The sequence below is a fragment of the Eublepharis macularius genome, chromosome 11, assembly GCF_028583425.1.
Source record: "Eublepharis macularius isolate TG4126 chromosome 11, MPM_Emac_v1.0, whole genome shotgun sequence".
Classification (NCBI taxonomy): domain Eukaryota; kingdom Metazoa; phylum Chordata; class Lepidosauria; order Squamata; family Eublepharidae; genus Eublepharis; species Eublepharis macularius.
The window spans coordinates 56,745,358-57,206,200 of record NC_072800.1 but is presented as its reverse complement, the minus strand read 5'-3'; the positions used below and the strand labels follow the sequence as shown (position 1 = coordinate 57,206,200).

The window sequence follows — 460,843 nt, the reverse complement described above, 5'->3', positions numbered from 1 at the left end:
CACACGTTAAGAAAAACCTAGGTTCAGCACGTGTTCTCTTACCTCAGGGTTTGCCGGGATCTGTAGGAGTCCTGGAAGCTTAAAGTTTAGCATTTACAGAGCAGCAAAAAGGGAAAGGGAAATACAGGTGCCTGTATTTTAAGCTTTAAGCTTCCAGGACGCCTTTAAGCTTCCAGGACGCTTACAGATCCTTTAAGCTTCCAGGACTTTAAGCTTCCAGGACCCCTACAGATCTTTAAGCTTCCAGGACGCCTACTTTAAGCTTCCAGGACTCCTACAGATCCCGGCAAACCTTGAGGTAAGAGAACACGTGCTGAACCTAGGTTTTTCTTAACGTGTGTTTTGGCTCTAAGTAACCTACCAAGCTTCCATGGCAGAGTGGGGATTCAAACCTGGGCCGTTTCCAGATGGCTTACCTTCTGCTGCTCCATGCCGCAACGTCGCGGCTTGTGCCAGGAAAAACGCAAAATATCGCGTTTTCTCGAGCGAGGTTTGCGCAACGTCGCACAAAACTCGTGCGATATTTCGTGTTCTCCCCAGGACGAGCCGTGACGTTGCGGCATGGAGCGGCAGAAGGTAAGCCATCTGGAAACGGCCCTGGGTTTCCCCAGTCCTTGTCCATCTCTCCAACTATTAATTTATCCAGGGGTTTTTTTTTTGATAAGTTGGTACAAGCTGGGGGAAGTGATCTGTGAAAAACTGTGGGAGGTGGGAAATAATTTGGAGATGTTTATCACACCACCAGAATACACCCCTCCAAGATTATATAAACTCTTAGGGATTGCAGCAAGTGAATAACTTCTCTCTGCGCTCCACTCTTTTTTCTTTAATTGACATTTAGCTAGTGTCAACATTTTCCATGCCCCTAGCATGCTTAGTCTTCATCAGATCATTTCTTCTTCTTCTGCTTCTTCTTCTGCTGCTGCTGCTGCAAGGGGCGGAGTCAGGGGCTTTATAAGGATGCTTCAGTTGCGCCTCGTGCTCAGCCCACCCACCTCACCCTATTTCAGTGCTGGTTTAGCTGGTTGCTGTTTATCGGGGCCAGGTAGAAATTTTTTCTTCTTTCCCACATTGGCATTGGGGGAAGAGTTTTTCACCTACCTTGCACTGTCAGAAGTTGGAGGTAATTGGCTACAGTGGGTCAAACAGATTCTCCCTGGGCAGATTAGAAGTTGGGGAAAATGAGTGGGATGGTGACCACCCTTGGCATATCCCTATCGGTGGGAAATTGAGGTCTGTCAGGAGTGGCTGGTTGCTTTACAGCCCAGTTGTGAGGTCAGATGCCCTGGTGGGGAACCCCTGGACAAGCCAACCCTCCCCTAGCTTTATGGCTGGGTGGGGAAGCTTTAAGCGGACGAACCATTTCACCTTGTCAGGCCAGGCTCCAGCCATACGATGGATGATTCGCACCCAGGGCAGGGCATGGGTCCATAAGTGACCCCAGGGCCTGACCTGCACCACTAGTTAGACCCCTTGCTGTTGACTGATATATTGTTGTAAATTTAATAAAGCGGCCCTTTACTTCCCAACTCTGGCATCTGCCTCTTCATTCTGATGGGGGGAGGGGGGCAAATACATATCTTTCTGAATCCCGGGGAGTTCATGTGAATATGTAGAAATGGTTTGTGGGAGGTTCTATTGAGCTGCTTGTGTTATCATGACAGAAGCAAACAGCCACTTTACTATTCTAAGTGAATTAGGAATCATAAGCACCTCACAATGCCTTAGCAGTTACGTTAATACTATTGGTAAATTATCTCAGGCCCTTGCACTCATACATTCTTTAAAAATACTGTAATTAATTCAATTTAGCATAGCAGCAAACCCCTAAAGGCTTATTGTGTAGTTATTCATGTTTGCTAACTAGGCACAAGCAAGGTGGGGGGAACACAACAATTCATGTACATTTTGCAAATAATGTAGAACGTTTCCATACTGTCAGCTAATTTATATAGAAATATTTACAAAGTGAAATTTTAACAGCTATCATAGGACAAACAAGAGAGTGATTCTGTTGTACAAAAGGCCAGCAGTTTCCATTTTCTCTCAGCAGAAACTGATTTATTCAGTATCCGTTGATTCAATTTATTTATAATTATACCACACTGAATAAATCAAACATAACCGAAAAGCAGTTCATCTCTGTGTACTAATTATGCATACAGAGGCAAAGAGATGCTAGAAGACTAAAGGAAGAATGTGTTGGCATGCATTAATGATTGTGGGTGTCTCTCTTATTACCCCATACCATATTTATATAATAGAATAATAGGGTCACTGCTATGAGAGGGGAGGGCATGCTGTACTTAAACTGTTACCAAAATGATGGAAAGAGAGCCAGAACAGTGGAATAGTTTGAAAGGCAAAGGGCCAGAATAATAAATTCACAGAATGTTATCTGACATGCCTTATTTTTCACTCTTGTTTGAGAGCCCACATTTAGGACTCCATTTAAGAAATTAACTTATCCAAGAGAGAAAGAGAGAGATTATATTTTTAAAACTTGCCTATTTCAATTTGTTTAGGCAGTTGGAGAAACAGCAGGTCTTTCTTTTGTAGTAGGATTTCACCACTTTTTCAAAAGGACTTATCTAAGTAAGGTTTCAAGGCAGTTGTTTTGACATTAGACATTTCTTTATTATGCTGAGCACTGAACAAGCATTCATTGCCATGTGATAAAATTCACTAGAGAGTCTTTGTGGTTCTATCAAGTGCTACCAAAAACATTTTGATTTCCACATTGCCATTATTTATCTCGGTAGGAAAAGTCCTTATTTTGAAATCCCCCAAGGAACTTGCTGTTGTATGTGCTAATTACTTTTACCATTTCCCTGAAGCTTATCTTAACTAAAGTCTAAAGTTTTTGGAAGAAAATGAGAATATAAAAGAAAGCACAAAAAGAAATAAATGGGAGGGGTGGGAAAACATTTGCAGAGAAAGAATTTGAAAATTAGAGACCACTCTTCTATTATTTTGTTGCACACACATTTACAAAATATGCAACAGGATTTTTTTCCCCCCCGGCTCAGAGGGCTGGGATGGGGTCAAAACAACAGTCCCTCCACCACTACAACAACAGTCAATTGCATCATCAGTTTGAGGATGAGGTCAACAACAAGCAGAGCACAAAAGCACCTCTGGTGTTCATCATCTAGGGCAGATGTCACCCGAGTGTTCAGAAACTACTCTCATAATCAGTAAGCATAGTGTATCAGTCGGTCTAGGATTTGGGCGACCCAAGCTTTGAATCCTCATTGTGCCACAGAAGCTTGCTTAGTGACCTTGAGCTGGTCCCACACTCTCAATCTAACTTACCTCACATGATTATTGGTGTCTGGGGATAAAATGGAATAGAATGATGATGGTTCCCTCTGCAGAGGAGCCAGGCCCCTGGTTTGGTGGTAGCGCAACTGCTTGCATGCAGAAGGTCTCAGTTCAAAACCTGTCTCCAGTTAAAGAATCAGGTGATATGAAAGACCTTGATTTTAACCTGAGATTCTGTAGAGCTGCTGCCAGACAAAGTAGGCCGTTTCCTCACGGTCTAAAAATAGCACAATACTCACGGAAGGCTGCTGGCTTCCTCATGTGATTTTTGATGCCAGAAACATGATTTGCGCGTTTTGTAAATGGATGGTGTCAAAAATCACGCGAGGAAGCCAGCAGCCGTGAGTATCGCACTATTTTTAGACCGTGAGGAAATGTCCATAGACAATATTGACCGTAATGGTCTGATTCAGTAGAAGCAGCTTCATGTTTTCAGAAGTGGGATATAAATATTGTTTTTAAAAACCATCTACTTCAACCCATGCTAAGCCCAGTAAGCATATTCAGTAGATTTGGGTTAGCATACGCTGCCACCATCTGCTCCTCCTCCTTAAGCTTTGTTCAGATCATATAACTATAGTAAATGAGCTTGTGTGCATAAGGTGGGGCAGGGAGGGAAGCTAAGTACATTCCACCAAATGAGGACTTCTATTTTTCCAGGGTTCCCAATTGCATAGTAAGTGGTCTGTGTGCATACAGCTTTACACATATATAGGTTCCATCAGGTAGGACCAGAGGTAGGGCCTGCCATTGCAATCCTATTCCCCCCACCCCGAAACACACTCCTGTTATGCTATCTGGATAAAGTTTCTTATGTTAAAGTTGTAAGGCCTGCACAACTGTCACTTTTAAAAGTAACAATTTTGTTCACATATGGAAGTCAACAACTGGGCAACATAAAACCTTAGAATTTATCATTTTTGGTAATGCCTCATTAGTGCTTAATTTTATTTTGCAAAAGTTTGAAACATTTTATACAGATATGGCAAAAAAATGGAATTGACTGGTTTTATAATACTGTACCACCCCAGCAAGATGCATATGGGCACAGAAATAGTCCTCCACATATGACTTGTCAGACTATCATGCAATGCTATGTCACACTGCTTCACAGATGGCCCATGCCGGCAGCTCTGACGGCATTCATTACCTGTTTGAAGCTGGGGAAACTGATTCCAGGCTCCCCTCCCTCATCAGCAGGTGATAAGCATTGACAATACAGACCATCTGTTCAGCAGGGCCAGTAGGAAGGATCATTATGCAGCAGCATGGGCTTTGAACACGTGGATCTCTGAGTGATAGCCCATGGCTATAAAAAGGGTCCTAGACAAAGCACTAGTCTTCATTGGTCCAGTCGCCTTCAGAACTTCTGACCAAACTCAGGATGATTGTGGAAAGAAAACTTGAATTAAACTTGTTAGATATTTCCATTTTGCAAAATTCTTAATGTTTCTGAATAGGAAGTAATCCTATTCAAAGCCTATGCTTGAATTCTAATTATTCTTCTACCAGTAATATCGAAATTTGTAAAGTTGTTGTACCATTGCAATTTGTAATTTACCGTTGAATTGTTTTTCACGTGAGCTGCCTTGAGCAGGTTTCCAGAGAAGTAGCCTATATCTTTTCTAAACAAATCTGTGAGGTATTTCACTATTATTCCCCAAAGTAGGAGAACTACGGCTGAAAGGTAATGACATTTCCAAGGCTGCAGTTAAGTCCAACTTTTTCTGTCTGCTGATTGGCCTGCGTAGCTTTTTCTATTTATTACTTTGAACATTTCAGAAGAAAGACTTGTTTCAGACAAGAACAACACAGAGAAAGGTTGGAGGAGTTTACTGAGATCTCTTCTGCAACTTGAAAATGGTTGATAAATACAACAGGAAAAGTACATGAATTCCCCTCAGTTCAATAAGGTCTGCCTGTCCAGATATGTAAATTGGCATTGGATGAATTGAATATTAGCTTCTGTTCCAGTTATCAGCAAGAACTGGAAAGGGGGAAGGCATCAATAAGAGGAGTATCCTATACATGGCATTCTTTTTATGCTACCATATAAACTGACTTTGGAATGCAAATTTGCTACAGACTCAAAGTCCCAGCTATGTTACTGGAAGAAGCCAACTACTCTTTATCAGACAATTCAGTACACAGATTGGTTCCTGGCAACTGCACTATAAAAAGAGACTTGGGCTCCTTGAGGAATCTGTTGAATCACTCTATATTTTAGTATATTTTTGACACAAGAATGAGAGAGATGCAAAACCTGAACAACAAGCAGGAAAGGAAACAAAACAATTCAAGGTGGTGTGGAGAGTACAACAGCTTCGAGTCTTGAGGGATCAGAGGCACATCAGTGTCAAAAACAGGTGCTCAGAAAAGAAATCAGTCACAGACCAGAAGTAGAGCTTTTCTTTGTACCTCTAAGAAGCATGAGCAAGAACGGCCTGGACAAAACCCAGCAACCCACCAGCTCCAGCTTTCTTATGAATGCATCCCCAGCTGCATGACTAGCACAGACACAACAGATGCAGTTTTTCTCATCACTGCATCTTTCTCCTGGAAACAGCATCAGCTGCTTCATTCTGTCCCCCCTAACCTCCTAGAAGGGTGTAACTGCTTAGGATTGCATTGTTAATTACTCTTTGAATGAAACAGTACTTCCTCGGTTATCCTGAATCCACTGTCTATCAACTTCATTGGATGCCTCCTCCTGAATGCTAGTATTATGGGAAAGGGAGGAAAAAATTTCTCTATCCATTTTCTTCGCCCAATGCTTAATTTTATAAACTTCTATCATTGTATGTGTCCCTTCTCCCTTATAGTTCAAGCCTAATCCAAGTTACACTATTCTGAGCCCATTGGCCTTAGACTTAGAAGGACTTAGAAGAGTGTAACTCAGTTTAGCTATCTTTTTCTAAACTGAAGAACCCTACTCTGTGTGTGTGTGTGTGTGTGTAATGTACCAGTAAGTCACTTATGGCAACCCTATGAATTAATGCCCTTCAAACTGTCCTATAATTAACAGCCTTGCTCAGATCTTGCAAACTGGAGGTTGTGGCTTCCTTTGAGTCATGTTGGATCCATCTCATGTTGAGTCTTCCTCTTTTCCTACTGCCTTCCACCTTTCTTAGCATTATTGTCTTTTCCAGCGAGCTTTGTCTTCTCATGATGTGACCGAAGTACAATAGCCTCAGTTCTATCATTTTTGCTTCTAGGGAGAATTCAGATGATGTGATCTAGGATCCACTTATTTGTCTTTTTGGCCTTCCTTGGTATCCATAAAACTCTCCTCCAGCACCACATTTCAAATGAATCAATTTTCTTCCTGTCAGGTTTCTTCATTGTCCAACTTTCACATCCATACATAGTAATGAGGAATATCATAGTTTGGATTATCTTGGTCTTGGTCCCCAATCCGTTCATGGCTGCCCTTTCCAGTCTTAGCCTCCTTCTGATTTCTTGGTTGCAGTCTCCCTTTGGGTTAGTGATTGAGCCAATCAATAGAAAAGCTTGAACAAGTTCTGTTTCTTCATTGTCAAGCTTAAAATTGTATAATTCCTTGGTAGTTATTACTTTTGTCTTCTCAATGTTCAGCTGTAATCCTGCTTTGGCACTTTCTCCTTTAACCTCATCAGTAGAAATGGGCACGAACAGCATTACAAACGGAAAAAACCCACGAACAGCCTGTTCATCTGTTCACAAACAAGCCGTTCATGAGGCTCCATTCTAAAAGAAGAAGTGGCCATTGCAAGCCTCATTCGTTGCCTTTGTCAGCTGTTTGTCAAGCCAGACAGTCTGGGGCCTTTCAATCAATTCCCCTGGCAACGGCAGGGACTGAACTCTGTCTGAGCTTCTTCTGGCTTTCCTTCTGGCTTTAACCCTTCAAAGTACTTCCAGTAGAGAGTCCCGTTTTTGCCACCATGAAGAGAAAATGACAACTAAGGGAAGGACCCATGGATCATACCTTTTCCGGGATGCAATATCTCTGAAACTTGGGGAGGTCTTCGGAGGACAGTGAGGACTATGTCCCCTGCAAATTTTGTGGCTATTGGACATTGGGAAGGTCAGTTTGTGGGGTGTTTAAAGGGCCCTGCCCCTTGCATGTGGCAGTAAAGGGCCCTTTAAACTATCAGCTGGCAGGCGGCAGGGGGCAATTCCTCCTGCCACCTGCCAACTGATAGTTTAAAGGGATCTTTGAGGGGCCATGAACAAGGAACAACAAACATGTTTGTGAACAGGGTCATGTTTGTTACTGTTTGTTGTTCATTTTTGTGGATGGCAATGAACAATGAACAGCTTGTTCAGGTTTTTTTTCGTTCATGCCCATGTCTACTCATCAGTAGTCATTTCAAGTCTTCACTAATTTCTGCTAGTAGTGTAGTATCATACGCATATCTCAAATTGTTAATATTCCTTTCACCAATTTCCATTCTAGCTTCTTCTAAATAAAGGCTTACTAGTTGCCCACTTGTAGCAGGCAGGTTCCTGAGGATTTGTTGGGTTGCCCACTGGTCATTAGTGATTGGCAGGAGGTGGCAAACCCCCTGGCAAGTGCCGACCATTGGCAGGAAACCATGGAAAGCAAACACTGGATGCATGCCCAGGGGCGTCAATGACATCACGTTCTAAAGTAACATCATCACGCTGGCCATGGGCATGCTCCCATGCTTTGTTGGGGTCAATTTTGCCCCCCCCAAGGCCATAATTAGTCCCATGCCCTCTAGTTGCCCTCTTCTGCACATTTTCTAGTGTACAGTGATCAACATTGCATAAACTGAAGATAAATCTGTGCATGTTACAGCACAGAGTTGGAGAGCCAGCACATAGGTTAAATAGAACAAAGGCTATGTAAATCATTTTATTTACACTATTTGCAGCATGCCAATATATGGTAAGGATGTTCAATGCAGCAACAGAAGGCAAAGGGGTTTTAAGGGGATGGGGAGGGAGAGGAAGTATTATAGATACGTGCAAGCTGTCTCCAGGCTGGAGCTACTATAGGAATTGGATCTATTCCAAATGAAGAGATCTATAGATTGATCCATACAAGGGCACTATCATATCAGATACTTTATTTTCAGTCCCTTTCCTAATAATCCCCAACATGGTGTTTTGCTCTTTTTGCCCGTTTGCCCTTTTTACCACAGCTGCACATTAAGTAGATGTTTTCATTGAGCTATCCACTACAACCCCAAGATCTCTTTTCCTCTCAGTCACTGCTGGTTCAGACCCCATCAGCATGCATTTAAAGGACATACTATTAGGTGAACCAATGAAAATGTATTTTAAAGGCTTCTGTATAGGATTATGATTTTTGACATACAATTCAAATGTACTTCAAGTAAATTTCAAGTAATATTTCAAGATGTAAAGTCACTCTATGGTGCCAAATACCCATTTATTTTTGTTGCCCATAAGAAACATATATATATGCATGTCACCTCCAAGAGTAACAAATACAAAGGTCCTCTCTTCTAAGTTCATTTGTTTTGCGAGCTTTATCTTTAAACTATCACAGTGAAACATTTTAAAGTAATTGTTTTTATGTTGTATAATATGACCCAAATATTGTATTTTTGTCAGCATGTCTAATAGGTTACTCAATAACCTTGTCCTCTACAGGTCATTGGATCCATTCATGTTCAACGATATATAGTATAAGTATTCATGGTTAGTTTGATACATCTTCTAATATAAGGTGAGTAGAAATAGCACAAGTTTATTTTTTGACCTTCGAGAAGTATATCCCAGCATAAATGAACTGTACTTTTTTTTTAAGCCTATGATTTAAAAGGAATCTTGGAAACAGAAGTGTTGAACTGTGCCAAATTAAAGCTTTTTAAAGTTGGGGGAGTCATTTTCTATGATTAGCATTAAAGATCTGATTAAGGAAAATGTTATGTACATTAATCATTTCAAAAGATGAAAGGTCAGAAAAAGCTAGCTTCCTTTGTGTGTGTGTGTGTGTGTGTGTGTGTGTGTGTGTGTTTGGGGGGTGAGAACTTATCCGAGCACTATGATAGCCCATGAATCTTTTCATAACCTCTTCTCTGCCCTCCATACATGGCTCTTAACTAAATTGCTCTACCCAGAACCTTTTGCAAAGGATTGTCTGTGAGGAAGAAATTAAAATATTTGATCTCTGTAGCAAGCAAAGTTTGAGCATAGTAACTTTCAAAAGCTTGAGAATGGAAAACTTTGTGTCGGTTCAAGTTGGTAGAACTTCTTTAAATTTTATAAGAAATCCTAAAATAAAATGGCTGTCATCTTTTATCTGCAAATTTCCCTTTCTCCGAAATATACCCCCCCAAAACTGCTGCTCTACTTATTATGTGTAGTTCTGAGACTCCCCTCCTCATCCTGGCTTTTTAAAAAACAGGTTGCATCCAGAGGGGCAGCAATGTAGTCAGATGCAGTGAGGAGTTAGCTATTTAACTTTCTGTTTTTTTAAAAAAAGAAAAAGATTTTCCCATGACTTTTGGTGGGGAATTGGCCCAAAGAAAAGAGTGAATTATTCCCTCTCCTCCCACTCTAGTCTTGCCCTTTAAATTGCAGCTAGAGATGCCATTCCCCCACCTGGGGAGGGGGATCAACTGCTCCCACCTTCCCACCCCCACCCTTACTTGCCTGGCCAGTGGGGGGGCACTCTCTAGGGTGACCCCTCAGGTGGCGCAGCACACCCCTTGGGCAGCATGGCATGCCCCCATTTCAAGCCACAGCAGGCCCATTTTGGACTGAATTGTACCCTGCTTGGGATGATTCAGCTGCTTGGGGAGATTAAAGCACAGGTCAAAGAGTGCCCAGGCCACCCTTTGACCCACATGATGACATCACTCCCGGATGTGACATCATCATGCCAGCCGGGAGCGTGCATGGAAGAGCTAGGTAGAAACCAGTGTCCCAGTCTCCCGCTGGGGGTGTGAAGGAACCTGGCAACCCTAATTGCAGCCTTTATGGCTGCATCCTGCTAAAAACATCTTTGGTAAAAATAACCCTTCACGTATATATAATGTGTAGTTACACCCTGCTCAAAAGTTATTAGCTGTAGTGCCAATGTGATGCATGTGTTACCGGAACTGGTCTCCTTGCAATAAAATGATTTGTGGAGGAAATAGTTGGCAAGGAGAATGGCTATGCAAAAGGCCGGTAACCGCAGGGATCTGCAAACGAGGCTGGTTCTTAAGGTACAACAATAACTTTTATTAAGAACAAATGACATGCACATACACTCGCAATTATGGGGTAAAAATAATCACACACACAGAGTCCTAGGAAGATTAGTCAGAAATTGGGAATAGAGAAAGAGGGAACAAACATATCTACCTATCCTGAAGAGGAGTCCAGTCCGTGGGAGAAGAGACTAGCTTTGAGCGCCAGGGTCCTTGACTAGGAGAGTAAGAGGCTTGGGTAAACCTCAAGGGAACAGCGCTTATGGATCAGGAAGCGTGTACAATTTGAATGATGTCAGGGTTCTACCTTTATAGGAAAATGTGCCCTGAGGTGGAAGAGCCCACCTAGCCCTTAGAACAAAGACTCCAACGGTCAGTTCCTTGGTTTGACTGAAGGTTTGAGTACCTTCATTGGTAGCTGCCGGGGTGTGTGAAAGCAAATGCAAAATATGTTCTAGCGCTGTACAAAAGGGATAGTTTCTTAGTGAATTCCACCGTAGCTGAGTTGATGGATTTTAGGTGGGGACTGTACTTTCCCAGGAATGGCTGTATATACTTATGAATAGACATGGGCACGAACTGAACAAAAATACCGAACCAGCGGATCATGGTTTGGTGCTGACGACAATCCCGAATTAGTGAACCGCAATGGCCATCTCCCTCTGCCGAACCGGATCGTGGTTTGTGGTTCGGGGACGGCACGATGCGGTGCGTTGCTATTCCCAGCGATACACACACGGTGGCTGATGCCAGCAGCTGCCAGTCCTCATGGGCACGAGGAGACAGTGAGGGGTCTGGCCGCTCACCAGCAGCACCCCCCATGTGCCCGCCCGCCAGGCCAAAGTGGAGTGCACTGGTATTCCTAGCGAGAAAGGAACAGTGTGTACTGCTGGAGGCCGCCGCGCCTGGTGGGAATGGGGAGGAGCCGGAGAGCCGCCTCCCCTCAGGGGGCAGGGGTCTGGCCGCTCGCTGGCAGTACCCCCCATGTGCCCGCCCACCAGGCCGAAAAGGAGCACGCTGGTATTCCCTGCGATGCCAGGAAGGTGGGTACTGCCGGCAGCTGCTGGGCCTGGTGGGCATGGGGAGATGGCGACAAGCTGCTTCCCCTCAGGGGGTGGGGGTCTGGCCACTCACCAGCAGCACCCCCCATGTGCCCGCCCACCAGGCCAAAGTGGAGAGCTCTCCTATTCCCAGCAAGAAAGGAACGGTGGATAGTGCTGGCAGGTGCTGGGCCTGGCGGGCATGGGGAGGTGGTAGAGAGCTGCCTTTCCTCTAAGGTGCAGGGGCTCTGGCCGCTCGCCAGCAGCACCCCCCATGTACCCGCCCACCAGGCCGAAAAGGAGCGCGCTGGTATTCCCTGCAACACCAGAAAAGTGGGTACTGCCGGCGGCCGCCACCAGGAATGTGGGTAGTGCCAGCGGCCGCTGGTCCTGGCGGGCACAGGGAGGTGGCGGAGAGCCACCTCCCCTCAGGGGGCGGGGGTCTGGCCGCTCGCTGGCAGCACCCCACATGTGCCCGCCCACCAGGCCGAAAAGGAGCGCGCTGGTATTCCCTGCGACGCCAGGAAGGTGGGTACTGCCGACAGCTGCTGGGCCTGGTGGGCATGGGGAGATGGCGACAAGCTGCTTCCCCTCAGGGGGTGGGGGGTCTGGCCACTCACCAGCGGCACCCCCCATGTGCCCGCCCACCAGGCCAAAGTGGAGAGCTCTCCTATTCCCAGCAAGAAAGGAACGGTGGGTACTGCTGGCAGGTGCTGGGCCTGGCGGGCATGGGGAGGCGGTAGAGAGCTGCCTTTCCTCTAAGGTGCAGGGGCTCTGGCCACTCACCGGCAGCACCCCCCATGTGCCCGCCCGCCAGGCCGAAAAGGAGCGCGCTGGTATTCCCTGCAACGCCAGGAAAGTGGGTACTGCCGGTGGTCGCCGGGCCTGGCGGGCACAGGGAGGCAGCAGAGAGCCTCCTCCCCTCAGGGGGCAGGGGGTCTGGCCGCTCGCAAGCAGCAGCCCCCATGTGCCCGCCCGCCAGGCCAAAAAGGAGCGGGCTGGTATTCTCTGTGACGCCGGGAAGGTGGGTGATGACAGCGGCCGCCGAGCCTGGCGGGCATGGGGAGACGGCGGAGAGCTGCCTCCCCTCAGGGGGTAGGGGGTCTGGCTGCTCGCCGGTGGCACACCCCATGTGCCCACCCACCAGGCCAACAGTACCCACCTTCCTGCCTTTCCGGAAAGGATGGGAGGGAAAGGACCTGTCATGAGGGGGGTAAGTGGGAAGACCCCCCCACCAAACTCCAGGCCAAACAGGAGCGTGCTGGTATTCCCGGAATGGGTGGGAGAGGACCTGTAATTTGGATGGGGGCCTGATCCCCCAGCCACCACGGGTCCTCACCCGAGGGTCCCACTGAGGAACAGTGTGGCAGTGGCAGCCGACAGTACCCACCTTCCTGCCTTTGCGGGAAGGACATCAGTCAAGCGACCCATTCCCACCTGCTCAGAGGGCTCTGCGTTTGCGATGGATGGGGGCACTGTGCAGCTGAACTATATGTGCAACAGTTCCTGAGCTGCTGCGCAAGTACCCAAAGGACGCTGCCATCAGCAGCATCACCCACCTTCCGGCCTTGCCGGAAAGGATGGGAGGGAGAGGACCTGTCATGTGGTGGGTATGTGGGAAGATCCCCCCACCACCGCCAGGCCTAAGAGGAGCACGCTGGTATTCCCAGCATGGGAGGGAGAGGGTGTGTCATTCGGACCGGGGGCCTGATCCCCCAGTCACCACGGGTCCTCACCTGAGGGTCCCACTGAGGAACAGTGCAGCGGCAGCCGCCTCCTGAGCCATCAGCCTCAGGGTTGTAAGCCACGCTGTCCCAGACCCCGAGGGGACAACCTCCACCAGCGCGGCCTGCCGGAGCGCTCTGCTCTCACCAGCATCACCCTCAGGGCAAAGTGATCCTCCCACTGACCCCTGCTCAGAAGAGTGGGTGGCCCCCTTTCTTCCCCCAATGGATGTTTCACTGGGTGAGGAGGGAAACAGGCTCGGGTGGTGCCTCTTCAGGTGGCGAGTCAGGGCCGTCGAAGACAGGTGCTTTGGGTTTTTGCCCCTGTGCACCAGGACATCACAGGCACGGCACCGCACCACGCGGGTCATCAGGAAGGGCCCAAAAGTGCCTCCCTACGGAGGCATTGTAATGCTGACTGCTAACTGTCCCAGGGGAAGGAGGACGAATGGTTACAGGCTGCGCTGCAGGGCTGGACACGGATGATGGGGTGAGGGGTGGACTGCAGGAGGGGACACCACCAAGAGTTTGGGATGGGGATAGGAGGGATCTTTCATAACACACATACCATTCCTCCAGGGACCCACCGCCCACCCACCCCTCCTCAAAATGTTGAGAGAGATTCTCTCCCTCCTGTGCAAAGACCTCTTGGGCCTCCACAGCCTACATAGGTGAATTGGTGGGAACAGCAGGACTCCCTGCGGCCCCCAAGCCACACCCAAAACTGCTTTCCACAACAGAACCAGGAGGACTGCCATCGCACTTTATCCCACAACCACCCTTGGCAGCCAACATAGGAAGAGTCATTGTGCCACCAAACAAGAATTAAGGAGGACAGGAAAGGAGATGACTCTGTGTGCCCTCCACCGCAGTGCCCACTAAGCTTGGCCCCAGGGCCTGGCAGCAGCCCTGGCCACAGAGGGAGGGACTAGAGCCCTAGCCCACCACTCCCACAGACCTGACCAGATCAGGCACTGATTAATAATGTGAGCCCTCAGCTGAAGTACCCACTGAGCTTGGCCCCAGGACCTGGCAGCAGCCCTGGCCCCAGAGGGAGGGAGGGACTAGAGCCCTAGCCCACCACTCCCACAGACCTGAACAGATCAGGCACTAATGTGTGCCCTCAGCCGAGGTACCCACTGAGCTTGGCCCCAGGGCCTGGCAGCAGCCCTGGCACCAGAGGGAAGGAGGGACTAGAGCCCTAGCCCACCACTCCCACAGACCTGAGCAGATCAGGAACTAATGTGAGCCCTCAGCCGAGGTACCCACTGAGCTTGGCCCTAGGGCCTGGCAGCAGCCCTGGCCCCAGAGGGAGGGAGGGACTAGAGCCCTAGCCCACCACTCCCACAGACCTGAACAGATCAGGCCCTGATCAATAATCAATGTGAGCCCTCAGCTGAGGTGGCCACTGAGCTTGGCCCCAGAGCCAGGCAGCAGCCCTGGAACTAGAGGAGATAGATCCCTATCCCCCAAAGCCAAGCTCAATTGTATTCTGTCTCTCTCCCCAAAGGCTAGCAAGTGGCAAGCAAGAGCTCTGTCCCACTCCACTGCTCGCAGAAAGTGAAACCCAGCCTGGGAGACCATGGCTATTTATAAGCATGGGTCCCATTCAGCAACACAGGAGGTCTGTGTTTGGCCGTCAGAGCTGCCTATCAGGGTTTGCAGGGATGAGATTGGAGTGCCCATGGCTACAGAACACCCCCTTCCCCCTCCCTCCCCTGGGTGTCTTCTCCCAACTTGTAACCGCTTTGCAGCTCTGTGGTTGGAAGGAAGCCCTGCTGATCAAGGAAAGCTGGGCTTCCATTTGGGTTTCCAGGGCGACAGAAGGAGGGCAGACAGAACTCAGGCATTTCCCTGGCTCCGTTGCCAGGGGAATAGATTGCTGGCACCTGAGTGTCTGGCTTCCCGAACTATGCCTGAGTGCCCCAAACCAGGCCTCTCTCGACCGCTGGTTCATTGGCCATGGCCAACCACGATCCGCTGGGTCACAATCGCGCGATCACCATTTTCATTGTTACCAGAACTGCTCTTTTATTATAATGGGGAATTAGCTGTAGCAGTCTGTAACTATTAATATTAAGCGAGGATCATAACCTATGTTTACGGAGGTCCCGATCCCAGACACTCTAGTGAAAAAGAGGCAGACAACGAATAAGTTCCAAACACGTGTATTGAGTGTAGCGTAAGCCTAGCTTGCACAATCATACAGAGAACACACAAGATCTAGGAAATACAGAGCAGGAAATACAGAGACGTTCGCATTAGCTGGTTCCCAACGATGATAGGGGGGAATACTCACTTATCCTGGAGCGAAGCAGAGACACAGCAGCGAGGGTGGCCCAATGCCAGCACTGGAACCACAGACGGACAGCAAGGAGGTCTGGATAGGGAATGGCCGAGGCACCGAGTGGTCTGAGAGACCAGCTTAAATACCCCAAAACGTACCCTGGGGCTGGTGCTGTACTTGGTGGTTCTCACAGATTAAAACAAAGGGTCTAATGGGTCACTGAATGGCTTGGATGGGCCACTTTGGTAATCAGATTGTGATAAGTGACACCTCAGGAAGAGGGGACAAAAGAGGGAGGGGGAAATCCAAGTGGGCTGAAAGGATGTTCCAGCGGACAGGGCTTGTCCTGATGTCATCAGCTTTGGAATGCGGAGGTTTCTTTGAGATGCATTCTTTAAGTGCTTGGGATGGTCGGCACTTAGTTCCTTCTCCGGGGCGGCTCCTAAGATATGCAGAGCGGGGCGAGGGGCTCTTGCTGCGGACGTGGTGTGCCCGCTTCGCCGAAATGGCTTCTCAAAGCAGTCTTCTTCCCAGGGTCTTCTGTCTGCCTGAGAACATGGATGCCGGCGGGGCATAGCTGAGGCTGGTTTGCAGGCTGCCCGGTAGCGAGGGCAAGCTCGGCGACCGGCCCGCGGGAGGCTCCAGGCGGGAACTGACCAGGGAGCGCCTAGCCAGGCTCGCTGGAGGTTTCCCCGGCAGGCGCCCGGCTGCTAGCAGCGGCTTGGGCCCATATGAGGCAGGCTTCCATGGAGGCAGCGGGAACAATACTTTAAAACACAGTCCAAAGCACACTGGGAGGTCCAGATACAGGTTAGGGCAGGGTTGCCCAGAAAGAGAGTCTTTTTGTGCAGTTACCCAAACATGGAGTCAGTAAACTACACAGTCTATTGCAGCAGCAGGGTAATTGACACGCAGGCAGGAAACTGACACGTGTACCAGAACACACACGTGCAAAGCAGTCTTTGGTGTAGCAGTAAAACAGCAACGCAGGAAACTTTAGCACAGTTCATAGCAGGCTTCAAAGCAGGGGAGGGGGCCTACTTGGCAACAATTCCCCCCCTCGGAGACCCCGGGACGTCAGGCGCGCGGGTCTCCGAACTTGACTTCAAAGGTGAGGTGGTCGGCAATGTCCGGTGGTCGAGCTTCGAGCGAAGAAGGAGTGGGAAGGGAAGGAGGGGGAGGCGTCACTCAAAAATTTAGTTTGGAGAACCACCTAACCGAATAAGTGCAATTTAGATCAGCCAATGGGCTGCAGGTCTCTGGGTTCACACCAGGGGGTGCGCTAAGTGCAATTGTCCGAATAAATAGTAATAATTCATGGCAATAGTAATTCATAGTAATAGGCAGCACTGATCAATTCATGCATATAAATAGCAATAATTCATATTTGTGTACATTGATTAATTCATGATTGAAGGTAATTCATACGGAATTCATGATGGGTTAAAAGCACTAAAAACCAGGAGCAATTAATATACATGGATCAATTCATGGATAGTTAAAATCATAAATAGATACATAGGATTAAAAGCAGGGACAATTAAAAGCAATTCATACAGGGTAAAGTGAAATGTGCAAGCATGGCATAATTCATTGAGGGTAGGCTAATTCATAAATGGTTAAAATCATAAATACATATATGTGATTAAAAGCAATAAACCAGGAAGTTAAAACCAACTCATAGATAAAAGCAGCAATGATAAAAGCAAGTGCGAGGAAATAATTCATGAGGGTAAGCGGCGGAAGGGCTCATGGGGGCAGAAAAAAATAAACTTCGCAATTAAAAACCAAATCAATATGGCTGGATTAAAATCAAATTCATAGACTAGAACTGCCTCGGCGGAGGGAGTTGGGTTAAGAAGGCAATTCAAAAGGTTAAAATCAAATTCATCGGGATAAAGTTCATGGGCGCACTTGCAGTGGATAGAGGGAGGGACTAGTTCGGGGCTAAATTCATGGGAGTAAAATTCATAAGAAGCAATGGCAAGAAATTCATAAGAAACGCAAAACAATAGAGCAGCAAAGATCACAGACGGCTCAGTCCGCAGTACAGCTGCTGGACTGGGTTGCATATTTACAAGAACAAGCAAGCTTAGTTCATGTGCTCCAAAACACACTTCCACCCCCCCTTGCTGTCTGCGTCAATCCGCAGAGCAGGGTCGGCAGGCGGCGAGAAGGGCTTCAGGCACACAGTTCTAGTCCTCATGGAGGTGGCGCCGCTGGCGGTCGTTCGTAGGCGGGCCGTGGGCTGGGAGGCAGAGTAATATGTCCCCCCCTAGTCCACAAGAGGGCCTCGGAGCGGTGTCCGGCAGCAAAGCGTCCATGGGGCTGGTTCAGGATCCATACATATAATAGAATATAGTCATAGTTCATAACAACGCAAGCAAATAAACAAGGGTTAAAGGAGGGCGCCAAGAATAACCCTTAAGGCAGAAGGAGGTCGGGATTGTAATGATCCAAACGGTAGGACAGTTGAAGTTGCTGGAGCTGTCGGCGGCTCCAACAGCCCAAATACAGCAGTGAGGCACATAACAAAACTTGAAAGGCCAAAATAATGACGATCGGGTGCAAAGCCAAATTGTAAATTCCAGTGGCGGTGGGGCTCCAGCCAAAGAGGGTTTCCCACCACGAGTGCTCCCTGGTGGTCTTGATTCGTTGGACCAGGTCCAGGATCTCCTTTCCGTTGTGGGACACAACCAAAGCAGTGGTATCCCCGTCCCTCTGGATGCTCTGGAGGGTGCGGTGGAGCTGCGGGTGGGTCAGGAGCTCGTGGATTAATTCCAGACCGATGCCAAGGGGAATGGGCTTCACATAACGATAGATGGAGGGTGCCACCAGGATCTCTTCTTGGGTCCAGACCGGTACCGTGTAGGTGAAGTCGCAGGCTGCCACCGAAGACAGGTTGCAAAAGCAGCGATTGACTCCCGGGATCACGGGCTTCAGCTGGAACGAGTTCAGGACCACAAAATCGCAGGCCGTTCGCACGCAGGCACATCCTTTCCCAATGTAGACGACAGCGGAGCTGTTCTCCCGGACGACCTCGAAAGAGCACTCGTTGAGGGCGTCGACTTGCGGGGCTACACAGGGGTGATGCGGTGCAAAGGCTTGGTCCTGGCAAATGAAGCCGGTCTGGTCTCGATGCTGGCACCCTTGGAGGCTGACGAGCTGCCATCCGGTCGGGGTGAAGCGGGCCCAATGGTCGGGGTGGCGGGCGTAGAGGACTTCGGTGTCGCTGACTTGGAGTCCCAGAGGCACGACTGGATACACATGGAATGACTCGTGCGCACTGGCCGTTAATAAAAATAATTTAAGCTCCTGGGTGGTCGGTGAGAATGAGGAATTTACGAGAGACCACCAGGATTCCAGCTCCAGTTCTACAGGTGACAATTTGGGCGTAATCAATCTTTTAATTTCCAGGGGCAAGTGCCCGTCCGTGGCTTGCCGAATTAGCCCCATGGCCACAGCCTGATTTAATTGTTGGGCTTGCATACATGCCATGGCTATTGACATGTTGCGTTCCAAAGACTGTGTTCCTTTGAGCAGCAGAGAAAAATCTCTTTCAATTTGACTCTCCCAGTTAACTAAAATGGAGCTGATCTCGTGTTGCCCATTCGAAATGGAATTTAGGGACTGCACCACCGGTTTACCTAAGTCGGAGATGCTAGTCGTGACATGGGCAAACTTATTAGCGAGAGTCTCAATATTGACCGAATCCATGATTGCTAAGCCTCCGGCTGCAGGAGCAGTCCAGTCGGCAATGCTTCGTCTGGCACGCGAGAGAGAAGGAGAGGGATCGATCCACAGTTGTAGCCATGCATTCCAACCCTTGCTACCGGCCTCCAGATAGGGAGCGCACTGCGGCAGCCTCTGGGTTACATTTAGCTCAGCTAAGTCTATGCGGATCTCTTTTAAAGACATTTGCGGGCGGACTAGAACTCTCTCTCGAATGTCAGTTTTCAAAACATGGGAGCCCACTATATGCGTGCCGCCTTGGCTTAATTGTTCATTGCTAGCAATCAAAGGGTCAATTTGGATGGCGTGGGTCTCCTGGGTCCGGATCAGCAGGGAGTAATTGCCTGGTTCGTGAGTCAAATTTACAAAGAGCAGCCCAAGCTGGTGAAATTTCTCTACTAGGGGCTTGGTTTGGCATTCGGGCGTCTGTTGAACCAGTATCCAATCGGGTGGGCCATGTTTGGCTAGGTCTTCCTCCTTCACAATCCAGGTCAGGTTCTCCCAGCGCTCTATAGCAAAGGAGAGAACTGTGCCTGAAGGGGGCGTGATAGTGACAGATGCAGACTCAGTGGCAGTAGTGCCTAGTAGGATGGTCATTCTAAAGGGATCTCCTGCCTTCCATACTGCGGCCGACACTAAAATAACTTCACAGTATGGTCCGAAAGCCTCAGTGACAAATGGCGAGGTTTCGAAGTTGGCAGGGGTGGTATATCTGTCTACCACCGGGACTGCGGTGGGGGCTGGCCTGATACGGGGAAGAAACATACAAGGAATCGGAGCGAGTGGTGAAACTGTGTCAGTAGGTGAATAGCATACTAATTCTTGGGACATGGTTTTCACTCCCACACATAAAATAACAAGCTCTGGGGGTCGGATCCACTGCTCTTCGCAACTGCGGAAGTTAGTGCGATCCGTGGGGGTGGTCATATTAATCTGCTGCACAACCTTGCAGACCATCATTTCATTTCCTGCCAGGGTATTGATACATCTCCAGTGGGGGTAGGGCATTAATTTGGACGGGCGTCCCTCTGTTAGGGTGCCTGCCAGTACGAGCAAACACAGAGTAGCCAGGTGCCTCATCTCCTGGCCTTCCTTTTCCTTTCTGTGATGAAAATATCCTGGGGAGACCTGCGGATGTAAGTACAGGTCCCCTGAGTTTGTTGCAGCAAAATAAAATAAATGAAGTGAAGTAGGGAGAAAGAAAAGGGAGGGCGTTTTTCTGCCAGCACTGTATGTTAGGTGGGGTTCGAACGAGAAGTCCCGGAGCACTAAGCGAGCCTTCCAGCTTGTTGCTCTGGGGAACTCCTGTGCGAAGGTTTCTTTCTAAAGCGTGTATATTTCAGAGGGGAAACGTCTTTGCGTCGGGCAAGGGTCGGCTGCGCGTTAGGCGGGATTATGTAAACTCGCCCCAGGGGTCCCTGGGTGCCTAGGCTATGTGGCCTTCAGGTGCACCTTGCTCGGTGGCGGGCTGCTTTTATTTTGCGGGCTGAGAGCTATCTGTCCGGCTCGGCCTGGCCTTGCCGTTCTAAAAAGGAAAAAAAAACTAGAGAGCGGTTTCCATTAACTATAAGGGTTGCTGCTAAAGGAGACCTTCGTTCTATTTTTCTAAAATAATTTTTAAGTAGATGAGGTTAGGGTTGAAGGTATGTTTTATGATGGTTTGCTTTTGCTTTGCCTTTTTCCCTCTGCTTTTTTGCAGGACCTCATGTATGTATTTCGGCGGACCATATTTTTTCCTAGGATCAATTTTTGGAGGGACTCCCTCGGGAGGTCCCAATTTCATGTTAAAAGAAAGAAACACACAAAGCAAAAGCACACGGGCGTGGGTTATTTTCAGGTTGCCCTTACTTGGAAGGCCTGGCAGGGCTTTATTATAACTTCAATATGTCTCCCCCCCTTCTTTTCCCTTGTACGGTACGGGCAAGGGAAAAGATTACGTGGGGCGGGCGGCTGCTGGCGGAAAGTGCCGAAGTGGAGCCGAGGGCGCTCGGCGGCGTTTATCGAAAAGCGGCGGAGGCGGCCGAGATCTGTCGGCGCCACTGGGTCTGGGTTATTCGGGGGTCATCTTGGCGCGGGGGATTCTGGCTATGTAAATGAGGTACGCTGCCCCTTGTGCGTGGCGAACGCACCCCAATAACACATTCCAGAGGTAACATATTTACAAAATACTGGCGGGTCTTTTACCTTTGCACTAAAGCGTACTGGCTGGTGGCGCCGTATAGCAACTCACCGTGACGAATATGAACATTAGTAAAAGAGGGATGTTGGGCTATTTGGGGGACCTTTTCCAGGGGAGGCACGGCCCTCAAAGCCAAAGCTGACCATCATGCGAAAGCGTGGGTCTGGCAGGTGAGACCCCGAATCTACGTAGATGCGGGATCTTCACCAGCACGGCGGGTGAAATGTTTTCAAATACAGAGATCACCTTTATTGGTGTGTCTCCAATATTGGAAACGCATTCACTTTTGGGCTAAAGCCTCTCCAAACACTTTCACACAGCAAATCTCTTTTGCCTGTGCAATTTTTTTTCCGAACATGCGGCTTACAATCCAATCAAGAATCACTTTCGGTGGTGGTCCTACTTGGCTTTGGTTGCCGTGTCTTCCCCAAGGGTCCCAACTGTGGGGCCCGCCTAATGAAGTTAAAGAATAGAACTGGAAAAACTTTTGACATTCACACCTATATCTACATATTCTACTGTTTCTTTTATACTAAGGCTAAAAAGGTCTGGTCTAAGGGGACACAGGGTATCTCTGGCCCAGGGTGAAGGGATATCTGGCGAATCACTGGGCAGAGGGGGGCTGGGCTGGTGGCGGCTCCCCCAGGATCATACACAAGAGGGGCAGTTTGCAGCGGCTTCCCTTTCCATTCTTTTAACTGAGAGGCGTGAAAGTATTTTAACCAAGTGCCTCCTGTCTTTCTCTGGATAGCTACCTGATAGACGGCTGGGGAGACTCTTTTCGTGATGGGGACTGGGCCCTGCCATTTGGCTGCTAGTGAATGCGCCTTTTGTGAGAACTTCCTGTACAGAACGAGCTGTCCTTCCTCCCACTGCCTGGGGTTCCTGACCCATCCTAATTTGCGGTCCATATCTTTCTGAGCGGTGCCCAACTTCTGGGCCACTTGCATGTGGACAGCGTGTATGGATGAGAGCAGATCCTGGACCCAGGCGTCATTAATCACTACGGGCTGCATATCAGAAGGGAGCTGCGTATCTAGCCAGAAGGCTTCCGGGAGCTGCATTCTTCGCCCTGTCATTACCATATGGGGGGTGAGCCCGTGAACTGCGGTAGTGCCTCTGATGGCCATTAGGATTATGGGGAGTTTTTCATCCCAGTCTCTCCCGGAGGAGCGAACCATTTTGCGGAGAGCCTCCTTGAGGGTCCGGTTGGTTCTTTCTATGGCGCCCGAGGCTTGAGGGTGGCCGGCTATGTGGAAGCGTTGCTGGATGCCTAGCGCCTTGCAGAGCTCCTGTGTGACTTCTCCGATGAAGTGTGAGCCTAAATCAGAGTCCATGACTCTCACGATGCCCCATCTTGAAAAGACATTGTTGAACAATAGTTTGGCTGTGGTGGCTGCATTGTTGCGCTTGCACGGAAACGCTTCGACCCATTTGCTAAAGGGGTCTATGACAGTGAGACAGTAGCGATTGCCGCGTGGAGTGGGGGGAAGGGGGCCGATAAAGTCAATCTGTATGCGAGCCCAGGGTCCGTTAATTCTCTGATGCTGGAGGGGAGCTCTAGGTCCGGTGGGGTCTGCATTGACCATAGCGCAGGACAGACAGTTGTCCACCCATTGCGCTACTTCGGTGCGCATGCCAGGCCACCATCCAACCTCTTTTACCCTTTCCAGAGTCAGGTCCTTGCCTCGGTGTCCCTGCTCGTGGACAAACTGAATTAAATCAGCCCTAACTTCCAATGGCACTACCCAGTGGCGTTCACCGGCTGCATCTACTGCCCAAACTATGCCTTCCTCTTCTCGGATCATTAGTCTTCCTGTCTGATCTCTTCCTGCGGTTAGGAGGTCAGCTACCTCTGGGTCAGATAGCTGTAGTTGCGCTAGGTCTAGTGTTCCCGTAGTTCCCTGAGCCTGGCTGCGGGCTTGTGCTCGAGTGGTGACAGGGTGTAAGGGGCAATCGGTAGCTGGTTCCGGTAGGGGAGCATTTTCAGTGGCGGCTGCCTTGGCTGCGAGGTCTGCCTGGTCATTCCAATAAGCGGTCTCTGAGTTTGTCTTCTGGTGTCCCTTGACATGGGTAACCTGCGTTGGGCCTGAGCGGGACTGAAGGAGTGCTGCTACTTGCTGCCATAGCTGTAGGTGGGCTACGGGTTTCCCATCGCTAGCTCTCCACCCCTGATTCTGCCATACCGGGAGCCAGACCGTGGCGGCTTTGGCCGTCCAATCCGAGTCTGTGTAAATGGCAAGCGGGCTTTCTGGGGGCTCAAACTCAAGCACTGCCAGAAGCGCTTGCACCTCAGCCGCTTGGCTGGAATGGGGGCGGGCTGGACCTTTGAGAGTATGGGCGTCACTCACTCGCACGGCGCCGTAGCCTGTCCGAGGAGAGCCTCCAACGTGAAAGGAGGAGCCATCACAGAACCAGCATGTGAAGCCGTTCTGTCGGGCTTCCTCTAGCGGGACTCCCCAGGTGACTGGCCAAACAACCTGCGGTGGCGGGTCCAGGGGGCACTCATGCTCGGTTCCAGTTACTAACAGGCCATAGGGGGCGGGTGGCTCAGTGGTCTCCTTTTTAAATTCCACTCCGCGGTTGACTAGGGCCAGGGTCCACTGCGCTATGCGGGCGTTTGAGACTTGTCCATCTTGTATTTTTCCCGATAGGATATATTTGAGAGGCGTGTGGGTGGTTTGAACTATTGTGCGTGACCCTCCTATGATAAATTCCCAATGGGTCAGACTCCAAACTAGAGCGAGGCAAGTCTTTTCGCATGGGCTAAACTTGGTCTCTACTGAAGTTAGATTGTGAGAGGCGTAGGCTACTACTCTAGCGGCTCCCGCTTGTTGCTGGGTGAGCGTGGCTCCTATGCTCTTGTCTGATACTGCTAACTGAATAAAGAATGGCTGGGTGACATCTGGATGGGCTAGGGCCGGGGCTGCGGCCAGACTGCGCTTTAGCTCGGCTAAGGCTGTCTGTTGCTCCGGTCCCCACTCCCAGGGGGTGTTCTTCTTGAGGAGGGCATAAAGGGGGCGAGCCTTGTCTGCAAAGGACTCGATGAAGTCTCGGGAAAAGTTAAAAGTTCCTAGAAGGGCTCTGAGGGAGGGGACATCGGTGGGTGCTGGCAGCTTGGAAATGACCTCCATTCGCTGGGCATCCGGGGTGCGACCCTCGGGTCCCAGGGTCAGACCCAGGTACTTGACTCTGGTCTGAACCAATTGGGCCTTTTCCCTGCTTGCCTTGAACCCAGTCTCGCGGAGGAGTTCCAGGACTTCCCTGGTGATTTGGCGGGCTAATTCTTCCGTGGGGGCGTGGACCAAAATGTCATCCACGTAGCTCAGTACGTGGGGCCTCGAGGAGGGTTGGAGGCGTTCCCACATCTGGACTACATGGGCATGACAAATACTGGGGCTGGAGTGGAATCCCTGGGGTGTCCGTTTGAATGCGTATTGCTGGCCGCGGAAAGTGAACACGAACTTGTACCAGCAAGACTCATGCAACCGGATGGAGTGGAAAGCGTTGGCCAGGTCTATGACCGAGTAGAACCGGGACCCAGCGGCAATGGCCGTTAGGATCTCATTGTACTTGGCCACAACCGGGGCAACTGGAGGGGTGGTGGCATTCAGGGCACGGAAGTCGACCGTCATTCTCCAGGTCACTCCATCTGCTTTTAGAACTGGCCACAATGGGGCGTTGCAGATGGACTGCATCGGGAGTATGACGTCCCACTCAAGGAGTCCTTCTATAGTCTTGGCTATCCCTGCCTCAGCTTCCGCTGGGTACTTGTACTGTCGTTGGGGAGGGGGGTCCTTTCCTTCAATCAGGACGCAGGCGCCCTTCACTATCCCACACTCGGCCTTGTCTGTCACCCACACTTCGGGAAAGTCCTGAACCCAGGGGTCCCCTGTGATGGGGGCGAGAGGAAGGGGGGCCTTAAGGGCTGCACATCGATGGACTGCATTGACAAAGTCTGGGCCTCCTGGGATGCGCCACAGGAGCCCATTTGCTAGGTCAATGGTCAGTCCCTCGGCACGGAAAAATGGCATGCCCAAAAGTCCATCATCTTCTCCCCGGTTTTCGCATGCCGAAATCCTGGTGGCCAGGTTCCCAACGGAAAGGGGGATATCCTGCCAGACCGGGGATTCCTGCATGCCGCCTCCAAAACCGGCGAGTTGCATGGTTGTGGGGGTCTGGGTGCCCTTTGTGACTAAGGTGGGCCGGAGTATGTTAAGTGAAGCTCCGGTATCTATGAGGAGAGTGGCAGGCTTCTTCTTTTCCCCGGGAGTCCCGATCCCTGCCTTCACTGTCGGTCTCCCCCATGTGTCCGGCTTTAGTTTGGCAACTATGCCCACGGAGGGAGACTGGGACTCGGGGAAACCCTATTCTGATCCTGCACACTGGTCGGTGGAAGCGGCGCTTCCTCTAAAGGGGTTGTTGGGGCTAGGTCGTTCCCGGACCGCAGCTATCGGGGGACTCGAGAAGGGAGGGTCCGGCGGTAAAGGGGGCGCTGACGGAGGTACTGGGGGCTGTTGCTGGTCTTCCCACTCCATGATCGCTTTCATTAGAACGGACGTGGGCTTTCCATCGAATAGCTCCATGTTCGCTCCAATGTTTTTGAGGCGCATCCATAGTTCCCAACGGAGGGAGTCCCTGGACTGGGGCGTGCTGCCGCGGTCCCGGTAGCCCTCGTGGTCGCCCTGCGATGCTCCCCAAGCGTTAGACTGATCTGGAGGCGGGTAGACCTGATGATTGTACGGGTGTGACGCTCGAGAGTGAGAAGGGGCTAGGGGTGCCTCCTGCAATCGGGGCTCGTGGGGTCCCTGCTGGGAGGAGGAACTGTAACTCGGGGTGGGCGCAAAGGAAACTCCCGGGCGGTAGTCCCTTGGTCCTCTTCCCCGGTTTAAGCTACTGCTCCTTCCCCTCAGGATCCCTCCCCTTGCCTCCGGGTACGGGCTGCGTCCCTGCGGTCGGTATTGAGAGTGGGGGCCATGATTGGCATAGGTGACTGCACTTATCGGCTCGCTCTCCTTTCTACGAGAGGCCGGGGACTTCACATGGCGGATGGCGCCGGTCTCTCGCAACAGGCCAGCAATGCTCCTGATGCGGGATTCCAGCTCTCCCCATGTAATGCTCCCGGGCTCTACTCCTGCTAGGGCCAGGCGGGTGGTGCTGTTGAGTCCATCTATGACTGCCCTCCTAAATTCTAAGTCGTCGAAATCCGGCATGTCGCTCAAGTCTAAATCCACCTCGTCTGCTAGTTCGGCTAGGAGCTGCTTCCTGGCTAAATATGCCTCTGGATCCTCTCCGGGTTTTTGAGACTCTGCAATATACAGGGCCTTTAAACTCTTGGTGGGCCACAGGAAGGCGCACAACTCTTTCATGGCACCGTACTGACTGCGAGTGGCTAGTCGCCGGTTAGAAATGTATGCGTTGAGAGAGGTGACTATTTCGGGGCTGGCACAATGGCGGGCCAGCTGAGCTACATCGGAGCCACTGGCGGAGGGCTGGGACATGGTCACGTGAGCAAACCATTGTATAGCTGAGTCTCGGTTCAGGGGTCCCATTCGATCCGCTATGGCTTGGAGCTCATCGGGCCTCCAATTGCGGGTCTCCTTAACTATTCGGTCTGTCTTCCTGCCATCATCGTCTGTGGTGACAATTTCTTTAGTAGCTATTGGATGGAGGGGCTGTGGAGCTTCCTCGGGCTGGGACGAAGGGGGTAACCAACTGTCGGTACTACCTTCGGGGAGGGCCAAGAGGGCTGCGGGATGCACGGCGGAAATTACGGCCTGCTGCATTCCCAGGTGCTGCTTTAGGGCCTCTAGCTCCCTCTTACAAGCGGAGTGGTCCGCTGCGGCTATCTTTGCGACTTTCTGCTCTGCCATGAACTGGGCAGCATGGGTTAACTTTGCAATCTTCTCCTGTCCTTCAATTACTGCGTGCTCAGCCATATCGGCACGAGCGGTGGCTACTTCAGCCTTGTGCTGGGCGTCCTGGAGGGCAGCGGCTAGTCCCTGCTTCTCCAGCATGAAGTTAACGCGTTCGGAACGCCACTCGGCTGCTTTTTCCTCATGTTCCTTCTTTTCTCTCCTTAGCTTTTCTATCTCCTGTTCCTGTTGTTCCTGAGCTATCTGTAGCTTATTAATTAGGGACACGCTGTCCTGTAGGGCGGTGAAAAGTGCCCAGGCTCCATACCTATCCTTCTTACTGGACCTAGGTTTCTCTTTTTCGCAAAAGTCTTGGAAGGCGCTTCTGACTATCTGGAGCGGGTCGGGTCCCTTGAAGGAACCGGCTTCCCAAGGGCAATCTCCCTTCTTAACTAGCCACTTCTCCAGGCGGGGCACGGTGGGGGCTGCCCGGTACATTTTACTTTCGTTTAAGGCTGATCTCGGGGGAGGTAAAAAGAGTGGATCAGCGACAACCAGGGGTGGGGCGATTAAAGCTGCTCAAGGGTTTTAACAACTTCTTCCTCTCTATGTTCCTTTTGGGAGGTTTATCCTTCCCTCAGGTCCTCAAGGGTTTTTACCAGGGGGTTTTAAGGTTCTACTTTTAGGTTCACAAGGGTATTTTTAAGGGTTCTACACTCGGCTCTTCTCCACCGAGGGAGAAGGAAAATTCCTATTCCCGTTTCAAGCTTGCCTACAAGCCACGGGACCAGGAAAAGCTTACTGGCTCAGAGGGTGCTCTCAAGCTCTCTAAGCCCAAGAACCAAAAACGCTCAGCGCTCCCAAGCCTCTGCTCAGAAGCCAAAGCTCAGGGGTCTCCCAAGCCTATGTGCTCAGAAAACCAAAAAGGGTTCCCAAGCCTCTGCTCAGGAACTGCTACTAAGGGGGTCTCCCAAGCCTCTGCTCAGGCAACCAGAAATGCTCCCAAGCCTCTGCTCAGAAGCTACAAATGCTCTCAAGCTCTCTGCCCAAGAACTAAACTCCAAAAAGTCCCCAGGCCTCACGCTCAGAGACAAACGATTAAACTGTCTCCAAGCCAAGACCAAAAGACTGAAAGCGCTCAAGGACTGCCTCTGTAAGTCCCCAAGCAAAATTGCTCAGGAGTAACACTTACTGTACCCCCAAGCAAGGTGCGCTCGAGAGTTCTAACAACTCCCAAGCAAAAGTGTGCCCAAGAGTCCCACTGACTCCCAAGCGAGGTGCGCCCACGAGTCTGACTTAAAACTCGCAAGCGGAAAGGCGCCCAAGAGTCTACTTTAAAACTCTTAAGCACGGTGCGGCTGGCTGCCGCGGGGCTTCAGGAACCTGGCTTTAGATTCCCAAAGCTAAACTGACTGAACAACCAAACGGACTAACGATCCCTTCACGTTTCCTCCGGAGCGGGGATTGAAGCCTAAGTGCTGGCAGGAACGGGGGTTTGGACGGACTTAGGAGAGACGGGGGAGGGCGGAAGAGAGTTTTATATGTGCTGCTTCAGGATGTATATATGCGTATATATCTAGAGCCTACTTCTGGGATCCCACCCACATAGACGCGTTTAGGCGGCCCGGAAGGTGGCCAGGAACTTCACCAGTTCAGAGGTCCTCACCCACAGTACACCGGTTATAACGGCTGGAGGGCCTCGCGGTGCACCACAAAAGGCAAGTAGTCCAAAGCTGGCTGAAGGAGGAAATGGGGGAAAAGCCAACCCACAAGATAGGAAATGCTCGCTAGAGCCACACACACTCACACTTTTAATTCCCTGAGCTAAATTGCGCTCTTTACACTGAGGTCTGGAAAATTTTCCTCTAAGTCAGTTTGCTGAAGACACGCGTGTCGACTCACGTGTATTCACACGAACTGGGTTATGCCCGCATTCTCCACCAGTAAACTGTTACCAGAACTGCTCTTTTATTATAATGGGGAATTAGCTGTAGCAGTCTGTAACTATTAATATTAAGCGAGGATCATAACCTATGTTTACGGAGGTCCCGATCCCAGACACTCTAGTGAAAAAGAGGCAGACAACGAATAAGTTCCAAACACGTGTATTGAGTGTAGCGTAAGCCTAGCTTGCACAATCATACAGAGAACACACAAGATCTAGGAAATACAGAGCAGGAAATACAGAGACGTTCGCATTAGCTGGTTCCCAACGATGATAGGGGGGAATACTCACTTATCCTGGAGCGAAGCAGAGACACAGCAGCGAGGGTGGCCCAATGCCAGCACTGGAACCACAGACGGACAGCAAGGAGGTCTGGATAGGGAATGGCCGAGGCACCGAGTGGTCTGAGAGACCAGCTTAAATACCCCAAAACGTACCCTGGGGCTGGTGCTGTACTTGGTGGTTCTCACAGATTAAAACAAAGGGTCTAATGGGTCACTGAATGGCTTGGATGGGCCACTTTGGTAATCAGATTGTGATAAGTGACACCTCAGGAAGAGGGGACAAAAGAGGGAGGGGGAAATCCAAGTGGGCTGAAAGGATGTTCCAGCGGACAGGGCTTGTCCTGATGTCATCAGCTTTGGAATGCGGAGGTTTCTTTGAGATGCATTCTTTAAGTGCTTGGGATGGTCGGCACTTAGTTCCTTCTCCGGGGCGGCTCCTAAGATATGCAGAGCGGGGCGAGGGGCTCTCGCTGCGGACGTGGTGTGCCCGCTTCGCCGAAATGGCTTCTCAAAGCAGTCTTCTTCCCAGGGTCTTCTGTCTGCCTGAGAACATGGATGCCGGCGGGGCATAGCTGAGGCTGGTTTGCAGGCTGCCCGGTAGCGAGGGCAAGCTCGGCGACCGGCCCGCGGGAGGCTCCAGGCGGGAACTGACCAGGGAGCGCCTAGCCAGGCTCGCTGGAGGTTTCCCCGGCAGGCGCCCGGCTGCTAGCAGCGGCTTGGGCCCATATGAGGCAGGCTTCCATGGAGGCAGCGGGAACAATACTTTAAAACACAGTCCAAAGCACACTGGGAGGTCCAGATACAGGTTAGGGCAGGGTTGCCCAGAAAGAGAGTCTTTTTGTGCAGTTACCCAAACATGGAGTCAGTAAACTACACAGTCTATTGCAGCAGCAGGGTAATTGACACGCAGGCAGGAAACTGACACGTGTACCAGAACACACACGTGCAAAGCAGTCTTTGGTGTAGCAGTAAAACAGCAACGCAGGAAACTTTAGCACAGTTCATAGCAGGCTTCAAAGCAGGGGAGGGGGCCTACTTGGCAACATCATGGGTTTTTATGGTTTGTAATGCGGTTTGTGCCCATCTCTACTTATGAATGTCATTTGATTAGCTCCTCAATCAAGGACAGGAGATCTCATCACGGAAGAAGGGAAAGGAATGTGTTAAGTGGGGATGACTCTGCGAGACCTTTGTTTCACTGGGCAACTTTGGGGCTGGAAGGATAGTGAATCCAATCACCTCTTAATCACTCCACATTCCTGTGCAGCATTCCATGCATGCCAGGTTCACTTGGGCAGGACTCAGCAACTGTTAGGGGCTCTTTAGTGGCAATACAGCAGCTATTTTAATGCCAGAGGCCTGAACATCTTTAATATCACAAGCAGCCATGTCCAGAACTGCTTATTAAAATGGCGGAGACCGGGCCGACCACTTACACCTGTGGATGCCATGACGCTCAATGAAACCTTATTTGACACCCTTTCAGAAAGGGATGGAGCCAGATGAAGCTCTTTCCCAGCATGGCTTCTTATAGACCATTGTAGATTTGATTGGCGGTGCAGCTTAAAATAACATTGCTTCACTTGCAGCTGCCACCGGTGATGGTTTTATTCTTTCTATCTCACTCACACCTTTCCCAACATATTTTTAAAATTACACCTCTGCCCTTGGACGTCCGCTGGGTATGTGTACGGTTCTGCTTCCCGCAGTAAGTGTTTTATGATTGTGCCCACCATTCTGCATCAGAATACTATCAAGGTCAGAGATGACATGGAGCTTTGGAAAATAGGGGCCCCTGGGAGGATTCTATGAAAGAAACCTGACATACCATATAAGGGCAAGAATGAATCGGTATGAATGGTACAGAAATGCACTTCTGTATTTATGATGCTGTTGGGAAAGTTGTAAAAAGTCAGCAAGGAGTATTAGTTAGAGTATCTAGCAAGGATCTGAGAGTCCCAGGTTCAGATTCCCACTCACCAGGAAACTGACCTTGAGCCAGTAGCACTTACAGTCCTTGTGAAAATACAAGAGGGATGAGGTCTGTCATAATTCATCTGGGAGATGGTTCTATAGGTCTGGGGTAGTTATTGAGAAAGCCCATGATCACACAGCAGTGGAATGCACCCTTGTGGGGGTCAGGGCAGCCAAAAAGCATTGATGTGCCAAATGACAATGCCACACAGGCTTATACTTGGGAGAGACAGTCCTTACAGTATATGGGACCAGGCTTTAAATGTAATGTCATATAGCTAGAACTATAGGAGAACACTTGCTGGATATGACCAAGAAAGTAATAGAAGAGGCCTTTGCGCACGGAAACAGGGCTAGCCAGACATGCCACAAAAGGTGTCTACAGGCCTGGAACATAAAACAATAGAGTTACACAGTTGTTTTGCCATGTGTAGATTAGAAGAGTCATTTAACTTGTATCACCCTAGACAATTACCATGCCCCCAGAGCAGAGAGTATCTGAGAATGGCAGGAATGTCTGACATCATAGAAGCTGGCAATATTATTCAAAGATAGATGTACTAGTAGAAGGCCAAAAGATATTCAGATGTATGAGAAAACTGTAATCACTAATTTTACACAGAATTTGTTAAGATAAGAAGTAGCAAGAATGAACTGACGATTATTACATATTTTGTGCACTGTCCTGGCATATGATGAGCTTTTCAATCAGGTTACGAGGGTGAGGCAGCCTTTTCATTGGGTGTGAGCTTTATTTTGAAGCAGGCGGCACCAATAGGAAATTACTGCCTCTAGAAGTGAATGCCTTAATTCTAAGACTGTTTTATCATTTTTAGATATGGGTGTATTTTGCAAGAATTTACCTGTTTCAGCCTGGCCTGGTTCTGAAAAAAAGAATGCACTGATTTTAATTATACATACCATTATTTGTGCAATAAAATTATTTTTGCAATTTCCATTTTACTGATTTGAGAGCTGTGAAATAGCATGCCTTGCTCAAAACACAGGCAAATGGAATAAAACCAGAAAATTCTGAAAATGCAAATAATGAAACGGTGAGAATGAGGAATTTTGAAACTAGTAGGAATATTATTTAATACATTCTTGGAAGTTCCAGAAGCTTCCTTAAAGATTGATTAAGAGCATGAAATTCTGCATCAAAACCTCCTCTCCAACTGGGAAACATCTGGCTGAGAGATATTAGAGATCATAGTTATGCTGTTAAAGGGATGATTCTGAGAAGAGCTAAGAGTATTTTACATTTGTCTTATGAAGGACAGACAATTCTCTCTTTAATGGCATTTCAGCTTTGATGAGTTTAAACAGACATTTTTTAAATAAAAAAGAGAGTTTAAACAGACATTAGATGCACAGAAGTTTGAAATGCAAAGAGAGATCTCTTTTCAAGTTCTTCAGTCACAAGGAACAAATTTGTGTTATCAAATCATTTGAAGAAGGGTTAGAAACTCTTTTACATCTCAATATTGATTTCTGAAGGCTCAGAAAGCATCTCGGTATCTTATACTGAAGCAATTTGGCAGCTCAGATACAACCATACAGCTGAATTCTTGATATTACAGTATTTGTGAAATGACTAGAATTTAGATTAAGCTCAAATGTAAATCCATGCTACCGTACAGTGTGAATTATTCAATCCTACATAGTACAGCAATTCGTTTGGAATCACTTGTGGCAGTTGGGCTGTAATGTTATGGGTATCTGCTGCAACAGGACTCAAAGAGAGTAATGCTGATTTAGTTCCCACACATTCTGTGCTTAGCAAATTAGGAAGATCCACCCAGCTATGATTCTTGTTGCAATCCAGTTTTAGAAGATGACGGTCCGATATCCAGAATGTAAAGCTGCCCCATTCTAGCTAACTCGACATTAGTTAATGGCGCACAGGGGAGCTGTTCTTGTTTCTAGATTTCTGTATGCTGCTACATTTATATCTGATATTTTTCTCATTATGGAACTCAGAGCAGAACCACAAGTGACAAAAGGCACAGATTGGACACTTGTCTGCTTCCCTCAAGTTTTGGTGGGAAATGTAGGCATCCTGGTCTCGCAGCTTCGCTCTCTGACTGCTGTCCAATGGACTTTTCAACTGTCACTTGTCCAACATTCCGCCGAGCAGCCTACATTTCCCATCAAAACTTGAGGGAAGCTGACAAGTGTCCAATCTGTGCCTTTTGTCACTTGTGGTTCTGCTCTCAGGGTAGCTTACATGGGGTCCCAGGAAGGCTTCCATTCAGGCACTGACTAGATCCATACCTGCTTAATTACAGCAGGTCCCACCAAACATACCCTGGGACACATGAACACATGAAATTGCTTTATACTCCATCATACCATTGTTCTACAAAGATCAGTTTCATCAACTCTGATAGGAAGCAGCTCTGCTGGGTCACACACACAGGTCTTTCACATCGCCTACTAGCTGAGCCTTTTAACTGGAGATGTTGAGAATTGAACACCAGAACTTCTGCAAGCAAAGCGGATGCCACACCACTGGGACCACACGATCCCCTCAAGGCATGCATGAGGACAGAGAATCAGCCAATATCTTCCTTGGATCCAACACTTAAGGCCTCTGCCATACATAATATTGTAGAAATGGAAATTGGAGCTTTAACCTGAAAAACATTTCTCCAGACATTTCACAGAAGTTGTGTTCATTCTGCCTCATTCATCTTTTTTTATTACTCAGGTAGATGGAAACACTTTAAGCTTGCTTTTTTAAAAAATAGTTTTTGCAAAGCTTCTGCTACAAAGGTAAAAATCTTTGGTGGTTTTCTTAGTAGTTTGCACCTTAGGGAACAACTCAGCAATTATAAATAAGGCTAAAGCATTCGTCTGATAACTTCAGATAAGAAGTCTATTCGGAAATTTATTTTTCACACAATCCCAGCTAATGTGGCAACGAGGAAATAGAATCTTTGTCTCGACTCGAGTTACACTTTCAATAGTTGATCCCATGTGTTGTAGCCCTGTGGTATAATGGCAACATCTGCAAACTGGAACTAAATGGGTAGGCCTTCCCTGGGGCCCCTGATGCTGACATGGGAAAAATCCACATCATTCATCCATTCATCCATCCATCATTCCCATATGGCTTGCAGACATTACTAGTGTAGCATACAGAGGGGTCAGATGAACAGCACCCACTTTGGTGGCCAAAAGACTACTTTTATGCATGCAGTAGTGGTGCTGCCTTAACATACAGCTATATGCAAGGTATTTCAGATCATTGTGTAGAGGAGAAGTTCCTCTTGTTTTAGTCCAACTTACTTGTGATTGTGCTTAGAAGCATGCACAGTGCATTGCTGTGTAAGCTCATATTGTTTCAGCTCAGTGAAAATTGCTTATATATGTAAAGTAACTGAAATCTGCTTATTTGGATATACGCTGTAAAGACTTGATCTACATTCATCCCTAACCAAATCCATGCATCCCAAGTTGTGACAGCTGACTTTGACACCTAAGATGCCTTACTCTGAAGACCGAAAGGGAGAGTATCTAAGGGCATATGGATATAGACAGAGAAGTCTCTCTTTTGTATTTTCAGCCAGAAAGTGGTGGCAGTTGGACAGCTATCAAGTTGTAATTTCTTTGCTTAAATCAGCGAGGTAAACCCTGTATCCAGACTAGAGTTTTTGTTAACTATGGCCATTTCCACACTACTTACCTTCATCTTGAATGCTGCAGAACATCGTAAAAAAACATGGAAGATAGTGTTTTCTCACGCGAGTTTTGCGTGATGTCACGCAAAACTCACACGAGAAGACTATCTTCCACTTTTTTGTGACGTTCCACGGCATTCCAGATGAAGGTAAGCAGTGTGGAAACAGCCAATATTGAGAGATTTTCTACTTCACATGTCTCCATTAGCAAAACGGGTGCAGGGGATTTACCAACTGTTTTTTAGGCGTTTCTTCCACAAACACACTTTCTCCAGTCTTTCCTTTTGGTGCAGCTTGAGGGAGTGCTTTTTCTTCATTCCTGGGCATGAGAATGGAAACGTAACATGTTGTAAGCAGATTCCAGAGTGAGCATCATTTTTCTGTCTATGGACTTTAATGCAATTTTATTTTATTTTATTTTTTCTTCAGGTAGAAAAATATTTAAGGTCAACGTGGAGGTGAATATCCATTTTAAGAATGGGAATAAATTTAATCATATATAGAACAACCAGCTGCACACTTATAAGCTGTATACATGCAAGGCATAATACTTGCTCAGCTCCTAAAGTAATCTTGAGTAGAGAAGATTCTACCCGTTTAATTTTTGTTGTCTGATATTTTCCAGAGCACTCCCTGATTGAATTGGAGCCCATTTTTGTTCTCCACATGACCCATCAAAGATAACGAATTTGTTTACTGTAAATTGCACACCACTCTCTTCTCTATGCCATCTGCCACACTGAACTGCTGAGTGCTTTGGTTTTCTAATAATAGCATTTTCCGACTTAACCGAAAGAAACTGAGGGGCATTTTGTACACACTAGGGAAGTCTGGTGTTTACAATCACTTTTTTAACCTTCTATATTTCTTTCATTACATACTAGACATATCTAGCTTAGTGTCAGTGTAGCATTTTAGATCACAATTCAGACTGTCAGGTGCACCTAAGATTTTGCATGTGACCAGTTGAACAGTTTACTTCACTTTTTTAAAACAGAACCCATGGACCACTAACACTCAATTTCAAACCGCTTTTGAACTTCCTTAAAATTTGTAACATACAGTGTTTGGATATGCTTGCAGGCACTTATGTGTATGCATAACTATTGGCCATTTCCACAATGTGGAAACGGCCATTGTTTCCCAATGCCCTTAATTCTCCTTCAACAGGTGCAATGCCTGCCATACGTTCATTGTCAGGTTCTAGCCTGTATTTAGAGGACCCTTATGAGGAGTAGCCATTGGTAGTGTGTAGGCTTTACATTGTGCAGGTCATAAATTCAGTCTCTGGTACATCCATTAAACCATCTAAAGTAGCAGGTATTGGGAAAGACTTTTTGCGCCTAAAACCCTAGAGAGAGTCTGTGTTCCTCTGCTCTGATCATTCTTCTAGCAATGCCTTTTCCATCCTGCAGTGTATGTAACTTAATTAAATGTTTAAAAAAACCTTCTGAAAAACTGTGTTGCTTAATTGATTGACTGATTTACTTCCCAATGGGAACACAAAGCAGCTAACATTCACCTTTCTTCCATTTTATCCCCGTAACAACTCTGTGAGGTAGGTTAGGCTGACAGAGTGTGACCCACTCAAGATCACCAAGCGAGCTTCCGTGGCAGAGTGGGGATTCAAACCTGGTGTTTCCCAGTTCCGAGTCCAACACTTTAACCATGGCACCACTATGGCTCCCAATTAATTGCTCAATTAATGAGGGACAACTTTTTAATTAATAAAAAATTAAGCACTTAAGGTAACAGACTAATCAGTTTTGTATCTGTCATAGTTAAATACTGCAATACCAAATCTGCAGGAACAATACATTTTCTTTGAAAGTTATGAAGATTCATCTTATGCCTATTACTGCCCAAAATTACCCTGACCTGGATAGCCCAGGTGAGCCTGAGCTTGTCAGATCTCAGAAGCTAAGCAGGGTCAGGCTTGGTTAGTAATTAGATGTGAGATCTCCATCAAAGACCAGGGTTGCAGTAACAGGCAATGGCAAACCACCTCTATTAGTCTGTTGCCATGAAAACCCCACCAAGGGGTTGCCATAAGTCAGCTATGACTTGAGGGCATTCTCTGCCTCCGCTGCACAAAATTATATTTGGGTGTCCTTCACTAATTGATTGCAGTGAAAATACCTGGTCAATATTAATGCTGGTCCACAGGCCATATTCCTTTTTCTTTTTAAGTTACAAATAACAAACCCAATGCATGTATATATTGCTCCCTTTGTATGATCATGGAATGCATCTAGGACAAAACATCATGTGCTATACTCCTCCCAGAATTGTACCACTTCGATATGTAACTGGGAATTGCACATTTCAGTATTCACTCGTACCAGAAAACCTTGGCACGTGCAAAGGTAATGTGTCTAGCTAGCTAGCTCATCACAGACAGGGTGCTTTTTGGATGCGAAACAGCATTCAATCACGTACTCCTTTACTTACAATCTGAAGTTGAGAAGCCCTAGGAAAGCTCTCTTGTGTAATTTTCCTGAGTATGTAGACCTGTCCATGTTTTGTGACATTTTTGGATTGACTATTTATTTTAAAAAAATATATGCTGTTTCTTCAGATAATAAAATAATAAAACAAAATAAAATGTGTCACATTTCATGTGGCTTTTTTCTTTATATTCTCATGAGTGTTTGCATTGAGCATAATCTCTTACAAGGAGGCTACTCTGTCCTCAGATTTAAGAATTATCTCTTAGTGGTATCTTTGACCTTTTCCTTTTGGCAATTCTTCAGAACACAAAGGGGAACATGCACAGTTGCTGTTGTCATTAAACTCTCTTTTTGCAACTTTTAATTTGTGTCCTTATAAAATCAAGGGCTTTTGTTTTTAATTGTAATTACAACCGAATAAATTTGAGCAAATATTCCAGGTTATCCATTACTCCTTTCTTCCACAGTACTTGTTACTGTAAAACAGGATGCTGAATCTCACAAGACTATGGCAGTGAATACATTTTTAAAAAAATAAATAACAGCATATAAAAATGGTTGTGTTGTGTATGTACTTTGGGATAAATATCAGCCATTTGTATTTTATTTCAGCAGTTTCATAGAGGGAGGGAAATTTCTCCCTTCCCAAAACTGAATGCATTGTGCAGCTACTTTTAAAGAAAGTCTGATTTTATTATGCCATTCATTTGATTTATGATTCACAAAGAAGCTTTGAGCAGAAGCTAGCCAATATGAAAGCCAACATACTGGCTTTAAAAAGATGCTTTGGCCATAATTCTCACTGCTCTGTAAAGTTCAGCATGGAACCATGGAGAGAGTTTAAACCTCGACGTCTTTAAAACTGAAATCTGATAAAGGAAGGTTCTCCAAAAGCACATTTTCTATAATGAAATGAAGGCACTTGCTGACAAGAAAAAGGTACAAAAGATGATTGGCCCTATGCCATACAACATCAATACGTCTCATGTCGTACTAGCTACATTTTTGTACTTGACTTTCTTGGTGATTTTTAAAAAGTTAAACATCTACTCATGCAGATGCCAAATTGGGTGTGTTTTCAAATGAGTCCAAAGCATATGGCTACTAGAGTTTAGTATGGGTAATGCCTATAAAATATATAATACATCATGCCTACTATAATACTATAATAAATAGAAAAGTTGGGAATTGAACAGCTTCTGTTCTCATAAGGCAGGTATACTATATGATCTTGATTTAGCAAAAAGAAATAATTGTAATACATTTTTCATTTTCCATCTGCAGTATCAAAATAAGGGGAAAAGAGCCTCTCTGATCCACAGCTCCTAAGTAGACATGGGCACAGAATGGGAAAAAAATGAACCACGTCGTTCATGGTGCATTCATTTTCACGGAACATGAACCATGAATTTGCCAAATTTGAGCCAGTTCCAAACCGGTTCAAGGTTCGAGGGAGCCCAGAACGGGCACCTTCACACTCACAGCGAAACTAAACAAGACTTTCCCAATGTCCAATACCCACCAAATTTGCAGATGACCTAGTCCTCACTGTCCTCTAAAGACCCCCCAAGTTTCAGAGAGATTGAACCCCAGGAAAGGCATGAGCCATGGGTCCCCCTTTCCTGTCATTTTCTCTTCACAGTGGCAAAAACTGGAGTGTCTGCTGGCAGCTACTTTGAGGGGCTGGCCCTTTTTCTTGGCTGTCCCTCTGTAGTTCGCAGGGACAGCTGCCAAGTGTGGAGACCTCAGATTGGGGGCAACCAAAAGACTGCCTCCATTGCCTGGGCAATGGATTGAATGGCGCAAAGTGTCTGGCTTCCCGAACCAGCAATGGAACGGAATGGAACAGTAGGAAAAGTCGTTTGTTCCATAAAAACACAGACCCACGGAACACGTTTCTTTGGAAACAAACCAGCCGTTCAGTTCAGAATTTTGTTCCGTGGTTCGTTTTGTGCCCATCTCTACTCCTAAATGCTAAAACTGACAGATGCCTCATGGAATGGAGCTGGTTCCACCACACTTTCAGGTAGATTGCCATTTTGTGATTTTGCTGTTGCACCTTCCATTGAAATGGGGAAGCCCTCACATATGGAACTACCTAATATGAGACCCCTGGTAATGTGTGGATACGATTGGATACAAATGATTCTGTTACTCTTTCTGTGGCAAAAATAGATAGGGGCAATAATTAAACGTCAAGAGACATGATATCAAGCAAGATTCTTCCCATTTTAATTTCTGCATAAGGCAATAGCTGTATGAGCAGTACTAGATGACAAACAGACAGTCAGACAGAAAAAGAACTGAGGAAAACAATTCATGCATTGGATGAAGTGGGCTTTGATACAACGTAGTCATCTTTAAGATGCCACAAGAATCTTTGTTGTTTGGGTCTCAGAATTATTTTGGAGCCAAATTATATGTGATGATAGTATGTGGATGATGATAGAATCTTCTAACATATAATTTAGCTGGAAAAAACAGCCTGGGGTTGGTGGTGGCACAGATCGGGGCCATGGCACTACTGAAGAGAGGGGGTTAACTCTTTTCCTTTTATGTCATTTCTCCAGTTTAAAAAAGCCCCCCCCAACAGATTTAAGCCCCAGTAACAAAAAACAGGTAAAAATATTTTGCCTCCTTTTTCCCCTACTCAGGTTAGAACTTGGGGTGCTTAATAAACACCAGATTGTTCAGCTCACATTCTGTTTGCTAGAACCCAGTTTTTCATTGATTGTTCGAGTGCTTGTGAGCAGTTTGAGCCTGTTCGTTGGGTTACCTTTCACATATTCATACAGTACACTACAGTGCAGTACAATGCAGTTAGCAGTATTTCACTCATGTGCTCTCTCATGCAGCTCAATGAGAGTTCTAGCTTTCCCCCCACTACAGACCTGCATGCTGTGTGACAGCAAATTATATAAACAAGCAGTGAGCAAATCAGTTAGCAATTTGTGCATGCACATTTTCTGCACAGCCTCCTCATAAAAGGCAGTGTTCCTCTCCTATATCATTTGGATACCCAGCCATCCATGACCTTGAGCAATAATCTATTTCACCTACTGAGATACAAAAGTGCTCAAAGCCAAGGAAACAAAACTCTACCACCACAGCTACTGCACAGCCACAAGGCTGACTGGTAGGTGTTGGATGGCCAAACAGACCCCAGGCTTTGTTACCTGGAACCCCCCTCACAGAATCTGGACATGGACTTTATATATGGACTGTGCATGATTTGGTACTGAGGCAAATATGATGCATGAAGAAGGGAACGTCATGGGACTGGAAGGGCAACCCCCTGATCAGCACCCACAAGCCACCCTCTCTGCAGACACTCTGGAGTGGCCACACTGCACCCAGATAAATGGGCCTGCTTGCCAAGATGCCAGCCCCTGCTGAGATCTCTACAGGAACCAGGACCAGCAGTGAGAGATAGAGAAGAGAAGCCATGTTCCAGAAAGCAGTTTTTAAAAGACAAATTCTTCCTGTGGATGCCATAGCCAGCCAGTGCTACTATCATGAACTGTTTATACATTGCACCTTTGATGTACAGATACCCTAAGTAAAGGCTGGGAAGTGAGGCACCTCAAACTCTGGGAATCCCATATCAAGCCAACTACCAAAACAACGGACTGCAATAAAATGCAGATGGCTCCCCATTTATCCTTCCTTTATATCTTTTCTTCTCTGTGGAAGTGTCACCAAGTACCATCAATAAACTCAATTACTTCCTTCCTGCTCTCCCCACCCCCCTGTTCTCTCGAGGTGTCACCAAGAAAAACATTAGATTCCAAATTATCTATCCTGTTAAAGTGACACATTAATTGCTTTTGTTAAACTTCCTGAGAACCATCAACAGGGCACGGACCATTCCAACAGTAGTACCCCAGGACAGAGAATTGGCTATTTAAGGGAGAGGTCAATGCTCCCCGAAGCACACACCATTCCCCCCCAATCCTAACTAACGTAGTGCAGGCACTATGTTAGACTTCTCCCCCCCCCTCGCTTCTAAGATCTCTGCTTCTCAACGGACAAGTGAGTATTGCCCAACAATGACATTCCTGCTAATGCAACAGTCTCTATACCTTCCCACCGTTTATTTCCTAGCATTGCATTGAATATGTATGTGTGATTTTTAGACCCTGTAAGCTTGAAGTGTTATTAAGTAAAGTCTTTGATTCATTGAAATATTAGTCTCCTCTTTATTGGGTGGCCACCATGATTTCTGACCCTGGTATACATTGGTCATCATGATCCCTTAATAATAGCCAGCTGCTTATTGATTCCCCACCTTTAGGGCAGTTTGGCTAACAGCTTGGCTTGTGTGATCATGGCTACCAAACATGGCATGTTCATCTGCTGAACCTGTTCACTTTAAAATTCACGCCATTGCTAGATGAATAGTCCACAGGGTCATTTTTAGCTGTGGAATTAGCACCCGGGTTGGAGGGGGGTGGAGATAAATAATTAATCTACCTCTTCCCCAGTGCTGTGGTCTCAGTTCATATTTTCCCTTTGCCACTAGTTACATCTTGAGGAATGCAATAATTAATTTGACCATCAAAAGAAAAGGAGGTCTTTGCAGTGTGCTCCTCAGTATTCCCAGTGGTTTTCTCCCCCCACACTGCCCACATTTAGTGTATGCATGGGACCATATATGTACTCACATGCACACAAACAGCAGTGTGTGTGTGTGTGGGGGGGAGATTTGCATTGGGAAAATGGCAATTTCATTCAACATTACAGCTCCATTTAATTTCCTCCCCAGTGGTAGCTTTCCACTAAAAGATAAAAACATGTGGGTAGACAGATCTCTTGTGTACTGAACATCCAAACAAAATGCAACAAACTGCTCACAAGGAAACACCTTATTCCTCCTAAGCCATAACTAATCAGAAATTCTCACAGACCTGGTCCTGGAGAACCAACCCCATTTCTCCTGTACCTTAATATATAGTAATAATGACAAGGCCACAAACATCATCAAATTCTCTCCCAGATCCCATCATATATATGCAGCTCCATCAGTCAGAATTTTTAAAAAAATCTATTTTATTTCTTAACAATCATAAACAGACTATATAATGGTATTAGGGGTGTTGCTCTCTGGTTTTTTAAAGAAAAAATGTATTTGCTAAGTATAGCCAAGACATTTATGACCTAATTCTTATTTGTTTTCTCTAAATGACTTTTAACTAAACTTCAGATAGAGCTTAGCTTTAATTGAGGCAATCAGTTAGGTAACACTAGAAGGTATATTTCTGAAGTATATCTGTTAATTGTAGGTGAAGGCTGGGAAATAATTAAGCCTCAATGCATGAGGCTACAGAAGAAAATTAATTCTATGAACAAACGGGCACCATTTGGGTGTTGCTATGATTATAAACTCACATTACTCCCAGAGCTTTACCTTATAATTTTTCAATAAATTCTGAATCCCATACAAACATAAGCTTCAGTTACTAATGTCTCTCTTTATAGATACATACGCCAAAGGGCAAATGTATTACTGATGTTGGCACTAAATTTTTTAAAATTTGCAATAGTGAGACATTAAACTCCAATTTTTCTTTTAGAGCTCTGAATGGTCTACTGAAAGCACAACAAAAAGTACCAAGATGGCCTATGAAGTTCTCTTTAGGCATTAAGCCAGGCCCATGTATGGCAGGTCCCACAGGACGAAGCCCGTTTTCTGTCTGTTCTTCTTTGTTAGAATATATGTTGTGGTCCACGTGGACCCATCAACAGTGGCAGATACTTGTAGTATCATATTCCACAGGTTAATTAATACTTTACACTTTTAGGAGTAACACCTGTTAAGAGTACTATTGTGTGTGATTAAGAATGGTATTTATAAATGCATAGAACACGCTGGTGAACTTACTAAAGAACTGGGATTAGCTTCTCCTGTGAGTCAAGTGCACTCCATTGAAAAACTAGGTTAGCTGCCACATATTTAGAAAGTGTATTAATGTGTGAATTGCTGGGGAAGTGAATGCCTTATGTACTGTTGCTGAGTTCAGCAAAGCAGGAGAGGTAGAAATCTAGAGGCAGGAACAGAAACTGAAGATTTTTTAAAAATCAAGGAAGAAAAAGAAGTGAGGTGAGGATTCAGAGAGATCTATGGAGTTGAGAAACCAAGGGAAAGCAGAAAGCTACTGACAAATGGGGCATGCATAAAACTCTGCATCTGGCAGTGAAGAGAGCAAGCTATGAGCAGGAAGAGAGCATCTGGCAGAAGAGAGCAATTGCTTAAGGTGGACAGCAAAAAAGAGGAAAGGTTAGCAGAGATGACAGTGCAGACAGTCACCAGAGTGACCCTGTTGAGCAGAGAACAGGGGGGAGGGTATTATTGGAGAGAGGGTAAGAAAGAAAATGATTGATTAAAAAGCTTTTCCATGGTCATAGCACAGCCCTCTTGAAAAAAGAACAATGTGAACATGGTTCTCATAGTGATTTTGGCTGCAGAGATTGCATTAAAGAGTCACTCCAATTTATAAACATATACACACATATCTTTCTTATGAGCCTAATGCTATCCACAACAGAAATGTTTACACATTCAGCAGAATCAAATAGTGGTCCATATCAATTCAGCATATGGAAGGAAGGATTTGATGTTTGAATGCTTCTTCGTGAATAAAAATCTTTGCACAGAAAAAAATAGAAATCTGGACACGCCAATTTTCTATATGCAAGGTACTTTTCCCCATGCGGGTGCCATGAGGGCATTCAAGCATGAACTCTACCAGCAATCTGCAGTGGCATCCCTGACATGGTGGTATATTCCTAAGTATTTCTTAGGTAAAGCTGATCGTTGTATTGATTTTTATCATATCAAACGTAAATGTGGGAAGCTTATATACTAATAGCCGAGTGGCCCTCGGCTGATCTGTGGGTACTTAAATCTGCAGACTGGAGCCATAATCGGACAATACAGTTCTTCCTACACACCTGAAAAGTACCTCAGGTTTGCAGAAAAATCTGATATCTAAAAAAAAAAAAATACCACAAATGATAAAAGGAGCACCTCTAGCATTAACAAGATAATCTCAGTGGCTGTTACTAGGTAATCATAACTGTTTAGCCCGTATTCCAGCCTTGGTTTATGTCAGTAAAAGGAAGCGAGAGGGCTGTTTTGGCATTTGAGGGGGGAATCTTTGGGTCTAGGCCCAGAAGGAACCACTGAGTGATCTGATACAACTGGACTTACATGACACACTCAGGCCTGGGTGCTTCCTACTTCTCAACACACACCGCAAAGTCAATGTAGTGTAGTAGTTAGAATTTCAGAGTAGGATCTGGGAAGCCCAGGTTCGAATCACCAATCTGCTTTTGAAGCTCACTTTATCCAGCTACACACTCTAGGGTTGCCAAGTCCCCCAGATCCCAAACCAGGGAATCAGGGATGGGGTGAGAATTATAACACACTTTGAGGCACAAAGGTCTCTAAATTGGGTGAGTGGGCCACAATGTGGCAAATGAAGTTTGGTATGGATAAGTTTAAGGTGATGCATATTGGAACATAAAATGCTAAATTTAAACATGTGTTGATGAGATTTGAATTGGCTGAAGCTACGATTGAAAGAGATGTTAGGGCAGTAGTGGAAAACTCAATGAAAATGTTGACACAGCATGCAGCAGTGGAGAAAAAGGCAAACTCCATGACAGGAATTATTAGGAAAGGGAAAATAAAGCAGCCAATATTATAATGCCCTTGTATAAAACTATGGTTCAGCCTCATTTGGAATACTGTGTGCAGTTCATCTCAAAAAAGACATTGCAGAGTACAAAGAAGGGCAAGCAAGATGATTAGGAGAATGGATTAGAGATGGGCACAAACAGCAATACGAACAAAAAAAAAGCCACGAACAGCCCAATCTGCTGTTCATGAACAAGCCGTTCGTGAGGCCCCATTCTAAACGAACAGGTGGTCATTGCAAGCCTCATTCGTTGCTGTTCGTCAAGCCAGACAGTCTTGCACCTGCAATCAATTCCCTTGGCGACTTAGGCAAGGATTCTCTGAACTCTGTCTGAACTCCTGTTGTTGCCCTGGAAACCCCAATCTAAGCACAATTTAGCTTGATAGGCAGGTCTTCCTTTCAAGTGTGGAGCTCCAAATTTGTTACAACAAGGGAGCAAAGATCAGGGGGGAGGAGGGCTGCCAGCTCTGACTTTGCAGACAGTGGAGAGACACAGCTGCTGTTGGCATTTTGATAGAGAGAGTGCATTGGCGCTTGAATTTTCTTTGTGTGTGGTGGGATAGGGATCTACCCCTTCAAGTTCCAGGGCTGCTGCCAGGCTCTGGGCCAGGCTATTATTTATTATTGGTACCTTTCCTGGTGCCTGCTCAGGTAAGGTTTCTGGGAGTGGTGCGGTAGGGATCTTGACTTGGATGATGGCTAGAGGAGAGCCTGCTGGCCCCCTCAAACAGTCAACCATGAACATGTTCATGAACAGGGCCATGTTTGTGGTTGTTCGTGAGTATGTGTTCGTGGATGGCAATGAACAACGAACATCATGTTCAGGTGTTTTTTTTCTGTTCGTGCCCATCTCTAGAATGGATCACCTTTCCTATCAGGAAAAGCTGGGGAGCCTGGATCATTTCATCCTAGAAAAAAGATAGCTGAGAGAAAACATGCTAGAAGCTTATAAAACTAGACACAGGGTAGACAATGTGAACAGAAAGAACTTTTTCTCCCTCTCCCAAAATACTAGAGGGTATCCAATGAAGCTGATGAGTAGTAAATTCAGAATGAACAAAAGGAAATGCTTCTTTATACAAAGAGTAATTAAACTGCAGAATTCACTTGCAGTGGAGGTACTGATGGCCACAAGCAAAGATAGCTTTAAAAGAGAGTTAGACAAATTCATGGAGAAGAGATCCATCAGTGGCTGCTAGCCATAGTTATTGATGGGAGCCTCCATCTACAGAGGAAGGAAACCTCTGAATGCCATTGCTGGGAATACTCTCAGCAGGGGAAGGCCTTGGCTGCTGTTTGTTTGGCTGTCCAGGGAAACTGGTTGGCTGCTGTGTGAAACAGTATGCTGGACTAAATGGACCAGTGGTCTGACTAAGCTGGCTCTTCTAACGTTCTTATGTTTCAAATATACAAATGTTTTAAAATTAGGGTAAAACTGTGCATTGGAAATCAATTGATAAAATGCCTTTTTGCTTCCATTGGAAGAATCTCAGAATACACCCTACACTTTAATGACTGCCCGTAAAATTAGTGTTTATATTCTATTCTTCCTTTCATTCACCTGGGTGGTATTTCCTGCCAGTCTGTGCTTTCAAAACACAGTTTCTGTGTTGCTGTTAATTCACTGTCAGTGTTTGTTTGTGTTAGTTGTTATTCAATGAAATTATAGTGAAGGCGGATAGGAAAGAGAAACAAAGACCACAATGAAAATGAGTGTTTTTACTTCATACCCTGGCTCTTCCAAAAGTAGGTCTCTGCTGCTCTCTTGTGGAAAGCAAACAGCATTTCCTGTAGGTCATCATTTGTTCAGACTTTAAATAGTACACCAAACATAAAGAACCATTACAATGCTACTTACATATGCATGCCTTTAAAATACAAAACATGATCCAGTTCTTTGTTTCTTGAACTGAGTGAGGGGTGCCTACTAATTCTAGCGTACCTGGCCCAAGGCAGCCCAACTATTCTTAACCCACTCTGGTTGAATTTTGTTACTGCTTGCAAAAACAAGCAGGAATGGACAAAACTGGCCCCCCCCAAAAAATGAGTGTAAGTAACTGATTATAACCTGCTTGAAAAATGTGCCTTGGTTTGCTATAGCCACCATGCCTCGTGACATCTTTTGGAGCCACTGATATGTGTGTGGCCAGCATTTTCCTCCTCAGCATCTGATCAATTTGAAATGTTACCTGGGAATACAGCTTCCAAGCAGTACTATAATCCACTGGGATCATTTAGGAACTCTCTGCTCATCCACTGCATAGCTGTCTAATAAGAATACCACCAAGAATTTAATTCTGTACTGAAAACATAGCAGGGAAGCTTGTGCCTTCAAAAATGTGTGGGTGCAGCAACTCTCACATACTTTGCCACACCATTCCCACCGCACCTTCTCTTTGTTTCACCCAACTAAAGCTCTTTTTGTCTGTTCCACCAATTGAAACCCCACCTACCAGCCATGAGAGCTAAGTGGTATACTTCTGAATATCAAATACTTTGAACTGAGAACAGGAGAGTGCTCTTGCCTTCTGCCAAAAACCACGATTCCCTGTGTCTTCCTGCAGTTTCAATTTCTGAAGACATATGCAAGATGCTTGATTAGAAAAGAGAAATTATTTTTTTTTTTTTGTAAAATTTTTATTGGGTTAGAACATTAATATTTTTACATTACATTGCATTCAATTATCCCCTAATTTTTCGTTTCTAACCCCCTCCCTTTCCCCCCCTTTTGTTGACTTCCAACAGCTTTCCCACCCTCTGTCCCTTTTCCCTTACTTCTATTAATTTCCTCTATCTAAAACAAATATATATTCTCCATTATATTAAGCAGTACATCTTTAACTCTTTTACTTACTAAACATCCAAACTATACTTCTTTAGATAAACAATTTATCCCATTTTCCAGTTTTGAATATTTCTGTATGTCATAAACCATAAAAATTTCCCACATTTAAATCAAACAATTTGATTTGTTCTCTCTATATTAATCATTTCTTCTTTTTATAGTATTTCTATATAACTCATCACATAGTCAGTCATTTTAACTCTTCTATACATTCAGTTTGGTGCATATAAGTCTTATCAAGTAAAAAAAAAATATTGTTAATTACTCAATCCTCATGTTTAAACCGTTAATTATTCTCTATCAATATTCTATCAATTAACCTTTACATATCTATATATATCTCAATCAATTAATTAATCTAACTGCTTATAAATTCACATTTCTCTTCCTCCCCCGGTAAAGTCACCCCTCTCTTTTATACTTTTATTGTACTTCAGTAGTTCTCAAACTGCCACAGTTTTCCTCCCACCTCCCACTTCTTCTCCAGATATTGTTTCAGCTTCTCCCAGTCTGTGTTAAACTGCCCTGAGTCCAGATCTCTCAGTTTTCTTGTCATCTTGTCCATTTCAGCCATATACAGCAATTTGTACATCCAATCTTCAATAGTTGGCACTTCTTGTACTTTCCATTTCTGCGCATACAAAAGTCTAGCTGCTGCAGTCATATAAAATATCAACGTCCTGTGGTGGGCTGGGATTCCCTCCATTCCCAAGTTTAGCAGCAGGAGTTCTGGGTTCTTATTTATTTGAAACTGTAAAATTTCACTCATTTCTCTTATTATTTCCCCCCAGAACTGCCTAGCTACCTCACACGACCACCACATATGATAGAGGGAGCCCTCATGCTTTCTACATTTCCAGCATTTATTAGAAGTGTTCAAGTTTCCTAGCGCAATCTTCTTTGGTGTCATGTACCAACGATAGATCATTTTGAAAATGTTCTCTTTAATATTAATACATGTCGTTGTCTTCATTGTAGTTTTCCACAAGTATTCCCATGCCTCCATTGTTATTTCTTTATTAAAATTTATAGCCCATTTCACCATTTGTGTTTTAACTGTCTCATCCTCGGTATACCATTTCAACAGTACTTGGTATACCTTGGATATTCTTTTCTTGTCCTCTTTAAAAAGGGTCTGCTCTAGTTCCGAATTCTCTGTTCGTATACCTCCCTTTACAGAGTCCGAGTTATACAAATCTCTGATCTGTCTATACTGGAACCAATCGTAGTTCGGTGATAGTTCCTCTTGCGTCTTTATTCTAAGTTTAGACACTTCAGTTTTAGTTATTTCTTTGTACGTTAAACATTGTTGTTCATTATCAACAGCTCTCGGATCTATCACCTCGTATGGAACCACCCACAAAGGGGTTCCTTCTTGTAGGTAAATTCTGTACTTCTTCCAGATTGTATATAAACTTCTCCTTACAAAATGATGCAGGAACATCGAGTTGACCTTTACTTTGTCATGCCATAGGTATGCGTGCCATCCAAAAAAATTTTTATATCCCTCTAGGGCTAATAGTTTCTTATTCCTTAATGTCATCCACTCTTTTAACCAAACTAGGCAGATTGCATCATGGTAAAGTCTCAGGTTGGGCAGTTGCATTCCGCCTCTTTCCTTTGCATCTTGTAGAACTTTTACTTTCACTCGAGGCTTCTTGCCTGCCCAAACAAAATCTGATATTTTCCTCTGCCATTTTTCAAATTGTTTAGAGTCTCTGATGATTGGTATTGTCTGTAGCAAAAACATTACTCTTGGTAACACATTCATCTTAACTGCTGCAATCCTGCCCAACCATGACAAATTCAGTCTATTCCATTTGATCAAGTCTCTCTCTATCTGAGTCCATAATTTTTCATAATTATTCTTGAACAAATCTATATTTTTTGCAGTCAGCTCAACTCCCAAATATTTCACCTTACTAGTTACTTCACAGTCCGTTGTTTCCATTAACAATTGTTGTTTCTGCTTAGTCATGTTTTTACATAATATCTTTGACTTCTTTTTGTTAATGAAGAAACCTGCCAAGTCACCAAACTCCTTGATCTTGTCTATCACTTTTGGCATGTTCTCCAATGGATCTTCTACAATTAACATTATGTCATCTGCAAATGCTCTAACCTTGTATGAATAGTCCTTTATTTTTATTCCTCGTATTTCCTCGTCTTGTCGTATTTGTATCATCAGAATCTCCAATACTAAAATGAACAACAATGGAGATAACGGGCAACCTTGTCTTGTTCCTTTACTAATCGTCAATTTCTTGGTCAGTTCATCATTCACTACAATTGCTGCAGTCTGGTCTCTATAAATTTCTTTAATTGCTCTGATGAATCTTTCTCTCAATTGTAGCTTTTCCATAGTGGCAAACAAAAAATCCCAGTTTAAATTGTCAAACGCTTTTTCAGCGTCTACAAAGAAGAAACCAACCTCTTTGTCACAACGCTTATCATAATATTCAATAGCATTGATCACTGTCCTTAAATTGTCTCTTATTTGTCTGTCTGGCAAAAAGCCTGCTTGTTCCTCCTCTATGACTTCCGAGAGCCACCCCTTCAGTCTCTCCGCCAATATCTTCGTAAAAATTTTATAATCATTGTTAAGTAGTGATATAGGTCTGTAATTTTTCACGTTAGTCAAATCTTGGCCCTCTTTTGGGATCAATGATATATTCGCTTCGCTCCAAGTGTCTGGAATTCTTTGATCCCTAAAAACTCCGTTCATCACCTCTTTTAGGAATGGTGCCAGTTCGTTGGCCATTGTCTTATAAAATTTAGCCGTAAGTCCATCTGGCCCTGGCGCCTTTCCTAGATTTGCAGATTGTATTGCCTTACTTATTTCCTCATCAGTTACTTCACTATTCAACTTATTTCTCCAAGCTTCCGAGATCTCTGGAAGTTTGGTTTTCTCCAAATATGATGCTATTGATTCTTTGGTTACTTCTTTTTTATTATACAGCTTAGCATAAAATTTATAAAAGGCTCTACTAATGGTAGTCTGCTCCAGGTACGTTTTATTTTCTTCACAGATTTTATTTATTATTTTCTTTTCCCTTTTCTTCTTCAATTGCCATGCCAAATATTTCCCAGGTTTATTAGCACCCTCAAAAGCTTTTTGATTCAGTCTTTTAAGGTTCCACTCCAATTCTTTATTACTCATTGCTGTTAACTGTTCTTGAAGAATTTTAATTTCCTGATGTATTTTCTTTTTCCCTGGTCTCTTTTTTAACTGTATTTCTTTGGCCTTTATTTTCTCCTCAATCTCTTGTCTTTTCTCCTCTTTCTTTTTCCTTGCTCTGCCATTTAAGTCCATTAGTATGCCCCTTACAACCGCCTTGTACGCGTCCCAAACTTTACTGGTTGGTACTTCTTTATTCACGTTATATTGTATAAAAAACTTTGTCTCTCTTCTCAATATTTCCATATTTTCACTTTCCTGTAGCAAGTCCTCATTTATTCTCCAGGCTTTCCTTTTTCTCCTTTTTCCAAATTTCCACATAATTGGATTGTGATCTGAGCCTACCATCGGCATTATTTCTACCTCCTTAGTCCATAACGCTAAGTCCTTTGAGGCCCAGATCATATCAATTCTTGATAATGTAAGATGCCTTGCAGAATAAAAAGTAAACTGTTTGGTTTTAGGATATTCTCTCCTCCATACATCTTCGAGAGTCTCTTGTTGAATCAACTCAAAAAAAAGCTTTGGCAATAGTCCTCTTTTCTTTTGTGCTGTTGTAGTCTTTTTATCTAGTTCCAAATCTGTCACTCCATTAAAATCTCCAGCAAGAATTATCTGGTCATATACAAGATCGTCTAAATGCTTCCTTAAATCCTCAAAGAAGCTTTCCTTTGCACCGTTAGGTGATAAAGTCCGACTACCAACACTCTCTTTAAATTCCAATTACATTCCACCGCTACAAATCTAGCTTCCACATCTCTCATAACAAATTTTGGCTGCAGCTCCTCTTTTATGTACAACACCACTCCTCTTTTTTTCTTGTTAGAGGCCGCTACAAATTCTTTGCCCAATTTTCCAGATTTTAAATATTTTACATCCTGTTTTCTAATATGGGTCTCCTGCAAACAAACAATATCACATTTTTGTTTTAGTAGCCAATGAAAAATATTTTTCCTCTTATTCGGTGAATTTAGTCCATTTACATTCCAAGATAATACATTACACTCCATATTCATGGTTTTGTTGGTAAGTCTTTTTCATTGTCCTTGATAAATCTCTCCATCTCCCGCTCAGATCTGATGCGTTTTTTTGCCCCTCCAAACTCAAAGGACACTCCTTCCGGTAACTCCCATCTGTATCTGATATTCATGTCCTTCAAAGTTTGAATTAGCACTCTATATTTTTTCCTGTCCAGTAACACTGATCTGGGCAGTTCCTTCATTATGATAATCGTCTTGCCATCAATCTCCAATGGATCTTGAAATTGTTTTGTCACAATCCTCTCTTTCATGTTTCTAGTTGTAAACTGCACAATCACATCCCTTGGTAGTTTCCTCTGGGTTGCAATTCTCGAGTTCACACGGTACGCCACATCTAGGATAGCCACAATTTCCTCCTCCTCCTTCCCCAGGTAATCAGCCAACACCTCAGTCATCTGTTCTTGCGCTGACTTCCCTTCCACTTCTGGCAGACCACGAAAACGAAGCTGCTTCTCCATGTGTTTAGTTTCTGCAACTGACATCCTCCCCTTCACCAGTCTCATCTCTATTTGTTGCGTTTCTATTAAATTCTCCATCGCGTCTTCTACTGTTTTAACTCTCTGCTGCGTTCCTTGTAATTCACTACTAATCGTTTCCACGCCTTTTTTCACTTCTGACAGCTCCGACTTTACTGTCTGTGTAACTTCTTTGACCTCTTTAATAAGCTCCAATTTCGTGTCCTTAAGTTCTTTCATCATGTCTATAAGCTTTTTGTCCAAATTTTCTATTGCCGATTGCCACTCTTTTTTCGACATCGTGGGGCTTGCTTTAGCTCGCTCCCACGAATCTGCTCTCTTCCTTAGCTCCGTGGCGTATGTTTAAACGTTTTCCTTTTTTTCAAATGTCCCAATCTTTGCCAAAATTAATTTTTTGTATCCAAAATGTCGGGCGTCTTTTCTCTATGGTTTCTCTATGTTATTGTAATCCAAGATGGCCTACTTCCTCTTCCGCTGAAGCCGCGACCCTTCCCTTTTCAAAAATGGCGATTCCCTACTTCCTGTCCGTCGGCAAGGGCCGCTTCCCTCCAGCCACTCTATTGTTGTTACGCACTTCCTGTCTCCCGTCTTCCCACAGCAGGTCTCGCGATGGTGTCTTTTTCCCACAGCTCCAAAACCACAGGTATTCAAAACAATAGTCCGATTTTTGCAATAACTTCTTTAAATTTAGTCTCTTTTAAAATACAACTCCTGCCGAGTCTTCACCTCCTTTTCACTAGTCTGTTGCAGTTTAAAAATCTACTTTCTTTCCTCTCTGTTTTTATCAATCTGTCCCGTTTCAAGAGATAGCGATCTTTACCTTCTCTTCAACTTTCTCGGGTTGTAATCGCTGTTTCGATCTTAAATTCTCCTCTCGACTTCCCTCCCCGATCGAAGCTTGGGTATGTAGGTCTTATGCCAGCCGAATTGGCCCCAGAACTGCCGCAGAGATTATAGCCGACCCGTCGCAAGGTGGGACCTCAAGGATTGAGGGGGAGACTCCTTGAGTAGAGCCCCCCCTCATCCGAGATCTAGCTCACCCTAGGGTCTTGAGCGTTCTTTGCCTGCTCCCCGCCTGAGAGCAGTCGGCCGCGGGTTATTTTCACCCCTCCGGCCGGTTAAAACGGCAGTCCGGTCAGCTCCGCAAATGGAGCTGCGTTAGACCTCCATGAATCCCAAACCGGAAGCCGAAAAAACCACGATTCCCTGTGTCTTCCTGCAGTTTCAATTTCTGAAGACATATGCAAGATGCTTGATTAGAAAAGAGAAATTATTACCACCCATAAGCAGCACCTTGTCAGGCCCCCCAGCCTCGGCTTTCTTTCCCAGAGAGCCATATCCATGCTTCCCCTTGGGCCAGTAGCCCAGCCTTCCCAGAGGCTTTTAAGTGATGACTGGTAGAAGTTGATGATTGCCCAAGGCCACTAATTTCACATGAAGCAAAATTAGGATCAGAGACTTAGAGCACAACATTTCAAACCAGTCATTTGATTTTTTGTTCGCTGTTATAACAGAAATTTTTACAGAGGGCCAAACTTGTGGGGCTGAGAGAGGAGAGATTTTCTTTGATTGCAATGTGCAGGAAGGATCCCCAAATAAATTACTCTTCAGTTAATGGAGTCCTCCTCCTAAAACTAATTTTTCTGCTGATCCCATGGAATCCAGTGTGGCAGAATGTTTCCCCAGTGTTGAAATTATATTGAGGTAGTGTTTGTCAAAAACTACAGCAGAGAACATTCCTTCTGTCTTTCAAAATGGATCAAAAATGTTCTCGAAGCCACAGTGACTCAAAAGCATCTCACGGTATTGTCCCTCTTGAGCACTGAAAGTGAATTTGTCAGATCTTTGAATTATAATGACATCGCTCATGACATTACCACAATGAATGCCAGGAAAAGAAATGAGTGTAGTGGATAGGGTTGTCATTCTCTGCTGATCTCCAGCCTACAGAGATCAGTTTCCCTGGAGAAAATGACTCCTTTGGAGGGTGGACTCTATGGCATTATGTCCTGCTGAGGTTTTGGCCCTCTCCAAACCCCACCCTCCTTAGGCAGCACCCCCTGCACTGCCATCTTAAGAGTCAGCTGATATTACCTCTTAAGAGGGTGGTTCAAATTGCTCTGTGCCAGAGACATTTTTTACCTAATATTGGAGCTTTTCCCTTAGCTGCAATTCTTTGGCTTGCACAGTAGTGCCTGGGTTTTTTAATACATCAATTTATTGAATTTACAACCCAGCCTTACTCCAAAATGGCAGTTTTAGCCCCACAACAATCCTGCAAGGTAGGTCATGCTGTGAGAGAATGACTTTCATGAACCTCCTAGTGATTTCCATGTCAGGGACCAGCTATTTGAATCTGCATTCAAGATCAGTGCTTCAGTCTCTCTATACTGAATATTTTTTTAGTCCTGATCGAATCTGGAATTCTGAATGTTTTTCTGTGGGGGAGGTAAGACGTGTTATGTTTTAAGAGATTACAATTGGCCCTCACCATTTGTGAATCATGGCTGGAGATTTCACTCAATCACAGGCCACACGTGACTCTTTCTCCTGCCTGTTTTTATCTATCATCATAATCAATAACCAGTTAATATTTGCAGGAAATTTGGGGAGGGGAGGTTGCTGCTGGACGATGGGATATCCCTGCCTCCCAGCATTCATGGGTTTTGCTATTCACAGATCCTCAGCAAATGGTGAGGGTCTACCACATAGGCCTGGGAAGGCCATGCTGGCACAGTCTCCTGTTGCATACAAATGCTCCTTGTGAGGGCCAAGTAGATAGGATTACAGATGCTATTGGGGGCTTAACATTCTCAAGCACTCTAGGGCTCAATTTAGCTTGAGAACGCAGTACGGGGCTGGGGGGGCTGGGGGGTTCTATGTGCACTGACTGCCCACAGTAGGGTTGCCAGCCTCCAGGTAGTAGCTGGAGATCTCCCAGGATTACAACTGATCTCCAGGCAATAGGGATCAGTTCCCCTGGAGAAAATGGCTGCTATGAATGGTGAACTCTATGGCATTATACCCCACTGAGGCCCCACCCTTCCCCCATGCCCTGCTCTCTCCAGGCTCCACCCCCCAAATCTCCAGGAATTTCCCAACCTGGACCTGGCAACCCTAGCCCACAGTGGGGCAAATAGGGGCTGGGCTGCTGTTTTAGCTCAGGAGAACATAGAACCGGGAGGCGGTGGGAGGCTGAAGCACCTCCTCCCTTATGCATCATGCTCCCAAGCCCAATCAAGCTGGAGTACCAGGTAACATTAGTTACCTAATATAATGTCTGTTTATAAGCTGGGTTAAGGAGTCCTGACCTGACTCATGGCAGTCGTCACATCTAGTTTGGCCATGAGAAGGCTTGTTTCTGGGCACGGAGTATAGCACAGACTATTTGTAAGATGTTGAGGTATATGATAAACGTGGCTTTTTTCCCTTGGAGTTACACACTGGTAAGCAGTACTGACACCTCTTTCTGCAGTATCAGCATCTCTTTCCACAGTACTGGCACCTCTTTCACCTGGTGGGCTTGTGCCCCCAAGGTAGCAAACATCATGACTACTGCCCCCCCTCTCTCTAGGAAAAAAGCAGTGATGAAAAATAGCAGGGGTTTGAATAACAGATCATTGTTGAGCTTCAAACATACTATCAAAATAATAGGGCTATAATATCTCAAACAAATTTGGCAAGTCTGCCACCTTGTGGAGAAAATATATCCCAATCTAATTATTCCACCATAAAATGTAAGTGGTATACTTGAGCTGATCCGCAGTTTGCTCGCTTTCAATATTGTTCAGCTCATCAGAGCCTTTCTAGTTGATACTGAACAGAATCTTCTCTAGTACTCAAGACAGTCTACTGGCAATAGCTCTCTGTCTTATATATATATGAATGAAGCTGCCTTATGTCAAGTCAGACCATCAGGCCATCAAGCCAAGTGTTGTCTGGTCTCAGTGACTGCAGTTTTCCAGGGTCTCAGGCAGAGAAAGGTCGATCTCAGCTTCTTTTCCCCATGTCTTTTTAGTGGATATGCCAAGGTTGGAACCTAGAACTTTTCTGCATGCAGAACATGAGCCCTAACAGCCCTTGGTGCTAGATTCTTGATTTCTTTCTAGCTGCATATATCACAACTACAGTTACTGAGGAAACAGAGCTTTTCAATGTCTACTTTGAACCAATTTTTCTGTAACTTTTGATAGAGGCAAGAAACTCTTCAGTTATCTGGCAATTCCTCTGCAGATGGTCAGATATACAGCAGTAATTCAATTGGGCTGTTCCCACCAGAGTTGGTCTTCTGTAATAGTCCTATAAAGAGCAAATGGGGTTTGAGGCAGGGAATTGGAAGAGAATTCTCATGAGGACGACCCAGCTTGAGTGTTCCGCTTGCTCTTTCATTCTTTTGTGGGCAAATGGCTGCTTTCCCTTTTGCAGAGTCAGGGGCTTATAGTTTCCTAGGGATATTTCTAAAGGCACGTAGCTTCTACTGCAGGTTTTTGCCTTCAGCTCAGCTGCTAACAGCAGCCATAATAGGCCTCAATAGTGAAATATTTAATACCTCCAGGCCTAGAAGAGCACATTCGCAGTCAGCTCCTGCTATTTACAGATGATGTAATCCCTGGTGAAACCGGAAATCTTAACATGTTGCCATGTGTACAGTTCAGCCAGCCATTGGGCCTGTACTCTTTACCTACACACAGGCCCCAGTTCAAATGTGTGCACAGCAGTAGGTTAGATACGCTGAATGGTGTGGATCAGCTGTTTGCAATGGAAAGGAAGCTGGATTTAGTCCCTTCTGCTCATTCTTTCCTAGAAAACAGCTGATTCGTGCTGTTCAAAGTATCTAACTGAGGCTACATATGTAAGCCAGTGTGATTCAGAAGGGAACTCAGTGATAGAGCATCTGCTTCGCATACAGAAGATTCCTGGTTCAATTCCTGGCATCTCCAGTAAAAAAGAGAGCAGTTGATGTAGAAGACCTTTACATAAGACCCTGGACAGCCAATTGCTGGTCATAATAGACAATGCTGACCTTGAAAAGTCAATGGTCAGATTCAGTATAAGGCAGTGAACATACAGTTTATTGGTTAGAGTGGCAGACTAGGACTGGCAGGAGCAAATTCCTGCTCTGCCATGAGGCTCACCAGGTGGCCCAGGTTATGCCACACTCTTTACTTCAGGGTGTTGTTATAAGAAGGGCAGAACCAGGTATGGCACCCTGAGGGTTTTGGGTTTTGGATTGGAAGGGATTGGATTGGGGTCAGTAGGAATAGTTATGCATTCTATGTTCTCCTTTAAAGCCTCTGATCCCTTCTCAACAGTTACTCAATTAAAAAACCAAAAACCAAAGAATTAGACATGATTAATGAGAATGGGAGGAATAAGACAGTTGCTGTAAATAAATTACCATTACTGATCAAAAGCACCACTTGAAACTAGTAAGCAGGAATTATGGGTGACATGCATACTCTTGTAGCAAAAGGAACAATTCACCAGTCTGGATTATTTTTTTAACCCATAGGGTTGTAAAGACAGCAAAACAGAGTAAGAGTTGTAAGAGCAGACAACACTTGGAAACCTATGTATTTCATGCTTCAATACTGCAGTACTGATTTGGAAATAAAACTCAGTCATCACCCTTTAATCTCTTTATAGCAGCAGCTCAAACAACAAAAGTCTCAGGTTCAATCCTTCGTCTTTCCAGTTAAAGAATCTCAGGCAGCAGATCTTGGGAAAAACATTTCTCTGCTTGGAGAGTCCTGCTGACAGTCAGCCTAGATAGCAGTGAGCTAGATGGAAATGGTTTGACTCAGTCTATAGCAACTTCATATATTCATATGTCATTACTAGCTTGATACTCATGCTTTGCTATGGTATTTAACTACTTTAAATCTAGTTATAGTTATGAGTATGTAACATTTTTTGGTTTGTGTGTGTGTGTGTTTGAGTTGAAAGACTAGGAGGTGCAGTTTACCTCAGGACACATTCAATGACTCCCAATAGCAATGGCATACTGTTTAGAATATGGGGAGTGAGGACCAATCAGGCCGCATATGCAAATGACCTTGAAAGGCTGGCCCAATCAGGGAAGAGTAGCCGAGCTGGCAGTGGGAGGGAGTGAAAGCAGGCAGCAGTCTGCCAGCCACACAGGGAAACTGTATCCCTTTGGGAAAACAAATTTTACCCCTTTTTACCCCCTTAGAGGGCGAATTTCTTAAAATCCCTTCTTAGTGGGTGTTTATATCACGAAAGGAATGTTCTCCCCAAATTTCATGTTTCTAGGTCCAGGAGTTTGAACTGGGTGTTGATGAGTCAGTCAGGATGTAACATTTATTGAAGAGATTTTTTAAAAGAAAAGATTGTAGTGCAAGAAATAAAGTGAAAAATATGTACAACCATTTTTTTCTACTGAAGGACCTATTTGTAGACCTCGGTGGTTTCCACCTCAGGTGCTAGGATCAACAGGCTGCTGGGTGAGCTCATCAGGCTGCTGGGTGAGCAGGCCACGTAGAACTGCCCATGTGTGAAGCAATCCTCCCTCAAGTCAATTCCTGCCACCTTCAGTATCTGCCCCTGGGACTTGTTGATCGTCATAGCAAAGCAGGCCCTGAGGGGGAACTGCAGTCTCTTGAATTCGAAGGGGTTCTCTGATGTGGTATGCATGGTATGAACACTGCCTCCCCCCAAGCACTGCTGGTGAGCAATGTGGCCTCGATGATGTTCCTGTGGAGGGCTTTCACTCACAGTCTGGTGCCATTGCAGAGTTCTGGTGGGTTGAGGTTCCAGAGCAGCATCAGTGGAGCCCCCACTTTGAGGAGAAGCTTGTGGTCTGGGAAGCCAGGAGGGTTGAGTGTGTTGTTGAACTTCATGGGATAGTGGACCACGTCATCCATTTGCAGCACTGAGTCCACAGATCTGTACTCCATTTCTGCCCCTTCAAGTGAGTTGTGTTTCATTAATGATGGCAGCCTTGTAGTTCTTGGGGGTCAGAATGGCATGCTTTCACAGCCAGGCCGTGGACTTCTCCATGACAGTGATGATATCAGGGTATATTGTGCCTGTTAGGTCTGATAGGGTAGTCACTACTGTGCCCAGGTCTGCAGGGATGGTCACCTTTCCCTTGGGATACTCTCTGTCCCCTATTTTTAGTAGGAGTTCAGAGAATTCCCCAGCAGACCCCTTGCCTCTCAAGTGGACCCTCATGCTCTTTTTGGTGAGAGTTTCCTGATAAGGGGCCATACATATGATGACTTGACATGCACAGTAACCTCATCAGCTTGAGTTCCCCTTGGGACTACTGGCAGAGTCTGCTGGAAGTCTCCAGCCAGCAGCATGGTGACTCCCCCCATCACTCTCTCTGGTTCCCCTGACATCTTTGAGGGTTATGCTCAGTGCCTCAAAACACCCCTTGTGCGCCATGGTGCTCTCATCCCAAACAATGAACTTAAAGTTCTGCAGCACTTGGGCCATGTTGCTTTGTTTTGAGATGCTGAACAAGGGTGTTTCTGCATGAATGAGGTTAAGAGGCACCTTGAAGGTAGCTAAGGATCATCTTCCATGACTGTGTGAGCCTTGACCTTTCATGGAAATGAGCGTCTCTCTATTCGTCTTCCAGGATTGCTTTGCTCATAGAGAGACTCTGCCACCCTGTGCACCTTGGGGTGATCTTGCTGGTGCTTGGTGCACCACAGAAGTAGGATGTGCATATTTCTTTGCCACATCTCTAAGTTGCTTCCTCCTTTTAGCATCAGTGTATCTTGCATGACGTCTACCAGAAGGCTTCTTGGCAGCAGTAAGAGGTGATGGCTGAGAGAGGTGCGAGGTGGGGTTGGACTGAGGGAAGGGTGGTGTGGTGGGCACTTTGGCAAGTTCGTGTGAGAGGTTCACATTGAAATGACCCCTGGAAAGGTCATGCACCATCTCCCCATGAACATTTAAAAACTCAGTTGCCATACTGGCTTTTATATAAAATCTCTGTTCAGGAGTCTTGTACTGTCTTTCTTTAACTGTTTGCAGTTTCCTTTACCTGGTTTTTACCTCAGAACACAGAGTTCCACAGCTGGCCTAGCAGGGAGGGGGTGGGTGTGAGCAGACAGGAGTCTGTCATCCATACAGGAAAGCCAGGCCTCACAGGGAGATTGGCAACCCTAGAGGGGAAGACTGGGAGGTGTATTTTTACCCCAGGACATATTCAATGACTCCCAACAACAACTACATACTGTTTAGAATGTTGGGGTGATGACCAATCAGGCCACATATGCAAATGACCTCAGGGAAGAGTGGCCGAGTTGGCAGCTGGTGGGGGGGAGCAGCCTGCCAGCCACACAGGGAAGTTGTATCCCTATGGAAAAATACATTATACCCCTTTTTACCCCCTTAGGGGGGTGAATTTCTTAAAATCCCTTCTTAGTGAGTCTCTACATCATGAAAGGAATGTTCTCCCCAAATTTCATATTTCTAAGTCCAGAGGTTTGAACTGGGTGTTGATGAGTCAGTCAGGACACTTGTCTTTATATATATAGATTGTGGAGGGGGGGGGGGAAAGCTTGTTCCTGTTACATTGGATTTCAGAACTGTGTTTCAAAGATGTGCTTTTGGGCAACATTTTTCAACGTTTGGAACCTCTACCAAAGACAATCCAAACTCAGACAGTTGACATCTAGTCTCAGTGTTTTCAGACAGGCACCAGTGCTCCAGGAAGGCCCACTTCAGACCTTTAATTTGCTGCTGCGCAGCTGAAAGTCATCAACAGGGATCAGCATTCATCACAAAGCACATGAAGAAATGTCCCCTCCCCCGAAGTTCTAATGCTCTAATTTCTTATGGTCATTAAAAAGACGGGGAAAAACCACTACTAGGGAATGAATGCCACTTGTTCACTTATTGTCCCTTCTTCACCCTCATACCCTTAATGTTTTGACAGTAATTGCTGCTGCCCACCAGTTTTTCAACAACAGTGGTACTAACACTAGGCCAACACACAGCTAGTTGTTTAGCCAATGGTCGAGTGGGTGGGGGGAAAGCATCACTCTCCCTGGGGTCCTGATGTAGTTTCTGATACATACAAGATGGTATACCTTAAGGGTCTTCCTCTCTGGCACCATGAAGACTATGTTTTTTAAGGTATGCTGACAAACTGGGGGAAGTTATGGTGGTCATGAGATTAATTTCATCTTTCCATTAATTGGCTTGTTGGCTGGCTGCCTGAATACCACTTTAGGAAACCTGGTGATTATGAAGGAGGGAGAGAAGGAGAAGGGAGAACAATTCCAAAAGAATAACAAAAATATTGAGCACAGACACATGTGGTAATAACTAGATATGGGCACGAACAGCATTACGAGCAGAAAAAAACCACGAACAGCCTAATCTGCTGTTCTAGAACAAGCTGTTCATGAGGCCCCATCCTAGTTTGTTGCCTTTGGCAGCTGTTCGTCAAGCCAGACAGTCTGACACCTGCAATCAATCCCCTAGGCAACCAGAGGGACTGAACTCTGTCTGAACTCCTTCTGGCTTTCCTTCTGGCTTTAACCCTTCCAAGTACTTCCAGCAGAGAGTCCCGATTTTGCCACTGTGAAAAGAAAATGACAGCCAACGGGGAGACCCATGGATCATGCCTTTCCCAGGGTGCCATCTCTCTGAAACTTGGGTGGTCTTCAGAGGACAGTGAGGACTATGTCCCCTGAAAATTTGGTGGGTATTGGACATTGGGAAGGTCAACTAGCTCCCAGCAGACACTGCTGTTTTTGCCAGGACAGGGCCCTTTAAACTATCAGCTGGCAGGTGGCAGGGGGGAATCCCCACCTGCCAGCTGATAGTTTAAAGGGATCTTTAAAGAGCCAGGTAAATGGGTTTGAGGGGAGGGGAGCTAAGTGGGGGATTTGGGGGTGGGGGGGTTCCAGCCCCCATGAACAACGAACAATGAACGTGTCCGGGAACAGTTCATCAATGTTCGTTGTTTGTGGATGGCAACGAACAACGAATAGGGTGTTCAGGGTTTTTTTTCCCGTTCGTGCCCATGTCTAGTAATAAATAAGATGGAAAATGAACAGAATTTTTGAAACAAACATTGCCCTCCCTGTAATCTACACCCCCCTTTCCTCGGGTGGTGGCAGCAGCATTGGCTAAATTAAGTATCCTGCAGAGGGCATGAAGCAGCTTGCCATGTTCATGCCTTCCTACCTGAACAATGGCCCTCACTTTCTGATGGCATTCCTTGCCACCATTGCTAGGCATCCACTCACCCGGACTCTCTTTCTTTGAAGCACGCGTGGTTGCATGATTGGCATCCCTTCTTTCCCTTTCTGTAGAAGCTGGCTCCTCTTTGGCAGACAGCAGAGGGCGGGCACAGTGGCTGCTTCTTGCCATTTGCGCACTTACTTGGCACTGGTAAGGACTGGTAAGAATAGCCAGGGCAATGATGGAATCAGGACACAGTAATTGCACTCCTCTAGGCAACCGTGAATAGATGTCCACTGGAACAACTGGTGGCTCCAAACACCTTCTGTTTGGAGTGGAGGAGGAACTCTCCACTAAGGGACCCGCTGGATAGCTTCTTCCCATAAATCCTGGCTCTGAGCATTCAGATTTCATTTTAATAAAGAATGAAAGATTACACTGGAAAAGTTGGGCAGCTCCTTTCCTCTGCTTGGTATCTCTGAAAACAATTCTTAGCTACATTTGATAGTTGTTTTAATGTTGTTCTCTCACTAAAGCTACTTCCATCTTCTGGACTACCTGTGCTTCATTAAAATTGACTAGAGATGTGTTTCTCATTTACACCTCAGCCTATTTTTTCCCTTCTTCTAGATCATTTTGTTGTTTTTAAATTGTTTTATTGATTTCCCCCCACCCTCCTACATTTTTCCCAATGGGCAGCCTTTGAATTTGAGCCAGGCTTCTAATTCATATGGTCCTAGATGTGCTAGGAAAAATACTCAAAAATTTAGAAGTGATTTGAGTTTCACTTTGTTCCATAGCAGGTCATTGGTTAACTAATTGGATGGTAGCAAAAGAAACAAACTTTGAGGGCCCTTCCCCCACTGATTTGCTCTATATTTTCAGAATTCTCTCTAGAAATGCAGGGATTGTGGCTCAGATGATTTTAAAAAGTCATCTTCTATCTTCTATTAGGAGACACAGAAAAGAAATGAAAGAGAACAGTCCTGGACATGCACCAACATTAGTGATTATTTTAAAATCTGTGAGATGGCAGCCTGATGTTTAAGATGAGAGAGTGAGAAACGAGATGGAAGAGAAGCTCTTTGGGAGAAATGCTTAGAACTGAGCTCTGGATGAGGGACTCTTATTAATTTGGTATCAAATGGAGCTACAAAATGTGTTGCCCTTATTGAGGCCACAAGTCTGGCTCACATCTGATTCATGTTTTGTTCCTCGTTAGATGACAGGATTCCTGGTGCTAGATAGTACATACTTTTTATATTCTGAAAACTCAGTGCTCAAAATATTTGTGCTATTAGTCCCATTTAGTCAGCTTAATTTGGAGATGTTTCTGCCTAACTAGGTGACTTGATAATTGAACCCAGAGGATATTTTCATGTCCTACACAATCAGCTTTTGCATTAGCCTGAGCTAAAACAACTGGTGAACATACAAAACAGCAAGTGGGTGGCTGTGCTTCTGGATAAACATTTACATCCTGGTTGCTATATTATGATAAAATAATCCACAACATGCTGGATTTTGCAGAAATCCCATTGTATAGTTACTGGAAACATCTGTCCATGAGTAGTAAAAAAAAGTATATATTTCAAGGGTATTTGTACGCTTGATGACCTTTCAGGTTGACACCTTTTTAAAAAGCTGTCATGTGAATACTACTCTGATAACATTAAGGCCAATTAAAGTTGAGTTCCCACCTCTGAAGAGAATTAAGGCTGTCGGAGCGATCAATAAATGTGCAGCAAACTACCAGCTGAGAGAAAAGGACCATCTGTTTTTATCACTCCCGCTCCATGGGAACATTTGAAGGCACGTGGTGGTGGTAGTGGGGGGGGGGATAATGTAGAGGGGAAGCTGCATACAATATGGCACCTGTCACCCTTACTTTTCTCTTCTGTCACCATCTTAAACATCCTCTCCAGAAATGTAAGCCAAACATAAATATTGCAGAGCGCATAGAAATGTGTAGAGCTAGTTTGGACCTCAAATTTTTAAGGTTATCTGCATACAGCAAAAAACTGGGCATGATAGAATGAATATGCAGGCTTTGCACTCATTATGAGAGTTATTTAACCATTCTTTCAGACTTTTTTAAAAAAATTAAGGCTTTCTTCTCTGCTTAACCTAAAAAAAAAAAAGCTGTTTAACCTCTATGTCACAAGTTCCCCTGTATCTAGTAAGCATCTGCGCATAGAAATAGCTATGAAGCACGCAGCTAAGCAACTGTTGTGAGAGAAGGGATGGCTATCTCCTCAGCACTGGGTGTACAAGGGCTTGTGCAGGGTAGCAAAACATGCTAGGCTTTTCTCTGGATAGAAGGGAAGTGGTAGTCTATGTCAGGGCATTTCTTGGTTGGGACAGGTTATTAACGTATTTACTGTGTGGTAATGATGGTCACCATTATAGGAGTAGTTTCAGTTAGAAGTTTTATTGCTACCACATACTTCACTAACTTGCCCAGGGCAGAAAGGTTTATAGCTGGCAGAGTATTTTTTGGATTGTTTCAATTATCAGCCAGCTGTAAACCTTTCCAGTTTCAGTCAATATATTTAAGTGGGTGATAGCAGTAAAACTCCAAGCACTCTGGGATGGAACCAAGTCTCTGCCCTCAGTTTCTAGGCCTGCATTTGGCCCAGAAACCACCTTGGCTGTTTTAATGGATGACGTGCATCAGCACAGAGTCAAGGGGAGTGCTGGCTTATTTATTCCCCAGGAATTGTCAGCAGTGTTCAGTAACACCAACCACAGTATCCTTCTGCACAGCCTAGTGAGTTTGAGCGCTGGGGCCACTTTGTTTCCATGGTTCCACTTCCTCCTGAAGGGGAGCACCCAGAATAGAGCCATATGACTATTCCTTCCTTCTCCCCTGTTTATCCTCCATGTGAAACGTGGCTCTGGTCACCCAGATGTGGGATGAGGTTTCATCAGTATATTAATGATGCCCAACTCTACTTTTCCTTTTTGATGTAATGGGCTAGAAGAGTGTTTAATGAAATGAAGTTCAAGCTAGACAAGACAGTGGTACTGATTTGTAGTTTATTTTTAAGGACAAAGGATGTCGAGTTTTCTTTCTGTGCACCTTAACACGTACAATAGGATGTAGAGCACTCTGCCACGATGTGTGTTTCAGTACTGAAGGAGGAGTACTTGCTGCCCCATGACGAAATAATGTCTTAATTAAAAAATAAACTCATACATCATTTTTGTGTTAATATTTATTGTCCGCATTACCTCAGGATGTACAAATACCCCATGTGAAAATGTAAAAATGGTTACGTTTTCACATGTGATCTGTATAAACTGAATAAAGCTCAGTAACAATATACACATATATGCAGTAGTTGTACGTAAACATTTTGTGCATTAAAAAAGAAATATACATAATTTAAAAAATAAAAATGCATTACACAATTTACAAATTAACAAAAAGGTAAACATTCCCCAGAGAACCACCTCCATGTTCTACCCCCTCAAAATTCAAGTAAATTAAGTTAGGCAAAATAAATTTTAACTTTGGGTGAGCACAATTTACAAAAGGTAAAAACACAGATCTGTTTCTTTCCAGGGACATCTCTGTCCCCCGCCCCCCATGATGTTTGCTATGATTATACAGATGGATCACTTTTTAGCATTAGATTTGAAAAAGATATTTCAAATTTCTGCAAGGGGGGATTTTAGGAGCTGGCAATTGTAACAAATATAATTGGGCTTGTGCAGAACCAGCAGACATTGATGAGAAATGGTTTCAGGACTCAAAGCAGACGTAGTAATCTTTAAAAACCCACCATTTCAGAAATTACAAATTGCTACAATGAGAAATAGTCTAGTCAGCTATTTTCAGAATGGATTAAAGCCAGTTGATCACTGAAAACATTTTCACAAACTAACAATCTACAGTAATGGCTGCTTTAGGCACTGGATTTGTAGAAACACTAACATTTTAAAGTAACTTGTTTTTATACAGATACCTTTTAAATTACTGTTTCAATACTACCTTTCTGATCTCTAGCTTTCACATAATCCAGACTGCAATTGCAGCCTTCTTCCTATCCCAATAATCTTTTAAAGTTAATTCTCCTTCTTTACAATGAAAGAAAATCCTTCAAGCTTTAAACTTTTGTGCATCTAATTTCTTACACCCTGTAATGTAAATCTGAGATGCATGTGGTGAAGTTCTGCTAGCAATTATATCAGCCACTCAGTTTTCAGTGCTTAACATTGGCTGTATTTTATATTTATTTACTTTAAAGGATCTTATTAACTATTGTTCCAAAGACCCTTCACTCAAGGCTGCTTAGAATAACCCCATTTTCCCTGTAATTGTACTTCTAATTGTAGATAGGGCTCACAGGCGATGGGAAAAATCCTTACTTTTAATAAAAGCAGCATGAGTTGTGTATATTAAGATAAGAGACTATAAATTGGCAGGAACTTGCAACATGGTAGTAAATATAATCTGAACTAAAGAATCAAAGCATCTATTTCCCGTATATCTGCCACAGGCAGCCACATTGGCCTGAAAGAGTTGAAAAGCTCTGAATCAATGAATATATTCCATATTGCAATTTAGTGTCCTGATTCAGAAGTTTACCAGATGGTGACATGTTTCACGGGGTGGGCAAGTGTCACAACAAGCACCTTCTTTCCTCTCCTAAGCACTTACAGAAAAGTATGGAATGGACATCCATAGGGCTTCTCATACATGCCTGCCTGCCCCATTAATGCAAAGTTGCCCCTTCTCCATGGGGAGAGGAGATGAAAAAAACCTCATGAATCAAGTGGGCCTCCACATGAAGGGCCTATGTTAAAAATTCTTTCCACTGCATTGTATAGGGACAGTTCTTACCCTAGCCTGCCAACATGTAGCCATCCAGTTGAAACTAGGATTAAGCCAATATTTTCATCATTATCAATCCCAGTTGACACTAGGATTAAGCCAATGTTTTCGTCATTATTTTGTATTGAATAAACTGCCATTGTTTTTGTTTTTAATCTTACTGATAAAATTTTGAACTTGAATTTGCCCACCTGGATGGCAACGTGTAAACAAGATTTAATCATACCTGAAATGTCCCCCAAATGTTGAAGACATTGCTTTTGCTACCTCATCTTCTACCTCTGCTAATGTGGCATATAAATTAGACCAGCAGCATCTGCAAAACACCATGTTACCTCAAGAATATGAGCATAAACGGAGTGTCATGAGATTGACAACAAAATTTTTTCCCTGAAATCAGCTTAACATAAACATTCTTGTTTTAGGAATATTTTGGCCTTCAGTGTTCTTGCTTATCAGGATACTGCTGCTCCAAATCTCAGCCTTGCGAGGAATGTAAAGTCTCAGGATGATGTGTAGAGTATTAATCTATTTTGTGGTTGATTCGATGTATTACAGTCTAGTTTTAAACAACACCTTGCAGAACTAGGATCCTATACTTTTTGCTCAGTTGTCCCACCTGTTTCTCTTTCTAGTTAATACTGCTATAGAAGCACAATAAAGTTGTTCTTCTGTTTTCAGTACAGGATGTTCTTGTAGCCAGAAAGCATTCTGTGTTTCTGGGATCCAAGAATGGAAATTAGGATGATCAGGTAACTTGACAAACACAAATAGGGGATTCCAGTTGTTGCTGTGGAAGTGGGGAACTCTCCTGGAAATCCAACAGGACCAAAGATTATAATCCACACCATTCCAAACACTCATTTCTATTGCAGTCAATTGTTCTTCATTAAGTGAAGAACCTTGCATTGGAAGCAGGAGTCCTCCCTTATTTAGTAGAAGAGACCCACTGGATCTCAAAGTCACCGATCTCACAACTATGTTATAGTTGTAGTGTTGGTTGTATTAAAAATCTGATTTCTAAATAAAGTTATTTAGGTGAACTACAAATAGTTTAGCTTATTGACAGAAACATGAGAAACCAATACAGAACTTTAAAATGCTGTTTTATAAAGAATAATACTGATTTGTTGTATTGCTTATTCATCCGTGATCAAACAGCTCCTAAATCGATCTTGATTAAACTCTGAACCATCTTGCATCATGCCCTGGAAATTTTATCTTTGAAGTAAAACACAGAAAACCCACTGGAATAAAAGAGGTGAATAGCTAAGAAATTAAGTAGCTGTAAGTAGTTGTATTGTTAAAACTATTATAAAAACTTGGACTCGGTCACACTAATCCAAAGATTTGCGTGCCCTTATCATGTGTTTTGGGAGTTCCTATTCAAAAGCTATTCTAGGAATCAGCTTCGTGCACTGAAATGAATGGAGCGGACATTTCAGGATGGAAAGTTTATAAGAACACTGGAGCTTTCATTTGTCAAGTAAGATTTCTGGATAATGATGTATAAGAGATAAGTACAAAAGGGCTATAAACTCTGCAGCAATTAAACACTTAGCATTAGTGGGAGAAAAATAAAAACGTATCTTGTATTCTTTCTGATGAAAACACTGGAACATTGCTTAAACAAGTATTTCCCCCCAAGATTAGAGGGTACCCACTTTTTTCTTTTTCTTTTTTTACAAAGTTAGCAATATAAAAATCTAGTCATAAAGAACCTTCAAAGTAATTAGAAATCAACTTGAAAATCTATTACCTGTAGAAGTAGGACAGAATCAGAAAGTAGACATTTACATTACTGCCATGGCATTGACTACAAAAAAGCTGCTGTTACAAGAAATGGCATAAACAGTACTTGTATTAGCTGGTCTGATCCAGTCACAGTCCAGAAACTGGTATCTACTCTCATCAGGACTTGAGAACTGATTGGTAAAGGTCTATTTGATGCTGTTTGCAAAAGACACATCACCTACCCCCTCATCCTTTCTTGAAAAGAGGCAGTTTCTATGGCAATACTAGTTAATAAGTGCATATCATGCTGCACTAATATAGTGCAAAAAATTGCCTTACATGTAGCAAAAAAGTTGCAGGCAACAGTTTGAGAGTTAGAGAAAGTAAAAACTTATTACATGTGGATATTAATTCCCAGACCTCCTATAAAATATTGAACCTGAAAATGTTTCTTTTCATAATCATTGTGTGTGTGAAGGCTTTCGTACCTGGAACTGATAAGAGGACAGCATCTTGGAAGTCCTCGCTCTTTGAAAAACAGCTTAAGAAAAACTGCCTTAAATCTGCCAAGATGCTAAATTTGCTCAGAGGGTTGTTAATTCTCAGTTAAAAGTTAATAGGTTGCTGTGCATTACGATGCTCTGTAGCCAATATCTCATTTGACAGATTAATACATATGGTGCCAATTGAGTATGTAAGTTGTATGTAAAGCATTCTAGACATCTTGGTACAATCTCTTCATGCTTTCTGAGTACAATAGGTTAATGCAACTGAAAGTTTTGGCATCAAGACTCTCAGAGATGATGTCACTACTAAGTCATCTACCATAGGCTAGAGAGACAAGTGGCTACCCAGTTCATAAATTTCAAAGAAGGCCACGTTAAAATTTCCAGCTGCAGAGCTTACAGTAGGAATTAGTCAACAGAATTTGCTGTACTGACTGGTCTAGAACAAAACATGTTTCTTGGAAATTCCATGGCCGTTATGAAGTCATTGTTTTTTGTCTTGTGATGTAACATCTGCTCCGTAATGTACACAAAGTACATGCTGCCTTTAAACACTACAGTTTAAGAAACTAAGGTTGATGGGAAGTCATAGTTTACATGTCTGCATCTCCATCATAAGCCAATGTTAAAGGTTTCAGACGGTTGTTCTGTCTTCTCTGAGGCTTCTTTGGCTTTTTGCTGTAACAAACAGAAAGCAAAAAATTCAAGTTATTTAACAGAATGAATTTAGTGTTTTAATTATGTTAAGTGAAAATATGGATTGTTTACTTATTACATTTATATCTGATTCATCAACTTTCACCTGAAGTTTATTAAACATCCAAGATACTTTGCAAGTATTCTTACCTCTAGAAATAACAATAATTTTGAATGGTCTTTCCTTGTTTTCAGCAAACAAGAAATAGCAACCAAGAAATAGCAACCAAAGTTATCAGCCCTACCCATAAATCTACACACTGCATAAAAATATGGAAATTAAAACCGTAATTCTGGCTGATTCCGCACACATTGGATAATGCACTTTCAATGCACTTTATCCATCGTTTGAGGTGGATTTTTTGTTCCGCACACAAAAAAATCCGTTCCAAATGATCTATAAAGAGGATTGTAAGTGCATTATCCAACATGTGTGGAATCACTCTCTATCTTCAGTCTCTCTTTGTGCGATTCTTGCATATCTTTCCAAAAGGAACAGGCCCATAACAATAACTGGATAATGATTTTAAAAGTTTCTTATATTGAAAACTGCCTACTTAATAGACACTGCCTACTTAATAGAATACCAAAGGAAGCACTATTGTTTTGATAGATTTTCAGATATGGGCCGTTCCCACATGGCTTACCTGAACCCGGAACGCTGCTCAGCATGCCGAAAAAAATGCGGAAGATCACGTTTTCTCTTGCGAGTTTTGCGCAATGTTGCGCAACATCGCACAAAACTCGTGAGAGAAAACGCAATCTTCCGCATTTTTTTCGGCATGCTGCGCAGCGTTCCGGGTTCAGGTAAGCCGTGTGGGAACGGCCATGGTTAGGACTTCTTTTAAGAAAATTTTAAGGACTCCTTAGTCCCCATACTCTAGTTCTTAGACTAATTTAGTTCCTAAGGATTTTCCCACTTTGTTCATGGAAATGCCATGATAGCTAGGAATCTAACCCAAGCAACTCCAGGAATCTTTCCAAGAATCTACCTACCAGTTTTGCAGGCATTTTGTCATGCCGTTGTTGAAAACAAGTTGTTAGGTTAAGTCACAAGCTGCTGTCATAGTCGTCTAAGCACAGAGAAAATACCCTGAAGAAGGTATTAAAAACTGGGTCCTTCACTGTTCTAACTATGCAAGGCCTAATTTAACATCTTTTTCTTTCCATGGGATCTGTTGCTTAGAAAATAATACAACTCAGGCACGCATGATACTGATTTCTTTCTGCTCAGTCAAGTGATGGAAGTCATAATGAAGGCTAATATCTAATGTAGCTGTCTCTTAGAGAGGTCTGAATAAATTTCCTTTCCCCCCACTGTCTGAGAATCATTTTCATTATACAGAGAGGAAGTACACTGATTTCTTAAGATATGGCATCAGGTGTTGGCTTCAGAGTGTTTAAAAATGCTCCTACTAGTACCTTTTACAAAATTGAGATGGAATGCGTATTAGAACAACCACAAAGTTGACTGCAATTTTACTGTAGCGTGCTAATCTATCCTGCTTCCCCACCCTCTATAAGCCGGTCAGAGCCTCTAAGTGTGCCAAGATTAGAGGGTGGAGCAGACATGAGCTCTGAACTAAGGTAGTAATCTTAGAGCTAAAATAAGAGATGAATTACCCAAGGACGCTCAAGTAAAGGGAAACACAACGTTAGCCTGGAAGCAAAGTTCTAAAAGACAGATTGGAAGGCTTTGTCAATTTCCCCTCTCTACAGAGCTGCTGCTCTTCAGAGGGTTTGTTTATTTCATCTTTGCCTCCCTGAAGGCTCTGTCAGTTTCACCTCCCCTTCTGATGAGCTCTGAAAGACAGCACTAGAGTAGTTCTGTCTCACCACTTGGATGATGCCTGATAATTATTGCACTGCAACCTCTTTTACTGATCTTCAGTATATACTAGATATCCCTAGTGTGGCTAAACATATTTAAGTTTCATTTGATGAACTTCAGCTTCCAGGTCACCAGGAGTTACAGTACAGAATCAGCTGGAAAAATTCATTTCCCACAGGAACTTTGGCTAGAAGAATCAAACAATGCTATTCATCCCCTCCCAACAATGACAAGTTAGTCTTGCTTAGCAATGCTCAAGAAGAGTGGGCTGTTGTGCAATGTGCCTATCATTAAGTGAGCCTAGATGGAGTTTATTTCTCACTGCTCTCCAGCCCATTACCTTTCATGATTGTGCACATGAACATGTAATGGCATGATGTGGTAGTCTCCTCTTCTTCCTAGATATTTGTGAGCGAAGCTTGCACACTGGTAGAGAACATGACTGCACTGTGCCTGATGCTAATAGAGCCAGTCTGGTGTGGTGGTGAAGAGCAGCAGGACTCTAATCTGGAGAACCAGGTTCGATTTCCCACTCCTCCACTTGAAGCCAGCTGGGTGACCTTTGTTCAGTCCCAGCTCTTCCAGAGCTCTCTCAGCCCCACTCACCTCATAGGGTGATTGTTGTGGGGATAATAATAACATACTTTGTAAACCGCTCTGAGTGGGTGTTAAGTTGTCCTGAAGGGCAGTATATAAATCAAATGTTGTTGTTGTTATTAGTTTCAGGTACCAAAAATTATTTTGGATAATTCACATTTTAAGACTATGTTGTTCCTGGTTGCTACAAAAGTATCTACGAATCTTAGCTCAACTGGTACACAGGAAAATTTTATGGGCTGGTTTTACATGCATATATGTAGCATTTTAGGAAAGAATATCACACTCATATGGGGTTGGTGCCTTTTTATCCTTCTCTGCTAGCATGTAGCACTATTTCCATGCTTCTGTCATCTGAAGTTATCTGCTTTACAAGAACTTTTCATATGGTCGATTATGTCCTCATTCTCAGATGTGGCCTCATTTAGCTCAGGGGTGAATTACATGCAGAAGACCTTAGGTTCAATCCCTGAGTTAATCAGTTAGACAGGACAGTTAGGAAGATCTGTGCCTGAGATCATCGGCAGCTACTGCTGATAAACATCCATTGTGTTAAGATGGAGGGACTAAATTAATTGTAGGCCAAAACATATGAATATCTGTGTATTTTTCTCACTACTTTTGTATAGGACTGGGCTACAGGACAGTGAACTATTGAACAACTCACCAGGCAAGATAGATCATTGAAACAATAAAGATGAGCAAAACAAATGCACCAGCAGCTACACCATAAACCCAGGTCTTCAGCTTCCCATCTAAAAAGAATGAATGTTAGTCATTAGTCTACAAGTTAAGTGATGAAAATCACAGTTAGTGATATTGTATAACAGTGTCTCTTGGAATATAACTGAAATTGCTCAGCTGACAAGTGAAGTAACAACTGGCTTGTGACATTAGCACGAAGTGCAAATGAGTATAAAAAAGGTCAGAGAGTGAAGAGTAAAATCTGCTCTGTTCATTCTGTGAATTCAAGCTTAGTTATTTCAAGAACAGATGTGCAATGAGCCAAATATAGTCACTGTGTATGTGCTAAGAACCCAAATAATTTATTTTATAGAACTTTTTTATATATGTTAGAATACAGAGCCCCATCCATACTCGTAATACTTTCCAGCTAGTGGGGGAAGACAGAGAGACAGAGAGAGAGACAGAGAGAACGCTTCACTAGCTATTCTCCCGCAATATTACCTACCTCACCAGTTTGTTTTAAGGATAAAATGGAAGAGAGAAGAATCATCTATACTACCCTTACAAGAATCGTACATAAAAGTGTGATATATATGTCACAGGATCCACATAGAGGAACAGCCACATGGGTTCAGGGGTTAAAGTGAAGAGGGACAAGGACGTGAAATTGCCCCCCTTCCCTCAGTGGAACTGTGCTTGAGACTTCCTTACCCCAGCCTCCCAGCCTGTGTGGGTATTTCTCCGGATAGGTCCCATAACCCAGGAGTGATCTTTCAAAATTCATGCTTAACTGAAAATATAGTATTTATTTATTTATTTCATTTTCAGTTAAGCAAAGTTTCAGAAAAGAAACTCCCTCCAGTACAAAACTACTTAAACATCCCTGGGCACAGGAAGAGGGTAAAAAGTAATAAAAAGCATGTCACCTCTATTATATCCTTTTAATACGGCAGAGTATTTAAAAAGGAGTATGTGAGCAGCTCTTCATGCACTTGATCATGCAATATCGTAATGGAGGTAGAAAACCTACCAGGTTCACTGACAGTACTTAGCAGAACTAACTGTTTCTGAAAGATTTCACCTGGTCCAAATGGCTGTAGAAACCAAGTCCTTCCTCTTCCTGATGGGGTATTGGGTGGCTGTGTGGGGTTCACTGCTCGGCTCGTTTTTACATCTCCCCTTTTGTCCTCCACTGTGGGAATGACTACCACTGGGATAAGAGTGCATTGCTCAAGTGTGCCATCAGAAGACATGACTTCAGTGTATCCTTCTTCACAAGCACACATTCTCATCTGCAGGGGAATAAGTGTTTACATACTACAGCAAAACCACACAGCCTGGAATCCTAGAAATCATGTCACAGAACAATAAAAATTCCAAATGAATGCCTCTATGGCATTCATCCATTTGTGTGAAGTTATTCCAAAGTGGAATAAGGAACAATGGAACTCTAAATCTTCTTCAAAGTAACTGATCAGCCCCTGGGCTAAATAATTTCATTAATTATTGCAATTTTGGTCACAATATTTTAAGAAATTTTCTTTTAATACTGTTCCTGTGGGATGTATGAAAATATTGCTCTATGTTGGTTGGCTAGTTCTATGACATGGGTAGCACATACCTCACTACAGTAAGAATGGGGCTGGCTGCACGGTGGCTTACATGACCTGTCAACATCTGGTTGGTGCATCACTAAACAGCCTCCTGCAGAACAAAACAAATCATATTTTGACACAACTACACCTCGCCAATCATCAAGATATCTGCAATAGCCTTGGAAAGTGACATTTCGTAACACAAGAGGATGTTCTCCTTCTCCTACACTTTTCTCAGTAAGACTACAGGAACTGACGGATTTATCCAAGTCACCCTGTGTCTCATTAACAATGTCGGTATGCCAGATACCATTTAATTTTAATGGCTTAAACAGGTAATTGGCTGAGTCTGTTTAAAACTGAAGGAAATAATTGGTTATACTTTGAGAGATAATTGTATTCTTGGCAGAATGGCCCTAATGTTGACAACTATTAACATTACTGGCCTACCGTCAAAAATGATACCTAGTAGAAAACTGTTTTTCCCTCTGTATTAAATGCATCTTTCATCTGAATCTGCAGAATGCTGAATGGATTTATGAGCCCCACAGAGACAACTGGCAGATGGCCATGAAGTGTTTTTGAGAAACACCATTCTGGGGTTCGGTAATTCAGCTGTATTGTACTAATGGCCCTTTCACCATCTTTTGTGTTTTTAATTTCCTTGCCTCTTCAAAACATACTTAGGTGGGGGGATATGTCATGTCTTACAAATGGAGACACATTTATCCTTTGGGGAGAATCTTTTATGATGCTATCACTCTAAATCCTGTTAAAATTAGTTGCAAAGGGGGGATGGGATTGCCCAAGGTCAGCAAAAACTGAAACAAAACATTAGGCAATACAGAGGTTATCTGTTCCTGCATTCTGCTCTTATTCTTGGTGTTATAACATTATCAAAGCTTCCCAGTTATTATCTTTTTAAAAATAAGTACATACAAGCTTTCATCATCATTTTCAGTCATAATCCTTTCAGCCATCATTCAAAAGAGTTTTTTTAAGTTTCCAGTGCCCTCATTTTATTTCTATAAATGAACAGCACAGACCAGAGATCCTCAACCTTGCCAAGCTTGTGGGCACTTTTGGAATTTTCAGAAAGTGTAATGAGTGACACCACAAAATGGCTTGGACATGGGACCAACCATAAAATGGCTGCCAAGGGGTAATTACAAAATGTTGGAATGTTCCAAGCCATTCATCTTCCTGTGATGGCAGCAGATATTTCTGAATGGGTGCTCCTTGAAGATCCAAAGATGATGCAGTTTTATGAAACACTTCCTGGCTCCAATGAGGTAGCGAATAGCCAGGATTGACTATCTGATTTGAGGAAGAAGCAAGTGGGTGTCAAGAAACATAGCAACAAGCACTATGTTGAGATCACTGGGATACATACTGCCTGCATACCCAGGTATCCAGAAGTATCAAAGTCAGTGTTCTGGGAGAAATGATGATGAAATTCTGGTATCAGCAGATGCAGATTAAATGCAGTTAGATAGCTGTATGTTAGCCAAATGCTTAAAAGTGATCCAAATAAGTTTTGCTACTTGACATGAGAAACAGCATAAAGTGTGTATGTCCTGGCACAAGAAACACATGCCTGTAAACACCCTCGTAACAAACTGTCAGCCATCCGGGGAGCTGCAGGAGGAAAGAGTGGTCTCATCACCAGATTTGAATTAACACATCTGCAAAAATAACACTTTGATATAGAAGGGCCACTCAGAGCAATTACGTTGTGGCAGAAGCGGAACAAATGAAAAACAGTGGGCTAAGGAAACATCAGTGTAAGCGTAGCTCACTGTCCATGATTCAAGACAGTAGCAGAACAGCACCCCAAACAGTCAAGTGAAAACACCTGTCTGCATCCAAAGATGCAGGAGATCACAAAAAAAAATAGGTGTGAGTTCAAAGGGTAATTTATACCTTTGTACTTCCCTGATGCAACTGCAATTGAAGCCATGGTTGGGATTTCCAGCTTCAGGCTGGGAATTACTTGAAGATTTGGAGGGGGGGGGAGCCTGGAGAGAGACCATAGCAGGGTACATTGCCATAGAATTCATCCTTCAAAGCAGCCATTTTCTCCAGGTAAAATGATCTCTTAGTCTGGAGATCAGTTGTAACACCAGAAGATCACCAAGCCCCACCTGGTTGGTAACCCTAGTCATGGCCCTCAGTTCATGTGGTTACCAAATAGCCTTGAATGAATCACAAAAAGCTCATTTGTATTCAGATAATTTTCTATTTCTGTTGTTTGAGGGGGAAAATCCTTGAAAATGGGACACTTGACAAAGAAAGATGCTGAACTCTGTGTTGGATTGTGGCTTCACTGCAAGAAAAGTGGCCCATAAAAGAAGTAAATAAATAAATTCAGGACTAGCTGTATGGAGTATATCTCATCAATATTTCAGAATTGCCATTGATTACTGAATGCTTTCTAGGCAGTGGTGATCTTCTAAAGCATTATGTAGCCTATATCTGGTATTCTTCAAGTAGGATCTTCTCTCATATGTACCTTTCCATGTTTCAAGAGTAGAAAATACAGTCCATGGGTTACAGTTAATGCTATTTTAAAGGCTGCCTCTCATTTTATGAGAATTATGATTATGATTGTGACTCTTTACATTTTATATAATTCATATTGTAATTACTGTTATTCATGCTGTGAACCACCTTGAAGTTATCCATTGAAAAACAGGTTCAGGAAAATCTGAATGAAACAGGATACAAAACTAGGTGGACCACTGGTTGATCCTGCACAGCTGTATGGTTATATTGTAGCCAAAAAATCACAATAGGATTCTAATTCCACTACTTTCACAGGCAGATGATTCTTCTTTTTTATTTTAGATCAATAGGACATAAAATGCTTAAATTTGTTTGACTTGGGCACTAAATCAAAATTAACAATTACATGAACACCTATCATATGGTCATGCCCAAATGATACTAGTCCATGCTGTAACCAAAATAACAGGAGATAATTTATTATGATTCACTTAAATAGTAATTAGCTTTTCTAAGAACTTGAGTCTGCAGTAACCAACGTTAATAAACTTGAAATTTTACAAATGCCTCTTTAACATTTCATAAGAGACTGTAAGAGCTCTAAAACACTACTTATTGTTATATCGAGACAGAACACACATTAAAGTTCCACTCATATAACCCTATAATAGTTCTTCAGTAACATCTTAATGCCTCTCATGGTGATAATTCACAGATTAAAATGTTGTAAGTGTATCTAGGTTCTTAATGATTGGCTCCAATACATCTAGAAGATTGTAGATTTGCACTTGCACTGAAACAGAATAAAAGGAAGTTAGATACCATATTGGGAAGTTTCCTTATTTTAATTAGGAGATGATGTCAGAAACTAAGTATTACAGGCAGTGATGTAGATGGTTCCTTAGCCAAACATTTGTCTCTGAGGTTCTAAAGTTGTGCTGAATAATTCCAACTTTTCTTTTTCTCTCTGAAATGTGACTGGCATTTTTCAGGATGAAGCCATTTCACACAAACCAAACATGTGAATCAATATAGTTATAGCAATAGATTTAAATTGTGTTTTCTTGCTTTCTGTCAGGTTGCCAATGCTAATTCAACTTGTGGTGTTCTATTTAGACAGATATTTTCCCCATATGAGGCTAAGTCCACTGTAAAAAAGGACAGAGGAAGAACAGATACCTGTAACATTTAAGCCATCTGATCTTTGGCACCATACAGTCCGAGAAGATCCCTTCCAGGGACTGGCCATCCACTTGTACTCATAACACTGGCCACCTGAATGGAAGACAATCATCAGCAGGTTACATTTGTGGTTATTCTTCTGTTTTGTTTGCACAAGTAACTGGATGCTTCAAGGAAGCAAAAGCAACCATACTGGATATATACTCTGAAATTACAATCAAAGAATGGGGGCCCAAATATTAAACCAAAACTACTTCAAGACTCTGCACACCTGGACACAAAAACTGAGGATGTAAGAGGCTTGAGAATGTTAATCAAGTCCCACTTCAATGGCAATTACAGCTCTGTTAAAAGTATCTGAAGAAGGGGGCTCTAACTCTTGAAAGCTTATACCCTGAAAACCTTGTTGCTCTCTAAGGTGCCACTGGACTCCGATCCTGCTGTTCTGCTGCAGACCAACATGGCTACCTACCTGAAAAAGTTAAAAGAAGCTGGAAGTGGGGTTTTTGTTGCTGTTCCAAAAATATCTTTACAGTTGGCTGAAGAGGGAAAACTGCATTCTTGAACCATTCTTGCCAGATTAGGTACACTTGATCATCAACACAAGACACTCCCCTCTTCTTTCAGCCCCTCTTCTCTCCAACTAATTTAGCATGTCTGTATGTTTATCAAATCAAGTCATACCCCTTTCTTATATTTCCTCTCCTGTCTAATATCATAATGGGTCCCCCACCTTTGATTTTTGTACTCACCATTACATTGTCTAGTTTCCAAAACCTGCTCTGGACAGAGATGTTGATTTTCCAAGTCTTGAATCATCACTGCTCGTGATCGCACTTGTATACCTCCAAATCCAAGATCTTCGCCATTTACACAAGTCAACTGACAAAGACTCCATTCTGACCACTCCTTTAAGTAACAATCACCTGTCCAATAATGACAAGCACTGCTGAAACGGGTAGTGCCAAAGGGTATTTATCATGGCATGTCACAGCCATAAACTGTAGTCCTAAATATTTTTGCAGTATTATCTTTCTAGAACCTTAACATAAAATTTCCATGTCTTGTGCAAGCTTAGTTTTTTAAGACATATTTCTATCTACATTAGTACACTCAGCATTGGGGTTGGGTTGCGAGAGCCAGCTAAATTAGCCATTTGACATTTTGTCTTTTCTGACCTGAAAGGTTTCAACTATTTCCAGTTAAACTGATGTACCTTCTCTGCCAAGGAAACTCTGTATTTATAAAAGTCTGCACATTTTTCTTAAGCCGTGAGATTACAAAATAACATCGACACAAATGAAGCATGTTAAGAGAATGAGGGGGCTTGCTGGGAAGTCAGTTTTGCAAATAATGCCATGTATATGGGGGCTATAAACCTAAAAAGGCATCCAGGCTTGCAAATGAGCCTAGAGCTTTAATTATTGCAGCAAAAGGGCTATTAAAAATTCATGTTGCCTTACATTATGTTGACAACAAATAAAATTGGCTCCATGTTAACTAGATGCCTTAATGAAGGGGTTTTATTTGCCAACATTAAGAAATGTGTAAAGAAATGAATTATTGAATAAACGATGTATGTATAATAGGAGGGCATGTAGTGATCTCTGGAAACATTAACTAGAGTGCATCGTTAACCCATCCCCACAGGGCAGTCAATCTTCTCTCCGGTGCATTGTGGGATCATTCAAGCAAAGGTCATTTCTTCAACAAAATTTTAACAATGAACAAGAATTCAATATTCGTAATTTAATTTTTTTAACTGAAATATATTCTTGCTTGAAGTGTTTTAGCACTTTGATTTGGAATTGGAAATCAGAGCTCAGCAAAACTGAGGGAGGGATTTTGTAAAAGGTTTCAACAGAACCGAACGTCCCACTCTCCGTGATTCTGGGGGGACTGCTCACAAAAGCCTGAGAAACGGTTAATTTCTTAGAGAAGTTGTTGACTGTGTAAAAATACAAAAACCTCTGTTCTTGCTTTAAAGAGCTTCATTTGTTTATCTGTGATGTCAACACTGAGCTAAATCTTATTGCCTATATCATTAGGTGATCCATGATTGGCTGGGGTGGTACAGAGCCAAAACTGAAGTGCGGTAGAGGGGAGAGAGCAGGAAATCAAGGGGCTCTGATCCGTTATGAATAACCACACAACAATAAGATTATTGTGGCATTTTTTCCAGGTAGACTCCCCGTCACAACCACATTACTATTTTTGAAGTGAGATTAAATCTGCAGAGCATTTGGCTCAGAACTATTCAAAACTACAGTCTGTGATTCTGAAATTTTATTTTTTAAGGGGGGAAATGCTGAATTAGAATATTAGAATAATAATATGAAATGGCCTATCCTCTTCTTTTAGGTCCGGGGCTAAGAAAAGGAAGCCCTAGGCTACTTTAGCTCCCTGTTAACACAGCTCACAGTGGAGGGCTAATACACGTGTGCTGCTCTCCTCTGCCATTGTTGCTGACAGCAATAGAACAACAGACCTGAACAACCCTGTTTGGGGGGGTGACGGAGGTTGTCTGCTAACACAAAGGCTTTTATTGCATGTATCAGGGGCATCCTCCACCTATAGAAACACACTGGTTCTTGGTGCATCTGCACACAGGATACCCACTTTACCAATTGGGGTGGGGGTGGGGGGGTATGCTATAATATGAGGATCACTGTAAAACATTCAAACTGCAATGATGAGTCACACTCTTCAACTATAGCTGAGCAAACACATGAAAGAATTTCTAGGCTTTTTAATAAAGGAATGAACTAGCCAGTGTTTGCCACAGAAACTTGTGACTTATGGCAAGAAATTGGGTACCTGGACAAGGTAGCGTGCATGTTTCCTCGAGCACCATTTTCTTATTGCCTTCAACAACAGGCTCAATTTCCCCACAAAATTCCTCATCTACCATTTTGCCTACGTCATCACTGGATCCATCATACACCACACAGGAAATGTTTCTTACTCTTATGCCCTCTCCACACTGAGCACCCTGAAAAAGGAAAAGAATCAGAAAAGTTAGAGATGGGAAAGGTGACATAAGGAGCCATGGGAGGGGCTGTGGCTCAAGGGCAGGAAATCTGCTTTGCATGCAGAAGCAAGTCCCAAGTTCAATCGCTAGTATATCGCCAATGAAAGAACCAGCTAGGAAGTGCTGTGAAAGACCTCTGCTGGAGAGGTCACTACTGGCACTACTGACCTTGATATACCAGCGCCCCGACTCAGCATGAGACAGCTTCATTTGCTCATGCATGCCACACAAATCATTTGGATAATGACAGATGTTTTTTTCTAAGTTAGCATAAAAGAAAAGTGATCTTGGTAAGGAACAGCTACCATCAAAAATTACTTGGTGGGCATGAAAGACTGAAGGAAATTTTATTTAATTAAGAGTAAACTGTTCTTGTTTTGAGATTTAGGACAAAGAGCGAGGTATGATTTGGATGTGGGTTCACAGGTTCACACTTTTTTTTCAGTCCCAAGATTCAACCTGTCAATGCTGAGCTATTAAGGGGCAGCTAAATTTTCCCTTTCACTGTGGTATCATAAGCAGTATGTAGCTTCAGTTCAATTCCACCCTTTTAAATCTGCTATCCCTGAGACAACTCAAACAGTCAGGAAAGAGGCTGTACTACAATCAAAATGCAAGTGTATGACTGTGTATGTGCATGGTTTGTCACTGGCTGAACAAGCTTGTGGAATACTTCGGCTTGCCCACTTCCTTGCCCATCACTCCTCCATTTTCTCCTTGTGCACAACTCAGTAATTAAAGAATTCTCTTTTTGCAGCAACACATACTGTTATATCTGAAATAATGGTTTCTTCCCTAATATCCCAATTCATGGTCTGATGTCCCCCACAGGTTCCTTCATGTAGTGACAAAGCATGGTCTATTGTACATCTAAACTATACTTCTATGTTTAAAAGTGACCATGTATTTTAAAAAATTCCTTGCATGTAGAAAGCTGGATATCAGGGAGATTAGTCTATAAATCTTCTCCCTGACTTGATAGCTGTCCACTGTCATAGCTGTTAACATAATGTGTTCAAATGCAATCCGCACACATCCCACACATGCATTCTAAGATGGCAGACAGTCCCATGAGGACTGTATAACATGCCCTTGGTAAATGTTTGAATTAACTTTAAGTGATGTCAAGTAAAATCGATGGGTATTTTTGTTGTGTAGCACTTTAGGAAACTCAGACTGTTTCATTCCTCTTAGAAAACCACATTAGACTCTGAGAACCTGTGGTTTAGAGTTTCTCAGTAAACTGTTCTGTACAGGATGGATGCACATTTATATCACAAATATCTAAGGACAAAAAATGGAGGGAAAGATTTCTGTATTACCTCAACCTTGCAGTCAGCCCACTGGCTATATTGCCATCGATAGCAAGGTTTCACTGGGCAGGGTTTGAATTGCTCCATTTGTGACGGACATGGTCTGCCATCACCTTGGAAGGGTTGGATAACCTTTCTCCTTCGTATCATCTTTCCTTCAATGCAAAGAGAGAGAGAGAGAGAGAGAGAGAGAAGCAATAATGTAGCGCTATCTGTTACATGCATCAAGCATCTCAATTTCAGCCTGTGACTTGCTTTATTGAGGAATCATTCTCTTAGACCAAAGTTGGCCCAAAGAGTTCTAAGGAATAGGTTGTGAACATGTGTGCATTTTCATATTGCCTGAAGTAGATGGAGTGGGAGGATCACATACTGATTCACGTTTATTCATTCACATGTAAATCAACAGTACAGACTTGCATTTTAATTTTTTTATTTGTAGAAAATTCAATGCATAGGTGAAAAGAACCAAACTTTGCTTTACTTGACTGTAGTCCAGTGTTAGATGCATTTATTTCCTAGCCCAGCTCTGATACTGGAAATGATCCAAGCTGGAAGAATGCATAACGCAAGCAATGGAGCATAGCTTGGGAAAGAACAGGGTTTAGCTTCGTCTTCTGTGCACTTCATTTTCAAGAACAACAAAAAGGAAAAATAGGCCTGTACACCCAATTTATACATGAATGAGCAGACATGTGAATAAATGTATGTGACTCTCTCTCCATCACATCACATAGATCAAAAAGAGAAGAAGTAGAAGTGTGTGCTGCAACAATTGTCTAGACAAATTAGAGGATGACAACTGTTAGCTAGTGGGTGATAAAAGTCACTGTATTGCTGGGTCCTATCAAACCAGCCAACATTTCTTAACTTTGTTTTATTTTTTATTGTTATAATAAATTCTACCAGGGCCAGTTCCAGCATTGCCGGCACCTGAAGCAGCTTAACGGCTGCCTCTATGCACGCGCACCGGGCTGCGTGATGACATCACTGTGTGTGACGTCATCACGCAGGCTGGTGTGCACACAGGGGGCCTTCCAGCCCTCCTGTTCAGTTGCTCTGCAGGCCAGGCGCAGCCAGCCACCCTGGCCGCTGGCTGTGCCTGGCCCGCAGAGCAACTGAACGGGAGGCTGCCCACTCAGCTGCTCCATGGCACGCGCCCCTGCCCCTTAGCGCCCCTTAGCACCCTGAGGCGGCTGCTGGGCTGGCCCTGAATTCTACAAAGTAAGAAATGTATTCTGTAAATTTAAAAATGTATCTATACATTTAATTAGAAGAGACCATATTGGTTCAAGATCTTTTACACTTCTGCTTTTTTATTATAAAGTTAGTTTTATTATCAAAAACAAATCTTTGATTTTCTCCACCAATAACTGTAATTTTGGGGAAAGTTTCTTGTCTCCAAAATATAGTAAAACCCAGATATATTGGATTATGTTTAAGAGAATCACCTCAAGTTTCTTTGGAACAGCTGAAAGTTAATTTAACAGTAAAATGTCTGGTCTTACGAGGTAGATCCAACCCAAGACTCAACTTTATGTTGTTTACCATTAATTTTTCAGTATTTCATTGCTCATGGGCAATTGCACCACATATGAATGTGATCTGCATTCGAGTTTTTACAGAAGCAATTTTCACTATGGTGGGAGGGGTTGAGATACCACTGGTTAAATCTCCTCTGGAATCACATATCCAAGGACATTATTCCATTTTTGTTCGATGGACAGCTTAGGGTTCGAGTAGACCTTATTCAAGATATGACACAGGCTAGATAGCATATGCCTCCTATCGTGTCAACAGTTTTTCAAAATTCAGTACAACCTCTTAAATGTTTTCCTTTTGCAATTTGGTTGGACAAGAAGCTTTTCATCTGTAGATAGTTGAATGCTGAAACCTGACCATTACTTGTTAGAAAGACTTGATGCAATGTAATAATGTTGTTACTATCAAATAAAGATCCATACATATCCAGACTTAGTTTTATACATTTAATTAAAGAAGACCCTAAATGATAGCCTTACAGTTTATTGAGATTCCTTGCTGCAGAAGTGAAAGGAATATACCCAGCAATAATTTCTTGCTAAATTTATCCCAGCATTGTATAAGATCACTCAGTACAAAATTACTGCAATTATACATCTTTCTCTTTTCTTAATCCTCAAGAATGTTTTTAAAGGCATAGTTACATGCACCTTTTCAACGTCAACTTCCGAGGGAGCAGCAAGCTCTAACATCCTCCCGATAACCCAATAATGTAATGTTACAGCATGGTATGGTTAAGTGTTTGGGTTGACAATCAGCACTCTGCTGGTTCAAATCCCACTACTGCCATTCAAATCTCACTACTGCCATGGTGGCCTTGGGTAAGACATCCTATTCAGCCTCACATCCCCAGCTGGATCATGGGCATAATAACAACACTGACTTTGTTCACTGCTCTTAGTGGGACACTAATCTGTCTAGAAGAGCAATGTATAAGCAGAATTATTATTACTGGTGTTGTTATTATTATGTTTAGACTTCTATATTCCCAATTGTTTTGGGCAATAAACCACATTATTCTAGGCTTCTTTTTAAATAAATAAATAAATCCATTTATCATAAATTACTAGGTCCTTAGGATATTTTCAGGGATTACAAAGGGGAGATTAGCTAACAGATGGGTGAGTTTAGTGACAGTATCATTTTGACAGCAGTTATGCATTAGCTTCTAATGTCAGAAATTACTGATTTGAAATTATTTTCTAATAGTTTTGTATTATCCTGTCTAATCTTTATGCCTAAATAAGTAACTATTATATTGTTTAAATTCATATTTGATAGCAAGTTCTGAGATTAAATATCAGTACTGCTCATATTAAATAAAAGAGACTTCATTTTTTCAACATTTAGTATATAACCTGCTACACATGAATAAGAGTTTATGATGTTCTTAAATTTCTGGCTTGACGTTTCTATCTCAGGAACAATACAATATCGTCAGCGTATAAATTAGTTTTATAATGGTAAGAACCAATCTTCAGAGCAATTATCCTATCAGATTCTCTAATCATGATGACCACTGGTTCTAGAGAGAGACTGAATAACAGCGAAGATAGAGGAGACCCCTATTTATACCCCTATTTATGGGTACTGAAGAGGATAAAGTGTTAGGAATGCTTAGTCTCACAGAAGAACTAAGTAAATTATTTTTGCCCAGTTAGTAAAGGTATAATCAAAACCAAAGGGCTCCAAGTCCAAACTTTTAAAGAGTAGTAAATGTTCCACTTTATAAAAAGCTTTCTACACATCCATGAATAGGATTATAGATTTAACCTTTTTATTGGCAAAATCTATCATACTGAAGAACTTCCTTATATTTGTCAAAGCTGACCATCCTAGAATAAAACCAGCTTGGTCAGCTGCAACGTATCTTGAAATAATGTTTTTTAATCTGTTTGCAAGAACTGTAGTGAGAATTTTATGACCATTGTATAGCAAATTTACTGGACGGTACAAAGTAATATTTGTTGGATTTTCCCCAGGTTTTGGTATCACAATCATTTTAGATCCATTCTGTGAGGGAGGAAGATATTTATATATATCTTTGAAAATAGAGATTATTGCTGCTAAAAGGGTGAGAAAAGGCTTAATAAAATTTGGGTGTTAGGCACCCATCCATCCCAGGTGATTAACAGTGCAATCCTAAACAGAGTTACTCCAGTCTAAGCCCATTGACTTCAATGGGCTTAGACTGGAGTAACTCTTCTTAGGATTGCACTGTTAGTCTTTTTAAAATTTTTGCTTACAGCAGCTATTTCTTACAGACTGATCAGCTGGTCCATCATAAGTTTATTGTTTTCTGTTGATCTGGGAATTTTTAGTTTAGCCAAAACATTATTGATTTCAGTTTCTTAACTTAGTTAATAAAGTTATGTTAAAATAGACATGGGGCAGAGACTTTGCTATATTTGGTTATAAAACCAATATATTCATATGCCCTGACTTGGATAGTCTAGGCAAGCCTGATTTTGTCAGACCTCCAAGAAATACCAGGGTCACATAGGCAGGCAATGAAAAACCACCTCTGTTAGTCTCTTGCCATGTAAACCCCACCAGAAATCACCAGAAGTCAGCTATGACTTGATGGCATTCTCCACCACCATATATTCAGATATTTTGCTGATGCTAAATAAATAAATTAAAATAATAATAATAATTACTAAAAGTAAAGTAATAATAGTAATAATTATAATTATAACTATTATTATTATATTATATTATATAACTATTATTATTATAATTACTAAAAGTAAAGTAAGACCCACTGATCTCAAAGAAGATACATTTAGGACTTGACTACAAGTCCCTACTAGTGATACTTCCATCTTTCATACATCCCTGGCAAAATACTCTGGAGATGGCTAAACAGGGGGTCGTCTGGATTATGAGCCGCTGTGTTTACATACATACAAATATATGTGTGTGTGTGTGTATGTGTGTGAATATGTTCACATGTATTTTAATCTATGTATTAGGATGTTTTATGATTTTAAATTGTATATATGATGAAATGTGTTTTTAAACTTGGTTGTGATCTGCCCTGAGTCTGCTGATGTGGGGAGGGCGGAATATAAATTAAATATAAATAAATAAAATAAATAAATAAAGATATATACCTAGCAGAAGATCTTAAAAGCAGAAAGCAAATGGGAGTTTTGCTGTTTTATACTTTGGTTATTATTATAAACAGAGAATTTTCAAAGAGGATATTTCACCAAGACTTAAAAGAAAATTAAAATAGAATGGGTTTAAGCTGCCATTAATCTTCTGGCTGGCTAAGGCCGATATGCTACCCCAGCTTGTTTTACGACAAGCTCTGTTTCAAGTAGTTACATAACTCTCCCACCCCCTCCCTTTTGTGGCCCTTTTAGCTGATTCTGTTTCTTTCTTCGTAAAGTATTACATTTTATTACTGAGACAGATGGTGCAGCAGTGCTGGCACAAGGACTTTTTTGTGCTTGTGAAAGTAAAGTCGCATTGAATAGCTGCCGCACCAGCAACTGCCCTGCACTCAGATTTCCAATAAACCTTGATTTTAAAGGCCCATGTGCAGTGGCTGAACCAAAATGTACTGTCAATACAAGCAGTCAAAATCCTTTCTTAAAAGGCTATAATGGCAGAGTAACAAGAAGAAAACAATTATAATCCCTACATAAAATTTTAATTCAGTTTATCATGGCACATCTCCAATCAAAGTGTTTGTATCATACTATTAGGGTCAGTTTTCCTCTGGTCTAAGGAGCCTCTCTGGCAGGTGGCTCCTCTAGCACATAAAGAGCCAGTTTCATCAGAGGAAGGCTTCAAATTTGGCTGAACAAAATCACAAGATACAAGCTAAGAACTCTTAGGTCAAATTCATTCCTAAAGAGATGATCAGCAAACTTTTTTTTTAAGATTCCACTGAGTGGCAGCAGAGGAACACGTGAGCCTGAGCTCCTTGGTCAGCGGTCATTGCAGACGTAGCTGGCAGCCGCTCTTTTGAAATCAAGTTAATAAAGTCCTTTTACATCATCCCGAGGAACAGCCAAACTGTCAAAATACATGGGGTCCTAAATAGTTTGCCTCCTACACTTGTTAGATTCTCATTTCTTTTTTTCCCCTTGTTTTGTGGTGCTGCCCGTGGTATGTTTTGTTTTCTCCATTGCCTGCCAAGATGTGTTCAGTGAGATGAATGTTCACAACCAAGAATTTAGAACTTATGTACTGTTACTATTGTGTGTTGCATCTCCCAATGGAACAGCTAAAAATAAACTACCCTTTTGAGTATATTGAACCCCACCTTTTGCTGATTGACGCCCGCTGTGGCTGGTATTATTTTTCATGGCTATAAAATTCCAACCACCTCAAACCATGGTTTAAGATCCTGGTTAACTTTAACCATGGTAAAAGATAGTGTTACCAAACAAGCAGGGGAGAATTTGCACCAGTGTGCAGGGCAGAAGCAGGGAGAGACATCCAGAGGTTGACTCCTGATTTGTTAAATGGGATTAATAGGGAGAAGCAACAGCTCTGTGTGTTTTTTCAACTTAAGCTTATTTATAGAATTTGGAAAGAGCAAGAGTACAGTAGCACCTATAAGACTAACAAAATTTGTGGTAGGGTATGAGCTTTCATGAGTCATGAAGAAGTATCTGAAGAAATGATCTATGACTCACGAAAGCTCATACCCTACCACAAATTTTGTTAGTCTTAAAGGTGCTACTTGACTCTTGCTCTTTTTTACTGTTACAGTCTAACACAACTACCCATCCTGATTTATCTTTATAGAATTTGGGTTATATTCTAGGACGCCTTCTACCAAGTCTTCCTCCAACAGAGAAAGACTTCATTCAACAAAGACTCTTCTCCATCAGTGCAAGTCTTTGTCCATCAGCAAAAGTCTTTGCCCATTACAGAAAGTCTTTCTCTTTTCAGAGCAGCCTGAACAGAAGAGAGGCATAAGCAGTGTTCCCGCTAATGTGAGCACGTGAGCAATCGGTCACAGATTCTGACTTCTCCGCTCACAGCTTCTCAGATGTAGCTCACAGATACTAACCCTCAGGCGGCCCCGCCCTCCCAGTCAGCCAGCATCTGCAGGTGGGCCCTATAGGGATGGAGCAGGGATGGAGCCTCATCCCACTTCTCTCCTCCCTTCCTGGCTAAGGCTGGTTTGGCCCCCAGGGTGGTGCCAGAGAGCGCCTCCAGCCACTGCTGGCTCTCTAGCTGGGGAACAGAGCAGAGCTGAGTGATCGGGTCTGGCCTGACTCATGCAGTCTGAAATCGCTAGGATCCCCTCAGCCCCAGAGAGCTGAGGAGAGGAGGTAGCGTCTCAGCCGCCACCATTGTGAGGCATCATTTAACTTGGCCTTGGTGCAGAAGGAGGCTGAAGAAGTAAGCACTGACTCACAAAAGCTCATCTTGAAATAAATGTGCTAGTCTTTAAGGTGCCATTGCGTGTCTGCTTTATTTTGTAGCAACAGACTAATACAACTACCCCTTTGTAATCAGCATGGACATATCCATTTTTATACAGAAGTATACTCTGATTTTTGTGGCCCTTTCACCTAATGGCTTTTATTGTTAAATTGTTTTGATTGTAATCAAAACAATTTGATTGTAATTTTTTTTTAAAGGAGGTACACTCAAAACTTTAATGAAAGTGGTTGTTTCGGCTCACAAAGTAGATTTTTAGCTCACAACACTGCAAAGCTTAGAGGGAACATTGGGCATAAGATCCAGCTTAGTGGAGGGCAGTCACAGGATCCAATCCTTGGTCTCCCTAGCTGAACTTTGCATACAAATAGAAGAGTGAAAATTTCTGTTCTACCTTATCAACTTGTTTAACATTCCTTTTCCCCTCCTCTTTTTCTAAGATTATGCGAGCAAAACCAAACAAATGTGAACATATAACAATATATTGTTGAGAACTGAATCTGCAGGAACCAACCACATTGCCTTTAGATTATTCCATCTTATTGGCCTTAATGAACCGTGAAGCTTATATCGGAAAAGTTTTTCTGTTTCTTCTTGTCTCGCCTACTATAACAGTTGGCTGTAGCTGTCGGCACATCTCATTCCTTCGATCCAAGTCATCATAAATGGCAATCCTGATCCTCTGAACACAAGCACAGCATCAGGGGAAAACTTGCTTGTGGACAAAACAGACTTCACTGGCCTTGAATCTTTTAGAACATGTTTTGTTACACTGCCGCTTTTACTAAGAAATCTGCAACAAGTTTATCTTCCCTATAATTACAAGGTACCCTGGTCATTCAGAATTAGTGTATACTAGAAGATTATTAATGGATGAAAACTCAATGGTTACAGCATGCACTGCAAAGTTTTTTGCAACAGCCTATAAAATTAGCCAGTTAAGTATAAAAATAACCGATGAAATGCTGGCATGGTATTTTTTTTGTCTTGCGTATTATAATAATTTTTACTTTTGAGCTCCTAAATTTTATAACTGCTGTTATGTTTTATGCTGGTCTAGGACTGTTTGAATAAAGATTGATTGATTGACTTCACTGATCTATGACCTTCTTCATCCAAACAATCATGCCCTTTGGCTTCTTGTTGGACTAATATGAGTTGGGGCTCATTTTTAAAGATGCATAAATACCATTCAGAAAGATGCTTCCCAACTAACCAGAAAGGCCACAAGTCTGAGAACACTTGGACCATGGAGACCAGTCAGACAGCTGACAGTTCACAGGACATTCCACCACACAGGACGTGTTCATATGCCACATCTTTTCCAAGCCAAGCTGAAAAGGAACAACACAAAAATCAGCAAGTAAAGAGAATGGCATACATTCTACTAAGTAAGATTCAAGTTCAATGTATGGATTTTGCTCTTTGACTGTAGACCAACATGATTATTCTAGTAAGTAGTGAAGAAACCACTCAACTATTCAACTAACTAGTGAGGGAACCATTGATGACCACTATTTTTTTTTCTTAATGGAAATAATTACAAATGATTAAGGACACAAATCTATATGTATTAGTTAGGAAGACTTGGGTCCTGTGGACCCATTCCAACAAGAGTGGAACTTTCCTCCAGTCAAGGAGCCTTCCCCTAATGCAAGAGGCTCTTCCACTGTTGGAAAAGCCTTGTGTTGGGGAAGGCACCTTCTGGCAGAGGAAAATGCCTCTGTTAATGGAAAGGATCCACATTATCCAACTCAGTACCTTTCCTGAGAAATACTCCAATTCATCTAAAAACAAAATGTAATTCTTAAAAGGGATCCAAAGAAATCTTTAAACATCCTTCTGTTATGGTCATGGCATACAGAACAGGGATTAAGTGACAGAATATGACGCTTGGATAAATGTATTGTTTAAAACTAAAAGAAGACTAAAATGCACAGCTGTTACAAACTTTTAGCTGTATTATATAGCTATAATACCTACAGCGCTCAACATCTATCTGCACAACATTCCAAGTTGTAAATTTGCAGCATCATTAACTGCTACAAATGAGACTGGAGACCTCACTTCTGTTTTACAGATTAAATCCCTTGCTCTTTGTTTCAGAAATCTCTGGATAACCAGGAAATTAGCAAACAGGCTTTGGAGCTTGCACTCAGGACAGCTCCACACATGTAGATTGATACAGGCAGGGCTTTTTTTCAGTGGGAACGCAGGGGAATGGAGTTCCAGAACCTCTTGAAAATGGTCACATGGCTGGTGGACCCGCCCCCTGATCTCCAGACAGAGGGGAGTTTAGATTGCCCTTCGTGCTGCTCCAGCGGCACGGAGGGCAATCTAAACGCCCCTCTGTCTGGAGATCAGGGGGCGGGACCACCAGCCATGTGACTATTTTCTCCGAGGGCAACCCACTGAGTTCCACCACCTCTTTTCCCAGAAAAAAAGCCCTGGATACAGGAAAAACCAAGTGTTACTTGACAGTTACAGCAAACTTGTGAAAAATGGATGCTACACAGAACTATACAAATATTTTAAAGACCTCTCTTTCACACACACATATGCGTGTGTGTGACATATGCATGCTATGTGTTTGCTGCTGGTAAAACAGCATAGCACCAGTGCATTGTGCAGCAGTCAAAATATGTAACGACTGTCCTCCAAGTGAATGATATCCTGAGCAGAGATTTCAAAGGCTTACTCAGAGTCTCTCTACACGAGACTTGTTACACGAAGATGCTCAAGTGTAGGGAGATGCAATGTTAGTTGGGAAGCATAGTTTAAAAAGACTCTACCAAAGGCTCTATCAATTTCACCTCTCTACACTAGGGTAGTTTTAAAAGACAGAGCCGGTGGAGATCACGCCTCAGATGTTTTGTTAATTTCATCTCCGCTTCCCTGAAGGGGAGGTGAAATTGACAGAGCTTTTGGGAAGGCAAAGATGAAGGAACTATCTCTGCTGGCTCTGTCTTTTTAAACTACCCTCCTGTAGAGAGGTGAAATTGACAGAGCCTTTGGTGCTGTCTTTTTAAACTATGCTTCCTGGTTAACATTACTTCTACCTACACTTGAGTGTCCTCGTGTAAGACATGTCATGTAGAGAGACTCTCAGTTAGAAGTTGTAAACTGCATATTAGTCCACCCAAACCCCCAAAAGAAAATCGACATTATACCTTTTATTAGGATCAAGCAAATTAATGTAAAACATGGTGTAAGCTTTCAAGTTCACTAGAATTCTTCATCAGGCTGGATTTTGTAACTTCCAGCTTGATGAAAAGTTCTGGTGAACTTGAAAACTTGCACAATGTTTTTAGTCCACTTGGCTGGTCCTAGTGAAAGGCACGACATGAATTTTACTCAGTTCCTTGAACTTGAAGAAAGCCTGCTATCATTCCTAGTGCCAGGACTGTAGTAGTTGTAAGTTCCCAAAGACCAAACAACCAAAGTACAAAGGGGACAGGCAAAATTCTTGCAGCAGGGAATAAGCCAATGGATACCTCTCAAGTTTCAACAGATGAGATGTGAGCCCATGTAGTCTGCCCTGGTATTACTAGAGGAAAGCCAGGATAAAATATAATAGATAAAACAGACAGATCCAGGATTGCACCTTCTTTGTGTCTTTAGAAGTAAACTGCAGGTGGCCCTGGTTTTACTTGAGGCCCTGTGAGAAGTTTTTTAATCCTTTCATCTGTATATTGATTTACCTACTGAAACCCCCTTTCACAGTATTTTAAGGCCTGAAACAGGGAAATGGCCATCCATCTTTTCCCCCCCTTCCAACACTAACCATGGTGCAGGAAAGGTGGTTTCAATAGACAAGGGTTAAACTATATTTCTCCACCCCACATGCTCTACCAGAATTGTAGTCACACAGGGCTGCAATGTTGTCTAAAAAAATCCCTCAGAAGATCTGATCCCTCAGAAGTTCTGATCCCTCGGAAGATCTGATCACAGATCTTCCAACCTCTCATCTAGTTAAGCTGCAAGGCTAAGGTCTCATTCTATGTTTTTCTCAAGTGCACCCGTTTCACACTGTGCTCTTTCAGATGGAGATGGCAGTTCTCACCACAGAAGGCTCCTCTGTCCCTCACCACAGAAGGCTCCTCTGTCCCAAATAATCAAACAAAAGCCACATACTGACAACTAGTTGCTAAAAAAAGATTCTAGCGATTTCTCCCTGATATGTTTATTTTTCTATGTGGATCTTTTTTTTTTTAATGCATCAACAATCCATCTTGTGATCCCCTGAAATGCTACTGCCCAGAAACAGATTTACCATCTCCTCCACTGTGTGTGAAAAGTAGGTCTCTATCTACAGAAATAATGTTGAGGTGAGCTGTTTAGAATGTTGGATTTGTTTAGAATGTTGGCTGAATCCACCATATGGCTCAGGGATATCTATGGGGGTGGGGGGGGGGAACCACCAAAAGCATCTCACAGCATGAAAAGGACCATCTGAATCTATCCTGTGTGTGCGTGCATGTCTGATATTTAACAAGAGGTTGTTGTCTAAGCGCAGCAGGAACTATATGCTACAGGCAAGCCACACTAACAAGGAAGTAAAACTTACAGTAGATAATACAAAGAGAATTATGACAAGAGAAAGCTGGGTTTCAAATTCTTCTGATTTGTAAATGAAGGTAAATGAGCAACCTTATATTTCTACATATTTGAACAGCACGGGGCCTGTCCTGAATTTAGGTGATTTGCATTTCAAGGCCTCAAGGAAGTGACAAAAAGTGTTCTGTGATGTGTTAATTTTTTCCTCACTGAGCAGAGACTTAGTGTACTCATTTTTCTGATATTTTCTTATAAACAATAACAAGCATTAAAAATATGTTCTGGAAACTGATTAAGTCTGGCAGTAATAAGGATAACAGAAATGTTCATTTAGCAGACTGACTAAAATTTTAAGTGAGATTATTGAAGCTGCATGACAACAATGAAAGATGATCCAGAGGGGTAGACATCTCAGTGTTTATATTAAATTAAACAGGAGTCTAACACAATTTTATTCCAGCATAAGATTTTGTAGACTTGATTCCACTTTATCAAACAGAGCTTTATTATGTTACTACTGCAAACACAGGCACCACATTACGATGACAAAAAAATGGAAATATTTTTATTCTTCTTTTGAGATTATGTGTAACTGAGTACTGCTACTTAATCAACACTGAAAATTAGTAGCAATGAAATATGTACCCCCTGGGAAATAAGATTTGAGCTGCAGACTATGTTGCTTCAGAAAACAACAAAGTTTCTTGATAGAAAATAACATGCTACATAGATGTAGAAAGAACATTTGGTTTACTAGGATTAGGGGTTATGTCATCATAATATATGTGCCATTTCTCTGTCTGATTTGAATATCAAATAAAAATGTAATAATGTAAAAGTACTAGTATGTGAATGCATAATTTGCATTTGTAACAGCATCAAAACATTTTCACTTAAAAGCATTACAGTTCCATAAAGAAGTGGATTATTAAAACAAATTTCCCTTTTTAATGGAGAATCCTTCATTCTTGAATAGAAATATTTTTTTAAATAATGACGATTGCATGTGTACATTTCCATTCTTTATGGAAACAGATACTTCTCACATAAGTGGAGATAGCAAATGAAGAGTAATATTTAGAAAAATTAAATAGAGACAGTTGCTAGCATACTTCTTTGGAAAATTATAGTTACACATATTAGATGTAAGGGGTAGCCACTTGCCATAGGAACCAGTGATCCTACCATTTTGTTTCACTGGTGCCTGCCATGAGTAAATTGAAAAGTAAAAATGGCCCTGGAGCAAGCCAAGCTGAATAGCCCCTGCAGCAATGGCTCATCCATTGGTTGCTCCCACAAACTGTCAGCAATACAAGAGGAGGCAACTGGTGAGTGGATGCTTACCATCACTGTTGATGAAGGGTCTGAACCAAGTAGACCTTGAGGCACTGGCAGAGTTGCGGAGCTTTGGCTCCGCTTGCTCCTTGCTGCCAGTGGCCCTCTAAGGCTGAGGCCCACCAGGAAATTGCCTGTAAGACAAATGGTCTGTCTCTCCTTGGCGGCTGCACATTCCTCAGGTGCTCAGCATCTCGTGTCAGAAGAAGGCTTCTTGTGCCAGAAGAATGCATTGCTTGTAAGCTTGCATCAGCAGCAGAATAATTTCTTGTCCATGCACATTTACACTACAGATTGCTTACACCGCAAAGTTATGCAAAGTTACTCTAGTGCCTCAACAGGTTTTGGGCCAAACTAGATGCGACTTTCCAGCTCTCTAATTTGGGTGCCCCTGACCTGATATTAGACATGGGCACGACACGGAAAAAGCCCAAAACAAGAGTTTTGTGTTTCGTCACAATCCATGAATCGCAAATCACGAAACTTCATGAAATTGACACATTTGCTGAAATGATTCGTTAGTTTTGTGATTCGTCAGAACCTGGGGCATTTCAATGGCCCCCTTCATACCTGGATATGCCAAACTCACAGGGAGACTTCAGCGGGTTCTCCTCCACCCACTCTCCCAGTTTGCAATACGTTGATCAGGAAGGGTGGGAAAGGAAGTGCTGCCAGAGTGCATGACTGAAACGGGGACCAGGAGTTGCTGGATCAAGGAGGACGAAGGACCAGCTGTGGTGGAGCTAGGCTGGGAAGACAGAGTGAGGGGTGGGGTGGGGTGGAAGAAAAAAGGCACTCTCACCCAAAGACCTTCCCACAGCAAGGCCAAGAGCTGGAAATAAGTGGCTTTTTTCAGTCTCTTTAAAGCAACAGCAGCCAACAGCACAATCCCAAATCCTTCCACACACTCTCCCACTCCGATCCCAGCAAAACGCTAACATAGATCAGAACACGAGGTCTGTGGTTGGCTGACAGACCTGCCTAACAAGGTTTGGAGGGGTGAGATTGGTGCACTCATGGCTACAGAAGGCCCACCTCCTTGGTTGCCTAAGGGCAACCCCCAGCTCCTGGAAACCCCCAGCTCCTGGCTGTATAGGGCCAGAATGGAATGCTGGAAGCTCTCCAGATTGCTAGGAGAGCTGCCAATCAAGGGAAGCTCTCCAGATGGCTAGGAGAGCTGCCAATCAAGGGTAAGTGGGCTATGATTGGGGTTTCCAATGGCAACAGAAGGTCTGGGCCCATTGTTGCCTAGGGAATCAATGGATCAGTGCCATCCCATCTGCAATTACGAATCATTCACAAAGCTAATGAAACAGGCCAAAAAGTTGTGAATTTTATGATAATTTTGTGATAACCGCAGCCCCACAAAACGCTGTTTCACAACACACAAAACAGCCAGTTTTGTGATGAAATTTGCTTCGTATTTCGATTTGTGCCCATGTCTACCTGATATGCATTCCCATCAGACAAATGTCAGTTGCTGGGAACTAATTTCCCAAGCACTGCAGGGGCCCAATTTGGATTGGGACTGCACCATGCAGGGGGATGAGGGTCTTCAACCTTTCCTCCCATGGTGTTTTCCTGACCTGAAATAGTCCCATTGCGGGGCTGCACATGAAGCCAACAATAGAGCAAATAACAGCAATGGGGCTGTTTCAGCAAATGGAGTGCAGGGTCAGCTGAAGCCCATTCTCCCCCTGCACAGCAGTACTAAACCAAATCAGGCCACTATGGTACCTGGGAAAATAGTTCCCAGCAGCTGGCACCTGACTGATGGGGACAAGAGTCATATATATTGGGGGAACTCAGACTCAGTTTTGGGGGGAAACACCATGTTGAGTTTCAGTCAATCTAGTAGAACCAGCATAGTTAACTCTGATTCCTAAAAAGCAGGAAGGTTATTACAGGTGTTTACAATGCTTGCATTGTAATGTAGAGTAAAAATAAACAAGCTTATCAAGCCGATCTACATTGACTCGTGGAGTTTACAGCACACTGTGCTCCTTCTGGTTGAGGGGAAGTTCACTTTCATTCTTCTTCAATGAGAGGACCAGCAACCGGCTTAACATGATTCTCCTGTTAATCTGGTTAAAAGGTTTTTTTATGGGCTGCTGTTATTGGATCAACTGCTGATCTTCCTGTTGCTATTGGACTGTTTTAAGGTGCCATTGGACTGTTTTATGTCCTTGTATGCTAGAAAAAGAGGTGCTTGGATGTTAAACCCTACCAGTGGGTGACTGTCTCATACATATATAAAGATCTATCTGAAAGCTTATTATTTGGCTCCTGAGTGTAAAGCTTGTATGCATATTGGTGTTATTTATAATTGTCATAGCACTCTCATTTCTTTTTCTTTTTTCATCACTTCTCTATAAGACATGCCACTAACAAATGATATTCTTATGGATAAGGAATGGAGGCTGGAATATATGAGACGTGTATGCCATTCCACACTACCACCATCCCAGTGTAGGAAAGATAAGTCTTTTGGAACAACTAAGAGCAGCAAAGTAGCAGTTCTTTTGCAGACATAATCCCATATGGCTGCCTAAGGAAAAGATCAGCATGGCATTTGCCAGTTTGGTATAGTGGTTAAGAGTGCGGGACTCTAATCTGGAGAGCTGGGTTTGATTCCCCACTCCTGCACTTGAAGCCAGCTGGGTGACCTTGGGCTAGTTACAGTTCTCTGGAGCTCTCTCAGCCCCACCCACCTCACAGGGTGTTTTGTTGTGCGGACAATAATGGCATACTTTGTAAACCACTCTGAGTGGGCATTAAGTTGTCCTGAATATAAATTGAATGTTGTTGTTATTATTATTATTATTAAAATAGTAAAAAAAACTAAACAGGACTTCAGCTATTACTCATTTTCCTCACATTGCTATAGCTAATATTTTGCTAATTCACAATATATGTGAATTATTTAAACTTGAGGAGGCCTAATATGTATCCTGCTGAGTCCTGGAGGCTCAGGGTGGTCAGAAGCACTTCCAAATAAAATAAGTGAGTCCAAGCCCTTGATTACTATGGAGGCTAGCAAGCAGGACATGTGGGACGAAGGATGACAGACTAATGACAGATACATATTCTGATGATATATGTACCACCAGATCATAGTGCAGGAGGAAAAGAAAGAATTGGAACATTCTGATTTACCAGGGAATTATACCTACCATTTCTTTAGGATAGTTATTCATGTTTCTCAGATATCCATGTCAAGAGACACAGTTCATGTCACATCTCATTAAATAATTAATATCAATAAATCTGATTCTCAATGTGGCCCCATCTGTGAATACTTAAGTCTAGTGACTGGACCATGGACTGATAAGGCAAATCTTTCTACATCCCAAGAATAGCCCCAGGTTTGCAGAAAAATCTGGAATCTTAAAAAAAATGAGGGGCATTAAAAGACCCAACATGATAAAAGGGTGCTGTAGCTTTAAGTGACAGTTGCTTGGGAGCCACAACAGTATCACCAAGCCTTAAGTTTCTGTTAGGAAAAGGCAGGGGAAGGAGAAGGGCCCTTTCCAGGGCTGTTTTGGCCTTTGAGGGAGAACTCATTGGGGCCTGGAAGCAAACATCAGGCAACTTACTACCATATGACTTGTATAACTTATCCAGGCACGACTGCCTGATACTGCAACAGCAGCCACCCCATGAAAGCCAGCATATTATAATGGTTAGAGTTTTAGATTAGGATCTAGGAGATCCAGGTTCAAATCCCCACTCTGCTGCAGAAACTCACTGGGTGACTTTGTGCCAGTCATACCCTACCTCACAAGGTTGCTGTGAGGATAAAATGGAGGAGAGGAAATGATGTCAGCTGCTTTGGGCCCTCATTTGTGGAGAAAAGCAGGGTATAAATAAAGTTAATAAATAATAAATATAGCTGATGATGGGGGAACAGATACAAAGTAGGTTGGTTTGTGAGTGGACAAAAGAAAAGGAACCAGTGAAATGTGAGGATATGTGAGCAGACAGGAAAAGAGAAAGAGGAAAAAGTGTGGGGAGGGGATACGGGGGAAGTGAGGTATCCCTGCAAGTCCTTGTATGTTCCCCACTGCACAACTGGGCCTGGCACAGAAGGTATTGTGCAACTTGGCCAGAGTTTTCCTGTGGATAGACTGCAATGTGGAGGGAAGGAGGGAAAGCTGAAAATCAGGCTGGGGAGGGAAGAAAAAAATAGGTTGGCTAGGGGTGGAGAGAAGAAGTAGTAAAAGGGGAGATGCTATAGGGGTTTGGCGGGAAGGGAAAATGAGATTTCCTCCTCCAAGTTAAAATCCTGAGAAATTATAAAAGGAGTGCCTATAGCTTTAAGAAATGAATGCCCTCAGTGTCATTGCTAGGCAACCACAACTGTATTGCCAGTCTTCAAACCCTAGTTTCAGTCAGTAAAAGGCAGGAGGAGGTATAGGGCCCTTTCCAGGCCTGTTTGGCCTTTGAAGGAGGACTCATTGGGGCCATGCCTGACAGCAACCACTGGGCTACTTGCTACCATGCTGGCTGCTTGCTGCTCTTCAGCAGCAGCCACCATCCAGTGTGGTACAGTGGTTAGAGTTTCAGACTAGGATCTGAAAGAGTGCAATTTGAATAACCATTCTGCTGTGGAAGCTCACTGGGTGACGTTGGGCCAGTTACACATTTTCAACCTAACGTGCTTCAAAGGATTGTTGTGAGGATAAAATGGAGCAGAGAAGAATGATGTAAGCTGCTTTGGGTCTCCACTGCAGAGAAATAAAGCTGAAGACTGGGAAAGACAGATAAAGGAAAGGCTGGTTGGTGAGTGGGAAGGACAGGCAGAAGCAGAAAAAAAGGATAAGATATGGGGGCTACCAGCAGGAGAGAAGGAGGAAATAATGTGTGTGAGGGGATCTGGAGGAAATGAAGTCTTTGTTGGTTCCACACTCATAAAATAATAAAAAGCTGTCCAATTGTCAACTTGCATTTGAAGACATATGCATATAGTTCCAATTGACTTCAATAGGATTACAGACAGCCAACCAAAGGAAGAATTTTTCAGCTTTTAAAATGTAAATAGACCCAGACAAATTGTCCATGTGCATGAGGGTGGGGAATGAGTCAATATTTGTTTATATCTTTGATAAATAAGGAAATATGAATCGGCTTTATTCTTTTCCAGGTTCAGTGGATTTGCATCAGCATAGGGCTAGTTGAATTGGAGATGGCTGCATTGGAATACAAATTTCATGTTTTGCAGATTCAAAACTAAAATACAAACTTCACATTTTACAAGTTCAAACTAAAATCCTGAACTAAAAGTTCAAGATGTTATTTTGGAACATGCCATAGTATGAGCTGAGCCTCAAGGCTAGCCTAGCTCCTACCACCACTTCCACCCTTTCTGCACTCCTATGTTCTCTCTAACTTCTTGGTAATTGCAAAGGATAGTTAGGTACCATGGCTTAATTTTGATTTCCACACCTTGTTCGGAGGGCAAGTTCCAACTAAGGTTTGCCATTGAGAATGGCATGACAAACTCTGGTTTGCCAGAGAGGGGAGGGAGAAAAAATGTTGAGATGGGAGAAGGAGGAAAGTGGACAAAAAAGTGCAGGAGCCTGAGACTTGCTCATATAATACCAAACCATGAATGGGTATTAAATGTGAACTGAGCCTATAGCGAGGCTGGTTATTGAATGGTGCTTATAGTTATTGGTGCTATACTTTGGAGCAGCCAAGGAAAAGTATTAGAACATTGCTGCCCTACTATCTGATCAGTAACTTGAGACATTTTTACCCACCTTATACCCCCCACCCTTCACCTTCATGCCGGGCATCATAGAAATCCTCTTCTCCCAGCACATAACTCAAATTCTTTACTTGCAAGTGCGCTGTTCCCAGCTGGGCATTTGCCTTCGTGATCTTTGGGCTGTGGTTTTTTGTTTGCCCACCCTTGGCTTTTGAGATGCACTGCGATAAGTGGATAATCTTTGATCCGCTCACAAATGTATTGAATATAAAAAATTACATCATCATCTACACCAAAGAGACACTGAGCCGCAGACATATTAAACAATTATATTGTGGTAAAGTGGTTTGTCAGCTGAGGGTGGGCTCGTGTAAGAAGCTGAACCTCTTTGTTAATGCTGCAGGTTGTCCAAAATTATTGAAGTATTTTCTTTGCTAACATGTCTGAAAAGCAGGTACTTCTAACCCCAGATGGAGAGGGAGGAAAGACACTGAATAAAATGATACTGGCAGATGTCCCAAGTATTACAAAGAAATCACTTCAAATTAGAATGATAATTATCATTCTGATTAAGATTTATTATAATTATTCACCTTGATTGCTTATTGTTCCCCAACCATTACTTTCAGGAGATAAAAAAATTAGCATACCTTTGTGGTTGCACACTTAGGCAAACAGAGGAAATTAAATGACAAAATCACTGATGATGGCACAGGCTCATTTAAGGGGTACTTAACAGTCCTTGAATAGCATTGGGAAACATCTGTCAGAGAGATAAGCTACATGAGGCACAGAGCCAGTTGACTCGGGTCTGAATGAAAGATTTTCAGGATGGGAATATTGACAAAGCCAGAGGAGAACGAGCATCCACCCACCTCTACACAGAACTTCAGGTCAACAGATTTGCCATCACTGCGAATACAATCAAGCATTCTTGTCTTCACCCCATTACCACAGACTGCTTTCTCACTTAGTTGACATGTACTCCACTCTAGGAATAAAGGAAACAAATAGGGCAGGAGGTCAGTGAGAAGTGACTTTTTCTTCTGGAACAGATAAAAATCTGAGGCAGTAAATTTCAATTCCTTTCTGTTAATATTTTATTCTGTTTCTCCTTTAATCTAATTTTGGATTATTAATGTTCTTTTTACCTTCACAAGGATGCTAGTAAGAAATGAGAGCCAAAAGAAAAGATGACACTAAATACTGTTTCTATATCTTTCTGTATCTGTCCCTGTCAAGATCATACATTAGAGGAAAATGGAAGAAAATATATTTTATGATCTACTAACATTAGAGATGGGCACAAACAGCAATACGAACAAAAAAAAGCCATGAACAGTCCAATCTGTGGTTCATGAACAAGCTGTTCGTGAGGCCCCATTCTAAACGAACAGGTGGTCATTGCAAGCCTTGTTCATTGCTGTTCGTCAAGCCAGACAGTCTGGCACCTGCAATCAATTCCCTTGGCAACTTGGAGAACTGTGGCAGTTTGAAAATTATTGAAGAAAAACAAAAGAAGAGAGAAGTGACTATACCGGGGGGAGGAGAGTTAAAGAAGAATTACTAAGCAATTATTCTATTTGATTATTCTATACAGTATTAAGTAATAGTTATTATGTGATATATAAGAATAGAAATTAATTAATTAATTATGTTGCTGGCAGATAGGGGTGTAATTGAGAATTAACAGAATTAAAATTCATGAATACAAGAAGGGGGGGAATGAGAAGTAGCATATAGAATATAGGTTAAATTGATTGACTTATGCTGAAGGTATTTTTGGTTATAGCGATATTTAGAAATGTGCAGAACATGGGTCAAATTGATTGACTTATGTCGAATGTATATTGTGTTTATAGGTATATTTAGAAATGTGTAGAATATGAGTCAAATTGATTGACTTTATGTTATAAAGATAAGAGATATAAGAGATATAAGAGGAAGTAAAGAGTAACATATAGAGTATAAGTTAAATTGGTTGACTTATAAATGTATTCATCACTTATGAGTACTCAAGTTATGTATAGGGAGGGATAAATTGTTTGTCCCATATTGATGACATTAGAATGAATAAGTTAGAGTACAGGATATTGAGAATATTACCAGTATTATTACTATTGAATAACATGCCAGGAATGTATTAGTTAGTTGATAAGTGAAGGGAAATTGACTTAGTACTGTGTTATAATAGACTAGCTTAGAAGAGTGTGAAAGTATATGTTTAATTGACAAAATAAGTTGAAATGAGTAGGGGAAGAATAGACAAAGGGTTGGAAAACTGTTGGAAGTCAACAAACGGGGGGGGGGGAGGGAGGGGGTTAGAACTGGAATATTAAAGTAATTTGATTGTTATAAATGACAAAATATTTCTAATTCCAATAAAAATTAAAAAAAATGTCATTGGCAACTTAGGCAGGGATTGTCTGAACTCTGTCTGAACTCCTGCTGTTGCCCTGGAAACCCCAATCTAAGCCCAATTTAGCTTGATAGGCAGGTCTTCCTTTTAAGTGTGGAGCTCCAAATTTGTTACAAGGGAGCAAAGAGCAGGGGAGAGGGGGGCTCCCAGCTCTGACAGTTGCTGTTGACATTTTGAGAGAGAGTGTGCATTAGAGCTTGAATTTTCTTTGTGTGTGGTGGGATAGGGATCTACCCCTTCAAGTTCCAGGGCTGCTGCCAGGCTCTGGGGCCAAGCTATTATTTATTATTGGTACCTTTCCTGGTGCCTGCTCAGGTCAGGTTTCTGGGAGTGGTGCTGTAGGGATTGTGACTTGGATGATGGCTGCAGGAGAGCCTGCTGGCCCCCACGAGCAGCCAACCACGAACATGTTCATGAACAGAGCCATGTTCGTGGTTGTTCGTGAGTCCCTGTTCGTAGCTGGCAAAGAACAACGAACATCAGGTTCATTTTTCTCTCTCTCTTCGTGCCCTTCTCTAACTAACACCAGTAGTTTAGTTTCATGCAGTAAAACCAAAACAGAGTTCTTTGGCAACTATAAGACTAACAGTTTATACAAGAAAACAGGCTACAGCCCATTTCATTCACTTCATGCATCTGATTGAAGTGAGTTCCACCCACAAAAGCTTGTGCTTCAATAAATCTGTTATTTGTGCCTCCAAACTTCTTTGTTGTTAATTGATGCCAGTACCTGTCACATTATAATGATAGTGGAAACAGTTTTTGTTGAAACTGCATGGTTCTGTCTCCACAGAGGGAGGACAGGCCTTCCCTTCTTGAGGTTGTCTCATCACTTCTGCTGACCGTTCCCTCATGATGCTTCCATTACATGGCTGAAAAAGAAAACCACAAATAATTTTCCTTTGATGTCTGCAGTATCCTTCTCCTTTAAAGTGTATTTTAAGAATTCTTTAAAATTATCATATTAATAGAAAAAATGACTTTATTCCATTATGTAACTTTTTAAAAGGGACTGACGGTGCAATCCTAAGCATAGTTACTCTAGGCTAAGCCCATAGATTGGTTTCAACGGACTCAGATTCCAGTAGTTCTGCTTAGGATTGCACTGCAAGTCTGCTTGAAGGCCAAACCCCATAACCTGAAATAAGGGTGGCAGAAGCCACCATGGGTCCCCAGGCAAAGAATCCCTCTGGGCCACCTCACATCACCTAGTCCTAAACCAAACATCTTGTGAAAACAAACTACCTGACATGCTGACCTCTTTGGACTCCCAGGTGACCTGTGTCCCTGGACTTTTGTCCCCCTTATTTATCCCTCCCTCAGCTTGGTAACCTTGCCTGGAATTCATTATACATTATTGAAAATTTTATTCTTATGCTACCATGTTTTATCCTTGTATTTTGGTTGTAATCTGCTCCAAGACAGTTTGTGGGGTGAACAGACTATAAATCCAATAAATAAAAAATAAAATATTACACAAAATCTGAGGTGCATCAAGGTTCTTTCTAGTTATTTGGAGCTGGTTCAAACATTATTATCTCCAACAGCTGATTAGAACATTACCAATATTCAAAAGGCTTCAAAAACTACAGAGAAAAAAAATTCTTAGCTTATCTCTTCCTTGAAGGCCTTTTGAAGGAACTGATATAAGGATGGCCATGTTTGGACAAGCCATCAATGATAAAAAAAGCAACTCTATTAGGGGAGGTAACTTCATAACCAGGAAATCTGCATATCCAATTGTTTAAAGTACTTGAATACAAAATTATAAAACCACTATCTGCACATTTGAAAACGTTTTTGAAAAATAAGAAAGAAAAACTTAATCTGAATCAGGTTTAGGCCCAGGCTTTACAAATCAGCACTGTGACCCTGGAGCACGCGAAGAAATAACAAAGACAAGATGCCTCTTAGCATACATTGCTTAGTAAAATGATTCTGAAGAGCAGCAGTTCCATTCTTAAGTACAGACAACAGAGACCCGATTTGGCAAGAGTCAAATTTAGACATGAGGGGGGGGGGTCTACAAGTATTTATTTAACTTGTCCACTGATTCACATTTAAGACTGCAGAGGGTCTATTTATAACATAAAATGGAACTAAACCATGCCTTTTCTCCCACTTTACTCTGCTGTGTTCTGTTCCTTGAAACATTTTTCTCCCAGCCTGGGTCTCTTTTAATATCTGATGTGGCTGGGAGAAAAATACTTCAAGCAATGGAGTGCAGCAAGCAGAAGAGGTGAGTTTAGCTCCTTGCAGCTGCATTCTCTGTTGTCTGTAAAAAAAAAAAAAAGACCCAAACTTTGTTTTATAGAGTGGACACAACAATCCATCCATGTGAATGTCCTGTCAAGTCTAGGCTGACCCTAGGCTTTCCCTACTGAGCTGATGCTTCATTGATAACAGTGTCATGATGATTCAGTTTCGTTTTCTCGGCCATGTCAGACGCTCCTCTCCGCAGGTCCGGGAGGAAGCGCCTGAGCAGCCTGACCGGGTGGCTGATCTGCGAAGATTAGCCCCCAGGACTCCCAGTGAGGGAGGCAGGGTCTGGGACGCGGCAGGAAGAGCCCCCTGAAATCAATGCGGGGGGTAAATTGCCCGTTTGTCCCTATGGAGGCCGGCAGACGTGCGCGGCACCTTGAGTGCTGCCGGGCCATGGAAAACAGCAAAGAGCAGAACTAGGCGGAAGCCTGTAAGTAAGCGAATCCCTTCTGTTATTACAAGCGCACGCGAAAGAGTGGTGGGATCTGAAGCTAAGAAAGCTCGCTCTTCCCCCTCGCTGAGTTTCAGAATTTGGTTGGTGGTCCCCCCCCCTAAAATGGCAGCGAAAAAGCAGAGTCCCGCTTTGGGCAAGTCAATTTCGGCTGCCCTGCAGGCGAAAGGAGAGTCGCTCGAAGACTTGGTGAAAAGGTCGGTTATCGAAGCCATAAAGCCCTTTGTTGACAAGCTGAATGAAACAGATCAAAGGGTGGGCTTAATTGAGAGCAAAGTGAAAACCATCAAGGAAGCAGCGGGGGGGCAGAGAAGTCTGCCCGGGAAAATGCGTCACTCGTGAGGGCAACGAATAAAGAGTTAAAGCTGGTGGAGAACCAGCTTATCGGGCTACAAGTGGAACGAACACAGACAATTTTGCGCCTCCAGAACGTGAAAGAGGAGGAAAATGAGGATTTATGGGGTCTGGCCTCGGAACTATTGGCGACACCTGCGAGGGCAACTAAAGAAGAGGTAAAAAGCGCCATTTTGGAAGTCCGTCGGGCTTCTTCAAAATATGCAACGAAGCGTCAGCTGCCTCGCGAGATCATCATCGAGTTTTCATCTAAAAGGATCCGAGACACTATCCTATACAACTCATATAATGCGGATCTGGATTTTCTGGGTAATAAAGTCAAGATACTGAAGGACGTCCCATTTTTAGTTCGGAAAAGAAGATTTAAGTATAAAAAGCTCGCAGCTCTTCTGAGGGAACGTGGAATAAAGTACAAATGGCTATTTCCGGAAGGTATTTGGTTCAGTTACAAAGATCAAGCTTACAAGATAACATCAGAAGATCAATTAAGGGATTTTGAGGACAAAAATCAAGAATTTCAGCAAGACACCAAGCAAGAAGAAAAGGCAAAGTCTGAAGGGGGGGGGGAGGGAACGAGCATTGCGGCTGCAGTTGCTCAGAGAGAATTGCGTCCGAGGCCCAGGGCGGGGAGGAAGACTTAATTTGAATTGTAATTTGTATTTTGCAAGGTCAGCCACTCCATCAATATTATACAAAGTTTTAATTTTTTAATAATGGCAGTATGAAGGGAAAGCATTATGTGTAGTGTAGTGTTGTTATATGTTGCTGTTTTTTTTTCTTTCCTTCCCCTGTTCCCCCTCTCTCCCTTTGTATTGTTAGTCAATGTAGTTAATAAAAAGAAAAAGAAAAAAAAGATAACAGTGTCATGACAGAACAATAAATAAGCTGTATTAACTATGGAGAAGATTAAAACATGGAGATTCTAATAAATGCAAATTCACAAAGTGTGCTAATGTTGTTACATCCAAAGTCAGCCATGTTCAAACATGGTAAACTGAGAACAGAAAAAAATAAACTGAGGCACCACAGAAAACCCTCTTTCATCAGAGAACTAACAATGGCTCTTTATGAAGACATATTGAAATCCTGAGATCTGGATAGAAACTCAGGAGGTATACATTAAAGTGATTTTATTTGGCATGGCAGGCATCAGCAGTCGACAGAGCTGGGCAGTTGTCAGAGCCCGAGAGTTGCCTATGGGCCTACTGCTGCCACAGAACAGGGAAGATGAAACAGGGGGAAAGCAGGAGGTTGCCTCCCACCAGCCAGTTCCATCCTCCTTAACCACAATGGGAGTGGTTAGAAGAAGGATGGAGCCAAAGAATTGGAGCAGATGTAGAGGAGTAGTTTAGAGGATGCTGGGATGGTACACCAAATGGCTAGAAGGGAGTTATTATACTCTCATCACTCTTATTATACTCTTATCACTCTGGGCCCACAATAACCAGGAGATCTTTAGAAAATGCATACTAATTAGTTATCTTTTAATGCAGAGTAAGGCACAGCTTTGCTGTAGCTGAATTGTGATTTCATATGGTAGTGGTGGAATCAGACTGCCACAATTATGAAAAGTGCAGTGATCCTACTGACAGCTAGCAAGCAGATATACCAATAGGTGGGGTTATGTCAACTATAAATTGACATATCATAGGGAAGCCTATATACATTATTATGTTGAGGATGAACAATTGGAGCTGGCTATCCCCATTGTGCTTTCCTTGGAGAAAAAATATTAAACAAGAAGGTCTGATTAACTGTGACAATTCTTATTCCCTTAAACTGAAGCTATGAAATGTTTATAGCACGTCTTACCAAGGGACACCTAGACCATGGGCCCCATTCAGACATGACGCAGTCCTCTGGGCATGGCAATGTGCATTTCCTAGCACCAAGAGGCATCTCTTCCTGGTCACAAAGGTAGTCTTCAACAGTGTCTGAAGGGCCATCCACAGTGTTTTGCATGCACCTGGAAAAACAAGGTCACATGCCTCAATATCTATACGGTATATTTTTATGGTGCTTACAGAAGAACACTGAGTATAATTATAGTAGCCTTATCATAAATGATCATGCTTCTTGTCTACAATTCATACAGTAAAGTCAATATATACAGCACTTTAAGGCACAAACAGAAAGACAGGGACCTACAAGCTAAAGTCTGAAAATGAGGAGAGAACAGAAAGGAGGAAGGGAAAGGAGAGACAAAAGGAGCATCAAATGAATGGGAACAAATTCAGTGGCGTGTATTTACACTTCTTGTGGTCAGGAATGCAAGTAAGTGATCTGCAGAATTACCCTAGAATCTGAATATTTAATACTCTAGAGGCAAAATTAATGTAGAAAGAGAATCCATTGTCTGTTTCTGTCTCGCCACATGCGTCAGGGATACTGTATTTTATCTATCTATTCACCCTTTCATTTGGTACTTTATTTTTTCATCCTCCCACCTCCAGGCCTTGTTCAAACCCTAGCTCAGAAAATGTCAGAAATCCATGGCACTTCCTTCCCATTCCTTTAAAAAGGTGACCTTCTCCTCCCCACACGTCCTCCATTTCAACTCTTTCTTTAAGGATAAGCATGCAGTAACCCTTCATGAGCTGTGTGCAGTCTGTTGCAGTGCATGATAATCTGTGGATCAGGCTGAAAGACTATTAACAATGACTTTACAAGGATTGTTTCCCTCTGTTCTCCCCCACATCTTCCTGACTCAGATCTCAAAAGCTTCTGCAGGAGAACTTGCACTGGTTGTGACATTTACCTTCTATTATATAATCTATAAAGTCTTTTATATGCAAACCAAATTCCTGAGAAAGAAAAAAATGTTGATTGTCATGTAGAACAGAGTGCTTATTTCTTTTGTCTCCCACAGCTACCCCCTTTAATTTAGTTTTGATATAATACAAAGTGGGCAGCCATAATTCTGTTCTGAAAATCGTTTTTGTCTAAATCACAGCTCAGTTTTTACAGTGTGATCCTAAACACCCTTCTTAGTGCCACGAAATCAAGGGGCTTGGAAAAGTGTAACTCTTCTTAGGACTGCAGTCTGAGGCACTACATGGACTCCCTTCTCAGGTCTCTCGGCTTGTTATACTGACTCCTCTTCTTCCCTGCTCTCTTTCTTAGGCAGTACACAGACAACACTGTCATAAGTTATAACCAGAGTTACACCCTTTTAAGCTCATTGACCTAAATCAATTGAAGTCAATGAGCTTAAAAGGCTGCCATTCTTCTTACGATGGCATTTTGACCCTTTTATGTCCCAGTATATGCACAAAAAGTTCCTCAAACTAAGTCCTTGCACTGTAAACAGATGGCTATGCCATCTTTAGAATCAGACTATTTACTCTCTTATTTATTCCTTATGGCTGTTATAAATATTAGCAATAATGATTTTAAAAAATCTTTCTAACAGTATATCAAGGATTGCTATCTCTTTTTCTAAAATTCAGTACAGACAGAAATAAAAGCATGTGAATTCTTCCAGGTCTCTCACTTGCAACTACATATCTGAACTAAGGCCAAATTTGATCCTCCATCGAGAAGGTAGGTTTATTTTTACAGCCTCAAAAGTCCTGTATTCCCACTTCAATATTTGCAAGTTCCACTGATCAACTATATTACCACTGATCGCTCACCTCAAATTTTTAAACAGCCAGACTGAAAGTGAGATTGAAATAAGATTGTCCTTTTTGTGAACATGGCCAAGGAGATATTCTTCCTGCACAAACTTACTTGGTAAAGGAATTATCTTTACAGTGACATTTATGCAGGAAGAAAAGGGCATTCATTCTATGTTTTGTTCCCAAAGGACTGCAACTCAAGCAACTGGAATAAACGATTTCCTTCTGCAATTCTGACAGTAGAGCTCAAATCCATTTTCTTCTCTGGCTTCTACGTAAAGCCTTTCTCCTTCCTGAAACAGTGTAGGGCTATCGTGTGAGAACAAATTAATAGTGGGGAAAGAAATGAGTACTTTAGCTGCTCTTGCAATAAATTGCATTTAACTTTATATTGGTGACAATTTGAAGCTATAATCTAATAAATCTTTGAAATTATTCACATGTGGCTCTGTTTTTAAACATGATTTCATGAAACTTTGGCAGCTGAACAATATACCTATGACAGGTTAAAATGAACATCTGGCACTTCAGTGTGAATGATCCTGACAACAGAGTGCTCATTAGGGCACTTGCAATCGAGCCTCCTGTCATACTGGTTATAATTGGTTCGCCTGTCATTACTGGAAACACCAAGATTCCAAAGCCACGTTGCAAGTCGGTGCCACTGTGCGTAAAACAGTAGCAAAAACACACCAAAGTTCCACACCATGCAAACTGAACCAGCTGGGACAGTATGTCTAGTATATAGGTAGGGGAAACACCTATCCCATTTTGAGCTAGTACAGTACAAAACAGGTTCCAACTAGACCACAGTCTTATGCAAGGAGCCTGCTTAATCTAATACCATTTCTCACTCTGCGTTAAAGCATTAAACATGAATAGCATATAATCAAAAAAGAAAACAGCAGTAATCCCTGGTGGAAATGTTAGTCTGCATGGACTTCAAAGGTCTACATGGGAGACCAGGGACACAAATGTATCATTGCACCTGGTGACAGCACAAGAATTACATACTTCAGTGTGAGGTATTTGCTGTTTTAGGGGTTCCTAATAAATGACATTTGGAAATGAAAGAATATCTGCTGCTCTGCAGGCTATCTTAGAAACATATCTGCCTTCCTCTGTGGTTTCTATGCATGTGGAACTCGTGTTGGGTCCAACCAGTTTTCCACTGGTGAAAAAGACCCTCCCAACCACTCAAAAGCCTGCACTGGGGATAATGGGACCTGGATAAACAAAAGCAAAATGCAGTGGGGGTTGTATTAAGGGGGGGAACTGGGAAAAATTGAGTGAAAAATCTACCCACTGAGATAAGCTGCTAACTAGAGCTAACACTAACTCTATTGGTTTGGATCCTTTTGACAGAGAAAAATCTGTGTTAATGTTGGAAGTAAAATGGGCAAGTATACTGTAAGAATACACAGCTAAGCTACTTCACTGTGAAAATTCACAATTTGAATTCACATTCAAAATTTGATACTAGGAACAGGTCTTATACTTTATTATTTAACAACATGTATCTTTGACATTGGTGTTAAGAATGTAGCTATCCTGTATACTACAAATAATGTTAGAAAGTGTCTGAAAGGAGGAGACTGGAGAAATGAAGGGTTGTTTCAATGGCTTCCAGAATTTCCATCAACATAGATATGGGAATATTTAAGGATATGCAGCTACCACCGTTGCAGCACATATCAGAAAGAAATGCATGTTGGGGTGAACTTCACCATCATACATACACAAAAATCTGGTTGGAGCAGAAAAGCTTCAACATTATTAAGACTTACAGGATGCTAAGCTCACGTGTTGGAAAACTAAGAATGGGTTCATTCCTCTCAAAAAATTTGCACAAGTAGAAATACTGTTTCAAAAACTGGTAGCTAGACTACTGGTTATATTTTTCCAAATTATTATTCCAAAGTATGCTGTCTGGTTATAAAGTTGAGGGTTCCCCGCCTCCCCAAAATGACAGTTTTTAAATTGAGCTCACCTCACTTTTCTGGTTTGCACACCCTCTCCACAATTCTCCCTTAAGTCCACATTAGTCACTTTGCACACACTCCATGGATCAGTGATTCCTATGTATTGGCTGCAGTCACTGTGGCATGGGACAGCCTCATATACCTGGAACGTACACACAGATGATGAGAGCTGGATATAGACACATGCACATAACCATCATTTGCAATTAGCAACACTACAACCTTTACTTACTGTAGAATTACTTGGAATGCATAACGTTATGAAGAAACCCTTTTGAGATGGAAGTTAGAAGACATGCATTTGTCTATCGATACTGGCAAGCAAGAGCATAAAAAAGCCATCCAGCAATGCACTTCTTTGTTCCCTCTTCCTCCAGGCTTAAAAGTTTGCCATATCTAAGAAATTACAGCTAGCCTTTTGAATTTCTTTCTGAGGAGCCATTGCAGATGACTATAGGTAGGACGTGTTTCAGGGCAATCACCCTTCCAATTTCCCTGTCATGAAAAATGCTAATTTCTCTACCATCACACCAGTCCCTCATGTCTTACAGCATCTGCAGTATCCCAGTCTCTCCTGTCACACTTCTGCATCTCACTCATCCAGCCACAAGGATATAGGCGCTGAAACCTCAAATGCCTCTGAGGGCCCATGTTCAGATGACCACATGAGCAACTGATCTGCAAGAGGCCGCTATACAGAGAGAGGTGGCTACATGGGCTGAGGCTGGGTGCTGGGAAGGGATTATGTGACAAATCCAAGCATGGATTCTCTGGCATGTCACGAGTTGGCTGCCCCACAGGAGCCCATCGCAAAATCAATTGCAATATTGTGTGCAGAAGGGCCTTGTTTTCATTTTGGCTCCCACATCTCCTTCTGGGTTACACATCTGCTCTACTTGCTGTTCCTCGGCCCTCTGTTCCATCTAGCTGCTCAACAAAACCCAACTTTCAACAATGTGAATGCAGTCCCATACACTGACATCCCGATGATTTTCCTATGGCTCTTTTTCGTTTACTGCAAGAGGGACCTTAGTCTTTGATTGAATGTGGCCATTGATGCTACTTCCTGAACTTTCTTCCAAAAAATTCTCTGCTCTAACCCTTTGGGTTCAAGAACCCAGTATGTTTAACAGAAATAACCTAGCTATTTATAGATCTGAGCAGCATTTTGGTTTTGATCCCAGTTGTGTAAGTCACTCATTCTTTCCTCCCCTTCTCCCCAAGTTGGCAAACCAGACTGTTCTGTGTGATTGTTGCACAGGTCAAAGAATTGCAAGTAGCACATGTATAATCTCAAGGAAAGTTTACATCAAAAGGCAAAAAATGCACACATTAGGGAACTTTAACTCAAAGCATGCTTGAATGCTGTGCATCTGTTTCACAGACTCTTACCTGAGCCTGGGGCAGGTGTTGGCCATGAACCCAAAGGAATGAGCAAAGGTAAATAAAAAAAATCATTAGGATGCAAAACAGACACTCCAAAGTAGGCATGCATTCTGTACAGCTTCACAGCACTAAACTAAGACTCCAAAGGAAAAAGGTCCTTGCAAACACACAAAGGCATGTTTTTGTTTCTTCTTCCTTTCCACACAGCAAGAAATGTTGTTGCTATCTAATGAAGAGGTGGGAGTACAGATATGCTGAGGTTTGTCTGTCTCACAAGATTAGTTCTCCTTCCGTATCTATTGATAGCAGCCATTTTTAAGAACTTCACGAACATCACAATTTCTACAAGGCCAGGCATAAATCCATCTGATTTTGGCTAGGATCAGTAATTTTTACATCTTAAGAAACATTTTTCTTTCTTTGCTCTTTGAAAAGGATACAACAGAAGAAAAGAAAGATAGCTCTTACCACATCACACACTTCAAAGCATATTTATTTGACTCACGGTATTTAAAAATCAATAGCTTGTTGTTTTCTTGAAAGGAAGATTCAAAATAAATATTTGCAGAGGGTAAAAAAAAACCCTTTACATATATGCAGGATGACACAGGATAAAACAAGAACTCTGGTTATGAATTTCTTTTGTGATCATTAGCATTTACATGACTTTTTAGTTTAGGAAGAAATCAGAGACATATTAGAGACAGATATTGTAAGGGGTTCAATAGCTTCCTTGGTTAGGTGCTAGGGATCAGCCTCTTCAACTACAGGTCTCCAGCAATGCCACTTTACCAAATTTCAGATCTGAATTATAACCTTGTAGATGTTTCAGATGGGTAACTGTATAAGACTTTAACAAACCTTAAAAAGTAATGTATTTATTATATGGCATTCAGTGTTCATAGACTATAGGCCACTTAGTTCTCCCCATTTTCTTTTCACAGAAGTTTAGCAAAAAAAAAACCCCAAAAACCAAAATAAACCTCTGGTGCAAAACCCAGCATGTAATGGTTAGACTAGAACCCCGGTCAAATCACCGTTCTGCCATGGAAGCTTACTGCCATTCACACACTGTCAGCCAAACCTACCTCATGGGGTTATTGTGAGGTTAAAATGGAAGAGAACAATGTATTCTGCTTTGGGTTCCCATCGGAGAGAACGGTGGGGTATAAATGAAATATGTACATACATAAATAAGGTAATTGGTATGTGTATGACATGTACATGTCATAGCTGTAACATGATCTGCGAGGGGGGAATAAAATGGAATATCCAATGAATATACAACTCAGAATCCTTATATTTATGTTTCACAGAATTTTTCTATGATTCATTACTTTTCATGTGTTGCTTTTATTGCAAACCCAGCTACATATTATGTTTCTTGACTTCCTTTAAATAGATGATCCGATTTAGAATCACACAACTTTAGCCAACTCTCTGGCCATTAGGGCTCAGGTGAGATGCCTCTAAGCCTTCTCTTCAACAACACCCTCTGCGCCCATGTAAGGGACATTTGGTATTGCACTGTTATTAATTTACTGTTGTCATTTCTATAACATCCAACTGGCAGAGGCCTTTAAAAATGATATGCTACAGAAAACTACACAATGGAGCTTCATTCAGACATAATGATCCGCTGATTCATGAACACATTGCATGAGGGATTCTTGGGCACACACACTTTCTTTCCATCATGAACAACCAGCAAATTATATTAGCAAGTTATATTTGCTAATTACATGCGTACTGGTAAACAACTGTTTATACTTGCCCTGGAAGCCAGAATTCCAAATTATGAATAAATTATGGTTTGGAACCTTGGGTTACAAGGCAAGCACAAAACTATAGCCTGATGGTTAGGAGACATCAACTCCACATAACAACAATAGGTGTTCTTATATACCACTCTTCTAGACAGATCAGTGCCCTGCCATGGGTAGCCCAGGTGAACCTGATCTCATCAGATCTCAGATGCTAAGCAGGGTCAGCCTTGGTTAGTAATTGGACAGGAAACCAGGGTTATGGAGGCAGGCAATGGCAAACTACCTCTGTTAGAGCAGAACTACAAGTGACAAAAGGCACAGGTTGGACACTTGTCAGCTTCCCTCAAGTTTTGATGGGAAATGTAGGCAGCTTGGCGGAATGTTGGACAAGTGACAGTTGAAAAGTCCATTGGACAGCAGTCGGAGAGCCAAGCTGCAAGACTAGGATGCCTACATTTCCCATCAAAACTTGAGGGAAGCTGACAAGTGTCCAACCTGTGCCTTTTGTTACTTGTAGTTCTGCTCTTAGTCTCTTGTCATGAAAACACCACCAGGAGTCACCATAAGTCAACTCTGATTTGAGTGCACTCTCCACCACCACCTGACAGATCAGTACCACACTCGGATCAGTGAACAAAGTCAGTATTATTATTTCGTCAATACAGCTGGGGCTGAGAAGAGTGGCCTACCCAAGGCCTCCTACTGAGCTCATGGCAATAGCAGGAACCTGCAGAGTGCTGATTCATAGCCCAACCACTTAATCATTATGTTACATATTCAAATATCTGGAAGGAGAAGAGCAACATGGAAGAAGCTAGCTTATAGCTGAGTCAGGCTTGCTTTCTCCGATGGCACTGTGTTCTGCTCTACTTCCTGTTTTGTGTGCTGTTTTGTTTTCCATGAAATCTTATAGCACATGAGAGAGATGTAAATATTTCTGTGACTGCTCTGGGCAGAAATATTGTGTTTCTCTTCTTTATCTCCTACCCTTCCTTATAGGAGCTATTTTCTTTAACATTTTAAAATAGTGGATTTCTGGGAACATATTGTACCCATTCACCTCAATGCTTTGGCTGCATTCAGAGATGCAAACTAACCTCATTTGAATCCTGGTTTGTCAGTAAAGAACAAAGCACAATTTGTCAATTCCTCTAATTTGGATGTCATAACAAACTTGAAAGTCCTCAAGCTACAAGACATAGTCAAAGATGGAACACAGAGTGCAAAAGTGACTTTCAAAACATATGAGGCTCTTCTATGTAGCCTCTGTTAATTCATCTTCCAACTTCCTTTTCCAGAAGCAAAGCCTCCAAACTATTTCATAATCATAATATCTGGCCTTCACAGAATCCTGGCTGTAGCCTCCCCACCCTGTTCCTTTCAGTAAACTATAACAAAGTTTTCAACAAAAGTACATATTGAAGCTACAATAATTCTCCTTATTTAGTATGAAGTTCTTAGGGCTTTTAAAAAAACATTGCTCTTTTTGAGAATTAATATTGAATTACAAATAATATTAATCCTCAAATAAATAAATACATGTATGCAGTTAAACAAATTCAGAGTGTGTTCAGAAAAAAAATACAAACAAAGCTTTCAAGTCATAGGAACAAGCATGTATGCATGTTTAGGAAACATATGAAGATTAATATTTAGAGAGTGAGAAAAAAATAGCGCTCTGGGTTATTCCCTCTGACAAAAATGTACATCCAAAACTTTAACAAACAAGTTACCACTGGAGGGCAGCATCGCCATAGACAATAAACACTGCAGACAAACTTTGGAACATAGACATGTACTCTTCCACAGTTTTGGGTATCTGAAGAATAACGGTATATTGTGAACTACTGTAAATTAGAATGCAGCAGCTTTGGTTTCAGCTTTTCCTATTAAACTTATTTTTCCACCAGATTTGAATGTCTTCTCTACCAAATTGACCCCTTCATGCTCACTTACACTGAGTGTTAAATTGGATTACAAACTTGGTTTATTAGCTTTAGTTTAACACTTACTATGTTCTAAACTAGAACTAATTGCATCCTCTTAAGTGGAAAATCAAATCAGTCGACCATTTCCTTCTTTGCCTGCAAAATGTCAACACGATGGCATTTAGAAAATGTACATCTTATTCAGTTGCGAATGGCCAGCATTCCACTACCAACAGACACAAACATGTGCACAGATACACATACAGGCACCCTTTCACATTTCATGCCCTCCCACCCTTGAGGGAATTTACAGCTGAAAACAGAGGCTTTTTCATTTTAGGAGAAAAATGCAGATTAAAAACATTCAGGAGGGATGTAAATCAATGAGAAGACACACAAAGATGGTCTTCTATTAGTTTCTAACAAGGAGTAGGGTTGATACACTATGCAAGTCAAGAACTTGTTAAACATCTGTCAGAAGTTTCATCTCTGCTTGGCAGATCCCTTGCATTTGGCTCTAGTCTTCAGTCACATTGCAAAGAGCAAACTCCCCACAACTACCACTTCTACTAACGCTTTGCCTAAAGATATATGAAGCCAAGAGGAATGTTACAAAGGAAAAAGAATGAACAGACCTTTAAGCTGCCCACTGAATACTTTAAAAGGTATTATTGCATACATACTGTTACATATCCTCTCAACCCACTAAGAAAAGTTTGAAGTCTTCTTCCAGCCTCAGGAGCCTTCCTCCAGTGGAAGAACCACTGTGGGTGGAGAAAGGTCCTTTAGACTTCAGAAACTTCCTACAGCCTAAGAGAGGATACAACCCATTATTTATACAGTCACTTGAGGATCCTCGTGGCGTTGAGTGGTAAACTGCAGTACTGCAGCCCAACCTCAGTTCAATTCTGGCGGAAGCCGGGTTCAGGTAGCCGGCTCAAGGTTGACTCAGCCTCCCATCCTTCCAAGGTCAGTAAAATGAGTACCCAGTTTCCTGGGGGTAAAGTGTAGATGACTGGGGAAGGCAACGGCAAACCACCTTGTAACAAAAAGTCTGCCAAGAAAACACTGTGATGCGACATCCCCCCATGGGCCAGTAATGACTTGGTGCTTGCACAAGGGACTACGTTTACCTTTACCTAGCCTGGACTCACTTATGAAAACTATCCCACACACACACCTTGGGAAGCTCTCTGTGTCTGGAAATTTTTGAGCAGAGTGAAATGTTTGAAATGGAGAATTCTCTTTTTCTTTAGAAACTTCGGGGAAAATTTTTTTAAAGTGCAGATAACAAGAAATTAATTACCTGACTGACGTGATCCAACTTGGGGCACGGCCTTCCACCATTGTAGGGTTTTTCTCGCAGCCACTTAGACCTAACTTTGACCCCGCTGCCACAGGATTTAGTGCAACGTGACCAGTTGGACCACTCACTGAGCTTGCAATCAGAAGGGCATGGTATGATGCAGGCTTCTTCAATGTATCCTAGGTGAAGACAAACAAAAAGACACAGCGTCATCAGTAGTTTTCTCTATATGGAGTCCTTTCTCCTCTCAATGTCATAGATTTGCTTACAGTGTCCAAAATTTGACTCGATAGCAATTTCTTCATCATTAGAAGAATATTAAAATTCAGCTGGAAAATTTATACACATATAACAAGACCATAATAAAGCAACATTCGAGCACCTACTATGGGTGGATTATTAGGATTCACATTCATCAGACATCTACAGTTCTGACCTAGTGACAGCAGGAATGTAACTGACGGCTGCCCTGTCTCTTGTTACATCACTCGCAAACTGCACGAGACACAATAAAATAAAATTCCTTGCAAATCAGACTACTATCACACCTTTCCACAGCTGCATCAAAGGACATTGGTGGCACTTATAACATATGTTCACAGGCTAGTCAGGCCAAATGTGCCTGATTCTCTTGAAACCAGTGAACTTAACACTTTGTGTGTGATTGAGACTAAAAAGGGAGAGTAATCTGCCACATCAGATTGCAGATTAACAAACATCTGTCCTTTGTACAGAGAGCAAAAACTGAAAGAAATGCAGTTGTTTTGATTTGCTAACAAATTTCAAAGTGAATGTGAAGCTACTAGGTTAAACAAAGAGTAGGTTTATTTTATATTATTTTAATTTTATTTATGGCCCACCTTTTTGCTGAGATTTAAAATGGATTACAAGACAGAAAACAGTGTAATCAAACAGCATAAGAAAATCAATGAACAATACAATGGGACAAGGATACAGAATTAGAGGACAACAAATTATCTAAGGCAAGGTATATGGGAAAAGGAGGTATAAGAAAATGCAGTAAATGGAGGTGATACCTACAATAATCTTTGCATTGGATAAAGATGCCCTCCTGGGTTGTTCCATTCGGCTACAGTTCTTAGAACAACTCTTTTTTCATAACAGATAACTATATAAAATATTTAACAGTTATATTTTTTATATATGGGGCTCACACATTTAAGGCCAGATATGCTGACATTTGCCATTCAGTCCTATGCAGTAAATATGTCATATGTTACTCAATGTCAAGCAACTGAAAGAAAGCTTGTGGATTCTCAGATGCCAACTATGGAAATAACAGTTGGCATATAGACACTGATTGACAATTACTAGCTCAGCTATGCAGACCTACTATATATAGTGTGGGCTATGGAACAGATATGCGGAGTGGCAGGCCAGTAGTACATCTCAGAGCTCAGCCAAACATCCTCAAATCTGACAACACTGCAGACTTTTACGGCCATGCTGAACACCAGGGGATATAGCTCAAATTGGTAATTAACTAATGTTAAATAAGAGGCAGTCGAAGGTCCCTTCCATAAGATATTTTAGAACTGGAATAGCTGGCTGCAGGAAATGGCTCTGCAGGTCACCCACTCTGGTTCTAGAGTATAAAATGAATAATTCTAATTTGTCAAAATGAGCATGTGAGTCTCTTCCTAAATGCAAAAAAAGGGATTTCCCAGAGTAAGTGAGCAGGAAAACCATCTGCTCAAGACAGAACTTGCTGTCTTGCTTCAGGAACAAAGTTCTCTGTATTTTCTAATTATGAGAAAACACACAAAACCAGGACAGGCTTATTTTTCCCATTATTTATTTTGTACACTTTTATTCTGCTTAGTTGTATTTTTTCCCTTTTGAATGAAAAATCCCACTGTCATCATTCCCAATATTAGCAACACTGCCTGCCTGTATGTAGACAGCCACTTGGGAGGGGGCATGAGGCAGAGACCACCTGAGGGCACAGAATGATGAATGAGGCATCCGATTCTTGCGGGAAAATATCAGTGGGGGATAATTCCTTACACTGTCCTCTACAGATCCTGACAGTGGAATATCCCTGGCAGCAGAGAACAAGAGGTAGGCCCCTAGTCCAAGCTTGTAAGTTCAAAAAGTTTCGTTTATTCCCCTTAAATCTGAGCTCAATTTCCCCCTCGATATCCGTGTAGCAGTGAGGTGGCCAAATTCACCAAGCCTAGTCCTCCCCACAAAAGATTACTTCCTCTGTGCCACTGAAAGAATTACACTTTTTATATGTGTGTGTGGTCCCTCTGCTGAACATTCTGAGTCAAATTATTCTCCTCAGGCTTTCTTTCTGGGAAAAGAGGTGGGGGAACTCTCACCTGGGGCAACTCCTGGGAGGAGGTGGTACGCCTCTCAATGGTGCACACCACCATTGAGGAACTCTCACCTGGGGGAACTCCTGGGAGGAGGTGGTGCGCCTCTCTTCCCGTTCCAGGAAGTGATGTCATCACGCAGGCATGGCAGTCCTGGGAGTGATCCTATGCTCCATGTGAGGGGATTCGATTTGGCCTGGAACAGGCCGCTCCACCACGGGGGAGCACTTTCCCGCCCGGCAGTGACCGGATCTGGGCCATTTCGGGCCCAAATTGAACCAAATGGGCTCCTGTCTTGGCCTCACTATTCACTCACCCAGATCAGCCTGGAACAGGCTTTTGCCACATGGGAGAGCACACACACACACCACAGGGCAGCAGCCCAAACCTGGCCATTTAGGGCCCAATCCAGGTCATTCTGGGCCTGAATTGGGTCCAAAACTGCCAGGACTGGGCCCAAAATGGCCAGGATAGGGCAGGTGCTAGGTGGGGGAGTGTTCCCCCAACTGGCAGAGGCCCAATCCTGGCAGTTTTGGGCCCCGTCCTGGCAGTTTTGGACCCCTTTAGGCCACTTGGGCCCAATTCAGGTCCTTGGGCCCTAAATGGGCCAAAAATGGCCCAAATGGCCTAGATTGGGGTCGAACCAGCCTGGGACGGGCTGCTTCCAGGTGGGGGAACCCTCCCCTGCCTGGCACCAGCCTGATCATCATTGTTTTGGCCCCGATCCATGCTGTTTTGGGCTCTAAATGGGCCCAAAATGGCTTGGATTGGGGCAAAAATGGCCAGGATTGGGCCAGTGCCACGTGGGGGAACCCTCCCCCACCTGGCAGCAGCCTGATTTGGGCAAAAATGGCCAAAATAGGCCATTTTAAAAATACCCACATGACACCAGTCACCTGGGTATTTTAAAGAGCTGCCGGAATATTGTTCCAGGGCATTCTGGCTCAAAAAAAAAAGCTCTGATTCTCCTCAAGAATTCTTTTGCTATTATGGGAGGCATGCTGTCAGTTTGAGATTCTGCAAACTCATGGATTATTCTGTTCCAAGTATTCCAAGTATTTCCAGCCATTATAGATATCCCCTTTTTCAAATATATCCTGTTAGAGGCACAATCTTAAATGGATGAAGCTGTGCAGGTTGAGCAACTTGGTTTCACATTATGAAGCTTCCAAAAAATCAGTGCAAGTTCATTTGTGCTATAAAGGAAACCTGAATTCGCTGTTGTTGTTGTGCATTTATACAACACATTTCAAGTTTTCAAATATTACAAGAACCAGTATTATTATTCCTGCACTGTATATCCTTGAATCTGATCCAACTTAAGGTAAAGTAGAGACAGATGTGTCAGAGGAAAGTATTAAGGTATAAACTGTTTATTTAGCTATGATGTAATTTTAAGTGTTCTAACAGTGCAATCCTATGGAGAGTTACTCCAGTCTAACTAAGCCCATTGAAATCAATGGGCTTAGACTAGAGTAACTCTGCTTAGAATTGCACTGTAAGTAGGTGAAAATGAAGATGGACCAGCAATTACTAATGTATGATCTAGTTTCCTTTCCTCTTGTACCAGGAGGTTTTAATGATGTTCAGGGATATCAATCACTTGCTTTTTCTTGCTATAGAATCTACAGAGATGTAGAAAGAAGTGCAGGAAACATTTGCGCCCACAGAGTTTATCCAATCTTACTTTCTCTTGAGACCCACAGTGGAAGTTTTGCTGACACCTCATCTCCTGCATACACTTTGCCTGGTATAACCATGCAGCAGAATGAGGGAGTAGAATTTTGAGGTTATGAAACGGGTTGTACAATTTCAGATTGCAGGTAGAGAAGAATCTTAGTTTTAAAGCTCCCCAATGTAAAAAATCTCTGCAAATTAAAAAAACAAAACAGCTTATCAGTGAGAAAGATTATAGACCAATCCTGTTCTAGTTTTTCACTTAGACTTATTGTTAATGTGAAGAAACTTTGAAAAATGTAATATCTCAAAAGGCCTTGCAGTTATACATACACATGGAAATCCCCAGTGATAATCAGTCAAAAATTACTGCCTGCTCATTTGACCTTTTCAGTTCTATATGTCTGGGTAGTCACATGTGGCAAGATTTTAGATATTACTACTGGGGCATCACCACAGGAAAATGTTTTGGCTGTGCTTGTGTTGATCTGGTAATGTTTGAACTGGCCCCAAGTAAGCATATATACCGACATAGTAAAGTCTGTGTGCTATCTCCCCTTTGCTGGATAGCTGAAGCTACTGTTGGAATAGTTTTTGTAGGATATAACATTGCCATGTTTCTAGTAGAAGCTAGAAGCTAACATGACAAAACTGAGATTATCGTACTTTGGTCACATCATGAGAAGACAAGATTCTTTGGAAAAGTCAATGATGCTAGGAAAAGTAGAAGGCAGTAAGAAAAGAGGAAGACCTAAAACGAGATGGCTTGACTCAATAAAAGAAGCCACGTTCTCCATTTTGCAAGATCTGAAGAAGACTGTTAATGATAGGATGTTTTGAAGATCGTTCATTCATAGGGTCCCCATAAGTTGGAGGTGACTTGACAGCACACAATATACACATGGAAGACAGTCATGAAGTGGCAGCTATGGTAATAAATGAATCAGTTCATGCAAAATGAAATCTGAGAAGCAGTGATGGATTAACTATAAGATATATACTCAGCCAATACTTTTTGAAGCATTTACAACAGGTAAAGATCTCACAGAGGAGCAGATGAAGATACATCACACAACCTGCAATCATATCTGTATTAAATTAGGCACACCATTCAATTTGCCAAGATTTAAAATCACAGGCTAATGCATCCATATATGATATTTAGTAGCTGCAATTCTTTATGGTGGTAGAGAGTACTGTCAAGTCATGGTGAACCCTGGTGGGATTTTCATGGCAAGAGACCAACAGAGGTGGTTTGCCACTGCCTGCCTCTGCAACTCTGATCTTCGCTGGAGGTCTCCCATCATCCAATTACTAACCAAGTCCAGCCCTGCTTAGCTTCCAAGATCTGACAAGATTGGGTTTGCCTGGGCTATCTAGGTCGGGGCCTTTATACCAACTATATAACTGCAATACATTCCTTGATATGTTAAATTATTGCTTGCTTCAGGTGGGTGACCATCTTGGTCTGTAGCAGAAGAGCAAGATTTGAGTTCAGTAGCTCCTTAAAGACCAAAATGATTGCTTGCACATACCCAACTGAACAAGCTTTGTGGGAGTATTTAGCAAGCAGATGGGCATTCTATCCACTACAGGAGGCTGAAGATGAAAGTCACACATGCTTTGAAGGTTGACAAATTAACATATGACAGCTACCTCTTAGACTTTATCTGTGCTGGCTGATTACTGCATAGTTTAGTGTTAATGTGATGCACATCTGTAAGTGGCTTTTGGACAGTGCACAATCAATAATCAGCACAGATACACAATCACGACTGCTTCAAGCTGAAGAGTTACATTTCAACTGCACTAACAAACATTGTACTTCACAAAACTTAGATTACAACCTACTTCTGTTATATATGGGAAGATGTTGCTGTTCCTTGTCCCCCCTCCCCCGCCCCAGCGTACAATTGCATTGTTTTTGTTCACTTCCTCAGTACACAAAGTAAACAGGAGTATCTCCTTTGCACATTTCCCCTCTTCTGTGCATCTGTTGAGAAATTCAAACTTTGTAACATTAGTCACCAAAATGCCACTGTTCTGCAGGAAAACCGTCTATCTAGAGAGGAGGAAGACAAGCAAACCCTGTCCACACATCCAAAGGGATAGGCCAACTGCTCGGGCATGTTTCTGCACTACAAGAAGTATCAGTCTTAGCATTTTCTCAGACAGGGGACACCTCCCTGTCTGACGGGGAGGGCGGTCTAGAAATGTGATAAAATAAATAAATAAATAAAAACAACCCTAGATGAAAACAGCGGAGACAGCAATTCGTATGCATGTTTAAGACTGCAAATACTGGATTCGGTTTCGTTTTCTCGGCCATGTCGGACGCTCCTCTCCGCAGGTCCAGGAGGAAGTGCCCGAGCAGCCTGACCAGGCGGCTGACCTGCAAAGGTTAGCCCCCAAGACTCCCAGTGAGGGTGTCAGGGTCCGGAGCGCGACGGGAAGAACCCCCCCCCCGAAATCAATTTATTGCCCATTTGCTCCCATGGAGGCCGGCAGACTTGCGCAGCACTTCATGTGCTGCCGGGCCATGGAGAACGGCAAAAAGCAGATCTAAGGTGAAAACCTGTAAGTAGCGAATCCCTTCTGTTACTACAAGCGTATGCGAAGGATTGGTGGGATTTGAAGCTAAGAAGGCTTGGATTTCTTCCCCCTCACTGAGTTTCGAAACTTGGCTGGCGGATTCCCCCCTCCCTAAGATGGCGATGAAAAAGCAGAGCCCCGCTATGGGCAAATCTATCTCGGCAGCTTTGCAGGGGAAAGGAGAGTTTCTGGAGGAGCTAGTAAAGCGGTCTGTCGTCGAAGCAATAAAGCCCTTTGTTGACAAGTTAAACGAAACTGATCAAAGGGTTGGCTTAATTGAGAGTGAAGTGAAAACCATTAAGGAAGCAGCGGGGGGGGGGCGGAAAAGTCTGCTCGGGAAAACGCAGCCCTCATGAGGGCAACAAATAAAGACTTAAAGCTGTTGGAGAACCAACTGATCGGGTTGCAAGTGGACCGTGCGCAGACAATATTGCGGCTCCAGAATGCGAAGGAGGAGGAAAATGGGAATTTAAAGGATTTGGTGTCGGAACTTTTGGCGATCCCCGCGAAGGCAACTAAAGAAGAGTTAAAAAGCGCCATTTTGGAAGTCCGTCGGGCTTCTTCAAAATATGCAACGAAGCATCAGCTGCCGCGCGAGATTATTATAGACTTTTCATCTAAGAAGATCCGGGACACCATCCTATATAATTCATACAATGCGGACTTGGACTTTCTGGGCAATAAGGTTAAGATATTGAAGGACGTTCCATTTTTAGCTCGGAAAAGAAGATTTAAATATAAAAGGTTTGCAGCTCTTCTGAGGAAACGTGAAATAAAGTACAAATGTTTATTTCCAGAAGGTATTTGGTTTAGCTACAAAGATCAACCTTACAAGATAACATCAGAAGATCAGCTAAGGGACTTTGTGTGTAAACATCAAGATTTCCAGCAAGAAGAAGAGGATTTCAAGCCTGAAGGGGGAGGGGAGGAGGGAACGAGCACGGTGACTGTAGCTCTTCAGAGAGAATTGCGACCAAGACCCAGAGGGGGGAAGAAGACCTAATCCTGATTGTAGTTTGTATTTTATAAGATCTACCAATCTAACAGCATTTTACAAAGTTCTAATGTTAAATAATTGCAGTATGAAGGGAATGCATTACTTGTAGATGTAGTGTTTGTGTTGTTATGTGTTGTTACTTCCCCTTTTCCCTGTCCCTATTTTTTTCCTTTTGTAGTACTAGTAATTAAAAAAAAAAGACTGCAAATACTGACAAGAAGAAAACACAGACCAAAGATTTAAAATCAATGCTGTGGTTTTTAATTGGTTCTAATAAAAGTATTTGGATATGTTACTGTTCCAACACACCAACATGACTTTTGGCATTATAGTCACATTTCAAGGTGCTATAATTTGAATTAAATTACATACCACATCAACCACCTCCATAGATACCCATAGCTTTGTAGGCTTTCCCCATACAAACAGAACAATTTTTGTACTCATTGAAAGCTACAGGATAATTACACAAATATTTCCCCATTCTTCATTCTTAATTTCCAAGAAGAAAAACCAGACTTCCCTTGTAACATTTCCATATATCCTTCATATATGACTTTTTTTAAAAAAAATCTATCTATCTATAAAGAAAAGTGTCCTGACTGACTCATCAATGCTCAGCCCAAACCCCTGGACCTAGAAACATGAAATTTGGGGAGAACATTGCTTTCATGATGTAAACACCCACTAAGAAGGGATTTTAAGAAATTCACCCCCTAAGGGGGTAAAAAGGGATAAAAAGTGTTTTCCCAAAGGGATACAGCTTCCCTGTGTGGCTGGCAGGCTACTGTCTGCTTGCCCCCACTCCCCCCCCCGCCCACTGCCAGCTTGGCTACTCTTCCCTGATTGGGCCTGTCTTTCAAAGTCATTTGCATATGATTGGGGTTCACAACATTCCACACTTCATTGACCCTCCCCCCAGAGACAGTTGGAACACAAAAGCCATTTGCATATGCGGCCTGATTGGTCCTCACCCCCCCACCAAGACTCCTGGACAGGGATTTTATATAAAAGTCAGTACGGCAACTGAAATTTAAATGTTCATGGGGAGATGGTGCACAACCTTTCTAGGGGCCATTTCGACGCAAACCTCTCACATGAACCTGCCAAAATGCCCACCACACTACCCCTCCCTCTGTCCAACTCCACCTCACACCTCTCGCAGCCATCACCTCTTAGTGCCCCAAAAAGCGTCCTTGCAGACATTATGTAAGATACACTGACGCTAAAAGGAGGAAGCAACTTAGAGATGTGGCAAAGAAATATGCACATTGTACTCCTGTGGAGCACCGAGCAGTGGTGGCCAAGTACCAGCAAGACTACCCCGAGGTGCAGAGTGTGGCAGGGTCTATGAGTAAAGCAAGAGACTGCAGTTCCCTCTCAAGGTCTGCTTTGCTATGATGATCAACAAGTCCCAGGGGCAGACACTGAAGGTGGCAAGAATTGACTTGTGGGAGGACTGCTTCTCACATGGGCAGTTCTACATGGCCTCCTCCAGAGTGAGCTCACCCAGCAGCCTAGTGATCCTAGCACCTGAGGGGAAAACCACCCATGTGGTCTACAAAGAAGTCCTTCAGAAGGGGAAAAATGGTTGTACCTATTTTTCACTTTATTTATTACACTAGAATATTTTCTTTTAAAAATCTCTTCAATAAATGTTACATTTCAAAATTCACTTCATCGCTTTTCGGCATCAACATGCTTCGCTTTATTCAAACACCTTTGTGAAGCTCAGGTACTATGCTATTATACTACAAAACCAACTTTAAAAAAGCCACAAACTAAAAAAATGTACATAATACATACCCATAACGTAAGTATTATAACTGTATTTGAAGAAGTTAAATACCGTTGCACAGGTATCAAGCTAGTCTTCCTATAAACCTTGACAATAAATAAACTATAAAATAACCCATTTTATCCATTAAAAATCAAATAATCATAAAGAAGATGTTCTACTTAGTGTGTTTACAGTGCCATGAATCATGAAACTGGAAGCCTGTAACAATGGTTTAATCTTCATTACAATGGATGGTCCACTTAAACTCCAACCTTTGACCCCAGTACTCTCAACCTTTGGCCAAGACATTCATCATTTTTCACATATTTATATCACATGTTCCTCTGTTCCTGTTTAAAAATACACAGCCAAACAGAAATGGATCCTGCTCCTTCCATAGAGGAAAGAAGAAACTAAGGAAGAAAAACAGTATCAAGCAAAATTAGCAAAGCCCAGACAGACATACAAGAACCCAAAGTGAAATATAGGTAGGCATATGTATGCAGTTAAGTGCACAGAGAAATTCATGGGCCAAAAGAGAGGGAGATGAATGCAGTGTGATTAGATACTCACGACCATCACAACTGTGAAATGTTGATTTGGGGCAGAGTATTTTTGTTTATTTGTTCTATTTATGCCTTTCTTCCATCAAGGAATCAAGGTGGCATACACAAGATTCCCCAGAAGTCCCCCATCGAGGCACTGAAAAAAAAACATACCTGTGTAACTTCAGCCAGGTTACTGTATCATATGTCTTCCAGCCATAGCTTTTGCTTCTGCTGTATCGGTGGCCCGCTAAGACCAGGAGGAAGATATACCACCATGTCTTATTTGTTTTTTAAGTATATTTCTTTGCCATATCCCCAGGACAAAGCTGCAAGAAGCAGCTTGCACAATGTCAAAAACAATGTAAAATCATAAAAGTACTCAACACTTAAAATAAGCAACCGAAAAGTAACAAACTACCTAAGACCAGTAGAGAGAGTAATAAAATCACAACTCAGCAGAAGAGCACACAACAAACCCCCAAAGTAAAACAACATTGTAACAGCAAGAAAGTCCTCCCTGAGCCTAAGCATAACCTGAATCAGAAAGAAATGTAAAACAATCTGTAAGGATATCCTATCAAAAAGAAGTGTTAGAATACACCATGGTTGATAAAATACTGCTGTGTATCAAACTAACTACCATCTTCACAAAGTGGAACTTTCTCACTTCCTACTCCTGCTGTAGCTCACTGAACTCCACTGAAATTTTTTTCAGGGTGGATGAGTCAGTGGACCCTCAGAGGCATCATAGGAGTCTGCAATGGGAGGGAAGATCAGCAGAAATTGCTACTCCAGTCTACAAATGGAAATGCCATTCCATTAGAAGAACTGCAAGGTTGGACACATGCCACTGAAATGTGGTAGGAATAAAACATCCAACTAAAAGCCTGACCAAATAAAATGTCTTTTACCTGGTTCCTAAAAGCCAAAAGAGTAGGTGCCAGGCCATATTCAAAGGGGAGAACATTCCATAGATTGAATACCACTACCATAAAAACTTTGTCTCTGTTTGCCATCTCTCTCTCCTCTTTGGAAGTTAAGACCTTGTTCCCAAGCTCCATTCTGTGGGCAGAGGTACTCAAAGTAGGACCTGGAAGGTCTTGGTTTACTTATCCTAGGAGTTTTACTGTCTTGAGTTCTGAGTGTCAACGTCTCTTCAAGATGCGCAAGCACAAGTGGCTGGTATCTTATAGCTTTCCATCTGGTATAACTGGAGCACAGGAATACGCTATGAAACAGGCTCAGACTTGAGATGAGAAAGCAGTCATAAAAGGAAAGAGGGAACTTCTTGGGAGGTGCTGGACATATGTCCCTGAGTCAGTTGCTTCATATATGTGTAAGGCCATGATGAGCCATGGGTTCCCTCTGGCACTGCAGCACCCTTCAGAGTTCCGTTCCGCTGGGAGAGACAGCCTCAGTGTAGACAGAGCAAGCTTGAGGGAAGAGTTTCAATCACCCCCTTATCCCTTCTTTTGGACTGTTCTCCTGGCTGGCATCTTAGCTCAGAGACTATCCAGTCACCCACCTCTTCCTTGGCAATTGGAGCTCCCTTTCAAGAGTTCTACCTTGTAATAGCACAGGCCCAGAGCCAGCCCCCAACTCATGGCAGCAAGCATCACCTGAGAAACTCCCTGGGAGGGAGAGCCCTGTCCTTGCTAATGAGGAAATTGCCACCCCTCTCCCACCTGGCCTTGTCAGAGGTGATTTCCTTCCCCTCACCAGCCAGGTGGGAACAGCCTTTTGGGGATGGAGGTGGGGCCAGGTGGATTCTGCCACAACAGGAACATCATGCACTGAGACCTGAAGCCACAGAACCTGTCAGTCAACTATAATGGGGAACTGAAGATTTGGGCTGGCTTGGACTTTTGGAATCCCCTCCACTACTATTTAGCTGAGGTGGTGGAACTCTAGTATTTCTCTTCACGTGTGCTCTTTGAAGCCAAACTCTATTCCACATCCATTGACATGTGGTATGCAGGTTGTATCTTTGCTGAGTAGGCCAATGCTTGACAGCCCCACTTCCCAGGTAATGATGTAGATGACCAATTGAAGAGAATCTTCAGGTTGCTGGGGACCCCAATGGAGGAGCAGTGGCCAGGCATGACCAAGCTCCTGGACTACAAATCATAACCCCATGTACCTCGCTACAACATCACTGGTCAATGCAGTACCTAAGCTTAATACAACTGGCCAGGGCTTGCTTCAAAGCCTGCTGAAATGCAATCCAGTACATCAGATCTCAGCAGAGGAGGTGGTGCAACATCCTCACTTCACAGACGTCTGCCTCCCCTAGGGGCCCACCTCACCAAAGACAACTCCATAGATTGGAGGCGGTGCAACATCCTCACTTCACAGACTTCTGCCTCCCCTAGGGGCACACCTCACCAGAGACAACTCCAGCAGTCATGGAGTCCCTGCTGACTCCATGCTCATCCCAGAAGTCCACTCTCCCTTGAGGAACCACTAATATGGAATTGATCCTTGTTGTCCAACTGTCTGGGGTGAGGTGCATTTGGATACATTTGAGAGAGTGGAGGTGGACTCAGGACAAGGTGTTGAACTTTAACAGCACACCCTTGAAAATAGTAATGAATGTGATACTATTTTAAAAGGTAGGTTAAAGTTTCAATGGATCGCATTGTAAATTCCTGCATGGGAAACAGCTCAAATGAGTAACTTTCTCATAACAGTTTAAGACTAACATATATGCTCACTTTTCTGTCACATAAAACAAACATTCATGACAGACAAACATCGTGTCCTGGGCCGCCTCAGGTAGTCCTGATGGTTCCCAGTGCTCCAAATGACTTGGAGGACGGAGGCAGGGGTTCTTTCCTCTCGCTGTTTCAGGCTCTTACTTTCAGCCTGCATCCCCGCTTTATCGAGGAGCCTGATCTTCAGACCTGCACTGCCAGGCCCAGCACACCCTCCCACTGTCGAAGCGCTCACTCCTCAGGCTAGCCCTGCCAAGCCTGGTGCACCTTTGCACAGTCGAGGTGTTTTTCTTCAGACCTGCAATGCCAAGTCTGGCGGGGGCCCCCTTCTCTTCCTCGGGACTGCAGCGCCAAGCCTGGCAGCGCCCTCGCCTCATCGAGTCGCTTCCACCTCTGGCTCACCTGCTCAGGCCCGGCGGCCCCTTCCTTGCCTGGTCGAGGTGCCTACACAAGTCCTCAGGCTCCGACTATTGAGCCCGTCTGTGCATTCGCCCACCTGAGGCACATGGCAATTCACCTGACTCGCACCCTTGAGTCCCACTGCGGTCTTGCCCCCTCAGGCCCCGCGCGCGCGCACACAGACAGACACACACACACACACACACACACACACACACACACACACACACGGCTCGCCCTGCCAAGCTGGTCCACGCCCCCTGTCAGGAAGTCCTCTTGGCAAGCCCGGCCGTGCTCTTCACAGCCCCTCCTGGCTGGTTCGAGAGAACCTGGCCGCAAACACACACACTGGCGCCAGCAGTTTCATACACCTAGGGCTTCTTTTTCTCTCCTTGCTCTAATCTAGTGGATTCCACCTCCTCCCCCACGTCGAACGGTGCCCCTGCTCTATTCTGAGACTAACAACTGGACTTACCCGCCCCTGCCCAGGGAAGGGCTTTTCCCCTTTACCTTTCTTTCCCACAGCGTCAGTTACACTTTTCCCCAGCTTCTGTCACAAGACTCCGTTGGCTTTCAACAGGTCCATTGTGGCTTCCCCCAGATGCCAACGCCACACAGCACTGAGATCCACAGGCTGACTAAATCCAGTCAAGGTGCACCTTCTGAGTGACGTCGATGTCTTCCCACACCAGCAGTGCCCGTTGGGGCGCAACAATAGGACAAGCCCCCAGGTTTATTCCACACAATCAGTGGTTTGAATGTTCCCTTAGCCAATTCAAAGAAGAGATGGACACGGAGTCCTGTGGAAGAACCAAGTCTGCTATGTTTATTAAACGTGAAGGAATGCTAGTTACACGGAGAATGAAAGGATCACACGTGCACTGCGTTTATCAAACTTACAATAGCTGTGCAAGAAACTTTATACTCTTTGGCTCATTACAATATTGGGGTCCCATTGGCTTGAGCATAATTATGACCCTTATTGGTTTGTCCAGGGGGGCCCTCTGATGACCTGGTGGTAGCTTATTGGAGGGATAACTCTTCCCAGCAACTTAATTACAATATTTCCCAATTAGCTTTGCTTATCATGTTAGTGCATTGTTTTATCTTCTCAAGGAACATCTCTTTCCGCTCCCACATTTTCCCATTCATAGAGTCTCCCCTTATTCCTCACCGACTTGACAGAATAACAATTTACCAAGGGTGCCTAAGTGTCGCTTCAGCAACCTTGTACCATGCAGGCAGAGATTGTTCCTTTTAGAGTATTATGGGAGAGGTGCACTTTCCCCTCCTTTGGAAATGCAGAAAGTTACTTTCAGTGCCGCGCATCTCTTGCTAGGGGCTTCTCACAGCCTTGGGAAGTTCAGTTAATCTAATTAAATAGACACAGGCTCATTCCTTTTACTGAGGGGTTTACTGCTCCCTCCTTTGTCCAGTGTCTAGGGACAGGTGTTCTGATCCCCTCATTTGCAGCTGGCTCCCTTTGTCTATTCTCAATTATTCTTGCGGCTGCATTTAGTATGCGCCCTTCTGGAAAGGGTTTCCCTTATCAATTTCTAAGCATAGCATAGCGCATAATGAATACAGGTGCATTTTCCTTAGTGGTAAGCTTGCTTGGTAAGCATGTCTAGTGCCCTGGGTTATCCTCACTGCAGGCAGCAGATTTGTCCCAGCGCTCCCAGTGTCTAGTATTCATTTAGTGCTGGTTCTTTGCATACTACAATAGTACCTGAGAATAACATAGGATTGCATAATGATAGCATAAGATTGCATAAGGATAGTAAAGGCACATAAAATGCCTTTCCATCACTATGAAGAATCATACCATTAGCTACTGAACTATCACCAGCTACTAGTAATTCTCCTTACAATTAAAATAGGTTGGATTAATTTCAGGAGGAAATATATTGACTGCCCCATCACCAGTTCCCATTCTAGACTCCTGTACAAATTAGTTAGAAGCCAAAGATAGGTGATAATTAAGTGTGAACGTCTCCAAATAATTAAGATAAGAAATTGTAAGAACAAACTTCAACATTTTCCCACTTCACAAACAAAATCCTGCTGAGATTCATTCATTCATTTATTTTATCGTATTTATCTTCCACCCTCCCCGCAAGCAGGCTACTACAAGTGTATTCCTCCCTGTTCACTTGCATAATGAATAGGGGGGGGGGAGCTGTGAATTCCCTGCATTGTGCGAAGGGTTGGATTAGATGGCTCTTGGTGTTCCTTACAGCTCTATGGGCCAAACTACAAGTGACGAATGACACTTGAACGGCAAGTGTATTCCTCCCTGTTCACTTGCCCTCCACTTGCTCTCCACTCGATCCACTTGCCGTTCAAGTGTCATTTGTCACTTGTCGCTTGGCCCTATGTCTCTGTGTTTTCTATGTTTTATAATCTGGCAACATTTATAAAATTGAAAACATCTGAAGAGGATGTAATTTCTTCACAAGAACCGGCACAATAAACAGATTTGCTTTTGTAGAAATATCAGCTCAGGGTGAAGCTACAAGTGACGAATGACACTTGAATGGCAAGTGTATTTCTCCCTGTTCACTTGCGCTCCACTCAATCCACTTGCCGTTCAAGTGTCATTCGTCACTTGTAGCTTGGCCCTCAGAATCATGAATTTCCCTTGACTTTCAAAGGTATTTACAGTCTACCTGACAGTATTTGTATTCATGACTATGTCACAAGAGCCCATAGAATGATGAATTGAACAACAGCATGTCTTTTATCTTGTTTTCAGGATTAGCCTCTAAGGCTTCAATGGCACATAGCAATTGATCTTCTGCATCAGCAGTCTGGTCTTTTTCTTTACTGAAGAAACCCTTCTCTAGTTTTTCATGCTAATGGATACCTCACAGGTCATGGCTCACTGTGAGATTAGAAATGGTGACACTAGTTAAAGTGGCACCAGTTTCTTCCCTGCACATCAAAGATGTTAAGATGATGACCAGCCACCCAGACCAGAATGAGCAAATGCAGTATTCTATCAACTAAGCTGCTCTTCTCAACATTTTCAAGTATCATGATTCCTTAAAAACCATGAAATCCCACTGTTTCAATGACAAGTATTCATAAGTATTTAGGATGACAGGATATACTTTTCCAATTTACCATTAGAAAATCTGCTTCTATATTACTTGTCCAAGATTTATCTGGGCATCATAACAAGTGTGCCTATAGGAGGATTTATAGGTCAGCAATTCTGCACATTTCCCCCTAAGCAACTCAGACTGTAATCAAACAGAGCAAAGTCTTGTGTGAAAGTCCAACAAGGACTCAGCTCCTCTGCAAACGCAGGTTTGGCAAAGCAGATATTTAATGACAGCATAGGTGCTAGGGAACCGATGATGTGCTGAACACAGCAAAAGATTAATAGTGCAGCCCTTAGCAGACTTACACTCTTCTAAAGACCATTGACTTCAGTGGACTTAGAAGGCAGTAACTCTGCTTAGGACTACACTGCACATTTCTTATGGACCTTATCAAATTGTTATAAAAAATTGGCTCATAGTAAGAGATAAGCATCATGACTACATATAAAATGCAGATGTAGCAGGGCCAGTTCAAGGTGTTTTGCCACACCAAAGAATGTATACCCATCACTTCCTGGGCTTGCACCATCTCCAGCTGGGTCCAAGTAAAGCTCCCGTTGCATTGCTTGAACATGACTAGCAGTGGCTCAGGCCAAGGATGCGATGTCAGTCATCCTCTGTTCTGCTGATGCCTGGGAACCAACAGATCCCTTTGCTGAGCATTGGCACCCTTTTCACTGTGCTGCCTGAAGCAGTCGCTCAGGTGGCTTGGCCAGAGAATTGTCCTTGACAGGCAGTATAATTCAGGACACAAAGCGTAACGCCTTTTATCCACTACTTATTTCTTAGCGATGTAGTTGAACTGAATTCATAACATGTGATCACTAAGTCATAGTGGTAGAAATGATAGAAAAGCCAAAGAAATGCTGGATTCCTTAATAGTTTATTAATAATATTACCGAGCACTGTATTTTGTTAACATGTATGAACATATGCACCCTGACCTGGATAGCCCAGGCAAGCCTGAGCTTCTCAGATCTCAGAAGCTAAGCAGGATCAGCCTTGGTAAGTAATTGGATGGGAGACCCCAGGGCCACTATGCAGAGGAAGGCAATGCCTAACCAACTCTGACAGTCTCTTGCCTTGAAAAACCCTGCAGGGGTTGCCATAAATTGGCTGCAACTCGATGGCACTTTCTACCACCACCGTGCATCTATCGATCTATCATCTGCTTTTCTAAATATTTAGAGTGGCTAGCTAACAATATACACAATATCAGTGGAAACATACTAGCTATAGAGGAAGGCAAAATGGAGCTTTAAAAGCCTTTCTTTGAATTTCTATCCCACTTTGGTTTCCTTTCACATAGCTGCAGGGTGAAGTATGTAAAAAAGACTTTAAAAATGATAAAAGTTTACCAGTAAACAATAAAGCAATGTCTGCAACCACATGGACTCTTTTATAGCATCTGAGAGTTTACTATCAGACACACAAGCAATTAAATAAGAAATGCTGCACTTCACATGGATACTCCCAACAGCTGTTGTAGAAACATTCACTGATGCACAGATATTCCTCTCTAATCCCTTGCCTAAGCCTCGCAACCACAATGAGCTTTGCGGAGTCAGCACAAATCAATGTATCTCATTTAATTAATGCTAAAGGGGAAAATAATCTCACACTAATAAGGCAGCAGACAACTCATCCCGGACCGGTTGACTGTGCCTGAGGTCTTAAAAATAAACCGAGATGAATTAAGAAGTGCATTACGACCTATATAAAAATGTTAACTTGCACTGCTGTATCATAACGCTGACCAAGAGAAGAGCTACAAGAGAAAGTGATTATAATCCTCAGTGGTGCTTTTATATGATACTAGTCTGAATTACAATAGCAAAGGGGGGGGTCTGCCATCAACAGCTGCCAGAAAACAGCAATAATAGTGATCCTTTTTGAGTTTACCTCCTGTGCCAGTGGTATCTGCTTCAGAGGTTTATGGTAGACATTCACATTGCTACAGATAGTAACAGCACTGGAAGCATGGCATGGGGATGGGGGGGGGGGACTGCTGCTGAATACAGTAAAAGCTTTGTTATCTGGCACTTCATTATCCAGAATGTTCAGTTAACTGGCATGGCTTCTCCCTCTCAGCTACCACATCCCTGCATCTTCAAGTGCCTGCACACCCCACTCCCACCTCACTAGCTGGCCAGCTTGATGTTGACAGCTGGCGCTGCCAGGCGATGTCATCATCTGGTGCCTCCTTCCCACTTAGCTGAGGCAACCCTGCTTGTAGAGCCCTCAGGCAACTAGCCTGCTTGTCTGCTTGCTGCACAGGATGGCTACATTGTTCTTGGAAAAGGGGATAGTACCTGGCAGGTATGGGGGCTGTCGCTATGGCACTCCCAAGGGGGTGCAGTTTGGTTGCTATAGATTCCTCTGCTGGGTGGGGTGGGGGTGGGGACAGCAGAGCAACAAGTTTGAGTATCATGCACATTGGATTAGCTGGAAACTTCTATATGAGGTCACTTTATGGAGTCACACTTTTATCCCCAAAACGGAAGTTATACAATCAATATTTCTTCGTACCTTGTTCAGAACTCCCTGATGTGTGGCTTCTTTGACACTTCATTTACAAGTGTGTATGAAACAATTGGCAACTCTGACTTGGTTTGCTGCCCTAAAATTTAGACTATTTTTACTGCTGTCAGAGTCTCCTACCCCCTAAATGGGATTATGATATCCTGATCCTTTGGTTAGTATATCGAGTCAGATAGTGGCTACCAAAATTGCTGAGCCTGGCCATTTAATTTAATAACAACAACATTCGATTTATATACCACCCTTCAGGACAACTTAATGCCCACTCAGAGAAGTTTACAAAATATGTTATTATTATCCCCACAACAAACATCCTGAGAGATGGGTGGAGCTGAGAGAGCTCCAGAGAGCTGTGACTAGGTCATCCCGCTGGCTTCAAGTGGAGGAGTGGGGAATCAAACCCAGCTCTCCAGATTAGAGTCAGTAACCACTTAACCACTACACCAAACTGGCTTTTCTGTTCCAGGGCTTAAGAGAACTTATACCTGTGTGAAAAGTCAGCTGGAAACACTGGACTGGCAACATCTCATATCAGATGCTAACTGTGCTTGTTCACATCTGAGTTTTCTGCCTACATTACCTTTTGAATAGGTATTAGGTATCTACATTTTCTCACAATCCCTTTGTACCACCACTCCCCCCCCCCACCCCGTGGTTTGTTCTAATGCCTTACCAATTACTGACCTTTAATATCCCACGGGATCAAAGGATATGCCTTTGTGGGCTCCAGGTGCGCAAAACGTTAACACGTTTTCTTTTTTCAAGCAGTCTGAGACTCGCTTTGATTATTCCTTTCCTTGAAACATTTCCTGTCTGTTCCTATGACTATCATCTATTTAATCTTTTGTCTGGAAACAATAGGCATACTACTTTGTTGCCAAAATTATTTCAGCAGCACTTAACGTCTGTGCAATTGTTGTTGACTTGGATTTATGGTCATTACCAGGAAGGTCCATCCTCCCCTTGATGAACAGTGATATTGGTTTGTAGTTTCTCCTCTCTGGGTAATAATCCAATTTTAAATTGTATTCTGAATTTTTAGTTACCATTGAGTTTATATGCTTGTTAAATTTTGAAATCATGTAATTTTAATCTATGATTGTTTTGCCCATATTTTATTTTCTCTGTATGCGTCTGAAAGCCAGTGTGCTAAATAGACTTCTTTGAATAAAGGAAAGAAAAACTGGTGATCCTTGTTCCCCATGACTGCTGGATAACAACGCTATTACTGTACTAAGTATATGTGCTTGTATAATTAATTGCAGGTATAGCAGCCACATATTTATTATAAATTTCCTCATTTTGTTATGTTTTCTGATCCCGAGGCCTTATTAGGCTGCCAGGGTGGTCTTTTATGTATTTGCTAGTGCTTAAAGGAGGATTTTTCCGGGGGGGGGGGGTAACCAGTACTCTTCTTCCTGCTTACAGCTCCAGGAAAGTTCAGAACTCAGGATTCGTCCTTGCCTCTTTTGGAGTCAGGAGGCAGGGAACTATAATCCACCTTGAGTCATAATAAGAAAGGCAGATGATAAATGCAGTAAAACAAATTTTCTTGATCAGTTCTCACAATAATGGGCAGGCATCTTTCTTGCAGTGGTGAGATTCTCCAGTTGATATTGCCTTTTGGCATTTTACATTCCCCTTTGCCCACTTAAAAAGAACAAGAGAGACAGAGAAAAAATGATTGCTGCCTGGGACTCCCCTTTCCAATGGACAAAAAGTGGTGGACGCAACTTACATGATGGCTTCTATTTCTTGAAGGCCTCTTTTGCATCACATAATTTGTGAATAAACTGATCCTTGCCAAACAGAGATGGCCTCTTTAACATGGTTCCATGTGGGGTGAAAACTCTCTAGGGTTCTCAGCACCCATTTCCTATCTAGTTATCATGCTATTGTTGTAGAGAAAATGGCTAATTTACTAAGAACCCATGATATTCTAATTACCAGGTACTATGTATCAGATATTTTAATTTTTCTTGTTGCTTTGCATTTTCAAATACGTTTTAGATATGGACTGGCATTCATTATCTTTATTTTACTTACTGAATACTTGTGATAAATTGAGGTTAAGTGTTGGACCCAATTTCATCTGAAAAGAAAAATCCATTCAATAGAACTAAATATTTTAAATTCCAATGCTTCCTCCAAAACTATTATTTTTTTAAAAGAACACTATGCCCACCAGTACGCATTCAAAAAACTTAAGTGAAAAATTATGAATTAAAATGATGCTTTATAAATGTGACAAAAATGATTTTTTTCTACTTACTACAAAACAAAACAGATTGGCAGAATGGGGGATATATACTATCTCTGGAATTCAGTTCCACAGAATTCTTAAGCAATAGGTTTGGATAAGCATTCACAGATGGACAAACATAAAAATTGCTGAAGACACGTTAAAGATTGATGAGAAACTGGAATGTGTATTGGGTTGGCAGGCTGCCTCTTCTGGGATACCCACAATCATTTTAAGATTTTATTTGATTTCATTTTGCAGTTTTCGTCATGCACTGGAAAATTAAAAAGATAAAAACCATATTGTTCTGAGAGCAAAACGGGGAATATTATAAATTCCATGGAGGCAACACAATAGAGAGCTGTGCACAGACTAACAAGATGAGAATTAGCAACAAAAATGCCAGCTAATTTGCCCAGAGAATGATAGGCCAATGTGAACTAATCAATTTGGCATAAATATTTAACAGAAGTTAAATGCATCATAAGCCTAAGAAGTCATCTGTCTTCTCAAAGGTGCTAGAATGGTGCATCTTCAGTGTTTTGGGGTCACTTCAGATGAAAGCTCTGACTGGTGCAAAGTTCTGATTGGAAGCTGTATCCTACTGGGAGACGGGCTGCCTATCATGTATACCCACATCAAACATATCTAAAACATGTACGCAAATTTTACTACAAGTACACATTATAGGCATAATGTACAAAGCAGCTGAGTATTACTGTGAAGTTAGTGCAGGCATTAGACAAAATGTCAGTCCAAGGATAATGTCAGTCTAGAATAACATCCATGCAAAAGCATCCATCTTTCTACATTGATACTCCTACCCCAAATCCAGCCACTGACAGTGCAATCCTAAGCAGAGTTACTCCAGTCTATGTCCATTGCACTGTGAATTATGGATCCTGAAAGTATGTAGGATTAATACCACACAGTCGAAGATTTTTCAGTTCAATAGCTTTTTATATGCTTAGGAGCAAATATTTCCTCCTTGATATTTTTCAAGTTCTTATAGTTCTAATTAACAGATTGCTTAAAACCAAACTGCATGATTGACAATATTTATTTATTATTTATTTTATCATATTTCTAGACCGCCCTCTCCCATCCAATCCAAAGCGAGGTAGCATACAGATTCTAGAAAATACATCAGTTATCGGAGAGTAGACAACCATCTCAAGGAGTGCTCTAGCTTTGGTTTGCCTGCATTGATCAGGGACTTATGATCAAACTACCCAATATGTTTGGCCCTTAGATTAGAGAGTCTATAAGGCCCACCCCAGTCCTAGGGGGTTTTAATCAATCAATCAATCAATCAATCAATCAATCAATCAATCAATCAATCAATCAATCAATCAATCAATCAATCAATCAATCAATCAATTGCTGCCATTTATAGTTCATCTTTCTCACTGAGATTCAAGGCGGATTACACAGTATGAGCTTAGTATAATCAGTATCAAGTACATTTCCATACAGTATATCAAGTACATTTCCATACAGTGTCAAGGACATTTTTATAAACAATGCCATAGGGTGAATAGATACACAGGTTTAAAAAGACATAGCATTAGCAAGAATCCAATGCAAAGTAGAAGAGTACTGGAACAGAACATAATCACTTCTAGGATTGACATTAGACAACATAAAGCACAGATAGTATATAGGAGTACATATTTGAAGCAACAGATAATATGTAAGGCAACATAGTGGTGAAGTCTATGGTCCCTACAATACAGCCCTCCCATTTTGCACAGGTAATAGTTGGCTGTAGAGTGGCAATAATGAAACGTTCAGATCTAAATTAGATGCAAATGGCGCAGACCACCCGCAGATGTTGTAGATTCTTCTGAGTTCCTGGGTCCAATTCTACAGGCATCTGAACAAGGTGCACCCAGTCACTCTCCATTGCTTTCTATGGGGGGAAATCCAAGGCTTTCTCCGTGACACACAACAGCAACCAAATGCACAACAGCAAACCTTAGCCAAACACATAACAGCAACCACTGACCAAAAGTCTCCCAATGCAAACAGAACCAACAAATCCCAAAAGAACCAACATCAAACCAAGAATCCCAGCACAACCAAACACTGTTACAAGCCCAACAGAACTAGTGTCACTCACAGATGCCAGGCAGAACCCAGGGCCAATGCAAGCCCAACAGAACCAATATCAAACCAGAGAATTCTGGCACCCAACCTGGCAATCCAGTATTATCAAGGCAGCCAGCCAGCTCTGGTAATGGTATATGGCAACGAGCAACACTGACACAGACACACACACCGCAGTTATGCCTGCCTCCCCCCTCCTCCTGTTGCCTGGGAAACCTGCAAAAGTGGGGAAACAAGCTGCTGTAACTTTTAAATTGCAATTTACAAATGCGTCTGGTTTATTCAAGAATGTAAATACTGTTTTATCCAAATATACCCAAATAAGCAGGATAATTCTGAATATACCCAACTAATATTGGAAACAATTATTTTTCTAGGTATATTTTTAAATCAGCTATACCAAACTGAACATCTCTACAGGGGTCCCATGGTCCCCTCACAGTTCCCTTTCCTTTTCCAGCCCCATATTGCAGTTAGAGATGGGCACAAACAAACAAAAAACCTGAACATGACGTTCGTTGTTCATTGCCATCCACGAACAGGGACTCACGAACAACCACAAACATGGCCCTGTTCACGAACATGTTCATGACTGGCTGTTCGTAGGGGCCAGCAGGCTCTCCTCCAGCCATCATCCAAGTCAAGATCCCTACTGCACCACTCCCAGAAACCTGACCTGAGCAGGCACCAGGAAAGGTACCAATAATAAATAATAGCTTGGCCCAGAGCCTGGCAGCAGCCCTGGAACTTGAAGGGGTAGATCCCTATCCCACCAGACACAAAGAAAATTCAAGCTCCAATGCAATCTCTCTATCAAAATGCCAACAGCAACCCTCTCCCTCTCCACTGTCTGCAAACTAAGCCAGAGCTGGGAGCCGCCTCTCCCCTGCTCTTTGCTCCCTTGTAACAAATTTGGAGCTCCACACTTGAAAGGAAGACCTGCCTATCAAGCTAAATTGGGCTTAGATTGGGGTTTTTAGGGCAACAGCAGGAGTTCAGACAGCAGACAATCCCTGCCTAAGTTGCTAAGGGAATTGATTGCAGGTACCAGACTGTCTGGCTTGATAAACAGCAACAAACGAGGGTTGCAATGACCACCTGTTTGTTTAGAATGGGGCCTCATGAACAGCTTGTTCGCAAACAGCAGATTGGGCTGTTCGTGGCTTTTTTTTGTTTGTATTGCTGTTCATGCCCATCTCTAATTGCAATTTCTCTTCCTCTCCCACATCTTTTTCAATTCCCTTGCTCTTCTCACTAACCCCATTTTGCAACTCCCTTCCCCTCCCCAATCTCCAATGCATCTCCACCCGATGAGGACATCTGCAGAAGGCAGCTTTTTCCTCCACTGACACCAGTTACCCCAATCATTAAAACATAGGCCCTAACAAGTTAAATGTCACTCAGTCTGCTAAAATACAATGAGTTTCAAAGAGATCAACACTTGATGCACTCATAAACAGCTTCAGCGCTTCTTTTGGCCATAAGAGACAGGGGAAGGTAAGGTTATTTAATGTTTGAGTGTATGAGTCCATTCACCAGCACACCTGTAAAACTATCTAGAAAGATAACATTGCGTTGGTTTTGACTGCCTTCATGAAGTAGTATCACATTTTGTAAAGCACAGATGTCAACAGTATTTTTTTTTAATTCTTCCATTACTTAATACAAAAAAATATCCAGTGGTAGATGCCAAATAATAGAAAGAAGGTGTTTTTAAATACCGTGACTGTTGCATCGAGATGTTTCAACAAGCCTGCTGTTTTGATCATAGCAAGCCATGGCTTGGTAACGGTAGCCTTGTCCACACTCTTTGATGTCTCCTTGTACTTTCATTCCCAGTAATACGTCCACTTTGCCCTCGGGTAAAATACAGTCTGACCAGTTCCCCACAGGCTGGGCATTATACTTGTCACATGGACAGAACTGAGTCTCAATCAGTGGGTACATCTGGGGATTTTTGCACTTTTCCCTCTTCTTACTTTTTCCTAGAAGAGAACACAGCATCAAAGAATGTGTCCTGTTTTCTGACACAGAGACCAGGTAATTTCAACTGAATAGTCACTTTAAAACATTTCAGGAATTTGCCAACATAAGTACCAAGTTTTTACCGATGTCTCAGGCTAGGTACTAAAAATGAATGGTGCAGCCCAAACCTCATCAATAATTTTGCTACTGCTGTAATGATACTATACTAAGAAAAAAAGAAGGTGGATGCATACATATCAGAGACAGAAAAAGAGGAGGGCCTCCCCAAATATATGTTTAATGTGTCACACTGTATTCTGAAACCAGTGCCTTTATCAGGATTATTATTTATTGTAGAGGGCTACTCAAACTTTCAATTTCCTTGTGAGAAACTTTATGAAGGCACCTTGTGACTCCCCCCCCCCTTTTTTGTCAGTAGTTAAAATGGCAGCCTGTACAAAGTAAATGAGGCAGTTCCATTTAGCCACATGTGCCACAAAACACCTCTATTATACATTTTGCTGTTATGATTGTTTGCCATCTTTAGGAAAATAAGGCCACTCTCAAGGCAGGACAAAGTCCCAGTTGTGCTTGGTTGGCAACGGGGTCTTAGGCCTAACGTTACTGTCTTGCTTGTTGCTGTTGCCCAAGTTCACCACACTGCAAGTGGGCAATGTTCTCTTATGGAGGTAATAGGATGCCTGATCCCATGTTGAGCCTTTTAAAATCAGCATTAGATACTTGGACTTTCAAGGTGTTAAAACTGGAGTTAAATTTTAACTATGACTTCCAGATAGGCTTTCTGCTCCAGTTTGCACTCCCAGTGCAGTGGATTATTTACAGCCTTCCACACAGTGGATTGTTTCCAGCCTTCCATTATTTTTCAATGACCATGTTTTCTCAAATCATATTTCATCTTTCCTGCCAGTGCGGAGCTGAACTGCTCTTGCCTTTCATGTGCAAGGTACGCTGTGCTTCAAAAGCTGCCACCCACTTTGGTGCCATTTCCCCCCACAGCAACTGTTTCTTAATCTGTACCACTAGAGGGCTTTTTAAAAAATTAGCAACAGCTAGATTGCTATAATGTTATAATGATCTATCTATTAAATCCTCTTCCCTGATTTCATTTCATTTCCCGTTCTATCTCTGCAACAGAAGGTGCTAGACACCTTAAATAATGAAAGTTGGGAATTCAGACAACCTAATAGATTGTTATAATAATGTTACAACAGTATATAAATCAAGCTATTGCCTATTTTTTTTAAAAAAAAACTGAAAAAGGCCCCAGTGGTGTGGTGTGGGGGATGGTGGCTGCAGAGGAATGGAGAAGGTTAAACGTGTAGGGAAACCCGTCCGGAAGCTTTGTTGTCATTGTCCTGAATCATCAGTCGTACCGACAAAAAGAAAATTACAGGGAACTGTTTCCATGTGGGAAACATCATCTTAAAGTGCAGTCAGGGCCGGCGAGCCCATTGAGGCCAGATAGGCGGTGGCCTCAGGGCGCGGGGTGCCGGAGGGGGCGCTGGAGGAGGTGTGGGTGGCGGGAGCGCACACCACAGAGCTGCAGCCTCCTAGCCCTCCCGCCCTGAGCTGCCGCCACCGCCAGCACATGCCCCCGGCCAGGTGCAGCATCTGCGGGCAGGCATCTGTGGCGACGCAGGGCAACCGAGCAGGAGAGCTCAGAGGCCACCCACGCGCTGTCCCAGCTGCCCGCCGCAGCGATTGGGCCGCCACGTGACATCATCACGCAGGCCGGTGCATGTGTGCATGTGCGCATGGCGGTTCCCGGCCCTCAGGCCGGCTGCAGGCGCCAAAAACCCTGGCGCCGCTGCTGAGTGCAGTCTCAAACAGAGCTGCACCCATCTAAGTCCTTTGACTATAGTGAACTGAGAAGGGTGTAACTCTGCTTAGGACTGCACTGTCAATGCCCTTTTTAGAATGTCTTATGAATTTAGGTATAACACAATCCAACATTCTTGTACAGATATTCTGCCTTGCATACTATTCCTAGAACACCGAATCTAATGATTGAGTTGTTAGCCAGATAATTCAATAGTTGTGCAGAGCTATAGCATTGCAATTCTCATTTTACTGGTTGAGGCTGAAATCCTAAATATATTTACTTGAATTAACAACCTCTTTAACAGCAATAAGTCTTAATTTGGAGTAATTTGTTTTCTCACCAATCCTTCTGAACGCACTGAAGTTTTTATTCACCAAATCAAATCACATTCAGAAGATTTTTATATTACTTTTGCTGGATTTATACTAAACTCTTTATTTTGGTTTATTTTTATCTATATGAGGTTATTTTTTGGTTCTTTGAAGAAGTTTGTTTTCTCAACTACTAAATTATTTTTATTGGGCAGTCCGCTTTTCTTTTTATATACAATTTTCTCTGTGCACAGAGACTCACATATTAGTAGCCTAATACAGAAGTGTCATGTTGCTCTTGATCTTGTTAGTAATGGTTTCATCATTTTAATAGCTTTAAGTAGTCCTGGCAAAAAGCATCATTTAATATGCATCATTATTTGAAACTTTTATTACTTAAATCTAAATCTGCAATCAGTATCTACCTCATTGGTATGTTAATAGCAGCATAAATTGATGCCACACAGTTTCCCTTTGCTTAGAAACATACAATTTTTATGACATGTTAAAAGATGTGTCTCAGAAAGACACATCAAAGACACATTAAAATGTTTACCAGCATAGAATGGAGACAGTCTACATAGTGCAAGTAGTTTGCTACTTTGATTAATCTGAGAAATCTGTTGCTTGCGAATAACTACTACACCCCAAAGAGTTAGAGATACATGAGCAAGTTTTTGAGTTATTCAGAATTCCTTGTTAGTTTTTTTTTCCTTGTTAGGCAGAAAAATATCCTATTTCTTCAGTTTTAAAAGTCAGATTATACAAAACTTCTTTAGCTGGAATGTATTCAAGCCACCAGTCAGTCCATCATTAGGATTATGCACAAGCATATAAATCTTGTAACTGTATATAAGATTGTCGTTGTGTCCATGACTTAAAATGGGCCCACTTAACAGCAAAAGAGGAAATCTGGTTAGTGGTCTTCTAAAGCCATGATTTTCAGTTGTTCAGTTCTATAGCAATTCTGCACACTAGGGACTAAAAACTCATCTTCAAGGGGATTTAAGCAGCGTAATTGAGCATAGGATTGCGGTTTATGATATTTAGCATTGTTTCTGAAATCTTTTTCCAGTTAGTGTACAAACTACTTTTAACCTATGGGACTGCTGGACAGGATTTGTGATGTTTTGCACATGTCAAAGTAAAAAAGAAAAAGAAGAATATTTTATAATCCAAATGTAATACATGTATCAACCCATCTGTAACTACAGCCTAGCAGAGTGCAAGTCTTATTTCTAACTATCATCTATGTGGACATGACAGGTGGAGCACCAAGTCTTTCTAGGGTCTGCAGGAAATAAAGCACTATCAATAATAAATGGCAATGGAAGACCTCAATTCCTCATAGTAGTTCAGATACTGGCCCAGAGAATGCATTGTCATAAAAATACCACCTCACAATCCAATTGGGCCTGAAAAATTTGATGAAAATGCTAACTGAAAGATGCCTGTTGTCCAAATTATACATTTCCCTCCATGTCAGCTTGAAGGAGGTTCTTACACAGCAACACATATTTTATATGGCATCTGCTTTTCAATCCGTTTTGGAAGCCAACCTATACTACTAGCAGAACTCTCACAATTAACAATGCACATAATAACAACTGGTGATTTTGACTAATTCAACTGTGTCAGTCAGTATTTCTTTGAACTCTTACCAACTGGAGACCGTTTTCTTGTCCGAACTGCTCCACAATCTCCATTGCAAGAGGAGAATTTTGACCAGTTTGTGAACTGACAGTCATCTTGGCAAGGGATTTGGCAGAGTTGAGTTAAAGGTGGTAAAGAGCCTGCATACTTAAGGCACTCGCTGATATCAGCCTGTCCACCATCTTGTTTGCGACATGTTATTGCTGAAAACAGAAAATATTATGAATAGCTAGTAAGTCTTTTGTTAGGTAATATACATAGCAGCAGGGTCGCCCACATTTGATCTAAGGCAATATCATTGCCTTAGCAATATGGATTTTTTTTCAAATTTTAGAAAGTTCCAAATAGTACATCTTCCTCAGGTAATTTAAATTAGAAATGGACACAAACAATGTAGCAAAAATATAATGCAAGACATTCAATGAAGGAACAAATAATGGCATCTTCTATTATACCCCATTTTGCTGAATAATTTAACCACTCAGTATTAGTAACATGTAGAAATAACAGCTTTGTTGGTTTGTGGGGGGAGGAGGGTTTAGGCTATATATTTTTAAACAATTTAAACAGTGAACAATATGTAAGAGATAACACAAAATATAAATAAGAAGAGTGGAACTACATAATATTTCTCCTCACCATCCCCATACATACCTAAAATACTTTACATTCAATGTTTTATATTTTACATTTTTTATTTAACATTATATTCCACCTTATTTTGTTTAGTATATTAGCTTAGTAATAATGGATTTATTGAGACATGATTTTAAACGCACTATAATTATGTTTACAAACATTTTAAAAAATCTAAAAAGAAAATATAAACCTTCTTCATTATGAACATTATATTTCCTCCATCTCAAAACAGGAAGGCATATATGTTTGGAAATACTGTAAAAGCTGAAAAAATTATTAAATCCTCACACAACAGAACAAAAGTTATTCTTGCCAATCCTAATGTCATAAAAGGAGTTGAATGAAAACCAAAGAACTGTTTCTTGTACTAGCCATCTTCAGGGTGAAAGTTCTATCATAAAAGCAGCAGCAAAAGGGATCCTCCTGTAGACAAGGTGAGGTTTCTACACACTTGAGGAACTCTAAGTGTAACGGGGGCCATTCCAGGTTTCTACACACGTGAGGAACTCAGATAAAAATATTTTGTTTGCAAATTTACAAAGTATTTACATCCCCCAAGACTCAGTGAAAACTGCATGCTCACTGTTCTGGGAATGCTGATAATCAGTTTACAGAAATGAAACCATGATTCCTTGTGGGCCTTCAGCATGTATATTTTAAAAGAAAAATATATACATACAAAGCTACTGCTTAAGCTTTAATTGAAATTGTCCATTTACTTTTGAGAGCTGTAGCTCATTTAATGCCCAAAGCAAACTTGTCTCTGGCCAGCCCATTTAATTAAATTATAAGATTTTAAATATAGCATTTATATAAGATGTCACATAGTACAGTACAACCCTGAACTGCATCTTACTTTTGCTTTATAGTTCTGCAGCCAAATACTATTCATATTCAGAAGTAAATTTCTGGCTTAAATAGGATATGCTCCCAATTAGGCAATGGCAAATACCACTGTTAGTCTCTTGCCATGAAAACCCCACCAGGGTGGCTATCACTTAACAGCACTCTCCACTAGACATGGGCATGAACCAAAAAAAATTAATGATGCTGCAGTGCCGCCAACAAACCTGAACAAATGAACCGTAATTAATATTTCCCATTACCGAACCGGTTTGCGGTTCGTGGTTCGTCAGCGTTGGAATGGCCCCCGTTACACTTAGAGAGCCCATATTCACATGGAGTGTTTAGCAGCCTCTCCTCCAGCCAGCAACCAAGTTTGGTCAAGATTGCAATAGGGATCTTGGAGTTATACCCTCTCCAATCTGAGGCCCCCAGGAAACTCTCACTCGATACAATTAGAGCCACCAGTTGGCGTTGGCCCAGTGTACAAGGGGTTGACCGTCATAATTGCCTATCAGGGTTTGCAGGGATGAGATTGGAGTGCCCATGGCTACAGAACACCCCCCTTCCCCCTCTCTCCCCCCGGATGTCTTCTCCCATGTAACCAATTGTAACCAATTTGCAGCTCCCTGGTTGGAAGGAAGACCTGCCGATCAAGGTAAGCTGGGCTTCAATTCAGGTTTCCAGGGTGACAGAAGGAGTGCAGACAGAGTTCAGGCATTCCCCCAGTTCTGTTTCCAAGGGAATTGATTGATGGTGCCTGACTGACTGGCTTCACGAACCGTGGGCGAACACAATGAACCGGGCTTCCAACGAATGCTGGTTCGTTGGCCATGGACCCTCACGAAGTGCCGGATCGCAAACAGGTGATCTGGCGGTTCGTGGGGTTTTTTGGTTCATAATGCGGTTCATGCCCATGTCTACTCTCCACTACCAGGTGGGCATAGGGCAGGAGAAGGAGAAAGTCCTAACTTTATATCTTCCAGAATTCTCAACAGCAGAATTAAAATGATGGTAGTAATTTTTACTTTCAGCCTGATATCAGTCAACTGAGCATCTCTCTAGAAAATATTAAGATTTTAATTCCTTGAAAATATAGAAATAATTTCTAGTCCAGGACCCCAAATCCAAGTCCCATGCTTGACTGAACCTTGCAATTGCCACAGCAGCAAATACAGTAGTATTTCTCTATCACCAAGTCCAGTTAATTGACTCAAGATTCATTTTTACTGTGTGGTGGTACAGACTTGCCTTAACATATGCAACAATAAGAACTGGGGTATTTCTAAATGGTAAAATGACAACTATGAACCTGTTGATATAGCAGCATAACCCAGAAAGCAATACAATAAACACAGGAACTACAAAAGTGCAGGGTTTTAATGTTACACAGAAGACGCTTTATGAACGAATATGAATTGTGGGGATGGGATGGGTGCAGTCTTATAAGTGAAATATACAGTTATGCCTCCAAGGTACAATCTGCAATGACACAGTATGAAGAGGACCATGAGGAGTTCCTAGGCCTGCAGCAGAATACAAAATGCAGCTTTCCAGAAATCTACTGCAAGTACAGGCAAGAGGAAGTCTTGGCAAAGACAAAGAGATATAGCAAACTATCAAAATGGCATGCAGATTGGGGGAATCAAGACATATATTTTACTGATCCTGATCACCAGCTTGACCTATACTGTACAACTAGTTCTTACGTTATTTTCTTTAACAGATGTGTTTAGGATAACCTGTAGAAAGAAAGGCCCAAAACAAAACTCTTTGCGATACTAGAACAGCCAAACATTTGTCTGACACAGGAACTGAGGGAACCATCTTTAAACAGCTCTGCTGTCTGTGTCAGGCTCACAACAGGTTCTCCTGACCATTACAAAGATGCCAGTCCTCAGCTGGTTTCTCTCACAGAGTTTTCAACTGGGAAAAGTTATAGCAGAATCAGCGTAATATTAAGAAGGGTTCACACTGCATGTTGTATTAATGCACTTTTAGATGGGCATAGCAGCTAACCAACCAAAGGCCGAATCCAACAGCATGAAGGTTCAAGCAGCCTGCCCTTTTCCATCCACTTCCTCACTACTGACCCCTCTTGAGCCAACCTCTACGCAAAAGAATAAATGGACACAAATCTGACATTAGAAATGGAAACGTCCAAAAACCAGTGGGAGAACACTTCAATCTACCAGGACATTCCACCAAAGACTTAAAGGTCGCTGTGGTTCAACAGAAACCTTTCAAAAACAAAATCCAACGGGAGGCTGCTGAATTGGAATTCATATGCAAATTTGACTCTGTCAAGCGGGGACTGAATAGAGACTATGAATGGTTATCACATTACCAGAGGTAACAGATTCTCTTTACAGAGGCGTGATCTGGGGGAGCCCAGTGACGCCTGGTGTGGGCTTTCGGGGACCACAGTTCTCTTTGTCAGATGCAACTGGCAGGGAGAGCTGTGGTTACCGAAGGCTTATACTACATAGGAATTGGACACCTTCACTGCTACAAACTGACTGCACACCAAAAGGAAATGTTTACATTTCCAAGCAAAGGAATGTTTTGATTGCCTCTATGCTAATTGCATTCTGCCTTCTTGTGATTTATGACCCTTCCCTTTTCTCTCTCTTTCCCCCTCCTCTTCTGTATCTGCCCAGTTTTGATCAGGCATCTGATGAAGAGAACTTGATTCTCGAAAGCTTATGTTATAATAAAATTGGTTAGTCTTAAAGGTGCTACTGGACTCTTTTTGATTTTAATAATTTCCTCTTAACTCCTGGCCCCTTGCTTTGGTCAGGCTGTCTGCCCTTTAAACATTATGAAAAGGTTTTATCTTTGAACTGTTTTTTGGCGCCTTGTTTCCAATTAAAAAATATTTTTCAAACTCTAGAAAGAGAAGGGAAAGGGAAGTAGAATCATAATGTCAAAACTCTCAGTCAGTCCATGCTGTGCAGAGCTACTTCTGCTAAAAACTAGAACTGATTTCTCCAGAGTTCAGTGCACACTCAAAACAAAGCAATAGATAGAGAGAGGGGGAGAGAGAGATTCCACAGCATTTTGTCTCTATTCAGCCAGGCAGCCATACAAACATGACAGTTTTCTCGCCCCTTATAGAAGGGCTGCTGCTGCTTCAAATAGCCTTTATTTCACCACAAGGTAATTTGGGGGTGCACAAAGGCAGCAACGTATGTGAAGCTCATTTTTCCATGAAAAAGGTGGGCTATTTATTTATTCATGCTATTTATAGGCCATCTTTGTCACTGGGACTCAAGGTGGATTACACTGAGTACGTCAGTACAATCAACAGAAGAGAATATCCAATAAAGAATGCAACGGGATTAGGCTTGTAGAAATCGGGAACCAACTAGGAATTTGAAAACAGAACTGAAGCAAAGCCTAAGTGTTAACTTGACCTGTTAAATGATGCAAAAATTACTTTGTAGGAGCCTACTTACAGCAACAGGCAATACAAACTGTACACATTAGTATAGACCACAATCCTAGCCCTTTTTTCGCGATGTTTCCAAACCTTTACATTACAGTGCAGCTGTAATACCTATATAAAAAAGCCCTCCTGAATAATTTTTCACAGTTTGTGGAAAGCCAGGAAAATGGGAGCCTTCCAGACCTTATAAGGCAGGTCAATCCATAATGTGGGGGCCGACACAGAGAACGGGCACGTACAGGCAATTGCTGATTTTGCCCATTTGCAGGGTGGCACCAGCAGAAGGTCCTGTTCAGATGAATAAGCTGTCATGTTGGAGTATAGGGGAGAGATATGAGGGACCAAGGCCATGTAGGGCTTAGTATGTGATAGTCAATATACCTTAAATTGAGTGCAGCACTGATGGACTGCCAGTGCAGTCACTAGAAATGAAACAAATACTGTAAATCAAGTCAATAAATACACACACAAAAATACAATTACTCATGCTTGCTGAGTTAGAGTATGTGGCAGGTAAATTATATCGTGGCAGCCTAGCAAGTGATGATCACATAACAACAGGTTTCAAGCAGGCCATTCCCGTAAGTGTACTGACGAGTCATTGCAGGAGCAGACTGGGAGGTGAAAATGGTTCTGGAGCAAGCTAAGCTGAGCAGCCCCTGTGGCACTGCAAGCCACTGCTGCAAGGCCAGTCAGCAACCCCAACAACGGGTAAAGCCTCACCCATTGCTTCCTCTTGCAAACTGGTAGCAGTGCAGGAGGAGGCAATTGATGAGCTGAGGCCAGCTACCATTGCTAAGGAAAGGTATGCTCTGAGCCAAGTGGCCTGAGTCATCAGCAGAGGTGCTGAATCTTAACTCTTGCTCCTGGCTATCAGTGGCCCTTTACGGCTATGGCCCACTGGGAAATCGCCCCCTAAGTCTACACAGACTTGATGTGAAAAAGGGTTATAAGAGACATTTTGATGGGCAACAGATACTGCACGAGTGGTAATATTTTGGTTAAATGTGAGCCAAAATTAAAATTCTTCATTTATGCACATCCTTACATGTGGTATTTTAAGTTACATTATCTACCAAGTCCTCCGTGCTTTAGTGCAAATGACATCTGGGACAAGAAACCAGGTTCTTATCACATAGTGCCAGGCTAATAATTAATCTTATTCCCTCATCAAATTGATTACAGACATTAGCAGCAATAATAAAAAAACCTGACCATTCTGGATTAAACACAAATAATTGTGAATTAGTTTCCATAATTGTAAAGATTTGGTTACCAATAAAATGAAAATGTTAGTTGCGTTTAGCTTAGTGAATGCACTGTTCCCCCCAATTTAACATTTGGGGGTCTCCAAGAAGTGTGGTACAAAATAAACTGCACTTCAAATTTTGTAGACAAAAGACCTTGATATAGTCAAAGCAGATAGCAAAACTTGAACTACACCACAAGGGCCAATAAACTGATATATTATTATCAAGGGAGTAGTTAGATACAAAGTCTGCTATATGCATGCAAATAAGTACCATTTTGGTGACTTCTCTTTCTCTCTTTAATAACATACCATCAGTGCATTCAGATCAAACACTGCTAAATTATATCCCCCCCCCAACGAATTTCAAACTGTGAATTCATGTATTCATGTTATTGCTTTAAATATTTGTTATGGAGCAAATGATAATTTCCACCAGATTTAAACAATCTCATGAATTCTTCTCTCATGGACAGGAGCAACAATTCTGCAGAAGTTAAAGTATCATTATCTTCATGCTTTTGCAAATGCTTTCACACAATCTTTTCTTTGTATAAAGTTTTAGCTGAAATATCCACTGATGATTTCTTTTAATTTGGGGGGAGGGGGAAGAATATGCTTGCAGCTGTTATAGATTTTAATATTAATTTCTCAATGTTCAGATTAATTACTCTGCCTTTAGATAGCTACACTGTTCTAATAACTTTGATTCTTGCTTTTTGTTATTAGTACATGCTTCCCACTGGGACAAGATCAGCAAACTAAGAAGTATATTAGACCCCTCAAAGACAGTTTTACTCAAGCTAAGGTGAAAAAAGTTACTAAATCTAGTGGTTTACCTGGAGAACTACATGCACACTTGAAGTATCTTGTGAAATAGGGACAAAGACATGCATGTGTAAACTGGTTACAAAATACAACTAGAACTGTATGAATCTTGAATTGATTTTAATTCTTTTTAGCTATATACTTAAATTGCAGTAGAAAAGTTGGACCAATTTGACAAATCAGTCTCTTTCATGCCTGAGAACTTGTTCGTTCCATCAGTTCTGGTTAAGTGAGAGAATATTCAGGTTTATCCAATCAGATGGAATACAATAAAATAATTAATTAATTGAAGTTCTTTGAAATGTTTTCATTAACTTTTTGTTAGCTTCAAAGTAGGTCCTGCTTGCTACTGCATCTTCAGTTTTTGCCTAGGGTTTTGGTTGCTTTATATTACTGGCATTTCTAAATCCATTTCTCCATTGGAACTTCTTTTCCTGGGTGAAACTTGGATTTAGAAGACTAACGTTGGTCAAATAAAACGCTTACTAAAAATTCTGCATTTTGATGCCTTGTAGTACAGTATCCACTCTGCATTAACTACAAGGGCATTGTTCCTCACCACCGACTTCCTCCATATTGGATGAGGGAAGACCTTCTTCACTTTGGGGCTGAAGAAGGACCCTTAATCTTTCTGACAGCAACCAGTTACCACACCCCCAATCCCCTTGCAAGCAGCTAGTTTCAACCCAGCCCACATCCAGTGTTTCCATCCCAAACACATACCTGCAATCTGGACTGATGAGAAACCAGCAGGTAAGTTGGATTTGCAGAGGGAAAACCAGGGAAATTTCCTCCTGACCAAAACTGCACCTCTGCAAACCTCATGTTCCCAACACTCAGATTGCATAACAAAAGTAATGGCTTGGCTTCAAAGACATGGACTTGAGATGGAATATGTAGGATTGCTTGTGTGGAAGTGATAACATAGGTTTCCAAAAATATATATTAAATCCCTTTATGTGAACGCTGGGTTGATTGTGTACTACTATTACAAGAGAGAAAAAGCATTTCGTTCGGGTGAAATGACTTTTGTGCTCAGATCTCCGTTGGATGGTTACATAATACAGAAACAGAAGACAAGGCCTGGCATAATTGCCAATCTCAGCTCCAGAGAGGTTCTTGACCAAAACAGCAAAGATTTTCTAAGTCAGGCATGAAATGCTGTGGAGTAGCTGTGTCAGGGGAAATGTAAACTTGCACTGTATGGCAATATACTTTATTTCAGACAGGGATCTTCAAGCCATTTCTTTCAAGATCTCCAATATTACTCCATTTTTTGCTTTCTTAGGAATGTGTGTGGCTTTATGTATGAAACACAGAATTAGAAGAAATTAGATGGGCCTTTTGAAAAGGAATTAAGAACTATACAGAGACCCTTCCACCAGTGCATTTTTTAGTTCATATTTGTGCTCTGGATTGCTTGACTGCAAACTTGAACCTCAATTTTTCAGGCTTTGTTTAAAAAACAAACAACACTTTTTTATATAATAGATGAACACTGGCCCTTTAAAGACATACATTCCTATTGTGCATATAATACTAGGAGCCTGCCAGTTACATACCAGAAGCATGCAGTACCCACAATCCTCCCAATACGCTCAGCTGCCATATCATCTCCCCTAGCGTGATCTAGGGTGTGCTTTCTGATGGAGTTTGTTGCTTTGCCTTTACTACCTTTTTTAATCCAATCTGATCTGGATAGGCAAGCACAACAGTCCAATTTAACCCATGACTGTCCTTCCCTCTTCCCGCCCTACGCCTTTGCCTTTCTTTTCTTTTTAATTCTGCTCACAGACAAACACACACACACCCCTACCAATCACCAGCTCCAAAGGAAATCTGGACAACACTCTAATGTTGGTCTGGGGACTTTTTGCCAGCTTGCTTGATAGTTTGGGCCAAGGAGAGTTGGCTTCACACCTAATCAGTTTTTGGATCGCTGCGCTGGGAGGAGAGAAGGCAAGGCAGCACCCAGCCCTACTTGTGAAGCTATCTCTTTTTATTTCCAGACCTTCCTTGGAGAACCCTGCTGAGTGGCAGGAAACCCAAATCCCTTAATGGCAGCAACTTCAAACAGTCAGGCAATAAAACTTTCTTTCATGACAAACACGTGGATGGATCAACCTCCCTTCCACCTCCCCTTCACCCAATAGCTGGGGCTGCTGCTGCTGCTGCTGCTGCTGTAATGGCTCCTTCTTGGTCAGCCTAACCTCCAGTGGGGCTGCTGCAAAGCTCCTCTGCTCTGGGAGGATCCTGGGATGCAGGAGCTATCTGGGAGGGAGATTCCCTTGGCTTCCTGAAACCATCACCAAACAGTTGATGGGGCAGACCCTGATAGCCTGGGCTTCAGTCCAGTGGGCTCTGACTGCATCAGCTGTTTGATTATGGTGATAGGGAAAGATCTAGGGCTTCTGGGGGAAGTGGTGGGCCCCTGGGCAGGCCTCAACACCTTGCCAACTGCTAACACTGGCCCTGTCTGAGAAGGGGTAATGTGAATTTTGCACATGTATACTGCCTTGGTACATGCTACACAAACCCTGATTTTTCAAGCTGAAAATCATACATTGCCCCTTTCAGATAACATGGAGACTATGCGTAACAAAAGGATCTAAACTTCGAACTTTCTTCCCAGGGAGACTCATCTGTCTTCTCTGTTGCCATATTCTGCCAGCCAATGAAGAACTTTTTGTTTCATCTTATGCTACTACAGTGACTTCCGTTGCCATATTCTGCCCTTCTTCCTACCCTATGTTTTAGTTGTTTTTCGTTTTTGTATTAGCTTTGGTTTTAATTGTTTTAATGGCATTTGGTTTTAATGGTTTTTAAAATGTGCTTTTATAATGCTGCCTCAGTAGCCCTGATGAGGGCAGAAAGGCAGGGTATAAACTTTGTAAATAAATAAAATTTATGTGTGGTTGTGCAACCTATTAATATGGGCAACCACATATATGGAAAGAGCTACTGTTGTCCCATGGTAAGATGCCTGTTTTATCTTCTGTATGAAATATTTTGTTTTATTATGCTGTATGTATGGTTCTACAAGCAATGAATGGGAAAATATATTAAAGAAAAATGCCCCCACTGACAAAGAAATGTGCTTCATTTTGCTTTAGTCTAAAGTGGTGACATGTTCATTTACACTGACATGATTTGCAATAAAAACTCCATTATACAGGACAGCTAGAATCAGAGCTGTCTGGGAGGATGAATCATGCTAATTTTCTGATTCAAACAGGCAACTTTTGCAGTCACAGAAGCTCAGTGATAAAAGTTGAAAATGCAAACACATTAATCTTTAATTAGAAAAGCAAGGCATGAATGTGTCCTAATTAGACCCATGAACTGAGTAGGGCAGCCTCCTCCACATATATTTTACTGACTTGTGTCTTTTTCCATAATCACTTAATTTTCAAAGGGTTTGTGTGACAACAAGCATCACAGAGGAGGAGATAGACAGACAGACGGTAAATATGTAGATGTGATACATGTTCATCTTATCATGTTCCCCACTGATGCTAACATAAAAGAGTACTGCCGGTGCTTCATGGTAACTGTGATGCAGCAGAGCCCTGTTCCATTAAGGTTAAAAGGACAATTAACAGCTCATTCCTACCAGCCCTGTGCACCTGGACAGAGGTGTTCTCTTCCAGCTATCTAGTCAAGGCCGTTCAACCAGGAAAGCGGCATTAATTAATTGCAGTGGTGGGAGTGGGGAGAAATGAGCACTCCTGTGAGAAGTCTGGAAGGTTACCAGAAGTTGGCCTTCTTATTGGTTAACACTGGTCAGGAAGCTATAACTGACCTAGGGTCCCAGCTTCTGAGGGCTTCAGAGCCCTTTGGTGCCTTTTTGTTGTGCTTTTGTGATTCAGTACTTGCATGTTTTAGTACCCTGCTGATACTCAACCATCTGTATGTGCTGGACCAAAGTTCCAGTTCAGCTCCAGGTACCAACTGTAAAAGCTAACAAAGTGGAGAGCCTTTCAGGCAAGAGGGAAAAGAAACCGTATGGGAGGGAAATGAGATGCTCCCCTGCAAGTCCATGAAAGTTTCCCTCTGGTTACTATATAATATTTATCATGAAGACTCTCTTAATATATGCACACTGGGTGGTATCCTGACTTAAGCTAAAGGAAGTTCCTCCAGTCTGTGAGGCCTTCCTCCAACTTAAGAAGCTCTTGCATTGGAGAAAGAGTCAGTTAAGTTAGAGGAAGCTTCCTTAGACTGGAGGAAGGCTACTGATTTTTCCTAGTAGAGTGTAATGCACAGGCAATCAACTGGTGATATCATATGTATTTCATAGCATAAAGCTCAGTTAAGGGCTGAGTTAAGACATAGCGTAAGTATCACTTAAATGCCTGAAAGCCAGCACAGTATGCTTAATATAGCACTGAGATGTTTGGCACAATAACTATTATCAGTGTGAAATCTTATCTAGGAGGCTTAAAAGGATTGTTTTCTAAGATGCAAAATTAGTTTGTGCTAATTTTGCAGTACAGCCACTTTCAAATATCTTCAGATACCACACACATAAGGTTATTTTATTTATTTACATCTTTCTCATGGCAGCTTAAAAAATTAAAAGTAACCAATAAATACAATAAAAACCATTCACAAATGATCAACACGCATTAAAGAACTACAATATCCCCTTCATAGAAAATTTGCTTTTGGTTCTGAAGGAAGACCCACTGAATTTTCATGAGCCGTTTTTGTGATGCTTTTCTCTTGCATTACAACATCCACCACTGTTGCCACAATCCAAAAACTCTTGTGATTCGGTTTCAGAATTGAACCACCACCTGAGAATCATTGCTGTAGTATAAGAATTACATTGTATGATCTTTTACATGTATAAGGAGAGCCTTTTAGGCTTCAATTCATAGCCATAAACCTGTTGCTCACAGAGTGGTCAACAGGCCAGGGGAAAATGTCCTCTCCCTTCAATATAGGCTTAATCTGTGGGAATAAGCAGCTGAAACTTTTCTTAGCATGGAGGTAAACAGCATCACCTGGCCAAATGGTCTTAATAAGAAAGAAGCCCATACTTATTTGCAGGAGGCATCATTTCATTGCTTTACTGACAGGCCACAAAGTTTGTGTTAGAAGAAATAAGAACGGGAATTGAGAGACTCATTGGGGGGGGGGGGATCCCATCCTCTCCTTCCTTGGTTAACTGGCCACTCACTGGCCAGCCAGTGCTGCTACCTCCCCCTACCTTGTTCACATTGCTGTTGTGGGGGTGGGTGGGGCTCCCTTGTCCCTACAGCTTTGTAGTGCTGCCACTCCTATTACCTGGCTCATAAGGAGGTGGGGGTGGTAGCTCTCACTCCTTCTCCCCCACACTTCCACCTGTGTGTGGCAGCAGAAGAGTGGTAGTGGCAGCAGCTCCCTCTGCTCCTTACCTGCTCTTTCTCTTTGCCCATCTGAAGTGCTGGTGGAGGTGGTTCCTGCTCCTCCTTGCCTGCCCACCTGGCTCACCCCTAGGGCAGGCTGCAGCTCCCCCCTTTTCAAAATAATGTTTGAAATCTTGTGAGTAGCATCATGAGAACTCAGTATTTTTGTAAAAACTTTTTTTAAAAAAACAGTGTATCTTTTTTAAAAAATCTTCAACTCTGGGTGAGGGTTTCCAGCATCTCTAGAGAAATCCCCTCTATCTGTCTGTACTTGATACCCTCTTTTTTTTTACCTGCATGAGGGCAAGTTCCAGAATTGGATATATGATATTATGTGAGTAGTTTCAACTCTATGAACAAAAGGCATCCTTGGGTCTCCATGTGATTAGAGTGCTTTGCATTAATACCTTTGTTTGTTGCTAATCATAAAGTACACAAACTATAACTGTATAAAATTTGTAACTGAGAAAGAAAACTTCATGATGTTACATGTCTGTGTTACAAGGATTCACTGTGTAACATTGATTCCTAGCATAAATACAAATAACAGTTACCAATCGTTCTAACCTCTAGCTTGTAGACCAGGACCACATGTCTCCTGAGCACCTGGACTATCTTGACGAACATACCAGGGTACAAGCTGACACCTGCGCCATTTGTGTGTCTTCCACCTTTAACAGAAAAATGATCACATAACATTTGTCAAAGCTTATTCTGCAGACGCCCACAAATTAAAACAATGTTAAGATCATTCATTTTGTTTTCATTCCACCAACCCCACTTTTTTCTTGTTGAATTTTTTGAGTAATCTGTTTGTTTTAGTTGCTGATAATCTGTACATTTAAAGAAATACAGCAGATGCAATCCTGAAACATTTCTAGTGTCTAGTTCTCACGCAGACAGGTAAATGCGTATCTGAGCTGTACCCTTCAGAATGTAGATAAGGACTCACAGGACTTGACAGTTCCTATATGAAAAAAATTCCTGCAGATAAAAAGGCAGATTGTTGCCTACTCCCTTGCAAATGCAAAAATAATTTAATCAGATTGGGTATTCCAATTTTTTTAACCAAATTAATTTGGTAAAATTCAGTAAAATGCAGCAAAATTCAGCCATATGGGAAAATCAATTTCAAGCCTATCCGGTGGGCTGCAGGGCGTAATTTTTCAACCAAACTTCACCAAATTGTGAGGGTGCTTACTCCTGACTGTCCTCTAAAGCACCCTCCCCCCAGTTTCATAAAGATTGGACACCAGGGGAAATTTTATGGCCCCACAAAGAAGGTGCCCCTGGTCACTCTCCATTATTCCCTAAGGGGGAAACTATCTGGGGGCTATCCAGGTTTCAGGAAGATTGTACCCGGGGCCAATTCTATGGGTCCCCAAAGAAGGTGCCCCCAGCCACTTCACTGTTTCCTATGGGGGAAAAAATCAAGGCTTATTCCTGCTGGAGAAACATACTGGGGTAAGGCAGCCATGGCCAAGGCACACTCCCAAATGCAAGCTGAGCTCATCCCAAGAAAACCCAACAGAAGCAAACTGAAGCACAGAAATGGAATCTCCCCAGAACCAAAGTGAAGCAAGGTGACCAACATCACACCAGAGAAACACACCAATTCCTCCCAAACCAAACTGAAGGAAGGAACACTGTTGCAACTTAGCCCAATAGAACCAGTGTCATTCTCAGCAGGCAGACATTGGGTTCAGCCAGTGGGGAAACACCACAGAACAGAACCAAGCAGTACCCAACCATAAGGCATTCTCTTGTTTCAGTTTATTTCAGATTTGGTGGAGTTTGCTTGAAAAATCCTCCCAGATAGCCCCTAGGTGGTTTTCCCACAGGGAATAATGGAGATTGGTTGGGGTCACCTTCTTCAGAGGCTCATAAAATTGGCCAATCATTATGAAACTGGAGGGAGGCTTTAGAGGACAGACAGGAGGAGCAGACACCATGAAATTTAGTGAAATTTGGTTGAAAAATGACTTCCCCCAGCCCAATGGAGAGCCCCCAGATTGGTTTTCCCATAGGAAACAATGGCTGATTTTTACTAAATTTCTGCTATATTAACAAACCAGACTAGATAATCAATTCAATATTCAGGGAATAGTAAATTTTTTGTGGTTTGATATTCCCAGTTCAGATTTACCAAATTTTTTTGTGCATAACCTTATTTACAAAGAGTTTTTTTAAACCTTGACCTGTATTCTGTATTAGCTAAGCCCACACTGGCCCCATCTTGGAGAAAAGGAGCCATTTGATCCAACCCAGTATATTTAAAAATAGTTTTATTGCCAAGATGTCTGCCATATAGTTCATTTTGGAATTTCATCTCCACTAGCATTATGCAAAATTTAAATTTAAAAGATGCTTTCGGTGAATGAGCCCTTCTGTTGTTTTTCTCTTGGGAAGTCATGTTAATTACTGGAAGACTCCAACACTATTATTATTCCATAGAATATGTAAAACACAGGTAGTCTGGAGGATATTTTTATGAAAGGAATAGTGTTGTAGTTTTAACATCTCTGAAAACTTTCTAATTCGTGTTTATTGTATTCTTTTAGTTTTATTGTCATGTTTAAAAATTGTACAATCTGCTTTGAATCTTGGAGAGAAAGGCGCATGATTAATGACGTATATTGACTCTGATGAGATGAAATATTATATAAATACTTTAAATCAATCAATCAGATAAATACATAGAACAAACATCTGAGTGGGACAGTTCCTGCTCTTGTGGAACTCTTGTTTAAAACCTGATTATATGGTATAGGATACTCTGTGCCAATACTCTGCTATCAATTAGTCAGACAGTGCGGCTTGCACTAGTCTTGCAATCATCTCTGTATGACATACAGACAGTGAGTGTGTGTCCCCAGCATATGAAAGGACCACAGATATGTGGGCTGCCTGAATTGGATGCAGAAGGCAAGCACATCCAATCCTCAAAGGAAGCACTTTGTAGACATTCCCTTTGTCTGCCATCTGTTGTACATCATCATCACTATTCCATTATTATTCTCTCTATAGCAAGTACACAAGGTAACAGCACTCTTGGGTGTATCTATCCTTCCTTCTACTACAGTGGAAATCACCAATAAAGCCTACAATGTATTTCTAAAATCTCACTATTCCCCCCCTTCCAACTAAAAACTGTTTCTGGAGTTTGGCCATCAGAATATTAACACTAGATTAAAATAATGTCCGACCTACTGGCATCAGTATTCTATGAATGATGTTACCAGACATAATGAGATCAATTCACCAATGTTTTGCCATGAGGTAATCATGGCATTTGAAAGCAGCCACCGAATGTTACTGTTTGAACAAGCCATTTTCACACTGCTAAATTGAGATGACTAATTGCCTGTGAAACACAGGCCATATCCCATTATGAGAAGAAGGAATTATCATCAGGGCTCACAGAGATTTTCTTTCTTTCTTTTCCCACACTCAGAATGGCTTCTCATACAACAAAACAAATTTCTCCTCTCCCCAGAAAACTGATATTTAAAACCAAACAACCTTTGCTTAAAATTCTACAGTCCATTAAACATCACCTGTAAAAACTGCAGACAGGAAGAGGTTCACAATCCCTTTCTTCATACATAGTATCTGGGCAATCACGGCCACCATTTGCAGGGAGTTGCAAGCTGACACGATGCCGAGACTGCTTTGTTACTGTAGCAGTCCCTGCAAATGAGCAAAAAAAAAAATGTTTCACTTTCCAAAATTTTTTTAGAAGTTGGACCTTTATAATTGGATCACAGTAATTATTGGTAGAAAAGACACATTGTGTAAAATGTTAAGATTTTTTTCCACTAGTACCTTAAAGACAAAGTAGATGTCCAGATACCTGAAGTGAGCTGTGGCTCATGAAAGCTCATACCCTATCACTAATTTTATTAGTCTTATAAGTGCTACTGGACTCTTGCTCTTTTCCACTGCTACAGATATACTAACATCGCTACCCATCTTGATAGATTTCCAGGGTATGAGCTTTTGAAAGTCAGAGCTCCCTTCTTTAGATAACTTTAGAAATGAACCTATTTTTTATTTTTTTATTTTTTAGGTTTTTTATCCAGCCAGAATGTGGGGTATTTAAAGTAAGGGTGTGAGGTATAAAATGGTTACATTTGTTGCTTTAAAAACAAAGGAGAGTTTTTTAACCCTTAAAGGAAAACATAAGAATATAAATTATTGATCATGGTTTTAAAAGGTGATGTTGCATGTCTCAGAGAAACTATCTGTACCAAATTCCTACATGTTACAGGTTATTAATAATCAATGGACTTCGCATTAAAATATTCTTGCAGAGATAAAGAGCGTATTGATGTTATTGAATTTTCTAATAGCTTCATAATACAAACCTTGAAACACACAGCGCTCTTGTCTCTAATCTGAGATGGTCCCCAGAGTTGTTCTTTGATTCAAACTGTGGTTTAAGCTGGAGAACTCCTCCCCCTTCCCAGCTGCCTGCTGAAATAGTACAGCCAGGGTCCACTTTCTCTTGCCTTCTCCCTCGCTCCTTGTAGCCCAACATACTATGGTAAAATCCCAGTTGCTGGGGTAGAGGGGGGAGAAAGACCAGCTGCTAGGAAGGGACTTCTCTCACTGCATTTGTTACCACCAAAGAGTGAGGTTAGAGATTGGACAGCTGAGAAAGGAGGTCAGAGGCTCATAAAAGCTGAGAAGAGGTATTCTGAACTTGTTATGCTCCCAAGAGTTCATCAAGCTCCTAACTGGACTGGAATCTGACTTTGGAAAAACCAAGCTATTTTCCAATGTCTTCAGGAAAATAGCTTGGTTAGCAGGACCCAGTTCTGAATTGTGCCCCAGGGAATCTGTTCCATCTTTAGTGTAGTATCATTGAACATATGTTCAGCGTTTTTATACAAGTGATTAAGATGTAGAATTCACTACCAGAGGATGTAGAGATGGCTACAGGCATAGACAGCTTTAAAAGGGGATTAGACAGAGCCATGGAGGATAGGTCTATCAGTGGCTACTTGTCTTGGTAACTATAGGGAACTTTTCTATTCAGAGGCAGTGAATCTCTGAATACCAGTGCCAGGAGGCAACTTCAGGAGAAGGCATCATCCTCTATACTCTGTTGTTGGCTTTCCATAGCAACTGGTTGGCAACTGTGTGAGACAAGATGCAGGACTACATGGACCACTGATCTGATCCAGCAGGGCTCTTATTATGTTCTTCTTATATTACTATTAAAAGAATTATTGCCAAGCTGTCCCTGAAGAATGAACATACAAAAGTAAGCAATATAATAGCTTTTAATGGTTTCTTGCTTTATTGGTTCATTGTTTTCGAGTTTTGTACGCTGCTTAAAGGAATGCTCTGTAAACCTTAAAAGCCTGCCCACGTGCAAGTCAGAAGAATTTGACCTAGCAAAAGATATCAGATCGTCCTTGTTTTCACTCACACTTACACAGGATGGCATGCAACTGTGTACACATCTACTACACATGATATATTGTAAAAGTCTCCTAACCACTTGAAAGAACAAAGCAGGTGATCAAGTCACTCTTGGAATATTTGGTTGCCCTTGTGGCTTCTTCATAAAGTCTCTTTATGTGCCATTTCTGTGTGGTGATATTCTTCTGAATCTCTCCCTACATTGACATCTGAGAATGAATTTGCATACAACATTTTACTCTGACCACAGGAAATTCTCACCATCCTTGGACACATTTGGATGGGCAAAATCCCCAACTGTGACTTCTGTCATAAGTGTAGAATGCAACCACCACCATTTCTGCTGCTGAGAATATATTCACTTTTTTCCTTCTCATTGCAGGAATACGGAATAGGCTGAGTCTACACTTGGTTTAGATAATTTATTCAAATCCCACAATTTACACTTTTTCCAAGTTGAATCTGAGTTCTCACAGCTGGCAGAGGTTGTAGGAGAGAACTCAAACATCCTTATTGTTAACATTAAGAGGAATCTACTACCTTGCAATACACTGTACATTTATGAAGGATGTCCTACATATTTCTTGCAACACCAAGATATCAGTGAATTTTCCCCAGATCTCAAAATAGTTAATCTATTTTAAAAAGGTCAAAGATGCACTTTTTTCTTGTAAGCTTGTAATCCAAAAGTAGCATGAACAAAAATAGTTGGCAACAAAGCGGTGTTGCTTTGATTGATAAAGATAAAGGCAGAAACCAGTGCTAGGTCTTCTGCTGAATGGGCAAGTATTAAATAATTAATATTGCTTATTGACAGATGTTATTAAGTTCATTTTGCAGAACTATCAGCCATGTCAATACATTCGGCCATTCCCACAATTTCTACATGTTCTTATGTGTGCAACTGAATCTCTGCATAAAGACATCACTATAAACATTAAAAACAAGAGATGGCATTACACGTTGTTAAGAGAGAGCAGCAGAAGCCCTTCACAGATGCCTCTAATGTTACCATACTGGATATTTCATTGTGTTTGCCATATTAAAAGCAGCATGCTCAATTTTTCCCTGCCCTCACATCAAACCTTCCAGGCTCCACATGATCTTTAGTTTCTCAAAAGGTTACAAGTTTAATCTGTCTAATCCTTTATTAGTTAGAGGATAGTCTAATCACTAACCAGAAGGGCTGTAAATGTGACTTCGTATGTGTCTCATTTTTACAAGACAATTAGTTGTGAACTATAAAGGGTATCTTTTCAGTACAGCAATTCCATCCTTTTTGACAATAGGTGGCATATATCACAGGGGGATTAAGACACCTGAACAAGGAATTATGTTACTGACTGCAGCTATGATGATGGAGCATATTAAGATGAATGCCTTCCACTAAGATTAGAAGGAAAAAGGAAAAAAAAGAAAGAAGTATCTAGTAAATATTAATTCAGTAATTTCTTTCCCTTACAACACAGAAGAAAATCAAACAGTACTATGTACAATGTGTAACTAGTACAGAAAGCAGGATCATTAAACATCTGGCAGCATGTGCTTAAATAAGATACTTAACGATACAAGTATGTGTGTTTATTCTTTAGAATTTCATTCCCTCTCTTGATTTCCTCCTTCCAAGGAAACAGACAAAAGAACAGCAACCGCCTTGACCCAAAGTACGAAAATTAAATTTTATAATGGGGCATCAGCTATCTGCACCTCTGCATGATATCCCTATGATACAGTTCTCCAAGTATTGCAGTATCACAACCACTGAAATCATTCCAAAGGGCTGTTACCATAAGCTTTGCAAATATAAATATTAGATACAAATGCACATCAAACTAAAAGGGGAAATGAGTTAAAGATAGTATTTTAAGATATTTGTTCCTCTGTATTAACATTATAAAGAATAGCATTATAAAAAGTAAAGGAATTATGGCTATCACTGGATGGCGACTATGTGACTCTTCCTCTTTCCTCTAAATCACTGCAAGGCAACAGGGATCAACAACACTTAACTAGTTAATTCATTGGCTGCATTGAGATACCATGATAAAAGAACTTATTGATACAAATCCTGCTTAGTCTATCAGATAAAATTTAACTGGCCAGTTTGTTCATAAACCCCAATTAGTTTTCTGCTTGCCTCCTTTTCTACCTCCAAAGAGAATCTCAAGGTGCTTTTCTAAGCTTCCTTGTGCTAATACAGTTTCACTATGTACACCACCTTGTCAAAATTAGTGGGTTGCAATAAATGGGCAGGAAAAGGATGGAGAAGTCTAAGACAGGTTAAACTACCTCCTCCTCACTTTTGGCTGAGGCTCAGCACTCTACCCCCCCCCCATCTAACTGCTTCACTACATTCTGTAAACCCTTTTATTACAAAACAAAATAAAGCTTTTATAGTCCCCCCCCATCCACCCTTTTGCCATTTTGCCACATTCCTTAACCTTGCTTTTTTCAGAAACTAAATACAAGACAAAGAAAAAAAAAGACAAGAAGAAAAGTGTTTGGATAAGTTGTTGCCACGTTGTTATAAGGATTATCATTAGTGTTTTTAAGTGTTGGGTCATGAATATGAAACTTATGTGCATTTTACATTGGTTTCTGTATGTTATCATTATTGAATATTGTTTCATTCTATGCCCTCAGTTTGGGTAGGCTAAAAATATCATATAAATAAATAAAATATCACGTAACAACCTTCCCACCTTAATTAACCATGCCAACTGTTGCACAGGATCTTCTTAAATGTATGGGATCACTCATTCACACACCAGAACTCCATGTTTGTAAAGGATTTTACTATATTACTTGTCTTGGGTAGATTTATAAGTGTTCATTCTGAATTAATGAGCAGGGATGTGATATACCAAACCATGTTCTATACCACTATATTGCTTTAATCTATACACAATATTTCCTTACTCTGCCTACAGTCTCAAAGGCACAAATCTACTTCTTCTGTTAAAGCCTGGTCATTTTGCTTTTCGTACTCTGCAAACTACTAATAATTTATTTCCTCATAATAGTAAAAAAGAGTGATATTTCTCTTATCAAATGACAAGGGAACAGCACCAAAGAATTTTTAAAAGAAGCCAAGATAGCAAACAGGATAAAGGTACTCTTAAATAATGACACTTCACAGTAGGGGCTTTCAATATGCCTTGGGGCCCCCATTCTGTAGTATGTTTAATAACAATTAATCCAGCCCTAATGAGTATACAATACCCAGAGAGAAATGCATTTTTAAAAAGCCACTGTGCTAACTGAGCGAGAACAACCCAAAGACCATTAAGCATTCTAAAGTCACACTGAAATCTCCAAGCAGAAACCTTGATGGCATGTGACATTGGTCACAGTGTGAAGTTGACATCAATAAACACTAAGGTAGTACCTTCTTGACATGATAACGGGCATGGTGTCCAGTCACTGTAAGGAGTCACAATGCAATCTTTTCTACAGGGAAGCAAGCAAGGTCTAACAGTTTCAGGACGAAGGCTTTCAGGACACCTAAAACAAACAACAACACAAAAGAGAGCACAAATTAAGTGGCAGGATATGCTGAATGTAGGCCTTCAAAAACTATTGTATTAACACACCTACTCTGTCTTACGTGGTGACGGAGATAATTCAAATAGGACTTCAGGATAACTAAAGTTTGAACAATCATATTGTCATGATCATTTATTCCAAACTGTCCTCCCTACAAATGTTTTGGGTTTTTGTTTAGTTGTGTACATCCCACAGAAGGACCTCTCCATTCAAGTTGGCAAAAAGGCCATTCTAGCTACTTTGCAATAATCTCTAAAGTGCACCTAGAAATGTTATTTTCCTATGTAATTATAATCTGGCATGCCTTATCTCAGTAAAATGATGCTTAATTTTATCAAAGAGGTAGGATTTTTTTTTGGTGGAAGTTGAGTTATTACACTTGGAAGGGTCAGCAGTAGGGATGGCCATGAACTGAAAGATGAACCAAAATTAAGCACAAACCAGGCCTGTTCATGGTTCGCGAATCACGGTTTGTCAGATCCCATTTCTGACGAACCGCCACAAACTTTTAGGCTGGTTCATTTGGTTCGTTTTTGGTTTGTCACTGCAGACAGCCTGGTGTCAATCAGTTTCCTAGGCAACAAGGGGTGGACTTCCTGCAGACCTTCTGCTGACCCAGAAGTGAACTTCTGCTGACCCGGAAGTGATGATTTTCTGACCCAGATGTGACGTTTTCATGAACCAAATGAACCGGTTCGCAAACCGGGGCAGGTTTGTGAAAGTTTGTAGTTCATGGTTCGTGAAATTTGTCGAACCATGAACCATATGGTTCAGGTTTTTTTCCGGCTCATGCCCATCTCTAGTCAGCAGTAGGGGTGTGCACTCGTCAACATTTCAATAAACCTGAATTTTTTGTTTACTGAATCTGAGGGGAAAAAATCTCAGATGGAGTGCTGGAGGGGTCCGTTCTCAACTCAACAGAAGCAAACTGAAGCAAGGGAATGCCTTGTGCTTGTTTACTGCTTGGTTCTGTTCTATGGTGTTTCCCCACTGGCTGAACCCAGCATCTGGCTTCTGTGAATGACACTGGTTCTGTTGGGCTAAGTTGCAACAGTGTTGCTTGCTTCAGTCTGGTTTGTGTGGAATGGATGTGATTCTCTGATGTGGTGCTGGTCCCCTTCCTTCACTTTTTGACTTTTTTCCCCACAGGAAACAATGAAGTGGCTGGAGGCACCTTGTTCAGGGGCTCATAGAATTGCCCCCCCCCCGGCTCCAATCTTCCTGAAACTTGCAGTGACTTTAGAGCACAGTCAGGAGTAGGTCCCATGAAAATTTGGTGGAGTTTGCATGAAAAATGTCATCCCCCAGCCCCTGGCTAGGCCCCAGATATTTTTCCCTGTAGGCAATAATAGAGAATGGCACCTTTTGGGGGGGTCCCAGTGGCATAAAATTGGCCACTGGGACCTAATCTTCATGAATCTTGAAAGATCTTTACAGAACAGTCAGTATTAGGTTCCCACTGAATTTGGTAAAGTTTAGTTGAAAAATTACCCCTCCAGGCCACAAGATATCTCCCAGAGTGAATTTCCCATCGAAAACAACGTCTGAATTTTACAATTTTTTTTGGAATATTCAGTAAAAATTCAGAATACCTGATTTTTGATTCAGAATACCTGGAATTTACCAAATCAGCCAAAATTCAGTATTTTAATCTGAACTCTGAACCGAACTGCACACCTCTAGTCAGCAGGATCACAGTTAAGAAACCTTATATGAAATCAGAATTGCTGTTCAGTTCAGGAACCCATACCGAATCATCTGGAAAATATATGATATCTGGACTGAACCAGGAGGTGGTAAGCTGCAATTCTGCCATGTGACACTGATGCATCAAAGAATTCAAACAAAATTGTCACTAATACAGTAAGCTACTGTAGTTCAAACTAGACTATTGATTTTTTCCCTTTGCAACCTTATTCAAGGTTAAATTAAACTGAAGTAATATAAAATGAAGTCTGTAACTTTGAAAGTAAGGCCAATAATATTGATTTTGTTATATCACACTAATCATTTTCTACTAAGGGGAGTTTAAAAACAGAGTTCTCATTTAGACTTTCATATACATCTGCTCTTTAAAAACTTACTAAGTGACATTAACATGATTCAAAGACCAACTGACATATTTTTATCCTTGTTTCATCTGCTACCTCTTTTACTATCATCATCGCTCACAACTTTATTCTTCACAGCTATTTACAGAATTCAAAAAGGCAAAACATAAATTGATCAGATAAATGTAATTTGAATTCTTGTACATTTGGAAAATTAACCCTTTTTATATCAATACAGCTGTGTTCCAAGAAAATTTCATGAAGATAACAGGGAAAATGCAAATACTTAAGAGTTTTGGACAACAATGTTTTGGGTACCAGAAATTCCATTATGTTTACTTTTTGGGTCCTACTTGTCCCACGTTGACCCTCACACAGATGACTTTTCTTGTTTGCATCCCAACTGCACAAGTGGCTTCCCCATTCCAGCTGGAAGAAGAATTAAATGCTGACACAGAGACATCCTCTATACATTGGCCCCAAGGTCCTGTCTGCCAGTGGTACACTGTGCAAGGATGTTCATTGCAGGTGCGTGTTTCCTGCAACATGCTGATGTTTGGGCATTGAAGTCCTCCTGGAAGAAACAATAATTATATAAAGACACTATAGCAGGGGAAAATACCTGTTGTAGCTATAGGTTTTGTAACTGAACAGTCAAGTTTCTTGTTTGTTCTCAGGAGGTAAGATTTCATTCAAGACAACTAGCAAACAAAAATATATAGTGCACCAAGGCTTATTTCTTACTTAGGTACTTTCTTACTAAGTACCCGTCTTACTTAGGTACTTTCTTACTAAGTGCACCCGTCAACATTTCAGTAAACCTGAATTTTTTGTTTACTGAATCTGAGGGGAAAAAATCTCAGATGGAGTGCTGGAGGGGTCCGTTCTCAACTCAACAGAAGCAAACTGAAGCAAGGGAATGCCTTATGGTTGGGTACTGCTTGGTTCTGTTCTATGGTGTTTCCCCACTGGCTGAGCCCAGTGCACCTGGCTGCTGTGAATGACACTGGTTCTGTTGGGCTAAGTTGCAACAGTGTTGCTTGCTTCAGTTTCAAATTGCAGGAGGAGACTCACATAAATTGCACACTGTTCTATTAAAAAAATAGTTCTTCCAAATAGAAAACCAGGTGTCTGGAAGCAAGGCTTAGCCTAGGTCGTCTTCTAGACATGCTAATTTTCTTTGTACAGGGATTATTTAATAGAGGTACATTTCATCATATGAGCTTCCACCTCACTGAAAACCAGGGCTAAGACATACCACAAGGAAATCAAATATCATACAACTTTCTGAGTTTAACTACACTTAACAAAAAACTGGTTGGGGCTGAATTTTAGATTTGTTGAAGTTTTGCAGTGATAAATGGGATGCATTAAATTATATCTTGGTGTTAAACCAGGGTGGTTACTAAGTGTATCATTCTTTATTGTCTATGGGTATGAGCATGTCTTGCATTGAGACTGGATAGCAAACAAATGTGGAGGTCTTTAAAATCTGTCTGATACTGAAGAGTGTACTGAATAATCAAATAATATTGAATAGTTATTTTAGATCCACATGGATATCACAGCAGGTCAAAAGTAGACATGGGCACAAACAGAAAAAAACCCGAACATGATGTTCATTGATCATTGCCATCCACGAACAGGGACTCACGAAAAACCACGAACATGGCCCTGATCATGAACATGTTCATGGTTGGCTGTTTGTGGGGGCCAGCAGGCTATCCTCCAGCCATCATCCAAGTCAAGATCCCTACTGCATCACTCTCAGAAACCTGACCTGAGCAGGCACCAGGAAAGGTACCAATAATAAATAATAGCTTGGTTCAGAGCCTGGCAGCCTGGAACTTGAAGGGGTAGATCTCTACTGCACCACTTCCAGAAACCTTACCTGAGCAGGCAGCAGGAAAGATACCAATAATAAATAATAGCTTGGCCCAACAGCAACTGTCACTCTCCCTCTCACTGTCTGCAAAGTCAGAGCTGGGAGCCCCCCTCCCCCCTGCTATTTGCTCCCTTGTTGTAACAAATTTGGAGCTCCACACTTGAAAGAAAGACCTGCCTATCAAGCTAAATTGGGCTTAGATTGGGGTTTCCAGGGCAACAGCAGGAGTTCAGACATAGTTCAGACAATCCCTGCCTGAGTTGCCATGGGAATTGATTGCAGGTGCCAGACTGTCTGGCTTGATGAACAGCAACCAACAGCAACGAACAAGTCTTGCAACAACCACCTGTTCGTTTAGAATGGGACCTCACGAACAGCTTGTTCGCAAACAGCAGATTGGGCTGTTCGTGGCTTTGTTTTGTTCATATTGCTGTTCGTGCCCATCTCTAGTCAAAAGTAAATATTAAGGTGCAGTAACAGAACCAGTAATAACAGGAGGAGATATCCATTATTCTGATTTCTAGCTGGTACTACTTTAAAGATCTTAGGAATCCTCTTTTGTGAAAACTTAATTGGGCCCCATTTGTAGACAAATCTGTGAAAACTAGGTTTGCTACTGAATTTCACAGCCTCATCAGTTTGACTCAGAAATCCTTATTTTGATTTTGTTTCTTCCATGAGGAAACTGAAGTCTTTAAATTTAATACCAAAACAGGAGTGAGAAGGGTTAACAGTACTATAAGGTCTTTCTGCAAAAGAAAGAAAGAAAGAAAGAAAGAAAGAAAGAAAGAAAGAAAGAAAGAAAGAAAGAAAGAAAGAAAGAAAGAAAGAAAGAAAGAAAGAATCATTAGCTGGATAATGTTATTAATTAATTGAGGGCCAGTTTCGTGTAGTGGTTAAGAGCAGTGAGATTCTAATCTGGAGAACCGGATTTGATTCCCTGATCCTCCGCTTGAAGCCAGTTAGGTGACCTTGGTTCAGTCACAGTTCTTCCAGAGCTCTCTCAGCCCCACCCACCTCACAGGGTGATTGTTATGGGGATAATAATAACATACTTTGTAAACCACTTTGAGTGGGTGTTAAGTTGTCCTGAAGGGCAGTATATAAATCGAATGTTGTTGTTATTAAAGTTATTATTTTTGTATTTCATGTCCATGGAGTTCAAAAAGAACTTCTTTAATTAAAAAAAAGTCTTCCTCTGATGTCTCTCCATTGGAAGAACTCTTTCTCAATCAAAGCAAGTAATCTTGACAGAAGAGAGTAATTGGATCCACATCCATATTTAGATAGTGGTTAGAGAGATAAACAAGGGAGAACAAATTTCAAATCTACACTCTGCTGTACATCTCACTGGGGACCCTGGGCTACTCACATTCTCTCAGGGTTCAACCCTACCACACTGTGTTGTTGTGAAACAAAATGGATGAGGTAACCAACCATCCATAATGCAGAGCTCCACTGAGGAAGGATGGGCATAAAAACATGAATAAATAAAACATCTGACTGCATCATCTTCTGTACCCCTTTCTAAATGTTATGTACACGAATCATCTAAATGTTTACAGATATGATTCAAGGGTTCTACCACAAATGGGAGCAGATATATGTTAAAATGCTTATGCAACATATTGATCTCTTAGGACAGCTGAGATCTAGTCTGCACCAATTTGACCATTTAATCAAGAATAATAAAAGCTGAGTTCCACTACTGATCATTGCCCCCACTTTGCCTAAAGCTGAAGTTCTAGAAACAGTGATTCATTTGGTTATTCAGTACATTTTTATCCTGCCACTCCTCCAATTTGCTTAGAGCTGGCAAACATGATTATCTCCCCTCATCCATTTTATCCTCACAATCACTTTGTAGGATAAATTAGGCTGAAAGACAGTGACTGGCCCAAAGTCACCTTAGCGAGTTTCATGGTGAGTGTGGATTTGAACCTGGGTTATAAATTTACACACACAGAATCTGGATTCTATGAACAAGTTCTGTGGGCACTAGATAGTCTGCCATTGATCACACTTCCATTTGTGCAAAGTCAATAATTTTCAAGAGGCCCCTGTGCAAATGGAAGAAAAAAGAAGTGTACTCCAAAGCAGAGACTATCTAGTGCACATAGAACTCATACAAGCTATAAATCTGCTTATCTCAAAAGGATTTACTCCAAATCAGAGTTTTTAGAACTCCAGAAGGGAACATAACAAGAACATCAAAAAGACTCTAGAGACGGAATCAAGACAAATAAATTCCTTTCATTCAACAATCCCAGAGGATAACACAATTTTCTTCCTTTCATATATGAGATCCCAGACAGTTACTTTTGTATTCAATTAATTAAAATTAAACAACTTTTAACACCCATTAGCAGCTGAGAGAGCATGCCTATACAACAGCACAGAATATTAATTGGTACTACATTGCTAATCTACTATCAAAGCATTAATTTATTCATTAGAGTGGTTAATCAGCTAAATGCTTTCAGGCCTAAAATTAGTTTGGCAATAAAGCTACAGAAAAGCTTTCTTTGGAAAGTATATAATCTAGGCAGACACAAGGAACACAATAGGAAAAAGCATGAACTGGCTATGCAGATGAAACTAGCAAACTGGAACTTGAAACACACATGTATAAATGCTATATAAAATCAGATATAAAGTACAAATGTGTCTTCTATTTCTGGTTAGCAGTACATCCAAAAAATTTGTAATAAGAACATCTGGCCTTAAAAAAATGAAAGAATCAACCTATCAAGTCTATAAGGCATAGGGCCTAACTACTAATTACACTTGTCCTCCATGGCAACTTTTAATCAGACATCTGCTACAAAGTTCCCACTGGGAACTCAGTTCTGAAATGCATTGGGACCAACCCAAAATGACTCCAATCTAAACTCCCCTCTGTCTGGAGATCAGGGAGCGGGGCCACCAGCCATGTGACCATTTTCATGGGGAGCTTTTCATCAATACATGTAAAGTCCCCAATGGGGCAAACAGTGCCCCAAGGGCTGTTTCATTTTAGTAGAAAACCCTTCTCCCTGTGTGCCACAGTCCCAATCTGAATGAGGACCTCACAGGCTTGAAAATTGACTAAAAGTCTGACTAGAAGTCCCCATGGAGAACAACCATAAAGCATAATGTGTAGTTAGGCTTTGGAGAAACAGTTCACTAACCCTGATCCCTTAAATCCAGGAGTTCACTAAGATTTTAAGGGGGAAAAATAGCAGATTACAAAAATATAGATAATAAATAGATAATAAAGCTAATTATACCATAGTATAATAAACTATTATATTAAATAATATGGCAAGGAACACTGGTAACTGTAAAAAGCAGCTGTGGGGGATTGGTAAACAAAACATGTCCTTTTTCATGCCATGGCTCTTAGAATGAGGTAGCTGGCCACTAACACAACAAAAGGAGAGAGACCAAACTGTATAGGTTTAATGGGTGACCAAATATGAGCCTATGGAAGTAGGTAAGTGTTAATGAACTGGCTTAAACATATTTTATATCTGCAGAGTTCAGAAGTTATAGCTTTAAGTTGTTTGATAACTTCTTGACTATTTTGTTGTCTGAGAGTAAGTAGCTGGGCAAGGACACTTGTGAGCAGCTGAGAAGCTTACAGAAAGCATTTTCATACATTATTTAAACTATTCCATGAATCCAGAGAAAAAAGGCAAGTAACAGTGTTATATTGACAAATAATTCTACTGTGAGAATTTCTGCCATGCTGTACATAAGGCTTTGGCCTTTGGACAGGATGATCATTTTCTCTTATTAGATTTTAAACCTATCCTGATTAGAGATGGGCACGAACAGCAATACAAATTAAAAAATGCCACAAACAGCCCAATATGCTGTTCGTGAACAAGCTGTTCATGAGGCCCCATTCTAAACAAACAGGTGGTCATTGCAAGCCTCGTTCGTTGCTGTTCGTTGTTGTTTGTCAAGCCAGACAATCTGTCACCTGAAATCAATTCCCTTGGCAACCAGAGGCAGGGACTTCCTGAACTCTGTCTGAACTCCTGCTGTTGCCCTGGAAACCCCAATCTAAGCCCAATTTAGCTTGATCGGCAGGTTTTCCTTTCAAGTGTGGAGCTCCACATTTGTTACAAGGAAGCAAAAAGCAGGGGGGAGGGGAGCTCCCAGCTCTGGTTATGCAGACAGTGAGGGAGAGACAGTTGGCATTTTGAGAGAGAGACAGGGAGAATGCATTGGAGCTTGAATTTTTTTTTAGTATGGTGGGATTCGGATCTACCTCTTCAAGTTTCAGGGCTGCTGCCAGGCTCTGGGCCAAGCTATTATTTATTACTGGTACCTTTCCTGCTGCCCGCTCAGGTAAGGTTTCTGGGAGTGGTGCGGTAAGGATCTACCCCTTCAGATTCCAGGGCTGCTGCCAGGCTCTGGGGCCAAGCTATTATTTATTATTGGTACATTTCCTGCTGTCTGCTCAGGTAGGGTTTCTGGGAGTGGTGTGGTAGGGATCTTGATGGCTGGAGGAGAGCCTGCTGGCCCCCACGAACAACAAACATGTTCGTGAACAGGTCATGTTCATCAATGTTTGTTGTTCGTGGATGGCAACAAACAACAAACATCATGTTCATTTTTTTCTGTTAGTGCCCATCTCTAACCCTGATTAACAGTATACATTATCACAATTGCTTGAACCCCAAAGTGAATTGCTTTTAGCTATCTACTTTTTTCTTTAGACAGATATAAGAGACGTGTGTTCCCACCTAAACCAGTTTCTACATCGTAGCAGTTGTACTGAATCCAAAAATCTTTTATCTCTTGAGCTGCATGAATTTAAATTTGGCTTCATCTGTCTCTCAGAGGCTATTGCTACTCTTCAGTAGTGTTGGAGTTCAGCACTATTTTGGATACCTCAAATACTCCAAAATGGGACAACAAAGGCATATAATTTATGTTCTGGCTCTTAATTGTAACATAAAGTAACTTTAATACTTAACTTTATTTCGTTATAAACCTTTGAATGTCTCTCAACCTCTAAGATCATGAAAAATTAAGCAGCACCAAACACAAAATGTTTCTGAGTTAAAATTGCGTCTCATAAATCACCAAACCCGTGGAATAGCCTCCTCCTTTCTGTAGAAAAAGCTCTTCTGAAATTTATATTCTGCCATATGCCAAGGGCTTGAGGTGAGGAGAGTAACAGAAGGTACGGATTATACAAGTGGATCTACATCCCTCAACAGGCCAGATAAATGGATTCGTGGGGAGAATAAAAGAGAGCAATAGGGAAAAAATCCGAATTTTAAATGGAGACAATAAATAAAAATACATACATAAAGAACAATTACTTCTTCTGAAAAGTGGTGGGGAAGGATGGCAGGAAGGGTAACTCCTAGCTGATCCAGCACTACCTCTCTTTCCAATAGGTTTTACTTTCAACTAAAAGCCCAGTTTTTAATCATTCATTGCTTGACTTACCAACTTAGACACACCTTCCTGGCTCCACTAACTGCTGCCTGAGCCTTCTCTAGCCCATTACTATCCTCTACTCACCTATTATGCTTGCCTAGTCCTGCCATCTACATCTTGCCAACCTCATGCAGATTATAAACTGTCTCAGCAAGAAACATCTGCCATCTCTGTTCTACTGAGTGCTGCAACATGGCTCCATCTGTGGATACTTAAATCCATGGATCAGGGCCACATTGAGAGAATGAAGATATTTCTCTCTCAGGTTTGCAGAAAAATCCCAAACCATAACAAAAGCCCCCCCCCCCCCAAACAAAAGCAGATGTCTGCATCTGAGGAGACAACTGCCTAGGAATTGACATGGTGGGAGGGTAGGGGAAGACAGCTGAGAGCCTTCTTCACCAAACCCCCTATATCCCCCACCTTTTACCAATCCTGATGGCAAGGTACTCACTCACTTCAAATCCAGTGACTGGCAGCAGCTGCCATAGCAGAAAGAGGGAGAAGCTTCAAAACACATACTCGGCATTGGGTAATCAATGCTGTGTAGTGGCAGCAACCCAAGTGGAGGGTGTAGTGAAATGAAGGATGAGAAAGGGAAAGACTGTGCCCACAAGACAGTAGAGGAGGTGGGGGTCAGAGACTGAGCCTATGCCAGCGAGAGAGAAAAAGGGCAATGGGGGAGGGCGGAGGGAGGGAGTTACACTCGCTGTGCCCACAAGACAGAAGGGGTGGGGGGAGAGGAAGCAAAGATGGGTAGGATAAGATGCCCCCTCCTCCTCCACAAGTTCTAACAGATCCCTGCTTGTTAACTCTAAACAGAACAAAGTTAACTAGGACAATATAACCCCCTCTTCCACAGATATTATATGGTGCCCATTGTCAGGGAAAGGTGGAGCAAAAAGCAATTTTTCTGTTGTACAAGAAGATGAATTTCATTAAGAATCTTTGTACTTAACCCCATTGGTTTGCAGCGCTCAGTCAAATCATTCTCCTTGAAATAAGCCTGGCTTAAATAACATACCACTGTGTAATGCTTCCTCGTCCTGGAACACACAGCTCAATGCCAACCCTTGGCATTTCCACTTAAAGAATCTCAGGTGGCATGGTTGAGAAAGAGCTTTGCCTGACACCCTGAAGCCACATGGGCAGCCATCATAGAAAATATTAAGCTAGATCAGGGCTTTTTTTTCTGGGAAAAGAGGTGGTGGAACTCAGTGGGTTGCCCTCGGAGAAAATGGTCACATGGCTGGTGGCCCCGCCCCCTGATCTCCAGACAGAGGGGAGTTTAGATTGCTCTCGGAGGGCAATCTAAACTCCCCTCTGTCTGGAGATCAGGGGGCGGGGCCACCAGCCATGTGACCATTTTCAAGAGGTTCCAGAACTCCGTTCCACTGCATTCCTGCTGAAAAAAAGCCCTGAGCTAGATGAACCGACCGTCGGCCTCAGGGCCAAGCTACACATGACGAATGACACTTGAACGGCAAGTGGATTGAGTGGAGGGCAAGTGAACAGGGAGAAATACACTTGCTGTTCAAGTGTCATTCGTCATGTGTAGCTTGGCCCACAGTGTAGAATATTTTCTGATGTTCATAGATTTCAGTTCTAAAATTAGACTTTCATTTAGATGTTAAAGAAATCAGGTGTTAAAGAGTGTTACCATTGACATAGCACTTAATTAACAATAAAATTTATCTCTTCTTTTTATCCCCAACAGGTTTTGTTGTTTTTCATCTTTGTTACAGAACAATGTGAATTGAATGGATTCAGGTATGTGCTAATGTCTTTCAAAGAGATGTCACTTTGAGGCCCTAACTGAAAGGGGCATTTTACATGTGTGTACATTTATAGGTTGCTTGTAAAGGTCATGTCTGTCTGGTTACTGCTAGACCTGTTGGTGCTGTGTAACACACCATGAGTTAGGACCTGAGAGACTAAAGTGCCACTGTCATCAGAACAGCCCTCACCGTGCGCATCCTCCTCTGCTACCACCACAGGTGTTCTCCTCTCCTCTCCTCTTCCCTTTCCCACCCCCACCCAGGTGACCAGTCCAGACCCAGAGCCCACTGGGCTCGGATGAGACAAAGAAATAAGGAGCTGGGGGGAAAGATGAGGCAGGAACTGGGGGAGAGGAGGAAAGAGGGGACATGGGCTGTTTCCCCTTTAAGGCTTGTTCGGTGATGTGGGAAGGAAAAAAATGGGATGATAGCCGTGGGAGTGGCAGAGGACATGCTCAGCAAAGGCAAGGCCAGCAGCACCCTCTGCTCTCCTAACCGATGGTGTTTTTCCTGGTGGCAACGGGTTTAAACAAACGGATATGATGACCTCTAAAAGTACACATGTAAAATGTCACCTCTGGTTAGGTCCTGAGAAAGCAATACATATGACCTGTATTTCTGTTGAGATCAAGATTTAATGTCACACAGAAATATATCAGTGTCTAAGAGGTGAGTTGTAGCAGAAGTGTGTATAACCTTTTTTATATGAATATACTTTTTATCAATTTCTTCTCTAAAAATGCCCCCCGCGAAGAACTTTTAGAGAACAATTGAAGCAAGTGTATTCAAAAGTAATTCCCATTTTATTCAATGGTGCTTGCTCCGATGAAAACATTCTCAGGCTTTACAGCTTTAGTGTTTAGATCTAGAAACCATCCCATCCCTAAACCATTAGTTTTGCCTTCTTGTTATTTGGGTGTATGGTATAGCAACCTTCTCTTAATTAACTTCATTCTTTTTTTACTTGCCATAGTGCTTCATCATCATCATCATAATTATTTAAAACTAACAATCCTGAATGGCATCCCAGTAGGCAAAAGGTAGGAAAGAGGCATGCAGGAAATCATACAAAATGTAACTGATCAACATATGCTGGGAAGACAAATTGCACTGCTCTAATATCAATCAATACAAATTTACTTAAAACGGTTTTAATAGTTGTACTGTTTTTCATCTCCGTTTAGTTCCCCAATGGCTTCTCTCCCCTTCCCTTCAACACTGTTTATTTTTACAATTCCAACATTTGGTAAAAGTTCATCCCTATTAAAAATTTTGAAAGTGCAAAGATATTGCCATTTTTTTGCTAATCAGGTTGTGCACAATAAAGAGCTGCAATCTGTTATGTGAGTTAAAACCAGGTAATGACCTCCGATAGATTACTGCCTATAGGAACAATGACATAAATATGTCCCACTGGAATGGCTAAATCATTGCTATGCATTGTTGAAGGTGAAGAGACAGCCATTATTTGTCAGATAGCACATGACAAAATTGCATAATGGATTTACTGGCAGAAGGATGACAACAGATTTGATTGAAGTGAAGCCTAAAAGTTATAATCTAAACTGATAAGGTTTGAATTTGGAATGTAATCAGAGAAGTGAAAGTGACAGGTCAGCTGCCTGGAAATTATATTACAGTTCCGGAAGATTATCTTTTATTCATAAATGCTATGCACTCTCTAAGGCACAAGTTTAGTAAAAGTATTTAAGCATATTTGAAACTTTGTTTTTACCCTATGTGTTTACTGCTGTTAGATGAGGTTCCCAGTGGTCTCCATCCATATTGCCAATGATGTCCAATACTGTTTTCTTTCAGTAAGACTTCAGCACCTAGTGTTCTCAGAAGTTCATGATACCTGAGCACATGTATAAATTTAAAGACAGCAGCAGTATTCTTCTTCAGCAGCCAGGCACTGAACTGCCTTTTCCTGCTCAAAAGCGTTGAAGTTTTATTTGCTCTCCCACCTATATATATCCCCCCTGTATGCTACAAACACCTACATTTCATATATTTTCAATCATCATCACAAGATAAGGAACATTAAATTCAGCTACAAAGAAGAAAGCAGAACTACCAAAGCATATATATGAATGCTGTTTTTAATAATTCTTCCACTGTCTTTTCTACTTTTCTCGGCTTAGATTGCTTTGCTTAGCTTATATTTTCTTGGAGCCAGATTTGTATGTATATCTAGACAATGAGGCTGCTGCCATTGAAAGGACTGTTTGCATGGGAAGAAGTCATAGCTCACTGGTACAGCATCTCTTCTACAGATTCCAGATTCGATCCTCGGCACCTCCAGTTAACCAGATCAGGTAGTAGGTGATATGAAAGACCTCTACCTGACCCTAGAAAGCCATGGGCAACCAGAATAGATGACAGTGATTTAGATATACAGATGGTCTGTTTAAGTATAAGGCAGCTTAATATATTCATGTGTATCTATATGATACCTTGCCCGTGTAAAGTAAATATATGTATCGCAGGTTCTGTTAGCAGCCTGGGACAGGGCATTCCAAAAATTAAGGAATGCCCTCAATGAAAAAAGGTTTCCATGCAGCCTCTGTTAAAATGAATGGGAACTGCGCAAGAGAACCAAGTTTCACAGGAATACAGCACACAATTTCATAAGTGTGGTTGCTTAGATAAGCAAAGATTGAAGTAGCATAACTTGTAGGTATATAAATTTGTATGTCTGAGGATACTATGGATAAACGGATGGAAGATAACCTCACCGTAGTTTATTTAGCAATATAAACATTGTTTTGCTTTGTTATATCAATTACAATCAAAGTCTACAACCTGTCATGTATCGGATCAGCTTTAAATAAATATTTGCTGACGCCAATTGCAGTACCAAGATGCCTGTTTTGAAGACTACAACTTAAAGGATGTGCATGTACCATTAATGTTCATAGTGCAATTTAATTTGAAAGCAGGATCCAAACTGAACCCAGAAATGAAAGATGAAGAAGTACCTTGCAAAATATAACCAACACACATGAATTCATATTTTTACAATACCAGGAATGGCATACTGTCAAAAGGATATGTTAAAACTATTATTTCCTTCTAACCACTCCTCCCAATACTGCTCATAATTGAAACAGAATATTAAGAATTCATCACCATATACCAAAATGGCTGAAGATGACCTTACCTTCACCTGCATAAGCCAAGATAGAACGGGCACGCATCTGTTTTCCTTCTGTGGTTTTTCCTGAGCAGGTGTGTGAGCAGGAGGACCATCCAGACCACGTGCTGAGTACGCAATCCTTTGGGCATGGAACATCGCAAACGATGGGGACTGGATAGATAGCATCTCTGCACAGCTGTCTATCAACCTCTTCTCCTGGGGAAAAAAAGGCCAGGAGCAGTCTATCATTGCTAATTTAACGCAAATTGAGCAGTCTTAGTCCAGATGGGCAGAAAAATAAATTAGATTCTGTTGTTTTGTATAAAAAACAATGTAAACTGATTAGTTATCAAAGTGATTGTGTCTAGCACAGCCTGATGCTTAAAAAAACCCACAGTATTCAAATGCCCTCATGTATTTGAAAATGATCTGAAGTACCAATGGAGCAGAGGTTCAAATTGATGCTATGGAATTTGGGGAGAGGAAGAAAAAGTTATCTCTGTCAACTCCCTATAATTTTATAAACCTCTACCATGTCCTTTTGTAGCTATCTCTTTTCTAAACTGAAAAGTCCCAGATTCATCAGTCTTTCCTCTGAGGAAAGGTACTCTAATCCCTTCATCATCTTGTGTACTTTTTCCAGCTCTGCAGTTTCCTTTTTAAGATACAGTGACCAGAACTGCACATATTGTTCCAAATGAGACCGCATTATAGATTTATATGTTGGTATATTTTATTTTTAATCTCATTCCTAATAATCTCAAGCATAGAGTTTGCTTTTTTTCACTTCTGTGGCACACAGGGTCGACATTTTCATTGAGCTATCCACTATGACCTCAAGGTCTCTTTCCCTACCATGTTCTTAAACTTGAGATTTTTTGTTCCATCGTGCATCACTTTATACTTATCTACATTAAATTTCATTTGCCACCTTGTTGCTCACTCACTCATTGTGTGAATATCTTCCTGGAGCTCTTCACAGTCAGCCTTGGTTTTCAGCACCATAAATAATGTTGTGTCATCTATAAACTATACTCCCAGTTTCAGATCATTTATGAACAAATTAAATAGCACCCTCTCCAATACTAATTTCTGTGGAACCCCACTGCTTACTTACTTCCACTGAGAGAACTGTCTTTTTCATACACTTTGCTTCCTTTTGTTTAATCAGTTTTTAATGCATAGAAGGATCTGTCCATTCATTCCATGACTGCTAAGCTTACTCAAGGGTCTTTGGTCAGGTACTTTGTCAAAATCCTTTTGACAGTCAAAGTATATAATGTCTACCGGGTCACTGCTATCTACATGTTTGTTCGCTTTCTCAAAGAACTCCCTAGGACTGGTTAGACAGGACTTCCCTTTGAATAAACCAAGCTGATTTTCCTTCTACAGGTTTTGTTTATCTGTGTCCTTAATAATTCTAATATTTTATTAGTTTCTGCTAATTTTCCCAGGACAGATGTTAGGGTAACTGGCCTGTAATTTCCTCATTCCCTCCTGGACCCCCTTTTTAAAAATTGGTGTACCATTTGCTAGACTCCAGCCCTCTGGTACAGTGGCTGATTTTAATGACAATTTATATTATTACTAGTTCAGTAATTTCACATTTGAGTTACCTACAAATCTTCAGGTTTATGCCATGAGGACCTGGAGACTTACTGGTTTTCAATTTCCCCAACAGGTCTAGCATAGTCACAATAGCATTACATGCTAAGTTTCTCATTCTGTCACTAACATCAGCCAGTGCTATGGAGTGGGTGCAGGGGATCTCTCAATGTTTTCACTGGTATCCCCAGGGCTCATGTAATACATAGTTTTGACTTACATTCCACTGAAATCAATAGGACATACATGCTAGCAAATTTGTCCATTCTTATATAAATTTATAAGAACGGGAAACTCTGTTGATGATACCTAAATAAAGCATTTTTTTCAAGGGGTTAGCCAGACCATTCCTTCAATTTCTTTATCAGTAACCAAAACTGTGTCAAAGAGTACTGAATTCCTTTGGTGGGAAAGGGGCTCTCTTATGCAGGTAAGCATTAAAGAGAAGTCAACATATTATTACTATTGAAAACAAAGAATTGTAACCAGTCTGAAAGCCCAAGATGTATCTGATTAACGATTCTAGCGCAGACCTCTAGAGAGAAAAAACAGGGAATCAAAGGAGTCACTGCTAAAATATATACAATCCTTTTAGGAGTTGACCTCTTTTAAGAATAGCAGAAGATTTTTAAAATAACATTTTATACTCATGTCAAAAATGGTTTTGATCCAGCTTCATCTTTAGGCAGCTAGTTACCATGAGTCCTTAACATATCTGAGAAAGCAGACTGTTCCCATAATGTTCAACCTCAGTTTATTGGTGAAAAAACCCTCTTTGTCTTTAAGACTTTTGTAGAATTCATATTGCCTTAATACAGGTAAAGAAAACTGATCGTTCACCATATCACATTATAATGTGATTTATCTGATCAATCATTCTGTCACACAAATCAAGTATATTCAAAATGTTCAATAAAGCATGCCTAAACACAATAAAACATTTGATATTTTTAACAATTTGGTTTTGCAGCTATCACGTACAAGACAGAAGTCAATACCGATAAATAATTGCTTCTTTGTCAATTATTTAGTCAATGAAGTTCTATTGCTGACAAACTGACAAATCAGATTAGGTTTATTTGCTTTCTACTGGACATCACTTCTGACTTTACTTTTAGTTTTTAAAACACGAACAAGTCTGCTGAATAAACATGTACTGGGGGGATGTATTCTGGTTCTTGGTCACACTGGAGTGTAGTGGAATGCTGGTAGCAGAAAGAGAGAGAAAGGTGGAATGGGAAATCATGCTGAAGCTAACAAAAGCTCCCCAAACCTTCCTCTCATAGGTGTGTGTGTTATGTGCCTTCAAGTCACTTTCAACTAATGGCGCCCCTATGCACTAATGACCTCCAAAAAGTCCTGTCATTAATCTTGCTCAGATCCTGCAAATTTAAGGCTGTAGCTTCCTTTATTGAGTCAATCCATCTCATGTTAGGTCTTCCTTGTTTCCTACTTTCTTCATTTTTTCCTAGCATGATTGCCTTTTGCAGTGAGCTTTGTCTTCTTGGTCTAGGGATGTGCAGTTTGGTTTGGAATTCCAATTAAAATACAGAATTTGGGCTGATTTAGTGAAATCTGAGAATTCCAAATCAAAAACCAGATATTCTGAATTTTTACTAAATTCAGTAAAATTTGGCCATTGTTTTCTATGGGAAAATCAACAGGGGGCTGAGGAGAGTTGACTGAGATTATCTTTCAACCAAACTTCACCAAATTTGGAGGGACACCTACTCAAGACTGTTCTCTAAAGGCCTCCAGGTTTCATGAGGACTGGACCCCAGGGGGCAATTTTATGGGCCCCTAAAGAAGGTGCTCCCACCCAATCTCCATTATTCCCTATAGGAAAAATATCTGAGAGCTATTTGGGGGGCTGGGGGTGGCATTTTTCAAGCAAACTCCACCAAATTTGGGGGGGGGGCTACTGCTGACTGTCCTCTAAAGACTCCCTCAGTTTCAGGAAGATTGGACCCCAATGTCCAATCTATGGGCACCTAAAACGGTACCCTCATCCACTTCACTGTTTCCTATGGGGGAAACGTCAAAGCTGACTCCCACTGCAGAAACAGACTGGAGCAAGGCTGCCATAGCCAAGGAACACTCCTAAAAGCAAGCTGAGCTCATCTCAGAGAAAGTCCCACAGCTGCAAACTGAAGGAAGGGAATGGAATCCCCCTGGAACCAAAGGAAAGCAAGGGGACCAACATCCCATCAGTGAATCATACTAATTAATAACATCAATAATAATGACATTCGATTTATATACTGCCCTTCAGGACAACTTAACACTCACTAAGAGCGGTTTACAAAGTATATTATTATTATGCCCACAACATCCTGTGAGGTGGATGGGGCTGAGAGAGCTTCTAGAAGCTGTGACTAACCCAAGGTTACCCAGCTGGCTTCAAGTGGAGGAGTGGGGAATCAAACCCAGTTCTCCAGATTAGAGTCCCGCACTCTTAACCACTACACCAAACTGGCTCTTATCCAAACCAACTGAAGGAAGGGACACTGTTGCAACTTAGCCCGACAGAGGCAAACAGAAGTCAGGGAATGGGGCCAGGCCTAGAAGCAACCACTGGATGACTTGATACCACATGACTTGCATGACTCACCAAAGGCCAGCTGCTTACTACTGTTCAACTGCAGTCCCCAACAAATGCCAATGTAGCATAGTGGTAGTGTTTCAGAGTAGGATCTGGGAGAACCTGGTTTGAATTGCCACTCTGCTGTGGAAGCTCATTGGGTGACTTTGATCCACTTACACACTCTCAGCCTAACCTACCTCTCAGGGTTACTATGAGGATAATATGAAGACAAGGAGACAAGGAGACAAGCAGAGAAGTAAATTAAGACATATAAATGACGATACGGGAAGATAAAAAGTTAACTTGTTTAGCGGGTTTGATGAAGAGAGGGATGTAGGAAAAGTGAGTATATGGAAGTTGTAAGGAAGAGGGAAAGAGGAGATATAGGGAAAAGTGAAGCACTCCTAGCAAGTCCTTGCAGTTTCCCCACCATGCAACTGGGCCCAGATCAGCCAGCACCATGCAACTGGGCCACAGAGGAGAGGCTGCCAGGGGAGGTGAAGACATGGGAGAAGACAAAGATGGGTGGGAAGAAGAAAAGAAAGCGGGGAAAAGGAAAGAAGCTATGGGGTGTAATAGGGAAGGAAAAGAGGACACGGAGGGAAGGGGAAAATGAGATGCTTCCTGTGAGTTTTTGAGGGTCCTCACTTGTCTTCTTAAATTCCTTCATGGCTGCCTTTCCAAAGCTTCCATCACCTTCTGGTTTCTTGGTTGCAATCTCCCTTTTCATTAATGATGGAGCCAAGGATTAGAAAATCTTTAAGAATTTCAGTTTCTTCATTGTACCTTAAGGTTGCAACAACTTCATTGTCAACCTCAATAGCCATTACTTTTGTCTTCTTGATGTTCAGCTGTAATCCTGCTTTGGCACTTTCTCTTTTATCTGTAATCATTTCAAGTCTTTATCATTTCTCATAGGGCAGGAGTTTAACTGGTTTATGGAAAATACAGTGGCATGTAATCATAGCCTCTTAAACATTAAAATTACCTAAAGTCGATGAAATACTGTCATGGACCACATATTGAAGTGACATATTAAAATCCAGACTACCAGTATGCCTGTCTTATCTGACTGAAGACAACCAAATGGAACAAGGCTATAATTTATAATGGTTATTCCATCTCTTTGGGGTTTATGCTGTTTAGAATTGTTTCTAATATTTCACTAACGATTTTATGAACAACTCGACCTCTCGCAATGCAATATGCTACCAAAAACTAATCAACCATGTGCTGCGAAAGTAATTCCAATATAAAGATCACATCATTTGGCAGAAATCCCAACACAAACAAGCCATTGATGGCAGTGTGATATTTTAATTTTATTACTATATATTTTAAATTGGATGCAATTGTAATATGCGTATATGGAAAAAAGCAGTTCTACTATTCTCACTTTCCAATGAACCTACTTCCTCTTGTGATCCACATTCTGATGTCATAAGATTGGATCCAAACCATAATGATTAATTTAATCTCTTCACTTCTCTTAATTTGTTTAATGTTGCCATCTGCTATCACTTGAAGTTGACCCCCATGAAATGGATTCACGATTCATACTTAGCCAAAGAGAAACTGCTGGAGGTGACAAAGTAATGGGAGGGAGGAGCTCACTTGTGATCAAACCATAAAATGCAGCAGCTGCTGATGCATCACGTTGTGAATAGGGCTTATGCATAGCCACAGTAACCTCACCAGTTAGACAAAGCCATGTAACTTAAGACTGTTTTTGCTATTGCAAAGAAGCACCTTGCAGTGACCGAAAAATGGTTACCATTCTTCTCCTAAAAGCCCTGCCTTTTTCCAGATGTACAAAAATCCCATGGGTAATTGAAAGTATCTGTAGAGTACATCGATTGGTGGTGCTTCTAACCCTGTCTACCTTATTTTTCTCTCAGGTAGTGCCATCATTATGTCCCTAACCTCTCTTGCAAGCCATTCTGGGCAATTTTTAAAATGCACAGAGATCTCCAAGAATGGTGAGTGCACACACACACACAAAACACAGTTTCTTTTTAATATGTTAGGTGAGCATTACAAATGAAAGCAAGTCCTTCACCAACACACATTCACCCAAGGTCAACATTATCCAACAACATCCTAATGTGTTATCCTATGTATTTGCTCTGGGCAACAATAGTCTTATCCTGGAGCTCTCATCTTTGCCTTATTTTCCAACAGCCTCTCTACTTTATCTGCACAATGCAACAATATTGATAAAATGGAAGTTCACAAAAACCTTGCTCAATATACAAATGTTTCTAGCTTGCAATGCCCTGTTGTGTTATATCAAGTTCTGCTACTTCAAAATTCTAATTTCATTCATAGTTAAAGATAATTTATGAGTATATGTGCCTATTTTTGCTCCTACCATGATCAGATGAGAGGTCCACAGCCAATAACTGTAGTTGGTGCATGCTCAGAAGCACTGGTGAAAGTGATGACAACTAGTTATGTAAATTATAATTTTGTAATTTATAAAACAAACTGGCTTCCAGTCAGGGTTGACAACAGGCCTGGAGAAATAATGTCCTGTCCCTTTAATAGAGGTATAATGTATGGAAATGGACAGGTGAAGTTTTTCATGACACAGAGGTAAATAACAACACCTGCTAAATCACATCCCATTTAAACCTCTATTAAAATGACAGGACATTTCTCTCTAGAAATGTTGGCAACCATACTGTTGATTTCAGCAATCAATTTGGCTGGTTAAAAAAAAAACACAGGGTTGTGTAATATCTCAATGTGACTTTTAAAAAGAGCAAATCACAAGTCCTTGAGGAGAAAAGAAAAGCCCTCTTTGACTTGAACAAAAAGCCCAATGCAGAAACCACTCAACTGATTTAAAAATTGCCAAACAACTTAATCAACATGCAGTTTTCCTTACTCTACCTCTGCACTACAGTCCCGGACTGGCAATTCTCAGTGCAAGAATGTATATGCACAAAATAATAACTTATTTAGAACATTCAGTAAAAAATTTTTTAAGCATTAACAGTTATTATTTTCAACTGGTGAGCCACTTGCAATTCAAATTGAACAGAGTTCACCATATATAACTACCCACTTAATCTCCTTCTTTCTTACATACTTGTGTGTTCCACTCCTTTCCCCTTTTTATATATTTTCTTCTTATTTCTTCTTTCTGTCCATTCTGTCCGGGGTCTGAGCCCCAGCCCCCAGACTTGACAAGAGGGAACAGCAGGGGACAAAAGGGTGGCAGCAACCCCACCCCCCAAGCCGGCAACCAGGGCCAGAACCTACCTACTCCAGGGGGAAGGGGTAAAGGGCCAGAACCTCAGAGGGGTGGAGGGGGCAAGGAGAGACCAGCCAGTCCCACCTTCCAGGGGGAAGAAGGGGGGCTAAGCAGGCCAGAGGGAAAGGGCCACAGCAGGGGGAATGTGGGACCAGCAGCAGCAGCAGCAGCAGCAACCCAAGCAGAGCCCTTACCTGGCAGGGAGAGGAAGCAGCCTCTACAGCCCAGAGCCACACCATGGCTAGAAGACAGCAGCCTGGCTCAGGAGTTGCTAGAAGCCAAGCCTCTCCAGGGGGGGCTGCCACAGGCATTCTGGGGTAGGAGATGGGTAGCCCCGCCCAGCATTGCTGAGCTGGCAGCGCAGAAGCTGGCTAAGGCAGCACCTCATGAGCAAGGCCAGGCAAGCCCAATAGCACGGAGGCTGGCTGGGGCAGCTCCTCGTGAGCAAGGCCAGGCAAGCTCAATAGCACAGAGGCTGGCTGGGGCAGCTCCTCATGAGCAAGGCCAAGGAGCCCTCAGCTGGGGATGGCTTGCACTCAACCCCACCCTACCAGCAAAGCAAAGGAGCCCAGGAGGGATTAGTGGTTGGGGGGAAACACCTGGAGGGACGCACAGCTGGGCCCGGTCAGGAGAAGGAACAAGCCTAGAAGGAGGGCGGGGCAGAGAGAGGAAACCCTATAAAGGGTGGCTGGGAAGAGCTCTGGGGGGTGGGTGTGAGTGAGGAGTGATGATGTGGAGTGAGAGCAGTAGAATGCAAGGGTGGAGGCTTGGAGGAGAGTTCTGGAAGGAGGAGGTGAAGGAGGACGCAGAGGGTAAGCAGGCCAGGTTGAGCAGGCCAGCGAGTGGACTGAGAGGGAGTCTGGGTGAGGTATACCGCCCCTCCTTCCACAGAGCAGGGTCCTGCAGAGTCCCTGGCCCCCCTGTGACGTCAGGAGCAGACCGCCCAGTGCCACGCCCAGCAGCAGCCGCGGCAAGCCCTGACACATTCCTACACACTCACTTTTGAGGACATTTCCCTTGTGGGCTGCTGGACTGCTTTTCAAACCTTCTTCCCTTAGCAACTACAAATTACACATTTTTTGCAAAAATTTCAGCAATGAGGGTAGAAATAAATAGGAAATGCTGCATTATGTATTGCCAAACTCTGCCAAAGCTGTGCATAGTAGCAAATTTTCCAACATACTCATTGTGGTTGATGGATCTGGAAATCGCCATAGCTTAGCTTTTTCGCATAGCTGAGATAATCAAGAGAAGAGACTATAAATGCAACACACTTGCCAATGAAAAAGCCATTGATGACTAACACAAAACAGGTACCATACGAACACTTTTATAATTCAGTTATCAGTGTGAAGTTGTAAACCACAAAACTTATTCCAGAAGTTTAGTAATGTGTTGTCTTAATGAGCATAGCCAATGTATTTTAGGTGCAACAGGAAATCCCACAAAAGGGCTTGAGATTAACCTACTATCATGTTGGCTAAATTTGAACTTTCATAGAACACAGATTGTTTCCAGATTCTTATCTGAATAAATAGTGCATAAAATAAGTGTTGATGATTACAAAGTTACCAAGAATACTGACTAAAAGAGAATAGCACTGAATGATGATAAGAAGGAACGAAAAAGTTCTTGTATGTTTAAAAAAATTCTCCCAAATTTTAATCTGATGCTAACAGAGGATGGAAGGACTACAAAAGTAAGAATGATGCAAATTTTGGAGCAAACCAGTTCAGCAGCCAAACATACCTTATCTGACACTCAGTCAGATGGTGAATGGAACACAGATTTGTTCTGCCCAGGCAGAGGTATATGAAGAGCTGCCAAACAGATTCTTCAGAAGCTGATTCCCAGCTGATAGGGGGATGAGTTGGGAGTTGGCTTGCTATCTTTCTCCTGGGAAACTTTTCTGGATCCCAGCCTTGCTAGGAGATAAACTTGGGGTGGGGAGAAGCTGACTGCCAGTTGATCCCCAATCAGCTGAGCACCAACTTCAGATCTCTTAAAAAGATAGTTGGGTGACTACTGCTCTGTTAAAATTTTTACAAAGCTAAAAAAAATAGGTTATTTGAGTTATAATGATATCCTATTGTAAAGTAGAGGAGAGGAAGATGGGTTTATGATTATATAACATGCTGATTCATTTGTATATGATGCAATAAAACCAGAGATCCAAAAAGAAAAGGGGAGAAGGGGGGGAATGGGATCTATTTTTAAAACCACAATCTGCCTTTTATCCAATTATATCAAAATGCATGCTAATTTTAAAAAAAACCTTTATATTTAATATGAATGTCATACATTTTAAGAAATAAAGTAGACCTACTATGTAAAGTATCTCAGTATTACTGACTTGTCAGTTTTGCAAAGTGCTAATTCATGATGGGACAAGAAAACAAGCTGATCTTCCTGTTCCTATGTTCTCCAGGAAAACCACAAGACAGTTTACACATACCTTCCAGCTATGTTTCTGGGCCTGTAAAGCAGCAGTAAGTGATTGATGGAGTAGAGCAAACTCTAAGTACATTAGGTCCCAGAAGGCCCCTTGTGATGAGGGTTTCAGCAGCCAAGGTTTATGCAGCGCCATGTAAAACATTACTCCAATTTCCATGAAATTACTGAAATATTTTGCATCCCATTTGCGTGTAACAGTAATAGCATGCTTTTTAATACAAAATGGACCAATTTACTGCTGGCAAAAGCTGCTAGCTTGATGGCCGTGGTAGGAGAATCTCCCTTAATTTCAGCCGACAACAATAGCCTTAATCCCTCTAGCATTCATACATCCTGATTTGTGCAAAGGTTGATCTTTGGCAGGAATAAGAGCTTTTAAAAACTCGTAAAATGTCTTCAAAATTTCTATTCCAACTCTACCTTTGGCAAGAGCCTAAGACACAAATGTCTGAGGAATACTAAAATATTTGGAAACAGACTTATAACGGCATAACCATTTTGCTGTTGAACATTTTATTACATGAATATAAAAACAACAATATAGGGAGAAACATATTATAAACCATGACAAAATATTCTTCATTTTTGCACAGGGCAGCACTTGAAATAAACACTTCACATCAAAACCTGCAGAACTGATAGTAATTAGGCTTGTCATGTTTAAAAAAATGTTTAGATGTACTTGATTATTTATTTACTTCACTGACACCCCAGCTTTCTCCCCAATGGAGACTCAAAGCGACTTACATCATTCTCCTCTCTGCCATTTTATCCTCACAACAACCAGGTGAGGTAGGTTGGACTGAGGCCGAATCCACACTTCCTTTTTGTTTCTGCGCCTTTTTCGCAACCATGGTGCTGTTCAAGTAGATACTCACACGCTTTCCCATTCCGCGTGTTCCCTGCCATCACCGCGCCACAATTGCGCCTCCTTTCCATACCACGTGATAATGATGGAAATCTGTTTTTGTCCAGCCCTTTTTTTTAAAAAAAGGGCTTTCATAGCGCATATGTACAATAAAGAAAGGTCAGTATACCGGAAAACCTACTTTGTGAGCAACAGGGTTTCCGGAGAATGTTTTAATGTGACAAATTATTTTCAAATTTGCCTGCCATAACAACCAGCCAATTGTTAGAAAGTGGTCTGTGACAAGCAAAAAATGGGCCAATCAAAGTTGAGGGGGAGGGGACCTTGCCATTTCTTAAAAGTTGGAATATTGGTATAGCGCAAAATTAACTTTTTTTTTAAAAAAAAGGGGGAAGTGATGTGTGCCTTCAATGCTGACGACGGAGGAGGGAACCGCCCACTATAATGCTTTACTCAGTGGCGTGTGGAGAACTGACTGCCCCACGAAGATGCACTGGGAGGGTGAATGTGATGATGCACAGCATGGTAGCGGAATGAACCCAACTGCCATGACTGCGCAAGATAAGCGGATGGTGAGCGTGTGTGGATTTGGCCTGAGAGCTTTTGATGGGTCCAAGGTCACCCAGCAAGATTCCATAACACAACAGGGATTCAAACCTGGGTCTCCCAGATCCTAGCCCAACACTTAAACTTCTACATCACATAAAAATGTAGTCGGTAATGTGGCCCTATAGAAAGTTTCCTCAATAAACATGTACAGTTGTAATGTTACAGCTATGGCACCTTTTGCAGATAAGCCAGCCAGCCAAGCTTACACGGCATTCTTTGTCCGCTGTGTTTAATGAGTTACTGTCACTGATTCCCTATTCACATTCTCTCAGTCGATGATTTGTTAAGTAGCATCTGCCTCTAATTAAGTGCTTTAATTAGTTGATAGTTAATATTCTTAAGTCATTTCCTTTTAAAAAGCCTAAGTAAAAATGGCATTGGTTTCAATTAAGATATTCAAATGTTTCCTACATCTGCTGGTATGTCTGCAAGTGTCTCTTTAGATGTTTAAATACAATAAATGCAACTGTGTTAAAATCAGCCACATATGTGACATTTCATTTGTGCAACTTGTGATTTCAGAAGAGAATCCAAGAACATTTTCATAACAGTGGTCCAGCAGTTTTCAGTAACGCTACTGTTTTAATAACATTAACTAATGGCAATCAAGTAAAACTTTATTTATGTTTGTAGCAAAGTATTAGGGCTGTATATTTAATAGGGGTGAACCTTAAAAAACTGCAAGATGCTTGAAATATTACAAATTCATACAAAATATCACAGCAACTCCTCCCCACTCCTCCACTTGAAGCCAGCTGGGTGACCTTAGGTCAGTCACAGCTTCTAGGAGCTCTCTCAGCCCCACCCACCTCACAGGGTGGTTATTGTTATTGTGGGGATAATAATAACATACTTTGTTAACCGCTCTGAGTGGGCGTTAAGTTGTCCTGAAGGGCAGAATACAAACTGAATGTTGTTGTTATTTATTATTGTTATTATTATTATTATTAGTTTTAAGTTTACAACTCATTTTGCAACTGCGGGCTAATAACATACATTACACAGCAGATCTGTCTTCAGCATGTATACTGGCACTATTCAATGCCTGAGAACCACCCATTTCCATCCATGGAGTACAACTTACTTGCCTTCTCTTCCTGCTGCAGTCCAAACTTCCCCCTGAAATGGATGTTGACAAGGAACGGGGGACCCCCACAACAGCATGATGGAAAAATCAGAGGTCTGTAGCAGGAAAGGGGAAATGGTGAAAATCATTCACCTTCCTCCCACAAGGGAGCGGATCCCCTGTCCTTACCCCCACTCCAATGTCCACTCACCTGGCTGGTGGGGGGGAGGCACAGGGGGGAGAAGGCATACACACTTCCATGTTACACTGGGAAATGATGTCATTTTCTGGTGTGACGGAAGATGTAAGTGCCCGCTGCCCCCACCCACCCCTTTGACCCCTAGGGGTCCTGACACCTCTATTACAGAAGCATTGTTTCCAGCTTAGGCCAGGACATTCTTGGACAGACTGATCTGACACATTAACACAAGACATGGTAATATTCAAGTTAGATTACTGGAATGTGCTCTACAAGGGGCTGATCAGGAAAATAGTCCAAAAACTGTGAAAGCTGTACTTTTCCAGAGGACTTTGGAGGTGGCTGACTATGAACTGTGCCTTGCTGAAGTCTCTAATTCTTCTGCTGTTCTCTGGTTTTATCTGTGAAGTTATCCTGCTGCTTTAGATGTAATGGATAGGTCTTGTTTGTTTTCATTTGGATTCCTTACTGCTTTTAATGTTCTTGACTTTATTTTCATTTTCTGCTTTTAACATTACTGTACACAACTTTGTAAACAATTGGGAAAAACAAATAAACAGTAGAAGTTCTCCCAGATAACCTTACCTACATACATAATAGGCATAGGGACTTGCAGGTTCTGAATTAATGGCACAGTGTACTCCCTGGAGAGGATTCTGTTTTTCTGCACACTACATCCTGAAGTTCTTGTAGTGAACTAAAGGGAATGGGAAATTCAGGGGGTGTGGGAAATTCAGGCATAGCCACAGTGATGAGGGGCTAACAGGCAGTTGAAGGCCATTCAGGTCCATCACCACCGAGTTACTGCATAGACAGAGGCAGGAGGCAACTGCACCCAAAGAGTTGCTAACAGCTGCAAGAGTGAGCCTGTAACATCAGTGCCCTGTGACCATGCTGGGCACTGTTAGCCATTCTCCAGCCATGGCTCCTGGCTGTTCTGCCTCCTCTATCTCCATGGCACATTCCAGTAATACCATGGTTTCCTCTACTCCTCCTGAGAGCTAAACTACACGAGACGAATTACACAAGGATGCTCAAGTGAAGGGAGATGCAATGTTAGCTGGGAAGCATAGTTTGAATTTCACCTCTCTACAGAGCCAGCAAAGATTCTTCCTCAGAGGGTCTGTTAATAATTGACAGAGCCTTGGAGGAGGCAAAGAGGAAATTAACAAACCCTCTGAGGAGCAATCTCCCTGGCTCTGTAGAGAGAGGTGAAATCCAAACTACACTTTCCAGCTAACATTGCGTCTCCCTTCACTTGAGTGTTCTCATGTAATTCGTCTCGTATAGTTTAGCTCTCAGTTATCATTCAGCACTGGAAGTCAAGTGCTGCTTTCATTTTCCTCCCCATCTCACATGTAGTTTTGGTTCCCCATGTTTCCTCCTCATGTGAAATGTCACAAAATGTAGATATTGATTAATTTGAATCTTCAGTAATGGTATTATAATGGTATTATGTCCAGAAGCATTAATTCTGCAAAGTGCTTGTCACCATCACCCGTGTGGGCTCAGACCAGATATAAGCCTTCACAGCTTGTATCCTCCTTGTGCTCTCCCTTTCCTACCACTGGTGACTGTTGTTGCACCTATGTGCCTCTGCAGTTCTGGCCCAAGCATTGCCCTTGGTCCCTGCCGGGTCGCTGAGCCAATATCTTGATTGCCTTTTGCTTGGTCCCCTTGGAGGGTGTGTGTGTTCCCTTCAGGTTCTTGGTCCCTCCTCCAGAGCAGGTCTGCAGCCCTTTAGACCTTCAAAAAAAAACTTGCAGGGGCTTGCTCTCTCCTCCAGTAGGCAGGGTCAGCCTGACATCTTCTGGCCAAGTGTCTTCCTCCCTACTTGCTTCTTTGGCCACTTGCCAGGCATCTGCCAGGGCTCCTTGCCCCCTAGCTTTTTCAGAGGTTCTCTTCAGCGGTCAGAGCTCCAGTCTCCCAGTTTTCACTGCTGCCCCCTCGGTCCCACTGCAGCTGCCTTTTCTTGGCATGCTCAGCCAGGACAGGCCCCACCCTCCCAGCGGCATCCCAGCATCTCTCCCTACCCAACCATACTCATTTCCAGCTGGGCTGTTTGGTGCATGGAGATATGACATGGGCCTTGCACAGCTGCCTGGACCAGTAGCATAGCTACAGCACTACTTAGTTAGAATTAAAATCTAAAAACTACTTTTCTCACAAAATTGTGTCATGTGATTATGTTTATACACACAGTGTCATTCTAACTAGTGAAAATAATAGATATGTATTTTTGGATACAATATTAATATCTTCTCTGATTCCATTGTCAGGTACCTTAATGGGAGAGCATATGCATCATCGTTTATATTACAGCCATCCATCAGGCTTATGATCATATAGCCAGAGCTTAAATTTGACAAACAGGGATACAAAACAAACAAACAGGGAATGGAATAGTATTTCCCAGTCTAAAAAAATTATTCTTAGTTGTAAAATATTGCCCCATCTGCTAGACATACAAGGAGGATATATTAAGCAAGTATATGAAACAAATGCTCTCTCCATAATCGTGTTAGCTGAAATATATTTTTTAAAATTTAATATCCACAGGCATTCAGGCTGGCATTTTCACTGTCTTGAAAACATAACCACTGTTTTCTTTAAATTTTCTACTGGAGAATTGCAGGGAAAAGAACAGTGCAGTAAGAGAAAAAGTAACTACTTCTTCTTTTGTGAAATGCTACAATACGAGTCAATCTAACTGGCCTGCATCTTTATATTGCATGAGCAAGATTTGTTTTTTTATTAACAGTGGAGGTTGAGGGTCCAAAATAGGAAATATTTCCAATTATGCATGCATGAGACAAATTGGGTGTTAGCCCTCAAAAGCTTACGCCACAATGCATTTGTTAATTTTTAAGGTGCCATAAATCCCTTTGCTATTATTAATTATGAGAATTATGTGATTTATGTGAATAAACTCAAGACTGATTTAGATGTTGGAGCATGCAGACTAGCACAGTGGATACAATAATGTAGAATTAATGCTGGACCAGGCACATTATGCCTATTACATACCTTCTAGCCTCCATGTTGTAGGAGGCACAGAAGATGCTTTTCCCCATGCCTCTTTGGTCACCTGTAGCAATGAGGGCAATATAGGAAGTGCTACTGGTGCATGATTGCTTGAATCTACCGGTTTGAAAAAGGATCTGCAAACGGGGAAGTGGTCATTTATGTCAAGACCCAAGTTATTTGCCATTCTAGACATTTGTCCTACATGCATTTTCAGGTCTTCCAAGGAGAAAGCTGGTTTCTATTCCTGAGAACTGTGATTCTCGAAAGCTTATGCTACAATAAAATTGGTTAGTCTTAAAGGTGCTACTGGACTCTTTTTGATTTTGCTACTACAGACTAACATGGCTAACTCCTCTGAATCTCGATAGTAACAGAGCTCATATGGAGAATAACTTGGAGGCAACCAAGTACTCATGTCTATCCATGCAAAAAACGGGTCTGCCATTGTCACAGTGGTTGCTGAAGCCAATCCTCAAGATTAAGAGCAATATATCAGGACTGCCATTGGTAGTTGTCTCCCTTTGTCTGGCGGTAGGTCTCTGGAGAATGAGTTTGCTGGCAGCTACTGTTCCCCAAAACAGGAATTGTACTTTCTCTTTAAGTGGAGTATCCTCAGACATTTTCTTGACCTGTACTTCTGAGACAGAATCTAATAATTGCACTTCCAGAGAATCTAATATGCACTCCAGAGGTCGTAACTCGTGACTCCACTTCTCCATCATTATGGAACATGTCCCAGATCTGGTGCCTTTGGTTTGGATGCTTTACTGTAGTGTTTATAATCAATCAGTGTTGCCTAAATATTCTTTGGTTTATATTTTTCTTCTTCTTTGTATGTTCTTGAGAACAAGAAGGCAATAATTCTTTGTTTTGATACTTTTGAGTGCTGTTTATGTTCTTCGAATTTGTCTTACCAACTGTAATTGTGAGCTGATGCCTTGCTATTGCCTTGAACCTGAGGCTTCAGCCTGAGTTAAAAGTAAGGTTTCCCAGGACTGAAACTGTTTATTCCAATTGTTTTGATGGCATCATTTTCTCAGCAAAGAAAGCTTTCTGTCCCAAACAAGTTTTAAGACAAGGATATCTACTGTGTCTTGCCTGATAAGTAACATTTAAACAGTTTTAGCAACTGTCTACTTTACATTCCTTACCAGGGTCAGTTCCAGGTTTGGGGGGGCCCTGGGCAGAAAGGGTTCAGGGCCCCCCACAGCCACTACTATGTTCCCTTCTTGCTCTCCCACCCACATATTCTCACCTGCCTGTGCATCCTTCCTTTGCCCACTCACAACCTCTCCCACCACCGGCAGTCTCAGTGGCCCACACTGCTTGGACGCCCTTTCCTCAATGGTGCTGGGTGGTGGGTGCAGCTAGGAGTGCCACTGCCATGGCTTCCAGGAACACTCATGCTTTGTGCTCCTCTTACATGTTCTTCTCCAGCAACGTTAGGCAGAATATGCAACTGGGAGCAGAGCTGACAAAGAACTCACAAGCAGGGTGTGAGTTCAGGAATTAAAAGGGATGCTTCAGAGGGGAGTCAGCTGCCGTAGGCCCATCAGAAGCCGCAGGCCTGGGCAGCTGCCCCACCTTGCTGTGAGCTGACACTGGCCAATTCCTTACCTGCACACAATAAACTTAACCCATGTCTGTCTGTTGAGGGTAACTTTCTCTACAGAGAGAACTGGATTTAAAACATTTCTTTTGCGCTATATGTACACCAGCCATTTTGTGGCTTTAATGTTAAAGAGTTTGCACTTTCACTATGAATTATTGAATAAATATTATTTGGTGTCAGGGCTTGCCGCCGCTGCCGCTGGGCGTGGCACTGGGCGGTCTGCTCCTGACGTCACAGGGGGGCCAGGGATTCTGCAGGACCCTGCTCTGTGGAAGGAGGGGCGGTATACCTCACCCAGACTCCCTCTCAGTCCACTCGCTGGCCTGCTCAACCTGGCCTGCTTACCCTCTGCGTCCTCCTTCATCTCCTCCTTCCAGAACTCTCCTCCAAACCTCCACCCTTGCATCTTACTGCTCTCACTCCACCTCATCACTCCTCACTCACACCCACCACCACAGGGCTCTTCCCAGCCAGCTTTTATAGGGCTTCCTTCTACTGCCCCACCCCTCTTCCAGCCTGGCCTTGGGCTGCACCAAGCCGTTGCAGCTGGGGTAGCTGATCTGGCCCCACTGACCAGCACCAGCTGTGCCTTGTTCTCTGGCTGCCCAGCCTCCCTGCCTTGGCTGATTGCTGAAGGCATGTCCAGCTGCAGTCCCCTGGCTAGCAGCCCAGCCTCCCTGGCAGAGCTGATGGCTGAAGGTGGGTCCAGCTGCGGCTCCTTGGCTGGTTGCCCAGGGCTTCCTGCAGAGTGCCTCCAATAGCCCCACCTGGAGTGGCTTGGCTTTTGGCAACTCCTGGGCCAGGCTACTATTTTCTAGCTGGGGCATGGCTTTGGGTTGTTGGGGCTGCTGCTGCTTCTCCTCCTCAGGTAAGGTCTTTGGGTGGGTGACTGCTGGGCTCCCAATCCCTCTGCCCTTGCCCCCTTCCGCCTTGCCTAGCCCCCTTTCCCTCCCTAGGGGAGTGGGACTCGCTGGCCTCTCTCTGTCTCCCCCTGCCTCCTGAGGCCCTGGGCTTTTGCTCCTTGCCCCTGGCACCAGCAGGTTCTGGCTCCATTTGCCTGTGGGAGGGGTTGCCCTGCTGTCCCCCAGCTGCCCCCTCTGCCTGCCAGTCAGACCGGTTGACCTGCTGTCAGCTGGCTGACCAGTTGACCTGCTGTCTGCTGGCTGCCCCCTCTGTTTGCCCATCAGCCCGGCTGACCTGCTGTTCCCTCCTACCAAGTCTGGGGGCTGGGACCCAGACCCCGGACATTTGGAAACTAGCTCATGACTGCAGTAGAGGTAGTTCTCAAAAAAGTTACTGCTGCAGCAGTCAATAAAGAACTGAGCAGGAACACAGCCTGGCTTGCTCCGATCATGCGCAGTAAGTGCTTGCCACAGGTTGTGAGGAGTGCTTGAGCTGAAAATGTTTAGCTTTCAAAGTTTCCAAATAAGGTCTTTGCATGCATGATATTCCATTGTTGCAATGCATAGAGATCACAAAGAAGAAATTCTCATTTTAGATGGTCTTAATCAGGTTTTGAAGTTGTTCTATTACCACCTCATCTTCACTGCTATACTTCAGAGCAACAGAAGTCTCGGGGGGGGGGGTTCTATAAGCAAGAAAGGCTGAAGAGAAAGAAATTGCTGAAGTGACTATTATCACTGTATTAATTCATATAAATGCCACCGAGCTGGGACCTCACTGTTTTCCAATACTCTGGCACATATTGAGAACAGCACAGCATTTTTGTATCCAATATCAGTAGCTGCCTCCTGTGCAGTTTGACAGCAAGCTGAAACATTTTCAGGGTTCATTTGTTAATGCAGGCATACTGAGAATGATAAGGACCAGCGAACACCAGTATATTGATCATAACCAAGCACAGCAGGCTGCTCCCTTTGCCTGAGTCAATCAAATGTCATCTTGGTAAAAAATGAAAGGGGAAAAAAAGTAAGTTTGAAGAAAGGCATGGGCTCTACTGGGAATAAAATCAATTTGAGTCAGGGGACCAAAACAGATCAATCTATCAGACCAATAGGCCACATTTCAATAGAACAGACTGGGGGGCACATAAAACTCTGATAATGCTAATCTAGAAGGTTATATGGCTTGTAAATATCTAGAGTTTCTAGCTGTGCTGTAGCTGAGGGGGGAGCATACTCTACTTTACTTTTCTCTATATAATCTCTAACGCTGATCTATTGTTGCAGTATCTGTTATTAGGGGGATTCACCTATTCCTGTTTACAAAACAATGATATATCTTTCATGATACTAAAAATGATGACATAACTTGCACTGAGCCCCATGGTGCAGAGTGGTAAGCTGCAGTACTGCAGCCCGAGCTCTGCTCATGACCTGAGTTTGATCTTGGCAGAAGCCAGGTTCAAATAGCCGGCTCAAGGTTGACTCAACCTTCCATACTTCCAAGGTCGGTAAAATGAGTACCCAGTTTCCTGGGGGTAAAGTGTAGATAACTGGAGAAGGCAATGGCAAACCACCCCATAAAAAAAAGTCTGCCAAGAAAACATTGTGATATGATGCCCCCCCATGGGTCAGTAATGACTTCGTGCTTGCACAGGGGACTACCTTTATCTTTAACTTGCACTGAAATCTATGATGCAGTAATCAACCAGCACCATCAATGTTTTGTAGCACATAGCATATCTTCAACTTTCCCTCCAAGATAAAGGAATGAACAGAGCAATTGTAAGCAAGTCTACTCAGAATCCCAATTCAGGCTTACTTCCAGGAAAGCATTCTTAGGGATTGCACTGAAAATGTTCTTTGCATGTTGTATTATTGGGGATCTAGACTAGCAGATCTCTCCAAAGCTAATGCAGGTTTGATGGCTGAATGTGCTCTAAATTTTACTCATGAAGGACTTAGTGGTGCTGGATAGAGCAGAATCCTGAGAATCATAACTTGATAAAAGAGGAGCAAGGGAGGGGGAACAATGCTGTCAGCAGAAAGACAAGGCTATGATTCTTCTTTTAAAGCACAAAATGACACCATTTTAAAAAAACAAACTGGACATTTGCCCAGGTTTCAAAGCCAAGAGCTGGCTACCAAAGCAGCTGTTAGCACAAACAAAGCTCCTGTATGCATTTGGGCTGGAACTACTGACTTGGTGAAACATTTCATAATTTTTTTCTTCTCCTGTAGCAAACTTCTAAATCTTTCGTATCAGTTGGATGGCCGACTTGGGATGCTGCAATGAAGTATTATTGAGTTTAAATCAGTATTACTTATCCGCAAAAATGTACAAGGCCAGAAACATGCTTGAATGAGCTCTGGATTGAAAGAATAGAGTGATTTTACAGTGGATGCTAAACTGAGCAGTTTAAGAGTTTGGAAGGAGCAGTGATAGTGGAACAAAATTGACTCTTGGACACTGTAGCAAGAGGTCAGTTTTCCTTTGGGCTAGCACTGAGATATTTGCACATGACTCTATGCCCTACTGCCTCCGTATCATGCGATGTAAGTATATGCTCTGGTTTGTGGCTAAAAGGATACAATTTTATATCCCTGCCTTTATGTCCACTGAGATTCCCCAAAAGCTGCTCCCACTTGACAAAGGACCATCTGGAACAGCATGAGGATGTAGCGGGGGGGGGGGGTCAGCAGTGAAAGAGCAGACTTGGCAAAAAAAAACCCGCACAGCCCTCAATTACAAGAAGACAACTTTTGGATTCACTCCCTAGTTGTTGCTTCACTATGAGATGTTCAATTCATATTGTATGTACAGCGATGCCAAGTCACAGACAGATTATGGCAATCCCTTATAGCTTTTAAGGCAAGAGATGGACAGAGATGGTTTGCCATTGCCTGCCTCAGCACAGCGACCTTGGACTTCCTAGGAGGTCTCCCATCCAAGTATTAAATCAGACCAACCTGCTTAGCTCCTGAAATCTGATGAGATCAGGCTAGCCAAGGACATCCTGGTTAGGATCAATTAGGGTTGCCAGCCACTACCTGTGTGCTTGATCCTTGCCCATCTTGGCTGTTAAAATCAAGTAAAGATCAGATAAGTGAACCACTGAGATGTACTGTAAATCAATCGCTATCTCAGGGCACCTTCCCCCAGCTGCTCAATCAGGCAGTTATTCGTCCTCTAATTAAAAAACCATCCCTAGACAAAACTGATGTGGCCAATTATCACCCAGTCTCTAATCTGCCCTTTCTGGGCAAAGTGATTGAGAGGGCAGTAGCTGACAAACTCCAGTCCCTCTTGGATAACTCTAGTGCTCTGGACCCTTTCCAGCCAGGTTTCAGACCAGAGCATGGGACAGAGACAGCACTAGTAGCATTACTAGTAGAGAGCCAGTTTGGTGTAGTGGTTAAGAGCGCGGGACTCTAATCTGGAGAGCCAGGTTTGATTCCCCACTCCTCTACTTGAAGCCAGCTGGGTGACCTTGGGCTAGTCACAGCTCTCTGGAGCTCTCTCAGCCCCACCCACCTCACAGGGTGTTTTGTTGTGGGGATAATAATGACATACTTTGTAAACCATTCTGAGTGGGTATTAAGTTGTCCTGAAGGGCGGTATATAAATTATCATTATCATTATTAGTGGATGATCTCCATCTGAATATAGACAAAGGCCATGCTTCCTTATTGCTCCTCTTGGATCTGTCTGCAGCCTTTGACATAGTAGACCATGCCATCCTGTTGAGGCATCTAGAAACAGAAGTGGGCATCAAAGGATGTGCCCTGGATTGATTTAAATCATTTCTCATGGAAGGGACCCAAAGGGTTGCCGTTGGAGATCAGCTATCTCCAGAATGGGAACTATCTTGCGGGATTCCACAGGGTGCAATCCTATCTACCATGTTATTCAACCTCTACGTAAAACCTTTAGGAGAACTCATTCGCAGCTATGGAATTGGGTGTCATCAATATGTGGATGACACCCAACTCTATATCTTGCTATCGAGGTCCCTGCAGGATGCAGTAGAAATCTTAGATCGCTGCCTGACAGCCGTAGTGAAATGGCTGAAAAATAACAAATTGAAATTAAACACATACAAGATCGAAGTGATGCTTGTTGGGAAGTCAGATATTCTGAAAGACATTGTACTCCTCACTTTTGATGGAGTTTGTTTGACCCTCACTGACTCGGTTAAGAGCCTAGGGGTTATACTGGATCCAGCGCTACTACTAGAAAAACAAGTTAAGGCAGCTGCAAAAAATGCTTTCTACAATCTCACTCTAGCCTGGAAGATGACTTCTTATCTTGACATGGCCGACCTGACCACCTGGATCCATGCTATGGTAACATCAAAACTTGACAATTGTAATGCACTATATATTGGTCTTCCAATCAGTCTTGAGTTAACTAGGAGGCTCCAATTAGTGCAATGGCTTTCCGCAAACAATGCAAAACTGAATTATACAAAAAGGCTTTCTTATTCAGATAGGAGGCCGGTATTGTAGGGAGGGGGTCACAGAACCACAGAGTTGGAAGGGGCCATACAGACCTTCTAGTCTAACCCCCTGCCCAATGCAGGATGAGCCTAAAGCATCCCTGACAAATATTCATCTAGCCTCTTCTTGAAAACTGCCAGTGAAGGGGAGCTCACCACCTCCCTGGGCAGCTGATTCCACCTTTGAACTACTCTGACCATGAAAAAGTTTTTCCTAATATCTAGCTGGTACCTTTCTGCATGTAATTTAAGCCCGTTGCTTCAAGTTCTATCCTCTGCTGCCAACTGGAACAGCTCCTTACCCTCCTCCAAATGACAGCCTTTCAAATATTTAAAGAGAGCAATCATGTCCCCCCTCAGTCTCCTCTTTTCCAAACTAAACATTCCCAAGGCCCTCAGCCTTTCCTCATAGGGCTCAGTCTCCAGACCGCTGATCATTCTCGTCGCTCTCTTCTGCACCCTCTCAATTTTGTCCACATCTTTTTTGTAGTGAGGCCTCCAGAACTGCACACAGTACTCCAGGTGCAGCCTGACCAAGGCAGTATAGAGAGGGACTATGACTTCCTGCGATTTCGATGCAATGGCCCTTTTGATACAACCCAAAACTGAGTTTGCCTTTTTTGCCACCACATCACACTGACTTCTCATATTTAGTTTACAGTCCACTCTTACCCCAAGATCTCTTTCACATACACTACTACCCAGAAGTGTATCCCCCATCCAGTATTTGTGTTGCACATTTTTATGGCCCAGATGTAATACTGTGCACTTATCTGTGTTGAATTGCATCCTGTTCACAACTGCCCACTTGAGAGTATTCAAGTCTTGTTGAATTTTAACTCTATCTTCTTGGGTGTTTGCCACTCCTCCCAATTTGGTATCATCGGCAAATTTAATGAGTAGCCCATTTACCCCTTCATCTAGATCACTGATAAAAATATTGAAAAGTACTAGGCCTAAAACTGAGCCCTGCGGCACCCTACTGGACACCTCCCTTCAATCTGATGAAACGCCATTCACCACCACTCTTTCGGTGTGGTCCTCTAACCAGTTTACTATCCACCAAACTGTTCTATAGTCCAGTCCGCAGTCTTCCAGTTTACCCATTAGAATGTCATGGGGAACCTTATCAAAAGCTTTAGTGAAATCCAGGTAAATCATGTCGACAAAGTTCCCACGATCCAGTTACCTCGTCACTTGATCAAAGAAGGAAACCAGGTTGGTCTGACAAGATCTGTTGGAGACAAAACCATGTTGACTTCCCTGGATCACTAAGCGGTCCTTCAGATGCTTACAGATCGATCCCTTTAAAATCTGCTCTAATATCTTCCCAGCAACAGAAGTCAGACTGACCGGCCTGTAATTTCCCGGGTTATCCTTCTTCCCTTTCTTAAAGATTGGGATAACATTCGCTCTTCTCCAATCTTGTGGCACATCCCCAGTCCTTCAGGAGGCCTTGGAGATGATGGACAGAGACTCTGCAAGTTCTCTAGAAAGTTCTTTGAGCACTCTTGGGTGCACACCATCCAGCCTGGGGGCTCTGCACAAGCATGAAGAAATAAGTCCAAGAGAAGAAGGAGGAGTCAATCTCTGAGCCTCCTCTCAGTTCTGCAGTACAAACCAGAAGATGTGGACTAAGGCGATGCTCTGGTCCACTGGAGTTCAAGAATCATTTTGAGGTACTTGAGATGGTGACGGAGATGAGAGGGGAAGGAGAACCACAAAAACCTGGAGGAGGGAGTGAAGAGGGCATGGGACCAAACGGAAGTGGAAGAAAACGGAGGACTTCCGGCTTGGGGAATATGGAGGGCTGATGCAGCTCGGGGAGCTGAGCTGTCCATGTTGCTGTTTGTGAGGGCTAGTGGGGTGCTGATCGCCCGCAGCCCCGTTCTCAGGCGGAGAACAGGCAAGTACGCTTAAGACCCCGAGGGTGAGTTGATCTCGGCTGTGGGGGGGATCTACACAAGGATAACCCACTCAGCCTTGAGGTCCTGCTCGTAGACGGGTGGCAAAGATCTCTGCAGTAGCTCTGGAGTCAAATTTTTGGCTTAAGACCTCCGTACCCAAGCTTCAGCATCAAATTGGGAAGATTGGATTATTTTAATTACTGAAACAGCGATTACAGCCCATAAAGAAGGACTAATAAGGTAAAGATTGCTATCTCTCTTTCTGAGAAGAAAATAGAACTGAATTAAAGTAGAAGATAAAAATTGCAAAAAAAGATTTAAAACTTTACTGTGAATGTTTCGGCAAAGTAATTGAGAGAAAAGAACTTTGTAGAGAAGAGCTAATGCAGAAAATAGATTATTGTTTACATACCTGCGGCTTGAAAGAGATAGCGAAGTGTGAGAAAGCTGAAAAATCACGAGAAACGTTGAGCCGAGAAGAGGAACCGGAAGTGCGTCTGTGCAAAAGAGAGACTGGCTGGAAGCGGCCTTTGAAGAACCGGAAGAGGGAGAACGCCATTTTGGAGAAGGGAAAGGGCTTGACCTCAAATTGGGCGGAAGTAGGACATTTTGGATAAGGGAAAGGGCATAAACTTCAAGTAAAAACCATAGAGAAAAGACGCCTGACATTTTGGACACTAAGATCGCTAATTTTTAAAATATTTCATTAAAACTTGACATTTATACTGAGAAAAGTAAATCAGCCACGCCACGGAGCTAAGGAAAAGAGCAGACTCGTGTGAGCGAGGCAAAGCAAGCCCCACAATGTCGAAGAAAGAATGGCAAATGGCGCTGGACAGTCTTGATAAAAAAAAGTTGCAGAGGGGAATAGGGAGATCAAAGATATGATGCAAGAGATTGTGAAGGACATTAAGAAGCTCAAAGAGACTTTTAAATCAGAGATGGTGGAGCTGGTCAAAAATATTGATGAGGTCAAGAAAGAATTACAATCGACACAGCAGAAAGTTAAAACAGTGGAAGATGAAACTGACAAATTGGCTGTATCACACAAGATAGAAACCAAGGGTTTGAAAGGAAGAATGGCCGTGGTGGAACGTAAACATATGGAAAAACAACTTAGATTTCACGGAGTCCCAGAAGCGGAAGGGAAATCAACCCAAGAGCAGATTTCAGAAATACTAGCAGAACTTTTGAACAAAGAAGTGGACGAGGTGGCAGCCTTTCTAGATGTGACATACAGAATCAACTCAAAATATGCAGCACAAAAAAATTTACCAAGAGCTATAATAGTCCAATTTACAACAAAGAGAATAAGAGAAGAGATTGTGAGTAAGCAATTTCAAAACCCTCTGGAAATTGATGGAAAAAGAGTGAGAATAATGAAGGAACTGCCTAGGGGGGTTTTGTTGGAGAGGAAGAAATACAGAGAACTAGTACAAATGTTGAAAGAATTGAACATTAGATATAGATGGGAAATACCAGAAGGATTGAGCTTTAAATTTCGTGAGATTAAAAGAACACTCAGATCTGGACATGAGATGGAAATGTTCATAAAGGATTATGAAAAAGACTTACCCAAAAGATCTAAAATTTGACTATGGAGTGTAAAATCATATCTTGGAATGTAAATGGACTAAACTCACCTTCTAAACGTAAAATCACTTTCCACTGGCTATCTAAACAACATAGTAATATAATTTGTCTGCAGGAGACACATATTAGGAAACAAGATGTGAAATACTTAAAATTTGCTAAACTGGGGAAAGAATTTGCAGCTGCGTCAAATCAGAAAAAAAGAGGAGTTGTTTTATATATTAAAGATGAGCTGCAACCGAAAATGATTTTAAATGATGCGGAAGCTAGATATATAGCAGTGGAAATAATTTGGAATACAAAGAAAATACTTTTGATTGGAATTTATGCACCTAATGGTGCAAAAGAGAATTTTTTAAAGATTTACAGAACCAACTGGATCGACTAACATATGCTCAAATAATTCTGGCAGGTGACTTTAATGGAGTAACAAATTTGGATGATGATAAAAAAACAAAGGGTGCTCACAAAAAAAGAGGACTTTTGCCAAAATCCTTTTTTGAAATTAAAGATCAGGAAAATTTGGAAGATGTATGGAGAAGAAGTAATTCTAAAACAAAACAATACACGTTCTATTCTGCGAGACACTCGACATTATCAAGAATTGATATGATCTGGGCCACCAAAGATTTGGCGGTATGAACTAAAGATGTGGAAATAATGCCTAAAGTAGGCTCAGATCATAATCCAGTAATGTGGAAATTTGGGAAAAGCACCAAAAGACGAGGATGGAGGATAAATGAAGATTTGCTGCAATTAGAAGATAATATAGTGCTACTACAAATAGAGACCAAATTCTTTATACAAAATAATCTAAATAAAGATGTTTCAATTGACAAAGTTTGGGACACCTACAAAGCAGTGATTAAAGGAACTTTAATGGATTTAAATGCAAGAGACAAGAGGAGAAAAGAAGAAAAAAAGGCAAGAAATTATGGAAAAGATAAAGGTCAAGGAGTTACAATTAAAGAAAAGACCAGGGAAGAAGAAGCTGTATCAAGAAATAAAAATTTTGCAAGAACAGCTGAGAGTAATGAATAATAAAGAATTAGAGTGGGAACTGAAAAAACTGAATCAAAAGTCATTTGAAGGTGCGAATAAACCTGGGAAATATTTAGCGTGGCAGCTGAAAAAGAAAAGGGAGAAAAAAAGTAATAATTAAGATTCAAGAAGATGGTAAGACGTTAACAGATCAATTGGCTATTAGTAGAGCTTTTTTAAAGTATTATGCAAAACTGTATCAAAGAAAAGAAGTGAATCTGGACACTACTGATCAATATTTGAACAAAATCGATTTACCAATATTATCAGGAAAACGGAAGAAAAAGCTGAATGCAGAAATAACAGAGATGGAAATAAAAGAGGCTATTCGGACAACTAAGTTAGGGAAGGCACCAGGCCCAGATGGAATTACGGCTAGGTTCTACAAATTATTGGAAAATGAACTGGCACCTTTTTTGAAAGTGGTAATGAATGAAATCTTAAAAAGACAAAAGATACCAGAGTCTTGGAATGAGGCCAACATATCATTGATACCAAAAGAAAATCAAGATTTAAGCAATGTCAAGAACTATCGTCCTATTTCATTGTTAAATAATGATTACAAAATTTTTGCAAAAATTTTGGCGGAGAGATTAAAGGACTGGTTAGTCGAGTTTATTGCAGAAGAGCAGGCAGGGTTCCTTCCAAACAGGCAAATTAGAGACAATTTGAGAACTGTAGTAAATGCTATAGAATACTACGATAAATATTATGAAAAAGAATTTGGTTTCTTCTTTGTGGATGCAGAAAAAGCTTTTGACAATTTGAACTGGAATTTTATGTTTGCCACAATGGAGAGGCTGCAAATGGGAAAAGATTTTATTCAAGCAGTAAAAGCAATATATAGAGACCAATGTGTGGCAACTGTAGTAAATGACGATTTAACAAAAAAATTGGAAATAAGAAAGGGTACAAGACAGAGGTGCCCATTATCTCCATTTTTGTTCATTTTGATTTTGGAACTGTTATTGATTCAAATACGAGAAGATGATACTATAAGAGGCATAAAGATTAAAGAATTTACCTACAAGGTTAGAGCTTTTGAGGATGATGTGACGGTTATAGTGGAAGATCCAATACAAAACATGCCAAAGTTGCTTGATAGGATAAAAGAGTTCGGAGATCTGGCTGGATTTTAATGTTAATAAGAAGAAATCAAAGATACTATGCAAAAATATGACTAAACAAAAGCAACAAGAGTTAATGGAACTTATTGATTGTGAAGTAACACATAAAGTTAAATATCTTGGAACTGAGATAACTGCGAAAAATATTGATTTATTTAAGAACAACTATGAAAAGCTATGGCAACAGATTGATAGAGACTTGATTAAATGGAATAAATTAAATGGCAGAGGAAGATCTCTGACTTTATGTGGGCAGGCAAGAAACCTCGAGTAAAAATGAAAGTTCTGTGTGACGCTAAAGAAAGAGGTGGACTGCAGTTGCCGAATCTTAAGATTATATCATGAAGCAATATGTTTGGTTTGGCTAAAAGAGTGGATGTCACTGAAAGACTGCAAACTCTTAACATTGGAAGGTTATAAGAAGTTGTTTGGATGGCATGCCTATTTGTGGCAGGATAAAATAAAAGCTGACTCTATGTTTTTGCACCATTATATTAGAAGGAGCCTCTTCACGGTCTGGAAAAAATATAAAAAATATCTGGGTGAAGGTATCCCCTCTTGGGTGGTACCGTTTGAAGTGATCGATCTGAGAGCTATCTATAATGAAGAACGTTTACCATATAAAGAGATATTGATTATGGAACAAAAAACGATAAGAATCAAAACGGAGGAAGAGTTATCCTCCTGTTATGGATGGTTCCAATATAGACAGATTAGAGACCTTTACAACTCGGATTGTTCAAAAGGAGGAATCAAATGGAAAAACTCAGAGTTAGAAGAGACTATGCTACAAGAAAGTAAAAAGAAGATATCTAAAATTTATAAAATACTTTTGAAGTGGTATACAGAGGATGAGACAGTCAAAGTACAGATGGTGAAGTGGGCAATTAACTGTCACAAAGAAATAACAACAGAGTCATGGGAATATTTATGGAAAACTACATTGAAGATTTCAACTTGTACCAGTATTAAAGAGAATGTCTATAAGATGATTTATAGATGGTATTTAACGCCTAAGAAAATTGCACTTGGAAATGTAAATATGTCAGATAAATGCTGGAAATGTAAAAAGCATGAAGGATCATTGTATCATATGTGGTAGACATGTGATGTAGCTAGACTGTACTGGGGAGATATTTTAGAAGTAATAAATGAGATTTTGCAGACCCAAATAAAGAAGAATCCAGAGCTATTGCTGCTGAATTTAAGTATGGAAGATGTTCCTATGCAATACAGAACATTACTATTCTACATGACGACGGCAGCAAGACTTTTATATGCGCAGAAATGGAAGGTGCAAGAAATACCAACTATTGAAGACTGGATATATAAATTGCTGTACATGGCAGAAATGGATAAAATGACGAGAAAGCTGAGAGATCAGAATCTGGCAAAATTCTTTACTGATTGGGGAAGACTGAAAACATATTTAGAAAAGAAGTGGGACGTGAAAGGGGAACTATGGCAATTCGAAAAGTATTAGAATGGGTTTCTTTTTATTGGAAGAGATGGAATCTTTACCATATGGAGTGAAGTATTAGCTAATTGTTAGCTTAAATTTAAGTGGATTTGGAGTTAATAGATATTGATAAAATTAATAAAGTAGACATTTTATTTGTTAGCTTAAATTTAAATATATCTGAAGTTAACAGATAGTAATAGATAACAGATTTTAAATTAATAATAATAGATCTGAAGCTAACAGATAGAGCTTAGCTTAACAAAGCAGAATGTAAACACGATATAATGAGTTATAGAAAAAGGGGATAGATTAGGAATAGATTAAGATATAGGGTTGGAAAGCTGTTGGAAGTCCTGAAAAAGGGGGGAGGGAAAGGGTGGGGGAAAATGATATTGAGATGTTATTTGCAAGTTGTATGTATTAATATTCTCACCTAATAAAAAATTTTCAAAAAAAAAAGGAAGTGGAAGAAAACGGAAGGTGATGGTCACTGGTCTCAAATGTTTCACCAATGAGTTGGGAACCATGGGCTCCACCGTTATGTTGCTTTACATATTATCTTGTGCTGTGCATTTGTACTCATATATACTACTTGTGCTTCATGTTGTCTAATGTCAGTCCTAGAATGGATTATGTTCTGTTTCAGCAATCCTTCAACCCTGTATTGAATCCTTGCTAATGCTACGTCTCTGTAAACTTGTATTCATCTACTCTATGACATTGTTTATGGAAATGTCCTTGATACTGTATGGAAATGCCTACCCTTGTCCTTGCTACTGATTGTACTGATCTCACACTGTGTGATCTGCCTTGAGACTCAGTGAGAAAGGCAGACTATAAATGACATAAATAAATACTTATAAGCTCCTAGTGGGAGGGGGGACTCATTACTCACTGAAGGAATGATCTTTGCGTGTGTGTGCTCCCAGGCCCTGACCCAATGATGTCACTTCCAGAAGTGACCTCATTACACCGCCGTGGGAGTTCTCCTGTGCTTTGCAAGGGGCCAATTCTTTTAGAATCAGCCCATTTTGCACCAAAATCAGCCCTCATGAAGCGCAGGAGTACTCCTGCAGCCAGCGGCAATAATGTCACTTCAGAAAGTGATGTCATTGCACTCCACCTGAAGCATGCCTGCCAGGGTTGCCTGCTGGTGGTGGGCAATTGCTAGGTAGCTTGCCAGCAATCAGTGGGCAACAGAGCAAACCTCCAGCAGTTTGCCCATCACCAGTGGACACCTGGGAACCCTAGGGTCAATTCATATTTTTAAAAAAATTTAAAAACTCTCACTCAAAGTTTCAGCACAGTAATGCTGTGAAAGGAAAACAAAGACTAGGGAATTTATACTTTACCCACTGCTCATCTAAAGGTTTGTACAAATTATTGAACAGCTGTATTGTAACTTCTATCTTGTTTACATTAATATATAAAATAGATAATCTGCAGCTTGTTTGCACTCTTTTATTCATTTTTGCTTGATTAATATTCTGGGCCACATCTGAGACTCCATGCATCAGAGTTCTAGGATCCTGGACTGCCAATCAACTGGAGCTATAATAAGGATATTATAATGAAATGACACATATCATGGCCTTTCAGTTTGTTGATGCTGAAGTCCTCTGACAAATTCAGATATTTTATGGCTAATAAAGACTGGGTTCACATTAATCAAAACTCAACACAAATTGCGCTCTGAATAAAAGAAAGATCAAACAATCAGCAAGTAAGATCTGAAAGAAATAACTGGTAGGGCAGCAAGGGGGGAAATAGCTAATGATTTTTAAACACCTCATAAACTTATCAGCACTAGTTGTCACTTCAAAGCTTTGTAACATTTAACAAAATAATATTAACATTAGCAAATGGCTCATCACAAAACATGGGTCACAGGTGTCATCAGATCTTGAAAGTCCAATACTGCCTTGTTCCGGCTCACTTTTGATTTCTCCTCCTCTGCTACTGTTCTCTCTATTTAAAAACAGCAGTTTTCTCTGTCTCCTTAACTTGACTTGGGTTGGATTGGTATTTATGAGCTTTCTGGGTGATCATACCAAAAAAGACTGTTTTCTTAGAATTCTCCCTTGTTTTTAATTTTGGTATATTATCATGTTGGCTTAGAAACTCAACCTTCTGCCTGACCGCACCTTAAAAGAATATACTCAATAACAAGAGAGTTTTAAAAGGGTTTTGGACAACAACCACATAAAACATGTATAATAAACATTCAAATGAGCTGCCCTAAAAAGGCTACTTCTTCAAGTTGTTATTATTATTAAGCCATATAGTTCATCACGATTAGCAAGAATTTCAGTGAGAATAAGGGGGAAACATTTTTTAAAAACCAAACTTCTTTGCATGTACCTACAAAGCAACTCACTTTGTTGATCATTTAGTATCAAATCAGTTAATGAATTAATTCATTGATAGTAAAGGGGGTAACATTTAAAAAATTCTGGATATGTGCCTGGCCTTGGGAACCTCGTCTGCTGAATACCATGTACAGATTTATATTTAAGGTTCTGATCTGGAGAAGAGCTTCAGGTGGTGGGATGGTTCTTGATTTTGTAATATAGCCAGACATCAGTCATATACCAAAGTTCTGATGCTATCATTTAGATTAAAATCACTTCACAGGGGGAGAAACAACGCTATGATTTCTTCTTTTGCCCAAGATCAGTTCTAGATAAATAATTAGTTGATTTGGTAGTTCACTTTATGCACTTCTAGTTGTAGTATTTGTGCAGCTTATTTGGGGCCACAAAATTAGCTAGAATTCTGTCTTCAAAAGCATTTGATAAATTGGATGCACAAGTCCATTACCCAGTGGCCTATCATTATAATTTATGGTAACATCCTGATGTAAACCCACTCTTGCTTTATTTATTCCTTTAATTGAAATACATGCATCACTGTTCCCGATCAACCTAAGAAGTGCCATAAAACACAATTATGTGATCTAATTTAGTCCACTGAATTAAGATACATAACATTACATGAATTTCCCTGATTGTACGCTTATACTCACCAGCTTAAATAAAATATGCTGATGAAAAGCAGGTGACTACATTGCATTGATTCTAGATTTAAGAACAAAATGTGTGAATCTTTTTTTCTTATTAAGATAACATAATCTGAAGGACAATGGATTGGATCCAAATATGCCCTCACACAAGGAGAAGACAGTTCCATTCACACTATGTAATGTTCCCAATTTTCATTGATTCTTTTTTTTTAAGGCAGTATCAGGTCATATTTAAGCCTTAACTCTGTGAACGTAAACATGTACACTATTTAAATACCATACTTTTAGGATTCATCACAATTGCAAATATACTCTGCAAAGGACTTGATAGGGTTGCCAGATTGAAGAAAAAAATAAACTGGACCCCAGAGTTCCATATGCAGGCTCCTAGGCCTGGTGCAATGATGTCACTTATTGAGTGACATCATCTGGCCACTCCCCCAGTTCTCAGGTGGATGGGCAGGAAAGCAGGTCCACCGCTTCCCAGGCGCAGAGGAGGAGGCTGGACCGGGTGCTGCTCTGGCATTCAGGCAGGCCCGCTGCATCTTGGGTGCGGTGGAGGAGGCTGGGCTGGCTGAGCCGAGCACTCCTATGGTGCTTGGGCAGGCCCACTACTTTCCAGGTGCAGAAGTGGAGGCTGGGTCTGGTGCTTCTCCAGCGTTTGGTTGGACGAGCAGGTCTGTTGCTTCCCTGATGGGCTGGAAGAAGGGGGAGGAGGTGGAGCTAGCACAGGAAGGCCTGCTGGTGCTGCTGAGAGTTTGTGGACTGTCTGGAGGAAACACGGACACTTGGCAACCTTATTGATAGTTAATGAAATTTAGGACCTCTATGGACAGAAAGATAAAGATTGCAGCTGTTGTCTACCATAGGTTTGATGGAAGTCAGTTCTTAGGTAGTTTTAGAAAATGCTTTAAGAAAGATGCTTGACAAGTGGTATTAAACAAGAAAGGTTCCCTTTCCACATGGATGGCCCAATCCTAAAAGGCCTTGCTTTAAATAGCTGGCAAGAGCCTACCATATACCACGTTATTCCCACATGTATGGGCCTTTTTTTAAGTAGAAGGCTATTCTCAGGAAAGCTGGAACACAAGACAACAGCAGCAATTACTACTTTCAATCTAGTTTTCTCTTGGTTGCATATAAAGGACATTTACTAGCCCAATGCGTTCTCATGACAAGCATTAGTTAGGAAACACTGGTGCAGTGCTGATGACTTGTTGTTCTGTATTGCAGACTTACCCACTTGTTTTGGTTGAACCCTCCCTCTCCCCCCCTAACTGCATCTTCTCTCTCCTCCTCTCCTCCCCCCTCCTCTTCTATATTTGACCTGTTTCTGTTCCATGCATCTGACGAACTTGATTCTCGAAAGCTTATGCTACAATAAAATTGGTTAGTCTTAAAGGTGCTACTGGACTCATTTTGATTTTGCTACTACAGACTAACACGGCTAACTCTTCTGGACCCACTAACTATGTGAGCCAATGTATTATCAATGTGTTGTCAAAGGCAAGTTTACCTCCTATCTGTTCACATCAACAGTGTTAGCATTTGCACCTCAATTCCAACCTGTGGGTAACAGCAGCAAATGGGAATGGTTGCACTTTCTGTACTATTTCTGAACAGAATACACAGATAGGGAGCACTTCACTTATCACTGCAGTCAAGCTGGGCCCTTTCACTGCTGAGAAATCCTTTCAAAACAAGATACCTAAAATCTTTCTGAGCATAAAAAACAGATACCTACAGGCACATTTTGCATTTGTCATACCTTTGCTGTTCACAAAGATCATTCTACAGCAAAGAAAATTCTTTGCCCATCACCTGAGACCTTTAACTAATCCATGAGATAGGGATTATGATCCAGCTTGATCCAATTTTGCAGATCTTGCTAAAGGAAATGGTTATTTGTGTATGGAGAGGGGAGAGGCTGCTCTGAATATAGAGACAGAGCAGCCAAGTTAATGATTCTGGAAAATTCCTCACCATTATAGAGGCTGAACTTCCATTTTTATCAAAATGCACAAATGTATCCACACAATGACAACTTAAGGTACCAACTGTCAGGGGCTCCCCCCCTCAAAAAACCCTGAATTGAAATTCTGATTACCACTATGCACTGTAGAAAGGCACTGACAATCAAAAGCCTCCAGCAGCATCGCTAGAGGATAAATCTATTATCTCGTATTGTCTGAGTGGCTGTAATGGCTCCTATCTTTACAACAAATTGAATAGACATGCTCATCCCTAATTATACACAACACCCCCACAGACACTGCTATTTGAGCCTAATTGTAAAATAAGAGACCTCAGGTTTAAACATAATATCGCAGCTAATTATATTCCAAACACATTAAATGAAGCAGGGAGCAGGAGAAAGGAGATACTGATCCGTTTTACAGGGCTTAGTTGACGGCAAACAATGAAGTTACCGTGCAGCAGTACCCATCTTAAGATTTTACATAGTCGCGGCTTTCAGCATCTAACAGAGAACCCTGGGGCAAAAAGGGAAGCTAAGAAGTCCATTGACACTTAAAGTGCTTATGCTTCTTTGATCATGTGTTATTTCAGTCTTTGGTTTTAAACTCTGGCTGTTTAATCTGAGTTGAGTCACATCCATTACTAGCTGTAGAAAATGAGACCTGAGCAGGAATCACTCGAGACGAAGGAGTCTTAATTAAAGATCCTTTAGATTTATGCAAACATGGTGCTTTTAACACATATCTTGTACTTATGTCCTTGTCTTCAGCTGCCTGCTGGTAGGGGGTGGGGGAGGAGTACAGCTCTACCTGAGACAATTATGCAAAATCTGTAACGAATGCCTAAGCAGATAAGTTGCAAGCAACCCAATGTCATTCTGGTTGTCATCTGAAACCAAGAGAGAGGGTTATTGCAGGTGAGAAGTTCTAAACAGTGCTGAGGACGGCAGACATAGGGGAGATTGTGTGTGTGTATACACGTGTGCGTGTGTGTGTTAAGTGCCATCAAGTAACTTCTGACATAATTCAATCTTATTGCAGTCTTACTGCTGACTTATTTCAGCTCCGTATGGGTTGAATGGGGAGGACTATTGCCCAATTTTGACCATGGTCCCTGTTGACAGCTTATATAAGCTGTGCTCCTTCCTTTGACCATTGTCCACTTTATCAGAGGAAGGGGAGGGTACCAACCATCTCTCTCTCACACACACACACACACGCACGCATGCACACACACTATTGCCCAGCTCCATTGCCCCAAATTTCCCTCACCTTTCAGAAAAGCCTACAAAGCTGTTGTGTATAGTTATTTGATAGTTTAGGCTTGCACTGTAAGCAGGGCTTTTTTTTCAGCTGGAACGTGGTGGAACAGAGTTCCAGAACCTCTTGAAAATGGTCACATGGCTGGTGACCCCGCCCCCTGATCTCCAGACAGAGGGGAGTTTAGATTGCCCTCCGCGGCGCAGAGCAGCATGGAGGGCAATCTCAACTCCCCTGTGTCTGGAGATCAGGGGGCGGGGCCACCAGCCATGTGACCATTTTCTCCGCAGGCAACCCAATGAGTCCTACCACTTCTTTTCCCAGAAAAAAAGCCCTGACTGTAAGACATCTTAAACCGAGTTACACCTGGCTAAATCCACTGAAGTAAATGGGCCTAGAGGGATCAAACTCTGGTTAAGATTGCACTAAGCTATTGTATATGGTTGTAAAGATGCACCTTGAAGTAAATTGGTTTTATGGCATTTTTATTTTAATATTATTCTAAACCATTTTCAGCTGGCAGGGGAATGTAGTATATAAATGGCTTGAATAAATAAATATGCCTTTCTTATACATTTTACCTGTAACTTTAATGATCAGAAAAGTAGGATTTTCCTAAGCAGCAAATGGCATGAAAGGAAGAGTATGAGGATATGTTGGAAAGATGTTAATTCACTTTCACATACATATACAAAATAAACCAGAAGTTTTTATATAAAACAAACAAAGTTTACTCCTACATAAGCTTTTACACTCTTCATCAGATGCATGAGCTCTGACTCACTTATGCTAAAAAAAAGCTTTGTTGGTCTTTCAGGTGTCACTAACATGGTTATCTTGCTGAAATACACACAGAGAAATGGAATGGCATTGTAATTTCTCACATCAGCTGTCACCTTTGAAAACCTCAAGGCCTAAAAATGTACTCTTTTATCATGAAAGTTAGAAGAAGCACCATGAAATGGTGCAAACAAGATGCAATATACTTGTACTGAGCTTCCAGTGGGACAGCCAGCAGTGGTTTGAAAAGGTTATTCTTCCAATATGGAATTTCTACTTATAGGTATTACCACCGTGGCATCCACTTTGTCAGAAATGTCAAATTATACCCTGTCTCAGACTCCTCTGTGCATGATGTCATTAGGACATCACCAGCTCCAACAAAATGAAAACATTGTAAAGTGCATATAAGGGATACAGAGAATGTTTTCCAAGTCTTTTTTTAAAAGACCTATCTCACAGGGCTGCTCCACATCATACTAATGTTTGTATTTTTAAAAGATGCAGGTGCAGATCTGTGAGAAAAGTAATGAAGTGATATCAGATAACCATCTAAACTGTGAGAAACACAGCACAATGGAAATTTGTAGCAATTAAAGCAGAAGTAACATCTGAAAGTTTAACACTGAAGATTTCAAAATCTTAGCCTATTCCCTGTCATGCTTCCAAAAATTTCTGCTCCTTCACCTTTGCGCCGGAAATAAAAATAAATGCCTATCTGAGCTGTGCCTACTTCTGCATACAATACAATGGACGTGCTCTGAATTCCTATATCATCTTGCACAGTAAAACTCACCTTGGGGAAGAAGGACTGTAAAGAAAAGGACAGATGATGCGCTTAGCTAGCTACATGAAAATAAAGCTTACGCTCTAATTCTTAGTTTTCCCAGTTGAGTCCCAACTCAATTATAAAACAAAATCTGGAGCCACAGTGCAAGACCTGATACAGCTCTGTATGCACAAGTAATCAGCTCCAATTCCCTCTGCTCAATTTAATTACAAAACAACATTTGGTGTAACAGCTAAACACATACCAGGTGACCCCTTGCTTCAATCTGTCGGAAGCATTTACAAGACTTCTGGCTCTGCAGCGTGACTTGCACTGTCCTTTCTATTTTGTAGGCTCTTTTCAACATGTTGCATTGTTACTGGCAGAAATGTTCCCTCCTTCCACATTTATACGGGGCTGATATATGTATGAAAATAACTAAGTAAAATTAATTAAGAATCACTTAAGTTAAACGAATTGGATGCAGGTGTTCTTTCCATTCATCCACTTATCCACTTTTTCAATTCAATTCCTTTTGAGTAACTGTTGAATATAATGCACACACACCCGTACCCACACACGCCTTCCTGGGGAATGCGATTTCTCTTATTTTAAATGTGCAATGAGCCAGACATAAGGACTAATTATTGCAATAACTGGCTTTCAAAATGAGCTGTGAGAAATCAATTCACATTGAAATTATTTTTTCTCCTAAAATATTATATAATAGCACTGTGTTTGTCATATTCTCAGAATATATCTCGATTTCTTAAAGCAACGTTACAAAAAATGCTATGACAGTCCCACAAGCAATGTGAGGCTATTGCTGTTATGGAGGGTGAGCAAGAGAACATGACTCAGGGACCCCCAGTTTCAATGGCAGCTCTGTATCGCTTGCAACATGGACTTTTACACGCTTACATTCCTGCTTAAAATTCCTTCCCCAGAAGGCAGTAGTTCAAGCATTAGCATTATTTTCTATTTGGATATATTGGGGAAAATATTTATTTCCTTTTATTTATCTATATAATTTGGCTCAAACTACTGAGCAACTCTTTTATTCTCTTTTCCTTTTAAAGTCATCCGCATTTCCTGTTCTTCTAAAGGAAATGAAATACTGAAGAGGGTGCAGAAAAGGAACTGGAATGCCAAAGGATAAAAAGTGGTTTCAGACTGACAAACACATTACAGTGGCAAATCAGAGTATACACATGTATGCAAGTTTTCTCTATATTCTTGAAGAAACAAAGCCATTCCCATAAACACACAAGCCTTGACTAAATCTACCATCCAGTTGCAATCAACACATCATTGCCATGCTTGGCACATATAAAATGTACAAAGGTCCATCACAGATTGACCATGGCTGCATGGTAGCTATGGACTATAACTTGAGTGGTTCCCAGTTCAGATCTCTCCTCTGACCTGAATGTGCTAGGGCTGTTACCTCTCATCCTTAATTTGGCCCACATTACAAGGCTGCTGTAAAGATTATTGCCATCACATACAGGAAGTGCTCTAAGCACTGAAAGCACTATATAAAAGTATTATCATCATTTATTTGGATCCTGTTGAATTCTGCAAAAGTACTGAATCCGCATTAACTACCAGACCACGCTGCAGCTTATGCTAAATGAACCTTGTTTCTTATCTCATCTTCCTCTGATGAGCTAGTTTCAACAACACAACAACCATGCTCTAGAGGTCCATATGTGCAGCTGGTTGCTTCTGTTTATGATTTTGCTTCAACCCATTCTTTCCCAACCCAACAATAACTGTATTTTTAAACACCAGATGGTTCAAAACACAGCTTGCCATTTTGGATGGAGGAACAAAAACACAAACAACCAGCAACATCCAGCCCTCTGTGTACATGCAGGAACACAAAGAATTGGATCCAGGTTTTTTTTTAAACTAAAAATGCTAGAAAACTTCCACTTCTCAGAATAAAGGAATAACAAACCATAGCAACTAGGGAGAATAGCCTACCGTCACTGTTGATACAGACTACCTGTGGAACCTGAGTACCAGGTCCACACTCCTTTTCATTGTCTGGAATGCATTCTTCCAGCCTTACTATCCTCCAGTCATAGCAAGATGGTTCTTCACATGGGATGGCTTCAAGCAGGTGGGGGCAGCTGCCAGTGCCTCCTGTGGGTTCATTTGTGATGCGGCGTTTTCTTAGTTTAAAACCTGAAGTGTGAGAAAGGAGAAACAACAGTCACGATGACTTTTCGCAGAAGAGATTAAATCTTTGTTTTTCCATTTACACTTGAAGCTGTGCAAATGTTGCCAAGTGTTTCCTATAAATAGATGTTATCATTTGTTCTTCTTGATTGTCACAAAACTTTCTAAGCCTTTTATTAACATCTCTGCAATAACCAAATGAACAAACTCTTGGAACTCAGCTCTGGCTAATGGGACTACTAAACTTTTTGAAAAGTATGTTTGAATATTAAACAAGTTCTGCATATTACAAGTGAAGTGATGTGGGTAAGTTCCTACAGTTGCCAATAAGAGCAGTCTGCTCATTATTGCTCAAGAAATAATCATTATTTACCTGTCTACAAAGGATGCTCTAGCGCTCATGTGTTTTGGCACCTGAATATCAAAGTGCTCTCTATTATAAGGCTGACACAAGAAAGAAAAAGACATATTCCATCCTTATTCCTGCCCAGGTCACAGCATTTAGGAATCAGCAGCAGAACTGCAGAGGATCAGAGGATAGAGCTATGGGGTAAACTATGCATTCTATGAGAAGCAGGAGAAGACTCAGGCACATGATGCTACCTTATATTGAGTCAAGTCATTGCGTTATCAAGGTTAGTATTGTCTACTAAGACTGGCAACAGTTTTCCTGGGTCTTTCATATCACCTGATCCTTTTAATTGGAGTTGACCGGGACAGAAAGCAGATACTCTACCACTGAGCCACAACCTACTCCCAAACATGCAATGCTCAGACTATTTAAAATGCTTTCAACCACTGAGAATTTTCCTTGAAAGCATCTTGCTGTTTAACATATAGTACAGGGAGATGAATACCACTTGGTCAAGCTATCTTGCTTTCTGGGAAGACTGCCTGAGGGGAAGAGGATGATCAAAATGCCTTTAAGAACCTGGAGACTTAAAGAGAGAATCCGAAGTTTTCCACTTAACCCAGTGAGAAAGATTACTTGTGGTTGTGTTACCAGGGCCGGCGCCACCGTTGAGGCGGGGGCTGCAGGGCCAGAGGGGGCGCCGGAGGGGGTGCCGGGGACGGAGGCATGCACTGCACCACCGCTGGCCAGCCCCGTGCTGCCGCCGCCACATGCCCCCAGGAGGGCGCAGCACCTGCGGGCCAGGGATGGCAAGCGGCCGGGGCAGCGTGCAGACCGCGGGTGGCCTCCTCGCACTGCTGCAGCCACCTGCCGGCCAATGGGCCTGGCGTCACTGCATGATGATGTCATCACGTGATGATGTCATCATGCAGTCGGGGGGAGCTGCGCGCACTGCACAAGGACGGCCACAGCTGGGGCTGTGTGTTACTGAAAGCCATTCAGATTGGAAATCTTTGTGGAATGTTGGCATTTATTTGACAGTGGATTTAGTTACAGCAGTTAATACTGTAACATCTTTTAAAAAACTTTTTGCTATATAGTCTATCAACTGAGCATGCCTCATTGCATTAATCACACACAGTTCAGGAGGCTGCTGCTAGAACAAAATCATACTCTGAGGATTGTAGCAAGTGGTTGGTCGAAATTCATCAGGGAAAAGCACAGAGAAATGAGTTGGCAAGATGAGTGCTAGGGAATAGAGTGACATCTAGAGAGTAACAATGCATGAAGAGCTAGCATGAATTTGATCAAACTAGGAAAGAGGACTGGCTGAATCTCAGGATTTATTGGTGATACTTTGATTGATGCTCCATCTAGAAAAAATCCAGGACTGGATGCTTCCAGAATCTTTCAAAGCACCATTACAGTAGTGTGAGGAACAGATTCAAAACAGGGATGTGTCAGGAAAAAAGAGAAGTTTTAATCTTTTTATCGTTGATCTTATTTGCTAAAAGGAACAATAAATGTTTGGAAGAAAAAAGTATATCATGAAAAACTAAATATTTAGTAATATTTATGTGCACAAATCACTCAGGATTAATGGAATCAGCACGGCATTTCTAAGTCCGGAAGTGTGCGTAGAATTTTCCTATGGTCTCTCGCTGACTTGCATCAATTAAGAACCAAACTAGATATGATGGCATCGATGGGTCTGACCCATGGAGGCTGGCAGCCATTTTAAGGTGATTTAAAAATTCTGCAAAGCTGCAGCCCAGCAGCCTGAGGCACTCTTGTTTCACCTTGGTGCCTTTTCAAGTGCTGAAACAGCCACAGAAGGTGCATCCATCATGTCCAGTGCTGAAACAGCTCATGGATGCCATCATGTCTAGTTTGGACCTGATTTTGAAAGCACTGCTGTTGGTGAACAGTCTGTACATGTTATTGTATTCATTTTGTTTGATAGGTTAAAGATTTTGCAACTGAAATTGCCATCCACTTGAAGTGTTAATCAAGCATCTGCATTAATAAACAACAGTTTGGCCCTTTTTTCCATTATGTGGAAATCAAAAATTTGCATACGCTTCTATCAGCAGACATAGCGCAACATACACATCCCTCAGTTTCTGAAACCACATAAGTTCATTTTTTTCACTGATGTTAAATGCAGAAGAACCCTGATTCTGCTCTCTTTGATTCATGGAGAGGGGGCAGTTGTTCAGCGGGGAGTTGTTTTCTCTGAGAGGTCTCTTTAACACAAAAAAATGCACAGAACATTTCTTAGTCCAATGTAATCAAATATCCATACACGTTTTGGGCAATATAGCCCTCCTTAAATAGAATGTTTGCAATGTGGAAAGGGAGGGGAGTTTTGCCGGCTTGGCTTGCATATCCAAGCCACAGAGATAGACCCTGAGCTGTAATATTCACCAAGAAGTTGAGTGTTATGAGCTGCCGAAGCTTGTATTCCAAGTCTAGAGAGCTTCAGTCACATCTCTGCTTAATTCTGCGTATACAGCTTGTGTGGAGAAATGCCCTTTTGGCTTGTGGAGTTAACTTTCTATGGGCTGCAGAGGGGAGGGGCCAGTTCTGGAGTAGAATTTGATTGAGAGAGAGACAGTCGGTTGGTGAGGAGGTTGACAGTGAAGAGAGAGGGATGGCTCTGAAGGAAGATATAGGTTTGAGTTAAACCCCAGGAAACAAAGTGTCATACCTGCCCTATACTACATCCAGCTAGGGCATGAGTACAGAGAAGGAGGAAGAGAGATTAGGGGTTTTGTTTTTTCCTTATGTATTGTCTTCCATTCACTGCATACTTGTCTGGGTGGAGTTATAATCTTAAATAAATTTTGTTGATTAATGAAGGAATGAAGACCCTCTGTTCCACATAGATCCCCAACCACCTGGGTCCACTAGGAGGTGATAGAGAGGTCAAGGAATACAAAGGGACGTAACCAGAGGGAGGTTAGGAGACTGTCCCGCCTAACTGGAACCCCATACAGGGACAGTGGTGGCAGCAACTACCCAGAGACAGGAAAGTGAGACAGCCCCTTCAGGTGCCTGGCTAGGCGAAAAGGGAGGGGTAGGCAGAGCGGGGTCTACCAGAGGGAGGAAAGGCCCCGATTTGCCACAGCTTATGATAAAAATCAGCCTGGAGATGAGATGTGAATCTCCCTTAGCCCAGCATGCATTAAAAGTAATAAACATGATTTGGAAAACATATGTACCTTTTTTTGCTTGTTGATCATCACAACTTTCAAATGTACATGGTCCCCAAGCAGACCAGACTAATACTTCACACTCTATAGGACATGGGATATGGCACAACTGGGTGGTGCTTGGCGTTGGGCCTGTGCACAGCTTCCAATCCACAGGCTTGGATGCTATGAAGACAAAACAAACAAACATTTTTATAGGTAAATAAAGTCCTACTTTATATGAAAAGAAAAGACATTGCAACACTGCCTGCTTTGCCCAGAATGAACGCTTTTTCCTCAGCACTCTAAAAACTGCAGTTCACTCTGACTCCTAGGATACAGCTACCATCTAATCACAGCACACATGGGCATGAAGCAAATTTCGTCACGAAATGGGCTGTTTCATGTGTCGCGAAACAGCATTTTGTGGGGCCGCAGTTATCACGAAATTATAATGAAATTCATGACTTTTTGGCCTGTTTCGTTAGCTTTGTGGACGATTCATAATTGCCAACAGGCTGGCGTCAATCCATTGATTCCCTAGGCAACAATGGGCCCAGAACTTTTGTTGCCATTGGAAACCCCAATCATAGCCCACTTACCCTTGATTGGCAGCTCTCCTAACCATTTGGAGAGCTTCCATTCTGCCCTTTACAGCTGGGGGGGGGGGTCAATCTCCTAGGCAACCAAGGAGGTGGGCCTTCTGTAGCCATAGGCACATCAATCTCACCCCTCCAAACCCTGTTAGGCAGGTCTGTCAGCCAACCACAGACCTCCTGTTCTGATCTATGTCAGCGTTTTGCTGGGGTTGGAGTGGGAGAATGTGTGGAAGGATTTGGGATTGTGCTTTTGGCTGCTGCTGCTTTAAAGAGACTGAAAGAAGCCTCTTATTTCCAGCTCTTGGCCTTGCTGTGGGAAGGTCTTTGGGTGAGGGTGCTTTTTTCCTCCACCCCACCCCTCACTCTGTCTTTCCAGCCCAACTCCACCACGGCCGGTCCCTTCATCCTCCTCTGATTCAGCAACTCCTGGTCCCCATTTCAGTCATGCACTCTGGCAGCACTTCTCTTCCCACCCTTCCTGATCAACATATTGCAAACTGGGAGGGTGGGTGGAGGAAAGCCTGCTGAAGTCTCCCGGCGAGTTTGGCATCTCCAGGTATGAAGGGGGCTGCTGAAATGCCCTGGGTTCTGACGAATCACAAAACAAATCGTTTCAGCAAACATGTCAATTTCATGAAGTTTTGTGATTCGTGATTCATGGATCACAACGAAACATGAAACTCTCGTTTCACGCTTTTTCCATTTCACGCCCATGTCTACACTCCAGTCAACCATCCAGCCCCCTCCTTCTCTCCAGAGAGGCCTGCATTTAAACCAACAGTAACCAACAGTCAGCCCCCCCCCCATTAATATATACAAACTTATTTACATGCAGAACTTTACAATTATCATTTTGATCTTTTTGTCATTATGTATTTTCTCAATCAACAGATACTAAAAGTATAACTACTATCATCATGTGTGGGGGGTGGGGTGGGGTTCTGTGAACTTTTTTGATGTTAAAAAGATGCAAAAAAGATTAGGAACCATAGTTGTAGAATAAGCAAGCAAGTCACAATGTTTTGTATGATGACCAAAGTTTACCATGAGTTGCTCATTTGAGCTTGTTTAAGCCTAAACTCATTGAAAGTAAGATTGGGTAAGGATTCGGAATTCCTAATTCATCTCTAATGGACCACTGATTTAAAAGAACAATTATTATGCTCTTTTATTATTATTTTAAATATCTTGAACTTTTTTCTTTTAGTAAAAACCCACAGTTTCACAACCAGGGAAACTATTGCATAGAACTGTGTCGGGTATACAGCCAACATAGTTCGCTCAAAAGGGAGAGTAAGTCCTTAGACACGTTTCACTGAAATGTCCATTCGAAGGCCTTAATCACATACCTGTTATTTCAAAAGTGATTGATAGAAGTGGTGCAGCACTAGCCTTCGATGTGCTCTGTGACTGACTTTCTGAAATTACAGGGACAAAGACCACCATGATTACAAGAGAATGGAGGAGGGTTCTAACAGCCAAAGGCAGAATTAGCTTACGTTATCAGTATGGGATTTCCCCATTGCTACAGCAGTAATTTTTCTTTTTCATCTTTGTATCATTCCCTAGTTTAATAAGATTTTTCTGGAGGCATACATATTTTCATTTCCAATAATAAAAATCCCACTATCATTCTCCTCTGTGATTGTCTGCTGTCTTCAGGGCTTTGCACACTGAAATTCAGCTTTCCTCTTTGCTAGTTGGAATTGGAACTCAAGGGAAATAAAATGTTCTCACATTTATGTATCCAAAGAATAGTTATATTTTAATCTGCTTGTGTGTGTGTGTGTGTCCATTGAGATGAATGCTTGGTAAGCCATATTTTTCCTATCAAAATTCAATTGGGACTATTTCATATCAGCCTATACCAAACAAGATTTTTCAAAATACTGAAATACTGATCTCTGTGCAAAATATGGAACTATTGCTGGAATTATTGTGTCTTTAAGCAAGAGTGTATTGCCACCATGATGGCAGGCACATTTCAATTTCCCCAGTCAAGCATTAGCCAAGAATACTAGGGCTTCAACTGGTTTTTGTTACATAGTGTCATTCTCTCCAAAAACAGTTGAAATGTAAATATCACATACTGAAGAACATGTAGTAGAAGCAGGGCTTTTTTTCAGCGGGAACGCAGTAGAACGGAGTTCTGGAACCTCTTGAAAATGGTCACATGGCTGGTGGCCCCGCCCCCTGATCTCCAGACAGAGGGGAGTTTAGATTGCTGTCGGAGGGCAATCTAAACTCCCCTCTGTCTGGAGATCAGGGGGCGGGCCACCAGCCATGTGACCATTTTCTCCAAGGGCAACCCACTGAGTTCCACCACCTCCTTTCCCAGAAAAAAAAGCCCTGAGTAGAAGTATGTTGTTTCAATATTAATACCAGGATCTGAACTGGCACTTGGCTGTCTGATCTCAACAAGTTTATGCCTTCAAGTATGAAGACCGAAATGAAAATGGGATATCCTTAGGACTCCAGCAACCATGTAAATTAAGTTGAAACAAGTCAAGGACACCTCTTTTTTTGGAGTATGTGGCTGTATTCCTTTAGAAGTCAATACATACAGTTTAATGCAGGAATATATTGTGGGTGCTTTCAGGTCATTCTAAACTGTTTTTATTTAAGTTTATTGAAGTTTACTTGGCGTTTAGTATCTTAGTATTTAAACAAAAGAAGTCTTACAGTTATATAATAATATATGATTGTTTAAATTACTTAGGGAACAGTCTAGCAGGTCTACTCAGAAGTACGTTCCATTTTATTCAGTGGGGCTTACTACCAGGAAAATACTTTTAGGATTGCAGTCTTATTTTATTTAGAGCTACTGAGAAGTTCTCACGAGCAATCCCCACTAGAGTTCATGGGGGTTGTGAAAGAACAAGCTGTAAAGAGGCAGTGTTTAGATAATTCTCTGTTCTGTGGAGAAAATGTTCAGAAAAGGAAATGTCATTTTTTAAACAATTTATTTGAAAGATACATTTGGCACATAAGAAGTTCCATGACCAGGTGGGTCTACTGATCTTTTTACTGTTGCATCCACCACAGACATGCCACCTCTGCCCATGGTATTGTACTTTGTCTGATTCAATCTTGTAACCTGAAAGTGCAAAAGGCATGTACAGAAGGCAATCAGTCTTAAATGGAAAGATGGTCCATTTTTAAACAGTAAATGAAGAACTGTGACTCATTTTAATGGGACAAAATAGATTTGCAAATAGCACACTAAGATAATGTGTACTGCAGGATCATAAAGATTAAACTGCTGACTGTTTTGAAACAGAATTTAAATCACCATTTGGTTTCTGTTGTACATTTAAAGGAGTTAACATTGTTCTGAGCAGTGATGTACTCGTGTGTGTGTGTGTGTGTGTTACGTGCCGTCAAGTCGTCTCCAACCTATGGCGACTCTATAAATGAAAGACCTCCAAAATGTTCTATCTTTAACAGATTTGCTCAGATCCTGAAAACTAGAAGACGTGGCTTTTTTATTGACTCAAGACATCTTGTTTTAGGTTTTCCTCTTTTCCTGCTGCTTTTCACTTTTCCTAGCATTATTGACTTTTCCAGAGAATCTTGTCTTCTCATGATGGGACCAAAGTGACCAGTTTTAGTCTGGTCATTTTAGCTTCTACGGAGAATTCAGGCTTGATTTGATCTAGTACCCACTTATTTGTCTTTTTGGGATGTACTCAAACTAGAGGTCATTCCACACTGTATCCGAATCTCCCATGTGGACTCTGAAACAATGCAGATGCATTATAGCAACAGTTCCTTTATTTTTAAGTGGACTAATGGACTAAGGCCAAAAAAATGAAGGGGTGGGTGGGTGGTTTCCGAGCATCTCAGTTACATTTTCAGGTAGCAATCAAGAAAGCCTTCTGCCTGAGACCTTGAAAATGCTGAAGAACTAAAAGATGCACATCTTTATTTGCTGGATATATGAAGACAGTGGATATGAGGACCTGAAAGTTAGATTGTTAACTTTCTGCTGAAAAATGAACAATATGTACTGAATGAACTTGTTTCCATAAATAATGTAACTCAGAAAAAAATCTGAAGTTAAAGTTTAAATGATGCGAGTATCTTAAAACTTTAACCTCTTGTGCTAATTGTCAGCAATTCCAACATACCTTCTTTTTCTTTGAGCGTGTTTAAATAAGAGAGGAGGTTTTCATTAGCTTGCACACAATACACCTCCCGCGTCTGAATCCCACCTCCACAAAGAGCTGTTTGATTTCCACGTCGTTTATCCTGCTGGCTCAGTAAAGGATCAATGCGACATTCAGTCCACTCTGTCGTTCTCCAACCATACCTGAGATCAAAAACATCAACAATAAAGCAATCCAAGTTAATTTCATAAACAAAACCACTGGACTTTCCTGCTAAATTTTCAGGCTTACCACCCAAATATTTTAAATTGACTTCCAAAGGTACTTATAATAATTTCTTCTATTTGGGGTAGACTATTTAAGGAGCAATCCTAAACAGGTTTACTCAGAGGTAAGTGCCATTTTATTCAATGGGGCTTACTCCCAAGAAAGTATACTTAAGGATTGCAACCATAGAGCCAAACGAGACAATACAGCATCCCTGAAGGGTTCTTTGAGCTCTTGAAATTGGTGAGGGGGAGACAGGAGCCCCTCCTCCCCCCACGCGTTAGTCTCTAGCAGAATTGTCCCTCATGACATTTGTGAAGTGATGTAAGCAGCATTTGTAAAGAGGTAAAAAGGCAGCAACATTCCTGGGGACACCATATTGTAGGGATGGGGTCTCAGAGCAGAACCACAAGTGACAAAAGGCACAGATTGGACACTTGTCTGCTTCCCTCAAGTTTTGATGGGAAATGTAGGCAGCTTGGCGGAATGTTGGACAAGTGACAGTTGAAAAGTCCATTGGACAGCAGTCAGAGAGCGAAGCTGCGAGACCAGGATGCCTACATTTCCCATCAAAACTTGAGGGAAGCAGACAAGTGTCCCATCTGTGCCTTTTGTCACTTGTGGTTCTGCTCATAGATGCTTCGCTAATGAGTTAGGGACCATAGACTTCACCATTATGTTGTCTTACATATTATCTGTTGCTTTAAATATGGAGTCCTATGTACTACCTGTGCTTTAAGTTGTCTAATGTCAACCCTAGAAGTGATTATGTTTTGTTTCATTATTTTCTTCTACTTTGTATTGGATTCTTGCTAACGTTATGTCTTTTAAAACTTTTATCTATTTACTCTATGGCATTGTTTATGGAAATGTCCTTGATACTGTATGGTAATATACTTGATACGGATTGTACTAATCTTGAGTCTCAGTGAGAAAGGCGGACTATAAATGACATAAATAAATAAATAAATAAAAATAGTCTGGTCCTGCATTACATTAAATAAGCAATAATACATGTATTGAAGTGTCAGACTAAAATTGCAGAGGAGGACTAGTTTCCAATCCTCCCTCTGCCATGCTGTTAACTGGGGAACCTTTGGACAATCTCTGTCTCTCAGCATAACCTACCTCAAAGAGTTGCTGGTTAAAATGAAGAGCAAGATTCCGGTCCAGTAGCACCTTAAAGACCAAATGGATTGCCAGGGAATGAGTTTTCAAGAGTCAGAGCTCCCTTTATGAGATACGAGGAGTGGGAAAAGGAAGGGGTTCTACATTCCTGGCAAAGTTTGGGAGAGGAATTGTAAATTAGACAGTCAGGAAGCTAGCTATAATGCATGCTGGAGTTCGTTTGTTAAAGCCTGAATGTGAAGTGCAGAAAATTAGCATCTGTAATGTGAGAAAAATCCTATGTCCCAATTCAACCATGAGGGATCGATCCATTGTTCCAAAATTTAATTTCAGTAATCTCACACTGTAATTTTTCTTTGAAGTTTCTCTTCTTGAGAATTGCCACTCTTAAGTCAGCAATGGAATGCCCTGGCAGACTGAAATGTTCTCCCACATGTACCAGAGCACTATTTAAAGATACATCTACGTATTTAGGTATTAATTTATATTTACACAACAGTGAAAAACTACAGTCATATTTCTCAACTACCCCTCCTTCCCTTGCCCTGCCCCCATATCTGAGTTACTTTTTTATTGTCAAGATAATAGTGATTTCTCTAGAGCATGAGGCCTTCCCGCTGAGCAGTGATGAACGACAAGAAACTGTGCACTTTCCAATCAGCTAGTGCATGGGGAAAAAAAGAACTGTGAATACTAACTTAAAATCTCAATCAGCCGTATGAAGTAAAAGAAATGTCACAAGACATTTAAATCGAGTAGTTTAAGCAGATTATCAAGGGAACTGCTTTCACAGGCCACAGGAGATGGAGAATGATATTTATTTTCTTCCAAGAAAACTGACAGTATACCACAATCAAAGACAGAGTGGCAGAATGACATGATACCAACAATACCTTCTCTAATATTCTGCCATTTCCTTCTAGGGAGATAAAGGGGAAAAATACACCCAGATGGTTCCTGAGGTTCATGTGCTAATATTAATCTCAATTAGAAGCTACCAATTAAAGCAATCACTTGAATCTAAACTAAACCTGTGCCCTAAACAGGACTAATCTATTTGTTGCTGCTTTTAGATTTTTTCTTCCTACTGACCAGTTGCTGAAGACATATCAGGATGCTTAAGGAATATTTATTAGCCTTGCTCAGAGATAATCTCTTTTATCCTTCTGTGTACAGAGTACTTCAAATGTGAGATTCTGCTGAGTATCTATCTACATTAGCATTTACTCCACAAATGGAACTATATGCCAGTTTGTTGACATGGCTACTGGCTTACAGCTACTTATATATGGATACCTTATTTTTAAAATTAGAATTTCACTCCTGTTATACAAGGGTTTTTTTAAAAAATTATGAGGTGGCTCCTCTTGTTCTTTAAAACTTCATTTATACCCTGCCTTGCTCCCCAATGGAGACGCAAAGTGGCCTACAACATTCTCCTCTCCTCCAGTTTATCGTCACAACAGCCTTGTGAGGTAGGTCAGGCTGAGGTAAGTTAGGTAGGTTATGCTAAAAATCCAGACAGATATTAAAGCTTACATGATACACGGGGGCACTCCATCTCCTTGAGACATACACTCCTCGGTTTCTTCTAGTTCCGGGCACTCACTTTCATTACCAACAGGAAACTGTTTAATGGTCCTTGTTCTTGTGCGATTGCCTTTCGGGGATGTCATATCAAAGCATGTCTTGGAACATGGGCTCCATTCAGACCATTCTGTCACCTGGCATTCCTTTGTGATCACACAAGACTGGAAAGTAATTGGCAATTTCTCCTGTTGGCAAAAGCTGCAGAAGAATATCAAGATGGTTAGGAAATGTATTCCCTTATGAATTCCTAGCAGTATTTTATATCCATTGTACTGTCAGACTCGCATGCTTAGTAAACACCTGTTTCAGCTGGCTACTGAAAATTACTTTGTGAAACAGACATTGCCTCACATTTTATTCCAATTAAATCTATAATGCTAAGAGTTAGATGAGAAGACTCTGTTCACAGTAAGAAGAGACTGTGACTTATGATGCCTTGGGAATAAGTGATTGTATTTTATTCACATTATTTTATTCACATTATTCACTTTTATTCACATTCCCATCCTACAGTCACTCCATTGGCTACCTATCAGTTACCATGCTCAGTTCAAGGTATTGGTTATTACATACAAAGCTCTTCACGGCCTTGGTCCAGCATACCTACAGGACTGCCTCCCTCCCTATGTCGCTCCACGGCAGCTTCGCTCATCTGAACAGGGCTTCTTGCAGGTGCCAGCCTGCACTTGGGCGAAATCAACAGTAGCCCATACACGAGCTTTCTCTGTGGTGGCCCCTACCCTATGGAACGGCCTGCCTGAGAAGGTCAGGAGAGTCCCCACGCTCCTGGCTTTCTGCTAACGATGCAAAACCAAATTACTCAAAAAGACTTTTTTCTCAGCTAGGAGGGCAGTATTGTAGGAAAGATGTCCCAGATTAGGAACCACAGACTTCACCATTATGTTGCCTCACATATTATCTGTTGCTTTAAATATGTACTCCTATATACTACCTGTGCTTCATGTTGTTTAATGTAAGTCTAGAATTTATTATGTTCTGTTTCAGTAATTTTTCAACCCCATATTGGATCCTTACTAATGCTATGTCTTTGTAAACTTGTATTCCTTTATCCTATGACATTGTTTATGAAAATGTTCTTGACACTGTATGGAAATGCCTACCCTTGGCCTTGCTACTGATTGTACTAATCTCACACTATATAATCCGCCTTGAGTCTCAGTGAGAAAGGCAGAATATAAATGACATAAATAAAATAAAAATAAAATAATTAGGACCAAACTTAATATAAAATTAAAACATGATCAGCAAAGACTTCCCAGGACAGCATTAGCTCAGTCTCCCTGGCAAGTGATTCTTCCTTTTTATCAGAGTAGCTGTCACTGAGGCCAATCGCCAGATCTGGACAAAATGTTAGCTGTCAAACTCCATCCATTTCATTGGAGATGACTACTGTGCCCTGAAGAAAGAGGTGGGGGTAACCAAGGTTAATACAAACGGGTAAAGGATAGTCTTTATTATATAAACGCAAGATTATGACCCAAACAGATAAGTCAGGTTCAGGTTACCATGTGCTGCAATGATAGCTAGGACTATAGACAACTAATGATAAAGAAATATTTTCATCCATAAATCTGTATGTGACCCAACTCAAAGATATTCATAGAGTGTGTGTTATGTGCCATCAAGTCGCCTCTGACATATGGCGACCTTATGAAGGAAAGACCTCCAAAACGTCCTCTCGTTAACAGACTTGCTCAGATCCTGCAAGAGACTCAACATTTTGAGGTGTCTTAAAGACTACCCTAGTTACCTGAAAAGAAGACTAGGATTTTTTTTTCAACATGTGCTTTCAAGAACAAGACGGACTGCCTTAAATTTGCATACCAGTTACAGTTAGGTATAGTAATTTTTAAAATAGTTTTCTGTGTAATCTTTTTTAGGAGGATCATCTTACATTCAGGGTCATCTTCCTTTCAGGTAAATATAGTAACTGGATTATACATCATTCATTAGCTTTGCAGCCAACGGAGTATCTCCATGGGTGCACGTAACAGGCTAAGAATATGTACACAGACATACACACAGAGATGCATTAATGAACAATAGAGGACAATGTGGATTAACAAGGCAAAAAAATGAAAATACCAGGATAGAACACAACAATCCAAGCACAGATGAAGCTGAGCTGCTGCTTGAACAATTTATTAATTTGAGGGCAGAAGACAGTAAAAGAAATTGCTGAATTCCTAGGACTAATTTTCAACTGGATCCGAGAAGTTTATCTAAATTAGGGTGAGTGAGCAGCAATGTAAATTAAATTCAAGGTGGGTAAGTATAAAATGATGTGCACTGGAACAAAAAAATCTTAACTTTAAATAAATGCTGATGGTGCCTTAACTGGCTGAGGCTGAGATTGAAAGAGATCTTGGGGTTGTAGTGGAAAGCTCAACCAAAACATCAACTCAGTGTGCAGCAGAGGGGGAAAAACAAATTCCATGCTAGGAATTATTAGGATAAGGACTCAAAATTAAATGGCCAGTAATGCAATGCCCTTATAAAAGGCTATGGTGTGGCCTCATTTGGAATATTATAGGCAGTTTTGGAATATTATGGAATATTATAGGCAGTTCTGGTCACTGTTACCTTTGTTATTGCAGAGCTGGAAAAGGCACAAAGGAGCGCAACTGAGATTAGCTTTTCCTGTGAGGAAGGGCTAAAGAGAGCCTGGGACTTTTCAGTCTAGAAAAAGATAGCTGAGGGGAGACATGATAGAGGTTTATAGAATTATGCATGAGGGAGAGAAAGTAGATAGAGGGAAAATTTTTTCTTCCTCTCCCATAATACTTGAAATTGGGGGCACCCAATGAAATGGTTGGGAAATAGGTTCGGGACAGGCAAAAGAAAATAGTTCTTTACTCAACAAGTAAGTAAACTGTGGCATTCACTGCCAGCTATTGGGAGTGGAGAAGAGTAATGGCTGAAAATCCTCCAAGCAACACCGTAATACAGGGCTCGGCAAATCACAGCACCTAGAGATTTCGTTGTGGTATCTAATATTTTCAACACTCATTTATTGTAAGTGCCTCTTGGTGATTCTCAGTAGAAGTACAAAGCTTATTTAAGTGACCAATAGAAGTTGCTTTTTGCTGTGGTGTCAACTAGGGTTGCTCTTCTATTTATTTTTATATGCTATAACACTTCTGTTATAGCTTTTAAAAAAATGACAAGAAACTGTGAAGAGTTTAGGATTGGGCTTTTTGGTAGCAATAAATTAGGAAGTATGGTTATTAAAATATTTATTTGATTTATTTGATTTGATTTATACCCCGCCCTCCCCACAGATGGGCTCATATAAAACCCCGAAGGCTGAAAAATAAGCCTAAATTTTTGGGTGGCTTGTAAAGCCAAAGAAAATTTGTCAAGGCTTGCCATAATACAAATCCAAACTCCACCTTAACCCGTACTTGGTAACTGAAGTCCCTGGAACTGAGTCAAGGGATTCTTTTGTTCTGTGTCACTGAAGGCCACCACCCTGTTAGGCAGGTTGAGCTCAGAGAGCATGGCTGGCCCACGTCGCTAACAGTGAAATCCTAAGCAGAGTTACTGCAATCTAAGCCCGCTGAAATCAATGGACTTAGACTCCAGTAACTGTGCTTAGGATTGTGCTGCTGATTAACTTTGTTATTCAGCAGAGATTTAAACACAACAGTCCCCACCCCCACCACCCAATCAAGAGCTCACGTTTTATTCACTGTGCCATACTTCTCGGTTCAACTAAAAATGCCCATGGGGAAAGATCAAGTCTAAGTAAAAACTGCATTGCTGTGTTTTATTTTGTCCTCCCAAGGGATAATGATTCTGAAATAATCTTTTAAAAGTTTTTAAAGTTTTCCCAATAATGCAAATTACATACATGCAGTATGCAAGCATTGATCAATAAGAACAAGTGCTGATCTTGCATTTTGGTGAATATCAGGAAAAAAAGGCTGCTGACGATATAATTTTGAGACTCTATTAGTATAAAAGCTTGTTCAAATGTATCATTTGAATACTGATATTTTACTTCTTGGCAAGCACAGCAGGTGATGTCAGTTCTGCCTGGATTGGGCTACGTCCAAACGAAGATGTAAAAATTCATTCCTGCCCTGTTAGCAACAGAAAGTGGCACAGGAAAAGGCACAAATACATGTCCACATGCCCCATTCCCATGCTGACTGTGTACTAATACCCCTTTAAAAGGATGAAGGGGAGGTAGTATATGGAGCTTAGCTCCATTACACCCTCCCTGTGGTTGCTATTATGGATGCTCCATCAAAAGCCATGCCATAGTTTCCCCTTTACTTCAGTGAAAATGAGGTTTATATTTTCTTTGAAGTGAAGGCGGTAAAAGAGGTGCAGATGATTTGTACCCAAAGTGGGAATGGCGTGATATGGTTGCTTCCCTTTAATGTGTGGGCTTCCCAAGGCTTTTTTCTGGGAAAAGAGGTGGTGGAACTCAGTGGGTTGCCAGCACAGGGGGTAACTCTTGGCAGGAGGTGGTGCCCCTGGTACCACATGCACGTGCACAAACTGTGTGCATGCTCCCAGGACTGCACAATAACGTCACTTTGGGTCAGCTGGAACAAGGGGGGGGTAAAGTTTAAATCGCCCTCGGTGACAATGGTAACATGGTCGGTGGCCCCAACAGAGGGGAGTTTAGATTGCCCTCCGCGCCGCTCAGCAGCACGGAGGGCAATCTAAACTCCCCTTTGTCTGGAGATCAGGGGGGCGGGGCCACCAGCCATGTGACCATTTTCAAGAGGTGCCGGAACTCCATTCCATCGCGTTCCAGATGAAAAAAAGCCCTGGGGCTTCCTATCATCCGTGGGCCCAAGAAATCCCCATGTGGAAGCAGCCCTGGGTATAGAAACCAGCAGCATGAGAAACTTCTCTGACCAGTCAGATTCCTCTAGACTTTATCTCTCTGTCTCTGACCTGCTAGTTTCTGCCTTCTTTGATCCAGCCGGCCAGTACTTGCTAGCAATGAATTACTACCTGTATATGAAGGGGGAGGGGCAGGGAAATGCACTGCATGCGTAGCATAGCAGCACTTCATATTTTGACGTTGTGGAATGCTAGCTTTCTAAATCTGTAATATCTACTAACAGGTAAAAAGTATAGAGGACTGCTGACAGCCACCATGAACACCCGGACAAAGATTCTCTCTGGGCTTGCCCTAATATATTACAGATTATTTAAATGGACAAAATTAAAAAGCCCTGCCTTGGATAGCACAGGCAAGACCAATCATATCAGACCTCCAAGGAAGACCAGAGTTCGTATGCTGAAGTAGGCAATGGCAAACCACCTCTGTCAGTCCCTTGCCTTCAAAACCCATCATATTTATTTAATAAGTTGGCTGCAACTTGATGGCCTTTTCCACCACCACAAACTTTTTCTTTAGACGGCCATGCACAGGAAGAGGAACGAGAGAGAGGGGAAAGTAGGTGGCCCTGAGGATGCCTCCAGGATTGTTCACACAGCAAAAAATTACTGTTGCTCATTTTAATTATGTCTAAAACTAATATTTTAATACAAGACTTAATATCAAGTAGCCACAATAGGATTGTCAAGCGTATTTGGTGGTAAAATTACTCTACAAATTCAAACAATTATATCCTGAGTTATAACTGTAGGTTCACACTTGCAATACTGTCTGCATATTTATTTATTAAAATACTTCTATCTCACCTTTCCTCATGGCTGAAGGAGGCTTAAAACTCCATGATTAAAACCATCCAAGTTCCAATAAAATCTCAGTTCACCCCCAACTTCATTTAAGAATCTCTCTGTGTGTCTTATTTTTTTCTTTTTAATAGAGTGCTGTATCACATCAGAACCAGGGCACAGATGAGAATGGTCAGCCCAAAATAATTTCCAAACAGTCTTACCAAACACATTCAGGGGATGCCTTGCACATTGCAGGCCTGACACATAAACCAATTTGGAAAATGTAGTCTTCAAGAGCAGCTCAATGTGCAGTGAGTCACAGTACAGTACTAGGGTTGCCAGGTCCCCTTACGCTCTGAGCGGGGGGCAGAGGATCTGGCACTCACCTTTTTAGTTACTTTTGTGTGCGCGCAAAGTGCATGCATGCTCCCAGCCTGCACAATGACATCATCCAGTGACATCATCGCACAGGCCTCATGCCATAGTGCTCCCGTGGCCCGCTGCAGAGTGTGGGAACGCTGCCGGGGTGGTGGAACAGGCCCTGGAGTGCTCCTGCACTTCGAAGCAGACTGATTTTGGCCCCAAACGGGCTCAATTTGGCCTGCTGAAGAACATGGGAGTGCTGCTAAGAGGGCCCTGGCAAGCTCCTGTGCTTTACAGCAGGATAATTTAGGCCCCAAATGGTCCCAATTTGGCCCATTCGGGGCTCAAATCATCCCACTGTGGTGCGTGGGAGTGCAGTGTGCCACCCAGGAGTGTGTCTCGGGAGGTTTGTTCCCCCACCTTTTCCCCCAGCAGCCAGGTAAGCAAGGGCAGCAAGTGAAGGTGGGAGCACCTACCCCTGGCAACCCTACACAGAACAGAAACCATGAGGTTAAAAAAGCATTTAGAGTGGCCAGGTTGATTGAGTCTGGGAAAGGAGAGAACTGGCAAACCAAATGCACACTTGACCACCACGTAAACCTGCTTTTCAAATAGGATGATTGGGTCCACTGCATAGGTTACAAATGTAAAAGGATTAAGTATGCAAATTTTGATCCACAAACTAGCAAAAAAAAAATCACTCTCACTCCTTTTCAACATCACTTGGGATGCCTTTTATGGACAAACTAGCAACCAAGCCCATTGTATAAACAACAGACTAGAAAACCTGGTACCCTGGCTGCACGCTCGGCCCTTCATGCCGAGGCTCTCACTGCGCCTGCGTCTATTCGTGCCCGCATCTGCAGCTCGGAGGCAACAGCACAATTCAGCCGGCTGTTTCTTCAGACGCTGCTGCCCTTGTGGTGGCCTGCACCATACTGGTGCTTCATAGGCCGGCAGCTGAGGCCCTGGAGAGACCGGCACAGCTCTGCTGTCTGCTCTGATGGCTGCTCAGGTTGGCACGTCTCCTCCCTGTGCCCAGGCCATCCAGGCCAGCAGCCAAGGCCCAGAAGGAACCGACACGGCTCCGGGGGCTGCTCCGGGGGCTGCTTGGGCTGGCGCAGCTGAGGCCCAGGAGGGACCAGCGTGGCTCTGCTGGCTGCTCTGGTGGTGGCCCACAGTTGGATGTCTTCCCTCCGTACCCCAGCTGAGTTCATGGGCGTAGACTCTGTCTCTGGGCTGTCGCAGCTAGTTAAGTCCATTACCAACAACTCACTTTTTATCCCCGCGAGTGCGCCTGCATGAGGGTAAATAGTGAATAGTTGGCAACACAGTTTGCCTTTTATATCTTAGGATAGAACCAGCGCTTTCTGAAAGTTTCCAAGGAATGGCACACCCCTCACCTTCCATATAGAGGAAGCAAGTTCTATAAGCAAATCCAATGTAAGTTTGGTGCCTCATATTACCCTACTGTCCTGGGAAGGAGTGCTGCAAGTGCTCTCGGCCATGAGTGTAATGAAAGTATCAGGCCTCAATCAGAGACCTTTATAGTCTTCAGTATTTCTCTGTTATAAATCTTTTTTGTTGCTCCTACACTGCCATTTTACATTTGAGTTTCTTGTCATTATTTTACCTTTTTATGGCATTTCCGCAATTTACTCTGCAATTTTATTCCCTGCACACTAAAACTGTTAACATTTATTGTCCCCTATTTGATTTCCCTTTTGATTACATACAGACTATTCCATTGTTCTGGAAAGAATAACGTAACTGAATTCAGCAGGGGAAATGGCGCCAACATAATCACTGGGTACATATCAGAAATAAAAAACAATTGAATAGCAAGTTGTTAGTTCTAGCTTTAAATTGAAAAAAAGCCTCTTACATACAAAGAGCACAATAATTCAGAATTAAATAAATATGAATACACATTAGCACATTAGCAGGGCAAGACTGTTCAGCTATAGGCCATTAATTCTCCATGAAGAAGGGGGGAATCCACGTTCCAGAACCTTTGGAGCTTTGTATTCTGTGGGTGTCTGGGGAACTATTTAAGGCAGATTATTCACTTGCTGTTGACATTATGTCTATCTTGATTCTTTATTTAGTACCCCATTGAACCTGAGCACTTACAAACATTACTTCATTTTCTATGAGCTATTTTTTTTTCAGTGACTATAGGCAACAGCAACTGATAAGTCTGGCCCTTTATGAAAGAATATAAGAATATTTTTATATTGACTGTAAAAACATCATCCTGTTCCATAGTTTTCATCAACAGCCCTGACATTTAGGACCAAATTCAGAACAATTGTGAGCAGGTCCAAGAAATATAGCTGTGTTCCCTTTCAAAGCACGATGAGAGGGTCACTCCATGCTGCCCTTCTCTGGGTTTTAAATGGGAACCTGCAGGCAGGGAGTGGCTAGTATGGTCAGTGTAACTGAGGAGAGAGAGTCAGCACTGCGAACCAGGAAATCCTGCTTTCCAATCTCATATCTGCATTCAGCTCCATAAGCCAAACAACTCTCTCACAGCTTCATCCCATCTTTTACATCTGCAATATGGTCATACCTTCAATGCTGTTGTGAACATTATGAAATAATGTACATGCCACGCTTTGAACACATTATGTAAGTGTTAAGTATTTATGCACAGGAAAATGCATGGGAGATTGTGGGAAGGGTGCTTAGAAGGGACAAGGAAACAGTGGAAAGGAGTTTGGGAGAATAGAATGGGGGTGAAAGGGAACAGAGTGTCAAGCTGACCCATTAAAATTCATGGTATCATGAATTTTCACTTCCTTTGTGGTTACTACTCACTCATTCATTCTCCTCTACACATAATGCGCATTACATAGATTAAGGTCTCCATCCTGAGTAGCGATGGGCATGATCCGCATTACGATTGAAAAAAACCCATGATAATGGCAATCGCGCAATCGGGACCCGGCAGATCATGCTCGGGCACGGCCAACGATCCAGAGGTCGGGAGGGGGGGCTGGATCGGGGCTTGATCAGGGCGATCGTGCTCGGATCGGGAAGCCAGACACTGAGGCGCCAGCAATCTATTGCCCTGGCAACGGAGCCAGGGGAATGCCTGAGCTGTGTTTGCCCTCCTTCTGTCGCCTTGGAAACACGAATGGAAGCCCAGCTTGCCTTGATCAGCAGGGCTTCCTTCCAACCACGGAGCAGCAAAGCAGTCACCAGCTGGGAGAAGACGCCCAAAGGAGGGAGGGGGAAGGGGGTGTTCTGTAGCCATGGGCACTCCAATTTCATCCCCGCAAACCCTGATGGGCAGCTCTGACAGCCAAACACAGACAGCCAAACTCAAACACAGATGCCGCCGGCATCAGCCACCGTTCCTGTATCGCTGGGAACAGCGGGGCGCCCCTCCGCTTTTGCCTCCACGATCCACGATCCACGGATCGGAAACGGGAGATGATCGGTGTGGATCGTTAATTCGGGATCGTTGCCAGCACCGATCCACGATCAGCTGGATCGTTATTTTTTTTGGATCATGCCCACCTCTAATCCTGAGTCAAACATAAAACAATCACACATGAGCAGAAGAGAAGGCTAGGGAGCTCCCAGGTTAAGAAGAACTGCAAGAGGCTTGGAGTGTGTACGGGTCAAAAGCTTTTTTACATTTGCTGCCCTTTACCGACTGTTCATTTTGGAGCTAGAGACAGAGATCTCTTGGGGGGCATGCTTTAGGGCCAACAAATAAAACAAGTGTGCTTCCCCAAGCCCACTTTTCTCCTCCCCCTACAGTATCTTAATAAGTCGAAAAGAACTCATCCCCCCTTCAGAACAGACATGGGGGGGGGGGTTGAGAAATAGGCCAGAAAGAATTTGCAGGCAGTTATCTGGCAATTCCAAGTTGGAGCCTGAACTGGATAACTTTCTGCTAAACCAACGCATATTTTTGCATCAACGCATTTTCCACTCCTGCTAAGATAACCCCAGAATCATGAAGGAATAAATAACAATAATTTTTGATTTATATACCACCCGTCAGGACACCTTAACACTCACTCAGAGTGGTTTACAAAGTATGTTATTATTATCCCCACAACAACAAACACCCTGTGAGGTGGGTGGGGCTGAGAGAGCTCTGAAGAGTTGTGACTGACCCAAGGTCACCCAGCTGGCTTCAAGTGGAGGACTGAGGAATCAAACCCAGCTCTCCAGATTAGAGTCCTGTCGCTCTTAACCACTACACCAAACTGGCTCTCACACCAACTGGAAGTGCATGTGAATGTGCCTCATCACCAACCTCCAACAAATACTGGCTTCCCTCCATTTTGTCCTCATGTACATGTCCCATTCAAACTCATTTCTCATGGTCTAAAAAAAGCCTGATATGGGGTGGTTGTTTGCCTCCAACTCTGCCACTATCCAGGGGGTTTAATCTGCAGTGAAAATATACTGCCTGAATGGAATAAGACATCAAGCACTCGTTTTGTGGCAGCTAACAATGAACAGCTTGTTCTGTTGATGAGACAGAACATCCTTCAGACAAACTGAGAACATTATTTACTATTGGTGATTGGTGAAATAAACATCACCACTATCAGCAAATGGGTATATGGAAGCAAATCAAAAGGAATAATACTACAGAACGGGAACACTCTGAGTCAATCCCTTCCGAGACTCAATTCTGCCACACTTCACTTTATAAACATGCATTAATATTAGGAGCTGCCTTTTACGGAGTCTAACTATTGCTCCATTTAGTCAATTATAGTCTGCAATGACCAGCAACAGCTCTCCAGAGTCTCAAGGACTCTTGCCCAGTTCTACTAGCTGAGATCCATTAAAGATAGCAGTGATTGAACCTGGGACCATATACACACAAAATCTGTCACATTACAAAAAGGAGAGGGGGATAATTTCACTAACAGTATTAATCTTGCAGCTACCATTGGTATCAATCTTTTAGTACAGGCACAAAAGCCATTTTAAAATTTGCTGGATTTCCAATATTGTGAATACAGCCAGATTCTGCACACGGCTTCACTCTGGATGAAAAACCTGCCACATTATGAAAGTACCATGTGAGCAAATTAACATGTCTGGCCTTATGCCACAACTGTGGACTTCTTGTGGCACATTATTTTCTGAATAATATGAATTTGTAGGCATTGAAAGTGAGGACTGAACTAGAACTATAAAGAGACATAGTGTTGCTGCTATCCCTTGTCTCTTTGCCCATTTTTCCTTGGAACATAGAAGTAAACATTGTAATGATCTTCCACCCATCCATCCCTCTCCCTTTGCCCGAGAGCACCCAAGAGGCAGCAGTGGAATGCGTATGTATGTGAGAGAGCTTGGACTTCCCCTCTGCCTTCCCCTCTTTTGTCTTATTTGGGCAGCCACCACCAATCAAACTCTGCCTTTCGCTATCTGCAGTCTCAGGTGCAGATACAGGTTATGTGTGTGAGAGAGAACAGCTATGCTCCTCTCTTCTCCTGCCTGCTAACTGACCTTAGCTTAATTAGGAGTTTTTGGTCTATACATGGACAAACAGCCAGGCAGTCTAGGTGAGATTCTTTGAACACAATCTGAGATATTTAGGAAAAAGACCTCTATTTACTAACATATATCCCATTTCACTAAAGCACAGGAAGACTGGAAAACTAAATCAAAACCTTACAGAAGTGTTTCAGAACTATGGAGGGGTACATGAGGCTAAACAGGTTGTATCATCATAGGGTTTTCAAGGTTGTGCTGTAACATCTGATTGTTTCAATGCAGAACCCGTACTCTGGACAAGAGGCTACTGTTAGGACAGAATATGGGGAAACAGAATGATTTCCAGTTGACAAAGGTGTCCGACAAGGATGTATATTATCTCCCTATCTGTTCAACCTATATGTAGAACATATCAGAATATATCATAAGGAAAGATGGATTAGATTTATAAAATGCTGAAGAAAAAGTTAGTGAAAGGAACATTAACAATTTGAAATATGCAGATGACACTAAATTACTGGCAAAAAACAGTGAAGACTTGAAATGAAGGTTGAAGAAGAAAGTGCCAAAGCAGGATTATAGCTGAACATCAAGAAAGCCAAAATAAGGTCTACTGAGGTAATACACAATTTTAAGGCTGTTACTGAGGAAACTGAAATAGTTCAAGATTTTTTATCCCTTGCTCAATCATCAGCCAAAAGAGAGACTACACCCAAGAAATCAGAAATAGATTGAGACTTGGCAGGGCAGCCATGAAGAAAATAGAAAAGATCCTTAAGGGATGTTGCTGGAGACTAGAGGTGTGTGCTTCAGGTTTCTGATTTGGGTAAAAAACCCCGAATCGGACCTGATCTGTAAAGATTCAGGATTCCCGAATCGGAGCCAGCATGCTGGCCCTGATTCGGAAATTTCAAATCAACGTTTTCTGAAGCATTCGGATTGCTTCAGGAAGCTTTGGGGCTCAAGTTTAAAGGGCCCTGTCCCTGCCTCTTACTAGTGGCAGATCCCTTTAAACTTCAGCTGGCAGACGACATTTTGGAGGTCTTTCATTCATAGGGTTGCTATGTCAGAAGTGACTTGACAGCACATAACACACAAGTAGATTTTACAAATCACTGGTTTTTATGTTGGCATTCTGTTCTGAGGAATGGACACGAGCAAAGCTTCCACATAGTGTATTCAGTTTTTTAACTATTACCCTCTCAGCAGTGAGGCTTTTTCCATGATCTATTCTGGAATTGGTTTTGAGTTCCCACGTGTGCTGCCCTTACGGTTGCCAGGTCCCTCCTGATGGGAGGGAGGGGGACCCTGGCACTTACCTCATGTCCTGAGCATGATTCTCTTGCTTGATTATATCACTTCTTGGAAGTGATGTCATCACACTGGCGGGTGTGTTCCTGCGCTTTGTGTGGGGCTAATACTGACCTGTTTGAGGCCAAAATTGGCCCCAACGAAGTGTGGGAGCATGCCCACAGCCAGTACGATGACATCACTTCAGGAAATGACATTGTTGCATTTCCCAGAAGCGCACGCACTGCATGTTCCCATGGTGCCTGCCCGTGGCGGGCAATTGCTGTGGGCAGCCCAAAACCTCCCACCAGTTACTAGTGACCACCAGGCAAGAAGGTAAACCACCAGGAGATTGCCCACCACTAGCAGGCACCTGGGATCTCTAGCTGCCCTGCACCTGTCTCCAAGTATATCAAAGTTAGGACATTTATTGTCCTAACTCAGAAAATCCAAAAAAGTGGTCTATTTTGCTTATGCCTGGCAGCAATCCTGCCCATGTATCTTCTCTCAGCCTGAAATCTGAGGATCTTATGGCTTTGTTCCCAGGAAATATGGGTGACTTATTGGGGGGGGGATCCCTTTTGTGTGTTAATCAAGGTATCATGCATTCCTCCATCACAGCAAACACAGCTCTCGTTAATCATGCTGTACATAGTCCTAACCTATGCCAATTATTTGAGACTTGAAGAGGAGTAAAACATAGCATAAGGATATCATGTCACATGTTGTGAATACCTAAACTTCATGAGGTAAAAAGGCAAAGAGTAATGGCAACTTTGTGTCTCTGATAATGTCTAGTTAGGCCGTCGATGGTAAGGTGATTCTCCTTCAGAGCCATCTAGGGTTGCCAGCTCTGGATTAGAAAATTCCTGGAGATCTGGGGTGGAGGGTAGAGCCTGGGGAGGACAGGGTTAAGAAAGAGGAGGGAACTCAGTGGGTATATGAAGTCATAGAGGCCACCCCCCGGAGCAGTCATTGTCTCCAGAGGAACCTATCTCCTGGAAAATATTGTCATTCTGGGAGATCTCTAGGCCCCACCTGGAGGTTGGCAACTCTAGTCATGGCATTGAGGTTGCATTTATGTTATCCCAGTGGGCCAATAAAAGCTGGTAGGGGGCTTTAAAGGTAGAGGAAATTAGGAAGGTGGGTTAAATCCCCTTTCCATTTTTGGGGCAGCCTCAATCTGGAACTCTCCTCTGACCAGCTGCTATTTTCAGCTAAGGAAATCCATTACAAATCTCCCACCATTTCATCTAGTTTGGCCTTGATGCTCTTTTTAGTTTTGTAATACTACATGGGCTTTTCACTGAGCGATGTTTGTGAAGGCCCATTTTTGTTTCCTCCATAACAAGCATCAAAACCCACAAGAAGATGACCATGAGTAATTTATTTTGACTGTTTGCCATCGTTCTTATTGAGCATTGTTAGTAGTCAGCTCTTGGAACCCTGGAGAATAATGAGTGGTAACCCAACAGTGAAACCTCTGTTATTCATTTACAATTCAAGGACTGACTGAATAACCACACTGAGAATGCTTTTCAGCTACAGTAAACATGTCAATTTTTTTAAAGACAAAAATATCAGAGGACGTTTGCAATAATTTAGCATACCTAAAAGGGCATAGGAGAGGAGCAGACATAACATTTCAGATTGTGATCCTAAGCTCTTTTATGTAGCTGGGTGTTCAAATGAACACCATGGAGGTTACGTCCAAGTAATATGTTTAAGATTAAGGGGAAAGGAGAAAACAAGGCATGTACACATACATCCCCAAATCAAATTAACTCATCATATGAACGCCTACCCAAACTTGCATGCAAAGTATCTTATAAGATAATCAAATTTCTGAACACACGGGAACTCAGAATAGTGAAGAATAATGGGAGGCTTCCCGCACCCCCATTTTAAAATATATTGTAACAGCTTTAGTCAAATTAGTCAAGAAAAAGGCCGTATTATATGTAAAAGTTAATCAAATTAAAACCAATAAGCCATGAGAAAACTGGATTGGAAAATGCTGTGCTGTGGATTTCTGAAGCGTTTCTCAACCTGTTTTCAAGAATTCTAAGCACTGAGCTGACTTCCCCTTCCCAGCCCACACACACACACACACACACAAAACAAAGAAGGGGGAAACTGATATATATCAAACTTGATGAATGTGTGTACTTTACTGCATGGTGAACATTAACAAGTCCAACATTTCTGTTCTCACAGGGGACTCTCTATTCATTCTGCAATAAAGGCATAAGGGATACTTTGATTTACGTGCTTCACAATCTAAGTACCTTGCATGGGAGTGCAGGTTCATCCTCAGGATTCGTTCACATGGAGTTTTGCTGACAGCCTTCCAAAATAATTTCCCCCTTTGAATTTGTAACCCATGTCCATTTTTATTATCTTTGCCCTTATGTAAGTGCCTTTGTTCTGTTAAAAAGGAACATTGACAATCTCCTCTTGGACACATTGTCACAAAATTAACTGTCTCTCACTTTTGCACTCTGCGATTCCCAGAGCATCCCAACTGCCATTAGACTGTCCATCAAGGAGGAAGGGAGCTCAGTGGCAGACCACATGCTTTTCACATAGAAAGTCTCTGCTTCAGTCTCTGCATCTCTAACTGAAGGAACCCGAGTAGCCGATTTTAGGAGAGGCCTTTCTCTGTCTGATACCTTGAAAAACTAGTCAGAGTATACAATACTGAGCCAGATCCATAGCGCTAGTATAAGGCAGCTTTGTATGTTCATCATCCCAAATCCTGGTGAGCACATAATTTGTAACAGGAGCCATATGTCTTCCACCAGCAGGTGAAGACCTTTTTCATTTCATTTGGTATACTCCCAGTAAATTCTTATTAGCCCCCCCTCCCTGGTTGTGTGTGTATGTATTTGTCTGTTTGCAGCCTTGGAGACCTTATTTGGGTCAAAAGGCAGCATTAAAATGTTTTAAATAAATTAATATTTTGAATGGATTAGGGACAGAAATACTAGTGTTACCTTGATTCTTCCTTAACCCTTATCCTAAGCAAAGCAGTTGGCGTGGGCAGGGCCGGTGCCAGAGTGTCTGGTGCCTGAGGCCAGGGACAGCTTCAGGGCTGTTGCCGCCCCGCCACATGCGCGCACCCGGACTGTGTGATGATGTCACTGCATGTGACATCATCACACAGCATGCCGCTGCGAGCCAGCCCTATTGGCGCGACAGGCACCTGGGATGGTGCGCGGGTGGCCTCCCAGCCCTCCCGTTCAGTTGCCCTGTGCCGCCCCGGCTGCCTGCCATGCCTGGCCCACAACTGTGTGGAGGCGGCAGTGGCAGCACAGGGCAACTGAGTGGGAGGGCTGGGAGGCTGCCTGCTCAGACTGCCCTGTGTTGCCGCTGCCAGCACACGCTCCTGGCCAGGCGCATCAGCTGCAGGCCAGGCATGGCAGGCGGCTGAGGTGGCATGCGGGCAGCTTCCCAGCCCTTCTGCTCAGCCACCAGCACTGCCGCTGCCAGCTCCACGGCACGTGCCCCCCCTCCAGTGCCCCCTCCGGTGCCTCAGCACTTGAAGCAGCTGCCGGACCCACCTCCATGGACGTGGGGAATTTTTGAGCAAAACAATCTCACAAGGGGAAAGGTATAAAAACAGAAGAAGGGGGGGGCGGTGTTTGGGGTATAAAAGCATAACTACACATCATTAAGCATCATAAAGAATTTGGCTCTCTGTATCCCACATTAGGCTTATCTTTGTACATTTTTTGCCAGAATCATATGCCAAGTTTAATGGAAAGCACATTAGGTACCTATGCAACACCAGGTTTTAAATTGAATAAGATGTGATAGGACTAAATTCTCATCCTAGAGAAATGATCAACAGCTAAAATTAACCCAAAGCCAATAGCAAACAAAATAGCTCTGCTAGAAGGCCTGTTCACTGAGGAGCAGGGATTCAAAAATTTACGTAGTAGTCTGCAGTACTTGAGGAAAGACTTTAGAAAGGAGTACGAAATTCAGAGAAAATGGAACTGAAAGAGTAAAGACAGAAGACAGCAAATTTCAAATGAGGAGTAACGCACTGTATTTCTATGTAGAGTATGATGAGACCGTGCATTTCCAGGAGACTCTTTCTCCTCCAATGGGCTCCTTTGCCCAGATTTCATAAATTCTCACAAGTTCCAGAAAACAAAAGAATACACTGTGCCCCCTCTCCGCACCATCTACAAAAGCTTATCCATTGAATTCAACTGAGGAAGACGGGTGGTGTTGAAAATCAATTACTTAACAGCCACAGTTCCCCATAAGTAACATGGGATGAATAGTTCAGTATTGTTACAAGGATGGAAGATGAATTATTTGTAAATTTAAACATTTATGATATATATAAAAAATAAGAACAAAGGGATTCTGAGATCCACAAATGTACTGGCAAGGACACAGAGATAACAATAGACAGCAATAAGGATAGATAAGTGTTCTGGGGGCAAACACAGGGCTCATCCCAGAGAATGACAAGGTTAGGCATTTACCAGGCACCACAACTAGCAAATGACCCAAAATTCCGAATTGAATTCCAAGAAGGTCAAAAGCAGAAGGAGAAAATCCTCAAATTGCACACCCCATTTCTAGATTTGAGATGCACTAAAAGAACCAATAAAGGCTCCTGAAATCTTGAGATTCTGGCTTGCTGCTTTTTATATGTCTCTCTAATATTTTTCCAATTAATATGTAATAAATTAATAAACCAAAGTTGTGGACATTCCTGGTTTTCTCCCACATACTTTGCTTTAATATGCAGGATGCTGAAGTACAAAAAATCCTCCTGGAAGACACCATGGATTTTGGCAAATAACATCTAGCATTCTGGTACAGTATTTTTACAAGTTATGCTGTGATACAGTTTGTTTAGCATGGCCCGATTGAAGAAATATTTAATATGGTCAGCACTGGTCATGTTTAAATATTGTACATAATATCTTATATTTGACAGAGATGAGCAAGTGGAAACAAATTGACTAAAGTCAGAAAGTCAGAATGCACTATAACATAATGCCTAGGGCTTTTTCAAAAAGGTTCTACTGCTTAACAAAAGATAGATGTATGCTTAAACTGAGAAAAAATTACCTCAAGGCAACGGTTTTTCCATTCCTGTGAGTGCACATCACCTGCCTGGTCTGGTATCCAATTTGTATGTCCCAATATTTGTTCTCCTGTCTGTTCTGTCTGTTCCGATTCCTCTTTTTCTTAATAAGCTCACGGGCTTCCGGATCCCTTATTGCTTTCTCCTTGTCCTTGTCCTTTTCTTTTTCTTTGTTCTTTCCACGTTTCCTTGCTTGCCGTATATGTCGTGAGTGGGGCACTGAACATGTACTCCATGGACCCACATTCAGACTATACATGCTTTCTTCAGTAGTGCATGGGGAAGAACTACAAACCTGAAATTCAGTCAGGTTAGGACAGGCAGAGCCCCCAAACTGAGGTGGGGCAACGACATGGCGAGACCGATGCTTCAGCCCTTTGCCACAGCTCTTGGAGCACTCTGACCAGGCCGAGAATTCAGCCACAATGCAGTCCTTCCGGCAAGGGATGAGGCATCCCTGCTCCAGCTGTGGCTTAGGCTCGAAATATTCACATATTGTGTCCTCTACTACAACCCCATTTGATTTTTGGACACACCTTATGTCTCTTGTCTGAATTCCTTCTTCCCCTCTGACGCACTCTGCTGGTTTTTCCACACTCCTTGAGATAACTGGCTGGCACTGATTCCAGTTACCCAACTGCCAGTCATACAATTCTTTGTGCCAGTCACAAACTCTGAAGCAGTTCTGCTGGTTGTCAGGCCTCTCTGCCTGCTTGCAGTTTGTAAGCAATGTGGTCCATCCTTCCACGTGCGCGCACCAGACTGCACGAGTCTGGATGCCTCCTGGGCCACATTCATCTCCCATACACCTACCCCATGGACCTAGGAAAAGAAGGGGAGAAAATGAAGGCTAAAATATTTTACATCTCCATAATCATAAGACACAAACAGAACAATGCAATAGTTAATATTCAATGTTTCCTTGAATTTCTATATTATTAATATTGGAGAGGGATCTATTTTTTAATTTCTTACACTGGCCACACAGATAATGTAACAACACAAACCCTGTAACAGCATAAAATCTCTGTCCATCAGTTTTCTCCTCTTTCTGTGGATAAGGAATACATTTGATTTTTGTTCTTTTTTAATTATGAATAAATAAAACGTTTTTACTCTGGCATTCATCCAGGATTGATTATGTTGTCATAATAAATTATTTTCTGCAGGCAAAAAAATTCAAAAGGGCATTTGTAATTTTAACTTTTCTTTAAGTCTCCATTAGAGGTGGGCACAAACTGAAATATGAACCAAAGTTCATCGTGATCTGCAATGGTTCGTGGTTCGCAAACTGGCGGTTCATGGGAGCTCATTTCTCACAAACCATGACAAATTTTAGCCCAGTTCGTTTGGTTTGTATTTTGGTTAGCCACTGCAGACAACCTGGCACCGACCAATCAGTTTCCTAGGCAACGGGGGGATGGGCTCTCTGCAGACCTTCTGCTGACACAGAAGTGACGTTTTCACAAACTGACCAAAATGGTTCATGAACTGGGGCAAGTTCATGAAAGTTTGTAGTTTGTGAAATGTGACGAATCACAAACCACATGGTTTGGAATTTTTGCGGTTAATTCCCATCTCTAGCCACCATTTTATAGGAGACTTAAAGTCTAAGTTACAAAATCCCTCTTGAAATTCCTCCTTAGTAGGGTTGCCATATTGCCTGGGTGACTGGTTTTTACATGCCGTGCCTGTTTGGACTATTAGCTAACCTGGAGTTTTACATTTTAAGGGGGGCGGGGAGTCTCTAGACCTTCTAGGTAAGGAAATAGAAGGCAAAATGTGAAAACAGTTTTCTGCTTAATTTATGCAGTGAAAAAAGGTCCATTGGGCCTTCTTTTTGTTCTAGCCTATGGATTGGATCATGAGGTCCGTTGGTGCTTTCTGCTGACGATTGTTGATTTTCCCAGCTTCCTTCTCCCACCAGTAGACATTTCTGGCCCCAAAAAAGGAAGGGCTGAAAACATAAATGAAGCTGCAAAAATAGACTGACAAAAACTGACCTAAATGACCACCCACATATATAGGCAGCATGTGGCATGCTCATGTTCAGTCTTCAAACATGAGGATTTGCTTTGAGTCCTGAAATCATGGAAACAACCACACAGAGTTGAAATGGGATTGCTTAGCTGAACAGCGATGCAGAATATGCAAAGCCAGGACCTTGATATGTTTCCAAAGAATGTTGCCACTGATTGCTAGTCACTGAAGCAATGCCATCTCAAATTCTGCTTCTGGCTATGTGTAAAAGAGACAATGTGATTGTTAAATATTCATAATATTAAAGTTAGCTGGGATTGATCCAACAAAACACTTCTAGATTAAAATGGCTTTGGTCAGTGGCAAAAAAATGTCCACTAACTGGAGAGCAGTTCAGTTACATTTAACCATGCTACTTACTTGAAAGCCACACAAAGCACATCTCTGTGGAAAGCACATTCTGGAGTATGCATAAATGTTTATGTACACACTTAAGATACTCATAAAACCCTTAGTTGACAGCAATAGTTGACAGCAATACGGCATTGAGGTTCCCAATTTGTGTGTGTGTGTATGAGTAGTAAAGCTTAGATTTCTGCCTTCTCCTAATTTTATTCTTTCACTGAATAGATGGAAACCCACCACATAATCTTACAATTAACTCTTTTTGTCCAGTCAGGTTATATTGAGCTCCTCTCCTTTTTCACATTGTTTTTGTTATTGCTTGTCCCTTCTCTTTATTTCAGGCAGGTCTGTAATTTTGTGATGAACTTGGAGCAACAATGTCAGTTAATGGAACCCCTTTCACTCACAAACATCCATGTATATATCCAGTCTTTCTAATGGGTTACACCATTCAGAAAAGCTATAATGTAATTATTTTATTTATTTATTTATTTTGTTGGATTTATATCCCACCTACACTGCAAGCTGGCTCAGGGCCAATCACAACATCATAAAAACACAATTTATAATACGATAACAGTTAAAACAGTTATCTGTCTGTTCGTAGGCCACAGTATCCGTAATAGAGACCCTCTTCCCCTGGGGGGGGGAAGGGGATTCCCCGCTTTCCCCCTCTGCCCCTCACCTACCTGGCCAGCAGGGGAGGAAGGACGGGCCTTCCAAAGATGTTACTCCCAGGAGTGACATCATCGTGCTGCCCCAAGAGCACACCTGCGCTTTGCAACGGGCTGAATTTGGCCCCAAATGGGCCTGTTTGGCATGTTTGAGGCCAAAATCAGCCTGCTGCGAAGTGCATATGCACCCCTATGTTCCATGCGATGACATCAGTTCCCAGAAGTGATGTCATCGTGCTGGTGCAGGGGTGCACATACGCCTGACAGAAAGGTGACAGGTTCCATGTCTCCAGCCAGGAGGAGGCTAAGGGGAGCTGGTAACCCTAATCTGGAATGATGCAAACCACAAGTATTTTGATAATGTTTGGAAGACAGGTGTTTCACTTTCCAGCCAAACCTACACAGCACATATGTATCTTGTTGTGAAATAGGGGTCTATATTCTGCCAGAGACTCTTGTACTATTAAAAACATCCACTGGTCTTTAGAATTATGTGGATGTGGGCAGAAAATGGTTTTGTACAAAGATCTGGAAAGCTGATTGGTGATGAAATGTGACACTTATACTCTGAGTGATATGTTGCTGTAGTTTTGAAGCAAATACTCCACTTGAGTACACTACATTGAACTCAAACATTTGAGAGGCACTTTACTCAAACGTTTTGCTTGCAGATTCTAAAACCTTAAGCATTACCTCCTTGATAGCAATGCCAGCTGGCAGAGATAGATTCACCACATGAAAACTCCTGCTCTGTTTTCGGCAGATTAAGTTTGAATTAGGGTTTCCAAGGTTTAGCTGAAGAGCCAGTGAAATAAATGTATGTTTTAAGCACAAATACATTTCAGCAAGATTACCCTAGTTTATCTCAAACCAGCCTTCAACAAACAACATGATCACTGATGTATTTATTTTACTCCATGTATATTTACATTTCATACAGAGAGACTGCAAATGTGCATGGTGGGGGGTGGGGGAGAGACACTACATGTAGTTTTTCTCAAAAATCCTACCCAAAATACAGGAAAGAAATAAAATGTATAAGATCAACATGTAATGGGACAGAATCACAGCTGAACACAACACAGACTCCTTCACCTTCCATACTGCAAGTCTCTGTCTTATCATATCACCACAGCTTGCATATATTGTATGTCCAATTAACTAGAGCTTCCTCAGCCTATCAGACTGTTGCTGGTTTACTCTAGATGAAAGGCTACTTGCTTTGTTGTCCCAGAGTCCTGAAGCAAATCCCACATTCAAAAGGGGAAGTGTGGCATAACTAACAACATTCTTGATGGCTAACAAGTTGTCAGCTCCCACACCAATCTATTCCTGCAACTGCAAATGGCAAGCAAATAAAATTATATTATTATTATAGCAGGATTCAAGACCTGAAGCAATGTAAATGAGAAAAATGCTTTCAAGTACAGAACTGGAAAAGGTGATAAGTGACAGTATAATTTAAGCTGCATCTTATTGCTCTGATACCACTTTAGGTCTAAAGCAAGGTTTCTAATAATCCCATAAAGCATACTATAAACAGGGTACATATCGCTTGCAAGTTTTTCATAAAGCCTTTTACAGTCCATTTTTACAAGTTGCTGAGTTGATGCAGGAACTTTATAGGATCTGGAGTGAAGAAATGAGAAGCAACATGAGAAAAAGGAAACTCCGTGTCCTTGCAACTAGTTGAGTTTAATGCTAATGCAACAATGTGTCCCCTCACCAGACTCATGTGCCACATTGGCAAAAATAAGAAGGGGACACACGGTGAACTATGGGACTTTTATTAGAAGGAACAGTTGTCACAAAAAAGGAAGCCTGGCAAGCGGAGCCCTCATCTATGGCATCAGCGGTCATGATGAGTCCAGTTTTTAAGTGTTTTTTGTGAGACCTGTTTTGGTCCATGTTTATTTTTGATGCAGGTTTTCTGCGTGATGATCCTACCGTATCAATGCATGTGGAGGCTTTTTTGCACTTCAGAAGAGCCCTCCCACAAATCTCCAATCCCTCTTTCTGCCATTACCCCTACTTTATCACACATGTCTGGCTCGCATGCACGATCGTATAATTCCCCCCCCCCTTTGTAACAGTCCTTGCACTATTACGATATCTACATATACAAAAGAGAATCATATCACATTGCTCGCCACATTGGATCACTCAGCAATCAGTCAAAGAACAACATTGAGAACGGAATGTGATTTCTGATTTTATTTTAAACTAGCAATAAGGTCCATTGTTTGGGAAAATACAACTTTCCCTAGCAGTGCTTCCCCCCCAGCCTCCCCCCACAGCATCAGTTGAGGGGGGGATCGGGGAAGAGATCAGGGGCTCCCTCCTCCTCCAGCCCCTCAGCCACCACTCGGGTTGTGCATGGTCTTCCCAAGTCCCTGCCAAGGTGGTGGGGATCCCCATCCCCAGGTCACTACAGGAGGGCCTCACTGCCACACTGAGCCTTTCTGGACCTCTGGAAGACCCAAGGAGAGAGTGGGGAGGCAAAACATTTTGCCCCCAACTTGCTTCTTATCCCTGTGTATTGTACCTGCATGGGGATAAGGAGTGAGTGGTTGGGAATACAGTTTGCCTTTTATACTGTAGGATATGGAATCACGCAATCACGCTACTCTACTGTTTGCATATTTATGAAATACTTTTGCATTTAAAACTTTGAGTGGGTAATCAGTGGTAGAGAACGGAGTACCATGCATACCCAGTTTCTACAGAAGCTGGAAGACAGGATAATGGTACAGCGCAATCCCGCATATACTAAAAAAAAAAGGAAAGGTGGGCAGGAATGCGCCAATGTCATTTGTGACAAGGCGCAGTTAAAGAACACGTTTTCTGTTTGGAGACCTTTCTTTGTCATGACGAACACCCACAAAACACGCATGGGGATCATGCATGTGAAAAGTGAGTTCTCGAAGCGGATCGGGAAGACATGGCTTTGGGACAGGGAAAACCCGAAAAAATTGGAACATGTGGAAGTGGCCACAAACAAAACAGGGGGAGGGGGAGAAGAGTTTTTCACAAATAGGTCTCTTGCGGAAATGAATATTTTGAAGAATTTATTTACTGTACCAAGTATGTGGAAACAACAGAATAACCTATGGGTTATGGATACATCTGGAGAGTTGCCGGTTTTAAAAACATCTCATTATTTTGAATGAAAGAGGGGTTAGTCTAAGGATAACCAGAAGAAGTTAATGAATGATACTTATATTAACTCCTCTTCTATCCGCAAGTCGTTCTTGGCTGTTTTCCAAAGTTGGTGCTCTTTTAGGATATATTTTGAAAACATGCTCATTCTACAATATTTGGATTCTGCCAGGGTTTGGATACTGCAGTACATTCTACTGTCCCTTCCATGAGTTGCTGCCAGAATCATAACACACTTTTGAAAGTTGATGCAGCATAAGAAGGAATAACTGCAATTCTTTCCAGCGATCTCCATCCATTCTTTAGTCACCCAAGATGCCACACAGAACAACACAACATAAAAACACAAGTTACGGTTAAAGTATAAGGGCACTGGAAAGACCCATAAATACTGAAAACTAATGTAGTTGAGTAAGCAAAAGTTTGAGTAAGCAAAGGCTTACTCAAGTGTGCCTTACAGTGGGGAACCCTCAAAGCCATTCCTTTGTACATCACTATTCAATTCTGTGTGTACATCTACACTCTTATGTTTCAAAAAGCCCTGAGACCTACACTGCCACTGGTTTTCAGTATAGGAAGATGCAACAATATTCCATCCAACTGTAGATTTTATCTCTGTTCTGATAACACAGTAGAATCTTTGGCTCATGTGTTTTACCATTGTAGATTTAATGTACAGGTATGTCTGGATTTATTAAAACCTGTCATCTGACAAAAAAAATTGCTTTCTGATCAAGACTCTCAGAATGTTATTGGTGAGGGCTGAACAAAAATAGTACTCTGTATGTAGCCAAGTTTCTATACTCTGCAATGAATATACAGGCAGTGATACTCAAAAAATGTTAGTTAGATTGCCCAACAACATACTAGCCCAATGACATACATGGAAAAAGCATTGGTGGTATTTGTACAACTGTGTTTTCTTCTTGTAAGTTGATATTGCTCCAGCTACAGTGAGAACTCACTGTATTTATTTCTTATTGGAACCAATCTGGTTCATTCCTATGTCTCGCATGCTCCTTCCTACCTTTCCATGGAGTACAAGGACTGAAGTTTAGGAAGCGAAAAATCTAACCAAAGCGTGTTATGACCTAGAAATCAAGGCTGACCCATCATTTAGAATTAAAGACTGGGTGAGAGAGAGAGAGCGCTATTTGTCAAGGTATCTTGATTTGTGGGTGGACTGAAGATTTCCTAAACTAGAGGGAGGACAATAAGGACAACAAGAATAAACCAGTCTCATTTTCATCACAAACATACTAAGAGTTTTATTCATGACACCTGAATTCCTCAGTGGTTTACTTGATGGCATACAATAAACATCTTCTAATAAGGGATTTTGTTTGAAAGAACACTCTCTCTCTCCGTTGGACAGTTTGGGTGTGTGGCCTATCTTTTGATGGTTTGGTAACTGACCTTCATGCTACATGATGCATGAATCAAGATTATTTTCTCCAGTTTTAAAAATGTTACTTGTAACCCAAAGTAGATTCAGGAGAGCTGCATTTGAGTGGAAGAAGGGCAGATGAGGAGAAGAAGGTACCAAACTCTTTCCTCTCTGATTTTTTTTTATCATCACAAAAGAGTCATTTTAAATCTTAGTAGTAAAGAGAGGGAAACTAAGGATTAAACTAGATGTGCAAGTTTTTAATGACCTGGGTCTGGGTTCCCCAGACCCAACTCAGGTTCTCTGCAGCCACACAGCAGCTGTGGGGAATGGCTGCAAAAAAATAAGACTGTAGGGGGAGGAAGGGCTCCTGCCTCCCCCCTCATGCCATTCTCCAAAATAGTGAGCAAACACGGGTCTCTGTTTTTGCTGTTTCACATGGAATATTCTGTTCACGTGGCGCAGTAAAAAGAGGAAAATAGCCTTCCCTGAGCACTGACATGGGGAAACAGCTTTGGGGGTGGGGGAGGCAGGAGCCCTTCCCCCCCAAGGCATTCTGAGGCCATTTGGACTCTCCTTTATTTTTTACTACCCATTCCTCACAGCTGTTGTGTGGTTGCAGGGAACCTGATTTGGGTCTGGGGAACCCAGACTTAGCTGGGAATGGATCTTGTGCACACTACTGATGTATGCAAACTACAGAGCAATATAGAGCTTGCAAAATGAAGAAAGGTATCAAACATTGTAGCAAGAAATAAGCATAGCTTTGTAAAGGTCAGTGAGGCAGTCCTGCTACAGCTTTATATGTATTTCCTGGTAATGTATTGCGGGTTTTTTTCCAGCAAGCCTAATACTCTTAAGTAACTGGAGATCAAAAGGTTTAACAAGCAAAATTCTGCGGCTTTGAAAATACTATGTTATGTATTTACACAATTTCCCCACGATGACATCGGGCTGGTAGTCAAGGATTACTACTGGCATTTTCCCTGGAATTCCAGTATTGGCAGGTTTCTCCTGACCTGTACATATGAAGATGAGCAGGAGAGCACCACTAACACTTGATGAAAAGAATGTTGGGAATATATTAAGGGGGCAACAGAGAAGTTAACAATAATGTAGCCCTAAAATAATCTAGTCCAAGGGAACATGGTGCCTTTACCATGTGTAAAATTCTTATCTTGTTAAGAATCAAGATAAGAATTACTACAGCTACTTATTTCTTAGCATCTGTTTACTAGCAGGGTGACATGTCTTTAGATCAGTATATGTGTGCATTTATGTGTGTGTGTATTTGTGTGTTTTCAGAGGTGTTTCTTTCTCCTTCACTAGCATGGACCAATTGTGCTTGGCTCATACTTCCTGTCACTGCCTCTCTTGGCCAGCTGTCCACATTCCTAGCTGGAAACATTATAACTCTGACTCCTGCACTTCCTGGCATGTGACTACTCTGAAGTCACATGCCTTCATATCACTTTTCTTTCAGCCCAGTGGATCATAGGTCTTGAAAGATTGAAAACCACTTTACTAAATGATGCTTTTTTAATTTAAAGAAAGCCTCTTAAAATTGGCTAATTTATTACTCGAATAGGCAGCCTTCCACTGTAGGCGCGTGAACAATCAAATCTTTACCATTTTACTTGACTGGGGGAAAAAACACAGAAAAATGTGCAGGGCGTGTTTGAAACCACTTTTTGCTTTATTTTCCCTATCCTGTTTGAATCTGAGGATCAGCAAACTAATATGAAAAAGATAATATTTTTTCTGTATGATGGGCCAGCAAGCTCTGTAGGTACATAATGCTTTTTACAGGGGAGGAGGAGATAAAGAGGATTTGGCACAGATTACGAATTAACCTCAGATGTAGAATAACTGAAAAATATTACTCATGAAAAGCTTTTTATTTTAATCACTAGCAAAGGCAATACTGATGTATACTGTATGCAACTGATTTAAAGCTTAAAGCTCTAAAGTATAAATACGGAATAAAGGAAGTATCTGCAGTGGTGATACTATGCTCATATACACATAGATATTTGTAGGATCCAGATGGACATAATTCACATTCAGAAGTGTGAAATTGACTTAACATTAATTTGATGCATGCATAAGTGTAACTAAATAAACTTTGTGTTTTATTAAACCTTGAAGTTACACAGAGATTATATAAAACAAAAATCTTAAAAGCTAACGATATCCATCCTAAATCAAGAAATATTACTAAATAGAATACTAAGTAACTGCTAATGAAATGATACCATAGAATAATAGAATGATAGAATCATAGAGTTGGAAGGGGCCATACAGACCATCTGGTCCAACCCCCTGCCCAGTGCAGGATCAGCCTAAAGCATTACCATATAATATAGCTTTAAACATTATTCTTAATGGGGGGGATACAGTCATGGCCCTGGGTTGCAAAGCTTTACTATCCACCGTACGTCAGGAAAATGACTGCTCCCTCTCCCTCCACACCAAGGTGCAGCAAGAAGCCACTGCCCACCCCCTCACCTTCATACCCCGTGGCAAAAAGTCATGCGCACACTCCTCACCTCCTTGCATCAAGACAAGGTGAGGCAGGAAACCACCATCTTTCCTCCTCGTTCCCTGGTGTGGTGGCAAGGCAGAAGGAAGAAGGGAGAGGGCTGGCCCTGGCCGCCCCCACGATGAGGGAGAGAGGGAAAGAGCAGGCTCCCCACAGATGCCCACTGGAGCCATATAATGAAATCACGCATTCACCCCAGGGAAGCACTCATTCCAACAAAGATTATCAGAATGGCATGTGCAAAGCACTGAAGACAACTGTTGTACAGTGAGAAGAAAAAGATTCATTTTAAGGAACACACAGATGCATTTGTTGGCTACAACCCCTCTCCCCTCATACAATTTCTACCAAGAAAGAATTTTTCCAATTTATTACGCAAATAATTCTAGGCAGAAAAATCTAGAGGAATAAATCAGGAGGATTGAAAGAATTTATTATTCTGTAAAAAATTCCTAGTGAATGAATGTACTAAAAACAGAACAATAGCTATTCTTATATATTTCTTAACTGATAAGTCTGACTTACAACTTTCACAAACAAGTTATTACAATAATGAGATTAAAATTAACTGCAATGCCATCTGCAAACAATGTAACAGTGTAAAGAATGTAAGGATATGGTTCCTAACAACACTGAATTGGAAACCAGTTCCATTGAAATCAGTGGAGTACATGGCCTAGTAACATGCTAGTAATAAGAAGGCCAGGGCGGTCAGGTCCTCCAACCCCCCAGGTGGGAGGTTGGAGGCCCAGCACCAACCTTTGGTTTTCCTCTTTCTCACACACAGAGTGCATGTGCGCTCCCAGCCTGTGTGATGATGTCACTTTCAGGAAGTGATATTATTGTGCAGCCCATGTGCCACCCTGGAAGTGCTCCTGAGCTCTGCAGGGGAGCTAAATTGGGCTCAATTTGTCCCAAATTGGGCTGCTGCAGTGTGGGAGTATGCTGTGCCACCTCGGAGCATGCCCTGGGAGGCGCACCCCCCCGCCGCCAGTCCGGGGGCAGAGGGTGGAGGGTCTAAGATAAGCAGGGACAGAGGGTGGAGGGTCAAAGAGAGGAATCGTCCCCTCAGTGGGGGACTTTCAACCCTAATGAAGGCTAAACAAAGACATACAAAAAGATCACATTTTTTACTAAAATTCCAAATGCAAAAAATGAACTTGTAGTGATGAGGGTTTTCTAGAAAAATTAGAATTGGAAAGTTTTCTGATACCCTAAAAGGAATGTGATCTGATTTAGCAGTTATATTTTGATTTACGTTTAGCAAACACATTTAAAATGTACCCCATGGTAACGTTTTGTTTCAATAACAAAAAATACATGGATTAAACTATTTTAGGGAGGAGAGGACAAGTGTGGATTAAAGTTCAAACAACTCAAAACTTTGTGGAAATTATTTTAATCAGAACAATACTTGTAAAAATTAAAGACAATAAAACATGTATTTCTTTTACATTCTTCCAATTTAAGAAAGAACATGAAGGCACTTAAAACACTGAGTTTAGCACATTCAAAGAATTCATCACATGTGATGATGTTATTACTTGTTAGTGATGTTATTTATTAGTTCCATATCAGATTGGGGATTACAGATCCCTTTTACTATAAGGGGGAAAAAACATATATGTGTGACTTTAGCTTTGGTTTTGATTTAACATATATAACCAATCAAGTGAATTCACAACTTGATTTTTTAATTTACATTATTAGATGCATGCATTTATGGTTTTACCTCCCTACCACTGGGTTGCCAATCTCCAGATACTAGCTAGAGATGTCCTGGAATTACAAGTAATTTCCAGGACACAGAAACCAATTGCTCTGGAGAAAATGGCTGTTTTGGAGGGTGGTCTCTATGGCATTATACCTCACAGAGGTCCGTCCCTCTCCTCTCCAAACCCTGCCCTCTCCAGGCTCCAACCCCAGATCTCCAGGAATTAATCAATCTAGAGCCGGCAACCCTATTTACAAATCAATAAAACATACCTGTACTTTCCCACATAATTTGTAGGGATAATCAACTAAAAAAAACATTAATTACAACGTTAAAACTGCCAAGGCTGTCTAATACTGTAGTTTATGAAAAACTGAATATTTAGAAATAGAAAAAAATTCTGTAGTCTCAAGTAGCTAGCAAAAATAAAGCCCTGTAAAAAAAAATTCCATCTCTCTAATAAGAAGTTCATAAAGGTAATTGACCTTGTGACATATGGCAAGAAGAGGAATACCTGATGTTGATGGGATCTTATACTCAGTAAGAATGAAGTTACACTGGTGGTGAGTTGTGTGCTAAAAGCACAATGGACACGTTTTCTCTGCAAAGAATGCTGCATTTTAATATTTAATATTCTACACCCGCCAATTTTAATGGTTTTATACGATGTTTTAATGTTTTTATAATGTTTTTACTGTTTTTAATTTGTTGTCAAACCGCCCTGAGCCCGTCTGACGGGGAGGGCGGTCTAAAATTAAATAAATAAATAAATAAATAAATAAAGTGGTTTTGGGAAGTAGTGATTTGCAGTAAAGAGGCAGTTGGGAAAACGTTGAGCAGTGGAAGAACCCTACCCTCTGTTTTCTCACATGCAATTTCTCCTGGCTGTTTTGCTTCAAACCAATACTCCAGATCTGTGTGTGGGCAGAAGAATCAGAGCTGTTTTTTGAACATATCCTGCTTCTGGGACTTGAGTTGACTGTGTTGACTAGCGTTTTTTTTTTTTTTTTTTGGTCAGCTTTGTCAGATAAAAATCAAAAATCAGAGGCTAAGGTTTAGATTGTGCAACACAGCTGACAGCCTAAATATTTCTGAATGTGTAACATTTAGAGGACACTGTGTTTTGTGATTCTGTCAGGAGACCACGTATAAAAATTGCATTGTCCTCAAATTTCTTGATACCTGAGGGATTAGAAGTCAAGGTATACAGGATTAAAAGGTGCTTACAGTTGCTATGTTACCCTCGGGGGAAAAAATCTGCTCAGGAAGATGCAAAAAGGCCATGAAGCTGCAGATCAAAAAGTTCTGGAGAAGTGTGCAAAGATACAGTTCAAAGGATAGCCTGCAGCCTCTGGTAGCTCTGTGGCAGGGTGAAAAGCGAAAAGCACTAACAAAGGTATAACTGGCACACAAAGCACCAGTGAAGCACACAGCAGAATCACACGATTCAATGTGCAAGGCATAGAGGATGCAGAAATACAAGCCTCGTTTTTTTAATTCACTGTTAATCTTACCTATTCTACACATTTATCTTCAATACAATTAAACCAATACAGTTTTAATTTGGCAATTGTAATTTTCACTCATTTTGATAATCTGTAGGCAAGGATTGTCATTTCATGTTTTCTCTGTACAGGCATCCTCAAGATGTTATGCAAAGAGAAGGATTTCATCACTGTACAAAGGACCACAGATTTAGTGACACACATTTGCTACAGCAAGAAAAGACATTTCAGACTTTTTGCTTAGAAAATATGCAATTATTTCTGAAAGCACAGTATAAGTATGGCATTATTCTGATTTGTAAATAAGGAATTAGCTCAATAAAATTTGAATCACAATTGCTTTTTCTCTTCTGATGAGCCTGGATTACTATAATGTTCTTAATCAGATGCAGCATGCATAAGTATTACTTTCTCTGTGGCAACAAGCATGAAAATTCATTTCAATCCTATGTAAGCATATATTAGAGATTATTTATTCATTTTACAATCTATAAAAATATTAACACAGCCAGAGGCATTTCTGATCTATCATGTAAGTGTTATGAGCGTGAAGGACCTACTTTATGTGGAAGAGAATTCAAATGTTTGGTCCTATATCAGCAGGGGAGAAAGGTTGGGAACGTGTTTTTTCCAGGTAAGTGATATCTGGGCTGAACTTTTATTCCCTCCTCTGTTACAGGCATATAGCCTGGGTACAGCCAAAGGCTTTTCTAGCAGAGGAGGACGGTTGTGATCAACACAAAATATCCTATGGAATATTCCTTTAGCATTTCACAAATGTTTCATAGATGGAAATATTCTTGTAAGACCCCAATTTTTATCCCAAGGATGAGTTTGCAACAAGCTCACCCCAACCCGATTTCCCATTCTGCAGCGTGGGGAAGACTTCAACACTACCTGCTGTATGCAGTATTTGCTTATTCTGAAATAACTCTCATTTAAAAGACAAGAAGGCGATACTTTAGATGCTTCCAACTGAAAAAGTCTAGCAGTTCAGAACACGAGGAGGAAGGAAGACACACATTCTTGGATTGGTAGGGAAGATGTAGCCCCCCTCCTAGAGTGGTGCTCAGTTAGAGAGAAGAGAAGGTACGACCAGTGTCAAAAATCAGACTTCACCAAACCTATTGATTAGGCTTACCAGGTTGCCTGCCATGATCACAGTGAGCAACCTCCTGATCATAAACTCCATCTCCCAGACAGGACTGATGAAGCAGCAGAAGGAAAAATAGGGAGAATTACAGTACGAACACCATGATATCATGGCATCTGCAGCACTCTAAGAATTTCTTCAGTCTCTATGATAAAGACCACAGAGATTGGTGGAATTCCTAGAAGGTCTGTAACGCTCTCCATCCCCAGGCTCTGCCCCCTGTGATGCTCCCAGGAATTGCCAAAAATGGGCTGATGACGCTACTGTTGACTCTTTACTATGTATGTATGTGCCATCAAGTTGCAACTGACTTCTGCAGATCCCAGCAAGGGGTTTTCAAGGCAAGCGAGAAGCAGAGGTAGTTTCCCATTGCTTTTCTCTGTAGTCTTCCTTGGTGTTTCCCCATCCAAGCACCAACCCTGCTAGCTTCTGAGATCTGACAAAATCAAGCTATATCATGCTGCTTTCCCTCTGACTCTTTATTAGATTGGAATAAAAAAGACTGGAGAGCTGTGACTGATTTTTTGGCCCAAATCCAAAATGATTCAAGAGTCAAACACAAAATTGCAAACTCTTTACTGACTTTTCAGACTGATAAGCAGAGATTCAGACCTACTAAAATCTGACTTTGACATTTCTGGAGCAAAACTATAGTTCTATAATCCTAAATATAAAATACATAAAAATTACTCCCACTTATTTGAGTGAAACTAATTAGCAGCCTGAATAACGCAGCTTATTCAGCTCATCAGAACTATATTTGTTGATATACCACAACACTTTTGTCATAGCTTTAATAAAATTATGAAAAACTGTGAAGAGGTGAGCATTAACATTTTGTGGCAGCAATAATTAGAAATAGGGGTGTGCAAAAAAAATCAGGTTTCCTGCTTCGGGTTTCCTGCTTCGGAAAACCCGAAGTAGAAAAAAAGGTTGGAATAAGGGATTTCTGATGCGGCAAAGGGCCGGGGCTCTTCCATGCTCCACTTGGGGTTCCCCCACAATCCAGATGGAGTTTAGAGGGCTATTTCACCACCACTGGCAGGCGGCAAAAGCACCCATCTGCGCTCCACCTGGGTTGTGGTGAAACGCCCTTTTAAACTCCATCAGAGTCGTGGAGGACCCCCCACCCCTGCGTCCCAGATGGAGCACAGAAGCGCGCTTTTGCCACCGCTTGCAATGCAAACAGCAGCAAAAAGCCACCCCGACCCAGGCGGAGTGCGGAAGGGCCCTTTTGTCGCTGCTTGCAATGCAAGCAATGACGAAACAACCCTTTAAACTCCATCTGGGTCATGGGGGAACCCCTCCTCGTGACCCAGGTGGAGTGCAGAAGGGTGCTTTCGCCACTGCTTGCAATACAAACGGCAGCAAAAAGCCCCCCCCCAACCCAGGTAGAGCATGGAAGGACGCTTTCACCACCTCTTGCAATGCAAAAGGCAGCAAAAAGCCCCCCCTCATGACCCAGGTGGAGTGCAGAAGGGCTCTTTTGCCACTGCTTGCAATGCGACCCAGATGGAGTTTAAATGGCCTTTTCGCTGCAGCTGTCAGCAGGGATCAGCAGGGATTTCCCCGCCAAGCAGCTGATCTGCAGTTTAAATGCCCCTTTCCCTGCCTCTACGCAGTGGCACGGAAAGGGGCATTTTGTCCAGAAGCTTCCCGAAGTGATACGAATCGCTTCGGGAAGCTTAGATTCGGGGTTTCCAAATTGGGCCCAGGATGCTGGGCCTGATCTGGAAATCCCAAATCTTTGCGAATCAGGTCCGATTCAGGTGTTTTACCCAAACTGAAAACCTGATTTGCACATCCTGAATTAGAAAACTTGGTCATTAAATACAAAACCCTGAAGGATAAATGAGTCTGGCTCCTAACATTGGGGGCTGGCTCCCTGAGCCAAGTAAAATTTTCAAGATCTGATGTAGAGTATGGAGTTGTGATTTATATAGTACGTCTATATTCAATTAGGATCAAGACACAAATGTGAACCCAAGTCAAGCTGCCTTCACTGGCTACTCAGGCAGTAGTGCATAATAAATACTTTATGGGATAAGAAGAAGAAGAAGACAGATTAGTGTCCTCTCAGAGCAGTAAACACAGCAGTGTTATTATTTCACCCACACAATACAGCTGGGCCCGAGAAGAGTGGCTTACCCAAGGCCACCTGCTGAGCTCATGGCAACAGAGGAATTAAACCAGCAGAATGCTGACTTGCAACCTAACCACTTAGGTTAGACTAGTATGATTGAATATAAATGGATAGATTTTACCTGTTGAGGAGAACTGAATCAAGGGAAAACAAATCTGGCTGTCTTGTTGACAAACTTTTTCTATCCTTTTGAAGAAGGAGTTCAGAAATTCTTCAACTCCTCTGTCCCCAGTGAAGAAGCGAAAGGCGGGATTGTCTTCTTAACAGACAAAACAAGGTGTCTGCCCTTTTACAAAGACAAAAGCTAGCCTGATGGTCATTTAGAGGCCATTTCTTTGAAAACGTCTCAAAGTATTCGAAATGTCATTCTGTGTTTCAATTCTCCTTCAGACAAGACGGTTAACTCATTACCAGGAAAAACTATGGGAGGTCAAGTCCCCACCAAATCAATAATGAACAGGGTTTAAGATAAGTTTCAGAAGAAACAAGTTCAATTAAAGCAGGCCTCACCATGGATAATGAGTAGAGAGGTAAGGTTAAGGTTGGACAAAGAAATTCAGGACCTCTTGCCAAAGATGTGAAAAGATGATCTATATCAGTCTGAGCTGCAGTGAAAACGTTCAACTTAACAAGAGACCCTTCAAAAAAAATGAAAGGTCACCTTGTTTCTGAAATGCTCTTTTGCAAACTGTAGGGGAAAAAACCCCTGAATATATTTTCTAGATGTTTAAAAATAAACATGAAAACTGTCTGGTATCAGCAGGGAGAAAATGTGAAATGGTGTTTGTTCTTCAATAGGTGCAAAGATGTTTGCAAGGTTTATATTTTGAGAAGAACAAAGGAATCTGTTCTACAAAGTATTGTTATTCAGTTTTTGTATTGCAAATAAAGTAGGCTTTAAAATACACATCAGCAACGGATGTCCCTAGGCCTATGTTGGCCTCCTGAAGTATGCTTTTGCCCCATGGATAACCCACAGGCAAAAGGCGAACTGGAAAGACTGGTCTGTTGCAACAGAACTCACTGGCAGACTATTGCAGGTGAGTGCTAAGTGGGGGAGGAGAGTGGGGAGGAGGCATGGTGACAAAACACACACACATAGTGCTGGAGGTAAAGAGGCCATAACTTTTTTGAGATTACAGCTCAGGGAGCAAAGGCGCACATAAGGCACAGATCCGAGCATCAGCTGACCCGTCTGCCAAGCCAATGACCCACAGGCCCCCTCAGACCCGTGCTGAGGGGGGGAACCATGGGATGACAGTCAGTGGGATGCCATGTGGGTGTACACCCCTCTGTGAACCATCCCCTGCCACCTGGGAGTGAGGTGGACTGACAGCCCCCGACTGGGCATGCACCGGCCATTCCTCACTCCCCAGACCCCTTATGGGGATCCCCATAATAGGGAAACTGAGCCTGAGGGGCCTGTTTCCCCCCAAACGGATCGGTGCCCAATACGCAGCCTACTCACTCCAAAGTTGTGACGAAAGGGAGGGCTGGGTGGGATGCTGCCATGGGCCAAGTGCTGAAGGGCGGGGGCCAGCTTCCCAGGCTAGGGGCTGCACCGGATGAACCTGGGTGTGGCCCCTGGCCCCTGGTCTTTCCCCACCCCTGCACAACATGGCGGCCACCATGCCATCCCCCCACTTGCTTCCCCTGCAATGCCCGCAATCCAGTCCCCCAGGTGAGTCTGGCAGCTGTTGCTTGCAGGCGAGTGCTGAGTGGGGGAGGAGAGTGGGGAGGAGGCATGGCGACAAAACACAGATACAGTGCTGGAGGTAAAGAGGCCACAACTTTAATGAGATTACAGCTCAGGGAGCAAAGGCGCACGTAGGGCACAGATTCGAGCATCAGCTGACCCATCTGCCAAGCCAAATATTTTCCAGATGTTTAAAAATAAACATGAAAACTGTCTGGTATCAGCAGGGAGAAAATGTGAAATGGTGTTTGATGTACTGTCGAAGGCTTTCATGGCCGGAGAACGATGGTTGTTGTGGATTTTCCGGGCTCTCTCAGTGTCACAATGATCTCTGTCTTTTGGTGCTATATCTCTGAAGACGCCAGTCACAGCAGCTGGTGAAACGTCAGGAACTACAATGCCAAGACCACGGCTATACAGCCCGGAAAATCCACAACAGCCATGAAATGGTGTTTGTTCTTCAATAGGTGCAAAGATTTTTGCAAGGTTCATATTTTAAGAAGAACAAAGGAATCTGTTCTACAAAGTATCGTTATTCAGTTTTTGTATTGCAAATAAAGTAGGCTTTAAAATAGGCCTATGTTGGCCTCCTGAAGTATGCTTTTGCCCCATGGATAACCCACAGGCAAAAGGCGAACTGGAAAGACAGGTCTGTTGCAACAGAACTCACTGGCAGACTATTTCAGGGAATGGGGACTGAGGTGCTGCTCCACCACCCTTTGTTTTTTTATCCAAGCACCTCTCAGGAAAAGTTGCTAACTGGGGCTCAAAAGGTATATAGGGACATAAATAAACGAACACGCAGTATCCTGGGGAAAGCAATGCTCTGCCCTAACTAGATCAGAAAGCCTTGCTTAAACAACACAGCGCTGCCCAAAAGAAAACTGGCCACTTCATGCCCCTCACACTATCTCAAAGGCTCGTATCTTCCCTAGTTATGGAACAAAGAGGATGCACTGAGATGAAGGATGAAGTCTCAAGAGAAAGGCTAGCATGAAGGGGTGAGCAAAAGTGCTGGGACAAGTGGGGTATTGCTGGAGAAGTGATGATAGGAGGGCTGGAACATAAAGAAAGGAATCAAAAGAGGATAGGCTGGAAGCAGGAGGAAATGGAAAGGGTAAGAGGCCTTACTTCCTTATCCATAATCCTTACTCACCTTACTTTGCCTGTACAATCTCACAGTGCTAACATTTAAAACCACATGGTTCCAGTGTGTGTAAGGAATTCTTGTGGAGAGATGTGAATGCCTGGGGAAAATATGAGAAAACTGGAAGAGAATGTTTTTGTCTTTTTTTCCAAAGGGGATAATTAGGAACTTTTGGAGGGCAATAAAAAAATCTTCTGAAATATTTTACTTTTATAATGAGTGAAATGTTTCTTCTTTTATGTTGTTAAATCTGTAAAAGAAGTTCAAGTTCAACAGGAAAGTATTGCATATATATTCAACTTCCCCCAAAATTTCAAGTTCGCTGCCTCCCCACATAAGCAAAAAACCCTCACACTCATTTCAATTGTGGTTTCAAAATTTCCAGAAAAGTTTCATTTCAATTCCTGTCAGATATAAGCTCATTCATCCTTTAGAGATGGAGAGAAACATGCTTACAGAGAGTTAGATTTCTAAGGTGAGTTGATGGAACACAGGGAAAGGTATTTTCAGTAGCAGCCCCTACCCTAGGGTTGCCAGGTCCAGGTTGGGAAATTCCTGGAGATTTGGGGGGGGGGTGGAGCCTGGAGAGGGTGGGGTTTGGGGAGGGGAGGGGAGGGGCCTCAGAATAGTATAATGTCATAAAGTCCACCCTCCAAAGCAGCCATTTTCTCCAGGGGAACTGATATCTGCCACCTGGAGGTCAGTTGTAATTCCGGGAGATCTCCAGCCACCACCTGGAGGCTGACAACCCCACCCTACCCTATGGAACCAACTACCACGTGAGACCCTCTGCTGCCCAAATTTGTAAGCATCTTTCAATGATGCAAGCTTTACTTTTATTTATTTATGTGGCCATCTGATCTCTGAGGATGTACGGCTGCACAAATTTAGTATGTATTTCATTTTATTGGATTTATTGTAAACAGCATGCTTCTGTGAGCTACTTTGTATTTTCTTTTTAAAGACCAGGTACAACAGAAAAAAAAACAATAAACAGCCTCCTAGGAAATATGTTTTACCACATTAATAAATCTCAGCATTCACTGCCTTCTTTTAAAAGCCTAGAACACTGTGCCAAAGCAGCAGATCCTGGAGGGGGGAAACTGACTTCATGCCAGCTGCCAGATTTTCCAAGTGCTTCGCAAGATGATGTTGCTATCAGCAAAGAAAAAAATGTTTCAAAATATTAGTGAATCCTCCTTCCCAAAATTGTTAAGAAAGCAATTATGTGTCACATTATAAAGCAAGCTGCTGAAGGCGCTAGATGTAACAGTCTGCATTCACATTTTAGATTAAAAAAACAGTGAAATTAAAGGATAGACAGGCTGTCATTTCAACCACACTATTATACAGAGGCTCTTATGAACAAGAATATGTACTTGTACATGCTCAGTCATTTTCAAAATGTAAGCAATACTTCTTAACAGCAGACCCTTCAGAACCAGTGCATAATAAGGTATCGTGCTGCAGGTTTTTCAGTGCATCTGGCTTGTAACGCTCATAATTTAGGTTTATTCATGTTTAGTTTATGGCAGTCGCATTTGCTATCTGAAGGGAAACCAATGGGACTATCGGCTCTCCTTGGGTAAAGGGTAAGAGGAAAGGTCCAAGACAGCTTTTATTGCTGATAAATAACTGACAGAGAACATTATTTGGAGAGTTAAATATACATGTCCAGTTTATGATGGGTAGACTTAAAACACATTTGATTCCACCTAGTAAAAAGCATCTACAAATCAGATTATTTCAACACAATCAGGAACATTTACACAAATCCGTTCGATTTCAAAACAGAGGGGACTGTTACCTGCCTTCTTTTACCCAGTAATAGCAGGCGCAATAACGAGACCTTGTGGGAGGACAGCTCAGCTACTGATTCCATGATTCCCCTGATGGCCTTTAAGACCTTGGTTTCAGTTGCCAACTCAGCTGTGCTAAACTACTCTATTATTAGGAATGATGCTGGAAACTAACATAATTTCTCTGGAAGGAAAAATGAAACCCAGAGTGCTCCAGCATTAACTAAATGGTTGACAACAGACTACCTGCAAGACCAGCACACTTGTCATCATCAGCTACCAGAAAAATATGCAAATCCAAAGCATGTGCCACAGAAAGAAAAAACACAAAGGCATCAGGATAGAAGTAATTCTAAGGAAGAACAAACCAAATCAAATCAGTGCCTGTAAGCATCGTATGCTTGTTGAGACAAGAACTTTTTCCTCTTTGTTGTTCTCTTCCCTTTCTATTTTCCAGTCCAACTATCTCTTCTTTTCAAATGTTGTTGTTGTCCTCTCTTTGTACAGCAGTTCTATTATGGCTTATTTCATTTGTAGCAAAACAATTCTAAAGTACAATGTGCCAATTAAAGAGCAAGAGGAGCTCATATTCCTCAACCAGGTCTACAAAAAGAGGGCCATGGGTAGGAATCTCTATAAATCCTCTGGACTAAGATGGATTGAGATTGAGCTAATTCAATAAAGGAAGCCAATGACAATCTGTATGGCTGCATTCTGGCTCTAGCCACAAAGAGAGGAGGGCAGCCACAATCCAGTGAATAGTTGCATACATTTAAATCCCACTGAAATCAAAGTGGGAAATCATACCCAATTTTCTACTGAACTATGGCTGCTTCCACACATGTTGGATAATCCACTTTCAATACTCTTTAGTGAAAATTTGAAACTGATTTTCCATGTGTGGAACAAAAAATCCACTTCAAAAGGATTGCAAAAGTGCATTGAAAGTGCATTATTCAATATGTGTGGAAATGGCCTATATCTAACAGCAATAACTCTAATACGCTGTGGCTAACAAGAACAAAAACTGTAATACATGTAGTGGGTACCCATCATTTAAATGTACATAACAATAGTGGATTTCAAACGTTAGCAACCCAAATACCCCCATTTTGCCAAGCCATTCCCTCCTCTCTTGCCAGTAAACACCACATGCTAGTCATCTCTTTCTAAAGCATGCAAGGCAAGCCATATATTCTGTATAGAGGCTGCCATCCTCAGAATAATACAGCAGAATCTGCTTCACTTTCCAAACAAATTCAAGATTATAAAAATTCAGATTATAAAAATAATCTGAACATGGCCTACAAGATCAGGACTGGCTGGGTAGTTTATTTTATAGGGCCACAACTCAAAAGGCTCTGATCCAAGTTATAATAAATCTTAACTTCTGTTTGGAAAAGGACCTTGCACTGGAGAGAGCAAGAAACTTCTGTATTAGCTAATTACTTCTAGATAGCAAATTGAGGGATTACACAATTTTAAAGCTGACGATGAGGAAAGTGAAATTGTTCAAGATTTTCTATTCCTTGGCTCAATCATCAACCAAAAGGGAGACTGCAATGAAGAAATCAGAAGAAGATTGAGACTTGGAAGAGCAGCTGTGAGGTTGCTAGAGAAGATCCTTAAAGATAAAGATGTCTTTCTGGGAACCAAGATAAAGATAACCTAAACTATGGTATTCCCCATTGCTATGTATGGATGGGAAAGCTGGACAGTGAAGAAAACTGACAGGAAGAAAATTTGATTCATTTGAAATGTGGTGCTGGAGGAGAGTTCTGCAGATACCATGGAAAGCCAAAAAGACAAATAAGTGACTACTAGATCAAATCAAGCCTGAATGCTCCCTAGAAGCTAAAATGACAAATCTAAGGCTATTGTACTTTGGTCACATCATGAAAAGACAAGGTTCTCTGGAAAAGTCAATAATGCTAGGAAAAGTGGAAGGCAGTAGGAAAAGAGGAAGACCTCAAACAAGATGTCTTGAGTCAATAAAAGAAGTCACGTCCTCCAGTTTGCAGGATCTCAGCAAGTCTGTTAATGATAGGACGTTTTGGAGGTATTTCCTTCATAAGGTCACTATAGGTCAGAGGTGACTTGACAGCACATAACACACACAGCAGGGCCGATTCCAGATGGCCAGAAATTGCAGTTTTCCTGCGGAAATAATCACTTACCGGCCACGTGTTCACTTTCGTCTCCATCAGCTTTGTCTCGCAGCGTGCCATGCCATCCCGCTTCCGGATGTTCGCACGGCCAACTGAGGTACCCGGGATTGGTTGTTTCCTCCCCATCACAGTTGACGTTGGGGGCCTTCATTGGTTCGCATTTTGGTTTTTTTTTTTAAAAAATTTTTTTACGTGTTTTGCACAAATGCGCAAACGCACAGGTATGCGAATATGCAGCGTCGACTTTTGTGCGCTTTTGTGCATTTGTGCACATTTGCGCAGTTCGATGTGCGCAAATGTGCGACTGCGTAAATGGCGCCCGGTTTAAAAAAAAAATTAAGGGAATATTGTTGCCGGCCGGCCGGCAAAGGAAGGAGGGAAAGGGGAGGGCCTCTCCGCGGCGACGAAGCATCCAGAAGTGTGCAAACCCGCAATACCGCATTCACACCGTCCTCTTATAGAGCGCAACTGAGCACCATGGACCGCAGGTAAGCCGGGACGGGAAATTGCGGGTTTTTACAAGTGAGGTCGCTGAAAAAGCGAAAGCACTCGCTCTATTTGTGCCCATCTGGAATCGGCCCAAGTAGCTGAGGAAACTTTCTTTGGCTAGTGGTCTATGGTGATCTGGAAGTTAGGTGACAGCAGGTGAAACAGCTGTATGAGCTCCCACCCTTCCCTTCTCCCGAGGAGAAGAGTCCCTGCCCCCCATTCACAGAGCATTGAAAAAGTTCTATTTTCATGGCAGCCAGACAGCATGAGAAGGGCTCACACTCTCTCCTTACAAAGAATTTTTAGACTCCCTAGAGTTTCCTCACGGAAACATCACTCTAGAGGGTTACACATACCAGAGACCTGTGCATTTTTTCCCTCATCAAAATAAAAGCAACGTCAGAAGAAAGAATTTAGAGCGCAGCAGCCACAGGCAGGGAGTCTCTTCCACCACTGCTAATCCCCTTCCCAAAATGTCTTTCTCTTCCAAAAACTGTTAGGGAAGTAAGGACATCCTTTGTTGCTTCTTTCAAGAAAAATGTGACATGGCTCTATTACATGTTTCCATGTAATACAAAGTTTCTCCCTTGCTCTCTTCTTTAGATGATATTTTCTCAGTTTGATTCCCTTACTTACATTACAGGTTATATGGAAGGTGGCTGGCAGTCTGGCATTTTACAACCATGGAATGTTCTACTTGTAACCTAAAGATTTTGCTATATTTTACAAAGAGTGCTAGTGATAACAATCATAGTAGTAGTATCAGTATTACAAAAAGGTTCAAAAAAACCCTACAGCATCTAGTAGGAATAAATATATAAAAGTTCTTTCCTAAAATAAATCTTTCAAAAAATATCTTATTTTATGAAGGGGATCAAATTGCCTACACAAATGTCTGTTCATTCATATATGATCAGAGCTGTATGTGAAAGCAAGATTATCACATAAGTCAGTCCTTGGTAATCATCATTATTTATGGAACCATTCCTGTGCTTTCAATATGATTCCAAATTATGGTGACTGGAACATTAGAGGCCCATTCCAGTGGCATCCTGTGAGGTGAAGGCAATGCCACTGTGCATCTAAACTAAACTAAAAGTGAAATCTTTGTTAATAAATGAGGCGGTCCTTGTGGGTGTCCTTGGTGCTGGTCTTTCTCATCTAAGAGCAATGTATATCCTGAGTTTTTATTCCAATAACGTCAACAAGACTATTTGTTGGATTTTATGACACTATAAGTCAGAGCCTTTAGAAAAATGCCTTTTTGTTTTAACATAGCCCTTTTTAAAGGGGTATCGAGATATAACAATAATTGATGGAATGCTAATGAAGCTGTCAGTGCAGTTAGCTGAAATAGACTCCACAGGCAGAAGACACAGTGGGAAGTTAGACAGAAGAAGCAGTTTTAAGAAGTAATGTCCAAAAATTTTAGAATTGGCGGGGCAGGTTCAAATTGGAACTCTGCAGATGTGTTCTTGAGCATAATCCAGAACCAGCTCTGGTAATCATGAGCCAGCTGTGCTACTATAGCAACCACTAGGTACATTGATAGAAAAAGAAGGGGGATTGGGCTGGATCTCTAGAGAGATCAAAGGAGGAGGTTGGCCCATGGGTCCCTAGGCACGCCCAGCAATGTCTTTAACACCACAATCCTGTTGGAGGGGGGCGAAAGTGATCAGAAAGCCAACTAGGAGGTACAACGGTGTATCTTGCACTTATGCTACCATAACCCTCAGTTATAACAGCACAATGCCCAGACACCACTACGCCCAGGTTCTGTACCAATGCCCAGCTGCAATGACCAGGCATGGGCAGATCTGCAGCATAAATCCCTGTGCTGGCAGGCCAGGGTGTAGAAGGGGGTGGGTTAGTCAGCTCCCTAAACAGTTTTGGGCTCAGGAATGCCCCCTGCAACCACAGTGGCAGAAATTTACATCACAAAAAAGGTGGTGTAGCCTATAGGCACCCATTGCTTGGTCCCTCATGCTCAGCCCTACCCATATGGTCCAGAGGAGTATAGGATGCCAACTATAGCTGAGACCAATCCACTTAGGATCATAGAATCATAGGGCTGCAAGGGACCTCTAGGGTCATCTAGTCCAACCTCATGCACAATGCTGGAAATTCAAACTACCTTCCTCCTCTACAGATCCCCAGTGACCTCTGCTCCATGCCCAGATGATGTCAAAACACCGTCAGGATCCCTAGCCAAACTGGCCTGGGGAAAATTGCTTCCTGACCCCAAAGTGGCAAAGTGGCGCTTCTATGATAGTCAAGTCCCCTCCCAGTCACCCAGTCACAGCCCCCCGCCACGCTACATAACCTCCAAATGGGGCACCCATTAACTCAGGTCAGTGGGGACATGGCAGGAGGCTCTGCTCCAGAGCCCTCTGCAGCAGGGACTTAGAGCATGAGGTAGGATAGGGTGCAGAAGATGGAGGGGAAAGCTCACAGAGGAGGTACTTCACAAAATTTAACAAGCTCCTTAGTCTCACATACTGGAGCAGAGCTAGGTCCAGAATGTCTGACTAACTTCTTCTATTCAAGTTCCCTAACAAACACTTCATCTCCAGAGTCTCAGCTCACGGAGGGTTGAGGATACACTGAAAGGTAAGAAGGAGCTGGGGAGCCAGCTGCCCTGGCTTGCTCATTCACATCCACTTCCCTGCTCCCCTCGCACATGGGCTGGCACCCCCCAAATGCTGGTCTCTGCAGTTCAGTCAGGGGGCAGCCCCTGCCCTCGCAGCACCATAGCCCATGCTGGTCAAAGAGGAGACCCCCCCCCCGGGAGCTGAGCTCAAGAAAGCTGCCTTAGATGGGGTAGGGCAGGAGGGATGCTCATGGCCCATGTCAGGGCTGCCTGCAGAGTCTCCTGTTTGCACTCCCTCCCTCGAGCAGAGGAGAGAGCATGGCTTTGGGTTGAGGTGACAGAATGCTAGCACTTGTAACTCCTCTGCATTTGCAACAATACAACCATTGGACTGTTTCCCTCACAGGATTAGAGCTCCATGCAGCCACAGAAGCAGCTAAATAGTCTGGAGAATTAAAAGAGCACTCTCCCTGTGGGGAGTGGGGCACATTTGTCATTTGGTTGCTGGTAGCACCTGAGACAGAGGGCCTCCCCCAGGCTACAGACACTCCCTTGAGGTGCAGCAGACTTGGCTGTGGCATGTTTGACGCTGAGCTCCTCACCCACGCCATACAAGTTTTTCTTTCCCTTTCAGGCAGGCTCCGATCCATCAGGTTGGCCTGGGAGCATGGCTGTTACTGCACATGGTAATCCTACATGACCCGGCTCAAGTAGTAGGTCCCCAGTCAGCCCATGACTTAATCTTGCTCCCAAGAAAGAAGCACAAGGAATAGCTCTCCTGGAGCCGAGAGCAGCATGTCCAGGCACAGTTGCCTCCAAAGATGAGGGGACCCGGCAACCTATGTCATCATTTTCCTCATTTTTGTCAGCTCAATAAAGTCTGTGTTGTGCAATGACTCTCTCCCTGTCTTTTTGCTTGCCTGCAGAGGACAGTGGCTCCATGCCCCTTTCCGGCCCAACCCCCCATCTCTCAATGCCCCATTGGGCTGCCCCTTCGCACATCCCAGAGGATTGTCTTTGGCTTCTGGTTGGTAAGAACAGGGAGCCTATGATGATGTTCTGCTGCAAAAAAAGAGCAGTGGCCAAGCTTCCTCCTCCTTTCTTCCCACTCAGACACACTGCAATGAGCAGGGCAGGACTTGGATCGCTGTCCATTTGTGTCTGCTGGCAGGGCCTCCACAGAGTTCTCATGCTCTCCCACAGCACTGCTGGTGTCTGATAAGCCAGGCAGATGGGTGTCATGTGGAGGGGGGGGGAGGTTGATGCAAAGATGCAAGGATGTGGCAGGGCTGTCAGTTTCACAGACTCCCTGCCGGGTTCAGCCCATGGGCTGAAGCCGGCTTGAGGTGTGTGATAGTGACATCCCCGTTCTGCTGCCGCGAGCAGTAGGAGAAGGGGGCTGTCTGTTTCAAAAGCCTGGTACCGGCTTCAGCAGCCAGTGCCGGACATTTGAAATTCCACGAACCATGAACCACAAACCAATTCGTGAACTGGGAAAAGGTCGTGGAAGTTCATGGTTCATGGTTCGTGGAAATACAACGAACCACGAATCATGTGGTTCTTTTTTTCAGTTCATGCCCATGTTTACTCCTCTACAGCCTGGTGCCTCTGTTGTGATGCCACCATCAAGGGACCTTTGTGCTCCATGCACTCGCTTTCTGGAGTGGTGGGGAGTGGAACTGACAGGCAGCAGGAAGGGTGATTCCAATCCACAGATAGGCTGTGCCTTTCCTTGCCATTCATGCAGCTGTCAACAGCAGCAGCCCAGTAGTTAGTGGTTGCTGCTGGGGTTGTCAGGGGAACTAGGGAGCATGTTCTCCTGGCTGGGCCTCACTGGGCCTCACCCATCAGTGTAGCTAGCTCATGAAAGTCCTTAGGAAGAGAACGAGCAGTGCCAGAATTCCAGGGGCAGGCAGGAGACAGTGGCAAGGCGAGGCTTAGAATTGCACTGCCCAAGTACGACCAGTCTCAATTGGAATATCTTTTCAAATAATGTGAGTTACGTTTGGAATTATTTTGGAAAACAGTTCATTTTAACCACATCTATTCTGACTGAATCAATGGGAGTGGGTTCACCCATCAGAAGTTTTACATTTTGCATAGTTCTTTTAAACAGTTAAGATTCTTGAAAATTAAAGAAAATGAATCCCACAGTGGCAACAGAAATGAACAGGAATAATAATACTAAAGTATAATAAAAAGAGTTTTAACATGAGTCACCACTTGTTAAGAACTTAGATACACGTTCAGAGCATCAGAATTATGTGCAGGGTGCACTGAATCATCCAGTTATGGTACACTGAAATATTAAATCAATGACTCATTCCACTATGGGCTCATGGCAGAGAATGAAAAAATTATAAATTGCTTCTTGAAATCTCTTTATAAGAAATATTTCTATCATTAAAATGTTTTAAAACCAAGAACTGGAATTTAAAATATTCTATAGCTCCTATCCTAAAGCATTTTTATAAAGTGGGTAAGGTTATAAATAATGGAATTTAAGGACGTTTTCATTGAATATATTATGCTATGCTCACTGCATTGTCTTCTAACTTTATAATCCAGCTATAGTGCACTATCTATTGTATGTATTATATTGTATTGTTCTCCAGTCCTGCAGCTCTTGCATTTATAGTCTATATTACACTGTGTTTTTAAGCAACATGTTCTAATGTTGTTTCCTATGGAATAATTATTGGCTGTGTGCATTGAACTGTTTTTACTACATTGTTTTTAATAGAAATCTGTCTTGAGCCTCAATGAGAAAGGCAGCCTATAAATGAAGTAAATAAATAAACCTTATATTCATTTATATGTTTAAAATCAATAGCCCAGTACAATATAATATTACATCTTTGTAACTATGTGTAATGTTTTGTTTGTTGTTTTTAAACCTTTCAATATTTATTTCCTTTTTTTTCAAACCTTTGCCTTTGGACCTTTAATCCAGCTCCTCCTTACTTTATCTTAAACTTGTATCTCAAGAGGGCTCTGGTCACCACCAACACTCTTTCCCCCCCACTCACACAGAGCTTCAGGTATTCTCTACTTTACCCACAGTTATGCATCCATGTTTGTGAAGCACCCAAATGGCATGTACAATAACTGAAATGAAACAGTACTAAATTAGAGAAGGAATAAATGACAAACTGTAATTAAAGGTAATATACCACAAAATGTTATCCTTGATGACAAACAAAAGTATGTCATATATATGACAGTACTCTGTGCACTAAACATAACACCCCGGAAAGGCGGGGGGAGTCAATGAAGTCAATTATCATTGGCCAAGTTAATTACTACATTAGACCCCAGTGCAGGCAGCAATGTCCAGTCTAGAGATTTTTCAGATGGTTCTCACCCAAATGATCAAAGACAAACCTGAATTACCAACAAATTAATGAGCTAATATCTACTCTAAACATAAAGATACTATGGTCTGAGCTGTCTGTAAAAAATTGTAACGATCATTGGAATTGCTACTCAATCAATTGGGTGGAAAACCTGTCAACTTTTATGAATGTGAAGATTTTTAGATGAAATGTAAGGTTGTTATGCAACATATAACATGATGTTCCCTCGGGCTTCACATATTCTAGCCCAATAATCTACCTGCTCTACCACATCAGCTCTCAATTACATAATCACTGGTACTCGTTGTCTCAATTATAATCATGCACTATTTTTCCCCCAGCAAGATCCCTGCCTCATTTAGGACTTTAACCAATTATGAAGACAGAAGAAACTGATGGTATAACAGATGCTCATCGCTAAAGATATTACACTGTTTCAGTAGGTAAACAAACAACCAGAAAAGAAGGAGAATACGAATCAGAATATTTTCATATGTCCAGCAACTGGTAGAAGAATTGAGTTCATACTTATCATCTAAATATTGGTACTTAGCTAGACAGAAAAATGGTACAGTGAAGCGTCAGCTCAGTCAATTTTTACTTTCTGAATTCAGTATGAGAAGGGAGGAGTTTAACCTGGTCAAATAATAAGTGCGCTTATATACCACTCTTCTAGACAGATTAGTGCCTTATTCAGAGTGGTGAACGAAGTCAGTGTTGTTATTATCCTCACAATAAACCTTACCCAAGTATAACCCACTATCCATTGGAAGACCCCAGGAACAGATCTATGTGGCCAGGTCAGATGCTGATATGGGAGAAGGGGTTAGAAATGAAGTTTTACTAAAGGGAGTGTGTTTATGGGAAAAGAATATAATGACAATACAGCAGGCTGGCATAGTTACTGCAATACAGCAAGACAGGATGCTTGAAAGGAATCAAAAGGTAAGTGGAAAGACTACACTATATACAATCTTCAAAGCAGAATGGATAATTTCTAAAAGAGGGGATGCTCAGGATAGGATGCCTGAAAAAAAATCACCCTCTGATCTGGATACCCTTCCTATTTCATCTCTGTTATATGAAGGTTTCATAGTTATTCAATGATGAGGAAAATTATCTTCTCAAGGACACCCCTACCTATACTTATTTCATTCACATGCCCTTCCTTGGCAGTGAAAAGAGAGTGTTAAGGCACTTGCAATTGTCATGACAACAAAAGGGATACAAGAAATATGAATTCAAAAGATTCCTAATGATGGTGAAGAGTTGATGTTGAAACATGAATCAGGCACAATTAAATACTGAATTAGATGTTGGGAGAAGAGCTCAGATAAAATTTCAAACTGTGAGTTACCAGTGTAGAGATAGATCAAGATAGGTAGCTGTATTAGTCTGTCTGTAGCAGTAGAAAAGAGCAAGAGTCCAGTAGCACCTATAAGACTAACAAAATTTGTGGTAGGGTATGAGCTTTCGTGTGAGCCACAGCTCACTTCTTCAGATATCAGTGTAGAGATAGCAATTGAAATCAAGTAAGTGGATGAAATTATTTGTAGAATACCAATTGATAGAGAAGTGAAGCAAGCAAATAGAACATTCCTATGTGCCAAGAAAACTATTTCAAATTTCTTACTACCCTGTGTAATTGCCTCAAGTCACAGTGAACATGGAATACATTCTCCCAACTACAGGGCACTTCTCCATCTATTTAGGAAAGACCACAGAAGATTGTGAGAAGAATCACTTTCCTATTGGAATTACACAGGATAAACAAAGTTTACTGAAAGTAAATTTCACTTGATTAGTCAGTGGATTTGGGATTGAACATAATCGAGGAATTTGAACATAAGGACTGTGATCGCAATGTGCATATATGAAGGTTTCCTGGCCCTTTCAGGACCAGATTTTGTGTGGAAACCTAGATCATCTGATCTGACACAGAACTTAAACTAGCAGTTCTAAATGGTTGACTCTACTGTCAGTGGCATTTCATCTCATTGACTGTGGTACAATTGATATCTTCTGGACTATCTTTCAGGTTTAGGAGCGGGGCCTCTACCTAGAAGGCAGTGTTCAGGGACTAGCCTCTGCCTCCTATTTGTTGTGATATGTGGTTCCACTGGCTCCAAATTGTTCCCACAGTTTTTTATAACTAGAAGGAAGTGTTGGCTAAAGATGCCAGGGAATTCGGAGTGAGGTGTCAACCAGTATGCTGATGACATCCACCTAGTTCTATTCCTTTTCATCAGAGTTAAATGGATCAGATGATGTTTTGAACAGATGGCTCGAATTATTAATTAGCAAGCTGAGAGTTAATAACTGAAGCTGAGTCCGGACATAGGGTTGCCAGCTCCAAGCTGGGAAATTCCTGGAGATTTGGGGGGTGAAACCTGGAGAAACCTGGAGAAAATGGGGTTTGGGGAGAGAAAGGACTTTGGCATGGCATAATTCCAATAGAGTCCACCCCCCAGAGTAGCCATTTTCTCCAGGTGAACTGATCTCTGTGGCCTGGAGACTAGTTGTAATTCCAGGAGATCTCCAGCCACTACCTGGAGACTGGCAATCCTATCCGGACATGATGGAGATTGTTAGCAGAAGTTTAGAGCACAGTGTGTGGGTAGGTGGGGGGTGCTTGCTGTGGATGGAGTAGGACTCCTCCTAAGGAAACAGCTTCACAATTTAGGAGTACTTCTGGATTGTATTTTTGGATGAGAACATCTGTAGTTTTCATGGTACAGTTTTAACTTCTATTGAAGTCTAAAGCTGTTCCTGCTCTGATTCCATCCAGGTTTGATTATTATAATTTACTCTGCATGGTGCTGCCATTAAAGACTAAAGTAGCAAGAATGTTGGCAGTGATATGCCATGGAGATCATAGCAAATTGTGTGTGGCAGTTAAAGTGCTGGTAGAATGGGGATACGTTTGTTTGTTTGTGTTTTAACAATCATTGGATCATTAGACTGATAGATTCCCTTAGGATGAATTTTTTAAGATCAAATTTATTGTTAATATTCTTACATCTTTCAGATTTCAGCAGCAGATTTAACTCTGAAGTTAAATTGTTCTGTATTATTTAAATGAGTAATTGTTTAGTTTTTTTAATCTATTTATTGTGACTTTTTTAATGTGCTGTAATTTACACTGGAAACTGGGGGGGGGGGGGAGAAAGAGCTTAAATATATACATATCACAGAAAGCACCACTCCAGTCCCAAAGAGGGTTTATTGTAAGTGAACAATTTATTGTGAAGCAAATTCCCAACCACAGTTTTAGTTAGTACACTTACACTACCTATGATTAACACTTAACCTGGAATTCCCTCTTAACTAGGAGGGAAAGTTTCTCTTTCTGGTTAAGAGGAGAGCTTCTTATCATTGGTGCATTTGTAATGCTAAAACCATGCTTGAGGCAAGAAGCAGAAGTTCCCAAGTCTAGCTTCCATTTTGCAAGATAGGATTGTATTCAATCAGCTTTTCTCAGCTATGTTAAGAATTATTGGACCTGTATGTACAAAAGCCATTATGGGACAGGGGCTGTCATGGAGAGAGGAATAGCATAGGATTGGTGAAACTGCTGTCTGGATCCAACACATGATTTTAATTGAGCCACTGCCATGTCTGCACTGTACTGCACTGCTAGTTCTGGAGGTCCTGCTTGTTCCTACATACTGATTTTGAAGCTGTGGGGACTATGAGCCCATCTGCAGCCTCAGATACAGACCAGCTACACATGTTTATTAGCCAAGCAAATCCTGCTGTGACTGTGGTAAGGAGAGATATGTTTCCCCCTCTGGACTTTTGTATTAGTTTTCTCTTCCCTCTCCGGGGAGGATTATTCTCCAGACTCTGATCCTTCTAACTACATATTTAGCAGTGTCTGAATAATATGCAGAATGAAATACCTTCCTTAGCCATGAGATTTTATAACCTAATTTAAAAGTAAGCACTGCAAGCCATTGCAGAATTTTAGCCTTCTGGTCTTCAGCAGCTTGCGTATTGCATGCATTTAAGTGCAGTCCTGGGTGCAGTAAAATGAGTCTTTAAAATTTATTTTCTCCCACAAGTGTGAGCAGTGTCTGAATATGAAATATGGACACTAGGCTTTCTACCTCAAATAAAATTCTAACGTGAGCAGTACAAATCAGACTTTGCTGAAAAGCAGCTGTCTCTAGTCTACACTGTATGTGCAAAAATCATCAAAAAGTATGATACGGTTTCGACATGCAGTTAAAACCACAGCATGTACTGAGGAAAGTTTCTCTGAAATTAGGGTGAAAGGTCTTAGTATCAAGGACTAAGTGTGGGGATGAGATGGGGATAGCCTAACCCAGAGACAGAAAATTTCTAGAAATTTTGATGCCACAGGAAAGGAGGGGATTTAACAGCATAAAAGCCAACAAAAAGGTATTGTGCAGACACAATGGTGGCAGAAAAGTGAGATTGTTTTGCTGCCATCACTGCCACTGAGTAGGGACGATAATGTGCAGTCACCTGTGGTCGGTTGCATTTGCTTCAAGTTTTTCTCCACTTGCTCTCTAACCATCTGCCCAACCATTTCATCATCTGAAAGTCCCCAACAAACCAAGGGGTATTCTGGACTCCATGGAAGGAGAGAGAGTGCTCAGGAACAATCATGTCCACAGCCCGGGTCATCTCCATACTCCACAGACCAACCAGAGCTACAACAGGAGTGCCAAACTTGCTGACCAGAAAATCCCCGAGACATAAGGAATCCCTCTGGATCCATCAACCTCCTGGGGCAGAACATCTGAATTGTCCCCCCACCCTTGCTTGGGTATCAAGAATCAGTGAGTTTAAATCTCACTGGATAATGTTCGGTCGATGAGATGTTCAGAGTGGAAAATTCCCCTATTACACACCATATACCTTATCACCAGAGAAAATCCAATCAAGTGTATGGCCAGCTGTATTTGTAGATAACAGAATCTTCTGGGATAGTTCCATGGTTGTCATGGCAGCCATGGAATCCTGAGCTCCTTCTGTTAGGGCAGTTGCAGAATGAACTTTGACATTCCCAAGGGCAACAAACCTGGTTCCTCAATGACAAATCCAAGATTGCCTCTGTCTACTTAAGCATGGAGACTGTAGGGCAGCAGGGCATACCAACAGAAGCCCTATGCTGTCCTGAGTTCCCAGTGTCAGGTACTCAAACCTAGTCCTCCAGTTTACAAAGCATCTGGTGAGTGCCACAAAGGCCCGATAGACCATGACCACTCCCTTCCTTCACTCTAAGCCTAGGCTCATGCTGCATGAAGAAGACAGGGGGCTAGGATAGGAGGCAGTCACCTGAGAGCCACCTCTCCCTCTTCAATGGTTCAAAACTTAGAACTGCTTATTAAAAAACACTCATAAGATTCTTGGTAATCTGGGTTAGAAGATGAATCCTATCAAGAACTTCTTTACATAGCATTGTATCAATCCTACTTGCTTATCAGGAATTTCAGATGGTACTGTCCTAGCTATCTATCATATACATTATATATGTTATTTACTTCACTTATACCCCATCTTTACCCTCAATGGGAACCCAAATAAGCTTATTATTCTCCTCTACTCTATTTTATCCATATAAAATAGAGGAAAGTGAGGCAGAGTGTGTGACTGGCTCAAGGTCACCCAACAAGTTTCCATGGAAGAGCTGAGATTCAAACCAAGGTCACCAGATCTATTCTGACAATCGAACCACTGCAACACATTGCCTTCCTCTGAGAAGCTTAGGGCATGGTTATCTCCTTTTTATCCTGAGGTAGACTAGAGAGAATGATTGACCCAAGGCACCTAGTGAGCTTCATGTGAGTGAGGATTTGAAACTCAGGTTTCATATAATTTGCAAGTCCTAGTCCAGTACTCTAACCACGCTAACCTACATTCTCCCTGCTCACTCTGTTGAAGATATACTGGACCAAATGTGGCATGAATATTTCATTATAAGAATCATGAAGTCTGTTTCAGAAAGCTTCATACATTCAACTTCAATGGAATGTAGTTTTAAATACTCCTGTCATATTGGCCATTAGAGACATCAGACCTCACTTTAATGTAACATTAGAAATCAGAAATGGTTTGGATGAAAAAACAGAGGAATGCATTAGCCAACGAGGTACTGAGCAAAAATATACCTCCCACAATGATTATGATTGTAGTAGGTGCTTTGTTTTGGTTTTGTTGTAAAATATACAGAGGAATAAAAACAACTCTTGATAAAGAAGATAAAAGTACTTGCAGCTATTCCATTAAGCAGCGTCATCAAAGTCAGCCTTTCTAGCCGATGGGGTTAATTCGACATGCTGAAAGACTCATGCAACAAACCCCCGAATTCTAGTTATTCAAGCCTTGAGCAGCAACATCTCTCATATATATTATATAATAATCCATATTTTATTTTGCATTAAGGAGCCTGCTTGAAAGAATTTTGCACATGTAGGTACCCCAGGTCCAGAGAAGTTCAGTTTAAATTATTCCCTAACAATGAAACATTAGGTTTTGATTTCTGTTCTTAGTACTCTAAAGCAAATTCAGAAGAAGCACTGTGAGAGAAGGGGTGGGGGAGGCAGTAGGCATGACGCAAAAGCATCTAGGCATCTTTAAACCCACACAGATTTGGAAGTAGATACTTAACTTTTTCTCCCTGCTCAACATGGGCCCCTTCCCTTTAGGGTCTTAACTAGCATTTAATACATCTAATATAACTGCCAAACTTGAGGTAACTGGAACACTTTACATGGATTGTAGGGAACACATATTTATTTAAAATGAATTACTATTATGGCCAGCCCCAATGAAGCAGACAGTTCAGGGGAAGAGGAAAGAGCAGCCACAGCAGGGCCATACCTGCCTTCAGCTATGAACAACACGCTGCCAGAAGTCACAGCTACTCTTCCCAGAAGGGAACTACTGCCCGGCAGCAGTGATCTGTCTGTCTCAGCCCAGGACATACCGATCAGCTCCCTATTACCCACCTCGCCTCCCCCATTTCCAACTAGTACTCCACTACCCACCTTACCTTCCTCATTTCCGAATCACTGGAGTGTAGATGGAAGAGGGTCCAGTGTGAACCACTGGAGAGGTGATGTGCACAATTAGCAGCTCAGAGGTACCTGCAGCCAATCAGAAGTGGGGAAGAGTGCACACACTCTCAGCAGCAAAACAAGCACCTCGTCTTTAAAAGATGGCGAGGGGAAGAGACTAGTTGTGGAAGCAACTAGTCAATTAACCTTTCAGCCCGCCGCCACTGATCCTGACTTAGCCTAGTTCCTGCGACCTCAGGATGCCTTGAATTACGACTTGGACCTGCCCCATTGATGACTACCAGCCATCACCGATCCTGACTCTGCCTTGTCCCTACGACCTCAGACTGCTCTAGACTGCAACTCAGACTCTCATGCACAGCCCATGGATTAGACTCTGACCACACTCTACCTTGGCCTCTTGCTCCCCTCTTGCCTGCACAGACAAACAATGGCCCTGCACCAGCCATCATCCAGCGGGGGGCCCACAACAATAATGCTACAAATGTCCTTGGGAGTAATAAATGGAATGCACTCCTGTTATATATATTTAGAGTTGCTCCGTAGATAATGTGAAAGCTATAACTGCACTTACAAAAGAAATGTAGCTTGATAACTTTCTTGGGGTATGCGGCCAATTTCCCTCAGACAACAATCCCTGAATTTATTTTAATCTCTTGTTTGTTAATATGTTCAAGGAGCAAGCTACAACTTAAGGAGCTGAGTCAAATACAGTTGATAAGACCAGCAGTTCTTAAGCCACTTCTCTTTCATCTTAGGATCATCGTGACAGTTGTTATCTCTGATGGACAGACTTCAAACTTTCACAAAGAAATACAGAGACTTGTCAATGATCCAAGATAGTCAACAAAAAAGTGTGTCTGAAACAACTAGAATTTGTTGTTGGTGCAGAGAGAAGTTACCTTGAGATAACAGCTCTGGGATGATGTCTTCAGAATGCCATCTCTGGTCACTACTAGGCAGATTCATTTGGGCCTTGTTGCCAGCAGTTTTTTAAAACACAGTAAAACTAACACAGAATTTTCAGCATCTTTCATATAATTAAAATTCTAGGATAGCAAAATATTTTACTTAAAAAAAGCAACAGTCATCTATACTCCAAAAAGCATTTAAATTGTTAAGTGAGCCTACAACTGTAACATCTGCAACATGCAACTAGTAAATATGTATTCACATATTATGCTTCCACAGAAATTAGAGTCCCTGCAACCACACTTTGCCTTGTTCTGGAATGTTGTTCCTATAAGACTTTACTAGCCCTGCTGCACCTGTATAACTGTAATTCTATCTGTCTGAATTAAACCTTTTGCTATGATCTCTGAACTGGCAATAAATGTTAGGTCATTAAACAGAAACCTCTAGTAACTTATTGCCAGACATGCTATATAGGCAATTACACAACCAGAGATTAATTCTCTAGTGCCGCTTTTTGGAGGAAACTCCAAAAGGAAATCTGTATGGTGAAAAGACTTGGCAAAGCTAAAAGAGAATGGAGAATCCCTAGGTGAGCAGCAGTTAGTGGTTCTTGCAGTGATCAAGAGATCACCTAATTACCAGATGAAGAGCTGCCATTGTGCAGAGAGGAGGACTAGAGGGGTCAATATTCAGGGGTCCCTGGTTTCTCCAAGAGCCTATATAGACCTAGGAAAGATACACAATTTCTTTATATATGCATCTGGGTGGTGTCTGGGGGCCCTGGTCTCTCTCCAACAGTCCTGACCAGATGTTTGTAAAGGCAAGATGGACTGAACTGTGCAACTGTCCACTTGGCAGGGACAGGATGCTGCTTATAACCCATGCCTCAGCTTCCGCCAGGACGTCCTAAAAGCTGAAGACAGAATTGAGGAGTGTAGTTTGGAAGTTGTTTGTCACAGATATAGCCAGAAGTATAGGAGAACACTTGGTGGTCTTGAACAAAACGATAACGGAGGATGTTTCTGCACATCAGAATCAGAGCAGACCTAGCCTCTCAGCTAATCGTGGCAAAAAGAGTTTAGAGATCAGGAATAGACTAGCTTTGAAGAAGGCAAGAAACAAAGAATTAACACTATAATATGTCCTTTTGTAGTTTATAACCCATCTAATACATATCAATGGACATTATGTGGTGAGGCCCAGGTGCAGAAGAGTCTGAGAATGGCAAGAATAACTTCACAGAATTGAAGATATAGTTCAAAGATGGGTAGTGGAGGATGAGGGCTAACAGATATTTTGTTGTTGTGGATTTTCTGGGCTGTATAGCCGTGGTCTTGGCATTGTAGTTCCTGACGTTTCGCCAGCAGCTGTGACTGGCATCTTCAGAGGTGTAGCACCAAAAGACAGAGATCTCTCAGTGTCACAGTGTGGAGAAGATGTTGGCAGGTAATTTATATCTACTCGGGAAGGTGGGTTTGGGCTGAGTCATCCTGTAAGAGTTTCCCAGGGTGTGGAATGCTAATGGAGGGAGGCTTCACTGTATCTTGAGGATGTTCTTTTGCATATGGATTGGTGCTCGATATGCTAATCTTCTCTGCAGGGCTATTGTAGGGTGTAGAGTATTTTGTTAGCCTGGTGTTTCTCAGGACTGGAAACCATGCTCTATTCATTCTTAAAGTCTCTTCTTTCCTGTTGAAATTGTGCTTATGCTTATGAATTTCAATGGCTTCCCTGTGCAATCTGATGAAGTAGTTGGAAGTGTTGTCCAGTATTTTAGTGTCCTGGAATAGGATACTGTGTCCTGTTTGAGTTAGGCTATGTTCAGCCACTGCTGATTTTTCTGGATGGCCAAGTCTGCAGTGTCTTTCATTTTCTTTTATTCTTGTATGGATGCTACGCTGTGTGGTCCCGATGTAAACTTGTCCACAGCTGCAGAGTATGCGGTATACTCCTGCAGAGGTGAGGGGGTCTCTACTGTCTTTTGCTGATCGTAGCATCTGTTGTACTTTTATGGTGGGTCTGAATACTGTTTGTAAGTTGTGCCTTTTCATAAGCTTTCCCATCTGATCAGTGATTCCTTTGATATATGGCAAAAACACTTTTCCTGTGGGAGATTGTTTTTCCTTAGTTGTTCGATTAATCCTTGGTTTAATCGCTCTTCTGATTTCATTTCTGGAGTAGCCATTTGCTTGCAGTGTGTGGTTTAGATGATTAGTTTCCTCATTGAGAAAGTGTGGTTCACATATCCGTCTTGCACGGTCTACTAATGTTTTTATTATGTCTCTTTTCTGTTGAGGGTGGTGATTGGAGTTTGTGTAAGTACCGATCCGTGTGAGTTCGTTTCCTGTAGACCTTGTGATCTAACTGAAAGTTTGCTTTGTGGATGACCAAGGTATCGATTTCTTTCTCCATGGTGAATTGTATGTTCAAGTGGATATTGTTGAGGTGGTTTAAAAACTCCATCAATTCTTCCTCACCGTGGCTCCAAATGATAAATGTATCATCCACGAACCGAAACCATACACTAGGTTTGTGGGGTGCTGATTCTAGAGCTCTTTTTTCAAAATGTTCCATGTAGAAGTTTGCTATAACTGGGCTGAGAGGACTCCCCGTGGCCACCCCATCCATCTGTTCATAGAATTCGTTATCCTATTGGAAGTAACTGGTTGTCAGACAATGGTGGAATAAGGCTGTTACATCCTCTGGAAAAATCTGATTAATAAGTGCGATTGTGTCTTTTACTGGAACCTTAGTAAACAGAGATACAACATCAAAACTGACGAGTATGTCTGATTTTGTTGATGAAATGTGCTGAATCTTTGATGAAAGACATGGTTTTTCCGATGTGGTCCTGTAGAAGATTGGCCAGATGTTTAGCTAATGTCTTCCACAGGAATTTCAGTAGAGGTGACTGCAAAGTTTCCTCCCTTAGCCAAGATGGAGGTTTCTTCCAGTGAAAGTTGACGGTCCGTCAGACTGATGACAATGCATGCATTGTCAAGCATTGGGTTTGTCTGTCTTTTTTCCTGCAATTTGTTAAACTTCTGCTTCTGTCTGGAAGTATTGTTCTCCGGCCGTGAAAGCCTTCGACAATATATCTAACAGATATTTATTTATTTATTTATTTATTTATTTATTTATTTATGTCATTTCATTTATAATCCGTCTTTCTCACTGAGACTCAAAGTGGATTACATAGTTTGAGATTAGTACAATCAGTGGCAAGGACAAGGGCAGGCATTTATATACAGTGTCAAGTGTCAGGGTCTGTTTATATGTTGCCTGACAGGACTAACGCCATACTTAATTCTTTAGTTGTTTAGTATTCTTTTCCCTCTAGGCCCCACCTGCGAGGTGCAGTTTCCATGGGAGAAGACACTGTCTTATCTTTTATACAAGCCGAGTCGACCTTGACGGATGTTCCCACAGAGAACTCTCCTGCTATGGGAACTCTGCGGGGAGGCTGGGCTCTGAGAGTGTGAAATGTAACAACTTCTAATCTGTACCTCATTGCTAACAATACTTCGTGCAGCCAGGATCTCAAATCCTGGAATATGTGCATCTGGACCTGAATGCTGTCTTTCAAAATAAAACCTTTTGAAATCAAAAGACCTTGTCTTCTTGCAGAAGGGAGTAAGACAGACTCTCATGTCTGAGAAACCATAGTCTGACATCAAGGACACTTCCATAAACAACATCATAGGGTATAAATACAAGTTTACAAAGACAGCATTAGCAAGGATCCATATTATGAGAAACTTGTAATCACTTTTTAAAATAGACATTATGAAAAAAGTAGCAAGACTGAATAGTTTTTATATATTTTAAGCAGACATTTCACATACAGATATCTTTGTATGGTGTTTGAAGTTATAAGATAATTAGTTAGCCAGAAATATGCACCCTTATCAAGAGGGACAGCTAGGTATTGGTAGATGATTTTAAAATCTTATAAATATGGGAAGTCAAATTGATTGAGAGCTTCTTCTTAGAAGGGGCACCCAGCTTGTGACCTGTTTATCTTTGGGTAAGATAGGTTATGAACTCATGCAATTGCTCTCTTTGAATTAATAAAATAGAAGTAAAGATTCTCTAATAGTATCACTTTTGTACTATACTCGTAACAAACCAGAAACATTGGTGAAGTGTATTGCTTGTCAGTAATTAAATGATCCAATATAAGAAAGCTAACTAGATGCCTGGGGCTTTTTAAGAGCATGCCTATATCTGAATTAGGCATGACCAGAGTCACCCAGAACAAGCTGTTGCACCAAATAAAATTATTACTTAGTTACAACAATACACTCTGCTTAATTTATTTGGAGTTTAAACTAGAAAAAGAAAGTTTCAAACATATTTATTTCAGACACGGTGTCTGTGTTACATGCTGTCAAGTTGTTTCTGACTTACGGTAATCCTATAAATTAATTATCTCCAAATTGTCCTATCAAAAGCTTTGCTCAGGTTTTGCAAACTGACGGTCATGGCTTCCTTTATTGAGTCAAACCATCTCATGTTGAATCTTCCTCTTTTCCTACTGCCTTCAACTTTTCCAAGCACTATTGTCTTTTCCAGTGAGTCTTGTCTTCTAATGATGTAACCAAAATGTGATAGCCTCAGTTTAGTCAATAACATGTGAGATCATGGGACTTGCTGGCAAGACCCATTATTCTGCTCTGCTATTTTCTGCTCTGTTCTGCTCTGTTCTGCTATTTTCCTTCTCACTTCTCAGAAAAACTTGTTGCCAGTCAGGGATATAAATCACTGCATGCTGGATATGGATATTCTTGTTTATACAGTATGGAATTATTCAACCAATTCTACTTCTTTCTATAATAGTGTTAGAAGAAAACAAGGACAAGGACATTTACTGTACAATCCTATAGACAGTTACTTCAGTCTAAAGTCATTGAAATCAATGGCTATGACTGGAGTTTCTCTGACTAGGATTGTGCTCTTATTGTCTTATATATACCTTATTGTCTTATACATGTATACAGGAAGAATAATGCTTCACAAATGGTGTATTGAGAGCTTCTTTGTGCTAACAAAACAAATTCACAAATGTCAATCTATAACTTATAGAATATATGAGAAAGAAATTATGGAGTAAAGTGTGAACAATGCTATATTGGGCATGGATTCAAATACAGAGATGGGCATGCATCACAGAAAAACCGAACCATGAGGTTCGTGGTTCATGGGTTTTCACGAACCAGGAACCAGGAACTGGCACGAACTGGGGCAAGTTTACAAACCAGTTTGTGGTTTGTGGGGTTTAAATGCCCCTTTCCAGCCGCTTAGCAGTGGCAGGGAAAGGGACATTTGACAATTTCCTGCCTTGAAAGGGGCAGGTCCCTTTAAACTATCAGCTGGCAGGTGGGGGGGGACCCCATGTAACCACTGTACTGCACAGGAACAATCTAGACTCCATACTATGGAGGAAAATAGGGCAGGTTTTTTTTCCTTAATTTTTATATTAGTTCTGAAATGTGTAAGTGTACTAGGATACAAAACTCAACTAGTATTTTCCACATGCACTGTAGTATTCATTCCCAAATATTTCCATGGAGAAAGAACTGTATATTGGAATAAGCCCTAATAATGAATCTATTCAGAAAGAAATTTTACCAATTGTTAATGACTCTACAGTCTTGTACCCCCAAGCGCAAGACTGAGATTCTGTATGACATACAGACAAAGAATTTACACTCTGATTGTTGCCATTTTTGCCATTACTATTTTTTTCCATTATAGATGCTACTATTGTATGGGTTTGCAGGGTTTCCAGCAGTGTCTTTTATGCAGAGAGTGAAAAGGGAAGGGGTGTTTGAAAGAAGAATGGAAGAAACCAAAGGAAAGAATATATAAAATATAGGGAAAGAATGGGAGGAGTGAAAATGGAGGTAAAGGGCTTGGTGCTGACAGAGGACAAGATGTGTGGCTGACAGACTGGAGATGAGCCAGTTCAAGATCAGAAAAAACTAGGAAGAGGATATGACAATTCACACATGATTTTGACAAAGTTGTTAAAGATACTGCAAAAGCCCCAAAATAAGGGGTTTTGCAGTTCATTGATTTTTCTCCTGTGAAATTCGTTTCCTTCTGATCCTTTGCCCACTCTCCCACATATACAGTTTTTCCCACCACCCCCTTTCCGGACTTCTTTTCCATGCTGCAACTACAATCCTATTTCTGGAGGAGTTAGCCATGTTAGTCTGCAGTAGCAAAATAGAAAAGGGTCCGGTAGCACCTTTAAGACTAACCAACTTTACTGTAGCATAAGCTTTCGAGAATCACAGTTCTCTTCATCAGATGCATCTGACGAAAGGAACTGTGATTCTCGAAAGCTTATGCTACAGTAAAGTTGGTTAGTCTTAAAGGTTACTGGACTCTTTTCTATAATCCTATTTCTGTTCCTCCTTTTACCTGCAACTTTGCTGGGTAAGATTTGCTTTTTGTTCTTTGCTTCAATCCTAAAAACCATTGTTTACCTTTCACTTTCTCTTTCTCATCCCCACTAGGTGCCCAACGGAATCCTCTCTCATCTCTCCTCATCTGCCATCTTTCAGTTAATTCAGAACACCTCTCCTAAACACATTTTTCTTCCCTCTTACTCTGATCATTAAATTCCATGATGTTTTGAAATGAGGAACAGCCATCTGGAAAACATGCAGACAGACACCTTTACAATAAATGCTTCTTAAAAGTAAGGGGGTATTTTACATGCCTGATGTGGTCAATGCAGCTCATCATGATTTTCTTATGCAACCTATTATCAATTGACAACTGTAATCTAAAAGGTGAATTTTGCTGTAGGTATCAGAATTCAGCCCACACTTACGTTAAATGGCATAAGAAGAAACACAAGAAGAAGAAACACAAAAGGAAAGGACGTTCTGTTTACATGATCTAACACAGAAGAAATAAAGAATGAGGAAATTATTTACAACAAAGCTTCCATGGTATACAGAAGCGGTGACATAAATTGATCTCCACAAAAAGCCTTTGACAAAAAGTCAGCTGGCTATTATGTTGTGAGCTTGCTACTCCTAGTATCTGATGAAAAGACTCGCTCTAGTTATAATAATCCTTTCACTCACAAAACCTGTTTTGAAACAAAATCAGCAGAGCCCACTTTGCCATTTGGACTTCATATCTGAGAGGCAAAGAGGCAATTTTCAACTTCTGCATCTAGCAAGAGCTGTGCTATCTCTTTTGTAAATTTAAAATTCTCTCCCAGGCAAGATCATTTCTGCACACAATAGAATTTATAATACTGCCCACATCCCCAGGCAATATACATAAAAATGTCAATTAAATGCAAATAATGAATTTGCTTTGCTTCCTCTGCCACCAATGCTGCCAGCAAAAAACTCATGATGGGGTATACTCTGTAAAACCCAATCATTTCTGGATTGCAATATATTGCTCATTTACTTTAATCTGTCTGTCAATTTCTTTCACATTTTCTATTACTAGAAAATTTTCCTCTCCTCTTGCCATTAGCATTTTCTTTTTCTGCTTCTGTCATTATGTCCTTTCACCCCTATGGTGCATGAAATACACCATAACATGACTAACCCATACTTTAACACAGAGAATACAAGACCAGCAAGGAGACGCATCTGTCATTGATTTGGGACTGACATTTTGCAGAAGTTATCTACATCTCCATGCTATTTTGTACTTCATCTTTTTAAATGGTTTTGAGATTTATTGATTTTGACTAAATTTACAATATCTAGCAGAAGACTAGAAGCACAACTAAAATGTATTCCAGGAATTTCCAGAAATTCACACTGCATTGTTTTCATATTTTCAAATTTGGCCAGCTGAGAATTAATCAAAGTTCAAAATAATTCAGCCATGTCCAGGAGGACCCTTCTTTCTCTCTCTCTTTTTTCCTTAACAGCCTGTGAATTACAAAAAAAAAAAATTAAAGGTGACTTTGGAGATATGCAGGATTAATTACCATCATTCGGAAAAGTTTTTGTGCTGTTCAGAGAAGCTTTCAGTTTTAAGTACAATATTGTGGTTGACATTCAGTGCAGTATAGTGGGTTAGAGTGTCAGAGACTGGGTAGATGTAGACTCACATCCCCGCTCACCAGATGACCTTAGCACAGTCACCATCTCTCAGAGCAGAACTACAAGTGACAAAAGGCACAGGTTGGACACTTGTCAGCTTCCCTCAAGTTTTGATGGGAAATGTAGGCAGCTTGGCGGAATGTTGGACAAGTGACAGTTAAAAAGTCCATTGGACAGCAGTCAGAGAGCGAAGCTGCGAGACCAGGATGCCTACATTTCCCATCAAAACTTGAGGGAAGCTGACAAGTGTCCAACCTGTGCCTTTTGTCACTTGTAGTTCCGCTCCAAGTCTACCCTACTTCAAAGAGTGTTGCAGGTATTAAAAGGGGGGGGGGACCAACGATGTTATCCTGAAGTGCTCAGAAGATGGATGGGATAAAATGTAATAAATAAATAAATTCCAAATAAAGAAAATGAAATTAGAAATACTAGCCCATTATTGATCTGAAGTCAATCTAAAATCGTGCTTGGGACCAAATTTGATCATTGTCACCTAAGTTGCTTTTATTGTTCTCTCATTATTTTATGTATTTTTCATTTAACTTAAGATTATAATAGCTTTTGGCCATACGCAATACATTTTATTACTTCTAGCCCATATCCTAAAAAATGCAAAACGTGCTGCTAGTGACATTATCTTGATTTTATGGGCAACACATTTAATCATGGACAAAAACTGAACATCTTACCTCTAGAGCTGGATAAATGGCATGGGTATCTCCAACGATTAAACTTTTGCCCATTTTGATTGTAAAGCATTACACACAAATCACGCGTGATGTGCAATGGAGGCACACAGGAGAGACAAGTTAAAGCGCTTAGGCAGGAGTGCCTGGAGTCATCATGCATAAAGCATAACCCCTCTTGGGCACTCATGCAAAACAATGAAAAACTCGCTACTCAACAAACCTTTTGAAAACTGTAATCCTTTACTATCTGCTATAGTACTCAAGCCTCTGCTACATTTCTAGAGAAAATGAAGGTATGCGCGTGATTAAACTAGGAAGGTTGGAAACGTAAAATCTCCCTATGCCACTGCTATGCCATTAATGGCCATCAACTCATATGAATCTTTAAAAACTATTATCTTCACATCCCACATTGCCTGCAACCCTGAACTCCCCTCTTCAATTTCCAGGCTGTTTGCCTCAGCCACCTCTGTTGGAGTATCACAGCTGGCTGGGGAGGGCAGGGGTGTCATCTCTTTCCTGGCTTAGTGCATAAGAAGAGAAAAGTAGCCCAGCTGGATCAGATCAACTGTCTAATCTAGCATCCTTTTTCATATAGTGGCCAAGCAGATGCCGTGGATGACTTTTTTAAGATACAGCAAAAAGAATAGTAAATAATATTCCAAATGTGGCTGCAACACAGACCTCTACAAGAGGATTGTGATACTGGCCATTTTCTTTTCAACTCTTTTGCTAATCATTCCCATAATTCCCAAATAAATTTGCCTGCTCAGTCAATATTTTAATCAAGCTATCCAACGTGACCCCAAGATCTGTTTCCTGGTCAGTCATCACCAGTCTATACCCCCTTGGTGTATATTTAAAGTTAGGGTGTTTTTGGCCCAAGGTGCATCACTCTACATTTACTCACTTTGAACTTCAGTTGCTGCTAGGGTTGCCAGGTCCCTATACCCTCCCAGCGGGAGCAGGGGATCTGGCACTTACCTGCAGGCTAAATCTCCTGCACGTGCAGGAGATGTCACTTCTGGAAAGTGACAGCATCGCATCAGCAGCAGGCTTGCTCCCGGTCTTTGAGCGGGGCCAGTTCAGTCCATTGGGAGCCAAAACTGGCCCCGGTGAAGTGCAGCAGCATTGTCACATCCGCCAGGACTGCACCCGCTGCATGCTTGCCCAGAAGGATCCTTGCCTCCCAGGCCTGCTCCCTGCACCTTTTCCCCCTGCCATTCCGGTAAGTGGTGGCAGGGGGCAGAGGCTGGAAGTGGCACATCTCCCACCCCCACCAGGAGAATTGGATGCCTAGTTGCTGCCCAAACACTTATTCAGAACTTTTCACTACCCACATCAGTTCTTAACATCCTAAACAGTATGGTGTCATCTGATAATGTGGCTTCTTTGGTGCTCACTCCTAATTCCAGATTGTTTATGAACAAATTAAATAAACACTGGCCCCATTACCAATCTTTGCGACACCCTAGTGCTTTCTTCCTTTTACTGTGAGAACTGCATTTCTACTTTCTGCTTCCTGTTGTTTAATCAGTTTCTAATGCATGAGACCCGTTGTTCTGACTTCATCAAAATGTTTTTGATTATCTACAGGATTGCTTTTGTTCGTGTGTTTGTTAACCCTTTCAAAAAACTCCCAAAGGCAGGTGAAAGCAAACCACTTTACAGAAGTTGATTCCTCCTCAGAAGGACTTGTTTGTTTATGTGCTTCTTAATTCTATTTTTAATAACAGTTTCCCATTTTTATTAGGAGATTACCAATTTTGCATTTGATCTCTTAAGAACCTTTGAGTGTATGCCATCTGGACCTGGTTAGTTTTTAACTTGTCCACTGGCCCTAGCACTTGATCACTCACTATCTCTATTTTGGTGAGCATGCAGATGAAATGTTCCACCAAATTTTATTTGTTTCAAAGTACTCCAATTTATATGACTCAGATGGGAGGAGGAAGCACAAGATTGATTTACTTTAGATTAGGAAATTCTATAAACCAAATAAATATACATTGCAATGTCCAGTATACAAGGATGGACTTGAAATGCCTAGTAGTGTAAGAAGCTACTACTCATATAGTGTGTGTCCTTTTTAGGTAACGTCTCAAAAGTAATAGTGAGGATAATTTCTACATTGTGCCAAACCAATATGCAGCTCAACCCTGTGCATGTTCATTCAAAAGTAAGTCCTATTGAATTCAATAATCTTCCTAATAAGAGTGTGTATAATTGCAGCCTTAGTCACACCCCTCTGAAGTATTACTTTTGAGTTCCTCATTGGAAAATATCTTGCTTTAGCAGATTTGATGTACAGGTTTAATATGTAAAAGTGGCAGCCCAATAAACCTATAGCCACAGACATCTAAAACCTCAAACAATTACTTGCATTGTTTCAAATGCACTATGTAGTACTCAAGTGTTTTCTTCCTGCTCTTCATCATATATCTTGATGTTTCCGTAATCTCTACAGCTGCCATAGGGAGAACATTTACATGCAGAATCCATCTGATGATAACTGTATCATTCTGTCTTATCATAGCCATATGGAAATGTGAATAGATAAACAAGCACCATGCACAAATACCCTATTTGTCTAGAGAACAGAGGTTCCAGTAACCCATTTCCTAATGATATGAAGCATTTATCTTTATATGAGTTTGATCTTTTGTCTACTTTGGCCTAAAGTCTCTCTGCAGGCAACTATCCAGGTCTACATTTTTATATTAATTCTTTTGTGGGAAGATGATAGATAAATTGAGACCATGGTCCTTTCCGCATGGCACACTTCTATCCCCCTCCCTCTCACTGTATTTACTGACTGTCTAGTCCCACGCCCACCAGTTTTGGGGATTTTTAAAAAGAATTCTGGGGAGTAGACCAGAGGACTGACTTGATATAAGGAACCATCATATATTCATATGCTTATCCACACTAGATAGAGTATGCTAAGTCATGTTTTCTCAAACCATTTATAACCTACATAATTTAGAAAATATAAGACACAAAGTCCAAGCTACCCTTTTTGAAAAAGTTATAAACAACATTAACATGGAGTATACCAACTCTGATAGGGATTCTCCATGAAAAACATAGTTTACTAAAGCCAGTTATTTACCCTGCCACCCCTCTGCATTGTTGTATCGCTCTGGCTAACTAATTGGTAAAGGCATTCCAAAGGAAAATTAATGTATATGAGCAAGTCTTACTGACCATCTGCATTTCTGGAAACTAGTTGTAAGAGATGTGGCCATAAATATAGAGGAGTAGTTGGTAGACTTCTCCAAAAAATCATGGAGGATGTTTCTGCAATCAAAGACAGAGCTGGTGTAGCCTGTCAGTTAAACACACCAAAAAGGGAGTTTAAAGACCCGGAACAGAATAGCCTTTGCAAGAAACACAATTATATGGCCTTATGTTGATTAGAAGCCATCTAATCCATACCAATAGATATTACAAGTTCAGGCCCAGATGCAGAAGAGTATTGAGAATGGCAAGAATGTCCAACTTCACAGAAGTGAAGATACAGTTCAAAGATGAGGTATATTGGTTGAGGGCCAAAAGATATACATAGATATGAGGGTTGTTGTGAAGATAAAATGGAGGGAAGGGGGATGATGATAGTTATTTTGGGTCCCCAGTGAGGAAAAAGGCAGGGTATAAATAAAGTGTATGTTTATGTGTTATGTGCCATCAAGTCGCCTCCAACCTATGGTGACCCTATGAATGAAAGACCTCCAAAACGTCCTATCAATAATGTTAATGTTAAGATGTTAATGTTAATGATAGGATGATAAATAAAGTAAACAAATAATAAGATACTTTATAGACTCATGCAATTGCTCTCCTTTAATTATTTATATAACTGCAATTGGTGATATAATTTTCTATTGTGTTAATCAGTGTTAAAATGCAATATAGATAGGTTTTAATTAAAGACTAAAAAGGAAGCAGAGATTCTTTAATAGTAGCTCTGTACTAGATCAAGAATGACCCTAATGCTTTGTTAAATGATCTGATATATGGAAGCTAACTAGGGCTTCTTAAGTGCATGGCTATATTTGAATCAGGCCTAACCACAGTCACCGAGAACTAGGGTTGCTAAATGCCCAGTCCCCGCCCCCCCATGGATGGGGGCCCTGGTATCCCCTTTTTTGCTAGTTGGAAGAAAGGTGAATTCACTCATTACCTATGAGCACACTGCAGGCCATACAATGGGTACCACACAGTCACCTCAATAGAGATATCCCTTACAAAAGTTTACTAAGCATGTATGCATTACTTCTTCCCACTAGGCACAAAAACTACAATCCTGCACAGTTAAGATAGAATAAATGGGATTTAAGCAGCTTAATCACATTCCGACTTAAAAACAAAATCCATAAACTGCTTCCCTGTTTCAAGATCATAACATAGTAAATTTACACTAGCCTGGCTTTCTGAGTATGAAAGAGCACAAGCACTTAGGCTATGGTATATTTGCAAAGAGACTCTGAAATGCACAATAAATGAGATTTCACACTCTGGTTTATAACATTCTACATCTGAAATTGCCAAGAACCACGAGAAGAAAATGCTCATCTTTTTGAGGAGGGAAGGAGGGGGAGAATAAAACCTTTCTGTAGTGTCATTTGCACTTGAAGTGACTGCTGGGAGAATTGAAGGTTGTTATTAATAAGGATCCCTGCTGTTGCTTCAGTCAATGATTTATCACTTTCCCATCTCAATGGGAGGAGGTCAGATTGGAGAGAGAAAATTATTCATTCAAGATGGCATTTCTCCTTCCTTAGATGACACTTAGGGGAAAAAACTAGTAATTCATATCTAATTAATGACAGGATATGATCCTGTTTATGATCTTGTTCTGTTAGGTGCATAATAAAAATGTTGTTTTCAAACACAATTCCTACAGCGCCGTTTACTATAAGGTATAAAATCTATCTCAGTAATTAGTAGTCATGATCTTCTTCTTGCTTCCCATTGCTGACCTCACTGGGACTCAGCACCTGACACTCCACATCTAGCCTTATGCCACTGTGAAAGATTATGGCATTTTACTTTTAACAATATAATAATAATAGAGACATACAACGTTTTATTGTGGGTTTAAAACAGAAATATGGAATAGAGATGGGCACAAACCGAAATATGAACCAAAGTTCAGCGCAAAACAGGTTGGTTTGTGGTTTGCGAACCAGCAGTTCATCAGAGCCCATTTCTGATGAACCGCCACGAACTTCAGGCTGGTTCATTTGGTTCATTTTTCAGTTCATCACTGCAGACAGCGTGGCGCCAATCAATCAGTTTCCTAGGCAACGGAGGTTGAGCTTTCTGCAGACCTTCTGCTGACCTGGAAGTGACCTTCTGCTGACCCAGAAGTGACAATTTGCTGACCCGGAAGAGACATTTTCATGAACCAAATGAACCGGTTAGTGAACTGGGCCAGGTTCATTAAAGTTCGTGGTTAGTGAAACACAACGAACCACGAACTTCATGGTTCTTTTTTTTCCAGTTTGTGCCCATCTCTAAGATGGAAACATCTTCCCACACCCGTCCACTCACTTTTAACAACTCTAAAGTCTAAATGTTTTGCAAATTCAGTTTATTACGTGATCCTACTTGTATTTTGTATAAAAGTGACTGTGGTATAAGAGATTTTTTTTTAAATCCCCATACCATACCTATACATTTTGTAAAATACAAAGTGAACAAAAGTTGTTCTGTAAACAAGAGATATGGCGGTTAGCATCCAGCTTCTTCATCGCCATCCAACCCAAGAGAAAAAGTTTCTCCACTCACTGAAAGAGGCTGATGGTAACTTCTGAGAAAACAAACCAATGGGTAAAGACTTCAACAAAACCATACAATTTATATGAAAAAGTTAAAGTATGTTCTCATATAAAATGAAACATAAATAACTACATGTCCACTCTAATGAAGAGACATTTAAGGATGTCTTAAATGGGATACCAGGAATACTCAAGTACTTATCTCATACCCAAGATATTATTGAAATACAACAAACATAATTTTCCTCAACACAACATGAATAACAATTCAGGACAGAATTCTCCACCTATGCAGCTCAACTGCTCATTTTCATCTGCCGTACATCACACACAAGGGCAAACAGTAGAGGTATTCTGCCAGAGCTTCTGTTACTTTTCTCACTCCAAAGAAGGGTTAAAGACACCTTGCCAGGAACTTGCAGCTGGGGGTGGGGATCCTTGGAATCTGTGGGCCAAGCTACACATGACGAATGACACTTGAAGAGCAAGTGTATTTCTCCCTGTTCACTTGCCCTCCACTCAATCCACTTGCTGTTCAAGTGTCATTCGTCATGTGTAGCTTGGCCCTGGGTCTGTGCTAGGCAGCTCACTGCCTATCATGATCTAACAAATATCCCTTACCTATTGCCCCCCCCCAATCGGAATGAAGAGGCAGACACAAGTACTGGAAACTAAAGGGCTGCTTTATTAACATTACAACAAATTAACTATACCAGACTTTATTAACATTGTTGGAATATTACCTACTGTTTACTAACCCTTCAAACTCTCTGTCAAATCAGCATATTTATTATATCATTTCTTCCTGCTGTACTGATGTCAAACTGTAAATTTCCATCATCTTTAGGGAACAATTTTTAATTTCTGCACTTTAATCTTTCTAATTGATGTTATACAGAAAAACCATTTAATTTTAATTAGTTGTATTTGTCACACGTGCCATGTTTGTTTATTACTTACAAATGTTATTCATTAATGAAAAGGTCATTTTAGAATATATATGTGGTTGACTTTAAAAAGAAATTAATTCCATGATTGCAAAGAACTATCATTACATGCAGATGCCATTTCCTCTCTATAACTTTTAAATGAGTAATTAGAGTTGGTCAGCAACTTTTTACATAAAGAGTTGTCATTACTAAGTGAGGAGAAAATGGATGAAATGTTTTGTCTAATACAATAACCTTTTTCATTTTGATCTACAATGAAATCTTTATCGTTACAATGCTTTTGTGTGAGTCACAAATTGAAATTTATCAGAAAATTATTTTGCAAACCTGTAGAAATCAAATTTATGTAATGCAAATCTGTAAAAATCAAATTTCCATGGTAATTTATTACACTTTTTAAATCCTGTCAACTTCTTTAGGGCAGCCTAGATGGTTCCTCCCCACATTTGGTTTCCACAACCACACTCTGAAATAGGTTGGCAGAAGAGAAATTGACAAGGTCACCCAATAAGCTTCCCAGTCATGCAGGGATTTGAAACTAATCTATATCCAGCATTCTAAGCACCTCAGCACACTACCACTCAGTGTACTTATTTATTTGATTTATTTACAAAAGATACATCCCATTTTTCTACCCAATCAGGGCCACCAAGGTAGCTAACAATTAAAGCATTATAATAACACAGCACAAACCAATTAAAACCAAAAGCAAAGCAATGTGAAGATCTGAAATGGGGGAACCGGGCAGCGGGGGAATAGTTTTTTCCAATCCCCCCTGCCCAATTTTCCCAATTAAAAATTGAGAAGTATTGGGGAGTGCTGAAAAAGCTCCTAAATTTATATTCTCTTTTGGAACAAGCAAACTGCTTTTTAAGACTAGGTTTTCCCCAAAATGTACAACATAAAAAAATTCATGTAAGACAACCTACGGTGTTAGCTAATGGTAATTTTTATATATACTGTAGATGACATTCAATACATTTTCAAGGATATGTTTATTGATTAAACATGAACAAATTGGAAATGATTAATATTGTATAATGTGTTTAATGATAATGCATTCAGTGTTTTCAGCATTATAAGTTCAGCTCAATATCCAGACATGCTGGTACTTCTATTGTGACTGAATGTGTTATGTATGTGTTATGTGCCAGCAAGTCACCTCTGACCTATGGCGACCCTATGAATGAAAGACCTCCAAAACATCCTATCATTAACTGACTTGGTTCTCAAAAGCTTATGCTACAACAAAGTTGGTTAATCTTAAAGGTGCTACTGGACTCTTTACTATTCAGCATACAAAATCACACTATTTGGCTTATTAATGAAATTTTAAATTATGATTTTATACAAGCAAAACTGCAAAAATTCTCAGACACGTATCTTCATTTCTTCCATCTTAGAAGTAAGAAAAAAATTGAAAATTAGAAAATTATATAGTAAATTAAAGAAAATGTATGCAGGATCTGAGCAAGTCAGTTAATGATAGGATGTTTTGGAGGTCTTTCATTCATAAAGACACCATAGGTCAGAGGTGACTAGACGGCACATAACACATACATAACACATTCGGTCACAATAGAAGTACCAGCATGTCTGGATCTCAGGTTAAACTTATAATGTTGAAAACACTGAATGAATTATCATCAAACACATTATACAATATTAGTCTTAAAGGTGCTACTGGACTCTTTACTATTTTGCAACTACAGATTAACATGGCTAACTCCTCTGGAACTTTTGTATACTGTTATAAATGACGCCTTTAATTTTGTTAAAACTGTAAAATAAGCTTAGGTTTGAGAGGAAATTGAGTACTACATATATTTCACCTTCTTTTCAAACTTGGGAAGTCTCTGATTATTTTCCCATAGTTTCAAACTTCTCAAAATTTTACATTTCTAGTTCTGTTATATCAACCTAGTATGCACTGACAAAAATATGCTATTTTAATTAGACTGAAGTGGCCAAAGGCAGGTAGAGCAGAGCTGCATTACTTTGCCCTATTTCCCTTGCATAAAATTTCACTATTATAAGCCCCCCAAAAGAAGGCCCAAGGCTTACACTGGCCAACTTTTAAAACATGTTTTATTAAGCTAGGCTAGAAAGTCATTGTGGGACTGAATTTCTTATATATAAATCCATTCTCTGTTCTGTTCCATCCCCCTTCTTTTTTTATATACTGACAACATTTCCATAAAGAATGAAAAACCACACTCTGGGGAGTTACCAATCTCTTACTGCATAGAACACTGAAGGGAAACATAATGCTGTCAAAGGTGTCACTGGAAATAAAGCTAATTATCCACATTACACGAAAGAACATGGACATTTCAGTGTTCCTTATCAAGTATCTAAAATTTCCTCTACGGTAACTTATTCTGGAAATGACAGATTGTTTCATTATTCAGGCTCATTAAATCTCTAGCCATGAGTTTCTTTATAAACAACAATTCTTGTCAGTCACTGTTTGAAATTTTAAGATTCCTGATAGATAGATAGATAGATAGACAGACAGACAGACAGACAGACAGACAGACAGACAGACAGACAGACAGACAGACAGACAGACAGACAGATCTATGTGCCTTTGAACAGTATTCATTGTTCATTGCTTGTTAACTTGCCATAGTCAGTACCTTTGAATTGTTGAAATGTTCAGCCTCAAAGATGTGTGAGAAAAACTGAATAATGATAGTTGGTACAATGCCAGTTAGTAAAAATCCATTTGACCCAATGGACACAAATGTATTGGGACAACTAATCCAACAGGATTTGCCACCTGATTCAATGGCAATCCTTTCTCATGTGCACAGGTATAGAACTGTGGATCATGTCCCAAGCTATTTCCACCAACTACGCATCTGTTGAATGCATATACTTCATATTTTGACTTAACACTGTAATGCAATACCCAATGTATAATTAGGCAAAACTACAATAGCATGTTTGAAATTTAGTTTCAAAAGCTAGACCGGCAACTAATGAATAAAAAAGAAAATTATGTCATTTTCCGTTTTAATGTAAAGGCTTCTAAATCTAGTTCGGAATTAGCTAACATTTCAAGTGTCAAGGCAGACTTTTGAATAATTCAGGCACTCTTTTCTTAATCCTCATACCCAGTGCCACATATAAGCAATTAAATGCAAAACAAAAATCTGCACAAATGAAATGTTTAGGTTGCAAATATGATAAGAAAGTCAAGGAGAACAAAAAAAAAATAGGGACACCAAATTAACTGGAATGATAATAAGAAACTACTGCTCACAAAAAAAAAATAGTGCTCATAACAACAAAGCTTCATCATACACAGTTCTGCTGGTATAGGCACACATTTGGAACTGTAATCCTAAAACAGAAATATAATACAAGCCGCAACAAGTGACGAGATAATGATGCTAGGAAGAGAAAACAGCAACAGAGGGTAAAGATGCAAAAACACAGTAAGAGCAATCAAAACAATCTGAAACAGTATCATGTCACAGCTATTGCACTCAAAATATAAAACAGTCCTGTACTGAATGACATCTTTTACTGTCACACTGGTTTTCAAGGGACTGAGGGCTGGGGGGCATCAAAATTGAGGACATATGCATGCAAGGCAGTGGGATGATAAGGCTTCCAAGGACTGGCATCTCCGGTCAGCAAGAGGCCAACTTGCAACTACACAGAGTGGGGACACTGGGGCTATGAAAGAGAGGAAGTGAAACCAAGCACTGGGAGCAGCTGAGAACAAATTTTGATTGTTCACAAAGCAACTCCAGGCACTACTAAATGAAACAAGAGTATCCGATTCTCGATCCTTTTCAGTCTGCATTCAGACCTGTTTATAGTATAGAAACTTGTTTTGGTCACCCAGTTAGATTAATTATATCTGTTGACCAAGGGGGAAAGTGTCCCCCCTACTGGTCCTCCTGGATCTTTCAGCTTTCGATACTACCAACCACAGCATCCTTCTGGTCTGCCTAATGAATCAGAGACTGGGAGGCTCAGTGTTGCACTGGTTTCATTCCTTCCTGGCAGAAAGCTACCGTAAAGTGATGATTGGGGTCTTCTGACCAATCTCACAGCTGCTGCCTTATACCTACCACTGGGTTTGGAATTGTCCCCAACGTTTTCCAACATCTGCGTGAAACTACTGGGAGAGATCATCCACAGAAGCAGAGCACAGTGTCATTAGTATGTGGATGACACACAACTCTCTCTTCTCCAGCAAAATACAACAAAGTGGAAGCGTCAATGAAACTACCATTTGGAAACAGCAAAGGACTGGATGAGGATTAATAAACAGAAACTTAATTCAGACAAGACAGAAGTGCCAGGAGTGGTAAATAAGGCTCATCTGGGAATGGAGACTATCACGCTATAGAAGGGGTTACACTCCCCCTGAAACATGAGAAGTGCAGCTGGGGTTATTTCTAGAATCCACACTATCTTTAGTCAATCAAAGGTCAGAAGTTGACTGGACCATCTTTTACCAACTGAAGCTGGTTTGCCAGCTGTGACTTTTCCTGGAGAAAGTTGACTGGGCCACAGCAACAAGCATCTTGGTAACATCCATACCTGACCTCTGTCACACACTTTATGTGGAGCTGCCCTTGAAGACAGATCAGAAATTTCCAACTGGTAATATAGTAAAAAGTCTAGTGGCACCTTTAAGACTAACAAACTTTATTGAGGCATAAGCTTTTGACAATCACAGCTCTCTTTGTCAGATGCATGGAGGGTATGAAGACTATGACGAAGAAGATCTGATGAAGAGAGCTGTGATTCTTGAAAGCTTATGCCTCAATAAAGTTGGTTAGTCTTAAAGGTGCTACTGGACCTTTTATTATTTTGCAACTACAAACTAACACGGCTAACTCCTCTGGATCTATAACCAAATGGTAATAAAGGTTGCACCTAAGTTTCATAAAGGCAGCTGCTGGAGTAACCATATTAAGCCAGTGTTAGACTGTCTGCACTAGCTTCCAGTCTGTTTTGAGGCTACATATAACATGCTGGTTTTAACCTTTAGAATTCTAAATGGTTTAGGCTCCAGATACTTGAAGGATCAATATCCATATCAACCAACCCAAGACTTGAGATCAATCAAGGCAGCATTCATCTGGAAACCAACCTTAATAGGGTTTGTGAAGGAACCTGGTAGGAAGTCTTTTTCAGCTGCTGCCCACCCCCAGCTGCTTCCCTTGGGATTGAGAGGAGCTGCTTTCCTAAAGGCCTCCCAGATGGAACTAAAGTCTTTCCTCTTCCAGCGAATCTTTGAGTTAGTCCAATAAGGAATGGTGTGGCACTACTGGTGGATTGCATTTAATTAATTTTATTGTATTTAACTCATTTTTATTGTACTGTAAACTATCTTGTGGATTTTTTGCTTGAAAGGCAATATCTGAATAAATTAAATTATACTAAGGGATAGAGAATATTTTCTCCATGCCAAATTAGTTCTGAGTAGACATGGGCACGAACAGAAAAAAAATGAACATGGTGTTCGTCATTCATTGCCGTCCATGAACAGTGAACAATGAAAATTGACGAACATGACCTGTTAACAAACATGTTTGTTGTTTGTTGTTCGTGGGAACCAGCAGGCCCTCCTCAAGCCATCAAGATCTCTACCACACCACTCCCATAAACCCTACCTGAGCAGGCAGCAGGAAATGTACTAATAATAAATAATAGCTTGGCCCCAGAGCCTGGCAGCAGCCCTGGAACCTGAAGGGGTAGATCCCTACTGCACAACTCCCAGAAACCTTACCTGAGCAGGCAGCAGGAAAGGTACCAGTAATAAATAAGGGCTTGGCCGGGAGCCTGGCAGCAGCCCTGGAACTTGAAGAGGTAGATCCCTATCCCAGCACACACAAAGAAAATTCAAGCTCCAATGCACTCTCCCTGTCTCTCTCTCAAAATGCCAACAGCAACTGTCTCACGGTCTGCAAAACCAGAGCTGGGAGCCCCCTCCCCCCTGCTCTTTGCTTCCTTGTAACAAATTTGGAGCTCCACACTGTTAGGAGAGTTCAAACAGAGCAGAGAAGTTACGCTGTGCCGATTAAAGAGGCAAAAAAGTTTATTTAAGAAATACATACTTGAGAGTGAAGGAGAGAGAGATAGAGTCCTTGCTATCTGACTACATCTTGTAGAAGAGTGAATAAGGCAGGAGAGAGAAGAAGCAGGATATTGCCCTGTTTAGCCCAATAGGAGACAAGAAAATGACCTCCAGGAAACAAGAGAGATGCTGCACTCACTGTCCTAACTAAGTGATCCTTGCTGCCCCCTGCATAGAGGGCACTTCTCCCTTCGTGTTGCTGCAGTACACCAGACACTGCAATTTCCAACACACACTTTTTAAAAATATATATATATTTTATTTTAAACTATAAGAATGTACAAGAACAGTCAACAGTATACAAAGTTGAACATTAAAATTCAAGTAATTACAAACTAAGTAAAACATCAAAACAATCTCTATCCAACACACACTTGAAAGGAAGACCTGCCTATCAAGCTAAATTGGGCTTAGATTGGGATTTCCAGGGCAACAGCAGGAGTTCAGACAGAGTTCAGGCAGTCCCTGCCTCCGGTTGCTAAGGGAATTGATTGCAGGTGCCAGATTGTCTGGCTTGATGAACAGCAATGGACAGCAACAAATGAGGCTTGCAATGACCACCTGTTCGTTTAGAATGGGGCCTCATGAACAGCTTGTTCACGAACAGCTGATTGGGATGTTCGTGGCTTTTTTTAGTTCATATTGCTGTTCGTGCCCATCTATAGTTCTGAGTGGAAGCCAACAAAGCAACACATAAAAACATATGAGGTACTTTTATACTGAACTCTAGCTCAGTATTGTCTACTGTGAAGGTTTGCAATCTGCGATCCTTTAACAGAAAATGCTGTGGATTGCACCTGGAACCATCACATGCAAATCATATGCTCAGACATTGAGCCATGGACCTACCCAAGTTGAGATTAGATCTCAGCATCTGGGATTTTTAGAACCTGTTCATTTCACATACAGATCTATAAAAGTCTGTCCAGGCCTATAAACTGAAACTATTCAAAGATTATGATAGGTAGTATTATAGACTGTAACAGCATGATGATACATCCTAAGCAATTTGAAACAAGGGGCAGTGATGGTTGGATGCTGAGCAGTTCTATGATGCTCTGTACCCAATTTTTTCACCATTAGTATTGGTTGTTACATTTTGATCCTCCCTTTTCTCTAAGGATGTCAAGATACAGGTTTCCTCAGCCCACCCCTTTTATCTTCATATCAACCCTATGAGGTCAGTTAGATAGTGACTCACCCAAAGTTGCACCATGAGCTTCATAGAAGAGTGGAGATTTGAACCCAGATCTTCTCAGTCCTAGTCTGAGAGCCAAACTGCACGAGACGAATTACACGCATAAGACACATGAATGCACTTACACGTTTCCCCATTGCTTTCCTGTTCACTCGCACAGTGTGGTCACACTGCACGTGACTGTGTGCTCGGACTGCAATGTGTTTCTTCCACATTCCTCTCAGACACGAGATGGTATCCCATGATGCATCTTCTCTTCGCGCATGCTGAAACCTTCCTTGGTAACTTTTCTGAGAGGGAGATTTCTTTACTCAATTGGACATATCGGGGGGGAGGGAACCCGCTGGGTTTCCTGGGCAGGGGCTAGAAATGGGGGTTCCACACCTCTGATGAGATTTTGCAGCTCAGTCTGCCAGGAAGGGGGGCATCTATGCAAAAAGGGGTGGGCAATCCCCACTTCAGGAGCTGTGGCAGCATTTCTTGCTGTCAGCCAGAATAATCTTTTTCCTGCCTGTTTGTCCCCAGCCATCTCCGATCTCCATTAATCCCTATGGGGAAAACTATGGGGGCTATCCAGGGGCATGGGGGTGGCATATTGCAAAATCTACAAAATGTTCAATGGACCTACTGCTAACTGTCCTCTAAAGACCACCCCCCAGATTTCATTGAAATTGAACTGTGGGGAGCCATTTTATAGCCCCCCCCAAAGGTGACCCCAGCCACCTCATTTGTCTTTATTATGGGGAGAAAACACATAGATTATGCCTTCTCCAGGATCAAATCTCCCTGCAACTTGAGGGGGTCTTTAGAGGACAGCTAAGAGTAGGTCTCCTGAAAACTTGGTGGATTTTGGACCTTGGAGAGCCATTTTATGCCCTCCTCCCCAAAGAAAGTGCCTTCAGCCATCCCATTTGTCTTTATTCCGGGGAGAAAATAGCAACAACTGCAGAGACACATAGATCATGCTTTTCCCAAGATCTAACCTCCCTGAAACTTGGGAGGTCTTTAGAAGACAGTCAGAGGTAGGTAGGGCATTTTCGAGCCCCCCAAAGAAGGTCCCCCCAGCCATCCCATTCATTCCTATTGCAAGGAAAAATCTGACAGCAAAGGGGGGAAACACATAGATCATGCCTTTCCCAGAATCCAAGCTCCCTGAAACATGGGGGGTCTTTAGGGGACAGTTAGGGGTAGGTCCCTGAAAATTTGGTCGATTTTGGACGTTGGGGAGCCACCACTGTTTTTGAGTGTGGCTCTCAGTTACTGTGTTGTGTGGGAAGCCAGGTGCTGGTTTATACACACAATGTCATCTAGGCATAGCAGATGGAGCAGCAAAACTGAGTTCAGCCTAGTTTTGCCCACCCAACGATTATTTTTGTGATATTTATAATACTAAAACAATGGTTTGGTGGGCAAAATAAAGCGTATAACTGCAGACTATAATATTCTATAGTTAATGAAAAATAAGAAAGGTTTACGATGCTTATTTGGAATTATGTAAGCACCTGCACACACATGCAGACAGAGATAATGTCAGCATGTTTTCATAGTACTCTGTAACAAGTATCCCAAGATCATTTTAATAACGTGCTGGAAGCTACTTTAATATTTTGTTTCTGAATGCACTTATTACTAGTGAATTTAATGTTATTACTGTAATAGAGAAACCTCTTTGTAACAACTAATATGCTCCTAATAACTTCAATAAAAAGCTTTGAGATGAGTAATCATCCTGACTCCCAAAAGAGATGGTGCTTTATGTTGTAAAGAATTTTAAGAAAGCTCTTTTTATAACAGCTGGTTTCTCCCATTAACTATAATTTTTCCAAAGGCAGTTTAAACACAGTCTAAAATATATTTCAATTTAATGTGACTCAGGCTGAATAGAATATTAAATAGACACAATTTTACACAATTAAAAAGCCATGTACCTCCCACATGGGATGATAGGGTTGGGTGCCTATGGTCTTCTGCAGACATATCACACTATCCAAAATAGAAAGACTGTGAGCGGCCCATGGAATTGTGCCTTGGCTCCTTCTTCCTCTCTCAGTTGCAGTTTCCACTATTACCCTGCTACCTTATGTTTGACCATTGTTAATTTAGGTTAAAATGAACCCAGGAATGCCCCTAAACTGAATTCCAGAACCTTGATTAACTCTGGGTTCTTAAAATGATTCTAGGTGATTTTTAAACAGGGCTGCCATTACCTGTACATAAGGACAACTTAAGAACAGAGAAGAATGAATGAGAGAGAAGAATCTGACAGAGACAGAGAGTACACAATCTTCTGGCCTGATCTCAACCCAGTTCAGGATCTACACTGGGCCTAAATCTCATCACATCAGCAGTACAAACAGTCCATACAAATTGAGCCTATAACATGACAATATCCAAGGAATTAATTATTTCAGTTTAGGACAAGACTCTTTCCTCAATTTTCCATTAATGGAGGGGGGTGGAGTGGAGATCCATGAACTGATAAGAATCTTCTTTTAGATGTGCTAAAATTGGGAGCAACCTGGGACTTCTTTCTAAAGTTAACCATTCATAGAGAGGAGCTGTTAAGTAAACGTTTAACAGAAGGCATAACCTAAAGTTAATGGTGTGGGTATCTAGCTAAATTTGGGACTACCTTAAAGAATACTGGGAATAGTATTTTTGTGTAACATTTTGATTAAAACCCATTTGGCCCACACTTTCTCAGTGGAAGTCCTTTATATCACAGGGGAATCAATCTCTCAGTTGGTTGTTGTGGATTTTCCGGGCTGTATAGCCGTGATCTTGATCTCTCAGTTGTCTTTCTGCCTTGCCATCAAACACACTTAGAGGTACTTTGACTGGCATGGACATCTCATTTATGATACCTCCCACTCAGAGATATTTTTGGTGGCCTCTGGGACATATCTTTCAGAATATTAATTCATCGCGGTAGGAAGTCCCACATTTTCCATCATTCTTCAAGAAAAACCAAGCATAAATGATTATTTTTACTATTTATAATCCAATGAAAATGTTATTTCAATGGCCATAAAAAACCCTATTTCAATAGTTTCAAAATGATATCTTTTATTGTAAATCAAAGGTCTGCTGCTGACATCTACAATTCTTATGATTTATACAACAATTGAAAATCCACTGTTTTGTATATTGAACAATGAAATGACTTGCTAAGCCACTCTACCTACACTTTAAATAGAGGTTTATAATGCAAATAATTAGCTACCTTAACTATATGCATTTCTTCAGTTTTGGATCAGACACCCATCTATATGCATGAATCAAGCTGTGAACCACAAAAGGCATTCAACATAGTATTTTAAATATCACAAAAACATTTATATGTTTAAATGCCACATTTTCTGAACAAGAATCCACATTCATTTTAAAATACAATTCAAGCACAATATAGAAAAACATTGAATTGTTCTTTGTTAATGTAAGCATGACAATAGTATTTGGTTGTGCTAAACTGCAGATAATGCTGCTCAATTCCAATTTTATTGTTACAAGAATTCGGAAACTCTTCCAAATCTCCATCTTCATGGACAGCATTGCACACACAGGCCCACATAATCTGCCTGCTCTTCTATTTGACCTACATACAGTACTGATTATAACAGCTTTCATTTTGCAGGAGTAATTCTGGCCTACTGTGCTAATAATTTTGCTGATGGGACCTAATTAACAACCAGACAATCTACTCTACCTCTTTCTCTTGACAGCATTAACAAGCCCATAATGAAATTTCAATCAAACAACAATGTGTGTTCGGGAACATAACCATTCAGGTTACTGCATCAGCTATGTCAATGTAGGAATGTAAACTGTGAAACACACTGAATGCCAAAGTAAAGTCTATTGAAATCTCAGTAAAAGCTAAGTAATCTGGACATTTGCACACTGAAAACTGACTACCGTCACTTAATGAGATAGTCATATTGTTAATCAGATCTACTTAAATCTAGGAGGGGATGCATGCCTGTTTTGAAGCATATTAAATTGTCCGGTATTTTTGTTTGTTTTTTAAAGGCAACAGTACTCATATATACAGCTGCACTCATTTCAACCAATTCCTCCCTCAGGACTTGGGAGATCCCCCCTCCTGCTGTTCTCAGTAAGGGTGAGTACCACCACAAAAAAAACTCTGATAATGCCTACACATTTCCAGTTGCTGAGATGTGGGTGCCATTCTTAGAGTTGTGTGTTTTGGGCCACTAAGGCTACAATCCTAAGGACCTTTTCCTGGAAGTAAGCTTCACTTCTAAGAAGACTGACTTCTTCTTAGAATTGCTCCCTAAATTGTTATCACAAATATATAAACCTGGAATCAAGTTCCACTAAAATTCGTGGATTTATACCCAGGTCCGTACATGTAAAACTGTGGGTTTTCCATGTCAGCTTGTTGTTATGTGTCGTCAAGTAGTCTCCAACCTATGGTGATCCTATGAATGAGAGAACTTCAAAATGTCCTATCGTTAACAGACTTGCTCAAATCCTGCAAAGTGGAGGATGTGGCTTCTTTTATTGAGTTAAGCCATCCAATGTTGGGTCTTCCTTTTTTCCTACTGCCTTCCATTCTTCCTAGCATTATTGACTTTTCCAGAGAATCTTGTCTTCTCATAATGTGACCAAAATACGATAACCTCAGTTTTGTCATTTTAGCCTCTAGGGTGAATTCAGGCTTGATTTGATCTAGTACCCACTTATTTGTCTTTTTAGCCATGCATAGTATCCGCAAAACTCTCCTCCAGCACCACATTTCAAATGAATCAATTTTCTTCCTGTCAGCTTTCTTCACCATCCAACTTTCACATCCATACAAAGTAATAGAGAATACCATAGTTTGGATCTTGATTCCCAGAGAGACAGCTTTATCTTTTCTAGCTCCCTCACAGCTGCTCTTCTGAGACTCAATCTTCTTCTGATTTCTTCATTGCCGTCTCCCTTTCGGTTGATGATTGAGCCAAGGAATAGAAAATCTTGAACATTGTCAATTTCCTCATTGTCAACTTTAAAATTGTGTATTACAAAAACATGTGGCTTTACTCTGAACAGTTGTCAGACTGTGTATGTATATGCGTATGCCGCAAAGGTGTGTGTATACGTATGCCGCAAAGGTGTGTCTTACTATTTTCTTAACAGCCATTCCAGTCCCCTACTATGTCCTACCCTTCTACTTCTATCACATTATTTTGTACACAGGAATCTTTTGCCACTGACCCACCTTTTCCTTCCTCCCTTATCAAGAGCCTTATTCACATAAGAAGTAAGATCCCCCCCTTATCTGCACAGAATTAACAAAACCATTTTAAAAGTCCAATTAAAAATGGTGGCTGGAAAGGTACCATTGGGAGCAATGGTACCGATCACAAAGGCCCAAGAAAAAATGATGTAATGAGATCTCACAATCTATCAGTAGAAGGTGCTGATAATTGCTGTTTATACTGTCATTCCCCTCATCACAGTAATCCCTTTAGACCCTACGAAAGTTTATTCCCAGGGTCCTGGGACCAGAGTGGATTAAGAGCCATGTTTGTTGATAGGCTATATAAAGGAGGCATGGGAAAGCAGGCAATATTACTCCCTTCTTCCACTTTTGACAGACATTGAAAATGTTTCTGCTTTTCTATCAAGCTTCGCTACACTCTAAAAACTCTTTTTCAGAAAACAACTCTACTGTACTTTAAGCAAATGTTTAAACATTCTAGCATATCTTTATAAATGACTAGAGTAGTTGTGTTTGTAATTAGAGTAGTGAGGCTGTATGCCATTAAAGGTGTTTGAATTGAATTGAGTAGTCAGGTTGTCTATCTTCTCATAAATATTCTGCAAAGTTCTCACAATCAAATAAGTCTGTGATACTAGTATATTTATTAATGTTCCCATTAACTTCTGGAGGAGAGTCAGTTGATTCATGTAATCTATCTAAGGAGGAAAACTTTATTATCCAACTATTCTGTAGGTATTGGTTCCTCAATACCACTGTTCTCCTGCAAGACATTAAATCTGTTACTTGTCTATTAGGTTACCTGTCAAACTTAGTTTGTTTGGGAGAAGGCAAGAAAGGGTCCTCAAAAGGGCAACCTCTTTTTCTACTCGTAACTATTTATTTTTATTTCATGTCACTTTTAGTCCACCTTTCTCAATGAGACTCAAGGCGGATTACATAGTGTGAGAGTAATACAAGCAATGTCAAGGGCATTTCCATAAACAATGTAATTGGGTAAATAAATAGACGTTTACAAAGATATAGCATTAGCAAGAATCCAATACAGAGTTGAAGAAATGAGCAATTCTAGGACTAACCTTAGACAACATAGAACTACCCAGTAGGATCATATTTGAAGCACAGGTAGCACACAGGAGCACACACTTAAACCAACAGATAGGACATAAGGCAACATAGTGGTGAAGCCTGTGGTTCCTAACTGATTAGTGAAGCATCTGAGCTATTAGCTATCTGATGGGGGTGAAGAACTTAAAGCAGACTCAAGTACATTTTAGCAAAATCATTGTAAGTAACTCTATCTGTAACTAACCATAGTCTGAGAGTGTGGAAGTCTCTATCACAAGTCTTCTATCTTCTACCAAACAACTCCCCCACTGCCTCCCTTTCACAGAACAGAAAGACTAAACCAAGTCAGTGTCCTCACAAGGATGTAGAAAAAAATCCCCAAACACTCAAGCCTGCCAAAGAAGCTACTTTAAGCTACTTTACGCCCACAACCAGTAAACCAGAAAGAAGAAAATAATAGAAGTTAAAAGAAGAATCAAGTGAGATAAATTAAAAGAATTGAGATAAATTAAAAGAATTCTTCATGTCACCCTCCCTTTGGAATACACTGTTGGAAGGCCCTCGTGCTTAGCAGAAGCTGTTGATGTTTCAGAAACTCTGTAAGGTAGAACTATTCTGATGTGATTTTGCTATGTAATATTCTTCTGGGAGGCAGAGCAAATCTCCCTGTAATTTTTATGTTATTTGCAGGGTTTTATAGGCTGGGGTTGGAAATAGAGTGGTTTTTAATCATTTGTATTAGGCAGTTGTTTTATTGTGATTTTACTGAATATTATATTTTTGTATTGGTTTCAGCTGTTGTGATTGTTGTAAACCTCTTTAAGATCTTGATCGAAGAGAAGCAGTATAAAAATTGGATAAATAAATAAAGCTACTGCCCAGTTCAAAGCAGAAAGAAAATTCCTTTATAAATTACTAATTTAAATGCCCAGATATTCTGTGAAGTTTCATATAATGAAGAGACAGATATATGAATGAATGGACGGATGGACAGACATTATCTCTCTGTGTATGGCTTAAAGCAAAAATAAAGACTACTACCATATATTATTATCAAAAATTGATCAACAGCAAGTATGATGTAATGGTTAGATTAATGGACTAGGATCTGGGAGACCAAAGTCCAAAATCTACTCTGTCACTGGAAGCTTGGTGGGTTACTTCGAGTCAATCACACACTCTCAGACTAAACTACCTCTCAGGATTATTGTGAAGATGAAACAGAGAAGAGAATGATGTAAGCCTCTTCAGGTCCCCATTGAGGAGAAAGATGAGGTATAAATGAAACAAACAAATTAACAAATCTATCCTGATGGATTTAAAACACTTGATTGATAATTGAACAATAACTAATCATGCTGATCATTCAAGTATCTCTCTCAAGTATTACCATATGTCAGTTTCCCGATACATCAGAGCAATTATACTACAATAGTCCCTGAAGTAAAACAAATACACAAATCAAAAAGCCCAAAGCTACCATGTCTGCGGAAAAGAACCTTTTCCACATGTAACTATTTTGTATGCATGGACTCCCCCTTCTTTCTTTCTTTTTCTTTCTTTCTGTGGTGCAAGAGGGAACATTCAAGCAGGTGAACTCCCAATTGCCATCTGAAGTGTTACAGCCCAGATTCAGGCTTAACTTTTCTCCTCTTTGTAAGAACTAGATTTTAATCTTTGATAATAGATGCAGTAACACTTGGATAGTAGTACACTGGAAGTACAAGTGTATGTGTGTGTTTTATGTGTCATCAAGTTGCCATCACCCCAGCAAGGGGCTGTCACAGTAAGTGAGAAGTAGAGGAGGTTTGCTAGTGTCTTCCTCTGCAGAGTCTTCCGTGGTGGTTGCTCATCCAAATACTGACCCTGCTTAGCTTCTGCGATCTGATGAGATTGGATTATACCATGCTGTCTTCACTCCACAAATGTATATAATGAAACCCAAATAGAGTTAAGTTTAATTTTTACAATGTTAAAAATTTTCCACATGAATTTACAGTCTTGTTATATATGATGACTTGGTTTGTAGTGTTTATTTAGTATAGAATTCAGCATATTTGCCTTTACTGGAAAACAAGCAGGTATGGAAAATTAGTTTTATAAAAATAAAAGCCATACTTTTAGATGGTAGCTTCATTTTTCCAGTTTTATATTTGAAAATGCACTAGGTTTTCTTTTAAAAGCCCCTACAAAGTCATGCTCTTCGACCTTTCTTTATTACTTGTGTCCACTGAACCTTTTCAAGATGAATGGTGGATATCTTTGCCTCGGACAGTTCATTTAGCAATCACAATATTTCCTGTAAGTTAGATAAATTGAGTGGTCACTTAACACTGAGAAAGGCCAACATCAAATGTAGCAAAGGTCATCCAGTCCTGTTACCATGTACTGTATTAAATTGTCATCAGATCTAAAAAGCAATTTCATCAATAATCCATCCAACTAGAATGACTGCAAATTTTGAAAACTAACTATCCTACAGATACAGAGAGCACAATGAAAATCATGCAACTCTGCAGTATGTCAGAAGATGCTGCCAATCTGGTTCAAGAAGAAGTGGCTTCTGGTTTTGCAAAGCATTTTCAAATCTTGCTTCCTAAACCAAGCCTGGAAAACATACAGCTCCTAAGCTCATATGAATATACTGAAATGATTTCTTAAAGATGAGGAGGGGGAAAGAATTCATGGCTATGGTTTTCTGCTATTCCAGCTGCTGAATGTTGCACAGTCTTGCTGTAAATCAAGAAAAAGTTCTTGAAGTTGTCCTGGTTGCATGCATCCAAAAGCCTCTTTGGTATTCACTGGAAGGGAACAGATTTCTAGAAAGAAGTGCTATTGTATATTATATTTACTTTAAGTGACAAAGTGGAATCACGCATAAACTACAAAACAATCCCTTTTTCTTTGGAAATTGTTTCTCTACCTTTTCAAGGGGTGCTGCTTCATTTCTTGCATGGCTCAGTATTATTATTACATTTTCATATTCTGTATTTATCTTTATGCTTGATTACCAATCACTTAAGATTCTTCCATTCAACCACTTCAAATGCATAATCAATTCAATTTTTTGCACTTCTCAGCCCCCGTGGCAAATGGTACATAACCAAAAACTGTAAAACTGATGAATAACAGATAGAATTTTAACTTTTAATACAGGGTTTTGACAGCAGCTTAGCACATGAAAAGTAAGCAGCCATGAGTGAATCATGCTTCCTATTTTAGGTTTTGATGCTGCCCATGGAACATAACAAAGAAGAGTGTGCAGATGTTCTCTGCATTGAGATGTGTGAGCAGAACATGAGTTTTCTGTTAATTAGAGGTAGACACGAACCAGGAAAAAAATGAACTGTGCAGTTCGTGGTTAGTCCCATTTCATGACCCACGACCCACGAACTTTCATGAACTTGCCCCAGTTCGCGAACCGGTTCGTGGTTCTTGGGGTTTAAATACCCCTTTCTGTGCTGCTGCAAAGTGGCACGGAAAGGGGCATTTCACCCCCCCAGGCTTGGATCAGCTGCTTGTCGGGAATTTCCCCAACAAGTAGCTGATCCAGGGGTTTAAATGCCCCTTTCCCTGCCGCTTCGCAGCAGCACGGAAAAGGGTATTGGGGTTTAACACGAACCAAACAAACTAGCAGACCAGTTCATGGAAGTTCATGGAAAATGGGCTTCCACAAACCACTGTTTTGCAAAGCACAAACGGACCCAGTTTGTGACGAACTTTAGTTCGTCTTGCGATTTGTGCCCATCTCTACTGTTAATACATAGGAAGTGAGAAAAGAGGAATTATGATTCACTTTTACTTCTTTGAAGAGGATGAAGTCATCTAAAATTACACCTAGGGATGGATGGAAGATGAGTTGATTGCATTTTGACTTGGGAGACAGGAACTGCACAAAGAAGAGAAAAAGAGTAGTAACAAGAACCAAGCAGAATATCATCAAACTGCATTACCGTTACATATGTTATGTAACAATTACCTTACTTTATAACTGAATGAGCAACAATGGAGAGATCATCTCTCCAGTCAGTCCATTGTCTATAAGCTGACAAATACACCTGGGTGCAATTGGGTATGCAAAAAAATTTAAGAGCCAAAATGATTTCACATATCCATCAACAAAACTAAGCACTGATGGCATGTTTCTGACAGAGACATAAGAGGGGGAAGACTAGGGGTACAAAATTCCAAAGACAATGCTGTCCAGGGAGGTAGATGAGTTCTTCCTGAGGAACACAGCAGAATACCTGCTCGGACACCTTGTGATTATTCTTCTAAATGGGGGGGGGGGTGCAGAGGGAACCTAAGCTGGGGATCATGGTGTCTGTTGGCAGCTGTGATCTCTGTCAAGAAGTCTGGCCAACAGAAAGGAGTCTAATCAGCAGTGTAATCTGAAACACAGTTGCAGTCTTCTAAGCTGTGTGTGTTGTACTCAAACAGCTTTTTCACTCAGTTCCCCTCCAAACTTTGCCCCACATGGTAGTCCTATGGATCTCAGAACAACCTATTTAGATAGTCAAAGATGATGTCTCTTTCCTTTTGCACATGCAGAAAAGCTGTCTGGATCCAATCCACTGACTTCAATGGGCAGAAGAGTATAATTCTGCCTAGGATTGCACTGCAAAAGTGGCAATTTGGTAGGAAAGGAGCTATTCAGTAATGAGTTGCAAAGGTAAGACAATTAACAGTGCCTAAGTATGAAGGGCATGGAATTTGTTCAATACAGAAAGAACCAGTGTTGCTTAAAAAAATGGTTAAACATTGGGAAAGGTACAATATTTGCAAGGACATACTTATTAAACTTGATTTATTTTGCACATAATTAATATGCTGTAATGTGTATGATAATATGGCATTGCATTGTCTTCATCCTTTACAAACTTGGCACGCACTTTTACCTCCCAAGCAGCAGCATGGGACAGGAACCCACCCAACAGCAAGTGCATGACATCAGTCACATAACAGCAGCCAAGGTTATGACCTAACTTAGGGCAAACAAATATGCATGATACATACAAATCAGGATATGGATCCCCATCTGACTCATTGGTGTACCTTGAAAGTGTTGTGCTATTCTGGGTGGCGCCAGAAGGGACTTCAGGTTTCTCACCCGCACCATTTTTGCCAGTGGAAATGGACATGGGGTGGGGGGTCATATGCTAGGATCCTACACTGATCCTATGTGTGACAACAAGTCAGGTAGCACACCTACCTGACTTATATTGTGTATTTGGGCCATGAGGGGCTATGCACCACAAACATGTGATAAATTGCAGGACCAACTGATGTGGGTAGGGGGTGGCTGGGCAAGGTTGTCCTAACTGGAGGAGAGAGAGAAAATGCATGGAAGAACATTTATGAGTACAAGGAGTCTTTGAAACTAAAAAGGAATCCTCCCCACCTGTTATGACCCCTCTGACTGACCCAGAGTACTCAGAGGAAGAGACTGACGATTGAAAGCCAAGTATCCAGGAGGACCAGAGGATTTGAGAGTCCCTGACATGGTAGAAGTACCTGTTGAACATGCTCCAGCAGCGCGAGAGACCGCCCTGCCAGAACTTGCCAGGGAGACCTTGCCACTGGTCTAAAATAACCACTAGGTCTCTGCTGGGGAGGATGCAAACCTGGGAAAACCTGTAGCTCCTCAGGACTTACTCCCATGTCACAAAAGTAGTATTGGCGGAAGGCCCAGGCCAAGGTAGAGCAAAGGAGATGAAGTGCCAGACTGGCAGCACACAATCCCAGCCTGTATCCAGAACAATGCTCTTAAAATAGTACTCCTCTGAAGAATCCTGCCCAAGGCACAGCCCAGTCTTAAGAGCCTCAGCACCTGTCAGTAAATACGGCTAAGCCAGATTAACTCTCAGCCTATTTAGGCTAAAACTTGAGAAGGCTGAATTGCTGGATCAAGTGGTCCACTAGCTCCAAGCTCCAGTCTATTTTCTCAAGCCAAGCCAGCCAAGCCTGAGGCCTTACTCCAGAAGAGCCTAAACCTGGGCTACCTGCAAAGAGCAGGATACCACCTACATGACCTCACCTCACCACTTTCCTCCAAATGTTCAGAGGAGTTGTGGGAGATGTTGGATGATGGTACCTTTGCCCTCTATGCATGTGCACTAGCCCCAGGTTCTTCCAAAAAGCAGTAAAATAAATGGCGACTCCAGAGGGGCCCTGCAACAGACTAATGCGTTACGAAGGAATTCAGTATTTTAAGTGTTATAAAGCTTAACTTGATATCTAAGTATGCTGCTCCTCAAATTGTGACTGTCCAAATCATACACTATCTTATGCCTACTACAAAATTTGTGTTTTCTATTTTTGTTTTCTATTTTCCACTCCCCTTCTCCCCCCCCTCCATTTTCAAAATGCAGAAACCAAGATACGTTAGACTGGCATCAGCTGAAACAGCTAGCAGCTCTCTCTTGTACCGGATACATTTACAGTTTTGCTTCTAGAAAACATTTATACTTTTACATTTTATTAATATGCCAAATATTATATTTATATGCTAATTAGGTTCTAAGTGATGCCCTGTGATTTTGTAAATTCGTAAAATAATTTTATAGTTGATAAGAAAGTAAGTATTGCATATATTTCAATTTCCTCTAAAAGGTGAGAAGCTTTTGGCTTCCTACAGAGATGCATCAAATGATACTAGCCCCATGCCCTATTCTTGCAGTTCCATCTCTTGCAGTTCCATCTGTGCTAAATGATCTGGAGTATCCCTGGACCAATAAAATCAAATTACTATTGTCAATATTATTTCTGTTACAGATGGAATAAACATATTCAGAGATTATGTAGTCCATTCAATGGTTTATGACTTAGTGTGTTTTATTGTTTTTTGTACATTAATGCCATCTTTGAGCTACGTTTTGTATCTGAAGCTTTCTACTTTAAATGAAACATGCAAAATTTGACATAGCCAGACAAGTTTCTGTTGGCTACACATGAAAAAACTGCAAGGATATAATGCTACACTGGAATATCGTAACTATATATTTGCCTTGGGGTTTTAGCTGGCACCATGCACACTCCTGCATGGAAACTGACCATACACATGCAAATATGTAGATGATAATATAAAGGCCTTTTCATAAGAATATTAATGATTCATGTTGTAAAGTGTTGCCATTAGTAGGGGGCTTCCAAACAAGAATTTGACCCCCTAGTGGGGGAAAAGTTTTATCAATCCTTGGTAAATATATAGTGGCTGGCAATCATTTCATCAACATGTAATAGCTTGGTGCTAGACCATAAAAATTGACCATCCAGTCAAACTGCAATCTGAAACAACCACAGATGTTTATCTTGAACACCAGATGTCAGCTGTTAGGAATTTCTTCTCTTTTTTGCATTTGTGGGCATCAGCACTGACTCATCTATATTTAGATTTGCCCAATCTTACTTTTTAGTGCTTATGTTTCAAGATCTATAGACAAACCCACTATATGCAAGGATTTTCCTATTGACTTCAACGTCAGAAGTTGACCCACAAATACATTTTGTACGCAGTGCAAAATCATTTATCAAGCTTTCCTTCCGATTCATTGGATTTATTTTTTTCTAAAAGTGGCAAAAATTGATTCAAACTGCTGTTTGGCTCATGCCAAAATCTGGAAAGATCACTTGTGATAAAGTTTTCATTCAGCCAGATGCTTCTCAAGTGTATGGATTTAGATATTTTCAATGCTCTGTTGTTGTTTTTTAAGAAGTCAATCAAAGTCTTTATTTCATGAGCAAATAAGCCATAGCAACAACACAATAATTCCTACAAGATAAAATCAGGAACTTTCCACACATTTTCAAAGAAGAAATTAAAACACATAGTAATCATTTAAAATATCCCAGAGTAATACCATCTTACAATCCAATGAATAATGACCCAGAGAAAAGCAATTAGCCTGCTAATCATTACCTCACCTCATTGTCATCCTTATCTTTATGATGGCAGCAACTACGGATGCCAGTCCCCTGCCAGGGACAAAGGATTCCCTGCTCCCACCCTCCACCCCCCGCCCCACTTACCTGGCCAGCGGGAGGGGAACACGCCTCCCAGGATGCTCCCCTGGGTGACGCAGAGTGTTTCTGTATGCTGCAGCAGCCCGATTTGGGCCGAATCAGGCTCGATTCGGCCCTCTGGGGAGTGCAGGAGCGTTCCCAGGGTGGCCCATGATGATGTCATTTCCCAGAAATGATGCCATTATGCAAGCTGGGAGCATGCACATGTGAAAAGGAAAAGAAGGTAAGAGCCAGGCCCCAGATCTCCACCAGGGACGGAGGCGGGGGACCTGACAACCCTAGCAGCAACAAACTTTACCATTCATAAAGTAATATATTATCTGCCAATAATAATATTACTAATTTATCCTGATCTGACCTCTCTGGGAAGCTAGATATGATCGTCCACAAAAACCTACTGTGCTCAGCCTCAATCTTGGACAGTAGTCAGTCACACAGGAAAAATCCTCAATGGACCTACAGTCACAGGAGCAAACTCCTTTGCTATATCGAATCCATTCTTTTATTTCAAAGAAATATTACAAATTAACAAATACATACTAATAAAGATACATAAAAATTAACCATGAAGACAATCACCACAAAAAGAGAAACAGAGAGTTCATAGTCTATTTAAAAGTATTGCCTTTACAAATTTAACTGTACCTCTAGGCAAATCCCATACATTTCCTGAAATCTCGGTTGAGTCAGGCCACCATATCAAAACATCCTTGGGGAATAATTATGATTTTGCTGGCACTAGCAAAGCAAATCAGCACCCTGAATGTCTTCTTCCTTCTTAAAGTAATATCTGACAGAAATCTGTTTTGAATTAAGATTTTAAAGATTTTAAAAATATGATTCTAGCTAATTTTTCAAGGCAACTGCAAGCCAAGAGCTTCTTCATTCATTTCAACAGAGGTACACAATTCACATACACAAACCCCTTTGCCTGTGTGGATCGGATGCAAGAGACTCATATGCAGATATCACTGCATGTGCATCTCCAAACAAGAATGACAGACTGAATGTGTTGTTCAATTTTATGTTAGCGCTTGAAGTAGTTAATATTTAAAGACACATTCATCCCACCATTCTATGATGTTTTATGCACATAAATCTAATACACACAGGGAAAAGCACATTGGTTCTCTTTAGCACTTCCCTTTCTAAAAGGCTGCTTTAAATGAACAGAAGGATGAAACCCAAGGGGGTAAGTTTCAGTTTCCTCCTCCAGGCCATCTGACATATTGTTAGGAGAAACTGAAACAGACCTCCCAAATGAAATGTGACCCATGGGAATGGACCTGCATAGGAGCAATCACACTCAATAATTGCTCATATTGTTCTCCTGTGATTGAAATGCCTGAAAGGAAAAGTTGGTTGTTCTCTTTGTGCCCTAGAATGGGGGAGAAATATTCCTCTTTTGGCAACTCTAAGCATCTGTCAATTGTTAATATATGAGGGCTGGGTTAGGGCTGGAATTCCACCCATAATTATCAGTGCAATTGCACGTTTTAATGTGGCCTAAGTGAAGCCTAATCGGTTTTGTAAAAACCCAGCCAGTTAAAAACAACTGTTCTGTTTTACCAGCATTCCAAAATATGCATGAAGATGACATACTTCTTGTATTTTATAACTGCAACAGGTTTTTTTAGTTTTGGCATTAGTATGGATATTAGAAGGTTCTGTCTTCCACAGTACAAACTCAAAAATACTGATGTTTACACTGACTGTCCACATTAACTTAAAAATAATTGTGGGAACGTGGTGATGAATGGCATTCTAATAAGCAAATTTATAATTCCACTCTTGTTTTTAAAAGACTAAAAACCTTTTAAAATGTTTGTTGTGGATTTTCCGGGCTGTACTGCCATGGTCTTGGCATTGTAGTTCCTGACGTTTCGCCAGCAGCTGTGACTGGCATCTTCAGAGGTGTAGCACTGAAAGACAGGGATCTCTCAGTGTCTAACAAAAACAGGTTTCGCTTACCGTAACTGTTGTTCATCTAGGTCTTCCGTGCAGGCACACATCGGACTGCGCACGCGCAGGCCTGCCCAATACCGGAGATTTATTTAGCTCACACCACCAGGGGGCGCTCTCGTTTTCTACTGCGCGTGCACGGCCATTTTCCCGCCCAAATGGACTATAGAAGGCGGAGCGCCCCACACATACCCTCAGTTCCCCTTTCGCCGCCGTAGCAAAAAAAACATATCCAACATACAGCGGGGAAGGAGGGAGGGCATGTGAGCCTGCACGGTAGACCTAGATGAACAACAGTTACAGTAAGCGAAACCTGTTTTTCATCCATGGTCTTCCTGTGCAGTCCCACATGGGAAGATTATAAAGCTTAATACCTGGGTGGAGGTGTTACAGTCAAATCACTCAAAGATAGAATGCAACACTACAGTGCCCACTGCTGTCTCCTTCCGGTCCAGGACATCCAGCACATAATGCTTCACGAAGGTATCCGCTGAAGCCCACGTCGCCGCTCTACAGATGTCATGCAGGGGAACACCTCGCAGAAGAGCCGCAGACGACGCCAAGGACCTACTGGAATGGGCATGCACCTCCAAAGGACAAGGTAAATTAACAGAATCATAACAGGCTAAAACGGTTTGTACTACCCATCTTGCAATGGACTGAGAAGTAGCTTTCTTCCCCTTCTTATGTCCCGCAAAACAAACAAATTAGAGTCTAAACGAAAAGGTTTAGTCCGGTCCAAATAAAATAAGAGAGCCCTGCGGACATCCAACGAATGAAGGGCCCTCTCCGCATCAGAAGACTGCGTAGGAAAAAACACAGGTAACACAAGGTCTTGTGACAAATGAAAGTGAGACACCACTTTAGGCAAAAAGTCAATTTTTGTCTGCAACACCACCTTATCTGCATGGAATTTCAAGTAGGGGGGTTCTGACGAGAGTGCAACCAATTCCCCCACCCTCCTGGCTGAGGTGACCGCCACCAGAAAGGCCACCTTCAGAGATAGGTATCGCAGTGGACAGGTAGCCAAAGGCTCAAAAGGTCGAGACATTAACCTAGTTAAAACTAAAGGCAAGGACCACTGAGGCACAATGGCCCGCACCGGGGGATACAAATTATTCAGACCCCGCAAAAACAACTTAGAAATGTAATGAGAAAAAACAGACTTCTTATCAATAGGTGGATGGACCGCCAAAATCGCTGCCAAGTACACCTTGACAGAGCTGTTGGCCAGACCCCCCAACTTTACCTCCCAAAGAAACTCCAAAATATCAGACAAGGAGGAATAAAAGGGATCTAAATTTCGGCGTCTATACCATTCCGAAAAGCGTTCCCACTGCCTCATAGAGAGGCGTCTAGCATTTAGCAAAATATGGGTCACAGCTTCAGAGAACCCTGATCATGGATTATCAACCAAGCCGTCAGTTTGAGTCGTTGAATGTCGTGATGCAGAACCCCCTCCCAGGAGAGGAGATCTGGAACAAGTGGCAACCTGACCGACCGTCGCTGCAGCCGCAGGAGAGTGTGAAACCAGGGCTGCCTGGGCCAAAATGGGGCTATCAGAATGACCGAGGCCCTGTCCCCCTGTATTTTGCCCAGGACCCTGGCTAAGAGGGGGAATGGGGGAAACGCATAACACAGAAGACCCGACCACTCGACTTGAAATGCATCCCCATCTGACCCGGGGCCTAGGCCCCCCCTGGAACAATAGCGCAGGGTTTTGCGATTGTCCACCATGGCGAAGAGGTCCAGATCCGGGAATCCCCACATTGAGAAGATCGGCGTGAGGTACTTGTCCCGGAGCGACCACTCATGAACATCCCGGTGTAACCTGCTCAGTTGATCCGCCTGGAGGTTCTCCACCCCTGGGATGTGTACCGCTCGCAGCCACACCGAATGTTGTATGGCCCAATTCCACAACTTCATCGCCTCTGCACAAAGGGTCACCGACGCCGTGCCACCCTGTTTGTTGACATAAAACATTGCAGTCATGTTGTCCGTCAACACTTGCACAGATTTACCTCGTACAGTATCTGAAAAGGAGATCAGTGCATTTGAAATAGCCCTCAGCTCCAGAAAATTAATGTGTTGTGAAGGTTCAACCTCAGACCAAGTCCCATGCGCATAGGTGCCCTCACAGTGCGCTCCCCAACCTAAGAGAGAAGCGTCAGTAGTCACCGACAACTGAGTTTGTTTATAACCAAACTCCCTTCCTGAAACAAGTTAACATCGTCAAGCCACCATTCTAAGGAGGCCACTACCTTCCTTGGAACTGACAGCTTCCTGTTCTGAGAATCAGAAGTAGGTGAGAAGGTGGCATTAAACCACAACTGCAAAGGTCGCATGAATAACCTGGCAAAGGGGATCACCGCTGTAGTAGAGGCTAGATACCCCAACAAGATCTGAATAAAGCGCGCCAACTGAAAACGGCACTGCTTGAGTCTAAGAATCATGCCCTTAATCCGCGTCGCCCTGTCCACAGGTAAGAAGCCAGCATTCCTGATCCCATCCAAGACCACCCCAATGAACTGGACAGAGCGAACAGGGTCCAATTTTGACTTATTTTGGTTAACGAACAATCCTAATCTAAGGCAAAGGCCCAGAGTAAGGGACACTTGATTGGAAACATCTTGTGCTGAATTATCAACCAGGAGCCAGTCATCCAGATAAGGAAAAATTCTACAGCCTTGTAGTCTCAGGTGAGCTACCACTACTGCTATACATTTAGTAAAAACTCTAGGGGCAGTAGCCAACCCGAATGGAAGGACCTGATATTGATAAATCTTGTGGTCATAGGTAAACCGCAAGTACTTCTTATGTTCAGAAAAAATAGAAATATGAAAATAAGCGTCCTTCAAGTCAAGGACAGCGAACCAAGAATTTAGAGGCAAAAGGGTCAAAACATCTGTAAGGTGACCATTTTGAATCTATGGACTCTAATCAGCTTATTAAGGGCCCGTAAGTCTAAGATGGGTCTGAGACCACCATCTTTTTTCTCCACCATAAACAGGTTAGAGTAGAAACCCAAGGGGGCAGAATCACAGGGCACCTCCTCGATTGCTCCTTTCTGAAGTAGAGTGGCCAACTCGGACAGGACCTCCGTATGAGGAGGTCCCGAAGAAAAGACAGGGAGACGTAGGTAAGGTAAACACTCAAATTCAATTTTATAACCAAACTGAACAATATCAGAAACCCAAACATCGGAACCGATAGAAAGCCACTCTTGCCAGTAAGCAGTAAGCCTGCACCCAAACATGGGCTCAGGTCCCTGTAATTGTCAGAATTGTTTGTGAGCCTGCGGGGCTTCCTTAGCCTGTTGTTGGTGAGAACCAGGCTTGGAACGGTGACCTTGTCTGCGTCTCGAAAAAGACTGCTGAGGACTTTGATAGCTCCTCTGGGGTTGATAAGAATACCCTTGATAAGGCTGGTACCGGTAAGGCCTGCCCCGCTGGGAGGATCTAAAGTAAGGCCTCGAAGAATGCTGAGGGGCCTGATGTAAGACTCCATAGGACAGAGTTGTGAGGCGATCCGTACGCTTTTTAGACAAGATATTCATCCGTCTTCTCGGAGAAGAGTGAAGCCCCTTCAAAAGCTAAGTCCTCCACTTTGTTCCTTGTCTCAGGCGGGAGAGCAGTCGTGCGAAGCCAAGCATATCGTCGCAAGACAACTGCCGAGAGCAAGGAGCGCGCTGAAGTATCAGACAATCTTCTACTGGTATTTATTTGGTGCTGTGACAGTCAAGTAGCCTCCTCTTGAATGACTCACAGGAGGGTCCGCTGGTCATCAGGAAGCTTGGGGAGAAAGGTTGCCACCTTCTTCCAGAGGAAGAGTTGGTACGCCGACATCATTGCCACATAGTTGGCCACCTTAATGGCAAAGGCAGCCAAGGTATATAACTTTCTCCCTAAGGTATCGATCTTTCAACTGTCCTTGTCCGCAGGAGCTGACATAGAGCCCTGCTTGCCCCGTGCTTGCATTTCCTCGGTGACCAAGGAGGAAGGGGGCGGATGGATCGCCAGGAAAGGATGATTATCATCCTTGGTGCGGTACAGGCCTTCCACCTTTTTGTTCGTAGCAGGGATAGAAGCAGGATTAGTACTGAGCTTCTTCCACAGATCTACGAAACCCATCTATCAGCGGGAAAGCCACCGAAGGTGTGGAACTCGAATAGATGTGCTGATATATCTTATCTGTGAATTTCGACTTCGCAGAGGTCACCTTCAGATCCAAAGCCTTCGCCATCCGCTGAAGCAGCTCGTTGTAGGCTCTGAAATCGTCCGTTGGAGAAGGCTCTTCCGCCGGACCAATCTCAGCATCAGGTGAGTCAGACGGAGGAGACACACTGTACCTCGGTCGACCCCAATGGAAGTCAACCTTGGAGAGGCGCGGGGTACCGCGAGAGTCATCATACGAACGGATCCGAAGCGAGGGTGAAAGAGATTCCCTCCTGTAAGAGCGGCTTGATCGCAGCGGGCTATCCTCCAGATAGTAGGAGGAGGCTCGACCCCCACTGCTGTAACGCTCCCTCGACCAACTCTGAGCTGGATACGGGCTGTAGCGATGGTCCGATCCACTCCGGTAGGTGCGGATCGATCGAAGTGATCCGGACTCGTGTGAGACCGATCGCGGCCGTCCCGTTGGGGTTGGAGGCCTGTCGATCGGCGGGTCTACCTGCACGGAGATGGCAGGAACTGTAGTCGGGGCTTCCGCATCTTTCCGCCTCTTCTCCGGCGGGTCGGAACCGATCTCACCCGATGGGGTCGACAAGGGAGAAGACACCAGCTGCTCCAAAACTGCCTTATCCCGTTTAGAAGAATGCTTTCTTTTCTTCTTCTTCTTGTCATGATCGGATGAGGCAGTCGGTTCCACAGTTGCCGGCTCCAAGGAGGCAGTGACCTGTGAAGGCGGAGGTGTCGGTCTCGATACGGAGGACATTCGACTCCGAGATCCCACCGTATCCACAATCGGAGCGGCCGAAGATGTTGACGGCGGTCGGCTCCGAGGGACCCCCAGACCCAATGGTGCCGGTTCCGACGCACTCCGAACCAATGAGGTGGGGCGGTCTCTGGGTCTCGACTCCGAATGGCTCGGGGAAGGTAACGGGCAAGGGGTCTTAGCACTCACGGTTTCGGCTGGGCGAGGAGTGGAACTGGGCGCGGTAGGTGTCTTCGCCGGAGGATCGACAACCGCCATAGCACGTTGCCAAAGCGAAGCGTGCAAGCGGTCCGCTCGTTCCGCCCTGGCCTTCGGAGTAAAGGCGTGGCAATGTTTGCAGGCCTGAGTATTATGAGTCTCCCCGAGGCAATAAAGGCAATTTGAATGGCCGTCTGACCTGGTCATCTTTCGATTGCAGGCGACGCACCGTTTGAACAAGGCAGTATCCGACATCGCGAACGAATAGAAGAGCCAGAAACCTCATCTATCGGCAGCGAAAAGGAAACTGAGGGTGTTGTGGAAATTGTTGCTCTCTGCAACCAGGGACTAGTCCACCAGCTGCTTGGGTTTGCCTCTTACCATAGGCATGTAAAGAGTGCAACCTCACTTGATCTTTCCCTAGTACTAAACTGATGTCTCTGCTGAGAATAATGTGTCAGCAGTGAGAAGGTCTTATGCGAGACTGGAAGTTCTTTATTTGTAAAGACATAATAATAATAATAATAATAAAAAGAACAGTTGGGCAAGGCACCAGACTTGGGCCCAGCCTACTGACTACTAAAGCACTATGAAGATAGATACAGAATACAAGTTAGCATGCACAATACAACAACATTACAAGATAACTACAGAAAAGAAAACTTACCCTCCCCCCATTCCAGAGCTCTGGGACCCCCCCATTGCACAGCCGCAAAGGCTAGCACTAGCCTTTGCGTGTTGGCAAGTGAAGGGTACCAAGTTCTTGTTCCATCCCTCTTTTATAGGGAAATATCAAAGACTTGCCTCATTAACATGTTAATCAATCGCATTGTCTTTGTTCTTGAAAGACAGTTCCGTCGAAAGTCCTTCATGTAAACACAGGTCTACACATCCTTTACCTCTGTGATAGACTGCATCTTTGATATGTATTTGACTACATTGTAAATTACACAGGAATGTTCACACTTCACTGGCTGAAGATTTTAGACACCTTGTTTTCCTAAAGATAAGCTGTTTGTTGTTTACCCTTTTGGTGATTTATATGTAGAAGGCCAGAGGACCCTTAAAGAGGTCTCAAACAATTAACTTTTATGGTCTCATCTGCTTCCTGTGCAGGGGTGAGACCTTCCCAGGAACTGCGACTTTATTCTGCAGGGACAGAGCTTTTGGAAGATTTCTTTTTTCCCAAACTCTAGCTGGTTCTTTATTTCTAACATGGGCCAAAAAGGCCTGGTTCCGACCCACTAACAAAATTCTGACAACAGAGGGTATGTATGGGGTGCTCTGCTATAGTTCATTTGGGCGGGAAAATGGCCGCACATGCGCGGTAGAAGGCGAGAGCGCCCCCTGGTGGTGTTGAGCTAAAGAAATCTCCGGTATCGGCAGGCCTGCGCGTGCGCAGTCCCATGTGGGACTGCACAGGAAGACCGTGGATGAACCATCGTTCTCCGGCCATGAAAGCCTTCAACAATATATCGAACACCTCTACGGGGAGGAAACATTCCAACAGACCCAGAGACTGGAAGCACTTCGGAACAAGAAAGCACATCTACTCTGTTCTTTAACCTTTCTCCTACGCTGCAGGGACACAAGAACCATTCCATCTTTTCTCACAACAAAAAGAATCTTCAAAAACAACCATTGTTCTCCAGCCGTGAAAGCCTTCGACAATATATCAAACCTTTTAAAAGATTGGGACTGCACTCGTCTTCAATAAATACAGTTAAGACTTATGTAGCAAGTAAGACTTATGTAGCACCTCCCAAGAGTGGTACAATGTATCTCACACATTGGTTTCAACCTAAAGGTGCTCTTCTTTCTAGCGCGATTCAGAAATTGCGCTTGAAAGACGCTATACTTCCAGGTGTTTAGCGAACATTTAGCGCAACACCGGGACGTGCGGAGGTAATGTAGATTCAGCCCATATTTTGGTATGTACCCCTATGATAAAAGTTGTCTGAGGACGCAAAGAGAGGAGGTGTGGTGCCAGTCTAAGGCACTCCTCCTTTAAGCCTTGAAACAGACAGTGTATAAAACCCAAAGGGTGCCAGTCAATAGGAAGACTTGTATTTTGGAGGGAAAGACAAAATCTTGATGAGACTGCCAAAGTATGACAACAATGATGAGCGGACAATTTAATGGTATGATCTGTGAACAGGTCAAACCATACCTTTTCACTGGATAAAGCACCCACACATGACTAAGGGAAATGGGATGAGACCCAACTTCCTGCTGAAAATTCAGTAAATGGAGAAATTTCAGTTTTTCTATAAAATGTCCCCCAAACTGTTTACTCTTTGTTCTGTTCCTGATAGTCTTTACTTGAACATGGAGGACAGAAACCCATTCATTTCTCCAGAGATAAGGTATCTCAGACATATACAGTTAGCTAGTAGTTACAGGCTATGCTTTTATTTAGTCTGTGAATATTAGCCTTAGACAGTTGATTCTCATAATTAGACCTGTACTTGTTCCAAACACCCTTTTTATCCTACCTCTTTTTCCTTGCACCTAATTAAGTTTCTCACTTTTTACTCTGAATAAACTTACATTTTCCTACCGTTGAGTTCAGACACACATCCTGGAAGCCTCTCTGGCAACGATTAAGCCCTTGTATCAAAATATAAGTTTTTACCTCTTGTCATCCCCCACTGATGAAGATTGCTGTTCTGGAATGAGTAAACAGGTGGCTGTACACTTGGTTCATCTAACTCTTTCCGTATGTGGCGGCTGCCCATAAACTCTCTTTTTACCCACTCCAATCATCCCCTCTACAGGTCAGTGCTTTCTTCTACCCTTCACCCTGCAGGTCACCCCAAGAGCTACTCCTGTCTTCTTGTTGTGCTTGTTTTCTACTGGCATGGTGTTTTTTATGCAAAAGTACATCTGAAGCTAGTATCTACCACCTGCAGCCTAACATGGTGCAGAGCGTTTCTATCACTTCTAGGCTGTGGCAACTCATTCTCCAGGCCTTAATGCTGTACAACTCAAATAAGCTTGTTTTCTATTACCCTTGTATATAAAAGCTTTTCTGGTTCTATGGAAAAAAGGAAGGAATATTAGCAGCCATTTTGTCTGTAGGAGTAAATCCATCTGTCTACCGCTTTACAGTATTTAACAACAAAAGAGACCAAAACCATACAAAACAAAAAAGAAAGCTAGAGTATGTGATTACTAACAGTTTAAGTCCACCTGCTAAATTCCCAAAATCTGTTAAGCTGCCACATATAATTAGCATGATGGTGAAGGAATACGACAGCAGAGATCTTTCAGTTATTAAGCCTGTATAATATAATTCTTTACGGTTATTATAACTGAATTGGTTATATCCAAAAGACTAACTACATATCACAGTACTGAAATACCATAAAATAAATCATCATTAATCTGACCCGTGAAATATATGGTTCCATTATACTGTGAAAGAAATGACCACAAGATTAAACACAACAACACATGATTTCCCATTTAACCAACTGACAACCTACACGTAATGAAAATATTGTGCACATATTAGCCAGTAAGCAAATCTGAATGCAACTGACAAAATGATATTGTATTAGCTTGTCTGTGCAGCATCCCAGGTTTCTAAACACAAGCAGTATACAGTACTGAATGATCAGACATTTGTTTGCAACTTAGTATGTCCCTCCAATGTAATAGCCATTCAAAATAGGTGACTGATTCCTTATGCAAGAACACAACGCTGAATGGAAACACAAAACTAATATTTCTTTAGTATGCCCTTCATCGTATGAATTTAGTACACACACAAACAGGGACCTGCAAGGACCTGCAGGGGACATCTTATTTCCCCTTCCACCACTATTTCCTCTTTCCCTTACCTGAATGCCCCTATGGCTAGTCCTCTTTCCCCGCTTCCTTTTCTTCTTCCCACCCACCCACCCACCAATCTACCTACCTTTTATCTGCCCCTCATCAGCTACATTCATTATTTATTTACTTCATTCATAACAGTCCTTTCTCCACAATGGAGACTCCAAAGCAGCTTACATGATCTCCTTTATTTTATCTTTACAACAACCCTGTGAGGTATGTTAGGCTGAGACTGTAACTGGCCCAAGGTCCCCCAGGGAGCTTTCAGGACAGGGAAGGAATCCTGGGTCTCTCAGAGCCTAGTCTCTCTAACCACTACTCCACATTAGCCTACAAGAGGTGGCAGTTGTCGGACAGTAGCAAGCAGCCAAGCCAGAGTGAGTCATGCAAGTTGTGTGGTATCAAGTCCTCTGATGGGGAGGGGGGCTGGGCTTGGCCCCAATGAGTTCTCCCTGAAAGGCCAAAACAAGCCTCCCAAGGGCTCTGCTTCCTCCTTCCACCTTTTCCTGACAGAAAACATGGCTGGAAGATTTGCAAGTATGTTGTTGTTGCATAGCAGAGGAAATATTTATAGTCCACTATGGATGCCATTCCCCCTCTGGGGAGAGGGAATCCCCCACTCCCACCTGCCACCCGCACTGCTGGTCACTGGTCTGGTGGGAGAAAATGTAGAGGAGATGGGGGTGGAGGCATGCTAGGATGCAGGCCAGGGACGTGTGTAACTACATCCCTGGCTGATGCCATAATTCCCAGTGCTACCTGGGATTGACTGGTTGTGTGAGGGCAGATTCAGTAAAAATGCCCCCCAAATGCAATTTTTGGGCGATTTTTACATAATCAGCCATGGCCTGACACATCACTGCTGGATTGTACTAGAAATGTCATAATTGTTTCGGAGAGTGGGTGCATGAACCCGCTTTGCACACATGCACAGGGAAGTCTCTTTCACCTCCTCTCTGGCTTTAAAGGTCAGCATGATACAATCAACAGTGTTTCACACATACACATTCTTAGCCCAGTGGGAGTGCTATTTTCCTGTCTCTTTCATGGATCTTAGCGGCCAATTTTAAAAATATACAATGAGTAAATGAGTCAGCCAGTGATTATAAATAATATTTTTAAGTCTTACTGTTTAATGTTCCTTTCAGTCCATGTTATGGATGTTATTTCACACGTGATTTTTTGCACTGCCTCAGAAGAGATATAGTTCTCCCCTAATGTAATTTAATTACCTGAAGCAGCCATCCATGACTCTTGGTAGAATCATCTTGAATACTGCAAAGATGCAAGGCAAGAAAACAAAACTCTTATCACAATAGGTACTGCACAGCTACCATGCTGTTTGACAGCTATTCAAACCAGATGGTGGACAGCTGAACAGATCCGACATTTGGCTCACAAGCGATTGTGGCTGTTGAACATGGTATGTTTGTGTATCAAACATGTTTTCCACAAAGTTCATGGCATCCCTAATGAAAAATGCTGAGAACGGCTCTATATGTAGGTTTCAGCTAAGCTTGTGGATATATTATGTGCTGAGAGTTCCCTCCCACTTTTTGGGGGGGGGTCATATTAGTCAAAGAGTTTGAATTAGTAATGATTATAATAATGGAGTGGTCCCCAACATGATGTCCATGGGCACAATTGTGCCCACCAGTACCTTTCCTGGTGCCCTCCAAGTGTTTTTAGAAGGGGATGGGACCAGGTTGGGCTTCTACAAAAGCATGGTTTCTGATTGGCCACTGGAGTAGTGATTGGCTGTGCAGAGTTTTAGAAACATTGCTTTGACAGAAACTGCTTCCACAGCACAAGGATCTTCACTGTGTGACTGAAGGCAAGCTGCAGCAGCCATTTTGTGGCAGCTATTTTGTTGTTACACCCACCATACTATATGAGAATTCCAAATGGGCCCACAGGCTCAAAAAGTTTAGAGACCCTAATATTAACGTCTTCAGCTCTTTAGGAAAAAGGGGGATTATAAAAATCCATAATTTATAAATAAGGCTCCTTTCATGCATTAAATGAGCATGTTATGAATTTGCATAGCAGAGGAGTGGAATTATGGTGGCAAAATCTGCCCTTGACTTCTATATATTCACTGGAAGGGCTGTATGGGCACATTATACAAATGTATGCACATATGACTCTCTCCAAGCAGCTGGAGACCCTGCTTTTTCTGAGCCGTACATGGTTTATACAACCCTTACAGGGTAAGTGAAGACAGAGCTTCAAATTGTGATTCCGCTCTCTGTGCTTTCAACGTTTGGGAAAATCCCTTATGAGCTGATCTGATGTCTTACTAAATACCCATTGCACAGACACAGTTATATAAAACGTGTCCACATTTTACTGGTACAGAACCACTGTAAATTTGAGAGAAATGTGGAAAATAACAGCCTACTAAATTTAACTTGCAGCTCTGAAATTCTAGCATATTTTGAAGATGACACATGAGTGAATAGATCATTTTGAAAAAAACAGAATGCGATTAGGATAAATAATGTATCTGAACTCATCCGCACAGCCCTAGAACGATACCAAGTAGGCCTCTTAAAAAGTTAATCCACATCCAGCAACAGAGAATAGCACCACCTGGTTTTGTAACCCCCATATTCTTCTCAGTCTCCTTGGGTTCATGAGATTAAAAGCAATTATTCAGATCGGCAGACTTATTAGCTATTAACTTATAAATGACAGTACCTTCAGAAAGCTTGTCCAAAGATAAGGGCATGTATTTTTTAAGTAGGTTTAAAACAGTAAGTACCAAAAACATTCCCACTGGAAAGCCCAAGAAAAAGCTAAACAATGCTATAACTCATCATAAATAAAAAGCATTGTTATGCATTTTCCAGATCTCCAGAGTATGTAAGAAGTAAATAAAACACAGTTTGCATAAATTTTTCTTATATTTCATAGAGACAACATATGCCTAAGACTGCTCCCTTATAATATTCTGAATGTATAAATTCCCATAAAGCTCCATATAAAATTGCTATTATCAGGGCTGTCATCTTATACTACTTCTAGGAAGCATATTCAAGTTATTAGGCTACTAAACTCACCTACAGACTTGGGAAGTTTAGGTAAGCTCCTTAATCCAAATGAGTTAATGTTTAGGCAGAGATTCTTTATACACCCTCTGCAAGCTCTCATCTAGCTCTCTTGACTGTGGGCACAGGAAAAACCAGTGATGTGGGGTGGAAAATTTTCTGAAGTTACATTTTTCTGTGGTACACTTTCTGCCTGGCATATGTAAATATAGTCCATCTATACTTAATCCTGGCAGTTACGTTGCAAATCAAACATGTCAGATGGGCTAAACATGGGATATGATGAAGAATGGACCAACCCCAGGTCTTGCACGTAGCTCATGGTGCATTTGCTAACATTATTTAAGTAATTTATTTAAATTTGAATTGGGAATTTTTCCAATTGAATTTTTATCAGAAAAACCAATGTCACTGGGAAAGGCTAGAGTAGGGTTATTCCCATTCTTACATGCTTACGAAAAGTATATAAAAGCACAGCTCAATTCCCAAGATTTGGAAACTGCACAGGTTTTGGAGACTTCACAGGCATTTGCACAGCTCTATCTGAGAGCAATCATTAGCATCCAAGACCACGATGAACAGCAGAGCAGTACTTCTGATTTTCACACAATTTGCTTTGTTGTTCTGCAACAGGCTCTCCCTCACTGAATAAGAAAATGTCAACATGACAATGCAGACTCATGAAAATTCATACCAGCTCTACTTGTGTCAGTTAGCGTGATCACAAAAAATCCTTTTAAAAGGAGTTCTATGCATTTCTTTTCCTGACAACTTTACTGCAAATCCAAATCTGCATGTGCCAAAGCTGGACCACAGTGAAATGAATAAAAGGCAAATAATGCAACTCCATTTAATGCTTGATAGCCATTTTCAAGACTCTACCAAAAAGTAAAAGCGGCAAAATGAGGCCCATCATTCTATTTAACTATTACAAGAACTTTTTGGACCAATAACACCAATGAAATGGTAGTTAGATAATTCAGTTCAGATTGAGCATCATTGCCCTCTTATCTGATCATTTTATTTTAGCAGTCAAACTATACTAGATAAAAGTTTTTTATAATAAAGTATTTTGTTAATGAGCTGTGCTGACTTGATTCCTCTAAGAGATTGTTTCTGCTGCTATAGGCAACAATTTCTACCGTGACATGATCATCAAAGAGAGAGCCACAAGGAAAAAAAAGAGCAGTGTAATCAGACAGAAAGAAAAGGGAGAAGTGTAAAGACACAATTTCCTAGCTGCAGAAGGGGTCTAGCCCACCAAACTGTTCTAATTTGGTGGCCTCTTTGTACTATTGAAGCTCTCCAACCCCAGGAGAAAACAGAAGAAAAAGAAATAGACAGAAAGAACCTCCCCAGAGAGGAAAGGAAGGAATATGCTGGCAGTATTTTAAAATGGAACAAGAAGAAAGCGCAAGCTGTCGGGAAGGGGAAAACAAACACAGCTAAGAAAAACCATCCCATTGGCAGCAGCTCATTGGTCTCTAAAAGTAAAATCAGAAACATTAACAATAGCATCTTCCATGTCGTCCAGTAATGGAAATAATTTGTTTTTAAAAAGTTAAAGCAGTAGTCTGAGCTCAGCTCATGCACCATTATGAGAACACTTCTCAACTTTAAATTCAAAAATAGTACTTGACCTGGAGTTCACTAGAAATATTGGAACTGGCAGATCATGAAAGATCATGTGAATAAGAGCAAAAAATATATATACCACCCATGGATTCAAAGTTATACTACCTGAGGTAAGTTTGTATAGGATGGTTCTTCATAGTATCTTTTGGGGTATTTTATTTTATGTGCATTCTCATATCTTTAGCATGTAACAAACAATGCATTGAAGTACCTCTGCTAATCCAATGACTAAAGTGTTAGCAAAGCAGCAGAGCAGCACATTTAAAATACAATAGATGAATATGCTGAGGCAATAGAACATGATTAGATGAAGCCAATCAAGGACTGAACCAAAAGAACATTGGGGTAATATGAGTGCACAAATTAATAAACCAGAAAAACAGAATATTCGCTATGGTGGGTGATAAAAAACAAAAATCAGAGGTCTGAGAAATTTAAAAAGTGCAAATTAACACCATTTATTTTTTTAAAAAATCATACCCATTCTCCAAGGAGCTCAGAATGTCATACAGGATCTACTCCTGACATTTATCCTTACAACAATCCTGTGAAGTAGGTTAAGCTGAAAGTAACTGGCCCAAAGCTTCTAAGTAACCTTTACGAACAGTAAGAAAACCTTTCTCAGAAAAACAACAGATTACACACCACACGGAAATGTGGAAATAGTGCAGCTAAGAGCATATTCTACATGCAGAACAGAAGACAAGTAAATTATGCTGCTTTATTAAACTATATATCATGAGAATGGAAATATCATGGTATGAATATCTCCTTTTTCATTAGTGTGCATTTTTATTACTGACATTCAACCAATTATGTTCAAACTAATTCCCAGAATACTGTGAGGTACGTAGCTACTTCCAGAAGTTCTTTCAGATTAACGAACTGCATTATTATTTCATTAAAAGCAGCAGTTGCTTTTCATAGCATACAAAATGAAAAAAAGCTTAACAGAAAGCACTCTCCAAAAAGCTTCCTTAATGAACTCATTTTCTTATCTTCAGAGAGCCCTGTCTATCTTGTTCTTAAAAATGCATAGTACAAGTTGTGTCCAATTGCTACATTCAAAGCACATATCCCTGTATAATAAAGTGAAGAATAATTTAAAGCAGTGCCAGATACACAAGGTGACCCATTTAAAAGAAAAATTCTCATTAATCTCCAATACTCTTACTGAGTTTTATATTTTGTGTAAAACGGTATACAATTTTTTGTGTAGAGTAGTTAAATAAACAAACATCTATCTAGGTCACACTATTTCAGAAGGTCTACTGAGGTTTGAAAAGCATTTGCTAGTAACTTACTCCTTTTCTAAATGCTCATATCCCAATCATAAGAATTTCCCCCCAATTCTCAATGAAGCTCATTAAAGTCCTCACTATAGCTTAATTTGTGTTGTGATACATGTAATTTACGAATCTCAGTTTTACCAAGAGTTTTCTTTCTTCAGAAGAATTTTATCTGAGGGATAAACACATACATATGAAAATATGCTTGAGTATTTAAGGGTAATTAAATTGCAACATCTATACCACCCATATCATTGACATGAAAGGGCAAGCTATCATGTTAAATTGATATAATTCATAAAGCTATCCTTTAGAAATGGTGAGAAGCTTATCAACTGAGGACTGTAAAAAGCAGCTACCAACAACATCCAAAGCTCTTCTGGATAATAAAGGAGGCTGTTTCACAGCAACAAACACAGATGCCACATTTGAAAAGGAAGATTTACTAAACAGGAAGAATTTCATTTTGGCTATTGCAGCTTATATTCTTCTTCTGAAGATCTGACTTTTTAAAGCTTTTTAATGCAGACAAATAATTAATTAATTAAAGATACAGCAGCAGACCAAGAGCTGAAGTTCGTATATTTTTCTCCTGGAGTAAAAACAACTTGGTCATCAATTATTCTGTCTGGAGTGGTTGCTAATGAATCCCCATGAATAACCATATGTAAGATCCGGCTGACCACAATTTCCTCTCTCCAACCTCTGGGATATTATCAAAGTCTGCAGTTGGAAAATAAGTTGCAAATCAGTCTCTAAGGGTTATTTTGTACAATAACAGCAAAATGGCTGCCTATCCCAAATTTTGGAAATTGTCATTTTCCCCATTTCTCATGGATCAGTATTAATGATCTTAACCAGTTTAAGATATGTATCTAATAAACTATGAAAACAGGCAACTCAGAAGCTTAGTTATGGATATAATCTCATTGGCTCCATCTTTGAAATAATTACATTGTGTATTCAGTATTGAGGACTGGAATGAAGGGACGACAGCCAGTATTCGCCTAGACAATTCTGAAAAGACATATAATAGTAATTCACAATTCATACACCACTGGAATAGTGCTAACTGTTCTTTACTATTACACTTTGCTCAATGAATGTCCTAGCTGTCAATAATATTGTACTGTCATTTGCACTGTTGTAATCTGCCTTGGATCTCAGTGAGAAAGGAGAACACAAAATAAATATTTGAAATGCTTTGTTTTCTTCTGCATGTTTTACTCAGTGGGAAATTTAGGAATGTGTTGAGTCCCTTCTTACAAAGCCCTATGCAATCTGTATATTCCTCTGACTCGGGGACTTTTTGTTGGCACTGGCATTGCATTAGCTGGCTTGGCATACTTTCACACGATACAATTTTTGTTCATGCAAACAGTTTCAAGCACGATGGTTGTTGTGGGTTTTCCGGGCTGTATTGCCGTGGTCTTGGCATTGTAGTTCCTGGTCGTGCCAAGACCACGGCAATACAGCCCGGAAAACCCACAACAACCATCGTTCTCCGGCCGTGAAAGCCTTCAACAATACAGTTTCAAGCACCGAGAGAAAAAAAAATTAAGGATGAACCAAGAAGAACCACAACACCACCAAAAATAAGAGGGCAAGGGATAAAGATTCTTAGTCCTTAGCTCATTTAGGGGAGTTCAGTTGAGATAGATGTCTTCCTTGGTTACCTAAACTGAACTACTAACATGTTAATAATGTTTCCAATGAGGATCTCTCTGAACATGAGCAGACAATCTTCTTCTGGTCAGGAATCATCCCCTAAAGAGCCGCCCTTCATTATCTTATCCCCTATTATTCAAGATGCAGTGGGCAAGATCAACTTTACTTGCTACAATACATAAGTGTAATTTACTCAAATTAAGCTAATTTAATCCAACTCATTGTAGGCAGTGCAGTATCTTGTCCCAGCAGGACAAGCAGAACCTGCTCTCTTCCTTCCTCTTTCATGAGCAATCTTGCTTAGACCTGGGATCAGAACCTGGCCCATATATTTCATTCTAGTCACATTTGCTAACACTGTCATTTCTGAAACCAGTTTACATAAGGACTATGCTTTTTTGGAACAGTGTTGCTCTAAAACAACACAGTGATACTTTTAGGAAAAACCTATTAACGCTCAGTTAATAAAAGTTAATTCCTTCTGCATAACAGAATGTAAAAAGTAGCATATCTCATTAAGGACAGGAGAACTTCTTACTGAGCTAATAGGTATCACTGATTCTCTTTAAAGTATAAACATGTCACTTGCTGTAAAATAATGCATCTGTGTATTAAAGTCTGTTTTCAGGTAATGGCTTCCAAATTGTCTTACCCATTGTAACTAATATGCACCAGAGCAGCTGTATTGCTATTGCCCTTATTCTCACCTTGCAGTACAATTTACATAACAAGAGCTCACACAAGTACTTAACTACTAAAAACAAGATATTCCAAGGCTCATGCTTGCCTGAAGTCATAATCCATGTTAGACAGAGTCCCTTCCCCCTAATCCCACATGACTGATACACAGTTGTGGTTATGTACAGGTGCTGCTATCTCTATTTAGAGAAAACTTTGGCATGCTATATTCTGTACAGCAATGAAAAGTAACAAGGTGTCTGGGGGCACCAGGCTCATCCCACCCCCCCGAACTTACTTCCATTCCCTCCAGACTTCCCTCGCCCTCCAGACTTAACTTCATTGCGGTTCCCAGTGCCTGCCAGAATGATGGCCACCAAGCAGAGACCAGCGGGAGGTGTGCTCGCCCCACAAGTGGGCTGGGAGGAGCCACTGCAACAACGAGAGACCAGCTGAGGCCACCTGACAAGCCAGGGCCCGTGGTGGTAACTCCCCCCCACCAACAAGAGTGCATAGACTAGAGAGCAAGGCCTCAGCAATGGCACCCAGGCAGTTGCCGTCAAGGATGCCAACCATCCAGCGCCTTCCTCCTGTGCTCGCAGCAGGCACAGCCTGAGCCTTGGGGCTCACCCAGATGCACCGCCACCAGTGAAGGCTGAGACAGGACCAGCAGCAGTGGACCCAGACAAACGGCTGGGCCACTGCAGCACCTGAAAGGGCACAGCCAGCCCCACCCTGCAGGAACGTGCAGATTGGCCACCCGAGGAGGTAGCCAAGGCAGTAATCACAGTACTGGGCCAGCAGCCTTCAGTAAGGCAGGAGGGGGCAAGCAATTGTCCAAACAGGCGAGAGGGGTGAGGATCACCCTGGACAGTTTCTATAAAAGCAGCCCCCACCCTGGGCAGGACAGGATGGGATGAGAGTGATTGAGAGAGCAGAGGGTGGAGGATGAGCAAGCAAGCATACCTACAAGCAAGGAGCCAAGTGACGCAGCAGCGGAGAGAACGTGCAAGGGTGCTGTATATCCCCTCCTCTCCTCAGTTTGGAGGCCTACCCAAAGCCTGCCAATGCTAGGAACCAATCCCAGAAGGCACCCCCCCCCCAGCTCTGACACCCCAGCGGCAGAGGTTTCAGCCTGGAACAGAATGCCCAGTGACACCCAGTGGCACAAGGTTTCAGCCTGGAACAGAATGCCCAGTTATATTAGACAGGAAAGAGAGGGATGGTTGTCCGGGACAGGTAATAAGAACTAAGCACGTGTTTAGGAAAACAGTTGGGTAGCAAAAGAGGAGAAAAGTAGAGACTACAGTGATTTGGGCAAGGGCTCTGTTAAAGAAGTGGTAATTGAGGATGAACTTGAAGAAAATGTGTTAAGATAAACAGAGGAAGAATCATTGTGATATAGCAGCTTTAGATGAACTGCAATTGCCTCTCAGACACAAAGTTTACTGGGTAACTTTTTGAAATACAGAAACACTAAGAACACCAAGTTTCCTCTGATAAGTCTGAAAAAACAAAAGGAAATGTAATATGGATTGTGAAAGAAAAACCACCCATTTTGTACCCAGGATTTAACAAGTAGCAATGCCAATTTTTTAAAAAAACTCCTCAGTATCCCAATAAACTTATAAAGAAAAACCTTGTAGCTTTCAAGAGATCCATCATCATGTAATGACTAGTGTACTGGGACTTGCTCCAGAGAGACTGGGGTATCATTCCCCTTTAAACTATGCAACTCACTGTGTAAGCTTGGAAAAATGACTATTCCTCAGCTTAACCTGTTGTACAAAATCATTACAAGGGTAAAGAGAATAGCCTCCATGTACAATGCTCTGATTTCCTTAGAGCGTGGACAGGATGAAATAAATAATATTTCATTTGTAAGTTTTATTTATTATTTATTTATTTTACTTATTTGTGTCATTTATAGTTCACCTTTTTCACTGAGACTCAAGGCAGATTACATAGTGTGAGATTAGTACAGGAACAATCCAAAAACAAGCATGTTCACATAACTGAGCAAGGATATCAAAGCAACTCTTGCTTTTTCCATTTCCTTAATTTAATGAAATAGGATAGTGAAGTGCCTCAGAGAGACAGAAAGGATTGCTGAGTTTTATGACGACAATAGATAATGGATCATATTTGGCTCAAGACTACTAGTGAATTACTTTCCAAACAAATAAAAAGATAAACAGAAAAAGTCAATTTCCTTACATAGGTTAGGGCAGTTACCTTAATGGGGGCCCCCCCGTAGTAGGCAACCTACAAATCCTAGCAAGAGATAAGAACTTTGGGCAGCAACTGAGGTGTATTTGGGATTTTAAGCATTTGTGTAGCTCCTTCTCCCCCTCACAATGCTTTTTGACAGCTGTGTAGTAAACCTTATCACACACTAATGATAAAACCTAAGATACCAGGTTTTATTCTTTCAGGAGCAACATATAGCAAACAGGAATAAAAGCTAATACTAAGGAGTTGTCTGATGGCCACTAGGCACAGACTCTCATCAAACATATGCCTGAGATCTGTGTATCATATGTAACCTCATAACAGTATCAATATAAATAAAGTTGCCTTGCCTGAGACATCAGATGAAGATGTATACTTGGTGAGCAGGGGTGGGTTAAAGGTTAAAAACTGCTGGACGAGATAACTAAAATGAATAGAAATACCAATTAATGGTTCATATCTATGGCAACCAGCACTCTTTTTAAGGAATTTAGAGTTCTAGGATGACAGAAGGTGACAAAGGAGGGAGATGTTGTCAGGAGAGATGAAACCAACATGACCCTTTCCAATCATCAGGTCATCACAAGTTCAAGGACATTGAAAGGAAGCCAGCAGACATCAGGAGATATGAACAAACTGACTGGAAAGCTTTCCAGTCAACACAGTCAAATGAATTTTGAAACAGAAGAAAATGTGCTGGTAGGCTGCTATTTGCCACAGTGTTTCCATTCATCATTGCTGGCTTGTGGTGGGCATTCAGCTTGCTGCTCTTCTTCTTGGGCTCGCAAGGGCCAACCTCAGACTACTTTGTTGCACTGCAGCAGTGCACGAATCCTTTCCACAGGTGCCAAATGCAAGCCATTGTCCACTGTGTAACTCTGCTGGTGTTCTATGTAACCTGCGTGTGCCCCTCTCTAATAGTGCATGTCTTCTGTAATTGACTACAAATTTGAAACTCTTTATCAGATCACTTTGGAAAGGATAGTACTTGAGAGAGGAGAAACCATCCCCCCAAAATTTGTCCAAATAGGGTAGAAAACTAAGAAGCTACTGCTAGAAGTGTGCTCCCTAGGAAATTAATGGAAATATAAACAAATGCAGCAATAACAAGGAATGGCAATGATGGGTTCAAGTTCCCTTTTACCATGAAGCTTGGGACTGTCTTCGATGAAATTAACTCAGAGCTGGGAGGACAAAATGAAGAGGGAAGCCATATTCACTACCCTGACCTCTTTGGAAGAAGAGTGAAATAGGTATGTGTGAAGTAGTCTTATAGATACACACTTAAGATTGGTTTGGGAGTGGCAATGGGACACAAATACAGCCCATTAGAGATGGGCATGAACTGGGAAAATTCTGAACCTTGCGGTTCATGGTTCTTAGCATTTCACAAACCATGAACTTTCATGAGCTTTCCCTGGTTCACAAATCGATCTGTTTGGTTTGTGAAAATGTCACTTCCGGATCAGCAGAAGGTCTGCAGAGAGCTCATCCCCACCCCACCCCCTGTTGCCTAGGAAACTGATTGATCGGCGCCAGGCTGTCTGCAGTGACAAACTGAAATACGAACCAAACGAACAAGGCTAAAATTCATCATAGTTCGTGAGAAATGTGCTCCCATGAACCACCAGCTACTACAGACTAACATGGCTAACTCCTCAGGATCATGAACCGCAGCTTCATGAACCACAAACTGGCCCAGTTCATAGAAAACTTCGGTTCTTATATCTGTTCGTGCCTGCCTTTACAGCCCATGCTTTGCATGCAGAAGGTCTCTGGTACAGTTCTTACTATCCAGGGCCAATTTGCAGGCTTTTGTTGTCCCTAAGCAAGGTACATGTATTCCCTCTTCCCATACTGCCATTGCTGGGACCTAGTTGGTGGCAGTGTAAGTCTAAAGGGACACTACACTGCTGATGGCCCAGAATTGTCCAAGTTAAGAACTTGGTGGCAAATTGGTGTCCTCCTTGATATGCCACCCCAAGCAGCCACTTGAGTGACCTGAGTGAAAAATTATCCCTGCTGACACTGCCAATTAAAACATCTCAGATAACTGTGGCTGTTGAGAAACTCTTTTCTATGCCTCCATCCCAGGAAAGCCGCTCCTGGTTAATGTAAGCGGTATTGATTTAGATGGACCAATGAACTGATCTGGTGTTATAAAGCAGTTTCATATGTTTGCACTCCACATTTACTGGAAAAGAAAATGACTTTTTAAAACCTTTTTTTAACTTTCCATTTGGGTATATAGATCTGTTGAGAAGTCCCATGCAGAGATGATGAGGGCAAGGTTGATGTAATTCGTAAAGAGTTATAACAGAGTGTAAAAAATGAAAATTATTTTCTTCTGTAGTCTATATTGTTTATTGTATATTGATTTTAATGCCATAAAAACACTTTTATACTACCTTTTAGGGGGAGGGGTCATTTTAAATTCAAGGTCATTTAATTTTACATATAACCTCTTTTTTAGGGAGGGGGGGTCATCTTACTTTTAGGGTCATCTTCTTCTCAAGTAAATACAGTAAATGTATTTGATATACTACAAAATATATCCTGTTAATAATTTTCTTATTTCCCTTTTGAAACTGCAAATTTAAGAGTCATACTTTCAGCTATTTGTTTCATTATCATAGTAATACTTTGGGAACTAGTATCCTCGACTCAAGTGCTAAAACATAGACAGTAGCAAAGTTAAATATTCATTTTTCTTTACATCAAAATGATAATAAAATGCTTGAATGGATTCCACATGTAGTAAGTGAGAAATATGCTTGCAAAGATAAGAGTAAATCAGTTAATAAAGTTCAAATAATTCATACTATAAATTTTCTCTGCTGTGTAAAGGGCCCATCTCAAAGTACATAGGATTAAGCCATGTCTATTTTTGTTCTGCTTAGAGAAGATCATTCAGCCAGGACAAAGGTATTATATTAAGCATCTTAGGTAACTCTGACATTTCTGGCTTTAGTACCACAGGAAAAAAGCACAGAATTGCCTGTATTAAAAGGAAGACCAAATGTTGATTTGTCAAGTACATACCATCAACATTCATTTATTTCCGTTACAGTTCAAGTAGTTTAATCTGTTCCTGAAGTCAGTTTAGTCATTTCTTTGCACTTCACAGTTTGAAGCATGGATTGTGGTGTCCTTGTATTGATGTTGTCAAACTAAAAACGTCATTTTTGGCCAGCAGATGGTACAGTAGCTGTGAACTGCTTCATCAACTTGGCATTGTACCAAGACAAGCTGCAGTATATGGGTATCCTCCTACTTTAGACCAGGCAAACCAATGCCACATCCTTTGTTGCCAGACAAAATAGCCTCGGCAAGTCAGCAAAGTTATTTTATTTTTATGGTGAGCAAGTGTACCCGAATAATAATCAATGGCATCTGAAAGATGGTAAATTATCTAAAGCAATAGACCAACATGCTAGGATGCTTAGTAAGGGTAGCAACCTGGGCAAAATAGCTCCTTCTTATTAGCCTTGGGGAGAGGGAAGATTCAGAGACATAAGACTTGGCTAGTCCACCTTTTCATTTTTTTTGCACCCCAGCTTCTCAGCAATTTGTGATAAGACTGGGCCAAGACATTCTTCAGTCATACATTCCCTTTCTGCTTCCTCCCCTTGAGCATATCTTCTTGGTTTGGAACAAATTACAATTGTTCAAATCTGGGTTAAGAACCCTGGTTTGTAGGCAAAAGAACAACCCAAAATTTACCATTTTTCCAGATTCAGAAATCACAACAATCTGCAGCGTGTCCAAATTGGGGTTGAGAACCCTGGTTTGTAGGCAAAAGAACAACCCAAAATTTACCATTTTTTCAGATTCAAAAATCACAACAATCTGCAGCTTTTTCCAAACCAGGGAGTTTTCAATCTCAATGGCAGACATGAGGAAGACTACCAACTCCAATGTGGATGTAAAGGACTCTCCAGAACTGATTTGTTCTTGTTGCAAGAAATGAAGTCATCTTCTTAACCTGCACAGAAGTGTATGATTTCATCCATCTCATCAATGGGGTTTTTCTCCTCCGTTTTCAGGCCATCTTCACACTATTTTTAACTTAAGTTACAAATCTACAGAGAAAAGGAACTTCTTTGGAAATGGTTTTATTTTTTCTTTTGAAAGAAAAAGTTCAAAACTGTAACTGAATGATGGTCTAGACACTGCATTCACCATGAAGCTTGATGTTTCATGAATTTCCCACCCCTTCACTATATTGTCTGTAGAACTCAGTGCAAGAGTCAAGTGGTTTATCACCTTTCACCAACCACATCTCACTACAAGACAGCCCCATTTCATACAGTGAGTTCTAGTATAAGATATGCATGGCAGTGGGAGGGAATTAATCACTGGGATGTCAATCTCCACATTGAATTCAAAGTTCAAACTAGCTCCAAGAGTGGATAACTCATTCATTCATTCATTCATTCATTCATTCATTCATTCATTCATTCATTCATTCATTCATTCAATTCAACAATAGTACAAGATAAAATCAAATATCCATGTGTAACACACAGCTCTATACTTGTTTTTCTTGTCCTCTTCCTTTATTTCTCTTTTTTCTGTATTCCCTTTTTATTTTAAAAAAATAAAATATTTATGCAAAAAAAATTTTTAAAAAATTCTGGGCATTTTCATAGGAAAGATTAAAATACATAACTTTTTAAAATATTTCATAATAAAAACACAGGGAGGATTTCAAAACACATTCCAATGATTTTTGAGGACCATTGTATCTCATTTCCCAGGAAGGTCAGACCAGGAGAAATCAGTACTATTACAAGTGAGGACCCCCAAGGACTTGTGGGGGGCATCTCATTTTCTCCTTCCCCATCATGTCCACTTTCAATTCCCTGCTCCCCATAGCCTCTCCCCCTTTTCCTGCTTCTTTCTCGCCTTTCCACTCACCTTTCTCTGCTTATGTCATCACTTGTCCCCTTCCCTCCTCAAGCAACCTCTCCCCTATGGCCCAGTTACATGGTGCCAGTTGAGCCAAGCTCAGTTGCATGGTGAGGAATCTGCAAGGACTTGTGGGGGGTACTTCACTTTTCCCCATATCCCACTATTTCCTCTCTCTTCCTGACAGACCCCATATGCTCATCTTTCCCTATATCCTTCTCTCCTTCAAACCGACTAAACAACTTACCATTTATCTGTCTCTCATCTTCATCTATGTTTATTCATGTATAGCCTGCATTTCTCCACAAAGGGGACCCAAAGGAGCTTCCATTATTCTCATCTCCTCCATATTATCCTCACAACAAACCTGATAGGTTAGGCTTGTGTGACTGGATCAAAGTTACCCAGTGAGCTTTCACAGCAGAGTGCTGATTTGAACCTGTGCCTCCCACATCCTAATCTGAAATTCTAACCACTTTTGGGGGAGAGAGGAGTGGCTGCTGTTGAACAGTAGTAAGCAGCCAAGCCAGGGTGAGTTATTCAAGTCTTATGGTATCATATCATCTAGTGATTGCTTCTGGGCATGGCCCCAAGGAGTCCTCCCTCAAAGGCCAAAACTACACTACATTGGTTTTGGGGGAGAGGGGCTGCTGTTGAACAGTAGCAAGCAGCCAGGTCTGGATGAGTCATGCAAGTCATTTGGTATCAAGTTACCTGGTATGCACTGCTGGACCCTCAAGGTGGCTGTGGCACTTTAAAAAAATTAAATTGGGTTGTATCCAGCCAGCTTTTTCACTTATTCTCACCTAATTCTCCTCCTCCATTTCACTTAACTTTAGTCCATGCAGGTCCCATAATTCCCAGCACAGTCTTTTGGGAGTGTCAAAGGCTCCTTTAAGGCCAGGAGAAAAGCTGATTGGATCCAAACCATTAACTGTATCTTCCCTATAATGTTCTGAGAGCCAATAATGGTTGCAGAAAAAAATGAACGAAGTTTAGGATGGCAGCTCTATCTAATACAGTAGAAATGTATTAAAGGTAAATTGATTAAGCTACATCTCAAAATACCAATGGACTCCACACACAAAAAAGCTGATGAACAAAAACTGGATTTGGGGGGCTTAACTGCAATATGATGTTGATTGAGTGAAGTAAATTCAGCTCCAAACAAAACAAAAATTTTACTTCAGTGGGGGGAAATACCTCCATTCTACCTTGTCATTAGACACACAGGCATTCTGTCTAATAACAGCAATTCTGGCACCTCTTTGATAAACACACATGGAACATTGAACATTTGTATTTCTATTGTATTTCATGAAAGCTACTCTTTCAATTCATTATTTGAAGACCAGTGCCTCTTGCCCTTCTATATACTACAAGCTCGCTGTCTCTTCAATGACTGGGACAGTTCAACAGAGGCATCCCTACCAAACACTCAGAGTTGTCTTCGACAATGAAGTGAACAGGAACTTTGCTTGCACAAAATCTTCATGTGGTCATCAGCATTCCCTTGGAGCTTTTTTCCAGCTCCAATTAGAGGTCAGACCACATGGGCTTTTCCCTGTGGAAGACAAAGCTCTAGCTGCCCTGCCACAACTCATTTACTGGACTAGCTTTTATGCTTGGATTGGCTTAAGGGCTACAGTTCAGTATAGATGAACTGTAACTTGTAAACCAATCTAACCATTAGAAGCACAGGTAGTATATATTTTAGTACTTGCTTACTTCACTTTGTCTCTTCAGACCTTTATTTTTGAGAACTTGATAGTAAGTGTGCTTTCCTTTTTATTCATGCAAAATGCACTGAAACAATCATTTATCACAATTAAGAAAACAGCATTTGGCATATACATTCCTTTAGTAAACTATATAACCTAGAAATCTTTCTGGAATGAATTAGAAAATCAAATAGAGAAAATCCTATCTATTATTTATGCAGTCAATGAAGTGGGGTGCAGACAGAAATACAACTTATAAAAACAGCTATCCTGGTACAGATGAATGAATATAAAAACTTAACATTTCTATTGTATTTCGCAAGTTGCTCCCACAAAACTCAGTTCACAATTATATTTGGAAAGAGAGCGTTTTTTCCTCTGGTAGACTACAAGCTTGTTGGTTTAACCAACCATAAGCTGCCTCAAGTATGGTGAAACACAACCAAAACAAAGGGAGAAGATTACACTTCCACAATAGTTAAGTACACACCAATACAAGGAAGTGTGCCAACACAGCTATTATTATTATTGCAGCACAAGTAAATTATACAATCAATATAAACACAACAGTTTCGATTCCATTCAATTCAATGTGGCTGCAAACTTGTTCCAATAGACTGAGAGAGTCAAGTCCCATATATTAACGGAGCCTCTTTATCACAGGCTGCAAACGGTGCCAGTTGAAGTTAATCGGTGGCGTCCAAGATTTATGAGCTCCAAGGTGGCGACGAGCTATACCGGTCTATTCCTTTCGGCTCGTTTCAAACCCAGTTCTTCATCAGGCCACCAATGTCCTACAATTTATATCACAAACTATCAGTAATCAGCCCAATATTGGCTGCCCCTGTGTTACCGTCTGCCAGTTCATACTTACAGTTAATCAAAGTATTTCGTATCCAAACTCAAAAAGCATTCCGGTTTACATTCAGGTTTACATTTACAGATCCAGCTCCCGAGTTAGGTGCGGGGGGCATAAATATCCACCATTAAATACAAGCCACTAGGACAATTGTCAATTACCATACAATTAATTGATTTAAAGACATATCAGTACCAGATACATTTATTTCAAATGACTAATGTCTGAGTGGGACCTTAACAAGGGAAGGGGGGGGGAAAGGAGAGACAAAAGAAAAAGAAAAATGGGAAAGAAAAGAGAAGGAAGAAGAAAGAAAAAACAGTATGAAAAGAAAAAGAAGCCAGAAAGGGGGGAGGGAGCAAGGAGAGGGGGGGGAGGGAGGGGGAGAAAACGGAGAAAAAGAAGACGAGAAGAGAGAAAGCCAAAAACCAGAAACGAGAGAAAAAAGGAGCGGGGGGAAGGAACGCCAGTTCATACTTACAGTTAATCAAAGTATTTCATATCCAAACTCAAAAAGCATTCTGGTTTACATTCAGGTTTACATTTAGAGATCCAGCTCTCGAGTTAGGTGCAGGGGGCGTGGATATCCACCATTAAATACAAGCCACTAGGTCAATTGCCATACAATTAATTGATTTAAAGACATATCAGTACCAGATACATTTATTTCAAATGACTAATGTCTGAGTGGGACCTAAACAAGGGAAGGGGGGGGGGAAGGGAAAGCCAAAAGAGAAAGAAAAACAGGAAATGGAAAGAAAAGGAAGAAGAAGGAAGAAAGAAAGAAACAAAATGAAGAGAAAAAGGAGCCAAAAAGGGGGAGGGAGAGGGGAGACGGGGGGGGGAAGGGGGGGGGGAGGGAGGGAGAGAAAACGGAGAAAAAAAGGGCGAGAAAAAGGAAAGCCAAAAACCAGAAGCGGGAGGAAAAGGGAGCGGGGGGGAGGAATGGGGTGGACAAGTATTGATCTGGAAGGAGGGAGATGCTTATATGTTTTACGCATGAGGTTCAGAGGAACACCGAGTAGTCAATATCGTTATTCAAACCCTCTGGGAACATAGTATCTAACCTAAAAATCCATCTTATCTCTGCTTGGAGGAGCATACGTTTGTTGAAACCAGGGTTCTTTACTACTTCTAAAACAGAGAATCTGAAACTTCTATCCCCTCCGTGTTTCTTTCGAAGATGTTGGTAAAGGGGTGTGTCTTCACTATGGGTTTTAACCCTTGAGAGGTGTTCCTGAATGCGAAGGCGCACAGAGCGGCTAGTGCAGCCTACGTATGACATTGGACAACAGCATTGTAAGAGGTACACTACATTGTGTGTATTGCAAGTAGAAAAGTCTCTAGATTTTATTGGATACTGTATCTTGGGGAATTTTAGCGTGTTAAGATCTGCACTGAGAGCACACACACTACAGTGGCCGCAAGGAAAGTGACCAAGTGGTAAATTGGTTGGTTTAGCTCGGTCCGCAATATTTTCTGATGATTTTAACTATCGAATCCGCTAATGGGGAATAGTCGATGGCCCAGGGAATACCCCGCCCATCGACCTCACGCTGTCTATAGGATAGCAACTGTGAGCGGGTGCAACGATCCGCTCTTTGTTTCGCACGTTTCGACCTTCTAGTACACTCGGACCTTGCGGACCGAGCTAAACCAACCAATTTACCACTTGGTCACTTTCCTTGCGGCCACTGTAGTGTGTGTGCTCTCAGTGCAGATCTTAACACGCTAAAATTCCCCAAGATACAGTATCCAATAAAATCTAGAGACTTTTCTACTTGCAATACACACAATGTAGTGTACCTCTTACAATGCTGTTGTCCAATGTCATACGTAGGCTGCACTAGCCGCTCTGTGCGCCTTCGCATTCAGGAACACCTCTCAAGGGTTAAAACCCATAGTGAAGACACACCCCTTTACCAACATCTTCGAAAGAAACACGGAGGGGATAGAAGTTTCAGATTCTCTGTTTTAGAAGTAGTAAAGAACCCTGGTTTCAACAAACGTATGCTCCTCCAAGCAGAGATAAGATGGATTTTTAGGTTAGATACTATGTTCCCAGAGGGTTTGAATAACGATATTGACTACTCGGTGTTCCTCTGAACCTCATGCGTAAAACATATAAGCATCTCCCTCCTTCCAGATCAACACTTGTCCACCCCATTCCTCCCCCCCGCTCCCTTTTCCTCCCGCTTCTGGTTTTTGGCTTTCCTTTTTCTCGCCCTTTTTTTCTCCGTTTTCTCTCCCTCCCTCCCCCCCTTCCCCCCCGTCTCCCCTCTCCCTCCCCCTTTTTGGCTCCTTTTTCTCTTCATTTTGTTTCTTTCTTTCTTCCTTCTTCTTCCTTTTCTTTCCATTTCCTGTTTTTCTTTCTCTTTTGGCTTTCCCTTCCCCCCCCCCCTTCCCTTGTTTAGGTCCCACTCAGACATTAGTCATTTGAAATAAATGTATCTGGTACTGATATGTCTTTAAATCAATTAATTGTATGGCAATTGACCTAGTGGCTTGTATTTAATGGTGGATATCCACGCCCCCTGCACCTAACTCGAGAGCTGGATCTCTAAATGTAAACCTGAATGTAAACCAGAATGCTTTTTGAGTTTGGATATGAAATACTTTGATTAACTGTAAGTATGAACTGGCGTTCCTTCCCCCCGCTCCTTTTTTCTCTCGTTTCTGGTTTTTGGCTTTCTCTCTTCTCGTCTTCTTTTTCTCCGTTTTCTCCCCCTCCCTCCCCCCCTCTCCTTGCTCCCTCCCCCCTTTCTGGCTTCTTTTTCTTTTCATACTGTTTTTTCTTTCTTCTTCCTTCTCTTTTCTTTCCCATTTTTCTTTTTCTTTTGTCTCTCCTTTCCCCCCCCCTTCCCTTGTTAAGGTCCCACTCAGACATTAGTCATTTGAAATAAATGTATCTGGTACTGATATGTCTTTAAATCAATTAATTGTATGGTAATTGACAATTGTCCTAGTGGCTTGTATTTAATGGTGGATATTTATGCCCCCCGCACCTAACTCGGGAGCTGGATCTGTAAATGTAAACCTGAATGTAAACCGGAATGCTTTTTGAGTTTGGATACGAAATACTTTGATTAACTGTAAGTATGAACTGGCAGACGGTAACACAGGGGCAGCCAATATTGGGCTGATTACTGATAGTTTGTGATATAAATTGTAGGACATTGGTGGCCTGATGAAGAACTGGGTTTGAAACGAGCCGAAAGGAATAGACCGGTATAGCTCGTCGCCACCTTGGAGCTCATAAATCTTGGACGCCACCGATTAACTTCAACTGGCACCGTTTGCAGCCTGTGATAAAGAGGCTCCGTTAATATATGGGACTTGACTCTCTCAGTCTATTGGAACAAGTTTGCAGCCACATTGAATTGAATGGAATCGAAACTGTTGTGTTTATATTGATTGTATAATTTACTTGTGCTGCAATAATAATAATAGCTGTGTTGGCACACTTCCTTGTATTGGTGTGTACTTAACTATTGTGGAAGTGTAATCTTCTCCCTTTGTTTTGGTTGTGTTTTGCCGGGAGTTGCAAATGGATTATAGAGATATTTTTGCATTTTCCAATGATGAGCGGGAGAGAATCTTATCTATTCTTCCTTCCCTCTCGGATGGTCGAGGGGCTTCCCCTTCCCAGGATTGGGATCTTTATTTGGAACAACGTACTAAATTCACTAAGTTAACTCTTCATGCGTCCTCCCTGATAGAATATAGTAAAGAGAATATCATCCCCAGAGGCTTACGGCTTCACAAACCCCCGGGGATGTATACAACTGATGAGTCCTTTAAGAAAAAGTGGGCTCAAATTTTGAATAAATGCTCTTTTGACCTCATGCTGTTATTAATTGAACGCATTGCTCAGGAAAAAGATGAGGTGGGGTCAGAAATCGAACAAGTGGAGCTGGAACTTAAAAATAAGTACCCTGAGGATGACTTTAGAACTAAATTTGCTGAAATAGGGAGACTGGTTAAGGAATGTGAAAACAAGCTTAAGGACCTGAAATTAAAGAAACTAAATAGGGACAAACAAGACTATGCTAATGGCAATATTTATAACTGGAAGGAACGGGTTACCAAAAAACGGGTTACCTGGGCTCCCTCAATTCCAGGTACAAGCGAATTCGACACCACTGACCCCTCGGATACTGACCAATCGGGTGATGAGGGGCGGACCCTCAGGAGCCGTACTGTGCCTTTCCAACCGCCCAGACGAGCTTTTTTAGGGAAGGGCCGCCTCTCACGCAGGGGCAGATACCGAACATAGTATTTAATTTATCCAGTCGGACACTTTCGGATTTGGAGGTACAGGTTTTGAATAAGGGACTAGGGTTTGTCCCCTGCCCAAAATATAATGCTCTTAATACCAGGATTGACTTGTATAAGTTATTCCGACAACTTAAATTAAAGAAGTTTTTTGGCAACACTACTTCGGTGTCTTTATGCGCTGGTCTTAAAAGTAGGTCCACCTTTACACCTCCAGTACTAGATACCCAATTAGAAACATTTGAAAAATTGGTTCTCCAAGAAGTAACACTGATGGAGAGCCAGCCAAAAAAAGTAAGGTATAATTTAACTAAATCTGAATGGGCGGCTTTACAGTCCCTACAAAAGGATGAGGGAATCATCATCAAACCGGCAGACAAAGGGGGAGGGATTGTACTAATGGACAGGGATGATTATAGACAGGAGGTTTTGCGACAACTATCGGATCGCAATTACTATACCCCTATTGATCACGATCCCACATTAGAAATTCAGAGGATCATAAGGATATTACTGGACAATGGGCTGGCGAATAACTTCATACAACAACCATTATATCAGGCATTACTAAATCGGGACCCACGGGTCCCGGTTTTTTATTGCCTGCCCAAGATCCATAAACAAACCCGACCACCTCCAGGACGCCCGATTATTTCGGCGTGTAATTCAGTCCTGGAACCACTAGCGATCTATTTAGATAGTTTTCTGCAGCCTTCCGTGAGGTCGGTTAAATCCTTTATTAAAGATACTACTGACTTCATAAACCTAGTTGAAGACATGGTGGTCCCTACAGGGGCATACTTACTCACCCTAGATGTACAATCTCTCTACACGTCGATCCCCCATAACGAAGCCAGAACAGTCATAGAACAGACTTTAAATAATAGACACAACCCCTTTCCGCCCACCTACTTTTTGTTGGACCTCCTGGACCTTATTATGGAGAAAAATTACTTTCGTTTTGAGACCCAGTACTATTATCAAATAAAAGGGGTCGCGATGGGTTGCCCCGCGGCCCCTAGCGTGGCAATCCTGTTTATGGCAGCTTTAGAAAATAGATTCCTGTATGACCCAGAGATGAACCCGTTCTTGAAACAGATGATTTGCATGAGAAGATTCATTGACGACATTTTTTGCATAATGCGCACGTCATCAGTAGTAGAGGATTTTGTGGCTTGGTTAAATGGATTAGATGAAAACATACGCTTTACACACCAAGGCAGCCATCAGAGTATCCCCTTTTTGGATGTAGTGGTCTTCAAGAGGACAGACACGTCCCTGGGTGTTAAGCCCTTTCGGAAACCCACTGATAGAGCCGCATACTTGCAATATAATTCTTACCATAGGATGGCGCTGAAAAAGAACATCCCGGTGGGACAATTTTTACGCATCAGGAGAAATGCATCGTTTCAATTTCATTACCAACAAGAAGCTAATAGGATGAGTAATGACTTTAAAGCACGTGGATATCCAACTTGGGTAATTTCCCGTGCGAAACAAAGAGCGGATCGTTGCACCCGCTCACAGTTGCTATCCTATAGACAGCGTGAGGTCGATGGGCGGGGTATTCCCTGGGCCATCGACTATTCCCCATTAGCGGATTCGATAGTTAAAATCATCAGAAAATATTGGCGCGTCCTGGCAGGTATACCGGGCTGTTCAACTCCGCCCCGCATTGGGTATAGGCGAACCAGGAGTTTTAAAGACCTTCTAGTACACTCGGACCTTGCGGACCGAGCTAAACCAACCAATTTACCACTTGGTCACTTTCCTTGCGGCCACTGTAGTGTGTGTGCTCTCAGTGCAGATCTTAACACGCTAAAATTCCCCAAGATACAGTATCCAATAAAATCTAGAGACTTTTCTACTTGCAATACACACAATGTAGTGTACCTCTTACAATGCTGTTGTCCAATGTCATACGTAGGCTGCACTAGCCGCTCTGTGCGCCTTCGCATTCAGGAACACCTCTCAAGGGTTAAAACCCATAGTGAAGACACACCCCTTTACCAACATCTTCGAAAGAAACACGGAGGGGATAGAAGTTTCAGATTCTCTGTTTTAGAAGTAGTAAAGAACCCTGGTTTCAACAAACGTATGCTCCTCCAAGCAGAGATAAGATGGATTTTTAGGTTAGATACTATGTTCCCAGAGGGTTTGAATAACGATATTGACTACTCGGTGTTCCTCTGAACCTCATGCGTAAAACATATAAGCATCTCCCTCCTTCCAGATCAACACTTGTCCACCCCATTCCTCCCCCCCCGCTCCCTTTTCCTCCCGCTTCTGGTTTTTGGCTTTCCTTTTTCTCGCCCTTTTTTTCTCCGTTTTCTCTCCCTCCCTCCCCCCCCTTCCCCCCCCCGTCTCCCCTCTCCCTCCCCCTTTTTGGCTCCTTTTTCTCTTCATTTTGTTTCTTTCTTTCTTCCTTCTTCTTCCTTTTCTTTCCATTTCCTGTTTTTCTTTCTCTTTTGGCTTTCCCTTCCCCCCCCCTTCCCTTGTTTAGGTCCCACTCAGACATTAGTCATTTGAAATAAATGTATCTGGTACTGATATGTCTTTAAATCAATTAATTGTATGGCAATTGACCTAGTGGCTTGTATTTAATGGTGGATATCCACGCCCCCTGCACCTAACTCGAGAGCTGGATCTCTAAATGTAAACCTGAATGTAAACCAGAATGCTTTTTGAGTTTGGATATGAAATACTTTGATTAACTGTAAGTATGAACTGGCGTTCCTTCCCCCCGCTCCTTTTTTCTCTCGTTTCTGGTTTTTGGCTTTCTCTCTTCTCGTCTTCTTTTTCTCCGTTTTCTCCCCCTCCCTCCCCCCCTCTCCTTGCTCCCTCCCCCCTTTCTGGCTTCTTTTTCTTTTCATACTGTTTTTTCTTTCTTCTTCCTTCTCTTTTCTTTCCCATTTTTCTTTTTCTTTTGTCTCTCCTTTCCCCCCCCCCTTCCCTTGTTAAGGTCCCACTCAGACATTAGTCATTTGAAATAAATGTATCTGGTACTGATATGTCTTTAAATCAATTAATTGTATGGTAATTGACAATTGTCCTAGTGGCTTGTATTTAATGGTGGATATTTATGCCCCCCGCACCTAACTCGGGAGCTGGATCTGTAAATGTAAACCTGAATGTAAACCGGAATGCTTTTTGAGTTTGGATACGAAATACTTTGATTAACTGTAAGTATGAACTGGCAGACGGTAACACAGGGGCAGCCAATATTGGGCTGATTACTGATAGTTTGTGATATAAATTGTAGGACATTGGTGGCCTGATGAAGAACTGGGTTTGAAACGAGCCGAAAGGAATAGACCGGTATAGCTCGTCGCCACCTTGGAGCTCATAAATCTTGGACGCCACCGATTAACTTCAACTGGCACCGTTTGCAGCCTGTGATAAAGAGGCTCCGTTAATATATGGGACTTGACTCTCTCAGTCTATTGGAACAAGTTTGCAGCCACATTGAATTGAATGGAATCGAAACTGTTGTGTTTATATTGATTGTATAATTTACTTGTGCTGCAATAATAATAATAGCTGTGTTGGCACACTTCCTTGTATTGGTGTGTACTCAAGTATGGTGAAGGCAAGAAAAGGAAAGGAAAAAGAAGACAATAAGGGCAAGAACAAAGAAAAAAAAGAAAAGAAAAGGTGTGTTCACCCAATTTCTCCAACTGAGTATGATATCCTATTACTGCATTCATATCATACTATTTCACAGTACAGATCAGACTCTTGCCACTGGGATATCTGGTGGAAGTATAGGAAAGGATGAATCTTTGAGTGGATTTGGAATATAAGCAAGAAAAAAACAAAAACAAGATTATAAGGAGAGACATTCAGAAACAGGATGTTCAGCATTCATTATTCCCAAAGGGAGAGTTTGTCTCTAACCATACATAGTCCATGGGGCACTTGGAGCAGGAGGTTATTAGAATTTCCTGTATCTTCACTGTACACTACTCTGCAATTTATTTTGGGGGGAAGAACGTCAGTACCCCTATATGTATGCCACTTTGAGAATACAAATATGAAAGACAGATAACCAACTGCATCTATGAGCCTCTCTCTTATGTATGCACATTCTTTCTTTGGATCCTATTCCCATTTGTGACAGCCTCCATTACCCACAACTGGCTCTAGGTTTTTGTGTCGTTAAGCAAGAGACCAGCCATGATTACCCTTTCCCCCCATAAACACCCAATGGTCACATACGCACAGGAAACATACAGACATAAAACACCGTCATGCATACACACAGACAAAAAACATACGCACACACAACAACCTCTCTCTAAAGAAATCCTATGCATTTGAGGAAGTGAGCTCTGAGTGACTAACAAAAGCTTGTGCTGAATTAAATTTTATTGGTCTTAAAGGTGCTTCCAGATTCTTGTATAAAGAAAACAGAGGCACATAGCCATACTTGTTCGTACAAAGGAGAAGTCCCAGTATCAGTGTAGTATGTAATGACTGTATTCACAGTCTACGAACACAATAGAAATAACTACCTGCTATTATTTCTATTTATTTGTAACTAACAGTGCTGTCCTAAGCAGAGTTACATCATTCGAAGCCCCGTGACTTCAATGAGCTTAGAAGGGTATAACTCTGTTTAGCATTGCACTGTTAGTTTCTTCTAGCATCCAAGGACACTTCTCAGACTCTCCCATTTCATGCACATAGTCACCCTCGCAAAGAATGCCTGGCTGTCACTGTTCTCGGGGCTTTTCTCCCACAATTATGCCAGCAACTCACAAGCAGCCATCAGTCTCCTGACTGACAGCTCATCACAGTTCACAGTGTCAGCTGACTAACAAAAACTAATGAAGCAAAAGGTGAGGAGGAGGGAAGTTGAATTCTGTTCCTAGCAGGGAATGCTTCTGGCTCCATCAGCTGCACACAAACACAATACGTGGGAGTGCATTGTTATGAAATGACAGTTGTGAGCAAGAGAAAACATCTACAGATCCAGACAATTTTCTATTCCACACTGAATTGGTGATAACTATGTATTGCTCTCTTTTCAGAAGCCAACAATTTTCATATTTGGATCATTCAACAGCATATAAAACACGCATATAAACACAATGCCTTTTTTATTATTTGTGCTGCACAGAAGCATTTAGTTTTACAGATATCAATTTACATTTAGACATTATATGCTGCTTTCTTTCCACCATCATTCCCAAATATCATGCTAGGTGTATTAGTATGTTGTGTGAATAGTGTGCTGCAAGAAGCTGATTAAATGACACAATTTAAGTTTCCCATAGGCCCAAACTCCCCACCCATAAAGGAGTCTACCCAAGGCATCTCTGCATGATTTATCATTCTTACTTGCCTCATTCCAAATAACCTCCCCTTGGGGCAGGTTATTGTGTTGCATCTCTACACAAGGTGTGCCTGGATCATTCAATTGCCTGTGATGCAAACAGTAAACATGGGGGATTACTTAATTCATTTATTAAAAGATCTGCATACCACCTCTTGGGATGCCAGACTCCCAAGGCAGCTTCCAACATACTGAATTGGCAGGCGGTGGGTAAGGTATGGCCACTACCATCCAAATCTACCACTTAGCTCACTACCTTGGGTCATCTCATTATAGAGCTGTCTCCAGTGGACAGAGAATCCCATATTCCAGGTGCCATCACAGAAGTATCCCTAATTCTGGTGCCGACTACTCTGTTTCTGTTGATAGTGGAACAAGCAACAGGGCCCTCTGTAGCTGATCTTAAGGGAGCAGGCTGTCTTTTGAAAGATATGCTCTGAGTCTGAATTCAAGTAAAGGTGTCCTGCCACAGTTCAGGTAGCATGTAGAGTTATTTTAATTATTTAATGCCAGGCCTATACCCTACTTCATAGGAAATAAATACTAATGAAAATGCAGTGTTCTTCTTTAACTTCTTAACAACTAAAAAAGGGTCCCCCCTACATACAGAAATTGTGGGGAAGGGCATCCAATCACAAGGCACTGCTTCCAGATAGACTTGAAAGCCAGAATTTTTTGATTTACAAATTAAGCAAAAGAAATAACACTTGTCAAACACAAGACTTTTTATATGAGCAGTTCATTTTATTTATTGGTTTGTCTCACTTTTTTCTATTACAGAACTCAGATTCGTAGGAAGTCTCATACCCAGGCACTGAGCACCCAAGCCAGCTTCACTTGCATCAGATTGCTGGATCATACGCCCTTCACATATGGGACGCAACTGACTAATTCGTGCTCTGTACTGTTTTGGAAACTATCTGGACAGTAGAGAACAACATTTCTTTCCCCAGAAGCTGTAGTGGTTCTTCTCATTTCAACCTAATTGTTTCCATCCTCTCAAGTTTGATGCAACACAGCATGCATATCCATATCATCAAACATAAATTCTCTACTAATGATGCCCTGGCAACCAGGAACATTTTCCAAGAATAAGCACGGCTTGCCAGAGCTTCTCTGCAATCAAGCTATGGCATAAAGCTTTGCAAAAGATTATCTGTAAACCAGCTGAAAACTTAAGCTACCAATGAGAAAAAAAGAAGACAGAAAAACACCCTTATATACATCTCAATGATTAGAAGTAAATGTTTACAATTTTATTTATTTATCTTGAATATTCCTAGGCTGCCTTTACCCACAAGCATGGGACTCAAGCCAGTTTACACAAAGTTTTAGTATCTCTTTAGTTATATGAATAAATATAAACATGCAATGCTGTTGAGCTTTTGTTGAATTATATTTTTTCAAGGTATGAAGGGCGGTAGGATTCCCAGGTGACCACTGGTGGTGGCCAACCTCCCAGGAGTTTGCTCCTTTGCCCACCAATCTGCCAGCAATTGGCAGGGCGCCTGCCACTAGCAGGCACCATAGGAACAGGTGAGGTGTGTACACTCCTGGGAGGCTTGACAACATCACTTCATGAAGTGACACTGTTGCGCTAGCTGCAGGCGTGCTCCTGTGCTTTGCTGTGGACAATTTTGGCCCCAAACAGACCAGAATTAGCCCTGCACAAAGTGCAGGAGCATGCCCGTGGCCAGTGTGATGACATCACTTCCCAGAAGTGACATCATCGCACAAACGTCAGAAGTGCACACATACAAGTGGAAGGCAGAAGGTAAGTGCCATGTCATCGTCCCCCCCTCCCGCCAGAGGGTAAGGGGATCTGGCAACCTTAAGTGGGGAGCTTCTGAATCTGACTGGTGACATGGCATGGCCTGATTTGGAAATTTCAAACATTCACAAATTTGCTATGAATGCAAAAATCCTCTTCCATGTAAAATATTATAACCACCCTAGCAATAAAAGGCAGTAGATACCTGGTAACAATAGCTGCACTCCAGACAGAGTCTTGTTATGTCTATATACTGCAACTTTTGTTTAGTTTGTAAACTAATCAATTAGATTTTGGCTACTTTCCCAATGCTGACAATTATTTTCATTCCAAAAATAAAACATTTTTGAAATGCTAGTTTCAAGTATTTTGCAAGCCTGGATCCAGTTCCTCAAGCATTCCCATATGCCTCATATCTAATTCTGCTGTTCAGGTACTTGGGTCCCACACAATTTAACTGCTGTGTTATGGAAATATCACCGCAATAAAAGACTATGCAGACAGGATAAGAAAGGAGAACTAGTTTGATGTGTCACTTCTCCACAACACGACATCCACAAAAATGCCTTGAGGAAGGACTAAATTGCCTCCATTAAAAACACTTCTTGAACACCATGAAAGGATAATATACTTCCAATGCAAGAAAATTCTAACAGCAGCCTGGTCAATGAAACTGCCACTTAATAGAATTTAACACCTGGCAAAAGTGAAAATATCACATGTCCACTAGCTCATCTATTTACTCCAGATCTATTACTCCAAATACAATAAAAAATTGTGACGAGTTCTGAGAGCGCAGATAAGCATGCACTATGATTATTATTTTCATTTAATTATATGGTGCATATCAATGTCTTTGGTGCTTTTTTATTTATACATACCTACAGCACTATCATTGTGCATTTATTAATTTATTTCATTAAAATATTTATAAGCTACAAAACATCTTCAAAGCGGTTTACTTAGTAAAATGACAAGTAAAGATTCAATTAAAATATAACAACAAAAGCACAATACAGTAATGTATGGCGCTTTACTTAGTTTCATATTTTTAAAAATGTGAGAAGGAGACAGGTTGCTGCCCCGAGGAAGCTGCCAACCTATTTTTCAACAGTGGCAAAGAGCACAGAGGAAGTGAAAAGGATGACAAGATGGAAAGACAAATGGATGGCAAAGGATGAATGTAAACAAATGCAGTCATATGTATACTGGCTTGATTATAGCTGAGGATGGTAATGAAGTAGATAATAGTGAAGGCTTTATGGGAAGTGAGTTTTTGAGGATGGATATGAAGAGAATGGGGTACTCCATACATCTTCAGGGAAGGCATTTCAGGTAACAGAATCAGCAAAAAGAGAATTACTCGGTCATTCAATTGAGCAAGAGACATTCAAGATGGCCAAGGATGATAAGGAAATGAAAGAGCTTTACGGAGTAACACAAAAAAGAAAAGGGCTTCCTCTCTTATTTCTCCTATCTAAATACTAATTTGTAGCAGACCCAGTTTCATGTAGTAGTTACAGCATCAGACTAGGACAAGGAAACCCAGTTTCAAATCAGCAATGACTTGTGTGGTGGGTCACAAGAAGGATTCCAAATTCCCACTACATTATCTTCTCTGTTAAGCCAGTATCAGAGGTGATGGGACTGTACCCCCATGCAGGTACACAGCTATGGAATGGACAAAAGAATTCCATATGGGAACAGCTGATGACGTCACCTGCCAAGCTCAGTTCTGCTATTCATTCAGTAGCTGTGAACCTGCACAAAGCTGTAGCTGTAGCTCAGGCAACTCTAGCACTGCCTCCGAGTCCTGATGTCCTGAAATAAGGGAACCAAAGCCCACTGAGTTGGCCTCACAGGGGGACCCACAAGAAACCCATGTGTGCCTCCTAGAATAGGTCTCTCCCGAGTCCTGGAGTACACATGAAAGCTCAGCACAATCATCCACAACAAGGTATCTGGCAAATTCCAGCAGCTATTTGGCACTCCCACATATGAACATAAAATTAGCCCATTTCGCAGAAAAGGTCTTCTCAGAGGCAATCTGATCAAGGCCCCCCTCTTTATTCAAGATTCTGGAGGCAATCCCATCAGCAATTTCTCCATTCAGAACCCCAGAAGGGTCTCCTAAATCAGCAATAATAATATCCCTAATGCCTGGAAGGATCAACCAGTCATTAACACCAAATGGAAATTTATCAACCATCCCAGATGAAGTTATCCATAATGTCAGATCTTTTATCTCCAAGCTTATTACTTGAAACCTCTCCCAATTAACCACATTCCACTACTATCCCTCCAACGCTTATGATTTTCCCACCTGAAGTGTGACAGCAGTGGGCTTTAATCCATACAATAAAATTCAAACATTTTCCCGCAGTCCAGTCCCAATCCTGAGGGACTGTAAACCCCCACCCCCGAAATTGGATTATTTACATATGAAAGTAGCCCCAATTCCCCTGGTAACCATATCACTGGATCACCCCAACTAATGCCTGTGATACTGCATAGGATCTTTCTACAGAGATTTCAAGCAGGCCTCGGTCTCTGAGTTTCCCCCTTTCAACTTCTGAACCCTGATCACTTACTGGGATTGCCCAATGTGCACCACAGCTACGTGTCCTTTGTCTCCATCCATCGGACCCTCCCAGATGCCTCCTCCCTTCAGGATCAGGTTTGTATGATTTCTTTCTTTCTTTTCCCCTCTTGGCAACCCCTTTTTAGAACTCAGGTATTTCAGCTCAGGTAATACATCTGTAACTGCATATCAGTTGTGTGTGTGTGTGTGTGTGTGTGTGTGCATTCCATTTCTTGCCATCTTGTGCTCCTATTCTGTATTTTTTCAAAAAAGGTGAATATGTTCTATATTACTGCCTGTTTCTCACTAATTTCCCCTCTGCTTGTTAACAAAGCACTACTCAAACTGGGATCCCAGTATACACCAGACAGTGATCCTAAATATAGATTGTCCAAAAGTGCATGTTTAACCTGACACATAAGAGGGATGCTCCGAAATGTGAAGGGCCCTAGATACATCCCCTGTTTGGGTTACAGAGCCATACCCCATCCTCCTTCAATGGTGCCCAGTGGTAGAAGCGGCAATCCTCTCTATGATCTACCACACAAGCAACTGCTGATTCAAATCCCAGATCAGCCTTGAAGGTCACTGGGTGATCTCAGCTTAATCTACCTCACAGAATTGTTGTGAGGCTAAAATAAATTACCCTGCATTCCTTGGAGGAAAAACAGGGATAAAATGTGATCAATGGTAAATAGTAGCTGCAGCCATGCCTAGTAAAATGTACCTTATATAGCACAGATAGTAAAAGGAGCATTCTTATATATACAATCAAAGTCAGCATATTAGACCACTTATGGTATTAATTCTTGTAGGGGAACTTGTCCAGAAGAGTCCCTTTTATCACTGGTGACAACACAATTGTACGATTTCAGATGGAGTTATTGCTCTGCCAAATTACTCCTTTGGACAATTCAATACAAAAAGGAAGAACAAAAATAATTCTAGTGGTACAAGACCATGCACATTGGGCCTAAACTTCAACCCTTTCTTGAGACAATGTGGTTCCTTATGCACACATGCACATATAAACCCCTAGCATCATGGGACCCTGCTTCCCTGTGGAACAATCCCACACCACTGGGGAGCATGTGTGAATAATGCAACCAAATGTGTGGAACCAACTGCTTGTATTATTATGAGCCAATCAGTGCCCTCCAACATGGTCACGTGCTAAGTGGGTAGGAAAGACCCATATGCTTGGCCACACCTGCACAGTTGTGTTATTCACAGACACTCACAAACAACGTGGGATCACACCATCTGCTGATTTCAGCAAACCACAGATGGGCTCTGCCCCTCGCTCTGAAAACCATGCCCTCACAATGCCACAGATGTGTTTCATTCTTTGTTCTTACTGTCCTCCACTACTGAAGCTCTACCAAGGCCCCCAAGCTTGCCTGAAACCCTTCCTATCTCCCCTCGCCTTGTTGCTTAGGGAACAGCTGATACAAATGCTGGTGCTGTAATTATCACTAACCCCTAGAGACCTGTTTCTACAAATTTTATAGCAATTCAATTTTGAAAGTCAGACTTGGCATCTGGCTCCTGTCTTACAGCATCCAGAAATGTAAATGTACTCTGCACCCCCTAAAAGTTTGAAGAGCTTTAATCCACAATCAATAAATTTTGCTGTCAGGGTTTACCTCACACTATTTAACTAGAGTCTTTTCTGTTACTGAATTCTTGAGTAACCTGTCAGTGCTACCATTATATTTCTAAATGCACCAGGAGCAGCTTGAAACATCATTCTCCTCTGTCTGCATTTTAAAAATGCAAGTTGTGAACAGGCAAACAAATCCCCTTCATATATTTCCTGGCAAGGTCTTGAAGGAGCCATATATGCGTATCCTGCCAATCTCCTACCAAAGATAAACACAAGCCCCTCCGATGATATTAATACTGATGATGAGTGAGTTCCTAGGCTCAGTACGTAGTAGACTCATCTCATTTGAGTTAATTTGGGGTCAGTGAGATTCAGGACCAAATTAAGGTTTAGCCCCTTATATGTTTCACTGCTGCTGAGTCTGGCCTTTAGTTAAAACAAAATATTATCCCGTTATTTCATCCAATACTGCCCCTCCCCCAACAATACAAAAACTAGCATTTGCATTATACCAACAAATAAAATAAATTGTTTAAGCTATTGGTGAATTGGATGCAGCTTCATATTCTAGCAGAGGAGGTGGTAATTCCACCCAATTCCCCCTCCCCACTGCAGCCCCTCCTACAGGGCATGGAGGAGGATTTTCAGGACCAGCAGCAATATGCTGGGGGGAAGGGAAGGAGAATAATCCACTCTGCCAATAACTTCTGCAAACTTCTCCGCTGGATACAACTTGATATTTTACAGGAAAGACTCATCTCTGTAATTACATTTTTTTCTGTTTCCCAATCAACACAACAATCTACTTCTAATATCCAAATATTCATTCATCATTCATGTCAGATGAACTATTGCCCTAACAACTTCTGGGCCAGAGGAGGGGGGAAAGCGCCACAACTCTAGCAAAAAAAAAAAAATAGTAACATGAAAGAATGTTAACACTAGCAACTTTTGCCCTACTCCAGAAGATGTCCTTCACCAAATTAGCATATAATCTTTTTCTTCAATCTTCTGGAAATACAAAACTGTCTAGATTATTGATGATTCTAGCTCATTCCAAGAGCTCCTTGCCAATACTTCCCACAGGGGCCTAATGGACTGACAAACCTGGGAAATATTTTGAAAATCTGATGGCACTGAGATGCTTTATTAAGATGTGTTGGACTAATAGGATAACTCCAGGTAGCTGACTTTTGTATCCCATTGATTCTGGCATTCCTTGGGCTTTCTATTCTAGGAAAGCTAGTTTCCCAGGGAGACTGATAGTCTGGAGGTCATACAAGTAGGAAGGCCATTGAATGTCTTTGGAAATAACATAAAAGTACACCATCTGGTCATTATGAGATCAGGAGAGACAAGGCTAACTAGTGTTAGGGGCATCTTTCTTCCTCTTCCAAATTTGGCAAGGTATTAGTGATGTTCTTCAGGGAAGAATTCATTTACTTCTAGTACCTGGATGAAGACGATAGCTTTTCTGATCAGGTCAAACTTTCACAAGCTTACTATGGAGGAGAACACAGACTTAATATTTTTTTAGGCAGAAATATACAAAGTGAAAGTATAATAAGATTGACAAGAAAATACAATATAAAAACAAATAAATCTATACGAAGTGTAAACTGCCAAGTGGAGGGTGCCTACACAGAACGAACACTGTAATGTACAGTCATGTGCTAAATACTTCTAAATATCCTTCCTCTGAAAATGAAATTAAATTCTGTCCTCAACTACCGACCCCCAATTTACTCCCTTAGCTAAATGAACCAGTATTATAGTGAGGGTAGGCATATGGGATCCCTCTGATTTATTCCATACTAAATGGCATTGTGCTACCCTTTGCAAATGCGTCAGTGTATCAGTAAGTTGTTAAATTTAATTATTATCACCTTTACTCCATGTTGCCATTTTCTGAAGTATTAAGTACCTGCCACTATCTGAAAAGATCTATTCAGTAAATAGGGAGGGGTATTGCAGAATTGTATTTTCTATTATTTTACTTAAATCAAAGAATCAATACTCTCTTAAACATGAGTTTAGCAGAATGTCTTTATAACACAAGCAAGTAATACTAAAGTTGCATCACTTGGTACATGTGTTTTTTTCCTGCAATTTTAAACTGACCCCTGGTTTTAATTGGATAGTAGGCAATCTCCTAAATGTGTCAATGGTTCAATTAAAGAAAATAACACAGGGTCACTGTTGGGTCTGTATCACTGTCATTATGCCATCGATCTTTCAGAATCAAAGCAGACCAGTAGAGGGGGTTTCCCCCTTTAAATTTCTTTCCTCCTGGAATTATTGGGAGAGCCTGCCTTCCAGTTGAATTGAATTCCCCTTTAATCTGCTCCTTGAGTTGCTGGATAGATGCAGTCTTTAAAAAATCAGGGTATCAGTATAATTGTAAATTGATCTGTCTCTTTGGAAAAAGGCCAAGAGTGTTCTCCACCCGCAAGAACTAAATCTGTGCAAGCCCCCCCACACACACACACAAACACCCACACCCACCTCTAACCTTTAATGCACTTTTTTTGCTGTTGCTGAATCTCTATTAATAACAAACATTTTGAAACAACAATGGTATCTTCCTGGTGATTTGTTCCTAACACTACTAGAGAAGTGATGTTTCCAGTTTTGAAACATTGCAAGTCAATAAATCTTTGAAATCTTAGGGTCTCAAAAAGGGTCAAAGCATCTCTGAGAGAGGAAGTCGGTTTCTTCTTCAAAAAATACATCATTGTAGCACAAATGGCTGTAGATCAGTGCAGTAGATACACACATAACAAGAATGTTTTTTATTAAAAAGTTAGGAGCAAACACAACAGCGACTGCTCAGTCTTGGAAATCAGACACATTGCTCATTAGTGCCAGCATCAAGGAAATAATCAGTTTGGCGTGCTGCTGAATCCATACACCCTACATGCCATGGGCTCTTCAGTTATGAGATCTGGCAACCCTTGGATTATTTCACCTAATCTATCATTAGCTCTCACGTGTCCTTATACACCATGCAATCAACCTGAATTCAACAAATACCAATTCCTCATCCATTATGACTTCTGAAATATATTCTGTGCCAATTGAGATAGACTCACATGCGGTATCTCATCTTTTCTCTGTGCTTTTTTAATGCTCTTAGGATACTGTCAAGCACTGGTATTATTTTTCCCTCCCCTTCTTAATAACTTAGTATGCACTTTTCATAACATTGGGATACAGAGTGATGAGAAAACAACAGAAAGGTTAAACAATCATAGAACAATCTGAAAAGCCATCTGTCATTAAATTGTACAAAATTATATTCTCCAGCAAAAATAAACCCAAGGACATGTATTACACAGGAGCCTGAACAGCCAATGTGAAATGTAATTAAAGCAGTAATATGCCCTTCTTCTTCACTTACCCGTCTTCCACAAATACACAGATGAAGTTTCAAATTCACTTTGTGCCTTAGCTCCCCAGATTCCAAACAGAAGAACCACAAGAACTCCAATAGACTTGCTTGGAACAGCGGACGCCCCTGGACCATCGGATAAAGCTGAGCTCTTCTCTCTCAGCCCCATGCCTTCCAGAAGCCTGGTTCAGTATCAGAATCTGCAGTACAATGGATAACCCCGGGGGCGTGAGTAAATTCCCCCCCCTTCAGAATTTCTTCACAGGGATGGCAGAATGGAAATCGCTTCCCAGCTATTGTGCATGCCAGTTGAAAAGGAAAAACTGTTTAACATCAGGGAACAATAGAGCTCTTGCTTGCTGCTGTTACTGCCTGCCGCCACTGTTTCAGCTGCTGCGGCTGCTGGTACTGTGGCTGTTCCTCCACGCTCCCCCATTCAGTGGTTAGTAGCAGCTTCCATCAGCTGAGAGAGACAGCTGTCCACAGGGGGCTCCAACTGACTGAGCAGGTTATCTTGGTCTGGGAGGCAGCAGCAGTCATTTACACCAGCTGGGGGGGAGACAGAGAGAGAGAGAGGAGGAAGAGGAGGAGGGGGAAGAAACACAAATAACCAAATACTGTAATCAGATGCATGAAACTGCAAAATGCTGCTTTCTGCACATCTCTGAGAAAGATATCCAAAATAATACAACCCCAGTATGCCATTTTAAATATAATTACCGTGTATGATTGAAACAGGTAAAGCAACAAAACTATTCAGTGCTAATGATTTCCCTGTTCTTTTAAAGCAAGTTGCCGGCATGTAATAAAAACAGCAAATGCAGTGAAAGAAAGGCAGTTGTGGATAATCAAAACGCTGATAAACTGAACACTTAGTGAAGAATAACAAAGGCATTGAGACATGCATTTGATTAAATCTGCCCTTTAAGTTACATGAACTAAGAGAAATATAGCTCCATTCTTAAGTGTCTTTATCTATATATTTTACTCTCCTAAATGGGTACGGGGGAGCAACTTGCAGTTTAATCTTAAAACTGCATATCTTAAAGAGGAAATGAAGAGGCAGTTCTAAAAATCTCTATCAAATATTTCTTAATGACAATGTGTTTCCATGAGCATTCCAACATATACTTGAATCATTCCTGTGTTCACAAAGCATAAACTGCAAAGTCAAACTGGGTTTGGGTGCAATTACCACTGTTTGTAAACATGAACTTAAGAGTTATTGAATAGCTTCTGGTCTTAATGTGTTAGCAGGCTGCACTAGGCTGAAAAGAATCCAGAGTAAGGGTCTGAAGTGACAAAGGTTTACATCCTTTGAAGCACAGTGTTATTTTAAAATTCACCCCATGAACTAAAACAAGACTGTGTTGGCTAATGTTTTCTACATATCAAGGAACGGGAGGGTACAGGAAGTGTTCTCAGAAGAGCTATTGTAAAATACTGGGGCGGGGGGGGGGGGAGATCTACTAAAACACAGCAACTAGGGAGTTTTAAATGATGGAGCTACTGTTGTTGAAAGAGAAAACCTTCACCCATCCTCTCTTGGGAAACCTGTCATTTTTCAGAACCATCCCAGACTTCATTTCTTCTGCATGCACAGGATTTAAAAGCAGCCTTGATCAAATAATTCCCCAGTCCTCATCTATTTAAATATTCTGACATCAGAGCAAATTAGCAATGTTGAAGGTTGCAAATTTGTCTTTGTTTACTTTCCACTCTGTTACGCCTCTAAAAGGGAATTAAAGGCTCAGGAAGCCCTAGCACTGTGAGGTTGTGATTAAGAGAGATAAGCAAGGGTGGATTACTGTTCCTCAGCTGTTGAAAAAGAGGCAACAATCAGGAGATTATAGGTTGATAAGGGATACATAGAAACCCATGAGCCTAACAAATTTATAGCTTCCTGACAAAGAACTCATAGCAGCAGCTACGGTATAGTAAACACACAGAAATCTACCTCAACCATTTTATTTTAATTTAGAGATTGTTCATTTTACTACTGGTATAACCCAACACAGACCATTCTGAACACAGCTTCTAAGAATTCAGAAACTTAATGCAAATTTGGGGGAAACCTCCTAATTGTTCTCTCTAAATTAATAAATCCTGCTATTTTGAAAAGTTCAAATAGGGTAAATAAAAAAATACTTTTTGAATTCACAAATAAAATCTGAATTCCCAGTCCCTTCAAAAATACTTGAATCCCTGAACATAAAAATGTGTGAAGCTAAGGTTTGCCATGACTATTAAATTTAGATCTCTGCTATGCCTGTTACACTACTTTGATTCAGAGAGAGCTTTTGAACTGAACAGCAAAGAAGTCTCTCACAGCAGGGAATTCTGAACTAGGAACCGGTTGTTAAGTGTTCAAGGGGTTTTATGAGTTACAAGGAGGAGAGGGGCAGAATTGAAAAATGTTTTAATAGCTAAATGTGACACAAGGATTGACAGTTCAAGCAGAGCCGAATCATTCCATGCCCTTGTCCAAAAGGATGCCTGTTGAGCTCCACTTCTTCAGGGTCCTGTGAAAACAGCTCACCAGTTACAAAACGATACCCAAAAACTGGGACACCAAAACTGAGGAGCCTTAGTTGAAAAGGAGACATGGAAAGGCTTGCATGTATTCTAGCGACTTCTTGGATGGCAATCTACATTTTAGTGATTTAATAACAACAACAACATTCAATTTATATACCACCCTTCAGGACAACTTAACGCCTACTCAGAGTGGTTTACGAAGTATGTCATTATTATCCCCACAATAATAATCACCCTGTGAGGTGGGTGGGGCATGTAAATGAAATACCACAGCAAACTACGCTAAGGATCATATTGAGGCAATACCTAACAAGGATGCTTTTCAGAATGAGATAAGGACAAAAGACAAGTCCTGCGAGATCAACAGGTCCATCTAATCAAGCATCCTGTCTTGCAAAGGGGCAGTCAAATGCCCCAGAAGGCCCAAATGCAAGGAACATGGGTCAAAATTGCCACCAGTGGATGCCCCCCACAGCAACTGGATCTGTCCTTCACAATTTTCTACAATCCTCTTTTAAAGCCACCTACTTTAGTGGCCAGTACTAAATCCTGTGACCAGAGTTCCACAAGTCCAAGTACTTTCTTTTGTGAGTTCTGAATCTACTGTCCATGAATTTCACTGATGTCCCTGAACTTAGCATTTTGGGACAGAGGGGAGGGGGAGTTCTTTCTATCCATTTTTTTCATACAAGGTATAATTTTATAAATCTCTATGTTTCCCATTAGTTAATGAACTGAAAAACCTGAGACTCTTTAGCCTTTCATGGGAAATGATTGATTATGTAGTTTGGCATTTTCTATGTATTTCCCATTGACTCAATAAACAAACAATTATTATCATTTGCTCAACTTTGTATCTATGTTATAGTAAAACACACTGTATATATACTAAATAGTTGTACAAGCACATATGTAGAAATTCAAAAAATATCTACTGGCAAACATACCTGGCTGGAAAGTTGAAACCACATTGATATTTTGCTAGCTTGCCAAATCTGATGCAGGCACATTTAGAATCATTTATCTCATATAATCCATAAAAGGCCCATAATACTGACTGTAACCACAAGAGTAACCAAATACTCAAATGGAGAAGTCACATTAGATGTTACTGATAATGTCCCAGTCATTACTCTCACAATGTCTATTTGCATAAAAGACTGCTATTGGTCAGAACCTGGAGGGGAGTGCTGTGAGCCTGTCAGTCCCTGCTATCTAATAAAAGTAACCCATGGTGACACAATTCACCTATCTATAATAATGATGAACCTAAAAGGAGGGGAGGAGATATTTCACACATATATTTGCTCCTGCAAAATGCGTACATACCTTCTGGACAATGTTCACCTCTCTTTGTGAAATACTGCATCAAATTGTTTACAAGAGAGCAGATTTTAGGTGGAACTGTAGCCAGTAATGTTTCCTTGCCCCAGTCAATGCAGGCTTCTTTGTCTAATTGGGACAGTACATCAGTGCAAACGTGCATTTAGGTATGTACACACCGCTGAAAGTAAGGTGGGCAATTCCTGGAGGAGCATCCAAATGCAGATTTCTTCTACTCACACAGTATTACTTCCAATAAATATAGTTTTGGATATGCATCTGAAGGTATAACTCTATACACATACTTCCTGTCACAAGCAATGGCCTTTAGCTTTAGAAATTTTTTCTCCTTTATAATGTATTATTTAATTGCCACCCTATGTATGGCCATGTCATTCTAAAGGCCCATTCTGAAGCTAGGTCAAAAAAACCCTTCTCTCTCTGGTCAAAACCTGTTTCCTGATATGTGAAATATGGAATTCCCTGTGTCTGGCAACTCATCCTGGTTAAAGCACTAAAGCTGCTTTAAGAATCTTCCTCTCCTGCTGGACAGCCCAGAATGCGAACAATCACCTCTGCCTGTCAATCTAATGCTTCAGTCATTTGGTAATGCTTGGTTTGAATTACCTTCTTGTACATTATTTCCTGTGACTGGATGTCTTTACTACTTCTCTCATACGCTAAAAACACCAGTCAATTCAAAATGTGCAATTCCAATTTAACTAGAATGCATAAATTTGGCTTCCTTTTCAGTTCAACAGAAGAAAGAAGATTTGAGCAAGTTGTTTACTTACAATGGGACAGAAACCTTCTCCAGTAGCTCTCATTCCATGAAGGTAACGTTAAGTGTTGTTATTAATCGATATAGCACTTGTTATGCACGTGTGGCTTTACAATCATTACCTTTTCCACCCTCTCAATAACTCTGGCAACTAGGCCACTCTCATTTATTCAATAAGAGACTGAGTGAAAGCAACATGTCAGTGAATCAATAGCTCAGTAAGTATTTTAACAAATCCACATTAACACACTGATCTCAGGGAACTGAACACTAGAAAACCTATAAACCAAAAGACACCAACCTAAGAAGAGGTTGTCATATTAAATGTTATTTCTTGGGAATAAAACTCAAATGGTGCATTCAATGCTATCTCTGTTTCAAACTAGTTTTCATTGGCACTTAAGAGAGACTGCTGCTTTGTAAACAGCATTCTATAGTGCGGCGAGGCTGCTATACTACTTAATGTTGGGCAGCATCCATTCATCCATGCATGGAAATGTTTTCATATGTTTCTCCATTTCTGCAGTCCCTTCCAAACCCTATCAAGATCATTCCTAGGGTCACGTGAGCCATGGAGAGGAACAGCCATGCACACTGGTGCGTTGGAGTAGAAAGGACAAGCAGATGATATTGATCCTTTTCTTCAGTGGGGCAGAGTTTGTGGAAGAGGATAGAGGAATGATTTTGTCCCCCCCCCATCTTTCTTCACTTCCCCCCCCCCACACACACACACACACAAACCTGTGTGGCTGTTCCTTTCTGGGAAGTTCCACGCTCTGATGGAGAATACTGCCCACTGATCTAAACTAGAAGTTTTCTTTTTTGGTTGCCTTTTCCATTTTACACAGAATTACACATTTTCCAGTCCATTTTCAGCACTGGTTTGGATTAGTGTGATGGCTGATGAAAAGTACTGACATGGCTATCTAATGCTGACAACTATTCTACTGGGGTCTAGTTAATTACAAAGACACAGCTAAGGAATCAGCAGACCCTTCTATCAAGAAGATTAAGGTTCAGAGAACACATTAACCCATCACGTGATTTCAATATACAGGTTTACGCCCGAAATCCAATGGTCAGTTCTTTCAGGAAAATATATCTTCTTGACTTATGTTTTCTCCTCTGAACATAAGAACTGGTTGTAGCATATTGCGCTGGATGCTTTACTTGATAACCCACTTATCAGGTTACAGCATTTTCTTTCCTGTCCTTTCCCCACCCCCATCCCCACCCCCAGCTCCCTGTAGTATCATTATGAGCGCGCTATAGAGAACTGTTGGCTTTTCACATCCTCCAAGCCACAGAGATCATGCTTCTTGGAACTCCATTTGGAGAAGAAACCTGAAAGTAATAAAAACCTCTGTATTTACAATAGGAGGTAAATATATCCTTCCAAAAGCTCTTTAAAAAAGGAAACAAAGTATACGAAGCCAACCAATGTGCCCTTAAGTCAAGAAACATCATATTCTGTAGTTAACTTCAACTAATACTACATCAAGCATTCCCACAGAAAAATTCTAATAACCATTTCAGAATGCCATAGATCCAGAGGAGTTAGCCATGTTAGTCTGTAGCAGCAAAATCAAAAAGAGTCCAGTAGCACCTTTAAGACTAACCAATTTTATTGTAGCATAAGCTTTCGAGAATCACAGTTCTCTTCGTCAGATGCCTGATCAGGCATCTGACGAAGAGAACTTGATTCTCGAAAGCTTATGCTACAATAAAATTGGTTAGTCTTAAAGGTGCTACTGGACTCTTTTTGATTTTTCATTTCAGAATGTACCATCTTTTCAGTGACTTTATTTACAACACCACATGATACAAAACCCATGATACAATGTGAGTCATACACATGTGCATAAAGATCTGGTTCCTGAATGCAATAATTTGATATTTTATTAATTCATATATAACTGGAATATGCCAACAAGCATATTGGTAACCACAGAAATCCAGTGCTTAAGATTAGGAAACAAAGCTGGGCAGCTTTACACATGCCTTGCTTCAGCAGCGTAGTAAAACACACACACCTCTTTAATCCTTCTCCAGTCATCTGTTACAATGAATATATCTTCATGTCTTCCAGTTTGACTGAAGAATTCGTTCAATTTCTTTGGAAATTTCCCCCTAAATAAAAAAATTATGCACAAATGGTCAGAAAACTAAAGAGATGGCTTCTATTTCTGAAGATAATCTATCTTCTTTCAAACTAGGAAGAGTGATGGAAGGCTGAATCTTTTTCTGACCTGTTTCTGACCTGTACTGTGACATCACTATAACATTTTACACTGGGCAAAGAGCAGCAACTCATAATCTGCTCGGTGAGAAGACCTGTTTCACAACTGGGTATGGACAGTCAAATCTGAATTACAGGACTTTCTTAACGAATCATTTTAGACCAATTTTGTGTGTTCCCCAAGTGCCATCACTGCAGCTACTGCTGTGGGGGCTCCCACACTGCTCTGATGACAGGCAAAGTTTCAGCCCACATGGTTAGCCTGAATTAGTGCCACTCACTTACACAGCATGGATTCTGACTCAAGACTGAAATCCGAAGGGTTTCAAGTAGAGATGGGCACAAACCGCATTATGAATTTCAAAAACCCACGAAATTGGCAATCGCGCGATCACAATCTGGCGGTTCATGATTGTCCATGGCCAACGAACCAGAGTTCGGGAGAGGCCTGGTTTGGTGCGTTTGGCCACGATTCGGGAAGCCAGACACTCAGGCGCCAGCAATCAATTCCCCTGGCAACGGAGCCAGGGAATGCCTGAACTCTGTTTGCGCTCCTTCTGTCGCCCTGGAAACCCGAATGGAAGCCCAGCTTACCTTGATTGGCAGGTCTTCCTTCCAACCACGGAGCTGCAAAGCGGTTACAAGTTGGGAGAAGACACCCAGGGGAGGGAGGGGGAAGGGGGTGTTCTGTAGCCATGGGAACTCCAATCTCATCCCTGCAACCCCTGATAGGCAGCTCTGATGGCCAAATACAGACCTCCTGTGTTGCTCAATGGGACCTGAGCTTATTAATAGCCATGGGCTCCCAGGCTGGGTTTCACTTTCAGCGAGCAGTGGAGTGGGACACAGCTCTTGCTTGCCACTTGCTAGCCTTTGGGGAGAGAGACTGAGTATAATTCAGCTTGGATTTTTGTGGGAGTTTCCTGGGGCCTTGGATTGAAGAGGGTATAACTCCAAGATCCCTTTTGCAATCTTGTCCAAACGTGGGTGATGGCTGTAGGAGAGCCTGCAAAACACTCCCTGGGAATATGGGCTCTCTAAGTGCAACGAGGGCCGTTCTGAGCCCCATGAACTGCGAACTGGTTCGGTGATGGAAAATGTTCGTTGTGGTTCGCGACTTCCGGATCGTTGTCAGCACCGAACCACAAACCACTGGTTCGTTAATTTTTTTTGGTTTGTGCCCATGCCTAGTTTCAAGCATGAAAGGACAAGCAACCAAAGAAGTAATGCACTTGAAACAATAGAACTCGTTTCAGTCAAGGAAATGGAGTTGCAATTAAAGCTGAGCTAAATGACTCCTTATGTTTCAGAAACATTTTAGCTGCATCAAAAAGCCTTCGCTCCTCACTTCTTTTGAAAGTTTTTTCAGCAATTGACATGAAAACATTCAGTTGTTTATTTACATTGTCCACTCCTATATTCCCTCTCAATTCATTTGCCCTCTAGGACAATGTCATGCAGCTAACTGAATGATGTCATAGCATTTACTACATGATCCCTAACTGGCTGTATTCCACTGATCCAGCAATCATTGCCTTCACCCTTAACTGACTTTGTTTGCCCTGACTGATGTAATAATGTAAATATATCTGACTGGACAGCAGCTTCATGATGTTACTCTATTTGCAACACTTAATTGGTTAAAGTAAGAATCAGAAAACAAAAATATTTGAAAAACAGCATAGACTTCTGCATTTCTTCTGTTATTAACTGCAATAATTATGGAAATGGTGTGTTTCATATTTATTGTAATTAACATGAATATGACAATAATTCCCCATCAAAACAGCCTATAACAAAAAAAATCACGATTTTCTTTCCTTTTAATTGGTAGCTTTCATTATTGCAATTTCTCTCTGTCTGTGTTTTTACAGGCAATGTTTCCCTATTGAAGGCATAGGTAGCTCTGTTCCTTAGGGGAAGAGACCCTCTGGGCTTTCTTGATTGACTGCAAGTTATAGCACTAGAACTGCATACAGGGTGGACTTGCCCAGTGGGCACCCAAGGAAGTTGCCTAGCACAGCCTACCCTCAAAATAGTCAGCCTATGTTCAAATAAGTAATGATATAGATCAGCCATTTAAATAATTCAATACATGAATATAAACAAACAACTATGATCCCACATAATCGTGCCTGTGTATTTATTCTGGCATGTCACAAGGCAAATAGTTTCTGTTCTCTGTGTGCTGTGTTCTCTGAATCTTTCTGAGGCAATTTACTGTTTATATTCCTCCCCCTTCGATTTTTCAGTTCTTTAAACATTATTTGATTTGTGGCTTGCTTCTTATCTCTTGCTTTCTCCTTCCACTTCTAGCTCCTTGGAGTCCTATTTTTTTATTCAACACCCTCTTCCGGCCCCAGTCTTATTTTCTTTATTAGTTAGTCTTCTTTATAGAGCGCTTCAGTGTTTGACTCACTGTGTGTTGTCTCAGTGTGTCCTTGTCCTCTACTTATACAAAACCCTTTTGCTTTTTAACTGTGCCCCCCACCACCACTACAGTTGTTGATCTCTGGGAAATACAATTAATTTAGAATTTATTTGAGTTACTACTTTCTAAAACTTGATTGTGGTCCACCTTGTGTAATCCAATCAGTGTTGTATCAATATTCCAAGTGTAATCCAAGCACAGTACTTAAATGTTAAAAAATAAAGCACACACCGTCCAATAATAAAAAATAGGCACATTCCTCCTGCTGCTGCCTGCATACCTGCCCAGGTGATCTGCCTTCTTTTGTGCCAGCAAATGCTCTTGCCTTGAAAGGCTGCCTCACGCTACCATTCTTCAAGCTAGGCCGCAGTGCTGTCTGGGTTAATGTTTGAAATCTTTCCCCCATACACTTTAATGTTAAATATGAGCACATTTCATTGCTTCAAAGGCATCTCTTTTAAATTTGGCACTGCGGATATCTTAGCAGAGTACTACGATACCTTTCAGCGTTGTCTAATTTAGATGAAAAACCATGAAGGTACACAGTTAAGAAGGAGGGAGCTTCCATTGAAATCAATGGTAAATAATGATGAAATAGAATTATGAAAATGAAACAACAACAAAACAAGCAATATGATACAAATCCATATGAATCAACCCAGTAGCAAACCATTTGGAATTAACAATGAAAATTAAAATAACTCCCATACACACATCTAACATAGATGGAGTAAACAATAAACACTAACACAAAGGGTTTTCCAGGAAAAGCTCTCCTCCTCTCACCCAGTCAAAGTACTATTATTTCCAAACAATGCTGTGTTACGCTATGTATGTCATGTGGTTATAACAAATTTTATAAAATATTTGAACAAAGATAGGGGAAAATACTTTTTTAAAAAAACCTTTAAAACATTGTATGATATCATTGAACTGAAAATACCATGTTAGGCATTTTTAAAATCAAAGTTAGTATGCTATATAGATTAAATTGCTCAATAAATAGCCTAATAAACGAATACATATTAAACTAAAATACATTATTTTAAAGATACAGTTCATGTGGCCTCTAGGTGTCATACTTGACCACATTTAGGCCAGCATATATCAATCAACGGGGCTTCTAATTGTTTTGTATCAAACAAAGACTGTTGTTTGTAAACATACCCCTGTACCCTAATTCCTTACCCATTTTTACAGAGGAAATAAATTCATCCTGTAAAGTTAGACCATTCGTAGAGAAGTTCTGCCCACATTAATAAATTAAAGTAGATGGTAGATCTGTTTCTTATCTTGGGCTTCTTTTAAGTAGAAACCAAAAATTATAAAATATTCTTAAGGCGATTTAACAACTCGCGTATAGGTCCATACAAACAAGAAACCTTGACTTTCCCATTGAGTACTATTTCTGGAAAACTACAAAGAACTCTGGAAGATAAATAATCCAAACCGGAGTCAGCAAAAAATCAGTCTATAATTATGTCACATTATAGATAAACCAGGCCAACCGTCCAGGTTTGCAGTTGGTCCTGAACACATTTTTACTCTTTGTTCATGGACATTTGGGCAGCTGTGCTGTTGTCCTGTTCACCTGCTTCAGCTGAGAGTCAGGACAGAAACTTCTATGCCATCACCAGAAGATGACAGCCAATGAATTGCTGACATATCTGGATTCAGAAATCTAACTTAAAGATAGGAAGTAGGGAAGGAACCTAAACTTGTGATGTTTCTGCAGATGATGGCTGCATGTCACCACTGGGCGATTATTCATATCAAAGCATGCTTCTGCTCCCAGCTTCCCTGACCAATTGCCCTTTCCTTCCTCTCCACCTGATTTCTCCCATCCCACACCCCCATTCCAAGCTCCAAACATTTTTCTTTTTCGTGTTTCAAATCTTATACTCTATACCTTGACAATAAATTTAGTCCCCAATGGTAAAATTAATTCTATAAAAAAACTATTAGGAAAGGCAAGCGTAAGGGGCTTTTTGTGTTTATTTATTTATTGCTTTACTTCTTTTGTTATCAGTTTGTTTCCCCTATTTTTGTAAAAATCATTTTGGGAAATGGTAAACCTCATTTTTGTTCTTATCCCTTTGCATACTGTGGTCTTTTCTTTTGTATCTTCAGATTATCTTGCCCGCTCATATCACCAAAGCACTGACTTTTCTTTATGTTTTCTTTTCTAATTTGTGATACACTAGTAAGAGTGAAAATAATGTATGAACATTTATAGGAAGACACTATCTAAAAACAATTACTGGATTTTAAAAAAATGTCATTATCTACTAAGTAATTAAAATCTCTGAACTCTTAAAAAAAGTCTTTTGTAAAGAATTAGAGCATTAAAGGATATTGCCCCATCACAGGTCAAAAGAACACTAAGAAGGCATGACAATTTCAAGGATGCAAATTAGTACTATTGTGATCACTGAAATCATTGCAGATTTTAATATTATATTTGTAATGTTATACTTTTCTTATTACAGATAGCAAGGGAAGCTTTCAAATGAATTATTAGAGGCAGAAGCTCGGGTAATACAAAAAGTTCATCCCTTGAGATACAGAAGATAACCTCATTTGCAACATGTCATAGTTGCTTCTGAGCATTTTCTGGAAAGCATAAATTCATTCTTTGCTGTGACAGCTAGAGAAACAAAATACCTTCTCAACCAGACAGAGCTGATCTGTGTAAAAGGGTGATGAACCTTCATTATGATCACTGCACTGCTTATGTAATGCTTGAATCTGCTGAGTAGCAATGGCAGAATATTCTGGCTGTGAACCTACTATTGCTATCTAGCTAAGAAAATGGCATGAAAAGGGGAAGGAACATAAATATGAACAAGTAAGTAGTCAACTTGTCATCTTCACTGATATATGAAGGTAAAGTATAAAATGTTGGAGTAAACTTTATATTTATATGAGGGCATAAATATAAATCAAAGGTAATGATAACCCATCTTGGAACTTGGAAAGTGATTCCCTCCATTCCCTTCTGCACTTTTAAGAATTCTTTTTCTGACGAACACACAAAATATATCATAAATGTATTATCTGTTATTCCTAACTCCTTTTCTTTCTAAGGCCTTCTGGACCTTCTAATCCTTCAGAAATGTATGCTTACAAAAGATTCAATGTGGTATAGTGGTTAGAGTATCAGATTAGGATCTGGGAGATCCCCACTCTGCCATGGAAGCTTGCTGGGTGACCTTGGGCCAATCACACACTCTCAGCCTAAACAAGATTACAGGGTATGACCATCCCCCACCCCACCCCCCACCCCGCCTTTTCACATCTTCACCCGCCTTAAACCTCCCTTCACAGGATTGTAGCTTCACAGGCTGTTAAGGGCCATAAGAACACGCTGCCTGTCTAACCTCTATTTATTAGGCAGAGAGCCCTGACCCCAGGGCTCATTTTGAGGGGCAATGCACAGGAACTCAGTTCCGGTAGTTCCCCATAGATGTCACATGTCAGGTGGCCCTACCCACCTAACTCTCGGCCGTTTTTGGCCCATTTTGGTCTGGATTGGGGCCAAAATGGCCTGGATCAGGCCTCTGATGGGTGGTGGATCACTCTGTCACTCAGCAGCGGCCCAATCCTGACCATTTTGGGACCCTTTTCGGCCATTTTCGGCCCCTTTTTGCCAGTTTGGGCCCAATTTTGGCCCTGAATGGCCAGGATTGGGTCCAAAACAGCCAGGATGGGTGATGTCAGGGGGTGTGGTATATGCTAATGAGCTATGCTAATTTGTTCCTCCAGCTCTTTTTCTACAAAATTATCCCTGCCTGACCCAAATCCACACCAGGTCCCCTCCCCTCCACCAGACAGGCAGCCTGTTTCCTATATTTACTTCCCCTCACCAAGCTACTGCCCAGGACTATTGGGGAATGGGAACTTGGTGTTCTACTTTCCCTAATACGCTGCCACCATTTACTTAAACTTGGCCCATTGTTGATGACCAGAGTGTGTGTTCTTTGTGTGAGTCTGTTTTATTTCCCCTTAGCCAGAAACTTAATGCCAGCCAGGGTTAAAATGGAACAAAGAATAACTTTTATTTATAACACAGAACTCAGGAGTGAATGACTTCAAAACTCACAGATATTTTATGATTAAACAGGGAAAGATTACTGTGTAACAGAACAGATTAACAGCGAGCTATCTCTGTTGCCTTTCCTTAGCAGCCTCCAAGCCTTCTCCCTCAGTAACTGCCTCCAACAGGCTTTCAACTGTTACTGGCTCAGCATTACGCTAGTTCTCATTGGCTGTTTCTCAGGAGAGGTGGAGCTAAAACCATTCCTGTCCATCACACAGAGTTGTTGTGAGGATAAAATGTAAGCCATTTTGGGTCCCCGCTGAGGAAAAAAGTGAGGAGTAAATTAAGTAAGTAAATAAATAAATGGAAATCCAAAGGGCATATTTGCTGTAGAATACTCAACACAACATTCACCTTTTCTGCCTTTCGGAAGCCTCTATCCGCGAACTTAAGTACTTTATAATTTAAACATTAGTGATGCTTTCTCATTGGGAAGTCCAGTTTTCTGCAACAGGTCTCCCAAAAGAGAGAAGATTAACCTGACCAAAAAATGGATAAACATCAATAGTGAAAGAGGAGGAAAGAGGCATGATGCAGCCTTAACTTGAAGATAGGAAAGAAAGGGCTGTTTGAGAGATCAGGACATTTTGCAGATCTAAAAATGATGTAACTGGAGAAGAAGAGGCCACAGACAAGGATGTATCAGGATATGAGCATGGGCAGGGATTAGGGGCATGGGGGCAAAGTCACATTCTGGGCGCATATTAGTAATCTCTATTGTATACTGGTAAACTGCAGACAATTAACATAAACAGGAAATATACTGGGTTGGATCCAAGTATGCAGACATCATCTTCCGCTCAAAGGAAGGTTATTTTATATCTTGACTTGGACCCTGAACCCTCCACCCTAGAGCTCACTGCAACACCCGAGGTTTCACTCCACCATCAGCCTTTGCTAGCTCCTGCTCCTCAACCTTGATCAGGACACACAGTACACACAAGCATCTATGGAACAAACTAGTGAATATTTTCCTTCTTGCTCACAGTCCTTTGTAAGTATCTCATCAATAGTTTATCATTTTTTCCTTTCATGATAAACTATGATGTTTGGGACATTCTTTTACACATCTTTCAGTTTACCACATCCAAAACATGCTCATGTTCATTGAATGCAGTTCATTTTCTCAAGATGACTGCATTTTAACTCCTGTAACACCTACCTTGATCTGTTGTGCTTTTCACAATCTGACAGAGCCAAAGCGTAGTGAGAATAATTAGCATTGCTGTAGCAGAAGAAATTATTTCTGCAAGTGCACATACACACGCACATTGCTTTTTATTAAAGGTAATTATACCAGTTCCAAAAATATTTCATGTTTCACAATAACTCTGTTATTTCCTTTTTAATTAACTTTCTGTATACTGATTTACCTAATTATCACCATGACTCATATACTATCTAATCATGAAACCCCTTTCAACAGAAAGAAAAAGGGAAAAATTATCAGATCAGGTATACACTATTTGCCATACTGAGACAATCTAACTTATTTTTCACAAATACAGCACTTTATATATATTTTTTACTTCATGGTTACAATTGAAACAGCAATCCACCCACATGCCAAATATTCTCAATTGACCACTCAACTGACCCCCACTTATGTGACCATGTGTAAATACGGTCAAAGATTCCTTACAGCCAACTAGTAGCCTCCCTTTTTAATTTAATCAGGGGTTCATCTAGTATCAGGAGCAGGAATGAGAGTCCCTTGTTTCCTAGTCCTGGATGCTTTATATCACATATGCATACCACAACTGAGAGAGTCACCAAAACATGACAACTCTCTCTTCCCAGTTAACACTCGCACAATGTAATCCTGTGCAGAATTACTCCAGTCTAAGCTCACTGTTTGAAATGGGCTTAGAATGGAGTAACTCTGCACAGGATTGCACAGATAGTAGCCACTTGCTTAACTGCTTGCATTTATGAAACTCAAATTCATCTTCTCAGAGAGATAGAAAAGTACAACAGAACTAGGTGAGATAATGGATAAGATCTCCATGACGTGGGGAAAGTGGCCCCAATAACAGAAAACAATAACAGGCTGAAGTGGCAAGTAGACTTACATCCCACCATGTTCCACAACATTTTAACAAGAATCTATCCAAGTTAGGAAACAGGGTTATGAAACGTTTCCTTCTAATTATCCAGGAAGTTGATGATCCTCCTCCTGCATAGATTTTAAGTATAAATGTTAGATTAGCAAGCGTTTGTATTTGTGTTAATCTGTCTTTAGAGTTTGTCCATCTGATGCTTCTGGGCATATGATCATGTTCAGGCTGAGTTTCTTCCATTGCCCCCTTTAGTGATTCAGGATCCTTGAAGACTCTATTAGATACTTTGAGTACTGATATCTTTGTGAATTATTCCCAGTCATTTCAGGAATTAGCTTAACAGAACCCAACTGGCTTTTTATAGTTCAATTATCCTCTCTTGCAGGTGTGTTATCTATAACACATTTGCAAATGCTTCATGTGCTGTATAAGCACACCTCTTTACAAAAGTGAAGATAATGCATACAGCTCTTGTTAAATGGAGTCCTATGTATGTACTGGAGACCATGAATTAGAGTGCATTTGTTTATACAATCATGTACATTAATGTAAACTGTCTCAATGCAAAGATATAAGTATTCAGAAAAGTCATACCCTGTTCATTATCAATAAACTGCAAACCTCTCTCTGAGAGAGAGAGAGAGAGAGAGAGAGAGAGAGAGAGCACAAACATTGTCTTTCTTGCCTTCATATCTTCGATGTAGTTGCATTTATTATAACACGAACTTCTTGGGCCATGCAGGTTTATCAGGTCATGGTATGGCTTGAAAACTCTTACCTCAGAGTAATGCAAACGTCTATTCTTAGTATTCTAGGATCAGCACCATGGACAGCTATATCATGTACTGTGAGCAACTGTTTTGTGACATGTACTTCTGGTTATTTAAATGACCTAGGTGGTTGAAATACAAAAGTACGCACCGATAAAGGCAGCTATAGCAAAGTCCTTTTTGAAATCTTTCAGATGTAAGTCTAGAACACTTAGCTAAATCAAAGACACTTAAATATTCTACTACTTTGCCGTAATGCCATGTCTAAAACACTATAGCGTTTATCATAACCTGAAAGTCATTGGTTTCATAAGCAGGAACTTGCTCCACATACAGAAGCACCACCCACCAGCTCTGAAGACCAATGGGCTGAAAGCACGTGCCACAGAATATACAACAAAACTGTTCCCTAAGAAGCTGTGCACAACAATTTTTTCAAGCATTAACATCAACCTCTCTGCCAGAAGACTGAAAAACAGTCAATGAAACAGTGATTCTTAAATTTTATTTACTTTATTTATATCCCATCTCTCTCCCCAATGGGGACCCAAGGTGGCTTACATAATACTCCTCTCCTCCATTTTATCCCCATAACAACCCTGTGAGGTAGGGTGAGGCTGAGAGTATGTGACTGGCCCAAGATCACTCAACAAGCTTTATGAAGTATGGGTCTATCATTGGCTATTAGCCATGATGGCCAATGGAACCTCCATGTTCAATGGCAGTATGCTTCTGATTGTTCAAACACTGTGGAACAGTCAGCAGATGAGGCAGTTCTAACTTCCTTTGGATCTGCACACCTTGCTCACTGCTTCCACTTTTTGTTTGCACCAGTAAATAATTCTCCTTTTAAGCTTACATCTCCACCGAGTCCTTGACCCAAGCACCTTGAAGCTCATTCTCTTCTTATGCACTATGAATTGGCATGTAGCATTACCAAACCATCTTTTTTAATAGTCTAAACTTAAATTGTTTTTTCTCTAACTTCCCTCTCCCATTCCTTTCCACCTTAAATAAAATAATTTCCCACAGCTTCTGTAATTTTCAAACTGTACCAAATCCATTATAGAAAAGGAAGAGGGGGGTAGACAGATCCAGTTATATTTCATATGCACCTATGACACTGCAAAGAACATCAATACCGCAATGAACTGTGGTCACTAATTCACCTAGCTTGTTCATTCTGTATACTTTCAGTGAGTAGCCAAATGCATCTAGGCTCAGAAACAGGATTTTATAGTGATGCTCACCCTTTGATGTTAACCAAGAACATCAGATATACACTGCTTGAAGTCACTTGTATTCAAGAACGTAACACAAGATTCTGTGAATTTTCAAGTGAGATAAGAAGTGAAAATTTATTAGCATATTTCAGTTTCACTATGGGACAAATACTAGAGGGAAGAAGAGGACCTAGGGCAGAGAAAGATTTTTCTTGGAATTTCAGGTCTAATCATGTAAGCACAATATATTTTTTTAAAAAAGAGGTGGTGTGAGAATTGAATTACAGTCAAAATGGTTTTCACTAAGAACAAAAATCAGTAAAAACCGTTTAAATTTCCAATTATCATTCAAATTAGCTCTGGATATGGCATAAGGTGGAGAAAATTTTTTGCTGACGTTCACACCAAGAAATCAATATAAAGCTTCTGTAATTATTTATTGGAGTAAGACTCTTAAAAATGGACTTGAAATCACTATTGGATCCACCTGCAGGCCTTTTCAGCCTGGCTTCAGCGGAGAGGATGAGACGGCAGGGAAACCCATTCAGGCTGATCCAATTTAGATATGCAAATTTTATCTTAAGTGCCTGAAAGAAACATTATGGTACAGCATAATTTGCACCTCGAGTTCTAAGGAATAATATTTCTAATCTAATGAAAACATGCCTCTATTGTTGATTTTCACACTCGCCTGGTTTGATCCAAACTATTGTTCACTTGCAAGCTTTGAAAAAAAAAACCCATGTAAAATAATTAATTGATTGTTTCTTTAAAAATATAAGAATTGTAGCTGGCTCCTAAAAGGTCAAAGCATAACTTCAGGTGGTTAACTACTATATGATCATCAGAGATCCAGTAGATTGGTAACATCCCTACTTTCACTGTAAAAAATTGCATATGAAATATCATACTGTATCTGGAAGGCAACTTCTTGCTGAAGGAGCAAACTAAAAAGATACAGAAAAACTACTGCAAGGTTCCCTTTTTTAGGCTCACAGCCTTATATAAGATATATAAATCTGTCCCATTTCAAATTACCATATTTAAAAAGAGTTTAACACTCTTGGCACTGCACCATAGTTATGGTTATACTGCTCTGGTGTTAAGGCTTCCAGCACACCAGAGTCACAGTATCGCATTGCCCTTATCTTATTCATTAGAAGTACATATATTATTTAGGAACTAGAGCAAATAAAGAGATCACAGGGATTGAAATGCCAGTTCCACAGCCATTAAATACAGTATTTTGGATCATGTCCTAAAAACAGTCAAGTTTTTAAAAAAATTAAAGGTCATTTACTCATTTAATGCTGTGATACAAACTGTGCTTTGCAACTGGGCCTGTACATCAACTAAGATTCAAAGCATGACCTAAGCATATCCTGAGTTCACAGTGAGTATGTAGACCCAGATGTCTGCACCAAGCCCCATCCCCACTTAAGGAGTGGCCTCTTAAAGAGGCCTTGCTTTGGCTAGAGCTTAGAACTCCTTTGGCACTCTGTAACTTCATGTCAGACACTCCAGCAGCAGAGGAAAGGAGAACTGGGGCCCTGGGCAGTTGGTAGGATACTTCCTCAGAGGACTCTGGCAGCCTCAGGTGGTCTGGGTTGCTAGTCCTCTGTCCGACAATGTCAACAGTTTGCTCCTTGGACTGTGCTGCTGGCTCACCAGAGTTAAGTGAGTACTCTAACAGTGTCTTCCATGTTAGTAACTTTTTATTTTATTTTTATTTTATTCAATTTATATTCCGCTCTCCCCGCAAGCGGGCTCAGAATGGATCACAGGTGGTAATAAATACGATCAAAACAGATAACACACATTAGATTAAAACTATCAGTCAGTGCAGTAAAGTCTAAAACAAACAGTTGTGCCCATATTGTGCATCACCACTCTGGGGCAGGGTGGCCAGCTACCAGATGACAACAATCTGGGGGGCAACACTCCCCCTCTGATAGGAGGCCAGTTTTTCAGCCCACCTCAACCCCAATATGCCCGGCGGAACATCTCTGTCTTGCAAGTCCAGTGGAAAGATAATAAATCCATCTGGGCCCAGGTTTCCACAGACAGAGAATTCCACCAGGTTGGAACCAGGACCAAGAAAGCCCTGGCCCTGGTTGAGGCAAGGCGAACCTCCCTATGGCCAAGGACCACCAGTAGATGTTTATCTGCCGAATGGAGCAGTCTCCGGGGAACATACGGTGAGAGGCGGTCTTGCAGGTATGCTGGTCCCAATCCACTAAGAGCTTTAAAGTTTAAAATCAAAACCTTGAACCTGATCCGGGTTGTGTAACTGATATGGCAGTCCCTCTCCCCCTTCCCCCATGATGTCTGACTTGTTCAGACATATCAAAACTAGTGTTACATAACGAGAAAGTTTTAAACTTCACAGTGATACATGAAATTAGCTGGTAACTTTTTGCCTGGTGAAAGAGCTAAAAAAAAAAATCTGCCAATTCCAAATATGCCCACTATAAAAGGTAGCGTTTGATTCCTTCAAAGTAGTTTACATGTTTTGTCATTTTGTTCCCACTCCATTCTAAATCGGTATCTTTTAAAATCTAAATGCTGACATAATATACACATTTTATAGCAACTGTAACTTTACCTGTGATAAAAGACGTATCCCATGAGATACTGTGAAGATTTCTATTCTAAGTGGAAGGATTTTATTTATCACTTTGCCATTGCAAATGTTGCTGCTACTGTTTTTTGATGAGCAAAATAAAAAATAGCTCCTACAAGTTAAAACAAAAATATGGATTTAGGGATTGTAATAAGTTCCCATTTTCTTTTTTAAAAATTACATTTCCTTAACACTTCTAAAATCTGTTTCCAATGTCTACATGCAGATGTCTGAATCAGGCAGGGGAAGAACCACACAGAGGGTGGCGGGTGGGGAGAGAGACAGCTGCATGTATAACCAGATATGTTTATGTTAATGTCACCCAAATAAAATTGTATGTGTATTTTAAAAACATGTTCTGTGTATTAATAAAAGACAATATTGTCAACTACAATGTGACACCTCGAGGTGAAGGTTTCATTCAGTTCATTTAAAAATTGTCACTCTAATGTTGCCCCGTGGGAATCTCTTGGTGAACATTCATATAAAAACAGATAATATCACTTCTCATTACATCAAAAATAAATGTTTTAGGTTTTTGAAATGCAGAAGAAGCTGTCAAAATGAAATGCATATTCTTGCAAGATTCAAGATATGGGGAGATTTATTAAACAGTGCTAAATAAAATATTATGCCTCTTACTATTATGTTTTAATCTTACTTTAATGCAGCAAAGCTCTGCTCAAGAAATTGCCTTTGAAATCTTGATCAGATTATCCAGTCACAGCTGTACAAAAGGAATCTCTTGTCTAGTAAATATTTGCAATATATTATAATCTCTGTTTTGGTGATTAACAATCCATAAAGAGATTTTAAGCAAAGCTATCAGTTTAATCTAGCAAGGCTTTACATCCAGAATGTCAGACAGAATCAGATGGTTCCAGTACAGAAGCAATGATGCAGCCACATTTTCTGAACCAAGACAGTGAATTTTTAAAAACCCCTGAGAGTTAAAGCCCCATTTACTCCATCTGTGATGCATGATGGGGGGAAAGAGGAGCCAGGGTTTAGTGCGGAATCATCTATGGAATAGAATGGCTGTCTGCAAGCTCCAATAATTCACCCACAGAGCACAATGGCAAGTACGCATTTTGGGATCTATATCGTCTTCAGAATAAATCATCTTGAAAATCTGTTTCTCAATAGCTACAAGACCAGAAACCGCATTAATCTAAACAATGCCTGCATGTTTCTTCTGAGCAATCAATGTTTACTACCACATAGTTGTAATATGTGTGCTTTTAGGGTGAAATATATTTACAAACCATTTCTTTACTCCAAAGATTCAGTATACTTAAATTTTAACCATCAGGCTGATTCTGGCAAATTTAAGGGCCAATTCACAGAGGCGACTTCTTATACATGTGAATGAGCACTCCAACTATGCTAGGGTACATTTGTGTTCAAAATCAAAGATACATAATGTGGTCATAGATACAGCGAGTTGTAGAAATTGCTGCCAACTGTATCAGTGATTATACTTAACTAATCTAGTACCTCCTCAAGGACATCAGGACTCCTTCCATAAAGGGAAAGCTTTTTTTCATAAACTAGTCTCAAGAAGATTTGGATCTCATTTGTGGGAATCCTGATGTTTTGAATAACAGCCAGTGTTGTTCACATATAATGATTTTTATAGGCTGAATAATGTAATCCATCAGTGGAAGGCACTGACTGATACAGATATTCACCATATTCCCATCTCCATCACTGCCTCTTCAGGCTCCTCAAAAGTTAATTCCTAGAATTGTGAGGATAAACTGCTGCTTTGTAGGCCAAAGGACTGCAGTGAGGAAGAGAAAATGGGTGAAACAGTAACAGTCACAGAGAAATCAGCCATTCTTTCTGTAGTAGACAAAAACTTCCTAGATATATATTACATTTGGATCTGTGCATCTGCTAATAACAATGGGAAGCTATAGCCAAGGAGTGTTCTGGGATATAGTCACAAGGTTTAATGGACTGTATTTACAGGGTGTACAGGGGAACGGCCCCTTGGATACTCACCGAGAAGGGTCCTTCTCCTCTGAGGAAAGGAGGACATCTTGGGGTGTTTCCCACCGTCCAATCGGGGAGGCAGGAAGTTAAACTTTCTTCCTCTTCCTTTGGTGTGTGGGACCACCCTCTCTCCTCAGTTCGGGTGACTCCCCTCAGCAGTATTCCTTCTCACAATTCCTAAACTGTTGGAAACAACTATCACTCTTAAGGTGAAGATGAGAACACAGTGAACAAAAGGTAAAAAGGAACACCATCAACTAACGACATCAAACAGTTGAAACTAGCCAAAAAACAAGACAGATACAACAGTGTATAACACACTGAACTGTAAGGGAACATATAGAGTACAAAACACGGTACTAACACAGATGGTACGAGGATCCTGGGAGGGCAAGATGTCCTCCTTTCCTCAGAGGAGAAGGACCCTTCTCGGTGAGTATCCAAGGGGCCGTTCTCCCTCTGAGGCGGAGGACATCTTGGGTGCTCCCAAAGCAGTTTCCTATGTCCTGGGTGGGATGGATCCTTCGTCCTCTACTACGAAGTACCCTACGGCCGAAGGCGGCATCTGCCGAAGCATACGTGTGCAAGTGGTAATGTTTGATAAAGGTAGAAGACGAAGACCACGTGGCAGCCTTACATATGTCCTCTAGTGAGGCATTCTTTCTGAGGGCTGCGTTAGCAGCCGCGCTCCTTGCCGAATGTGCCGTGATCCCCGACGGCACTTCCATCTTCATGGCTTTGTAAGCCTCCTGAATGCAAGACTTTATACTGTAGGCAATAGCGGCAGATGACATGCGAAGACCCATCTTAGGACGTGAGATGTTAACGAAAAGAGAATCGGAGTGGCGTATCGACTCAGTCCTGATTATGTACGCCTTGAGAGCCCGTCTCACGTCCAGGTTATGCCATTCCCTCTCCTTTTTGTGAGTGGGATTCGGACAGAAGGATGGGAGGTTAATCTCCTGAGACCTGTGGAATCTCGAGTATGCCTTGGGCACGAAGGTAGGATCCGTTCTGAGGACCACCTTGTCCCTATGAAAAATACACAGTTCCGGCCGAATTGAAAGGGCGCCCAACTCTGAGATACGACGTGCCGAAGTAATGGCCACGAGGAAGATGGTCTTCAACTTTAGCCATCGCAGCGCAATGTCTCTAATGGGTTCAAAAGGAGATCTCGTGAGAGCCGACAGCACTACGTTCAGGCGCCAAGTCGAGAACCTATGCACCGTTGGCGGGTTCAGCAGAGTAGCCCCTCTGAGGAATCTTTGAACGTGAGGATGTGAGGCCAGTGAAATACCTTCTAACGTCGGTAATACGGTACCTATGGCAGCGACCTGCTTCTTCAGTGTAGCGGGACGCAGACCTCTATCTAGCCCTTCCTGCAGAAAACCCAACACTGTAGTTTTGGAAGGCTGAGTAGGGTCAAGCTTCTTGCGCCGACACCAGCGAGTAAATGCTTTCCATGCCGAGTTGTAGATCCTGATAGTAGATCTCTTTCTAGATGCCAAGAGAGTAGTTATTATCTCCGCCGGATAACCTTCTAGCAGGAAGCGCCTCCGCTCAATTTCCAGGCGGTCAGAGACCACCACACCGGCTTGGGGTGCCATATGGGTCCCTGCTGAAGCAAGTCCGGATGAATCGGTAATTTGAGAGGAGGTGCTACAGACATACGATGCAGAGTGGCAAACCAAGGCCTTCGTGGCCACCATGGTGCGATCAAAATTATTGTCGCTCGTTGTTCCCTCATCTTCCTCAGGACCTTCGGAATCATTGGTAGTGGTGGAAAAGCGTACAGAAGACCTGGTGGCCACTGAGAGTGGAGTGCGTCCGTCCCCTCTGCTCGAGGATGATAGTACCGGGACAGAAATCTTGGCAGTTGGTTGTTCAGATGTGAGGCGAACAAATCCACCTTCGGCTGGCCGAAGTATTCCGACACCATGAGGAAGACCTCTCTCTTCAGGGCCCACTCCCCTGGATGAAGAGCTTCTCTGCTCAGCCAATCGGCTTGGACGTTGAGGACTCCCCTGATGTGCTCTGCCTGTAGTGACCGTAGGTTGAGTTCTGCCCATCCGATGATCTTGCTGGCTTCTCGTTGAAGACGCGAGGACTTGGTTCCTCCTTGTTTGTTGATGTACGCCTTTGCGGAAATGTTGTCCGTTCGAATCAGGACATGGCTTTGGACTATCCGATCCCTGAAGTACGTCAAGGCAAGAAGGATCGCCCTCATCTCCAGTATATTGATCGGGAGTTTCCGTTCTGTGTCGGACCATTCCCCCTGGGCTGGATGTCCCTCTATCGTCGCTCCCCAACCTAGCAGGCTCACGTCCGTGAAAATCTGGACAAATCGAGGAGACAGGAAACTCTTGCCCTGGCGCAGGTTGCCCTCTATGGTCCACCATCTCATGCTCTCCCTGACTGTTAGAGGGAGCTGTATTTTCAAGTTGGATTTGCGTGCTATCTGAAGTTGGAACGGTCGGAGCGCCGATTGCAGAGGCCGAAGGTGATACCGGCCCCAGTAGATGGCTTCCGAGTGAGCTACCAGCAGCCCCATTAATTTGGACAGGTCCATGAGTGATGATGATTGTTGCCTGATTACTTCTGAGGCTAGCCGGATGAGCTTTGTCCGCTTTTCCTTCGGAAGGAACAGAGAGCCCTCCTTGGTGTCGAGTATAAGTCCCAAGTGTTCTAGGCGTTGCGACGGCTGTAGAGAGCATTTGTTTCTGTTGATTAGGAAACCGTGCCTCTCCAAGACTTGAATAACAAACGTTGTTTCCCTGACTGCGGCTTCTCGCGAAGGGGATCTTATTAGAATGTCGTCCAGGTACGGATGTAGTTGGTAACCCCTCTCCCGGAGCCAGACTATAGGCGTCACCAACAGCTTGGTAAATACCCTGGGGGCCGTTGCCAGTCCGAAGGGCATCGCCCTGAACTGAAGGTGATTGTCTTGTATACAGAATCTTAGGAATCTCCGATGAGCTGGAGCAATCGGTACGTGTAGGTAAGCCTCCGTCAGATCTATTGATGTTAGAAATTCGCCTTGTTGAAGTGCTTCTGCAATGGACCGAAGAGTTTCCATGCGAAACCTTCTCAACTTGATGAACTTGTTCACGTACTTGAGATCCAGAATGGACCTCCAGTCACCATTTCTTTTGGGAACCGTAAAGAAGATGGAATAAACTCCCTGCCCCCTTTCCTCCTCGGGAACAGGCTCGACGGCTCCTATGTTGAGTAGGTGTTGCATGGCCTGGATTGTGATGTTCCTCTTGCGGGGGTCTTTCTTGAGCGGTGAAAGGAGGAATCGCTCCGGAGGAAAGGTAGCAAATTCTATCGCATAGCCTTTGGAGACAATCTCTAATGCCCAGGCATCCGCCTTGGACTCTACCCAGGCTTGATGGAACCCGAGCAGTCGTCCCCTCACCGGAGCGTCGTGCGAGTCAGGGTCTCTGCCCCTTGTCCTCGGAGTCCTGCCTGCCACCGCGGTGTCCCTGTTGCTTGTTGAATTTGGAATGAAAGGGACCCCTGCGTGCTTGGGTTCGGGGAAGCGTCCAGTTGCGCTTCTGATCCTGGCTGTTCCTAGGTAATGTGTGATGTGATCTAAAGGGTTGGTAGCCGAAGTACCTTCTCTCTGGTCTTTTGATGGATTTTGGGAGCGCCTTCTTTTTGTCCTTAGTCTCTACTAAGATCTTTTCTAGTTGGTCCCCAAAGAGCTTGCCTCCCTGAAAGGGGTAAGACATCAGGATCAGTTTGGCTTGGAGGTCAGCTTGCCAAACCCGAAGCCATAACATGCGTCGCGCGGCTGTGGAAGACGCCATTGCTCTGGAAGTCATGGACATTGAGTCTAATGTTGCGTCCGCCAGAAAAGTGCAGGCTTTAAGTATTCTGTTGGCCCCTTCTAACAACCTGCTGTTGTTCTGAGGCAATAACTGGATCAGCCTTCTGGTCCACACTACAGCTGCCCTAGATACCACCGAAGCTATGGCTGAGGCCTTTATGGACGTGGCCATGGTCTCATGCGCGCTTTAGAATCGCCTCACCTTTTTTGTCGAGACCATCTTTAATCATGCCTTGTCCATCCTCAGAAAGGAGACCTTGTGACTGGAGTGCCGCCACTGGAGCATCTATGACCGGCACCTGCAAGAGCTCGTCAGCAAAATTAGGCAATGTATACAGCTTTTTCATAACATTGGGGACCTGCTTGGTGGCTGCAGGCAGTGACCATTCTGCTTTAAGCTGCCTTTCAAAGAAATCGGGGAAGGGAAAAACTCTGGGGTTGTTATCAGCCCTGGGAAAAAATTCCTTATTCCCCTTTGGTCTTGAACTGGCCCCCTTTGGGGCAGTTTCCTCCTCCTCCCTTTTATCAGATTCGTTTAGGTCCAATGCTGACAGGGTTTTGGACAGTAAATAACTGAGATCTTCCATCTGGAATAGCCTATTAGATTGATCAGAGGATGCCGAGGCTAACTCATGTTCCTCTTCTGAGAGAAAATCCCCCTCTCCAGAGTCCTCGTCACCTGAGGAGTCCCCCTCAACTCAGGCAGGCGTTTTACTCTGCTGCTTTTTGGCCGCCTTGGTTGGCCAGGCTGCGGGTTGGCCATCCAGTACCTGGGCGGTGTCTGGGGTTGTGGCTGGAATAGTGGGGGAGGGACCCGGACTCCCGGCTTGGCAGATGGACCAAAGCTCTTTCCTTAGGGACCATCTGATTGCTGCCAAAATCTCCGGGGAAAGATTGGGGGGGTAATCACTTACGTGTCCCTCCAGAGTGCCAGAAACGGAGCCCTGTGTCTGGATGGATGAAGGAAACTGCGTCTCTCCAGTCGGGAGGTTGGCAACCGCGTCGTCGCGGTTTGGCGGGAAAGCGGCCGCTGCGGCTCTTCCCGCCGAAACTGGGCTCCGAGCAGCTGCACTCGTTCCTTGGTCTTCGTGTTGCTGTGCGGCTGCTCCCGGCACCGTCTGCGACAGACGGGGCCGTTTTTTGGCGGGCTGTTTCCCCTTCTCAGGCACTCTTCTGCCGGGGGGCCGAGCAAGCCTCTGAGGCGAGTCGGACCCGGCTGGGCATGTTCCCGCCGTCGGAAGGACGGCCTCCAGGGAACAGCCCTCAGCCCTTTCCAGGAAGGAGTCTTCAGAGTCGGAGGACTCCCGTGCTCGTCCCTCCATTATGTCCGGACTTCTTGGGGAAGCCTTTATCCTCTCTCTCTCTCTCTCTCTCTCTCTCTCTCTATTTTTTTTTTTAAATAAACAGACAAAGACTGGAGAGGAAAAAACAGGAGAGGACAGACAAAGGGAAGGTAACAAGAAGACTAAGACACTAGGTCACGAAGAAAATAACAGATGAATAGATTGAACAGGGTAGCTAAGCTATCCTAAAAGGCACTGCTCTCCCCTGAGGCAGGAAAAGAACTGAGGAGAGAGGGTGGTCCCACACACCAAAGGAAGAGGAAGAAAGTTTAACTTCCTGCCTCCCCGATTGGACGGTGGGAAACACCCCAAGATGTCCTCCGCCTCAGAGGGAGAACATTATATAGAGTGCATGTGATGCCAGTCCTCATTTACGGATATTTAAATCCAGATATTGAAGCCAGGAATGGACAAAACAGATCTTCCTACACACTTGGAAAACGCCCCAGGTTTGCAGAAAATTTTAAAAAATACATTGGGGGATAAAAAAACTTATCAAAGGAAATGCCTGTAGCTTTAACCAGATGTCCTCAGTGGCTGCAGCCAAGCAACCATAATAGTTTAGCCAGCATTCCAGGCTTGGTTTCTGTCAGTAAAAGTAGGAGGGGGATGCTTTCCAGGGCTGTTTTGGTCTTTGAGGGAGGATTCATTGGGGCCAGACCCAGAAGCAACCACCAGGTGACTCGATACCACACGATTTGCGTGACTCACCCAGCTTAGCAGCTTGATATTGCTCAACAGCAGCCACCACCACCGCACAAAAGCCAGTGTAGTATAGTGGTTAGAGTTTCAGAGTATGATGTGTGAGATCCCAGTTCAAATCACTCATCTGCTGTGGAAGCTCACTGGGCGACTTTGATCCAGTCATAAACTCTCAGCCTAACCACCTGTCAAGATTGTTGTAAAGATAATATGGAGGCAAGGAGAATGATGTAAGCTGCACTGGGTCCCCTGTGCAGAGAAAGGCAGTATATAAATGAAGTAAATTAATAAAGCAGATGAGGGGTGGAGATAAAAGATAAGTTGTTATGTGGGTTTGAAGAAGAGAACATCGGGGAAGGTGAAAATATGGAGGCTGCCAGGAAGATGGAAAGAGCAAATCGTGTGGGGAAGGTAATACAGGGAAAAATAAAGTACTTCCCACAAATCCTTGCAGGTTCCCCACACCACTGGGCCCGGTTCAGCCAACATTATGGAAATTGGCCATAGAGGAGTGGCTGCCGAGGAGGAGGATGGGGGAAAAGACTGGGGGGCAGACAAAGATGGGTAGGAAGGTGAGAAAGAAGCAGGAAAAGGGGAAGAGGCTATGGGGGGCAGGAAAGAGGAAAAGGACATAGTGAGTAAGAGGAAAATGAGATGCCTCTCACATATCCTTGCTGGTCCCCACTTTTTTATTTATTTAATTCAATTTATATTCTGCCCTCCCCACATCAGCAGGCTCAGGGCGGATTACAATCGGTATAGTAATTTAAAATACATCTAACATTAAAACCAATAAAACCACATAAATATTTAAAACACACAGCAGCAGACTTCTCCAATAACTACCACACAACCATCTCCAAAGTATTTAACAGGCTGGGTGGGTAGGGGGGCATGTTTTCCTCTAGTCAGTGGGGAGGCCCAACCAGCATCAACCACACGCCTGGAGGAACAGCTCCATCTTGCAGGTCCGGCAGAGAACTATGATCAGATTTCCAAACATTACTACTTCTTTGTAAATGCAGCTGTGGAGGAGCTATATTGGATCAAGGAAACACCTTGGGAGAAGGCGTTCTCCTTCTCTTCTGTGCCCCACTTCCTGGTCTTAACTGCCCCTTTCCAAAGCTGCTGTTCATAGTAAGGCAAAAAGCCTCAATAGGAAGGCAATTTAAACAGGGGAAATGATGCAAGGTAACTCTGTCACCACAGGACATACTTTAATCTAATTTAGGGCCCTTCGAAGCAGGTTTTAAGGAAAATCAGCTTGTCATGAAAAATTAGTTTTTTTGAATTGGCCAGTTTTAAATGGGTCTGTCTGGAATCCATCTACCAGAAGACCTCTTAATTAATTGGTAGTATTTTGTCATAGTTAGTAGTCAGCTGAACTCACAAAATCAATAGTCAACTTTGTAATAGACCTGACTTGTGGAAATTTTTATACATTTATGTTTGCTCTCTCAACAGGCTTCTGGGTGCCTTTTACACTGTATCTTTGTTTTACTTTTTAAAAAATACTAGTGTAACAATTTTCAACAGTAAATTTTGTGCATGCCAGTTGCCCTGTTTTTGTAATTTAGGGCTACTTATTGGCCTGCTAACTAAAACATTTATCTCTGGGTGGAAGGGAAAGGTGTATGACACATACGAAGGATAAATTTTGTTTTTCTAGCTGCTAAAATAATAGCAGAGTTTGTAAACACTAATGTGATTGATCAATTCGCTGACATGCCCAATCAATAATATTTTATTTTACCTGTGGTGTTTTGTATTGTTCTAAGCCTTTTGTTATGGCCTATGGCTAAGGAATATGAAACACCACATTTATGGAAGCTGTAAAGATTTTAGCATATAAATACTTGTATTTTTAAAATTCTATATTTTATATTGATTGTGGCTTGGATCTAAAAAATGATGAAATTAGTTCTGTAAGCCCAAGGGGATTTTAGACTTATGAGACTATGAAGACCTAAACTATTAGTTTATCTAACGCAATAGTATCTTGTCTGAGTGTTGGGAGCTCTCCCTAGTCCCAAACTGAGAAGGGTCATTCCCAACATCTGTTACCTGAGATCTACTTAACTGAAGACATGAAAACGTCAACATGGATCTTCTGCTTGTAATACCTATGCTCTACCACCAAGCCAGGGCCCCTCATTTTCACCTTGTTTTTCCTCATTTTGCTATGGCAAATTGCTTTCGTAACTGAGGAATGTCACAGCATGGGAGTCAGCTGTTTCAATAGGAAAAAGTTAAACATTCTATTAGTCCCACTGCTCGAACCTAAACAACTCTTTGAATCTTAGCCTAATATAGATAAGTTTCCCAGTACAAGAAGGATCTACACATTTAGGGGTCTTGCACAGGGGTTATCTGCCCAGAGTTTAATGCTTTGGGGAAGCAGTCCTTCCTGCTTCCCCAAAACATTGTGGGGCATTTGTGCACCTCCAGGAGTTTTCCTGGCTCTTCTCTCATCTTTCTCAAACCTGCTTTGATCCACAGTTTTGGGAAAGATCATAGTAAAGCATGGATGGCTGTTCTTTGGGTGGATAATTCCGATTTTCTGGCCCACATGGTAGCCATTTTCCCAGGCCCTGTCCACATGGAAGCCATTTCCCCTCCCTGCCTCTAGGGGGCTTTTTATTTTTTTTAAAATGGCACTAGAATATTGTTATATCGATATATCATTGTAACCGTAGGAGCATGCATGTTCTCAGAATTCCCAGCTTTCTTTTAAAAAAAAACAAAAAAACCCCTTCCCTTGTGGAGATATAAGGGAAAAGGCTGATTTTTCATAAAGGAAGAAACTAGAGACCTTTTTTTAAAAAATGAAAGCTGGGAATTCAGAGAACCTGCTACACTTATAGTTACAATGGTATGCTGATATAAAAATATTCGAGTGCCTATTTTTTTAAAAAAAAAACCTGCAAAAGCCCTGGTGACCCAGGGGAGGGGGTGACTTCAGCTAGGGGACTGGGGCAGGGAAAACTGTTATGTGGAAGCGTCATTGTTGCTGCACTTTACCTGCAGTCGCACCAGCAATGGGGAATCCACATAATCCCATCCCACTGCTGAAGACACCTTAGTACCCAGGGATTACCTGCTTGGGTGGATGATGAAAATGAAGGCTCCCCCTTTCCTCTGCTTAGTAAGCATAGCAAGCAGCACTGGCCATCTGTGTGGTGAAGAGATCCTTATGCTCTGCATTGCAATCCATGAAATACTGTTCTATAGTACACATTTTTAATTTCACTGGGGGTTGTGTTAAGTAGAACTAAAAAACACGTCTGTGGAATTTCAAAAATAGGAACAAATAGCTAATTTTTTTAAACCTCTGACAGTTGCTACAAGAAATAGATCACCTTGTTAACAAAATAGAACCTTGAAATAAGCAAAAATAATCCCTATATTCCAATAAAGACTGGATCCAATTTGTGTCAAGCATAAATTAATCTAATGAGCATCAGCAAGAGTCTGCTCTGGGTTTTAAAGCAAAACCCTTCTACTGAACTCCACAGGGACTTCTTGTGTAAAAAATCATAGCACAATGGGGTGTTATAAAAATACTGACTTCCATTCAGTATGAAACTGTATTTCCAACCACAATCCAATTATTACAATTGGTAGCGTACCAAATCCGTTTCTTACTCTGAGTAGTACTTCACAAGTAAACTAATTAAATTAGTACCAAATCGCTTGGGATTTTATTCTGGTCTGAAAATTAAAACAGCAGAAAATCTCCTAAATGGTATATCTGAATTTGTTTGAAAAGGAATTTCCCTGTTTCTTCCATCCGATCTAGACAACAATAACATTTATTCAACACTCCACCACCTCCCCATCACATGATTTATATAAGATAAAATGAAGGTCATACTTTGAAAAGAAGTTCAGAATCTTTTAAAAGAAACAAAATAAAACAGAAGATAGAAAAGCAGAGTGTAACCAAAATGATAAGAGGTGGTATCAGGGAGAAAATGCTTGAATAATAATCATGATGATGATGATTTCATTGATATACTGATTAGTACCCCACCCAGAGCGATGAACAAGTTATTATTATCCCACAATATAGCTGAGGAGCTGGGGCTGAGAGGAGTGGCTTATTCAAGGCCACCTACTGAGCTCACGGCAGCAGTGGGATTCAAACCAGTAGAGTGTTGATTTGCAGCCAAACCACTTAACCATTCTGCTACAACAGCTCAGGGGATCTAACCAGGATTTAAACATAAGGACATGTATATTCTAGTGACTGTCTGTTGTGAATGGGGATAGAAAAAGAACACTAACCTTCACTCTAAATGCTGTGGGAAAGCAAAATTGTGCCTTCTTAACCAATTCCTGAAAGTTCACGTTGGAATAATGTCCAAATAGGGTACACACATGAACGCGTGAATGTCCAAATCATATGGCTGACTGCTGGATTTGGGTGGAACAACGCATAAACTGGGCTTATGAACACTGAATTGTATCCATGAACACTTTTTCAAATATTATGCTCATGTGTTCAAAAGTTAGGGTCATCCAGGGGTGTTAAGAGACAGGATAGGATAGGCCCCACAGATCATGGCCACACTGACAGAAAAAGATAGTTCTGAAATCTTGCGGGATCCTGGAGGAAACCTGGAGGAACCCAAAGCTTGCAGAGAAAGCTCAAAACATTAAATAATACACCGGGGAATTTAAAATCCCTCAAAAATACACAAGTGCAGACAATGCACCTACCTCCTACTCCATCAGTGCAGGACAGCAGTGAGACTGGGAACTGCAGCAGGCCCAGCCTCACCACTGATGCTAGGGCCACCGCCAGGCCCACCACAGCTCCAAGGTGGCGAGCTGCAGGTGGGCAAGGAAGGTATGGAGGGAGGAAGGTGGATTTTCAGAGCTCTACTGCCATAGCTCCCAGAGCCTCTGCCACCACCAGGGCAGCCAGCATGGCCTTCAGTCTCACTGTTGATGACGACACACCTGGGCATTGGTGCTACTATTTTGACCAATGATTGCCAAATGTGAATGAAATTGTTGAAACCTGTTTTTTGTTATAAGGAGATCATAATATAGTCCATGTTTTTTATTTGGTTATCTAACTGGTCTTTGAGGATTATTATGGTTTTCCACTGCATGACTGAGTTGTGACTGTACTGATGATGCTGAAAGTGTAAGCCACTGACGAAGGCAGTTCGTATGGCGTTTTGCTTGGGTTCTGCATGTAGATGTTTGTGTAGTGTGTCTAAGTTATTATATTAAACCATTTATGTAGTGCACACAATGAACTGATTATTATTTTTATATTTCATCGCACATATAGATTTGTTGCCACCCTGTCTGTTGGCCAATATGTTGTCTTTCTTGACAAGGACATGGTTCTGTTTTATCAGGAGCAGAAAGTGGGGCAGCACCCAACTGATGATTTTTATCTCTAGACATGTGATGTTCATCACCCCAGCCTATCCATTCCAGTGTCCATGGGCATGTCTCCCCTAATAGACAACTCCCCATCCTGTCCAACTAGCATCTGTCGTTATATGAATTTTCCCCTGTGAGAGACTGTCCTGCTTAGCCCACCATCTCATGCTGTGATGGAAACTCTAACTCTGATGCTGTTCTTCTCCCGTGATCTCTGTCTAAAATGGAAGGAGAACCTGCAGTAGAGGTCTGCCATGGAATCTTGCCCACTGAATAGAATTTATGCAGGATATCATTAGACCTGAAGGTAGGCTAAGGAAGTGATGTCTGCTGATTTTGATCTTAGAACCTGCTTAGCTGCCATCAGACTTCTGGACCCTCTCTGACTGAAGGAAGGATTTGATCTGAGCTGAATCTATTATGACTCTCAGACGATTGTCAGATGATTAATGTGTTGGCACAGAGTAAGAACATTTTTCTGAGTACTGATGAGGAACCCATGTTCTCGATTTCTTCCATTCATTAGCCAGACATGCATTTATAAAAGGTCTCTAAGTTGCTTCCCAATGACCTCACACAATTTCTCCACAAGGAATCGTGTTCTAACAAGCACCCAATTATTTTGAAGGCCATTATTTACAAAGCGCCACTTTCATAAATAGGTACATGTCTCTATCTATGAAAAAACTGAAGCACTATATAAGCTTAATATTCTAAAAGGGAAAAATGAGGGAGGAAATAGGTATTAAGGTAGTGATATGGGGAACTTGAAAATTCAAAGACCTTTAATGCAGTATTTACTAATATTACAAGACGCTACTAGAATGGAAAACTAGAAAGTTGAGCAAGAGACTGGAATGTCAAATGTAAATATTCCTCATCGTATGCAGACCCAACAGCACAAAGAAAAAGAATCTGAAACTTATGCAGTAAAATTTGAAATGCAGGATCATTGTTTTAAGTCCATGTTCAATATGTTTTTTTTTATTAAGAAATTTTCAACAAATAACATATAACAAGAGCAACAGTAACTGTATAAACATAACATGGTGCTATATATAATTAAGCTAAAGCAAGAGAGTAATAACAGCAGTTTGCACACAATTAGATAAGAGGTGTATACATTTGACGACGTTTAAATACAGTACACGGTAGGCGTTAGTTTTGTAGGGAGAATAATAAACAAGAAAATCCAATATATTACATAGCAAGCCTATAATTCAAATCTCAGGGTTTATAACCGCATAATAGGGTAGCTTAGAGACCAGCCATGAATTCTGGGATAGAAAGTCCAAAAAAGGATACCATTTCGCGTAAAACTGTGTAGTTTTAGAGGGGTTCTGCAACAATCTGATTCTGTCCGTTATCTTTTCCATCATAAGGTGATCCCACACCATTCTGTACCATATATCAAGATTGGGTGGAAAGTGCGATTTCCACCTGAGTGCAATCGCATTTTTTGCAGCTACGAAGAGAGTTCTGATCAAATCTTTTCTTAGTTGGGGAATTGCCAAATCTTTCCAGAGATCCAGGAAGACAAGTTCTGGGCGTAAGGGTATCTCATAAGTTGTAATACGAGAAATTTCACGGAGAATCGCCTGCCAGAAGTCAGCTATGTAGGTACATTCCCACCAGCAATGCAGGAAAGTACCTTGCCCTCCGCACTTTTTCCAGCAAAGGGAAGACCTGCTAGGATATATTTTCGCTAGCTTTTGAGGAGTGAGGTACCACCTGTGGATAAGCTTGTAGGTTTGGAGTCTCACACAGGTGACAGGGGAATTAAACAGTGCAGATGCCCAGACTTGCTCTCTATCGTCCTGCGAAATTACTGTCCCGCAATCCTGTTGCCACTTGTCAAGCAGTGCCTCAGTGTGCGGTTTCTTGGCCGCAATCAAAATGTGATAAAATTTTGACAGGAGACCTTTACGGATAAGAGATTGGGAGTCTAGAAGAGTTTCAAATTTAGTTATCGGAGTGGCCATTATGCTCTTTATATCCAGTTCCTTCAAGAGATATCCTAGTTGAAGATAGAAGAACCAGGGGATTTCCCTGCCCACTTTATTGTTCAGGTCTACCCTGCTTATGATACCGTCCTCAGTAGCTATGTCAAGTAATCTTAAATCTCTAAGATCTTTCCAAGAGTGTAGTGCTGTTATATTATGTTGTTGAGGCATGCCCTTATGAGACGTGAGTACCGAGAATCTAGATATAGCTGGGAGGATAACCTTCTTGTATCTGTCCCAAAGTTTTAAAAGAGCCTTAAGAAATAGGTTATGATGTATTGAAGGGGGACGTAGGCTAGGCGTGGACCAAAACGTTTCCCTCAAAGTTTGTGGGTAAGAGAAGACACACAATATACTGGCCCAATCAGGTCGCCCTGAAGGATGTAGGATTTGAAGGACATCCGACAGCCTGGCCGCGTCGTGATAAAGCCCTATGTCTGGATAATTAAAGCCTCCTGCCGCCCTAGGGGCACACAGGACCTTAAAGGCTATCCTGGGGCGTTTATTCTGCCACAAGAAGCGGTTAAAGGTCATCTGCCACTGGCCCACAACTTTGCTAGGGACGTCGATTGGAATCGTTCGGAATAAGAAGATCAGTTTCGGGAGGACAAAGGATTTTATCAAGTGGTATCTTTCATACCACGGTAGGTGTTGCTTGTTCCATTTGAGCAAGAGGTGTTTAATTTCGTTCATCTTTTGGACATGATTCACATGGAAAAGTTGAGCCAGATTAGATGGAATATTTATACCCAAATAGTGGAGGTGTGTTTTGGCCCACTGGAATTCAAATTGCTGTTTTATGTCATTACGTGTCGTCTCGGGTAAATTTACAGACAAGATGGTAGATTTCCTTTGGTTTATTTTCAAGCCTGATATTTGTCCAAATTGAGAGAGCTCATTATTTAGAAACTTTAGAGATTCAAGGGGTTTTGTGATGAACAATAAGATGTCGTCGGCAAATAAACATAGTTTGAAGGCGCGGTCATTAATTTCGATGCCCTGAATTCTCCTATCCATCCTTATTGCCTCTGCCAGAGGCTCGATAGCCAGAGCAAATAGGATAGGGGATAGGGGGCAGCCTTGACGTGTGCCTCGGTGAAGAGTGAAGGATTCAGACGTCATATCATTTAGCCTAATTTTCGCACGGGGTTCCTCATATATAGCTTTAATTATCTGCAGGAATTTAGAGCCGAAATTCATTTGGGAGAAAAGCGTTTGCAGATATGGGATCTCTAGGGTGTCGAATGCTTTTTCTACATCCAAAGAGAGGAACATGGTCTGTATATTATAATGTTTACTGAATGCCAGAATATTCAGTGCCTTATAGATATTATCCGAAATGTCTCTATTAGGGATGAAGCCAATCTGATCCGTGCAAATATAATTCCCAATAAAGGAGGCAAGACGGCGAGCAAAAATTGAGGTAAAGATTTTATAGTCAACATTCAATAGGGAAATGGGTCTGTAAGACCCAGGGTTCGAGGGATCTTTACCCTCCTTGGGAAGCATGGTGATTATTGCCTCAGACCAGGTTCTGGGGAGGAACCCTGAGGAAAATACATCATTACAGGCCAGCAGTAAGGGCGGGGCTAACACCAGGGCAAATTTCTTATAGAATTCAGCCGGGTAGCCATCTGGTCCCGAAGCCTTGTTCCCCTTTAATTTTTTAATGGAGTCTAGCAACTCCGTAGTAGAGATAGGGTCGTCCATTATTTGGCTATGCGCCAATGCCAATTTCTTGATGTTTTTATGGTTTGACAGATAGTTCCTAATTGCCTTATTATCAGGTTTAGTTGACGTGTATAAGTCCGCATAGAATGTCTTAAACACTCGTAATATTTCAGGGGATTTAGAGAATACTTGTCCTTTAGAATTTTTTATGAGCCTGATATGCCTATTGATTCTTTTTTCCTTAACCTTCCAGGATAGACAGCGCAGTGTCCTAGGGGAGTGATTCCAGTATTTCTGTTTCAGATACAGAAGGTTTTTCTGAATTTGGTGAGTCTCAAGAGACTCCAAGGCTTTACGCTCGTTTAACAATTGTTTATAGATTTTTTTGCCCCCTCTTTCTTTGTGCAGACGCTCCAGTTGGCTGATTTTATCCAATATAAGTTGTTTTTGGAGTCTCTTCTTTTTATTTAGGGCGGCCGTCAGGGATATTAATTGTCCCCTTAGTACAGCCTTAAGAGCATCCCACACTATTTGAGGCGATGTCGTGCCTGTCTGGTTGTCTATAAGATATTGAGAGATGTGTTGTTCGATTTTTAACACATTGCCTTCATTCAATAATAAGTTTTTGTTAAAAGTCCAGTGTTTCTCACTTTTATATGGTTTATCAAGGGACAGTTTACAATCTACCCAGGCATGGTCCGAGTAATCTATGTTTCCTATGTTTGATAAGTGAACTCTATCAGTTAAGTCCGCTGACACCAGAATATAATCAATCCTGGTGTAGATATTATGACGGGCTGAGTAATACGTATAGTCCTTGACCAGTTTGTTCATTTCCCTCCATATATCTACCAGATGGAATTGAGTGAATAGCGCAAGCAGTTTCATATCCTGATTGGGATTTTTGGGAGTTCTTAGCCCTTTAGAAGTTTTATTATGGGCAAAAGAGGATTTGTCTAAGCTGTAGTTTGCAACATAATTAAAATCCCCCCCCTACTACTACTGGACCCTCCTGGAAGGTCTTTAACTTTTGCAGAACTTCTGCAGAGAAGTCTAATTGCTGAGCATTAGGCGCGTAGATTGTAGCCAGTGTGATCAAATGCCCATTTAAGTGGCCCTTAACAAACAAGAACCGGCCTCTGGGATCCTTGAGAGAGGCCTTGAACACAAATTGAGTCTTTTTAGTCAATAAGATAGCCACCCCTCGGGACTTGGATGAGCCCTTTGCATGGTATTGCATCCGTATCCATGGGGCCCTAAGCTCAGCCTCAAAATCAGCATGCAGGTGGGTTTCCTGGAGGAGGACAATATCTGCATTAAGTTTTGCTAAGTTTGACAGAACTCTCTTTCTCTTCACTAAATTATTTAGACCCCTCACATTTTGAGAGATAACGTGTAGGTTTGATTGTGATGCCATCTTAAGAAGGAAAAGCCAAGTTAGCAAGGGTGAACCTTGAGGAGATGTCAAATATTATCGATCAGGGATCGTATACGCCAAGCCCTCTAGGAGGAATGGTGAAATTTCTGGCCCAGAATTTTATGGAAGGTTGGAGTAGGACGGTTAGAAATATCCGAAACACCAAGTAAGGGATTGATATACAGAAGCCCTGAGAGCCAGATATGAAAATTACTGTCTAGTATAAATCAATTAATCAAACAAGCAGAAGTTCATTACCTTAAAAGCAATCATTCAATGAGGTCACGAGTAAAAATGAGATTCCTAGTATGCAAAATAAATTCAGCAGAGTACAGAGAGTGAGAACCAAGTTGATATGATAACAATAAATAGTATTTAATCAAACCTCTTTGTCTCTTTGAGTGCGTTGACAATCAGACAGCCAACACGCAAAATTTAGAATTGAGTAAATCCAATAGGCTGCTATGATACCTCTCCCTGTTGAACGATGCACTGGATTTCAGTTAGTCCTGGGTAGTCCAGAAATTATTCAGATGAGCAGAAATTAATTAAGATTCTCTCTTTTATTAACCTAAGTAGGAGCAAACTGATCAAATGGATTTATCTCTAATTCCTAACCTCTAACTTGCCTCAACCGTCTATATCAATTATATATAACAAGCACTCAGCACTTTATTAAACTATCAATTCTTCTAAAGGGTTTTAAAGAGAAAATTGATATATGTATATATATACAAGAACAACGAGTTTGACTGCCACAAGATGCCCTGGATTTCAAGAGATCCTTGGTATTTAATAGATTATTCAATTGATTAGAAATTAATTAAGATTCTTTGCTTTATTAGCCTGAGTAAGAGCAAACCAACCCAATGAATTTATCTCTAATACCTAACCACTAACTTGCCTTAACTGTCTATATCAACTATATACAACAAGCACCTAGCACTTTACTAAACTTTTTATTTTTTTTAAAGGAAATTAAAGAGAAAATTTATATATATATATACAAGTAAGACAAGTTTGCCTGATAGGGGATGCACTGGAATTCAATAAATCCTGGGTATTTAACAGATTAATCAATTGATTATGAATTAATTAAGATTCTTTGCTTTATTAGCCTAAATAAGAGCAAACCAACCCAGTGAATTTATCTTCAATATCTAATCACTAACCTGACTTAGCCGTCTATAAAAATTATATATAACAAGCGTCTAGCACTTTACTATTGTATATGTACAAATGATCTTAAAGAAGAAAGAGAATCACATATATATACAATTATAACAAGGTTGCACTAATCAAGTAGTAAATTCTTCAGTGTATTGAGAACAATTGAGTGTGAAACAGTCCTCAGCAGCCTCGCGAATGGTTTCTGTAACGAGGCTGCTGCAATAAAACAGTAAGGAGGACTGTCTGTGGAAAGGGCAAATAGGGAAGCCGCCCTTTCAATCCCACCTCAACCACTCCCATCTGCAAGTAGAACAATAAGATGGGGACGTTCTACCACATATAGTAAGCCACATATCTGTATAAATGAAATCAGGCGTCCCGAACTGGTATTTTGCTGTTTTTCTGGGGAGAAATCGGAGGGCTCCGCTTTCTCTTCTGAGAGCCGGTTTCTGTCTCCATGGCAACCTCAATGCCCAGATCGTGAAGGAGGTGAAGGCCGTCTTCAGGGGTGGAGATCAGCTGTTGCTTGCCATTCACCTTGAGTCGCAGCGTTGAGTAGCGGGTCCAACTGTATTCTATGCGTGCATTTCTAAGTTCTTCAGTTACGCGCTTGAACTGCCTTCTACGCTCTAGGATCTCCGTTGGCAGATCCGTGAAGACGCTAATCCGCCCCCCCTTATAGGATAAGAATTTTCGCGCTCTTGCCGTCTCAAGGGTTGCCTTTCTTATTCTCCAGTCTGCAAAAACAGCCACAACGTCCCTGGGACCGTTCCTCTTGTCTGGATTCCTGGGGCCCACTCTATAAGCTTTGGTTAGAGACATTGCAGGAAATTCCTTCAGTTGCAGCTCTGTCATCAGCCATCCCGCCAAAAAGTTAGGGAGGTCTGCATCCACAGCAGCATTCTCCTCTATCCCCTAAATTTCAAGTTAGAGCCCCGAATTTGGACCTCCATGTCCAAGATCTTGTTTTGGATACGGTCGTTTTCTGATTGCAGGGAGCGGACCTCCTCCCTCAACACAGCATTTTGATTAAGAGCCAGGTCTGATTTTAAGACGGCAGAGTCCATAACTATCTTGAGATCACTTATCTGCTGGGATAGGGGCTCCATTAAGTGGGAAATTCTGTCAGAAAAGCTCAGTTCAAGCTCTTGCAGTAGAGCTTTCAATGCTGGGTCGTATGAGATTGTTTGTGTTGTTTGCGCCTCAGCGTTAGGCACAGCGGCCGCCATGTTTTTGCTTGCTCCTTCCCCCTCTCCCTCCGCACCTTCAAACTGCGATGCCGGGAAGTAGCTCTGCAAGCTTTTCACTGCCTTAATATTCTGTTTTTTGGAGGACAAGTCTTGCTTACCCTTCATGCTAAGGTATGTAGAACGTGTTTTGAAGCGATTAATGGGGTTTCGAGGTGGGATTGAAGCGGAGCTCCAACTTCAGGCGTCCATTCCTCTCGGTGCCGACGCCACGCCCCCCATGTATTTTTCATATATAAGTCTTTAGAGCTAAAATACATTATTTATATCACTTTTTTAGACAGTTATAAATGCAGTGAGAAATTAGGTCATAAAAACAATACCTGGCTCAGTCTTGACTGTTGCAAAATGTTTACAAATTGCAGTTTTACATTTCAATATCTCTAGGCCTACAACTTGTTCTCAATGAGTTATGTGGGCTCTAATCACCACTCTTGCTTCATCTAGTCACTACCATTTTCTTAATCAGTACAATTCCAGAGGGGCGGCTACATGAATCTGTTGCAGCAACATTAAACAGATGCCCAGTGGCAACTTATACAAACAACATATACAGAGGATGGCATGGAGTTGTTTTCCACTGCCCCAGGTCGGACTAGAACCAATGGCTTGCAATTAAATCAAGAGTTTTCGGCTAAACGGGGACTTCCGGTTTGGGATTCATGGAGGTCTAACGCAGCTCCATTTGCGGAGCTGACCGGATTGCCGTTTTAACCGGCCGGAGGGGTGAAAATAACCCGCGGCCGACTGCTCTCAGGCGGGGAGCAGGCAAAGAACGCTCAAGACCCTAGGGTGAGCTAGATCTCGGACGAGGGGGGGCTCTACACAAGGAGTCTCCCCCCCGATCCTTGAGGTCCCACCTTGCGACGGGTCGGCTATAATCTCTGCGGCAATTTTGGGGCCAATTCGGCTGGCATAAGACCTACATACCCAAGCTTCGATCGGGGAGGGAAGACGAGAGGAGAATTTAAGATCGAAACAGCGATTACAACCCGAGAAAGTTGAAGAGAAGGTAAAGATCGCTATCTCTTGAAACGGGACAGATTGACAAAATCAGAGAGGAAAGAAAGTAGATTTTTAAACTGCAACAGACTAGTGAAAAGGAGGTGAAGACTCGGCAGGAGTTGTAATTTAAAAGAGACTAAGTTTAAAGAAGTTATTACAAAAATCGGACTATTGTTTTGAATACCTGTGGTTTTGGAGCTGTGGGAAAAAGACACCATCGCGAGACCTGCTGTGGGAAGACGGGAGACAGGAAGTGCGTAACAACAATAGAGTGGCTGGAGGGAAGCGGCCCTTGCCAAGGGACAGGAAGTGGGGAATCGCCATTTTTGTAAGTGGAAGGGTCGTGGCTTCAGCGGAAGAGGAAGTAGGCCATCTTGGATTATAATAACATAGAGAAACCATAGAGAAAAGACGCCCGACATTTTGGATATAAAAAATTAATTTTGGCAAAGATTGGGACATTTGAAAAAAAGGAAAACGTTTAATTATACGCCACGGAGCTGAGGAAGAGAGCAGATACGTGGGAGCGAGCTAAAGCAAGCCCCACGATGTCGAAAAAAGAGTGGCAATCGGCAATAGAAAATTTGGACAAAAAACTTATAGACATGATGAAAGAACTTAAGGACACGAAATTGGAGCTTATTAAAGAGGTCAAAGAAGTTACACAGACAGTAAAGTCGGAGCTGTCAGAAGTGAAAAAAGGCGTGGAAACAATTAGCAGTGAATTACAAGGAACGAAACAGAGAGTCAAAACAGTAGAAGACGCGATGGAGAATTTAATAGAAACGCAACAAACAGAGATGAGATTGGTAAAGGGGAGGATGTCAGTTGCAGAAACTAAACACATGGAGAAGCAGCTCCGTTTTCGTGGTCTGCCAGAAGTTGAAGGGAAGTCAGCGCAAGAACAGATGACTGAGGTGTTGGCTGAATACCTGGGGAAGGAGGAGGAGGAAATTGTGGCTATCCTAGATGTGGCGTATCGTGTGAACTCGAGAATTGCAACCCAGAGGAAACTACCAAGGGATGTGATCGTGCAGTTTACAACTAGAAATATGAAAGAGAGGATTGTGACAAAACAATTTCAAGATCCATTGGAGATTGATGGCAAGACGATTATCATAATGAAGGAATTGCCCAGATCAGTGTTACTGGACAGGAAAAAATATAGAGTGTTAATTCAGACTTTGAAGGACATGAACATTAGGTACAGATGGGAGTTACCGGAAGGAGTGTCCTTTGAGTTTGGAGGGGCAAAAAAGCGTATCAGATCTGAGCGGGAGATGGAGAGATTTATTAAGGACAATGAAAAAGACTTACCAACAAAACCATGAATATGGAGTGTAAAGTATTATTTTGGAATGTAAATGGACTAAACTCACCGAATAAGAGAAAAAATGTTTTTCATTGGCTACTAAAACAAAAATGTGATATTGTTTGTTTGCAGGAGACCCATATTAGAAAACAGGATGTAAAATATTTAAAATCTGGAAAATTGGGCAAAGAATTTGTAGCGGCTTCCAACAAGAAAAAAAGAGGAGTGGTGTTGTATATAAAAGAGGAGCTGCAGCCAAAATTTGTTATGAGAGATGTGGAAGCTAGATTTGTAGCAGTGGAATGTAATTGGAACTTAAAGAGAGTGTTGGTAGTCGGACTTTACGCACCTAACGGTGCAAAGGAAAGCTTCTTTGAGGACTTAAGGAAGCACTTAGACGATCTTGTATATGACCAGATAATTCTTGCTGGAGATTTCAATGGAGTGACAGATTTGGAACTAGATAAAGACTATAAAAGCACAAAAGAAAAGAGGACTATTACCAAAGCTTTTTTTTGAGTTGATTCAACAAGAGACTCTCGAAGATGTATGGAGGAGAGAATATCCTAAAACCAGACAGTTTACTTTTTATTCTGCAAGGCATCTTACATTATCAAGAATTGATATGATCTGGGCCTCAAAGGACTTAGCGTTATGGACTAAGGAGGTAGAAATAATGCCGATGGTAGGCTCAGATCACAACCCAATTATGTGGAAATTTGGAAAAAGGAGAAAAAGGAAAGCCTGGAGAATAAATGAGGACTTGTTACAGGAAAGTGAGAATATGGAAACATTGAGAAGAGAGACTAAGTTTTTTATACAATACAACGTGAATAAAGAAGTACCAACCAGTAAAGTTTGGGACGCGTATAAGGCGGTTGTAAGGGGCATACTAATGGACTTAAATGGTAGAGCAAGGAAAAAGAAAGAGGAGAAAAGACAAGAGATTGAGGAGAAAATAAAGGCCAAAGAAGTACAGTTAAAAAAGAGACCAGGGAAAAAGAAAATACATCAGGAAATCAAAATTCTTCAAGAACAGTTAACAGCAATGAGTAATAAAGAATTGGAGTGGAACCTTAAAAGACTGAATCAAAAAGCTTTTGAGGGTGCTAATAAACCTGGGAAATATTTGGCATGGCAATTAAAGAAGAAAAGGGAAAAGAAAATAATAAATAAAATTTGTGAAGAAAACAAAACGTATTTGGAGCAGACTACCATTAGCAGAGCCTTTTATAAATTTTACGCTAAGCTGTATAATAAAAAAGAGGTAAACAAAGAATCAATAGCATCATACTTGGAGAAAACCAAACTTCCAGAGATCTCGGAAGCTTGGAGAAATAAGTTGAACAGTGAAGTAACTGACGAGGAAATAAATATGGCAATACAATCCGCAAATCTAGGAAAGGCGCCAGGGCCAGACGGACTTACGGCTAAATTTTATAAGACAATGGCCAATGAACTGGCACCATTCTTAAAAGAGGTGATGAATGGAGTTTTCAGGGATCAAAGGATTCCAGATACTTGGAATGAAGCGAATATATCATTGATCCCAAAAGAGGGCCAAGACCTGACTAACGTGAAAAATTACAGACCTATATCATTACTTAACAACGATTATAAAATTTTTGCGAAGATACTGGCGGAGAGACTGAAGGGGTGGCTCTCGGAAGCTATAGAGGAGGAACAAGCAGGCTTTTTGCCAGACAGACAAATAAGAGACAATTTAAGGACAGTGATCAATGCTATTGAATACTATGACAAGCGTTGTGATAAAGAGGTTGGTTTCTTCTTCGTGGACGCTGAAAAAGCGTTTGACAATTTAAACTGGGATTTTATGTTTGCCACTATGGAAAAGCTACAACTGGGAGAAAGATTCATCAGAGCAATTAAAGAAATTTACAGAGACCAGACTGCAGCAATTGTAGTGAATGATGAACTGACTAAGAAATTGACGATCAGTAAAGGAACAAGACAAGGTTGCCCGTTATCTCCATTGTTGTTCATTTTAGTATTGGAGATTCTGATGATACAAATACGACAAGATGAGGAAATACGAGGAATAAAAATAAAGGACTATTCATATAAGGTCAGAGCATTTGCAGATGACATAATGCTAATTGTAGAAGACCCACTGGAGAACATGCCAAAAGTGATAGATAAGATTAAGGAGTTTGGAGACTTGGCAGGTTTCTTCATTAACAAAAAGAAGTCAAAGATATTGTGCAAAAACATCACTAAGCAGAAACAACAATTGTTGATGGAAACAACGGATTGTGAAGTAACTAGTAAGGTGAAATATTTGGGAGTTGAGCTGACTGCAAAAAATATAGATTTGTTCAAGAATAATTATGAAAAATTATGGACTCAGATAGAGAGAGACTTGATCAAGTGGAACAGACTGAACTTGTCATGGCTGGGCAGGATTGCAGCAGTTAAGATGAATGTGTTACCAAGAATAATGTTTTTGTTACAGACAATACCAATCATCAGAGACTCTAAACAATTTGAAAAATGGCAGAGGAAAATATCAGATTTTGTTTGGGCAGGCAAGAAGCCTCGAGTGAAAGTAAAAGTTCTACAAGATGCAAAGGAGAGAGGCGGAATGCAACTGCCCAATCTGAGACTTTACCATGATGCAATCTGCCTAGTTTGGCTAAAAGAGTGGATGACATTAAAGAATAAGAAACTATTAGCCCTAGAGGGATATAAAAAAATTTTTGGATGGCACGCATACCTATGGCATGACAAAGTAAAGGTCAACTCGATGTTCCTGCATCATTTTGTAAGGAGAAGTCTATATACAATCTGGAAGAAGTATAGAACTTACTTACAAGAAGGAACCCCCTTGTGGGTGGTTCCATATGAGGTGATAGACCCGAGAGCTGTGGATAATGAACAACAATGTTTAACGTACAAAGAAATAACTAAGATTGAAGTATCTAAACTTAGAATAAAGACGCAAGAGGAACTATCACCTAACTATGATTGGTTCCAGTATAGACAGATTAGAGACTTATACAACTCGGACTTTGCAAAAGGGGGCATACGAACAGAGAACTCGGAACTAGAGCAGACCCTTCTTAAAGAAGACAAGAAAAGAATATCTAAGGTATACCAAGTACTGTTGAAATGGTATACTGAGGATGAGACAGTTAAAACACAGATGGTGAAATGGGCTATAAATTTCAACAAAGAAATAACAATGGAGGCATGGGAATACTTGTGGAAAACAACAATGAAGACAACGACATGCATTAATATTAAAGAGAACATTTTTAAAATGATCTATCGTTGGTACATGACACCAAAGAAGATTGCGCTAGGGAACTTGAATACTTCTAATAAATGCTGGAAATGTAAGAAACATGAGGGCTCCCTCTATCATATGTGGTGGTCGTGTGAGGTAGCTAGGCAGTTCTGGGGGGAAATAATAAGAGAAATGAGTGAAATTTTACAGTTTCAAATAAATAAGAACCCAGAACTCCTGCTGCTAAACTTGGGAATGGAGGGAATTCCAGCCCATCATAGGACGTTGATTTTCTATATGACTGCAGCAGCTAGACTTTTGTATGCGCAGAAATGGAAAGTACAAGAAGTGCCAACTACTGAAGATTGGATCTACAAATTGCTGTATATGGCTGAAATGGACAAGATGACAAGAAAACTGAGAGATCTGGACTCAGGGCAGTTTAACACAGACTGGGAGAAGCTGAAACAATATCTGGAGAAGAAATGGGAGGTGGGAGGAAAACTGTGGCAGTTTGAGAACTACTGAAATATAATAAAAGTATAAAAGAGAGGGGTGACTTTACCGGGGGAAGAAGAGAAATATGAATTTAAGCAGTTAAATTAATTGATTGAGATATATATAGATATGTATAGGTTAACTGATAGAACATTGATAGAGAATAATTAATGATAAGGTTTAAATATGAGGATTGAGTAAATAACAATATTTTCTTTCTTTGATAAGAATTATATGCACCAAACTGAATGTACAGAAGAGTTAAATTGATTGATTATGTGAGGAGTTATATAGAATTGCCATAAAAAGTTGAATTGAGTAATATATAGAGAACAAATCAAATTGTTTGATTTAAATGTGGGAAATTTTTATGGTTTATGATATATAGGTTTATATAGAAATATTCAAAACTGGAAAATGGGATAAATTGTTTATCTAAAGACGTATAGTTTGGGTGTATAATAAGTAAAGGAGTTAAAGATGTACTGCTTAATATAATGGAGAATATATATCTGTTTTAGACAGAGGAATTTAATAGAAGTAAGGGAAAAGGGACAGAGGGTGGGAAAGCTGTTGGAAGTCAATAAAAGGGGGGGAAAGGGAGGGGGTTAGAGACGAAAAATTAGGGGAAAATTGATTGTAATGTAAAAATAAAAATGTTCTAACCCAATAAAAAAATTTTCAAAAAAAAAAAAAAAAGAGTTTTCGGCTAAACATTAGGAAGAACTTCCTGACAGAGCAGTCCCTCAGTGGAACTGGCTTCCTCGGGAGGTGGCGGGCTCTCCTTCTTTAGAGGTTTTTAAGCAGAGACTAGATGGCCATCTGACAGCAATGCTGATTATGTGAATCTCGGCAGATCAGGCTGTGGAGGGCAGAATGGGTTACATCCCTACTTAGTTCTCATGTCCCCTTCTTACATGTCCAGGATAATGCTGATCGCCCCCTTGGGGTCAGGTAGCAATTTTCCTCATGCCAGTTTGGCTAGGGATCCTGGAGGTGTTTTGCCATCTTCTGGGCATGGAGCAGGGGGTCACTGGGTCAGTCGGGGGGGGGGTAGTTGTGAATTTCTTGCGTTGTGCAGGGGGTTGGACTAGATGACCCTATAGGTCCCTTCAACTCTATGATTCTATATGATTCTATGATTCTAATATGTATTCCAACATAAGCCTTCGTGAGTCAGAGTTCACCTCATCAGGTGCATGAACTGTATATCCACTGCAGATACCGAACTGGTAAGAACAGATAATTTATGCTTAATTACAAACAACAGAAAGGCAGGAGAGGGGAAGCATGAAACAGCTCCTGACCCTCCTGCCTGTTTTTTCTTTAATCACTTGAAATTTCTCTCTGCCTGAAAGTCACAAAAAGCATTTTCATATGCTTGTTCACCATCTTCATGTCCTCCAAGCAATAACTTCTCTCCTGCCACATCTGCACTAAATAAACCCACAAAGATCATGGCAAGAAACATCTTTAGCTTGTCTCAGAATCCTCCACCACAATCACCTTCCAGCAACCTCTTCCAAGCTTTGTGCAGTGGGAAGGGAATGCAATGGAACTAGATTGTCAAAAGGGATCTAAATCTCAAAAGATTTTACTGTCAGTGATCTTCAGGCAAGTGACAAACATCTAGCTTGCTACAAGCATGGCCACAGAGGAACTCATCAACCACTTTAATATACAGTCACAGTGTATATTAAAACCTGTCATTCTGATTAGAGAAGTCTCCATAGGGTTGGCTCAGATCTTGATTATAGGCACGTTTATAGCCTGACACATAATTGTTCAACAGTGCATAGCATGGCAGAAACTACCCTTCTGAACAAACAAATTCTTAGCTAGATTAGAGTGGAGCTGGGAAACAAGGAGACCTCTGGCTAATTCGTTGGCTTGCTACGCCTCGCAATATCTTCATGTAACAAATGAAATAAGGCTTCTAGTAAGAAAAATGAAAATAGCAGGAAAAGCCACACATCAGGTAAGGCAGAAATCAAAACTCTGCAGTCAAAGAAATGTCTCTCTGAAAACACAGAGACAGAGTCTGCACTCACAACACCACCTCACTTGTAAAGTGTGTGGTGGGGGGCAGAGATTGAAAAAAAATATTTTCCTAGTGCAACTTCCTCATGCAGGACTCTGGAGAGGTGGCCTATAAATTCCCTAAATAAATAATAACTAGCTAAATTGTTAAAGTGCTGTTTTTCAGCATTATACAGCATAAAGTACTGGTTTTAAAATGAAAGTGTACTATCAAATACTGTATTTACTTAAATGCAAGACTTAAGTTTTTCCCCCAGCTATGAGGGTGTGTGTAGTTGTACCCCCTGCTGTTGTTTTCAAAGCAAGAGGCAAACAAAGGTAGTTTGCCATTGTTTGCCTCTGCATAGTGACCCTGGTCTTCCCTGGTGATCTCTCATCCAAGTACCAAGCAGTGACCCTACTTAGCTTCCAAGATCTGATGTGATCCGACTTGCCTGGGCCATCTAGGTTACAATTTCCCAAGTATGTATGCCATCAAAAAAGTGTGTATGTGTGTGTGTGTGGGGGGGGGGGTGTTATGTCTTACATTCCCATACAAGTCACAGTTACATAAATGTGCATAACAGTATTGGGGGGGTCATTTTCCTTTTGAGTAAATTTGGTGTTTGTTCTCAATTGAACTATGGCTATTATCATTTCCCAGTTATCTCATCCGATTGTATTGAAGAGCTCAATTTGACTATAAAGTTGTGCTGCATTTAATGAAAAAGATCCATAATTTCCTAGATATTTTAAGGACAACAGGAGATGATAATGGATGGCAGAAGCCTTCTTTGATCATCCCATATTATAAAACAAAAGTGGCTACACAATTTAGCCCCATCAAGTCTCTGAGACTACAGGATGATGGGGGCGGGGCTGCAGTGGGTCTAGCAACCACTGCAGACCCATTTAAATGATTAAACTACAGTAGCTACCAAGCCTATCCTCTCTCCTGCCTCTGATAGTCTCTACAGCAAGGGGGGGGGGCTGACAGATACAAATTCACACACACAGAAAAGCATGTGTTTGCAGAACTGCTCCAAGCAGGCAGGCATGTATTTTCTGATGATGTAACTATGATGAAGTTTTACAATAATAATTTTATGAGAAGTGCTGTAGCATAGTGGTTAAATAGTTGCAAGTCAGAACTCTGCTGGTTTGAATCCTTCTACTGCCAAGAGCTCAGTAGGTAGCCTTGGGTAAGCCATTCCTCTCAGCCCCAGCTCCCCAGCTGTATTCTGGGAAAAATAATAACACTATGTTCACCATTCTGAGTGAGCACTAATCTGTCTAGTAGTATATAAGCACACTGTTATTATAATTATTAATAACTGAAAAATGTGCAACGTTATCAATAAAATGAGGGAAGATTACTGAACTGGATGGAATACAACTTGTGAATGGAAACCGAATCAAAAAGACTATGAAGAAAACTACAAATATTTGGGTATATTGCAAGCTAATGATACTCAGCATACAATAGGGAAAAAGAAAAGTGTTTGAAAAATACTCACTGAAATTAAACAGTGGAAATATAATTCGTGTTATAAACACCAGGGCCATCCCAGTGATTTGATATTTCACTGGAATTGTAGACTGGTCATAAGCTGAATTGGATGCACTAAATTGCAAAACAAGGAAAATCATGACAGCCAATCATACGGTACATCCTCAAAGAGACACAGAACAATTTTATTTGCCATGGAGTAACAGTGGCCAAGGATTGTTACAAGGAAAACAATCAGAAGAAAGAAGGGCACTGAATGATTACTTCAAGAGCAAGAAAGAGAAGATGCCGGTTTATGTTTACAAAGAAGGAATTAAAGTTAAGGGTACAAAAGACTAATATAGGAAAGAAACGTTGAAAAACTGCATACAGGCAAGGTAAAGTAAACCACTTCATGGTCAATACATTAATACTGAGTGTAAAGTTGACAAGAGTAACAACGGGAAATAGCTAACGGAAGGAATATTGAAAAAAAGAAACATAAGGGCTTATATTACCCAAACAAGAACAGACATTAAGAACTGTTTGAAAGTGAAAATTGAAAAGACCACCAATGACACTATGTGTAAATTACGTAAATGAAAGAGTTGACCATCTCATCAGCAGGTGGAGTAAGATTGCACAGACTATAAAAACTGCCATAATAAAGTAGCTGCAATACTGCATTGGAAATTATGCAAACTACCATTCAAAAAATATTGATGGAAATATAAGCCTGAGAAATTTGTTGACAATGAAAAACTTAAGATCCTGTGGGATTTAAAAATCCAAACAGATAAGAAGTTAGAAAAATAGTGTTGCACTTACCTGTAACTTGTTCATCCAGGTTTTCCGTGCAGGCACACATGGGACTGCACGTGCACAGGCCTGCCGATACCGGAGATTTTCTAGCTTGACACCACTAGGGGGTGCCGTATGCCTCCTAGCGCGCATACACAGCCGTTTTCCCGCCGAAACGGCATCTAAGGAGGTGGGGCACCCTGGCTACCCTCAGTCCTCTTTCGCTGCCATACTCTCAGGTAAGTAAAAAGAGCCTAGCAGGGAAGGAGGGAGGGCATGTGTGCCTGCATGGAAGATCTCGATGAACAACAGTTACAGGTAAGTGCAACACTGTTTTTCATCACCGGTCTTCCTGTACAGTCCCACATGGGAGACTAACAAGCTTCAATACCTAGGTGGTAGGCAATGATGTCTTGTTACAGGAAGATCGACTGCAGGACTGCCGTGCCCACTGTTATCTCCTTCCTGTCCAGGATATTGAGTGCATAATGTCTGACGAAGGTGTCAGCTGATGCCCATGTAGCAGCATTGAATATGTCCTGGACTGGAACAACTCATCAATACTGCCGAGGATGCCTGGTGGAATGGGCATGAACCTCAAGAGGACAAAGGAAGTCAGCTGCCTTGTAACACAAAGCAATAGCCTGGACCACCCACCGGGCCAATGCTTTTTTCCCTTCCTTGGAGCCCGAGAAGCAAACAAAAAGTTGAGAATCAACTCTGAAGAGCTTAGTGCAATTTAGGTAAAACAGAAGAGCCCTTCTTACATCCAAAGTAAGTAAATCCCTTTCCACCTCTGTAGAGTGACTGCAGAAAAAAACAAGTAAGACCAATTCCTGGGACAAATGGAATTTAGAAAATACTTTAGGGAGGAAATCAACAGGTCTAAGAACAACTTTATCCTGGTGAACAACACAACACGGCCAATTTACCAGTTTTCTGAGCTGAAGTGACCGCCACCAGCAAAGCAACCTTCAGAGACAGTAGTCTCAGATGGCATGTAGCCAAAGGTTCAAATGGCTTTGACATGAGTTTGGCCAGAACGAACGGTAAGGACCACTGAGGGACTATAGTTGTAGTTAGTGGATAAAGGTTATTCAACCACTTGAGGAACAATTTAGACGCATGATGGGAAAAAACTGTCTTCCTATCTATGGGGGGATGAAAGGCAGATATCGCCGCTAAGTAAACCTTCACAGAGGAATAAGACAAACCCCTCTAACTAACTAAACATCTAGGCTATAATTGGCATAGACAGAATAACAACTGGACAATTGCAAACAACTGCACAACTTGGAACATGCTGCATACTAAGGCAATACCTCATTGACTCCTAGATTCTTGAATAAAATCCAACTTGGTGAAGAACTCAGAAAAATTCCAACCCAAACATCTGGTAGACTGTGAGAACATCTCATCAACATCATCTCTAATAAATACAAATTTATTTTATTTACTTTATTTCTATTCCACATTTCTTACTGATACTCAAGGTGGATTACACAGTGTAATTTAATACAATCAACAGATAAACAAAACAATAGGGTGTAGACTGTAGAAATTTGAAAACAAACAAAAATCCCATACTGAGTCAAAACAATGTTGAACAAAACATAGCAATTTGACATGACATAATTAACAAAAGTAACAAAATGTGTAGTAGTATAGTCCCTATCCTTTATCAACACATCTATTTGAGTAATTCCTTTACAGCACAGCCTTATTTATTACCTGTGTAAGAAAGCCCTCCTAAATAACTGGATTTTGCACAGAAAGCCAGGGGAGTGGGAGTTTTACTGACCTCTTAGTCATATAAGGTGGGGGCCACTACAGAGAAAGCTTTCTATAATGGTTCCATGGGTATTTATTCCAGTAAACATGTCATGTGTTAAGGAAGGAAACACATTACTACTTAGGTACATGTCCTGAGGAGCTATGACTCCCTGGCATATGTCCTGAAGAATATTTGGAAATGTTTATCCCCTCTTACACTTAATTTATTCACTAAAACCAACATTGATGTAACTTCAATACTGCATAAAGGATAGGTACCCATCACCTGGCACCTCTGGGAGCTTTGAAAGTGGTGGTGGTGGGTAAAAACCCAGAAGTTAGCACATGAGATGACACTCCAGAGCAGAGGTCCCCAAAGTGGTGCGTGCCAGTACCTTTACTGGTGCTCGCCAAGTGTTTTTAGTAAGTAGGTGGAGCAGGGCATGTTTCAGGGGGGACACCTAAGCAGAGAGTGCTCAAGAGTCTCCCATGCCCACTACTAAACTCCCCTTCTTGCCCTTCCAACCCCTTTGTGACCCCACCTTCCTGTGTCTCCTTCCTTTGCCCACTCACAAACTCTCCTACCATCTGTAGTCACAGATGCTCACACTGCCTGCACACCCCTTCCCTACGGTGCAGGGTGGTGGATACAGCTAAAAGTGCCAGTGTCATGGCCACCAGGAATGCAGATGCTTTATGTACCACCCAAAAACGCTCACAAGAAGGCAGAGGAGAAGTCGTGGAAAGCAGGCATCAAAGGAGATGAGGGGGTAGGGACTATGCAGAAGTGGGCCCCACCAGCTGCCATGGGCCCTGGCAGCTGCCCCACCTCACCACATGCTGCTGCCAGCCCTGAGGTGGGACTCTTGCCCAACAGGGCTTCTGATCAGTCACTGGAGATCTGACTGGCTGTGCAGATTAAAGCAATATTGTTGCAGCTATAGCTGCCATCATAATTTTGGTTTTATTTTCTTTCACTCCACTTTCCCAGCATTTTTAAATTACCACTCTTCTCCCCTACACTTGAACTTCTGTTGTAAGTGTTGCTCCGCCTCCTGCAGCAGCCATTTTCTGGTTGGCTCTCCCTCCTTTGGCAGCCATTTTGTAGTTACACCCACAACGTGTCAGAATTCCAAAGGTCTATGGGCTCAAAAAGGTTGGAAACCCCTGCTGCAGGACATTGCCTGATGCACTGATGTCACATCCAGGTTTTCACCTGGAAGTTATATTGAGATGTAGCATAACACCATTTCCACTTTCACGTTTCTCCTCTCTGGATGCAAGGGCAGCTGGCGCAGCCATAATGTCAGGAAGTTGCCTGCCAAAACGGGCAAATAGTAAGCCTAATACAGTGTTAAGTAGATTTAATAACATCTAGTTTATTGAATTAGAAGGAACCCATGTGCTTGATTGCTTTATCATAACATATAACCCAATCTTGTGGTCGTCATTCTGGTAGCAACAGCATAAGAAGAAGCTCAGTTAAACAAAAAAATAGCATCTCACTCTCACACACTCATCTTAGCCACCACTATCCTTCTAGCCCCAATCAATCAATACTAATTTCCTAAGGTTGAAGACATGTTGATGGAAGTTTGAACCTTGACAGTCCATAATGCAATGATGATTCATAACAGCTATCAAAAACATTTACCCAAAAGTACAGAAACTGGAAAGAAGGAAATAGTTATGAAAGCCATTATTAAAGTCTAATGGAAACCACTGCCAACACTGTTTGTTCCTTCCCTTATTTATATTTCTAACATTGCGGTTCTGGTTTGAAAAGAACCATTTGCAGTAATGACATTGTCAATACTGAGCCCACTTGCGGGGAGGACGGAATAAAAATCTAAAATAATAAAATAATAAAATAAGAATAAATATTTATTCCTTCTATCTATAATAAATCTTACCATTAAAATATTTCCCTTAGGGCTACAATCCCAAACTTACTCGGAAACAAGCCCCATGGAAATCAGCGAGGCTTAGTTCCAAGGAAACATGATTCTAATCAGGCTGTCAGTCATAGACTCACAGAGCAGGAGAGGATCAGGCAATTGATAAGTCCCACTCGCACAGGCCCATGTTCTCTCTCTTTTTTTTCCTCACAGTTCTCATAGTATATTAACTTAATTGTTTAATTAGTACACTTTTATCCTGCCCTTCTTCCAAAGAGCTCAGTAGAGCATGTATGATTCACCTTTCCTCCATTTTATCCTCACAACCCTGCCAGGTAGGCTAAGCTGAAAAAGAATGGACAGTCCTGAGTTAGCAGGGAGTTTCAGGGATTTGTACCATGGCTTCATCCAACAGTATGATCATATAAACTTGGCGAGTTATCCAATCCAATCACTCTCATTGTCTCAGAATCATACCTGATTTCATTAAGATAAGTCTCTGTACTCATTTCCTAGCTGCTTACATTCTCTCTCGGAGGCAACCTCACAGTGTATGGGAGCTTTCTGACAGTTCTTTAAGCTATTCTGTAGCTGATAATAAACATCTTCCACACGTTTTCAGTTTGTTTCCTCTTTCTAAAATTGGCCTATTAAGTGAATTGAGATTTTGCATTTATGCCACCAGCAGCTGCTTCAAAGGTAACACATGATCATGTCCATTTAGCCAACTTCTTTTCTTTTTAATGGAAACATTATTAAAATATATTATTTCAACTTCTGATAGTAATGGACATAAAATCTTGCATAAAGTTTGGTCTACACATTATACAGTTCCCATGTGCAAGTCAAAATCAGTAATAGCTATTATCATTATCTCACAGAACTGAGATAAAATGTAAGTGAGGAGAACCATACATGCTACCCTAAAGCTCTTTGGAGGAAGGCTATGATAAAAAAAAATCTACTAAATAAATGAATCAATAAACTCCCCTGTGCATTTTTTCCTCTATACAGGTGGTGAAATTTTCTCCAAATTAGCAAAAACATCTAGAATTAAAAATGTATACCAGCCCTTGCTCAAGTAAACTGAATGAAATTATAGAAATCCCTTCTATTACCAGTACCAGTGACTTCTCAGGGCCAAACTAGACATGACCTTTATCACACGTTCTTCACAGGAATTGGCAGCCATAAGCCAGCTCCCAGTCCTCATGGAGAACTCCCCCCAAAAGTGTCATGCGGGCCCGATTCTGGTCCCCAATTCATACCTTGATGCTTGCATGTGTAGTCGCCTGATGGAGCAAATAACAACACACTCCAGCACCTTTTCAGGTTGAGAAAATGGCACGGGGGGGGGGGCAGGACCTCTTCCTCTCAGTGAGCCATGGTCCCAATCAGAATCCGGGACCCATAACATGTTTAGAAGGAGTTTTCCACAACAACTGGCAGCTGGAGTATTGCTACCAATCCCCATGGAGAACATGCGACAAATGTCATGTCAGTTCATCCTTCAGTCACAGTACCTATTACAAAAACTAAAAGACATCTCTTTTCCCATTCTATTTTACAGAATATACTACTTCAACTATATGAGTGTTTAACAGTGGGACAACTTGCACAGATGACACTGGAGAACGTTGTTACTGAACATACTAACTGTGAAAAGTAAATTATTGTTGAATCAAGGATGTTTATTTTGTTTCACTCTGAACTGCACTATCAGACAGATTGTTAGAGGTAATTAGGAGATTAATTTAACGCTGGAGGGAAATCAGTCTCTCCGATTTTGTGTGGAATGGTTAGCTGAAATGTTGTTAGTGTGAGCTGGTAGAGTTCTCATTCTTCAGGCTTTAACTCCTCTAACTTAAGGAGAAAATTATTTCAGGGCCAGCTCAGAGCTTTCAAATGACATCTGTTGCTTAAAAATTTCAAGTGCCACAGTGTTCAACACCAGAATTCTGTTGACCAGACACAGGGTGCCCTGCCAAGGCTGCTGCTCAAAGGAGAGGACTAAAGGCAACTTTGGCTGGAATATTCATGCAACTGTCCAGAACCCTCTCGCCTGGAAAATGAGATGACACCAGAGGACTAATCCAGCGCTGCAGACTGGCATAAAGACTCTCAGATGTTTCAACTTCTCAGTCTAGGCAACTTTTTTTTTTTTTTGCTGAAAGGCCACTAAATCCTCTCTTCACGTTGTCAACCAGCCAAGTGAGTCACCTGTTCTCCAGCTTAACTGCCTGATAACAATAAAGTTACCAGTGACTATTGCTCTCCATTAATTACTAATGCACCATGTAATCGTGTACAGTTCTGGTAGCAGGAATCAGCTCTCACAGTACCAATGACTTCAATGGATTTAGAAAGGTGTGACTCTGCTTAGGATGTAAGAATTACACATTTTTGTCAACTCAAGTCCGTGTATCACAATCTCCACTGGGATGTCACTAAAGACATCTTACCTGTAACATTTATCCCAGCTATGATATTTAAAGCTATTCATCACAAAGCCAACAAGCCCCACTTTGAGAATTTCCATCACTCCCACCAGCAACTGACAGAAAATGCAGCAGGAACATACAGACACCCATTAGGGCAGTGCAGTATGAAGAAAGCAATCTGAAGCATTATAGCTGAGAATAGATTACTTACCATGAGGTTACTGATTAGCACCTCCATGGCCAATATAACATCTTGAATAATATTTAGTTTTTAGAACAATTTTGGAACTTTTATAGAACAGACAGGAAAAGACTAGCTCTTTGGGGTTTGATATTCACTTTTCGTTTAAAGAGTTATGATCCTCATCCCCACTAAAAATATCAAAAGCTCTCATATTTCAGTTAATATATTAAATAGCACGTGTTTGCTGACTTGTCTCTTATACTAATGCATCACCACTGTATTTGACCTTGCTATTTTAAATAGGATATGATTATGCTGAGGAACCAATTTTTTTTATACAACGCACTAGTCAAAAATGAACCAACATCTCCCTCTTTTCTCATGATGATAAAGCTACATTGTGTCATTGTTTTATATTGTCAATAGCTGACATGCAATTACTATTAAAGTGTGATTGTGATACTTATTTAAAAAAAATAAAATGTGAGTGAAGACAATGCAACATTAAAGTTGTAAAATATTAGCATTGTCTTAGAAAAATTAATTAAACGTTTCTGATAAAAAAGATATTTTAAAACAGAGTGATTATAAGCCTTGAATTAGACCTACATTTTATTTACTATGGACTTTTTAACTTGTTTTTCAGAATAATGTCAAAGCCACATGTAACAACCCTGAGTGATATAAACATTTCATAACAGAACAAAAACCAAGGACAGAAAAGTAGAGAAACGGCTAAACTAAAATATATGTTTCACTAGGAAAACTATAATTCTCCAAAAAGAGATTAATTATCAAAAACTACTTGGGGGGAGGAGTTCTCACTTTTCTTCAGAACACCTGATTGAGCTAATCAAATAGTTCATAGCAAAACATTGAAGAACTCTAGGATAGTAATTCAAAAAACATTGTATAGGCCAACCTAGCTTCTAAGTAAGTTGAAGCATAGATTCTTCTGCTATCTTAAACTTAAATGGGGAAGAGGGAGGCAATTCGAAGAAGAGGGAGAGTGATAGGGACCGCAAAAAAATGCTAATGAAGTGTCAGTGGGAAAACAATTCTGTGTTGCAACAAAAACATAAGAAGTGCCCTATGTTACCTTTGAAGCTATAACAAATTTGTTAGTCTTTACACTGCTATAGGATGGGCCCTTCTTTCTTAAAAATATGTGCATGAACAATCTCTCAACGTTCTTGAGCACAAAAGGAATCTATGTCTATCTATTACTTAAGAGTCAAACTAGACGTTATGAGTGACATGAGACAGAATATAGGATGTGCCCAACGTAACTCACTGTCACAGTTAACAACTCATATAAAGTGGGTTTACTCACCTAAAAAGCATTTAATTGGACTCCAGAGCACTGTAAGGGAAGAGGGGCTTCCAGCTTCCCTTCCACCATATTTTCTTCAGTGGAAATGGCCATTTCTTTAATTTGGCTCTAAAACTGTCAACTGATGGCTTCTCCCCCTAAAGGTAGACAACTTTAAAGGCGAGTTACTAAATCCACTAATCTCCAAATACAACTCCTTTTTTTAGTCTAAATTTATCTTTCTGAATCATTTAGTACTCAAGCTTGCAAAATACAATCTTGCCTAGAAAGTTTGGTACAGCCAATTTGGTGCAGTGGTTAAGAGAAGCAGAACTCTAATCTGGAGAACCGGGTTTGATTCCCCACTCTTCCACCTGAAGCCAGCTTGGGTCAGTCACAGCTCTTCCAGAGCTCTCTCAGCCCCACCCACCTCACAGGGTGATTGTCATGAGGATAATAATAACATACTTTGTAAACTGCTCTGAGTGGGCATTAAGTTGTTCTGAAGGGTGGTATATAAATCGAATGTTATGTTATGTAAAAAAGTATTTCTGGCATTCTGCTTTGAATGTTTTTCATAAAAATTTCATGTTCACGTATGGCATCTGAGTACAGTTATCTATATTAACCTAAATGTTCTAATTTATTAACATGCCCAACACATCCTTGAATGATCCCACAGGGTTTTTTTCCAACAGATAATACAAAATCTGCTTCCACAATGAACTCTCACTTTAAGCGTTTTTTTTAAAGAAATCTACTTTCTGATCTCCTATAATTAACCTAGCTAGTTCAGAAATCTTCTTTTAGATAATAACCCCTTGCCTTTTCAATTAACTCTCCATACAAGTTCTTCTTGAACATAAATTTGGAACAATAGAACGGACCTTTGGACACTTACCGTGAAGGGTCCTTCTCCTCTGAGGAAAGGAGGACATCTTGGGGTGATTCCCACCATCCAATCAGGGAGGCAGGAACTAACTTTCTTCCTCTTCCTGTCTAGCCTGTGGAACCACCCTCTCTTCAGTTCAGGTGACTCCACAAAGCAGTAACATTGAATTTATCATTCAGCAACTGTTAATACTGAGAGAAAAAACACCTGTTGCATTAACATGTACTGTAAATAAAGCATAACCCGGAGGAGGTATAAGAATGAGGCAGCAGGGTAGAGAAGGACGGAGACCCGGGGAGGGCAAGATGTCCTCCTTTCCTCAGAGGAGAAGGACCCTTCACGGTAAGTGTCCAAAGGTCCGTTCTCCCTCTGAGGCGGAGGACATCTTGGGTGCTCCCAAAGCAGTTTCCAGTTTCTGGGTGGGATGTGGTCTTCGTCCATGATCATGCACTGCAGTACTTTTCCACTACAGTCGGTGTCCGCTGAATCATATAGATTCGATTTGTAGCATCTTAATAAGGTCAAGACTGACAAACTTGTAGCCTTCTTCTACAAAAGTGTTCCCGTGTAACGCTGCACTGGTAGTAGCATTGCTCAAAGAGTGAGCTGGTATTCCACAAGGAACCTCTGCGAAAAGAGTTTTTAGGAGTTTCGATAGTGTATGTTTTGCTATTGGCACCTGCTGCTGCTGAAGACATTTTCTTCCCTAAACTGAGATGAGATATATTTAAGAACAGTAAGACTGACTTTCTAATTTGCACTATTCGGAGCAGAGGCCTTAATCCTCCTTCTGACATCTAGGTTGTGTCAGAGCCTCTCCCTCGTCTATTTAGGGTACAGGTATAAATATGGTAGCCTTATCTCTTGCAAACTATGCAGTTTGGAATACGGTTTTGGAAGACAGCACGAGGCATCACCTTACTATTGGGAAAGATACAGAGTTCAGGTCTGACTAAATCTTCTGTCAGACGCGACCATAATAAGGAAGATAGTCTTCATTCTCGGCCTTCTCAGGGGAACATCCTTGACTGGTTCAAATGGATGCTTGGTCAGGGCTGTGTAAAATGTCTACTGAGTGAGGGCTTCCCAATAAGAGTGGTAAATTCTGAGCATAAACTGTTTTCTGAATGCTAGGAGAGTGTTGGTCACCTCTCAGAAATATCCCCATCTTAGGAAGGCGTTCCTTTCTACTTCCACACGGTTAAGCAGAGTAAGTCTAAATGAGGGAGCCAAATTGGTCCCTGCTGTAACTTGACCAAAGAGGTCAGTAGGGTAAAAGGTGGAAATATCACCATCTGTTGGAGGGTGGAAAGGCATGGTCTGTTACTAGTAAGGGTAGTAATACATAGAGGAGGCCTAATGGCCACTGCAATGTCAGGGCATCTGCTTGTGAGTAGAACAAATCTTGTCATGTACCCCGGTAGTTGATGGCTGTGTTGGGGCGCACACAGGTTCATGAGGTGTTGTGAAGTGCAATGTTATGAGATGTTTCTTAAGGGACTATTCCCATTGTCCCCTCAGCCAGTCTGCCCGGGCATTGGATATGCCTTTGATGTGTACAGTTCTGATTGAAGCTAGATGACCATCCTCCCAGGTAAGTATCCTTGCTGCCACCTGTGTCACTTCAAGGTCTTGAATCCCCCCTGCTTGTTTATATATATTTTGTCTGCAACCTTGTCCATACAGAGCTCTGAACTGGAGCAGGGCCAGACAAATTGCTCCCCTTCCTACGTCATTGATAGGGAGACATGCCTAACCTGATTCTTACACCTGTAAATATTTGTTGTTCTCGAGGGATCATGAATCTTTTGCTTTGTATTGGGTTGGTGACCTTAGCTCAGATGGGTTTTGATCTGAAGTGGTATCTGAATGGGAAGATCTGTCTTCTCCATGATCTGTTGTTAATGAGATCTAAGAAAGGTCTGAAGTGGTCTTGCCTATAGACGACCCCAAAGGTATTGCATTGTAGGTAGCAACTAGCAAACCCATCAGTTTCAGTAGTGTTGTGAGAAGTGATTATGCACTCTGATGACAGTCTCAGTCAGCAGTTTGGTCTTCCTGACCTTTTCTTTGGTGAGGGATAGAAAAAACCCTTTTGGTGACTGTGATCTAACCCAGGTGTTCAAGCTTGTAGGGACTGAATGGTGAATTGAGTGTTGTGGTGAGATTTTCTCTTGAACCGATCAGGAGATCATCTGGGTACAAGTGAACATGAATACCCCCTGTCTCTGAAACATATGATGAGGTTGATCATGAATTTTGTAAATACTCTCGGTGTGACGGACAGGCCAAAACAGGATGGCTCAGAACTGCCAATTTTTATTTTTAATTTTTTTTTTTTTTAAACATAAAATCTTAGATAATTTTGATGGGCTGTCAGAATTGGTACATGGAGGTATGTCTCTGTGAGATCTGTAGATGTCATGTGTTCTTCTGATTGATTAGTCACTGCGACTGAGCCCAGAGTCTCCACTCAGAAGTGATATAATTTGATAAACTTGTTCAAAAAACTTGAGGTCTAATAACACCCTCCAGTCCCTATTCTTTTTAGGGACTGAGAAGAAGATTGAGTAGACCCCTTTCTGGAGGGCAGCTTTCAAATTGTATGGAATAGCCTTGTGAGACTATGTGTAAGGCCTGCCTGCTTGTCAACCTAAGCTTGATGGTAAAGAGTAGTTGGCCTCTCACGGGACAGCTAGCAAGTTCTGTCTTAGAGATCTGGGTATTAAGGTTGATCTCTTTCCCCGTGTGGAGAACTGTCTGTTTGATCTTGGGAAAAGGTAAGCATTATCCCCACAATACAGCTGGAGAGCTGAGACTGAGAGGACTGGTTTATCCAAGACCATATGGAAAGTTCATGGCAGCAGTGAGAAGTAAACCTGCAGAGGACTGCATCACTGTTCAGTTATTTAACCGCTATACTACAAGTGTGGTCTTAAAAAGACCCCCCTTATTAAAGGGTTGCCTAGATTAACCTCAGGATGGCCATTTGGAATCTTGTCTGGACCTTAGTAGTGCGTGTTATGAATAAAAGGCTGAGGTCCAATGGATCTCCTCTCAGATTGTTTGAGTGTTTTTGGCAACACATTCTTCTGTCCTAGGTCTCAATCTAGATCTTTCCCAGGGCACCCCCAAATAGCTTGTCTCTCTGAAAGAGGTAAGCCAGGATGATATTTTTAGAGTGTGAATCTGCTGGCCATGCTCTTACTCAAGTGTGCCAGCTTGTCACTGCTGTCAAGACCATAATCCTAGAAGAAAAAGGTAAATGTATCCAGGATGATGTCTGCCTTGAAGGTATTGACCCTTACATTTCTGTTTGCCCATTCAATGGGGGCAGCTATTGTTGTACAGGAGGAGTTGGATCAGTTTCCAGATCCATACTTCTGACACTCTTGAGGCAATAGAGACAATAGCTGTAGCCTTAATAGCCATGGTCATGGCCTCGTGAGCTCTTGTTAGCATGGCCTCTCTCTTCTTGTCTAAGTGGTCTCTGACTGATCCTTACCCATCTTCTGGCCAGAGCCCAGATGACTGAAGAGTAGCCACTGGAGGTTCCATCGCAGGTACCTGCAACAACTCATAGCAAAGAAAGGTAGTAAGTACAGTTTTTTGGGGGGACCAAGTTTGAGGATTATTAATTGGCTTATGGTGTAGAACACTCAGCCTTGAACCTTCTCCACAAATATTCTGGAAATGGGAGGACCTTTTCTGAGGAACCTTCACGAGGAAGTGGACTCGTTTCCCTGGGCTGGATTTGGTATTCCCAGTCTAAGGGTCCTACTCCCCCAAGGCTAATTTTTACAGCTCTAAGGCTGAGAATGTCTTAGGTGTAAATTCTGGTAGACCTCAGATTCTGACAGCTGGACTGACTGCTCTGGTAGGGATATTTCTTCCTTTGCCACATCTGAAGGAATTCATCCTTCTCCCTGTCATTACAAACTCTATCTGAGGGTGATCCCCCTGCTCCGTGGGGATCCCTGACTGATAAACGTTGCAAACTGCCTTATTCTGACTCAGACCATCGGTCAGTGTTATCTCCTCAGACTGGCAGCAGGTCACCAGGGTCTCAGAAAGAGGTTTTTCTCCTCATCTACCTAAACTCTTAAACTGGAGTTAATGGGGAACAAACCTGGATCTTTTGCATACAAAGCAGAAGCTCTTCCACAGAGCTACAGCCTTACTCATGGAGGGAGGAGGTAGACACCACACCACTATTTCCTCTCTCCTGGTTAGTCTTAAGAGTTAAAAGGTTCAAAGACACCGGCAAAATTGCGCCCTTTATACATTACCCATCTGACAGGGAAAGGCAGGGCTAGATCCTGTTGTAAAAGCAGGGCTAAATCCAAAGGGGAAAGGCCTGCTGTAAAATCTCCAGCCAGGAGATTGGCATGGGCACATTCACATGGGGCCAGGGCTGAGGAGATTCCTGGAATCTTTATAGGGCCAAGGTGCTTCTGACTGGTAAAGTAACAGGATTTCCTCCCTCACAGTCAGTCTAATTGCTGACAGGAATTCTGGAGGTATAACACGCTCGGGGGAACACTTACGTGGCCCTCCTGGGCTTGTCGGCTGGAGCTCTGGGTGTCTGGATTATGTTTCAGCCATGTTTCTCCTGCCAGGAGATTGGCAAGTGCGTTGCGTTGTTTCCCGCCAAAATTGAGCTCCAACAGGTGGCGCTGTTCTCAGCTGGCTGGCTGAGGCACGCTGTTTGAACAAGCTCCCTCTGTGGAAGACGGGGCTGTTGAGAGGCCTGCGTCTCTTCCAAGGCCATTTCCTTGCCGGGGAACACATACAGCCTCAGAGGCATGTTGGTGCCGGCTGGGCCTGTTCCCGCCATCGGTAGGACGGCACTCCATGGGAACAGCCCATATTCTCCTTGCCAGGGAACCCATACAGCCTCAGAGGCATGCTGGTGCTGGCTGGGCCTGTTCCCGCCACCGGAAGGATGGCTCTCCGTGGGAACAGCCCAAATTCTCCTCCATGAAGCTTTCCTCAGAGTCCGATGACTCTCTAGAGACCATCTCGTCCTCTTCTTTTCATTCTTTGGCAAGAGGAGTAAAAGAAGAGGAAATGGGAGGAGAGTAAGGTAATGAAGTAAGTAAGGAGTAAGGTAAAGAATGATTTGAGGAAGAAGAAAGATAAATAAGAGATAAAGAGAAAAAAAGGCAGCAGAGCTAGTCTGCTGCAGAACTGCTCTCCCTGGAGGCAGGAACAGAACTGGAGAGAGGGTGGTTCCACAGGCTAGACAGGAAGAGGAAGAAAGTTAGTTCCTGCCTCCCTGATTGGATGGTGGGAATCACCCCAAGATGTCCTCCGCCTCAGAGGGAGAAGTTAATCAACAGTAACATGAACCTATGCACACATGAAGCTAATCATGCAACAGGCCTGTGTACAAGAGCACACATGGAGGTTTCTAAAAGCAGTTTACCTGACTGTGGGTTACAAAGTCTTACAAATTATTCCCCCAGGTCTTTAATTACTCACATATTTGGAGGGAACTAGACATTTGCCACAAACACAGGATTCCCAAACCCTATTTGACTCCATTATCTATCCACAGCAGGAGCAGGATATTTACAGAGAAGACACAAATAAGAGGGTTGCTAAGCTCAGTACATTTCCCTTGCAAGTAAGGTTGCCAGCTCTCATCTTTTGTTTACCCTCAATTTAAGAAAAGTTTGAATTTGCAAATGTATTATAAGTTTGCCAACTTACATGCTAAGTAACAATCTGAAGTAAGTTGCATGTATTCCTTGAAGGAGTTTATAATGAAATAGTGCCATGCCAATGTATGCATAACTCTCTTTATAGGTTTAATCAGTCACTGAATGAACTGATATAGAACTACAAAATAGATAAAGTTATCTGTGGCAACAATCTAATTAGCTCCTGTTCTGCTTTCCAAATGCTAGAATTTATTGTTTTGACCTGCAGTACACTTATATTGGGCCAAGTCTCACGTTACAAAATCTTCATGTGTCCTGTCAACAGATATGGTCTGAGAGATGCATTTTCAGAACTTCCCAGGTGCACATGGGCCTCCTTTGGATTAGGATTGTGGCACATGGCAAGAAGAGGCTTAAGAACCATTTCAAATTGGGAAAATGATGTGGCAGAGAAAAGCTTAAAGCCAGGGCCGGCTCCAGCATCACCGGCACCCGAGGCAACTTAATGCTGCCTGTGTGCGTGCGCATGTGTGAGCCTTTCAGCCCTCCCATTCAGTTGCTCTGCGGGCCAGGCGCAGCCGGCTGCCCTGGCCGCCAGCTGTGCCTGGCCCGCAGAGCAACTGAACAGGAGGCTGCCTGCTCAGCTACCCTACACTGCCGCCGCCAGCACACGTGCCTGACTGGTGGCAGCAGCGGCAGCTCCGTGGCGCGTGCCCCTGCCCCCGGGTCAGATCCCCTCTGGCGCCTTAGCACCCTGAGGCGGCCGCTTCACTGGCCTCAATGGACGGGCCAGCCCTGCTTAAAGCTCATCTCTCTGTGCAACATAATCCCAATCTGAACTCAGGCTCTGTGCACCTGGGAATTCAGTTCTGCGCCTGAAACTTCCAAGCCACAGCTGCTGACAGGACACATGGGAGACACAAAGAGAGACATGTGACTGGGCCCTAAGTTATTTGCTACTGACACTTAATGGTACACTAGAGAGCCATAATAAAGAATTGCTATTTTTCCCTTCCTTTTATATCTTGAATCTAAAACATTAGGGATATGGTACTAGGTTGCTGTGGAGTGGGCTGGCTTGGTTCCCCTCCAGTTGCAGTGAAGTCGGGCACCCTAGGCAACTGCCTAGGTCAGCCTATTGGGTAAGCTGCCCATGATCCTTCATTGGTTTCAATGAACTTAGGTGTCACTCTGTTTGGGAGGGTACTGTTATTCAGACAGTAACAGTGAAATTCTAAATAGAGTTACTCCCGTCTAAGCCCATTGAAATAAATGGGATTAGACTGGAGTAACTCTGCTTAGGATTTCACTGTAAGTCATTTATATGAATGGCTAGATTCTAAAACATATCAGAAATGTGACAATTTACAGGCTGGGTGTTTGAAATAAAATGGTATCTTCTCCAAACTGTAAATTAGAGCAAGGAACTACAGGCACACACAAATACAATGACTGACACTGGTGAAATGGACCTGTCCACAAAATCTTCTGTTTCCTTTTCCTTGGCTTTGCATGCATTTGAATACAAAGAAAAGGTTAAATATTTAAATTGGACACCATTTCATTTCTTCATACTGATGATATTCTGAAATTGTGATCTGTCCTGTTTTGTGCCTCATTTTGATGCCATTTAATGAATAGTTCCAGGAAAGAGCAATAAAAATTCCAGGGAGAATTCAGCCACTAGCACTTTATTCTATAATGTCCTGGGGGGAATCTGAACAAATCAGGGGGGAAAATATCCCTGGATTGGTCTTTGACAAAATGCCAGTCATTATACTGCTGTCTGATATTCACTGTGGACCTGCGCTACAATATATGTTTTACCAAATATATGGTAATTAATTCTAATGACATTTAAACCCCCTTTCCCCTTTGTTTTTAGAACCAGCATTCAACGCAAATAAGCTAATAAAGTCTACTAGGAATGTCATGACTTATTTCATAACATTTTCAAAAGACAAAGAGAGATTTATACCTTCCTAGCAACACTCTACAGAAAAAGGTCAAGATGAGCTCTTTCAATCGTGCTAAAGACAATGATGATGACATACTGACAACGAAATTCATCTAAAAATACATTTGCCATAAAATATTGGTAATTACCACCTACAGTGTTACAAGCAACTACGTTGGATAAGTGAATATTAACCCTGTGGATCTTGAAAGCTCGACACATTTCCCTACTAGTTAAAAAATGGAAATGTGGCCAAAAACACTCTGATGAGTTGTGAAAATGCCCAATGAAGCTAGTTTCAGGTCTGACACAGCATGAACTTTATAGTATAAAGTATTTTTCTAGGCCCCCAATATCATCCAATGTATCCTGGAATCTCATGGGATCCCAATGAACTTAACTAACCTTTTGCAGGGCTGTTATGCATAGTTGCTGTGTTGGTGAATGTTCTCTTACCATGGAACCCTGAGAGTGACAGATAGTTGGGGGTGGGGTGGGGGAAGAGATGGTTCTGTTTGATTGTTGGAGGCCTGCTTAGAGGAGCCAAGATTGGTTTTGATTTCTTTTCCACTTAAAGGGAAAGAAGGAAGGTGATGGAAATCATAACAGTTAAATGCCTTAGTAATTATCTTTCATTGTGAATGTCCTTTTTATGTCTTACCCACCTTCTGTTGTATTCAATTAAGTTTGGTGCTGAAGTTGTCCATATAATGTGTTGTTTTTTTAATGAACATGAATTTTTAATTGTATTTTTAATATGTTGCTATCCGCCCTGAGCCTGCTCGTGGGGAGGGCGGAATACAAATTTGAAACAAATAAATAAATAAAATACTTCTTGAGGACTTATTAATCCAGTCACATTACATGGAACTGACAATTGGCTGAAAATCAGGCGAGGCTGCAGTAGATGTACCCCACCTCTACTCCTCCTAACTAACCCTGTGTACATTTCAAAAATCAAGGAGAACCTGATCACACTTCCTGGTTCTGCTGACGTGTGTGTGTTCAGTTAAATTTATATAATACCCTTTACACACTTAGGGGTCATTCATGAGATCAGAAACGCTGCTTTTTGCATCTTTCCCAATTGTGTGAAAGGGCATGTACAGTATATGCATTTTTAACACCTGCCTAATGCACCTGTTGACATTCACTTGAATCGCACAGTTGGAAAGATTTATTTACAGAAACACAACTTCTCCTTCCCCTCCAAATCAAAATTCTTGTCCCAACAAAATGTTATTCCTGGGAGACGAGGATCCCCTGGAACAGCATGAACAGGAAACTGGAGATTTACCACAGAATGAAAGAATCAGATAAAATACCCATGCAACTATTTATACCCCGTTTTTCTCCCAAATGGGGATCCAAAGCACCTTACATCATCATTCTCCCCTCAATTTTATCCTAACAACATCAATTTTGTGAGGTAGGCTGAGAAAAGAGAATGTGACTAGCCCAAGGTCACCCAGCTTCCATGGCAGAGTAGGGATTTGAACCTGGAACCTGGCATATGAGGAAATTTTAGATGGAATCCAGCCCACGGTATGATGCTACAATGTGTGGGCGGGGATAGAACTGTGATGTTGTGCTGCCGCACTGATTTGGGTCCACTGGCACCTTAGAGACCAACAAGATTTCCAAAGCATAAGCTTTCGAGAGTCAAAGCTCCCTTCTTCTGATACCAGTTCTTTTGCATTTGATAAGAAAGATAATATCAGATCGTACCTGTGCAAGTATTTTTGTGAGGCTGATAGATCTCTACTCCATGCAGCTGAATGCAGTGCCTTCCATGAAGACAGTTTCAGGTAGGTAGCCGTGCTGGTCTACAGCAGAACAGCAGGATTTTAGTCCAGTGGCACCTTAGAGAAGACAACAAGATTTTCAAGGGATAAGCTTTTAAGAGTCGAAGTTCCCTTCTTCAGATACTTTCTTCAGATTCTGCAGCTTTGATGCCACCATTTGGCGCTCTCGTTCTCCCTGTCCAATAAGAGCATATAGATGTTCATAAAGCACCCTCTGGAATCTTTTCTTTTCCTAACTCCCCCCCACGCCAAACTATGCAGGACTACCAATTTATTTAAGATTAGGCTGGCTGTTAATAAAGAGCCAATATTACATTATTCCCATATTATTTATCCACCTTTCTCTTCCCAATGTGTTAACTAGCAAGATGTACAAAGGTTAATGGGCATTTTAAATACCATCATATAGGATAAATCTTCTATTGTTTGCTGAGGGTTTACCCAAAAAAAAAGTAAGAGTTCTCAAGCACTGACCAATATATGGCTGGTGAACTAAATTTTCAGTGCAATCCTAAACAGATCTATGCCAGTCTAAGAGCGGGACCACAAGTGACGCCTGACACAGGTTGGACACTAGTCAGCTTCCCTCAAGTTTTGATGGGAAATGTAGGCATCCTGGTCTTGCAGCTTGACTCTCCGACTGCTGTCCAATGGACTTTTCAACTGTCACTTGTCCAACATTCCGCCAAGCTGCCTACATTTCCCATCAAAACTTGAGGGAAGCTGACAAGTGTCCAACCTGTGTCAGGCGTCACTTGTGGTCCCGCTCTAAGCCCACTGGTTTCAATGGGCTTACACTGGCATAACTCTGCTTAGGGTTGTAATGTTAGTTTAAAGGACTATAAATTGTACATGCCTGTAGAGGAGAATGCTGTGTTACTATTTGCCCTTTATGTTTTTCATTCATTTCTATGCTGCCTTTCCATAAAATTATGGAGTCACAACAGCTCAAGTGTCAAATACATTAATACATAAAAATAGAAATGTTTAATATAGGGACTAAAACCAAAGTTAACATTTCTATTCCTTCCAGAACGTTTTTTAAAAAGACTTTAGTTGAAGACAGAAGGCCTGCAGGCAGGAGACAATACACAACTTCTAGACAAGGGAGTTCCAGAGTCTAGGGGCAGCCATCAAAAAAGCCTTTGCATAGGTCCCTAATAAATAATAATAATAATAACATTCGATTTATATACCGCCCTTCAGGACAACTTAATGCCCACTCAGAGCGGTTTACAAAGTATGCCGTTATTATCCCCACCACAAAACACCCTGTGAAGTGGGTGGGGCTGAGAGAGCTCCAGAGAGCTGTGACTAGCCCAAGGTCCCCCGGCTAGCTTCAAGTGGAGGAGTGGGGAATCAAACCCGGCTCTCCAGATTAGAGTACTGCACTCTTGCATCCAAAGCAAGGTGGGATCCTGCTGCAGGGCCCTTGTCAATAATTTCACAGCATGGATAAAAATATATGGGTGAGGCAGTCCTTCAGGTACTCTAGGACCAAAGAGCTCTAAAAGTCAAAAGATCTCTTTTCAATCAGCAATGAGTTTTTAGTGCTCAAAAATGTAAATCAGGCCAGGCCACAAGGAAAAGAGAGTTAAAAGGGATTTGAAACCAAGCTAGACTCAAGTTTATATAACTAATGTAAAAGCATATTACAGTTAGCGATTAATATTTATGAAAACTTCTGGACAATTTCCATTGTTATTTGTGGTCCCAGGGGCAAAGAGGGAGGCAGGAGGTGAAGGAGAAAAAAATGACCACACAGGGCTAGAGAAAACACACCCACAACTTTATTGATTATAGCCACTGGGCCACTGTTGTGGCACAGGGCAAGGATCCAAGCACTGAACAGCCTGCCTGTCATCTGATGGCACCCCTTCCCAGTCCACTTGTGAGAGTCAGCTGCAGAATGGCAAGTGATGAAATCCCACCTGGGCACAAGCCACTCTGTGGCACCTATGAGTGAAGCTGGATGACGGCCCTCAAGCTGGGCACGTCCCCAAGTGGCTTCAATATATTTGAAGCTATTTACAGAAGCAATCTGAGATTAAAAGTCACAGAATTCCAACACATATTAAAATAGACTCAAATTAATTCCAGGATTAATTTGTGTGACCAATTCAATTCTGTCATTACTTATTTTACACCCACTCTTGTCTCTGAAGATTCAAAAAAGGTAACCATTAGAAACTCACAAATCAAAACACTTAAGATGGAACTGAAACCAAAGAGGAGGTTTCCTTAGGAGGAACTGCTCCCCAAAGAACAGCCCAGGGCTTCATTATAGACCCAACTCATCAATGATGGTCTGTTCCAGATGTTTTTGATTCATTCTCTGGCTCTCATTTGAACTTGATGATACCATGATCCAGCCACATTGAACACTTTTAATCCCAACTGATTTCTCTTTTGGAATTCAGTACATCTTTATATCTTTCTCAATGAAACTTGCAGGATAAATGTTTAGTTTGGGATGGGTTATGTGACATGTAAAATAAATGCCAGTCACTGAAGAACCTAAAGAACTGTTACATGCATGTTATTTCACTGAGTTTAGAATATGGCTATGGGGAAAAAACACAAAATACTTGCTGCTTATTGCCTCTCCATCTAGCCCACTTCTATAAATGTATCTGCAGTGTTATGAACCTACTACTTGAATCACATAAAAGAGCACTACACAATTATGAATACAATACTACCCTTATCAATGACCAGACATATTTAAACCACCTTATGTTTAGATTTCAATTAAAAACCTTCAATAAGCAAACTGACAGTGCAATCCTATGCAGAGTTACTCCAGTCTAAGCCCACTGAAATGAATACGTTTAGACTTAAATAATTCTACACAGGCTTGCACTAAAAGTAAAATAAGCCTAGTTAGACAAGTATAATTTTAATAGTCACAGCAAGAGATTTACACAAGCATATCTGTAAAAGCTTTCTGATGCATAAAACTAGTCTGATTTTCTAAGCTGTAAATCAGATATTTGTATGGCTTCCTTTTGAAAGCTGTTAAGTGCTGCACTTTATAATCAAAATAAATTATATTGGTCTAAATTTTTAATAGAAAAAAGCAAAGTCAGCTTGCTTAAGGTTTCCCTAGAAGGAAAAAAATGACAAACTTCAGTGCTGGCAAGCAATACACTAAGTACCTGCCAAAATACTTCATTTAAAAAAGAACTTGTCCTAATGAATAAGTCTAGTAAAAAAAAAAAAGCTATCCTTCAGAAGGAATCCTACTAAGTTGGTCCCATAATTCCCCTTCAAAATGAACAGTGAGCCATTTTGGAAAGCTTTGATTACGCATTAATGCTAAATCTTTTCTTCATAAACAGAACTTTAAGTGCTACCGAAGTTTTTGAACTTGGTTAGAACATTCTACAAAACAAAATCGGCTTTTGAGATGTGCAAATCAGTAAACACATTCAGTCAAAATAATCTGTGAAACACCGACTGAGTAGAAGGCTACCCATGAAGATTTCCCACGTGAAAGCAAATTGCACAAGCTTTGTTCTACAGAAATCTCTCTCCTTCTGAAAGGTTTTACCATTATCCCAACCCAATTCCAAACATTACATCTTTTATTTTGTGTTTTCATATCCAATTGTAAACTTGCTTGTGTTTTGGCAGAAAGGTAGTATATAACAGCAGCAAATAAATATGCATGTAGGATTTTTACGGGATATAAGAATTCCATTATTTTGTATGTTCTAACCAATCTGATGTACACATTCAGCAAGTTCATGGGACGTTTTTCCTGGACTGTAACTTTCTAAAGTGCTGCATGTTTTAATGTTAAAACTTTTTAAAAAAACTTCCTACACATAGGAAAATACTCATGTTCAACACTTTCCCTGGCACAGTGTACATACAAGGAGTATCTTAGATTGGGGAGGGGGGGTCATTCAAATATTCAAGTTTCACTGGCAGCCTGAACTGGTACAATCGAGGAAAAACTTTACCTGTTGACTCTGCTGAATTTTTTAAAAGATTCTAAGTTGTCATAGTAGTAGCCAAACAGCACAGCCCAGATTACAAAGCAGGAACACAAGCAGTAACAGGAACAAAGAGCAGGAAAACTAAGAGATGTGCAGGATCGTGCAGTTGAACTGAAACAGAAATAATAAATGCCAAGACATCCAGATTATGCCAGAACACCCAGAACTGTAGTTAACCTGAGGCCTGAACTACGCAACACATTTGTTCCTGGGTACATTTATGGATCAAGTCAGCAGGCATGCCCTTGGAGTCTGCACCTCCCAGGTATGTACATGGATCAGGATCAGGACCATGACATGTTGGCAGAAGGTGCTTAAGTCTCCCCTTGCTCCTGTCATTTTCTCAAACTCTGGGCTATTAGCTCTATTGGGGAAAACTACATAGACCCCATCTGCAACATACAGAGCCCCCGACAGGACTAACTCCAGGCAAATTTGCATAGAGCTGAATTCTTTGTTTAATTCTTAAGGTTTTTTTTAAAAGAATGAAGTACATTTTTTTCCTGCCAACAATGTACTTTATATTTCTTCTACTGAAAAAGTAAAACAGTGTGTGCATGTTAAAATTAACTATCCACAGCCGAAGTAGAAGTCCTTCAATCATCAAAAAATATTATCAGATTGTATCTTGTTAATTACCTAACTAATGATGTCATATTTCAAGGGAATATTTGTGAAAGGAAAGAAAGCAGGATTTGAGCCTAAGGGCAGAATCTAATAGACTTATAACAGAGATAGCAATAAAAAAGACTTATTGCAAGAATTGATTGAGTACCATAGCATGTATAATATGTTTCAGCAGGAAGACATTCACATTTTAATAATTTATAGTATATATAACTTACTAGTCCAGATAATGGGAACAACCGTAAAAGAACAGGACTGGAGCCAGCGTGTTGCACAGCAAAGGAACATAATTATCCAATAAATTGTACTTCTTGCATTTTTGTCTGCTCTGCTTGAATGTGCTCATAAAAAACAGAACAATGTGCTAATTTTAATTTCTAGATATTTCCCCTCTTATGAAAAGAAGCTTGGATTTGTTTCAAGACTATTTTTGATACTAAAGGACACAGGACTAATCTAACATTTCATAAGTTTTTCCATTCTCTTTTTCTAATTGCTAATGGTAACCTTAAAAGAGTGATAATCCCCTTCCTAACAGGAACATTTGCATTGCACTGATGTCTCTTGGCAACATAAGCTGCTCCTTCTAATAACGTTGGTGTCTGCGGCACAAACTGTCTCCTTCATCCATCAACTTAAAGTGAGTTCTCAGAGTAGCTTCCATATCAATTCAGAGAACAATGATGTCTCAAACTCCCACCTCCATTTCTAATATAATTTACCAGCAAAAACTGTTTTCAGTGCACATAAAAATTAAATTACAGGTCTATTCACAAAATAAGTATCTATTAGAGCCTGGGCTAAAGTGAACAGAACCCAAGAAGAACAGAATTAAAGTACCTCCATCTAAATTAACCCCATCAGGACAATTTATTTGGGCAACTCATGCCATTCCAACGCTATACATATATTAGGGAGAAATTCCCAGGGAACCCAGTGAGAATGCTCACAAATGAACATGCATATAATTGGGATGCACGTGTTTTTGATAGGAACCAGCCCCAGCAGGGAGACCAGAGCACATTAAGAAGCTAATTTGTCATCCCAGCTAAAGCTACAAACCTGAAGGTAATTCTTGACAGAAAAACATACGCAAAATTACTACACAAGATGTCTCTGAGGATGCATACATGGGTTCAGAATACACACACTGAGCACAAGACTGAGAGCACAATTATATTGCAAAATGTATCCTGGGGCAAAACTGACATCTCTGCCCCCAAAACAACAGCTTAATGGCTGTGTCATGTCTGCATACCACTCATCCATGCCATTCATATATTCTCTGCTCTCTGTATTGATCTGATCACACTGTGTACCTGTGTATTTTCATGTCATGCTCATGTAATGTATAGAGATGGGCACAAACAGCAATACGAACTAAAAAAAGTCACGAACAGCCCAATCAGCTGTTCGCAAACAAGCCATTAGTGAGGCCCCACTGTGTAAGGCGTCACTTGTAGCCTGGCTCTTAACTTGTTAGGCAGGTCTTCCTTTCAAGTGCGGAGCTCCAAATCTGTTACAAGGAAGCAAAGAGCAGGGGGGGGGGGGCTCCCAGCTCTGGTTTTGCAGACAGTGAGGGAGAGACGGTTGCTGTGGGCATTTTGAGAGAGAGACAGGGAGAGTGCATTGGAGCTTGAATTTTCTTTGTGTCTGGTGGGATAGGGATCTACCTCTTCAAGTTCCAGGGCTGCTGCCAGGCTCTGAGCCAAGCTATTATGTATTACTAGTACCTTTCCTGTTGCCTGCTCAGGTAAGGTTTCTGGGAGTGGTGCGGTAGGGATCTACCCCTTCAGGTTCCAGGGCTGCTGTCAGGCTCTGGGGCCAAGCTATTATTTATTATTGGTACATTCCTTGCTGCCTGCTCAGGTAGGGGTTCTGGGAGTGGTGTGGTAGGGATCTTGATGGCTGGAGAAGAGCCTGCTGGCCTCCATGAACAACGAACAACTAACATATTTGTGAACAGGTTGTTAGTTAATGTTCATTGTTCGTTGTTCATGGATGGCAACGAACAACAAACACCATGTTTGTTTGTTTTTCTGTTCGTGCCCATGACTACCCAGGATCACTCTGCTGGCTTCAAGCAGAGGAGTGAGAAATCAAGCCTGCTTCTCCAGATTAGAGTCCTGCTGTTCTTCACCACTACACCACTGGCTCTCACATCAAACTGGATCTCTATCTCCAGCCAGAGTTGGGAACCATTCTGCTTGAAGCACATGAGGGAAAAGGCTTATGATATGTCCATATTCATAAGCTGTTCTTTCAGTGTGAGGGAGGGTCTGACAACTAATACAGCAGAGGAAGGGATCACATCTTCACTGATCACTCCAAAACACCTCCCAGCTGCCTTCTCCTTGTAAGGAAAAACAAATCCAGGGAGACCTGGGTTCAAATCCCTCAAGTTCACCAGATGAACTTGAGCCAGTCACTCTCAGTCTAACTACCCTTGTAGAATTACTGTGAGGATACGCCAGGGAATGGGAGAATCATATATGCTGCCCTTGGAGAAAGGAAGGGATACAGATGTTCTAGAGAGAGAACTAGTTACAGAGAATGGTATCTCCATATGATAAATGTTAATTAATTTCTTGTGAATCTGAGTCCCAGACTAATATTGTGGTTTTGTACAAATTTGTAAAAAAAACTGATCTTGACAGTAACACTGATTCTATGTGCTCACTAGAGCAACAGAAAGCACTGTATTTTAGATTAAACCCTCATGGTATCATATTCCCTGTCCTGAGATTTAGAGATGAAAAGTTTTGAGATTGTGCTAAGGCATCACAAGAACAGAGGATGCTTTGTACATTCTTTTGACTTGTGAACTTGCCTACATTTGATGCTTTTCTCTCCCTACCCCACACTGTTCCTGGTTTGGTGATGAAGTACAAGCAACAACACGCATCAGACACAAACAGGGAAGATGAAGGATACAAGATCTTCCTCTTTTTATTTGCAGTTTCTGTCACTACAAAATTACTAATATATGCCTAACGTTCATTTATCTTGAAAGTACAATTGCAGCTAGACAAAGATGTTCTAGAAAAGATGGTTACATCTGACAAGGGACTGTGGAACAGCAATATAGTACTTCCTCATCTTCATTAAATTCCACTATACAAAATCAATACCTAATGGTTTCCAGTGCCACAATGTAACACATTTTAAAAAATGCCGCCTATTTCAAAGGAACTTAATGAGAACAGAACACATCTAAGTTTTCTGCCGCTCATTACCTACAGAGCTTCAAACATTTCTGGAAGTTCTCAGACAGGCAAATCAAAGCCTTTCAGGAACAGAACTTGGGAGATGGTACTTAAGCTCAACCTTTATCACCAAGATGCAAGAATATATTCTTTAAGAGGAGAAAATTAGAAACATTACATTTTGATAGCGATACATATCAACAGTTGGAAAACATATTACAATTTAAAAATACTAGGAAGATGCATTCTAAATATATATGCATAATACAAATCAACAGCTAGATTCTTGACTTCCATCATCAACAGTTAACACCACATGCTGAGCATGTCACGCACACCCCTCAGGAAATGTCCCTGCAACTAAGGGTATGCAGTCAGATATACCCAAGCTAAAAATAAACAAGAAATTATGTTTCTGGTATGTATGTCTTCGGTGCTGTCAAGTCGCCTCCAACCTACAGCCACCCTATGAATGCAAGATCTCCAAAATATCCAATCATTAATAGCGCCAGGTCTTGGGGGTTCCTGGTGCCCAGGACAACCCAATTTCGGCTGCCACTTCATGATGTCATCACGCAGGGCGGCATGCCACCAGCGGAGCGGCGGCAGCACCGGTGGCTGAGAGGCCGCCCGCACCACTCGCCATGCCCAGCTGAGGGAGCAGCCGGCTTGCCACGCGCTCCCCGTCCTGCGGGGCAGGCGAATGGCGTAGGTGGCCTCCCAGCCCTCCATGCCACACTCTTGCCCAGCAGGACAGGGAGCACACGGCAAGCTGGCCACCCCCTCAGCTGAGCAGGTGAATGGCACAGAGAGCTGGGAGGCCGGCTGCCCATTCGCCTGCCCAGCAGGACAGGGAACATGTAGCAAGCCAGCCGCCCCCTCAGCGGGACAGGTGAGTGGCACAGGTGGCCTCCCAGCTCTCCATGCCATTCACCTGCTCGGCTGAGGGGGCGGCCAGCTTGCTGCGTACTCCCTGTCCTCCTGGGCAGGGAAATGGCACAGGTGGCCGCTCAGCCACCCGCGCTACCACTGGCGTGCTCCCGGCGACTGGCAGCTGCACCTGGCGCCCCCTCTTTGGCAGTGCCAGGGGCAGACTACCCCCCTGCCCCCCCTTGATCCAGCCCTGATCATTAATAGTCCTGCCCCAATATTGCAAACTAGTGGATGTGGCTTCCTTTGTGTCAAGCCATCTTGTTTTAGGTTTTCCTCTTTTCCTACTGCCTTCCGCTTTCCCTAGCATTATTGACTTTTTCCAATGAGTCTTGTCTTCTCATGATGTGACCAAAGTACAACAGCCTCAGTTTCATCATTTTAGCTTTTAGGGAAAATTCAGGCTTGATCTAAGAATTTAGGGAGAATTCTTATTTGTCGTTTTGGCCATCCACGGTATCTGCAAAATTCTCTTCCAGCATCACATTTCAAATGAATCAACTTTCTTCCTGTCAGCTTTCTTCATTGTTCAACTTTCACATCCTTATATAGCAGGGGTGGTCAAACTTGCTTAATGGAAGAGCCACATAGAATAAACATCAGATGTTTGAGAGCTGCAACACACGATGCATTGAAGCGACTTCAGATGAAGAGGTGGGTTTGGGGGAGTGTCCTGAAAGTTACATCACAGGAAGGGGTGGGGTTTGGTGCAGTATGCTGGAAATGACATCATCGGAAGGAGTGGAGCTTGGTGAAAGCCATCACCTGACTGCTGACTTGGAAGTGACATTGCAAAAGTGATGTCACATCCTTGCTAGGCTTCACCCCCAAAGTCCCCAGGTATTTTCTGAGTCAGACCTGGCACCCCAACATTTTTATTGAAAATATGAAAGACATGGAAAGAAAGAAGGAAAGGGAGGGAAGGAAATAAACTAAACTCAAATAAAATGTATGGCCACGGCAATACTCAGAGAACTCCGGGAGCCGCACAATATGTCTAGAAGAGCCATATGAGGCTCCTGAGCCATAGTTTGGCCACCCCCGTTATATAGTAATGGGGAATACTATAGTGTGGATTATCTTGATTCTAGTCCTCAGCGACACATCCTTTATTGATTCAAGCCATCTCATTTTAGGTCTTCCTCTTTTCCCGCTGCCTACACAAAAAACCCCTTCACAGCCTTGATCCCTCATATCCACGGAACTGCCCTATGCTCCACTACAGCAGTTGAACAGGGCCTTCGGCAGGAGCTACCTTGCAAATAACAAAATCAACAACTGCCCATTCAGGTGTATTTCTCTACTATGGCCCCTCCTTATGTAATGGCCTACCTGAAGAGGTTAGAAGAGCTCCCACTCTCCTGCTTTCCACAAACTGTGCAAAATTTAATTATTTAGGAGGACATTTTTACACAGGCAGGAAAGCTGTACTGTAAAGAAATGGTTCAAAGAGATACTTTGATAAAGGGTGATTGGTAATAAATTGATAAAGGGACAGGGACAATAGATTGTAATATTGTCTGTTGCAGTAAGTACGTTCCTATTGGGTAATTTATGCAGTTTAATAAAGCATGTTTAATTACATATGCTTTGTTTCAGCATTGTTTCAACTCTGTATAGGATTTCTTCTGTAAATTTCTGTAAAATTTTGCATCTGCGCATCCTATTGCTTTGTTTAGTGAATGTGCCAGCTTTTGACTGTATTGACTTGCACTTTGTAATCCAACTTGATTCTCAGTGAGAAAGGAAGACTATAAATAACACAAATGATAAATAAATTTTAGCATACTATATTCAATGGTTACTTTTAGTTCTCCATTGGGTGAGCCTTACACGTTAAAAATCTCTATCATTCAGAATAAATCTTCAGTATCACCTCATTTATTTAAGTATACCAAAAGGTAGAGGAACTGTTTGGGTAAGCAAACGTTCTTATATATTGGGAAATTGTTTGTATAAGCCCACATATCTTTGCCTTTGAGCTACAGAACATAAGATGGGATTGCTAGAGATAAAACATTACCGATAATAAACATCCAGAAAATCAGATTCACAAAATTCTTTTTAAATTAATGTTCCCCTCCCCCCAACTAATACTCTGACTCTTTACAGCAAACGGCAGTCTTTACAATCTTGAAAGCTGAAATTGTTTTCAGAAGTAATTGAGGAAGAGGGATTGGCTTTCTACAATAACATACTTAGAAATAAAAGGAATTGACAGCAAACTATCAGGTAATGTTCTACAGACTGCAAAGCACTTGAATTAATATTAAAGCAAGGACATGCAATTTTCCCGTACTGAGGGCAGCACTACAAGCAAATGGTGTGCTTGATAAACTGTTAAATTTGCATATTTAATTACCACTGGCAATTTAAATAATGTTTACATCAACCATGGATAATGCAAAGTAAAAGTTTGTGCACAATGGTGCATTATTTGGTGGGTATTTTTACTCTGCAGTTCTTCCAGTCACAGATGGAAAACCTTAAATCTGCCCTTTAAAAAGAAAAGTGGCTTCAGAAACATAGGTCAGAGTCCAAAGAACCATAAGTCCAAGAAACTTTAGATCTGAATTTCTGGAAGAGCAGCCTCCCATGCTACATGCAACCTGCTTCTGAAACTTAAACGAGTATAGTTTGCAATAATAGCCAGCTGTTCAAAGAAAACTCCATAAATTTCACTGGGAAAACACATGGCCATATGCTGCCTGCTTTTGTCATAAATCATATATTGAAAAATCAAGATGCTTGGCTCCTATGAAATCCTTTATATCAAGTACAACAACTTCTATGAAACTTCCTCATTTGTCCCATATGCAAGCATGATTTTCACATTCTTTTTGGTGATTTTTAATACAAGATTAACAACAGAGGGGTATTGCAAGGATTAATGAATAACACTGCATATGAAGTGCCATGAAGGGTGCATACGAAGTGCCATCGCAACCCTATGGTGCAATGAAGGGTTGCACCATAGGTGAACTGTCCTAGTTGCCTGCAACCTGGCTGAAACCTATTGTAGGACATCCCCAATATCAATAGGCCTTAGTCAAAGTGTAATTTGCATGCGTATGCTTAATTCAAACGTGAATTGAGAACCAGAACAACCTTCATCAATATGCCTGATGTACCACTGAAGTCTTGTACGCAATTTCCATACATAACTGCCCACAAATCAGAACCACACAGCTCAGTCCTATGAATGTCCAATCAGAAGTGTCACAGAGACTTGCTCCTCAATGAGTGTGCAAAGGTTTGCATCCTTCATTTTTATTCCAAAATAATATGCATTTTAGAACACCCAATTAAAAACATTGTGAACCCTTTGCTGTAACTCAAAGTTCTTCCAACCCTTCAACAGCAGAGAGGGATTCTCAAGTACAACTGTATTCATACTGCAACCACCACATTCTTTGTGTGATGCCATGCCAATGAAAGTAGTGGTTAATTCTTGAGGCGGAGCCTGCCTAAAATTTCAGTCTGAGGCAGAGAGGGGGCGTGGCTTTCACCGATTCCCTCTGCCACAACAAACCACCAATTCTCCTCACTATTAATGGGGATCCCCTATCCCTCAGGAACAGCATTTGGGGGCATTTCAAGCTGCAGCAGCAGCAGGGAGGCAGGGAAGTCACACTTCTCCACCCACGTAAACTGTAGGTGGGATCCAAGCCATTGTTAGCAATTGTTGGAAAACTCAAGGTAAGTAATGGAGGTTTTCTTTTTAAGCCGGACAGATAAATTGTATTTCCAATCTGGCTCAAAAAGCAAGCTTACATTCTATACAAAGTACCTATTGTTATCTATCTTGACCCATTTCTTGAAATTAAACTTAATCTAATATAAGAAAATGTTCCAATTTGCATTGGTCCCCGAGGGACCATTCAATTATCTTATCAGAATGTCACAAGTTTATGGATGATCTAAATGCTCCTTTATGCAATACATTTTAAGGGGCTGAAGGAGGTCAGGGCATGCTGGTTGCTGGGGAACACAAGTGTTCTCCCAACTGCAACTCAATTACTGCATTAGGACAGCAGTTTCACACACACAATATTTTACTTCTGACTACCTACTGCAGATGAAAATGGGGATACACAATATGAATACATAATAAATAAATATGCATACGGAAATTTACAAATCACCCAGGAGTGACTTTCTCAGTGCTGGCAAGGCAAAGAACCTCTGGACCCAAATGACCAGAATAACTTTTGTCTGGTGGCCAGTATCTCAGAGTTGGATGCTCGAGCATGAAGTAGTCACAAAGCCTTAGGGTCTCTTACATGAAAAAGATTCTCTAGACGTATTTCAATCTGGATTCAGGCCTGAATTTGGGATGCAAACAGCCCTGAAGGACAATCTTTGCCAAGATAGTATTGTGGGGGGGGGGGCCTCCCCTGTTGATTCTCCAGTGTCTCTCAGTGGCTTTCAATACTGTAGCATGCTTCTGGAGAGGGTGGCTAGAATGGGAGTCAGGAGTACCGGCTATGGTGGCTCCATTCCCCATCTGTCTGACCATTTGAAGAAGGTGGTGCTGAGGATTGCTGCTCAGTACCTTGACATTTATGCTCTACAGACATGCAGGGGTCCATCTTGTCTCTAATGTTGTTTAACATCTACAGGAAACATCTGGGAGAGATTATCCAGGCACTACCAATATGCAGACGATACCCAACTCTATTTCTTCCTAAAAACAGAGATGAGTGGGTCTATGGAAGTCCATAACAAACGCTTGGAGAAGGTAATGGAACGGATGAGTGCAAATAAACTAAAGCTCAGTTCTGACGAGTTTGAGGTTTTACTGGTCAATGATAACACTGCTTGATAAATGAGGAATCAGCCTGTCCTGCAGGGATTTGCATGCCACCTGAAAGAGTAGGTTTGAAGCTTGCTCCTTGGTCTTGGTCTACAGCGGGAGCGTCAAGTCTCTTTTACAACACGCAGCACCTGTTCATAACTTTGGCTGAAATGTTTTCCTTGAAAACCACGATTTGGCTGTTGGTATCCAGGTTAGATTACTACAATGTACTGAATTTGGGACTGCCTTTGAAGACAGCCTGGAAACTTGACCTACTTTGTTGGCTTTTAAGTGGCAGCAAAAACATTTTTCTTCCCTTTTAGCTAGTATTGCTTCCTTTTAACATACAGCCTGTCCACTCTCTGGAAATAATTTTTAAGCTCCTAATTTTACTGATTACTGTTTTTCCTACTGAGAATTTTATTGTCTTGTATTTTCTGAATTGTTTTAAATAAACGGTTTTATTTCTTTTGTCCTTTGTGTTAGCCACCTCGGGCAAGGTTTTGGATAGACAGGGTAGAAAAATATTCGCATGGGCTGCAGCCCATGGAAAGCAGCCATGTGTACTCAGCTGGCTCACTCGTGTAACACCCACTTTGGCTATGATTCTCTAGATAGCACACTTTTCACAAAATAAAGCACAGTTTAAACAAGTTGTTGAACCTATGCAAAGAAACACAGGAAAGCTCTTTCACCTCACTAGTATTATGTTTAAGTCATACCTCACATAGCCCAGTTGAAGCACGAGACACCCATGAACTCTGACAAAGCAGTACTGCAGTTGCATCTAACTTCACTGTGCTATTTAAATGTCCAGCTGTTTACTTACTTCTGGTTTTAATTAATTGTATCACATTTTTAATCAATCAAACCCTTTCTTCTTTACTATCACTGTTTTAAAAATTAGACTTGATAGATACATTGCCTTCAATATTTCATCCCATTTACAAATTTACTGACCCTCAAAATCTAGTATTGATCCTAAGCTTTGCTTTGATCAATACTAATCTGTGTGATAAATTAGTCTTTACATTGACCTCAGCAAAAATCACTACATACATATAAGCAAAACACCACAACATATAATTACAGCCAACTAAATGTTTGAGGTTTTCCCACCCCACAACAGTTAAGTATATAAAATGGTCATTTATTATCTTTAAAACCAAAATGTAAATCTAATTCCCATAATAGCACAATATCTATAATGATTTTTGAAAACACTTTGACTCCACTTCTATTATTTTAAGGCATATGTGCTTCCTGCCACATTACATCTAGCTAGAGAAACAGTACTTTATATTTCAATCAAGTTCTTAATGACTAACAAGGATCAATTTCTTTTACATTTCCATTTTCCTCTATGAAAGTACAATTTAAAGATTAGAAACAAGGATGATGCAAACCCAGAAATGTCAATGCAGCTTCAAAAACGCTAGCCATGGAGCACTGCTGAGTGCTGACCCACAACTTTTATTCCAAGGATGCATCCAGGATACCAGGTTAAGCCAAGTCAGGCCAATTTAGATCTTGAATCTAAATTACTCCAAAAATGGTTGGGCTGTTTTGAGGTGCCTGCATTTGCTACAATCTCCATCATCTACCTTGCATGCCACATTTTAGAACAGTGCTGTGACTGTGTGAACAGCTTTTAAAATGGCCGACAACCACTGCATGCTTACCAATTCCATTAAACAACACATACATATGCTCTTATGCTTCAAACAGTCCATTACTCAGCTTATTGTCATAAAAATATGCGTAACATCGACCCATACAACTGCAGCCCTATGCACACATACTTGTAATAATAACAATAACAACAACAACAGATATACCATCCTTCAGGACAACTTAACTCAGAGTGTGTTATTATTATCCTCACAACAATAACAAAGTGTGTTATTATTATCCTCACAACAATCACCCTGTGAGGTGAATGGAGCTGAGAGAGAGCCAAAGAGCTGTGACTAACCCAAGGTCGCACAGCTGACTTCAAGCAGAGGAGTGGTGAATCAAACACGGTTCTCCAGATTAGAGTCCTGCCGCTCTTAACCAAGCACCATTAGTTCACTCAGTTGGTGGTAGAGAGTGCTGTCAAGTCATAGCTGATTTAT

General features: G+C 41.8%; 1 protein-coding gene, 3 long non-coding RNA genes and 1 pseudogene across 6 annotated transcripts; 3 read left to right on the top strand and 2 right to left on the bottom strand.

Annotated features, from left to right (window-relative positions):
- Positions 1-66,135: 66,135 nt before the first annotated feature.
- On the bottom strand, positions 66,136-445,109 carry THSD7A (thrombospondin type 1 domain containing 7A). Its single transcript, XM_054991106.1, has 31 exons — positions 445,085-445,109; positions 382,665-382,761; positions 375,999-376,538; positions 253,033-253,870; positions 235,087-235,335; positions 232,174-232,355; positions 227,475-227,630; positions 223,701-223,904; positions 184,115-184,306; positions 181,885-181,887; positions 172,186-172,420; positions 169,638-169,753; positions 164,377-164,509; positions 161,387-161,490; positions 148,428-148,622; positions 144,369-144,632; positions 119,603-119,781; positions 116,864-116,869; positions 113,225-113,358; positions 109,427-109,580; positions 105,278-105,419; positions 103,004-103,119; positions 91,743-91,860; positions 83,582-83,727; positions 82,046-82,220; positions 79,981-80,154; positions 79,226-79,321; positions 75,568-75,650; positions 75,028-75,238; positions 73,927-74,014; positions 66,136-70,813 (listed from the first exon to the last, which is right to left on the bottom strand). Exons 3-31 carry the CDS (start codon positions 376,156-376,158, stop codon positions 70,729-70,731), a joined length of 4,938 nt encoding a protein of 1,645 aa, XP_054847081.1. The 5' UTR covers positions 376,159-376,538; positions 382,665-382,761; positions 445,085-445,109; the 3' UTR covers positions 66,136-70,728.
- LOC129337707 (cyclin-dependent kinase 5-like) lies at positions 131,282-131,828 on the top strand (annotated as a pseudogene).
- On the bottom strand, positions 356,672-357,235 carry LOC129337445 (uncharacterized). The gene is made up of 2 exons (XR_008597819.1): positions 357,043-357,235; positions 356,672-356,962 (listed from the first exon to the last, which is right to left on the bottom strand). It is a non-coding gene; the product is annotated as an uncharacterized LOC129337445 (long non-coding RNA).
- Positions 359,443-360,490, top strand: LOC129337447 (uncharacterized). 2 transcript variants are annotated; one of them, XR_008597822.1, is made up of 2 exons: positions 359,443-359,654; positions 360,200-360,490. It is a non-coding gene; the product is annotated as an uncharacterized LOC129337447 (long non-coding RNA). The 2 variants fall into 2 exon arrangements; XR_008597823.1 differs by lacking the exon at positions 359,443-359,654 and adding an exon at positions 359,927-360,119.
- LOC129337446 (uncharacterized) lies at positions 363,803-364,855 on the top strand. 2 transcript variants are annotated; one of them, XR_008597820.1, is made up of 2 exons: positions 363,803-364,018; positions 364,565-364,855. It is a non-coding gene; the product is annotated as an uncharacterized LOC129337446 (long non-coding RNA). The 2 variants fall into 2 exon arrangements; XR_008597821.1 differs by lacking the exon at positions 363,803-364,018 and adding an exon at positions 364,292-364,484.
- Positions 445,110-460,843: the final 15,734 nt, after the last annotated feature.

Coding starts and splice junctions, on each gene's coding strand:
- THSD7A (XM_054991106.1), bottom strand. CDS start 376,158: ATGGGGCTGAGAGAGAAGAGCTCAGCTTTATCCGATGGTCCAGGGGCG. Junction 253,871..375,998: donor TGTGTATTTGTGGAAGACGG/GTAAGTGAAGAA, acceptor TTCTTTTCCTAG/GTCCATGGGGTAGGTGTATG. Junction 103,120..105,277: donor CTATCATTATAATGTGACAG/GTACTGGCATCA, acceptor CTTTATTCCTAG/AGTGGAGTACATGTCAACTA.